The 422,511-nt window shown below is 39.0% G+C and overlaps 4 protein-coding genes and 1 pseudogene across 14 annotated transcripts; 3 read left to right on the top strand and 2 right to left on the bottom strand.

Annotated features, from left to right (window-relative positions):
* The first annotated feature begins 51,410 nt into the window (after positions 1 to 51,410).
* Positions 51,411 to 153,579, top strand: IRAG2 (inositol 1,4,5-triphosphate receptor associated 2). Of its 6 annotated transcripts, XM_088837268.1 has the most exons (42): positions 51,411 to 51,975; positions 53,689 to 53,802; positions 60,058 to 60,241; positions 62,066 to 62,145; positions 62,239 to 62,317; positions 62,445 to 62,447; positions 64,861 to 65,019; positions 67,762 to 67,879; positions 69,062 to 69,112; positions 72,551 to 72,649; positions 74,943 to 74,999; positions 76,422 to 76,481; positions 76,586 to 76,650; positions 77,452 to 77,551; positions 79,679 to 79,813; positions 82,995 to 83,096; positions 84,120 to 84,283; positions 95,760 to 95,874; positions 96,305 to 96,467; positions 104,529 to 104,590; positions 105,825 to 105,905; positions 106,825 to 106,921; positions 109,102 to 109,249; positions 110,014 to 110,095; positions 116,783 to 116,800; positions 119,353 to 119,361; positions 123,861 to 123,907; positions 124,015 to 124,079; positions 124,586 to 124,693; positions 127,777 to 127,847; positions 131,267 to 131,324; positions 134,823 to 134,877; positions 134,963 to 134,990; positions 135,251 to 135,391; positions 138,302 to 138,436; positions 145,739 to 145,886; positions 146,795 to 146,838; positions 148,637 to 148,699; positions 148,812 to 148,861; positions 149,159 to 149,260; positions 151,186 to 151,293; positions 153,064 to 153,579. In XM_088837268.1, the coding sequence occupies exons 1-42, from the start codon at positions 51,411 to 51,413 to the stop codon at positions 153,305 to 153,307; spliced, it is 4,377 nt and encodes a 1,458-aa protein (XP_088693394.1). In that variant the 3' UTR covers positions 153,308 to 153,579. The 6 variants fall into 6 exon arrangements, with proteins under 6 accessions (XP_088693394.1, XP_055252536.2, XP_088693395.1 ...); XM_055396561.2 differs by lacking the exons at positions 62,445 to 62,447; positions 116,783 to 116,800; positions 119,353 to 119,361 and adding an exon at positions 128,708 to 128,717 and having other exon boundaries at positions 72,551 to 72,628; positions 127,777 to 127,837; XM_088837269.1 differs by lacking the exons at positions 51,411 to 51,975; positions 53,689 to 53,802; positions 60,058 to 60,241; ... (2 more) ...; positions 116,783 to 116,800; positions 119,353 to 119,361 and having other exon boundaries at positions 62,244 to 62,317; positions 72,551 to 72,628; positions 106,828 to 106,921.
* Positions 153,580 to 153,608: 29 nt separating this feature from the next.
* DNAI7 (dynein axonemal intermediate chain 7) lies at positions 153,609 to 242,521 on the bottom strand. 3 transcript variants are annotated; one of them, XM_055396564.2, is made up of 16 exons: positions 242,370 to 242,521; positions 238,170 to 238,187; positions 220,917 to 221,001; positions 219,195 to 219,286; positions 215,995 to 216,096; positions 214,822 to 214,959; positions 205,597 to 205,743; positions 203,070 to 203,173; positions 200,338 to 200,647; positions 169,338 to 169,413; positions 168,148 to 168,308; positions 165,188 to 165,344; positions 160,948 to 161,162; positions 158,817 to 158,984; positions 155,171 to 155,284; positions 153,609 to 154,070 (listed from the first exon to the last, which is right to left on the bottom strand). In XM_055396564.2, the coding sequence occupies exons 1-16, from the start codon at positions 242,370 to 242,372 to the stop codon at positions 153,792 to 153,794; spliced, it is 2,169 nt and encodes a 722-aa protein (XP_055252539.2). In that variant the 5' UTR covers positions 242,373 to 242,521; the 3' UTR covers positions 153,609 to 153,791. The 3 variants fall into 3 exon arrangements, with proteins under 3 accessions (XP_055252539.2, XP_055252538.2, XP_088693399.1); XM_055396563.2 differs by lacking the exons at positions 238,170 to 238,187; positions 242,370 to 242,521 and having other exon boundaries at positions 220,917 to 221,281; XM_088837273.1 differs by lacking the exons at positions 165,188 to 165,344; positions 168,148 to 168,308; positions 238,170 to 238,187; positions 242,370 to 242,521 and having other exon boundaries at positions 220,917 to 221,281.
* Positions 242,522 to 242,530: 9 nt separating this feature from the next.
* On the top strand, positions 242,531 to 249,736 carry ETFRF1 (electron transfer flavoprotein regulatory factor 1). Of its 2 annotated transcripts, none has more exons than XM_088837274.1 (4): positions 242,531 to 242,667; positions 242,812 to 242,966; positions 249,330 to 249,417; positions 249,495 to 249,736. In XM_088837274.1, the coding sequence occupies exons 3-4, from the start codon at positions 249,373 to 249,375 to the stop codon at positions 249,714 to 249,716; spliced, it is 267 nt and encodes an 88-aa protein (XP_088693400.1). In that variant the 5' UTR covers positions 242,531 to 242,667; positions 242,812 to 242,966; positions 249,330 to 249,372; the 3' UTR covers positions 249,717 to 249,736. The 2 variants fall into 2 exon arrangements, with proteins under 2 accessions (XP_088693400.1, XP_088693401.1); XM_088837275.1 differs by having other exon boundaries at positions 242,583 to 242,724.
* Positions 249,737 to 252,885: 3,149 nt separating this feature from the next.
* KRAS (KRas proto-oncogene, GTPase) lies at positions 252,886 to 292,684 on the bottom strand. 3 transcript variants are annotated; one of them, XM_055396569.2, is made up of 6 exons: positions 292,507 to 292,684; positions 288,612 to 288,733; positions 268,842 to 269,020; positions 267,705 to 267,864; positions 260,158 to 260,281; positions 252,886 to 255,206 (listed from the first exon to the last, which is right to left on the bottom strand). In XM_055396569.2, exons 2-5 carry the CDS (start codon positions 288,720 to 288,722, stop codon positions 260,162 to 260,164), a joined length of 570 nt encoding a protein of 189 aa, XP_055252544.1. In that variant the 5' UTR covers positions 288,723 to 288,733; positions 292,507 to 292,684; the 3' UTR covers positions 252,886 to 255,206; positions 260,158 to 260,161. The 3 variants fall into 3 exon arrangements, with proteins under 3 accessions (XP_055252544.1, XP_055252542.1, XP_055252543.1); XM_055396567.2 differs by having other exon boundaries at positions 292,520 to 292,657; XM_055396568.2 differs by lacking the exon at positions 260,158 to 260,281 and having other exon boundaries at positions 292,520 to 292,657.
* A 7,111-nt stretch (positions 292,685 to 299,795) lies between these two features.
* On the top strand, positions 299,796 to 300,687 carry LOC148777679 (interleukin-2 receptor subunit beta pseudogene; annotated as a pseudogene).
* The last annotated feature ends 121,824 nt before the right edge of the window (positions 300,688 to 422,511 follow it).

Genomic DNA, 422,511 nt, shown 5'->3' with positions numbered 1-422,511 from the left:
CTTTCTCCTTTTGCCTTCGGTCTTTCCCAGCAACAGGGCCTTTTCCAATGAGTCAGCTTCAGCATGAGTCCTTCCATTGAATATTTAGGGTTGATTTCCTTTAAGATTGATGGGTTTGATCTCCTTGCAATCCAGGGGACTCTTAAGAGTCTTCTCCAGCACCACAATTTGAAGGCATCGGTTCTTTGATGCTTAGCCTTCTTTATGGTCCAACTCTCACATCCATACATGACTACTGGAAAAGCCATAGCTTTGACTATACAAAGCTTTTTCAGTAAAGTGATGTCTCTGCTTTTTAATATGCTGTCTAGTTTTGTCATAACTTCTCTTTCAAGAACAAGCATCTTTTAATTTCATGTTTGCAGTAACTATCTGCAGTGATTTTGGAGCCCACGAAAATAAATCTGTCACTGCTTCCACTTTTTCACTTTCTATTTGTCATGAAGTGATGGGATCAGATGCCAAGATATTAGTTTTTTGAATGTTGAGTTTTAAGCTAGCATTTTCACTCTCCTTTTAACTTCATCAAGAAGCTCTTTGATTCCTCTTCATTTTCTGCCATTTAAGGTGTTATCTATCATCTGCATATCTGAGGTTGTTGATATTTCTCCTTGCAATCTTGATACCAGCTTGGATTTATCCAACCTAGCATTTCATATTATATACTCTGCATATAAGTTAAATAAGCAGAGTGACAATATATACAGCCTTGTTGTACTCCTTCCCAATTTTGAACCAGTCAGTTGTTGCACGTCTGGTTCTAACTATTACTTCTTGAACCACATACAAGTTTCTCAGGAGACAAGTGAGGTGGTCTGGTATTCCCATCCCTTGAAGAATTTTCCAGTTTGTTGTGATTCACACACTCAAAGGCTTTAGCATAGTCAATGAAGCAGAAGTAGATGTTTTTCTGGAACTCCCTTGCTTTCTCTGTGATCCAGCTAACGTTGGCAATTTGATCTCTAGTTCCTCTACCTCTTCAAAACCCAACTTCTACATACAGAAACTCTCGGTTCACATTCTACTGAAGCCTAGCTTGAAGGATTTTGAGCATAATCTTGCTAGCATGTGAAATGAGTGCAATGGTACAGTAGTTTGAACATTCTTTGGCATTGCCCTTCTTTGGAACTGAAATAAAAACTGACCTTTTCCATTCCTGTGGCCACTGTGAGCTATCCAAATTTGCTGACATGTTGAGTATAGCACTTTAACAGCATCATCTTTTAGGATTTGAAATATCTCAGCTGAAATTCTATCACCTTCACTAGCTTTGTTCATATTAATACTTCCTAAGTCCCACTTGACTTCGCTCTCCAGGATGTCTGACTAGGTAAGTGACCACAGAAATATGATTATCTGGGTCATCAAGACCTTTTCTGCATAGTTTTTCTGTTTTCTTGCTATCTCTTCTTAATATCTTTTGCTTCTGTTGGGTCCTTCTGGTTTCTGTCATTTTTCATGACCACCTTTGCACGAAATATTCTCTTGATATCTCCAATTTTCCTGAAGAGATCTTTAGTCTTTCCCATTTTAGAACGTTTGCTGAACAGAGAGGAGGAATCCACTGCAGACCCACAGCATACCCTCTACCGTTCAATGCCTGAAAACCACTGTTCCATACAAATTTTCCCAGTGTTTTAGTTATTTAAGGCAGGAGAGTTAATCCAGTCCTCTTACTCCATCTTCTTCCTTTACAGAAAGAACTGGTAGTAGGGAAAAGGTAATTTAGAATTACTTGTCATAAAAAAGCATTTTAGTATTACAACAAAGCTCGTGAGCACATGTAATATGACCCCTTATCATCAGACATAGTTTTTTATACTTTTTTAAAACTTGAGCACATTCACATGAACGTAATGCAAAGTTGCTGTTCATGGGGTTCTCAAGGCAAGAATACTGAACTCATTTGCCATTCCCTCTCCCTTCTCCTAAATCCTAAAGGAAATCAGTCCTAAATATTCATCGGAAGGACTGATGCTGAAGCTGAAACTCCAATATTTCGGCCACCTGATGCAAAGAGCTGACTCATTGGAAAAGACCCTGATGCTGGGAAAGATTGAAGGCGGTAGGAAAAGGGGATGACAGAGAATGAGATGGTCGGATGGACGTGAGTTTGAGCAAGCTCTGGGAGTTGGTGATGTGTTGGGAAGCCTGGTGTCCTGCAGTCCGTGGGGTGGCACAGAGTTGGACATGATTGAGTGACTGGAGTGCACTGAATGCAAAACTGCAAACATTCTATCTTGTATAAAAATAAGATACAGAAGTATATGTTGCTTTCCAAACTTATATTTTGTGATCAATATTTCAACATTTTAGTTTACTTAGAAATTGTCCAGCTAACCAAAGGTTATACATTAGTTAACTCAATTTAATATTAGTTTAAATGTTATGTTAACTAAGAATTTTGGATTTTATGCTTAATCTAACACATTACAAAATATAACTGCTATTGATATGAATGTTTTCTTGGTATTATAACTCAGTATCATCTATCATATTATTTTGTATTTTCAGCGGTTGTAAACGTTATGTGAGAATAAAGTTAATCTATCTAATCTGTAAATGGTACAAGAATTTTAGGAAGCTTAGATTAACTATTAGAAAAGTTAATCTTGCATTTAAAAATTAGACACTTGTGTTATACCCCATGCTGGTAAAACTGGAAAAAAGACATTATTATTTTTTATCTTCCAGTTTTATTGAGATATAATTGATATAGCATTCTATACATTTAAGGTGTACAGCATGATGATTTGACTTACATGAAAAATGAAACGATTATCATAATAAATTTAGTGAACATCATCATGTCATATAGATACAAAAATAAAGATATAGGAAACAATTTTTTTCCTTGTGATGAGAACTCTTGGGATTTCCTTTCTTAACAACTTTCATACATAACATACAGCAGTGTTCATTACATGTATCATTATATATATTACATCCCTAATACTGATTTATCTTATATCTGGAAGTTTGTACATTTTGACTACCTTCATCCAATTCTCCCCCTCCCCCCAACCTCTGCCTCTGATCAAATCTGATCTCTTTTACGGGTTTGTTTGTTTAAATATTTATCTATTTGGCTGGGTCAGGTCTTAGTTGCAGCATGTGGGATCTTTCGTGTGGCACTCAGACTCTAGTTGTGGCTTGCGGGCTCCAAAGTGCACGGGCTTCAGTAGTTGTGGTGCAGGGGTTTAGTTGCTGGAACATGTGGAATCCTAGTTCCCCCACCAGGAATTGAACTTGTGTCCCTGCACTGCAAGATAGATTCTTAACCACTGGACCACCAGGCTTTTGTTTGTTTGGTTTTGAAGTATAACTGACCTTCAGCACTATGGTGGTTCCTGTTCACAACACAGTGATTTGATGTTTTATACATTTCAAAGGGCTTCCCTGGTTGCTCAGCTGGTAAAGAATCTGCCTGCAATGCAGGAGACCCCAGTGCCATTCCTGGGTCTGGAAGATGCCTGGAGAAGGGATAGGCTACCCACTCCAATCTTCTTGGGCTTCCCTGGTGGCTCAAACTGCAAAGAATCTGCCTGCAATGCAGGAGACCTGGGTTTGATCCCTGGGTTGGGAAGATCCGCTGGAGGAGGGCATGGCAACCCATTCCAGTATTCTTGCCTAGAGAATCCCATTAACAGAGGAACCTGGAGAGCTACAGTCCATGGGGTCGCAAAGAATCGGACACAACTCAGCAACTAAGCGTAGCACAGCACACACATTTCAAAATGGTAACATCATTAAGTCTAATTACTACGTGCCACCACGCAAAGATATTACATAGTGACTGACGATATTCCCCACACTGTGCATTTCATACCTGTGACTCATTTATTTTGCGGAAGTTTGTACCTATTAATCTCACCTACTGATTTCCTCCCCGCAAAGCAATCCCCTATGGCAACCACCTGTTTTTTCCTCTGCATCTATGACTTTGTTTCTGTATTTTTATGCTTGTTCATTTGTATTATTTTTTAGGTTCCATATAAGTGAAATCACGCAGTATTTGTTTTTCTCTGTCTTATTTATTTCACTTACTTATTTCGCAATAATGTCCTCTAGGTCCACCCATGTTGTTGCAAATGGCAAGATTTCATTCTTTTTTTAATGGTTAATATTCCACTGTTTTTATATAAACCATAACTTCTTTATCCATTCATCTTTAATGAGCATTTAGGTTATATCATATCTTAGCTATTGTAAATGATGTAGCAATGAACATGAGGCTGTGTTTTTGTTTTCTTCAAATAAATACCCAGGAGTGGGGTTGCTGGATCATATGGTACTTCTATTTTTAATAATTGAGGAATCTCTATACTGTGTTTCAAAGAGTGGCCATGTCAGTTTACTTTCCCACAAGCAGTACAAAAGGATTCCCTTTTTTCCACATCCTCATCAACACTTGTTATTGGTTACCTCTTTGATAAAAGTCATTCTGACAGGCGTGAGGTGATATCTCATTGTGGTTTTGCTTTGCATTTGATGATTAGTGATGTTGAACATCTCATTGCTGCAGTCAGCCCACTGGTGAGTGATGCTAGATCCTGGGGTGTGTAGTTGAAGGGTTCAAGGGTTCTGCCTGCTGATGGGTAGAGGCAAGCCCTGGGGTCTCTGGCTGCAGAGCCCAAGGTGTTCTGGAGCTGGGGCCTTCCCTCTGGTGGGTGAGGTTGGTCCCAGGCTTAGTGCTTACCCTCTGGTATGTGGGGGCTTCCCCAGTGGCTCAGCGGTAAAGAATCCACCTGCAATGCAGGAGACTCAGGTTTGATCCCTGGGTTGGCAAGATCCCCTGAAGGAGGGCATGGCAACGCACTCCAGTATTCTTGCCTTGAGAATCCCCATGGACAGAGGAGCCTGGTGGGCTGCAGTCCATAAGTTTGCAAAGAGTCCAACACGACTGAAGTGGCTTAGCACGTGCACACCGGTGTGTGCAGCCAGGTCCTGGGCCCTCTGGAGTAAAGGGCTGGATTCTGGGAAAGCTATGGGGACCGGGGTCTTAAGGGGGCCTGTTCATCTGTTGACCAATGTCCCTGCCTAGCTAGTTGCATGGCCTGACATGTTCCAGTAGTGATGTAGACAGGCTGGTGGGCGGGGCTGAGTCCCAGCGCTAATGAGCAGGGGAAGGATGCTCGCTAGTACCAGTATCCTCATGGTAGAATGAGCTCCCAAATAGCTGCTACTAGTGTCCTTGTTCCCCAGGTGAGCTCCAGTTGCTTCCTGCCTCTCCAGAAGGCTCCTCAAGATCAGCAGGCAGGTCTGATCAAGGCTCCTTTCAAATTACTGCTCTGCCCTGTGTTCCAGAGCATGTGGGATTTTGTGTTCACCTTTTAAGGGTGCAGTCTCTATTTTCCACAGCCCTCTGGCTCTCCAAAAAGTAAGCCTTGTTGGCATCAAAGCCAAATGTTTTGGGGGCTCTTCTCACTGCAGGACGCCCAGGCTGGGGAACCCAGTGTGGAGCTCCAACCCTTGTTCTTTGGGGAGAAACTCTGCAATTGTAATCATCCTCTTATTTGTGGATCACCCACTCAGGGGTGTGGGTCTTTACTATGTGGCATCTCTGTGCCTTCTACCCTCTCATTATGGTTCCTTCTTTATGCCTTTAGTGGTAGATCTGTCTCCTAGTCTTCCAGTCTTTCTCATCACTAGTTGCTCTGTAAATAGTTATAATTCTGGTATACCTGTGGGAGGGGGTAAACCTAGGGTCTTTCTACTCTGCTGCTTTGGTCACAATCTCAATATTGTTCTTTTTAAACCAAAATGATAAAACTAGACTTGTCCAAGGATTCACATGATGTTTTGAATTTGGCTTCTTATTTTAAAATGTTTCTGTATATTGTCACCCTGCTTATTTAACTTATATGCAGAGTACATCATGAGGAACACTGGGCTGGAAGAAGCACAAGCTGGAATCAAGATTGCCGGGAGAAATATCAATAACCTCAGATATGCAGATGACACCACCCTTATGGCAGAGAGTGAAGAGGAACTGAAAAACCTCTTGAGGAAAGTGAAAGAGGAGAGAGAAAAAGTTGGCTTGAAGCTCAACATTCAGAAAACAAAGATCATGGCATCTGGTCCCATCATTTCATGGGAAATAGATGGGGAAACAGTGGAAACAGTGTCAGACTTTATTTTTTTTGGGGGGGTGCTCCAAAATCACTGCAGATGCTGATTGCAGCCATGAAATTAAAAGACGCTTACTCCTTGGAAGAAAAGTTATGACCAACCTAGATAGTATATTAAAAAGCAGAGACATTACTTTGCCAACAAAGGTCCGTCTAGTCAAGGCTGTGGTTTTTCCAGTGGTCATGTATGGATGTGAGAGTTGGACTGTGAAGAAAGCTGATTGTCGAAGAATTGATGCTTTTGAACTGTGGTGCTGGAGAAGACTCTTGAGAGTCCCTTGGACTGCAAGGAGATCCAACCAGTCCATTCTAAAGGAGATCAATCCTGGGTGTTCATTGGAAGGACTGATGCTAAAGCTGAAACTCCAATACTTTGGCCACCTCATGCAACGAGTTGACTCACTGGAAAAGACTCTGATGCTGGGAAAGATTGGGGGCGGGAGGAGACGGGGATGACAGAGAATGAGATGGCTGGATGGCATCACCGACTCGATGGACACGAGTTTGAGTGAACTCCGGGAGTTGGTGATGGACAGGGAGGCCTGGTGTGCTGTGATTCATGGGGTTGCAAAGAGTTGGACACGACTGAGCGACTGAACTGAACTGAACTGAATCAAAATGTTTCAGAGAAGAACTTTCTATGAGAGTTTCTTTTTTTCCTAAAAAATTGGCACTCACAGAGCACTGCATTAAAAGTTCCATTTTTTTATTTTCAAGAAAGTTTGGGGATAATAGACATATATTAGCCCTTTATATTCTCTGTAAACCAATGAAAACAGGTCTCAGACTTTTGAAAGACTTTATTTCCTCAGAGAAGTTTTTGGTTTACAATAAAATTGAGAAGACGGTACAGAGCTCTCCTTATATTCTCTTCCCCTGTGTATGCATAACCTCCCCCTTATCGAAATCACTTACCGGAATTGTGCTTTTTTATTTTCACAAATGGTAAACCTACATACTTTGGCCACCTCATGCGACGAGTTGACTCACTGGAAAAGACTCTGATGCTGGGAAACGTTGGGGGCGGGAGGAGAAGGGGACGACCAAGAATGAGATGGCTGGATGGCATCACCGACTCTGTGGACATGAGTTTGAGTGAACTCCAGGAGTTGGTGATGGACAGGGAGGCCTGGCGTGCTGTGATTCATGGGGTCGCGGAGAGTCGGACACGACTGAGCGACTGAACTGAACTGAACTGAAACCTACATTTGGGCTTCCCTTGTGGCTCAGCTGGTGACGAATCCGCCTGCAGTGCGGGAGACCTGGGTTCAATCCCTGGGTTGGGAAAATTCCCTGGAGCAGGAAATGGCTACCCACTCCAGTATTCTGGCCTGGCGAATTCCCTGGACTGTGTAGTCCACGGGGTTGCAAAGAGTCAGATACAACTGAGCAACTTTCACTTTCAAACCTACACTGACACATAATAATCACCCAGTGTTCTTAAGTCCATAGTTTATCCAAGGGTTCAGTTATGGTTTTAGTCACGCTAGCCGTTTAGATAAATGAATAATGACATATATGCATCATTATCATATCACACAGAATATTGTCACTGCCCTAAAAATCATTTGTCCTCTGCTTATTCATCTCTCCCTGCCTCCTCCACTTGACTTTCCTTCTCTCCTCACCAAACCTCTGATCTCTTCATTTTCTCCATCTTTTTGCCTTTTCCCAAATGCCGCAGAGTTGCAATCATATATTATGAAGCCTTTTCAGACTGAGTTCTTTCACTTGGTAATATGTATTTAAGATTTCTCTATCTCTTTTCATGATTTGATAGCTCCTTTGTTTTTGGGTGTGCTCAGTCATTTCTGTTGTGTCCTACTCTTTGTGACCCCATGGACTGCAGCCTGCCAGGCTCCTCTGTCCACGGGATTCTCCAGGCAAGAATACTGAAGTGTTGCCATTTCCTTTAACCATGTGATCTTCCTGACCCAGGGATCAAACCCATGTCTTCTGTGTCTCTTGCACCTGGGAAGCACCCATTTGTTTTTAGCACTGAATAATATTCCATCATTTGAATGTTGTCGTTGCATGCATGCTCAATCATGTCTTACTTTTTGTGACCCTATGGACTGTAGCCCATCAGGCTCCTCTCTCCATGGGATTCTCCAGGCAAGAATGCAGGAGTGGGTTGTCATTTCCTCCTCCCGGAGAACTTCTAGACCCAGAGATTGAACCCTCATCTCCTGTATCTTCTGCATAGAGGCAGATTCTTTACCTGTTGAGCAATTTCGGGAAGCCATTCTGAATGTCCTACAGTTTATCCATTCACCCACTGAAGACATCATGATTGCATCCAACTTTCGGCAATTCTGAATAAAGATGCTAATAAAAATCCATGTGCAGATTTCTGTGCAGACATAAGTTTTCAACTCCTTTGTATAAATACCAAGGACAGCAATTACTGGATCACATGTTTAGAGCTGTATGATGACATATAATGTGAAGCATCTTTTTAGATGAAGAGTCTGTTAAGGTCTTTGAACATTTATTAATTGTTGTATGCTTAGTCGCTCAGTCATGTCCAACTCTTTGTGACCCATGGACTGCAGCCTGCTAGCCTCCTCTGTCCATGGGGATTCTCCAGGCAAGAATACTAGAGTGGGTTGCCATGCCCTCCTCTAGAGAAACTTCTCAACCCAAGGATTGAACCCAGGTCTCCCACACTGCAAAAGGATTCCTTTATCCACTGAGCCATCAGGGAAGCCCATTTATTAATTAGCTTGTTGGTTTCTATTGTTGAGTTTTATGGGTTCTCTGTGTATTTTGGATACGTCCCTTATCAAACTATGTCTTTTGCAAACATTTTCTCCCAGTCTGTGATTTGTCTCCTCATTTTCTTGACAGTGTCTTTCACAGAGCACACGTTTTTAATTTTAATGAAGTCCAGTTTATCAATGTTCAAGCTGGATTTAGAAAAGGCAGAGGAACCAGAGCTCAAATTGCCAGCATCCAATGGATCATTGAAAAAGCAAGAGAGTTCCAGAAAAACATCTATTTCTGCTTTATTGACTATGCCAAAGCCTTTGACTGTGTGGATCACAATAAACTGTAGAAAATTCTGAAGGAGATAGGAATACCAGACCACCTGACCTGCCTCTTGAGAAACCTGTATGCAGATCAGGAAGCAACAGTTAGAACTGGACATAGAATAACAGACTGGTTCCAAATAGGAAAAGGAGTACGTAAGGTTGTACATTGTCACCCTGCTTATTTAACTTGTATGCAGAGTACATCATGAGAAAGGCTGGGCTGGAAGAAGCACAAGCTGGAATCAAGATTGCCGGGAGAAATATCAATAACCTGAGATATGCAGATGACACCACCCTATGGTAGAAAGTGAAGAACTAAAGAGCCTCTTGATGAAAGTGAAAGAGGAGAGTGAAACTGTTGGCTTAAAGCTCATCATTCAGAAAACAAAGATCATGACATCCAGTCCCATCACTTCATGGCAAATAAATGGGGAAACAGTGGCTGACTTTATTTTTCTGGGCTCCAGGATCACTGCAGATGGTGATTGCAGCCATGAAATTAAAAGACGCTTCCTCCTTGGAAGAAAAGTTTTGACCAACCTAGATAGCATATTAAAAAGTAGAGACATTATTTTGCCAACCAAGGTCCGTCTAGCCAAGGCTATGGTTTTTCCGGTAGTCATGTATGGACGTGAGAGTTGAACTATAAAGAAAGCTGAGCACTAAAGAATTGATGCTTTTGAACTGTGGTGTTGGAGAAGATTCTTGAGAGTTCCTTGGACTGCAAGGAGATCCAACCTGTCCATCCTAAAGGAGATCAGTCCTGGGTATTCTTTGGAAGGACTGATGTTGGAGCTGAAACTCCAATATTTTGGCCACCTTATGGGAAGAGCTGACTCATTGGAAAAGACCCTGATGCTGGAGGGCATCAGGAAAAGGGGACGACATTGAGGGCAGGAGGAGAAGGGGACGACAGAGGATGAGATGGTTGGATGGCATCACCGACACGATGGACATGGGTTTGGGTGAACTCTGGGAGTTGGTGATGGACAGGGAGGCCTGGCGTGCTGTGATTCATGGGGTCACAAAGAGTCGGACATGACTGAGCCACTGAACTGAACTGAGTTTATCAATTTCTTCTCTCGAGGATTGTGCCTTTGATATTATGTTGAAAAAGTCATCACCATACCGAAATATGTCTAACTTTTCTCTTACCTTTTATTCTAGGGGTTTTTATAGTTTTGTGGTTTACATTCAGGTCTATGATCCATTTTGAGTTAATTTTTGTGAAAAATATGAGATCTGTGTCTAGATTCATATTGTTTGCATGTGTATGCCCTGTTATTCCAGCACCATTGTTGAAGAGACACTGTCTTTGCTCCATTGTATTGACTTTGTTCTTTTGTCGAAGATCAACTGATTGTGTTTGTGGGGGTCTATTTCTGGGCTCTCTATTCTGTTCCACTGGTCTATCCTTTTGCCAGTATCACACTATCTTGATTATTGCAGCTTTACAGTAAGTCTTAAAGTCAGATAGTGTTAATCCTCCATCTCCATTCATCTCCTTCAGTGTTGCCTTGGCTATTCTAAGTCTTATGCTTCTCCATATGATCTTTAGAATCATGTTGTCAATATAAATAAAATAACTTGCTGGTGTTTCAGTTAGTTTCATCTATAGATCAGTTTGGGAAGAACTGATCTGAAGTACTGAAACTTCAGATTCATGAACATAGAATATATCCCTATTTATTTAGTTCTTTGATTGTGTGTGTGTGTGTGTGTGTGTGGCTGCACCATGCAGCATGCAGGATCTTAGTCCCCAGACTGGGGATTGAAACCTCATCCCCTACATTGGAAGAGCAGAGTCTTAACCTCTGGACCACCAAGGAAATCCCTTAGTTCTTTGATTTTATTCATCAGAGTTTTATAGTCCTTCTTATATCGATCTTGTATATCTCCTGTTAGATACCAGGTACTTCATTTTGGTAGGGTGTTAATATAAACAGTATCATGGTTTAAATTCCAAATTTAATTTGTTTATTGTTGTATATAGGAAAGCTATTGACTTTTTTTATATTAACCTTATGTCCTGAAACCTTGCTAGAATATTTATTTGTTCCAGGAATTTTTTGGGTTTTTTTTTTTTAATTTTCTATGTAGACTATCACATCATCTGCAAACAAAGACCATTTTATGTCTTCCTTCCCTGTCTGTATGCCTTCTATTTCCTTTTCTTGATACATTGCATTATCAAGGGCTTCTAGTAATAGGTTGGAAAGGAGTGGTGAGAGGGGGTTCTCACTTTGTATCTGCGAAAGCTTTGTCAACAAAAATTCAATTAACCATCAAGCTAAGGAGAAAAAGAAAAAGGATTTTTATTCAAATCAAGCTAAGGATTACAATCCTGGAGGCAGATGCTCAAAGCTCTGAGAACTGTCCTCCTGTTAGAAGTCAAAGGCACAGTTATATCGGTTTTTGAAACAAACGATAGCATATCAAAATGATGTACAGATAGTTTACCAAGGATATACTGTTCAGATAAGCAGTACAAAGCAAGCAGCAAATCACCATGACCCCTTAAGATCTGGTCAAGAATACTATTCTTTTAAGAAGTTACATTGCTAGCATCAGAAGAAAGAAAAAACATTGATCTTTATGGTTGAGCAGTCCCTCCCAACGTTGAACTGCTACTGCTAAGTCACTTCAGTCGTGTCCGACTCTGTGTGACCCCATAGATGGAAGCCCACCAGGCTCCCCCGTCCCTGGGATTCTCCAAGCAAGAACACTGGAGTGGGTTGCCATTTCCTTCTCCAATGTGTGAAAGTGAAAAGTGAAAGTGAAGTCGCTCAGTCGTGTCCGACCTTTAGCGACCCCACGGACTGCAGCCTACCAGGCTGCTCCATCCATGGGATTTTCTAGGCAAGAGTACTGGAGTGGCTTGCCATTGCCTTCTCCGCCCAATGTTGAAGAGCTCTGGTTAATGTGTAATATATATACATATGTAGACTGTATATTACAGAGGGAGGAGGCCCAAGCAAATAGGAAATGTTATTCTTGTTCTCCCTTAAAATATAAATTTTATTTAATCAGATTCATGTTTCTCACCATTAAGTATAATGTTATCTTGAGATATTTTGTGGATAGTCTTTATCAAGTTGAGAAAGGTCACCTCTCTTCCTCTCTCCCTAGTTTACTGAGAGTTTTTAAAATCATAAATAGCTATTGAAGGTTTTCAAATATGTTTTCTATTGGTGTGATAATGTGATTTTTATTCCTTAGCTGATTGATATGATGGATCATATTAATTGATTTTCAAAAGTTGTACCAGTCTGTTTTTATCAGGATGAATACTACTTGGTTGTGGTATATAATTCTTTATATACTTTTATTGGATTTGATTTTGTTGAGGGCTTTTGCACCTATTTCATGAGAGATACTGGCCTAAAAATTCTTTTTCTTGTAATATCTTTGTCTGGTTTTGGTATTAAGATAATACTGGCCTCATAGAATGAGTTAGGAAGTATTCCCTCTGTTTTTACCCCAAAGGGAGCCTGTAGAGAATTGGTATATTTTTTTCCTTAAATGTATGGAAGAATTAACCAATGAACCCATCTGGGTATCGTTTTCTATTTTGGAAGGTTATTATTTATTCAGTTTCTTTAATAGATACAGACATTTTCATATTGGTTTCTTTATTTTTTCCCAGTGTGAGTTTTGGCAAATTTAGTCTTTCAAGGAATTGCTCCATATTGCTTTTTAAAGACACTATAATTTAATGTGTTAGTTATTTAAAATCTAGTTTACTGGTATTTCACCTTCTGTCAAAAGAAGTAAAAGCTGTTCTCAATGACAGCCACACAGGTATCAGAGAATTTGTAACTTCAGTTCTCATTCACAGATCAAAAGTCAATACAGAAACACAAAAGCTCTCTGGTCATATCTTTTTTTTTTTTTTTTTAGGTAATTAATTTATTTTTTATTGGAGGCAAATTATTTTATAATATTATATTGGTTGGTTTTGCCATACATTGATATGAATTTGCCCCGGGTTTATATAAGTTCCCCCTCCTGAACCCCCCTCCCACCTTCCTCCTCCCTTTATCCTCCCTCTGGGTCATCCCCGCATGCCAGCCCCGAGCATCCTATAACATGCATTGACCCTGAACTAGTGATTTGTTTCACATATGACAACATACGTGTTTCAATGCCATTTTCCCAAATCATCCCACCCTCACCCTCTCCCACAGAGTCCCAAAGACTGATCTATACATCTGTGTCTCTTTTGCTGTCTCGTATACAGGGTTATCATTTGCATCTTTCTAAATTCCATATATATGTGTTAGTATACTGTATTGGTGTTTTTCTTTCTGGCTTACTTCACTCTGTATAATAGGCTCCAGTTTCATCCACCTCATTAGAACTGATTCAAATGTATTCTTTTTAATGGCTGAATAATACTCCATTGTGTATATGTACCAAAGCTTTCTTATCCATTCGTCTGCAGATGGACATCTAGGTTGCTTCCATGTCCTGGCTATTATAAACAGTGCTGCAATGAACATTGGAGTACACATGTCTCTTTCAATTTTGGTTTCCTTGGTGTGTATGCCCAGGAGTGCGATTGCTGGATCATATGGCAGTTCTATTTCCAATTTTTTGAGGAATCTCCATACTGTTCTCCATAGTGGCTGTACTAGTTTGCATTCCCACCAACAGTGTAAGAGGGTTCCTTTCTCTCCACATCCTCTCCAGCATTTATTGCATGTAGACTTTTGGATAGCAGCCATTCTGATTGGTGTGAAATGGTATCTCATTGTGGTTTTGATTTGCATCTCTCTGATTATGAGGGATGTTGAGCATTTTTTCATGTGTTTGTTAGCCATCTTTATGTCTTCTTTGGAGAAATGTCTGTTTAGTTCTTTGGCCCATTTTTTGATTGGGTCATTTATTTTTCTGGAATTGAGCTGCAAGAGCTGCTTGTATAATTTGGAGATTAATCCTTTATCAGTTGCTTCATTTGCTATTATTTTCTCCCATTCTGAAGGCTGTCTTTTCACCTTACTTATAGTTTCCTTTGCTGTGCAGAAGCTTTTGATTTTAATTAGGTCCCATTTGTTTATTTTTGCTTTTATTTCCAATATTCTGGGAGGTGGGTCATGGAGGATCCTGCTGTGATTTATGTCGGAGAGTGTTTTGCCTACGTTCTCCTCTAGGAGTTTTATAGTTTCTGGTCTTACATTTAGCTCTCTAATCCATTTTGAGTTTATTTTGGTGTATGGTGTTAGGAAGTGTTCTAGTTTCATTCTTTTACAAGTGGCTGACCAGTTTTCCCAGCACCACTTGTTAAAGAGACTGTCTTTTCTCCATTTTATATTCTTGCCTCCTTTGTCAAAGATGAGGTGTCCATAGATGCGTGGATTTATCTCTGGGCTTTCTATTTTGTTCCATTGATCTATATTTCTGTCTTTATGCCAGTACCATACTGTCTTGATGACTGTGGCTTTGCAGTAGAGCCTGAAGTCCGGCAGGTTAATTCCCCCAGTTCCATTTTTCTTCCTCAAGATTGCTTTGGCTATTCGAGGTTTTTTGTATTTCCATACAAATTGTGAGATTATTTGTTCTAGTTCTGTGAAAAATATCTTTGGTAGCTTGATAGGGATTGCATTGAATGTATAAATTACTTTGGGTAGTATACTCATTTTTACAATATTTATTCTTCCAATCCATGAACATGGTATATTTCTCCATCTATTAGTGTCCTCTTTGATTGCTTTCAGTAGTGTTTTATAGTTTTCTATGTACAAGTCTTTTGTTTCTTTAGGTAGATATATTCCTAAGTATTTAATTCTTTTTGTTGCAACAGTGAATGGAATAGTTTCCTTAATTTCTCTTTCTATTGTCTCATTATTAGTGTATAGGAATTCTCTGGTCATATCTTAAAGAGCTGTTCTCCTTCCCAGTGATCACAAAATATTGTCTTAATTGACTTGTGCTCATAAATAGACAAATACAGAAACAACAAAGCCTAACAGGCCATATTCTTTGTCTGTCATGTTTCATCCAATGGAAAGTTTGTCCTCATCATTCTCAGAGATCACCAAGGGAGTGGAAGACGGAGTCAGCTTCTCAGTTGTTGCAATTATTGCTGCCACCAATGAGGACTAAATCATCCATTATGTGCATTCCAGGGAAGTGATGCCTGAAAGCCCATTACACATGATTTCCTGGACCACACTGTAGAAAAAATGTGGCCCAACAACTATTTCCAAAGGACCCAGAAATATACAGGGTGTTCTCTCACTTACAAAGCCAAGACCTGCCTCAGTCCAGGACCAGCTGTGTGTTGCGGCCACTCCACTGGCTCACCAGAGCCCTGTGCAGCAGGGACTCTACATTGGTAGCTCATCATTGGCCATATTCAAATATTTATACCGCAGAAGGTAGTGGTGTGCTGGTAAAAATGTTTAACAACTGTCTCACTGTCCTTTATCTGCTAGTTCCTAGACACAGGAATGTAAAGAGAAATGGCCCAAATCACAAGTTAGAATGTGGACAGATGAATTGATTTGGCCAAGAAAAGAGGTAAAAACAAACACACAGAAGTGAAATAAAAAAGAATCTGAGGAAGAGAGTCAGCAGAGGGAAAATTCTTTTGACACATGACTGGGCTTAAGTAGCCCGTGAGGTGCACCTCTAAGGCAGGTAAATTGGTCCTGGCAGGTGAGTCCACTTGGACATCTCAGACTTCCAAAGCATAAACTACAAAAGGTGGTATGGTAACATGACTCCATGCCAATATGCAATGAATATGTGTCAAAAATTTACTTCATACACTAACCAGGTGTCAACGTGAGAATAAAACTGATTCTGAAAAGTATAGGAGAGACAGAGTATTTGTAGTCAACGAAAGATGGGATTCAGTATAAGATGACAAACTTAGATACAAACTGGACTTAGGGAAAGGAAAGTAGGAAAATATTTATTGCTGTTGTTTAGTCATGAAGTCATGGCCCACTCTTTGGACTGTAGCCCATCAGGACCCTCTGTCCATGGGATTTCCCAGGTAAGAATGCTGGAGTGGGTTGCCACTGCCTTTTCCAGGGGATCTTCCTGATCCCTAGAGAAGGGAAGGGTTTGAACCTGAATATCCTGCATCTCCTGCTGTGGCAGGCAGATTCTTTACCACTGAGCCACAAGGAAAGCCCCAATATTTATTATAACATAGACCAAAAAAAAAAAAAAAAGGAGAGAAAAAGAAAATAATTTAAAATAATGTTAATATTAATTGGAGTGTTATGAGCAAAGATCAAGTCATAGCTATTATTCCTCATAGATTTATCTGGTCTCTGTCATATAGATCTCTCTTATTAAGAGTGACCAAGATTATAGTAAGATGCGGAATAAGCTAGTGTTTATCAAACTTTGACCTCATTGAAAGAGTGCATGAGTTTTAGGAAAATTCATTACAACTTAAAACACTGTCACCTCAGGTGAATCCTTGACTAATATTCTTTTTTAAAAAACATAGTTTATTTGGCTCTGCTGGGTCTTAATTGTGGCATGTGAGAATTAGTTCCCTGACCAGGGATTGAACCCTGACTCCCCGAATTGGGAGAGAGGAGTCTTAGCCACAGGACCACCAGGAAAGTCCCAAATACTTGAGTAATTTGGTTATAAACACATAATCAAATACACTGAAACTCATGACAGTTTCTGGCCACAGGATGGACTTGAGAAAATTTAGAGGGTAATAAAGAATATGCTGCTGCTAAGTCACTTCAGTCGTATCCACAGCCCACCAGGCTCCTCTGTCCCTGGGATCCTCCAGGCAAGAATACTGGAGTGGGTTGCCATTTCCTTCTCCAATGCATGCATGCAAGCAAAGTCACTTCAGCCATGTTTGACTCTGTGCGACCCCATAGACAGCAGCCCAACAGACTCCTCTGTCCACGGGATTCTCCAGGCAAGAATACTGGAGTGGGTTGCCATTTCCTTCTCCAATGAGGAATACATATATATATATATACATATATATATATGTATATATATGGAGAAGGAAAAGGCAACCCATTCCATTTTAGTATCCTCTTTTTTTAAATTAATTTATTTTTTACTGAAGAATAATTGCAAAAGGTCAGTTTTCATTCCAATCCCAAAGAAAGACAATGCCAAAGAATGCTCAAACAACCACACAATTGCACTTATCTCACACGCCAGTAAAGTAATGCTCAAAATTCTCCAAGCCAGGCTTCAACAATACGTGAACTGTAAACTTCCAGATGTTCAAGTTGGATTTAGAAAAGGCAGAGGAACAGAGATCAAATTGCCAACATCCGCTGGATCATCGAAAAAGCAAGAGAGTTCCAGAAAAACATCTATTTCTGCCTTATTGACTATGCCAAAGTCTTTGACTGTGTGGATCACAAAAAACTGTGGAAAATTCTGAAGGAGATGGGAATACAAGACCAGCTGACCTGCTTCTTGAGAAACCTGTATGCAGGTCAGGAAGCAACAGTTAGAACTGGACATGGAACAACAGACTGGTTCCAAATACAGAAAGGAGTACATCAAGGTTATATAATATCACCCTGCTTATTTAACTTACATGCAGAGTACATCATGCAAAATGTTGGACTGGAGGAAGCACAAGCTGGGATCAAGATTGCTGGGAGAAATATCAATAACCTCAGATATGCAGATGATACCTTATAGCAGAAAGTGAAGCAGAACTAAAGAGCCTCTTGATGAAAGTGAAAGAGGAGAGTGAAAATGTTGGCTTAAAGCTCAACATTCAGAAAACTAAGATCATGGCATCTGGTCACATCAATTCATGGCAAATAGATGTACAAACAGTGGAAACAGTGGCTGACTCAATTTTGGGGGCTCCAAAATCACTGCAGATGGTGATTGCAGCCATGAAATTAAAAGACACTTGCTCCTTGGAAGAAAAGCTGTGACCAACCTACACAGCATATGAAAAAGCAGAGACATTCCTTTGTTAACAAAGGTCCATCTAGTCAAGGCTATGGTTTTTCCAGTAGTCATGTATGGATGTGAGAGTTGGACTATAAAGAAAGCTGAGTGCCAAAGAACTGATGCTTTTGAACTGCGGTGTTGGAAAAGACTTGTGAGAGTCCCTTGGACTGCAAGGAAATCCAGCCAGTCCATCCTAAAGGAAATCAGTCCTGAGTATTCATTGGAAGGACTGATGTTGAAGCTGAAACTCCAATACTTTGGCCACCTGATGCGAAGAGCTGACTAATTTGAAAAGACCCTGTTGCTGGGAAAGATTGAGGGTAGGAGGAGAAGGGGACAACAGAGGATGAGATGTTTGGATAGTATCACCAACTCAAAGGACATGAGTTTGGGTAAATTCTGGGAGTTGGTGATGGACAGGGAGGCCTGGCTTGCTGCGGTCCACGGGGTTGCAAAGAGTTGGACTGAGCAACTGAACGGAACTGCTTTGCAGAATTTTGCTGTTTTCTGTCAAACTTCAGCATGAATCAGCCATACATATACATATCCCCACCCTTTTGAAACTCCCTCCCATCCCCCTCCCCATCCCACTCCTCTAGGTTGATACAGAGCCCCTGTTTGAGTTTCCTGAGCCGTACAGCAAACTCCCATTGGCTATCTCTTTTACACATGGTAATGTAAGTTTCCGTGTTACTCTTTCCACACATCTCACCCTCTCCTCCCCTCTCCCCATGTCCATAAGTCAATTCTCTATGTCTGTTTCTCCACTGGTGCACTGTAAATAAATTCTTCAGTACCATTTCCTTAGATTCTGAATATATGTGTTAGAATATGGTATTTATCCTTCTCTTTCTGACTTACTTCACTCGTAAAATAGGTTCTAGGTTCATCCACCTCATTAGAACTGACTGAAGTGCGTTCCTTTTTATGGCTGAGTAATATTCCATTGTGTATATACCACAGCTTCTTTATCCATTCATCTGTTGATGGGTATCTAGGTTGCTTCCATGTTCTAGCTATTGTAAATAGTGCTGCAGTGAACAATGGGATACATGTATCTCTTTCAATTTTGGTTTCCTCAGGGTATATGCCTCGGAGTGGGATTGCTGGGTCATATGGTGGTTTTATTCCTAGTTTTTTAAGGAATCTCCATACTGTTTTCCATAGTGGCTGTATCAATCATTCCAGTATTCTTGCCTGGAGAATCCCATGGACAGAGGAGCCTGGCAGGTACAGTCCAGGAGGTCACAATTAGTCAGACACGACTTAGTATCTGAGCAACAACAACAACACACATACACACACACATAGAGAGAGAGAGTGAAGTGAGTCTGTCATGTCCAACTCTTCTGAATAAAGAAGCAAAGTGTTCTGGAAGATTAGAAAAGAGAGATAGTTGTTCTTTCAGTGTAGGACATTTCACAGTAGACAATGTTTTATTTGTTGAAAGGAAACATTTTTTAATATTTATCTATTTATTTGGCTGCATCGGGTCTTAATTACAGCACACAGGATCTTTCTTGCAGCACGTGGGCTCTTAATTGTGGTGTACAGGCTTCCCTAGTTGCAGTGCATGCGTTTCTCTCTAGTGGTGGCAAGCGGGCTCTAGAGCACACAGGCTTAGTAGTCGCGGTGTGGCCGCCAGGGCACGTGGGATCTTAGTTGCCATTCAGGGGTTGAACCTGGGTCCCCTTCATTGGGAGGCAGATTCCTAACCACTGGACCACAAGGCCTTGAAAAAATATTTGAATAACTTAACTCTGGCTAACATTCACTGAGTACTGTCTCTGTGACTGGTACCACTTTAAGCACTTTATATGTTTTAAGTCACGGAATGTTGACGAAACCTCTTCATATTGGTAGGATTATCACTACTGTCTTCCTGCTGCTGTTGCTAAGGCACAGAGAGGTTAAGCAACTTGCCCAGGGTCACACAGCTATTAAGTAGCATAGGTGGGATTTGAAACCAGGTGATCTCCTGCAGTCAGGACTTTTAGCCACCGTGCTCTGCTGCCAAGGAAGGAAGGGTGTTACAGAAGGAAGTGGAATCAAGGAACTCTGCATGAAAGAGGTGGCCTTTCAACTAAGTCTTTCTACAAGAATGAAATCCTGTGTGAGAGAGTAATTTTTTCTTTTTTCAGAAAAGATAGAATTACGTCCTCATCATCGTTTCCCATATCATTAATGTTTTTCACATGAGAGGGTTTATGGGAAATTTGGAAAGTAAGTGAAGAGCAAGGAAAGAGATAATAGCAATTTATCATCACAGTTGTAGAGATGGTAATCTCCCGGAAGGCAAGCCTGAGGTTCTATTCACTTTTGCTCTCTCAGTTCCAGGAGAGAAGAAAAACTTCCGTATTAGGCACACATCTGTGTCACAAAGTAGGTAACTAGAATATTCTGATGATGGGTAATCTTTCTTTTTTGGCTAATTTTAAAAATTGAAGTATAGTTGATTTACAATGTTGTGTTAGTTTCAGATGTACAGCAAACTGATTCAGTTATATATTTATACACACACAAATATATTCAGACTCTTTTTCTTTAAAGGTTATTATAGAATATTGAGTATACTCCTCTGGGATAACAGTAGGCCCTTGTTGGTTATCTATTTTATATATAGTAGTGTGTATATGTTAATCCCAAACTCCTAATTTATCCCTCCCCTAATTCCCCTTTGGTAACCATAAATTTGTCTTCTATGTCTGTTTTGTGTATAAATTTCTGTTTTGTGTATAAATTCATTTGTATCAATTTTTTTAAAAAGATTCCTCATATAAATGACATTATATGATGTTTGTCTTTCTCTGCTTGGATTAATTCACTGAGTATGTTCATCTCTAGGTCCATCCACAAGCAACTTGAAAAGTAATCAAATGCAGCACTGTCAGATAGAACATTCTATGATGGTGAAAATGTTCTCTGTTCTACTCTGTTCAATACAGCCACTACCAGCGACATGTGGCCATGGATCACTTGAAATGTGGCTTGTATGCCTGAGGCATGAAATCTTAAAATTTTTTATTTTAATTAATATAAATTTACATAGCCACATATGGGCAACATAGAAAGTCGCAGGAATTCCGGTTTTTCCAAAATCTCCCAGGTGGTTCCAGATAATGGGTGGTATATAGATTGGTCATTCAGGGTCTTAATAATTGCAGATTTTTGGGCCAATGTATTAGTATAACAGAGAGGATCTGCTTTCAAGCAGGAAGTGGCTTGCCATAGCAATTTCCTCAAGTGTAGAAAATATAAAGCTGGAATGATATATTGGCAGTCATATTTAATTCACTTTTAATTAACTTTTACCACTGGGGAAGACACACTTAAAAATAGGCAGAATTTCAGACATTATAGGTCCCCAGAAGACTTAGAATCAATCCCAAACCTGGAAAGATATATATTCTCAGTGATCTCAGTTGGACTGTGGATTCTGAAAGAGATTAAATTGTTACGGTGTTCTGCAATAGAATAGACTGCATATAAAATGAGCTTCCCTCATAGCTCAGTCGGTAAATCATCTGTCTGCAACTCATGTTGTGAAGGAAATTTCTAGGTTTGGATGTAATCGTATATTCAAGGATAGCTGAATTTCAGCTTAGTTTTCTATAATGCATTTTGACCGCCCATTGGTATTGAAAGTCCAGTATGGAAAAACACTGTTTAAAAAACACACCATACACACAAATTAACTTTATTTTGGAAATATTGGAAGTTGAAGAAAAGCCAAACTTTACTACTCAGAATTTCCATTGTGAATAATTTGGGTTTACTTTTTAGGCTTTTTTCCCCTTTTCCCTTTATACAGTTGAGATCGTAGTATATATAATTTGCTTTTATTTACTTGAAAATTTTAAGATTATTTTTGTACTATTTCCATTTTACCAGTTTTGGGTGTCCCTTGCCTTTTTAGTTGTATTTGAGAGTTAACAGAAGATCAACTCCTCAGAACTCTGTGCAGCAGAAATGCTACCACAGCTTTTTGAGCTGCCAAAGAGCTTTACTAAGTCAACAAAACACTTTCTCAGCTTTGAGCCGTTGTGCAGTGAGATTCAACACAGACATTCCACTTGTCTGGATTTTCCATTTTGAGGCTCATGTATGTTAGAAAAATATGTAAGTTCTACCGTTTTCTTTCTATTATTTCTTTTATTTATTATTTGTAGCCATTTTTATAAAATAAGAGGTTTTCATAGATGTAGGACTTTGGTTCAACTTACAGAAAATCTGAGAGGAAGGTGTTTTAAAGTGTGGATGTTACTTTAAAAAACTTCAGTGTACTTGGCATAATATTATGTACATGCCAATTAGTTGAAGCTGTGTTTCCAGGGGTGACCAATTGTCCTGCTCTCCAATATGCTTCAGATTGATATCTAGCTCGGCACAGAGAAAGCCAGCTCTCTGCTATCCCAGCTCCTCCAATGTAGCATATTGGATGTTAGATACGGGTTTTTATTGCCAAAACTCATGCCTGTTTAGAAAAAGGATAGGTGTTAGAAGCTGGTTCTCACTGGGGAAAATACATCTCTCTTGATATACGTATGTGCTAAGTCACTTCAGTCGTGTCCGACTCTTTGAGATCTTATGGACTATAGCCCGCCAGGCTCTGTTGTCCATGGGATTCTCCAGGCAAGAATATGTCATGCCCTCCTCCAGGGGATCTTCCCAACCCATGCCACCTGGGAAGCCCCATAGACAAAATAATTTGGGGGAACTCTCTAATTCAACTTACAATTGAAAGTATGGTAGGTTCTCCCCAGTGACCCCTGCCTCTGTGTAATCTCTGAACTTAAGTGTGGGCCAGATTTACTGACTTGATTATAATGAATAGAATATGGCAGAAATTATGGGCTATCACTACCAAAATTAGGTGTTAAAAAACTTTGCTATTTCTTAGTATCTCTCTGTGTGTAAATTCTTTATTTTCTCTCCCTCTTTGTCTTGGATTGCTTACCCTGGGGGAAGCCAACCACAAGCTGTGAGGCAGTTGTGCTGAAAGGCCCATGTGGTGAGGGACTGACACCTGCCAAAAATTATAGGACTTGATTTTGGAAGTAGAAACACCAAGCTACTTAGGCCCAAATTCCTAACCCACAGAAACTGTGAGGTAATATATGTTTATTGATCTGGGCTTCTAAATCTCAGGATGCTTTACTTCGCAGCAATAAACAATTAATAAAGATGGATAAGAGCTGCTGCTGCTGCTGCTAAGTCGCTTCAGTCATGCCTGACTCTGTGCGACCCCATAGATGGCAGCCCACTAGGCTCACCCATCCCTGGGATTCTCCAGGCAAGAACACTGGAGTGGGTTGCCATTTCCTTCTCCAATGTGTGAAAGTGAAAAGTGAAGTCACTCAGTCGTGCCTGACTCTTAGTGACCCCATGGACTGCAGCTTACCAAGCTCCTCCGTCCATGGGATTTTCTAGGCAAGAGTACTGGAGTGGCTTGCCATTGCCTTCTCCGGGATAAGAGCTAGAGAAGCTGAAAGAAGCTACTCAGGAGGTCCAGTACATTTTTGGCAATTATATAGTTAACATTGGACTGCCTCCATTGTGCTAAGCAGTGTTCTGCATACCTTTACATATAGCAATTCATTTTATCCTCACTTTGATCCTGATACTATCACCATTTTACAGACAAAGAAACTGCCACAGAGAGAGGTTAAGTCCATGGAAATGTAGATCTTGAGTCCATGCTCTTAACTGCTTGGTTGTCTTGTCCTTCTGTGGTTAATTTTAGTGGGGAGAATGAAGCAGGTTCAGTCGGAAGGCCAGTACAGCCAGGGGTGGAGTGGGGGCGTAAGCAGAAACAAGAAGTTAGAAAGGCTTCCTGAAGTTTAACTTTGATTCCTAGTGGCTCTGATGGTAAAGAATCTGCCTGCGATGCAGGAGATGCAGAAGACATAGGTTTGATCCCTAGGTCAGGAAGATCCACTGGAAAAGGATATGGCAACCCACTCCAGTATTCTTGGCTGGAGAATCCCATGGACAGAGAAGCCTGGTGGGCTACAGTTCCTAGGGTTGCAAGGAGTCGGACACAACTGAGGCACCAACACATGCATACTGTGTTTCTTCATTGCTTTGTGCAGGCTTTTGTGAGCAGAGGCTACTTTTCCTTGTGGTGTGCAAGCTTCTCCCTGCTTCTTTTGTTATGGAGCACAGGCTCTAGTCATAAGGGCTTCAGTAGTTGTAACTCTCAGGTTCTAGAGGGCTCAGTAGTTGTGGCCCATGGACTTAGCAGCTCTGAGGTATGTGGTATATTCCCAGGCCAGGGATAAAACCTGTGTTCTCTGCATTGGCAGGCAGATTCTTAACCACCGCACCACGAGGGAAGTCCTAACTGACTTTATTAAGCATAGTCTATATGTAAAATCACCCACCCCTTTCTCTCACTAAGAACAACTAGCAGACTAGGAGGAAATCTGCCTGTTTTGGGAGGAAGAACATTTTCCAAGAGATGGAGAAAGTCCAAGTAATAGATAAGACAGATATGGTCATCAGTGCTGTTTTGCAATAATGTCTTTTTGGGGGGCCATGCCCCACTGCAGTGAAAGAGCTGACCATCAGAGAATAATTCCCTGTGATGATGTCTGTTTGCCCAAATAAGTTAACATACCCATCCCAACTGACACTCAGAAGGCATAAACCCATCAACAGACTGACCAGTCTAGCCTTTCTCCAAGATAATCTTTCACTTTTATCTAGTTTGTTTCACTTTTCCTATTTCATACTCAGTGCTCCCATTTCATTTAGTTTATGTTTTCTAATTTCATCTCTCTTTTTAAAATGTTCTTTATCAAGACTTTATCAAGCATAATAGAAAAGCTTTTGTATACATGTATATGAATAGTATGTATAATATGCATATTTAAGAAAATATGAATTTTTGGCGAAAAAATTTGTGACATTTTGATTCCATTTATTTGACTTAGTATAAATAAAATGCTAGATTTCTAGTTGAAAAAATAGATATGCAACCAGCAGCAAAGATTTACTGTATAGCACAGGGAACTGTGTGTATGTATAACTGAATCAGCTTGCTGTGAACCGGAAATATTGTAAGTAAACTATACATCAGTAAAATAAATATATTAAGAAAAAAAAATTGGAGAAAGACAGAAAAACTATATTATTGTGATTTTTCATAAATTGAAAGTCGTAGGCTATTTTGCCTGCTTTTTCTTCTTTTTTCACAGTGACCTCCATGCAGCTGTATTTAAAATAGGATGAAGGGGGCAGGTCCTGGGGGTCTCAGCAGAGCCTCAGATACACAACCCTACACTCTACGATATGGTCTTGTCCATGCAAAGGACTCCAAGAGATCCTCAGTACCTGTGCTATGAGCATTATCTGATTGATGAAAAAGCTAAAGCCCCAGCACACTTTGGTGGTTGTTGATAAAAATGCTTTGTTGAGTGTCAGGAAATGAAGCCCAGCTGAGTTGTCCCAGAAAGATAATGGTAGAAAATAGGTAAACGAATTATAAGAAAGAGCTTTATTATATTTTATCTTTTAATTAAAATTCTTTATTGGCGTATAACTGCTTTACAGTGTTGTGTTGGCTTCTGCTGTGCAGTGAACTGAATCCTCTGGATGTATACATATATCCCCTCATGTCGGATTTCCTTCCCATTCAGGTCACCACAGAGCACTGAGAGAGTTCCTTGTACTATACAGTAGGTTCTCATGGAAGGAATTTAAATGAAAGTGTAAGTATTGATGATTCCCTCTTATGACCTATATGGTGCTGACATCTATCTTACGGGTCAAGATCATTCTACCCTTGTCATGGTTTAAAACCTGGCTGCTGATTTGCAGGAATAGAAGTTCTTGTCTGAGAAACTTCCTCCCACAACACAACAAAGCTGAGCTTGTTTACTGGGTATGTGGAAAATGTCTAGGTTTTACATGGGGTAGTTGATTTATTATTCAACTCAGTGTGCTAGTTACTTCGTGAATAGTTTTATGGGGAAAAAGTCACGGTGAATAAGTGATTGCATTTTGCATGTCACAAAAATAAGAAAGTGGATGGAATATTTATGTAACACAAACTTAACACTAATTCTTACCTGCCAGGCAAGAAAAATAAAACATGTTTGTCTTGAAAACTAAACAGAGCTCTAGTTCAAGTATTTATGATTGTACATTTGGGAGGAATGAAATTCCTCTTCCATTTAAAAAATATGGGTATGTGTTCTATTTGGTATTCTAGTATATAATATAGAAACATGAACCATTTGAAGGTTTGTTTTTGAAAGTATGCTGCTACTGCTAAGTCACTTCAGTCGTGTCCAACTCTGTGCGACCCCATAGACGGCAGCCCACCAGGCTCCCCTGTCCCTGGGATTCTCCAGGCAAGAACAATGAAGTGGGTTGCCATTTCCTTCTCCAACTTTGAAAGTATACCACAAGTTTATATATAAAATATAAATAACTCGGTCACTAGAGCTCTATACAGCCTCTTCTTAGAGAAAGAACCTAACTTTGGGTGTACATAGTTACTAAAACACTCAAGCGCTCACTGCCACAGCCATACCGTTGACCTTGTTAGTATCAATAGACAGAGTTCTGTCATATCCCAGATTCTGGGGTCCATTCTGATTGCCATCTTCTACCCCATCTTCACCCATTTGTTTTTTTCGGTCCATCAGGAAGTCCCATCCACTGACTGTATTGCTGTTGTATCATCCCGAATCCCCCCACTGATGTCCCGTGTTCTGTCCCTGCCCAGACTAAATCCCAGGTGCATCGACAGAGTCACTGCTTCGCACAACTCTACCAATTCCTTCTCAATCTCACATCAAACTTGCTTGGATAAATCACAACCCTAGTTAACTCTGATTCTCCACCTACTCTGTGCCTGTACTCACACAGCTAAAAATCATGTAACTCTGCTAGCTGGTCTCACGTGAGATTTGGGACCATGAATCTTGAGAGTCATGAGAGTCAGCATGAAAGTGTGAAAGTGAAAAGTGTTAGTCACTCAGTCTTGTTTGACCTCTTTGTGACCCCATGGACTGTAGTCTGCCAGGATCCTCTGTCCAAGTGATTCTCCAGGCAAGAAATCTGGAGTGAGTTGCCATTCCCTTCTTCAGGGGATCTTCTCAATCCAGGGATCCAACCTGGGTCTTCTGCATGGCAGGCAGATTCTTTACCATCTGACTGCTGACTCTCATACTGTTCCACAATCCCACTCTGCTTCCCTATCCAGGCTTTCTCATGCTTTCTCTTAGATTCTGTTATATGTTTTCCTCTCTTCTCAAACTTCCAGCACTATTTCCCTCTGCAGAGATAATTGAAGCAATCAAAAGAAAATATTCACCACCCATCCCCTGTACCTACTTACCTAACTCTATGCCCAAACTCAGTATCTTCCCTGTGCTATGGACAGGCTGTCTCTGTGGCTACTAAGCCTGAGCCCTTACTGGGTATTAAGCCTCCGCCTTCAACACATGGTCACCCACAGTTCCTACCATTCCCAACTCTCTCTTTCCTGCAACCTCAGTTTTCCTCTCTGGATCCAATTATTCCCATAAACGTGCAAGCAAACTGTTATTTGTCCCAACTAAAAGAAACCCCAAAGCACTAAACTCCTTTGACTCATTTCTTTCTCTGCTATTGTCTATTTCTTTCCTTCTTTTCATAGAAAATTCTTTTTTTTTAGCAGCTCCACTGAAGTTGAATTAATATACAAAAATGCAACACATGTTTAATGCACATAATTTGATGAGTTTGGACATACACATACACCCAGGACACCATCACAACCATCAAGGTAATAAGTACATCCATTGGCTCCAAAAGTTTCCTTATAGCTCTTTGCTTTTAATGGTCAGAGTACTTAACACGAGATCTACCTCTTAATAAATTTTAAGTTCCCATTATGGACCATAGCCTTATTGAGGTGAATGGGCTTGCAAAACTCAGCGAAGCTATAAGCCACGCTGTGCAGGGCCACCAAGACAAATGAGTCAGAGTGGAGAGTTCTGACAAAACATGGTCCACTGGAGAAGGGAATGGCAAACCATTCCAGTATTCTTGCCGTGAGAACCCCATGAACAGTATGAAAAGGCAAAAAGATATGACACTGGAAGATGAGACCTCAGGTTTGGAAGGTTGTCCAGTATGCTACTGGGGAAGACCAGAAGGGAATTACTAATTGCTCCAGAAAGAATGAAGCGACTGAGTCAAAGTGGAAACGACACTCAATTGTGGATATGTCTGGTTGTGAAAATAAAGTCTGGAAGGAACAATATTTCATAGGAACCTGGAATATTAGGCCCATGAATCAAGATAAATTGGATGTGGTCAAGCAGGAGATGACAAGAGTGAACATCGACATGGTAGGAATCAGTGAACTGAAATGGACGGGAATGGGGGAATTTAATTCAGATGACCATTAAATCTACTACTGTGGGCAAGAATTCCTTCAAAGAAATGGACCAGCCCTCCTAGTCAACTAAAGAGTACAAAATGCAATACTTGGGTGCAATCTCAAAAACGATAGAATGATCTTGGTTCATTTCCAAGGCAAACAATTCAATGTCACAGCAATCCAAGTCTAGGCCCCAGCTACCAATGCTGAAGAAGCTCCAGTCGAATGGTTCTATGAAGACCAACAAGACCTTCTAGAACTAACACTAAAACAAGATGTCCTATTTATCACAGGGGACTGGAATGCAAAATTAGGAAGTCAAGAGATACCTGGAGTAACAGCAAGTTTGGCCTTGGAGTACAAAATGAAGCAGGACAAAGGCTAACAGAATTTTGTCAAGAAAATACACTGGTCGTAGCAAATACCCTCTTCCAACAACACAAGAGATGACTCTATACATGGACATCATCAAATGGTCAATACCTAAATCAGATTGATTATATTCTTTGCAGCCAAAGATGGAGAAGCTCTATACAGTCAGCAAAAACAAGATGTGGAACTGACTGTGGCTCAGATCATGAACCCCTTATTGCCAAATTCAGACTTAAATTAAAGAAAGTAGGGAAAACCACTAGGTAATTCAAGTATGAACTAAATCAAATCCCTTATGATTATACAGTGGAGGTGATGAATAGATTCAAGCATTAGATCTGGTAGACAGAGTGCCTGAGAAACTATGAACAGAGGTTCATAGCTATGAACAGAGTGCTTATACAAGAGGCAGTGACCAAAACTGTCCCAAATAAAAAGGAATGCAAGAAGGAAAAATAGTTATCTGAGGAGGCTTTACAAATATCTGAGGAAACAAGAGAAGCAAAGAGTAAACGAGAAAGGCAAAAAGAAAAGGAAAGATATACCCAACCAAATGCAGAGTTCCAGAGAACAGCAAGGAGAGATAAGAAGGCCTTCTTGAAAGAACAGTACAAAGAAGTAGAGGAAAACAATAGACTAGAAAAGACTAGCGATCTCTTCAAGAAAATTTGAGATATCAAGGGAACATTTCATGCAAGGATGGGCAAAATGAAGGACAGAAACGGTAAGGATCTAACAGAAGCAGAAGAGATTAAGATGAGTTGGCAAGAATACACAGAACTGCACAAAAAAGTTCGTGTGATCTGGAAAACCACAATGGTGTGGTCACTCACCTAGAGCCAGATATTCTGGAATGTGAAGTCAAGTGGGACTTAGGAAGGATTACTACAAGCAGAGCTAGTGGAGGTGATAGAATTCCAACTGAGCTATTTCCAGTCTTAAAAGATGATGCTGTTATAGTGCTGCACTCAATATGCCAGCAAATTTGGAAAACTCAGCAGTGACCTGGAAAATGACTAGAAAATGTCAGTTTTCATTCCAATTGCAAAGAAGGGCAATGTCAAAGAATGTTCAAACTATTGAGCAGTTGTGCTCATTTCACATGTTAGTGAGGTTATGCTCAAAATCCTTCAAGCTGGGCTTCAGCAGTACATGAACCAAAAGTTTCCATATTTACAAGCTGGGTTTAGCAGAGATAGAGGAGTACTAGTGTTAGCTGCTCAGTGGTGTCTGACTTTTTGTGACCCCATGGACTGAAGCCCACCAGGCTCCCCTGTCCATAAGATTCTCCAGGCAAGAATACTGGAGTAGGTTGCCATTCCCTTCTCCAGTGGACCTTCTAGACCCAGAGATTGAACCCGGGTCTCCTGCATTGCAAGTAGATTCTTTACCATATGAGCTACAGGGAAGCCCTTATAGGAAACCAAAGATCAAATTGTTAGCATTCACTGGGTCCTAGAGAAAGCCAGGGAATTCCAGGAAAAATGTTTGCTTCATTGATAACGCTAAAGTCTTTGACCCTGTAGATCACAAGACACTGTGGAAAATTCTTAGAGAGATGGGGATACCAGATAACCTTACCTGCCTCCTGAGAAACCTGTATGTGGGTCAAGAAGCAACAGTTTGAATCTTACGTGGAACAACTGACTGGTTCAAAATTGGGAAAGGAATACAAGGCTCTATACTATTACCCTGCTTATTTAACTTATATGCAGAGTACATCATGTGAAATGCTGGGCTGGATGAATCACAAGCTGGAAAAAGATTGCCAGGAGAAATATCAACAACCTCATATATGCAGATGACACTACCTTAATAGCAGAAAGTGATGAGGAACTAAAGAACCTCTTGATGAGGTTGAAAGAGGAGAGTGAAAACGCTGAAAACTCAAAACTCAAAAAAACAAAGATCATGGCATCTGGTCCCATCACTTCATGGCAAATTGAAGGGGAAAAAGTGGAAGCAGTGACAAGTTTTTTTTTTTCTTGGGCTCCAAAATCACTACAGATGGTGACTGCAGCCATGAAATGGAAAGACGCTTTCTCCTTGGAAGGAAAGCTATGATAAACCTAGTTGTTGTTCAATCCCTCAGTCATGTCTGACTCTTTGCGACCCCATGGACTGTAGCATGTCAGGCTTCCCTGTCCTTCACCATCTCCTGGAGTTTGTCTGTAGAGTCGGTGATGCCATCCAACCATCTCGTCCTCTGTCATCCCCTTCTCCTCCTGCTTTCAATCTTTCCCAGCCTCAGGGTCTTTTCTAATTAGACAGCTTTTCGCATCAGGTTGCCTAAGTATTGGAGCTTCAGCTTCAGCATCAGCCCTTCCAATTAATATTCAGGACTGATTTCCTTTAGGATTGATTGGTTTGACCCGTTTGCAGTCCAAGGGACTCTAAAGAGTCTTCTCCAACACCACAGTTCAAAACCATCAATTTTTTGGCACTCAGCCTTCTTTATGGTCCAACTCTTACATCTATACATGATTACTGGAAAAACCATATCTTTGACTAGATGGACCTTTGTTGGCAAAGTAATGTCTCTGCTTTTTAATATGCTGTCTAGGTTAGTCATAGCTTTTCTTTCAAGGAGCAAGTGCCTTTTAATTTCATGGCTGCAGTCACCATCTGCAGTGATTTTGGAGCCCAGGAAAATAAATTCTGTCACTACTTCTATTGTTTCCCATGTATTTGTCATGAAGTGATGGGACTGGATGCCATGATCTTTGATTTTGAATATTGAGTTATAAGCCAGCTTAAAACTCCTCTTTCACCTTCATCAAGAGGCTCTTTATTTCCTCTTTGGCCTTCACCATAAGGGTGGTGTCATTTGCATATCTGAAATTATTGATATTTCTCCCGGCAGTCTTGATTTCAGCTTGTGCTTCATCCAGCCTGGCAGTTCACATTATGTACCCTGCATATAAGTTAAATAAGCAGGGTGACAATATACAGCCTTGACGTACTCCTTTTCCAATTTGGAACCAGTCCATGTCCTTTTCTAACTGCTTCTTGACCTGCATACAGGTTTTTCAGGAGGCAGGTAAGATGGTCTGGTATTCCCATCTCTTGAAGAATTTTCCAGTTTGCTGTGATCCACACAGTCAAAAGTTTCTGTGTAGTCAAAGAAGCAGAAGTAGATGTTTTTCTGAAATCGCTTGCATTTTCTGTGATCCAATGGATGTTGTCAGTTTGATCTCTGGTTCCTCTGCCTTGGCATATTAAAAAGCAAAGACATCACATTGGCAACAAAAGAGTCAAAGCTATGGTTTTCCCAGTAGTCGTGTACACATGTGAGAGTTGGACCATAAAGAAGGCTGAGCACCAAAGAATTGATGCCTTTGAATTGTGGTGCTGGGAAAGATTCTTGAAAGTCCCTTGGACAGTAAGGAGATCAAATCAGTAAATCCTAAAGGAAATCCTCCCTGTATTCATTGGAAGGACTGACGTTGAGGCTGAAGCTCCAATACTTTGACTAACTGATGCAAAGAGCCGACTCATTGGAAAAGACTTTGGTGCTGAGAAAGATTGAGGCAAAGGGAGAAGAAGGGGACAGAGGATGCGATGGTTAGCATTACTGACTCAATGGAAATGAATCTGAGCAAACTCCGGGAGATAGTGGAGGACAGGGAAGCCTGGCGTGTTGCAGTCCGTGGGGTTGCAAATAATTGGACATGACTTAGCAACTGAAAAATAACAACAAAACTTTAAATGTACAATGTAATTTTGTTAACTATAGGCACAATATTGTATAGCAATCACAGTGAGCTCCCAAAAACTGGGTCCAGGGGCTTCCCTGTGGTCCAGTGGGACCCCATGCTTCCAAAGCGAGACACTGGGTTCGTAAAATATTTTCCTGAAAATGTCTAACTATCTGAAAGCCTATTCTGCCAGTTTTTCCCAGAATGCAGAGTGCCTCATTCCTGGTCTCTGCCCTGAATTACATTCAGAGTGTGTTAAGTGTCAGTGACTGCAGTGGCTACTGTCTTCATTCCTGTAGAACCAGATAGTTAGCAACATTCTTTAGTTTGGAAGACGAAATCACTCTTGCCCCTTACTGCTAATCCAAAGTCATTTCCTAGTCCTCATTTTACTTGACTGATCAGCACTTGATCACTGTGTCTTCCTTGGAACACTCCCTGCCTGGCTTTGAGGACATAGCGCTCACTGGACTTTCCTCCTTCTACATTTCTGCTGCTCCTTTTCAGTCTGCTTTGCTGGTTCCTCCTCATCTCATTTCCCAGACTGATAAACATTGACATGGCATAGCGCTCAGGCCTTGGACTTCTCTTCCCCACTTGCCTTCACTTGCTGGGTGAACGCCATATGTCCCATGGGCTTATATGCCACATTTATGCTGCGGACTTCTGGATTTATACTATCTCTAACACAAACCTCTCCCCTGATCCAGACCATACACTCAACTGCCTATCTGACAACCTCCACTTGAATGTTTAATAGGATCTTAAACTCAACATTCTGAAACTGAGCTCCTGATACTTACCTCTCCCTCTAAATCATCTCAATTAATGGCAGCTACATTCCTCTAGTTGCTCAAGTCAAAAAAAAATTTTTTTTAAAGAATGTATTTTTAAAATTTTTAACCTTTTATTTCATACTGGGGTATAGCTGATTAACAATATTGTGATAGTTTCAGGTGAACAGAGAAGGGACTCAGCCATACATATACATGTATCCATTCTCTCTCAAGTACCCCTGGCATCCAGGCTGCCACATAACATTAAGCAGAGTTCCCTGTGCGCCACAGCAGGTCCTTGGTGGGTATCTGTTTTATTTTTTTTTCTTTTTATTTATTTATTTTTATTGGAGGCTAATTATTTTACAGTATTATATTGGTTGGTTTTGCCATACATTGACACGAATCCACCTGGGGTGTACATGAGCTCCCCCTCCTTAACCCCCCTCCCACCTCCCTCCTCCCTTTATCCTCCCTCTGGGTCATCCCTGCACACCAGCCCTGAGCATCCTGTAACATGCAGTGACCCTGAACTGGTGATTCGTTTCAGATATGACAACATACATGTTTCAATGCCATTCTCCCAATAGCAGTGTCTACATGTCCTTTCCAAACTCCCTAACTATCCCTTAGCCACTGGCAACCATAAGTTCGTTCTCTGAGTCTGTAAGTCTCTTTCTGTTTCGTAAGTTCATTTGTATCATTTCTTTTTAGATTCCATATATAAGGGATGTCATAGGATCTTTCTCCTTCTCTGTCTGACTTACTCCACTCAGTATATCAGGTCAAAATCTTGAAGTCATTCTTGAGTTTTCTATTACCCTCATATCCCACATTCAGTCTGCCAGCATATCTTGTCTCATCTAAGAGCATCCATCTATCTATCTATTTGTATTCATCATCACCATCCATCCATCTCTCTGTGACTTCTTGTCATCATTTCTCTTCCTGGATTCTTGCTATAAACATCTAACTAATCTCACTATTTCTACCCTTGACTCCTTTCACTTGATTCATATATTCAGAGCACATATCCGCTCTCCTTAAAATCCCCCAATGGCTTCCCATCTTGCTTGGAGTAAAAGTCAATATTCTTCTATAACCCTAAAGTCTGACATAACTTACCCTCCCCAGTTAGTGCTCTGACCTCATTTCCTATATTTCTCCTCTATTCTTTTCACTCCAGCCACACCAGCTGCCTTGCTGTTACTCAAACATGTAGGGCAAGCTTGCACCTCAGGACTTTGCACTTGCTCTTCTGCCTGGTTGCATTTTCTCAGGTATCCCCTAGCTGGCTTCTTCACTTCCTCCAGGTCTTTATTAAAATTCACACTCAGGTGAGCCCTTCTTTGGCTATGTGTGTATATGCTCAGTTGGGTCTGACTCTTTGATACCCCATGGATTGCAGCCCACCAGGCTCCTCTGTCCATGAAATATTCCAGGCAAGAATACTGGAGTGGGTTGCCATTTTCTTCTCCAGGGGATCTTCTTGACCCAGGGATCGAACTCATGTCTCTTGTGTCTCTTGAATTGGCAGGAGAATTCTTTACCACTGAGCTACCTGGGAAGCCCCACCTTCTTTGGCTGCCCTATCTATAATTGCCACCTTCCTTCCAAACTCATTCTTCACATTCTCTTTATTTTTCTTTCTTCAGCATTTATCAGTCTATAACATACTATGTATTTTTGTCAGTTAAGTTAATTTTGTCTCCTTTGGTTGGAAGTAAGCTCTGTGAGAGTAGGAATTTTGTCTACTCACAGTGTATTCCAGCACCAGGATGGGCCTGATACATACTAAATACTCAGTATGTGTTGAATGAACATATTAATGAACAGTTGATGAACATGATGAAGGGTTTCCCAGGTGGCACTAGTGGTAAAGAATCTGCCTGTCAGTGCAGAATATGCAAGGACACTGGTTTGAACCCTGGGTTGGGAAGATCCCTTGGAAAAGGAAATGGCTACCCACTGCAGTATTCTTGCCTGGCAAATTCCATGTACATAGGAGCCTGGCATGCTACAGTCCATGGGACTGCAAAGAGTTGGCCACAACTGAGCAAGTAAGAAGCATCAGCAGAACAAGATGAAAATATACAGCCTTATCTGTATATTTGATACATAGCTTTATCTGTATAAAGAGAAACATACACAGTGTTGCTTTCTTTAATACATATTGGTGATACCTGTTGTTAAACTGGTGATAATTATTGTTAAAAGCAGTTATTATTTTATTCTCAATATTCCCATTTCATCAAAAGCAGAATTTGATTCTCAGACAACAGATACAAATCTAGAATTGTGAACTGCTACAAAAAATGTGTAATTTTTAACTTTAGGAAACTCCCACCATGATTTTCAAGAATTATGAATATTATTACTCATGATATTATTACTCACTTTCACACATTGGAGAAGGAAATGGCAACCCACTCCAGTGTTCTTGCCTAGAAAATCCCATGGACGGAGGAGCCTGATAGGCTGCAGTCCGTGGGGTCGCTAAGGGTCGGACATGACTGAGCGACTTCACTCACTCACTTCACTCACTCATGATATACTGAGTACATGAGAGAACTGTAATCACAAGATAAAACATAAAATAGGTTTATTAATGATTTCTAGGTCATTGAATTTCAACTGATTACCAGCAGAGGGTACTACTGATCCACCTTTTTTACATCTATGTATAGAAAGTATTTACTGAACTATGAGGCAGTTTTTAATGATATAAATAACCTTATCTTATAAAACAACACAACATGGTAATGATTCAGTCATCAAAAATAGAATAACTTGAGTTTTTTTAATCTATTATTTCCTTTTTATTCTTTTATTTAAACTGATGATCTTGTACATACAGTACAAAAAATATAAAGACATAATTAAATCTCTACCCCTGTTTCTAAGTACCCAGTTTCTCTCCCAAAGGTTACCATTATCTCTATTTTTTTCTGTATCTATGTGTACCTGTGTTTTGCTTTGGTTCCTACTTTACATATATTTTTAAATGAGAAATAATATAAATAATATTCTTCACATTAGGGTTGATTTATATTAATAATTTGACCACATAATTTTGGGATTCCACAAAAATATTTGGAGAACCTCTTTTAACAGTTGTGTTTTATCTCAAAGTGTGAGTAAACTGTAATTTATATAACTGGTCCTTATTGAAGGATGCAAAAGTTTTTTCACCATTTTGTCATTCCAAACAAAACTATAGTAAGTATATTTTGGGAATTCCCTGGTGGTCTAGTGAGACTCTGTGCTTCCAATGCAGGAGGCGTGGGCTCAATCTCTGGTGAGGTCCCACGTACCTTGTGGAGTGGCCAATATACATATCATTTACAAAGATAAATGTTTTATATTTATATAATGTTTAATATGGGCTTCCATCATAGCTCAGTCTGTAAAGAATCTGCCTGCAATGCAGGACACCTGGGTTTAATTCCTGGGTTGGAAAGATCCCCTGGAGAAGGAAATGCAACCCACTCCAGTGTTCTTGCCTGGAGAATCCCATGGACAGAGGAGCCTGGCAGGCTACAGTCCATCGGGTCCACTAGAGTTGGACACAACTTAGAGACTAAACCAAAACAAATGTTTAATATATACATATATATTAAGTGTATGTATTAATGCATAATATATACATATACAAAACATTTATCTTTGTAAACATGTGCAAGTGTATCTGTAGGATAACTTTCTAGAAAAACCCAGTAGACATCTGAAAAATAAGGAAGGCAGAGTCCTATTTCCATATATACCAAAATAAAGTCTAAATGTATTGAATTCTAAAAATAGTAGAAAAGAACATGAGAGAATGATTTATGAGTTTAGAGTCAGGAAGAACTTTCTAAGTCTAACAAAAACTCTGAAGCCATAAAGAGAAGATTGAAACCCGAGTTTAATTTTTTAAAAATATCTGCATGGCAAAAATGTCATAAAAGAAAAGTAGAAATGACCCATTGTACAAATGCATTTCTAATACATAAAATACAAAGAACTAAATTTCTTCCTGTGTAAAGAGCTTTTGTAAGTTGGTAAAATCAAGTCTCTGTTGTAAAACAAATAAGAATACAAACAAATAGAATATAGACATGGAAGCGCAAATATTAACAGCTTTAAACACATTAAACCATATGCATAAGGAAAGAAATGCAAATTAAAATGAGGAGATGCCATCTTTCACTTATCAGATTGGCAAAGATCAACACATTATGTTGATGAAGGTGTGGGGAACCAAGCAGGCTCACGGATTGTTGGTGACATGATAAACTGATACAACCGCTATGGAAACCAGTGAGGCAACAGCTTTCAAATTTTCCAAAAGAAAGTTTGTGGAGTGTTTTGGCTTTAGGTGTTTTTTATGTTTTTTTGTTTTAATCAAATCTCTTTCTTTGAATTAGTCACATGTACTAAACCAGAAGGAAAGGCCACCAGAGTTTAAAAATAAAAACAAAATAATTTAAGGTATTATGTCCTTTGTGTCAAGTTGGATAGCAACCATATTAGGCTATGGAAATTACAATGACAATGAAAAGAATCTCTAAGTGTATATCAGTCAGGATCCCTTAAGAAACAGATGGCACAGTTTTTAAAGGGGAGACAGAAAAGAATTTCAATCCCAAAGATGTGGGTAGGATTAAGGGAAATAATGAGGAGAGGGGAGCACCCCATGGTGCTGGCATCCTGGATCTAGGGAACCTCTCCTAGCAAGGGCTAAGGTAGGGACGTTCAGAACCAAGTGAGTACTGTCACTTTAAGAGAGGGTTGCCTGGAACTTCCTGGTGGTCCAGTGGTAAAGAATCTGAATTTCAATGTAGGGTACACCTGTTTGATCCCTGGTCATCCTTAGCTGGGAGTCAAAATCCAACATACTGAGGGACCACTAAGCCCACTCAGTCTAGAGCCTGTGTACCGTAACAAGAAAAGCCCTCAAGCTGCAACTAGAGAAGCCTGCACCTGCAACTAGAGAAAGTCCCAGTGCTGCAATGAAGACCCAGTGCAGCCAAAAGGAAAAAGGGAGGCTGCCTGACAGGTGCCATAGAAAAGCATGGACCACTGTCAGACAGGCCTGGCAGGGTGGGATCCAGGAGAAAAATATCCCAGGCTCTTTCTGCTCATGCCTGTTTTATGCTGGTGCCTGGTACTGACTCAGTTCAATGGGAAATCAGAGGGCAGCAAACACAGACTGATGCCATCCACAGAGGCCAATCTGCTGGAACACAGAACAAGAACAGGTAGGTCTTGCTTTAATTCAGGAGGGTTAACTTGGGAGGGCAATGGGTGATTGTCATTCAGCTAATACATATCTTGTAATATCTCCAGGGTCTTCATTTTAACCTGCCTCCAAAAACATATTACCAATTTTTCTTCCAAAGTATTCACTTCTGTGTTCCCTTTCTTTTGGAATGGAACCCATAAATCACTAAAATTTCCAATCCCTTTCTTTCTGGGACAGTATTTTTATGAAAATTGGCTTCCTGAAGATACTGCCTTTGCTTAATAAAGCTTAATTAACAGAAACCAATTAAAAGACAATGGCACCTAGAACCTAAGGGTGCTAGAAATAGTGCATTTAAAAAATAGTACATTTTACATACAGCAGGTTTTAAAAAGTAAAAATGTAGGTTATGGGGACTTCCCTGGTGGTCTAGTGTTTAAGAATCTCCCTGCCAATACAGGGGACACAGGTTCAATCCCTCCTCCGGGAAGATCCCACATGCCATGGTACAGCTAAGCCCGTGAGCGGCAACTACTGAAGCCCTAGGGCCCAGAGTCTGTTCAAGAAGAGAAGCCACCACAGTCAGAAACCTGTGCAGGGCACAATGAAGAGAAGCCCCTGCTTGCTGCAACTAGAGAGAGTCCATGTGCAGCAACAAAGGCTCAGCACAACCAACATTAAATAAATTAATTAATAATAAAATTTTTAAAATGTATGTTACATTTGGCCATGCCTCTCATGAAGGAAGACTCCACTATCTGGTTTTCTTTTTCCTTTCCTTCCTTTCTTCCAATAGTGCCCTTCTTCCCCTCCAATCTATTTTTGATCAGATAAAATGAGTCCCTTAGATCAACCAGAGATTAATTCCAGAGATCCAGCTACTGGCTAATGTCTAACAACATTAAAGACTGCTTTAGAGTGTCTTCCCTGGCAATGGTTAAGGCAGTTAAGACTCTGAGCTTCCACTATAGAGGGCATGGGTTTGATCCCTGGTCAGGGAACTAAGGGAGAATGCAATGGCAACCCACTCCAGTACTCTTGCCTGGAAAATCCCATGGGCAGAGGAGCCTGGTAGGCTGCAGCCTATGGGATCACGAAGAGTCGGACACGACTGAGTGACTTCACTTTCACTTTTCACTTTCATGCATTGGAGAAGGAAATGGCAACCCACTCCAGTGTTCTTGCCCGGAGAATCCCAGGGACGGGGGAGCCTGGTAAGCTGCCGTCTATGGGGTCGCACAGAGTCGGACACGACTGAAGCTACTTAGCAGCAGCAGCAACAGCAGGGAACTAAGAATCCACATGCTGTGCAGGGAGGCAAAAAAAAAGTATCATTAAAAAAATTTTTTTAAAGATTGCAGTAAAGAGAATATGTTATTTAAATAGATTTTATTTTTGTCTATTTACAGAATATTTAATTTTATTGAAATGTTATTTTGAAGAGTGGGGATGGCATTTCTTAGAGGTTCCCTAAATTATAGAGAGACAGTTACTTTCAGGTCTGGCAATATCAGGGGCCCTCTCTGGTCAACCCACCTTAAAGGGAAATGACTTAGCGAGAAAACAATATGTTTCAGTCCTAACAGTAGTTTATTCAAGAATCAAAGCCCCATCTTGACTTTCTGGGGTAAAGCCTGTATTTTATCCCTTTGTATTCCTTCATGTGTTAACAAAACATGTTTTCAGGGCTTGGGAAAATGTTTGTGTGCTGTCACTTTAGTCCTGTCCAACTCTGCAACACTGTGCATTGTAGACCGCTAGGCTACTCTGTCCATGGGATTCTTCAGGCAAGAACATTGGAGTGGGTTGCCATGCCCTCCTCCAGGGGATCTTCCCAACCCAGGGATCGAACCCATGTTTCTTACATCTCCTGCATTAGCAAGTGGGTTCCTTACCATTAGTGCCACCTGGGAAACCCAGAGATGTTTGGTTATATGTAAATACTGTGCCATTAAAAAAAATTACTTGTTTGCTTATCTTGGGCTGCCTTAGGTCTTCATTGCTGTGCACAGGCTTTCTCTAGTTGTAGCTAGCAGGGTCTACTCTGTTGTGGCGTGTGGGCTTCTCATTGCTGTGGCTTCTCTTGTAGAGCATAGGTTCTAGAGCACGAGGGCTCCAATTGTTGCAGCTCACAGGCTCTAGAGTACAGACTCAGTGGGCTCAGTAGCCATGGCGCACGGGCTTAGTTGCTCCAAGGCATGTGGGATCTTCCCCAACCAAGGATCAAACCCATGTCCCCTGCATTGGCAGGAGGATTCTTATGCACTGGATCACCAGGGAAGTTCCTATGTCATTTTATATAAGAGACTTAAGCATCCACAGACTTGATTATCCAAGGGGGTCTTGGAACCAGTCCCTCATGGATACCAACAGGCTATTGTATTCTGTTAGAATCAGCCTGAGGCAAACAATAATAAGTGATGGAATAAACAAGTGATAAATAATAAATACGTGATGATATAGCACATTCATTTGATTCATTGATGAGTCACTGGAATTTTATTCAGGTTATTCCCGAATAAGTTCAGGCTGCTCATTTCACTGCTCTGGGAAATATCACATATGATACATTCATTTGGAAAAGGAAAAAAAGAGTATAGTTTGCCAGACAGGCGATATAGTCTGGTGGATTCAGAATTTGAATATTATTTCTGGCTCTGCCACTGTCTTCCTTTATGACTAGGAGGAAAATCTCTCTGGGTGTTGCTAGTTTCGGTATCTGGGGATTGATAAGAAGATGACAAGCAGGGATGTTATAAGGGAGTTCATTTCATGGGAAATTGAACAGAGCAAGTCTAATGAGAGACATGGGTTTATTAGTTATTTCTTTCTAGTGCTATTTTGTGTTTTAAGGGGACACTTAACACCTGAATAAATACACTGAGGTTTCAGAAAATGTATCATGCATATGTTATCTCATTTAACCCTTGAAATTAACCCAGGAGGTCATTCAGAATACAGTTTCACAGAAGAAGAAACTGAAACACAGAAAGTTACTTTGTCACAAAATGAGTGAGCAGGGACATCCCTGGTGGTCCAGTGGTTAAGATTTCGCCTTCTATTGCAGGGGGTACAGGTTCAACCCCTGGTGGGGGAAATAAGATCCCATATGCCTTGCGGTCAAAAGCACAAAAAGCAGACAAAAAAACAGAAGTAATATTATAACAAGTGCAGTTCAGTTCAGTTGCTCAGTCGTGTCCGACTCTCCACGACCCCATGAATCACAGCACGCCAGGCCTCCCTGTCCATCACCAACTCCCAGAGTTCACTCAGACTCATGTCCATCGAGTCGGTGATGCCATCCAGCCATCTCATTCTCTGTCATCCCCGTCTCCTCCCACCCCCAATCCCTCCTAGCATCAGAGTCTTTTCCAGTGAGTCAACTCATCGCATGAGGTGGCCAAAGTATTGCAGTTTCAGCTTTAGCATCAGTCCTTCCAATGAACACCCAGGATTGATCTCCTTTAGAATGGACTGGTTGGATCTCCTTGCAGTCCAAGGGACTCTCAAGAGTCTTCTCCAGTACCACAGTTCAAAAGCATCAATTCTTCGGCGATCAGCTTTCTTCACAGTCCAACTCTCACATCCATACATGACCACTGGAAAAACAAATTCAATAAAGATTAAAAAAAAAAAAAAAAACAAAACCCTAATGAGCAGAAAAGCTGAGATATGGCCCAGGTTGTTTGAATCCAGAGCCCTAATTCTTAGCTACTACATTTCTCCCTCTCACCTGGGGACAGAGATAATGATGACCCACAGGAAAAGGAGTATATATATAAATCTTGATATACCAAAAACAGATTTTCAGAGCATCCTATGCAGGGGAGGGGGGAGGGAGAGGAGAGGGGAGGAGTATGAAATCACCGATGCTAAGGTCTGAGAAGCATGTGATTAGGGACTGCAGGGCTGGAGAAGCCCCGTGGGTAGGAAGCAAAACTGCCAGTTTGAGAGAAAAGTGTTCCAGGTATGATGCTTCCAGTTGTACATTTGGAACCCAGATTTTGGTTTGCTTTTCTGTTTGTTTGTTTTGTGGTGAGTTTGTTTTGTTCTGTTTTTAAGATGCTTGTCACAGCTGAGTATCATTTCCTTGGATGGGAAATCACACTATATGAAGTTTCATTTATTTCTGGATCTGCCTGTATCCTCCCTACCTAAATTTACATTTTTTTTTCACTACCCCACCCCTCCCACCTTTCTCATGGTTCCATCAGACTGTTTATGCAGTGCTGCTAAAATAACAGGCTTAGTCTCACCACCAGGCTTTACTCAGTCTCTCCCCACCTCACAGGTGTGTCCATGCCTCTATCTTTGCATAATACTTTATTATTTAAAGCCAGCAAATGTCCCAGCTACTTTATAAGGGCTTCTCAACCCACACAGAACACACCCTATGCTGACCTCCCATGGGGCTTAAGGTACCACTCACCTAATTCTTTGCTTAATTTTTGCACTCTGCACAATTTATATGCTGAGTCTCCCAAACCAGATCAGATCCCATAAAAGACATGATGATTAATAGCATTGATGTCTGATAAACCATACAGCATTTGGCCAAATAGAAGCATATGAAATTTAACTTAAAAAGTGACTTTTTCCTAGTATGAAGATATTAACAATTAAACAATAAGCTTGTTTTTAGCATACATTTTATTATTAAAAGCTTTGAAATAATATTGTCTCTTTTAGACTTTCATGGGCTTCAGAAACTGTAAATATTTTGCAATGTCTATTTGATATTTCTATTACTGTTTTAAAATTTTAAATATTTAATAGAAACCATGGTATGTACTCAATAACTTGTTTTGTACATTCTTTTCTAAGTGGAGAGATTCATTAAGCCAAGACAGCATAGAGCTGAATAGAAGTGGCAAAGAGAAGCGAAACGAATTGTCAATGGGGCTGCAGTTTGATATTTAGTGGTATCCCATTTTAAGTGTTAGTTGCTGGCTTGAAAATTCTTCAAGAAAGTCTTGGACCAACAGGACAATTCATTTTCAATAAGAAGTCTTCCTTCCTACTTCTTCAATGGAATTAAAGCTATACATCGTGATTGTTTGTCCTGTTTTCAGACCCAACCCCATAAACAGAAACAATGGTAACCAAAAAAGTGACTTTCCCTGATTAGAGAGTATGTTCCAGATGATCTTTATTTTGTAGGAACACTGGGATGACGTGTTAGTGAGCACACCAACATGGCACCCATCCTCTGCCAGTAGTTGACCACATCCTCCCATGTACCTTTCCTCACACCCCTGCGCCTGCGGGCCTGGCTGAACCCGGGAGGCAGGTGAGGCTGGTGAGGGGCTTCCCTGTTCTCCAGCCTTTGCCTCTCACCTTGCTCGGCACCACTCTCTTAGCTCCACCCACCTCATCTGGTCCTGAGGGCCTCTCTCTCCACTCCGAGTTTTCAGAAGATGGTTCTTGGATGCTGGTGAAGTGAAAGTAAGGTGGTGAGTTTTCCCCAAACAAATAATTAAACTTTGGCTGATGGTGGCTCTTCGTCATTGAAGGTCAAGAAGATCTTCCTCTGAATGGGGAAAAGGCAACTTCAGCTTTCGCTACTCTGTTGTTGCCTCGTTCTAACTTCCAATTCAATGTGTCTGTTGTGAATGAGACAAACCTCCAAAATTAATATAAGGGGGTTCAGTGGAGCTCTTTGAAAGTTTGAAACACCTCTAGGAAAAAAAAGACGCAAAACACTGAAAGAAATTGGGAGAAAAAGCTGAGTAGCTGAAAGTGATAAAGCTAGTTTCCCTTAAAATGTTTCTTTGGAGATCCCAGAAGTGTTTTTTTTTTTTTTTGAAGGCTTTTGGATAGGTTAAAGCACTGAATTGTTGTTTCCAGTCTTGGCTATTTGGAATGTGTGTTAGAAGAATGTAATTTTGTGGTTTTATTGACTGTAAGAATGTGGGAGCACCTGAGTTCTTGGAGTTAAGATTTATCATAGGTTTTTTCCTGGTCTCTGAGAAGAAAACCAGACTTCATATAATAAGAACTGAAACAGAAGAACACAGTTTTCAGAAGCATAATGTGTGACTGTGCTATTTCAGGAATTGTTCCAATATGAGATGTCTATAATAAGCTTGGTATGACCCAGCCAGGGAGCTTAATATAACAAGGTTAACTGAGTGGTGGGAGGAGATGGTTCCAGCTTGCAATTATTAGTAATGGAAAAGGTTTGCAGATGACAGACTCACTGAGGTTTACTAAATCTGGGGCTTGTGGTTTGCAAATCATTCTGATTAACAGCTGCTACCATGTATCTGGAGAGGGCAGGAAAACGTGTTGCTATTTTATCATATTAAATACTAGTCAAAGAGAGACTGAAACAGTATAATTTGGCAAAAACAAAATTTACTGATTGAGTAGAAATCCATGCTCTGCTCTCCCACTGGGCTGCTAAAGATGAGTTTCCTGGGAACATCTCTGAACAGATGTTTCTTCTTACGTGTTGATGAAGAGTTTACTGGCGTCTGATTGTTACTGAAGGACTCTTGACAAAAGGAACCCCTTGTTTATCTATCTACATATACATATATACTTATATTTTTTACATACATTAATTAAGGGCTTTGCATTAATTAAGCCACCAAGTGGGACTCACTTGGGTGAGTCATGAAGGATTTCATAATTAAGTAACAAATGATTCTTAGGATAAGCTCTAATATTATAAGTTCCTATGGAATAGGAGATATTATCTATGTTATACATACATGGTGAATTTATTCTAATCTACTGAAGACTTCTTTAGGAAGTCCAAACAGGTTAGTGTGGAACTCTGTAGTTACATCACTGATGAAAATAACCTTACTTTAGATAAGAAACCACGTTTGTTTTATAGATGTTGCTATGATCAGAGGCTTTTAATTATTGCTTTATAGTTTTAGATCAGAGAGATGACTGAAAAGTGTTAATTCAAGACCTTGAATAGGTACAACAAGGCAATGCAGGCAATAATAATAATGAGACTCATTCTAGAAAGGAGGACAATGGTCACAGGTCAAACAATAGGAGAAGTAAATAAAATTAGTGAAATAACTTGTTTGGATAATCTCTAATATTATTTTATATTGCGCATATCTAATGTGAACTCAGAAATCTGCTGTAGGAATATATATCTGGATATAGATGTAAACCTATAGATATAGGGAATGGAATATAGATATAGGGAATAGAATAGATGTAAATATGTAGATATAGGGAATGGCATCCAGTCCCATCTCTTCATGGCAAATAGATGGGAAACAGTGACAGAATTTATTGTTTTTGGGCTCCAAAATCACTGCAGATGGTGACTGCAGCCATGAAATTAAAAGACGCTTGCTCCTTGGAAGAAAAGCTATGACCAACCTACACAGCATATTAAAAAGCGGAGACAATACTTTGCCAACAAAGGTCCGTCTAGTCAAAGCTATGGTTTTTCCCGTGGTCATGTATGGATGTGAGAGTTGGACTATAAAGAAAGCTGAGCACTGAAGAACTGATGCTTTTCAACTGTGGTGTTGGAGAAGACTCTTGAGAGTCCCTTGGACTGCAAGGAGATCCAACCAATCAATCCTAAAGGAAATCAGTCCTGAATATTCATTAGAAGGACTGATGCTGAAGCTGAAGCTCCAATACTTTGGTCACCTGATACAAAGAACTAACTCATTTGAAAAGACCCTGATGCTGGGAAAGATTGAAGGTGGGAGGAGAAGGGGACGACAGAGGATGAGATGGTTGGATGGCGTCACCAACGCAATGGACATGAGTTTGAGTAGGCTCCGGGAGATGGTGATAGACAGGGAAGCCTGGCGTGGGCAGTCCATGGGGTCCCAAAGAGTCAGACATGACTGAGCAACTGAACTGAACTGAGGAAATGGAAAAGGGATTTTTTATTCCACTTTTTAATTTTCTGTTCACAACTTTAGATTTAGCAAACAATATATATAACATTATGCATAGCACATGCCACATAATAGATGCTCCAATTTTTCCCTCTCCTTACTCCCAAACTAGAATAACCCCTATTATATTCTATCACAGCTCTGGCACTTCTCTTTCCTAGTGTGTAATTATTTATTATTCTAGGCTTTGGGGTTGCTAGATTTAGCTAGTTAGAACTGCCAGATGCCCAGAGAAATTTGAGTTTTAGGTAAATAACAGGTAATTTTTCAGTGTAAGTTTTTCCTGTGCAACTTTTTGAGGCACATGATGTACTTACACTAAAAAAATTAGCCATTGTTTATTGGAAATTCACATTTTATTTGGCATTCTGGGCCTTTTTTTTTTTTTTTTCGGCTGCCTCGGATATTAGTTGTGGAGCATGAGCTCTAGTGGTGGCATGCAAGCTTACTTGTCCTGTGACATGTGGGATGTTAGTTCCCTGACCAGGGATCAAACCCTAGTCCCCTGCATTGAAAGGCAAATTCTTGCACACTGGACCACCAGGGAAGTCCTAGGCATCCTAGATTTAATCTGGCAGTCTTAGTAGCTTCCTTCTTTATATGTGTGTCTCTCACAGACCAAAACTTTTAGGAGAGCAGATATTCTGTTTTGCTCATGATTGTACCCCCTGTTTCTACTAGGTTTAGCACATTTTAGGTAGTTAATGATATCGATTGAATGCCTAAAAGGATGAGTGGTATACAGTACGATGAAGGTTCAGAGAATTTAAAAACAAAAGAAACGAGTGGAATTTCTACAGGTGTACCATCTTTACATCGTAAGTATTCAATCAACAAAACAGATAAATAAGGAAATTCTTTGTAAAAGACCGACTCCAAGCACTTGATTTTACAAGTACAATTAACCTCCAGTTTTTAATTTTCAGTTAGTACTCTTCCAAAGACAGTTATTGAAAGCAAGTCAGACTTGTATTTTTCAGTGTTATGGCAGATTGCAGTGGATCTGAAACTAAAAAAAAAAAAAAATTTGGACAGGATGGACAGGAGATATTTCCATGCCATATATGGAGAAAGTGGCACAAATTTTGAAATCTTGATCATCACGTCTTACTTATTGAACTCCCACAAATGTTCTGCTCTATATTAGAAAAAGCAAAACAAGTTAATCTTGTGAAGCTCTGTTAGCTCATGAAGAGCCAGTATCTTAAGTGTGCTTTTTCTAAGGTTTGGTTTAATAAACCATGCAGCAGGGCTTGCTTAGGTGAGTCATGGAAGTTTAGGAAACAGATGGTAGGAGGAGAAAAATGCCTCAGAAAAGCAAACAGAAATGTGATGTCTTATATCCTAGGAACATTCATCTGGCCCCATCACAGATGCCCACGAGTGAAGCCTTTCACTGGGGCTTGAACAGCAACCCACACTGAGGTTCACAGATGTTCCAATGGAGATTGATGGGTCTGGGAGTTGGAGGTTCCAGTCCGAGGGCTTCTATTAGCCCCAGGCTCAACCTGTCCCTTGATTCACTAGCTGGAGAAGAGAAAAATAATCACATTACATTGAGAACACTGACAGATACTTCAATGTTGTTCAGTCGCTTAGTTTTGTCTAACTCTATGCAACCCCATGGACTGCAGCACACCAGGCTCCTCTATCCTCCACTTTCTCCCAGAGTTTGCTCAAATCCATGTCCACTGAGTCGGTGATGCTATCCAATCATCTCATCCTCTGTCAGCCCCTTCTCTTTTTGCCTTCAATCTTTGCCATTATCAGGATCTTTTTCAGTGAGTCAGCTCTTCACATCAGGTGGCCTAAGTATTGGAGCTTCAGCATCAGTCCTTCCAATGAATATTCAGGGTTGATTTCCTTTAGGATTGACTGGTTTAATCTCCTTTCAGTTCAAGGGATTCTCAAGAGTCTTCTCCAGCACCACAGTTTGAAAGCATCAATCCTTCAGTACTCAGCTTTCTTTATGGTACAAATCTCCAGTATATGACTACTGGAAAAACCATAGCTTTGACTGTATGGACCTTTATTGGCCAAGTGATGTTTCTGCTTTTTAATACATTGTCTAGGTTTGTCATAGCTTTCCTTCCAAGGAGCAAGCATCTTTTAATTTCATGGCTGTAGTCACCATCCATAGTGATTTTGGAGCCCACGCAAAGAAAATCACTGCTTCTCACTTTTCCCCCTTCTATTTGCCATGAGTGATGGGACCAGATTCTATCTTAGTTTTTTGAAGTCTTTAAGAAGGTCATTAATCGACATGGGGAAGTCAGATGGCTCTGTGTCCTCACCACAGTCAGCTGTAGATTTGGAATGCATTGTATTCCCAGGCAGACTCTCTTCTGTCATTACCATTGCTTCATTTTCAGCCTCCTAGCTGAGCAATGAGAAGCTCCCATTTGGCCCGGGGAAATTTTGCAGAAAGAGTGGTAGCTACCACTCTTTGAGAGCCAACACTCACTACAGCTAGGGAACAAGTCAACAAGCCTTGTGGATTATCAATGCTGCCAATAGGAATGTATTGAGTATCTAAAAAGAATCACACCATGGCTTTTGTACACAAGAATTAAAAGCATTTTTCAGGAGGCAGTGAATATACACATTTGAAACAGTCCAAGAATAGAAGGCAAAAATCTAATTAAATGACAGAATATACAGTACAATTATACATCCTTGGAGAGAACAGAAAGCTTGAGTCAAGTGTGTATATGCTGATTCCAGAATTTCAATAGAAGAATGTGTTTTAGGCTTGACATTGAAAGATTAGCCTTGAATAGAAGAAAAGCAGTGGATTGTAGAGTGACAGCATAAAGATTCAAAGATGATTGTTACCTTAAATGGTGAAAGGTTCTGCTGATGGAAACTTCATTAGCTGGAACTGGTGGCTATTATCTTGAGGTACAATGAACCAGACTGAGAAGATTTGGAGCATCTGCTTCCCAGTCTTTCTAAATGCCCCTTTGTTTGTTTTCTATTAGGGTATTTTTTAAAAAGAGCCATAAATAGAAACTTTAAAAAAATATATTTATTTTAATTGGAGGCTAATTACAATATTGTAGTGGTTTTCGCCATACATTGGCATGAATCAGCCATGGGTGTACATGTGTCCCCCATCCTGAACCCCTCCCCACCTCCCTCCCCATCCCATCCCTCAGGGTCATCCCAGTGCATGGGCCCTGAGCGCCCTGTCTGGTGCATCGAACCTGGACTGGCAATCCATTTCACATGTGGTAATATACATGTTTCAATACTATTCTCTTAAATCATCCCATCCTCACCTTCTCCCACAGAGTCCAAAAGTCTGTTCTTTACATCTGTTTCTCTTTTGCTGTCTCACATATAGGGTCATCATTACCATCTTTCTAAATTCTATATATATGCATTAATATACTGTATTGGTATTTTTCTTTCTGACTTACTTCACTCTATATAATAGGCTCCAGTTTCATCCACCTCATTAGAAAATAGAAGTTTTTGTTAAGGTTCTAGAAATAATACCTTGAACTCTTTATAACTATTCAACTATTTATAGCTATTCAAGTTATTGTAACTCTTTGCATAGATTAAATATACCAGTTTAGGCACAATTTTGGATTTATTTCCAAGTTCTTTAGTTGCTGTCTTATAAGAAGTTGAGATCATGCTTTTTAAAGGTCATATATGCTACCATTAAACAAAATTCTGCTGAAGTCAGATATCTTTGGCACAGATCTTAGAGATGTGACCATCAGCAAGTTACTTGACCTTTTTGAGCCTTAATTTTATAATCTGTGTAAAGGGGATATTTCTATACATCTGACGGGGCTTGTGTGAAGTTTGGATATTATATATGCAAGATGCTTAATAAAAGAGATATTTATTAAGTTCTCAATAGATAAGAATAAGAGTAGGTACTCAAATGGAAGCTTTCATATCATCACCATCATCATATTTAATGTATAAATGAAGAGCAATGTTGTCTACCCTCTCAAGCAAGACTGCATGGGTTCAAATGTAGACTCCAGCACTTACCCAAGATGACTTGGGTGTATCCCTTAATCTCTTTGTGCCTGAAAAAGGAGATAATAAGCAATACTTGCCTCATAGAGTTGTTTTAAGATGCAATGAGTTGATACATACAAAGAACTTAGTAATATGCCTGGCTCATGGGAAATACTATTTATTAGCTATTATTTCTAGAAATTTGAGCCCCAAAGTTAAACATGTAGAAATCTGTTTAAAGCAATTGTTCAAATAACAAAGACCTACTGTATACCACAGGGAACTATATTCAACATAGTATAATAACCTATAATGGAAAATAATCTGATAAAGAACCTACGATATGTTTTAAGTTGGCCAAAAAGTTCATTTGAATTTTTCTATAAGATGTTATAGAGAAACCTGAATGAATTATTTATTTATTTGTTTGTTTTTGGTTGTGTGGGTCTTTGTTTCTGCATGTGGGCTTTTCTCTAGCTGTTGCGAGCAGGGGCTACTCTGGTTGCAGTGCTTGGGCTTCTCATTGGGGTGGCTGCTTCTGTTGTGGAGCACAGGCTCTAGGGTGTGTGGGCTTCTGTGGTGGGCTCAGTAATTGTGGGCTCCAGAGCACAGGCTCCGTAGTTGTGGTGCATGGGCTTAGTTGCTCTGTGACATGCGGAATCTTTCTGGGCCAGGGATTGAACCTGTGTCTCCTGCAGGTGGATTCTTTATCACTGAGTCACCAGGGAAGCTGCCAAACAAACCTTCTGGCCAACCGAATGTATGTATAACTGAACCACTTTGCTGTACACTTGAAACTGACAAAACATTGTAAAACAACTATACTCTGTTTTTTAAAACAATTGTTTTAAAGATAGTGGTTTAAAACATCTTGATCCCCCCAAAGTTGGTTTGGGAATAAATAGCCTGTTACTCCATTATTGTTAGGACAGGGCTAACTGAAAAACATGTCTACTTTTTGCCTGTACTTTAGACACTTCCTCTGTCTCACTGGAGGAAAGTCAGCAATGGCCTCTGCAAAGAAGGTAGCTGAGAAGCGGCATAACCCTGTGGAAAGCATCTGTAGAAAACTGCGAGCCATCCAAAAGAGAGAAGACATTACTGATCCCCTCCGACAGATTATCAAGTACCAGTCTAGCAGTTTGGACAGCCCACAGATTAACCCCAAGAAGGATTTTGAAGAGGTACTGAAGAAAGTGATGGCTGCTCACATCCCTCTGCCCGACACGCTCTTCTCGAGTCCTGAGAAAGATGGCGCCTTCACTTCACAGTCTCAGATAGAGTCTCCAAGAACCCCATCCATTTCTAATCTCAGCTGTCCTGAGAATGCAACATACTCGCTTATCCTCACAAGTTCTGAAAATATCTCAAGGCCGAGTTCACAGAGCTCCCAGAATTATACATCTTTGATACCGCAGATCACGAAAAGGGAGCTCTTTGCTAACAAGGATTTGACTAACTATTGTAGTGGAAATGATTTTAGTACCTTACCACTTGATTTTGATTCCACCTCTTATCAGAGCTCTACTCCTCAGGATTCCGTGGTGAAAAAATTATCTCCGAATGAAGAGGGTAAATATTCATCTTTTAATGTTTGTTCTTCCAATAAAGCAAGGAGCATGTGACTATGACAGTGCCTGATCTAAAATGAAGTATGAAACTTGATGGAAGCGTCCATCTTTCCCTTAAAATTTTCTTTCTCTCAACAAAAATCTTATATCTGAAACATCAGTATTTTCTATGCTTTCAAATATAAACGTTATAGAAATTTTAGATTATATTTTCAATCATAATCATTGGTATTTTTCTACTGACCTGAAAACAAACTTTTTCCTGGGCAAATTAGAATGTTATGATAGGAATACATAGATATATGGGAATTAAAATTCATACACTTCCAACGTGCCTTGCTGAAAATTAACATTTTAACATTTTTCCCTCTTTGTGTGTGAGAGAAACATGTAAGAAAGTGTAGTGCCAATACGGTAGACTAGGGAACAATGTAAATTCTGCAGGCCAAGTTCAATGAAACTTTGGAATTCTATTTAGGGAATTGCTTACAGAATCCCATGTATGGTAGGCCCTAACAAACAATGTAAAATGATACATTTTCTGTATGCTGCTGCTGCTAAGTCACTTTAGTCGTTTCCAACTCTGTGCAACCCCATAGATGGCAGCCCAACAGGCTCCCCCATCCCTGGGATTCTCCAGGCAAGAACACTGGAGTGGGTTGCCATTTCCTTCTCCAATGTGTGAAAGTGAAAAGTGAAAGTGAAGTCACTCAGTCATGTCTGACTCGTAGCGACCCCATGCACTGCAGCCTACCAGGCTACTCCATCCATGAGATTTTCTAGGCAAGAGTACTGGAGTCATTTTCTGCATAGCTAGTGTTTACTTTCCCTCTGTTTTCCTTAAAATACTCCTATTAGTGTTAACATTATTTGCTTTTTCACAGAGTGCTTTTTTTTTTTAACAGATAAAGATAGCTTTATTTCCCCCAATTGCATTATATTAACTAAAGACTATCCATTCTGGTACATGAATTTATTCAAATATATATTCTTCATAGGACTAAACTGTTTTAATCCATTGAGCACCTCATTATATTATACCACTTCCTTCACAGTGCCAGAAGTTGTAAGCAATATAACTAAAGTAATATCCAGAAGTAACAACTTTTTTACTACAAATATTTGCATACATTTCCTTGTATAAATGTTCGGTTCTCATCAAAAATGCTAAATCAATTTTATCTATTTCACTGTTCCAGTCATGTAATGTCAATCATTATCAACCTGTCATAAACTTGCACAGTAGCAATATCTTAGAGATGAAGGTACCAGTACTGGCAAGAATAGGGATAACACACTGTAGCCCATTCAGCTTTCTCTATCGACTCTGCCAATGAAAAGTACCTAAACGCATAACAGAAGTGAATCTCAATTTCACCTTCTTTCTCACCTCACAGAGTGCTTTTGCTATCACAGGACAATAAAGCTCTGTTCCCTCTTCATCTTCTCTCCTTTTATTCTACCTTTGTAAAACTTGAAAAATGAATAATCAAAGATGCTTCAAGACCACTTTTTTCTTGATCTATTCATGTTAAATAACCAGTATTGTGGGCTGCTCTTTATTTTAATATTTGAAACATACCATATATGTAAAAGTATATGATAGTCACTCAGTCAAATCTGACTCTTTGTTAAAATTAAAAAAAAAAAAATCAGCAACTAAGCATGTTAGCACATAAAAGCATTTGGATTTGCAAACTTTTTCTTCTGATAGGGTGGAAACAAGGAACTGATGATGGCAAAGAAGATATAACCTATAGCAACAACAGGACCTATGTAGAAGAGTTGCTTAGGAGTATTTTTCATATATGTGACTCCGAACGCAGAGGTTAGTTGAAAGTTTTCTGCTCAGATTTTCACTGATACTCATCCACTCACTGTACTTTCTGTTGTGAGAGAAAAGGAAATGGTTTATGTGTGGTGCTTTGTGTATCTGTGTCTGTACATGTGGCAGGTGCAATCTAATTTGGGAGGGGCTGTTTAGATGTTGGTTAATTTCTTTCTACCTGTTTTATATATTTTGCCAGAGTCTTGAATGATTTTACTGAGCTTATCATTGATTTTACCAGCTGCAGTCATTGACTGGAACTATTTACATCTCATAGGTGTTGCCTCACAAGAAATATGTACTTCATATACATAAAACCGCTGTACAAATTTAGCTCCAATTTTTAAGTCAATTTTAGATTTTCACTTCTGTTTTTCTTAGAGACATGCTTTTTAAAAAAATTTCTGCAAGTAATGTTTAGCATGTCAATGGTTCATGATCACTGTAACAAAATTAATACTATGGAGGAAAGAAAGGAAACAAGAACTCATCAGTTATCCTGTTCCCCTGAGTAACCGCTGTTAATGATTCATTGTATAACCTGCCCCCACAAATTCCTCGGTCAATATGGTTTCCTTTCATTTGGATTAAAACTTTTTTTATTATAGAAACTTTCAAACATACAAAAGTGGAGAGGGTATTATGACCCTGACTGAAGTGACTTAGCAGTAGCAGCAGTAGCATATATGTCATAAATAATGATGTCTCATTTTTCCTCCACTTTCCTCTGCTCCACTCTGGATTATTCCTGTTGTTGTCCAGTTGCTAAGTTGTGTTCAATTCTTTGTGACCCCATGGACTGTAGCCCGCCAGGCTCTTCTGTCCTCCACTATCTCCCACTAAGTCTGGATTAGTTTGAGGCAAGTCCAAGACATCATATTACTTCCTCTGTAAATATTTCAGTACTTTCAAAAGATAAAGACTGATTTTAGATACAGCTATACAATGTCTTTTAAAAATTTTTTATTTTTAAGTTATATTATTGGGGTATAATTGTTTACAAAGTTGTGTTCATTTCCGCTGTACAGGGAAGTGAATCAGCTATATGTATACATATATACCCTCCATGTGGGGTCTCCCTCCCACCCCCACAACCCACCTCTCTAGGTCACTGCTGAGCACCGAGCTGAGCTCTCACATGATGCGAAACTTCCCAGTAGCTGTCTATTTTACACACGTACAATGTCATTTTTATGACTAAAAATGTAACGTAATTTTTAAATATCAAATACTTTACCAACATTCAAGTTTTCTCATTTGTACAAGAAATTTATGTTTTCTTAAACAGTTTATTTGTTTAAATCAGTATCCAAGAAAGGGTTGTTCATTGTTATTGGTTATCTGGCTTATCCCTCTGTTCCTTTTTCATTCTTTTTGTATTTTAAGTTATTTGTTAATGAAACTGGCTCTTTTATCTCATCATTTTCTCCAATCTGAATTTTAGTGATTGTGGGGCCATAGAAACACAACCTGTTTTTTTGTCCCCTACATTTAGAGGCTTGATCAGGTAAATGTTTTATATCTTTTTTTTGGCAAGACTCTGTATAGATCGTGTTTTTTTTTTTTTTTGCTACATCAAGTGGCAGGCATGTGGGATCTTAGTTCCTTGACCAGGGATCAAACCCTCACCCCCTGCATTAGAACCATGGAGTTTTAACCACTGGACCACCAGAGGAGTCACAGTATATGTAATTTTATCAAAAGACAAAACTATTTGAGAGTGAAGGCCTAGATTTAGTCTTTCATTAGATGTTGTGAAGGTTAGTAGTTTATCATTCCTTCTTACTTTATCAACTGGAATATCTATAAAGAGAAACTCTATGCTGCTTATCAGTTTTATAAGGCTGTGGCTGAGTCTTGTTTCCCAAAGGAAAGGCCAGATAAAAGTTTGACAGTGTTTCTAATTGAAAATAAACTCCAGATACTGATGTACCCTGAAGTACATCAGTGTGTATTTCCTACAAAGAAGAACATTTGCTTGCATAGCTGCAGAACAATTATCCAAATTAGGATATATAACATTGATATGATACTGTTTTCTAATTTAAATGTCTGTATTCAAATTTTATCTATTTCCCCAATAATATTCTTTTAGCTTTTTTGTTTCCTGGTCCAGAATCAAATTCAGAATCACACACTGTGTTTAGTTTTCACATCTCTTCAGTCTCCTTTTATCTGGAGTAATTCCTCAGATTCCTTGCCTTTTATGACTTTGAAATTTTTGAAGACTATATGCCAGCTACTTTGTAGAATGTCTGATATTTCTTGTTTATTCAGGCCGTACATTTTCACAGGCACACTACAGAAGTGATGTTATGCTCTTCTCAGTACAATATACCAGGATTTTTAACTTTGATCCCTTGATTAGTGTGGTGTCTGCCAAATCTCTGTCTTGTAAAGTTACTATTTTCCTTTGTAATGTCTGTACAAAATGAATCAGTTGATCTAAGAAAGCAATGGAAAATTTTAAGCCAAAGTGACGACTATAATCCAGGAACAGCCTCTCAGAAAACTCGGACAACCATTCTGCCTGTTAAAAGTCAGAGCACATTTTTGAGACAGAAGGCTGTACATTAAATGGTGTACATATTATTAACAGTTTACACAATCCAGATCTAAGCATAAGGTGAGTGGTGAGTCATGGGTCATTCTAGCTCCTTATAAGAAGGAAGGTTATCTTTCTAGGGGTTGTCTTTTTGATGCTAGGATAATGTTGCTCTTTGTGGTTGAGCAGGTATTTCTGCCGATGGGGATGTTTGGTTGATGCAAAACGCAGATACACAATGCATAGTAGAGGGGAGAGTGGAGGACAGAGAGCAGAGAAAATGTTTAGTGTAAGTTTTCCTTGACTCGCCTTAACAGTTTCATCTGTGGCTCAAGTGGGGAATGATCTGCTTTAGGTGGCAGAATTCGTTTCTTGCTCTTAGAGGATTGAAGACTTCAGAGTCTGGCTGCTGTCAACTGGACAGTTTCTTGCTAGTTGTACCTCTGAATATAGGAAACCCCTAACATGGCAGATTTGCTTCTTCAAAGCTGGCAAGGGAGTGACTCCAGATAGATAAAAGTTTGAAAGTGTTAGTAACTAAGTCATGTCCAACTCTTTAGAGACCCCATGGACTATAACCCGCCATGCTCCTCTGTCCATGGGATTCTCCAGGCAGGAATACTGGAGTGGGTTGCCAGTTGCTTCTCCAGGGGATCTTCCCAACCCAGGGATTGAACCCAGGTCTCCTGCATTGGTAGGCAGATTCCTTACTGCTGAGTGACCAGGGAAGCCCTAGCAAGATAGGCACTGTGATCTCATGTAAATTAATCACACAACCATATACATGTATATCCTGTCCCCTTTGCCATAGTCTACTGGTTAGAAGCAAGTCCCAGGTCATGCCCACACTTGAGGGGAGGAGACTACACAAAGGTGTAAACATTAGGAAGCAAGGATCATAAAAGGGAAGCCTGGAGTCTGTCTACCTCACTGCCACAGTATGGTTGCAAAAAATGGTTTAATACTTTTTTTTGGTCATTATTTTCTCCTTAAGGTATATTTAATATATTCCCTAAGTATATATAGGAATGTTTCCATACTTGCTTTATAATCTTCTTTTTCTTACTTAATAATTTTGAGTACTGTCTATGTCAATAATATATATTTTCTCTATATATTGTACTTTAGGGGGTGTGATTCATGGGGTCACAAAGAGCCGGACACAACTGAGCGACTGAACTGAACTGAATGTAATATATTTAAACAATATGTCTTAATTGGGTACTTTTTCTCTATTATGAAAAGCACAAAAATAACCATAATAAACCATAATGAACATTCTTATAGGAAAACACTTACCTGCACTCTTAATTATATCACTAGGATGAATGGGACTTATTTATTCCTGATAAGCCTCTCTGCATGGACAGGATTTAAGGAATTGTTTCCCAGAAGAAAATAAGGAAACTCCATTAAAGGGGGATGGGAGATGTATTAGAAACAGAACCAACAGGATGTGTGTGTGTGTGTAAAATATATAAAGAGATGTATTATAAGGAATTGGGGCTTCCCTGATAGCTCAGTGGTAAAGATCCACCTGCAATGCAGGAGACACAGGAGATGCAGGTTCAATCATTGGGAAGATCCCCTAGAGAAGGAAATGGCAAACCCACTCCAGTATTCTTTCCTGGAAAGTTCCATGGACAGAGGAGCATGGTGAGCTACAGTTCATGGAGTCGCAGAGTCAGACACGACTGAGCATGCAGGCACACACGCACAGTTATAAGGAACTGGCTCATGTGATTATGGAGGCAGGCATGTTCGAAGATCTGCAGCATGAGTGAACAAGCTGAAGATGGAGACCCAGAGAGCTTATGATGGTTTCCTTCCAGCCAGTGCCCAAAGGCCTGAGAACCAGGAGACAACCTGTCCAAAGGTCAACAGGCTTTAAACTGAAGAACAGCTGATGTTTTTGTTGGAGTCCAAAGTTAGGAAAAAAGATAAGTCTTGGTTCCAAGGCAGTCATGTGGGAAGAATTCTCTCTCACTCGGGGAAGGGTCTGCCTTTTTGTTCTCTTCAGGCCCACTCGCGTTAGGGGGCAGCAGCCTGTGTTAGTGTACCAATTTAAATCTTCAGTCAGTTCAGTTCAGTCACTTAGTTGTGTCCGACTCTGCAAAACACCCTCACAGAAACAACCAGAATCATGTTTGACCAAATAACTGGGCACTCCATGGCCCAGTTAAGTTGACACGTTAAAGAAACACCTCAGGAGATCTTTCTGGTTTTGAGGTAAGGTCAGATTTTAGAGCTTTAGTGGAGGAAACTGAGATATAGGGTATTCTTTTTCACTTTCAAACTCTCCAATTATGCAAACAGGAATAAAAATTATCTTTCTAAATAACTATTAAAATTTTATTTCCATTTCTTCCTGTCACAGCCTAATGACATTTTCCATGAAATTAATGCATTCTTTAAAGTCATTCAATTTCCTTTACAGCTCTCTTTTCCAAATTATGTACTAAGCTTACTCTTTTATTTAAAAAATATTTTTAAAAAAAAATATTAGTGTCTCTACTTACCTCCTGGGGTAAGAATCTTCACCCTATCAAACTTCTACTTCCTTTTCCTTCCCTTTTTAAGCTGCTAGGCCAAGGCAGGCCTTAGTTAAGAGTAGAAAAGTTGTCTTATGCTTGAGGAAGGCTGGTGTGTTAATTACTAAGACAGTCAGTATGACTTTTATTTCTGAACATGACAGTAGGACTGATTATAAGTAAGAATGACTTTTCCACCCCTCCCTCTCCACCCCAAAGAGTCAAACTACTTACTTGAGGCTGAAAATTTCGTCTAGGGCCAAGGAAACCCTTCCTTCACTGAATGCTTTTTTAAAATATGTATTTATTTTAAAATATTTATTTACTTGGCTGTGTCAGGTCTTGGCTGCAACATGCAGGATCTTCCCTGTGGCTTGTGGGCTTCTCCAGTTGCAGTGTGAGGACTCAGTAGTTGCTGTAGCTTGAGGGCTTAGTTGCCCCACAGCATGTGGGATCTTAATCCTCTGACCAGGAACTGAACCCAATTCCCCTGCATTGGAAGGTGGATTCTTAACCATTGGATCACAACGGAAGTCCCCACTAAATGTTTTTTATGGAAAGAATGGGAGAGAAAAATAAAGTGGCATTTTGACTGCTTCCCACAAGTGATTATTGATTACATTTGTGTGTGTGTGTGTACGCTCAGTTGCTTAGTCATGCTGACTCTTTGCGACCCCATGGACGTAGCCCATCAGGCTCTCTGTCCATGGGATTTCCCAGGCAAGAATACTAGAGAGGGTTGCCATTTCCTCCTCCAGGGGATCTTCCCAACCAAGGGATCGAATCCTTGTCTCTTGTGTCTTGCATTGGCAGGCGGATTCTTTACTGCACCATCTGAGAAGCCTACTGATTACATAAATCTTTCCTAGTTGAATCTCACAACTCTGTGTAGTAGGCATCATCTCACAGATGAGGACACTGAGGCTCAAAGAGCCTAGTACTTTCCCCAGAGCCACACAGCTGACACAGTCCAGAGCCAAGATTCGACCCTAGTCGGTTAGCCTTCAACCTAAGGCCAGTGCTCTTTCTACCTTATGACATCAACTCAGCACGATTGCGAGGGTTATCAGGCACATTTTCAGGACCCAAGGGACTTGAACGAGTTAAGCACCTTACTAAAAAAAAAAATAATAATCTTTTGCCACCTTTAAAAACTAACTTGACTTTCTTCTTCCTAAGGTTTAGTCAGAGTCACCAAAATAATAGATTATCTGAGACAGACAACTAGTCAAGGTTCTGAGGATGATGGTCTTGAAGAGCTATGGATCATGCTTGATCCTGGAAAGAGAGATGAATATGTGAACCTGGAAACCTTCCAGGCCACTGTGAAGGAATGGATGATGGCTCACTGCAGAAACAAATGGTAATCATAGTCCCCGCAGGATGCGTTTTCAGGTTCTGATTTGACAACTGATTACAATGAATGTTAATCACTGTTTTTTGCACTGATAGGAAATACTATCTGATAGTATCTTATTATTAATTGAAGAAATGAAAATCAAGAGAACATATTTTGTGCATCAGTATAACAAAGGTTTAGAGGAATGACTATCCCATGTTGTCAGGGTGGGTGGAGAAATAGGCCTTCACCTTCTTTATAATAGTGCGAGTTGGCACAGCTTTTCAAGGGCAGTTTAGGAATGTGTGGCTTCCCAGGTGGCTCAGTGGTAAAGAATCTACTGACAGTGCAGGAGACACAATTTGATCCCTAGGTCGGGAAGATATCCTGGAGGAAGAAAATGGCAACCCACTCCAGTATTCTTACCTGAAAAATTTCATGGACAAGAGGAGGCTGGGGGGCTGCAGCCCATGGGGTTACAGAGAGATAGACATGACTGAGCGACTGAGCATAGCACGAGTGTCAGAGCCTTAGAAATATGCAATGTGTTCAAATTATGTAACTTCAGGAAAGACAACCAATTGTATACTCTAATGTTTATGCAGAATGTTGTTTATGATTATGATAAAGGTAAGCAAACCAAATATTTAATAGTAGGTGGTTGGACAAATAAATGATAATACTTCCGTACTCTAGAATCCTAGTCACTCAAAATTATAATTAAATATTTGACAGTAATATTCATGTGTATTTATTTTAAATAATTGGCCATAGATCTGTATATATAGTACACTCGCATATTTGTTGAGAAGTAAAAATATGCACAGGAAAAAGTGGGAAGAGATATATTCCAAAATGATTATCTTTGCATGAAGACCTTACCTTCTTTGTCTACTTTTCTTATGAATTTTCTACTTTTCCTAAAATATTTAGGCCTGATTGTATAATACAGATATCAATAATCCATGGGTAAAGTGGAGTGAGGGCAAAAGAGAAAATTTATTTTTATGACAAATATAAAGGAAAAGAAAAAAACATGGGAGATATAAATATAAAATATAAGAACAGAAACTCAGAAATGGTGATGGGTGTCGATCTATTAACAAGAATAGTGAGAGTAGCGACTGAGCTATACTGCTCAGTCATCTTCTGACAAACATCTCATGATGAAACACAATAGGATGTAAGTACTAGTCTAGAGGCTTTTGTAGCTGCTCCGAAGAGATTATCTAAGGGTTTGGCAATTGCTAAGATTAGGCAGCAAAACTGAAATCATAATACAAAGAAAAGAAATGGTTGAAGTGTTAGTATGTTTATTTGGCGGTGTCCTGGGCAGAGGTCTGTGAATAGGGTTTTCCAAATTTTAGGAGTGATATGCTCCAAACTACAATTAGTTCAAGTTCAACTTGGTTTTTTATGAGAAAGAGAAAAGAGCACCTTCAGTGTGCCCAAAATTATTAGCCGTTCATGCCTTTTCCTTCCTAATTCTCTAAGGCCCAACGTCTTGCTACCTCTACAAGTGTCTACTTAGTCCTCCAAATCATGTAAACTTCCTAATCCATTGAGACTCCCATTGCCTAATTATAGCTATGTACATCATCACCTACTTACTTATGCATTCATATTCTTTTCTTCATGTTAGATTAAAGTTTATAGGAGGTAGAGACAATATGTTTCTTTTCTATGACTGAACAGTGTTAGGCTCCAAATTGTGGCCAAATGGATAGATGGTTTTAAAATTCAGAAAGACCAACATCAATAAGAAAATATAGAACACATCTGAAAAACTGGCTAAGCTTTGGTTTTGACAAGGAATCCTAGCTTACTGGTTTTGTTTTTTGGTCACAGGGAAGGAGAGAATAGTGGATCAAGCAGCAGAATGGTTGATTCTGCTTTTGAACAGGACAGCATAAAATCACGCGAAGCAAGTATGTATGTGTTTCTTTGGGATTGTTCTGCCAATTTATTTTGGTTTGGAGAAATGGATTTTTTAAAATAAAACTGTCTTGTGTGTGTTTCAGTTAAGATGACTACAGATATAACAGATTCTTCATCATGGAACTTCAAGGGGTTGGGTGGAGACTTGCCTAAAGGAGTCTTGTAAGCATTCTTACTTGTAATGTTTTCTCAAGTGCCTCAACTTTTCTTATTTCATGATCTATGTATTTTATTTTATTTCTGGGCTTCCCTGCTGTCTCCAACAGTAAAGAAAGTGCCTGCGATGCAGGAGGTCAGTTCAGTTCATTTCAGTCACTCAGTCGTGACTTTTTGTGACCCCATGGACTGCAGCATGCCAGGTTTCCTGTCCATCACCAACTCCCAGAGCTTGCCCAAACTCATGTCTATTGAGTTGGTGATACCATCCAATCATCTCATCCTCTGTTGTCCCCTTCTCCTCCTGCCTTCAGTCTTTCCCAGAAGTAGGGTCTTTTCCAATGAGTCAGTTCTTTGCATCAGATGGCCAAAGTATTGGAGCTTCAGCATCAGTTCTTCTAATGAATATTCAGGGCTGATTTCCTTTAGGATGAACTGGTTTGATCTCCTTGCAGTCCAAGGGACTCTCAAGAGTCTTCTCCAACACCACAGTTCAAAAGCATGAATTCTTCGGCACTCAGCCTTCTTTATGGTTCAACTCTCACATGACTACTGGAAAAGCCATAGCTTTGACTAGACAGACCTTTGTTGGCAAAGTAACATTGGCAAAGCAATGCAGGAGACCCGGGTTCAATCCCTGGGTCTGGAGGATCTCCTGGAGAAGGGAATGGCAACCCACTCCAGTATTCTTGCCTGTAGAATTCGATGGACAGAGGAGCCTGGTGGGCTATAGTTATGAGATCACAAAGAGTCAGACATGACTGAGTGAGTAACACTTTCAACTTTTTCATGTATTTTATTTACAGCAAAGTCACTTAACTCTGCTTGTGTGCATGTGTGGTAGGGCTAACATAATTTATTTTTAATTCTTAGCTATTATATCCCAATTGCATTAGAAGTAGTTTCACTAGGAACACAAATTATGAAAGATTATGAAGTGTCACATAAATGAACATTTTCTCACTCATGAAAACTTTATCCTTCTTTGACTTTATGTGTTTTCCACACACAACAAGTTCCATCAGTAAGTAGAGTTGTGACATTGACCTTAAGCTCTTTGGGGGATTGCTTTTTTTTTTTTTAGTTGGAGTGTAATTGCTTTATAATGTTGTATTAGTTTCTATTGTACAATGAAATGAATCAGCTATATGTATACCTATATCCCTCTCTCTTGGATGTCCCTCACATCCCACCCATCTAGGTCATTTTAGAGCACCAAGCTGAGCTCCCTCTGCTTTATAGCAGGTTCCCACTAGCTAGCTATGTTACACATGGTAGTCTATATATGTCAATCCTTATTTCTTCTTCAATAGATACTTTTAGATATGAATGAGAAAAGCTGTTTTCTGCTACACATGAGTTTAGATATTAAGGAGAAGTGATTCTGTTCTTTATTTTTATTAAAATTTTTTTTTTTTTTGCTGAGCCAACATGTGGCTTATGGGATTTTAGTTCCCCGACCAGGGATTGAACCCAAGTTCAGTCTCCACTTTGGAAGCTCAGAATTGAAGCACTGGACCTGTCCTTCCTTATTTTTTCTTTGCCACTTCAGGTTTATCTGTGCAAAAAATGTGGACTAGGAACCATGTAGCCAACCTGTGCTAAACTCTAGGAAAAGATGGCAAAGAGGAGGCCTGGGACTCCTTGAAAAACACAGTTCAGACTCTCAAAGGGTTTAGGATCAAATGTCAGGGCAAGTGTGACAGTCACAAATATTAACAAACTGTCAAAAATACCAGGAAAAATGAGTACTAAATTGTGAGCTACAGGCTACAATGATAAAACTGTAGGAATTGTTTCCTAGTTAAAGGCCTGTTGAAACTGGCCAAGATTTCTGATTGAAAGAATCCAGTGTCAATTTATTTCAGGATTTTCCATAACCCAGGCACAAGTAGGAACTCTTCAGTGTAGATAGAGACAGAAGTTGGGAGCAAAGTGAAGAGGAAGAAATGAAAGCTGTAAAAGTCAATTTCACAAGTGGCAGATGCTAAATATCTGGCAATTTTGGAAAAATCTTTGGTGTTATTGTAATAAGTGCTTGAATAAATACTGTGTATGTGAACTATGTTTATGAGGATGAATGAAAATAAAGTAGAAGATCTTCTTTATTTATTTTTGGTTGTGCGGGATCTTCATCGCTGCATGAGGGTTTTTTCTAGTTGTGGCAGTTGGAGGCTATTCTTTGTTGTGGTCCACCGGCGTCTCACTGTGGTGGCTTCTTTTTTTCACACAACAAAGTCTCTAGGCAAGTGGGCTTCAATAGTTACAGCAGAAGAACTCAGTAAGTTGTGGCTCGCAGGGCCTAGACTGGGAGGGCTTTGGCAGTTGTGGCCTACAAGGCTTAGTTGCTCCGCAGCATGTAGAATCTTCCCAGACCAGGTATTGAACCTGTGTCCCCCTACAATGACAGACAGACTGTTAACTACTGGACCGACAGGGAAGTCCTCACAGGAATATTTAAGCCTGTTTAGGCTTAACCATAAGCCTTACTTTGACTGGAAGGGATTAGTGATGTTGAAGTTTATGCTCATTCATCCTTTTACCCGCAGAGAGGTGCCTGATTTGATTACCTATATAGCAGACCTGCATTTCAACAAGCAGAAATTGGAAGAGGAAAATAATAAATTGAAACTGGCATTTGAAAACTTGGAAGAAGCAAACAGAGAGTTATCAGAGGACTGTACTGAACTGCGCCTTCAGGTAAAAAGGTGAGCCATGGTGTGGGTACTGTGTGCTGGGAACTTTCAGTTCCTTTTCCTTTTTTTTTTTTTTTTAATAAATTTGTTTTTTATTGAGATACAAGTCACAAAGCAGAAGAGGCACCCTGTTGAGGTATACAATTAGTTTAGTGTTTTTTAGTATATTCACAAGGTTATTCACATGATCTAATTCCAGTTATTCACAGGTATATCCACATGATGTATTCACATAATAGCAAGTATATTCACGTGATCAGGACATTTTCATCACTCCAAAAAGAAATCCCATACTGATTAACAGCCACTCCCCATATCCTCCCCTCTCAGCCCCTGGCAACCACTAATCTACTTTGTATCTCTATGGATTTGTCTATTCTGAACATTTTCATATTCATGGAATCATACAGTATGTGACCTTTGTGTCTGGCTTCTTTCATTTAGCATCACATTTTCAAAGCTCACCCATGTTGAAACATATATTGCTACTTCATTCTTTTTTATGACTGAATAATATTCCATTGTATAATATACCTCAGTTTGGACATTTGGGTTAGCACCATTTTTTGGCACTTAAAAAAGCTGCTGTTACGAACATTTTTGTGCAAGTTTTTGTGGGGTCATATGTTTTCTGTTTTCTTGGTTATGTATCTAGGAGTGAAATTGCTATGCTTTTTAAGACCTATACTTTGGTCTTCCCTGATAGTTCAGTTGGTAAAGAATCCACCTGCAATGTAGGAGACCCCGTTTCAATTCCTGGGTCAGGAAGATCCGCTGGAGAAGTGATAGGCTATCCACTCCAGTATTCTTGGGCTTCCCTTGTGGCTCCGCTGGTAAAGAATCTGCCTGTAATGCAGGAGACCTGGGTTTGACCCCTGGGTTGGAAAGTTTCCCTGGAGAAGGGAAAAGGCTATCCACTCCAGTATTCTGGCCTGGAGAATGCCATGGACTGTATAGTCCATGGGGTCACAAAGAGTTGGACATGACTGAGTGACTTTCACTTACAACCTATACTTTAGGGCTACCCAGGTAGCACTGGTTGTAAAGAACTTACCTGCCAATGCAGGAGACATAAGAGACACAGGTTTAATCCCTGGGTCTGGAAGATCCCCTGGAGATGGAAATGGTCACCCACTCCAGTATTCTTGCCTGGAGAATCCCATGGACAGAGGAGCCTGGTGGGGTACAGCCCATAGGGTCACAAAGAGTCAGACATGACTGAAGCAACTTAGCATGCATGCATGCAACTTATACTTTGCATTTTGAGGAACTGCCAAACTTTTCCAAAGTTCCAAAGCAACTTTGGAAAACAGCTTTATTTTCCCACCAGTAAAGCAACTTTACTTTCCCATCAGCAACGTTTGTTATTTCTTTTCTAGCAATGATGTCCTCTATGTCCTTCAAGTCTCTGTGTAAGACCAATATGCATACAGGTTCAAGTGTAAATCTATCCCAACATTCAGTGATTCACTAGAACTCACTCTATGCAAAGTTCCGTGCTAAGTATTATGAGAGATTCATTGATGAGTCAGGTTTAAAATGTGCCCTCAGGATACCTGTTTGGCCACCTGATGGGAACAGGTGACTCACTGGAAAAGACCCTGATGCTGGGAAAGATTGAAGGCAGAAGGAGAAGAGGGCAACAGAGGATGAGATGGTTGGATGGCATCACCGATTCAATGGACATGAACTTGAGCAAATTCTGGGAGATGGTGAGGGACATGGAAGCCTGGCATGTTGCAGTCCCTGTGGTTGCGAAGAGTCAGGCGTGATTTGGAGACTGAACAACAACAGGGTACCTGGAGCCTAGAAGGATGATAAGAACATTCATTACATTAGCTTAAGCTAGAAAGGGATACTGGATCATGAGGACATAATAGATCAAGTGCAGACACTGGTAAAAGATAAAGTGGGACATGTTTGAGCATCAGAAAACAAGCAACCTGGTTCTCACAAAGTCTGTGCGTACAGGTGTCATAGGTGCTAAAATTCTGAACAGAAAAGTTCTCACTTAACTTGAAAAAACAGAAAAGCATTGTGACCATGAACTCCTACCCTCACAATTTTTGACCATACTCCAAATCAATCTATAAAATTAAATATATGTATATGTATTTATTTGGTTGCACCAAATCTTCATTGCAGAGTGTGGGATCTTTCGTTGAAGCATGTGGGATCTAGTTCCCTGATCAGGGATCAAACCTGGACCACCTGCATTGGGAGTGCAGAATTTTAGCCATTGGGACACCAGGGAAGTCCCCCAGTCTATAACATTAAAAAAAAACTGCTAACCTCAAGCTCTCTCCATTCCGTTGTTGGCTTATGTATTTGAAATATAATAACTCAAAGTTTCTTTAAAAAGAAAACAGGCTATGCTTTGAGTGAATGTGTGATGTTATTTAATAACTATTTGTGTAATTATATTAACTAATATTGTGTCTTAGTAGTAGAAGGAAAGAACTGTGTGATATAGCCAGTAATGGATTTCAAAGGGAGTATGCTGGTCTTTGGCTTCAAGAATATGTTTGTTTCCTTCTAACCTTTTATCTCCCAGTGTACTCTACCTGAATCCCTTCCCTTTCTAAGGACTGTGGAAGATCTTAAGTAAATTTTTTTTTTTACTATTGTTGGCATCTGGTTTGAATTTTCAGTGGTTTTCAACTTGGAACTTAAAAACAGTCCGTGGCTTTAGTTAGTATCTTTGACGGTTATATTTGAGGTTTTGCTTATTGCCTTCTCTCCCCACCCCCACAGTGCCCACCAGGCTATTATGAGAACAAACCTGTTAAAAGAAGAACTAGAGGAACTGAAAGTTAGTATGAATGCTTCAGAAGAGCAGAAGACCATGATTGTAGCCCAGAACAAACAATTAGTAAGTCATCCAAGTACTTTGAAATTGGTGGATAATTTATTTAGCTGAAATCCAAGATGGTTTATTTGGAGGCAAAGATCAGAAATCAGTAGGCTGATGAATGAATTGGTAACCCCTTAGAAAAGTAAAGGCAAGTAGGATAAAAAAAAATGTGTTTTCTTTTCAACCAGGGTTAAAATTCTTTACAAATGTTACATTTGCAATGGTTTGTGAAGATCTAGAATGCCTTCTGAAGTTAACAGGTGAATTTATAACTATCTGACACTGAAAATCAAATCTTCCAAAAAAAAATGTGTGTGTCAAACTTTCACCTTTTTCTCGGGTTTTTAAAAACATTCATTTTTTCAGCATGTTCAGATGACTAATTAGCTCTATTAATCAATCCTTAATACTAAATAAGCCCAGGCTTGTAATTATTGGAGCAAAACATTATTTAAACTAAGCTTCAACTACCAGAGAAGTAATTATTTTTATGAAGACTGTTAAACTATTATCTGGAGCTTCAGTAATAATCTTCAAAATCTCTCTAGCACTATTTGAGCATTGCTAACCATGGTCAGGCGTGGGGTGGGGTGGCGGTCAGCTGAAAGTCATTCAGACTGATTTATTTTTAGGTCTGTAAGGTATCAGGAAACTTGAATTTCAGGCCTGTGTCTTTCACTCATGACCTCCTACAACCAACACAGTTTAGCTTAGCTTTTGCCTCAACAATAAAATGTGGAGACTGGACTCATGAAGTATCAGGTGACTCTGCAAGTCTCTATGAATACATTACAGCAAGGACTCAGTCTGGGACCACTAAGGAGCTTCTATGTGAAAGTCATGTAGAGCAGTGACCAAGAGCCCACCTTTGGGAGTCAGGCTGAGAAGATGCAAGCCCTGTTTCTGAGGGCTGTGTAACTTTAGGCAAACCACATAACCCTTTTTTTTTGTTTGTTTCTCATCTTTCCTTCTCTGTCATGGTTAGACTGAGTCAAGAAGAAGACTTCTCATTGATCCCAAGAAACTGGAAGTCAAAGGCTTAACCCCATATTGAGAATATTTTCAGACTATGCTGATGTGCAATATGTCAATGCTATATTTAAGTTTGATGAAAAAATGTTGATAACTCTGAAAGTAAATATTTGGTATTTTCATAAGCTTCTCAAATACTTTTAAATTATGTTTCTCTTAATAAATCAGGAGACAGAAAACCGGGCCCTGATTCTTAAGATTCGGATTCTCCAAGAAGAGGTATGTTGAAATTGCTAAACAGACTATACAGATAAGTATGGAAATCATACAATCATGGGTCCTGACCCTGGGTTAAATATAAATCATGTGAATTTCAGGCTCCTGTGGGCAAAATACTAGGTTGCTTTGTCAAATGACAATTGAGGAAGAGTAGACAGGATTTTCCTGTTTGGACAGAAGTATATTACCTTTGTAATCCTCCATGAGGAAATAGGATTTAAGAAATTCAGACTTAAGATGAAATGAAATTAATCCATCTAAAAAGTATACAAATCAAGAAGGAAAGTGTAGACTTTAATAATTTCCCAATAACTAGATGGCAAAGGTCATTGACTCTAAGACCTAGATCTTAAATTCTTTGACAGTCTGATCTTGGAAAGGCCATTTATCTTTTGAGGGATTAATAATACCTATTCCCTACAGTTACTTTAAAGTTTAATATAATGCATTTGAAGCCATTTGGTTAACCATAATATACCTTATATATGTTAGGAAATATTAGTAAAATCTTTTAAAAAAGAAAACTTTTATGCAACTTATATTTTTAAGCAACAAAATTAAAACTTGAAAGAACAGGTAGAAAAGCTATTAGTAAGTTACTATTTTGAAGAAAAATTCTCTATAGGTACCTTTTGAATGTCAATCATTATGTACAGTTTTTTGGTTGTGCTCTATATGTTTATTAGAGTTATTTATTAAGCTGCAATGAATGATCTGAAGAGTTATCGAATTTATGGCCTACGTAGACATTCATAATATATTGGAATGTCCAATATTCTCATATTTAAGATGATTGACTACCATCAAAGAATTGTAGTATACCAATTTAGAATTGAGATGGAAGGAGACTTAGAACTCTTCTTCATGAGATGGCATTACAGTGATTGACTTGTGTTAGAAAAGGCATGTAGATGTCACTAAGTTTCCTTTAGGAGGTAAAAACATGATGCATTGTGAAGAGCACGATGACTTGGGTAATTACTCGATGGAGTGCTTAGTCACTCAGTCGTGTCCTACTCTTTGCAAACCTACGGACTATAACCTGCCTGGCTCCTCTGTCCATGGGATTTTTCAGGTGAGAATACTGGAGTAGGTTGTCATTTCCTCCTCCAGGGGATCTTCCTGACCCAGGGATCAAACCCACATCTGTGTCTTCTGCATTTGCTGGTGACTTCTTTACCCACTGAGCCATTGGGGAATCTAGTTATTCACTTACATTTATTTACTTGTTATACACACATTCACTGGGAGATAGACTCTATTCTAAGTGAATATGGCCTTAAGCAAAATAGCCTGTGTGAAACTAGCATGTTAGAATGGATTAGTGCCACTGAGAGAAGGACAGAAAACGGCGATTTTAACTAGGGTGGTTAGGGGACTTCCCTGGTGGTCCAGTGGTTAAGATTCCACCTTTCAATGCAGGGGATGTGGGTTTCATGCCTGGTCTTGGAACTAAAATTCCACCTGCCTTGTGGTCAAAATCACAAAAATAAAGGTTTACTTTATAAACCCTATTTTATTGGGTGGTTAGGAAAAGTAGAACTGTGAAGTTAATTTTTGATTAAAAACTATGAGGCTCATCTCAAAGAGCACCCATGGCAGAGGAAATAGGAAGTCCAAAGTCCTCAGACTGTAGCCTGCCCACCATTTTTAAGGGATAGCAAGATCAGTGTGCCTGGAGGACAGGGAACAAGTACCACAAGGTGCTACAGAGAGTTGTGGGGACCTGGATCCCCAGGATCTTATAAAGGCATTGTTTGGACTCTGGTTGTTTATGCTGAGTGAGATGGGAGCTGCTGAACAGTTTTGAGCAGAGGAGTAAGATCATATAATTTCAGTTTTACCAAGATTTCTCTGGCTCCTGGCTTTAGAATCAACTGTGAGGCAAGGGAAAAAGTGAGGAGACCGAATAGGAGGCTCTTGTATTAATAATAAAGCAGGCAAAAGTCAGTGAAGGCTTAGACTGAAGCAGGAACAAAAGAAGTGGATAAAGTATTCAGGTCAGCAAATGCTTTATAATATCCCCAAGTATTAATTATATATCCAAGTAATATGGAAAATTCGCTTCTAATAGTTTCTATTAGAGAGTTCCTTGGACTGCAAGGAGATCCAACCAGTCCATCCTAAAGGAGATCAGTCCTGAATATTGATTGGAAGGACTGATGCTGAAGCTGAAACTCTGATACTTTGGCCACCTGATGCGAAGAACTGACACGTTTGAAAAGACCCCCATGCTGGGAAAGATTGAAGACAGTAGGAGAAGGGGACAACAGAGGATGAGATGGTTGGATGGCATCACCAACTCAATGGACATGAGTTTGAGTAAGAGCTGGTGATGGACAGGGAGGCCTGGCGTGCTGCAGTCCATGGGGTCGCAAAGAGTTGGACATGATTGAGCGACTGAACTGAACTGAATAGTTTCTAATGTCTCAGTGAAATACAGAGCAAAGTCATTGGCTGAGAGTGAGGGTGTTGGAGGAGGTATTGGAAGTTCAAGGAAAGAGAAAGAATGAAATAGACCAGGAATTGGCAAACTTTTTGTAAAGGACATGATAGTAAATATTTTTAAGCTTGTCTGGCTAGGACTTTGTCACAACCACTCACTTCTGCCATTGCAAGGTGAAGGTGGCTAAGAACAATCTGAAAACAATGGGCTCAATTGTGTCTTAATAAAGCTTTATTTATAAAACCAAGTAGTCAGAGTTGATCTCTGAGAATGGAGAAGGGCAGTTGGTATAGTTTACAAATCCCTGCTTTCGGCAAATGGCCATTTGAATAATGATATAATCACCATAAAACCTTGAGATTAAAGCTTACAAATTTAATGTGTGACCTATTAGTTTATTTGTATTTCTCTTTAACAATCATTATCGGAAAACATGCTGGCAATGTGAAATTAAGAAAATACTAAGAAATAGGGGAGAGCCAAGGGGATTGAAGGGATGTGGAAGTAAAAGATTGTAATGATTGGCCATGGAAGAATTTAAGCTGAGTCAAGAGGTGACTGAGTTCACGGGGAGGTGGAAGGGTAATGAGAAAGTAGTGGGATCATTGGATTGCAGGCTCCAGTGGGGACTGAAGGTTTGTTGATGCACAAAGAAGTAATCTGGAAAGACAAGAAGTAATGGTTGAAGAGGGAGATGCTTTTGCAATTAAGGTAACAGAAGGGTCCCAGTTGCTGTAATGTCAAATCTGAAGGTATATCTAGGGAGTGAGTGGCCCAGGTGGAATGGAAAGTAAGAAGGGATTACTGAGAATATTCGTGGATGATCACATTAAAAAGATTGTGTTATTTTTGGACAAAGTGTAAAGTTCTGTCCCTTAGTTTAAAATGGATTACGATGTCGATGAAAATATCACTTTCTAAAAAAGACTTTGTGATGTCCTTTTATGTTTTTTTTGGTCTAAATCTAAGAATACTATCTTATTTTACATTAGAATGCTAAGAACATTATGGATATATATAAATTGGAAGAGAAGATTGAGGACTTGTCTAAAACTGAGAAAGAGCACCAAGTAAGCACTTCTCAAATACTGGTAAAATATTTTCTTGCATCAAATTAGTATTTCTTTATGAAGGTGTTTGTATCTCATTGACACAATGACCTTTCATTATAAATTTTGAAATTTGTACTCTAGATGTCTGAGTTATATAAAAGGCAGCTTCTGCTTTTTTAATGTAGCAGCTTTACTGATACATAACACATATGCCATTAAATTCACTCAGAGTATACAGGTCAGTGGTTTTAGTATTAAATATATTCAGAGTTGTGCAACCATCACCAAAATCAGTTTTAGAATACTTTTATCATCCAAAAAGAAATCCCTTTAGCAGTCATTTTCCATTCTTCCCCAACACTAGACAAACACTAATCAGCTTTCTATCTCCATAGATTTTGCTATTCTGGACATTTGATATAAATGGGGTCATATACATTATATTGTCTTTTGTGACTGACTTTCTTCACTGAGACTAGTGTATTAAGAGTTCATTCATGTCATAGCATATATCATTACTTCATTTCCTTGTATTGCTGAATAATAGTCCATTATAGGAATATAGCACATTTTGTTCATTCATCAATTGTTGGACATTTAAGCTGTTCCTACTTTTTTTTTCTTTTTACTATAATGAGTAATGGTGCTATGAATATTCATGTATAAATTTTTGTGTGGATGTATGTTTTAATTTCTCTTGAGTATGTATCTAAGAGTCGAATTACTGCATCATATGATAACTATGTTTAACCTTTTGAGGAACTGCCAGATTTTTTTCCAAAGTAGCTATACCATTTTACCTTTCCATTAGCTATGTATGAGGGTTCAAATTACTCCACATCCTTGCCACCATTTGCTATTATTTATATTTTTTATTATAGTGACAATTTCTAATTTAATAGTATCTAATTTTTCAAATTCTTACGTTAGGGAAAAGTTCCGCTATTGTACCTTCTTAATGCAAAAAATGAGAGATGGGGGAAAAAGTCCATCTTGATTTTTTAATTCAACTCTACTGAATAAAGAAATTATATCTCACAAAAATGATTTTTTAATCTATATTAATAAAAGTATCTATTTAGTGTATATTTTTGTTATATCTGCCATACTTTATTATCAGGGAACAGAAGGTAACTATTACTAAATTCAGGAATTTGTGTCATGCTTTTTGTTGTCTCTGATGGTATTTTTTGTTTTAGTATATGTTTGAAATGATGATGTACTTAAAATTCATATCTATATGTGGAATTCTCACTTTTGCTAGCAGACAGCCAATTCCATGTGTGTATGTACATATATTATAGCCATTATAATGTAGACATTAAACATTGATTTTATTCTGGGAATGACTGTTTTGGAAAATAAAACTGCCATAAACTAGAGGGAAAAGCCAGAGATGTGGATTCAAATCCTGTCTTCTCGACTTAAAAGCTTTATGGCAGTGGTGGTTTAATCACTAAGTCTTGTCCAACTCTTACAACCCCATGGACTGTAGCCTGCCAGGCACCTCTGTCCATGGGGATTCTCCAGGCAAGAATACTGAAGTAGGTTGCCATTTTCTTCTCCAGGGTAAAAGCTTTTAACCCCAAGCAATTAGATAACTACTTTAAATCTCAGTTTTTCCATCTATTAAATGGGTATCTCATCCATAAGCTTGTTGGAAACTCAAATGAAAGGATTATGTGAAAATATCTTGAGAACTACAAAGGAATATAAAACATGTATGATTATGATGACAATTCTACTTCTGACTATGCTCTTATTTTTCCAAGTTTTCCATTCAAACAATATACATTTTTCTCAATTACATCCTACTTAGAAGTCTATGCCAACAAGCTTGCTTTTGTTTTGAATAAACTGATAATATCCTTAATATTCACTTTGCTAAAAGATAGCTTGAACATTTTTAAACTTTTTTAAAAGAGGAAGAGCCTTTCGCATGCTCATATGGAGTCTGCGTTCATGTCCTACCTAGATTTTTATTTTCACCAAAAAATGAACACACTCTATGTCCTTCTATTATGTGAAGTGTGAAACAGTGGGAAGAGCCCTTGGCTGAAGTAGGAGACTCAGATTCTAGGCTCTGTTCTGTCACTTACTAGGTGTGACATTGGGCAAGTCTCTGGATAGTGCTGAGCTTTGATTTCCTTCCTGGTAGAGAGAGGGCAATGACCTTGGCCTTGAGGGTTGTTGTGAGGCTAATGGGAATACTCTTAATAAAAATGCATGCATATAAAAAGTGCTTCAGAAACATGTCTCCTGATGATTTTGTGGCATTGTCCTTTACCAAAGCAATGTCCCAGTGGCCTTCCCTAAATGTGTTTCTTTTCAGATGCAGTTACACATGTATGAAAACAGTTTGCTTAAAATAGATGCAAGTTTACAGAAGGTTGGTACTGTCTCTGTCCGTGGAATCCTGGAGACTCCCTCCAAGTAATAGAGGAAGGCAATGACATTTGCATAACTTCACCCCTGTTAGAATATCTGATTCTAATATTCTGTCATAAGACATTTCTTTATTTGTGAGAATAAAAATTGTTCTTCTGAGTGAAGAATATTGACTTTTTCACTTGGGGTATTTTAACATATCCTCTGTAAATTCTGGTGATATTCATTCCTTTATTCAACAATATTAGTATGCCAATTTGCCAGTCACTGGCTAGATAGCGGTGATTCAGTGTTTTGTTTTGTTTGTCTCTTGTTTTTTAATTTTTGGCCACACCTCGGGGCACTCAGTATCTTGATTCCTTGATCAGGGATTGAACCCGTGCCCCTGCAGTGGAAGCATGGAGTCTTAACCATTGGACCAACCAGAAAATCCCTGTGATGATGAAGTTTTAATTCATAGCAACATTAATGAATGTGCAGTCATTCATTTCAGGAAAAAACAATATATCCCGAGTTATGTTCTACTTAGTTTGACTGATGAATTTGATAGATAAGTATTACCCTATTTATATTTGTCTCTCATGATCACAGCCTATTTGGGAACAAACTCTCCTGGCTACAGGGATGATGGTTTGGTGGCTTTAAGAGACACAGAAAGGACACAGCCTAAGTTAATAAGCGTCCACATTCAAAGACAGGAAGGGAAGGAGGAGCAGTATTTCACTTCCTTTCCCTGCAGTTTATGATGTTTCAAAGGCATCCTTCACAGCTTGTGGACACTGACCAGAATGCTGACTGTGGTACCAGCTGTGTCACCGCCTCATGGGCGTTCTCTCTCCCCGAGTAGTGTCCAGTCCCCCATTGTAGTAGTGACGGCTGCTCACTGCCTCCATAACTTTAGTCCTTCCATCACTCTGCACTCCCGCCCAGCACTCGAAAGATACTTCTCATGCCCCAGGGACCATTCATGGGACACAACTACAGCTCAGACACTGACTGTACCCTCTGGTCTTGGAGTACAAAACTATGATTTTTAAAAGTGAACTGGGTAAAATTGGATGCTTTCATAATTTATCAGTCATTTTGTGGTAAAGATGCCTTTATTTTTCTTAAATAGGCCATAGTAATAAAATTTTTACTTGGACTTAAAAATTGCCTTTCAGGGTGTGATTTCACTGGACCAGGCAGAGATAGAACATAGTAACAACAGTCAGATATAGATGCCTTGCTGTCTCTTATGTTTTTCTGTAGTTTTAATCACAAACCCAGACTAGCTGAATTTTCAAATCAAGAGATTCGTGGAAGGTCTCATCACATCATTAGGCATTTATAATTCTTCTTTGACTCAGATTGCTAGTCTAGTAAATATGATTTGGTAAACTCATACATTTATTTGCTATTAATTCTCTCTCCTACTTTTCAGAAGGATGTAAGTATAGAAGAGCTTAAGTCAACGATCATAGAATATGGAAGCATTATTGAGGTATACCATAATAATCTCACAACTTGCAAGGTGGGGATTTTAAATGGAAATGTGAATGTCCCAGTAGAGTAACATGGGCAGCCTAATGTTGTATGTGATTCCAGAACTTACGAGGGGAGAAACACAAGCTGGCTCAAGAGTTACAGCACTTACAACAGGAATTTATGGTGTAAGTACCGAGTAACCTCTCTCCGACTTTCTGTCATGTGTCCCCTGCTCTACATCATTCACCTACTGAGCTGTGGGCAGTTCTTTGAACATGCCACGTTCTTTCCTTCTGTAACTTTGTGGTGTTTTCTCAGCTTCTCTCCTAAGAGTACAAGTTCCTTCACAAGTTTTCCATCAACCTCCCTCACTCACCCTTACTTTCCTCATGCCTTGAGATTAAGTAATCTTTCTGAGTGCATGCATGGCATGTTGTTTTTACCTCTTTCCTGACACGCTCTACCTTGTCTTATTGTTTGTTTCTGATTTTGTATAACTTGCTAGTCCAGAATCCCATAAGCAGCAAAATGAGTAAAGTCCATGGGGTAAGTGCCCATACTTACATTAGGGGGTGAAAACGAGGAAAGCACATTATCCAGGTAAAGATGGGGTGTTACTCTGCTTAGCTCCAGATAGTTGTTACATCAAGAATATATGGAACCGTGTGACCACATATTCTGATTTTTTAAAGAAAAGCAAGACATCTATATTTTTAGTGAAAAATTTAAAAATTCAGCCATTAGCTCCAATTCTTAAAAAGAAAGTATGGCTTACCTGTTTGCAACCGCCTAGAATCACTAGTGTGTGCAGTGCCTGGAGGCAAAGACTACCTCTGTTCCTCTCTGTAGTCTTAAGTGCCTTATACAGTCTTTATACAGCACACATAGTGCTTACTGTTTGGTGATAAATAAATCTTACTCTTGTGACTTAAAACATAAAGCATACCTAACCAGACCAGACTAGTGTGTTTTTTTTTTTTTAAAAGAAATGGAATGCAGCTAAACATCAGTGAAGACCATAAGAGTGTTGACTCTGAAGGAGTAAAATCTCTACACTGTGAACTCATTCTTGCTCAGTCTGAAGAGGTAGGTAATTATCATGAAATGGAAACCTTTACAAAAATAATCAACATGTGCAATAGCTCGCTATTAAGTAAAGGTCTGTATCTTGCTGAAGATCAACCATGACATTTTGAGGGAATCCACTGATAGTTTATGGAACCTAAGTCTAAAGTTTCTTAGCCTGGAAGAATGAATCTTTATCAAGTTATGGCTGAAAACTATAGTGAGACTCCAGCATGGGGTGTGGAAATGTGTGTTCAGTGAATCTGGACTTTAAAAATCTTTATATATGTGTATACACACACACACCACACACACACAGACACACACACACATTTGTATTTGGCCACACAGCATGCGTGATCTTAGTTCCCCAAGCAGGGTTCAAACCCAAGTCCTTGGCAGTGAGAGGATGGCATCCTACCCACTGGTCTGCCAGGGAATTCTCAAGAAATCTTTACTATCTTGATGTTTTTCAGGACTACCAGCAGTGATCCCCAACCGGGGGTCTGAAAGACTGTGGTAGAGATCATGAACTATTTTTAGTATTTGTTCAAGTCCCAAAGTAAATGTATCTACCAAAAATTTACTTGTTTCATTTACATTGTTTCATGCAGAAACATGAAATTTCTTTGCTTAAGAATATAATTGTACCAACTCAAATTAATGACACTGATTATTATATTCTGAACATAAATTAGCAATTTTATATGTTTGGGGTTAATTTTAAAATAGAAAAATGAATTAGTGCCTTAAAACCTCCAGCCTGATGGTAGTTCTTTACAACAAGGGAGGAAACAAACACCTTGTGAATGAAATGTTGGTACCTGACTCCCTAATATATTTTCATTCCTTGGTACTTTCCAATTGTGTGCTTGGAATGCTAGGAAATGTTTTTTGGCAGGTTACTTTCTTTCGCTACTTTGATGGTCTTCCATGTTGGGTAGATGATAGATTGTCCAGAATGTCCTCCTGTTCACAGCTGTGCTATGACCTTGAAAGGAGAGACTGTCCTTGGGGCAAGTGCCATTTGAATTTCTCCTGCCAAGGATGCAGGGCGACATATGTTGCTTCACCTAAGGCATTCTCAGGAAGTCTTGAACATTCTGCTGAGGACTGTGCTTTCCTGACATTCTGTTGCAAAGACACATCATTTTTTTTAGTGTGCTTTTGAAACCAAGCCAAACTGCCAGACTGAATGACATGGTGGCTAATCTACCACAGCGATGTGTTTTTATCCCCTGTCCTCTGAGGTAATAACGATGCCAAGATGCCAGCCTGTAAAGTTTTATAATTCAGAACAGGGGTTAAACAGCTGGTAACATTCTGGTGCTGAAGTTTATCCCACTAATGGATTAGGAAGTCTTTGCCTTCTAATTGGAATCTGGAATAAGAGCCCAATCACTTTTCTCCAACTGACAGCAAGAAGGAAGTTAAATATGTTGTTGTCATATATCTAAAGTATGAGAGGACACAGAGACTTTGAGAGAAGTATGAGAAACTTGCTTTGTGAAACATCATCTGAGAGCATCTTCTATGTGTGGAAGAGAGACAAAGTTTGAAACCAGTCTGTTTTCAATGGGATTTGTTGGGTGTACCCTCTCTTGACCAACAGTTTTCTTTTTCTGAGAATTTCTTTCCTGTTCCTTCTTTTCATAAAATTAGAACCGTAGAAGTTTATATCATGCAAATGTTATCTATTAGATATGTGAGTGTCCCTTAAGAATTAGTTAATGTTAAGCTGAAGGCATCCAAGAGAGGAAATGAGCAGTTTGGGGGGGGAGGTGTATGAGTAGTTCCAGGTGGCACTATTGGTAAAGAACCCACCTGCCAATGAAAGTGATGTAAGAGATATGGTCTCAATCTCTGGGTCAGGAAGATCCCCTGGAGGAGGGATGGCAACCCACTCCTGTGTTCTTGTCTGGAGAATCCCATGGATAGTGGAGCCTGACTGGCTACAGTTCATGGGGCCATAAAGAGTCAGACATGACTGAGTGACTTAGCATGCACGCAGGAGGATTTCATAAGATAATTTAGAATGTTTGATGGGGATCATTACATTGACCCATGGGCATCATTTTCATAAAATAAAAATAATGAATATTCTTTATTAGGATGACAGGGTTGTGGCCATTTTGGTAATTGTTTCAGAACAATGAAACTGAGTGGCAATGCAATTTAATCAGCTTGTCATCTCTGGACATGATAATGGATGAAGAAATGCTGCTGTTACTGACAGAACTTGAACAAAAGGGAGTGGAGTTCACAGCTATGCTTCAGAATCTGGTATTGTATAACATCTGCATATCGTATGCTGTTTCACTGGCCAGGAGGATCTACTGATAACTGACCTACAGCCTGTTTGCTGAGCATGGGCGTATCTATGTGTTGAGAACAAAATATATCCTACTATGAAATGAAAAGATTTTTCTCAAATCTTCCTAATGTGCATCTTCTAATTCTGGGTCAATCAGGACTAACAAGCTGACCATTAGGTATAGATTGCTTGAGCTTATATTCCCTACAAGTTAATCTTTAGAATCAGAGGGCTGAAGACTATTGAACTCCTTCTAGTCAATGACTAGTACTTCTTTTTCCATTTTAATTTTTTAATGATTTTTAAAAATTTATTATTATTTTTTATTTTTTTATGGGAGACTAATTACTTTACAATATTATATTGGTTGGTTTTGCCATACCTTGACATGAATCTGCCCCAGGTGTACATGTGTTCCCCTTCTTGAACCCCCCTCCCACCTCCCTCCTCCCCATATCCTCCCTCTGGGTCATCCCCGTGCACCAGCCCCGAGCATCCTGTATCATGCATCGAACCTGGACTGGTGATTTGTTTCACATATGATAATATACATGTTTCAATGCCATTCTCCCAAATCATCCCACCCTCACCCTCTCCCACAGAGTCCCAAAGACTTCTATACACCTGTGTCTCTTTTGCTGTCTCATATACAGGGTTAAGGTTACCATCTTTCTAAATTTCATATATATGCGTTAGTATACTGTATTGGTGTTTTTCTTTCTGGCTTACTTCACTCTGTATAATAGGCTCCAGTTTCATCCACCTCATCAGAACTGATTCAAATGTATTCTATTTAATGACTGAATAATACTCCATTGTGTATATGTACCAAAGCTTTCTTATCCATTCGTCTGCAGATGGACATCTAGGTTGCTTCCATGTCCTGGTTATTATAAACAGTGCTGCAATGAACATTGGAGTACATGTGTTTCTTTCAATTCTGGTTTCCTCGGTATGTACGCCCAGGAGTGCGATTGCTGGATCATATGGCAGTTCTATTTCGTTTTTGAGGAATCTCCACACTGTTCTCCGTAGTGGCTGTACTAGTTTGCATTCCCACCAACAGTGTAAGAGGGTTCCCTTTTCTCCACATCCTCTCCAGCATTTATTGCATGTAGACTTTTGGATAGCAGCCATTCTGACTGGTGTGAAATGGTATCTCATTGTGGCTTTGATTTGCATTTCTCTGATTATGAGGGATGTTGAGCATTTTTTCATGTGTTTGTTAGCCATCTGTATGTCTTCTTTGGAGAAATGTCTGTTTAGTTCTTTGGCCCATTTTTTGATTGGGTCGTTTATTTTTCTGGAATTGAGCTGCAGGAGCTGCTTGTATATTTTGGAGATTAATTCTTTGTCAGTTGTTTCATTTGCTCTTATTTTCTCCCATTCTGAAGGCTGTCTTTTCACCTTGCTTATAGTTTCCTTTGCTGTGAAGAAGCTTTTAATTTTAATTAGGTTCCATTTGTTTATTTTTGCTTTTATTTCCAATATTCTGGGAGGTGGGTCATGGAGGATCCTGCTGTGATTTATGTCAGAGAGTGTTTTGCCTATGTTCTCCTCTAGGAGTTTTATAGTTTCTGGTCTTACATTTAGCTCTCTAATGCATTTTGAGTTTATTTTGGTGTATGGTGTTAGGAAGTGTTCTAGTTTCATTCTTTTACAATTGGCTGACCAGTTTTCCCAGCACCACTTGTTAAAGAAACTGTCTTTTCTCCATTTTATATCCTTGCCTCCTTTGTCAAAGATAAGGTGTCCATAGGTGTGTGGATTTATCTCAGGGCCTTCTATTTTGTTCCACTGATCTATATTTCTGTCTTTATGCCAGTACCATACTGTCTAGATGACTGTGGCTTTGTAGTAGAGCCTGAATCCATTTTAATTTTTAAAAAACTTTTCTTCATTTATTTTCTGGTGTTGGGTCTTAGCTGTGGCATGCTGGATCTTTCGTTGTGGCACACGGGTTACTCTCTAATTGTGGCACGTGGGTTCCAGAGCATGTGGGCCATGTAGTTGTGGCAAGAGGGCTCAAGCATTGTGGTGCACGTGCTTTGTTGCCTTGTAGCATGTGGAATCTTAGTTCCTTGACTAGGGATTGGACCCGTGTCACCTGCATTGGAAGAAGACTTCTTAACTACTGGATTACCGGGAAAGTCTCTGTCTTGATTTTTGACTGGAAATCCTAGATGAACAGAGAAAACTGAGAATAGCATTTTCATGTTGGTATTTCCAGTTCCTTTCACAGTGTCTAGCACACTGTTGTTGTTGTTTAGTCACTAAATTGTGTCTGACCCATGGACTGCAGCATGCCAGGCTTCCCGGTCCTTCACTGTTTCCCAGAGCTTGCTCAAACACATATCCATTAAGTCGGTGATGCCATCCAACCATCTCATCCTCTGTTGCTCCCTTCTCCTCCTGCCTTCAATCTTTCCCAGCATCAGAGTCTTTTCCAATGAGTTGACTTTCTGCAGGTGGCCAAAGTATTGGAGCTTCAGCATCAGTCCTTCCAATGAATATTCAGGTTTGATTTTCTTTGGGATTTACTAGTTTGATCTCCTTGCAGTCCAAGGGACTCTCAAGAGTCTTCTCCAGTACCACGTTTTCACATCAGTTCTTTGGTGTTCAGCCTTCTTTATGCTCGGTTCTCACATCTGTCCATGACTAGGAAAAACCATAGCTTTAGCTATATGGACCTTTGTCCACAAAGTGGTATCTCTGCTTTTTAATACGCTGTCTAGGTTTGTCGTAGCTTTTCTTCCAAGTAGCAAGCATCTTTTAATTTCATGGCTGCAGTCACTGTCTGTAGTGATTTTGGAGCCCAAGAAAATAAAATCTGTCACTGCCTAGTCTATAGTAGATAATATTTAGTTTAATGAATGAAAAAAATATCCATGGAAATGCTTGCTTCCTTCTATTTGAGGGGAATAAAATGGGTAGGTTTTGTTTTGGAAAATAGTTTTAACTGATTTATTCAGCATATGTAGAGTAGAGAGTTAGCATCTTGGGATAAAGGAAAGTCACTGGGTGGCATTAGATAACAAGGAATTCTCTCTGATGGCTTTCTAAATTACCTATATTAAACCTTATCTAAATTACTTCTTTTTATATGCCTTTCACTGAATTCCTATTTGAAGGTATGGAATTCTTTTTCAGCATGAAGATGTTTCTGAAGTTGAAACCCTAATTGATCATTTTCTACAGTGGGTAACTAATCCAGAGATTACTGTGAAAGAAAAGTGGGAGAACAAGCTTACTGTAAGTGTTCTGAATTTTGTGATTTTCCTGGTTTATCTTCTACATTCTAAACCCAGGTAGCACTTATTATACACAGTTTCATTTCTAAGATTTCGCTGCAGTGTTATGCCTTCTCATTCTGACAATATGTGTCGAGTTTGTGTCTGGGGATGTGCATGAGGTTGTGCATATGGGGGAGAGTAAGAGTGTGATATGAAAACTGTGAGTGAGTGTGAGGATATGGAATATGCATTGGAGACACAACGAGTAAATAAGATGTAAATTAATAATGTATTTTATTTGAATCCTTGTGAGAACTGGCTGGTCTAAGCTTGAATTTTTCCTTGGCTTTTCAAAATTCTCTCTGATAGAATGATTATTGTGCAAAAGAATCTTATTCCAGAGACTTTGACAGTTTTATTATACCAGAAGTTACCAGAATATCAGAAAGTGGAAACATTTTAGGTAGCTATTCCCAGTTTTGTTAGAGTGGAGCATATAAAAAGAAATCTCTTAAATCTATCCCTAACTTATTATCTGTACTTCTTGACTGTCGGACAACTTCCTAACATCTATTAGCCCCCTAAGTTAAGCTAAAGCAAGAAGTAAATGTTTCAAAGCTTTGGAGTGTTACTATCAGCCCTTTTGTCAAACTTACCTTTTTTTTAAAGGTTTTTAATATGGTTTTGAATATGGTAATCAACAAATACTGATTTTATTGCATTTCCTAGTCCCATTCTATTCTATTAATAAAGCTACTGTGATTATTGATGAAATGGCCACTTACCTTAAGAAAAAGGAAACAAAGCTCAATTTTAGGCACATTGTGTGTCCCCAATATGTACTTGTTAAATTGCAATCATCAGTCTACAGTATCATCCGTATTTCAGCAACTAAGAATTGACATCTGTTCAATTAGAATTTTAGAGTTCAATAACAGTGAATGCTGCTGATGTTAGAAAGTCCAGAGCATGTTCTATTGCCTGTTATTTCTTTATATTTAACATTGGAACAGTGGAACTTGTTTTGTGATTTTTCTTTTAGGAATTCAGGTATATCATGGAGGAGAAGCTAAATCTTTGCATCTCAATGCTGAACAACTTGAGAAAACATAAAGAATCCCTTGATAAAGAGTTTGCCAAATTGTTAGACATTTTGAAGAGATTCAGGCTGGAATATTTTTATTTCAGAAAAGAATTTCTTTCCAGGTGATGATCCCTTTTGTATAAGAGACCCCTGCTTTATATACATAACATGTTTATAATTTGCCATGGCATTCAGTTTACTTTTTTTCAAAGTTGTATACATTGATTTCAAGTGACAGTTTTTCAGGGGGACCATTTTGTTTGACAATTCTGAATTGTGATATAGCGTGAGATTGACCTATACATTCAAAATTGAAAGTAGTAAGCTTGAAATCTATGGAAACCCAAACAATGAGTTAATTTTCCTAGAGAAGGAGTTTGGAATCAGAATATAAAATTCTTTTAACCAGAAGGGGCATTAGAGATCATTCCACAAAGCTGCATAATTTTACAGAGGACTGAAGCAAAAGAATATAAAGTGAAATGATCAAGATTTGAGTTATTAATGGAAAACATATGGATAGCTCTGTAACATCAGATATGCAGACGACACCACCTTTATGGCAGAAAGTGAGGAGAAACTAAGGAGCCTCTTGATAAAGGTGAAAGAGGAAAGGGAAAAGATGGCTAAAACTCAGCATTCAAAAAACTAAGATCATGGCATCTAGTCCCATCACTTCGTGGAAAATAGATGGGGAAACAATGGAAAGAGTGACAGACTTTATTTTCTTGGGCTTGAAATCACTGCAGATGGTGACTGTAGCCTTAAAGTTAAAAGATACTTGCTCCTTGGAAGAAAAGCTATGACAAACCTAGACAGCATATTAAAAAGCAGGAGACATTACTTTGCCAACAAAGGTCCGTATAATCAAAGCTATGGTTTTTCCAGTAGTCATGTACAGATGTGAGAATTGGACCATAAAGAAGGCTGAAGAACTGATGCTTTTGAACTGTGGTGTTGGAGAAGACTCTTGAGAGTCCCTTGGACTGCAAGGAGAACAAACCAATCAGTCCTAAAGGAAACCAATCTGAATATTCATTGGAAGAACTGATGCTGAAGCTGAAGCTGCAATCTTTTGGCCACCTTTGGTGAAGAGCTGACTCATTAGAAAAGACCCTGATGCTGGGAAAGATAGAATGCAGGAGTAGAAGGGGACAGCAGAGGACGAGATGATTGAATGGCATCATCAACTCAATGGACGTGAGTTTGAGCAAGCTCCAGGAGATGGTGAAGGACAGGGAAGCCTGGCGTGCTGCAGTCCATGGGGTCACAAAGAGTTAGACACGACTGAGTGACTGAACAACAGCAACAACAAATGAATAGCTCTATTATTGGAAGGACTTGCTGCTGGATCTGTTGACTCCTATCCCACTGGGCTTTATGTTCCAACTCAGTGTACAATGCTTTGCATTGGGTCCTAGTCAATTAAATTTCAAATAAAAGAAGTCATAGGGAATAGAAGACTCTAAATATAAAATGACTTACAATCTTATCCTTCCTCTTACCTTAATTCTTATGCTTTTTGAGGAAAACGCTTGAAATTTGTGCACTTTGTAAACTAAGCATACTAAATACTAAACAAGGATAGGGGTTAAATCTTTTGTTAATCACTATTTATATAGCTGCTGATACTTTACTGAGCGTTCACTTAAGAATGCTTTTTGACTGAATGAATGAATAAATGTGGGAGTAGTTGAAATTAGAATAAATTAAAAGAAAAAATTCATCGAGTCACTGACTTGATGGACTTGAGTTTGAGCAAGCTCTGGGAGTCGGTGATGGAGAGGGAAGCCTGGCATGCTGTAGTCTATGGGATCGCAAAGGGTCAGACATGACAGCAACTGAACTGAAGTGAAAAGAAAAAAATGTACTGAGAGAGCATAGTTGCTTAAAGAGACTAGTAAGAAGAAACTCTTTTATTCCCTGAAAATAAGGAAACTAGATATGAGAGAGAGTTTAATACCAGGAGGAACTATCAAGAAGATGATCTTTTCGTTTCCCTAAGAAGCCAGAAGCCCAGACTTCCCCATAGTGGTAAAGGCATGGGTTGAGTAGATATGCAGTTTCCTTACACAGATACCATCTCCACAAAAGGGAGCATTGAAATTCTTCTGTGTAGCAACAAAGAACTATTTTGAGAGAGGCCTGAACTAGAGTCATCTTGGAGTAAGTGAATATTCTCTATTATCCTATTAGACACACAAAAGAGCCCAGTTAAATCATAGTAGGTGTGATTTGTCAAAAGCTCACTGTGTTCCATGTAGTGCTAAAAATTTGACATATGTTTATCTCCAGAGACATCATCCTGGTGGAGTTAAGTGATAGCTGGGATCAGACCTAGATATGGTCTACTTCAAAACCTATGTTCTTTCAACTATTAATCCCCCACCATCTAAGTGTTAAAAGTTTCTCAGGTGGCACTAGTGGTACAGAATCTGCCTGCCAGTGCAGGAGACTTAAGAGACACAGGTTTGATTCCTGGGTTGGGAAGACCCCCTGGAGTAGGAAGTGGTAACCCACTCCAGTGTTCTTGCCTGGGAAATCCCATGGACGGAGAAGCCTGGCAGGCTACAGTCTATGGGGTCACGAAGAGTCAGACATGACTGAGTGACTTCACTTTCATTTTTCACTTTCATGCACTTGAGAAGGAAATGGCAACCCACTCCGGTATTCTTGCCTGGGTAATCCCAGGGACGGGAGCCTGGTGGGCTGCCATCTATGGGGTCGCACAGAGTCAGACATGACTGTCGTGACTTAGCAGCAGCAGCAGCGCTGGGCAAAATAATACTCATCAATGCTAAGATGGCTTAGCTCCTGCTTTCTAAACATAATTTAAAAGACACAAAACCACAAAGAGGCTACACACAAAATGATTTGGCTATAGGTCTTAACTGTGAATAAGGACATGAGTGAAGTATTTTGTGGGAGTGAGAGATAATTCTATGTTTAGATGAAGTATGAAATATTTATTAAAAGCTAGCTTTCAGACATTAATTGGAAAGAGTTGAGTGAGGCAACAAGAAACAGTGGAAGAAAAAAAAAAAAGGCTTGGTGAGAAAAGCATGTGATCATTTGCAAATGCTTTTGTACATCCAAGTGCCACTTCTTTGCCACTTTTTCCCCCTCTAAATGCTAGGGAATTATAGAAAATAAGACGGAAATCTCTACCTCCATAAAACTAACATCTATTAAGGGACACAGATAAACAAACATGTAATTATATAGTACAATTCCAGGGAGTAGTAGGTGATATGAAGAGAATTAAAGCAGGATAAGAAGGCCAAGCGGAGAAGGCAATGGCAAGCCACTCCAGTACTACTGCCTAGAAAATCCCATGGATGGAGGAGCCTGGTAGGCTGCAGTCCGTGGGGTCGCTAAGGGTCGGACACGACTGAGCAACTTCACTTTCACTTTTCACTTTCACACATTGGAGAAGGAAATGGCAACCCACTCCAGTGTTCTTGCCTGGAGAATCCCAGGGACAGGGGAGCCTGGTGGGCTTCCGTCTATGGGGTCACAGAGAGTCGGACACGACTGAAGTGACTTAGCAGCAGCAGCAGCAGCAGCAGCAGCAGCAAGAAGGCCAAGACTGACCAGGGGCATAAGGACCTCATGTTAGAAAGAATGGTCAGGAAAGGTCTGTCTGAGGAATAGTAAGTTAGGTAGATAAATGAAGTGAGAAAGTGAGATATGTGATGATTTGGGGAGTATTCTAGGCAGAGGAAATAGTCAGTGGAAAGGACCTGGGGTTGCAAGAGCTTGGTATGTTTGAATAGCAGCAAGGGGTCAGCATGGCAGGGGTGGGGTGAGTGCTGGGGAGTGGTAGGTAATGAGGTAGGAAAAATAAGCAGAGGTCAGGTCCTCAGCCTTGCAGATCACATTTAGGAATGGGGTTTTATTTTGAGTAGATGGGAAACCATTGGAAGATTATAAGCAGAGAAATAATATGACTTGTGTTTTGGAAATTCATTCTGGCTGCCAGGTAGAGAATCGTCTATAGAGGGCAAAAGTGAAAACAGACAAGTGAGAAGAGCTTTTTCAATAACAGATCACCAATTAGGTATCTTGAAATCAATTTACTGTATTATGACCCTTTAAAGAAATAAACACAAAACACCAGAATACTTTGCATACAGTAAGAGTAAGTACTATTTCATAAAATTTTTGTTTCAGTCAGGTGCATGTGTGTGTGCTTGAGTGAAATATAAAACATTTACTGTTTCATGGTCAAAAAAGCTATTGTGTTAGGTGCCATTGTAATAGTCCAGGCAAGGGGTATAATGTGAGCCAGGATGACAGTTGTGAAGGTGATAAGAAATGGTTGGATTCAAACTGTGTTCTAAGGATAGATCAGATCTGACATACTAGTAAATTAGATGTGGGAATGCAAGAAAGAGTCATCCTTGACTTAAGTGTTTTTGGTCTGAAAACTTTGTAAATGGGGCACTAGATGGTAAGATATGGGGGAGACTCAGATTTGGTTAGAGTGAAAAATCAAGATTTAGCATTCAGTTCAGTTCAGTTCAGTTGCTCAGTCATGTCCGACTCTTTGCAACCCCATGAATCACAGCACGCCAGGCCTCCCTGTCCATCACCAACTCTCGGAGTTCACTCAAACTCATGTCCATCGATTAGGTAATGCCATCCAGCCATCTCATTCTCTGTTGTCCCCTTCTCCTCCCGCCCCCAATCCCTCCCAGCATCAGAGTCTTTTCCAGTGAGTCAGTTCTTCACATGAGGTGGCCAAAGTATTGGAGTTTCAGCTTTAGCATCAGTCCTTCCAATGAACACCCAGGATTGATCTCCTTTAGAATGGGACATGATAACAAGGAGAGTTGTTGAATTTAAATATACACACATCCAATCTCTTAACATGATAATGAAAATCTCTATAGAAGAAAAATCTTCAAAGTTCTGTTGAATACTTTTAATTGATATTCATCTGGTAAATGATACTATCTAACTTGTTAAAGCTATTTCTAAGGCTGCTGTGCTTCATATTTATAACATCAAAGTAAATGTTATTGTAAATAAGATTTATAGGTGTAAGTACACAGAAGTCATGAAAAACTTTAGTATTAAGTGTGGATTTCTGTTGGTCTTCACATTCTTTTTACTTTCCCTGGAAAGACAATGGATACTCTTGAGAGCTTAGACTATTCCTGGAAAAAGATAAAAATAGATAAAATTGATGTCTTAAAAAGCAGAGGAGGTGATACCAGCAAGAAGGTGGAGTAGAAAGTAATGGACCCTCCTTCTTCCAATAGATACACTGACTCAACAGTAACACATGAACAAATTCATTTTGTGAGAAGTCCAGCAACTACTTAAGAGGTTCTTGCACCCTGGGTAACCATGAAACGAACCATATCAATGCTAGTAGGAAAATTCTAAATACCCTTTTGCCATAATTCCTGCTCCTGGCATAGTGTCATATGATCAGAGGGAGCCCTCCAGCTCTGAATTTCTTTCTAGATAGGGAAAGAGTTGGACTGTTGTGCCCAACATTCCAACTTTGCTGAAGACTGCCCAGAATACTAGCTTCTGTTTCATCTGTGTCAGAATGCACACACAACTGGGTATACTCTAGACACCTGCGGGACACTGAAAACAAAGCAAGTGGTTTGTTTTAGCACATAATCGTTCATCATAGTCCCTACCCCTGGCCAGCATAGAATAAGCAGATGAAAAATTCCTGATCACAACTTCTCCCTAGGGAAGGAAAGGGTTGGATCGTACATACAACATTGCAGGTTTTCTGGGGGTTGCCTAAGAGATTGGCTTCTATCATGCCTGTATCAGCAGTGATGGAAATCTCATACCCTAGATACTTAGGTTCCACTGGAACAAAAACGGTGGGTTGAGCTAACATAAAGATTTTGAGGGATTCCTAGAATCTCTGCTCAAAGTGACTGTAAGGAATTTTTCCTGTAAAAGGCCAGTCTGTGGATACTGGGAGAGGTGGTTCTTTTTTCTAAAGTGAAGATACCAACACAAAGAGTCAAGAAAAGTTAAGACATAGGAAAATATGTCTCAAATACAAGATCTAAATAAATTTCCCAAAACTGCACCTAATGAAACAGAGATAAAACATTTACCTCACAGAGAATTCAAAATAACTGTCATAAAGATATTCAATGAGGATGGGAGAGCAACGCATGAACAAAGTGAGACTATTAACACAAAGACAAAAGAAATAAAGCAGTGACAAACAGAAATACTGCAGGAGAAGAATACTGAAAATTTTATCAGAGGAGTTCAATAGCAGACTAGATCAAGTGGAATAAAAGATCGGTGAACTTGAAGAGAGGTCATTGGAAATTTAGTCAGAGGAGTAAAAAAAATAAGAGTGAAAAAACTTAATGTACATCATCAAGTAGACCAACGTATGTATTATGGAGTCTCAGAAGGAGAAGAGAGAAGAAAAGGGATAGAAAGGTTATTCAAGGAAATAATGGTTAAAAACTTCCAAAATCTGGGGAAGGACCCAGGAGGCTTAAAGGATTTCAAGTAAGATGAACCCAAAGAAATCCACACTGAGACACACTATAAACAAATTGTTAAAAGTCAAAGAGAGAATTTTGAAAGCAGCAAGAGGAAGGTTTTGACAGATAAAAGGGAGCACTCATAACTCTATCAATGGTTTTCTCAGCAGAAATCTTGAAGGTCAGAAAGGAGCCGGATGATATATTTGAAGTATTGAAAGTAAAGAACTACCAAACAAGGGCACTATACTCAGCAAAACTATCCCTCAAAAATGGTGATATATTTTCCCACACAAACAAAAACCAAGGGAGTTCATTACCACTAGGTTTGCATTATAAGAAATGCTAAAGGGAGTTATTGAAGTTGAAATGGACTGTAGCCCATAAGGTTCCTTTTTCCTTGGAATTTTCTAGGCAGGAATAATGGAGTGGGTTGCCATTTCCTTCATCAGGGGATCTTCCCAACCCAGGGATCAAACTCACGTCTCCTGCACTGTAGGCAGATTCTTTACCATTGTGCCACCTTGGAAGCCCTTAAACAGAAATTAAAAGTACACTAAAGTATAAAATTCACTAGTAACAGTAGATATATAGATACAGTCCTAGCCTGAGCAATTAGGCAAGGAAAAGAAATAAAAGGCCTTAGCACTGGAAAGAAAGAAGTAAATCATTTCTGCAGATGACATGATCTATATATAGAAAACCCTAAAGACTCCACAAAAAGCAGTTAGAGCTAATAAACAAAAAATATGCAACATACAAAATCAACATACATAAGTCAGTTGCATTACTATACATAATAATAATAATATCTGAAAAGGGAACTGAGGAAACAATCCTGTTTAAAGTAGTATCAAAAGAATAAGATAAGAATAAACTTTAAGAAGATACACTAAAACTATGAGGCATTGCTGAAATAAACAAGATGTGAATTAATAGAAAGACATCTTGTGTTTATGAATTGGAAGACAATATTGTGAAGATGTTCATACTACCCAAAGCAATCTACAGATTCAGTGCAATCTAGGTCAAAATTCAAACGGCATTTTTTTATAGTAATTTGTTTTTATTCAGTCACTAAGTTGTGCCTGACTCTTTGTGACTCCATGGACTACAGAATGCCAGACTTCCCTGTCCTTCACTATCTCCTGGAGTTTGCTCAAACTCATGTCAGTTCAATCAATGATGGTATCTAACTCAGTCATCCTCTACTGCCCCCTTCTTTTGCCTTTAATCCTTCCTTTACTAGTTAGTCGGCTCTTCACATCAGGTGGTCAAAGTATGGGAGCTTCAGCCTCAGCATCAGTCCTTCCAGTGAATACTCAGAGTTGATTTTCTTTAGGATTGACTGGTTTGATCTTGAAGTTCAAGGGACTCTCAAGAATCTCCTTCAGCACCACAATTCTAAAACATCTGTTCTTTGGCACTCAGCCTTCTTTATGGTCCAACTCTCACATTTGTACATGACTAAGATTGGGGGCAGAAGGAGAAGGGGACGACAGAGAATGAGATGGCTGGATGGCATCTCCGACTCTATGGACATGAAATTGAGTGAACTCCGGGAGTTGATGATGGACAGGGAGGCCTGGCATGCTGTGCTTCATGGGGTCGCAAAGAGTCAGACACAACTGAGCGACTGAACTGAACTGAACTGAAGGGAAAAACCATAGCTTTGGCTAGATGTACCCTTGTTGGCAAAGTGATGTTTCTGCTTTTTAATATGGTATCTATTTGTCATAGCTTTTCTTCCAAGGAGCAAGTGTTTTAATTTCATGACTGTAGTCACTGTCCGCAGTGACTCTGGAACCCAAGGAAGTAAAATCTGTCACTGTTTCCACTTTTCCCCCTTCTATTTTCCATGAAGTGATGGGGCTGGATGCCATGGTCTTAGTTTTTTGAAAGTTGAGTTTTAAGCCAGGATTTTCACTCTTCTCTATCACCCTCATCAAAGAAAATTCCTAATATTCATATGGAACTACAAAAGACCAAAACAGTCTTGAAAAAGAACAAAGCTGTAGGTATCACACATGATGATTTCAAAGCTACAGACCAGTGAAATACAGTAGATTGTCTAGAAATAAACCCTCACATATATGATCAACTAATCTTCAAGTAGGGTGCCAAGAATACACAATGGGGAATGGATAGTCAACAAATGAAACTGGATATCCACATGTAAAAGAATAAAGATGAACCTTATCACACACCATATAGAAAAATCAACTCAAGTTAAACATAAGCTTAAAACTATAAAACTCCTAGAAGAAAACCTGGGGGAAACCTTCATGACATTGGTCTTGGCAATACTTTCTTGGATATGAAACGAAAGGCATAAGCAACAAAAGAAGAAATATGCAAGTGAGTATACATCAGACTAAAATGTTTCCACACTCCTGAGGATATAACAGAGTGAAAAGGTAACCTACTGAATGAGATAAAGTATTTACAGAGCATGTATTTGAAAAGGGGTCCATATTCAAAATATGGAAGGAACTTCTCCAACTCAGTTATAAGAAAAACCCAGTTTAAAAATGGGCAAAAGAAGTGAATAGATCTTTTTACAAAAAAAGATATAAAACTGACCAACAAGTACATGAAAAGATGTTCAACATCATTAGTCATCAGGGAAATGCAAATAAAAACCACAATGAGTCATTCACAATGATGAATGAATCACACCTGTTAGGAGGGCTATTATATTAAAAAAAAATCCCCAAAGATACCAAGATATTGTAAGTGTATAGAGAAATTGAAACCCTGCATACTGTTGGTAGGTATTTAAAATGGTGCAACTGCTATGGAAAATAGTTTGGAGGTTCTCAGAAAACTTAAAAATAGAATTACCATATGATCTAGCAGTCCCACTTCTGGGTATATATCCAAAAGGATTCAAATCCAAAATCTTGAAAAGATACTTGCACACTCATAATCGTTGCAGCATTAGTCATAATAGCCACAATGTGGAAGCAATCTAAATGTTCATCTAGGATGAATAAATAAAGAAAATATGATATATACATACAATGAAATATTATTTGCCTTTTTAAAAAAAAGTTTTTGAAAGCTTTTGGAGAAAAGAAGGAAATTTGCCACAAATCTTAAAGATATTATGATAAGTGAAATAAACCAGTTACAGAAGGACAAATACTACATGATTCCATTTACATGAAGTGTATAAAATAGACCTGTAGAAGCAGAGTAGAACAGTGGTTTCTAGGGGCTTGGGAAGGGGAAATGGGTTGGTGTAATTCAATAGATATAGTGTCAATTGTGTAAGATGAATAAGTTCCAGAGATCTTTTGTACATCATTATGCCTACAGTTTACAACACTGTATTGTACACTTTAAGGTATATAGGGTAGATCTCAGTTTAAATGTTCTTAACACAATTTTTAAAAAAAAAAAAACTGCATGCTATTGAACAATGCTCAATAGAATGTGTGTTTTGGTAGTTTTTATTTTTGGTTAGGGTTTTGTTTGCTGGCTTACCACAGTGGTGAAGCATTCTCTGAGACCATTTTCGTCTCTCATATGGTCCTTCTTATAATCAAGGCTGGATTTATGCCAATGCACAAAGGGATTCTGAATATGTATGAACATTTGAGAGGCACGCAAAAGCCTAAACCTGACCATGTCTTCCTCACTGTTTTGAAACTCCTGAAGGATATCATTCCGTTGAGCTAAGGTCCTTATTTAGGTCAAGTTGTTTCCAGAGAGTCATTGATGTATTAGTATATCAGTTCAGTTCAGTTCAGTTCAGTTCAGTCGCTCAGTCGTGTCCGACTCTCCACGACCCCATGAATCACAGCACGCCAGGCCTCCCTGTCCATCACCAACTCCCGGAGTACACTCAAACTCATGTCCACAGAGTCAGTGACGCATTCCAGCCATCTCATTCTCCGTCGTCCCCTTCTCCTCCCGCCCCCAACCTTTCCCAGCATCAGAGTCTTTTCCAGTGAGTCAACTCGTCGCATGAGGTGGCCAAAGTATTACAGTTTCAGCTTTAGCATCAGTCCCTCCAATGAACATCCAGGATTGATCTCCCTTAGGATGGACTGGTTGGATCTCCTTGCAGTATAAGGGACTCTCAAGAGTCTTCTCCAACACCACAGTTCAAAAGCATCGATTCTTCGGCGATCAGCTTTCTTCACAGTCCAACTCTCACATCCATACATGACCACGGGAAAAACCATTGCCTTGACTAGACGGACCTTGGTTGGCAAAGTAATGTCTCTGCTTTTTAATACTATCAAGGTTGGTCATAACTTTCCTTCCAAGGAGCAAGCGTCTTTTAATTTCATGGCTGCAATCAGCATCTGCAGTGATTTTGGAGCCCAAAAAAATAAAGTCTGACACTGTTTCCACTGTTTTTCCATCTATTTCCCATGAAGTGATGGGACCAGATGCCATGTATTAGTACATAGCATGGTTTAAATAATCTCATTAGCTAACAGATACATTTGTATATATTTTGAGGTTTAGGACTGGATCCAAAAGAGAAGTAACATTACAACACTAAGAGATTTGGGGTGAGGAAGAAAAAGGAGGGAAAGACTTTAGAAAAGAGGAGACTGCAGTGGAAAGACTAACTGCTTACTTTAATCTATTCTTGGGAACAGCCCTTCCTGTGTTCGTGTCATGTATTTATACCATGATTGATAATTCTTAAGGAGAAAGGCTGATGTCATAAAGCAAAATGCTTATTCCTTTTGTTTCCTCTTTTTTCTTTTCCCTTCTTCCTTTTTCCTTTCTTTTTTTTTGAAAAAGCTAAATGTAATATGTAAATATTGCACCTGTCACAGTGACCTCATTGTGGTGCCAATGTAGCTAAGAGCTATGAATGTAGCTTGTGGGGAACCGAATATTCCAATGTAGAATAGGAAACTGTTTTTTATCTGTGAAGTGAGGTTATTAGACTAAGTGAGCAATATAATTGCTTTAATTAAATTTCTATATTTGTGAAGCATTTATCTGTATGTGAATACTTTCACTTTTCCCTCTCATCTCTGAAGAACTGTATTAAGTTTGAACTTGTCATAGCTTCCGAGGGTTAACTCTTGGTTGAAATGTCACTGACAGCCTGTGGTTGGGACTTTTTTTTTTTAAACTCCAGGCAGAAACAACTAGAAACCATCACACAACTTCAAGAGGTTGCTGTCAAGCAGGAAGCCATCTTCAGGAAGCAGGTCCAAGAAGCCAGCGAGTGGTTGGAGGAGGCAGAGAAGCAGGTAGGGTGGCCTTTGACTGGCTACATTACAGGCACAGGAAGTCTCCTCAGATGTCCTTAAAACCCTGAAGTAAAAATGGAGGAGGAAGCAAAAAAACAAAGAGGAACTGCGAAGTTCAGTCCCTGTCGACTAGCAGTGAGAGGAGGAAGTAAAGGGGGAGTTGTAAGAGGCGGTGTCAACAGCCTGCTGATGAAAGAGGCAACTTTGCAAAAAGAGGCAACTTGACATATCAAGACTTTTGCCACCATAGAAATAGCTCAGGCACACGAAGCCCATGCAAACACAGAATTGCAGAAGTTCAGAGGAGGCTTATCGCTTCCCTGAGAAGAAAAGCACATTTTCAGTTTCGTGTGCATAATCAGAGTGAGCATTCAGTTGCTTTCTTTCCCGGCCACCCTGCTAAAATCCAGCGTTCACTGTCGGTATCCAGGTGGAGGATGGAGATGGGGCAGCCCACACTGCCAGGGAAGAAGCGAAGCCTTCACTGCATAAATTAGAGGAAGCAATTTCAGATCAACGAAATCTCCAGACTATAAATACCGAGTTAGTGAACACTTGCCAGACACTTGGGCAGAAGACAAGAAAACCGAAAAGTGAGTAGCCAATATTTGTTCTGTTTGAATTTAGTCCACTCTGAGGTGAGGGGCAAAAGGACTACAGCCATTTGTCTAGATTCCAGCTACTGTATTATTACTGAACTCACGGTGATGAAATGGCTCTAGAAGGCAGAGTTATGGGCATTCACAGAGGTCTGCCTAGTGGCTAAGAGGAAGAATTTAACCATTAACTTTCCCTTTTTGTTGTTTATGACAAGCTAGATTTTTCCATGACTGTTATTTCTTTAAAAATTAAGTAGGAGGGAGGTTCGAGAGGGAGGGGACATATGTATACATATAGCCGATTCACATTGTTGTATGGCAGAAACTGACACAACATTATAAAGCAATTACCCTCCAATTAAAAATAAAAAATTAAAACTTCTCAATATCTGTAAACATAAACATGGAAAAAAATCTTGTATGCCTGAGATAGTTGAACTTGAAAATTGTTTACATATTCTGCTCTGATTTTATTAGCTGGTTTGTACTCATCACATGGTAGAAAAGGCCTGCCTCTCTGTTTTTTTCTTTTTCTTTTTTTTTCTATTTTTTTAAAAGCAATTATTTTAGGGTTGAGCAAAAATACTTATGAATTCATTGTGTATCAAAATATTATATGTGTGAAAAGTCTTCAAAAACATTAAGGTGTTCTTTACATATATATATATATTTATTGCTTTAAAAATTAGAATATTTTAATTTTTCTGTATTACCTAAAAGTGGAGAATTGTTTACTGAGGATTGTGTGAGAAGACAGTTGTTAAATGACAGATTTCAGATTATTTTTAAGCTTATTTTATTCTTGAAATATAGTTCAATAAAAGTAAAGCATATATGTATAAAACCATTTATCAGAAGGATGCTTTTGTTCAACCAGCTTCTTGTTCTAGCTGTATAAAGGTTCCCTTTATAGAAAGTTACTGGTTTGGGTCATAACTAACTATACGCTTAAGGTAAGCTAGAGATGGAAATTTTCAGACCTGTGTTTATTTTGGATTTATTGTACCCTTTCTGCTGTTATCTGAGAAAGCTGTTTAAGCATTTAAAGGAATTGGTTAGTTCTAAAATAGCAATGGTTGATCAACACTTCATTATTATTATTTCTAAGCCTTGTAGCACTTGCTCATTTTCAGTAACTCTAAGGATCATTTTACTCTGCTTCACTGTCAGACAATGTAAAGAGTGCTTTAGTTATGTAATCTATATATTATTTTTTGTATTGCTCAGAGGGCATTGGAAAAGGTCCCCTTGTGATTAGAGTTGTTCATTTTGAGACATGAATGTGCCTTCATTAAGGCATTCCAAAGTTGGTTTATAGTGTGTTTGCTTTAGATGCTGTGCTTTGAGGTCTAATCTTTTGATCCAGTTACATTTATCCTTTGGTTAAATCACTGTTATACCTCACAGTTTTGTAAAATGAAAAATTTATCCCCTCCTCTATTGGTCTGTAGTGCCTTCTTGGAAAGGCCAAGTTTTACAACTTATTCCAAAATATACACTCTTAATATTATGAACTTGCTCTTGTCTTCCCAGTGTATACTCAGGGGATAATTGGTCCAAATATCATTTAAAACAGAATATGAAAGCTACCCTGGGTGGGATGCATATATTTTTGTCTGGCTGGATAAAGTAGGATGAAGGCTTCCTTTCTGTCTTGAATTGCTCACTGCATATGATACAGCATTGCTGTATCAGCTCCTTCACTTGCTAGTATTTTTTGTTCCCCTAGGAAGGCATGCCTATCAAAATTTTGCTCTAATGACCTTTTGCTTATGAAGATCTTTCTAATAATACCCTGAAAAATAAACCTTTGCAAGAAGAGGGAAATTTGGGTAGCACATATTTTCAAGAAGTCTGTAGAGAAGATTTTCCAGATAGACTGTGAACAGATGTCAGTGAAATAGGACAGTTATCACACAAACACATCCTCACACATTCCACCATGACCACTACTACCACATACTGTCTGAATTCTGACTCAGACATTTGAATTCTGAGTCAGAAAACAAAACTATTTAAATACATTTTGTTCTTGTGAAACTGTCTGGTTAGCTTTATAAATTCATTAAATGTCATGGCAGTTGCTCTCTGCTGTACCTAAGAAAGGTTCTTTAGCAAATTGTGTGGGGATGCAGTTGGTTAGTCCAAAATTTTAGGTTAATGACAGTGTTCTCAAATTGGAAGTAGGCAGTTGTTTATGACATTTGATGAGATGCCTTGAATTTACTGTTGACTGAGAATATTATTCAAGTTTTCAATTGCCACCAGGACTGGACTGATTTATGAGGTAATTAGTATACACACTTGCGTTCCTGAAATATGCCATTAGAATTATTAAATGTCTTGAATGGTAACATGCATTCTTTCTTCTGCTTTTTCATATGTATATCTTAAGTATCTTATTAACAAGGGCAATACTGGATGTGTAAATGAATGTTTGCTTTGAAAATGAAGTGAATAAAGCTTCTTAGATCTAGGGTATGCATACAGCATATCTGATGTGCAGGAAACAGAGACTAAATGATCTAATCCAAGCTATCATCCCTTTATTATTCATCTATTTTTTTTTTTACCCCATCTACATAAAATCTTCAGAGAGTTGCTCATACAGTAGGCAATGAGTGAAACCATAAATAATTCCTTTAGAAGGCATAAATATTTCTTTGGGGAGAGAGCCTGAGACGCTCCTGTATATTATAATTCTGTATTTGAACATAGAATCTGACATGAACTTTAGAGTAGGCTTTCACCTAGATGAGCTCACTGGAAATTCTCTTCCAGCTTCTATACTTAGCATGGAGGACATGATCTATGTGGCAGATAACAGTCTTACAGGTTTGAGGATGAATGCGGTTGTATATTGAGCAATTAAAACACAAGAGGGAAATGAGACTGGAAGGGGAATTGAGGTGATGGAGATACTCAAAGATAGGTGTTGGGATGAGGACCAAGGAGATAATGAAATTAAAACATGGCTTGCTGGACAGTTCTGATGGGATGCGGGCCTCTATCGTCCCAGAGGAAACATGCATGAATGGATAAAACAATCTAGGAGAAAGTATTGCAGTGATAAAGAACATAGGATTTGAAGTTAAACAAACCTATGTTCTGATTCTAAGTCTACAAAAGACTCTGATAAATTTGGGCAACTCTCTACCTCTCCAAACCTCAGTATCTTCTTCCAGAAAATGCCAGAGTTCTTAATTTATAAATACTGTAAGAAAAGCACAGCAGTAGCTAGTGAGTGGTTGGCCATACTGGGTACGGTCTGTTCTGCAGCAGTATGTTTCCATATGTAAACTACCTCATTCACAATTGACAAATGGGTGAAGACATGTGAGAACAATATGGACATTTCATTCAGTTTACCTGGGCATAGAATCTGGATTGGTAAGATTAGAACTGTTTCCTTCAGCAGCAGAGGAAAAAACCCTCAGCTTGGCTGCTGACAGGCAGCAAGAGGCTGTCAGCTTTATTTTAAGCAAATTAAAAACAAGTGTCTGCACCTGGGCCTCCCTTGCAGCGGAGCACCGTCCCAGCCCCAGCCGAGCTCTGCCGTGTGGCAGACTGTATTCCCGCCTGCGTTTGTTTCAGCAGCCCCACAGTCTCCAAGTTCCACTTGCATGTGTGTTTTTCTCAGCACCCCACCAGCTCTGTGCCACTTAAAGTGTCCCCAGCATTTCCACTCCGTTGTTTTTGTGTATTCTAGGATTCTGGAAGTCAGCCTTTAGCCATTTTAAGTTGTATGTCTCAGTGATCTAAGTTATCTTCCCTGGTACTAATGACAATTGTGTTCGTTAGTGCTTGGGTTACAATGTTGCATATACATTTTTAGTGATCTCTTCCTAGCCCTATTTATCTCATAAGCTACATTATTTTTGTTCTTGTTGGAGTTTTTATTTATTTTTAAATTTTATTTATTTTTGCCTGCACTGGATCTTGCTTACAGCACAAGGGTTTTCTCTAGTTGTGGTGAGCAGGGGGGCTACTCTAGTTGTGGTGCACAGGCTTCTCATTGTGGTGACTTCTCTTTTTTGGAGAGCATGGGCTCTAAAGCCCAAGCTTAGTAGTTGTGGCCCATGGGCTTAGTGGCTCTGTGGCTTGTGGGTTGTTTCCAGACCACGGATCCAACTTGTGTCTCCTGCATTGGCAGGCAGATTCATAACCACCGGATCACTAGGGAAGCCTTGTTGTAGTTTTTAAATTTTTAGTTATTGCTGAGTAATTAGTATATCATGAAACGTTCAGATTTTAAGTGTACTGTGGAACCAGTTTGACAAGTTCTGTGGAAACACAGAACTTCAATAACCCCAGAAACTTCCTCTGTGTTACTTCCACTTCTACCTTCACCACCAGGAGGAACCACTGATCTGATTTCTATCATCAGTGGGTTCCAGATGGGTTCTAGAATTTAGGCTGTTCTAGAATTGAGTTGTGTAGTATAAACTTTTGTGTGCTTCTGTCTGTCTTCCCTTCAATGTGTTTATCAATGGGATGCCTTTAATGGTTGAGTTACATTGTTTTGTAAGAACATTGCACAATATTATTATCTTTTCTCCTTACTGTGTGGATCACAATAAACTGTGGAAAATTCTGAAAGAGATGAGAATCCCAGACCACCTGACCTGCCTCTTGAGAAACCTGTATGCAGGTCAGGAAGCAACAGTTAGAACTGGACATGGAACAACAGACTGGTTCCAAATAGGAAAAGGAGTATGTCAAGGCTGTATATTGTCACCTTGCTTATTTAACTTATATGCAGAGTACATCATGAGGAACGCTGGGCTGGAAGAAGCACAAGCTGGAATCAAGATTTCTGGGAGAAATATCAATAACCTCAGATATGCAGATGACACCACCCTTATGGCAGAAAGTGAAGAGGAACTCAAAAGCCTCTTGATGAAAGTGAAAGAGGAGAGTGAAAAGGTTGGCTTGAAGCTCAACATTCAGAAAACAAAGATCATGGCATCTGGTCCCATCACTTCATGGGAAATAGATGGGGAAACAGTGGAAACAGTGTCAGACTTTATTTTCTTGGGCTCCAAAATCACTGCAGATGCTGATTGTAGCCAGGAAATTAAAAGACGCTTACTCCTTGGAAGGAAAGTTATGACCAACCTAGATAGCATATTCAAAAGCAGAGACATTACTTTGCCAACCAAGGTCCGTCTAGTCAAGGCTATGATTTTTCCCATGGTCATGTATGGATGTGAGAGTTGGACTGTGAAGAAAGCTGATTGCCGAAGAATTGATGCTTTGAACTGTGGTGCTGGAGAAAACTCTTGAGAGTCCCTTGGACTGCAAGGAGATCCAACCAGTCCATTCTAAAGGAGATCAGTCCTGGGTGTTCATTGGAAGTACTTATGCTAAAGCTGAAACTCAATACTTTGGCCACCTCATGCAACGAGTTGACTCACTGGAAAAGAGTCTGATGCTGGGAGGGATTGAGAGGAGGAGATGGGGACGACAGAGAATGAGATGGCTGGATGGCATCACCGACTCGATGGACATGAGTTTGAGTGAACTCTGGGAGTTGGTGATGGACAGGGAGGCCTGGCGTGCTGTGATTCATGGGGTCACAAAGAGTTGGACACGACTGAGCGACTGAACTGAGCTGAACTGAACTGAAATTATTTCCAGTTTTGGGGCTGTGTGTGGACCTGTGGGTTTTTTTAACGTAGGATAACTATCTAGGAGCAGAGATATTAGATCATAGTATAGCTGTAACTCTAACATCTTAAGAAACTGCAAATAGTTTTCATAGTGCTTGGAGCATTTCATGCTCCTTCCAGCAGTATATGGGAGTTCCAGGTATCTGATTTTAATTTGTTGGGTTGACTGGCCACTGTTGTATTTCTTCTTTGTGAGCTACCTAAATCTTTTGCCCTTTTTCAAGTTAAGTCCCATGTCTTTTTGTTATTGAGTTGTAGAATTTCTTTTCTTTATATATTTTGAATACAAGAACTTTGACAGATATATGTGTTGTGAATTATTTTCTTCTAGTCTGTGGTTTTCAAAGAACTTTAATATTTTTAATGCACAATTTAATAGAACATTCAGAAATGCTATGAAGCCCATAGTCCATAAATGTCAACGCTTGTTGATAACTAACATTATTATGGCTCAGTATCATGGTCTTGATTTTCAACAGCCAATTAATTGCAATATCTTAGTGCTTAATCATTTAGAAAGTCGTTTTATTTCAGCTTCCTTCAAAGGCTGAATGTATCCAAGACAACTGGTCTCATCCTACATCACAGATGGCAACAGCAGGGGATACAGTGGCCATTGTTTTTCTTGCTTCCGTGTAAAACCTAAATGTCCTAGAGACATGGCAGGTTCAACTCCAAACACATAAAGAAGAATGCAAAGATTCATGCAAATTAAGGTCATAAGCCAGCTTGTTTTGCCTTATGAAACATATGAAAATCGTTGCTACCCATTGCACAAAACATCTGTTGAAATGAGGTTTACAGCTTGAATGTTTTGAGATTGACTGTTTCTAAAACCCAGGATTGCCTGATGGGAAAGCAGATGGGCAATTTAGACAGTCCTATACTAACTCGTTATTTCTTCTGAAACACAAACTTAATTTAGAAATTCAAAGACAGTGTATTGAGATATACAACTTCAGAAGTATAATGTTGGAAACTGGTTAAGAGAACAGAGCCTTACTTCGGAAAACTGATTAGGAGAACAGAGCCTTATCTCTTAATATAGTAAACACAGGGAATTAAAAAAAATTGAATCTATACTTGAGTTCTAAGTATTCAGAATTTAATTCTTTAAAATTACTTAAATATGTTAAAATAGTTTAAAAATATATTATCCTCCTTGTGGGCCTCATAAACACTGTCAAGCATAGTTGAAAAATGTTAGTTTTACAAAAAAAAAAAATCACGTAAATTAAATTTTACATCAGTAATTTCCCACAAATTGGAGGTTTTCAAGCTTTTTCCCCTGGAAAATATTTATAATTAGATTTGTACTTTTCCCATGTATTAGCATTATTTTCTATGGCTCAGAATTACTTCAGGCTACTGAGATATAAAACTGTTGGTCTTTAAAATAAGAAACACCAGATTTCTGTGTGTTTTGGACACCAGAGTATCTGCTGTTAATTTTCCTGGCTCTTAGTGACTTTTTTTTTTTTAAGTGGCAGCTATTAATATGCCTCCATCCAGCAGAGCTTCCTACCCTCATTTAATTTTTGTTTTTAATCATCTGTGGGCTGAGAAAACAGGCAAGCTTGTGAGAATTATGTATAAATGCCGAGCCCACTATCTGAGTGAAGCATAGAACTTGCCACATGGATAAAGGGCATGGATATCAACATCTATTTTGGTTGTTCCAGTGATTTCAGCCTATTTTCTGGTTCTTGGCTACTTTTCAAGGGGTATGAATTGTCAAATAAGAAATATGTTACTATTTAACTTAAAAGTTAAATAGGTATTTTTATCACTTTCATTATTTGGAAGTTGTGGGGAAGCAGATTTTCATTAAGTAGAGAGACAAGTATTTTTAATTTCACAAAAGAGGATCGTGAATGGAGCACTGTCCTGTGAGTCCGATCTCAGCTCCACGAATAGCCAGTTGTGTACTTCAGTCCTCTGGACGTCAGTGACCTCATGGTCTCACACCTACTTGTAGGATTCTGGGGTTCTGCGGCTCTGTTTCCAGGGCTTCCTTTCCTTGTAGCTTGAGCAGAGGCTGATTAAAGAGATAAATTCCCCATGGGTAGGAGATTGGATGCAGTGACCTCTGAGGTATATTCCCTTTTTAACATGAATAATTCGGTGACTCACTTCTAGAAGATAATTCACTTGCATTGATCAAGGTTAATTTTAAATACTCAAGGGCAATAATAGTTTAGTTGCTCCCACCTGTTTTGTTCTTCTGCTTTCCCAGTTTGATGAGTCTTGAGAACATCATTCTCAAAAGCCATTGTTTTCTCTCTCCTTTCCTCAGGCCCCAGATTTAAAAGTTTATGAAATGCGTAAAGTAGGGGGGGGTTACAAATTGTCATATTAAGCTGGTTATACATTCTCTTTATAGCAACAATTTGGCCACTAAGAAAGAAGTTAATTAAAGGACAACTTCATGGCTTGCTGTTTCAGGTAAAAAACAAACACAAAGACCCAAACCCCTGTGATATGTGTTTACTGTGGGGAAGTTGTCCAGTTGGTGTAAGATTTTGAAGCTAAGTTATAATATATAATAATTTTAGTCATAAAGTTAAATAACCGACTTAGAAAAACATGCTCTGGTGAACTTTGTCCTCTCATGCATTTTTGAAAGCATTTTGCAAAACAGGAGAGAACACTCATCAGTGAGTGGTTCCTAATAACATCTTTAGAGAGGAAGCACCTCAGGATTTACTGTATCTATTTGCGAAGGGCCAGCTTTCTAAGCTTAGTCACCTCCCTTCTGAGACTCTTGAGTAGGCTTTGGTGGTGGTTGTCTCTTTTCTTTCCTGTTTGAACAAAGCTCTCAACTCCTTTCTGTCTGGATATCTCAGGATATCCATGGTGGAGTTAAATGTGCTTCTTTCCCTTATGACACTTGGTGAATTTCTCCTTTCTGTTCATAAATGAAGAACATAAGGAACAGCAAGATTGGCACTGGAGGAGGAAAGAGAGAAGGGTGACATTTGCATGTATCTGTTCCCAGGGCATAATGCAGGAACATCTGTTTAAGCAGAAAAAAAATTCATGTCAGAGAATAAGTTAGGCAGAGTGCCTAAGAAGCCCCTTACAGTAAGTTGAACAGGAAAAATCTGCATATCTAAATGTGCTTTAATCATCTCAAGAACACCAGTTTTCTATTATAACTGATAGATATGTATCTACCTCTTCGAGGGAAGTCACAGTTTTATTGCTGTAAAATTTTCACAGACACCGTTTCACTACTCTGAGTTATGTCTCCAACAAGCTTCTTTGGCCTCTGCCTGCAGATTTCAATGACAAAGCCATTTAGTTTCCTGTTACTGATCCTTGAATTTCATTCCTAGAATAAGTAACAGGGAAAATGCAATGAGAAAGTGAAAAGTGAAGTGAAGTGAAGTCGCTCAGTCATGTCCGACCCTTAGTGACCCCACGGACTGCAGCCTACCAGGCTCCTCCATCCATGGGATTTTCTAGGCAAGAGTACTGGAGTGGCTTGCCATTGCCTTCTCCGATATATGCAATGAGAATCTTACCATTATAAACTTGTTCCCTTCATGTAAAATACAAGATAAATAGCTAGTCTATTTTCTCCCCCTCAGTTAACAGCATGTCTTTAACGTGTTTTGTATCTGTGACTCTTCCATCATCCTATTTTTGAATATACTCTACCATTTTCTCATGACAGAGCTGTTTAGATGAGGAATTTCCTCACTGTGATACCTTGTCCTGCACAGAAAGAATTCATCAGCTTCTCCAGGAACAGCTGGTAAGTTTCAACTTCTTGAAACTATTTAAGTACCAGTTGTGAACCTACTGTGCGTGTATTAGTAAGTTAGAACTCTATACTAATTTTCTTGAGAGATTATCAGGTGAAGCAAAATACCTATTTTCTTTTCTTTTTTAAGGCTTGAATGCCTGATTTCACTTTTTATATAAGATTCATTTGTTATTTATTTTTGGCTGTGCTGGGTCTTCTGTGCTGTGTGTAGGCTTTCTCTGGTTGTGACGAGCAGGGGAGCAGGCGCTACTCTTCATTGAGGTGTACAGGCTTTTCACTGTGGTGGCTTCCCCGTGGCTTCCTTCAGGCTCTAGGTGCGAGGTGCGAGGTCTTCAGTAGTGTGGCTGCCGAGCTGGAGTGCTGACTCAGTAGTTGTGGTGCACGGGCTGAGTTGCTCTGTTGCACCTGGGATCTTCCCAGATCAGGAATCGAACCTGTCTCTCCTGCTTTAGCAGTCAGAGACTTAACCACTAGACCACCAAGGAAGCCCTATTTTTTTTTTCTTTATTATGCACACACACACAATTCTGATAGGCCCTAGGAAATGGTACTATTTAAAACTTTTTGATTATAGTATCATAAAGAAGAACTATATAACCAAACTTGCCCCTCATATTTATCTCCCCAGAACCTTTGTTTATATGAAAGTGTTTATTATTGGGAATTGGTGTTATCATTCTATTAAATTACTAAAGAGTAATTTTTAATAAGTATTACACCTTACTTGTAAGGTATACCTCTCAATTCAGAGCATGAAAGCTTGGTTACTTTGCTGTCATTTATTTTCTTCTTGATCTCTCTTGCGGGAGGACAGTGATTTTCTTTCTAATTCTGGAGATGAAAAGAGTAGATTATGAAATATGTTACAGCCCTTTGGAAAGATAATAGTACTTGATTTTCTGTTCAGAAGCAGCATTGCTGTAAAAGATATAGAGGTCCAGAAGCAAGAATACATCAGCTACCCTTGGCCTTCAAACACACATGCTGGTACACACCTCTGCTGGGTAAGCGTGGATGGCCCCTCTCCTATACCCTGTTAGACGCGGATGGAGGTGGGGTTTTTTCTGAAAGGGAAAATAATCAGTTATTGGAAAGATCGCCTGGAAAAGGGAATCGCAGCCCACTCCAGTATTCTTGCCTGGGAAAGTTCATGGACAGAGGAGCCTGGTGGGCTATAGTCCATGGGGTCTCAGAGAGTTGGACATGACTTAGTGACTAAACAACAACAGCAATGTATAGCAAAGGTTGTTGAAAGCTTATATGTTTATCCCTGAATTCAGTCAGTCAACTTAAGCACCTATTCTGTAAGACACTGTATTATATATTAATATAATAAAGAGTAATCCCTAAAATAGCTCACAGATTATGAAGGGAAGTAAGACTTGGGATCAGAAAAGGCTCTGCAGAAGAAACGAGTGTTTAAGGGGTACTCCAAGACAAGTGCATTTGGAAGAGCAAAAAGCTTGGGAAAAAGTATTCCAATGGAGAAAATAACAAAGAGTTCGGGGAAAAGAAGAATGCAAAGCTGTAGGAAAAGAGTTCAAGATGGACAAGTCACTTTGGAAATAAGAGGACTTGGGTCAGGGTACAATAGAATGTAAGTTGGGAGCAGGTTCACATCAATGCCAGGCTAAGGAGAATGAACCTTATCTTAGGAGATGCTCAAAACTGGGGCATCTCTCATCACAACATAAATGTGCTTTGAAAGTAAAAGTTAATGGTTGGTTCTGGAAGGATAAAAGAAATGGGATGATAAAATAACTTCAAGAAGGAATAAAAAGTAACTAGAGTGATTTATGGATCATTTCAACTAGAAAAGGGAAAACTGCTGCCACAACTAAAGAGTGACCAGTTCATGTAGGACAGTAGATGAACCCTTGCTTTCTAGGGATATGTTACCCACAGGAAGTCAGTGATCATAACAAGGGCACTGAAGGACAGCCCCCTATGTGCCAGGCACAGGTCTCTGCTCTGAACGTACCTCTTAATTCCTTTAATCCTCACTATATCCCTGTGAGGTGGATGCTAATGTAATTGCCATTTTAGAAATAAGGAACCAGGAACATTGAGTTAGGAACTTGCCTCAGGTCACGTGGCACTTCATGTGTAAGTAAATTGGGGCTCAGAGTGGGTTAGCTATCTATCTGAGATCACAAAACTGTACATGGCAGAGTCAGGCTTTGAATAGAAAATTGTGATTGATTCCAAAGTCTATGGTTTTTCTATTAAATTCTGCTGCTGCTTGTACTCAGAAAAACATAACAAGACAGTTTCCACACCCAGAAAAAATTGTCATCCTATTTCCTGCACTCTTTAATGGACAGGGAAGTCTGCTGTGCTGCAGTCCATGCGGTCTCTAAGAGTTGGACACGACTTAGCGGCTGAACAACAAAAATGTCGAACTATTTTCTCTTCAGCAGTTGGTAACCTGTTTCTGTAAAGAGCCAGATAGTAAATATTTGAGGTTTTGCAGGCTATGCCGGAGAAGACAATGGCACCCCACTCCAGTACTCTTGCCTGGAAAATCCCATGGACGGAGGAGCCTAGTAGGCTGCAGTCCATGGGGTCACTAGGAGTCGGGAATGACTGAGCGACTTCACTTTCACTTTTCACTTTCATGCATTGGAGAAGGAAATGGCAACCCACTCCACCGTTCTTGCCTGGAGAATCCCAGGGACGGGAGAGCCTGGTGGGCTGCCGTCTATGGGGTCGCACACCATCGGACATGACTGAAGCGACTTAGCAGCAGCAGCAGAGGCAGGCTATATCATTTCTGCAACAACTACTCAGCTTTGCTGTTGTAGCACACAAGCAACCTTGGATGATGCTGGATGAATGGATGTGGCTATATCCCAATAAAACTTTATTTACAAAAAGAGGTGGCTGGCTGGATTTTGCTTGTGACACCAAGTTGTTGTTGAAACTTCTAGTTGCTTACTGGGCAAGGGTTTCTGTTTCCCCTCCTCCACACTCACTCCTTCTTGAAAAAAGAAAGGCATGAAAACTTAGGGGATGGGGGATTATGTTAAAATATTAATAAAACTGAATTGAATTTTGCTGTCTCAGAAATGGTCTCATCTTCAAAGAAGGAATTTTTGAAGAGTCCCTCCAAAGATTTTGAATTCTGTGGCATCTGCATTTGAACCATTAATTTCTATTTTTATTTTTTTCTCTTCTAATGCAGATGCCTTGCATCTGGATAGTTTTACAGCAATTCCAAGACTAGAATCGACAGCTTTCTCATGTGTGGCCAACCTAATCCATGCTTCACATGAAAGGCCCAGATATGAAGAAATAGAGGATGGTACTTTGGCTGTGACTGAAAGACACAAGTAAGCTAAAAGGGCAGACTGTACTTATTCTGCTTTTCGGGGGTGGCCTCTTTTAAAAGGTGCCTACCCTTTTAATCAGTTAGATTTCCATATCCTCAGATTGTAACACATTTATCATGGAATTTTTATTGTGTAACTTGCCTAACTTTCTGAAAATTGATAATTTAAAACAACGATACCTCTATAGTTTGCTGCATAGCTCTTTTGAATTTCATAATATCCATCCTAAAAGTGTAAAAATGAATTAGGCTATTTAAAATGTTTCCCAGTTTTTAGGAATATATTATGTACTGCTAAGTTAACTTATTCTGCTAGGTTTTGATCATAATTCTATTCCTTCACACTCCAGGTGAACAAGTCTTTGAGAATCTACCCCTATGCCCCTCTTCCTGCACCCAAAGCTCCTCTGAGTTTACTCAACTTTCTAAGTACACAGATTAATCTTCCTTAGGAAAAGTTCAGAAAAGTCTGGAATTTGTGAGCACTGTCCACTCCATTGAAATGTCCTATCTGTACCAAGGGGTCAGGAAGCAAGACTTTGAATTGCAAATACTTCATTTTCATTTGGGGCTGGATTCTCTATGGTTATAACCTCTCTCTGATGAAGCTTGGAGCTGTCTTTCATCATGTCTCGCTGAAGTCATGAACTTAATTAGAAATTTGGTAAAATTGGGGTGGGGAAGGAAAACTACATGATAGATTAGTATCTGCTGAAATTTGCAATTTTTCCACTTGTAGTAAGGAACTTTACTTTGTGTTGTCAGGTGCCCTGGCCCTTCAGCTGGTCCCCACCCAGGAACAGATCTTTCAGGTTGCATCAGGATGAATAATGACTTAAGTATGGAAGTGAGTACTGGATTATATTTCAGCTTCATTTTTTAGCTCTCCCATATCCTGATCCTCTTTCATGGGTATTCTTTTTTTTTTTTTTTAAGTATTGTAGACTCTTATAAGTATTATAGACTCTTTCAAGTACAAGTCTTATATCACAAAATTCAGATGCATGAGAAATGTCTGTCTACCTATGATGGCATACAGGGAGCTTTCTACCCTCTTCTATAGTATAAACTCAACAAAATATAAACAAAAGGATATTTTCATGAAGTGTGATGAGCTTTTTGTTTGAGAGGTGGAGTTCGGGACTTAAATTCTCTATTAACTGCAAGAAGTCTCAGGTCTCATTGACTCTCTTGAGAATTGAGGTCAAGGCTAGATAATCTTTGAGGTGTTGTACTTCGCTGTACAAAGTAAGGTAATGCCCAAGGAGCAATCACTGCCTCCATTAGGGGTTCATAATACTTCTTGAAATATGAAGTTCCAAGAAGAGAATACTAAGAAGTAGAAATAACTCAAGCTCTTATCAATGGCGAATATATAAACAACACATAGCACATTCATACAGTGAAATTCGTGGTCATAAAAAGGAAGTGTTGATAACACGCCACAACACGGATGAGCCTTAAACACATTATCCAAGAAGAGAGTACTAAGTAGCTGATGAAGTAAAAAAGTGAACATGATAATAACTCAGCGATGTCCGACTCTTTGTGACTCCATGGACTGTAACCTGCCAAGTTCCTCTGTCCATGGGATTTTCCAGGCAAGAATACTGGACTGGACAGCCATTGCCTTCTCCAGGGGATTTTCCCAGCCTCGAACTTGGGTCTCCTGCATTTGTAGGCAGATTCTTTACCATCTGTCATTAGGGAATCCCCAAGTCACTGAGGGCACTCAGGCAAATACCCCAGGTCATGGAGATGTGTCTGAAGCATCTTTCTCCATCAGCAGTCTGAGCCTGAGGGAACATGATCTCAACCAAATGGAATAGACTGTTCTGTTTCAGAATCTGAAAATCCATCACTCTACTTTTTTTAAAAAAAGATTTATTGTGATATATTTCTCATATCAAACAGTTCATCAATTAAAATTGTTCAACTAAATGTTTTTAAGAATATTCAGAGTTGTGTAACCATCACCACAATCAATTTTCGAACATTTTGATGCTCCTAGAATCACGACTATTAGGAGTCTATTCCTATCCCTGACCCCTACCCCTACTCCCACTCCACCCCACTCTCGGCAGCCACTAATCTACTTTCTGCCTCTATAGATTTGCCTGTCCTGGCTATCTCATATGAACGGAATAATACTATACATGACTTCTTGTGACTAGCTTCTTTCACTTAGTATAATGTTTTTAAGGCTCATCCATGTTGTAGCGTGTTATCAACACTTCCTTTTTATGACCACATATTTCACTGTATGAATATGCTATGTGTTGTTTATGTATTCACCATTGATAAGAGCTTGAGTATTTCTACTTTTTGTCATGAACAACATCACTATGAATGTCGATGTAAAACATCTTGTGTAAATACATGTTTTCAGTTCTTTTGAGTATACTTCTGCTGTGGCTTGTGTGCTCAGTCATGTCCGACTCTTTGTGACTGTAGTTCACCAGGCTCCTCTGTCCACGAAATTTTCCAGGCAAGAATACTGGAGTGAGTTGCCATTCCTACTCCAGGGGATCTTCCCAATCCAGGGATTCAACCTGGGTTTCTTGCATCTCCTGCATTGGCAGGCAGATTCTTTACCACTGTGCCACCTGGGGTACTCCATATATCTACAAGTGGAATTATTGCACCATATGGGCTTCCCTGGTGACTCAGATGATAAAGAATCTTCCTGCAACATGGGAGACCTGGCTTCAGTCCCTGGGTTAGGAAGATCCCCTGGAGGAGGGAATGGCAACACACTCCAATATTCTTGTCTGGAGAATCCCCATGGACAGAGGAGCCTGGCAGGCTACAGTCCCTGGGATCACAAAGAGTCGGACACTACTGAGCGACTAAGCACAGCACATGGTCACTCTATGTTTAACATTTTGAGGAACTGCAAAGCAGATTTCCAAAGCAGCTATACCATTTTACATTCTCACCAATAGTGTATGAAGATTTCAATTTCTCTATATTCTTATCAACCCTTGTCTATCCTTTTTTCTTAGTTTACTTAGAAAATGTTTTTATCTTATACTAGAACATAGTTGATTTAAAACATGTTAGTTTCAGGTGCGCAGCAAATTGATTCAGTTATACATATACATGTATCTTTGTTTTGTTTATCTTTTCAATTATAGGTATCAGTGGATGTAAAGTAGTATCTGATTGTGGTTTGCATATGCATTTCCTTAATAACAAATGATGTTGAACATCTTTTCATGTACTCAATGGCCATATGTATATCTTCTTTAGAGATATGTCAACAGATATTTTTTTGCCCATTGAAAAAAAATGAGTTTGTTTTTTAATTGAGTTATATGAGTTGTTCTTATTCTCCCTTTTAAGTGTGTGTATCTGACATTTTTCTGTCCCTTAGTACCCCATCCTATTGAGTAGTTAAGGAAAGAAAAAGGAAATGAATCTGTTTTGCTATTACTTAGCAGTTCTTGTAAAGTTTTAATAAAGGAAGTTGAAGTTGGAAGCTTACAGGATGTCTGGTTATTAGTAATTTCTCTTTTATCTGGTATTGATTTCACCAAGAAGGCGGAAGGAACCAACATTAGTTGTGTACCAGGTACACAACTGTAGGAAAGCATTTCTATATACTAATTTTGTCTACAACTTTGAATGGTATTCTCTGCTTCTGCCATCAAGGCAACTGAAATTCAGAGAGGTTAAATAACTTAACCAGGATCACTCAACTAATAAGTAGCAAACCTGGGCTGCAAGTTCAGGTTTGTCAAGCTTCAAAGATTAACGGCTTCTTACAGCTCCTCTTATACAACATTGAATTTAGACATTTTAATCATGATAATTACTCACAGTTACCTTGAAAATAGTTTTCTGGCTGAGAAACAAATGTGCTTCCTTATGTATCAAAAAGGAGCTCCTAATCCATTCTTATTGGAATATGTGAACAAGTTATCTTGTCTTTTTATTTATTTACTTACCATCAGGTATTAGTTGTGTTAGGTGGGATCTTTCGTTGTGGCAAGTGGGCTTCTCTCTGATTGTGGCATGCGGGCTCAGTAATTGCAGTAGGTGGGCTTAGTTGCCCCATGGCATCTGGGATCTTAGTTCCCTGACCAGGGATGGAACCTGCGTCCCCTGCACTGGGAAGCAGATTCTGAACCACAGGATTAGCAGGGAAGTCCCAGTTATTTTGTCTTGACACCCATGAAGAAGTAGGAGCTAACAGAGATCACTGGTCAAATGCTGCTGGGGAAATATAGATTCGCTGAAGGTTTTTCTGCTGCCTCTAAGCCGTTTCTCCCACGGGCCGCAGGAACTAGGCTGGCGGGTGCACACTGTGACTGTTCTCAACTATTTCCACTGTTTCCCTTTCCGTCTGCTTCACTGCAGAATCCCTGCAGCCTGTTCACTCCCTCCTGCCTGTCCCTGAGCAAATCCCCCCCCCCACCCTGTCATGCCCTCCCACACGCATCTCTTAAACAAATACAATGCTCTCCTTAGACAGTGCTTGTCAAAGCATTCTCATTAATAAGAACTAAAATTAAATATGAGATTAAAATTACAAAGCATATAATCCATGTTTATCCCAGTGACCCATAAATCATTGTGTTTCCTTAACTCTTCAGCTTCAAACTTTCAGAATTTCATCACTCTTGAGGGTGTTCATAATAAGCAACTTGCCCTGGTATTCAAGCTTTTCTCTAATCTGGCTGCAGTCTTAATTTTCCACCCTTTCCTCATCCCTACCTTATCAGTCAGTCAGTCAGTTCAGTCGCTCAGTCGTGTCTGACTCTTTGCAACCCCATGAATCACAGCACGCCAGGCCTCCCTGTCCATCACCAACTCCTGGAGTTCACTCAAACTCATGTCCATCGAGTCGGTGATGCCATCCAGCCATCTCATTCTCTGTCGTCCCCTTCTCCTCCCGCCCCCAATCCCTCCCAGCATCAGAGTCTTCTCCAGTGAGGCAACTCATCGCATGAGGTGGTCAAAGTATTGCAGTTTCAGCTTTAGCATCAGTCCTTCCAATGAACACCCAGGACTGATCTCCTTTAGAATAGACTGGTTGGATCTCCTTGCAGTCCAAGGGACTCTCAAGAGTCTTCTCCAACACCACAGTTCAAAAGCATCACTTCTTCGACAATCAGCTTTCTTCACAGTCCAACTCTCACATCCATACATGACCACTGAAAAAACCATAGCCTTGACTAGACGGACCTTGGTTGGCAAAGTAATGTCTCTGCTTTTTAATATGCTATCTAGGTTGGTCATAACTTTCCTTCCAAGGAGTAAGCGTCTTTTAATTTCATGGCTGCAATCAGCATCCACAGTGATTTTGGAGCCCAAAAAAATAAAGTCTGACACTGTTTCCACTGTTTCCCCATCTAATTGCCATGAAGTGATGGGACCAGATGCCATGATCTTAGTTTTCTGAATGTTGAGCTTCAACCCTGCCTTATAGATGTCCCTAAATGTCAGCTGAGCCATGTGATCTGCATTGTTGGAATATATCACACAAAGTTGTTTATGCTGTTTTCTCTGCCCCAAACACTTACAATTCTCCATTTATCAAATTCCATGTGACTGTCAAGGCCCATTCCAAAAACTGTGCTTGTGATAGTGAGAAACATTTGCAGTCAAGCATCTCTAGACCTTTATCTTCTTCTTTTTTTAAAAGATTTTTTTAATGTGGAAAACTTTTAAAGTCTTTATTGAATTTTGTTATTTTGTCACAGTATTGCTTCTGTTTTATGTTTTGGGTTTTTTTTTTTTTTTTTGGTCCCAAGGCATGTGGGATCTTAGCTCTCCAACACCCTGCACTGGACTGCCCAAGGAAGACCTCTTTAGTCCTTCTTGAGATCGAAATCAGTATGAATTAGAAGTTGAGAGATGAGGGTTTTCCCTGGTTCTCCCTTGCTGCAATTGTGGAAGTCTTGTCATTCAGGCCTCAGTTTCTTCGTTTCTCAACTATCCCACTTGGGAAAAAATAAGTTCACACTTTTCTTTTAGACCCCAGTAACTGTGTACCTCTTGTCTATGTTTTTGGTTACATTGTAGTTCTTTGTTTTCTTATGTGTTTTCCTATATCAGGTTATTAGCTTGTTGTAGGATGCCTTTGGCCATTAACCAATGTACACCTAGCATCCTGAATAGATTTGATATATGGTAGCTATCCTATTAATATTTGGTGAATGCCTGTTTACTTCTTTATTTTTGTATCCCCCATCAGTTCAGTTCAGTTGCTCAGTCGTGTCCAACTCTGTGACCCCATGAATTGCAGCACACCAGGCCTCCCTGTCCATCACCAACTCCCGGAGTTCACTCAAACTCATGTCCATCAAGTCGGTGATGCCATCCAGCCATCTCATTCTCTGTCGTCCCCTTCTCCTCCTGCCCCCAGTCCCTCCCAGCATCAGTGTCTTTTCCAATGAGTCAACTCTTCACATGAGGTGGCCAAAGTATTGGAGTTTCAGCTTTAGCATCAGTCCTTCCAATGAACACCCAGGACTGATCTCCTTCAGAATGGACTGGTTGGATCTCTTTGCAGTCCAAGGGGCTCTCGAGAGTCTTCTCCAACACCACAGTTCAAAAGCATCAATTCTTCGGCACTCAGCTTTCTTCACAGTCCAACTCTCACATCCATACATGACCACTGGAAAAACGATAGGGTATATTTAAAATATTGAGAGTTAGCACCCAGTGAACTTGTTGAACTGACAGTCTTGCCCTATTGCTTTCTGACTAGTGTTCCTGAGAACTGGAGACTTATTTTTTATTCCTCTCCTGTATTTATAGAGATAGCTATATTCTAGCCTCTTTTGCAGAAAGCACAGCATATGAGATAAGAATGAGCATCAGTATTCACAGGAGGATTTTTGGGTGAGCAGAGGACTCTAGCAAGATTAACATCTCAAGAAGAACATCTCTTAGTAAAATAATTTGGGGTTCAGTTTGGGACATTCTTGGGAAGAACAGAGCTGCTTTACCGACTCAGTGAAATCTATTTATTTGGAATATTTTAAAAAGGAAAAAAAATTATTTCCAGTCCTGTCTTTTAGAGACTCAGACTGAAATATTTATGAGAGAAATTTTTACGGTACCTGAGTCATACTTCAATGCCAGGGTAGTTTTATTGGGTGACAGTGTCAATGAAACAAGATGGGTCACAGGTTGGTAATTGTTGAATCTGCAAAATAGGTACACAAGGGTGGTTGTTCTATTCTGTCTACTTTTGTATTTATTTGATATATTCCCCAGTAGTGACTTAGAATTTTTAGCCACATAGCATAGGCTTTGGAATTAAGCAGGTGTGGTTTTAAACTGGCTCTGTTACTTATCATCTGTGTGACCTTGAACAAGTGGCTCAAGCTCTTTCAGTTTGCTTGTGTCCCTTGTGAAACAGATATTATTTTGCAGAGTTCTGCGAATTTGAATACATACACATACACATATTATGCATATACACTCACATATATATATATCTGCCCATGCATATACATATATTACGCATATACACATACATATGTATATATCTGCAACTGTTAAGTTCTGGTCTAACCAGTCCATGGAAACAAACCAGGTTTGTTTAGAGAAACAAACTGTTCGTATTTAGAGAAAAGACAAATCTCAGTGCTCTGTCTCCTCACTTGCTGATGAATAGGAAGCTCTTTTTCTTTCGTGGGGTCCACATGAAACAAAAGAACATTTGTTTTTCTAAGAACCTATGTTGATGCCTGGGCTTCCCTCGTGACTCAAACGGTAAAGAATCTGCCTGTAATACAGGAGACCCTGGTTTGATCCCTGGGTCAGGAAGATCTCCTGGAGAAGGAAATGACAACCCACTCCAGTATCCTTGCCTGGAGAACTCCATGGACAGAGGAGCCTGGCGGGCTACAGTCCAAGTGGTCGCAAAGAGTCGTACATGACTGAGCAACTAACCTTTTCATACTGATGCCTACCAGTATATCCCGATGTCCTCCTGACCTCAGCCGCCAGTGGGTCCCAGGGAAAGGCACTTCACCTCCTGAGAGATTGTTGGAGAAGGTAGGCAGCTTCTCCACTCCCATCTCTGCAGTCCTTTGTCTTTGCTGTCCTCACTGGCCACAGGCCCTGCCTACTCCACTGATGACCTCCTCAGAACACCGTGTCTGGACTTCTGATAACCTCCTCATCCTGGTCAGTGGGGAGAAGACCCTCCCTTCTTGTTCCAGCACTTTAAGGATCCTACTGTAGTGTCGGGTGGACTGCTGGTGACTTAGTCATTGAAATGATCCTCTGCTTTTCAAGACAGTTGGATAATCCAGCAGTGCTGCATGATAGTACAGTCTCCCACTGAGTTGATTCTTGCTGCTCTCTTCCACAACTAGATCTAGCAGTTTATTTGGTCCAACTTTCTCCATTCTTCCTCACTCCTGGCAATTCCTGTTTCTCTCAGGGGTAGGTTGTCTTTCCTTATAATCTATCTTTCTTTCCTTATTCACTGCTCCCACCACTGAGTCTGAATAGCAACCAAAGGATTTCTGGGCCTTTGCAAAACTGCATTCATGATTAGGTACCTGTGTGTCCCCAAACACTCCAAGGATTAAGATGCTTCATGAAAATCCTGGGACATCCCTGGTGGTCCAGTGGTTAAGACTCCACCTTACTACTTCAGGGGGTTGCAGGTTCAGTACCTGGTCAGGAAATTAAGATCCTGCATGCCGTGTAGTATGACCAGAAAACTTTGGGGGGAGCTTCCCAGGTGGTGCTAGTGGTAAAAAGCCAGTCCATCAATGCAGGAGATATAAGAGATGAGGGTTCGATCCCTGGGTTGGGAAGGTCCTCTGGAGAAGGCATGGCAACTCACTCCAATATTCTTGCCTGGAGAATCCCATGGACAGAGGAAACTGGTGGGCTATAGTCCGTGGGTCGGAAAGAGTCAAACATGACTGAAGAGACTTAGCACCATGAAATGAAACTGATTCTCCCCTCTACCTACCTGAGTCTTAGATTTTACCTCAACAAGATTCTTTATAACATATTAAAGTACCTGGTTCAGAGTAAACACTTGGGAAATAGCAACTGTAACTATCAACCAAAATCAGAATTATCAATAGCATGAAGCTCAGAGGATATAGATGAAAGGATATGAAGATGAATTTTTGTTTTCCATTTGACTGTTAAACCAAAATGTAATTACATGTTTTTGCCTCAGATGTACTATCACTAGAAAAGGGTGATTTATGAGGCAAAGTACAGAATCCATTTAAAAATATCTCAGATTTTCTGGCCATTGTCTGTCCTGTTCTCTCAAGCTGTGTGTGGGTGCAGCTTTAATAACCTTGGAGAATAAATAACATTGCCAGTTGCAAAATTGGAACATGTAGAAGTTGGCTGATAACTGTATTACAAATGAACCTCGAAGTGGTGGGTGTGTCCTGTAGGTCTGAAGGTATGGTGTCCTTTTAATTAGAAACTGGAAAAAAAAAAAAAACTTGTGAAGAAATTTAGTTTTATTTAGGTTACAGCAGTTATAATCTTTTGCCGTTCAATTTTACATTCTTTTCTTTCTAGAAGATTGAAACTTTGACTCCAAGTCAAGGGCATTTTTTTTAAGTTGGAATGAAATAAGTCTATATAGACTCCTTTTGTTCAGTTTTTTTCTCAGAAAATCACATTAATTTACTTGAGTAGTGTCAATTGTCTAAAATGGATCTAAAAGTAAAAGTTACATTGGTAACATGAATGTTTCTTAGTGGAAGGGTTTTTGATCATAAAAATCTATAGGGAAAATAGCATTTCATCTAAAAGAGTAACCCTGGAAGATTATCTAGGCCTATTAATTGCCCTTACTGATAATGATAGCACTTCCCTGGTGGCTCAGATGGTAAAGAACCTGCCTGCGATGAAGGAGACTGGAGTTTGATCCCTGGGTTGGGAAGATCCCTGGAGAAGGGAATGGCTAGCCTCTCCAGTATTCTTGCCTGGAGGATTCCACGGACAGAGGAGCCTGGTGGGCTACAGTCCATGGGGTGGCAAAGAGTCAGACACAATTGAGCAACTAATACTTTCACTTCACTTTCAATATCTTAGAAGCTATTTCTTCATATTTTCTAACTGAATATTAAAATAATGCTGCTGTATGTAGGTGAGAAAGCTGAAGTGAGGGGGGAGTGTGTGTGTGTGTGTCTTGCATTTGCTGACCCAGCCGTGGGAGAATATCTCGCTTTGTTCCGTAAGTACATTGGCTACTCCACCCTTACCCTACATTAGACTTTTACTGTCAAAAGCAAATGGGTTGCACCACAGATTTTCATGTAAATGTTATGCAGGTTCCTATTTGAATGGCTTGAACAGGAAGAACATGCTTCCTGCTCTAGGCTGTCAGCATGTGTTAGACTCATTGATGTGAGCCAATCTTGTGCTGTAAGTAAGTCTCTCTCTTCTGAACTTTCTCTTTCTTGCATTTAGTCAGTTTCTTGATTTTCCTTACTTTTAAGATATATCCAGTAAACTATCTTTTTTTATAATCTGTCTAGATTCTGGGGTTGTTGTGTGTGTTAAGTTCTCCTGTGGGCTCAGGAAACTGGTTTGAATAGGAAGAAAAGAGCATAATTGTAGAAAGTATTTGCTGAGTTATTTTTCACCCCCCATTTCACACACACAGACACGCTGAGGGGCTATATCTACAACTTTCATTAATTATAACTCTAAATTTGGAAAAATAAAAATCTTCTTTTGTCTGGCTCTTCTTCTAAGGAGGAAAAAATGTTAGCTGAATATATGAAAATCTAGGATTGAGGTATGTTGTGTATTAGGTTGTTGTTTTGATCATTGAGATTTATAATGATTCATGAATTGGGACTAATATCCAGTAATATCCAATATCTTTGCAACAGAACAGTGTAGTAATGTATGGCTACTAAATACATAATGTTTATCCAAAATCACAGAATTGTTACTTGATCAATAAATATTTTATGTTTACCAGTTTCACATATAAAAATTAGGATGAAAGAAGGGCTTTACACAGAGCATTATGACAGATGAGTCTCATTTTTTAGTATAATGTATTTTTGCTGTACTTATTATTTTGATTTTAATTACAATTTTTATAAAAATTTATAGAAATAATATTTTCTCTTTCCTTTAATATTGGAAATCAGTTTAATTCAATAGAAAATAGCTGCATTCTCTTTCACACCTCTTAAATTGAAATATAAGGTTTAATGTCTGATTGGTAAAAGAATTTTTTCTGACAAACTTAGGTTTTTAGTTAGTACAGTATAATTATTGCATATATTATTATTATTTATAACACAGTAATAAGTACTTTTTCAAGTCACATATAATAGATTTCTATGTTATGAAGTGTTAAATGGACCTGATTTTTTATTATTATTATTATTATTAAGGACTCAATGTTCATTGATTTTTATGGAGGATACTCAATGAAACTGAAGACTTTAATTTTTTCCTATTTTACAGCTTCATTTTTTTACATATGTATTTTACATATGTAAATAAGCATATAATAATTACTAGTACAATATATTTAAATATCTCAAGGACAGAACCAATATCATTTAACTACCAATGGTGTATAAGGTATAATTTCTCTTCAAAATTTAATGCACATATATTCCTACTCTATTCTGTGCATACTTTCCTCTATGCAACGCTGCTTATAATTTATGAAGTATTTGTTTTGCACACTTGTCTTTTTGACTGGCCTATGAGTTCCTCTGGGACAAGGACTGTGTTTCTGGTCTCTTTCAGGTTTTCAGTTTTGTGCCAGAAACAACGAAAGGCTGTTTCTGGCACAAACTAGGCCTTTGTTGAAAGTTGTTGAATTAAACTGGTGCTACAAGGGACTTCAGTCACATATAGTCTGACACAAAGACATTTAAAGCAGGGACAAAATGAAATAAAAGAGAAGATTGCCCAACATTTACATATACAAGTTGTTGTTATTATTGTTCAGTTGCTAAATTGTGTCCCACTCTTTGCGATGCCATGGACTGCAGCACGCCAGGCTTCCCTGTCCTTCACTATCTTCCGGAGTTTGCCCAAACTCATGTCCATTGAGTCAGTGATGTGATTCAACTATCTCATCTTCTGTCGCTCCCTTCTCCTCCTGCCTTCAGTCTTTCCCAGTGTCAGGGGGTTAGGTGTAAATTCTTGCTGTGCAGGTTTGATTGTGGAGTTTTCTTAACATTTGAGGTGAACATTTTGAAAGTTTATATTCAAATCATTTATCAGTCAAAGATAATCAATGGAAAGTCTTTGCCTCTCCAATAGCCTTAGGGTGTTTCAGAGACAGTTCTGTTTACAATGAAGAGGACACTATATTTAGTCTGATTGTTCAGACAGTTTAGAGGCTGGCACTACCATTCTGAATGCTCCTGGGAAATTACTTTATTCATTGGCTTTACTTTCCTCACCTGAAATAAATAAATCTTTTTTTTTCTTATTAAAATCTATTGCATAAGGTTGTGGAGTGAATTAAATGAGACAGTATATAAAAGGGCTTAATAAATTGTAGTGTGCTGTACAGATGTAAGCTATTGTTTTTTGTATTGGATAACTATATATTCAGCAAACTCTTGCTAAACCTTTACCATTCTGTGAAGTCAATCTTATCTTGGATAGATTCTCAATATGGTATATGATATACAGCAGCCCTCTATTGAAACCTATTATATGTTGTGACACCTAATGAGAAGTTCTATGTTTGATTATGGAAATTTAAATATCTTTATTTTTGCATTGTCTGTGCAGACTTTGGCTATGTCCAAGTGATTTCAGTTTTAATTTATTAAATTCTTATTTGTTTTCCTAAATAAATCAAATAATAAAATATATTTATTAGTAAAACTTTTTATTAAAGAGGAACCCGTGTTCCCACTGTATGTTTTGAAAGAGAATAAGTGAATCTAGGGCTTCCCAGGTAGCTCAGTGGTAAAGCATCTGCCTGCCAAGCAGAACATGTGGGCTCGATCCCTGGGTTGGGAACATCCCCTGGAGAAGGAAATGGTTACCCACTCCAGTATTCTTGTGTGGGAAATCCCAAGGACAGAGGAGCCTGGTAGGATACAGTCCACGGGGTTGCAAAGAGTTGGACATGACTTAACGACTAAATAACAACAGCAAAAAGTGAATCTATATTCCCACTGCTTTTTTTGTTTTTTTTAAAGAGAATGAGTAAACCTAATCTCCTAAAGTTCCCTCCAAACTAGGAACTCGATGGGGATTCGTTCAGTTCAGTTCAGTTCAGTCACTCCGTCATGTCCGACTCTCCGCAACCCCATGAATCACAGCACGCCAGGCCTCCCTGTCCATCACCAACTCCCGGAGCTCACTCATGTCCACAGAGTCGGTGATGCCATCCAGCCATCTCATTCTCTGTCGTCCTCTTCTCCTCCCACCCCCAACCTTTCCCAGCATCAGAGTCTTTTCCAGTGAGTCAACTCGTCACATGAGGTGGCCAAAGTATTGGAGTTTCAGCTTTAGCATCAGTCCTTCCAATGAACACCCAGGACTGATCTCCTTTAGAATGGACTGGTTGGATCTCCTTGCAGTCCAAGGGACTCTCAAGAGTCTTCTCCAACACCACAGTTCAAAAGCATCACTTCTTCGACAATCAGCTTTCTTCACAGTCCAACTCTCACATCCATACATGACCATGGGAAAAACCATAGCTTTGACTAGACGGACCTTTGTTGGCAAAGTAATGTCTCTGCTTTTTATTATGCTATCTAGGTTGGTCATAACTTTCCTTCCAAGGAGTAAGTGTCTTTTAATTTCCTGGCTACAATCAGCATCTGCAGTGATTTTGGATCTCAAAAAAATAAAGTCTGACACTGTTTCCACTGTTTTTCCATCTATTTCCCATGAAGTGATGGGACCAGATACCATGATCTTTGTTTTCTGAATGTTGAGCTTCAAGCCAACCTTTTCACTCTCCTCTTTCACTTTCATCAAGAGGCTTTTTAGTTCCTCTTCACTTTCTGCCATAAGGGTAGTGGATTACGAAGCTAAATTAGACTTTCAAATACTTGCCCTAGCAGACAGGGACCACAATTTTTTTTGGGGGGTGGGGGGGACCACAATTTTGTTAAAGCTCTTTTTGAGACCCAAGCAAGAAGAGCTGACATAGATATAATCCCTCAGAACTTTGAGACTTGGATAAACTTTAAATGTATTATGGATCTAGCTAGAAAATTCAGAACCATTTTTAAATCAACAGGCCAAAAGTTTTAGGTTGAGTAATAGTTCCATAAATAGAAATGTTGTTTCATGCCCACCTAGAATGCCCACCTAGTTCTGTTTAAAGAAAACTTAAGTTCATGATAGAAACTCTGTCTGCCCTTTAAGATTAGAATTTGTTTTGCCTAAGAATTTATATTTTCTTTGAATATTGGACTTGTAAGTATAGTTAAAATTGGCCTTTTTTTTTGAAAGTACAGCTTTGAGTAAGTATGTATATCCATCTGCCCTATAGCATCACATTCCCATATCCTCTCCAAAAGAGCAAAGCAAATATGCGTTCATTTAAAACTGTATGAAAATATTTGCTTAACACAACCTCTCTGGAATGGAAAATGTCAAATTGTTAAACTTATTTCTTTCTCTCTCTCTCTCTCATTTTTTCCCTTAAGGAGAATGGTGTTGAATACTTATGTTCTGAGAGCCAGCCCCAATCCAGGTTTGCCTGTTTGTTTCTGTGTGTGAATTTGGATGCATATTCCATAATTTCTAAGAGAATTCTTTGGACCCAGCACTCCAAAAATACTACTTCTACTCTTTTGACAGGGAATGTTCCACCCTACCATCTCCTGGTCACACTTCATCCACAGAGAGTACTGTAACTTCAAGTGGTAAGTAGATTAGAAAAGAAATAAGAATAAGACTGTTAGTCTGTTATGTTGAAAATGGATAACCAGCAAGGACCTACTGGACAGTGCATGGAACTCTGCCCAAAGTTTTGTGCCAGCCTGGATGGGAGCGAGGTTTTGGAGAGAATGGATACATGTATATGTATGGCGGAGTTCCTCTGCTGTTCACCAGAAAGTATCACAACATGGTTAAGCGGCTATACCCCAATGCAAAATGAAAAGTTTAAAGTTTGGGGAAAAAATAAATAAATATGAGGAAACAGAAAAAAACTGGAGGATATTCTACTAAAGATCCCATAAGCAGAAAGCTGTACTCTATTTCAATAAATGGTATATTATTTAAAACGTCCTTTAAAAAATTAGAATGTTAATATTATAACCATAAGCTTGGATATCTTGTGATCTCCTGGGGTGTATACAAGTGAAAAGGACATAAGCAAATAAGCTTTTGCATAGTATTCATGCTGTTAGTTTCTTCCTGTTGATAGATTCTGGATCAGAAATTTTGCATATGGCTTCTGGTGACCTTGACTGTAAACCACTCTGTGAGAAAGAGGAAGATAAAAGATCAACTTCTGCTGTGACAAAGATCCAAGGTAAGCTGTTGAAGGGTTCAAGCATAGTTTCCATTCTAAAACATGAAACAAACCTGGAAGCTAGTGGAGTAACTATCATCAGTGGCTGAGTAATATTGTTTTATAGAAGAATTTTGAAGACATAGTCTGAAGAAAAGAACTCTAAGAAGTGACCATGGCCTTCATATATGACAATGTTACCAACTTTTTTCCAACTCTATATTTAGAACAAAACTTACAATGTATTTTAATGGGATTTAAATATCTCCTTATGACCAAAATTTATTGGACACACCTGAGTCTCAGCTGTGATGCAGTTGTGAAATCACTTACTTAGGAAATTCTCAAAAGCCTCATTAGAATTTACTGGATTAAAAGGATGGACCAGGACTTCTCTGGTTGTCCAGTGATTAAGACTCCGTGCTTATACTGCAGGGGTCATGATTCATTCCCTGGTGGGGGAATTCAGATCCTTCGTGCTATGTAGCATGATCAAAAACTTTTTAAAAATAAAATAAAAACTGGATATTAAAAGAAAAAAGGATGAACCAGTTAGTGATGGTCCACTCAGGAGACAGAAATTAACTAGACAATGCATTAGATCCTTGTTTTCTGCCATTTGAGTTGAAAATAAAGTGGTTATTCTCAACCATTCCCTGTTAGGCATCACTACAGTTGATACTCTTGGGAACATAGGCTCCCATTTCTACCTAAAGTGTCGATTAAGGAAAATTCATCGAAAGTTAATTTGGCAATTAAATTTGAGATATAGGTGCTAAGTTAAAGGAGCTGTAAAATTGTAGAAATGGAATCCATTCCTTCATTTAACTGAAGGATATCTTTACATTCTATCTCACACCAAATAAGAAAAATTTTAATTAAAACTACACCAGGATACCATTTTTTACCTATCTTGTAGACAAAGATAGAACAGTTTGTTTGCACACTTCTGGTAAGATTGTTGGAAGAAAAACAATTCTCGTCCCTTGCTGCAAGGAATGTAAATTATTATAATTAGTATGGAGAGGAATTTGCCAATATCTACCCCAAATTTAAATGTATGTCAGTTCAGTCGCTCAACCATGTCCAACTCTTTGCAACCCCATGTTCTGCAACACGCCAGGCCTCCTTGTCAATTGCCAACTCCTGGAGTTTACTCAAACTCATATCCATTGAGTCGGTGATGCCACCCAACCATCTTATCCTCTGTTGCCCCCTTCTCCTGCTTTCAATCTTTCCCAGCATCAGGGTCTTTTCAAATGAGTCAGTTCTTTGTATCAGGTGGCCAAAGTATTGGAGTTTCAGCTTCAGCATCAGCCCTTCCAATGAATATTCAGGGTTGATTTCCTTTAGGATGGACTGGTTGATCTCCTTGCAGTCCAAGGAACTCTCAAGAGTCTTCTACAACACCACAGTTCAAAAGCATCAATTCTTCAGCACTCAGCTTTCTTTATAGTCCAACTCTCATCCATACATGACCACTGGAAAAACCATAGCTTTGACTAGATGGACCTTTGTTGGCAAAGTAATGTCTCTGCTTTTTGATATGCTGTCTAGGTTGGTCATAAATGTATGTATCCTATGATAAAATAATTGGTTTCTGGGAATTTATCCTGTAGATCTAAGTACACACATGCTATATGATATATATGGAAGTTTATTTACTGCAGCATTTTTTGTAATAAATAATGGAAACAAGTTAACTACCAGTAGAAGACTAACATATTTTGGCATGTCCAAGTAATGGAATACTAACATGTATTTGTAAAACATATACAGAAGGGAACATTTTTCTTGGAAGAATATCAAAAGAGTATTTCTTAGGGAAAAGCACTAGAGTACAAAGCACTATGTATTGCATGTAAATATTTGTGAAAAAAATAGAAAAAAGTTTTTGTACATATAATACATATAGAAAATATCTCTACAAAGCAAAATGGAAATTAGTAACATTGTCTGTGAGGCAAGAAACTGGCTTTCTGGTGGGCATAATGGGAGAGAAAATTTTCACTGAAAAACATCTTATACTTTTGATTTATGTACCATATTAATCTACTATCAGTTTTAAAAATTTTTTTAATATAAAATTTCCATAGGGAAAATTTTTATGTCTTTGAAGATAGTGGTTGCCATTTTGTTTTTATTTTCATATAAATTTTAAAAATTGAGTACATCCTTTAGTTATTCTGTTTTCTTGAAAAGAAAGGAACAAAATCTAACTGTAGCTGCTGACCTTTGTATCTGGACTGAACTAAATTCAGGACAATGGGTCATGTGAAGAGGAAAATCATGATCAAGTACATTCAGTACAAATAAATACAGGGAAATTACAAAAAGGAATGGCATAAATTAAAAGTGCATCTGTTTTTCTTAGTTTAATGACATTTTGCTTAGAAAGATACTGTGTTTTGGAAGGATATCATACTTTGTTATCAGCCCTGCGTATATAATTTTTAAAAACATGTTTGTCAAGCTATTAAAAAAAGCTAGCTACCCTGGTAAGGGAAGAGCCAGCTTAGCCGGAGCAGTGGTAAAGAATCGACCTGCCAGTGCAGGAGATGCAGGTTTAGTCCCCGGATCAGGAAGATCCCCTGGAGAAGGAAATGGCAGCCCGCTCCAGTGGACTGGTGAGCTACAGTCCATGAAGCAGAGAAATAGTTGGGCCTGATTCAGTGACTGGGCAACAGCAGCTAAGCGGTTGTTCATCCTTCTTTCATTAAGTTTCTACAATTTCACGAGTAATGTGTTTGATTAAAAATGCAGCATCAGCCTTAAGAAAGTTTAAAAATCCTACTATTTGAAGGCCATACAAGTATACGTATGGCACATTTGTATAGCGCAAGTATTTGTATTCACACTTTTAATATATGTCATTCCTTTTTGTAATTTCCCTGTATTTATTTGTACTGTAATGTACTTGATCATGATTTATACAAATATTAATTTCTGTTAAGAAATTTTACATGGCTAGCTTCTTTGGGAACACATATTAAACCCTTTGCCACTTAGGTGTCTGCCCACATTGCCACCCTCACTATTTCTTCCTCTTTTACTTGTAACCCTCCTCGCCCCACAATGTTTGGTGTGTTTCCTCCTTCTTACAGGTGGAAGTCCAGCTCCTGAAAACATTGAACTGCAAGGCTCTGTGAGTGAAGAAAAAAGCATGTTGATTCAGGTAATGTATACATGTTAACAATAAAAGTAACGATATATTACAATGGTAGAACTGTCCCTTTAAGTTTGCAAAGTACTCTTAAAAGCATTATTTCAATTTATCCTTTCAAAATATTATGAGGTTCATAGAATTTAGTTATAGCAATATTTTATAGATGAAGAAGCCGAGGCCAGAGCATCCAGGGTCACACAGTAGAGTCAAGTAGGATCTCCTGACTCCACACTGGTTTTTCTTTATTCATTCTTGCATTTGTTCACGCATTTATCCATTCGAGGTCTACTGGAAACAAGCTAAATATCTATCTCTAAAGCCCTCTTACATAAATGAATGCATTAATAAATAAGGTTAAATAAAAATGATACCTATCTTAAAGATATGCTGTAATTAAGAGAAGAAACATACAATTACTCAAATATTAGACTGCAGTTGAACTAACATTGTTTTAGTTCAGCCTATTTGATTATGAGAAACAGAGACTCATGTAACTATTAATAACCTAGGTCGAGAGAAGGTTGTGACGTGTATACATTTGAAGTAGTGCGATAAAAATTTTATGCTAAAGGGAGTAGAGTAATTGGATATGTGGTTTGGAATAATTCTTTGTAATGTAAATTATACCTAAAGTGTAGTGTTAGCTAGCAGACATGCCCAAAACGGTTGCCTCTTATTAAGAAATGGACAGAGGAAAATTCAAATCCTCTAGTCTTTCATAGTAGTCTTTCGAGAAAACACTTTTTTTTTTCTCATTTCAAAAAGAAAAAGAAAAAACTTAAAAAAATAATGGATTAGAAAATGTAGTAATGGAAGTAGGAGACTGGTTAGAATGCTATCGGAATAATTCAGGCAAGATATGAAGATAGTATGAATTTAGTGATAATAATAAGTTTACAGCTTAATCTACAGAATGAGTAGAACAACATGAGAGTAGCAAAGAGCAAGAAGAATTTGTGGGGTAAATTTAATTAATTTGAGATAAGTCAAGTTTCAGGTTGATATGTGATATCAACACCCTGTAAGGAGATTTTCTAGATAAGCTATCTACCCATATTCATAAACTCATCAATGGGACTTTGGGGACAGAGACATATTTGTGAGTTATCAGCAAAAAACCAAGCATGTGGATGAGATTTCCCAAGAAAGGAGGGCAGGCAGAGAGAGAGAACAGAGGATTATGGACTCTTGATTCCAGTGTCGAATAAGAGGAGGCCAGTGGCAAAGGAGATGGAGAGGAGCTATTGCAGTGATTGGGGGACATCAGGAAAGGGAAGCCAAGGGCTGAAAAACCTTCAAGGAGGGGATTCTAGATCATTTTAGATGCTCCAGTGAGCTTAAGTAAGATACTGACTGAAAATTATTCATTGGGTTTGGCAGTAGGGAGGACACTGATAACTGGGGAGGGCACATTCCTAGGAGTGCTGGGTGCAGGGGCAGAGTAGTTCACAGATCACAAATGGGAGATGAAGAAATGGAACAACTCTTTAACAGTGTCCAACAGTGACCAACTCTTCCAGAAGAAGCATAGCCCGGAAGCACAGAAGAAGAGGAAAATGATATCGCCGGAAGACATCATAGGATTAAGAGAGGGTTAAAAAAATTTAAGGTTGTGTAAATATTGATACAAATGATCCAGTGTTTTACCTGAATTATTGCATTTGTTATATTTTATCAAAATCTTAGTTTCAAAGATACGAAGGAAATCTTTGTCCAAAATACGAAGGAAAATTGTCTTGGCCAAAATAAGGAAATATGGAAAATTTTTGAGAATGTTGAATAATAATTATCCTAAAATAGTTGTAACCCATAGCTTCTCCTTTAGATTTCCCCAGGCAGTAGAGTATAGCTCCTGTAATGGTGATTCTTGTTGTAGAGATGCCTTTGTAGGACAGTTGGTCAGTGACCTTAGAGTATATTCAGATGGAGTAAAAGCCAAACATAGCACAATATTTTTTTTTGAAGTATAATTGCTTTACAATGTTCTGTTAGTTTCTGCTTTACAATGAAGTGAATCAGCTGTACACATACATAGATCCCTTCCCTCTTAGACCTCCCTCCCACTCCTTCCCCATCCCACCTCCTAGGTCATCACAGAGCACTGAGTTAAGCTCCCTATGTTATACAGCAGATTCCTTCCACTGGCTATCTATTTTACACGTGGTACTGTATCTTGAAGCTCAACATTCAGAAAACTAAGATCATGGCATCTTGTCCCATCACTTCATGGGAAATAGATGGAAAAACAGTGGAAACAGTGTCAGACTTTGTTTTTTTGGGCTCCAAAATCACTGCAGATGCTGATTGCAGCCAGGAAATTAAAAGACGCTTGCTCCTTGGAAGGAAAGTTATGACCAACCTTGATAGTATATTAAAAAGCAGAGACATTACTTTGCCAACCAAGGTCCGTCTAGTCAAGGCAATGGTTTTTCCCGTGGTCATGTATGGATGTGAGAGTTGGACTGTGAAGAAGGCTGACCGCCGAAGAATCGATGCTTTTGAACTGTGGTGTTGGAGAAGACTCTTGAGAGTCCCTTATACTGCAAGGAGATCCAACCAGTCCATTCTAGAGGAGATCAATCCTGGGTGTTCATTGGAAGGACTGATGCTAAAGCTGAAACTGCAATACTTTGGCCACCTCATGCGACGAGTTGACTCACTGGAAAAGACTCTGATGCTGGGAAAGGTTGGGGGCGGGAGGAGAAGGGGACGACGGAGAATGAGATGGCTGGATGGCATCACCGACTCGATGGACATGAGTTTGAGTGAACTCCGGGAGTTGGTGATGGACAGGGAGGCCTGGCGTGCTGTGATTCATGGGGTCGCGGAGAGTCGGACACGACTGAGCGACTGAACTGAACTGAACTGAACTGTATATATGTCAGTCCTAATCTCCCAAGTCGTCCCACTCTCCCCTTCTACCCCTGTATGCACATGTCCATTCCCTACATCTGAGCCTCATTTTAGCAGTTATTTTGTCATAATTTCCCTAACAACCCATTTGGAATGCTGCGTGTGAAAGTCCTAGATTACCACCCCCTTTTCATTCATTCAGTCCCGCCTCTCTCTCAAGCTCCAACTTGTTCTTAGCCTGCAGGGACATTCCATGCTTCTCAAACCATATGTCTCTCTCCTCCTTTTGCAAAGCATATATTTGTATCTCATTTGGCAGGCAGTTAATTCTAGTCTTCTTTGTGGTAATTGGTATCACATTTGCAGCTTTTCAGGTATTTCTGTGTTTTTTTTATGCCTCAACTAGACTGGAAACCCCCTTGGAGCCAGTCCTCTTTTCTTAATTCCCTAACACAGTTCATGGCATACTTTGTTTTTGAACAGGGTAGGGCAGGAGAGGACAGGAAGCCAAGAAGTGATTGCATATGAAGGATTTCTACTCTGTGTACAGCAATAAAATCTCCTTATGTTTTTAGGAAGCCAAAAAGGAACCAGAAACAATAGATAAGCCCAGAAAAGAATGTGCTGCAGGAGGTAAGGAATGTTCTCTTCCAACCCTCCCGCATTAACTTTTATTCCCTGCTGGTAGGTTTTATGGGAGAGAGCTTTCTCAGTAAAGATACGGCAAGCCAACTCTTTGTGACCCCATGGACTATAGCCTACCAGGCTCCTCTGCCCATGGGATTCATCAGACAAGAATACTGGAGTGGGTTGCCATTTTCTTCTCCAGGGGATCTTCCTGACCCAGGGACTGAACCTGAGTCTCCTGCATTGCAGGCAGATTCTTTACCATCTGAGCCACCAAGGAAACCCCTGTAACTCTGCATCTGTAGATAAAACCAACCAAATAGAACTAATTTTAATTCAATTTGTATCATTTTCAGAAGGCCATATTTGCATTGTATTGCCTATTAAGCCTGCTGCTGCTGCTGCTAAGTCACTTCAGTCGTGTCCGACTCTGTGTGACCCCATAGACGGAAGCCCACCAGGCTTCCCCGTCCCTGGGATTCTCCAGGCAAGAACACTGGAGTGGGTTGCCATTTCCTTCTCCAATGTGTGAAAGTGGAAAGTGAAAAGTGAAAGTGAAGTCGCTCAGTCGTGTCCGACCCTTAGCGACCCCACGGACTGCAGCCTACCAGGCTCCTCCATCCATGGGATTTTCTAGGCAAGAGTACTGGAGTGGCTTGCCATTGCCTTCTCCCTATTAAGCCTAACGGTCTGGTAATAACTAGTGCCCTATTTTGAACTAAAAATTGTGTCAGTGTGGGACTTCCCTGATGATCAGTGGCCAAAACTCCACACTCCCAGTGCAGGGGGCCTGGGTTCAATTCCTGGTCAAGAAACTAGATCCCATATGGCACAGCTAAGAGTTTACATGCCTCAACTAAACATACTGCATGCCTTAAGGAAGATCGAAGATCCTGTATGCCACAACTAATACCCCGTGTAGCCAAATAAATAAATATTTTAAAAAATGCCGATGTTAGTAGTGAATTCTCAGCAGCTCTAATCTCTTTTTTATTGTCCCATTTAAAAGCAAGTAAACCAGTATTTAAAGGATGAGTGTTAATTTGCTTCTCTCCCCATTTTTCTATTAGGATGGAATAGTGGATTGAGTTCCGCCTTTGGAAATCAAACACTATGCTCAGTCACTCTGTTACTTGCTGTGACTTTGGAAAGTTGTTTAACCCGAGTCTTAATTTCCTCATTTGCAAAGTGGAAATGATGAGTAAAAAACAATGTGGTGGTGGTTTAGTCGGTAAGTCGTGTCCAACTCTTGCAGTCCCATGGACTGTAGCCCACCAGGCTCCTCTGTCCATGGGGTTTTCCAGGCAAGAATGCTGGAGTGGTTTGCCATTTCCCTGATAGCTCAGTTGGTATAGAATCTGCCTGCAATGCAGGAGACCCCTGTTTGATTCCTGGGTCAGGAAGATCCTCTTTAGAAGAGATAGGCTACCCACTCCAGTATTCTTGGGCTTCCCTGGTGGCTCAGCTGGTAAAGAATCTGCCTGCAATGAGGCAGACCTGGGGTCAATCCCTGGGTTGAGAAGTTACCCTGGAAAAGGGAATAACTACCCACTCCAGTATTCTGGCCTGGAGAATTCCATGGACAGTATAGTCCATGGGGTCACAAAGAGTTGGAAATGACTGAGCGACTTTCACTTTCACTTAAAAAAAAATCATTGTACCCTTTAGGAATAGACTGTGTTAAGTACTAGGCAAAATTCTTTATGTGCATAGTTCCATTTAGTCCTCCCCAATGCCTGTTTGAAATAGGTAAGCTGTGATTCAGTTTCATAGCCTATAAACTGTAGGTAAGAAGCAAACCTACCACAGAAGACTGGCTGTGAGGATTGAGTAAATGATGTAAAAAGCACTTAGAAAAGTGCCTGATGAAAGTTCTCATAAAAACTACTATAGAAAAATAGAAAAATCATCCTTATTTTGTGGATGGTTTGATGAAGTTGTGACTACTTGTTCCAAGTAACTTAGTTATAAGGATCAAAGTGGTTGACTGAAAAAAAAAAAAAGCACAAACTAAACTTTGAGAATTACATTTTATCTGGTAGATTTATTAGGGACTTAAGCCTGGGATATAGCTTCTCAGCTCTGAGGAACTGCTCCAAAGAGGTAAAGGAAGAGACAGGATATATAGGAGTTTTGCCAAAAAACAAAACAACAAAAAACCACTAGGCTATCCAACATCGAAAGACTACTGCTAGTTATAAAAAACCCAGACATCTCAAGTTAATGAATGTAGCACTCTTCAAGAGTCTGGACTTATTACAATCATTCCTTTGATCTGCACCTTAACTGTCTAGGGCCAATATCCTCCTTTTCTCCTTCTTAAATCCCTGATGGCTTGATGGCAACAACATCTTTTGTTTACTGAAATGACAGGTGACATTCTTTGTCCACAAAAGCTAGGATTTAAACTAGGTTTTTTCAACTCTAAACCTGACGCTGTTAATAACGAATATTGTGTTCTTTGCAAAATAGTGAAGAGTATCATTAATATGTGTAAAGAGTCTTGTTCTGGGACTGGCCTATAGTTAAACCTGTGGGAAATGATTGGGATATCATATTTATACTGGCCACTTGATGCAAAGAGCTGACTCATTGGAAAAGTCCTGATGCTGGGAAAGATTGAAGGAAAGAGGAGAATGGGGTGACAGAGGATGAGATGGTTAGATAGCATCATTGACTCAGTGGACATGAGTTTGAGCAAACTCAAGGAGATAGTGAAGGATAGGGAAGCCTGGAGTGCTGCAGTCCATGGGGTTGCAACGAGTCAGATATGACTTAGCCACTGAACAACAACAACAGTCATGTTTATTCTTGCTGTTATTATTACTATTATTATTATTATACTATTAATATTATTACTACTACTAGAATCATTACTCTTCTTGTTGTTTCTGCTTTTAAACCCTTGATCTGTAGGAGGACCAGGGTACCAGAGGAAGTTATGCATTTAACCATGGAATCAAATTAAATAAACATTCAAATACAGGAAAAACAAACTGCTGTCCCTTGACTCTGAGACATCTTCAGGTTTCAAAGACTATTCACATGCTGAAATTTGAACCAACAATTTTAACATCATCATAATCCCCAAAGCATAACGTAGCACAACATTATCTTATATTAATATTTAAGCAGATGTATTATTAGCTGAGGGACATCCCAGGTGGCTCAGTGGTAAAGGATCTGCCTTCCAATGCAAGAGACAAAGGTTTAATCCCTGGTTGGCAAGATCCCCTGAAGGAGGAAATGTCTACCCACTCCAGTATTCTTGCCTGGAGAGTCCCATGGACAGAGAAGACGGGTGGGCTGCAGTCCATGGGATCACAGAGTCAGACATGACTGAGTGACTGAGCATGCACACATGCATTATTAGCTGGCAAGCTTCTCAGACATGTGTCAATGAAATGCCTTTGTTTATTGGAGCAAGGACATAACAACATTTGGTTGAATGTGCCCTTAGCTGTTAATCCTTTTTAACCAAAACTATTCTATTGTCTTTAATAGGTGCTGCTCTTTCTTCTCTTCCTGTGAAGTCGGTTAACTTTAGACAAAGCGACAAGTAAGTTCTTCCTCTTACAGCGTGCTCACATTTTTTGCATTTCTGTTGAACTATGTTTGAATAAGTTCTTTCTCTTATTCTGTAGCACTTCTGCTAATGAGAAGGAGGTAGAGGTAAGTTTCAAGCAAATATTCCTTTCTTCAATAAAAATGTTTCAGAATCACTTGCCTACAGTCCCTGTATGCTTTTTCATAAGCTGTCCTACCTGTGTTGTCTTTTGGCTTGGCCATGACAAAGTACAGGTAAAGCTCACACATGCCAGCATTATGTCACTGGGAGGAGAAAGCTATGCTTCAGTGTAATTTGGTATTAAGCTGACATATTTGACTACGTCCAACATTCTCCCCTCACCTTCACATTATTTTGACAATAGGCCGAATTTCTCAGATTATCTTTGGGATTTAAATGCGACTGGTTCACCTTGGAGAAAAGAGTGAAGCTTGAAGAAAGATCCCGTGACTTGGCCGAAGAAAATTTGAAGAAAGAAATCACTAACTGTTTAAAACTGTTAGAGGTAAGAGCCCTAACATTTGGGAACTATAGGTTTGTTATATTATTAATAAAGTTTTCAAAACTACATGAGTTTATTTGTATAACTAAAACTGTCACCAGGTACCAAACCCTGCCTGACTCAAATGTGAATTAATAGGAGGTAAGAAGTCAGGACGGAGAAGGCAATGGCAAGCCACTCCAGTACTCTTGCCTAGAAAATCCCATGAACGGAGGAGCCTGGTAGGCTGCAGTCCATGGGGTCGCTAAGGGTCGGACACGACTGAGCGACTTCACTTTCACTTTTCACTTTCACACATTGGAGAAGGAAATGGCAACCCGCTCCAGTGTTCTTGCCTGGAGAATCCCAGGGACGGGGGAGCCTGGTGGGCTTCCGTCTATGGGGTCACACAGAGTCGGACACGACTGAAGTGACTTAGCAGCAGCAGCAGCAGCAGCAAGAAGTCAGGATCAAGCTAAGATAAAAGGTTCACCAATAGAAGGATGTAAGCAGTAAAACAAACAAATATGCTTTAAAGCGGTTATGTGAATCTTCTGCCATCTCTCTAGATCTTCAAATAGATTTCAGGTAGAAGAATAAGCAGAAAACAATTTTAAGCTTCAAAGAAGATAATCCAAAGACCATTTCCATTTAATTAACTGAGAAAAGAGGATGGTGACTGATTTCAGTCTTGTTAGATAATGGGCCGACCCTTCTGGAAGGTATACAGAAATGTAATAGCTACTATTCTATTTTGTGAAGTCATCATAAATATACAGATGGGTTGGAAAATTAAAATGGCTAGTTTTTGAAAAAGAAAATAAAAGTAAAGAAACCATGTTTTTATTGTGGTTTGAAAAACACATAATGTAAAATTTACCATAATAACAATTTTAAGTGTACATTAGTAGTGTTGAGTATATTCACATTGTTATGAAACGGAGCTTCAGAACTTGCTCATCTTGCTTACTAAACTCTATGTCCATTAAACTAGTCCCCCTTTCCCCTTCTCTCAGCCCCTGGTGATTACCGTTCTATTTTCCGTTTCTGTGAATCTGACTACTTTAGATAGCTTATGTAAGTGGAATCATACAGTATTTGTCTTTTTGTAACTGGCTTATTTTTCTTAACATAATGTCTTCAGAGTTCATCCATGTTGTAGCATGTGGCAGGATTTCCTTCCTTTAAAGCTGAATAAAATATTCCATTGTATGCATAGACCACATTTGTTTATCCATTCGTTTATTGATGGACATTTGAGTTGCTTGCACCTCTTGACTGCTGTGAACATTGAACATTTTTGCTATGAATATTGGTGTGCAAATATCTCTTCAAGACTCTGCTTTCAATTCCTTTAGAAATATGCCCAGATGTTGGATTGCTGGATCATATAGAGTTCTATTTCTTAAGTTTTTGAGGAGCCACCATACTATTTTGCACAGCAGTCACGCCATTTTACAGTCCTTACTAACAATGTACCAAGGTTCCAATTTCTCTGTATCTTGGTCAACATGTTATTTTCTGATTTCTGATAGTAGCTATTCTAATAGGTGCAAGGTAATATCTCATTGTGGTTTTGACTTGCATTTCTGATGATTAGTATTTGAAGCATCTTTCATATGCTTACTGGCCATTTCTGTATCATCTTTGGAGCATGTCTAGTCAAGTCCTTTGCCAAAATTAAAGAAATAGATATGATTTGCAAATATTTTCTCCCATTTAATGGATTGCCTCTTCATTCTGTTGATTATGTCCTTTGATGCACAGAAGTTTGTAAGTCTGATGTAGTGCTCTTTGTCTACTTTTGCTTTTGTTGTCTATGCTTTTGGCATCATATTCAAGAAATCATTGCCAATTCCATCGTCAGGAAGCTTTTCCGCTATGGTTTACTTCTAGAGTTATCTTCTAGTGTTATATAGTTTGAGGTCTTCAATCCATTTTGGATTGATTTTTGTATATAGTGTAAAATAAGAGTCCAACTTTACTGTTTTGCACTTTTCCAGCATCATTTATTAAAGAGACTATTCTTTCTCCATTTTGTAGTCTTGGCACCCTTGTCAAAGATCATTTGACCATATGACCATTTGACCATATTTCTGGGCCTGCTATTCTGTTCTATTGGTCTGTCTTTATGCCAATACCATACTGTTTTGGTTACTGTAGCTTTGTAATGTGCTTTGAAACCAAGACATGGGGTGCCTTTAGCTTTGTACTTTTGTTTTCAAAATTGTTTTGCTCTTAAGAGTCCATTGAGATGCCATATGAATTTCAGGATGAATTTTTCTGTTTCTGCAAAAAAAAAAAATCCACTGGAATTTTGATAGAGATTATATTGATTTGTTAATTGATTTGACTAGTATGGACAGTGAGACAAATGGCTTTCCATCAGGAAAGCCTTAGGAAAGCCATCATCTTAGATCAATGTCATAGGTTTGAGATAAATATTCATAAGGCAATAAAGGCCTACTTACCTAACCAGCCTAGGCTTACCTTGTCATCAATGGAAGAGCAAATATAGTGGTCAGAGTCAAATATAATTTGAGTATATTTTTACTACTTTTCTTAAAAGTTCAAAATATGTTCTTCATATAGTGCATTCATTTATAGGAATAATTTCTTCACCACTGCCAATTAATTATATCCCATCCCATTAATTGTAGAAGAAAAATATAAGCACACATGAAGGAGTGGCAAATTTGGAAAGTTAAAGTGAAAGAGATCAAAATTGTATAACAGATTTTATGAACACCTCCATAGGTCTACTTGATAGCCAACAAAGATCATATTTCAGTAGCATTCATTATTTGTCTTTACTGCTGCTTTTCACCTTCTACAGAGATAATAGAGTCATCTGCATTTACAACACAGTCAGTATTAGAATCACATGCTGAATACTTGGGTTTGGTACTTTCTAATACTTTACTTTCTGTGCAGTCTTTAACATCTCTTTGTGAAGATGACAGCCAGGCCCAGGAAATCATTAAGAAGCTGGAGAAGAGTATAACGTTCCTCGGCCAGTGCACAACACGAGTGGCCAGTAGGGCTGAGATGTTGGGAGCCATTAATCAGGTAATTTGTCTCCATTTCTCTAGTTACAATGAAATTACTGAAAGGATTTATTATCTGTAACATTATGGATTGTATTTCTAGGAAAGTACTCTATTTGATCATTTCAGAATATTTTTGGTATTTTGTGCTTTTAAACAATGCAGCAATAAAGATCCTTGTTTATCGATCTTCTCATACTTATTCAGAGAGCAGTAGATTTTTTTTTTCAAAATTTCTTTGTGGGAAATTCTGGGGAAGATTTTAAGTTTTTGAATCTATACCTAAACAGATGTGTTATATTCATATCTCTAAATAATATGTCTATACTAACTCTTAGTGATTTATTTACAGTTTTAGATATTTGTTTCCTACTATGAAGATGAATATTTAGTTCTTTTATCAATCTCTCCTCCCTCACACCTAAAGTGTCTTTCACTTTATTGTTGATCTCTCTTCTTTCCTGACCAAGCTTAAATGCCATGGTCAAACACTGTATTCACTCTCTTGCATGAACTCTCGACACTTTTACCTCTCTCGTTTTATTCATTTAGAAAATCTACAATCTTGTTTAATACACTTCTTTACCTGCTCATGCCTGCATAGCTGGAAAACTTCACACCCTTATACTGACTGAGTTCTCTTGAAATTCATCACAAATCTTAAGTGGTCCTTGGGGCTTCCCATCATTCATACTCTTTCTCTTCTATACACTAATTTCATAGTTTCCCTTTCCCCTGAAACCCCTATCCTGTCCTCTCCTAACTTCTCTATCAAATGATGTCTTTGCTTCCTAATTCAATAGGAAATTTGAGGCAGTCAGAAGGAATCAAGTAAAAGTTTTGAACCTACAAGCATCTAAACACTCAACATTGCCTTCCTTCCTAGTACCAAAGATGAGTTTTATCCTATCCAAGGCTAACCATCCCACCTCTATGCAAGAGCCCATCCCTTTCAGTTTGCTCAGAACCTGGGCCTCAATTCTCCCTGCAGTCTTTCCTCTCCAGTTTTTCCCCCACTCTATTGAATCATTCTCATCAGCACACAAATACTTAAATACTTTTGTTTTTAAGACAGGAAAAATAGCACAAAGCAAACACAAAAACTCTTTTACTCTTTCTCCTTTGGTTACCACCCTGTTTGTCTGTTCCCATTTTTAGCAAATTTCCTCAGTAGAACTGAACTCACTGTTTCCAATTTCTCTCCTCCCATCATCTCTGAAATTTACTCTAGTCAGCCTTAACCTACTCTCTTTTCTTAAACTGTCTGCTGTATGCAACGTGGCTAAGCTCTTCCTCCTCCTGGAAACAGTCTTGACAGTTGGTTTCCAGGTACCACATCCCCTGTTTTTTTTTCTCTACATCATGAATCATCATGGATACTTCCAGGCTCCTTTATGGGTCCCACCCTTTCTCCCAGCCTTATTAATCTTGATGGACCCCATGGCTTTACCTTTGCACGTCTGATCTCCATCATCACTCAATCCTGGTACTATCCCATCTAGTCAACTGATGACTCCCCAGTTCACACATTTATCCTAAACATCTGCCATGAGTTTTAGACTAGAATCTGCTACTGTCGACAAAGCACTTCCACTTGGAAGTTTGACAGACAACATGTCCAAAAAGAAATTGCTGATGGAAGGGAAGAAAATATATGAAGATCATATATCTAATAAGGGTCTAGTTTCCAGAATATGGGCTTCCCTGATAGCTCAGTTGGTAAAGAATCTGCCTGCAAAGCAGAAGACCCTGGTTCAATTCCTGGGTCGGGAAGATCTGCTGGAGAAAGGATAAGCTACCCATTCCAGTATTCTTGGGCTTCCCTTGTGGCTCAGCTGGTAAAGAATCTGCCTGCAATGTGGGACACCTGGGTTCTATCCCTGGGTTGGGAAGATACCCTGGAGAAGGGAAAGGCTATCCACTCCAGTATTCTGGCCTGGAAAATTCCATGAACAGAAGAGCCTGGCAGGCTACAGTCCATGGGGATGCAAAAAGTTGTACATGACTGAGACTGAGCATACATGCACATACATCCAGAATATGTAAAGAATGCTTGCAACTTAACAACAGAAAGATAAGCAATCCAATTAAAAAGTGCAAATAAGACTTGAATAGACATTTCCTGAAAGAAGTTATACAAATGGCCAGTAAGCACATGGGGTACTGCTAAGTGACTTCAATTGTATCCAACTCTGTGCGACCCCATAGATGGCAGCCCACCAGGCTCCCCTGTCCCTGGGATTCTCCAGGCAAGAACACTGGAGTGGGTTGCCATTTCTTTCTCCAATGCATGAAAGTGAAAAGTGAAAGTGAAGTTGCTCAGTTGTATCTGACTCTTAGCGACCCCATGGACTGTAGCCTACCAGGCTCCTCCGTCTATGGGATTTTCCAGGCAAGAGTACTGGAGTGGGGTGCCATTGCCTTCTCCATAAGCACATGAGAAGATACTTGTCAGAGAATTGAAAATCAAAGCCATAATGATACACCACTTAACACCTACTAGTATAGCTATGAAAGGATAAAGAAAGGAAGGAAGAAGGAAAATAACTAGTGTTGACAAGGATGTGGAGAAATTACAATATTATTTTTTTATTGGAGGAAAGTTGCTTTACAATGTTGTGTTGTTTCTGCAGTATTATTGTTGTATTATTAATATAATATTTAGCCACTAAAAGGAATGTTTATACATACATGCTACAATGTAGCTGAATCTGGAAAATGTTATGCAAATTATAGATGCTAGACACAAAGGTCACATGTGTGTGACTGTGTTTATATATAGTATCTAGAGTGGATAAATCTTTAGGGAAAGGTAGAAGATTGGTGTTTGCTAGCTTCTAGGGGAAGAGGGTGAGTAGGAAGTAACTGCTTCATAAGTATGAGGTTTTATTTTGGGTTGATGAAAATGTTTAGGGACTAGATAGAAGTGGTGTTTGTATAACATTGTGAATGTACTAAATGTCACTAAATTGTTCACTTTAAAATAGTAAATTTTATATTGTGAATTATATACTAGTATAAAAAAAGAAAAAATACAATAAATATATATTTTGTCAGGTTCCAATTCAAATAAAACTGTAAATAGATTGTTTTTGAGACAGTTGGGGAAATTTGAATATGAATTAGATGATATTAAGGTGTTTATGTTGTTAAATGTGATCATGGTATTATTATTTAAGGAAATATACTCCCATCTTTTCGATATTTATTAAAATGTTTAAGAGTTAAATAATATGATGTCTGTCACCTGTACTTAAAAAAGTAGCATTAACACTTTAAGATGAAACTTATATGCCAAAATGTTGACAGTTCTTGAAACTTATTGATGGATATTTGTGGATTTATTGTGTACTTTTTGTGTCTGTGGAAATTATCATAATAAAACAATTTTAATTTTTAAAAAGTATACAAATATTATATCTATATTATCTGTAAATATTATGCCCATGTAAGTTCTATTCATAGCAGATACAAGTAATCTTTTACAATGACTTTTCCTTCTTTGCACAATGTTTATGTTCTTTGTGGAGTTAATAATTTTACTTTGCCATGATTGTTATGCTTAGTTTTCTATTTATTTATCTCCAATTTATTCTCAACCTCTCCATGGAGTCTAGATTTCACAATAGATACACATTCATCAGGTATTCTGTCAATTTTTTCTTTGAGTTGTTGCTTCCAGAGACTTTTGACCTGTCAGTTTTAACTGGCGGTGTGTGTGTGTGTGTGTGTGTGTGTGTGTGTGTGTGTGTGTGTGTGTGTGTGTGTGTGTGTGTGTGTGTGTGTGTGTGTGTGTGTGTGTGTGTGTGTGTGTGTGTGTGTGTGTGTGTGTGTGTGTGTGTGTGCGTGCTCAGTTGTGTCTGACTCTTTGTGACCCTGTGGACTGTAGCCCACCACAGTCCTCTGTCCATGGAATTTTCAGAATACTGGAGTGGGTTGCCATTTCCTACTCCAGGGAATCTTCCTGATCCAGGGATAAAACCTGCATCTCTTGCATCTCCTGCATTGGCAGGCAGATTCTTTACCACTGCCCCACATGGGAAACAAATTCTTAAATGAAGATTTCTTTCATTTCTCTCTTGAGTTAAACTCCATTTCCTGAATCCCATGCCTCCTTCTTTGCTGGTTTATTTTTCTTTATTTTGATGGAACATCTCACCCAGTAACTTTCCAAGAAAAAGAACGTCTGGGAGGTAAACTTTTTGAGATGTTATATAACTGAAAATTCAGTCTTTATTCTTATGCATCTTTACACTAGCTGCGTAAAGGATTTTAGGTTAGAAATCATTTCCTTTAAAATTTTTCTTGTACTGCCTCATTTTCTTCTTAGCTTCTGGTGTCGGTATCAAATTTTGATGCCATTCTGACTCTTGAGCTTTTGTTTATAACATATTTTTACTTTCTGAAGCTTTTAGAATATTCTCTTACCCGTACTGTCCTTCCCTGGCATGGGTTTATTTTCAACCACTGTTTTAGGTCCTGAGTGGACATAAATTGACAAGTTATTCCTTGAGTTCAGAAATTTTCTTGAACTATTTCCTTTTCTACACCTTGTGGACTTTTTCTACATTTTCTATACTTGCATTCTTATTTTTTTGGCTGTTGGATCTCCTCAACTAGTCCTTTCCCTTCTCTTTTCTACCTTTTAGTCTTTTTGCTCTAGTTTCAGAGAAGTTTCCTCAACTTTATCTCGAGACTCTTCTCTTGAGTTATGTATTTTTGTCATATTTCTAACCTCCAGACTTTTAAAATTCTAAGATCCTAACTTTTTCATATCTTGTTCCTATTTCACAAATGTAATGCTTATTCTTCTTTGAAGATATTAATAGCTTCCTTGAAGTTTTTTCTGTAGTTTATTTCTTTCAGCTTGTTTTTTCCCCCTGTATTTTTATTTTCTTTTCTCAGGTTAGAGGCTTGCCTCTAACTAGTGATGACCCATTAACTAGTCCCATTAACTGATTGGGAACTCGGAATGTGTTAGGTGGGGAAGCCTTTTCCTGGCTCTGAGTTTCACACCAGCTAGGAGGTTTCACTAGAATCCTCTTAATGCCAATAATTTTAAGACTTTCATCCTGTAGTGTTAAGATTCCTCAAAGAAAATTCCAGCTACCTATCTTGAGAGTATAATCCTGGCTACCAGTGTTTGGTAGTTAGAAGAAGAAGGCTTTGTATCTCAATATTCAACATGTATCAGCAACAACCACAGGAGTGGAAAAGGTCAGTTTTCCTTCCAATCCCAAAGAAGGTCGATGCCAAAAAATCTTCAAACTATTGTACAATTGTGCTCCTTTCACATGCTAATAAGATTATGCTCAAAATTCTTCAAGTTCGGTTTCAGCAGTATGTGAAGGAGAACTTCCAGTTGTACAAGCTGGGTTAGAAAAGGCAGAGGAACCAGAGATCAAATCGCTGACATTCATTGGATCATGCAGAAAGTACGGGAATTCCATAAAAACATCTACTTCTGCTTCATTGACTATGCTAAAGCCTTTGACTGTGTGGATCACAACAAATTGTGGAAAATTTTTAAAGACATGAGAGTACCAGATCACCTTATCTGTCTCCTGAGAAACCTGTATGTAGGTCAAGAAGTGGCAGTTAGAACTGGACATGGAGCAACTGACTTGTTCAAAATTAGGAAAGGTGTATGACAAGGCTGTTGTCACCCTACTTATTTAACTTATATGCAGAGTACATCAAGCGAAGTTGCTGGGCTGGATGAGTCACAAGCTGGAATCAAGATTTCCGGGAGAAATATCAACAACCCCAAATATGCAGATGATACCACTCTAATGGCAAAAAGTGAAGAGGAACAAAAGAGCTTCTTGATGAGGGTGAAAGAGGAGAATGAAAAGGCTTACTTGAAACTCAACCTGAAAAAAAGTAAAATCATGGCATCTGGTCCCATCACTTCATAGCAAATAGATGGGGAAAAAGTGGAAGCAGAGATAAAATTTATTTTCCTGGGCTTCCGAATCACTGCCAACAGTGACTGTAGCCATGAAATTAAGACACTTGCTCATTGGAAGGAAAGCTATGACAGACTTAGATAGTATATAAAAAAGCAGACATCCCTTTGGTGACCAAGGTCTGTATAGTCAAAGCTATGGTTTTTCCAGTAGTCATGTGTGGATGTGAGAGTTGGACCATAAATAAGGCTGAGTGCCGAAGAATTTATTCTTTCAAACTGTGGTGCTGAAGAAGACTCTTGAGAGTCCCTTGGACAGCAAGGAGATCAAACCAATCAATCCTAAAGAAAATCAGTCCTGAATATTCATTGGAAGGACTGAGCTGAAGCTCCAATACTTCGGTCACCTGATGCGAAGCTGACTCATTGGAAAAGATCCGGATGAAGGCAAAGATTGAGGGCAGGAGGAGAAGGAGGCGACAGAGGATGAGGTGGTTAGATAGCATCACCAACTCAGTGGACATGACTTTGAGCAAACTCTGGGAGATAGTAGAGGACAGAGGAACCTGGCATGCTGCAGTCCATGGAGTCACTAAGAGTCAGACACAACTTAGGGACTGACCACCAGGGACAGACTTTTGCTTAAATCTATTTTTTTCTGTAGGATCCACTCACCATCAACCGTTACAGCTCAATTCACAGACCCTCTGTTCAAATCTCTCCAGTTATCCACCATTTTCAGTCTTTCCCCAAAATGGTAGAGGGGCTCAGCTAATCTGAGTAACAGGGGGAATCTGTGGATCTAATTGCTTTTTCAACTCTTTGTGTGTTTTACCTCCAAGTTTAATTCCAGACATACCACTAATTCTTGGGCATTTGTGGATTTCTGTGATTCAACTTCCAGACTTTTCTTCTTCTTCTTTTTTTTTTTTTTAGGGTTTGGCTTTTCAGGTCTTTGTCATTTACCACTAGTCTGTCTACTTGGCAAGTGTTCAGAATTTGCTTGCTATTCTGTCCTCTTCCATTCTGATTACCATTGTATGCCTGCCTGCTAAGTTGCTCAGTCATGTTCAACTCTTTGCGACCCTATGGACTGTGGCCCACCAGGTTCCTCTGTCCAAGGGATTCTCCAGGCAAGAATACTAGAGTGGGTTGTTGTGCCCTCCTCCAGGGACCTTCCTGACCCAGCGTCTCTTTATGTCTCCTGCATTGGCAGGCAGGTTCTTTACCACTAGCAACACCTGGGAAGCCCTTACCCTTTTATATTCATGCCTTTAAAACACAACAACAAAAAAACTTTTATCATCACTTTAGTGGGATTTATGTCTGGGATGAAGACAAATGCATGTATCTTTTAGCTGGGTATTAAGGATAGTATTTTCAATGTAAATTTGTTCTATTTTTTTTTCCTGATAGGAAAGCCGGGTTAGTAAAGCAGTTGAAGTGATGATTCAGCATGTAGAAAATCTGAAGAGGATGTATGCCAAAGAGCATGCTGAATTAGAAGAACTGAAACAGGTTCTTTTGCAAAATGAAAGGTCTTTCAACCCACTTGAAGATGAAGGTAATAAAAATTTAAGATAATAGTATCAGTTACATTTTTCTAACATTCTCCTCTTTCATTCTCTCTTACTAATTCTTATTATATACTGTCTTTAGTACAACACCCTTTATGTTAAGGCTGTATTAGAAGGATATAAAAAGGATACAATATATAAATAATATAAGAAGTAACTCATTCCTGTTATTTATATAGCCCAAAGTAAGATGTCAGCATACAAATTAGGAGACAAGTATTTTATGGTAGACACCAAAAATTCATTAAATTGTTGATATGAGAGAGTATATTTCATCCAACTCCTTGAGTTGACCCCAGTGTTGTCCTACTTAGGAACTGGCTCTTTCGCCATACATAAAACAAGGCACCATAGTATCAATGAACCACTTGTGTCAACAGTGGTTTTGTATCCCTTGAAGAAGGAATGACCATGGCTGAGTAAGCTGATGATTGTTTTGGAAAATAGTGAGTCTACTGAGACCATGGAAAGTATCTCAACAGAAGGCCTATATATACCTTGTAATAGTTTTATTTTAAATAGATAATATAAATGTTCATAAGCAGAATATTCATTTTAATGATCTATTCTCTGTTTTGTAAAAGTAATAATGTTTGATGATCTTCTGATCTATAATTTTGGGTTCATTTATTCCGCATACATTCACTTTGTGCCCCATCTGTCCTGGGCAGATTGTGGCATTGTGGACAGTGGCAGTGACACAGAGGTCTGTATTTCATTGGTTCAGATATTGTTTTGAATCATCAAATAAATGACAACTAGATATTTGCATTTTTTGGTAGTTGCTAAGGTCTTAAATAGTTTCCGACTATTACTTCTCTTTATAAAGAATTGTCCATTATGTTAATTTGCATATGTTAATTTTTAAAATATGCAAATGTGTTTTCCCTTTCAGATGACTGCCAAACTAAAAAACGTTCATCTTCTGTAAACTCTAAGGTAATTACCAATTTACTTAACTAATGTCTATCAAATGTTACAGATGAGATGATTTTAAAATACTTTTTGAAGTAGCATGGCTTTAAATGTAAATCATAAAGCAACAATGATTTTAAGTCTTATATGTTATATGCATGTGGGTGTTTATGTTTATACATATATATATACTTTTATACTTGTAATATTTGTATGTAACAAGGCTTCCCAGGTGGTGCACTTGGTAAAGAATCCACCTGCCAGTGCAGGAGACTCAAGAGACACCGGTTCCATCCCTGAAAGATCCCCTGGAGTAGGAAAATGGCAACCCACTCCAGTATTCTTGCCTGGAAAATTCCATGGACAGAGGAGCCTGGTGGATTATAGCCCATAAGGTCGCAAAGAGCCAGACACGACTGAGCATGCACACGCACTGAGTTTGCCTGCAGCGAGAAGAAAGTCAGTGTAACAATAGTTTCTCTTTCATGTGAAACCAGCATTGGGAATAAGCAGTCTAAAAGCGGCGGAGCAGCGTCACGACATCTCTAGGGCCCAGTCTCCTCCTCTCTTTCTGAAGCATCACACTCAGAGCTTTGCTTCCACCTCATGGTCTAAGATAGCTTTGTCAGCTCTGAGTAACGAGTCCTGGTCGTTACTTAATATGTTGAGCCATATCCCAAGAAAAAAGAATAAGAGAAACAGGTGTTCTCTCTCTGAAGACACTCCCTAACATTTCCTTTTTCATTTTTGCCTGGAAACAAGATGAAAACAGAGCTTTTATTCTGGAGGCTGTATGTGTAACCGAAAATCAGGAGGTCTGTTACTAAAAAAAGGAGGGAGGGTTGGAAAATGGGATATTGAAAGTCAACCAGCAGTTTTTGTCAGTTTAAAAATCAGGATTTCACAGAATTTTTGAGCAAGTGAGTTTAAAAACCATTCCATCTAAATTGATCTTTTTCACAGATGAACAAAATCACTTTCACAGAAATTATATGTTTAGTTATGATCCTGTAGTGATAGAAACATGATTAGAACCCAGATTCCTGGACCACAATTTGATTTGCTTGATGTTCAGCTAACCTATAAAATTAAATTACAGATGATGGTTTAAGAAAAGAATTCACATAAAAATTCTCATTTATTTCTTACATTTACCATATTTTTATTTCCTGTAGTCCCACTTATTTCAACTTTAAGGGTCACAAAATATGACATAACATTTTCCTGTATAAATCTCAAGGCTAAGGTATAAACAACATCCATTCATTAAAATGTCATACTTATCCTTAAATGTGTTACATGGAAAAAAGTGAAACCATGAAAAAAGAAAGCTCTTAAATAGAAGCATATCTGTCTCCTCTTGATTTGGGGAAAATTTTCCAAGCATAAAAGAAATGGCAGCAAAAGTGAGGAAGAGATGAAAAGATTTTGCTGCATTAACAATAAAAATGTTTTTTGCCAAGAAGTATCTTTAGCAAAATAAATATGGGCAAAAATCATAAACAGGTGGTTCTCAGATCAGATACATAGTTATTCAACATAGAAAAACAGTCTTCAGTGTTACTATAAACCTAAACAGAAAACCTTGTATTCCTTACTTGACTGGCAAAAATTATCCAGTGTTGGAGAAGGTGGAATATAAATTGGCAGAATATTTCTGGAAGGAAATTTGGCCATAACAAAAACCTTGAAAATATGTCTCCTGTTTAACTCAGCAATGGTCAAATACAAGGATGTGTACATACAAGAATATCCATCAGTGTTTCATACAAGGATAAAATTTTGAGAATTTTCTAAATGTACATTTCCTCCCTTTGGATAGCCATCTTCTCTTCGAAGAGTGACCATTGCCTCTTTGCCCAGAAATATTGGAAATGCAGGAATGGTAAGCAAATTCCTAAGTGTTCTTAGTCAGAAGCAAATTAATTTTCATATCACAAGAAAAAACCTTCACTAAATTTGTATTTTACTATTTCCTTAATGTCTGAACTTTAAAGTTGGCTGGGATGGAAAATAATGACCGATTCAGTAGGAGGTCAAGCAGTTGGTAAGTATAATTTTATAATGCCTCTTTGGCAACCTTATTATTTTATAATTTGGCTAAAGTAAATGTTTGAAATAAGCAATATAGTAACATTTGTTTTGTATGGAGTATAAGCATAATAGTTATAAAAATTGGCCTATGATCATAAAATTGTTTTCTTATGAGATAAGCATTACATGAATATGCTAAAGAAAAAATAAGAACATATTGCTTCTGTATTGATTTAGGTAGTGGGAAATAAATTGGTAATGGCTACACAAGTATTTGATTTGATAAGTGGCTATAATCATCTTTATTTAGGCGTATTTTGGGGTCAAAGCAGAGTGAACACCGTCCCTCATTACATCGATTTATTAGCACCTATTCCTGGGCAGATGCTGAAGAAGAAAAGTGTGAACTAAAGTAGGTGAAGCTTGATGTGTTTATTAACCTGACATGAATGGGGAATAAATAGTGGGCATCACTTTTATTCTGTGGAGTTCACTGCTGCAGCATCAAAAAGATCATTCATTATATAAGACTTTTATGAAAATAAAGCATTATGTAAATGTTACTTATGAGTACATTCACTCAGTACTGCAAGGTGTGAGGTCTTAAGTTAGAAAAGAACCTGAAATTTGCCAGATTTATGAAGGTAATCTTTTTCCTGTATAGGTATATTGTCATCAGGGGAAAGGTTCATAGAGAGCCATAGAAATAAAATGCTCATCAACTTAGATGAATTATATACAACATGTGTGTATGTACATATAGACATATATGTATATGTTTATATTTATATATATCCTATAGGCACATATGTAATATATGTGCATTACGTCTTCTCTTTAGGTAAATGAAGAGTAGGAAAAACAAAACTGTATATTGCTATCTCTATATTTAGCAAATGAAACAAATAAAACATACTTCTATAGTGAAAGATAGAAGGTAAGAGGGAGGGACATGAAGAAATGCTGCCTCTAAAATCCTTGGTGACATTTGGTCCCAGTTTCCTCCTCTGTAGAGATCTTAATGAAATGATTTTATGTTGATTGTATACATGTTCCTTGCATGCCTATTATGTTAGGCACACTACGCTCAAGCTTAAGGGATATGAAGATGAAAAAGACATCGTTCCTACCCTCAAAGCCTTTTTTCTCCCTTAAACAATCGTGGAAGCCTAATTGCATGAATTGAATTCTCTTTTATTAAAGATTTAGAGTTAACATAATGGATATTTTCTGATCTGGGTTTTAAAAAAAACCAAGAGTTTCCTTGAAAAAAATAATGTATTTTAAAATTTTTGTTTATATGGCATGATTTCTACTGAGAAATTTTTGGAAACAAAAGACTGAAACCTTTAGATTCCTATAGGAATTCTGGGTTGGGGGTCTTGTGTTCTTCAAACTAAAATCTACCACAGGCATTCCCTATAAATGTCTGACTGAGAAACAAAAACTTTGACACGCAGTTCATTTTGGCCACTGGGGGATTATGAACTTGGGCTTTCAAAATTCAAATCTAACTAGGGACTCATGAGTGGTCATGAAACATGGAACACGAACAATGAGACAGTTAAGTCTTTTTCAGGCAAAGGATTCCTCTTTAAATAATATGATTTTAATACAGTCAATCCAATTGCAACTTCTCAGTTCATTGAATACTATTGATTTTAAGTAGTTTTATACCAAACCTATCTTCATAAACACTTTTTAAATTATGAAGGTTTTTTTAAAAAGTAAGAAGAAATGACACTTTAATGCTATTCCAATTTAGTGTTGCTCAAAAAACCAACAGAGAAAAGATTAATTTTAATTAATTGTTAATACAAATGTTAAAAAATGTGGTAAAAGAATACTTACTGAGAAAAATTTTACTGTATGTTGAATTAAAAATTCACAGAAGAAGAAATAATGGCATCCACATTTGTTTTTTAAGGTGTAGTTACTTATACATACACATACATACACACACATGCATGCACATGCAAAGATGGAAAATCACAGTAATAACTGTTTAATTACAAGTGGTGAGAAAGACTAACTTACACATGTTCTTTGTAAATCTCCCCTTTTTATTTGTTCTTTGGCTAGTACCCAAACTTTCTACAACAAACATTTGCTGTTTTTCTAAATACAAAGTTACTTTAAAAAATTAAATTCCTATAAATGATTGAAAATATAAAGTTGGTGATTTGACTTTTAGAATTAGGTATTTATCAAATCTTTCTAAAGCAAAATAAATATCTGCAAGCTTCCTTAAAAAACAGTAAAACTTAGCAATATTTTTTAAAATAATTATAGAACATTATCCATACTTTAATACTTAGAAACAATACTTATTTACAGAACTAAAGATGACTTAGAACCACCTGAAGAAGAAACAGTAGAAAAGACAAGAAAGCCAAGTCTTTCTGAAAAGAAAACTAATCCATCAAAATGGAATGTCTCTTCAATGTAAGTTATTTACTTGCTAAATGGTTATCATTTTGGTGGAATGGGGAAAGGTAAGGCAGGGTTAGAAGTAGTAATCTTTTTTTTATTTTTGCCTTTTAAAAATGTGTTTATTTTTGGTTGCACTGGGTCTTCATCGCTGTGTGCAGGCTTTCTCTAGGTGTGGCAATTGGGGCCACTTTTCATTGCACTGCACGGGCTTCTCACTGCAGTGCTTCTCTTGTTGTGGAACACGGCCTCTAGGTACACAGGCTTCAGTAGTTGAGGCTCGTGGGCTCTAGAGCACAGGTTCCGTAGTTGTGGTGCTTAGTTGCTCCACGGCATGTGGAATCTTCCAGGACCAGGGATCAAATCCGTGATCCCTGAATTGGCAGGTGGATTCTTTCCCACTTTCCCACCAGGGAAGTCTAGCAGCATTAATCTTAATCAAATTACTTTACTAAAAGATCTTTGAAAATGTTAAATTTAAGATGAATAATAACAAACTCCATATGGTCTATAAGAATTATTCCTGAACCTATGAGCTATAGGAGGCAGGGGAGTTCACAGTGTAAAGAACTTGGCCTTGGGACCAGATGATCGAATTAGCTCCCTAACTAGCTGTGTGACCTGGACAAGTTCATCCATTTTTGACCATCAACTTCTTCATCTATAAAGTAGGAATAATAATAGTACTTATGTCATTGTTTCGCTATCATGATTAAATGAATTAGCACATGTAAAATGTTTAGTACAGTACCTAACACATAGTTAACTATTTTCAAAGACTTATGTGATGCTGTAATAAGCTTTTTTGGTGGATGTTTCTAAAAGGAAGAGTTTACATTTCAATACACCAAAAGTCCAGGGTATGATAAGGAATAAGTGACATGCTCATAAGTACATACACATAAATCATGCTCAACCCGATAAATAACACTGTTGTTTCTACCATAGGAATATAAATTGCCTTACCTGACTTAAAGAATGAAATTAGTTCTCAAATGTACTTGTTAGGAGTTAGTTCAGTTCAGTTCAGTCGCTCAGTCATGTCCGACTCTTTGCGACCGCATGAACTGAAGCATGCCAGGCCTCCCTGGCATCACCAACTCCTGGAGCCCACCCAAACCCATGTCCATCGAGTCAGTGATGCCAGCCAACCATCTCATCCTCTGTCATCCTTTCTCCTCCTGCCCTCAATCTTTCCCAGCATCAGGGTCTTTTCAAATGAGTCAGCTCTTCTCTTCAGATGGCCAAAGTATTGGAGTTTCAGCTTCAACATCAGTCCTTCCAATGAACACCCAGGACTGATCTCCTTTAGGATGGACTGGCTGGATCTCCTTGCAGTCCAAGGGACTGTCAAGAGTTTTCTCCAATACCACTAAATCACATAATTTTCAGATTTTTATCTTAGCACCTCATTTCTTCAATTCTAAAAAAGTATAAGGGATAGCAGGGCCAAGCCCAAGACAACAGATGACATTGTGTAGCTTATTAAAAGGAGGCATCAGTGGGAAAGAATATGCTTGCCAATGCAGGAGATGTGGATTCGATCACTACGTCAGGAAGATCCCCTGGAGTAGGAAATGGCAACCGACTCCAGTATTCCTGCCTGGAGGAGCCTGGTGGGCTATTGTCTGTGGGTTGCAGGGAGTCAAAAATGACTGAGCACACGTGTACATTGGTGGAATTATGCAGGGCAGATACACGACTTGATTATTGTTGGCAAAAGGAATGTTTCTTGTATATAGAAGATTGTGATTACTGCATACTGATTTTGTGTTTTTGTTGTAGTTATGACACATTAGCTTCCTGGGCAACAAACCTCAAGACTTCCATCAGAGAGGCCAACAAGGCACTCTGGCTTTCTGTGGCATTCATTGTACTGTTTGCAGCGTTGATGAGCTTCTTCACAGGCCGATTTTTCCAGAAGCCTGTGGACGCTGCCCCTACACAGGATGGGGACCCATGGATGTCTCTAGAATACATCTTGTGGCCATTCACCAGACTCCGACACAATGGGCCACCGCCAGTGTGACTGCAGCACATCCTAATGTGTGTATCTTGATTTTTAAAGTTTCAGTATCTGAACTTTGTACATTAGTAACTTTTAGCTGGGAAATTATAGAATGGAACCAGAGGTTCTCAGAATGACTGTAAGCTATTTTATATTCCCTCTTTTTGTGATTACCTTCCTAACTAAAATGCAGTGGGGAGGAAGCCTGCTTATATGGTTTTTTAATGAGCTCTCTGAGGAGGAGATATTATTGTTTGTTAAAATTTATTGAAATAAAGAACCATTCAAATCTATGAACAGTGAACATTGGAAGTCTCAGTAGGCCAAGTACAAGAGAAAAAAAAACCTAATTCTTAAAAAATAAAATTTGAGGATAAAAATGCTGATTAGATCATTTGAACAGCCTGTTTGAAATATATTCACTCATTACACTTTATTGAAGAAATATCTGATGTTTCTCCAAGTTGCTTAATTCTTCATACCGGATAAAATTTATCCCTGGGATTTAAGAATAGCTGAGTAACCTGGTTGAGAGTAGCATGTGGCACACAGAGTCAACAAACTGGCAGTTGGAATGCCTGACTTCCCTCATTGCTTCCTGAGAAGCAAAATCCTTAACCATGTGATACAAAGTGGAATGAAATTCAGTTTCTTCTTTAAGGACTTCAGAAAATGCATCACTGGATTCATTGATCTTGAGACTTTGTGCCCTGTCACCACTAAACATTAAAAGGGTCCAGTTAGGATTCTGAATGGGTTCTTCTTTAAGAAGGTGTTCCCGCACCTTAAAAAAAAAAAAATTAGAGAAATTTGTTAACAGTTCCTCTTTTATTAGGTATTTTGACAGTTGAGTATGTTACTCTGTTTGTTGTTGTTGTTCAGTGGCTAAGTCATGTCCAGCTATTCATAACCCAGTAACTCCAGCACACCAGGCTTCCCTGTCCTTCACTATCCCCTGGAGCTTGCTCAAACTCATGTCCAGTGAGTCAGTAATGGCATCTGAAGCATCTCATCCTCTATCACTCCCTTCTCCTTCTGCTCTCAATCTTTCCCAGCATCATGGTCTTTTCCAATGAGTCAGCTCTTCGCATCAGATGACCAAAGTTTTTCCATACGATGGTCACAAAAATTATGAACAATTTTTTTGGCCAACCCAATATTTGAAGGGCTTGAGTTCCCCAAATTGGTAAGATAAAAAGAAACATTCTTAATGTCCCATTTTTTAAAAAAACATGAAACTGTTCATATTATTGTGTCTATGGAGCTTATCAAAATATATTACTTCTTTAAAAAATATTTATTGAATGCCTTCAAGTGACAAGTGTTGTTTCAGGTCCTGGGGATATAACAACAACAAAACAAAATAAAAAATAACCAAACATATTAATAAATAACAATGACAACAATAAAACCTTGTCTTTGAGGTTTTGTATTCTAATGGAAGAAACACACAGTGAACAAGATAGAAAAATGTGGTAGCTCATTTATGCTAAAATAGTCATCAGTCAGCTTGCAGAATTCGATAACTTCTTTAGCAGGCAGTAGGAACTGTGCCCTAAAGGTTACTCTCAGAGGAGAAAGTTCATGAATCAGAGACATATTCACGTGAAAGGCTTTTACATTTGTTCCTCAGTTGATGTAAAGAGGTCTCCAGCCTAAAATCAAGAGCATTTGATATCATAATGGACAACGAAGGCATGACCTTTACATGGTTTGGTTTTATATTTTTGGCAAAATGAAAGAAAATGAAGTTTGCCAACTCCATTTTGAATTGTAATTTTTTCACCTTTTAAAAAGGAAAAAACATGGTCTACATTCATTTAGTTTTTGAGTACTTTATCTTCTTTTGGAAGACAAAAGTTTAAGGGGTTTTGCATACTATACCTGAAATATAACTTTCTTAGAATCACATGCTGTATTCCACTTACTCCAACAAAATGCAAAAGCAGAACTTAACAAGGCCATTTGACGATAAGCTTTCACTTCTACCGAAGGATGCTGTCAGTATAAAAACAAATAGAGTTGATCACAGAGCCTCTCAAGTCTCCCTTCCATCCTTGACCTCCTACAGTCTAGTCTTTTCTCAACCCAGATCCATTTAAAATGTAAGTCACGTGAGGTAAGTCAGAGAAAGATAAATATCATATGTCACTTATCAACAGAATCTAAAAAAAATGGTACAAATGAACTAATTTATAAAACAGAAATAGAGTCACAGATATAGAAAACAAACTTATGGTTACCAAGGAGGAGAGGTGGAGGAGGGATGAATTGGGAGGTTGGGATTGACATAAACACACTGCTGCTGCTGCTGCTAAGTCACTTCAGTCGTGTCCGACTCTGTGTGACCCCATAGACGGAAGCCCAACAGGCTCCCCTGTGCCTGGGATTCTCCAGGCAAGAACACTGGAGTGGGTTGCCATTTCCTTCTCCAATGTGTGAAAGTGAAGTCGCTCAGTCGTGTCCAACCCTTAGCGACCCCACAGCCTGCAGCCTACCAGGCTCCTCCATCCATGGGATTTTCTAGGCAAGAGTACTGGAGTGGCTTGCCATTGCCTTCTCCGGACATAAACACACTACTACATATAAAATAGTCCATGGAATTCTCTGGGCCAGAATACTGGAGTGGATAGCCTTTCCCTTCTCCAGGGGATCTTTCCAACCCAGGGATCTAACCCAGGTCTCCCACATTGCAGGCAGATTCTATACCAGCTGAGCCACAGGAGAAGCCACATGGAATTCCCTGGTGGCTCAGATGGTAAAGCATCTGCCCGCAATGCGGGAGACCTGGGTTAGATCTCTGGGTTGGGAAGATCCCCTGCAGAAAGAAATGGCAACCCACTCCAGTACTCTTGCCTAGAAAATTCCATGGATGGAGGACCCTGGTGGGCTACAGTCCATGGCGTCGCAAAGAGCTGGACAGAACTGAGCGACTTCACTTTCACATATAAAATAGACAACTAATAAAGACCTGATATATAGCCCAGGGAACTCTACGCAATACTCTGTAATGACCTATATGGGAAAAGAATCTGAAAAGAGTGGGTTTATGTATATGTATGTATAACTGACTCACACTGCTATACAACAGAAACACAACATTGTAGATCAACTATAATCTAGTTAAAAAAAATTTTAAAGAAAAAAAAAATTCAAATATAAAAAGTAATTTAAGTCAGACTCATGACTTCTTTCTCCAAATGGGGCAATGGCTTCCCCTTCCAGAGCAGAACCCAGGGTCCTAACAGAGCCTAACTGTTAGGCTCCACGGAGCCTCTGTGCTCTTCTAGCCCCCATTGTTGTTGTTCAGTCCCTCAGCTGTGTCCAACTCTTTGCAACACCATCGACTGCAGCACGCCAGGCTCCCCTGTCTTTCACTGTCTCCTGGAGCTTGCTCAAACTCATGTCCACTAAGTCGGTGATGCCATCCAACCATCTCATCCTCTGTTGTCCCTTTCTCTTCCTGCCCTCAATCTTTCTCAGCATCAGGATCTTTTCCAATTAGTTGGCTATCACATCCCCCATACACACCACTATCTCTCTGACTTTATCCTCTTCTCCCTTTGCTCTGGGTGCTCCAGCCTCCTTACTGTTTCATTCTTCTTGCTGTTCCTCCCATCCTCAGATACATCAGGCCACACCCTCTGGACTCTTTCCCTCCACCCCCCTTCCACTGTCCTCTCCAGCTGGAAGCTGATATCCTTCCAGAGATGGCAACCTAGCTAAATTCCCCACCTTGAAGCTTTCCTCAAATATTTCCTTCTTATTGAGCCCCCCTCCCCCTACACCATATTTGATATTGTACCTTTTTTTTCTTTCATTTATTATGCTTGTTGTTGATGTTTGCCTCCCTCTATTCTAGAATGTAAGTTCCACAAAGGCAGAGACCTTTGTTTTATTCCCTAATGTTTCCTATGCATCTAAAACAATATCTGGAATATAAGTGTTCAGAAAAAAATTCTTGAATACAATATTCTGAAAAGATGACTAGTATATAACGTTCAGAATTTGTAGAGTAACTGGCAACTTGAGTTACTATAACTGAAGTGGGATTTTTTCCACTATGCATATATGTATACACTCTTATAATGTGATTATTTCCAGTATGTGTATACCCATATTGTCATTTTCTGGTATATTATAAACTTGTTCTTGAGTTTAGAATTCTTCTGCCCAAAACATCTTTCATGATTAGGAGTCACTCTGTCTTCATTTATGTATCATGAATGTTTGACAAACATCTACTGTATTCTGGGAATAGGGTTGGTGCTAGAAGAATCAAAGTTGTTTAAGGAATGGTCACCACTCTCAAGGAGCTCAGAGTTTAACATGGAAGGATCTCATTTAACTCAACTTATGAGTTACATGAAGCAATATGCAGACAGGAAGATTCTGTGAAGTAGGAGGAAGTGGGTTTTAAGGATCAGTGGTCCTTGTATGTATTTCACCTGATTTAGCACATTTGGGAAACTGCTGAGTCATTTACTCTTTTCAGAAATCTTCCATATATGCACTCTGGAAGAAGAAAGCAAGCATACAAAATGGGATGTTGCCCAGACTACCTCTGCACTAAACTGACCAGGTGTGGTTGTGCTCCAGGTGTCAATATGAAGATCGTTCTACAGAATATTAAATTTGAGAGAGCCCTAGATTTCTCAGTTTAGTTCAGTCACTCAGTCATACCTGACTCTTTGCAATCCCAGGGACTGCAGCACACCAGGATTCCTTGTCCATCACCAATTCCCGGAGCTTGCTCAAACTCATGTCCATCGAGTCGGTGATGCCATCCAACCATCTCATCCTCTGTTGTCCCCTTCTCCTTCTGCCTTCAATCTTCCCCAGCATCAGAGTCTTTTCAAATGAGTCAGTTTTTTGCATCACGTGGCCAAAGTATTGGAGTTTCAGCTTCAGCATCAGTCCTGCCAATGAATATTCAGGACTGATTTCCTTTAGGATTGACTGGTTGGATCTCTTTGCGGTCCAAGGGACTCTCAAGAGTCTTCTCCAACACCACAGTTCAAAAGCATCAATTCTTCGACACTCAGCTTTCTTTGTAGTCCAACTCTCACATCCATACATGACTACTGGAAAAACCATAACCTTGACCTGATGGGCCTTTGTCAGTCAAGGAATGTCTCTGCTTTTTAATATGCCATCTAGGTTGCTCATAGCTTTTCTTCCAAGGAGCAAGTGTCTTTTAATTTCATGGCTGCACTCACCATCTGCAGTGATTTTCAAGCCCAAGAAAAGAAAGTCTCTCACTGTTTCCATTGTTTCCCCATCTATTTGCCATGAAGTGATGGGATTGGTTGCCATGATCTTAATTTTTTGGAATGTTGAATTTTAAGTCAGCTTTTTCACCAGAAATCACTGGATTTCTAGTCTTGCTATTTATTCCTTCCTTTCTAACTATAATCTCATTAAGTGAATATAGAAAACTCACTGGTGTACCTTAAGATTTATATAAAATGTAATATTTGCTAACAATCTAAATGTCCATCACATTAAACTTGGAAGGATTCATTCTTACCTTATGGTTTATAACAACATAAAGATGAGAGTGTCCAGTAGGGAAGATATTCAATCCAGCCTTTTTCAAAGCAATAATGAAAGAAACAGGAGTCATCCACTTTTCTTCCAAAATAGAGGAATGCTTTTTGTTATTTACTTTGATTGAAGCTAACATGCAGAGGTTTTCCTAGTTTCAATAAGAAAAAAGAAATTTTTATATAAGTAAGTTAAAGGAATTATTACCTCATTATAATTCCAGGTCCAGCTGTTAGGTTCTTTATACAAAATTATGGTTTTTCTACTAGTCATGTACAGATGTGAGAGTTGGACCATAAAGAAGGCTGAGCATTGAAGAATTGATGCTTTTCAACTATGGTGTTGGAGAATATTCTTGAGAGTCCCTTGAACAGCACAGAGATCAAACCAGTCAATCCTAAAGGAAATCAACCCTGAATATTCATTGGAAGGACTGAAGCTGAAGCTCCAGTAATTTGGCCACTTGACGTGAAGGGCCAAGTCACTGGAAAAGATTGAGGGCAGGAGGAGAAGGGGGAGACAGAGGATGAGATAGTTGAATGGCATCACAGACTCGTATATGAGTCTGAGCAAACTCCGGGAGATAGTGAAGGACAGGGCATGTTGCAGTTCTTGGGGTTGCAAAGAGTTGGACACAACTTAGCGACTAAACAACAGCAACTATTTTTTTTTTTTTTTTTAGAAAATCCTGTATTATCCTAAAGAATGCAGACCAGACATATTTTAGGCTTGATCCAAAAGGTCCACCTCAAAGTTTCCACATTACTTTAACCAGTTTATCAACTCTTCTCAGGCTCATCTGAGCAATCCAAGGATCTCTCTGGTGGCCTACTTTATAAGTTATGATCTAAGAATACTGCATGTGCTCCTGCTGAAGTAGAAGACTATTTGACAGCAACCATGTTGCAACTTTTAAAGATCATAATTTTTTACATGTATAAAATTTTAACATAATAATGCAAAATTATTATCCAGTTTTAAAGTTTGCAAAGTGGTAATCTGAAGGTGTACAGAGTTCAGATCTCTCCTCTGACCTTAAAAACCAAGTCTGATGATCTTCTAGCTTTCCTGCCACATTCATAAAGAATTTCAGGTTATATCTTTAAAAAAAAAAATCTCTTTTAAAAAACAACTTTCATGAGGTATATTTTACATACCATAAAATTCACCCATTTCAAGTGCACAGTTCAGTGATTTTTTTTTTTTTTTTGGTAACTTTACTGACTGGTGCAACTATCACCATAAATTAGTTTTAGAACATTTTCATCCCCTCAGTGAAATCCCTTATGCCTATTTATATTCATTCCCCACTTCAGCCCCAGGCAACCAGTAAATCTACTTATTGTGTCTTTAAATTTCAGACTCTGTAATTTCTTATTTTTTAATTATGAAAGTATAATCACATATTTAGAGGAGATTTGGAAAATACAGAACAAAGTTACACATTGTTCTACTATACGTTCTTTTTTAAAGTAGATAATTAAGATTTTTAGTTGGAGTTTCAATATCAAACTCTTAAAAATTAATAGAATAGACAGAAAAGTAGAAGGATATAGTAGGCCTGAAAAGCACCATGAACCAATTCAACATAATTAACAGTTATACAATTTTCACACAATAGTAGGATACAAATTCTATTCAAGTTCCCATAGACTACAAACTAGGAGACACTGGAACATAAACAGGAACATAAAATAAGGTACAAAAATTCTGTGGTCTACAGGTATTGAAATCATAGAGTCAGACTCTGTAACAATGGAGTTACTCAATAGGGATTCCAAATAGCTGGGTGCTATCTTCCTGTGATAAGATCAGGAAGCCTCTCTAGAGTGGACCAAAAACTCTGAAAGTCATACTGCAACCATACTTAGAGTTTCACCAATTGCTCCATTCCTGGTAATTTTAGGGCACAAAATTTACTTTACCTTTACGTGTTATTTCCTATACACTCAATATTTTATTTAGAAACTACAGCTCAAGGTATATTTTCAATATATTTATAAAAGACATATTTCAATATGTAAATCATCAGTGATTGACTGTTTTGACACACACTTTTATAGTCATCAAAGAGATTTAACTCTTTGGTATGACTTGCTATGACAGCGGTTTACCTTAATTTGTATTTGAAGTTCAGTAAATACTGTAGTCACAGTCAGAAGTACTTTATTCACATCAAGTGGTATTAGCTCCCACGACTGGTATGGCATATTAATATGGGCATCTTGAATTAAGGTAACAGGACAAAAAGTTTCCAGGTTGAATGTTATAAGTCTCTCTTTCGATTTGTAAGACACGTTGCTGATGCCATCAGTTTTCCAGTGTTTACCTTTACAATTAGGATTAATAAGACATTAGTTCCATTTTTTCCTCTGCAAAAATAAGATAAATGAAACCACTCCACTAACTTCAATATGTATAAGTTGATTTTTCACACTGAGAATAGGATCACAACAACAAACCATCTTCACTGGAGTTTCTTCCTGTCTACAGGATCAAGTCCAGATTCCTCAGCATGGTCACAAGACTTTCAGAATGAAGCTCTGCCTCTCATTTCTGGCTTCCTTATTTGCTACTTCTCAGACTTCTTTCCAGTCACACTTTTCTTTTTTTCCCCAACAATATCATATACCTGTAAGCCTCTGCACATGTAGTTCTTTCTTTCTAGAGAACATTTCCTTCCTCTTTTAGAGAACCTCTCTTCATCTTTCTTTTTAAAGAATTTAAAAATTCTCCTATCTTGAGTATACAATTATTTTTAGTAAATTTACCCAGTTTTGCAATCATCACCACCATTCAGTTTTAGAATATTATTACACTCCCTTCCATCTGCAGATGAATGGATAAGAAAGCTTTGGTACATATACACAATGGAGTATTTCTCAGCCATCAAAAAGAATGCATTTGAATCAGTTTTAATGAGGTGGATGAAATTGGAGCCAATTATACAGAGTGAAGTAAGCCAGAAAGAAGAACATCAATACCGTATATTAACGCATATATATGGAATTTAGAAAAATGGTAACCTGAACCCTGTATAAGAGACTGCAAAAGAGACATAGTCATTTAGAACAGTCTTTGGGACTCTGTGGGAGAGGGTGAAGGTGGAATGATTGGAGAAAATGGAATTGTAGCATGTATATTATCATAAGTGACCAGTCCAGGTTCGACGCATAAATTTTCCTCTGTTCATTTCTTTGCATTTGTGCTTTTTTAATAAAATTCTTTTTTAGAAATAAAAAAAAAAACTGACAAAAAAAAAATAAAAATAAAATAACAGCAAAAAAAAAAAAAAAGAATATTATTACACTCCCAGTAAGATCTCTTATGTCTATTTATAGTTAATTCCCATTTGCATCACCAGCCCCAATAAACTATTAATATACTTAAAGATTTGTCTTTTCTTAACTTTCATTAAACACAATCATATAATAGGTGGTCTTTTGTGTCTCTTACAACTCAATAAAACACAACACAACTTAAAAATGGGCAAAAGATTTGAATAAACATTTCATCAAAGAAGCTACATGAAAGTATAGTAAATGCATAAAGAAAGATGTTCAACATTACCACTTATTAGGGAAATACAAATTAAAACTATGAAAAAACATTTCACACCCACTAGGGTGGCTCTATTAAAAAAATAGGTAATAACAAATGGTGGCAAGAATATGGAGAAGTGGGGAACCTTGTGTTGTGGTTATAGCTCCTTTGAAAAATAACTTGACAGTCTTTGAACAGTTTAACATCAGTTTACGTTTCAACCCAGCAATTCCACTCCTACCAATATACCAAAGAGGAATGAAGACTTACGCCCGCACAGAATATACTACATCAATGGTCTCTTAGTCTCTTAAGGACCTGCTCAATATTCTATCCTAGGAGAAGCTGCCCTTAATGCTCCAGATGGGACCCACTCACGGTTCTGCTCCTTAGCACTCTCATCTATTATACAGCCTCTCACTACTCTAGCCCCTTGTGTATGATATCTTTCCCTGTCTGCCTCTCCTACAACTTTGAAAATTCCTGGAAGAAGGAATTATGTCTCATTTATTTCTGTCTTTCTTATTGTTTAGCATTTATTTTTTTTTTATGTACACGTCACATTTTTTAAAATTTATTTTTTATTGGAGGCAAATTATTTTACAATATTATATTGGTTGGTTTTGCCATATATTGACATGAATTCGCCCCGGGTGTACATGAGTTCTCCCTCCTGAACCTCCCTCCCACCTCCCTCCTCCCTTTATGCTCCCTAGCATTTTATGAAATGAACGAATCATTCTTTTCCTAGAACACCCTCTTGATTTCCACTTGGCTTTCTTGTCTTCTCACATGAAAGGTTCCACTGGCTATTTTTGACTTAATTTTTTAAAAAATTTTGGCATGTATTTATTTGAAGATTTACTGGAAAAAAGAAATACAACACTTTTAGACATTAGTTTTAAAGCATTCAATAAACAATAGTAGACAGGAATATATAATATTGTCCCTATGCACTTAAACTCTCCTCCTATTGAGGCCATCCTCCTAATGAGAATTATCTTGGATAATGAATAAAGTAATAAATAATAAAGTAATTCCCAACCTCAGCTGTCATTCCCATCTCTCTCTGGTTTTCATCCCCATACACCTACTTTTTTTAAAAAAACTTTTTAAAAAATTGGTGAATAGCTGCTTTACAATGTTATATTAGTTCTATTTTTGACTCGAATTCAATATAATAATTATATTAGAAAACTAAGTTATATATAGTTCCTCTTTTTGTTTTTACATTTACAAAATTATTTTAGTCTGTAACCATAAAAATTGTTGTTTAGTTGTTGTTTAGTCGCCAAGTCATGTCTAACTCCTGGTGACCCCATGGACTGTAGCTTGCCAAGCTCCTCTGTCCATGGGGTTCTCCTGCAAGAATACTGGAGTGGGTTGCCATTTCCTTCTACAGGGCATCTTCCTGTACCAGGGATTGAAACCCAGTCTTCTGCATTGGCAGGTGGATTCTTTACCAGTGAGTCACCAGGGAAACCATAGAGTTGTAGATTACTGCCATATAATTACTGCAGTTATAGTCAAATTTTACTTGTTGTTTTTCTCTGAATCATGTGGGATAACTGATCTTGTCTAATTCTAATTTTACTTTGATAAGTAAATATTTAGGAATGTTACTGTTAAAGGAAAGGAAAAGTGAAACCTCTAAAGCAACATGAAAGGAAAAAATTACCCAATATTCATTTTGATATATTTTATGGCTTAATGTATTGATAGAAATATACTGTTTTTAAAACATAAATTATCTCTACATAAACATCTTGTGGTTATTTATGTCTGTATAAGCAAAAATGTGGTGTGTTGTAGCAACCATAAAAACATTTAAAGTACAAAATAGTCTCTAAATTCTCTGCTCATAACTAAAGTAATAGTTCTGTGCTTTAGTTATCTTATTATCTAGATCTGTTATCTAGTATGCAAACCTTTTCACAAATAAATAAATGGATGTTGAATAACTCACCTACATTAAAAATAAAGCTATTCAACTTTCATCTAAGAGTCCCCAGATTTGCATATATTAATTCACAAGACCAAGACCTTTCAAAGTTTAGCCTGGCAACCCCACATCAGGTATTTGTTAATAATTGGTGAATCATTCACTTGTATTTGTTAACACTTCTGATTTATTGATATTTAACAATTTGAATAAGCAATAATTTCCCATGGTTCAATATTTAAAAGTTATAGAGGCATATAGTGGTTGGTTTTCCTCTTTCTCAGGTTTCCCATTTGCCCACTCCCCAACCTCAGTTGTTGCTTAGTTGCTAAGTCGTGTCCAACTCTGCAAACCCATGGACTATAGCCTGCCAGGCTCCTTTGTCCATGGGATTTCCCAGGCAAGAACAGTGGGTTGTCATTTCCTTCTCCAGGGGATCTTCCCATCCTAGGGATTGAATCTATGTCTCCTGCTTGGCAGGCGGGTTCTTTACCACTGAAGCCACCTGGGAAGAACCCCATCCTCAGTGCCTGGTTATAATAAGCTTTGCAATTTATAAATCATTAACATTAAAATAATCAAATTTTAATCACCCCAATCTGAATTATTTGGACATTTTAAGAGAGAGTAGGCTTTTCATTTGTTTTTGATTTGCTATACTATTTGATATTTTTATTCATTTCTTTCTTTTTAAAAATATCCCTATTCATTTCCATCAAAAGGAAACAAAGACCCTAGAATTGGCACAGAAATATGTATGATTAGAAACTCAGTTTACATTCTCCATTTCCTATTTTTATTTTAGGATTTATATTATCATACTTCTTTTCAATACATAATTATCAAAGCTGGTTAAGGCATCACTGTACCTTCAGCATCCCACCTTGCAACCATAGGATTCTCAAAGAAGATTACATTCTCGTGAACTTCAAGCATGACCTCTATGGGTGGGAAAACATTTTCTGTTTCAAGGTCTTCTGCAGTTTCTGGAGGATATGTATATTTCTGTAATCCCTCTTTGAGTATCTTTTAAAAATGACCAAGATAATACTAAGTTAGAAGCTGGCTGGTAACAGTTTATGATGTAAATATTGCAGAGTAAGCTATATATGTTAAATAAACACTGCAGTTTGGTCACATTTCACTATAGAGTGACTAACAAAATGTCACAACAAAATTAAAGATAAATGATTGAGGGAAAAAAATCACTACATTTGAATGTAATTCAGAACCCTCCTATAGGCCAGATTCTAGGCTGGCTGGGACTCAACTACTCATTTTATTTCTCCAATAATTCTATGAGATATATATTGAACAGAGAAAATAACTGGGACTTAGAAAAATCAATTAATGTGCCAAAGATTACAAAATGACTTCAAGAAGGCACCAGAAGCCGAAAGTATTGAATTGGCCAAAAAGTTCATTTGGGTTTTCCCCTGACATCTTACAGAAAGATCTGAACAAAGTTTTTTGACCAACCCAGTAGATCTATAGGACCCCAAATCCCATGTTCCAGTAACTTGGTTATGGTGTGTGGGTGAAGACAGAAAGAAGAATAAGGAAACTTTTGAGAAGTGTGGAAATAAATGAATGAAATTAATTAAAAATCATCATATTGCATACCTTAAACTTATGCAGTGTTGTATATCAATTACATCTTAAAAAAGCAGGGGGATGGTGAGAGGGAGAAAGTAAATTAAGCCAAGAGCAGATGTCTGTGGGATAAAGAAGATTTGCCTATTATCAGAATTTAGCAGAGATGGATCTAGGAAAGGGAAGAAGATTACAAATGTTACAAAACAGAGGAAAAAACTGGATGGGGAAAATTTCTAGAGGAAGTGTGAGATTATTTAAAAGGGACTTAGAAAATGAGGACGGTCTCTTCATTGCAGGAGAGAAAAATAAGTGTGATGGAGAATACTCTGGCCTCAAATAGAGAGCTTAGAGTAGTATCAGGATACCAGGACAAAATTCAGGAACACCAGATCTTTGTATGCATCCTTGAAATTCCCAGTTCAGGCTTAGACCTTCCTATGGATAAAGAGTTTTGAAAGCCTACCTCCACCAAAGGGTGTCTTTCTGGACTCAACTCTGCCCTTCAGGTATTTCTGAGGTAGGGAAGGCTGATTCAAATAGATTCTTCAAAGTGGCTGCGTGCTAAGTCGCTTCAGTTATGTCTGACTCTTTGCGACCCTGTGGACTGTAGCCCGCCGGGCTCCTCTGCCCATGGAATATCCCAGGCAAGGATACTGGAGTGGGTTGACATGCCCTTTTCCAAGGAATCTTCCTGACCCAGGGATCGAACCCGTGTCTCCTGAGTCTCCTGCATTGATGGTGGATTCTTTATTGCTGAGCCCCTGGGGAAGCCCCTCAAAGGGGCTACAAACCAAATTATCTCTCCAGGGTCAACCTAATAATTGCATTCTCGTTTATGAGAAGGGGAAAGAACAGCAATATTATCCCTAAGAGGGTAAAAATTAGTTTAGAGGGGCCATAAAAAAATTGTACTCTTTTAAGGTATAAAACACAAATATACATATAGCACATATGTAGATATACAGTATACATGTGGTATTAATATTTTATGGGGGACAGTTAGGAAAAAAGTCTACAAAGGCTCCTTGGAGGGGTGATAATGAAAAAAAAGATAAACACTAATTCAAGAATTCCTGTGCATAAAGAAGTTGTGACTTCTTCTAGGCTCCTCTGTCCATGGAGTTCTCCAGGCAAGAATACTAGAGTGGGTAGCCATTCCTTTCTCCAGGGGATCTTCCTGACCCAGGGATTGAACCTAGGTCTCCTGCACTGCAAGCAGATTCTTTCCCATAATGGGGTATTATCTGGGTGTAGGCCACTAAAAGTTAAGTCAATACTAGTGCAAATGTTACTACTGAAACAAGAGTGAGAACTCCTTGAAAAATGATTGACAACTGCTACCATCAGTATCCTTGTTACTCAATGTGTGCCATCTGTGCATCAATACCATTGGCCTTGCTCACATCAGTGCTTTTCAAACTTTCATGCGCAGTTAATATGCAGATTCTGTGGACCTGAGAGAAAGTCCCAAATGATGCATTTCTAACAAGTTCTCAGGTGATACAGATGCTGCAGGTTCATGGACCACACTTGTATATCAAGGATACAGACCAGTGGTTCTCAAACTTTGGGGTGTGTCTTGCTAAAACACAGACTGCTGAGTCTTACCTCCAAACTTTCTGATTCAGTAGGACTGAGGTGGGGGCAATGAATTTCAATTTCTAGCAAATTCTCAGATGATGCCAAATGATGTTGATGTTTCTGGTCGAGGGACCACATGCTGGGAGAACCACTGATTTAGTCTAGAATCCACAAACTATGGTCCTTGGAAAATCCAGCCCCCAACAGTTTTTGTAAAATTAGTTTAACCAGAACAGAGCCATGTCCATTCATTTACCAATGGTTACTTTAATGTTACAATGGCAGAGTTGAGGAGTTGCAACAGAGCTGGTATGGCTCACAAAGCTGAAAATATTTACCACCTGGCCCTTTATAGAAAAAATGTGATGACCTCTGAAAATGACTGTCATTATTAAGGCCAAATTGGCATGATATAAACCGTGTTACAGGTTTACAATTAAGTTAACATGTATGAATTCTTGTTTTAAAATCCGTTATTATTTCTTATTTTGATTCATAAATTCAAGACAGCTTAAAATTACATTTTCCGCATTTGTGCTTGTTTAATAGGGTTAAATCATTTTAGGGTTAAATAGATGTTAAATCATTTCAGATAAAGTTAAAGCATGGGAAATAATTTTATCCATAAATTTTGATTCAAGAATCAACCTACTTCTACAATTATCCAGCCCTTCATTGGTTTACACTGTGGAGGAAGCTCCAAAATATCCAAATGGTACACTCCGCCCAGGGTTGTGAATTGGCATAAATCAACCTCATCTTCTTCAAGGAAATCGGGCTTTTCAAAAGCATTCTCTAACAGCAACTCCTGTGCTGAAATTAATCAGACTGATTGAGTTTATAAATAGATCACAACATTTCTGTATTTTCTTAGTAGGGAAATGAAAGCATTCTAATGCTGGTAAGGAAAATTTTTATTTAGCAACTACACATTTTCAGAATGTGGTTAATTCAAAATCATTCACTTGAAAGTGGGAATAGGCATGCATAATGTTAGGGTGCAGGGGAGGGCTCCATTTATATTTTTCATAGGTAAATTATCTCATAAGAATTGCAGAAAAGCTATAATGATATAAACCTAGTTGACTGTGCACTGGAAAAAGTGAAGTGGACAAGAAGTTTGTTATAAAAACTATGCTAAGAACTGTATAAAAAATACATTTCTAAGGAGTTTCTTGCAAAGAAGCAAAATGATAATGTTAATGAAAAAGATTACATAAATCTCAAACTAGAAGTTCTACAAATTAGATGTCACTATCATCTTGACATTTTAAAACTGTATCCAATTGTTATTTGCCAGGATAAGACTAAATACAAAAGTGTGAAGAAATTACTAACTTCGTGTGTGTGATTATGAATGTTCAAGGCAACACTGCTTGTAATAATAATAAAAAAATAGAAATAACCTTATTTAAGTCATTATTAATAGACGATAATGTCCCATGGCATTACATAGATACTCTAAAAAGTAAGGTTACCAATGTGTTCTGACTTAGAATAATGTTGAATATTATTCACTTAAGTAGAATATGTATTGTGTTTTCTGTGTGTATGTACAATAACAAATATTGTTAGGTGAAAAAAAGTAACTTTCAATAAGGATATGAATATAATATGACCCGATGGTTTTATTTAAAATCAAAAAGAGAGAGACAGAGACAGAGTACAACAAATTCAAAAGAATTGTTAACACTGGTTATCTCAGAAGAGAGATGAGGAAGAATTTTCACTTTAAATATACTTCTGCGACATCTGAGTTGATTTTCTAATGTCCTTGCATTTCTTTTGTAAGCAGAAAATCCCAGTCAAGTTAAATTCTAAAAATGTGACTTAGAAGAATACCTGCTGAAACTGTTTCACTTAGTAATTTCATCTCCATTTCATATTTTGTGGTTTCAGGTTCTTCCTGGACAGGACACTACAGAGAACACAAAGACAGATGGGGGTGATTGTCAATGTCTGCACAGCCCAGATTCACTCTCTTCCCATTCTAGTTCCCCCTAGGTTTCTGCTACCTTAATTCCAGGACCCCAAATGGACACTTGCTCTGGTCTAAAACTGGACTCAAAAATAATACTTTAAAAATTAATTTAAATTAGAGCATATCTCCACAAAACCTCACAAGGCCATGAGCTAGTTGCTCAGATTCTCTGTAGAAAACCCCCAAGCATAAAACAGAGGGACTAGGAAGCCATGCAAGCTATACAAATATTATTTATATTGGCATTTTGGTTTTAGTCAAGTTTTTTATTTTGCTTGATTTTGGCAATAAACTCTCTGAGTAATTCCAAAGCCTGTTTTTGGGTAAGCCTCTCAAGAAAATTAAAGATGCCATGCCCTAAGTAATGCAGAAGATATTATTACATCCTGGTATAGCAAAACAGAATACATAAAGAGGACAGAAGAATTTAAATATGCCGTGTGGCACAGTGGTAAAGAATTTGCCAGCCAATGCAGGAGATGTGGGTTTGATCCCTAGGTCAGGACGATCCCCTGGAGTAAGAAATGGCAATCCACTCCAATATTCCTGCTGGAAAATTCCATAGACAGAGGATCCTGGCAGGATACAGTCCATGGGGTCACAAAGAATCAGACATGACTGAGTTACTGAGCACACACGCACGCCATTAACTTACCTTTGTGAACTTAAGCAAGTCATTTAACCACTACAAGTCACAAAGCCCTGATCTAACAACTGATTCTATTATATGTCTAAGCACTAGACATATAATACCTCTTGTAAACAATCCTAAGCTATTATCTTCATTTTACAAAAAGGAAACTGAAGCTTATGGAGATAACTGGTCTAAGGGTCCAATAAAATAATAAAGTAAAGAATATTGTACACTGTAAATTACTAGATAAATGCAGTGCTACTATAAAACTTTAGCATGTGTGTGCTAATATTTGCAAATAGGAAGGATTATATCTAGAAAAATTCATTTGCCCTCAAATACCACCTGTCCTTTTGTACAGCAATAGAAGAACCTTATACCAGAATCCCAGTCAGAAGCTTAACATCAGTTAATCCCACCATGCTGGTCATCCTCATCTACCATACAAAGCCAAGTCCTTCTTCAGTTCAGTTCAGTCGCTCACTTGTGTCCGACTCTCTGCGACCCCATGAATCACAGCACGCCAGGCCTCCCTGTCCATCACTAACTCCCGGAGTTCACTCAAACTCATGTCCATCGAGTCGGTGATGCCATCCAGCCATCTCATCCTCTGTCATCCCCTTCCCCTCCTGCCCCCAATCCCTCCCAGCATCAGAGTCTCTTCCAGTGAGTCAACTCTTCTCATGAGGTGGCCAAAGTATTGGAGTTTCAGCTTGAGCATCAGTCCTTCCAATGAACACTCAGGACTGATCTCCTTTAGGATGGACCGGTTGGATCTCCTTGTAGTCCAAGAGACTCCCAAGAGTCTTCTCCAACACCACAGTTCAAAAGCATCAATTCTTTGGCGATCAGCTTTCTTCACAGTCATCACTATATTTCCCTGTATCTTCCTCTTGACCAGTTTCAACACTATGCATTCTCTGCCAACCTTTTCATCAAGCCTCTGACATTTCTCACTTACTAACTCATTCATTCAATGAAGCTTTACTGAGTGCCTGAATTGTACAGGCATCACTAGACACTAGGAGTAAAAAGAAAGAAAAAGCCAAGGTCCTTGCTTAAGGAGCTGTCAGTCCATTAGGGAAGCAAAGTGGGTGCCATAGTGCAGGAAGGGGTCCACAAGAGAAATGCAAAGGAAGAGTGGTTAATTCTGTGGGAAAACCGTCTGGGGGTGGTAAAAACAGAAAACACTACGGGAATGTGGTCAAGTTTGAACTAAATCTTGGAAGATAATTAGGTCTTCTCAAAAATGGTGGGAGAGAATTCCAAGTGTGAGTGAAGGAGGAAAGGTGTGAAGCAAAACAGAGAGTTCCATACACCCCCAAGTGGTCAGGTATGGTTGCAACGAGACAGGCTAGGAGGGTAAAGATTTGAAGCTGGAGTGAGGCAGGGTCCAACGTGTGGAGAGCACTGGATGCCGCTCTAAAGATTAGATTTTCTTCTATGGGTAGAAGAGAGACCCCAGAAGACTTACTAGGAAAGTAACACGAAGAAATGCATTTGGAAAGGGTTTTTTTGGTCGCCAGATGATGATGTATCTCTTAGTAAAGAGTAGGGAATCCAGGGACTTTCTTGTTGGTCCACTGGTTGAGAGTCTGTCTTGCATTGCAGGGAACACGGGTTTGATCCCTGGTCAGGCAACTAGGATCTCATATGATGCAGAGAAATTAAGCCCATGTGCTGTGGCTCCTGAGACCATGTGCTCTGGAGCGCGTGCCACAACTAGAGGGTCTGAGCACTGCAACAAAAGATCCCACATGACGCAACTAAGACTTGATACAGCGAAATAAGTAACTAAAATAAAACAAACAAATAAATAACTGTTCAGAATAGGAAGTCCAAGGTAAGAGGATCAGGCACAAGTCAAGATAGATACAATCAGGGTCATTAGAAGGAGCTTTGATGAGAAATGATGAGGAAGTAAATCAACATAGCTTGGATGGAGAATGGATATAGAAGACTGATTTTCAAATGCTGGGCTTAGGTAATAAGACAGATGGTGGCAAAAATTATCAAGAAAAGGAAGAATTGGTTTTGGGCGGGGGGAGTAGTAAATCTGATTGTGGATATGTTGAATTTGAGATGCCCATGGGACATCTAGGTGGCCTTTGATATTCTCCACCATTAAAAAGCCAGCTGCATTTCTTTCTTACAGGAAGGATTTTCTCTGACAACAGTATCAAAAGATATCAAACCAACAAGGGAGTCAGGCTTTCCAATTCACAGTTTCAAACATTTGAGAATTCTTCAGCATGTAGATCAGACTGATTTTCTACCTGGCAGGGAGACCAAAGAATTTAGACTTCTCAACAGAACCTTGATAACCACAGTACTTCAGTATGCAACAACAGGAATTTATCTGCATCTCTATCATCACATAATAGAATAATCTTGTATGCAGCTCAAAATATTGCCGTATAATTCACACTTTTTATAAGTTTATGTTATTCTTTAGCTTAATTGACTCTTTTTTGAAGCTAGACTTCTAGAGAATGGAAGTAATGGGTCAATTTACACTCTGGTGCAAACTCCTAAATCTTAACTATTCTAGAATGTTTTCTTGTAATCAGAGCTAGAACATACTCCTGCACAAAAAGTAAACTCCAAACCACATTTATTGATCCTATAATCCTTCAGCATTTTACACATTCTAAAGCTCCTTCTGTTTCTTTCATTGAAGCTGGAAAAAATGCTCTTTCTTCATATTATCATCATGTTTATATCTGCTAAAGAAAAATACTCTTCCAACCTGTTTCAGAAAATTTTACATACTTTTTTCTTATAGCTAAATTTTAATATGTAGTGTTTTGTCAAGTCTCAACAATTACCAAAGTGGAGTTTTTCTTTGAGTTACACTAAACTTATAATAAATCTATTTTTAAAATAACATTTAAAAAACTGTTTGCTTGGAAATGTGGACAGAATATGAAGCAGAGAAGGTAAAGTATAACTTTTCAATGACACCTTGGTTCAACTGGTTTATGAATTGGCTTCTAACATGGAAGCACTTCATAGAACACTAGCAAAGTATTTTTCATTGCAACTTGATTAATGTGCAGTTACTGTAATGTGGAAATTATTTTAATATGTATGTAACTGGAATTTGATATAAAAACATAACTTAGATCATGAATAAGATCATGAAAGCTGACTAGAAATTCCAGAAATATATCTCAGGAGCCACTTGGGAATGTACCATATGGCATTTCAGATCAATAGGAAAAACCTAGGTTTATATGTTAAGTGTTTTGAGAGAGCTCACTAAGATTTGAAATAAAATAAATTTAGATTCTCCCCTAATTCACACATTTAGAAAAGGCAGAGGAACCAGAGATCAAATTGTCAACATTTGCTGAATCATAGAAAAAGCAAGAGAATTCCAGAAAAACATCTACTGCTGCTTTATTGATTATGCCAAAGCCTTTGACTGTAGATCACAACAAACTGGAAAATTCTTAAAGAGATGGGAATACCAGACCACCTTACCTGCCTCCTGAAAATCTGTAGGCAGGTGAAGAAGCAACAGTTAGAACTGGACATGGAACAACAGACTGGTTCCAAACTGGGAAAGGAGTACAGCAAGGCTGTATATTGTCACCCTGCTTATTTAACTTATATGCAGACTACGTCATGCAAAATGTTGGACTGGAGGAAGCAAAAGTTGGAATCAAGATTGCTGGAAGAAATATCAATAACCTCAGATATGCAGATGACACCACCATTATGGCAGAAAGTGAAGAAGAACTAAAGAGCCTCTTGATGAAAGTGAAAGAGGAGAGTGAAGAAGCTGACTTAAAACTCAACATTAAAAAAAACTAAGATCATGACATCTGGTCCCATCACTCCATGGCAAATAGATGGGGAAACAATGGAAACAGTGAGAGACTTTATCTGGGGGGGCTCCAAAATCACTGCAGATGGTGACTGCAGTCATGAAATTAAAAGATGCTTCCTCCTTGGAAGAAAAGCTATGAGCAACCTAGACAGCATATTAAAAAGCAGAGACATTACTTTGCCAACAAAGGTCCATCTAGTCAAAACTATGGTTTTTTCCAGTTTTTTAGTCATGGATGTGAGAGTTTGACTATAAAGAAAGCTGAGCACCGAAGAATTGATGCTTTTGAACTGTGGTGTTGGAGAAGATTCTTCAGAGTCCCTTGGACTGCAAGAAGATCAAGCCAGCCCATCCTAAAGGAAATCAACCCTGAATATTCATAGGAAGGACTGATGCTGAAGCTGAAACTCCAAAGCTGAAACTTTGGCCACCTGATGCAAAGAACTGACTCACTGGAAAAGACCCTGATTCTGGGAAAGATTGAAATCAGAAGGAGAAGGGGACAACAGAGGATAAGATGGTTGAATGGCATCACCAGCTCTATGGACATGAGTTTGAGCAAGCTCTGGAGTTGGTGATGGACAGGGAAGCCTGGTGCGCTACAGCCTGTGGAGTCACAAAGAGTCAGACACAACTGAGTGACTGAAATGAACTACTTTACACTAAGTTCCAGATAGATAAAAGATCTAAATGTGAAAAAATAAATAAGCCAACCAAAAGCCACAAAAATATGAAAATATATGAAGAGAACAAAGGAGATTTGATATCAACAATTATCAGAGAAAGATATCTTGATATTGTTGCTGTTGTCCATTGAGTAGTAATGCCATCCAGTCATCTCATCCTCTGTTTTCCCCTTCTCCTCCTGCCTTCAGTCTTTGCCAGCATCAGGGTCTTTTCTCATGAGTTGGTTCTTCATATCATGTGGTCAAAGCATTGGAGCTTCAGCTTCAGCATCAGTCCTAGTCCTTTCAATGAATATTCAGGGTTGATTTCCTTTAGGATCAGCTGTTTTCATCTCCTTACTGTCCAAGGGACTCTCAAGAGTCTTCTCCAATACCACAATTCAAAAGCTTGTGATACTCGGTTCGGTTTGGTTCAGTCGCTCAGTCGTGTCCGATTCTTTGCGACCCCATGGACTGTAGCCTACAAGGCTTCTCTGTCCACGGGATTCTCCAGGCAAGAATACTGGAGTGGGTTACCGTTTCCTTCTCCAGGGGATCTTCCCGACCCAGGGATCGAACCCAGGTCTGTGATACTGGACATCTGCAAAATGTCAGTACTGGATACCATGTATGTTTGATAGAATGTCTTGAATTTTCTTTCTCATCAAAGGAAACTCTATACAAAAGAAATTCAATTTTTTCATCAAAACATAATGTACAGTTTCAAAATAAAGTGTTGGAATTGACTCTTGGTAAAGAACTGAAGATGAATTTTGAAAATATAATATCATATAGTTCATTCTGGATAAAAGATAAGAATGGTTATCCTGAGTGTGCTGAAGTCTCATTCACTCCTGTGGCTTTAATACCAACTATAAGCTGGTGGTTCCCAAACCCATGCTAGTGATGCTCTTCAGGCCACATACACTTGGTTGCTCAGCCCTGGAAGTCTACACAAACACATATGATGGGCAGATCCAACTTTTTCCTTAGAACCCCAGGTTCACATTTGCCTACTTGATATTTCCACTTGTGTGTCCTAAACTTACCATGCCCCTCCAAAAATCCTCTGGTTTCACTGTCACTCTCAACCAACTCAGCCCATTCCTGTCCATCTCAGTAAACTGTTTCCCCAAGTTAAAATTCAGCAGGATTGTTTATTTTACCTCTAACATATTTCCCAAACATATCCACCTTTCCACGTCTCTTACTACCACCTTTGTCCAAGCCACCACGACCTCTCATGCTTCTTGTACTACTGAACTAGATACCATGTTTCTAGGGCTTTCCAGGTGGTGCAGTTGGTAAGTGAGTGTCACTCAGTCGTGTCCAACTCTTTGCGACCCCATGGACTATAGCCCACCAAGACCACCAGGCTCCACTATCCATGGAATTTTCCAAGCAAGAATACTTGAGTGGGTTGCCATTTCCTTTTCCAGGGGATCTTTCCAACCCAGGGATTGAACATGTATCTCTTGAGTGTCCTGCACTGGCAGGTTCTTTACCAACTGCCAGCCTTCCTTGGTGACTCAGATGGTAAAGACTCTGCCTGCTAGGCAAGAGACCCTAAGTCCTTGGGGTTGCAAAGAGTCAGACAGGACTGGGACTATACACACACGCACCATGCTTCCACTTTAGTGAAAGAAAGTTAAGCCACTCAGTCATGGCCGACTCTTTGCGACCCCATGGACAGTAGCCTGCACCAGGATCCTCTGTCCATGCGATTTTCTAGGCAAGCGTACTAGAGTGGGTTGCCATTTCCTTCTCCAGGGAATCTTCCCGACCCAGGGATTGAACCCAGGTCTCTGTAGACAGACACTTTACCGGTCTGAGCCACCTTCCACTTTCAGTTCAGTTCAGTCGCTCAGTCGTGTCAGACTCTTCGCGATCCCATGAATCACAGCACGCCAGGCCTCCCTGTCCATCACCAACTCCCGGAGTTCACTCAAACTCACCTCCATCGAGTGAGTGATGCCATCCAGCCATCTCATTCTCTGTCGTCCCCTTCTCCTCCTGCCCCCAATCCCTCCCAGCATCAGTCTTTTCCAGTGAGTCAACTCTTCGCATGAGGTGGCCAAAGTATTGGAACTTCAGCTTTAGCATCAGTCCTTCCAATGAACACCCAGGACTGATCTTTAGAATGGACTGGTTGGATCTCCTTGCAGTCCAAGGGACTCTCAAGAGTCTTCTCCAGCACCACAGTTCAAAAGCATCAATTCTTCGGTGATCAACAGTCCAACTCTCACTTTAAGCCCTCACAATTTGTTCTCTGCACAGTGGTCAGATTAACCTTTCTATGTCATGAACCATGCCACTCTCCTACTTAAATAGCCCTCTACTGGCATCTCATTGAATCCACAGTAAAATCTTAACTTCTCCCTCTGGCCTGCAAAGCCCTGCTTCACCTGGCTTCTGCTTTCCTCTCTGACGCCATCACATACCACTTTCTTCCTTGTCCACTCTATGTCAGTCCACTGGCCTTCATCCTGGTCCTCACTTCTGTCTAATGACCTTTGTCATTATATAGCTGATTCCCTTTGGTCATTTGGGTCTCAGCTTAAATAAGAACTAATCACACAAGCCATCTGTAACTATCCAATCTAGCTACTACTAGTCACTCCTACATACCATCCTGTTTAGTTCTGCCTATGGCATTTATTAATATCAGCTATCTCTAGTTTTTTCTGACTTGTTAGTTTCTCCTGACTTGCAAGTATTATAAATCATGAGAGTAGGAATCTCATTTGTCCTTCACCACTGTCCCCAGAGGGCCAGATAGTGCCAACACATATAAGTAGGCATTCAAAAAAATATTTGCTGAGTAAAGAAATAAGAACAAGGTCCAAGTAATGACCAAGTAAATGGGTGGTCCAAGTAAATTTGTGGGAAGCTGAAGGTTGTTGAATGTTAAAGGTCGGTTTTTTCATGTGGGCTATTCTGGTAGACTCTAAATCTATCCATGATGATGCCAAGAAGTCCTCAAATCTCTAAGGCTATTTCTCCACATTTTTTCCTCTGAGCAGAATAATTTCCTGTCCATCTAAACTCCTCCATACCTATCAAGAGATTTAGCTCAAATGCTATTTCATCAGAGAAGACTTCCAATCTGTTTAATTCTGTTCTTTTCTTTTTTGGATTCATTTCTCTCTATTAATTCCTATGCCTAATTTCTCTCATTATATATATCAGAATGTATGGTAACTATTACACTTCTCCTCAATCAAATTTCATACAGAAGATAATTAGTAAATTTTATGTTTCATATATATATGTTTTACATATTATACATACTCATATTTATATTAAACATATGTGTGTGTGCTCAGTCACTTGGTCATGTCCAACTTTTTGCGGCCCCATGAACTGCCAGACTGCCAGGCTCCTCTGTCCATGGAATTTCCAGGCAAGAAAACTGGAGTGGGTTGCCATTCCCTTCTCCAGGGGATCTTCCCAACCCAGAGATCGAACCTGGGTCTCTTGCATCTCCTGCACCAGCAGGCAGATTCTTTACCAGTAGCGCCAACTGGGAAGCCCATATTAGATATATACAATAGACATATACTCACATTTATGTTAAATATGTTTAGAGTATCTTAAAGACAAAGGCTATTCTTTAAAAAATAATTTTATTTTATCCATTTATTGTTTGTTTGCACTCGGATTTCACTGTTGTACAAGAGGGGCTACTCTCTAGCGACAGTGCGGGGTCTTAGCTACCCTGAGGTATGTGGAATTTTCCCAGACCAGGGATCAAACCCATGTCCCCTGCATTGGTAAGTGGATTTTAACCACTGGACCACTAGGGAAGTCCAAAGGCTATTCTTAATTTGAACTTTAAAAATTTCAAAGGTTCATATATTATCATGCATGTCCCTTCAGTTTAGCTCAGTTCAGTCGCTCAGTCATGACCGACTCTTTGCGACCCCATGAATCACAGCATGCCAGGCCTCCCTGTCCATCACCAACTCCCAGAGTTCACTCAAACTCATGTCCATCGAGTCGGTGATGCCATCCAGCCATCTCATTCTCTGTTGTCCCCTTCTCCTCCTGCCCCCAATCCTTCGCAGCATCAGAGACTTTTCCAGTGAGTCAACTCTTCTCATGAGGTGGCCAAAGTATTGGAGTTTCAGCTTTAGCATCAGACCTTCCAATGCATGTCCCTTAGATCACCAAAATATTTCTGAAGATAATTATTATTTTTATTTAAAAATCAATATTTCTCATATTGTGCTACACTTAAATTGGACTATTCTAAAATTTTTCTAAGATATGTTCATTGGGAAGACAGCATTAGCCAATACTGACAATATTATTGTATTAGTATTACTACATACGTAAATGAACTGAAATGTGGTATTCAGAGCCCTCTAGTGGCATAATTCTTAATAGACCCATGAAAAAGGAAGACATAATTTGGACCATCTTCTAAATCTAAAGAGGTTTAATTTTTAAATTAACAAAGTACTAAATACTTGGTATTTATAATCATATCATGTATCAAGCATAATTCAGGTATTTGGGGCCATAAATTCCTACGTTACTATACTAAAATTTGCCTTGCAATCTGCCTCCAAATATGTTAAAAAGATATAGTATTTACTTATTAGCATTTCTTTATTAAAAAGAAATGTAGTAGTACATTAAAATATGCCAACCTAAAATTATAAAAATAAGCAACTTATCATAAAGAAAAAGTTTTTAAAAATAGAGAAATCTCTTTCTCTAAAGCCAAACACAGTGTCTGCCTACTGATCTTATATTGCTCATTTTGCTCAGTCACTCAGTCGTGTCCGACTCTTTGTGACCCTGTGGATTGTAGCCCACCAGGCTCCACCTTCCTTGGGATTCTCCAGGCAAGAGTACTGGAGTGGGTTGCCTTTTCCTTCTCCAGGGTATCTTCCCGACCCAGGGATCAAACCCAGGTCTCCCTCATTGCAGGCAGATGCAGGCAGACGCTTTAACCTCTGAGCCAACAGGGAAGCCCCAACTAGGTAGTCCCTAATTTACCCACATTCACACAAACACATGTAGACATACACAAACAAGTTAAAGTTTCATGAATTTATATGCCAGCTTTTAAATTTTATAATGCATTTTGCCACACCAAGAAAACAGTGTTATGAGTGAATTTAGGGTTAGGATAGCTTTTATGTTGCTGTGAGTATAAAGGAATACGACCCTCACCACCATCCATAAATATGGCTTCACATTCTGGACTGCAAGAAGCACGTTTCTTCTGAGGCTGATGTGAGGTTGGAAGTGAAACTTTCCTGTCACCACATGTACATATACCAGATCACTCCAGGGGTCACAACTGCGGAGGAGAGGGTCCCAAGAATTCCTGGTGACAAGCTTGTAGATTCCCTAAAGTAGCACAATGGTTCCAGCACAGCCAACTGTCATGGAGTCTTAATTAAGTGCCTCCAAAACATGGAACAATCTTAAGGTGGGTTCCAGCTGACTTCTTTCATATGGAAAGTGTTCTTATACAAGTTGTTCATAACAAATCAAGTTAGGGCCTACTTCTAATCACTTAATCACCCGTTCATTTGCTTATTCCTTCATCCATTCAACAAACACTTAGGAACTTCCCTGGTGGTCCTTCTCATATTGTCCATGGGCTTCTCAAAGCGAGAACACTGGTTTGCCATTCCCTTCTCCAATGGACCGCATTTTGTCAGAACTCTCTACCATGACCCATCTTGCGTGGCCCTACACACATACCTCATGAATTTGAGCAAACTCCGGGAAGCAGTGAAGGACAGGGAAATCTGGCATATTGCAGTCCACAGGGTTGCAAAGAGCCAGACACAACATAATGATTGAACAACAACAACAACTGGCAGTCCAGTGGCTGAGATTTCGCCTCCCAATGCAGGGATGCAAGTTTGACCCCTGGTCGGACAGCTAAGACCCCACATGATTTGAGGCCAAAAAGCAAAACATAAAAAATAGAAGCAATATTGTAACAAATTCAATAAAGACTTTAAAACTGGTCCACATTACAATCGCACTCATCTCACACGCTAGTAAAGTCATGCTTAAAATTCTCCAAGCCAAGCTTCAGCAATATGTGAACTGTGAAATCCAGATGTTCAAGCTGGTTTTAGAAAAGGCAGAGGAACCAGAAATCAAATTGCCAACATCTGCTGAATCATCGAAAAAGCAAGAGAGTTCCAGAAATACATCTATTTCTGCTTTATTGACTATGCCAAAACCTTTGACTGTGTGGATCACAATAAACTGTGGAACATTCTGAAAGAGATGGGAATACCAGACCACGTGACCTGCCTCTTGAGAAACCTGTATGCAGGTCAGGAAGCAACAGTTAGAACTGGACATGGAAGAACAGACTGGTTCCAAATAGGAAAAGGCGTACATCAAGGCTATATATTGTCACTCTGCTTATTTAACTTATATGCAGAGTACATCATGCAAAATGTTGGGCTGGAGGAAGCACAAGCTGGAATCAAGATTGACGAGAGAAATATCAATAACCTCAGATATGCAGATGTCACCACCCTTATGGTAGAAAGTGAAGAAGAACTAAAGAGCCTCTTGATGAAAGTGAAAGAGAAGAGTGAAAAAGTTGGCTTAAAGCTCAACATTCAGAAAACTAAGATCATGGCATCTGGTCCCATCACTTCCTGGCAAATAGATGGGGAAACAGTGTCAGACTTTATTTTTCTGGGCTCCAAAATCACTGCAGATGGTGATTGCACCCATGAAATTAAAAGATGCTTACTCCTTGGAAGGAAAGTTATGAGCAACCTAGACAGCATATTAAAAAGCAGAGACATTACTTTGTCAACAAAGGTCCGTCTAGTCAAGGCTATGGTTTTTCCAGTGGTCATGTATGGATGTATAGACTATAAAGAAAGCTGATCGCCGAAGAATTGATGCTTTTGAACTGTGGTGTTGGAGAAGACTCTTGAGAGTCCCGTTGACTGCAAGGAGATCCAACCAGTCCATCCTAAAGGAGATTAGCCCTGAGTGGTCATTGGAAGGACTGATGTTGAAGCTGAAACCCCAACCCTTTGGCCACCTGATGCAAAGAACTGACTCAATGGAAAAGATCATGATGCTGGGAATGATTGAAGGCGAGAGGAGAAGGGGACGACAGAGGATAAGATGGTTGGGTGGCATCACCAACTCAATGGACATGAGTTTGGGTAAACTCCCAAAGTTGGTGATGGACAGGGAGGCCTGGCGTGCTGCATTCCATGGGGTCGCAAAGAGTCAGACACGACTGAGCAACTGAACTGAACTGAAGAAAATCTTAAAAATATATATATTATTGACTCTTATCACATACTAGGACCTGTGCTTACTATAAATGTGAAGTCTATCAAGATATTCTTATCCTTAAGATTATAACTTAGTGTTTAAGTTAACAATTCTAATCATTAAACAGAAGGATAGGAGCATAGTAGAAAGACATCTAATTTAGCCTCACAATAAGGGGAGAACTTTGTGGAGGTAAGATTGAAGGTGATGGAATGAAAATTTATATTTTAAAGCTGGACAAGAAAATGTAAGCATAACATATTCCCTGCCTGCACTGGTCCTCCCTACTGTACAGTGGGCATATGCATTATGCATTAGCCAGACCTCCTGAAATATGGGAATGCTTACCACAAAAATCAGTGTTTTTACCCTTTCTTCTGAGGTCGGTAAGGTATATTCTTGAAGGTTAGCATTCTTTCCCAACTATGTAAGGGGTCATGGTGATTTACTTCTCACTTTATACATACTTACCCAGATTATGTATATTTGGGGAACTTTATGTAAAATGTAAGTGTATCACTTTGATGTACGATCCTTTGCCTCGAAAATGTAGGTGACTATGCCTTGACTTCTAACAAGTGGAACAGTTCTCAGAGCTTCTGAGAGTCTGTCTCCCAGGTTATAATGATCAAATTGGCTCAAATAAAATTCTTTTTTTTTCTTAACTTGATCATTAACTGAATTTTTATCAACAAATGTAAATCTTAAAAGACAAGTAGATGTTAGGTAAAGTGGATGAGGTTGATGGGAGGAAGGGAATTTCACAAGGACAGAATAGCAAGTGGAGTGTCATGAACAGAGACTTATCATGAACTTTCCATTTCTAAAACCAAAAACAGAAAAGGAAATATTGGGTTGGCCAAAAAAGTTTGTTTGGGTTTTTCCATATGATGTTACTGAAAAATCCATATGAACTTTTTGGCCAACCCAATATATTGTTTCATTTTTTATTAGGAAAGGAATGTGTGTTCAGTACTTATTTATTGAAAAGTCAAACAATACATAAGTATAAAGAGAATAAAAAATAACTGATAGTAATACCATCCTGGGGCTTCCCAGGTGATCTGGTGGTAAAGAATCTGCCTGCCAATGCAGGAGATGCAAGAGACATGGTTTCAAACCCTGGGTCAGGAAGACCCCCTGAAGGAGGAAATGGCAATCCATTTCAGTATTCTGGCCTGGAAAATTCCTCGGATAGAGGAGCATGGCAGTCTACAGTCCATGGAGCCGAAAAGAGTCAGATGTAACTGAGCGATTGAGTACATAGATACCATCCCAACTTTCTCATACTCCCTCTCCTCCTGACCCCAAGACAGCCACTGTTTAGTTAAGCAGGCTGTCAGATTTTGTTCTATGATTTCACAAATAAGTATTTTTTCCCTGGCTCAGACAGTAAAGAATCCACCTGCAGTTGCGGGAGACCTGGGCTCAATCCCTGGGTTAGGAAGATCCCCTGAAGGAGGGCATGGCAACTCACTCCAGTATTCTTATCTGGAGAATCCCTGTAGACAGAGGAACCTGGTGGGCTTATAGTCCATGGCGTTACAAAGTGCTGGACACAACTGAGCGACTAAGTGCAGCACAGGACCTTGCAAGTATAGTTTCATTCTTTAAAAAAATCTTAACAAATCATCTTAGGTATTTTTCCATATAAAAGTTATAGGTTCTAGTCCAAGATGGTGATGTAGGAGGATCCGGAAGCCATCTCTTCCCACAGACACACTGAATCCACAGCTGCACATGGAAAAATTTTCCCTTAAAAAAAAAAACAAAACACCCAAAAGCTAACTGAGTAACTCCTACACATTGTGCAAGTGGGAAAACATCCATACTGAAGTGGGTAGCTGAGGCTGGGACACAATCTCACCATAAACCCACCCCTGTGCGGTAATCCACAATCAGGAGGGAACTCACAAGCAAGAGGGGGAACAGAGAGTTTGCATACCATATCAGGCCTCAGCTTTTAACACCCGCACCTGAGAAACTAGCCCCTCAGATATCTAGCTTTGAAAGCCAATAGGACTTACTTCCACCAGGACCATAAGGCTACGCGAACAGAGAAGCAGTTATTAAAGAGCCCCCTGCACAGACTCACCTGCCCCAGGGCCCAAAGCAAAGGGGGCCAGCTGAAAAGCAACCTGATTTTCTGTGGAAGAGGCTTATTTGATTATTTTAAAGTGTAGGCCTGAGGGGCAGGCATGTACTACAACACACACCTAGGGAACTTATGAATTACACTTCCAAAACAGAGGCCAGTGGGCACCATATCTTTGTGCTTTCCTTTTATTTTGCTCAAAGATTGCCAGTATCTCCCCCAAAGAAGCTTGCATCACCCAGGGGCTAAACCTAGATCACCTGGCTCTGGTGGCTGGTGGGGCTCACATGCACAGGTCCCACTAGATTGAAACAAACAAAAAAAGAGTTCTTAACTGGTGGACTACCACTCCTAGGGCACAGCAGAGAGGACAGGCCCAGCAGCTCAGTGTGAAACAGTCCTAATGGTTTATCAGCTATGATGCATATGGCTTAAGGGACAGGCTTCTAACTGAACACACATCTGACAGCCCACTTTAATCCTCCCTAGAGACTTTGGAGGAGAAGGCAATGGCACCCCACTCCAGTACTCTTGCCTGGGAAGTCCCATGGACGGAGGAGCCTGGTAGGCTACAGTCCATGGCGTTGCTAAGAGTCAGATACGACTGAGCGACTTCACTTCCACTTTTCACTTTCATGCATTGGAGAAGGAAATGGCAACCCACTCCAGTGTTCTTGCCTGGAGAATCCCAGGGACAGGGGAGCCTGCTGGGCTGCCGTCTATGGGGTCACACAGAGTTGGACACGACTGAAGTGACTTAGCAGCAGCAGCAGAGACTTTGGAAGGCGGGCACAATCGGTTTTGAGCACCAGTATTTCTCAGGGGAAGCTTGTTCATGTATCTGGTGCCCTGGTTTTTATATCTGGTATGCAGGTGACTCAGTGTTAAAGAATCAACCTGCCAAACAAGAGATACACGATCGATTGCTGGGTCAGGAAGATCCCCTGGAGAAGAAAATGGTAACCTACTTCAGTATTCTTGCCTGAAAAACCCCATGGACAGTGGAGCCTAGTGGGCTACACATGGGGTCACAAAGAATTGGACATGACTTAGCTACTAAATAAGAACACCACCACCACCCTGGTTTTTATGGCTGCTACCCAGGGAGTGGCCTTTGAGTGTTTGGTTCTGGTGGTCAGTAGAGCTTGTATTCATTAGTTCAACAGGACGGTAGCAAGGAAAGAAGTAGCTTTTAACTATGACCTTAAGGCTCAGCTTAGAGGGAGTAGAAAATTCCAAAAGACCATCTCTCCTTCTACCCCCAAGGAAGGACAAATATATGCATATTTGTATATTTTTTAAGTTGTTGCTTGGGAATTCCCTGTTGGTCCAGTAGTTAGGACTCTGTACTTTCACTACTGAGGGCACGGATTCAATCCCCAGTCAGAGAACTGAGATGCTGCAAGCCATGAAGCTCAGCCAAAAACAAAGAAAAAAAGGTTGCTGATTGAAGGTCTGGCTTCAGCCAGGACCGAGGTGCTGACTGAGCTCCTTCCTTTTGGGACACTGACAGCTCTTGGCATACCCTCAACTACTGGGAGTCACTAAAATAAAGCAGGTGCTTGTACAATCACGAAGAATTGAGAGAAAACCAAAGCAGTGTTGAAGGATAAACTTCATCTCCTACACAAGGCTTCTCCTTCAAGACTGGGAGAGATGGCTGTTTCATCTAACCAATACAGAGAGTCAAGGAAAGTGAAGAAACAGAGGAATATATTCCAAACAAAAGAAAAATATAAAACCTCAGAGAAAGACTTTAATGATTTACCTGATTAAAGACTCAGATGAAAGGTCATCGAGATGCTCACTGAGCCTAGGAGAAGAATAAAAGAACTTGCTGAGAATTTTAACAAAGGTAAAATATAAGAAAGTACCAAATAGAAGCCATGGAGCTGAAGAATACAATAACTGAACTGAAAAAATATACAACAGAGATTCAACAGCATTCTAGATAAAGCGGAGAAAAGGATCAGAGAACCCAAGACAAAGCAGGAGAGCTCACCTGAACAAAAAGAAAAAAGAATGAGGAAAAGTAAAGACAGCTTGAGAGACTTATGGAACAACATCAAGCAGAGCAACATTTGCATTATAGGGGTCCCAGATGGAGAGGAGAGAGACAAGGGCCAGAAAACTTATTTGAAGAAGTAATGGATGAAAACTTCCCAACCTGGGGGACAAAACAGACATCCAGAACCAGGAAGCCCAGAGAGTTCCTAACAAAAGATAAATCCAAAGACGCTCATAATATAATAAGATATATTATAATTAAAGCACCAAACGTTAAAGACAGGGAAGAATCTTAAAAGCAGCAGGATAAAACAACTTCTGTTCTGTTCTGTTCAGTCGCTCAGTCGTGTCCGAAACAACTTATTACATACAAAAAGTGAAAAACGGAAAGTGAAGTCACTCAGTCATGTCCAACTCTTAAAAAGGAGCTTCCATAAGACTACAAGCATATTTTTCAGCAGAAAATCTGTAGGCCAGAAGAGAGTGGAATAACATATTCAATGAGCTATTAACAAAAGGAAAATAAAAGTAAGAATACTCTACCAGCAACATTTTCATTCAGAAGTTAAGAACAGATGAAGAGACTTCCAGACAAGCAAAATCTAAAAAAGTTCATTGCCACTAGATCAGCCTCACAAGAAATGTTAAAGGTATTTCTTTGAGCTGAAATGAAAGGGCGTGTGTTAGCAATAGGAAAACATGGAAATAAAAATCTCATTGGTAAAGAAAAATATATAGTAAAATTCAGAATAATATAAAAATGGTGGGTTAATCATTTATAAAGCTAGTGTGAATGTTAAAAGACAAAGTAGTAAAATAAACATAACTGTAATAATTTAGAGATACACAAAATAAAAATATGTAAATTATGACATCAAAAACATAAAATGTAGCAGTGGGGAGTAAAAATGCAGAACTTCAGAATGCATTCAAATTTAAGTTGTTACCAATTTAAAATACATTGCTATAAATAAAAGTTGCTTTATGTAAGTCTCACGGTAACCATAAAGCAAAAATCTACTGTAAATACACAAAAGATAAAGATAAAAGAATCTAAGCATACCAGTATAGAAAACCATCAAATTGCAAAGAAAGAGTAAAAGAAAAGAAGAAAGGAACAGAGGAATTACAAAATAACCAGAAAACAATTACCATGATGACAATAAGTATATACTTACTAATAATTATCTTAAATGTATATAGGATAAATTTTCCAGTCATCACAAGATGTAGAGTGGCTGAATGGATAAAAACACAAGACCCAGCAATGTGCTGCCTATAAGAAACTCACTTTACATATAAAGTCATACACTGATTGAAAGTGAAAGGATGAAAAGAGATATTCTATGTTAATAGAAAGCAAAAGAAAGCTGGGCAGCTATGCTTTTATCAGCAAAAATAGGTTTTAAGACAAAGAGGGTAATAAAAGACAAAGAAGGTCATTACATAATGATAAAGGAGTCAATCTAATAAAATATAGCATTTATAAATATTTACATACCCCAACATAAGAGAACCTAATACATATATATGTATATGTATATATATCAAATTAGACATAAAGGGAGAAATAGAAAGCAATACAATAATATTGATAGTAAGAGACTTTAATATCCTAATTTTATCAATGGATAGATCATCCATCCAGACAGAAACCAATAAGGAAACATTGGTCTTAAACAACACATTAGACAAGACAGACTTAACAGACATAAACAGAATATCCCACCCAAAAGCCTCAGAATACATGTTCTTAAGTATACAAGGAACATCTTCCAGGATAGATCATTGTTACATCACAGAATAAATCTTAACAAATTTAAGAAGACTGAACTCATATCAAGCATCTCTGATGACTAGGTAGGAAACTAGAAATCAATTACAAGAAAAAAACTAGAAAATTCACAAATATATGTAGATTAAACAGCATGCTACTGAACAACCAATGAGTCAAAGAAGAAATTTAAAAAATATCTTGAGACAATGAAAATGGAAATACAATACACCTAAACTTATGGGATAAGGTTAAAGCAGTTGTAAGACAGAATTTCATGGCACTAAATGCCTACGTCAAGAAACAAAAAGATCTCAGATAAACAACTAACGTTAAAACTCAAGAAATTAGAAAAAAAAATGAAGCTCAAAATTAATAGAAAGAAATAACAGAGATAGGAGAAGAAATAAATGAAAGAGACTAAAAGGACAATGAAAAGATCAATAAAACTAAGGTCCTTTTTTTTTTGCAAAGACAAACAAAATTTACACAGTTTTAGGTAGATTTACAAAGAAAAACCCTAAACCTCACTCCTAACCCTATGCCCTAAACCCTAGCTCATACCTGTACCCTTACCTGTACAATAAAACCTAACTTAACCTTAACCAAAAAGCCATAAAATCATATATCATATAATCATATATCTATAGTTATAAACCATAAACACAAACCTAATCATAACCAGAAATTGAAACAAAACCATAGTACATACATTGTAACAAGAAACTGAAATCAGAGCCATAAACCATAGTTTATAACCAGAAACAATATATTATAACCAGAAACCATACCCATAAACCATCAACCATAACAATTAACTATAACCACAACTAAAATATAAACCAAAAATGATAAACCATGTACCATAATCATAAACTTGAACCTTATACTAGCCGCAGGTCAGTTCCCATACCACTCCTCAGCCCTAATCTTAAACCTCTAAATCACCAACCCCAATCTAATCAAATCATATAAAGACATCACAGAAAGAAAACTATATATTAACATTCCTTCTAAACAAAGATGTAAGAATCCTTCACAAAATAATAGCAATATGAAAGCAACAGCATATTGAAAAGATTGTGCATCATAAGCAGGTATCTCAATACCAGAAATTCCAGGTTGTTATTATACTCAGTCAAGTAATGTAATAAATTATTAAATGAAATCCAAGCAACGTAATATAAGACAATTATTGCATGATCATATAACTTGATGCAGAAAAAGCTTTAAACAAATACTAGTGCTATTTCATCATACAAGCACTAACAAAAGTAGGAGGAAAAGGAGATTCATTCAATATGATACAAAACATCAGAAAAAACACATAGCAAACATCATGCTCAATGCTGAGGATTGAAAGGTTTACCGCTGAATTCAGTACAAGATTAAGATGCTGACTTTTACCATTGTTACAATAGTGTACTGAAAGTTCTACCCAGGGCAATGAAGACATAAAAGACATCCACATTTGAAAGGAGAAGGTAAAGCCATATCTATTCACAGACAGTGACAGTATCTTATATATACAAAACTTCCCAAAGAATCGACAAAAAATTACTTGAGCTAGTCAACTAATTCAGCAAAGTTATAGGACAAGATATCAATACACAAAAAACTATTTGTATATACTAGCAATAAATATTCTCAAAAGGAATTTAAGACAATTCCACTTTAAATAATGTCAACACCAGTAAAATACTTAGGAAAAGATTTAATCAATCAAGGTGCAAGACTTCTACACTGAAAATCACAAATCACGTCTGAAAGAAATGAAAGAAAACCTAAATGATGTGAAGACATCCCATAGTGATGGAACTTAATATTGTTAAGATGGTAATGTCACATAATGCGATCTACAAATTCAATGTCATTCCTATTAAAATTCCCAAAGGCTTTTGGGGAGAAAAGCACAAGTTTATCCTAACATTCACATGAAATTTCAAGGGACTCCAAAGAGCAAAAATAATCTTGGAAGTCAAAGTTGGAGACTCACTCTTCCCAATTTCACATCTTAGTACAAAGTGACAGTAAATAAAACATTGTGATATTGGCATAGAGATATAAATCAATGGAATTGAATGGAGAGCTAAAAATTTTTGTTGTTGTTGTCCAGTTGACATGTCCATATATAGACACTGATTTTTTATAAGGGTGGAAAATAATAAATTGGGAAAGAGTGATTTTATCAACAGATGGTGCTAGGCAACTATCTCTGCACAGAGGGATGAAACTGAACTCTCATACCACATACAAAAATTAACTCAAAATAGATAAAAAGCTTAGTCAGTTCTCCATTTCTGTGGGTTCTGCTTCCACAAATTCAACCCTCTGTGGATCAAAAACATTCCAAAAAATAATTCTAGAAGGCTCCAAAACGAAAAACATGAATTTGCCTTGCTGACAACTATTTACATAGCATTTATATTGTATTAGGTATTGCAAGTAATCAAGAGATGATTTAAAGTATAAGAGATTATGTGTATAAGATATATGCAAATATTAAGCTAATTTATATAAGGAACTTGACCATCTGAGAATTTTGGTATCCACAGAGCAGTCCTGGAACCATTCCTCCATGGAATGACTGTATAAATTCAAGAAGAAAAAATGGTGATAAATCTTCATGACCTTGGTTTATGATTTCACAACAGGGCACAAACAATGGAAGAAAAAATAGATGAATCAGATTTTCTCAAAATTAAAAACTTTCATGCCTCAAAAGACATTATCCAGAAAGTAGAAACACAGCCCACAGAACGGAAGAAAATACTTGCACATTATACATTTGATAAGAGTCTGTTATTCAGAATACATCAAGAACTTTTACAACTCATCTACGAAAAGACAAAGAAACTAATTTTTTAAATGGACAAAAGCACTGCATAGACCCTTCTCCAGATGAGATACACAAATGGCCCACAAGCACATGAAAAGATGTGAAATATTTTGCTAGGCAAAATAGTATAAATGACCGTGAGGCCATGGGCAGTTTTTAAAGTGGTGGTGATCGTGTGCTTTAGTCACTAACTTGTGTTTGACTCTTAGAATCACACAGACTGTAACCTGCCAGGCTCCTCTGTCCATGGGATTTCCCAGGCAAGAATACTGGAGTGGGTTGACATTTCCTTCCCCAGGGAATCTTTCTGACCTAGCAAGCAAACCCAGGTATCCTGCACTGCAAGCAGATTCTTCACCGTCTGAGCCATCAGGAAAGTCCCTACAAAACGTTAAGGTGTTTGAAAGAGGAGAGCTACAACGACAAGCACCATATAGCTAATGGAGGAGTATCTGATGAGTGATTTTTTTAAGTCTGTTTGGTGCAAACAGATTGAGCTGATTATATTTATTCCTCATAAGGATAATATAAGGAATGGATCCACTGTATATAGTTTAAGGTGTTTAGGATTGTTGTGCTTCGTAGTATACCCTAGCCAGCCAGTTTGAGCAGTACAGCTCTAAGAACTACAAATCCGTCAGTGAGAATTCTACAAGCCCCTTTGGCAGTCACAAGGTGTAACCTGTAGAGGGGGCATTTTTACTGTAAAAGCTATTATGCGTGCTGATTAGATGAAAATATTGGATCAAGAGTTAGATATTGTTTGGGGTCAGTATTGCATTATTAGAAAGTTTAGTGAAGCTATAATATTTTGGATATACACTAGAAGTGGAAGAGATCCTACTAAGGTGTTTAAAAAAGTAAATTCCTGCACTGAGTTATTTGGTTTCCTCAGTGTGCTTAGTAGCTTAGTCATGTCCGACTCTTTGTGACCCCATGGACTGCAGCCCACTAGGTTCCTCTGTTCATGGGGATTCTCCAGACAAGAATACTGCAGTGGGTTGCCATGCCCTCCTTTAGGGGATCTTCCCAACCCAGGGATTGAACCCAGATCTCCGCATTGCAAGAGGTTTCTTTGCCATCTGAACCACCAGGATAGAAATAGTAATTAATGTTGGAACTAGTGTTGTTTTGAATAAGAACAGAATAGACTCAGTAGAAAATAGAAAAGAATCAACTCCATACCAGTGAAAGTGATAATTAGAAATATCTGTAACATAAATAATGTAGTGATGTATAGGGGTAGTGCTTTGAGCTAGTGATTCTTTGGATAGGTGGAATTGCCTGGCTATGGGTATGACTGGTAAGAGTTACATTGTTAGAGTTAGTAAAGGTGCTGCTAGAGAGTCAGAGAAGATTAACGAAAAGTTAAGGCTGTTGTCATTAAATTGGTTAAGAAGGACTAAGGTAATAAAACTAGTAAACTGAAAGTGGTAGTACTAATTAAAATTATATTATTTTTTCATATTAGTGGTATTAATAGGTGTAATAATGCATTTTTAAATTGGAGGTTGAGATTTTTTAATGCAATCAATGTAATAGTTGTTTGATACCATTACTAGCAGGGATAATCCTAGTGCAGCTTCGTAGGCTGTAAAAACTGATAAGATGATGGGTATTTGCTAGCTAGTGTTAAATGGGTGTTCAGAATTATTAGGGTTGCCATAATAAATAATGACATTATTCCCTCCAGAAATAGTAGGGAGGATATTACACAGGATTGGTATATTAAGATCCCCTAGTGTTAGTTGCTTCAGTCGTGTCCTACTCTTTGTGACCCACCTGTAGCCCACCAGGCTCCTCTGTCCATAGGATTTCCCAGGGAAGAATACTGGAGTGGGTTGCCATTCCCTTCTCCAGGGTATCTTCCTGACCCAGGGATCAAATCCATGTCTCCTGCTTGGCAGGCAGATTTTTTACCATCTGAGCCATCAGGGAAGCCCCCAGGGGAAACTGTAAATACTAGAGTAATACTTATGTAGACTAGAGGAACTTGATAATTACGAATTTAATCATAATTTAATGAGTGAAAAATAAAAACTTGCTTTAATTTAAATTATCATATTTGGTCAACTCTAACCCCTTTTGAGTCCACCTGTAAGCTAAATTTACTGCTAGTGGTGAAATTAGGATTAATCCTATGAGTACTGCTATTAGATTAATTGTTTGGGATGCTCAGGGCAGGGGCAGAATTTCTAGGTCATACAGAGAAGAAACATAATGGTCACTATGAAAAAAAGCAAAAACTGTAGGCATGCTGATCCTATAATGTCAAATCTGCATTTGTCAGGACTTGATTTTTTCATGTTTAGGGGGGGAAGTTGCTGCTGCTGCTAAGTCACTTCAGTCGTGTCCGACTCTGTGTGACCCCATAGATGGAAGCCCACCAGGCTCCCCCGTCCCTGGGATTCTCCAGGCAAGAACACTGGAGTGGGTTGCCACCTCCTTCTCCAATGTGTGAAAGTGAAAAGTGAAAGTGAATTCGCTTAGTCGTATCCGACCCTTAGCGACCCCATGGACCGCAGCCTACCAGGCTCCTTCATCCATGGGATTTTCTAGGCAAGAGTACTGGAGTGGCTTGCCATTGCCTTCTCCGAGTGGGGGAAGTTAGAAAGCGATAAATACAAGAAAACTTTTCTGGATGATGTCTCTTTGTCACTAATACATTGCTAAAATGTTGGTTAATAAGCCCAAGTATAATAAGAATGTTGAGTCTAAACAGAAGCGTATGACTAGACCAGATAGTTCAAGAGGGGCTAAGAGAGCTCTCGTAAAAGGCTGGGGGCTGGGGTTTATTATTTGGAATGCATTGGTTTGATGGGTTACCATGGTCACTTGTAAGCAGAGGCTTATAAGCAGGGGGCTGACATAAGCTTGAATAATTGTGCTGTGCTGTGTGTGCTCAGTCATGTTTGACTCTTTGTGACCTTCCGGAAAGTGGCCCACTAGGATCTTCTGTCCATGGGGTTTTTTGGGCAAGAATACCAGAGTGAGCTGCTTTTTCCCCCTCCAGGGGATCTTCTTGACCCAGGAATCGAACCCTTGTCACCTGTGTCTCCTGCATTGCAGGTGGATTCTTTACCTGCTGAGCCATCGGGGAAGCCAAAACAGTTACTGCAAATTCAAGGATAGTGAGTAGAAAGAGAATAACAAATGCAATGAAGGCTGTGTTAGGAATAATGCTTATTAGGGCCAGGGTTGCCCCTCCAATTAAATAAATAGTTTCTGCTGGATCATATGGTAGCAATTAACTACCATAAGATCCAGCAATTCTATTTCAGGGCATTTATCTGAAGAAAACAAAAGTAGTAACTCAAAAAGAGGTATGCACCTCTATGTACATTGAAGCACTAGTCACAACAGCCAAGACATGGAAGCAATTTAACAGTTCATCAGTGGATGAATGGATAAAGAAAATGATATATAGCGACAACGGAACAATATTCAGCCATAAAAAATGAGGAAACCTTGCCACTGGAGACAATAAGGAGGACTTGAGGGCATTATGTTAAGTGAAATAAGTCAGACAGAGAAAGACAAATACCATATGATCTCACTTTTTCTGTGGAATATGAAGAAAGAAAGAATTTAAATACAGAGAACAGATTGGTGGTTGCCAGAGAATGGGGGTGGAGGTGGACAAATGGGTGAAGGTGGCCAAAGGTATGAACCTCCAGTTATAGAGAAATAAATTCTTGACTTGAAATGTATAACATGGTGACTATAGCTAATAATACTGTATTGTATATTTGAAAGTTTGTAAGAGAGATCTTAAAAGTTCTCAGCAGGAGGAAAGAATTGTAGCTATGACTCCAATACTTTGGCCACCTCATGCGACGAGTTGACTCACTGGAAAAGAGTCTGATGCTGGGAAGGATTGGGGGCGGGAGGAGAAGGGGACGACAGAGAATGAGATGGCTGGATGGCATCACTGACTCGATGGACATGAGTTTGAGTGAACTCCGGGGGTTGGTGATGGACAGGGAGGCCTGGCGTGCTGCAATTCATGGGGTCGCGGAGAGTCGGACACGACTGAGCGACTGAACTGAACTGAACTGAACTGATGGGGGTGAATGCTAACTAGACTTATGGAGATTATTTCACAGTACATAGAAATATCAAATCTTTTGTTGTATACCTGAAACTAATATAATGCCATACGTCAAGTACATCTCAAGAGTTTTTGAAATTAAAGTATATAAAATCTATATCATTTTGAATGGCTACTACTTGACTGAATGTTTTATAATTAATCTGTGGACTGTAATTTCTAATACAAAAAATCCAGTGAACATTGTAACATTTTTATTTAGTTATTTTATGATTTCATAATAATAAATCACTAAAATGAAAAATCACTAAAAGATATATTTACATAGTAACAAATTTCCCTGAAGATTGTACAAATTTTCACTTTTTATAACAGGACGTGAAAATGGCTGCAACCTCTCCCACTCAATTTGATATGAAATGATATAATGTCAGTTCTAATTTGTTTACTTATTTGGTTATCTTTTCATATCTTTATTGACCAGTTGCATTTCTCTTATTGATCTGCTCTTTTGCCTAATTTATATTAGGAACTTGTCTTACCAATTTGTACAAGTTTTTTATATTAGGATACTAACCATTTGTTTGATATGTTTAAATATATTTCCCAGTCCATTGTCTTTCAGCATCGTTTATAGTGAGGTTTATTTAACACAAATGTTCGAACCCATAATCATCTTTTCTTGCAAGGTTTTGGTTTTGATGCCCTAATAAGGAACAAAGATCTTAGACTTGCATGGTGGTCCAGTGGTGAAAAATCATCTACCAATGCAGAGGACACTGGTTCGATTCCTGGTCTGGGAAGATTTCACGTGTAGCTGACTAACAAAGTCCGTATGCCACAACTATTGAGCAAGCCCTAGAGCCTGTGTTCCACAACGAGAGAAGCCACTGCAATGAGAAGCCCACCCACTACAATGAAGACTAGTTCCCATTCATTGCAAGTAGAGAAATCCTATGCATAGCAATGAAGACCCAACACAACCAAAAAAAAATAATGACAATTTTTTTAAAAAAAGATCTTGTTTTTGTTCAGTTGCTCAGTCATGTCCAACTCTTTGTGACCCCATGGACTACAGTATGCCAGGCTTCCCTGTCCTTCACTGTTTCCTGGAGCTTGCTCAAACTCATGTCCATTGAGTCGATACCATCCAACCATCTCATCCTCTGTCGTCCCCTTTTCTTCCTGCCTTCAATCTTTCCCAGCATCAGGGTCTTTTCCAATGATCAGCTCTTCACATCAGGTGACCAAAGTATCAGAGCTTCATCTTCAGTATCAGTCCTTCCAATGAATATTCAGGACTGATTTCCTTTAGGATGGACTGATCTCCTTGCAGTCCAAGGACTCTCAAGAGTCTTCTCCAACACCAGTTTTAGTAAATATGATAAAATAACTTCCCTACATTCTCTTCAAATACTGTTTATTATTTTATGAGTTTTGATTAGTTTTTATATTTAAACCTTTGATCTGTTTTTTTTTAGTCTGTAGAGGGAAGTATGATTGGAAATATATTTTATTTCATATCCTAGCTAGCTGTCTCAGAGACAGTTATTATATTAAACTCAACCTTTCCCTTCTCAAGTTCTATAAATTATTTTACATAGATATTAGATCTATTTCTTTCCGTGATTTATTTTACTCACTCCCATTAATTCCATCAAATTATCTTTATCCCCTTCTTTTGAGCTGCTGATTTTCTTTATAAATCCAGTGATTTCTGCCCCTTGCAGGTGACTCACACTTACAAAAAGTGCTCAACAAATGTGTTCTGTTCAGAATTACTGGCAAGTGGAGGCCCAGCTGATGAGTGTTTCCACCTGCTCTCTTTCCTTTCCTAGCCAGCTGAGCAGGGCAAATGGCTCTGACCTGAGGGATTTTTCACTCTATGCAGGTTACTTCTGCCCCCCCTTAACTCCCCTCCTAAATCTTCCTTCGGCACAGGGGATGGTTTTCCTCCTGCCTTCGTACACTTAAGCACAACCACAGGATTTTTCTGCTTCTGTGGAAATCACACATACTTCAGCATTGTTCGTATTAACTTTTCAGAATGCTGTGGGGCATTTGGAAGAATGATATAGCACATGGACATAAGCATGAGTATCTACACACATGCCGGTGCGGTGTGATGAGAGGATTGGTTCCCCAAAACAGGGCTGCTCACTAAAGTAATGTTAGTGTCATCTTCTAGGCAATCTTCTCTTTTTTTCAACTGCCTGATTACAAAGTTCTGCCAACCAGGTTCCTCCACCTACCATTCACACAGTTCTCAGTCATGCCTCCCAGACTGTAGTGAATTTTCATAAGGTAAAACTAATTGTCAGATCATTACTCTTGGTTCCCTAGACTAATTATTTGAGAAGAACTTCATTCACTATGCCTTAAAATATGCATTACCATCGAGTAGAATGCTTTTCCTTAATGTACTTCTGTGGTATTATCAACAATAGCATTGGTACATCCCCTGGAGGAGGTCATGGCAACCCATTCCAGTATTCTTGCCTGGAGAATCTCCATGGCCAGAGGAGCCTGGCAGGCCACTGCCATGGGGTCGTAAAGAATTGGACATGATGGAGGGACTAAGAACAGCACAGCATTGGTATATCTTTAGTCATTTTTACACCTTTAGTCATCATTGTAGATTGAAGAGGTTCAGTTCAGTCATTCAATCGTGTCCTACTCTTTGCGACCCCATGAACCACAGCACACCAGACCTCCCTGTCCATCACCAACTCCTGGAGTCCACCCAAACCCATGTCCATTGATCAGTGATGCCATCCAGCCATCTCATCCTCTGTCATCCCCTTCTCCTCCTGCCCTCAATCTTTCCCAGCATCAGGGTCTTTTTATATCAGTCAGCTCTTCGCATCAGGTGGCCAAAATATTGGAGTTTCAGCTTCAACATCAGTCCTTCCAATGACCACTCAGGGCTAATCTCCTTTAGGATGGACTGGTTGGATCTCCTTGCAGTCCATGGGACTCTCAAGAGTCTTCTCCAACACCACACTTCAAAAGCATCAATTCTTCAGCACTCAGCTTTCTTTATAGTCCAACTCTCACACCCATACATGACTACAGGAAAAACCATAGCCTTGACTAGATGGACCTTTGTTGGCAAAGTAATGTCTCTGCTTTTTAACATGCTGTCTAGGTTGGTCATATCTTTCCTTCTAAGGAGTAAGTGTCTTTTAATTTCATGGCTGCAATCACCATCTGCAGTGATTTTGGAGCCCAGAAAAATAAAGCTAGCCACTGTTTCCATTGTTTCACCATCTTTTTGCCATGAAGAGTTTCAATAAAACATTAAAGAATAACAGAAAAAAACAGATGTAGTTAAACACATTGGAAAGGGCCTGTTAATGGAGGAAAACTTAGTTTGGTAACTTGGAGCTCAGTGACTGAGAGTAAAGGAAATGACTTCTTACTCTAATAGATGACAGATTTTCAGAAAAATAGAAAAACTGCACTATTTGGTATTACAGTGAATTCATGTGCTGATATCTTTAATGTGAAACTATTTAAGTAGTTTTAGGAGAAGGAAATGGCAACCCACTCCAGTGTTCTTGCCTGGAGAATCCCAGGGATGGCGGAGCCTCGTGGGCTGCCGTCTATGGGGTCGCACAGGGTTGGACACGACTGAAGTGACTTAGCAGCAGCAGCAGACATAGAACTATAATAAGTCATCACTTATATGAGGTGCTTCAACTGAGACTTACATGCATAGGAAGAACTGCTGCTGCTGCTGCTGCTAAGTCACTTCAGTCGTGTCCGACTCTGTGTGACCCCATAGACAGAAGCCCACCAGGCTCCCCCATCCCGGGGATTCTCCAGGCAAGAACACTGGAGTGGGCAAAGCCATCTAAATTCAAGTAATATTTCAAATTATATCTTTTCTAAATTATTTAACAACTTTAAATTAATAATATGAAATTTTGGCGTAAACTGTTGATGAGTTTTTTATAAAATGTGATCAAGGAATTTGAGGAGCAGAAGTTATTCAATATTTTTATCAGATCAAGACCAAACATTTTTATATAACATCTTTTCATATAGATAATTTTGATACCTTTTTATTTGTTGTTTTCATGAGTTTTCAATCACAAATCTTGTGATATCTTATTTTAAGTGTACAGGTCTCCATTTTGCTTCTTACTGCATACTTAAATGTGACATCCAGGGCCCATTGACTCATTCTTTATTTTTTCCCCCTTGGAAATCAGTGTGTTACATCCATTCATGTCTTCTTAACTAAAGCAAGTCACATGGTCACCCCTAATTTTAAGGGGGAGAGGAGTATAATCTTCCTACATGTCCAGGAAAGGGAAGAAAACTGGAAATATTGTTGAACTCTAGTAAAGCTACCATGCTATCTGAGAGGAAAATTATTTTTTTCTTTAATTTTAAAAGCTACCAGATTGCTCAAAAAACATTTCTTTAAGAGTGATAACTTTTAAAGAAGAACAAATCACTTATTTCCAATCTCTCTGAAGTATCAGTTATATATTGGTTTCTGGATTCTCCTCCTTTTATGCTTTTTTGATTTTTTCATCATTGTAATCACACTCTGAATACTATTCTTTGTACTGACCATTGTGTCTTACATCCATCTTTTACATTGCTGTAGAATCATTATAATTTTTTATTCTTGTGTAATCAAAGGGCATTTTTCAATTAAATGTGTTCTTAGAATACCTAATAATACTTATTCTGATTTCTAATTTGCATTCAACTTAATTCTTTACCCTACCTGTGTTTAAAGAAAACAAAACAATAAGCCAATACAATATTTTAAGCACTTACAGGAAAACCTGGTCCTTCCTAAAATCAAATTGTCCATGGTCAAACAAAAAGCTGTTCAGTTCTGAGAAAGTTCTATTAAATGCTAAAGAGACAATTTATTTCACCATAATAGGTAAGTGGCTTGAAAATTCTGGAAACAGAATGAAGAGAGCAGAAACCAATTACCAAAATATGATTATCATAACATATTATTGGGCTTTCCAGGTGGTACTAGTGGTAAGGAATCCACCAGCCAGTGCAGGAGACAGAGGAGGCTTGGGTTCTATCTGTGGGTCAGGAAGTTCCTCTGGAGTATGAAATGGCTACCCACTCCAGTATTCTTGCCTGGGAAATCCATGGCAGAGAAGACTGGCCAGCTACAGTCCATGGGGCCACAGAGAGTCAGACGTGAATGACTGACTGAGCACATAGCAAAAAACATATTATTATATCTAAAGATGTCAGTTTTTAAAAGAGAAGTACATCGGTTTTAAAAAAAATTAGCTTTTACTTCATTAAATTCTTTCTTACAAAACCAAAACCTGAAGAAGTAACTAATCCTTCAGTTTGTGAAAGTATTTAATCCAAGTTCCCTTAAGTGAATCTGAAATGTAATAAATACCCACAAATTAAATTGCTTCAAAGCTTTTGGGGAATGAACCTAAAATAAAAATGAGCAATTTCTGTGCTCAACTTTAGGGTGTGGAAGCAACAAGCTGAACTATAAATAGTGACTATGAATATAGAAGGCAAGGGGAAAAACACATTCAAAACGGAGTCATTGGTTAGAAAGTGGCTTTCAGTTCTAGCTGTTTAGTAAAAAATCTTGAGAATGCATCAAGAGAATCTAATAACACCCATTACTTGAAGAAAAAAATGTACATTTAAAGTGTCCTACCATTTGTTCTTCGACATCACCTTGTTCCTCAGTTTTTGTTTCTTCCTCATGAACTGAGTTAGACTCATTTTCTTGTTGTTTATTCTCTTCTTGGAGATCTTTGCTGACTGCTGCTTGCACACTCTTAGCTTCTTCTTTGACAAAGTCAGTTACTACGGAAATGTGTTCTTGTGATGGTGTTAGAACAGGGCTCAGGGGTGTGACATGATCGTAGTGAGTGTGCAGGAGGTGTAGAGCAATGTCAGATGTTGCTAATATCCTTGGGATTTCAAATCCAGTTTGTGTCTCAGAGAATCTGATGCTTCTGTGCCTGTTAATTAATTTAACAAAAACGATGAGGCTCTAGCAAGTTCTATGTCTGCTGTGAATGTATACCTAAGCATTATTTCCGCTTTAATTTCACCAGAGTTTTGAGTACTTGTGAATACCCTTAACTTGCTTTCTTTGCAGCATTTAGACCAGGTTGCTGATGTTACCGTCTCAAAACTGTCTCTTGGGATCCATGGCTCCATACTCTTCTCCTCCATCTCTGGGAGCTCCTTCTCTGGTTCCTTTGCACAGCCTCCTTCTTAACCACGATTGGGTGACTGAACTGAACTTCCGAACCATCCCTTAAATGCTGATGTTACTCAGCTCTCCAGCCTGAGTTCTCCTTTCATCTCCTTCTACATATTCTCCCTGGATATTATTATTTCTCTGACTTCAATGAGCTCTATGTTTCCTAGGGGAAGAAGCATCCCTGAATGAACTATAAAAGTTAAAAAACTCCCTTACATATGTGTGCACATATGTAATAAAGTTCATAAGAGTTGGTTTCTAAAAAGTTAAGAACTACTGATCTGTATGCTAATGACTTCCCCAAACATGTCTCCAAAACTTGGGCTTCCCTGGTGTCTCAGTGGTAAAGAATCTGTCTGCCAGTCCAGGAGATGCAGGTTTGATGCCTGAGTCAGGAAGATCCCCTGGAGAAGGAAATGGAAACTCGTTCCAGTAATCTTGCCTGGGAAATCCCATGGACAGAGGAGCCTGGTAGGCTACAGTTCATAGGGTCACAAAAGTGTTGGACACAACTTAGTGACTAAACGACAATAACAATGCTAATAATGCCTCCAAATATGTTTCCAACTCACATTTCTTTCAATGCCTTCAGACAGTTACACTTCAATGTCTCATAGTCTCATAGGTAACTTCAAATTTTACAAGTCCCACACTGAACTCACCACCCTCTGCCCCTCTTCATCACCATCAAAGTAAGACAAAAGTTGTTTCGCCACCACTGTTCCTTATCTTAGTAAAAGAATACCATCTAACTCTCTTTTTAAACCTGGGTCATTAATACAGAGCTGTTCATTTTACCTTTATTCTTTTAAAATTATACAGATTATTTTCTGCCAGAGGGCGGTCCACTGGTTAGGACGCCATGCTTTCACTGCCATGGGTGTGGGTTCAATTCCTGGTTGGGGAAATAAGATTCTGCAAACCGCACAGTGTGACCAAAAATAAATGAATAAAAAATTTAACTAAAATTTAAACCACAGATTATTTTGTAGCAAATAGAACTTGGAAAATATTTTGTTCCTTCCTTTTACTAAATATCAAAAATAAAGTCCAATTTTTCCCATTATTATGACTAGTCTTTTTAGAGCTGGGACTAGAAACCTAGACCTCCTAACTTTTACTCTAATAATTTTTCTCTAAAACTCACTGTGCCATATTAACTCAATTATTTTGAAACATTTGAGTAAAAACAGCAGCCAAGTGATTATGAATTTGTCATTATCTCTATTATTCCTCAGAATGGTATTACTTTGTTGAAAACATCATTTAAATATCTAAAAAGTAATAAATATGAAATTATTTTTGAAAGTACTATTTTTTAAATTTAAATATATATTTTTAAATTTTTACAATGTTGTGTTGGCTTCTGCCATATAACAACACAAATCAGCCATAATTATACATACATACCCGCTTCCTTTGTGGCTCAGCTGGTAAAGAATCTGCCTGCAATGCTGGAGACCTGGGTTTGATCCCTGGGTTAGGAAGATTCCCCTGGAGAAGGGAAAGGCTACCCACTCCAGTATTCTGGCCTGGAGAATTCCATGCACTGTTTACTCCATTGGGTCACAAAGAGTCAGACACAGCTGAGCGACTTTTACTTTCACTCTCCCTCCCTAGCCTCTCTCCCCTTCCCCTACCCCATCCCTCCAGGCCATCACAGAGCACCAGACTGGGCTCCCTGTTGCTACACAGCAACTTCTCACCAGCTATCCATCTTACACCTGATAGTGTATATATGTTGATGCTACTTTCACAGTTCACACAAAATAAATTTTTTAAAAGCTTCAGACTGTCCCGTGGGAAGCACCTATCACTTCTACTTTTGGTGGGGAGGGAGGCTTGAGTGAGTGAAAAAAAGAGGAAGACCCTGATATCTAGTCAGTGTATATTTATACTAGACATCCTGTTATGTATGACTTTTACATGTATTAACATTTAATCTTCAGCCCAATCCTATTAAGTAATAAAAATAATTTCACTGTTGATAATACTGAGACCTTACAAGGATAAGTAACTTGTCTCAGATAAACAACAGGTCTCAGAATTAAACTCTAACTGGCTGACTTCCTAAGATGGGTTTTTATAAGTATGCCATGCTGTAATGCAACAGGCATCTGCTTGGTCATGTGACTCTAATGTCTTCAGACCTATAGCATCACCCATGGCAATACCTTGGATTCTTCTTGAGGTTTGCCCATATATAGAGAGTAACATTTTCATCTCGAATGACTTTTTCCATATTTCCACTGTCCAGATCTGCTAAAGTACTAGCTTGCTGTAAGAAAAAAAGAAAACATTAAGATTAGAGGCCTCACAAATTACACAATTTAGGTAAGTTATTTCATCAGTTAGGTGTTGGATTCCCTTCAATACTTAAAAAAGTAATTTGGGTGAAAATAAAGTTCAATAAAAATAACAAATAATTGTTTTAAATAATTCTCTAAATGATACAAATGTATTTACTCACTTAAATATGTGTCCCCTTTTCTACTCAGTTTCTCTTAAGGTGTCTAAGGATGGTAGTTGCTCCTACAGTCCCAGGTAACTCTTGTAGATTGCTTTTAGATTACCCTTTTCAATTTTAACATTATCATGACATCTCATTTTAACTAAATATCCTAATCTTGACTTTATCCTTACCTTATGCTACCGCAAAAGTTAGCCTATTCCTGAACACACCAAGTTTACAAAACAAAATATCCCTATGAGTTCTGTGTTTTACTAGTCTAATACTCGATAATCAACATACCATTTGAGAATATTCTTTAGAATTGTTTAATAAAGACTAAAATAGATTCATGCCTCTTGCTTAAGACATTAATTCTTTAAAAGGACTTAAATAAGTCAATATGTATTCAGCTCCTATAACATAAAAACGTAAAAAGCACTGGGAATTGAATTTATTGCTATTTGTTTTAAAAGTAATTGTTCTGTGACTTCCCTGGCAGTGGTTAGGGCTGCACTGAAGAGGGGCACAGGTTCGATCCCTGGTAGGAGAACTAACATCCCACAAGTCACTCAGTGTGGCATAAATAACAAAACTGTTGTAGAACTGTTCCACATTGTGTGAATTTATCCAGCTGTTCCCTCACAGTTTAACTTACTCCTCTATCTCCTTTATTTTTTGTACACTGGAAGTTAGGTCAAGGTAGGTTTAATCAGATTAGATGAATGATTTTCTGCAGGAAGGCACCTTATGGGAAGTTGTGTTCTTTACATTGCATCCTATCAGGAGGCATATGATGACCTACTGTTAACAATGTGGACTTGATCACTGAGTTCAGGTGGTGACTATCCATTTATCCTAGTCAGTAAGTAATCTGTGGTCAAATGCTTTGGCACTATGAGAATGACATGCTCCTAAACTTTTCACCTAATTACAGAGACAGCGGTTAATTATCTCTATCAGTTACTACACTGGGGATTGAAAAGTGGTGATTAACTTACTGACCATTCCTTCCACATTCACCAGATGGTATTCAATAAAGAATTGTTCTCTCTACCCCCACCTCACTTTCCCTCTTCCGTTTTGGGGTATCACTGTAGACTCATGAATTTTTATTTTAATCAATGTGCTTTAATAAATTATAGTCATTGTGCTTTCTGATATTCAAATTATCTCCAACTTGACCACTGGGAGCATTTTTAAGCTAGTCTTGTCCCTTTACCTAATGACTCCATTAGTCTTTGAGCATTTACTTGCTTTCTAGCACAAGATAATGCAAAAACTCATCTTGCAATAACAATCTCATCTTTCAAATTCCCTGCCCCAAGCTTGAATCAGCTATTTACCCCAATTAGAACTTATTCCTTTTCATGGAATAAAGAGAAATCTGGTTCATACTGATATTTCCATTACAAATTTATCATTACAGTGTTTTGTCTAATCTTCTCTTCTATATAACATATCTTTTTTTCTCTTAAAATAAAAATCTTGATCACTAACAATTATAACACATTTCCTTACTGGCTTTTTCTTGCAATATAAATAAGATAGTCGCAAAATTTTAATATGAATATTACTGCTAAGAATAACAACAATAATAAGCCTTCTTTGCAGTTCTTTTTGTAATTAGAACACACTCTACCAAGTCTATAAAGGTTACTGTGTTCTAGACCAGAAGAAAAAAGAAACCAAGACACAAAATAGCCAAAAGCAAGGTATGATCTTATACTGTTTTCTGGTTTTAAAAAACAAAACCAAACAAAAACTATAGGAGATATTCATGGAATATTAGGGAAATTTTAAATATGGACTGGATATTAAAATACATTATGGAATTATTATTAACTTTCATAGATATAATAATAATGGCTCTATAATTAGTTGAACATTACCATTGGTGCTAAGATACTTGGGAAAAATAGAATGACTACCAATAATTGTAATCTTATGTAAACTGATTCATCATGAGTGAATATCTAACATACAAGGTTTTGTGAATTTATTTTCATAATGGTCCTAGTAAACTTTAGCAAGTATAAGAGGAAATATCTAGAATTTAGCTATATTGATAATGTTTTATTTCTTTAAAAATAAAATATTCACAGTTGATAAATACATTGTGCCTTAAATTATTCTGAGTTTAACCTTTTAAATCTTCAAAAAATGATATTGGATTTTAAAAATTATATAATATAAAATCTCAACACTTACAAAAGATATTAATAACATATAAAGCAAAACATCACACTTACTCTGAGAAGTATTTCTGTGGCTCTGTTAAACTTAAGATGAAGGAGCTCCTGCAGTTCTAGAATTGATCCTTGATACTGGATTATATTTTTCCCTTGCAAATCATATGGTGGAGTTTCCAATAAAATTAACTTCAATTTCTCAATTAACTATATAAAGTGAAAGTAAAAATATAAAGCAAAAATTTACCATAAAGGTAATCTTCTGATAAACAAAGGAAAAAGTGAAATATGGGATGCTTTACCATTTTTGAATTGAGAAACATATCACCAGTAAAACATATAAAAATAGTTTCCTGTGTTTATTCTATTAGAAAAGGTCATGGGAAAATAAAATTTTTCCTCCCAAAACTCCACTATAAGAATCCTCAACTATGTGTAACAAGCTGTCCTTAGCAAGCTGATAGAGGAGGCTCATTACCCAAGGCTGTGGAACAGTAGAAACAATAGCAATACGGTAACAACGAGGAGAAGAGTGAGCAGAAATGGAAGAGGAGAATCACTAACATCTACTGAATACTTACTATGTGCCAAGACCTGTGTTCCAAAGGCTTTATATGTTTTAATCCATTTAATTCTCATCATAAGTCTATGGGTAGATACTGTTTATTGTGCCTATTTTGTAGATGAGGAAACTGAAGCAACCTAGCTCCACCAGTGAGGAGCCTAGAAGACGCCACTCCATCCTATCAAGTGAAAGGCTGAACAGACTGAAAAACCAACAACTTCTTTATGAATCAGAAAGCAGGAGGAGGGGGAAAGGAAGCATTTTGAAATACACAAGAGCACTCTGTTCTTCTTAACAAGGTTTGATCTCAGGAAAAATTAAGAACAAGCCTGACCTGCTGGAATTTTTTTCAATTAATTTATTTGGAGGCTAATTACTTTACAATATTGTGGTGGTTTTTTGTCATACACTGACATGAATCAGCCATGGGTGTACATGTGTCCCACCATCCTGAAACCCCCTCTCACCTCCCTCCCCACCCCAACCCTCTGGGTTTTCCCAGAGCACCAGGTTTGGGTGCCCTGCTTCATGCACTGAATTTACACTGGTCATCTATTTTACATATAGTAATATACATGTTTCAATGTTATTCTCTCATATTGTCCCACTCTTGCCTTCTCCAACGTAGTTCAAGAGTCTGTTCTTTACTTCTGTGTCTCTTTTGCTGTCTTACATATAGGGTCATTGTTACTGTCTTTCTAAATTCCACATATATGCATTAATATACTGTATTGGTGTTTCTCTTTCTGGCTTACTTTACTCTGTATAATAGGCTTCAGTTTTATCCACCTCATTAGAACTGACTCAGATGTGTTCTTTTTAATAGCTGAGTAATATTCCATTGTGTATATATACCACAACTTCCTTATCCATTCATCTGCTAATGGATATCTAGGTTGTTTCCATGTCCTAGCTATTGTTAACAGTGCTGCAGTGAACACTGGGGTACATGTGTCTCTTTCAATTCTGGTTTCCTTGGTGTATATGCCAGCAGTGGGATTGCTGGGTCACATGGCAGTTCTATTTCCAGTTTTTTAAGGAATCTCCACACTGTTCTCCATAGTGGCTGTACTATTTTGCATTCCTACCAACTGTGTAAGAGGGTTCCCTTTTCTCCACACCCTCTCCAGCATTTATTGCTTGTAGACTTTTGGATAGCATCCATTCTGATCAGTGTAAGATGGCACCTCATTGTGGTTTTGATTTTCATTTCTCTGATAATGAGTGATGTTGAGCATCTTTTCAAGTGTTTGTTAGCCATCTATATGTCTTCTTTGGAGAAATGTCTGTTCAGTCCTTTGGTGCATTTTTTGATTGGGTAGTTTATTTTTCTGGTATTTAGCTGCATGAGTTGCTTATGTATTTTGGAGATTAAGTCTTTGTCAGTTGCTTCATTTGCTATTATTTTCTCCCATTCTGAAGGCTGTCTTTTCACCTTGTTTATAATTTCCTTCGTTGAGCAAGTGCTTTTAAGTTTAATTAGGTCTCATTTGTTTATTTTTGTTTTTATTTCCATTACTCTAGGAGGTAAATCATAGAGGATCTTGCTGTGACCTATGTCAAAGTGTTCTGCCTATGTTTTCCTCTAAGAGTTTTATGGTTTCTGGTCTTACATTTAGATCTTTAATCGATTTTGAGTTTACTTTTGTGTATGGTGTTAGAAAGTGTTCTAGTTTCATTCTTTTATAGGTGGTTGACCAGTTTTCCCAGCACCACTTGTTATTTGAAATTGTCTTTTCTCCATTGTATATTTTTGTCCCCTTTGTCAAAGATAAGGTGTCCAAAGGGGTGTGGATTTATCTCTTGGCTTTCTATTTTGTCCCACTGATCTATATTTCTGTCTTTGTGCCAGTATCATACTGTCTTGATGACTGTAGTTTTGTAGTATAGTCTGAAGTCAGGCAGGTTGATTCCTCCAGTTCCATTCTTTTTTCTCAAAATTGCTTTGCTTGTTCGAGGTTTTTTGTATTTATGAATTTTGAAACTACTTGTGAAAAATACCATTGGTAGCTTGATAGGGATTATGACGAATCTATAGATTGCTTTGGGTAGCACACTCATTTTCACTATATTGATTCTTCCAATTCACAAACATGGTATATTTTTCTATTTGTGTCATCTTTGATTTCTTTCATCAGTGTTTTATAGTTTTCTATATATAGATCTTTTGTTTCTTTAGGTAAATTCATTTCTAAGTATTTTATTCTTTTCGTTGCAATGGTGAATGGGACTGTTTCCTTAATTTCTCTGTTTTCTCATTGTTAGTGTATAGGAATGCAAGGGATTTCTGTGTACTAATTTCATATCCTGCAACTTTACTATATTCATTGATTAGCTCCAGTAATTTTCTGGTGGTATCTTTAGGGTTTTTTATATAGAGGATCATGTCATTTGCAAACAGAGTTTTACTTCTTCTTTTTCCAATCTGGATTCCTTTTATTTCTTTTTATTCTCTGATTGCTGTGACTAGGACTTCCAAAACTATGTTGAATAGTAGTTAGAGAGTGGGCACCCTTGTCTTGTCTGATTTTAGAGGAAAGGCTTTCAATTTTTTGCCACTGAAGATAATGTTTGTTGTGGGTTTGTCATATATGGCTTTTATTATATTGAGGTATGTTCCTTCCATGCCTGCTTTCTGGAGAGATTTGATCATAAATGAGTGTTGAATTTTGTCAAAGGTTTTCTCGTATCTATTAAGATAATCATATGGCTTTTATCTTTCAATTTGTTAATGTGGTGTATCACATTGATTGATTTGTGAATACTGAAGAATCCTTGCATCCCTGGGATAAAGTCCACCTGGTCATGATGTATGATCTTTTTAGTATGCTGTTGGATTCTGTTTCCTAGAATTTTGTTGAGGATTTTTGCATCTGTGTTCATCAATGATATTGGTCTGTAGTTTATCTTTTTTGTGGCATCTTTGTCTGGTTTTGGTATTAGGGTGATGGTGGACTCATAGAATGAGTCTGGGAGTTTGCCTTCTTCTGCAATTTTCTGGAAGAGTTTGAGTAGAATAGGAGTTAGCTCTTTTCTGAATTTTTGGTAGAATTCACCTGTGAAGCATCTGGTCCCAGGCTTTTGTTTGTTGGAAGATTTTTGATTATAGCTTCAATTTCCTTATTTGTGATGGGTCTGTTAAAATTTTCTATTTCTTCCTGGTTCAGTTTTGGAAGGTTATGCTTTTCTAAGAATTTGTCCATTTCTTCCAAGTTGTCCATTTTATTGGCATATAATTGCTCATAGTAGTCTCTTATGATCTTTTATATTTGTCATTTCTCCATTTTTATTTCTAATTTTATTGATGTGATTCTTCTCCCTTTTTTTGTTTATTTCTGCTCTGATTTTTCAGAGCCTAACTCACCTTGGAGAAAGGAAAAATCCAACTCCAATTGGCTTTAGTCATTCCCTCTTACCTAAGAGAGGACAGTTCAGTTCAGTTCAGTTCAGTCGCTCAGTCGTGTCCAACTCTTTGAGACCCCATGAATCACAGCACACCAGGCCTCCCTGTCCATCACCAACTCCTGGAGTTCACTCAAACTCATGTCCATCGAGTCGGTGATGCCATCCAACCATCTCATTCTCTGTCCCCGTCTCCTCCCGCCCCCAATCCCTCCCAGCATCAGAGTCTTTTCCAATGAGTCAATTCGTCGCATGAGGTGGCCAACATATTGGAGTTTCAGCTTCAGCATCAGTCCTTCCAATGAACACCCAGGATTGATCTCCTTTAGAATGGACTGGTTGGATCTCCTCGCAGTCCAAGGGACTCTCAAGAGTCTTCTCCAGCACCACAGTTCAAGAGAGGACAGGAAAAGTTAAAAACACTTGTGGATTCATTGTCCAGAGACATAGGATTACTTAAAGACTGAGACCTAATCACAAGACTACAGAACTCTTCCTTCCCACCTCACCACCACTTTACACAAGGCTTATTTACAGCAGTTCTTTTTACCCAGTACATCATATCTGGTTATCCAGAAAAAATTACAAGGTATGCCAAAAGGCAAAAACCACAATTTGAAAAGACAAAGCAAGCATCAGAACCAGACATGGTAGAACCAGACAGACATGGTAGGATATGATGATCAGAATAGGAATTTAAAGTACCTGTGATTAATGTGCTATGGGTTATAATGGATAAAGTAGACAGCATGCAAGAATTAGATGGGTGATGTAAAACTGAAATATGGAAATCCCAAGAAAGAACCAAAAAGAAATGCTAGAGGTCATTTCAACAGAAACAAAGAATACCTTTGATGGGCTTATTCCTCAACTGGACACAGCTGAGGAAGGTATCTCTGAGAGTATTTATCAGTAGAATGCTTGAAAAGCAAAAAGCAAAGAGAACAAAGACTGAAAAAGGCCAGAACAGAATAACCAAGGACTTTGGAACAACTTAAATGCAGCACACACATAATGGAAATACCAGAAGAAAAAGAAGGAAAAAAACAGAAGAAATATTTGAAATAAAAATGGCTGAGAATTTCCCTCAAACTAATGTCAGACACCAAACCACAGATTGAGGACTCTCAGAGAATACCAAGCAAGATAAATGCCCCAGAAACCTATTCATGCATATCATTTTTAAAGGACGGAAAATCAAAAATTAAGAAAAATTCCTGAAAGCAGCCCAAGGGAAAAAACACCTTACCTTTAGAAGAACAAAGTTAATAATTATATCCAACTTCTTAGAAATCATACAAGCAAGTGGAGAGATATTCAGTATTGGGAAAAATTAAGGCACAGTATGGTCAAGGAACAACAAGTAAGTAGCAGAATTTAATTTTTTTTCCTGCAGAAGACAGCACCAACTTTATTTTAGGAAATAATCACATGCAATGGAATAGGATTTTTTACTCTAATCAGAATGACCTTTTGCTGTGCTGTGAAGCATGAAAGCAATGACTGAGTAAACTCAGCTGAAAAGCAGTACAGCACATGAAGAATAAAAGAGTAGAATTTAATTTTGAACACTGACATAGATAATATATAGAAAATTTCTAAAGTAAGAGAGAGAGCATATTTGTGCTGGGTAGTGTGGGCTCAAGCCAGAAACCTGGGCTTCATCCTCACCCTCTTACCAGTAGCATGATCTGGGACAAGTTATTTAACATCTGAGTCTTGTTTTCTTCGTTTGAAAAATGGGGATGATGGTGCCTACCTCACAGGGTTATTGAAGTTACTTCACAGCAGCAACATGAGTAACCTGAATCAGGCTGAGAATGTCTGCCATAGTAAGGGTTACATAAGAATCCGTCATACAAATGAACTTGATAACTTGGAACTTGATGCTTACCATGGGATAGTGCTCAGTTGCATCCTACTCTTTGCAACCCCATGGACTGCAGCCCATCAGGCCCCTCTGTCCATGGAATTCTCCAGGCAAGAATACTGGAGTGGGTTGCCATTTCCTACTCCAGAGGATCTTCCTGACCCAGGGATCAAACCCACATCTCTGGAGTCTTCTGCATTGGCAGGTGGATTCTTTACCACTGAGCCACTTGGGAAGCCCTACCATGGGATTACTGCTATCTAGTTCTTTCCATTCATCTTGTGACTTCTTGCTTTAGTTTCCTGCTGTTATTGATTACTCTCCTTGTCTGTCTCCTGTTTTATTTTACTTATCCTTTTCTCATCTTCCCTGCTAAGCTGCTAAGTTGCTAAGTCACTTCAGTCGTGTCCGACTCTGTGCGACCCCATAGACGGAAGCCCACCAGGCTCCCCCGTCCCTGAGATTCTCCAGGCAAGAACACTGGAGTGGGTTGCCATTTCCTTCTCCAATGTGTGAAAGTGAAAAGTGAAAGTAAAGTCGCTCAGTCGTGTCCGACTCTTAGCGACCCCACGGACTGCAGCCTACCAGGCTCCTCCATCCACGGGATTTTCTAGGCAATAGTACTGGAGTGGCGTGCCATTGCCTTCTCATCTTCCCTACTATTCATTATTTCTGCTTCTATACCCCACGTGCATAACAGGAAGATGTCATATCCAGCTCATCACTGGTGAACTCTAGTACTACTTCTGCTGCCTCTGCTAGTTAAAGAGCAGCTGATTCCTGGACCAGCATCACGTCATGGCAGCCTCGTTGGGAGAGAGGATATGAAAGAACACTGTGTGAGGGCTCTCTTAGCATCCAAACCCCTCCTGGGAGGCTCTTTGGAATCTTTGGAAAGTCAGAGTAAGGCTCATCTAAGGTCTCATAGGAGACCATAAGCAAGGCACTGTTTCTTCATGTGTAAAATGAATCTCATAAACTTGTTTTCCACTTTAAATTAGGCAAACATAGACCTGAACAGTCTGGAGTTATTCCACTTTATAGGCACATGGAGAAGTAAACCACAGTGATAAGAACTGTAACATAATAAGGAAACGAAACAAAAAGCATTAGAGAATAAAAGGACCAAAAGGAGTGAATTCTTTCTGTTGGTGTTGTTCAGTTGCTAAGTCATGTTCAACTCTTTGCGACTCCATGGACTGCAGTGCGCCAGGCTCCTCAGTCCTTCACTATCTCCCAGAGTTTGCTCAAATTCATGTCCACTGAGTCAGTGAAACTACCTAACCATTTCATCCTCTGCCATCCTCTTCTCCTTTTGCTTTTAATCTTTCCTAGCATCAGGGTCAGAAGAAGGCAATGGCACCCCACTCCAGTACTCTTGCCTGGGAAACCCCATGGACAGAGAAGCCTGGTAGGCTGCAGTCCATGGAGTCGCTAAGAGTCGGACACAACTGAACAACTTCACTCTCACTTTTCACTTTCATGCACTGGAGAAGGAAATGGCAACCCACTCCAGTGTTCTTGCCTGGAGAATCCCAGGGACAGGGGAGCCTGGTGGGCTGCCGTCTATGGGGTCACACAGAGTCGGACACGACTGAAGTGACTAAGCAGCAGCAGCAGGGTCTTTTCCAATGAGCCAGCTCTTTGTATCAGGTAGCCAAAGTTTCCATTGTTACATTGGTGTATCTAAGTGTGGATTCCTTTCTGTTTATCCTAACTTGGGATTTGTTGGGTTTCTGAGGATTCTGGGATATTGTCAGCCTAATGAATATTGTCTCTTCCTTATTCTACATCTCCTTCTGGTACTACTTGTCAATATACCTTTAGTCCTTTTTGCTAAATCATAAATGTCTATTAACTACTCCTTGATAATTTTTCATCTCTTCACTGTGCTGTATTCTGATAAATTCTTCCAATCTAACTACTAACTTACTCATTATTAAGAATTCTTTCCCAGATATCCTGAAAAATGACATTATGGGTGTGATTTCAGATTAGACGCTGTGACCTAATGTAGAACTTAATGCTCCTGTAATGCATTTTTTCTTCTGTACTTTGCTTGCTGCTCGTAAAACCAAAGTTACTCCATTTTAAGATAAGGTTGTTTTTAAGTAAAGATTCCGAAAATTGTTTTTGAAAAAAAAAAATCTATATACCAGAGAGAAAAAAAAAAAGAATTCTTGGTAGAAACATTATTGCTTTGCCTTCATTAAGCTAAATATGAGCCAATCAAGTACATATCATCACCCTTTTCGGTGTAGGTTTTCATCTATTATCCACATTACCTTTCTGAGGCTCCGAGCCATAAAAGGGTCTCTGATATTACTTGCTACCTTGCCTATACCTTAGGCTTGCCTCCTGATGCTCCTTTAAACCAATGCTAAGCCACGAAAGATTAACAGATACTTTCTGGGAAGCCACTGACTTTGACACTTGTCCACTTTTCTGAATTGTCTTATAGACTCCAAGATTTTTATTTTACTTTCCTTTGAGCTAGGCAATGGATTTAAATGTCACAAGTTTTTTTCCTGGCATTTTTAAGTGCATGGTAAAGTGGTAGTGCCTCAGGTTAACCTATCCATCCTATTTGCAGAAATAGAAAGTGGTATATTCTTATTCATCTTTGTACTTTTAGTGCTTAAAAGAGGTGCTTGACTTATAGTTAACATTAAAAAAAATGTGTGTAATGAGTCACTGAAAAGTGGATAATTCTGGCTGAAGATAAATCATACTTTTACACTTGTTATCTATATGAATGGATGCAACTTGATTTTTTTCTGGAATTGGATACACTTACAGTTAATGTTGGGAATGGGGGCAGGAGGAGAAGGGGATGACAGAGAATGAGATGGCTGGATGGCATCACCGACTCGATGGACATGAGTTTGAGTGAACTCCGGGAGTCGGTGATGGACAGGTAGGCCTGGTGTGCTATGATTCATGGGGTCGCAAAGAGTTGGACACAAGTGAGCGACTGAACTGAACAGTTAATGTTACAGTTTTGTATTCCCTGGTAGCTCAGATGGTAAAGCGTCTGCCTACAATGCAGGAGACCTGAGTTCGATCCCTGGGTCGGGAAGATTCCCTGGAGAAGGAAACAGCAACGCACTCCAGTACTCTTGCCTGGAAATTCCCATGGATGAAGAAGCATGGTAGGCTACAGTTCGTGGGGTCACAAAGAGTCGGACGTGACTGAGCGACATCACTTTCACTTTTCACAGTTAATGTTTCAGATTTGTTAGGCTGATCTTACCTAAGGTGGTGAGAGGTTTTTCGGAGTGGTAAAAATAAAAAATAAAAAAATGAGCAAATATTTTTCTTCCTAACCAAGAAAGAAGTAGTGTTACTAACTGGCAAATATAATAATTTATTTCTATTTTTGGAATCAATATCAGACTATTTATAATTTACATAATTTAAAATCACAGAATAATGCTTAAATACTTACATTTAGCACTAGTTTACTCTTCTCAATCACTTCCTCTAAAGTTTCATTGGTTTCCTCTTTCCACAAGGTAATAAAAGTATTAATTTCTTGGGCTATTGAAGGATCAGGAGTCCCATCACATTGAATGTAGTGTTTCCACTGTGGAACAAAAATGCCTGCAAGTTCTCACTGATGAAAATTCAACCAAAGACTAAATTACTTCTTTTTCAATGTATGAATTCTTATAACCTAGTTTTCCAATTCAGGCAAAAAACATACTACAATTTTAGTTACTTGAAGATGTCTCTAAAATACCCAAATATCTCTTCATCAATATAACTTATAAGCTTCAATAATTCAAATAAATAGAAATTATATCTACTGTCACATTTTACTTTTAAAACAGCATTTATGAGATGATTTTGTTTTGCTTTCCTCACTAATCATATAGCTCCTGTCTTTATACAAGTTTAACATTGGGTTAATTTATATTTCTCAAATTATTACTAATTATTAATCGCCATGTCATTTTAGTATGTCATTCCATTCATTGTGTAGTCTTTGCAAACTGTACATTTGTAATTGTATTGTTTGTGTGTGTGTGTGTGTGTGACTTGTTCAGTCGTGTACGACTCTTTGCGACCCCATGTGCTGAAGCTCACCAGGCTCCTCTGTCTGTGGAATTCTCCAGGCAGAAATACTGGAGTGGGTTGCCATTTCCTTTTCCAAGGGATCTTCCCACGTTGCAGGCAGATTCTTTACCGTCTGAACCACCGGAGAAGCCCAATCACATTGTGATTACAATTTTTTTGCTTTAAGTTATACTATAATCTTTGCCATATTATTACAGCTTTTCCTTTTTCACCATTGATATTGTTTCCAAAACTGCACTGTTTTGAACAATACTCGATTGCCTCAGGGTCAAACTTTTTATATTTTAATTTAGGATAATTTCCTCAATATAAATTCCCCCAAATTAAATCATAGTCGAAGGATATAAAAATGTCAAGGATCTTATTGACAAATAGATTTCTTAAAAGCTATATGAATTTAATTTTCTACAAGCAAATGAGATTTGTCAGATTAAATTTTTTATAGACACATATAAAGTTTCCTGTTATTAAGATGGATATCGGATTATAACTCCTTCTCATGGTATAAAAGTGTTGGCTAAAAAAATAAAATCAGTCTTACCTGGGAAAGGAATCTATCATCTCGTTTCAATTTCTCTGCTTCAGGAAAACATGCTTCTAATAAATAAAGTTCTTCAAGCTCTTCATTTCTCCTTTCTAGATCCTGTTTCATGGGGATAGATATATTGATCTTTTTTTAATTTCAGCTTTGTATTTTGTAAGTAGCATCTAAAATTTACTGGACAAATATTTAATTTCAAGATGAATACTACAATTAGTTTAAATGCTTCCCTGGTGGCTTAGAGGTTAAAGTGTCTGCCTCCAATGCGGGAGACCCGGGTTCAATCCCTAGGTCGGGAAGATCCCCTGGAGAAGGAGATGGTAACCCACTCCAGTATTCTTGCCTGGAGAATCCCATGGACGGAGAAGCCTGGTAGGCTACAGTCCATGGGGTCGCAAAGAGTCGGACACGACTGAGCGACGGAACGGAACAGATATTTCTAAAAGGTGTCATCTGAAACAGTGGTGTACATAGTGTGATATGCAGCCTCCAGATAGATCCTCCAAATTCTTTTGGGATCAGTGAGGTCAAATCTATTTTAATGACAATACTACGACTTTATTTGCTCTTTTTGCAGGGTACACATTTGCAAGATGGTGTAAAATTGCTGGAGCCTTTGTACAAATCAAGGCACAAGCTTTATTAGTGGTCATATTCTTCAGGGGTGAGGGGTGCTAAGTAGCCAGGTTCACATAAGAATGACATGATGAAGAAGTAAAAATTATTAATTGTATTACATGTAAAAACTCAAGTATATGTCTTTTTATATTCTGTGTGTTAAGATGGGAAGAATGCATAGAGCACTTTTGCTACATATCAAAGAACAATGCTATCTTGAGAAATAAACATCTGTGCAACTGTTTGAGTACTTTGGCAGACCTTCTGTCAGAAATGAATGAACTGACCATGTCACTTTCAGGAAACACTGCTGCCCTTGATAAAATTCAAGCTTTCAAATAAAAATCTGAATTTTAGAAAACCTGTATCCACTATTAGGGAGCCTGACAGATTCCCGATCCTTAAAAGCTTTTCCTGTTTGGCTGGAGTTGACACTAATGCATGTGATCTTTTTGATAATAAATTATAAGAATACATCAACATTTGGAAGCAAATAATTCAGTGAACCATTTTTTTCCAAGCTATCAAGTCATGATGTTGCAAAATAATGTGTCAATACAAGATCTATTCAGAATATAAAAACAGATCAACATTTTAGTGTAACAGAGTACATAAAGTTCATTAATTTGGTTTCAGATTCCACATTAAGATGCTATCACCCATTGAGTTTCAGTATAGTTTAAAGGCAAGAATCCACAATTATCTGAAAGGCTGTTACAATATTTCTCCTTTTTCCAACTATCTGTATGAGGCCAAATTTTCTTTCTTTATATTTACTTCAATCAAAACAACACACAGTGTAACAGATGGAATAATGAAGTAGGGAGGAGATCCAGGAGGGCTTCCCAGGTGGCACTTGTGGTAAAGAACCTGCCTGTCAATGCAGGTTAGACATAAGAGATTCAGGTTAGATCCCTGGGTCGGGAAGATCTCTTGGAGGAAGGCACGGCAATCCACTCCAGTATTCTTGCCCAGAGAAATCTCATGGACAGAGGAGTCTGGCAGGCTGCAGTCCATAGTGTCGCAGAGTCGGACACGACTGAAGTGACTTAGCATACATATGAGATCCAGTTGTCTTTTGTTAAGTCAGACATTAAAGAGCTTTAAGAGATATAAACAACGCCACTCATTTCCCTAATTTAAATATACATTTATGTGGTAACGGATGTTAACTAGAATTATTGTGGGACCATTTCATAACATACAACTATTGAATCATTATGTCATACATTTGAAACTAATATAATACCTCAATAAATACTGCAATTGCTTTTTTCTTTAAGTATGTTTAATGTGGTGCTGGAGAAGACTCTTGAGAGTCCTTTGGACTGCAAGGAGATCCAACCAGTCCATTCTAAAGGAGATCAATCCTGGGTGTTCATTGGAAGGACTGATGCTAAAGCTGAAACTCCAATACTTTGGCCACCTCATGCGATGAGTTGACTCACTGGAAAAGACTCTGATGCTGGGAGGGTTTGGGGGTGGGAGGAGACAGGGACGACAGAGAATGAGATGGCTGGATGGCATCACCGACTCGATGGACATGAGTTTGAGTGAACTCCGGGAGCTGGTGACGGACAGGGAGGCCTGGCCTGCTGTGATTCATGGGGTCGCAAAGAGTCGGACATGACTGAGCGACTGAACAGAACTGAACTGAATGTGTTTACTTTTTAATTCATGTTTACATTTAACAATGTCCATGGGGTCTCAAAGAGTCTGACACTACTGAGTGACTGAACTGAACTGTACTGAATCTGTATTAATACAATAAATATTTTGAAATTTGTTTTAATTTCTAATATGATAAATATTGATGTATATAAACCATCTAAATAAAAACTTCTTGGGGATCTTCACTTTTTAATAGTAATGAGGCTGTGTCCTGAAATTAAAAGGTCTCAGAACTACCGATCCAATAATGAAGAAATCTGGTGAAAAAGAGAAGTGAAATTTTAAAAGGAGAGGTAGAATTTGAACATTGTTTGGTTCCTATTTAATTATCTATAAGATAGACTGAGAATAATAATGGTTATAAGCATGAGCTCTAAAGCAAGACTGCTGCTGCTGCTGAGTCACTTCAGTCGTGTCCGACTCTGTGTGACCCCATAGACGGAAGCCCATCAGGCTCCCCCGTCCCTGGGATTCTCCAGGCAAGAACACTGGAGTGGGTTGCCATTTCCTTCTCCACATTACTTCTGTCTAAGTCTTGGCTATGAACTTTATAAGCTGCTTAATCTCTCCATATTCCCCAATTTCCTCATCTGTGAAATGTGGGTAATAATTCACCCACCATAACTTTATGGTAGGATCAAATAAGTTAAACCAGTTCATACAGGCCTAAACAGTATGGGTATCTATGGAAGAGAATGATATTAAATGGCCAAATAGATCTGAATGCTGTTGTTTTAGTTTCCAAGTCATGTCTGACTTTTTGTGACCCAATGGACTGTAACCCACCAGGCTACTCTGTCCATGGGATCTCCCAGGCAGGAATACCGGAGTGGGTTTCATATCCTTCTCCAAAATAGATCTTATAGCCACATAGTTTGTCTTTAGTAATAATATCATTAATGTTTACTTACTTTTGCTTCAAGTTTTCTCAATTTTTCATTCTCAATCCGTTGTATTTCAAGTCTTTCCATTTCTTCTTTTTCATATTTCACACGTGCTTCCTCTAAAGAACAACAGCAAGAAAATTTTTTAGTCTGTTTTTAAGCGCTTAAAGCGACTTCAAATATTTAAGATACAGTGGTGGTAGAATACTAGATATGTCACAATCTTTATCATGTGGTAGAAATAAAACTGCCAGATTTCTTTCAAAAAAACATGACTCTCAAAATTTCTGGCCCACAATTATATTTCTCTTCTCCAAAAAGTTTATAGCAATCTAACAATGATTTTAATAAATGAAAAGTGACAGGTCTATCATGGGTAATTAAGACGAGGCAAAATCTTCAGATTTCCATAATCTCGTGACATACACACCATCAGAAGTAACTACCTATATTTTCTCTTGCTTTCACTGTTAAAAAATAAAACATGAAATATACGTTAAAGAATAAAAGTTCAACCCCAAATAATAAAGTATTCTCCAAGCAGTAGGTCCTGATACTCTATTCTTATCATAAGTCACCTAAAGGATTTATATGATTATTAATGAAAAATCAACTTGGAAACTAATGTGCTGGTGGTGCTCAGTTGCTAAGTCGTGTCTGACTGTGATCTCATGGGCTGTAACCCCGCCAGGCTCCTCTATCCATGGGATTTACCAGGCAAAAATACTGGAGTGGGTTGCCATTTCTTCCTCCAGGGGATCTCAAACCTGCGTCTCCTGCATTGGTAGGCAGATTCCTTACCATTGAGCCACCTGGGAAGCTAAGGACAGACATTTAAAACCCAAGTATGAATCAACAGATTTTCTTCATGTTAAAAGCTACAACTATCTGAACTATTCAGATTTTTAAAGCCACTTTTCGGTATTTTAAATAACCAAATTTTTATTAATTTCTACCTGACATTCTTTAACAAATGAAAACCCTCTTTAAATTTGACAAATAGATATTATTACACTGTAAGAACTTAGGCTGCTCTATGTGTTTCTTGCTAGTATATATTTCCCATATTTAATTTGAGTTTAAGAATTCTTACTGCACAATCAGCACCAAAGCTCTCAATTTAATCAGTAAGTAATGATATAAACACTTTAAGATAGGATTGCCATATTTAGCAAATAAAAATATAGGATGATCAGATTAATTTGAATTTCAGATAAATAATAGACTTTTTTTTTGGTTCAAGTATATCCTAAATATTGCATGGGTAAATTATCCCAAATTATCCATTGTTTATCTGAAATTTAAATTTAACTGGGCATCCTGTATTTTATCTGGCAACTCTCCTTCAAGATATATCTGAAAGTGATTGGTAGGTATGCTTTAAAAAATAAACAGCTACTATAAAACACTGTTGTTTAGTTGCTAAGTTGTGTCCGACTCTTTTGTGACTCCATGGACTGTAGTCCACCAGGCTCCTCTGGTCCATGGGATTTCCTGGCAAGAATACTGGAGTGGGTTGCCATTTCCTTCTCCAGGGGATCTTTCTGACCCAGGGATAGAACCTGCGTCTTCTGCATTGCAGGAGGATACATTACCACTGAGCTACCAGGGAAGCCCATTAGAAAACATTTAATTCAAAAAATTAAAAATTTTGAAAATTGTCTTTAAAAAGTATTGACTAGATGACAGAAATGCCAACCTATTAGCATTACCTGCATATGAAAATAGTTATCACTGTGTGTTTTATACCTTCCTCTTTTTGTCGTTTCTCTTCTTCCTCTTGCATCTGCTTCAACCGGTCCGCTTTGGTGATTTTCTTTTTCTTACTGCCAGACTTAATAAAGGTCACAACTTTTAAAAAGTTTATTAACATGTACACAAACTACTTAAAAGCACTTTTACTTCCATGAATCTAGTCCTCTATTTATTCAAATAAGACTACCTATTAAGTTCAAAGCCTTGACTCAGGGCCTTAAGGACAAAATACAGAAACAGTAGGAAAATTAGCATATAAATTATTCAAAGGCAAAATTGACATTGACAAGTACATATACCATTTAATTCTATCATTCCCAGGTTTCACATCTTTTAAGTAGTGTTAAATAAAATCTCACTTCATTTTTGTAAGGATTAAAATAAAATATATGTAAAAATATATTTAACACTGCCACATGTCTATAAAAATTAATTTTATTATGAATAACAGATATAAAGAGTTATTTTGCAAGTCTGGAGTAAGGAGAAATCATTTCCAAAAGCTGGGGTCAAGTAAAATTTTTATAGAACAGCTAGCTTTTAAGTCTGTGCCCCAAGGATTTTAATACTTAGATATGAAGGGAAGATACCCCCGGGGAAGCGAAATGCAGGCATAAGCTATAGAGTTGGGAAAGGACTGGAATGGCCCTGGGAAAAGACCCCAAGAAGAGGAAACAATGGACTCCAGAATGGAAAAGAAGGCAGAGCCTAAGCCATGGACATTTGACATTATTTAAAAGAATTGGAAACCCCTGAAAAGTTTTTGAGAAGATCTGTGACTATTATCTTGAAAACTAACCTGGTATGGGGGGGTGGATAATTATAAAAATACCATCATTTTGATGACTATTAACAATTTATAAAGTCATGATACTGGAAATGCAGATGGAGGATGGATTCAATAAACATTATATAAGCTAACTTATCTGATAATGATTAAAGCTGGAGGCAAAAAGAGGAAAGGCGTCAGACAAGAGTCAGAAAGGAAGAACAGTAGTCCAGGAGATGCAAATTATAAAGAGGAACTGCTTAGAGAAATTTATATTCAATTATTATAAAATGCTGGTGGAGCATCCAGGCAAGGCTTGCAGGTATTGAAACTGAAGAACTGAAATGCAGCAAAGAGATTAGGATTACAGAATACAGATTTGAGAACTACCTTGGTGATGACCCCCTCCCCTCCATTTTCCCTACAGGAGAGTATAGAAAGAGAAGAGCACCGTCTAAATTTAGAAATCAATTATGTGGCTAATCCCTGGGATACACAGACTCTTGGATGACCATCTTCTCTTTTTGGCTCACCTACTGCAGAATGCATCATCAGAATCTCCAATCCTCTAGCCCTGTCACTTTTCCACCATTCATCAATCCCCTCTTCCCATACTGTCATTTCTTACCCCAGTTAGATTTTACACTTCATCACCATTATCACTAACATATCTCTACCTCTCCTATGTTCCTCTCCCTCTGAGAAGTTCAGCTGGCAAATTCCTAGTTCTAGTTAAACTCAACTCTTCATTTATTCTGTGCTAGCCATAGGGGCAGCAAAACCTTACCAGAGAAAAATACATGAGTTCAAATTTGTGACCACAAATTTTTAACAGGCTCCAAGCACCATCCAATACACCTACTACTATTTCATTATCCTCACTCTTCAAACTTCCAAAATCCTCTTCACTTACCTACTCTCAAGTGTTGACCTTACCTCTTAACATCACTAGAAACTTTAAGAGTGTAAGAGTGTTAGTTGTTCAGTTGCGTCCAACTCTTTGCTACCCCATGGACAGTAGCCCACCAGGCTCCTTTGTTCATGGAATTCTCCAGGCAAGAATACTGAAGTGCCCTTCTCCGGGGGATATTCACAACCCAGAGACTGAATATGGGTTTACTACATTGCAGGTAGATTCTTTACCATCTGAGCCACCTGGGAAGCCCAACTTTAAGAATACACACCAAATCTTTGAACCTACATCTTTGCCTTCCTTCCTGTTATCCGTGGATGGACTGTATGTACCTTTTGCTACTGAAGGCTGAATCTCCCACTTTTACACTGGATCCTATCCCTTACTATCTATTTAAGATTTGGCTCCTGTAATTAACACCTCTCAATCTTGTCCGCCTCTTTGCAACCCCATGGACTATACAATCCACGGAATTCTCCAGGCCAGAATATTGGAGTGGGTAGCCTTCTCCAGGGCATCTTCCCAACACAGGGATCAAACCCAGGTCTCCCACATTGCAGGCGGATTCTTTACCAGCTGAGCCACCAGGGAAGCCCCAGTTAACACCTCTAGTTATTCAGATTTCTCCCTCCCTTTTACTTCCCACTCTCTCTTTTGCTCCAATGCTGTTACCTTTTATATCAGACTGCCTAAAGGGAGTTGCCCACTGCTTCTACGTCCCCATTTTCTCCATGCTCCATTCCAATCAGGCTTTCATTTCTCCGTTCCCTCCTTTCCGTCGCTCAGTCGTGTCCTACTCTATGCGACCCCGTGGACTGTAGCCTACTAGGCTTCTCCGTCCATGGGATTCTCCAGGCAAGAATACTGGAGTGGGTTACCGTTTCCTTCTCCAGGGGATCTTCCAGACCCAGGGATGGAATCCGGGTCTCCCGCATTGGAGGCAGACGCTTTAACCTCTAGTGTACCATTTAAGCCTCTCTTGTCACGGAAGCTTAAGATAGTCATGTTTCCGATGACAATGGCCAATTTTCAGCCCTCATTTTAATTGTCATCATCCTTTGACAAAGTTTTCTTTCTCCATCTTGAAATACTTTCTTCATTAGGCCATCAGGTTGATACTGATTTTGCTTCCTCCCCCTCTTCTTAGACTTCTTTTCTGGCTTCTCCTCCTCAGATGTAGTTGATCAGTAACTTTTAAAATTATTTGTTCATATCCCTTAAAGAATTCTGAAAAGCTATGTACCCCGTCACACATTTTTAAGCTGACACTGAAAACTTTTAACCACAAGTTTAAATATGTAAAAGAAAACTGTAACATCACTCTCTTAAATATTATATCCATAATTATTTAAAATATACCCAATGGATCTACATAATATAGTGATTTAATGGCCAATTTCAACTAAAAATATGAATAAGCTTTTTTTAAAATAAAAGCTTTCTAATCTTTTTTTCTTTGATTTCATATTTCCATTCCACTCACCCCACAGAATCTTACCCTAATGCAACACACTTGAAAAACTTTTGCTGATTTTCCTGTCATAAATAGGATATGGAAATATTATAAAACTATGTATCAAAATTTCAATTTCCTTGACTCTAAGTTTCTAAGCAATATAAATTTTGCTCTGGATTGAATTAATTTTTTGGTATACAATTGAATAAAGCAACATTTTATATTACAAATTTTGGTAAGTAAATATTAAAACAGTAAAATTTCACTAGATATGCATCTTTTGATGAGATGATTGGGTTTTTTCTTTTCCCTGATTAGTTCATGACCCAAGGATAAATGTGAGCTATTGACGAAGACTATAAGGGTTCAGACAGATCCTATTTTAATTTTTACAGATACAGAAAATGAGAAATCTAGTTTTATATTAAAAAGCAAATGAAATAGGTTACAGCTATATCATGCAATTTTTCAAATTCTTTCCACAACAGATGCCAAAAAGTATACTGACTTGCCAAAAAAATTACTTCTACACTAATCACTAATTTTTGTGATGATGTTCTTGTTTTTCTTAAAAGTATTACTACATATGTATATATTCCCAAATAATATAGTTTTCTTACTTTTGAATTTTACATAAATCAAATTCTATTTTATGAATACAAATATAATTTATTAACTTACTGTCATTAAATATACATAATAAAAAATTACCATTTTAACCATTTTTTAGTGTGCAGGTCAGTGGCATTAAGTACATTCACATTGTTGTACAAAGCTCACCACCATTCACCTCCAGAAATTTTTCATCATCCCAAACTAAATTCTGTAACCTTAAAACATTAACTCCCTGCTCTGCCTACAACCCAGCCCCTGTCGATCACCATCCTACTTTCTGTATTTATGAGCTTGATTATAGATATTTTCTATAAGTAGAATAATATAATATTTATCCTTTTGTGTGATTTACTTCTTTAGATACAAATTGTGGTTTGAAAGATTCATCCAAGGGGGGATATAACTGCAGCTGTGTATTTTCATTGCTGAATAGTAACTCATTATTTATCCATTCTTCTATTGATTGACATCGGATGGTTTCTAGTTTGTCACTATCATGAATAGTGCTGCTATAAACCTTTGAGTGTATGTATCGTGGTGTCCACACAGGAGTTTCTCTAGTGTATACACCTAGAGGTAAAACTAGTCGGTATGTGTATTTTCAATGTAGTTGAAATTGAATTTTCCAGAGTAATTATTCCAATTTACACTCCCATAATCATTATTCTGATCAATATTTGTTAATGTCAGTATTTTGCTTCTCTGGCAGTTGTTTATTTAAAGTACAGATAACGCTTATCACGCTAAGGAAGTTCCCTATAACCTATTCAGGTACAGTAATTGAATTTCTAACTCAATCTAATTTTATTAACTTAATTTCTTATATTAAACCAATTCTGTGTCCCTGAGATAAGCTGAATTGGGTCATGATTTTTTATCATTCTATATACTTCCAATTGAGCATACTAATATTTTGTCAGTAAGAAATTTTGCATTTATGTTCGTGAAATGAATTTCAATTTTCCTTTCTCAGGAAAAATTTTCCCAGGTTACTCAGGTAACTCAAAATGAATTAGGAATGTTTCCTCTTTTCCCATGCTCTAGAATAATTCGTAACAAAATGAAATAATTAATCTTTGAATGAAGAACAAGCTATCAAAGATTTACAGACCTAGGATTTTCTATCTGGGAAAAACTGAAGCCACTAATATAATTTCTTACATGATTATAGGACTTTCAGGTTTTCTACTTCTTCATGAAACAGCTTAAGAATATTTTTTTCTATTTGTCTAATTCATCTAAATTTTCTTATTGGCATATAAAGCACTTCAAATTATGTCATTTATTGTTAAACTCATGTCTCTCTTTTCATTCCTAAAACAGGCATATAAAGCACTTCAAATTATGTCATTTATTGTTAAACTCATGTCTCTCTTTTCATTCCTAAAACAGGCATAAACAGATACTGCAAGTTTGGTTCCAGACCACCACAGTAAAGTGACGACTGCAATATTGTAAGTCCCAGTGCATATAAAAGTTATGCTTACACCATACTGTAGTCTATTAAGTGCACAATTGCACTGTGTCTAAAAAAAGGTATGCACCTTAACTTAAAAATACTTCATTGCTAAAAAATAATGCTGACCATCATCTAAGCCTTTCAATTCAGTCAGTCAGTTAGTCGCTCAGTTGTGTCCGACTCTTTGAGACCCCATGAACCGCAGCATGCCAGGCCTCCTGTCCATCACCAACTCCTGGAGTTCACCTAAACCCATGTCCATAGAGTCGGTGATGCCATCCAATCATCTCATCCTCTGTTGTCCCCTTCTTCTCCTGCCCTCAATCTTTCCCAGCAACAGGGTCAAATGAGTCAGCTCTCCGCATCAGGTGGCCAAAGTATTGGAGTTTCAGCTTCAACATCATTCTTTCCAATGAACACCCAGGACCGATCTCCTTTAGGATGGACTGGCTGGATCTCCTTGCAGTCCAAGGGACTCTCAAGAGGCTTCTCCAACACCACACTTCAAAAGCATCAATTCTTCGGCGCTCAGCTTCCTTTATAGTCCAACTCTCACATCCATATATGACCACTAGAAAAACCATAGCCTTGATTAGACAGACCTTTGTTGACAAAGTGATGTCTCTGCTTTTTAATATGCTGTCTAGGTGCTTAGCAGCAGTAGCAGGTTGGTCATAACTTTCTTTCCAAGGAGTAAGCATCTTTTAATTTCATGGCTGCAATCACCATCTGCAGTGATTTTGGAGCCCAGAAAAATAGTCTGACACTGTTTCCACTGTTTCCCATGAAGTGATGGGACTGGATGCCATGGTCTTAGTTTTCTGAATGTTGAGCTTTAAACCAACTTTTTCACTCTCCTCTTTCACTTTCATCAAGAGGCCTTTTAGTTCTTCTTCACTTTCTGCCATAAAGGTGGTGTCATCTGTATATCTGAAGTTATTGATATTTCTCCTGGCAATCTTGATTCCATCTTGTGCTTCCTCCAATCCAGCGTTTCTCATGATGTACTCTGCATATAAGTTAAATAAGCAGGGTGACAATATACAGCCCTTGCTGCTGCTGCTGCTAAGTCACTTCAGTCGTGTCCGACTCTGTGTGACCCCATAGACGGAAGCCCACCAGGCTCCCCCATCCCTGGGATTCTCCAGGCAAGAACACTGGAGTGGGTTGCCATTTCCTTCTCCAATGTGTTATAATCTTTCTGCTGGTGGAGGATTTGAAATATTGCAAGAATTACCACAATGTGACACAGAGACATGAAGTGAGCAAATGCTGTTGGAAAAAATGGCACCAATAGACTTGCTTAACACAGGCTGCCATAAACCTTCAATTTGCAAAAAACGCAGAATCTGTTAAGTGCAATAAAGCATGATAAAATAAGAAATGCCAGTATTGATTATATATTCCATTTGTTCTTCTTGATAAAATTTACCAGAGAATTGTTAATTTTATCAATATTTTCAAAGAAATAAATTGTAGACTGTTTATTCATTCAATTATTGTAAGAAATACTGAGAATCTAGCATGTGGTAGGCATTTGAAATATATCTATAAACAGACAAAATTCCTTGTGATTATGTACTTATGGGCTTACATTCAAATGAAGAGAAAGACAAAAACAATAACCAAAATTTTTTAAATAATTTAAAAAATCTGAATTATAGTTGATTTACAATATTAATACATTTCAGGTGTACAACATAGTGATTCACAATTTTTAAAGCTTACACACCATTGACAGTTATTATTAAATACAGGCTATATTCCCTGTACTGTACAATGTATCACTGTGGTGAGTGAGTGAATGCGAGTGAAAGTCGCTCAGTCGTGTCCGACTCTTTCCGACCCCATGGACTTTATATTTATAGTCCGTGGAATTCTCCAAGCCAGAATACTGGAGTTGGTAGCCTTTCCCTTCTCCAGGGATCTTCCCAACCCAGGAATCGAACCCAGGTCTCCCACATTGCAGGCGGATTCTTTACCAGCTGAGCCACAAGGGAAGCCCATCACTGTGGTACAATAAAAATAATTATAAAATAATCTGTAAAATATCTTAGAGGGTGAAAAGTGGTATGGAGGAAAGCAAGGTGACTCCAGACTGTAGGGGTCCCTCAAAAAAAAACTACAATTTTAAATGGAGTGTTTAGGGTGGGCCTCATGCAGAAGATAAATCTGAGTGAAGACTTGAAGGATACAAGATTATAAATCCTCTCTATTGTATGTTTTCTGTTTTATTAATTTTTATATTTGTCTTATTTCCTTCCTTCTCCTTACTTTTTTAGTCTTTTTCTTGCTTCTTGAAAAGAATGCTTAGTTTCATTAATTTTTCATCTTCTAAAGTAAGTATATAGGGTGTCATATTTCCCTCTAAGTACCTCTTTAGACACATTCACAAATTTTGAAATAATTTGATTATTGAGTTAAAATTATTTTATACTTCCACTATATTTTGACCCATGTCAGAATTTTTTAAAATTCCTAGCATATTGTATCTTCCTGTTCGTAACTTATTTCTTTGATTTAAGCTTAATTTCATTGAGGTTATAATACATGCTCTGAATTGTTTCCATTCTTTGAATTTTGAGAACAGTTTTATGTCACAGGACACTGTCAATTTTGGTAACAAAAAAAAATGTGTGCCTAAAATTCTCCAGTTATTGGGTTCAGTTCAGTTCAGTTCAGTTGCTCAGTCATGTCCGACTCTCCGCGACCCCATTAATCACAGCACGCCAGGCCTCCCTGTCCATCACCAGCTCCCGGAGTTCACTCAAACTCATGTCCACAGGGTCGGTGATGCCATCCAGCCATCTCATTCTCTGTCGTCCCCTTCTCCTCCCGCCCCCAACCTTTCCCAGCATCAGAGTCTTTTCCAGTGAGTCAACTTGTCGCATGAGGTGGCCAAAGTATTGCAGTTTCAGCCTTAGCATCAGTCCTTCCAATGAACACCCAGGATTGATCTCCTTTAGAATGGACTGGTTGGATCTCCTTGCAGTATAAGGGACTCTCAAGAGTGCAATGTTATAAATGTCTCATTCACTAGATTTATTCATCATGTTGCTCTAATCTTCTAAATCCTTACTTTTTTTATGCTTGCTCTATCAGTTAATGAAAGAAGAAATCTTGCATTATGATTTTGAGCTTGTCTATTTCTCCTGATAGCTCTCTGAATTCGTGCATTGTGTATTTTAAAGCTTCACAATTAGGTATGTTCAAATTTAAAATTATATTTTCTTGGCTAACCAAATTTTTATCATTATAAAATGACCGTCTTTAATTCTAGAAGTGTTTTTAGTCTTAAAGTCTATCATGTCTAATATTAATATACTGGCTTTTGTTTTTCTAGTATTTGCATAGCATGTCTTTTCCCATCACCTTACTTCCAACCTTTCTGTATTTTTATTCTTAAGACAGTGTTTGTAAAAAGATTATTGTTGGGTTTTATTTTTTATCCTTTTGTACTATTTCTTGGTATCTTCAATTGATTATTTCTTTGTTAGTGTACTACTTTCCCTCTACTAGTTTGGAAGTTATATATGTACTCTATATCATTGTAGCGCCTATCTTAGAAAGTCAATCTATATATCTAATATATATATATATTTATCATACTACCAAACAGGACAAGGACTTTAGAACATCTTAAATAATCCTTCCCTAACCCCAATGCTACATTACTGTTGTCATATATCTTTTAATAACAGTTTTACTGAGATAAAACTTATATGCCATATATTTCACCCATTTAAAGTATACAGTTTAACGGTTTTTAGCGCATTCAGAGTTGTGCAACCACCACCATAATCAATTTTAGAACTTATTCGTCACTTCCCCCAAAGAAACCCCAAACACATTCACAGCTCCCCCCCTACATTTCCTCACAACCCCCCAGATCTATGATACCACCAGTTACTTTCTTTATATTTCATGTAACTGGAATCATACAATGTACGGTCTTCTGTAATCAGACTTATTCATTCAGAACAACATTTTCAAGCTTCTTCCATGCTACAACCCATATCAGCATGTATCATATAACTTCCGTTTTATGGTTGAAAAATATTCCATGGTATTACAAGATAGATATACACATTTTGTTCATTTATCAACTGATGACTACTATGGGTTGTTTGTTGTCATGTATTTCAGTTTATTTTTTAAATCCACATGTCATTATTAGGATTACTGTTTTATACCTTACATATATAATCTGGTTTGCAAGTGGAAAACACAATTTTTGCTTGAGAAAATGCTTTTTATTTTGGCCTCACTGCTGTGTGACTTTCAGCATCTTAGTTCTTCCCCAACCAGGGATTGAACCCAGGCCCATGATGGTGAAAGCAGAGCATCCTAACTACTGGACTATCAGGGAATTCCCTGAAAAAACATTTTTATTTCACTTTTGTTTTGAAAGGTGATATAGAATTCTAAATTGTCAGTTATTTACTTTCAGCACACTGAAGACATCACTCCACTTTTTTTTGCTTCCATTGTGGCTGTTAAGACCAGAAATTCAAGATTTAATCATTTCTACAAAAATAAATTGTCTTAAAACTCAACATTCAGAAAACTAAGATCATGGCTTCTGGTCCCATCACTTCATGGCAAATAGATGGGGAAACAGTGAAAGACTTTTTTTTTGGCCTCCAGAATCACTGTAGATGGTGCCTGCAGCCATGAAATTAAAAGACGCTTGCTGCTTGGAAGAAAAGTTGTGACCAACCTAGACAGCATATTAAAAAGCAATGACATCACTTTGCCAACAAAGGTCCATCTAATCAAGGTTATGGTTTTTTCAGTAGTCATGTATGTATGTGTGCTGCTGCTGCTGCTGCTAAGTCATTTCAATCGTGTCCGACTCTGTGTGACCCCATAGATGGAAGCCCACCAGGCTCCCCCGTCCCTGGGATTCTCCAGGCAAGAACACTGGAATGGGTTGCCATTTCCTTCCCCAATGTGTGAAAGTGAAAAGTGAAAGTCAAGTCGCTCAGTCGTATCCGACCCCTAGCGACCCCATGGACTGAGCCCACCAGGCTCCTCCATCCATGGGATTTTCCAGGCAAGAGTACTGGAGTGGCTTGCCATTGCCTTCTCCATGGATGTGTGAGTTGGACTATTAAGAAAGCTGAGTGCCAAAGAATTGATGCTTTTGAACTGTGGTGTTGGAGAAGACTCTTGAGAGTCCCTTGGACTGCAAGGAGATCCAACCAGTCCATCCTAAAGGAAATCAGTCCTGAATATTCATTGGAAGGACTGATGCTGAAGCTGAAACTCCAACACTTTAGCCACCTGACGCGAAGAACTGACTCATTTGAAAAGACCCTGATGCTGGGAAATATTGAAAGCAGAAGAAGGGGACGACAGAGGATGAGATGATTGGACGGGATCACCGACTCAATGGACTGAGTTTGAGTAAACTCCAGGAGTTGGTGATAGACAGGGAGACCTGGCGTGCTGCAGCCCATGGGGTTGCAAAGAGTTGGACACGACTCAGTGACTGAACTGCAAATGCGCTCATGAAAAAGAGTTTTAGTGCTTCTTTGGTTCCTACCTTAATTTAGCTTTTGCCTGATAATTTCTTACTGTCTTATCAGCTCTTAGGTGCTTTTAAGGTGATAGTTTTGATCTATATATATATATTTTAGTCAGCATTATTTATTGTTTGCAGCAGAAAGGTTGATCTAAAATGTCTTAAGGCCAGTATGACTAGAAATGGGAAAGTCAAAATAATATTTTTGAAAAAAATTTATCTTACCACTTATTTTGAAAAAAATTTATCTTACCACTTGTTTTGATTTTAAATTGATCAAAACTGTACATTTAACACTGTAGATTTTGCTCTTTCAGAGTATTAAAACAGGTCTATTTCTCTAATTAGCAAAACCCTTCATGGGAAATAGATGGAGAAACAGTGGAAACAGTGTCAGACTTTGTTTTTTTGGGCTCCAAAATCACTGCAGATGCTGATTGCAGCCATGAAATTAAAAGACGCTTGCTCCTTGGAAGGAAAGTTATGACCAACCTAGATAGTATATTAAAAAGCAGAGACATTACTTTGCCGACCAAGGTCCGTCTAGTCAAGGCAATGGTTTTTCCCGTGGTCATGTATGGATGTGAGAGTTGGACTGTGAAGAAAGCTGATCGCCGAAGAATCGATGCTTTTGAACTGTGGTGTTGGAGAAGACTCTTGAGAGTCCCTTATACTGCAAGGAGATCCAACCAGTCCATTCTAAAGGAGATCAATCCTGGATGTTCATTGGAGGGACTGATGCTAAAGCTGAAACTCCAATACTTTGGCCACCTCATGAGACGAGTTGACTCACTGGAAAAGACTCTGATGCTGGGAAAGGTTGGGGGCGGGAGGAGAAGGGGACGACGGAGAATGAGATGGCTGGATGGCATCACCGACTCTGTGGACATGAGTTTGAGTGTACTCCGGGAGTTGGTGATGGACAGGGAGGCCTGGCGTGCTGTGATTCATGGGGTCGCGGAGAGTCGGACACGACTGAGCGACTGAACTGAACTGAACTGAACTGAACCTTCAAAGTTAAACCAACTAGCCATATCATACTTACTTTGTATCAGATACAGTTTGACTTCATGTTTCTCTGCAAATAAATGTGCTAATATGCATCATCATGATAAGCTCTTTTTTTAAAAATTATAAGTCAGGTATGAGTCAATTCCATTTCCTCACGTTTTGTTTTAAAAGATGCAATTATTTAATGTCTTGAACTTAACATCATTTATATTTTAGGGTCAACATTGAATGTTCTATAGAAGCTAGGACTCAAATTTTAGGCAACCAAGGCCTCTTTGCGAATATGGTGCTCCTAAATTAAAATAGGATATACACAGAGAAATGAGTGATAGGGTCCCCTTTTATCTCATTCTTTATACTTCCATGCCTAGAGGTACGTGGGTATCAGTTTCAAAGTATTCAAGTAAAATCAATTCAAATTAAAGTATTTGAAGTTAATCTGTGCATTCATTAATCTATGAGGGAGTTTTTCCTTATAATCTAATCAATGTCTTCTGCTATTTCATGAAGTACAACGGTTTCTGAAGAAAACTTATTGATGTAAAAGCAGTGATGGGTCTTTTAACAGTGCACCAGGAGTTATAATCTTTATGATAGTCTTATACAATTTCCTAGTTTTTGCAACAAATAACACTAATTTAAATTATATGAAGTTTCAAAGGCAACTTTAAGGTCTATGTAAAAATATTAAGCTAATTTACATTGTTAGTGATACTTTTAAGCTTTCTTCATTAAAAAAATTAATGTTATCACCTTTCAAGCTTGAATATTTTATCAATAAATTACACTGTGAGAGGATTTTTTTGCATCATCATTTGACAATAAAATTACAAGCAATGCCACTAAAGAAAAATTAATACCAGTTCTGCCACTCCACACTACAATATATAGGACATTCAGAATATCTCAATATTTCAAAGGCCACATTTCACCACTTACTGGTAAGACAGATAAAAACAAGAAGTCTTTGGTGCCTTGATTAAACAAGGTTTGCCAACATCAGTATTTTGAACTGTCCTATAGTTTCATAGTCAAGGATCTAGGGCAATGAAACATGTAAGACTTAGAATGGATGAGACACATGCCTTTTATAAAGCAGAAGGAGAGATGCAACGGCAAAAGGACAGGACTTAAAGACAGTAGATTTTCTTTTTTTTCCCCAGGAAAGAGTGTTTTACTTGGGTTCACCTTGGTGTAAAGACTTCAGACCTACACTGATGCAGCAGCCTCCTAACTGGTCCTCCTACTTCTACTCTTGCTTCCCTACAGTGAATTTTCCAGTGACCATTTAAAGATGTAAATTAGATCATGTCACTCTTCTGTGAACAACTCTCCCACACTCAGGATAAAATCCAGGCATTTCACCATAGCCTACCTGACTATGAATTGGCTCCTACTTCTCTCCCCCAATCCTTCTGCCCACCCCCCCCCACCCTCACCATCCCCCACTTCATGCTTTATCTTTCATTTTCTATTTTGCTCACTTAGATTCTAACAACCAAGGTCAGTCCCAACTATGGGTCTTTGCAATAACCGTTTCTTCTGCCGAGAATGTCATTTCATCCAGGTCTCTTCTCAAACTTTACTTCTTTACTCACTCTATATGAAATAGCATCACCATTACAGCCTACTCTACATTTCTCACTGACTCCTTTCTTGGTCTTCTGTACATTCAAAGCAATCTAAAATTATGCTTTTTTCTTCCCCTCCCCTCCCCAGACAGAATGCAAGCTTCGTGAAATGAAATCGCTCTCTTCAGAGATATCTGCACCCTCATGTGCAGTGAGATGTCATTCACAAGTCAAGACTGAAAACAGCCTCAGTGGTGTCAATCTACAGGTGAAGGGATGAAGAAAATGTGATGTGTGATGTGTGTGTGTGTGTGTGTGTTCTCAACACATGTGTACTCATACAAAGTGGTAGTTATGTGAGGTGATGAATGTATTAAGCAATCTTATATTGGTAATCATTTCATAGTATTTACATACATATGTCAAATCATTACATTGTACACTTTGAAATTTACATGATCTTATATGTCCGGGAGTTGGTGATGGACAGGGAGGCCTGGCGTGCTGTGATTCATGGGGTCACGGAGAGTCGGACACGACTGAACGACTGAAATGAACTGATATGTCAATTATATCTTAATAAAGCTTGGGAAAAAAGAATGTACGTTTCAAGAGGACAGGGACCCTTGTCTTGCTGCTGTACTCTTAACTGCCTAGAACTTTGCAAAATCAGTGAAGCAACTATTTCTTCATATGTTTGCAAGGTCTTAAGTACAAGAGTCTTCATTTCTACCTTGTATGTGGTAGCAAAATATAGGAACAATATAAAAATCATAGACATACTTTCATGAAATGTGGTACAGCTGTGAAAAGAAGTGATGCAATCTCAACGTGCTGAAACAAAAAAAGGTCCCTAAGATATATTTATTCCATAGAATCTATGATGCCATCGAATGAAGATGTACCTTTAAATTATTATAATTTATAAATTATTAGAAACTGGTATAAATTATTATACCAAAAAAGGAAATAGATTACATTCCCAAGATAGAAATGTAAAAGAAGACGCCTGTATACAGCTGGATATTAGGTAAACACAAATGAACCCACGATACAGAAAGACATAGCAAGGAAACTTGGATCTGTCAACCCTGAAAATGAATAGAAAGAATGAAAAAAAAATTCCCTCAAAATTTAAACCACAAGCCAGTTCGTGAGTCTGACTCATACCATTAGTGTGGTCCAAAAACCCTCAGGAAGAAAATTTAAAGTAGTACTGGGCTGGTAGTAAGCCCATGTGACTGACAGAAGCAAACATCTCTGGAGGAAAAAGATATCAATTCAGGACTACTATGACTGGAAGCTATTAACAACCATAAGATATATCTCAATTTCAGTCATGTTAAAATGTAAAATATAAAAAGATGAGTATCCTAGAATTAATAAAATGCGATTATCATTAAGTGAAAACTTTTCAGATTTAACACAATGCCTCTAAGATTTCACTATCTAAAGCCAAAAATGAAATGTCCACACAAACTAATAAACAACTGTAGAGCCACATATAAATGATTGTAGTCCTCCAGAATACTCCCCATAAAAATGTGCTTTATAAATGTTGCTCAGTTACATCCACAGTCCCTAACCCAGTATCAGGTTGGTAGTGGGTTCAAGTGACTGAGAAAAGCAAACGCTGATGGCACTCAACAGTATTTTTTGAAAAAATGTTTAACTGTATAAATACCAAAGACATATTTATATAAGCATTTCTTCTTAAATAATCATGGGCTGAAGTGTTTTTAAGTAATGGTAGGGTAAATGGGGTATTATATATTTATTCAGCAAATATTCAGTGAATTTCTACTATGTGCCAGACTAAACACTATGGATCCAAAAATAAATAAAACATGTTCTTGACCTTGAGCAGCTCACAGTGAAAAATTATTACAATAAAATGAAAGGCATTATAATTGAGGTATGTACGAATTCATGTGCTATCAGAACATAGTACAATTGATTTCACAAGAGAAAATGATAGGAAATTAACAGACTGGTGACTCTTCAGATATGACTTAAATCTGGCATTCCAAATCAAAATCCCGTTGGGACTAGAGAGGTAAATAATGAAAGAGATTTGGTCATAGTCTGGACTACAACAAAAGGGGAAGCATTTCCAAAAAGGTGTAGCTGCCACTTTTCTAGCCAACTGTTCCCTTATGGGACTGTAAAGCCAGTGTTATCAGGTTGCCAATTTTTTAAGAATAGAAATCACACTTTTGCATGATAATACTTTGGCAACTGATTAAAAAAAGAACTTTAGGTTAAATGAACTATGTCTATGTCTGCCAGTGAGAGACTATAATCCCTGCTTTAAAGTATAAATCTACTCAGTGAAGAGAGAAAAAGTTACTTGAGACATCCTTTAAGGAACTGAAATTTTTACAAAGCACAGAAAAATTCAGTACATGTTACCATGCAACCCATTTAGAAACATATTATCTTAGGGTCCACTTTTAAGTCACAGAAGGTTTTGGAACTAAATTTTTATGGGTTTATCTGAAATGAAGAAAAAGCTTCGTAATCCAAAATTTTCTAGAGCACAAATAATAAAATACTTCAAATCTAGACACAAGTAAAAATTAAAGGCTATCTTTAAAAAGTGAAATTAGAACCATGTTTTTACATCAAATTTGAAATATGTCCTGTTATTGTAAAGGATTATTCAATGATTTAAATAGCAAGAAAGCTGATCGCCGAAGAATTGATGCTTTTGAACTGTGGTGCTGGAGAAGACTCTTGAGAGTCCCTTGGGCTGCAAGGAGATCCAACCAGTCCATTCTAAAGGAAATCAATCCTGGGTGTTCATTGGAAGGACTGATGCTAAAGCTGAAACTCAAATACTTTGGCCACCTCATGCAACGAGTTGACTCACTGGAAAAGAGTCTGATGCTGGGAGGGACTGGGGGCAGGAGGAGACGGGGACGACAGAGAATGAGATGGCTGGATGGCATCACCGACTTGATGGACATGAGTTTGAGTGAACTCCGGGAGTTGGTGATGGACAGGGAGGCCTGGCGTGCTGTGATTCATGGGGTCGCAAAGAGTCGGACACGACTGAGCGACTGAACTGAACTGAACTGAACTGAATGTCTAAAAACTAAGCTTAGTAAACTCTATAAACTATAATACAACTACCAGAAAATGTTTTAAAAATTCAATTTTTACAATGTCAGCTCTTTATTTTTTTTTAATTTTTAAAATTATTTAATCTTTTTATTACTTGACCTATTGTTGAGACAATCTATAACAAAAAGAAGAGAGTATATCAGCACACACAGTATAATCGGACTAGTAACCAGGAAACAGTACAGAATGGTCCTCTGGCGGGCCACACTGTCTAGAGCAGATCTCATAAACTCCCTCACCAAGCCCAGAAATAATGACTGCTAAAGCTCGATATCCACTGAGACAAATGATGCCGACTGTGATTTCTCATATACACCCAGACTGCACAAAGATAAAGCTTAAAATGTGATCATTTTTAAATTCAGACTTCAATTTTCTTAGATTAAAAACTACAAAAAGGGGTAAACAGCAAAGCCAAATGACTTAAGAGCAAAATTCATTTAGGAAGCATTGTGGGTATCTAAATATACATGAACATGATTATTTACGTACATATAGGAAACTGTGCAAATATATGACATTCTAAATAATTTAGTACAGTTTTGGCATTTAAACAAAAATCAAATTAAGCTTTAAGCTAATTAACATAATTTTTAATCTTTTAAATATAAAAAGGCAGCTGAACACAAAATACAGATCAAAAATCCTCATTGAGTATCATTTTGAAAAATAAAAAATTTGTAATAAGGTGGTTTTCTTTTCCACACTAAAATGTAAATAAAATGTTTCCCAGATTTATACTCCAAACTAGTAACAATGTCAGCTCTTTAAAACTATTTTGAGAAATAATTTCTACCTACCTTTTTTGCTTTGGGAGCCTAAAAGTTGGAAAAACAAAAGAATTGATAAATTTAAAAAATAATTCATACATTTTAAACAAAAATATCATGATTACCTAACATGTTAAAATTAAGAGAAGCTAGGTAAAAAAGACAAGGGAACTTTCTGTACCCTCTTTGCAGATTCTCTTTAAATCTAAAATTATCTTAAAGGTTTTTTTTGAAAAGAATTCAGACAGAACTACAAGTCTAGAAAACACTATGATAGTTCACCCACTGAAACATCTTTGGTAAGTAAATTTTACACTTTCTTATGACAATCAATGGTCCGTGTTTAATGAAATATCTGATTATGAAACAGAGTACCAGTCAAGAAGGCACTGATTTAAAGGGTTCTAAAGAACAAGAAATCATTGACTATGTATCAATATTAATGTCAAGCCTAAAAGTGTGGGAATGATTTCACATCACAGAGAAATAGTCTATCAAGTTAGATTGCTGATTTTATAGAAACAGAATCAATAATTTAAAGCAGGCAAAGCTATGGCAAAGTGATTCTATTCAGCAATGTGTCCTAAAGCAGAGGTATGTTCTTTTAGATCTTAGAAAGTACAGCATTTCAATAAATATTTGCAAGTATATTTTAGTAACACTACCTGTAATTTCCTGATTTGGCCCTTGTGTTCATTAGATTTCTGGTAAGGAATTTGTAGGGGATTGTGTGACTGTAAGATGATACACTTTCCACATTTGAAAGTGAAAGAGGAGACTGAAAAGGTTGGCTTGAAGCTCAACATTCAGAAAACAAAGATCATGGCATCTGGTCCCATCACTTCATGAGAAATAGATGGAAAAACAGTGGAAACAGTGTCAGACTTCATTTTTTTGGGCTCCAAAATCACTGCAGATGCTGATTGCAGCCAGGAAATTAAAAGACGCTTACTCCTTGGAAGGAAAGTTATGACCAACCTTGATAGTATATTAAAAAGCAGAGACATTACTTTGCCAACCAAGGTCCGTCTAGTCAAGGCAATGGTTTTTCCCATGGTCATGTATGGATGTGAGAGTTGGACTGTGAAGCTGATTGCCGATGCTTTTGAACTATGGTGTTGGAGAAGACTCTTGAGAGTCCCTTGTACTGCAAGGAGATCCAACCAGTCCATTCTAGAGGAGATCAATCCTGGGTGTTCATTGGAGGGACTGATGCTAAAGCTGAAACTGCAATACTTTGGCTACCTCACGCGATGAGCTGACTCACTGGAAAAGACTCTGATGCTGGGAAAGGTTGGGGGCGGGAGGAGAAGGGGACGACAGAGAATGAGATGGCTGGATGGCATCACTGACTCTATGGACATGAGTTTGGGTGAGCTCCGGGAGTTGGTGATGGACAGGGAGGCCTGGCGTGCTGTGATTCATGGGGTCGCAGAGAGTCGGACACGACTGAGAGACTGAACTGAACTGAACAAGAGAAGTTATTGGTTTAAGTCATAAGGTTATCACTATATAAAATATAAATGTTAAAACTGACACCAAGCAGTAGATTATATGTTCTTGTAAAGTGCATATATATCACTAATTCATTCAACAGGTATTTATTAATGATTTACACACAAAGTTCTCTGAGATACTAGAGATGACATAAATAAGAATGATGTTGACTCGACTCTCACAAGTTTTACAAAGGTGTTTTATTTTTACCATACTTGCTATCATTAATAGTTAACATACTTCCATCTTGAAATAAATTATATACAGCAGAATATGTAAACAGCAATGGCCCTGTTCCCAAGCAGCCACATTTTAAAGGTGGGCAAACTGTTATCTCTCAGTGCTTTTAATGTGAGGCAGGTTTGGGATACGTACATATAAACTCAAGTGAAATTGAAAGTCGCTCAGTCGTGTCCGACTCTTTGCAACCCCATGGATTATACAGTCCATAGAATTTTCCAGACCAGGATACTGGAGAGGGTAACAGGGTAACCTTTCCCTTCTCCAGGGGATCTTTCCAACCCAGGGATCGAACCCAGGTCTGGCAGACTCTTTACCAGCTGAGCCACAAGGAAAGCCCAAGAATACTTGAGTGGGTAGCCTATGCCTTCTCCAGCAGATTTTCCCAACCCAGGAATCAAACCAGGGTCTCCTGCATTACAGGCACATTTTTTACCAACTAAGCTATCAGGGAAGCCACATATGCTCATTCTTCCTGCAAATCATAAGAGCATCAGGTAGTAGAGTAGTAGTTCTCAGACAGCATAAGCATCACCTGGAATGCCTGTTACAAATGTATATCCCTGGGCTAAAAGTGCACACACTCCTCTCTCCCCACTGTAATTCAGTTCATGGTATGGGTTGAATTGTGTCCCCTCAAAATTCATACATTAAAGTCCTATCTCCCAGTGTCTCCAAGTGTTTCCTTGTTTGGAAAGACGGCCTTTGCTGATGTAATTAAATTAAGATGAGGTCATACTGGAATAGGGTGGACCTCTGATTCAATATGACTGGAAACCTTGTAAAAAGAGGGAAATGTGGACACAGACATAAACACACACACTCAGAGAACACCAAAGAATGGGATAGTGCTGCCACAAGACAAAAAGTAGCAGAAGCTAGCACCTGCAGGGTGAGAACAGCCTTGACAACACCTTAATCTGAGACTTCCAGACTCTGAAACTACGAAACAATAAATCCCTATTGGTGAAGCCAGTTAGTTTGTGGTATGTTGTTACCTGGCAGTCCTAGGAAACTAATCCCTAGATCTGGAGTCCAGTCTGTTCCTGGAATCTGCATTTGAACTGGTATTCAAGGCTTGCGTGCATGCTGCTTCAGTAGTGTCCAGCTCTTGCAACCCTGTGGGCTGTAACCCACCAGATCTCTCTGTCCATGGGATTCTCCAAGCAGGAATACTGGAGTGGGTTGTCATGCCCTCCTCCAGGGGATCTTCCCCACCCAGGAATGGAACCTGTGGTTCTTATGTCTCCTGCATTGGCAGGCAAGTTCTTTACCACTAGAGCCACCTGGCAAATCCATTCCAGGCTTATTCCAGTTTTTCAGAAACCACATTTTGAGAAAGACTGCCAAAGGGACCTAAAACAAGAAACTTGTGTACTGGTTGGAAAATAATAAATAGGTGCCTATTGTTCCCTTATGTTATCAGCAACTTTAAGTCAGTTTAAAATCCATTTACTTTCTGTTCTCCCTGAAATAAATGCTCTCCACACCCTATTTCTTCTCATTACTTCTGGTAAATTCATAATCATACTTTAAAACACAGCTTGAAAAGCATTGCTCTGCTCTTCCCGTCCCCCTTTCCTCTCCCGCCCTAATTTTAACATTCTCATCTTTGTGTTACTCCATCATAGTCACTTCAATGATTACAGTTATAAAACTGTATTGTAATTAATTTGCTGTCTTCCATACCAGGGAGAGATTGACATTATCACCTTTGTGTACTTCGTTTCAGTCTAGTGCCGAGCACAAAGAATATTCTCCATATTTTCTCTTAATTAATGAATTAAATAATTAACTAATTACGCTTTCCACTTCCATCTAGTTTTAATCACTGAAGAAGATGGAAATCATGTTTAAGAAAATGGGAAATGAGAACATGCTATAGCTACATGTCGGTCTGTGTTCCTGAAGAAGACATGACAGCTGAAGAGTGCAGAAAGACAAAACAAGAAGCTTTATCATACTTAAACACCAGGCAGGTTGCATACTCTGAATCACAAAACAATTCAAATTTCCACAAAAGACCACATAAAATAACTTTCCGAAGCAGAGTAAACTGCAGCAGCGTTCAATTAATTGCTGAGGCGGCAAAAAAAAAAAAAAAAATACCTATGCATTGCCACCAAGCTGCAATTTAAAAAAAAAAGCAATTTCACAGGAATATCTATCACTACTAGGAGTAACTAAATTGAGACGAATATTTGAATTTAGCAGCAGCTGGAAATTAAAACACCATCTGATCTGATTAAAACACCACAAACTGGCCATTCCCCGTTTGCAGAAACCGGTCTGGACTCTCTCTCCGGTCCGTCAGACCTCGAATGGAAGACCATACTTCAGGAGAGGTCCCTCCCCTCTAAAGATACGTGGTCCTTTCTAAACCGACTCGCTCTCCTCTAATAAAATATGACAGGCTCTTGCCACATCATTTAACACGGTGCAGGAGCATCAGTGATCACCTCTTGACCCTGCTCCCCTACGTTCCCTGCTCACCATGCTGAGGCATACACGACCTCGGTGGTCGGCCAAGTGTGATCTCTGGGTTGTATGGACAAACGCTCCCGCGTTGTCAGGACGACAAGCCCCGCCCACTGGCGCCCCAGGGCCGCTGCGGAGAGCCCCGCGTCTGCGTTCGCGCAGTCGCACTGGGGTTCTTCCGGACGGCGCCCTAGCCACTTCCCTGACAGGTTGTTCCGCCCCACCACAGCCTGCCGCGCGCCTTGGTCGACAGCCTCCGGCGTTGGAGCTGCGTTTGCGTTTGCGTTTACGGCTGCGGCGTGCCGGAAAGCGCGTGAGTGCCGCGCCGGGGCGTCTTATTTTGCTTTCCGGATGCTTAAGTCTGGAGGCGGTATGCTCTGGGCGAGGACCAGCACGTGTAGGAAAAGGGCTTGTGTGTGTCTTCAGACGTTGACAGCCCCTCTCCCTGTTTCCCTAGATTTGCCCGGGCGAATCTTTCTTTGCGGATTTCGAGAAGGAAGGGGGCCGCCGGCTATGCGACTGGGTCAAGTGTCTGACACCGGGTCGGCTTCCTGGGCTGCCACCGCTTAGACCAGCGCGGGGCCGGGCTCGATTGGCAGTTTAGAAAAAGAGGTAAATAAATTGGCTCCTAGAGGGCTGTTTATTTTAAAATGACTTTCAGAGTTTTCTCCCTGCACCTGGTTGTTTATTTCCTGAGCCATCAAGGTATATGCTGTTTTTTGGTTTTGTTTTTTCAAGAGGAGCTCTAAACAAGAAGTGGAAATAATTTGAAGCAGTTCCTGGGTAACGTATTTCTTACTGGTGGAGGTCTCAGAGACCCAGCAAGACTCGCTCAATTCTGTGCCCAGAGTCAAGGTCACAGTGTTCTAACCGGTAGCACAACCCTTCGAATGTCGGTCTACCAACATTAAGAAACTCTGGCAGCTTAGACCAACAGGAAAACCAGAAGAAATTAAGAGACTGAGAAATTAACTTTCCAAAGCGTATCTGAATTTCGTATGAATTTAGATCTAAACCCCGTTTAGGATTAAACCCCATTTTAGCCTGACAAGACATGAAATGCTTTAAAATTCTTGCCACCATTTCTCACCTCTGATTGTAATTTTAAAATGCGCTCTCTCTTGCAATTTCATTGACTAAAGGTATTAATAAGTATTTCTGACTGAGCTAGTCTTTGTAAGTTAAAGTGTTATTCCCCCCACAGAAATCCAGATTGTGTCATAGCTATGACATTTCACCTTCACATCACTGGTAGCAAGATTAAAAACGTCTTAATGTCGACTTGATATAGAGTTCCCAAGCTGGTATGGAACTTAGCTTTTAAGTTTTTCAATGAAACTACTAATGTTTATGGTTACAGAACTTCAGTCAGCTCTGATGGGAGTAAGGAAGTGTGAATGGTAATCACAGATAATTTTGGTATCATGGGATTTCAGGGGAGAGACTTGCTCAACTTCTCCTTCCACCAAATTCCGCCCAGGGAGGAGGATTTGCTATGGATGTGTTAGAACATGCTGGACTGTGTTCTAGGGGACTGCTCTGCTATGAGATTATACCAGTGGGCTTGTTTAGTTCTCCTCTATTAGTCTTAAAACCTGCAAGAATAAGAAGGCCCATTTCCTCTTTTCACTTTTACCTCCAGACAGGTGCCTCCTAGCCTCTCTGAACATACATAACCATATTCTTTCAACTCACTTTTATAATCTGGCTTCTAGGTAGGCCTCAAGCAAGCAGAATACCAGCTTTGGGGGCAAAATCTCTTGCTACCTGCCTCTTCGGATTACATATCCTTTGGTGCTGGCAAGTGTGTTGGTAAATTTTAGTGTGAAGCCTTTTAGGCTTAACTACTTTGGGGAAATGTGCTCCATCTGTTTGTCAAATCTGAACTTCATGGGGAAGAGTGATCAGTAATAGCTTTGGGCACCATGATGTTGTTGTTTAGTCACTAAGTCATGTCTTACTCTTTCGCAACCCCATGGACTGTAGCCCCCCCAGGCTCCTTTGTCCCTGGGATTTCCCAGACGAGAATACTGGAGTTGGTTACCATTGCCTTCTCACTTAACCCAGTACTGGAGTTGGTTAAGTCTTGGCCCACAAGTCATTGGGAAAGAGCTATCAATGTGGATTGAATGTCCACTCCCATCCAGGTAGGGAACTTTTCACGGTCCCTAACTCTCATTTGGCTCTTTATAAAAACAGTAACTTCCATGACTTTATGCAGGGTTAAGGAGCAGCCCCAGGTCCCTGCTACATTTAAATTGTTCACCAGTTCACCCAAGGAAACCTGTTTCTCCTAAAGGCTAAAGTAAACTTAAATGCCTGAAGGTCAGTATACAGTAATAAAACATTTCCTTAACTCATAAAAAACTCATATCAAGGAATGGGACAAATTTATCTTGGTCACAGCAGCTACTTTTCTACTGGGCAGGTCCTTTTTTATGCATAATTTGTTTTAAAAAACAGCTAAAGATGATTTAAGCCACATTTCTAAAAGCTTTTACAAATTGTGAATTAAATAGAGCTATGCTCTTTGCCAGGAATTAAACAGGCTGTAATTTCTGATTTGAAATTACATCTAATATAGATTTACAATTATTTTAAAAGCACAAGGTTCTTCCGTAAGTGTCATTTTCAGTAAGATTAAAACACACAAAAAATGGCTCTCAGAAAAAAAAGTTTTAAAAATGGAATTAGGTGTTGCTGTACCCGGTTAATCACAGTAAACTGTGGAACATTCTGAAAGAGATGGGAATCCCAGACCACCTGACCTGCCTCTTGAGAAACCTGTATGCAGGTCAGGAAGCAACAGTTAGAACTGGACATGGAACAACAGACTGGTTCCAAATAGGAAAAGGTGTACGTCAAGGTTGTATATTGTCACCTTGCTTATTTAACTTATATGCAGAGTACATCATGAGGAACGCTGGGCTGGAAGAAGCACAAGCTGGAATCAAGATTGCCGGGAGAAATATCAATAACCTCAGATATGCAGATGACACTACCCTTATGGCAGAAAGTGAAGAGGAACTCAAAAGCCTCTTGATGAAAGTGAAAGAGGAGAGTGAAAAGGTTGGCTTGAAGCTCAACATTCAGAAAACAAAGATCATGGCATCTGGTCCCATCAGTTCATGGGAAATAGATGGAAAAACAGTGGAAACAGTGTCAGACTTTATTTTTTTGGGCTCCAAAATCACTGCAGATGCTGATTGCAGCCATGAAATTAAAAGACGCTTGCTCCTTGGAAGGAAAGTTATGACCAACCTTGATAGTATATTAAAAAGCAGAGACATTACTTTGCCAACCAAGGTCCGTCTAGTCAAGGCAATGGTTTTTCCCGTGGTCATGTATGGATGTGAGAGTTGGACTGTGAAGAAAGCTGATCGCCGAAGAATCGATGCTTTTGAACTGTGGTGTTGGAAAAGACTCTTGAGAGTCCCTTATACTGCAAGGAGATCCAACCAGTCCATTCTAAAGGAGATCAATCCTGGATGTTCATTGGAGGGACTGATGCTAAAGCTGAAACTGCAATACTTTGGCCACCTCATGCGACGAGTTGACTCACTGGAAAAGACTCTGATGCTGGGAAAGGTTGGGGGCGGGAGGAGAAGGGGACGAAGGAGAATGAGATGGCTGGATGGCATCACCGACTGTGGACATGAGTTTGAGTGTACTCCGGGAGTTGGTGATGGACAGGGAGGCCTGGCGTGCTGTGATTCATGGGGTCGCAGAGAGTCGGACACGACTGAGCGACTGAGCTGAGCTGAGCTGAGCTGATACCCGGTTAAATAAACCCATCTAATTTCACTCCTGAAAGCAATGAATCTTCAGTAAACCATTTTAAAAATAAATTAGACTAATACAGGAGGAGATGACAACAGTAAAACTTTGGAAGCTGCAAGACAGATGACTGTCACCTAGCACACTTGAAAAGCCCAATTTATACTGTATAATTCTCAAAAAGGCCCTGGAACAGGGCCATTGGAGTTGGGAATGAAGAATGAAGTAAATCAGAGGATGAAGTGAAAGCTATTTGAGAAACACCTCTAAGTGCCCACCTCACTCTCAGAAGACTAGAGGTTTATTTCTGGACAGAATCAATAATCTATGGTTTGGGGGTGTCCTCAAGCATACAAAGTACATGAAAATCACACTGGGAGCAGGTTAGGTGCAGTTGAGTGTACATGATGCTGAATGCAAGGCCCTGAGTCATTTTCCACTTCTTAATTTAGTAAATCCTCAGAAGATTGGAAGACTCTTATCTGGGGAATCTGACCAGCCCAGGAGGAACAGACTAAGATAACAACAGAGGTTCCCCAATAAAGGGCCCAATTAGATCACCTTCAGTGAAGCCCCAAAATCTCTTAAGCTGCAACCTCTAAGCAGATCTTCTGAAACGTTTGTTTTTTTGGAAAAGGACTACCACTTATGCAGGAAAGCTCAAGTGATAACAGACAAAAGCAGAAAAATAGCACTTTGGAGGAAAACAAGAAAGTTAATATTAATGAACTCAGATGTGCTGATACATTGTATGCTTGTCACTGTGAACTCATAAATCACTAGTAAATAGGGGATCCTGACAATTATTAACATGTAAACAGTGTTGGCTCCTATATTTTTTTTTCCCTAAGAAAAGCCACAGAAGCAGATCTATAAACTTAGCAAGAAAAGGTCTTCAGTTAGTTGCTACACTGGCAGCAGAAGCCCTTCAAGTATATTTGTAAAAGAAAAAAAAAGTGTTTACCTCTAGGGCTTCCTCCCCAGGAAGGCTACAGGTTGAATCCCCTACTGACCAGCCTTATGGTTTAGATGTCTATTTCCACTTGCACTTCAGTATCTCCCAGCCCTACTCTTAGCATTCTGCCAGGATGTCTACATTACTTTTAAACAGTTTTACTAACTTATAATTGACATACAAATGCTACACATAAGTATAAATGCAATTTAATAAATTTGACTCATGCCTACACCTTCACCACAATGATGATGATAAAACCATCATCCCCAGGGATTTCCTCCTGTCTCCTGTGATCCCTTCCCGGTCTCCAACCCTCCACTCCTATTCAGAGATTTCATCCGTCTCTGTGGTATCCTCCAGCAATGCCGAGAGCAATCTGAGTGGCTCAGATCAGTTCTCCAGATACCAATTTTTTTAAATTGGTGCTCTGTTTAAAACTGCAGAGGATTTGAGTGGTATACCTCAAACCTCTTCCCCCGCCCCATAAGCTGTTACTTTTAATGTTTTTGTAAGAGGAAAGGTTTTTCTGGATGACATATACTTATGTCTCACAGTACCTCCCACAAAATGCTAACTTCAAAGGAAAAAAAGTAACTAGAGAGAGTCCTGACAAACACCACCTTAACCAAGTGATCAAAACCTCAGCCATAATGGAACAGACTGGAATTGTGTCCACATAATAGAATGCAATGAAATAAAGCATGTCTAATGTTTCTGCCCAAACTATGTAAGCTGAATCTAGCCATAAATTAACATCAAAACAAGACATATTTCTACAAAATTAATGGCCTGTGATCCTCACAGATGTCGTTTATGAAAATAAATTCAAAGGAATTTTTTTAGATTGAAGGCTAGAGACATGGAAATTAAATGCAATGTGTAATCAGTGTAGATTGGATTCTTTTGCTATAAAGGGCAAAACTCAGGGTTGTGGATTCAATGGTAGTAATATAGCAGTGCTTGTTAATTTCCTGATTCTGATGATTGTTTTATGCTGTAAGAAAACGTCCTTGTTCATAGAAAGTACCTCAAACTGTTGTCCAGTATGGTAGCAACTAAGCCACTGGTACTTATAAACATGTCTGGCATAACACTGCTTGAAATATTTTGGATAAAAATGATACATTATTAAAATAATTTCAGCTGTTTTTTTAATAAGAACTATCAAAAGTAAAATTACATGGGTGGCTTGCACTGTATTTCTTTTGGATGGCACTGCAAAGTATTCAGGCTGACTTGGTATCATGTTAGCAACTTATCCTCAAATAGTTCAGGGAAAAAAGAAGTTATTAGTACTGAGTTGCAGCTTTTCTGAAAGATTGAATGAAATTATTTTAAAATAAAAATTTGTTAGGGATATAAAAAAGTGTTATTTTAGATTAATGGGCAAATGGGCATTATGAAATTTTAAGGTTATGAATGGCATTGACATTCATTTGGGGACTATCACAAACTAAATGTTTATAATGTAGGAATTTTAGGAGTTAACCCCCACAACCATCACAAGTATTGGGAATTATTTTCTATGTTTAGGCTGTGATGGTGCCTTTAAGGAGCTGCCCCTCACTAGCAACACAAAGTACACATAAAGATTAAGCTTATCTATCCCACTGGATGTTGCCTGCTCCTCATGTACCCCCCTTTATGGGTTGTTTGCTTGGTCTCTTCATCACTGATCTTATTGCCCATTTGCCATTAGCTGTGAACCTGCTTGACTCTCACACCTGTTTGTCCTACTCTTTAGCCTTTCTTAGGAGGGCACTCTAAGAGGCCTCATTTAATCAGGCCTCTTCCCAGTGTCCTGCAAACAGTTCGAGCCTTGCCTTTAGAGCAGGGTAGATAGTTCTCCCTCTGATAAGAGGCTCAGAAAGATTAAGTAACCTGTACAACACTATGCAACTGGGATTCCAAATCTAGTTCTAATTCATTCCACTCTATAAAAGGAGGTCCACCTCCTTATCTATCTATGATGATCTGCTTTCTCTAATTGTTCTGTTTCCTTCATAGAACTTACCACAATTGATAATGATCTTTTATGTCCCTCAGAAGATGCTAATTCTGTGATAGCAGCTATCTTACCTGACACGTTCATAGCTGCATCTCAATGCCTGGAACATAAAAGTGCACAGTCAACTTTTATTGAATGGCAAAAAAAAAAAAAGGGTACCAGTTTACCAGTGGGTAAAATCATTTTCAAGACTACAATGCAGTTATTTGTAAAAATTTTTCTTTTTCTTTAGGTATATTACATATAAAAGTGGATATTTTCCATGATAAGTGAAAATGGCCAATTCTTTAAGAGGAGAAGTATTGAATCTTTATAAGAATGTAAGTAAGTACTTTGCAGTTTTGTAAATGTTATATGACATACATTGTTTAGAAATATATAATCTTTCTCTTTTAAGCTGCTGTATCTTGGACGAGACTATCCAAAAGGAGCAGACTATTTCAAAAGGCATCTGAAGAATGTTTTCCTTAAAAACAAAGATGTGAAGGACCCAGAGAAGATCAAAGAACTTATTGAACGGGGCAAATTTGTAATGAAAGAACTAGAAGCATTATACTTCCTTAGGAAATACAGAGCTATGAAACAACGCTATTATTCAGATACCAACAAAACTAAATGATCATTATTACTATAATTTGACTGAAGATCAGTGTCAGCTGTTTATGTACCAGCTATGACAAAAATAACTTTCAAGTGTCAAGATATACATTGTGTTAAAAATACCTGAGCTGCCTTACTGAACTAAAACAGGTTTCAACTTCTATTGCTTTATCAGCAACCTTTATGCTCACTTTTTCTATAACAATTAACTAATGTTAAATGTCAGTTTTATACTAATTTAGCTATATAATGTTGCCAGCTACTTATTAAAAATTAATGAGCACCCAATTTTGAATGAAAATATAATGTACTTAAAGTTTTAATGAAAAATTTTCCAATTATTCTTAGCCCATTTCTGCATTTTACTGAAAAGAGAATGCCATTTAATGTATACTTAAGCAGAATAATTTCTTGCAAGTTTATTTCCCTTAACTTTTAAAGGAGCTCATTTTTGACCCCATTTGAAACGTTAACAGCACATATCCAATGTTCACTGCAAAAGAGTAGCATCTGATAATGATTTAAATGCAGTTAGTAGAAATAATATGTATAGAGTTAAGAACTTGAAACAGCCTACCAGTGACTGGCATTATATGCCTATTTAATTATTTCCAGTATTAATTTTGCAATTGGATGCCTTTGGGCCTTAAAACAAATCACCTGTTGTATATCAATTATCTTCTTCAATAAAAAGTAATGATTTATGTTATTCTATTCATCATAAAGGCAGATTTGGTTTGCATCCACTTCTAAATGAGTTAATATGACATAGGACCTAAACCTAACATGGTTTTAAGCAAACACTTAAACTTTTACACAATGTTCACAGCATCTTTCACAAATAGAACACATTTAGTTTATAAGCTGAAGAAAAGATTTACTAATATACTATAGTGTCTGTTGCTTATAAACTATCCTGTATCATTTGTGGGGCTAATGCTTCCAATTTCCCTGGCAATCCAGTGGTTAGGAGTTGGCACTTTCACTGCTGTGGACCCAAGTCGGGGTCAGACAACTAAGATCCCACAAGTCGTGCAGCATAGCCAAAAAAAAAAAGTACACACTATGATAGTCACCGTAACTATTTTTATTACATTACAATAATTAGGAGCAGTACAGTTCATGACAAAAATATTACAAATTTCAGATCACTTCACAGCACATACTCCTATAAACATTTAAAAGTTAATTTTAATTAAAAGAGTGGTCATTTTTAAATTTAATGTTTGATATGACCAACATTCCTAGGTCAGCGCAACCGAACGATGGAAAACAACTGGATCACACTGCATATGTCCCACAAAAAGAAAGCACAATGTACAAAATGTGCATGTTTCAGTTTACACTATACAAAAATAGTTAAAATACATTCCAGGTAAACATGTTACATTAAGAAATAGTACTAGTAAGAAATTGGCACTCAAAGGAAAACTGCAAAAGTATTTTCAACATGAAAACACAAGACAGTGGAATTGGAAACTTTTGAATAAAACATTACATAACCCATTTAACTCTATAGGGAAGGGGACCGTCTATAATTGACATTTCTGTAGGTAATAACTTTTTTTTCATAAATTCATCTAAAATTGCCTATTATCATCCCAAACAGGCACTTAAAACTATTAAAACAAGTATTACTAGTTATGACTCATCTTTAGGAACTGATGTGAATATATCTCTAGAAAGAAATTTCATTTTCTGAAGGAATTTACAGCTACCAGTTATATGCTGTTCAATTTCTCAATACAGATTTCATGCTACCCAATATCAACAACAAAGTTATTAAATATAAATTCAGCTTTAAAGTTACTAATGGGTTGTTTAAAATCATTAATACAAAATAATAAATTATTACTTTTTGACAGATGGAAAGGGCAGGTAGTTTTTACTGCCTGCAAAGAAACCTAAATGTGTGTATGTTTAGGAAAAAATGGTTAGGAAAAAAAAAAATCACTGGAATACAAATGAGATGAACTTGTGCAAACTGCAACTTAACATGCCTCACAAAGTTTCCATATATTTTAGGACAAAATTGTGCAATGGTGGCCAAGATTTTGATAACCTATAAAAGTTAGGTTCTAATTCCTATGCAGTGTGACTCAGTTAAAATAGAGCCTACAATTCCTAAGTGGAGATACTCACTCAAATTTTACTACATACTTCTGCTACATTCTTCCACAAACGTTAATGTCTAAAACTATGTAATTTAGCAGTTTTTTTCCAACTTCAACAAGGATTTTTATCTTTAAGGCTGTAATTAGATAACATTTATGTTATTTCTAGGATTATCTCTCCCCTTTTAAAATCTCTACAAAAACAAACATTTTATTAAACCATTCAAAATTCACATAATAAAGGATAATTACCACTGCCATAAAAAAGTTGCCCAGCTACATCAAAAATTCAAGAGTCCTAAGAATCACCTCAGTTATACACTGCAATTCCTGAAGTATGGCCATTTCTTTCTCTTGTTTAGAAACAAGAGGAGGTACTAAAACAAGTCTTAACTCCCTACCTAATGTTCCAAAAGCCTGTAGTTTAATATAGCATCTCAGAAATCATACTGATTTTTACATAGAAGTTTCCTTTTCTGTGAGTTAGCTCAGGCATCTGTTTATTTTTACCCAGAAGAAACAACTGTTTTAGAATTCAATGTTTAATTTTTAACATCTATTATAATTACTTGTACAAAGAGACCATACTACACACAGGGGGATTTTAACATTATGACACAAAACTTAATTTGTACTATAATTGTCTCAATAGAATCATCATTATGCCAAATTAAATGATCAAATTTACTCCTTTAAAACACTGAAGTAAACTGATTTAATTAAAAAAGAGCTTGACTAAACAGCTACACTGGAATAAGAGCAAAACAATTATTTTAGAACTGGAAGAAACTAACCTTAGAGACTAAATCATTTTTTTTGCAGAATTACAATATGCATTATATTGTATCTGGGTCATGTGCCAGATGCCTCACTGATATATAGACCCTCTAGGATATAAACACTACTTAAGGACAGGCCTTATGTCCCGTGTTTGGGTACACTAATATCCCCAGTGCCTTGGGCAGTGCCTGGCATCTAGTAGGCACTCAAATATTTGCTGAATAAATGACTTCTGCTAGAGTAAGACATGAATTAAATTTGAAAGTATCTTTCATGGTAAGATTTTAGAATGGAATGTATCACTATTAGCAGGGCTAGTCCTAGTAAATTACATAAGGAATGCTCTCAGCACTACTTTTATTAAACTCTCCTTCCACGGGATAGGGTTCTAACTATTCATAGCAGGTATGAAAACTCCTACTTTGTCACTGACGGACCAGGCAGCAAAAAGATGATGTTCAGAGGATCAAAATTAAATTGTTACAGCCACAACCTGAAAATTAGCTATTAGGTCAAATCCCATTATAGTATCTGTCAGATTATGTTGAGCCTGAGGAATTTTATGATATAGGACATTTTGATATGATTTGATAGGAGGCCATCATGGAGATGTCCAAAGCAGCAATAAATCTTGAGATCAGAGAAATGATAAATATTAAAAGAAAAAACATCAAGTCACGGGACACAGAGAAGGGTAAGGTAGGCAGGCAAGACAACATTAATATGGGAGAAGTCCTGGAAGCAGAGAACGATATTTAAAAATAAACTTCACCTCTTGCACAATTTTGCCTAAGACTGGCACTGAAGATGATAAGGCAGGTAAAAAGTTACAGATGGCACTGAGACTGACAAACAGGTATATCCTTATGTAAATTGAATGTAAATCACATAGTTACAAAGCTAGATACAGCCTTTGAGATGACTTCTTTAAAAATGAAGAAATGGCTAGTAAGTGATTTCTCCAAAATCAAAGACACATAACTTAGAATCTAAGTCACCTTCCTCCTTGTCCAGTGATACTGTCACCTCAACACTATCTCAGTTCAAATATTTTAAAATAAGTTAACATTTTATATGCATTCAAAGAATCATTTTGTTAGCATTACTTTATCTATTGTATAAGCATTAGATATTAATAATGGACCAGACTGTACTGAAGTGTTTATGAAATGTTACTTTAGCCAGCGTTAAGAGAACTAGCCAATACTCAAGATTTTGAAATTTTCTCATTTCATTTAAAAAAAAATTAAAATCTTGCCACCCCACCTAAAATCTCACTTAAAATAATTTTTTTTTAAAGTTCTGTTTTTTTGGGTTTTTTGTTTTAAAAAAGTGATGTTCCTGAGTAGGACTACGACATAATGAGAATGTACCTTGCTGAGCTATTCACTCTCTCTGCAAGTCCCTGTTTTTGACCAACCAAGGCATGACAACAATGGAAGACCACAGGGATGCAGTCCACACTGTGAAACTCTCCATGTAGCTTAAAGGTTCACACAAGGCCCGGCTTTGCCACCCTGGTCTCTGTAACACCTACCAAGCTAACTGGCCCAAATAATCTTTTACATCACTACCAGTAGAATTAAAACTACTTTCGAAGATTGAAGTTCAAGAAAAAGATTTATGCTAAGAAAGAACAATCTGACACAGGGAGACTGTATTTAATTCCTATGAGAATTCTTTATACATGGTAAAATTTTTTCAGTTATTACAAAAATTTAAAGCATGTAAATATAGTCCCAAAATGCTTGTTCTAATCCTCATTACCTACTGGGTCTGCCTTAACATAAAAAGCTATTCAGAGCATTATAGGAATTCACCTAATGTGGAAAGTAAGTGGCCTTTTAATATTTTCCATTGCCTTGTATTTTTTTCCATTTTTTCCCTTTTTATAGAAAAAATATAGTATTTTGGGGAACGTGACCATTGACAAATAGCAGTGGAAAGAAGAAAACCTTTGTGAACAGTGTAACTTTACATTCATTACAGGTAACTGAAACTATAGGACAATGATACCTACAAGATGAAACTACAGGAAGCCCATAAACTCATGTTCCCTCGATGTTTCAGTAAAACCAATCATGAAATCTCAACTGAAGTTATAATTAGTAATTAATCCATGTATGTGACTAGATAATACAACAGGGATGATTTGAAAGCCTCATTAATTTGTTTCACACTAAAGTTCACAATTGATAAGAAAAATAGGAAGTAATCAACTGCATGCACCAAAAACCCCAAGACAGAAATCTCAGGTGTTCAGTTTCTTTTTCACAGGCATTGCTAGTTCAAAAACCAAAACGCAGGGAATACTGGCACTTAGAGGAAAAAAGTTTCCACTGTCATTTTAAAATAAGCATTCAAGATAAAAGCTAACAGTATGGATGGAGCAGAAAGAAAATTAGATAATGCTAAAACAAATGCTAATAATTTAGTGTAATATACAAAAATTACCACTTTTACTTAAGTATGCCTTAAGAAAAAAGTACAAATTGTATTTACATAATTATACACTTTGTCTTTGACTTCTTTTTCTTCTTTTTACCATCTTTGCTCATCTTTTCTTTATGTTTTCGAATTTCTCGAACTAATGTATAGAAGGCATCATCAACACCCTGAAACACATAACAAGTATTAAAACGTGAATATATATGATGGTTTGAGGTATACAGAAAACAGAAAGGATGTATTAACTAGTGGAAATATTGAGAATAATACTTAACCTTTCTCTTTAGACATATATATATCAGATTTTTTAGGATTAAGTGTCTTCAAGGATATTTTAGTAACATAATAAGAACAATGATTTTCACAAAAGGCAATGAAATCAATGGCAAAGAATCCTACATACACTTAGATATTAACACATGACTTTTCCTGAGAACTTAATTTGCTATCAGTTTTTCCATACTGGCATACCTCTGTCACCAAAATCCAAATGTATTTGTGTATATATGTAAATATATATTTATACTTAATTATCCCTGAGTTTCTAGACATTTGATAGAAGCCATGCCAGTATATACTACTTTTATAATTATTCACTATATTTGAGCTCTGGTTCAATACTTATTTAAATCCATTTAGATTTAAATAATTATCATGAAGTATACAGTCAGAATATATTACTTTCAGTGTTACTAAGGCATTAGTTTCAATTCACATACTTGTGAGAAGAAAATTTAAAATGACCATAAGACACACTACTCTGAAAAATGTAATGCTTCTATTGGAGAAATGAGCTAGATCATTTAAATGGTGGTGAAGTCTGCTTATTTGGAGATGTTTCTTAATTCATTATACTTTTAATATCTGTTTAGTATATGAAGTATTCAGAAGTTTGTCATATAAAGTCAAATGCTGTTATCTTCAAAGAAATTGCCATTTGGTCATTTTGGTCATCTTGTTTTGATCAAAGCAAGGTACCCAAATCACTAACGGCTGAAAGTGATTTTGAGTCAAAATAATTTTCACCCTAATCATTCACATAGAACATGAAAAATAACACTCAAACTGGTAGTAGGACAGTTGATTTTAACCCTGCAATCCTGAATGATACGAGATCTACACCTAAGTCAATTCTTATCCTACCCCTATTAAAAGCAAATTAAACATATAAGCAAAATAAAAATTAAAGAAAAAATTAAACCTGGTATTTAAAATATGTATTTTAAAATCTGTTCAACTGAAGAGTACTCTGCTGTGCTTAGTCACTCAGTCAGGTCTTGACTCTGCAACCCCATGAACTGTAGCCAGCCCGCCAGGCTCCTCCTCTGTCATGGGGATTCTCCAGGCAAGAATACTGAAGTGGGTTGCCATGCCCTCCTTCATTGAACCCAGGTCTGCCACATTGCGGGTGGATTCTTTACCGTCTGAGCAACCAGGGAAGCCCAAGAATACTGTAGTTGGGTAGCCTATCCCTTCTCCAGGGGATCTTCCTGACCCAAGAAGCAAACCAGGGTTTCCTGCATTGCAGACGGATTCTTTACCAGATGAGCTACCAGGGAAGCCCCAGTAACTCATCGAATGCCTGTTAACCTAATGATGTTTTCAAACCTAGACACTAGAGGGAGCCTCAGGAACAAATACACAACAAAGTTGTATAAATCAAGCCACCTGAAGAACGAAAACTGGCTTTTTACTCATTTTAAACACTTCTGTCGAATATGAACAGACACACATTCATTATTTTATCTTAAAAATGACTGAAAATTTAACAGATATTTCTCTTTTATGCATTACTAAGATCAACAATATTTCAATAGCTAAATTAATTCTGGACATTTTCATGCAAGTTAAATTTAACGGATTTTCACAACATATCTAAAATTTATTAAAGTATTACCAATGTTTTTAAAGAATTAAACAGAGTGAGAATGAGAGGCTTTCTCACATTTAAACAATAGTAGTGGTATAAAAGTCGCTCAGTCATGTCTGACTCTTTGCGACCCCATGGACTATAGAGTCCATGGAATTCTCCAGGCCAGAATACTGGAGTGGGTAGCCTTTCCCTTCTCCAGGGGATCTTCCCAACCCAGGGATCGAACCCAGGTCTCCCACATTGCAGGCGGATTCTTTACCAGCTGAGCCACAACGGAACCGGCATTATTAATTTGAACACTACTGAGTAGAAGTTCCCAGTGAAGCCCCCAAACTTCACTTGACGTTCCCCACTTACTGATACCATTACTGATACAACATACGCTTCTGCTTCACCCACAGGAGAGAGAAAAAATAAGTACACAGTTCATCAGCAATACAATCAAGGCTTCATATATATAAACCTTCATGTTAACCTTAACACATGAAGAGCAAAAAACTTCCAGTGACACAATAAATAATAATTATTTTCTTATAAACAATACCAACCCTGACTAATTTCTAAACATAAACTATTAGAACGGGATGGAATCTAACTCCCTTACCCTTCACAAATTCCCTTTGATCACACGTCCATCCTTATGTAGTCTACTTCAACAGTTTTTATAATTAAGAAAAACATCAATGATACAAAAATGTTCAAGTAGACAAAATGAAAAACGATGAGACAGATACAGAAAGACGCACCCTAAGGTGAAAACAGTATATAAGTATTTAGAAGACAATGAAGGGAGAATTTGATTACATTACTTTCTTCTAAGATTCTGACAAACACTTTAGTTTATATTGCACTGAACTCTTTGTATATAATCTTTAGTAATTTTAATGATTAGTAAAATATTAAAATTGATCAAAACAGGGCAGTGGATGCCTTTTTTTCATGTGGGAACTAATCGTTCTAATATACATGTAAAGAAGACAAAACAGGATACCACTAGGGTTATTTTGTTCAAACCCATCATTTTAGGACTAAGAAAAACTAATTTGCATATATTTATCACTGTCAAATTAATTTTGTAAAAATATTTTAAAAATTTAGGTATTACCAAGTACAATTTTTTCCTTATGTAAAATGCTATTCATGATCACTGAAAGATTCACCATGCCCAACAATTTGACATTTAGACTACAGTCACTGAAATAGTTTGCACAAATTTGAGATTTTAGAAAAGTATACACTTTCATCTGTTTCAAATAAAAAGTGAAGCATAAAACTTATTTTAGTCTAAATAGTTCTACTTTAAAAATCATCTAATATAACAGAGTAGGAAGAAAAAAGACTAACACTTAACTCTCGTCATAAATGCTGTTATTTCAGAAGTTGTACTTTTCATATTGCATCCCCATGTTGGGTTTTATCACTTCGAAATTAAGTATTATTTTGTACAATGATGCTCAAAAAATATTAAGATTTCAGAAGTCTCAATAAAAATTAATGCCAGTCATTAATTTTGCTTTGTTTCTTCATCTGAGTTTAGTTCATAACATACCACATAGTATCTTTGGAACTTAATCTACTATTCATAAGTATATTTTTGGAGATACATTATTTCAGACCTTCAACTCACATAAAGAACACCAACCTTTAGTTTAATCAGCACAATGAATGATATCCTCCAATTTTATTTCATGTTGTCACAGAACATTATATATTGCAAATAATATGCATCAAAACCTTAAGCTCTGGCATGAACTTTATGGCATCTATTGAGGAAAATATTTTCTAAGGAAAACCAAATTTAATATGGGTTGGTTTAGAAAGGAAGTTGAGAAATTCCACTCAATAAATCCAACTGGGCAGCTCCTGTGTGCCAGGAACCTCATTAGGCCACAGACATACAAAGATTAGAAATATGAGATTCTAGCTCTCTAAAATTCTTACTGTATAGGAATCAGGTTATTTCACTTTAACACTGTAAGTGTGTAACAGTTAAGAGCAATAAACTGGGAATACACAAGAAGGGCATTATGCCCAGTCTAGTGGTGGTTTAAAGAAAGATTCTTAGACAACAGGAGATTAGACAAGCATGAAAGTGTGTTAACCAGTAAAACTAGGGGTAAGAACACTAGCATTCCAAACAAGAGCAACAGCCAAGACTTAAGGGAAGGTAAGAAATAACATAGTGCTGATTTACATGAGGACAAAAAAAGTTCAGTCAAGGAGTTTTTTAGAGATAAAACCAAAACTGAGAGGGGAAGGAAGGTGTTAAGGAGTCATATATATTCTATGAAACCTTTTAAGTGTATCTCTCTGGTTGCACTGTGAATGAAGGCAGCAAAAGGTAAACCAAGTAAGAGGTTTCAACAATCCCAGCAAGAAATGATAGAAGTCTGAACTAATGATGTGATGAAAGTTAGCATGTGGGTTTCCCTAGTGGCTCAGTGGTAAAGAATCTGCCTGCCAGTGCAGGAGATGGAGGTTTGATCCCTGATCTGGAAGACTGAACATGTCATGGAGCAACTAAGCCTGTGGTGCCACAGCTATCAAGCCTGTGCTCTAGAGCCCAACAGTGGCGCCTACTGAGCCCATATGCATTAAGTACTGAAGCCCGTGTGCCCTAGAGCCCATGCTCTGCAACAAGAGAAGCGACAACAATGAGAAGCCCACACACTGCAACTGGACAGCAGCCCCTGCTCACTGCAAATAGAGAAAAGCCTGTGTGCAGCAATGAAGACCCAGCACAGCCAAAAACAAATAATTTTTTTAAAAGAGTGTAACATCATAATAGGAATTTGTGGTTGCCTCCAAATGGATGTGAAAAATAGGGAGTCATCCCAATCCTCCCAGGTTTCTCACTTGGGTAAAAAAGTGATACTGATGTCACTAAGTTAAGAGAGCAGAGACAGAATAAGTACCTGCCTGTGGAATGTCCAAAAGAAAACATACTTTGTACGAGTGATCCTTTCCCACCTTCTGGGCCATTGAACTCCTCTATATGGTCCAGCATATTTTGTGTCTCAAGACCCTGACAAATGTAGAGTACTCTATAGCCATCAAAAAACTGCCTCAATTATAATGAATACTCATTAGATTAAAAATAAATTTATTGACTGTGGAAGCAAACTACACGTTTCTTATTAATACTTCAAATTAGAATCCCACACCAAGGTAGATCTCAAGTGGTTGCTACTCTGTTAGCTATGAAAAACATATGCTTTCTGCCAAAATTAATATGCTGAACTTACCAGATTACATTACAATGCATTTTTTAATTTTCACACAGCCAGGAGTCTTTTCTTCTTTGCTGATTTTTTTCAATCTGTATTGTCGGATCTCTCTCACCAATGTATAAAAAGCATCCTCCACTCTCTGCATTGTAAAACACAACTTCTTTAAAGTCTGTTTCATTGGTAATAGTAATTTATTGGGACAGCCATGTGCAAGAAGTTTGAAATTTTGAGCTTTACCTGAGCATTTTCTTTTTGCAAACAGACATCAGACTGAATAGAACTGGGGATTCAGTATTAAAATAGGGCATAAATTCTGATTTGTTCTTTGAAGTCAAGTTTTGTTTTGTGGGATAAGAATTTTTTTTAAATTAGGAAGTACATGTTTTATTAGTACCTGTATATCAATTAATGCAATCATTTTAGTTAGTTAGTCACAGAATTAATCGAAGTCTAAACTGAAGTTAAATTTAAATTACTTCTTTGACTTAGGGAAAACAAGTTATTTTGGTACCACTGATCCCCACCCCTGCTCTGAGTTGGGAGTGAGGAGAAAAATGGTACAAAAGGGATAGTCAGACCTTTGTTTAAACACACACACACACATGCATGCACACAACACCTCAAAATACAGCTGGGTCAGAAACTGGAATCACGAGTTCTATCTTCAGTTGCAACTGTCCAGTCAATTTCTAGAGCCCACAAACGGAACTGAGACTGGGACTTTTGTGGACAGAGAACTACACCATTTAAATAAAATGCTAAAGGAGGGCTGTTTACCATAAAATGAAAACGTTTTTAATCGTTTAAAAAATACAAAATAGTAGCGATACAATTTTGCATCCGTATTACAAGTCTTAAAAATAATTTTTAGAACAATATCCAATGTACTGGGCTTCATATCTTCTAATTTAAACACTCTGAAGGAGCCAAGGGGACTTCTGCTTAAGGCTGTGGTGAGAAAGCGACAACAACAACTACAATCATATATGCCCGTATGGAGATGTTTTTTGTCTTTTCTAGTCTAGAAAATTAGACAGTAGCCAAGAGGACAAAATGTTTAGATTAACTGTACTGCTAGTTTGTCCAGAAGAATGTAACCACCAAAGTAGAAGCTTACATCTAAAAAAAGAAATATTAATTTCTTAAAAGCATTAAGAATAGTTAAAAGTATTAATACTTAAAAATATTAAGAATTCTTTAGTATTTCTAAAAAGAAATACTAACACAAATATTAATCTACATAGGGTTTCCCAGGTGGCACTAATGGTAATGGTAAAGTACCCGCCTGCCAATGCAGGAGATGTAAGAAACACGGGTTCAATACCTGGGCTGGGAAGATTCCCCTGGAGGAGGAAATGGCACCCCACTCCAGTATTCTGGCCTGGAGGATCCCGTGGACAGAGGACCCTGGCAGGCTATAGTCCATGGGGTCTCAAGAGTCAGATATGACTGATGTGACTTAAGCATGCATTAATCTACATGTGGTACAAATTAACTTAAAAGACATATGTTCCATTCTTCTAAAAGAAAGATATGTTTTAAAAATGTTAGTGGTTTATTTTACCGTACATTTAATTTTAAGCTTAATCTGTTCTTTCAACTTTAAGATAGAATTACTCACTATGGGAAGTGGCATATTTAAGTCTCTGCAATTGGTAACACCAGTCTTTCTATAAACCAAATGTGACAAAATGGACCCAGTACCTAAAAAGCTAATTTGAACCAAAAATATGACTTGCAGTTTTAAATTCAATCAAGCACAGAGAATCAGCCATTTAGGTATTAACTTAAGTAAACCAACAGCTAAAGCTTAATCTTAGCAGGCATACATCATCACACATCCATTGCTTACAACAGTTAAGGAAAAGAAAAGGGGCATCCCAATTTTTGTAGCAATATTAATTCTTACAGATCTTTAGAATATATTAAGAACTGCTTCAGTGGAACTCAGTAATTTATCTTTGAAGTAAAACTTTAAAATTCATAAAATTAAGTTTCAGTTAAGTAGGGATTTAAATAATGTTAATTATATATTAAAATGTACCTCTGAAGTTATTGTATCAACTTGTGATATAAAAATCTGTATACTTTTAATGAAATCAATTTAATCAACTAGGTAACTAAGCCAACTACAAAATAAAAATTCCAACTATTTTCTGAAATCATTCAATATGTTGGTACTTTAAATGAGACAGCCACATGTACCCATATATAAAATTTTTAATATTTTGTATTTATCACTACTGTCTAAGAGGAGAGGGTTTAAGAAATTACTACTCTCATTATTAGATAATTAAGGTATTAAAAGAGCTTTAGTAATGCATATAAAATATAAAGCATGTGCTGACATTTAAGATATCTTCACAAATGATTCTCTTTTCAATTTGAAAATTAATGCAAGAAATTTCAAATATATGTATATACAAATAAACCAGGTAAAGCTCATATTCTTAAGAATAAAAACTCTCATTCCTGTTTAAAAAAGAAGGTATAAGGTCAATGTAGAAGTACTGAAATATTCTATGATGGAGGAAAAAAACAGGGCTTTGTTGCTCTACTAATTTAGCAGAAGCAAATTTTGATTGTAATTTATTTCTAAAACTAGTTTGAATGTGTCTACTTTTTAAATATGCACATCCCATCACCAATATCAGAATATATGATTTTTGTTTCCAGCAATGCAGAGAGAGAGTTGGAAGCCAGTAATTAAAAAGAACTATACTACCCGCCACCAAGAATTCAGTATCAGGACCTCAGAGGCTAAGATAATTAACACCACCAAGAAATAGTTGTTCCAGAATGACTTTTTCATTTCTCATCTTTACTAATAGAAAATTTAAATTAGATTTTAAAGAATCAGTTATTTACCATATTTTCTCAGACTTAATTATTTCTTGCTAATATGCTTTAAAGTCATACTGACATGAAGAGAACATTACTGATCCTTGTATGTACCTTAAACCACTGGCACAAAACACTGGTTTCATATTCCAGAATTTGTAGGTAATTTTAAAAGATTAAGCACAGCCAAAACAGATGTTTAATACCTACTATGGCTAGTTGCTAAGGTCTTAACTGGCACACAATGCTTTATTCTTGAGACTATGGCTTGTTGCCACAATATACTCATCTTCAGATCTCACTGATTAAACAACTAATATCCAAGTGCATACTGTAGGAGCAAAAGTGCATGTGTCTATGTATGTAAATATTTAAATAAATTTTTAAAGATATATTTGTACATTTTCTTAAATCAAGAGATTTGACAGTACTTTCAGCTCAGTCATTATATGAAAACATACTGTGGAGACTATTGAAATACAGCACTTCAGTACAGGAGAAGAACTGTTAACCATATATCATTCTGTATCCTGGTGCCTGTAATGTTTTCACTAACCAATTCAATTTTAAACAAGTACTTGTTCCAGTTGAACAGTTTACTACCTGCCAAAACTCTTTCAATGAAATAACACTTCAAATACCTGAACTGCAGACAGATGCAATACTAGCCTTCCTGTGTTGCTGTTCAGTCATTAAGTTGTGTCCAATTCTTTGCAACCCCATGGACTGCAGCACACCAGGCTCCCCTGTCCTTCACTATCTCCTGGAGTTTACTCAAATTCATGTCCATTGAGTCCGTGATGCCATCCAACCATCTCATCCTCTGCCACCCCTCTTCTAACCTTCTTGGGGGAGAGCAATGGGAGGAACAGATGTATTCTAAAAAGCAACTCTGCATCGCTGAATTGGAAAGAAACCTTGCCAAACGATAACCTACCTCAGGAACTACTGAACTGCTTCAGAGGCTATGCTATGCATTGGTGCACAGCAGGTCCTCAGTTAATTGTTTTGTCTAGTTTTAACTCATAAAAAGCAAAGTTCAAAATATCAATCTTTTGTACACACCCAACTACAGAGAAATGTGGCACATAACAACGTTTTTTGTTTGGTTTGCTTTGTTAAAACAGTTTGATCATAAGCTTTCTTTAACGGAGGTCTCCCAACAACTAAACTAAACATTGAGAAATTAACAACAACAAAACAGAAAATTAATTTTTTTTTAATTTTTAAATTTTTTTAAACTTAAAACATTTTTAAGTTCATAAAACAAATTTTCACATTATGCTCAAATTGAGAGCTCCAGAAAGCAAAAAAGCTGAATCAGAAGTAACAGATACTCTGGAGAATTCTGCTTTTGTCATCCACTTTCCTGAACGCTCCCCACTTTTGATTTTAGGAGACTGGAAAGCACACTGCAGATTACCATGGTGTCAATAATTTGGTTTCAACAGCCTTTGCGAACACTGCCATGCACTGCCCTAAGAGGCCAGAAAAATGTCATCTAGACAGCAGACTTTATTATATACTTGGAACACAGGGACCTGATATAGCCTACCTGCAGAAACAAAAACTTTGGCCTTTCAGATGTGGACTAAAATGATAGTTGAAAACTATAATTTTACAAAAATATAAAATAATTGTATTTTAGCCATAAAAATGGGCTTTTTAAAATAAGAAACTAATTAAGTTGGTAAAATATATAGTCTGCAACCCTTACCTTAAAAATACTAGAGTAAAACTCCTACTTCTCTTTCACAGAATATGTAAATTTTACTTTAAAATTACTAATGTTAGCCTATAAAATTTAAGTTGAAAGTCTGATCTAACTTCTCGTGTCTGGTCAAAGAATACAGTTCCCTAGAGAATCAACAATCAGCACAGTACAACCCACAAGCCCAATGCAGCCACAGTCTATATTTTTGTACTGCCCACAAGCTGAGTGAGTTTTGCATTTTTAAAGAGCTATAAGAAAAAAAAAAAAAGCAGCAGATATCACTTGGGGCCCAAAAGCCTGAAGTATTTATCATCTGACCCTCTGCAGAAAAAGCTTACCAGCCCCTGACTTTTATCTGTGGAAGTTGTAAATGCATGTCCTGTTCCTACTAACTTGAATATAACTTTCTCTTATTTTGTGTTTTAAGTTCATGCTCAAGACCAAAACGGCATGAAACAAGTAGCTGCTGATAAACTACAGTAGGATATGCATATTCATTTTGCTCAAATAAAAAATAAATAATAGGAGATGAATATCAAAATGTTCTGCAGAAAATAGGCTTCAAATTTTCACAAAAACTGGAGATGTAAATTAAAATTTATAAAAATTTACATACTTCATTTTCTCAATTACTTGGAATAGTTATTTCAAGTCTTCTAAGAGCATGTAAATATCAAATTAATTTCAACAGAGAGAAATGAATAAACTTTTGAGAGACAAATCAACAAGTCCATATAATAGAGAAATCAAAGATCAGAAACTAAATATCGAAGTTGTAGTTTAGCACCATAAATTACACAACCAGATCAATAAAACAGGATATAAATACAAGAAAAGCTGAGGGCTAGAAGGTTAAGGAATAAAGTACAAGTATTTCTTTGTAATATAACACTGTATATTTTAATTCGATGATCCATAAAAATGTCTACAAAACAAATTCAGGTTAATTCACTAGGGATCACATACCTACATTACCTTCCTTACCCCTCCCTCCACAAAAACCAGTATAAAACCTAAAAATCTATTTTTAAAAGGAAATCAGGTAGTTTTCCGATTAGTTATGAATGCTGTGGTGTATTAAAGTATTAATGTCAAACACTAAGAATCAATATTACTTCTGAGGTAGTAACCATACAACAAGGAAAGAAGACACAACTATTTTAGGCTCTTATAGCAAATGAGAGTGGAGGGTAACACTGCAGAAGTAACAGTGTAATAAGTAACAAGACTTCTTTTTCTGTCCTTTATTACCACTCCAGATGTGGTCCATGTACCAAAGTCAGCATCACTTGAGAGCTTGTTAAAAATGTAGAATCACAGCTTCCAACCTAGACCCTAATTCTAATTCAGAATTAGAATCTGGATTTGAATAAGAAGCCCACTTGATTCTTATGCATATTAAAATATCAGAAGTACAGCTTTATTTGCAGCCCTTTACAACATCAGGCAAAGTCTCTTATTAGACTTTTTTCTTTCCTTTGTACAATGTAAACTAATATGTCTCCTAATCTAAAATATTTATTTTTAACGTTATAAATAATGTTGATAAAATGTTAATGGTATAATCTAGGTAGCAAGTTTGCAAATGCTTTCAGTAAAAATCCTTCAATTTTATATCTGAAAAATTTTCATATGAAAGTGGGAGAAAAATTACAATGTTATAATAATGTTTTCTGAGTACTTCCTAAGGGAAATCCAGGATTCCAGTCAGAGAAGACCAGTACGAAGATGATAAAAAATCAAACCTCTTCCTAGTCTTTGGGACTTGGGAATGCTATGAATAAAATCTTAATTCTTCAGAAGTAAAATGAAGGAATGTATATACCAAGTATTTCTGTAACTTACAAATCAGAATGAGATAATCTGTATTATGGTTAAAAACTATAGTAATTCAGCTTTTGATTCCAAATGAAGACTTAAAATAGAATTTTTTTTTTCACTGTGTACCAAATTTGGACAACTAGAAAGTGGTGCATATAATCTTCCACCAGGGAAACAGACATATATATATACTTGCTGAGTAATGATTTACTTAAAAAAAAAAAATTTTATCCCTTTACAAAATTCAGTGAAAGATCTAGATGTTTTTATAAGTATAACCATGTAATGAGTGTTCATCAATTTTCTTAACTTCTAGCATGATAAAGTTAAATTCCATGAGATTGGTTTTCCGGGCCATAACCAGACATGAGGCCCCAAACAAATGTTCACCTTGTATGAACATACTAGTATTCCATCAAAACATTATATATTCCTTTCTAGGAATTTATTTATTCTACATGTTAAACTCTTATTTCACACAAAGAGGTTAAATCATATCAATTAATTTTACCTAGGGAAAAAGTTACTTTTAAAATAAAGATAATTTCTGAAACAAAATTCAGGATCAATCTGGTGGTGGTTTTTTTTTTTTCTTCAGAACAACACAGTAAATGAATAACTGAGAATTCCTATTTGCTTTCTAAATACTCTCCTGCCTTAATGAAAACTTCCCTGAAAAACAAATATATTCTTTAAAAGAATATTCTAGCAAAGTAAAATTTTCCAAACACACAACATTTAATTTAGAAACATATGACATAATATTCTTAAAAGCACTTCAAAAATAGGAAACTCAAAATTTGCTCCCTGTTCTTTAATTTTAAAAATAAAATAGTAAAAAGAAAAAAAAAATTCCCACATTTCTTGAATCCTGACTATAAGATGTACTGAACTGTTCAATGTGTAAAGAAACCAAAGCCAAAAATAACACATGGACACTGGATTGAGGACTGTCCTCTCATATCCTTTAGAGAACATTTACCAAGTAAATATTGTTTTACTTCCTAGTATAATGGAAAAAAAATCAACAGTTATGCTATCAGGTATGTACATTTATTAAAGTTCACACCTTCCTGCTCCTAAAATGACATTATTGGAATATATATTAGTAAATTGTGATTAATGATTAAAATCACTTGATATTGTTGGAGAGGACAGATTTGTTATTTATTACAATTTTACTTACCTGTCTTGTCTTTGCTGATGTTTCGATAAAAGGAATTCCATAACTTCTTGCTAAGTCCTGAGCCTGTTTTGTGTCTACTGTTCTAGAAGGCAAATCACATTTATTTCCTACTAGAACCATAGGTACATCTTCAGAGTCTTTAACTCTTTTTATTTGTTCTCTGGGGAGGAAAAAAAAAGTTATAGCACGGGCATTAGTAACAAAAATCTTTCAGAAACTATTCACAACTTTGTCTCATAAAATAAAGGTTGTTAATGTAATTCCTAGTTCCCATCACACCAAATTTTCCTTTCTCCTCCTTCTACTTATTTTTCTCTATTCTAAAAGACCAAATATGTCTTTTAAAAGACCAAATATCCAGAAATATAGTAGTACTACAGTCTAATAGGTTCATATGCAGGTACGTCACAATGATAAAACAGAAATAATAAAAAATTCTAGGCCAAAAAAGTGCTATGCCTAATTTTTAAAATTATAATCTTAAAAGCATATTGTATATGTTGTTAAACAAACATATATAGAATTAATGTTTTTACAAAAACATGAATTACAACATGAACATATTTTTAACTTTCCATTCTTAAAAAAGAGCACCAAGTGGAAAGATTTTATTTCTATGTGAACAATTATTTTAATAAAAGTAATCCATTTTATGCAAATTCGCCAAGATTCTTTAAAAACTGTTTTAACACTTCAGTCTTTTAACTTCAAGAGTTGTGTTTTCTCAATTATCTAAAGCCAATATTTATTTGATTCCAAGAAATGCCACACTAAATGGACTTATTTTTAAAGGCTATTCAAGTGGCACCATCTCAGTTATCTTTTCACATTTTCGTTCATGGTTTTCATTTTTATGATGGATCTAGCATAAAAGTTTTGTTTCTCCAGTACAGAGTGGTTAAGAGCACAGGTTTTAGAGTCAAATAGGCCTGCTTTTCAATTCCAGCATTGCCACTGTGTGATCTGGAACAAGCTGCTCAACTGCTCAATCCCTAGGATTTCATTTGCAAAACAGGGATATGACCTACCTCACAAAAATTATTTTAGATAATTTGTGCCTGGCAGTTAGCAAAGACTCAATAAACGGAGATACAATTACTCCTCAATGTCAATTTATTTTATTCAACTTACACCCACCTATAATGGTGAATATCTTCAAATGATTTAGTATTATTTATGGCAAATACACAAAGAAAGCCCTCCCCAGTCCTCATGTACTGGTCCCTCATTGCACTGTACTCCTCTTGACCTGCTGTGTCGAGAATATCCAAGAGACAGGTTTCTCCATCAATTACTACTTGTTTCCTGTAGGAATCCTGAGAAGGGAGAAACACAGTCTGGGTTATCATGGTGCACCTTTTACTTCTAAAAAGGTGTTAGAAACAACTCACAAACAAAAACCAATCCAATTAAAACCTGGGCAAATTGAATAGACAGGTTTCTAAAGAAAATACACAAATGGTCAATTAAGTACATGAAAAGATGTTCAACCTCATTCAGGAAATGCAAATCAAAATGACAATGAGCTACCACTTCATTCCCATTAGGGTGGCTATTTAAAAAAACAAAAAAGGTAATATAATAAGTGCTAGTAAGGATGCAGAGAAACTCGATCCATCAGTTCCATTCCTAGGTATGTTAACAAAAGAACTGAAAGCAGAAACTCAAATACTTGTATGCCAATGGTCATAGAAGCATTACTTACAATAGCTAAAATGTAGAAACAACCCAAATGTTTGTTGGAGAAAATGAATGGATATACAAAATGTGGCATGGTGGCATGACTGTACACACACACTGAGCAGAATATTATTCAGACGCAAACACACACACTGAGCAGAATATTATACACACACACACACACACTGAGCAGAATATTATTCAGCGGAATATTCAGACACACACATACACACACACTGAGCGGAATATTACACACACACACTGAGCGGAATATTACACACACACACACTGAGCGGAATATTACACACACACACTGAGCGGAATATTACACACACACACACACTGAGCGGAATATTATTCAGTGGAATATTATATATACACACACACACTGAGCGGAATATTGTTCAGCCACAAAAAGGAATGAAATTCTGATATATGCTATTCAACATGGATGAACCTTGAAAACATTATGCTAAATGAAGTCTGACACAAAAAGACAAACATTCTATGATTCCCTTTATATTTAGATACCTAGAAAAGGTCAAGTCACAGAGACAAAAAGTAGGAAAGAGGTTACCTGGGGCTGAGGAGACGGGAATTGCAGAGTTATTATTTAACGGGCACAGAGTTTCAGTTTGGGATGAGGAAAAAGTTCTGGAAACAGCTAATGGTTGTCCAATGCTGTGAATTTACTTAATGTCACTCAACTGTACTTAAAATTATGGCAATTTAAGATTTTATGTGTATCTTAACACAGTTTTGAAAAGGTTTTTTTTTTTTTAAGAAAAGGTGTTACAAGAAGATTCAACAATGCAAGTGCACAGATAACAAAAAGACCCAAAATTCTCTGTAAAGAAAAATAATTATTACAAAATGGGATAGCTCTATCAGCTCTTACTATTCTGGATGATTTAGGTGGCAAGAAAAACCAAGCAACTTACAAATAATTGTCATGCTTTTACCTATAGTCAAGGGAATTCATAAGAGAATGGTCAATACTGAGAATTTTCATACTCTCCACAGTCCATTTCTACAGTCCTGGGAATAATATTTAACAGTCAGATAGATACTATGAAAATGCTAACAGAATGATTGTTCTGTCTGCAAATTCTGTGAGATCCCTAGTAAAAAAAAGAGGGAGTGGAGAAGAAAAGAGAGTTGGATATCTTAAGAGACACTGCAACTCAAAGAGGGAGTAAAGAAAAGGGTGAGTAACATAACAGAATCTTGAAATCTGACTTTCCTCTGACTTTTGATTAGTGTGTGTTTATCTACTCACTCACTCAGTCGTGTCCAACTCTGTGACCCCATGGACAGTAGCCCAACAGACTCCCCTATCCATGGGATTTCCCAGGCAAGAATACTGGAGTGGGTCACCAGTCTCTTCTCCAAGGGATCTTCCCAACCCAGGGATCAAACCTGCATGTCCTGCATTGGTAAGCAGATTCTTTACCACTGAGCCACCTGGGAACCTTTTGATTAATCCTCATGCCTAAAAGATTTCACACACTGTCTGCCGAAATAGACTTCAAAAAATAAGGGAAAGAGCTGGTGTAAGGTGAGGTCGTGGAAGCAGAGGCAGGGCTAATAATGGGTATAAAGTATAAAGTGTAAGCCTAAGGACACTGTTTCTTCTTGTTCCACCTGTAGTTCATGAATTACTTTACAAACCAATCTATTATTTCAAAAGTGGTCATTAAAAATTATGCTTTTGGTAAAATGTTTGAAAAAATGTTCACAGCATACAAAGTATTCTAAGATACACATGTGGCATGTTCCCAGTATCTCTACACATCTGTATAAAAGTATCTATATGTACATTAAAAAACTCATGGTGGTATGTATATTAATGTTAACAAAGGGTATGTCTCTGATGGAAAGAATTAATCTAAGAAATAATTGATTACTTATCTTTTTTTGGTAACATATTTTTAATGTATTTCTTTCTTTGCCCCTTAATTTTAAAAAGTGTGAAAGATTACCATATTACACTATGATCGTGTGATTATCTTTTAAAGTAAACTGTATTTTCCAAATGTCTATAATAAAAAGCTGTTTATCTCACTAGTCAGAAAAAAAGGATGAATATTTAATTTTCCAAACAAGAAGCTCTTGACCAAAGATTTGAACATTTGGTTGACATTTTAGCCTAAAAGAGTTGGACACAACTTAGTGACCAAACAACAAAAAAAACAAACTCCCTTAATTAACTACTTGAAAGAACTCCTGTAAATTATAAATTATTTAATAAAAACCAGTGTTTTCAAGGTATAATGAAAGAGCAGGAATTGAGAGCAAAGTACAGTGTATTCAAGTCAATCCATTACCCAAGTGTGGCTACTGAGCATGTAAAACAGACCAAAGACTTTTCCTCATAGTCTTCACTTGCCAATGGTAGCACAAGTTAACCTTATGGTTAAAAGTTTCTTTAGTCTTTGAAATTTCCTATCAACAGTGAATTAAAGACTATAGTTTCTGGAGTCATACAGATCTATACCTAAGGCGTGGCTGGAGGATCACTCACATGTGACCACAGATACTGCCTCTAAAACAAAAACCTCAATAAATTCCCATTTACAAAATTTTCAAACACTCTGTGTTTCAAAAGTATGTAATGTGGAATAGTAGCAGTTTCTGCGTTCATAGCATATTCCCAGGATGAACACTCCATCAAAGAGACTGGGAAAGCAGTCTCTATTCATTCCTATTATCTTTTCCCTTCTAAGCACTAAAGATACTGACAGCAAGGTTCTGACTCACATTCTGCTATTGAAAAAAAAGTCTACAACCTGCCTATAAACAATGAGGTGGAATCTGCTGATTACAAAGAATAGGTTTAGGTTAAAAACATAAACCGGTATTTCCCAAGTTAATTTCAAGTAGAGTTATCGTTAGAAGCATAACTAGTCACACTGAGCTATATAAAAAGGCAATACAACTTGGTAAAAACTTAAGAACAAAGTGTTACATGGTGAGATGTGATCTGAAAAGAACTGACAGGTTTTAAGACAAAGCAGACAGCAAGCACAACAAAAATGACACGTGAATACTAGAGGGTTTGTCCCAGCTTCAGGGCAGCCTTAAGAAAAAAAGTATATGAGGTAGGAAAAAATGTACGCATCAATGGAGACTCTTTCCCAAGATGAAAAGTCTAAATAAGCAAACTACTGCCCACGGGCCAAATCCTGCTCACTTGTTTTTGTGTGGCCTATGAGCCAAGAATAGTTTTTAGGTTTCTAAATGGTTGTTTTTTTTTTTTTAAAAAAAAAAAAAGATTATGTGACAAAGAACCAAATGATGCTTAGCAGAAGTCTGCCAACCCTGCTCTAAGCTAATAAAATGCCTTATCACAAATCTAAAGTACTCTTAACATATATTACTCCTTTTATTGAAAGAAAAAATATCATCACTGAGTTAATACAGGTTATAAAGCCTAACCAGTTTAAAACCACATAAATTCCACAATGAAACAAGTTAAAGACAAAGCAAGAAAAGGAATAAGACTTTACATTTTTAATTAGTGTTATTTCCAGAATAATACTAATAATATAGAATAAACTTTCAGATCAGGTACATATGTTACTAACATCCTCTGGAAACTAGGATAAAAGACAGTCACTTAAAAACTAACCCAACACAATAAAATGATAAGTGAGGGAAAGTAATTCCATAATTTCCCCTTATTCCCAGCTAAAGTACTATTTTTATAAATTAAAAAAGAAAAACTTTTCTAAATGAAATATACTACGCTGGCAAAAGCACAGACAGAAGTTAAACATTTCTGGTGATACAGTTAACAGGTACAGTCCTTTGGGAAAGCAAGTATAGTACTTATCAAGAGCCACACAAATGTTCATAGCCTTTGACACAGTAATGCTACTTATGGTAAAGGATGCTAAGAAAATATGGTTTACTTTCAAAAAACTATAGTTAAGATATAAATTTAACATGTATATCCCAAAACATTTTACCAAAAAGCACAAAATTATAGACTTTTAATACCCACAATCTTATGCCATTTATCTATTTTCAAAATATACTCCAAATCCAAGCACTCACCACCATCACCCTAGCCCAGTGTGCTTGTGTCTCACACAATCCTACAATTGCTTTCTAGTAGTTGTTGCCAGTTACAATATATTCTCTAACAGCAGCTGGTGATCATATTATAATTTGCAACTATGTACTTATGTGTAATTATTCAAGTCTATATCCCCTGCTGCTGCTAAGTCACTTCAGTTGTGTCCGACCCTGTGCGATCCCATAGACGGCAGCCTAGGAGGCTCCCCCGTCCCTGGGATTCTCCAGGCAAGAACATTGGAGTGGGTTGCAATTTCCTTCTCCAATGCAGGACAGTGAAAAGTGAGAGTGAAGTTGCTCAGTCATGTCAACTCTTAGCAACCCCATGGACTATAGCCTATCAGGCTCCTCTGTCCATGGGATTTTCCAGGCAAGAGTATTGGAGTGTGTTGCCATTGCCTTCTCCCTATATCCCCTACTTGGCTTTAAACTCCAGGATGGTTCAGCTTGCATCATTTTATTCACTACTATGTACCCTGTGTGTCAGTCTTGAACACAGTAGGTATTCAGTAGTTGAACAAATGAATAAACCGTTCCACTGTAAACATATGCAAGCGCTATAAAACAGTCTTATAAAAATAAAAACAGCTAGGAGAATCAACCTCCCTGACTTCAAACTATACTACAAAGCTACAGTCATCAAGACAGTATGGTCCTGGCACAAAAAAATAAATACGACCAATGGAACAAGATAGAAAGTCCAAAGATAAACCCACACATATATGGGCACCTTTTCTTTGACAACGGAGGCAAGAATTTACAACGCAGAAAAGACAGTGTCTTCAATAAGTGATGCAATAAGCTGTCCTGGAAAAACTAGACACCTACATGTAAAAGAATGAAGTTAAGAACACTCCCTAATACGACATACAAAAAAAAACCCTCAAAACAGATTAAATACTTAAATGTAAGGTCGAAAACTATAAGGCTCTTAGAGGAAAACATAGGCAGTACACTCTTTGACAGAAATTGCAGGAAGATTCTTTTTAAGACATCCTAGATTAACGGAAATAAAAACAAAAACAAATGGGACCCAGTAAAACTTAAAAGTTTCTGCACAGCAAAGGAAACCATAAACAAGATGAAGACAATCGTCAAAATGGGAGAAAATAATTGCCAACATAGTAACCAACAGAGGATTAATCTCCAAAATAGATAAGCAGCTCATACAGCTTAATGTCAAAAAAATGAACCCAATCAAAAAATGAGCAGAAGACCTAAACAGTCATTTTTCCAAAGACACACAGACAGCCAATAAACACAAAAAAAGATGCTTAACACTGCTCATTATTCAGTTCAGTGGCTCAATCCTGTCCAACTCTTTGCAACCCCATGGTCGGCAGCATGCCAGGCTTTCATGTCCACCATCAACTCCCGGAGTTTACTCAAACTCATGTCCATTGAGTCTCTGATGCCATCCAACCATCTCTTTCTCTGTCATCCCTTTCTCCTCTTGCCTTCGATCTTTCCCAGCATCATGGTCTTTTCCAATGAGTCAGTTCTTCACATCAGGTGGCCAAAGTATTGGAGCTTCAGCATCAGTCCTTCCAATGAATATTCAGGACTGATTTCCTTTAGAATTGACTGGTTTGATCTCCTTGCTGTCCAAGGGACTCTCAATAGTCTTCTTCAATACAGTTCAAAAGCTCATTATCAGAGAAATGCAAATCAAAACTACAAACCTCAGACCAGTCAGAATGGCCATCACCAAAAAATTTACAAACAATAAATGCTGGAGAGGATATGGAGATAAGGGAATCCTGCATAGTTGTTAGAAATGTAAACTGATATAGTCACTACGGAGAACCATATGGAAATTCCTTAAAAAACTCGGAATAAATCTACCATATGACCCAGCAATCCCACTACTGGGCATATACTGTGAGAAAACCATAATTCTAAAAGACATATGTATCCCAATGTTCACTACTGCAATATTTACAGTAGCCAGGACTTGGAAGCAACCTAGATATCCATCAACAGATGAATGCATGAAGATGTGGTACATATAGACAATGGAATATTACTCAGCCATAAAAAGGAATGAATTTCAGTCAGTTGTAGTGAGGTGAATGAACCTAGAACCTCTCATACAGAGTGACATAAATCAGAAAAACAAATATTACATATTAATGCATATATATATGGAATCTAGAAAAGCAGTACTGACGACTCTAAGAGAACAGACTTGTGGATACATGGACACAGTCAGGAAAGGTGAGAGTAGGACGAACTGAGACTGTAGCACTGACATACATACACGATCATGTATAAAATAAACAGCAGGAAGCTGCTATTTAACACAGGGACCTCAGCCTGGTGCTTTGTGGTGACCTACAGGAGAAGGGTGGGGGAAGGAGGCTCAAGAGGGAGGGGATATATATTAATATATAATTATGAAAGATTCACGAGGTTGTATGGCAGAAATCAACACAATAATGTAAAGCAATTTTCCATTAATTAAAAAATAATAATAATCAACAGGGTGTACCCATCTCATCACCACTCACTCAACAACAGGTCTTACATTTTTATTTTTCTCAGTTTGTTAGACCAAAAACCCTACTGTTTTATATCTCTTTCTTTGATGACTAGCAGGAAACAAAGATCATGGCATCTGGTCCCATCACTTCATGGGAAATAGATCGGGAAACAGTGGAAACAGTGTCAGACTTTATTTTTTTGGGCTCCAAAATCACTGCAGATGCTGATTGCAGCCATGAAATTAAAAGACGCTTACTCCTTGGAAGGAAAGTTATGACCAAAGCTAGATAGTATATTAAAAAGCAGAGACATTACTTTGCCAACAAAGGTCCGTCTAGTCAAGGCTATGGTTTTCCCAGTGGTCATGTATGGATGTGAGAGTTGGACTGTGAAGAAAGCTGATCGCCGAAGAATTGCTGCTTTTGAACTGTGGTGTTGGAGAAGACTCTTGAGAGTCCCCTGGACTGCAAGGAGATCCAACCAGTCCATTCTAAAGGAGATCAGTCCTGGGTGTTCACTGGAAGGACTAATGCTAAAGCTGAAACTCCAATACTTTGGCCACCTCATGCGAAGAGCTGACTCACTGGAAAAGACTCTGATGCTGGGAGGCATTGGGGGCGGGAGGAGACGGGGACGACAGAGAATGAGATGGCTGGATGGCATCACCGACTCGATGGACATGAGTTTGAGTGAACTTCGGGAGTTGGTGATGGACAGGGAGGCCTGGAGTGCTGTGATTCATGGGGTCGCAAAGAGTCAGACACGACTGAGCGACTGAACTGAATGTTACATAGTTTTTCTTCTTCATATTTATTTCCATAACTTGTGTCCTTTGCCCTTTTGGGATTTTTGTTTTTTTTGTACTGATCCAAAGAAAGGCAATGCCAAAGAATGCTCAAACTACCGCATAATCGCACTCATGTCACACGCTAGTAAAGTAATGCTCAAAATTCTCCAAGCTAGGCTTCAGCAATATGTGAACCGTGAACTTCCAGATGTTCAAGCTGGTTTTAGAAAAGGCAGAGGAACCAGAGATCAAACTGACAATATCCACTGGATCATCAAAAAAGCAAGAGAGTTCCAGAAAAACATCTATTTCTGCTTTATTGATTATGCCAAAGCCTTTGACTGTGTGGATCACAATAAACTGTGGAAAATTCTGAAAGAGATGGGGATACCAGACCAACTGACCTTCCTCTTGAGAAACCTGTATGCAGTCAGGAAGCAACAGTTAGAACTAGACATGGAACAACAGACTGGTTCCAAATAGGAAAAGGAGTACACCAAGGCTGTATATTGTCACCCTGCTTATTTAACTTATATGCAGAGTACATCATGAGGAATGCTGGGCTGGAAGAAGCACAAGCTGGAATCAAGATTACCAGGAGAAATATCAATAACCTCAGATATGCAGATGACACCACCCTTATGGCAGAAAGTGAAGAGGAACTAAAGGGCCTCTTGATGAAAGTGGAAGAGGAGAGTGAAAAAGTTGGCTTAAAGCTCAACATTCAGAAAACTAAGATCATGGCATCTGGTCCCATCACTTCATGGCAAATAGATGGGGAAACAGTGGCTGACTTTATTTTTTGGGGCTCCAAAATCACTGCAGAGGGTGACTGCACCCATGAAATTAAAAGACATTTACTCTTTGGAAGGAAAGTTACAACCAACCTAGACAGCATATTAAAAAGCCAGAGATATTACTTTACCAACAAAGGTCCATCTAGTCAAGGTTATGGTTTTTCTAGTAGTCATATATGGATGTGAGAGTTGGACTATAAAGAAATCTGAATGCAGAAGAATTGATGCTTTTGAACTGTAGTGTTGGAGAAGTCCCTTGGTCTGCAGGGAGATCCAACCAGTCCATCCTAAAGGAGTTCAGTCCTGAGTGTTCATTGGAAGGACTGATGCTGAAGCTGAAACTCCAATACTTTGGCCACCTGATGCAAAGAGCTGACTGATCTGAAAAGACCCTGACGCTGGGAAAGATTGAGGGCAGGAGGAGAAGGGAATGACATAGGATGAGATGGTTGGATGGCATCACCGACTCAATGGACGTTAAGTTTGGGTGAACTCCGGGAGTTGATGATGGACAGGGAGGCCTGGCATGCTGCGGTTCATGGGGTCGCAAAGAGTCTGACACGACTGAGAGACTGAACTGAACCACCTGATGTTTTTTACAATGTCTTCCAACTTATTAAAGTGCCTTCAAGTGTTGTTTTATGTGTAGAAACTCATCTGTAGACCGAACAGAGGAATTTGAAACTTAAGAATAAATATTTCAAGAATGAGATAAACTCACTTATCAGGACGTCATTTTGCCATTTTTCTATTATAATTAGCAGTAATCAAGTTATTCAGTATGTTTACCTTCTAACATACTCAGTTGAATTTTCCACTAAGGCAGTTAACCCTGTCATGAGAAGACATATTACAGTAAACAAAAAATCTAAAGAAATTATTAACTTTTACTAAGAGTAATCATATTACTATTAATAGTAATTATGACAGCCAAGGCTTACTGAACCCTTATTTATATGTAGGATACTGCGATAAGCATATTACAAGCCTTATCCCATTTAATCTCCATCTTCATGCTGCTGATTCCATCAGATGCTCCTGTAAATATAACAGGGCTGCTGGAAATGTCAGCTAAAGTATTCTTTGAGGATTTACTTTTGAAATGTTTGTTAAGATTTTCTTATTGTGCTATCGTAAGTATTTTTCATGTACAGCTATATAACACCAACAGAAAAAATTGAGAAACTTTTACTCTCTCAATGCTCAAGTATTCTGTTACCCTTCTGAAAGATTCTATCATAGAATAATGTATGTGGAAGAACATACATGAACCCAGAACCCAGGTCTCCCGGATTGCAGGTAAATTCTTTACCAGCTGAGCCACAAGGGAAGCCCAGGAATACTGGAGTGGGTAGCCTATCCCTTCTCCACTGGATCTTCCTGATCCAGGAATCGAAGTGGGGTCTCCTGCATTGCAGGAGGATTCTTTACCAACTGAGCTATCAGAGAAGGATATTCCATACACTGGTTATAAATCATCAAAAGTGGTTGTACACAGCTAGTTCTCAAAGATAGCTAGAAACATACAATAGCCTGGTATGTTAGAATTACAATACAGAAACAGAATTTGGGACATACAAACACAGGCTTATTTATTAGTTCATTCCCACCTACCTACTCCTTTCTCCCTTGCATCTTAGGAACACTTACTAAAAAATCTACTAGGTATTGTATACTGTGCCAGGCATTAATAAAGTTTCTAACCTCAAAGAACTAGGTCTGGTGAAAGACCTAGTAAACATATGATTACATATGATTACAACTCAACGAAATAAATGCAAAACGCCTTATATAGAACAAGATGGCAAATAAAAGAAGAGATCAACTTTACTTATATGAATTAAGAAAGACAGGAGAATGAATTAAGAAAGACAGGAGGACCAATCCAGGCAGAAAGGCGTAAAGCGATTGCACAGAAACATGAAACAGCATGTTGAGTACATGGAACCAAGAAGTCCCTCTAAGAGACTATAGGCAATTAGAAGTGAAACTGCACCATCAAGCAGAGGCCAGGTTATGGAGGGTCAAATAAGCCACATTAAGAAGTTTTGAACTTCATTGTATATCAAGTCATGGAAAGGTTTTTAAGTAGGGGGGGATCAAATTGACATGATTCACTATTATTCTGGTTCACAGCATTATTATGATAAATTATAGAAAGAGCCCAGACTAGAGGCTGGGAGATGAGTTTCAGAAGCTTTTACAAGAACCTGAAGTAAGGCAGCAACAGTAGTAAGATGGAGAGGATTAAACAGTTTCAATAAATACTTAACGGTGAAACAGACAGAAAAACCTTCATATATCCCTTACAGCAATGTTTACAGCACTGTCATTCAAAATAGCCCCAAAGAGGAAACTATCCAAATGCCCATCAACTGATGAATACATAAACAAATATTCATACAAGAGACTATTATGCAGCCATAAAGAGGAATGAAGTATCGAAACATGACAACAGAGATGAACCTTGAAAAATTATCCTGCATGAAGGAAGCCAGACACAAAAGGCCCCATATTGCATGACTTCAATTAAATATTCAGAATAGGCAAATCCACAGAGACAGAAAATGGATTAATAGTTGCCAGGGGCTGACTGGAGAAGGGTTTGGGTCCTAACTGCTAATTGGTATAGACTTAAATAGGGTGATGGTGATAGTTGCGTAATTTTCCTTTGTGAATATACTAAAAACCACTGAACTGTACATTTTAAGAGGGTGAATTCAAGGAAAATTTGAATGATAAATTTTGAAAATAAGGATATTATAAGCCTGTATCTGTAACCTGTTGAAGTCATGTGGCATTCTCCCACAGATTAACACTTGATGCCAAGGTCAGATTGGATCCCTCATGGATCCAATCTTAATAATTACAGATGCCATTATAATTTTCATATATTGAATTATGTACCTCTCAGCTATTCTTTAATTGGCCTAATACCAATTTCTTTGTGTATTTTTATCTCTAAAACATCTGTTTTATGCAATTCCTCAAGGTTTTTTCTTCCTCAAGAAAATTTTCCCCCATTTTAAAACCTTGAGGAATTGCATAATACAGATGTTTTAGAGATAAAAATACACAAGGAAATTGGTATTAGGCCAATTAAAGAATAGCTGAGAGGTACATAATCTAATAGTATCTAATACTCTAGTGACTCTTCTTCCTCAAAACTGAGGATGCATTTTTCCCTCTCAAACAGTATATACTCATTTTTAAAAAAAAACAAAAATACTACGGAGAGTGTGGCATATGTCCTACCATATTTTATGTACAAATTCCTATACAAAGGGCTATGATACAGCTTCTCTTACATAATGAACCATTTTTCAATGTCAGTACATACAGATCTACTTAATCCCTCCCAACAACTGTGTAATATCATTTATATAAATATACCATAACGTACTTCACCCGCTCCTTACCGGTAGATGTGTAGATTATTTTCACTGTTAAAAATTGTAAACAGTGCAATAAACACTCCTGGATATACATTTAAACATTTATCCAATTGAATCTTTCAGGTAAATTTCTGTAGGATGGATCAATTGACATGTGGTTTCCGTTTTGATATGTACTGCTAAACTGATGACCTCCAGAAAAGTTTATAATAATGTATGTTCCCACTACAGCATAAAGAGTACACATTTTTCCATACCTTTCCAGGTGTGCTACCATTCTAATCTTAGCCATCATGAAAATAAAAAATGTTATTTAGGGAATTCCCTGACAGTTTAGTGGTTAAGACTCCACATTGTCACAGCCGAGAACACGGGTTCAATCCCTGACTGGGGAACTAAGATACCCTAAGCTGCAGAGTGCGGCAAAAAAAAAAAAAAATGTTATTTATTGTTTGAATTTGCATTGCCATATTAATGAAGTATCTCTTAATATGATTCTACATCACTTTTTGTGTGAGTGTGGATAGGTTGGCGATTTGTGTGCTTAGCCTTCTCCCCCGCTTTTTATCTTTGTGGATGTTTGCTTTTTTCTAATTCAGATACAGAAGAAAGTCCTGACTTGATAGATGATGCAAATAGTTTTCCCAGGTTTTCATCTGTCTTGTATTTTTGTTAAGGATGTCTTAATTTCCATATAGCCAAACAACTCAATTTTTTCCTACATGGTTTAAGAACTCTTTGAAAAAGTGAAAAGAATCCCTACTTTTCTTAATGGAGAAAAATATTTAATCCCAAGTCCACAATTAGAAAAGCTAACCTAATGTTAAATGATTCAATCTGTGTTAACTGACATTATCATTTTTATTTCCACAGCTGTCTAATGTTTAACATTAATTAATGTTGATCAATTAATATTTAAAATTTATATATAGGAAAAAGACATGGAGGAAGAATGAACTCATGATTTTCAAATAAAATCTACCTCTTAGCTCTGTCCATTGAAACAGGTCTAGAAGCAGTGACACCCCAGCAACAAGCACACCCAATATCCAGGTCTTGATGTCTACACAGCATTACCTATTGAAATGAATTAGGGCTCTTTGGACAAATGACTGAGTCCAAGACAGGGACAGGTACAGTGAACCTGGAATATACTGTGCCAGAAAGTACGGAAAAGTTCAAAAACGGATGGAGACACGTCAGTAAGATACAGAGGCCAGCTTAAAAGCAACTTCACTGGTCATATCAAAAATAAATGTGAGCATCGAAATCAGTAATTACAGGAATAGACTTTAAAACATCAAAGGAAAAAGAACCTGTGAGTCACTACTGATACAGATTAATCAAACCAAATAAATAAAGAGGGGGAGAGAAAAGAGAGAACCCTTACTTACGGTAGCTGTCAACTAATAAATGTAGAAGTAATGACAAAGTCAGACTACCTACCAACCTGCCATCAAGATGGCGGTAGTTTAACATGGTGAGAATTATCAGTGGATGCTACAACCCACTGGGTTCAAGTATGTTGGAGAACAAGATATTCACAGTCTCAAAGCATCTCCCCACAGAGTACCTATTATAAAGAATTAAAGATATCTTCACAGAGATAAAACTGATACATACAAGACAGCTATGACATTAGCCACTAACCAGTGTTAACATTAACACCATTAATAATGCAACAGGCCAGCATCTTGTGCCTCTTGATGTGATACCCCAAGGAGGGCATGACATCACTTTCAGAGTATTTCCACCAAAAATGTTTAATCTGAACCTGACCACAGGGAAACCATCAGACAAAACTAAATGAGAAGATGTTCCACAGAACAACTGGCCTGAATTCTTCAAAATGTGCCACTGTCATGAAAGACTAAGAAAAGCTGAGAAACTTCTAGACTGTGAGATGTGACAACTAATTTGTGATCCTGAGATCGGGGGGAAAAAAACTGCTAAAAGCACATTCTGGAAACTGATAAAATTTGACCAGGGAGTATATTAGACTTTTTATCAGTGTTGAACTTCCTAAATTTTATCATTGTGTTGGAGTTACACAAGAAATTATCCTTGCTGTTAGAAGACAGTCAGCAAGCTTGTTCCAAAAAGGACTAGACAGTAATTGGTCTCTTGCAACCACTCAACTCTGTCACTGTAGTACAAAAGCTGCACTACAAGCAGCTGTGCCCCAATAAAACTTGACAGAAACAGAAACAAGCTGTACTGGGCCAACAGGAAGGTCATAGTTTGCAGACCCCTGTATCCAGAGGAAAAGGGTCCCAACATACGCAACTTACTTTCAAAGAATTCAACAAACATTAATAATACGTATTCAAGTATGTGTGTGTACATAGGGCTTCCCAGGTAGCGTCAGTGGTAAAGAACCTGCTTGCCAAAGCAGGAGACATAAGAGAGGAAGATCCTGGATCGGGAAGATCCCCTGGAGCGGGGCAAGGCAATACACTCCAGTATTCTTGCCTGGAGAACCCCATGGACAGAGGAGCCTTGTGGGCTATAGTCCATGGAGTCGCAAACAGTCAGACACGACTGAAGTAACTCAGCACGTATGGGTGCTCATAGAGAGGTACACACACATAAAGCAAGTATGTGTAGTTTAAAGGTAAGAGGTAATCACTGTACAACCTTTTTTTTTTTAATACTTTTCCATGGGTTTGAAATGTTCCAAATAGAAAATTCAAAAATTACCTAAGGTAAGCACTATATCCCTATTTAATCCTAGCAAATATTTTATTTTTACTACCCATTTCTAATTTTATTATATTAAGATCACAATAATATAACTGTTCCATAAACCTAGGTACTATGAGACAATATAATAAGATATAAGAAATCTATTGCCCTCCTAAAGCATAAAGCCTCTAAGTTACATATAATTAGGATTACTGTCTATAAACAATAGATCTTCTTCCAAATATATCTAAGACTAATAAGCTCCACAACAGCAATGATCTGGTGGTCCCCTTTGTTTCTCAATGTATTTGCAGACCCTAGGAAGGCTGCGTGGTACTGAGCAGGCACTGAATCACATTTATGGAATTAAGAAATTAATTACATGGTAAACCAGAATCTTCTGAAATGCCAAACCATAATACGTTTTCCTTTTATTTCCATTGCCAACTTTCATTTGAATGTTTTTAAAGCTTTGTATTTATAAAAACTCCAACTTAGAATAAAACATGGCCAATAATTTTTAACATTCAGGTCTCAATAAAGTTATTATTAAATAACTATTCTTAAATTGACCCAAATATAGTACCTAAATTTTGTGTTTATTCTAAAAACAAATTAACACAATGAGGTACTCTCAATTATTCTACAGGCCTATAAAACTGCACATAATGCTATCTTTCAGCTTGCCACTTTTGAACAGGCCGTTCCTAACACCCCACGAAATTCATCACTAAGCTTTGAAGGTACCTCCTGTGTGCACCATAAGAAACTCATAGACCTAAAGTGCCACTTCTTGTCCCCTCAGACAAAGCAGCCTCAATCAATGTTAACAAGGGCACCACCCTGTTTTCTTCACATTGCCGCATTCCCACTCTTAGTTAAAAATATTCACCCACATATTTAGTTACGCCTAACTAGTCCACACAGTAATCTTAATACTAGCAGAGAAAAACTGATACTTTAGATTGTTAAAACATTATACAAAATAAGACTTTTAAATAAAATTTATAGTTATGAATTGTTTATAACCACAGTTTAAACAGAAAAAATATCCAAACTTAGGATTTCAATTTGTATTATAAAAGCAAGTAGGTTGACCAGTAGAGGGCACTCAGTTGAAAGGGGGGGGTTGAAGAGAGGCCACAGCCTTGAAGAGAAAGAAAGGCATTTACAAAACTGATGTGTACCTTGTTTTAAAAACAACAGAATGTTTTTACAGAACTCCAGAGTAAGCTAATATACTGCTAGTTTAGAAAATGAAAGGTTTCCATCTATACTATGTTAAAAGAGAAAAAATCTAACATAAACCACTCTCACGGACTTGAATTTCACAACTTACAGAATGTTTAAAGCTGTAATACATATTAGGGTCTCAGCCTGGGCACTACTGACATCTGGGGCCATGTCATTTTGGGGGGGTTGTCCCATGCACTACAGGGAGGTTAACAGAACCCTCGACCTCCATCCACAACAGATGCCAGTAGCAGACCCCGTCCTCAAGTTGTGACCACCAAAATTGTCTCCAGATGATTGACAAATGTCCCCTGAGGGGCAAAGTCACCACCCATTCCTCCTTAGTAACTATTGATACATGTTTGTTTTTTTAACAAAAAAGAAAGGAATGAAAGAAAAAAGAAAATTAACAGCTTATATCATTAAACAGTGCTTTTCTTAAATTCCTCTTTAATACTGATTTAATTCTCTAAAGTTTAAATTATTATTTAATTTAAAGTTTAAATACTTTAATCAGCAAGTAAATTCCACAAATTAACACGGAAATTTTTTTTTCAAAGAGAAATTGATACATCTTGGCGAATAAGCAGCTCAGAGCGCTAAAGATGGAACTAATCAATCCAATTACAAATCCATTCTTCCTTATTGAGGAGAGAACTGTTTCATCAAAGAGACTGAACTATAAATGTCACATTAACAGAAGCATGTAGATGTCAATGAATTGGAGCCCAGGAGAAAATACTTCTTATATCTATTTTTATATTATATCCAGTAGACACTTGTTATATATTTGCTAACTGACCACCTGATCCTTCCAATCTCCACTTCCATTTTCCTGCGTCCACCAAATTTTACCTTAGAAAACACATTTCAGAAAATGTATTTTTATAATAACCATGACCTCCAAACTATAAAAGTACGTATTATTTCTAGCCTAGTACTGTATTTGGGGACTGCGTTTTTAACAATCCCGCACCGCTGAAAAGGTATTTCGTTCTCTCTCAGAACTCGTAGATGAGCTTCATAAAAGATAAAGATAAAATCTTCTCAGCATAGAAGGTGATTATCGTGCAAATACAAACATGTTCCATCCATGCATCATACCCAATTCTGTATCAATCTCTGCCATTAAGATGCCATCAGATAGTATGCTGAGTTCAAATTCTGATATATTGGGAAATCCAAATAAGCCTCCAATATTAAATCTTTTCTTACCTTGAAGGCCAGTTTTTTCATTTTTAAAAAGCTATACAAGGGTACAGTGGAAATTCCACTTAACTTGATCTCAGAAAACTTAAAATTCTATCACTTACTAGCTAAGTATCCTCAAGCAAGTTACAACCTCTGAGACCATTTTTATCAATAAAATGAAACTATGACCATCTTTCTTACCAGTCTTATAGTATAAATCTCTGCAAACTCTAAACAACTAGAAAATACGGTATTGCTTAATTAGAAATTTTTCTCTAAACTTCTTTCCCCTTGTTTTAATGCAGAAAAACTGAAGAGAATTCCAAATGTGCCAAGCCTATGTCCTCTCTTACTTTCTAACCTACACTGTTCACCAATCAAAAACTTCAGCAATAGTGATACTCACTATTCAACTGTTTATAAAAATGTCATGTATTTTTGTTTATTAAAATAAACTACTGAATTCTCCTGCTTTTCTTCTAGTTGAACTACACCAAGAATTTAATGTGTCAGTTCCCTCAGAGACTCACTGTCACTTGGGAGATAAGAGACAATCTCCGAAACCTTTTCCCAGGTGACTATTCTAGTGACGGGACGTCAGTTTCAAAGTTCACAGGTAATCAATGCTTCCCTGGGTCAAGTCTTCTGATTTGGCAGAAATCATATCAGAGTTAATGGGTTTGAATTTATAAGCTTTTCTTCCCCCCAAATAAAGAATATCCTTTTAGCTTTATCTCTTTAAAATTTATATTACACTTAAACAATTTTCACCAAAAGGTTTCCTAACCTTTTTTTTTAAAAATCACATTCTTGATACATCATTCTTGACCTCTGATAGGAAACAGAGCATAATGAAATTCCTCAGATTTTCAGAGAAGATGGGCACTTCTGCTACAATCATATTCCAGAATCCCAGGAAAACCACTGTGCTTTGCTTAACTTAAATTCTATTAAAACTCCCTTTTACTTCCGATTTAGATGGTGGAGTATGCTGGCTTTAGGAACAGGTGAACTATTTAATCCTCCTCAAAGTAAAAAATAAACAAACCCATCAGCACTGAACTGACTTGCCAAGAGGAAATAAAGAGTGACTCTTACATAGGTGGGCCACTTAAGTTACTCTCTCCTTTTTACTAATGAGAAATTATTAAACCTGGAAGCCATGTAAAAGTTGATTCTGTGTTTAAGTCAGATCTTCGCAAATAAATGTGTTTTTCTTCATCTTCTCTGCTGAAGTGCCAAAAATATTTGACATTTCCCTATGAACAGTTATCCACTCAATCCTCAAAATGCTACACTGTGCAGACATCTTCCCATGGCCAGCGATGTCCTTAGAAACTACCTGAGTGCAGTCAAGGGGGTTTGTTCTTTTTTTAAAGACATTACACATATAGTACCTTAACAGAGCATTCTGACCTGTTCTAGACTCTACAGCTTGGGACTCAGAGAAAGTTCTGGGAAATTTTTCAGAGCTGATTAAAAATCTGGTAATATCAGATCTAGAATAAAAGTTAAAGGATTAGGGTTGCTTAACTTGCAATAAAGAAGTCTAAGAAATAATCTAACAACATAAATCTATTTCAAAGATGAGCTGGTACTATGTTAAACTTAACAGGAAGATTCAGACTATGCAAGAAATATGCTAATAAGTACATTCTGGAAATTAGTTAAGGACAGTTATGTGCCAGTCCCTCCTGCAGGCCTTTGGGGTTAAATAAATCCTTATCTGCTTCCAAGCATCTGAGTACAGTGCTTCCAGAAGGCAGTGGGGAATACTACCTGACCTCTCAAGCTCTCTGCCAGGCCTTTATTCTATGATTTCGCTGTTAGCCATCCTTTGGTTCATTTTCATAAAACTGAAGCGAAGTCTGAAAATTATTAATTAATCAATTTGTAATTAAAAAAAACAATTCTAACACTGCCTTGAATAAACTGAAAAAGGGCTGAAGAGCAAAGGTAAGGATTGGTGGTGGTACCCTTATATATTAGCTGATATACATATCCACAGAAGCAAAGAATGAGCTTTCTAAACTGCATCAGGTAGTTGTAGGTTCTTCACTAAAAGAAAATATGAAAATACTACTAAATAAATGCTTTTAATTCAATCATCAAGTGATTATATATCACCAGTGTCAACTCTTCATGTGACATCAAAATACCAAAAAAAAAAAAAAAAGAAATACCAAAACCCCATAAAAACAAAAGCCACCTTTTAAAAAATGACTATTAGACATGTCTCATCTTACAGACAAGAGGTAAATTCACATTTTCATCCTCTGAGAAAACTCTGCAAATACACTTCCAATCAAAATACACATACACTAACACAGAGTGGACGCACAGATGGTATTACTCTTCCTGAGAGAAGATGGGCTGGGCTCTCATATCTATGGTTACTTATAACATCAGAGTAAAGCAGTGAAACCCAAATACATTTCAGTTAACTTAATAAAAGTATGATTAGTGTAACTGCCTTATAATGAGTAGTCAGAGAAAATGATCAGAGAAACCATTTTTTGTACCCAAAGGATGGGCCTGCACAAGTCAATATGCATAATATGAAAATAAGATTTACCTCTATCGTAGGATCATATTCATCCACAAAGTGATTCTGAATTAGCTGTATCGTCAAGGCACTCTTGCCTACGCCACCAGCTCCAACTACCACAAGTTTATATTCAGTCATTTTCAGCAGGCCTTATAATAAAAATAACGAAAATGTGACTAAATTAGAACACGTGCCACACGTGAGGTTAATGTAACCCAAATGCTCTATCAATACACAAATTCACCTTTATACGGAAAATTATTTTAAAAACACTTCACAAAATTCAAGGAAACACCAGTTGACTACAGATGTGTATTGCAATGAGTTGTAGTTTGTTTACAAACTCCTTCATCAGCATTTGAGAACAGTGCATTCAGAGTGCACAGTTCTTTTACCTTTGACTCAGGTTGCTCTATCTAAAGAGCCAGTAGTCTGCTGTTCCGCAGCAGTTAATGGCTCTCGAAGGAGCAAGCCATGACTTCGCTCAGGACAAGTGTCGAGTGTGGACACACCCGCACAGAACTTGTTGACAGCTGCTGCTGCCACAGTATTCCTCACTGATGTGGGCCCCTAAGAGTTACAAGTGGATATGCTGAGTGTCTCTGTTAGAGCCGACAGCTACAGAAAACTTTTTAAAAGCATCATCACAGTCGTTCTCCAGGACAGTTAGCAAGAATCAAACTCGGGTGGCAGGAGGATTGTCAAAGCTAGATGCTATGCTGGGAAAATAAAAACTGAGACGCCAAGCAGATGAGGACAATATCTGGTGACACTTTAATCTGTAAATTATCTGCTGGGGAAAATAATGGTGTAAAAAATAAGAGAACTTTGAGAATTGTGAACTATTCAGCATGATGATCAGATCATCAATCACAATATATGCTATTATTAGTGCTGAAAAATAGCATTTTGCACAGAAAATATAATTAAATAATATTTAAAGACAAGCATGCTTTTAATGAGAGAATTTTTAAAAGATGTTAATTATATCGGTAACCCACATGACTTTTACTCTCTGCTTGTCATAGATCAACTCCCAACAGTAGCAATAAATATCAAGAACATGTAAAGTTTAACAGCACCAACACAGACAATATTTTTTTAGTTAGTTTCAAACTCTTTGAAATGAATGTATCTACTTTAACCTCCTTTCCCTCAATAACTACATGATATTACTACAAATTTAAGTCGTGAACTGGCAGTCAATGTCCAGTAATGTACTACAGGGTAAGTAGTTCCAGATTAATGAAAGTGCAGATATACTATACAAACATTATACACACGCAGCATCCCATTTACTGAAGACCAAGAATTATCCCAGTAGGCACTCCACCACCCCACCACATCCTTGCTCTGGCTCTATTTCCTGAACCCATTCCCCAAGAGCAGACAGGCCCAGCAACTGCTGTATCACAGTTCCTCATGGGCCTGCTCTGTGCCACCTAGCCTTGTCTAGGGCCAATGCCAACATGTATGATGTCCTGTTTTGCTCCCTCTTTTCATTCCTAATATTGGTCATAGCAAATGTGATAGGTGAGGATAATCACACCAAAATGTATCCTCTAGTTCCCTGCCCAACCCAGCCCTCCAATAAAATTTGGATAGCCTATAATAGTAGTTCTCAAAATATGGTGCAGGAACCCACTAGGTTCCTAAGACTTTAGGAGAGGGTCCAAGAGGCAAAACCTGGTTTGATGATAATGGTATGAGGTGATTTACCCTTCCCACTCTTATTCTTTCACAAGCGTATACAGTAGAATTTTCCAGACCTGTGATCACAATACATTGACTACAGAAGCAGCTATGAGGATCCAGCTATCTACTAAGCCATACAATTAGAGAGATTTGTGAAAGTGTGAAACAATGCCACTCTTCTCGCTAACTGTTGCATTTGTTTTGGAAAACAGTTACTTTTCATTAAATATTCTATTTCTGTTACCAAGTAAAGGGCTAATTATTTCTTTTCTTAAATGAATTAATATTGTTTAATTTTCCATTTAATTTCTGTTGTGGCAATACTGACACACTCCACATTGGGATCTTCAGTAATTTTGAAGAATCCTTATGACCAGTAAGTGAGCTAGTCTAGGGGAGATTGTGGACAAATACTGGATTAGTGCTTAGCTTGTACATACACATGTGAATTCTCAATACCACACACTTTCTGGTCTACTTTTTTATGCAGTGGTTATTTCTGAAAAATATCTTTGACTTGGATTTCAAAAATCAAGTTTATTTAAATCCACTAGAGAGAAATGGGTTCCCATGGAAAATCACAGGCCAAAGGAGTCCCCCTTATCCAAAGCTACATAAGCTAGTAAGGGGTGGAACTGGGACCAGAACTGAGCATTTCATTCAAGCAAAAAATGTTCACTTTTTTGGTCATTAAAAAAAAAAAATTAATTATCACTTCATCTACTGTCTCTTAAAACCAAGAATGCCTGCGGACAGATACGGGTCTAAGGTAAACAGTACTGCTATCAACCATTTTTGATGTCTCTAGTCCACTACACGTTCGAGTCAGCATTTTGGACCTTAGTCACCTAAGAATGACATCACTCATAAGGTTGATTCTGAGATGATGACTATGAACAGAATTTTTTCCCTTCGTAATTTCTTTTGAACGATTTTTTTTTTCCATTACAAATGTAACATGTATAGTAAGTAAAAACTAGAAAATGCCTTTTTATTCTTAACCCCTCGTTTTGGTGGATATCAAGATTTAAGGAGGCCAGTTTAGGACTTCACCTACAACACTGCACGTGCCTCAGAGTATTTCAGGCACTTGGCTGGCAGACTGCTACAATGAACTTCTCTTGTAGGTCGCTTTGAAAAAAAAAAAGGCCTGAGAACCGTTTAGTACTGTAATAACTCTTGGGATGGGGGTCAAATTTGTACGCATAAGGGTAATACAGAAGGCTTGGGGGAAAGGAAAACAGACAAATTAAACTTCACGTGCAATTTTAACTACTGCTGTCTACACTCAACTAGCAAGGAAAGAGCCCTGCTTCTGCTGTACGGGTTAGCTGCGTGTGTTTTAACTTGACAAAGCAAACAGACCTTCTGGGATTAACTTTTTCCTTTACACCAAGTCCAGGCTTTACGTTGCAGGGTGTTGGCCACCTGTTCTTTCACCACCATCTCTACCTCCACCACCTCCTTTGTGGCCACAGCAATGTCACAGCCCATACGGGGGGGAGGGGAGCCGTCAGGAACTCGGCTGCAGATGCATTTTTTCCAAACACAATAACCTCCATCAGTGGTCTCTAAGCACTTTCCCCTGCGCTTCCAAAACGCGACCTCGCCTCTTACTCATCTATCCCCCCTACACACTGAAAAAGGACCACAAGCCGTCCAGTCTGCGCTTGAGGGAGAAGTTTATACCTTCGTCCCAGAGATGAGAGATGCAGCAGAGAAGGCAGCAACCGAGGCAGCCCAGTACCAGGAAGGGAGGAAGAGGTGCGGGAGCGGAGAGGAGGGTGAGGGAAGGACGGCGAGGGGGAGGGGAGGCCGGAGCGCCGCGGGAGTAGCCTCCACCGCACCCGACCGTCCAGAGGGGCGGCCCACCCGGCCCGCCAGCTTCTCCCCGGCCGCCTCCAGCCGCGGCTCTCGGGGAGGAGGAAGGAAGGGGTTCCCCGTCCAGGAAGCAGCCCCAGCGGCGGCCGCCTCCAGCCTCGCCCTCCTCAGCCCCGCACCGCCCATTCCTCGCTCCCCGCGTCGCCGCGTCCCCGCGCCTCCCCCTGCAGACCGCCCCCCCGCCGGCCCCGTCCGCCCGCGGCCCGCCCGCCCGGGCCCCGCACCCGCGCGCCCTTCCCGCCCCGCCAGGGACCCCTAATTCATTCACTCGCCGCCGGCCCCGCCCGGCGCCGGCGAGGACGGCCGGGACCCCGGCGGGAGCCGCGAGGGGCGGTCCGCTCGGTACCTCTCTCCCGCACCTGGGAGCCGCCGAGCCTCTGGCCCCCGCCGCTGCCTTCAGTGCCTGCGCCGCGCTCGCTCCCAGTCCGAAATGGCGGGGGCCGGGAGTACTGGCCGAGCCGCCACCGCCGCCGCTGCCGCCGCCGCCGCCACCGCCGCCGCCGCTGTGCCTCCGCCGCCGCGGCCGCCGCCTAGGGAAATCGAGCTCCGAGCGCACCGATGAGTTCGGGGCCGGGCGGCCGCAGAGGGCAGAGCGATCGATGCGCTCGGCGCTCGACTCCTCTCCAGACGGGAGCGCAGGGAGGGAGCGGCTGAGGGCGGTGTGGGAAGAGGGAAGAGCAGGCCTGCGAGCGCCGCCGGGGACAGGGAGGGGGCCGGCCCGGGCCGGGGAGGGGGCGGGCCAGGCCGGCGGAGGAGGAGAGGGGGCCGGCGCGGCGGAGGAAGCGGGCGGCCGGGGCGGCGGAGGGCGGGGATGCGCGGCCGGCGTAGTGGGAGGGGGTTGGCGCTGGGCGGTGCCTCGGCGCGTGCGGGCGGGGGCGCCGGCGGATCCACGCGGGGCCCGCCCCCAGGCTCCAGCCGCAGGGCCCGGCCGGGAGCCGCAGACGCGGAGCCCGGCCGGCGCGGGCTCGGTCCTCCGCCGATGCACACGGTGGAGCTGCGAAAATCCCGCCACCCCTGGGGTCGTCCAGTACTTGGGTACATTCATTTACAATCATTTATTGCAAGTAAATAAACATTCAGTCACCCAAAGTAGGAGGCGACTTGGGGGAGCTCGGAAGAGACCTGGCCGCCAGTTCCCTGCCCCGGAGCTTTCTGAGCACACCTTGATGATTACCAGTCTCCACAGTCGCGGGCTGAGAGCTAGCCCCAGGCCCAGACAAACGCTACAAAACCTTTCATCATTAATTAAGCGGGGGGCGGAGAGGGGGGAGCGGCGGGTCTGTTGTTTTCTGTTGTTATTTTTATGTATATTTCGAAGCCATCGCGAGTCACTCAAAACGGCGACCTCAGATATACCTATGGCACCTGACAGCACAAGCAGACGACAGACTATTTTTAAATAGAAGTGCCCTTAATAGTCTAGACCTGAGGAGAATCATCCAAACATTAATTAGAAGACAGATTAATCAGTTAACGTTCGGGGAGTTAGCACGTTAAACAATGGAACAATTAAACATAACTCTAGCATGCCCAGAGTCTGCGTTGATAAACTATCTATAAAGGTTTGGGGGAGTTTTTTTAAAAATTGAGGCCTGGCAGACCTGTGCCTATACCTAGTAGGACCACCCATCTGAGTCTCTACTCGTAGCTCTGTCCCTCTAATCCGCATCGTCAAACACGAATAGTTATTTTAAATCCCAACTAGTATGTCTGTTAACCTAGGCCTTACACCAGCTGCCCCTTTTTCTTCCTTCCCCTTATGTGGGCTGTACTCTGCCAGGCTGTTTCCTGCCTCTTGTCTCGTGGCACCTGGTACCAGGTGGAAGAGGCAGAAGAGAGGAGACTGGAAACCGGGCAGGGAAAAGAACATGCCTGCCCTAGTTCAGGTAGATACTAAATGCACATATCATCTTTCTTAATCATCACAACAACCTCATGAAGTCAGATGCTTTTCTCTAGTTTACAGAGGAGGAAACAAATTTAGATAGGCTACAAATTGGGTCCAAGTTCACACAGCTGAAAGGAAGTATCCTTCGTGTCAGATCATGTTCTGCTCAGAGTGGCTGCCGTCCTGCTTAACATAGAACAAACATCTCCACGTCCTCCATGGCCTTAAATTATTTGACACCCCTACTCCCTTTCCTTTCTGAGCTCTTATCCAATATATAATCTGTCTTCCTCACTTCCAAAGAGACATGCTGGTTCCTGGCTGTTATTTTGAAAATGCAGGCAGGCTTCTTCAGGGAATTTGCACTTTTGCTACCTCTTAATCTGGAACACACTACATGGTGGCTCAGATAGTAAAGAATTAGCCTGCAATGCGGGAAACCTGGGTTTGATCCCTGGGTTGGGAATATCCCCTGGAGGAGGGCATGGCAATCCACTCTAGTAGGACAGAGTCACAAAAATCCAGACGTGACTGAGCAACTAAGCACAATACAATATATCCAAAAAACCTTCTTTGAAGAACACTTATAAATCTTTGTTCAAAAGTCTTCTAATAAATTTCCCAAAAGATCACCTGGTATTGCATGTCTGTTAAGTGTTAGTCACTCAGTCATGTCCAACTCTTTGGGACCCCATGGATGGACTGTAGCCCACCACATTGCTCTGTCCATGGAATTCTCCAGGCAGGAACACTAGAGTGGGTAGCCATTCCCTTCTCCAGGTGATCTTTCCAACCCAGGGATCAAACACAGGTCTCCTGCATTGCAGGCAGATTCTTTACCATCTGAGCCACCAAGGAACCAGAGCATTTACCACTTGTTCTAACACAGCATATAATTTATTTTGTTTTCTAGTCTCTCTCCTATCAGAATATAAACTCCAAAAGGGTAGGGATTTTTGTTTGTTTTACTTACCACTACAAGCACAATAGGCACTCAATAAGTGCATGGAATGTTGAATGACTGATGTTACCCTACTTCTGAACTGTGTGAATCTAAATCCTTCTTTAGACAGAATACCTCCAAGTCTCTGTAGTCTTACAAAATCTGCTTTTAAACTTAGCTACATCACCTTCTGATATACCACACCCTGGGGATTCTAGGAAAGTCTGCACACGATGGACACAGCAAGTTTTTGTTACTGAATGATTTTGCACTTATTTCTATGTTGCTTTGTAGTCACCCTTCAATGTAAATCACAGATTTATTTTGTCCAACTTCAAGTACATGATAAGCTCTTGTTTTCTCTGACAGCTGCTAACACAGTGTTCTCCCTGTAGCTGGTGCTCCGTAAATCTTAAAAGGACTATAATATAGAAGAGGGAAAAGCTTTATATAGCACTTCTATGCTGACTATGAAAATTCTGGCATGAGCAGAAATGTAATCCGTCACATGTCTCAGTTATCATCTAGGCTGGGGATTGCCAAGACAGACCTGCATCCCATTCTCTGTTCTGTGCACCCTACACCCCTGCCTCACCTCACACATTTTCTCCCTCCTAACTTTTTTCATCTAATATAATGTAAGTATACGCATGACTAGCTTTTCTACCATTGGTCCTAAGCAGCCACCTCCTCCCCGACATGCTTTTCTTGACCCTGGGCTTAGAGTGTGTGTGTTAAGTCCCTTCAATCTTGTCCGACTCTTTTTGACCCTCTGGACTATAACTTGCCAGGCTCCTCTGTCCACAGGATTCTCCAGGCAAGAATACTGGAGTAGGCTGCCATGCCTTCCTCCAGGGGATCTTCCCGATGCAGGGATCAAACCTGCATCTTTTGTCTCCTACATTGGTAGGTGGGTTCTTTACCACTAGCGCCACCTGAGAAGCCCAGACTTAGAGCTGCTGCTGCTGCTGCTGCTAAGTCACTTCAGTTGTGTCCGACTCTGTGTGACCCCATAGATGGAAGACCACCAGGCTCCCCTGTCCCTGGGATTCTCCAGGAAAGAACACTGGAGTGGGTTGCCATTTCCTTCTCCAATGTGTGAAAGTGAAAAGTGAAAGTGAAGTCTCTCAGTCGTGTCCAACCCTTAGCGACCCCATGGACTGCAGCCTACCAGGCTCCTCCATCCATGGGATTTTCTAGGCAAGAGTACTGGAGTGGCTTGCCAGTGGGTCCTAAAGGAAAGCATTTCATGGATCACCAGGCACATTTATGAAAATGCAAGCTCCTAGGCCCCTGATCCAGATATCCCAATCAGCTGGTCTAAGATGAACCAGAAATCTTCATTTCTGAAAGTTGAGAAACTCTGATCTAGAAATACTCAGATTCCTCTCTCCTTGGCAGTTGCACTTTCTGCTAGCTTTCTTTGCCTGAGTTGCACAGTTTCCCTGACTTTGCCTTTCTCCCCGCCCCCCCCACCCACCAGGGACAAGCACACAGACTCACACTGATAATGATGTGGCAAGTAAAAGGGAATGACAAAAAGTATTAATATAAACTTTGTGCTGTCAGACTTGCTCTGAGAGGTAAGTGAAGTTTCTACCTTCTACTGTTATACACTTCTGGGCAGGCAGCCATCTACACATGTGCACACACAGCATTTTGCACTTAATGAAGATCATGGGCTTCCCTGGTGGCTCAGGGATAAAGAATCCACCTGCGAATGCAAAAGATATGGGTTCGATCCCTGGGTTGGGAAGATCCCCTGGAGAAGGAAATGGCAACCCACTCCAGTGTTCTTGCCTGGGAAATCCCATGAACAGAGGAGCCCAGTGGGCTATAGACCCTGAGGTCACAAGAGCCAGATACAACTTAGTGACTAAACACCACCCCCCAATGAAAATCACACTGACCCTTTCCTTCACAGGGTACTCCCTGATAGAATCAAAAGCTAAAGCAACAGGGGCACCCTTGTGTTAGTTGGGCTCTTATGAGATATAAAATGCCAGGACATGTCCACAATACTGCAAATGCTGAGGGTTTATTTAAAGAAAATTAGGAAACTTCAGAGAGAAGGCAATGGCAACCCACTCCAGTACCCTTGCCTGGAGAGTCCCATGGGCGGAGGAGCCTGGTAGGCTGCAGTCCATGGGGTCGCGAAGAGTTGGACACGACTGAGCAACTTCACTTTCACTTTTCACTTTCATGCATTGGAGAGGGAAATGGCAACCCACTCCAGTGTTCTTGCCTGGAGAATCCCAGGGCCAGGGGAGCCTGTGTGGGCTACCGTCTATGGGGTCGCACAGAGTCGGACACGACTGAAGTGACTTAGCAGCAGCAGCAGCAGCAGGAAACTTCAGAAAATCGTATCATATCATCAGCCAGAACTCCCATTTGTTCCAGGAATCAACTGCAGCTCTTGTGATCCAAAATAGGCTCTGGTTGCTTGCTCAGCCCCTCTTTAACAGACATTTATTGCCTATACTCTAGTAACTCTGCCATTCTCTCAAATCTGCATCCCCCTGCTTCTTTTCAATAGTCTCAGCCTGTACTGCCTTCTCTGCTTCTGGAGACCACTCCCTGTGACTTGTGTTTAAAACATCCCAAGAGAGAGGATCTGAATGTATCTGTCATTCATTATTCATTAGGATGGGCCTTTATGGGACATAGTTTTCCTGATGGTCTACCTGATTGGCGACTTGGTCTTCTCTATGCCTGCTTAGGGACCACTGCCTTTGTTTGAGTGCCAATCCTGGGTCCAGACAGTGGTGGCCAAGCAGCAGGACATGGAGCAGGGAAAGTTAACCAAGAGGAGCCACCTATGGATATTTACGTGGACCCCCCATCAGTTTTCTCAGATGGGAAATTTGTATTGCTGAATAGGTGCTATTTAGATAGGTTTTTAAAATTAATTTATTTTTGTCTGCTCTGGATCTGTGTTTGCTTTGCACGGGCTTTCTTCACTTGTGGCCAGTGGGGACTACTCTTTGTTGCCATGCGCAGACTTCTCATTGCAGTGGCTTCTCTTGTTGCGGCGCACAGGCTCTGGGTGCACGGGCTTCAGGAGTTGCAGCGCGCAGGCGCCGTAGTTCCTGCTCCATGGGCTCTAGAGTGTGAACCAAGCAGTTGTGCCACACGGGCTCAGTTGCTCTGGGCTATGTGGAGTCTTCCTGGACCAGGGATCAAACCCATGTCCCCTGCATTGGCAGGCAGATTCCTATCTACTAAATTACCAGGGCAGTCCTGAATGGGTGCTATTTATTTCCCTTACCCAGCACATAGTCTCCTCTGGACACTTATTTCATCAGACTTTGTGTTCCGTGTTGGCGTATCTGTTTTCTCCACTAGGTTGTTAATTTCTCAAAGTCCTTGCCCCATTTTATTCTGTATCCTCTATCGCATTGTAAGGCCTCTGCGTAGTGAATGAAGTTATAACAAAACTTCTGCCTTGCCTCTGCAGAGTCACTTCATCTCCTCTAGCTAACTTCTCAGACCGTTTCTGTTTTTATCTGTTTATTTATTTATTTGGCTGCACCGGGTCTTAGCCGCAGTACGCGGAATCTGAGTTGCTGCATGCAGGATCTTTGCTTGTGGCGTGCAGTCTCAGTAGTTGCAACTTGTGGATTTAGTTGCTTTGAGGCGTGTGGAAGCTTAATTCCCTGACCAAGGATTAAATCTGAGTCCCTTTCACTGCAACGCGGATTCTTAACCCCTGGACCACCAGGGAAGTCCCTCTCAGGTCATTTCTAAATGAATGTCCAGTCATCTTCTTGAATGCCTGTCAAAACCCAAATTCCCCATCTTATTTTCCCAAGCTACTTCCCTCTCCCTGTTTTTTCCCCTCACCCTTGATCACTGTCATGATCCTTCAAGACACTGAGGTTTGAAATTTTAATGTTTACCCCTCTCTGCATGCAAGCTCCTTTTAGTGATACTTCCTAGTCTTTTCTCGTCTCTGCTTCATCTACATTCCTTCCTTCACACCTGTGTTTCTAGAACAGCTTCCTTACCTCCTGGCTTTCTTCTCTTTTGTTCAGGTCACATGCTGTTGCCAAGTGAATCTTCCTCACACATGTCTTTCATCGTCATCAGACATATATTCTGTACCAAGTCCATAGAGGCTGCACTCATACAGATTATATATTTTAAAACTGTAAAGAGTTACAAGCTGAGTTCCTAATGAGTACATAAAGACTGATCATTACCTTAGAAAATTAGAGAGGGGAAATGATCACTGGCCCCAGTTAAGCCTTCACAAAGACTGACTCTTGCTTATAAATCCTTATTAACTTTATATCCAGTTGCAGCAAGTCCAAATCTTTGGCTCCCAGCTTATGATAGGACTCATGGTCCAGCACCATCCTGCCCTGAGATTTTGCCCCCTGCCTTTTCACAAAACAGATGCCTTCTTTTCCTCAAAAAAAAAAAATCTCCCTTCTGTGCTGCAAAGCTAGGATATTATGTCTTTGCTCCTTGCTTTTCACAAGGCATCTTTTTGCCTCTCTCTTTGCTAAAATTCTCTTTCTTTCGAGATCTAGCACAAGTCCTTCCTTCTATTTGAAAGCTTCCTTAATTATGCCATCTCTTTTTGATCTCTCTCTTTATTATGTCATATGAGTTCATCATGTCTTCCCAAGTAAATTCTAAAATCCCAGAGGCGAGAAGCTATCTTAGGTGTGTGACCCCACCCACCCAAACAATTGCAGTAGTTCACTGCAATTACTCAATACCCACATAATACATATAACACTCTTATCAGCAAGGTAAACATGATGAAAGCAGTGTTTGAGAAAGATTAGAATAGCAGCTAAAAGCAGAAAAGATTGGAAGGAAAAAAGACCTCACAGGAGTCTGGAAGAACTGGGGGGTCAGATATTTAGACTCCTGGAGTCGGAGTGGCAGTGGGATGTGCAATCCGGGCTGCAGTAGCAGGCCTGGGTATGAGCCAGACTAGGTAGTTTGGGGACACTGCTGCTCGCCTGATAGGCCGAGGATGGACTCAATGTTAGAGCTCTGAGGGGGTCCCTCTTTTCCCTCAAAGAGAGGTGGTTTTTCCTACAAAACAGTGGAACCACACCTGTGAGCTGCAACCAGTGAAGCCGGGATCCTGGGCATGCAACCTGGTCCTAGGGCATTCTCCAGAAGCTCAGAAACTGACTGTAGTGGATGTCATGAAGTTGACGGTGATGTGCTCTGAAGGCGGGAAGTGGAGAAGGATGATGACCCAGGATATCAAGCCCTTTGATTACATTCGTCTGGTTCCACCCCACTCCCTCCAAGTCGTCCACATAGAGACCCATAGGTGCAACATAACCTGGACCGTCTCCCAGGTATCCCACTACATCCAAAATGACGTGGAGTTCGAGGCCCGGACTAGGTCTGCGGGCCACAGCTGGGAGGATGCCCCGGTACTGACCCTCAGGCTGAACCAGCGATGGATCTCCCTGGAGAATCTTGCTCCAGGCACGGAATATGAGCTTCAGGTGCGGGCCAAGCCCCAGCTCGGCAGCTATGAGGTGTGGAGCCACTGGAGCCAGCCTCTGGCCTTCAGGACGGTCCCTGCAGTTGCTCTGAGACATACGGGATCTTATAGGACCAGAGATCGAACCTGTGTCTCCTGAATTTGCAGGTGGATTTTTACCTGTGAGCCACCAGGGAAGCCCCTCCTTATGGAACTTACTTGGCTATTGCATTTACTGTCTCTGCCCACCCACTGCTGTTGTATCCCCTGACCCCCACTCCCACCAGACTGTGAGCTCTATACAGTTACAGTCCAGGAGCCTAGAAGACAGCTGCTACACAGTCAGTACTCAATAAAAATTTGTTGATTGAATGAGAAAAAAAAAAAAAGACCTCAGGTAAGGTGTTTTGTGGATCATGTAACAGTATGGTGAGAATAATATGTGTTAAGTTCCCTCACTCATGTCTGACTCTTTGTGACCCCATGGACCGCAGCCTGCCCAGCTCTTCTGTCCGCGGGATTCTCCAGGCAAGAATACTGCAGTGGGTTGCCATTTCCTCCTTCAGGGGGTCTTCCCGACCCAGGGATGGAACCCAAGTCTCTTATGTCTCCTACATTGGCAGACGGGTTCTTTACCACTAGCACTGTCTGAATTTCTAGTCTTGTGAGCTAGAACAAATTGGTGAATCTCTGGGCGTTTCATGTTTAGGAATGGGATGGTGACATAAGGGTTACTGTGTGTTGAGCTCCGATGAGCTGGACAAGTTTTAAACACGCTTGTAAACAAACCACATCTGTCTTGTATCTGTCCGCTTCTCCTGTTTCTCGCTGTGACCACTGTTCTCCGAGCCACCGTCCATCATCCCTTTCCCAGGGGACAGTCAACTGCTAACAGGTCTCCTGGCTGCTATTGTTGCTCCTCTGCAATCAAGTCCCATAACAGAGCAGCCAGACTAATTCTTTTAAAAAGTGCAGACTGAATCGTGTGACCAGCTCAAGCTCTCATTGCACTCAGAGTAAAATTCAGGCTCCTTCAAGCTATTTCATGGGGTTGTTTTTGTTCAGTCGCTAAGTCGTGTCCAACTCTTTGCAACCCCATCGACTGCAGCATGCCAGCCTCCCCTGTCCTTCGCTAACTCCCGGAACTTGCTCAAATTCTTGTCCATTGAGTTGGTGAGGCCATTCAACCATTTCATCCTCTGCTGCCCTGAAGTAGTTTCTACCTTTTTCAGATCATACCACTCATGACCCTTCCCCTCACGAGGCTGCAACTACACTAGCCACTTCTTTCTTCCTCATTCTCTCCCTGAGGCCTCATACCTGCATTTTCCTGCCAGAGAGCCTCAGTCGGCCTTGCAGGTGTCAGCTTAACGTTAGCACTTCAGTGAGAGGTTTCCCCACACCTTGCCCAATCAGCACCCCTCCACCCTGTTCCCTTACTTCTGCCCTTCAACTAATCCCTAACACCGCGGTTTGTTCTATTCCTTTGCTTAACACTCATATCTGAAATTATCTCCGTCATCTGTTTGCTTGTCTCTTCCTCCCCTGAAATATAAATACCGTGAGCCAAAGACTCCTGAATCCTCAATGCCCAGAGAGAACTTAGCACATTGTAGTCACGTCATGAAGATTTGCTGTTAGGTTGCTCTAAAGAAAATCCAAGAACTAATAATAATCCACTCTAAGTAAAGTCTTTGCAGGTTAATTTAAGTCTCTTGCTTTTGACTCTGTCTACCTAAGGCAATAGGACTTCACTGAAAGCTTGTTTTGTTTCTAGGAAAATCAGAAATTAGGTGTATTTTTTAAAAAGGGGCTCATTGGATGACTTATTGACTACAAGCTTGATTTCCTAGTTTCTGTCCCTCTTCCTCAATCACAGTTATTAGATAAGTTGTAAGTTGTAAGCTCTGTGCATTCAACAGAGCTTTACTTTGCACATCAGTTGAACATGTTGGACTCCAGGGGCACTAACCCTTTGGGGATAGGTGTCTAATTTAGTATATCCTAAATATATATCCTCAGATGATAGAAGCAAGACACTTTTTGGGGGGGGGAGCTAAATTCTAGTCTCTGTGGAAGATTATATGTCTTTTTATATATCCAGTGAAAATAACCATGTTTTTAAAAATAGTGAGAAAAGTAACATTGTTTTAACATGTTTGCAAATCTCTTAAAGGCCTGGCTTTACAGAAGCTAGATTTTCATATCTACTTTAGACAGATTCTCTGTTTAGACATCACACATAGCATCTAAAAAACTCCACTATACACTCATAAGAGAAATGAAAGTGAAAAAAGAAAATAACATCTTGGTGTTATTATGAATATAGATTTGACCTTAAGGAACACCTAAAAATGTCTTCAAATCTCCAGGGGTACCTGAACCATACACTCTGAGAACTACTGTTTGAAAGAACTGCTAAATTTTTACTGGTAAACCAGAGTCAAATTTAATAGAGACCAAAGCCATGGTTAACTTTTCTAAAGTTATTCTTTTACTTCTCAGAACAGGCTCTCTGAATCCCTGTTAAAAGGCATCGGACTTCCCTGGCGGTCAGTGGTTAAGACTCCCTGCTTCCAATGCAAGGGGCAGATGTTTGATCCCTGGTCGAGAACTAAGATCCCACATGGCAGGCAACGGTCAAAAAAAAAAAAGAAAAAGAAAAGAAGGCTTCCATTGGTAATGGTGTGCAGGAGAAATTATCACTAAGGTAATATGCAAGGGTAAAACAGAAGCCCCAAATAATGCACTTCCTTGTGATAATTGCAAACTCTTGTTTTTAGGTCAGTTTTGTGTTCCACAGGATTTTGAAGCACTTTGTAGACAACAATTAATTAAACTTCCCAGGACACCAAAGGAATTATTTCCAAATATAATTTTTGTGTATTTGGCAGACAGTTTAACTGACAAAGAGAGTTTGAGGGCTTTTCCTGGCTTGAAGGAAAGTTTTGAGCAAAAACAAAGAATTTATCATCAATTTATTGTGACTATAAACACACTATGTATTATTCTCCAGATTGTTTTAATTTAGCAGATTTGTCAGGAGTATGGATAATGTTGTTAAAATGAAAATTTCTGCTCTCAGTGTCTCAACAATACTTAACTTTTTTCCCCTTCTTCTTTGTTTCTTTCTTTTTCTTCCTTTCTCTCTCTCTCCTTCTCTTCCTTCCTTATTTCCTTTTTTCTCCTCCCTCCTTCCCTTTTTCCCTCTTCCTTTCTTCCTTTCCTCTTTCCTTCCTTTCATAATTTTTGAAAAAATACCCAAACTATGAAACTCCTCAGATATTAAATCTTAGCCTAGCTGCATAAACTACTTTGACCTCCCAAAGTCATCAACTAAGTGACTTCAAATTCATATTGTATTCCACCCACGGATGTTCAAGTCAGTTGCAAGAAAATCTTGTCACTCCTCTATTCTAAACCTCCAGTAGCTTCTCAAGTCATTCAAAGGCAGACCCCTCAGCATGCCCCGCGAGAGACCCCCTTACCTTCCTAGAGACATGTCCTTCCCCTCTTTTGTTGCCACCCTGGCCTCATCTTATTCCTTCAACATATCGGCAAGTGCTCACCTCAGGGTTTTTGCACTTGCTGTTTCTACCACCTGGGAGGCTCCTCCCCTCTGATCACCCCATGACCCTATCCCTTGTTTCCTTTAGGTCTTTGCTGAAATGCCACTTCCTCAGGAAGGTTCCTGACCACCTACTTTCAAACTGCAACTTCTACTCCAAAACTCTCTTCTCTTTATCTACTCTTCTTTTCTCCATAGAACTTACCACCATCTGTCTGCCTTCCCTCAACTAGAAACCAAGCTATACATGAGCTAGGATTTGTGTTGTTCTATTCAGTGTTGAATTCCTACTGCTGGAACATGCAGGAGACACTGAAGAAATACCTGTTGAGTAAAAAAACAAAGAGAACTTAGACACATGTCATAATGGTAAGAAGGTGACAAACCACAAAAATATGCTAAACTATAATAAATATTTATTTGCAGAAAACCATCCTGACACCAACTATTACATCAAGAAACAAGGACTAATGGACACTCTACTGAATTATTTCTGGCTTAACAACGTTATACAGCTTATATTGTTTTCTAAAAGGTAAAAAACCCAAATGAGTTGTTTAATAGATAAAATCGTGAGAGGTACACAAATCCTCCTCATGATTTTAGAAGAGAGAAGGTACTCTGCCTTTGAACATAATTGAATATTTCTTGTTTTCTCTTTATGATTTAGAATACCTGTTAGCCTAAATTCAGTTTCATGAAAATAAAAATGAACCAATAACTAATCTGATTTTCTAAGTGAAAATTTGTTGTGGTATATATATAAATCATATATATATATATATCAATCAAAGGACAAATTCTACACAAGTGTATGTAATTGTTGATAGAGTTTGAAAAATGAAAGTTCAGAAAACAGAGCTAAAAATGAAGAAAATATGAGAGTCTATGTCTGGTTAAGCCTTCCTGGTGGTTTGGACAGTAAAGATCCTGCCTGCAATGCAGGAGACCTGGGTTTGATCCCCGGGTTGGGACAATCCCCTGGAGAAGGGAATGGCAACCCACTCCAGTATTCTTGCCTGGAATATCCCATGGAAAGAAGAACCTGGCAGACGACAGTCCATGGGGTCGCAGAGTTGGATATGACTGAACGACTAACGCTTTCACTTTCATATCTAGTTAAGACTGGGAAGGGACTTCCCTGGTGGTCCAGTGGTTGATAATCCGCCTTCCAATACGGGAGACTCAGGGTCGATCCCTGGTGGGGGTATTAAGACCTCAGGGCAGCCAAGTCCCATACACTACAACTATTGATCCCACATGCTGTAGAATCTGTGCTCTACATCATGAGAAGCCCATTCACCGCAACCAAGATTCAGCACAGCCAAACATTTTTTTAATGAAAAGACTCTGAAAATATGAGAGAGAGACTGGGAAGGTGCACGCAACTGGATGCTGGGGGAGTGTTGTGTGTGTTCTTTTACCACACTGAGTAATGCTTGCTGGTGAGGGCGTCATCAGGGCTAGCAGCTGTCAACCAAGCAAGGTGTTGAGATGATTTAGTTGTGAGAATATCTATAAGTCATTTGTAACTGATATTAAAAGATTTCATACTTGAGTTGGCTTTAAGAAATTTAAGTCATGTTCAGAGTCATCTTGAGCACATGCTTCTCAAGCTGACTTGAATTCCCATGTGCTTTCTTGAGTAGGAGTTGCAGCTAGTTCCCATGGGAGTCTATGATGAATGTGATTATCTTCAATTGTTTGCATCTCAGAGAGAAAAGACTGAGAATCATTAGTTTGGTTCTTTTTCTAAGAAAAAAAGGAGAAATCCTGCAAAATAAAGAAAAAGAAGGAAGAAAAGTTTTGATGCCATTATCAATATAGAGTCGGGCCGTCTTTTTCAAATATTTCTCGAGTAGAACACTTGAAAACCATTCATTGGGTGCTTGCTTCCAGATGATCAGAGGCAGGCTGCTGGGATGCATGTTATGTTTATGTTCGTAGGGTGAAACACGAGTATATAAAATCCAAAAATCCTAAAAAGTGTAATATTATGCATTGAGACATTAACATAAAACTCAACATCCAAAGGTAGATTGCTTTCAGTTTTCTTTCAAATCTAGAGATTCATAGAGCAGCTGAGAAAAAAGCATTACTTTGTAACAAGAATTTGGGGCTGGTTAGGTTTCAGTAACATCTCTACCCAAAATAGTAAACAATGTGTGGAGTGGTTTTTATTTTTCCTTATGTGCTGTTGAAGAAACAAGCTGTTGTGGAATTTTGCATCTAGTATGCAATCCTATTTCTATAAATTAAAGAAAGATGTGTAGTATTGCTGTGGTCCTGACTTACCATAAAGAGCTGTAATAAATAAATAATGAGGAATGCATATAAATGCAAGACACTTACACAGTAAATAATAACACTGTAAAGTACATAGTTTTACAATGAGGATAATCCGCATCACCTCTCACCTGGGCTTTTGCCCCTCTCTCCTCCCACTATTTTTCCCTCTTTAAATCCACTTTCATATGCTATTATCAGATTAATCCTCTTGAGGCACAATGCTGACATCTCTCCCTCGTTTAGAAATCACAGGGAATTCCCTGGTGGTCTAGCATTCAGGACGCCAAGCTTGCACTGCAGGGGGCCCTGGTTTGATCCCTGATTAAGGAATTAAACTGAGAGGCACAGCACCCCCCCCCCAAAAAAAAATCATGTAGCCTATAAACATAGATACCTGCAGAATAAATTTCAACTCTGAATCTACTTTTCCAATCTCATTTCCCACTAGTATCCTCCTTCAGGTACTTTACTTTAAGCTAAACTTCATTACTTCCCTATTTTTCCTGTCTCTAAGAATTTGCTGCCTGAAATTATTGTTTTCATGTTTGAATCCTCCCTAATCCTCAAACATTAGCAAAAGCAGGTTCTAATGGAGGAGGAATAGACAGGTGTGACATCTATGTTTTCATTTTATGAGAAAGTGAATATGGTGGGCTCTCCATATGCATGAGTTCTGCATCAACAGATTTAACTAACCTGGGATTGAAAATATTCGGAAAAAAAAAATTTCAGAAAGTTCCCCAAAGCAAAACTTCAATTTGTCACATATCCAGCAACTATTTGCATAGCATTAACATTGTATTAGATATTATCAGTAATCTAGAGATGATTTAAAGTATATGGGGGGATATGTGCAGGTTATAAGCAACTACTATGCCCTTTATACAAAGGACTCGAGCTTTCTCAGATTTCGTTATCTTCAGGGGTCTTGGAACCAATCCCCCAGGGTTGCTGAGGGACCACTGTACTTTCAAACAGTGCAACTCTTTAACTGCTATTTTCCTACTGTCTTCAAAGTGGGCTTCCCTGGCAGCTCAGTGGTAAAGAATCTACCTGCCAACACAGGAGATGAAGCTTTGATCCTGGTTTGGGAAGATCCCCTGGAAAAGGAAATGGCAACCCACTCCAGTAGTCTTGCGTGGGAAATCCCATGGACAGAGACTAATGGGCTCATAGAGTCAGACACGACAGTGACTAAACAACCTCTCCAGTGTATTTTCATCTTGCCCTTAACAACTTTCATGACAACATAATAACTTAAAAACAGTTTAAAAGTCCTACTTTTCAAGACTGTTTGGAGGAGCCATCCCTCTCTCATTCCCAACTAGGCACCTTCTGACTTCAAGTCTCTGCTCAAATGATACAATCTTCACAAAAGCTTGTCTCTGATTCACTTAGCAAAGAGTAATTTCTGCTCTTCTTAGCTCTCACTACTATATCCACTTTTTCTTTTTTTAACTTTTTGGCCATGCTACTGAGGATCTTGTTTCCCTGATCAAGAGTCAAACCTACACCCCTTGTAGTGGAAGAGTGGCATCTTAACCACTGGACCACCAGCGAAGTCCCATACTGCATCCACTTCTTTTATTCATTATCTGTAGGGCCTTCTAGGTGTCCTGTGCCAGAAACTACAAGGTGAGAATGATCCTGCTGCAATGTTTCACTGAACCCTCCTGTGTTTTTTTTGTGTTAGAGTTTTTTTAGTGTTCAAGGAATAAGCACATCCAGTGGAAAAGTGAAAGGTGAGTCTCTCAGTCGTGTTTGACTCTTGACAACCCCATCAACTGTAGCCCGCTAGGCTCCTCTGTCCATGGGATTTTCCAGGCAAGAATACTGAAATGGGTAGCCATTCTCATCTCCAGGGGATCTTCCCAACCCAGGGATTGAACCCAGGTCTTCCACATTGCAGGCAGACTTTTAACCAGCTGAGCCACCAGAGAAGCTGCAGGCAATCCCCTAATTGATAGAATTACATTATGAAGCTCTGTAGGGAAGTATGAGAAAGAACCACAGTCTCCACAGTCAAATCATTGGGGAGTCTAAATCCAGGACATAGCAGTGCTCTGCAGGCTCAAAAGAAACTCTAGCCATCCACTCAGCTAGCTGTCCCTATTCGAACTCAAGTAGCACAGTGCTGCTTGCTCCTTATTCTCTTTTCTGCCATCACAGTGACAGTAAGCATCTATCCCTACTTCTTCAACTTCAGTCGTGTTAACTTTTGGAAGGTGAACTTCATCAGACTGTCTGGTGAGGGACTGGTCAATTTCATACTCCTGTCTTGGGCAGAGCTTGTGCCCCAGAGAGCCTCTGGGATTTTGGTATTGGTTTCAGATCCAATCTTCAAAGCATATTGGGATGCAACATGTATATAATAAGTAACAATTTTTAGCTGTTTTTCTTTGAAGTTGGCTATAAATGTATCAGACAATCAAAGCTTCACACCAGACATACCTTTATTATAGCTGGTTATAATGATTCTTATCTCCTAGTTGGATTGCAACCCTCTTGAAGACATACTTGTGTTCCATTCATTTTTGCATCCTCCATAGAGACTAGTTTTAGTACCTGGCACAGAGTGGATGCACAATAAATATACGTTGATATGTGCCGAGATTACACCCCGAGTGTAAATCCTATACCTCCCGACAAAATGCTGTGAAGTCCACCCTGGCCCTGATTATTCTCTAAGGTGGCTGTGTATCACCCCTGTTCTCAGCAGCCATCACACTGAAATAGAATTTCATTGCTTTTATATATGGTTCTAGCCAGAAGGAGGGTGCAAAGTCAAAGGTGGGGGTGGAGGTGCAGGTCGATTGTCAGTTTGCCTTTTTCTCCACTCTGGTATGTTATAAACAGTTGCATAAGATTTCACCAGAGCCTGGGGCCTCCATATACATTATGAAATGCTGAACTAATTGTCAGTTGATGTTTTAAATGTAGTAGAAACAAATTTTAGGGCTGGAGAAAGAATGTGAAACAAACTTTAGATCCCCAAACCACATTTCTAGTCCAGTTCTGATCTGGCAGCCATCGAGAGGGGCCGCATTAAGATACAGATGACATTCTAAAAACAGAGATTTAAGGTATATTTCCTGTGATGTATATTTTCTCTCTGAGTAATTTGTTGTTTCCCCTTCTTGTTTATATCTTCTAGACTGTATTTCTAATAGTGGTCCCATATTTATATAAAACAAACATTTCTACTTTTTTGTCTTTAACACTCCTCTCCTAGAAACTTATCACTAGGCTCTGTTTCACATTCACTTCCCAAGATTTCTGTTTCTCTAACACAAGTTATCTGTAACTGTACTTTGTCATAAATGTTTTTGATGTGTATATTTCTTTTAGTAATGATCTTTCCTGGAAAGAATACCAAATAAAATAAGTCCATAAAAAATGCAAAATGTTTAGGTAACATCTCATTTGACTTTCAAATTGCTTATCAAATATGAATGCTTTCACCCCAAAAGAGAATAATTTATTTGCTCTTCCTGCATGATTACCTCAGCGTTTGAAAAGAGAAGCACAAAAATAATTTTGTAAGGCATTTAGTTGGAAGTTTTTTCCTAAGAAACATTGCTACTTGAACTGAAAGAATGAGAGAAGTGACTGTTACATGCATAGTAAGACAGATATTATGAATGTATGAAACAGCACCAAGCCTGTTTAGAGAATAATTCTAAAGCATTAACGAAATAAACAAATGAATATTTCACCTTTCTACTGGAAAAAAAGAACAGGATGAATTCTTTAGACGATTTTATCTCAATATATGATCCATCAGTTTTAACCTCTTGAGTTGACTTGGGAAATTATATATGTAGTTTCCATATTAAATGTTTTGTTACCCAGGAAATGCAGGCTTTTGTGGCACAGCTCTTAATATTATACATAATGTATGACCACCATCAGCCTCAATTTATATTCAGCAAGTCTTTTTTGCAAAGCATTCATACCATTAGTAGAGACAAACGTATTTACCCAAAACTTTACACACCACTCTGCACTTGCCATAATGAAAATGTTAATAGTCCAAATGGCATTCTATTTTATCACTAAATGTTCTTGTTGTCTATTATTTACAAATGAAGCTGTGTCACTCACGTACATAAACTGATAACATCAACACACAGAGCGCCCTTCAAGAATCTCAATATAATACACCATCTGTGCATTGTTCCTGCAGGAATCTGTGAGTGCTAACAATATGATTAGAGTCAGAGGTACTCTCGTGGTTGAAAATCTGTTAGAGAATCCTTTTCTATGTTTACTTGGGAACAAGGACCCATAATGTTATGTTCAACAACATAATTTGGTTTCATTCAGGAGATAATTTCTTTTCCTAAAAGAATTTTTTTTTTCTCTTTTAGGCCTAAACCAAGGGACCTTCAAGATAGAATGTAAATTATTTTATAACAGTAGAAAGTAGAAACACAGCAATTGGGCCTGAGCTTCCAGTTTCTTTCTTATGTACTTAGAGTAGAATGATGCAATGAAAGACACTGACTACTTTACTTTTAATTTCTAGTTTGTTCTCTTTTTTAAAAAATTATTTATTTATTTATTTTTGGCTGCACTGGGTCTTTGTTGCTGTGCCTGGGCTTTCTCTAGTTGCGGTGAGCTGGGGCTTCTCCTCCTTTCGGTGTACAGGCATCTCATTGCGGTAGCTTCTCTTGTTGCAGAGCATGGGCTCTGGGGTTCGAGGGTTAAGTAGTTGTGGCCTATGGGCTGAGTTGCTCCTGGGCATGTGGGATCTTTCCAGACCGAAGATTGAACCCATGTCTCCTACAATGGCAGGTGGACTTTTAACCACAGGACCACCAAAGAAGACTCTCTAATTTATTCTTTGATGAGAAAATTTCCCTGTAAGTATTAAAAGCACTTTTTAGAAATTAGGACCTCCTAGTAGCTCCACTCCAGTATTCTTGCCTGGAGAATCCCAGGGACGGGGGAGCCTGGTGAGCTGCCGTCTATGGGGTCACACAGAGTCAGACACGACTGAAGTGACTTAGCAGCAGCAGCAGCAGCAGTAGCTCAGTACAGATGTGAGAGCTGGACCATAAAGAAGGTTGAGCACCGAAGAACTGATGCTTTTGAATTGCAGTGCTGCAGAAGACTCTTGAAAGTTCCTTGGACTGCAAGGAGATCAAACCAGTCAATCTTAAAAGAAAATCAACCCTAAAAACTCTTTGGAAGGACTGATGCTGAAGCTCCAATACTTTGGCTGCCTGCTGTGAACAGCTAATTTATTGGAAAAAACCCTGATGCTGGGAAAGACTGAGGGCAGAAGAAGAGGGCAACAGAGGATGAGATGGTTAGATGACATCACCAGTTCAATGGACATGAACTTGGGCAAACTCTGGGAGATGGTGAAGGACAGGGAAGCCTGGTGTGCTACAGTCCATGGGGTGGGAAAGAATCAAACACGACTAAACAACAGTAACTCAGTCACTCACAGACCCCTCTCCCTCTGGTTTTATTGTTCTAAGGGCCTATACTGCTAATTTTCCTCTTCTCCTTTTCAACTTCACTTTAGTACTTGATCAGAAGGCACAGCGCCTATAGCAGAAGTAAAAAAGAATGTTGTATTAGAATTATTTACAAAAATTTATATTTGGACTCTAATGATAGACAGTAAAATGGAAATCGGTATGTTAAAGGTATACCCAACCATGCATGAGTGCTAAGTTGCTTCAGTACCTCTGTCCATGGCATTCTCCATGAAAGAATACTAGAGTGGATTGCCATGCCATCCTCCAGGGGATCTTCCTGACCCAGGGATCAAACCTACATCTCTATACCTCCTGCATTGACAGGTGGGTTCTTTATCACTAGAGCCACCTGGGAAGCCCAGCCAACCATGAAGAAGAATTAAAATTATAGCTACACCTATCAGGAAGCTGAGAATAAAAGATCTGATTCAGTGCAACACATTTTGTCTCTTGAACAGAACCGTTTGGCTAGGAGACAGAAATATTTGCTTTAGAACCCTTCCAGCCTTGTTACATACTGTGGAAAACTGGGGAGACCAAATTCTTTAGTTCTCAGCCATCTTAAATCACCTCCAGCCTGGGTTTGGTACCTTTGTTCCTATTGTGTTCATCTCTATAGGAGCACTTATTATTGTATCATTTTTGTTTCTTGTTCACTAGAGTGTAAGCTTCTTGAGGTCAAGAGTCATGTCTTGTTCATTCATACATCCAACAAATAGTCATCAAATATCTACTACAAACCAGTCATTATTTAAGGCACTGAGGATACAGCAATATAAAATAAACAAAGCAGAACAAAAAAACCTCCCTGCCTTGTGCAGTTCACAGTCTAAGAAGTTCAGGGGTGTGCTGGGTTGCCTTGCTCAGACTTACCTGCCTATGTGTTTACCACACTTACGTCCCTTGTCTTCTCAATGTCTTCATTTGATGCCCATGTTGCGACTTAATCTTGCTCAGTGTCTGGTATTCAATAAAGATTTGTTGAATTGAACAATTGTTTCTCTGTGTTCAAGGAAGCCATGGCTTGCGGCATTTCTAAGTTAGAAAAACATAAATCCATTGCTGTGGGGCCCATTCTGAGGTGATGTGGGACCTGAAAAGAGAGAAAGATGTGTGGTGATGACTCAGGTTTGCAGAGCCAATGGAGTGGCCCAGGTCACTGTGACAGGGTCTGGGCCAGTACAAGATGGGCTTGGGATCTTAGCTGAGCAGAGATGAACATGGCTAAAAACATAAAAAAGGAATTTGAGATGTATCAGGAAACCCCCTTTCACCACATTGGAGGTAAGACTTAAAGAACTGAGCAGAAACCAATGGCCTGTTTAAAGCTGAAGCGGTCACCCCAATAGATCCAAATTTTCTTTTGGAATCCTATCCTGCTAGGATGACATTTTCTGGCTGAGAATGGAAATAAAAGGAGATCAGAGGTAAAGATAGACCATGGACAATGAAGCCTTCTTTAACAAAAAGGGGCAGAGTCTATTCTAAAGATAAATCAAAAGATGGATGGCGGTGAGAAAACTCTACAGTGGGGCAACAGACTATGATTAAGGTTGAAAATAGCCTATAGGCCATTGGGGGGCCCCATGGACTCTAGAGTTACCAGCTCTACCATCCAGTTTAGGTCTTCTGCAGTATTCTTTCCTATTAACCTTAGCCTTCAGTAAAACTTTGTTCAATGTTGGAAATATGTTCTAAATATGTAATAAGGTTCATATTTAGCATAGTTACACTAGCAAAAAATGGATACTAGGAGATTGTTAATATAGAACATAGTATAGCTACTTACACATGGACATCACCAGATGGTCAACACCGAAATCAGATTGATTATATTCTTTGCAGCCAAAGATGGAAAAGATCTATACAGGCAGGAAAAACAAGATTGGGAGCTGACTGTGGCTCAGATCATGAACTCCTTATTGCCAAGTTCAGACTTAAATTGAAGAAAGTGGGGAAAACCACTAGACCATTCAGGTATGACCTAAATCGAATCCCTTATGACTATACAGTGGAAGTGAGAAATAGATTTCAGGGACTAGATCTGATAGACAGAGTGCCTGATGAACTATGGACGGAGGTTTGTGACATTGTACAGGAGACAGGGATCAAGACCATCTCCAAGAAAAAGAAATGCAAAAAAGCAAAATGGCTGTCTGAGGAGGCCTTACAAATAGCTGTGAAAAGAAGAGAAGCGAAAAGCAAAGGAGAAAAGGAAAGATACAAGCATCTGAATGCAGAGTTCCAAAGAAGAGCAAGGAGAGCTAAGAAAGCCTTCCTCAGTGATCAATGCAAGAAATAGAGGAAAACAATAGAATGGGAAAGACTAGATATCTCTTCAAGAAAATTAGAGATACCAAGGGAACATTTCATGCAAAGATGGGCTCAATAAAGGACAGAAATGGTATGGACCTAACAAGCAGAAGATATTAAGAAGTGGCAAGAATACACAGAAGAACTGTACAAAAAAGATCTTCATGACCCAGATGATCATGAAGCTGTGATCACTCCCACTCACCTAGAGCCAGACATCCTGGAATGTGAAGTCAGGTGGGCCTTAGAAAGCATCACTAGGAACAAAGCTACTTGAGGTGATGGAATTCCAGTTGAGCTGTTTCAAATTCTAAAAGATAGTGCTGTGAAAGTGCCACACTCAGTGTGCCAGTGAATTTGGAAAACTCAGCAGTGGCCACAGGACTGGAAAAGTTCAGTTTTCATTCCAATCCCAAAGAATGTTCAAACTACCGCACAATTACACTCATCTCACATGCTAGTAAAGTAATGCTCAAAATTCTCCAAGCCAGGCTTCAGCAATACATGAACCGTGAACTTTCAGATATTCAAGCTGGTTTTAGAAAAGGCAGAGGAACCAGAGATCAAATTTCCAACATTCACTGGATCATTGAAAAAGCAAGAGACTTCCAGAAAAACGTCAATTTCTGCTTTATTGACTATGCCGAAGCCTTTGACTGTGTGGATCACAATAAACTGTGGAAAATTCTGAAAGAGATGGGAATACCAGACCACCTGACCTTCCTCTCGAGAAACTTGTATACAGGTCAGGAAGCAACAGTTAGAACTGGACATGGAACAACAGACTGTTTCCAAATAGGAAAAGGAGTACGTCAAGGCTCTATATTGTCACCCTGCTTATTTAACTTATATGCATAGTACATCATGAGGAACGCTGGGCTGGAAGAAGCACAAGCTAGAATCAAGATTGCCGGGAGAAATATCAATAACCTCAGATATGCAGATGACACCATTCTTATGGCAGAAAGCGAAAAAGAACTAAAGAGCCTCTTGATGAAAGTGAAAGAGGAGAGTGAAAAAGTTGGCTTAAAGTTCAGCATTCAGCAAACTAAGATCATGACATCTGGTCCCATCACTTCATGGCAAATAGATGGGGAAACAATGGCTGACTTTATTTTTCTGGGCTCCAAAATCACTGTGGATGGTGATTGCAGCCATGAAATTAAAACACTTACTCCTTGGAAGGAAAGTTATGACCAACCTAGATAGCATATTAAAAAGCAGAGACATTACTTTGCCAACCAAGGTCCATCTAGTCAAGGCTATGGTTTTTCCAGTGGTCATGTATGGAAGTGAGAGTTGGACTATAAAGAAAGCCGAGTGTAGAAGAATTGATGCTTTTGAACTGTGGTGTTGAGGAAGACTCTCAAGAGTCCCTTGGACTGCAGGGAGATCCAGGCAGTCCATCCTAAAGGAGATCAGTCCTGGGTATTCATTGGTAGGACTGATGTTGAAGCTGAAACTCCAATACTTTGGCCACCTGATGCGGAAACCTGACTCATTTGAAAAGACCCTGATGCTGGGAAAGGTTGAGGGCGGGAGGAGAAGGGGATGACAGAGAATGAGATGGCTGTATGGCATCACCGACTCGATGGACATGAGTTTGAGTGAACTCCAGGAGTTGGTGATGGACAGGGAGGCCTGGCGTGCTGTGATTCATGGGGAAGAATTGGACATGACTGAGTGACTGAACTGAACTGAACTGATAGCCACTTAAGAATGTCATATTGCCACTAAGAATGGTGGTATAGAATTATTATGATTTATTACCAAAATATTACTAAGTGAAAATCAGTTCAATTCAGTTCAGTAGCTCAGTCATGTCTGACTCTTCACGACTCCATGAATTGCAGCATGCCAGGCCTCCCTGTCTATCACCAATACCTGGAGTTTACCCGAACTCATGTCCACTGAGTCGGTGATGCCATCCAGCCATCTCATTCTCTGTTGTCCCCTTTTCCTCCTGCCTTCAATCTTCCTCAGCATCAGGGTCTTTTCAAATGAGTCAGCTCTTCGCATCAGGTGGCCAAAATATTGGAGTTTCAGCTTCAACATCAGTCCTTCCAATGAACACTCAGGACTGATCTCTTTTAGGATGGACTGGTTGGATCTCCTTGCTGTCCAAGGGACTCTCAAGAGTTCTTCAACACCACACTTCAAAAGCATCAATTCATCTGTGCTCAGCTTTCTTTATAGTCCAACTCTCACATCCAAACACATGACTACTGGAAAAACCATAGCCTTGACTAGATGGACCTTTGTTGGCAAAGTAATGTCTCTGCTTTTTAACATGCTACCTAGGTTGGTCGTAACTTCCCTTCCAAGGAGTAAGCATCTTTTAATTTCATGGCTGCAAACACCCTCTGCATTGGTTTTGGAGCCCCCAAAAATAAAGTCAGCCACTGTTTCCTCTGTTTGCCCATCTATCTCCCATGAAGTGATGGGACCAGATGCCATGATCTTAATTTTCTGAATGTTGAGCTTTAAGCCAACTTTTTCACTCTCCTTTTTCATTTTAATCAAGAAGTTGATTATAAAATTACATGATCCTGTTTTTGTAATAAGAAATTAATATTTACATATGTGTTCTGAAGGTTATCCAGTAAACTATTCATGGTTTAAAAAATAGTGGGTTGTGAAATTTAAAGTTTTTATTTATTTAAACATTTTTGCATTGTTTTTTACTTGTAAAATAATAAAATAATACTTAACCTTTAAAAAGAGAAATAAGCAGAAAAACTAAGAGCTGCTCTTGCAAATGCTATGCAATCTTTACAACTGCCAATTGGAACGTTTTCTTACGTGTATCCATTTTTTCCCAGGGTGATTAGGAAATTAAATGCTTGAAACAAAACATGCCTAATATAGATATGTACGGAGCACCTACTCAGTACCAGTGCTGTACCATTGCTCAAGGCACTCCAGTGAGCAGATCAGATGTGGCTCACATTCTTATGGAATGGGGAACATAAAAGTAGAGCCATGCTAGCCATTTGCCACTGTCCAATCACAGTGGCGGAGAACAAGGCCTAACTCAGCTATCAGGCAGAAGTGAGTTTTGCTGTTTTACTTGTGAAGCCCCTGAGTGAAAAACTCAGTTACTCTTGCCATGGTCTCAGGGCATCTATGGTACACAATCTTCAACCTACTGCCTCGAAACAGGCTCCTTGGCTTTCCTTGCCTGGACTCCAAGAGGCTCTTTTTAGTTGTCACATCCCCTTTAATAGAGTTCTTCTTTCCTTCCTAAGGATAAAAGACTTTCCCCCTTATTACTTTCCTTAAATGAACTTTTATTCATTTAATGGAGCAATTATTTAAGTGGTGTGAATTAGAACAGATGGCTAGCAAGTGGAGAGAATTTTAAAGCAGGTAGGTGTGTGTGAGTGTATGTAAGAGACTGGGGGTGCATTCTCAGAGATCCTCAGATTCCCTCCCATCCTAAGGGACTTACTAAAGCAGTCAGTCCCTGCGCTGTTTGCTGATTGAAGACCTTAATGAAAGCAATGCCTGACAATATGTTTCATGAATTAGTGGTATCTACTCATTGCATTCCAAGAGGCCACCAAGGAAAAGGGGGCATGTATTCATTCATTCAATTCATATTTAATGTGTATTATTTTATGCCAGGCATTTGAGTGAATGGCAAAGAGAAGAGCGTGAATAAGACAGGCAGCTTCTATTCTTAAGAAGAGTATGACCCAACAGCGAAACAAAGACCCCACCCATCCACATAATGATTTCCGTCTAATTATAAATTCCATATGCAAGCACTAGGAAAGCAGCAAACCATAGGCTCTTCGCATTAAAGTCAAGACAGGTCTGGACTTATTCTCAGGTCTAGTGAAGTTTATGTTTTAGAAATTTACTTTTTAAATCAATGTTTTCTTCTGAAAGTTTCCATTTACAAAAGAAATGTTTTAATTTGCTTTTTAAAATAAGCTTCACATTTTAGAAGTTTTAGATTTATATAAAAAATATGAAGATGGTACAGTCCAGTGATTTTTAAACCTTTGAACTTTTCAGCAAATGACAATCTGTTTGAGTCTCAGTTTCCTTATCTGTAAAGTGGGAAATATAGATTGGCTTTCATAGGTTTTTTATAAGAATTGAAAATAATATTTATAAAACATCACACACTTGATAGATGTTTGATAAATTCTAGCTTTTATTATAGCCCTCCAACCTCATTTTTGGGTTCATATAAAGGCTACTATCCCAGAAGAAAAGGATATATGTATAACATATAGAGGATTCACATTGCTGTACAGCAGAAACTAGCACAACATTATAAAGGAATTATACTCTATTAAAAAGGTAATAAAAATCTTAACAATTAAAAAAATAAATGCTAATGTCATTTCTGGACTTACAGGCAAGTCATTTATGGCTTTTCAATCTCTGTGTCGTCTGTCCAAGGGATACTTCCAGAATGACCTGAGCACACTCTGTTCAAGGTCAGAGTCATGCTAGTGTTGAAAAAAGAAAAGTCTTACTCTAGGAATTCTTGACCATGTAACTGCTAAATCATGGCCACTCTTTTAGACAACTGACATACTTACTAGGCTGAAAGAATCTAGAGTTACAATCCTTCATACTTTTCGGCATGCCTTTTCCACAGCCAGCTGAATTTAGCCAGAAATGAGTAAGATCAAATGACTCACTACTGGTGAGAATGGCCAACCAGCCAATTGGAAAAAAAAGAGACATTTGCAAGGGAGCATCACCAGTGATGCTTCAGACAGTGCTGATAAAATGTACCTGATTACATCACAATGTGTTTTTTTAAATCTATCTTCACTTGGCTTTTGTAAAAACCTCTCTCTTTTTTAAAAGACAAATGCTGAGATTCATTGCTAATGGGGGAATAGTAAGGATTATTGTTATAGAGAACATTTTTGAACACTACCAATATGCCAAGCACCTTGCTCAGGGCTGTATGTGTATGTTCTCATCAAATCCTCACTACGAATCAGTGAGGCAGGCACTGTTCCATCTGTTCCGTCGCTCAGTCGTGTCCGACTCTTTGCGACCCCGTGGACTGTAGCCTACCAGGCTTCTCCGTCCATGGGCTTCTCCAGGCAAGAATACTGGAGTGGGTTACCATTTCCTTCTCCAGGGGATCTTCCCGACCCAGGGATCGAACCCGGGTCTCCTACGTTGGAGGCAGACGCTTTAACTTCTGAGCCACCTGGACCCTACCCTCACACAGTCCACAGTGCAGAGTCAGGGCTATCCATTATGAAGGGATTTCAATAAAGTTTGATGATGATTATAATGAGAGCAGCTTAGGGTACCAAGGGAATAGAGCCAAAGTATAATTTCATACCCGCTGAGTTTTCCAGAGTTCTGAGACTGCATGCATTCTATAGAGAAATTTAGATCATTGATTACATGCCATTCAGTTCACAAATCTGTAATTCTTTATCATCTCGCTGGTTCTTTTTTCTTTTCCTCTCTTTGTTCTTCTTCCCTCACCCTTTACCCTTTCTTTGTCCCTCCCTTTATTCTTTGTTTTCTTTCTTTCTTTTTTAACATCTAGGTTAAGAATATGTTTGGCTTCTCCCCTGTTGCCTTAATTTTCTGGAATTCAAATTACTGTAGTTTTGTTCGTCACTGGAAGAAAGGAGATTTTTCAGATATTACATTTCCCCTGTTATACAAATGAAGGAAAAATATTTGGTAAGGTTTGAAGGCCAAGTTCTAAGACCCTTTTAAAAAATCATCTAACTCAACTCTTCTCTGAAAAAGCACTATCACTATCCAAAAAGCACCTCTTAGTTAAAATACTCATTGAATTTTTAAACATCAATCAAGTCCTATTAGATAATACTGAGTTACGTAGAATAAGTTAGAAATATGTATATTACATTTCCCTTGAGGACATTTGAATGTTAAAAAGAGAAATTATTCTAGAAAATCATTTTGTTTTTGCCAAGCCAGTAATATTTGAAAAATAATTTGAAATATTTTGCGAAACCTCATATCTCAAGAGATTCATCCATCTCTCCCAAATTGTTAGAACATGTGTTTTATTTCCACACCTAAACTTATCCAAATTGGGTACTCTCCTAGAATTAAAAAAAATATTTAAAGGACAGGGGAGGAAAAAAAAAGCTGTTGCTGCTGCTGCTGCTAAGTCACTTCAGTTGTGTCTGACTCTCTGAGACCCCATAGATGGCAGCCCACCAGGCTCCTCCATCCCTGGGATTATCCAGACAAGAATACTGGAGTGGATTGCCATTTCCTTCTCCAATGCATGCACGCATGCTAAGTTGCTTCAGTTGTGTCTGACTCTGTGAGACCCCATGGATAGCTACCAAGCTACAAATCCAAACCAACTGTAACACTTGGATTTGAGCACTAGTCTGAAGTTTCTACTTTTGTTTGAAAAATCTCTTTTAAAATAATAATAGCCACGCTATATGATGCTCCTGTTACATTCCAGGCACTGTGCAAGTTTTCAGTACTGTGTTAATTAGATTCTTTATGGTGGCAAAAAAAGGAGAAATGGTCACTTGACTCAATTAAATAGGTTTATTTAGAAGGATGGCGTCTCTGGTGGCTTAGTTGGTAAAGAATCCTCCTGCCAATGAAGAAGAAGTGGATTTGATCCCTGGGTTGGAAAGATCCCCTGGAGAAGGAAATGACAACCCACTCCAGTATTCTTGCCTGGGAAATCCCATGTACAGAGGAGCCTGGTGGGACACAGTCCATGGGGTCACAAAGAGTCTGACACGACTTAGCCACTAAACCACCACCATCATTTAAAAGGATACTACATGGGAAAATAGAAAAGACGGATAAAGTTCTCATCGCAGGCTCCTGGAAAACTAGATTTTTGTTCTAGCCACTCTGCAACAACTGAGTAAAAGCTCTAGTCTAGCCCTTTGGTGACCTCACAGGAACTCTTGGCTTGTTGCCATGCACATGTCTCAGCTCCTCTGGCTGTGTCTCTCCACCTGCTTATTTTTCCAACTATTGCTATTGACTCCATGCTGCTCACTTTCTTTCTGCCTCGTGGCTTTGCTTACTCATGGCTTCTATTTCCTGTCACCCTTCTCCTCACTTCTGCATTTACCCAAGGCTGACCCTCCCTGGATGTTTCATACTAAAACTCTGCCAGAGAGAAGAAAGGGCATGCCTCTCATACCAGGCTTCATCACCGGCCACCAGTCTCCAAACTTTGTCAATTTCTGTCTCATGGGCAGGGTTACATGGCAAAAACACAAGGCTCACACAGCTGAGAAATCTGTATGCAGGTCAGGAAGCAACAGTTAAAACTGGACATGGAACAACAGACTGATTCTAAATAGGAAAAGGAGTACGTCAAGCCTGTATATTGTCACCCTGCTTATTTAACTTATGCGCAGAGTATGTCATGAGGAACCCTGTGCTGGAGGAAGCACAAGCTGGAATCAAGATTGCCAGGAGAAATATCAATAACCTCAGATATGCAGATGACACCACCCTTATGGCAGAAAGTGAAGAAGAACTAAAGAGCCTCTTGATGAAAGTGAAAGAGGAGAGTGAAAAAATTGGCTTAAAGCTCAACATTCAGAAGACTAAGGTCACAGCATCTGGTCCCATGACTTCATGGCAAATAGATGGGGAAACAGTGGAAACAGGGTCAGACTTTATTTTTCTGGGCTCCAAAATCACTGAGGATGGTGACTGCAGCCATGAAATTAAAAGACGCTTGCTCCTTGGAAGAAAAATTATGACCAACCTAGACAGCATATTAAAAAGCAGAGACATTCCTTTGCCAACAAAGGTCTGTCTAGTCAAAGCTATGGTTTTTCCAGTAGTCATGTATGGATGTGAGAGTTGGATTATAAAGAAAGCTGAGTGCAGATGAATTGATGCTTTTGAAGTGTGGTGTTGAAGAAGACTCTTGAGAGTCCCGTGTGCTGCAGGGGGATCCAACCAGTCCATCCTAAAGGAGTTCAGTCCTGAGTGTTCATTGGAAGGACTGATGCTGAAGCTGAAACTCCAGTACTTTGGCCACCTTATGTGAAGAGCTGACTGATTTGAAAAGACCCTAATGCTGGGAAAGTTTGAAGGCGGGAGGAGAAGGGGACAACAGAGGATGAGACAGTTGAATGGCATCACCGACTCAATGGACATGAGTTTGGGTAAATTCCGGGAGTTGGCGATGGACAGGGAGGCCTGGCATGCTGCAGTCCATGGGGCTGCAAAGAGTCAGACATGAGTTAGTGACTGAACTGAACTGAACACAGCTAAACAGAACTTCTCACAAAGAGCTTTCAGGAGAGAAGAGTAAAACTAGCTAGGTGCCTTAAAAGACCTGCACATGTGTTACTAACTTTGAAACTAAACAGATGCTATTTATATACCAAGTAGAATTTATCTTCATCATCATATCTATCTTGTATAATAACATATAGAATATGTGTGTGCTTAGTTGGTCAATTGCATCCAATTCTTTGCGACCTCATAGACTGTAGCCCACCAGGCTCCTCTGCCCATAGGATTCTCAGGCAAGAGTACCGGAGTGGGTTGCCATTTCCTTCTTCAGGGGATCTTGCTGACCCAGGGATCAAACCCAGGTCTCCTGTATTGCAGGTGGATTCTTAACCGACTGAGCCACCAGGGAAGCCCAGTATGATTTGCTCTGGCTTGTCAAACATTCTTATTAGTAGAAAAGGTTTTGGCACCCTAAATGAGGATTGTTGATATATTAAAAAAAAAAAGGTAGACAAGGAAGGCATAATGGTGGGCCAGTGGTTAAGAATATGCCTTCCAAATGCAGGGACATGGGTTTGATCCCTAGTCGGGGAACTAAGATCTCACGGCTGGGTAACTAAGTTTGAGTGCCACAGGTAGACAGCCCACACAGCACAACTAGAGAAGCCTTCTTGCTGCAACAAAGACCCAGCACAGCCAAAATTAAAAATAAAAACAAACAAACAAACAAAAAAAACAAAGGCAAAACACATAACCCAGTAGTTTTCAGCTAGGGATGTTCCAGGACAATGAAAGAGACAGGAAGAGAAGTGAAGCAGCAAACAAAACCAGCTGCAAACCGAAACACCCAGGAATTTATCTATTTTTCACATGCACAGAAGCTTTTGCCTTAAGAGTCTACAGTTTAAAGTCTGAAAGCTATCCTAAGAGATCTGTGTCAAATCCCAGTCCCTCCTCATTCTTGTTATGTCAAAATGCATAAGTTAATTACTTTCTTTTGCCTTTCTTTCTTTGTTTTGAAGATGGAGAGAATGGTACCTCTTTCATAGGTTTGATGTGCTGATCTAGTAAGATACAATGTATAATGCACCAGGGTCCTTGTAACTAAATAAATGTTAGTTCCATGTCAGATACTCAATAGTATAATTCTACTGGTCATGACTTAATTTTTTTATTACTGGTTTAGAGAAGGATTTTTCAGCAGCTTCACGAATAAAATGCTGACTGAGTTATAGTCAGTGTTTGCTATAGAAATATTATATTGTACTATAGATACCAAACTATACTGTGACTGTGAAAATCCAGTCTTTCAGAGATTTTTCATTGTACAGTCAAGGAAATAGGAAGAACATAAAGAAGGGGCATTACCTCACTGGGTTATTCACACATATTATTTAATATGTAATTCAATTTTAATTTAAATCACAATTCCTTGAAAATACTGTGCTTTTCAAAGATAAGGTAGTATCGTTTTTATAATTATGACTCATTTCTGGCTTCTAGGTACTTTTTCTTAACAGCATTCTAGAACATTAATTTTACCTTATTAATAATGCTTCTTTTTCAAAAATCTTTCCAATAGTGAGATCATTATACAAAACACAACCTTAGGTATCAAGAACATTAAAATCTATTGTCTTACATGTACCAGTTTGGGTTATTTTTCTGGCATGCCAGTTTACAAGACAGATAATTGAAAATTCAATATTCAGTGACTTTCCCAATTTTATAGAGTTTTAGGATTGTACATGTTCAGGGCACTTATTTGATATATGAGAGAAGTAAGTATAGAGAATGTATGTGAACTCACACCATAAATAATGCTGGGACCACAAAAAAACATGGCTTCTTTGGCATTCAAGCCTCTGCCTCATGTTGAGACCAACAGAACAAATACCTACATCCATTTGCTGCGTTATCATTTGAGGGTGAAGCTGAACTGAATTCCAGTAAAAAGGCACGTAATAATTACCAAAGCTAGAAACATGGAAAATGAAGGCAGGAAAAAAAGTAAATATTAATGCTATTTAACAAACTTAAAAACACCACATCAAAAAATAATTGTGTATTATACTACATCAAACTAAAATCTAATATTCTAGTAGAGAAAACAATTAGAAAATCCAATGTTAGAGTCCTCCTTAGATTATGTTAACAGTAGTTCTCAATTACTCATTTGTCTGAGAGAAAGTCTTACCTTTATTATATTGACCAGTGGGAAAAATGTGTTTAAATGTCTCCAAGAAGTTAATATTTACTCTTCTATGAGCAACAGCAAGTGAGATTTGATATGTTTAAGTTAGAGTCAATCTAGAATCTTATTTAAACTAACAGATTATTCTTTGTCATGAAATGGAATTCAAATGAGTTGATTTGCTATTTTTCTTCTATGTTGAGATAGTAGCTTCTATTATGATTGATGCTAATGCAAATTAAGTGTGCAAAGCAGACAGGATAGGAATACTGGATATCAGCCAATGTAGTCTCTGACCATCTCTCTGGGAAAGAGCTATATTATTGTAGGAAGCTTCTCACTTCTTTCCAATATTCCTTCAAAGCTGTATGAGTTATCTGTTTTGATATAGATAATATATTTGCCTGGAATAACAAATTATCCCCAACCAGAGACTTGAAATGATAAATATTCATTATCTCTTATCGTTTCTAAAGGCTAGGATTTAAGGGGGTTTGGCAGGTGGCTTTCAGTCAGGTTTCTCATGCAGTCATTGGGAGGCTTTTCTGGGGCTGGAGAATCTGGTTCCAAAGGTGTCTTACTTATATGGTGACAAATTGGTCCTGGCTGTTGGCAAGGGGCTTTAGTTCTTCTCAATGTGTGTCTCCTCTTGAGACTGCTTGAGCATCCTTACAACATGGCAGCTGACCCCCTCCTCTGCAATCAATGGGTGAGATGAAAATAGAAGCCTTAATACTTTCTGTGAAGCTACAAAGTCACAGACCATCACATTCATTGTACTTTATTGATCACTTGCCTATTCAGTCTGTGAGGATATTACACAAAGGTGTGACTGTCAGAGTTGGTGATCTTTGTCAGCGGTCTTCTAGGCTGACTACCAAAAGGATAATGTATTAGCCAGGGCACTTTCGGCTCTCAAGTGACAGAAACACAACTCAAATTCACTTAGGCAAAGGGAAATTTATTGCCTTGTCTAACTGGATTGTCATTAAGGATAGGATATACATCTGTGCCTTAGATATTAATGAAACCAGATACACAAAAACTCTGAGAACTCTCTGTCCATCCCATGAGTCTGTTCCTCTTTGCATATCAGTGGTATGTGCTCAGACCAGTCACATGGTCAGGCACACTCTTTGTCCTTCACTTTCTTCAGTGAAGAACAGCTCTCTTTTCTAAATCCTGGAGTGGTGGTGGTTGTTCTTTTGCTCAGAAATGTCCGACTCTTTGAAACACCATGGATTGCAGCACTCCAGGTTTCCCTGTCCTTCACCATCTCCTGGAGCTTGGGGAAAAGCTACTATTAGTTCAACTTGCATTCAGTTCAGTTCAGTTCAGTTCAGTCGCTCAGTCGTGTCCAACTCTTTGCGACCCCATGAATCATAGCACGCCAGGCCTCCCTGTCCATCACCAACTCCCGGAGTTCACTGAGACTCACGTCCCCAGAGTTAGTGATGCCATCCAGCCATCTTGTTCTCTGTCGTCATTACATCATCATTTTCGTGGTTATTGGTTTGGGTACTACAGTTGACCGTTACGACAAGAACCACCGTGCTGAAGCTCAAGGCAGACAAACTTCTTAAGTGGTTCTCGTCCCAGAAGAGAAGAACTGGGGACAACCAAACAATAGTGGTCTACAAAACTTAAATATCTTAAGTAATCTAAGATAACTTTTTAAAAACTAGTACACTTTGAATGGACAACTGCCTCTCCTCACTGCCAACATTTCCTCTCTCTTGCCTTCATCAATACATTTAAAAAAATTTTTCGCCATCAAGGGCAATATTTATTAAAGAAGAAAACTTTCTGAAGTTCTTTATCAAAGGTGTGCTTTGCTTTAAATGTTATAGATGATGCACTATTTTAATTTGGTACCGTGTATTTGCAAACTGTTCAAATGAACCATGAGGGTGCTGAGCAATGTGAAGCTAATGAAAGATCACTACAATGGCAGAATGGACAAATAGAATATTTGAAATCTGGAATGAGACAAAATTTGATGAAAATGCTAAGGGCATGAAAATTGATTCTCTATTTGTCTACTTACATATATGTAATATTGAGAAAATAAGATGTTGTATTTATATACATAGGAAGATCCCCTGGAGAAGGAAATGGTAACCCACTCCAGTATTCTTGCCTGGAGAATCCCATGGACGGAGAAGCCTGGTAGGCTACAGTCCACGGGGTCGCAAAGAGTCGGACACGACTGAGCGACTGAACAGAACAGAACATATATAATATATAATACAAGTTATCTAATATATATTATGTATTATTTATATAATTTTATATAATATTATATGATAATGTTATATATTATAATGTAATTATAATAGTATTAATTAATCATATAATTATGTTACTGTTGATTATGTATTTGCATGGCCGGAAAGTCCTTCTGGGTTTTCATATAAGATGTTATAGAAATTAATTTATTTATTTAATTGGAGGCTAATTACTTTACAGTTTTGTGGTGATTTTGCCATACATTGACGTGAATTAGCCATGGGTGTACACATGTTCCCCCCCATCCTGAACTTTTTGGCCAACCCAAGAACTATATTATTACTACTACTAATATAACATATGTATATATGCATATATACACAAAAGTGTATTCAGAATAGGAGAATAAGGGAGAGATATACTCACTGCTGACAATTTATGATAAAATACTAATGAACAGAAAAAATGCAGAACTCCTCAAATCTGTCTTCTTTTTCTGAGTAGAGAGAGCACTGAACTTTCATCTGGAAAGAATAGATCAATCACTGCTAAAGAGAACCTGAAGCTAGAGATAGATAAGAGGTTAACGAGAAAGCACCTCATTACTTTAATGAATTTAATACTTCTGAGCCAGCCAAAGACTTATTAAGTTACTATACTACTACTTGTGCTTGAGGACTCGATTTCAGCCAACTTGGACAAATCATGAGGTTCTTCAAGACTGTGCTGACCAGCTGTTATTACTAAGTCGAACCTAAAAGTATTCCCCTTGTGGATGCGAATAAACCAAACAGAGGTGCTTTCAAAAAGTAATCTTAATAAATCATCTTATCTGTCTCGTAATAACAAGGGCCATATGCTTCTGAAATGTGGCTTGGAGAGGCCCAGCACAACCCCAGGGTTGGAGTCAATCCATACAAGTTATCCAGAGATCAGCCAGCGTCATTGACATTCATAGAAGCTGAGCAAGAAATCCCAGAGAGAACCTGAGGTCGTTTATTTGAGCCAGTTTACCACATCCTTCCTTCTGGAACCCTCAGAGATGACTTTCTCACAGATCCTACGAACATTTTAAAAAACTGTTTCGACGATAGGACAGCTGTAGGACAAATTAAAATAGAAATATAACACATCCACAAATGTGAGTCCCATATGCAATTTTAAATATAGTAGCTACATTTAAAAAGTAAAAAGAAATATGTGAAAAAGTAATTTAACAATATATTTTATTTAATCCCGTATAGCAAAAATGTTATACTCTCAAAATATAGTCAGTAGAAAAAAATTACTCTGATACATTTAAATTTTTTTTTGTACTAACTCTGAAACGCAATGCACGTTTTAAACCTACAGAACATCTTAACTAGTCACCAAATGCTCAATAGCCCCCTATTGCTGGTGGCTGCTGTAATATTTGACAGCACAGGTCTAGTTTAGAACTGTGGACAGTGGTCCTCAAATCATTGTTGTTTCTTCTTTTTTTTACTCAAGTTTTATTTTTTATTTATGGTTGCACTGGGTGTCTGTTGCTGCACACGGGCTTTCTCTAGCTGTGGTGAGTCGCGGCTACTCTCTGGTCGCAGTGTGCAGGTTTCTCATTGCAGCGTTTTCTTCTCTTGTTGTGGCTCCTGGACTCTAGAGAATGGGCTCAGTAGTTGTGGCGCTTGGACTTAGTTGCCCCGCATTATGTGGAATCTTACTGGACCACGGGTTGAACCCGTGTCCCCTGCATTAGCAGACAGATTCTTAACCACTGAACCACCAGGGAGGTCCCAGTATTGTTCTTCCTTTCCAGGAGGATCTGAAGACTTATGAAGATACCTCTTTGACAATGTAAATGGATTTGCAAAGCCCCCTTCACACTTCTTTAGCTTCTTTGCATACCTTGTTTCACACGTGTTCCTTTCTTTCACTCAACTTGCTAATGCTAAAAGTGGGGCCAATTCAATGTCTCTTCTATACCTTTCTCCACAAACAAATTTGTTTTAGAAAGACTACGAGGGCAGGACGTATCTGAGTTCAAATCACGTCTGTGCCTTTATGAATATCACAGAGGCTTCCAGTTGTCCCTAATATCTGTCTTCCCCTCTGTAGATGTAGAAAACTTGACTGGGCACAAAGCCACATAGAAAAAGAACTACATTTCCAGCATAACTTGCAGCAAGATATGGCTACATGCCTAAGTTCTGACCAAGAGGGTATAAACAGAAAGGTCAAGGGGAAACTTCTGGGAATCTTTCTAAAGAGCAGCATGGGTGCACTCTTTGACCTCTTTTTCCTTCCTCCTGCTTAGAACACATATGCAGCCATCTTGGACTATAAGGTCAAGTCCATGCATAACTTGAAACATCTTATCAGCTCAAAGACTCTAACACAAGAGGGAAGTAAACTTCTGTATCTGCCACTGCAGTTTTGGATTTTCTGTAACTTGAAGCAAAACTAATACAATGATCTTGGGTAAAAATTTAACCTCTAACGTTATGAGAAAGGTGACAGTAGGAATTTGATATATGACTCCGGGAGCTCAAATCGGTGCTCTGTGACAACCTAGAGGGGTGGGATGGGGTGGAAGGTGGGAGGGAGGGCCACAGGGAGGGGACATATGCCTACCTATGGCTGATTCATGTTGACATATGGCAGAAACCAACACAATATTGCAAAGCAATTATCCTCCAATTAAAAACAAATAAATTTTTTAAAAAAGGAAGGTGACGAACACGTCTGTTCTAATGCTTAGTACAAAGTAAGTACATTGTTTTCTCTTTTTTTTTAAGTATATTAAATTACAAATCTACTAAACTCTGTAAGTTTCTAAATAAATGCTTTTGTTATTCTTCCAACTCAGCTTCCTGGCTTCTTTCTGAACTAACTTGTACATGATAGATACAAAGATCTTCATCACATTTGCATTTCTTTCCAGAAAATTGCCTGACTGCCAGTTTAGTCATGCTCATGAATGCCTGATGGCTCAGAAAAGCCTCTGCAAGAACCTCTCGAATAAATATTTAGAAAGGCATTATGAGAGCACTTAGCAGTGCTATTCTAATATTTCTAAAGCAACAAGATACCAAGATTATGAGGCCCTTCCTTCACTTTAAGTCGCACCTCTCAACCAAGCAGATATATTTACCTTGTTATTATTTTTAATAGGAAAACAGAATCATTAAAGCATTCTTTTAACAGGTTTCTCACTTTCCAGGAGAGTGAGAAGCACAGGGAACACTCAATGTTCTATCAGTTGTTTTTCGGGTTCTTTTTTTGGTCGTGGAACAATATGTGAACAATTTCAAGGAACCTCACTTTTTAAAAACAAAATCTTAAATGAAAACAGTTGATATCAGGAAGTATTTATTGCATAATGCCTAATTAAAGGTAACTGCCAACAAAGATTAAGTTTCTGAAGGATGACAATGTGTTTAAATTTTATATGGCACTTTTTTTGTGTACATTGTCATTTACTATGGTTTCATGGAATGGTTAAAAATAAAAAAAGAATGAGAGTATGTAAAAAAGACACAGAGTTAACCCAAAAGAACCCAAGGACCAAAACTGGAGCAACAAAATAGAGTATTGGCTTATAATTCAAGAAATAATTGGAGAAGGGAATGGCAACCCACTCTAGTATTCTTGTCTGGAGAATTCCATGGACATAGGAGCCTGGTGGGCTACGGTCCATGGGGTCGCAAAGAGTCAGACATGACTGAGCACTGATACTAACACACACTTTCAAGAAATAAAATATCCTAAGTTCACAGTGATTTAAATAAATGATTGGATGAATAAAGAAATTGGGGTTAAGGGACAAATTTTCTTACAAGCAACTGCAAAGAATATATTTAGACACTTCTGCTCCTGGAAGTGGAACTTAATTCCCTGCTTCTTGGGTATGGGCTAGACACAGTGACTTGCTGTAAAGTGTGGAAAGAAGCAAAACAAAACAATTTCGTAGTGAAGAAACCTGGCACCCAGCACCTTAACAAAGTGATCAAAGTTAATATTGTCAGTAATAAGTCACGTGAATGTCATGATGCAAGGACAGTGTCAATTCACCTCTGTGGAATTATTTCCCAAATCAATGCCTGTATGTATGCTAAATTGCTTCAGTCATGTCCAACTCTGGGTGACACTATGGACTGTAGCCTGCCCGGCTCCTCTGTCCACGAGGATCCTCCAGGCAAGAAAACTGGAGTGGGTTGTCATGTCCTACTCCAGGGGATCTTCCCAACTCAGAGACTGAACCATCTCTTACGTCTCCTGCATTGGCAGGTGGGTTCTTTAGCACTAGTGCTGCCTGGAAGCCCTCCTAAATCCATAATCCTAGTCTAGTCATGCGAATAGTCAGACCTATGAAATGCCTGACCATAACTCTTTAAAATTGTCAAGACTGTGAAAAATGAGGAAAGACCAGGGCACTGTTGAGATGGAAGGAGACTGAGAAGATAGGACATCTAATGCCATGTTTACCCTGGACCAGGTCCTGGAATAGAGCAAGGACTACTGGGAAAAAAAACAAAACTGGCAAAATCAGATGGTCCGTAGTTGAGTTAATAGTTCGGATGAATGTAGCATAGTTACAAAAGATGTTAACACTTGGAGAATGTTAAATGAACATTTGTAAAAAGCCTACTGGGTGACAGCACTATACTAAATTATAAATGTAGCACATATATATATAATATTCATATTATGCATAGTTCCCTCAAGAGCTATTAAAAGAAATATGATTGCCCTCAGGGAATTAAGCTATAAAAATGAATCAGAGCAAAAAAAATTGATAATCACTTTAAACGATGCCCATCATCTAAATAATGATTGTATACTCAGGCACTATTCTAAATTTGCATATATGTATATCAAATTATTTAATCTTCCGGAAACCCCATGAACTAGATATTATCACTATTCATATTTTCTAACTTTCTAAAAAATTTTGGCTGCACTGGGTCTTTGTTGCGGCTTGTGGGCTCTTCGTTGCCGTGTGTGGGCTTCTCTTGTGGCACACAGCCCCTGGAGTGCACTGGCTCAGTAATTGAGGCATAAGGGCTTAGGTGCCTTGCAGCATGTGGCATCTAAGTTCTCTGACCAGACATCAAACCTGTGTCCCCTGCATTAGCAGGTGATATCTTAACCACAGGACCATCAGGGAAGTCCCCTCTAACTTTTTAAAGTTTGAAATTATTGTAAATTTCTGGAAAGCTTCCAAGAAATATATATTCATCTTTTTAAGAAAATGTTTGCAATTTTTGGTTAGAACTTAATAAGGATCTTGTTCCTAAATTATTTTTCTTTCACTTTCTCCCTTGTGGTTGGGTTATTTCCATCTGCATGCAAACATGTCTTAATATCATCTGTGTTAGAAAATAAATGATTAAAACAAATCTTTTACTTCCTCCTTAGCTGTTATACATTTCTTTGATCACCTTCAAGACAAAACTTTTGAAGTTGTCCATATTACCTGTCTCCTTCTTTCTTCCCTTGAAATCACTCCTCAACCCACTATGATCAGGCTGTGTGAATATGACTCAACTGACATGGATTTTATGGTCAAATAATTTTATTTTGCAAAGTTCTTACATGCCAGGTTTATACTCATCATTTAGTTGGATCTCTTATTTATATTCATTGTTGGAACATTTCCTTCTCTGGGCTTCCTTGACATCACAAACTTCTGATTCTATCCTATCACAGCAGTTCCTCATTCCCAATCTCCACAGTTCCTTAGTCCTCTTTTTTTTTCCCCCTCTCTCTCTGGTGATCTCCAGGCCCATGGCCGTGGATGCCTGCCATATGCTTATGACTCCCTAGTACATCCAGTTCTGACCTTTCCTCTCAGTTCCAGACTCTTACATCCAATCATCTACATGACATCTCTTCCTGGATAGCATCTCAAACTGAACATTTCCATAACAAGAGAATGGGAATGCTCAGCCGTGTCCTTCTCTTTGTGGCTACATGGACTGTAGGCTCCTCTGCCCATGGGATTTCCCAGGTAAGAATACTGGAGTTGGTGCCATTTCCTCCTCCAGTGGGTCTTCCTAAGCCAGGGCTCAAACCTGCTTCTCTTGCATCTCCCGCATTGGCAGGAGGATTCTTTACCACTAGCACCACGCGGGAAGCCCTGTAACTACTGATTCCTGGCCTCTCCCCATTCCTACTCTGTCCAGATGTGCTCTTTCTCCTTATCTCAATGGCTGGCCCCATGACACACTCAGGCCAGAACAAGTGCACTCATCCTCAATCCATTCCTCCTGCTGTCTCAGAGTCAATCATATACAAGACCTGTTTGTGACATCTCCAGTGGAACTCAAAGATGGTGCCTCTCCTTTCATTCCACTGAGGAACTCCAGTCAAAATTTCCCTTATGTCTCACCGAGTCCCTGCAACAGTCTCCCTGTTGTCTCAGGGCTTCGCCATTCCTGTCACCCAACTGTGTCTACCTGCCACTCAAGATCTCCACAAAGTGTACTCCATGTAGACTTCTCATCTTCATAACTTTCTTTTCCAAATAAAATAAAATCATTCACCCTCCTGATGCTAAAGCTGAAACTCCAATACTTTGGCCACCTCATGCGACGAGTTGACTCACTGGAAAAGAGTCTGATGCTGGGAGGGATTGGGGGTGGGAGGAGAAGGGGACGACTGAGAATGAGATGGCTGGATGGCATCACCGACTTGATGGACATGAGTTTGAGTGAACTCCGGGAGTTGGTGATGGATAGGGAGGCCTGGCGTGCTGTGATTCATGGGGTCGCGGAGAGTCGGACACGACTGAGCAACTGAACTGAACTGAACTGAAGATCCATAGACCTACATTGCTTGACTTCTGCCGACCTCTGTAACCTTGTCTCCTACCACTCTCTCCTTTATATATGTTTCTTCCTGCCATATCCCTCTGCCTAGAATATTTTCCCTCTGACTTCTCTGACAGGATAACACCTACGCATTTTCTCAAGCCTCAGCCCTGTGAAACTTTCCCAGACACCCTTCTCTGCTAGATTTGCTTAATTGCCCAATAATTGTCCCTTCTTTGGTCTAAACTTGATTTTACTTCAGGGCTTTTGCATTTCCTGTTCCTTCTGCCTGAAAGGCTCTTCCCCCTAGAAGTTCTATGGATGTTCCATTTTATCACTTATTTCTCAGTTCAAATGTCACTTCCTCTGAGTCCTTCTCTGACCACCTGATGAAAAATATAGTTGCATCGTCTTCTTCTGTTCCCTGTCCCTTCCCTTGGTTTTATTATTTTTATGTCACTTAGCATTATCTGTAATTATTTTATTCATTTATCTGTGTACATGTTTCTTTTCTGTATTCCTCCACCAAGATGTCTCCTCTGGTGAAGAGTTGACACACAGTAACGAGTTTCATGGATAAAAAATTAAGGATAGTTTATTATGTGCCAGTTACTACATGAGGTGAGGGGGAATAACTGAATAAAATATTGCTCCCTGCTCATGACCTTTCAGTCTAGGAAAGGAAGAATGATATGTAACCAAAAGCAATCATAATACCATAAAATAAGTAATATTGATGTATGCAAAACTAGCTGTGGAGTGCAAAAGAAGAAATAAGCAATTAATGCTATCTCCACAGAGGGCTGACTAGGAAGACTTAACAGAAGTGCAATTCGAACTGAGTCCTAAAAAATGAATAGTAGTCACCTTTTAGTGAAGACATAAAAAGTATATTTCAGGCAGGGTGGTTAACTTACAAAAGGAATGGAGAAAAAGAAAAAAAATTTAAAGGACAAGACACAATATTGATCTATAGTTCAATGTCATCCAAATTATAATCCCAGAAGGATATTCTGTAGAACTCAACAAGCTGATTCCAAAACATATATGGAAACACAAAGGGCCTAGAATTCAAGACATACGGGAAAAAATTGAAGCATTTATATAATACTGCATGATTTCAAGACTTACTGTAAAGTTACAATAATAAATAAAATATGGTGCTAGCATAAATATCAGCAAAGATCAATAGAACAGAATTGAGAGCCTCCAAATAAATCCTCACTTAGATGTCCATTTGATTTTTGACAAAATACCAAAGCAATCTTATGGGAAAAAGAAATTCTTTTTGACAAATGGTTGTTAAACAACTATATATCAATATGGAAAAAATGAATCTCAATGTCCATCTCACACTGTATACAAAAAAATAAATCAAGTTAGATTATGGATCTAGACATGAAAGCTAAAACCATAAAAGCTTTCAAGGAAAAAACAGAATAGGGAAGAGGCAAATGTTTCTTAGGATATGGAAAGCAATAACCATGAAGGAGAAACTTGATAAACAAGATTTCATGAAATCAAAACCTTCTGATTATTTAAAAATAAATAGGTAAGCCACAGACTAGAGAAACATTTTTAAAACTTACATCTGACAAAAGACTGGTAAGCAGGCAATATGAAAAACTCCTACAACTTAGTAATAAAAAGACAAAGATTTGAACAGATGCATCAGGAAGTATGCAAGCGTACAATAAACACATGGAAAAGGGCTCAGTATCATCATTCACTGCTGCTGCTGCTAAGTCATTTCAGTCGTGTCCGACTCTGTGCGACCCCATAGACGGCAATCCACCAGGCTCCCCTGTCCCTGGGATTCTCCAGGCAAGAACACTGGAGTGGGTTGCCATTTCCTTCTCCAATGCGTGCAAGTGAAAAGTGAAAGTGAAGTCGCTCAGTCGTGTCCGACGCTAGGGAAATGCAAATTAAACCACAATGAGATGCCACTGCACACCCACCAGAATGGCTAAAATTAAAAAGACTAAAAACACCAAATGTTGATGGGTGTGTGGAGCAGTCACAGCTCTCATACATTGGCAGAGAAGTGCAACATAGTGCAACTACTTTGGAAAAGATTTGACTATTACTGATAAGGTTAAATGTATAATTGCCATATGACCCAGTAATTCCACTAATTTTTACACAAAAGAAATGAAAACATATGTTTAAAGAAAGACTTGTACAAGAACATTCATAGTAGCTTTATTTGTAATAGACAAAACCAGAAAACAGCCCAGATGTCTGTCAATAAAAGAATGGATAATCAAACTGTGATACAGCCATAGTAAGGAAAACTACTCAGCAATAAAAAAAGGAATCAACTGCTGATATATTTGGATACACTCAAAAACAGTACACTGGATGAGAGAAGAGTATATTCTGCATAATTCCATTTATAGGAAATTCTCTGACGGTAAAGACAATCTCGTCTCTGGTGGAAAAAATTTAAGCAGTAGAAGGCTGAAGCTGGAATTAACTGGGAACTAAGGCCTGAAGGAAGGTCTTGGAGTGATGATATAGTGTGATATCTCAATAGGGATTTATATTACACAACGTTAGTCAAAATTCAGTGAATGGCACACTTAATATTCATGCATTTTACTGCATGTAAGGGAATAGGAAAATAAGAGGTCATAAACAAGCACTGATCTCTGGCTAATGAAAATGCATGCAGTGTTTAGGGTGAAGACTACAGGTGATTATAATTTACTTTGATGGATAAAGGGGTAAAGAGATGAGTAGATATATAAAAATAAGTACAATAAAACATTAATAATAAAGTCTAGATAGCATATGGGTGCTCACTGTAAAATTCTTCAAACTTTTAAGCTTGAAAATATTGCAAATGAAATATTGGGGGAAAGGCAGGAAGATACTAAGGATGTGGGGAATCCAAGACTGTATTCAACAGCTGGAATGTGGGGTAGTTGGCAAAAGATGAAACAAGGAAACACAAGAGAAGCGTGATTGTGACGCCATTTCATGCCATGCTAAGGAGCTTGCATTTTATCCTGTGCCGTAATATTGCTCAATTGTTTTTGTATTCTCAAAGCTAGTATCTTTAGCTATGCCCTCATTAACCTTCATCTAGGATTTTGCAATGTATTTGTTTAGTTGAATTGTGTCTAATTGGATGTTATGAAGGATGTACTTATATTCCCTGTGAGTTTTGATAATTTTTCCTGTTTCAATATCATTCAACTTTGACATTTTTGTGTATATTCAGAAATTACTTTTTAAAAAATTTTTATTTAATAAATGGTACAAAGTACAAACAGAAATTACTGTTTGAGTACATTTTCAGTTGCCAGTAGTTTCAAAACTATATTTTTTGTTTCTAGCCCTGAGTGCCTTACTTTGAATTTTTCCCCAAATGATCAAGTTTTACAAATGAACAAGGAGAAACGAATTCTCGTTGTTTTTCTCAGTATAAAGTGTTCGTCAATGTCGAATATAAAGTATCATAGTAAACACCAGGGGGTTGCATAAATTGTCTAATTGTAAAAATAGCCTCTACCTCCAAGGTCTTGACAGTCGAAATTCCTACATTTTATGAAACACAAAATCTTTAAAATGCATGCTTTGTTAGTTGGACAGGCATATATTTGTCAGATTCTGTGAGTCTTCCCCTGTTTCATTACTCTGTTCACATTTGATAATGAGATAACTATTTGCAAAGGTGTAATGGTAGATGATATCATCAGTTTGAGCATGTTAAATGTTTTTACCATCTATGGAGATAAGCAGCAGAGACTGAGAGCCTTATATTTCCCAACAGCTTCCTCCCAAATGTAAACTCACCTCCACAAGATGCTTTTAAGAAAATGATTTTTTTTTTTTAACTCTACCACGGAATCCTAGCTCCTGGCCGGAGATTAAACCCCAGGATACAGCAGTGAAAGTGCCAAGACCTAACCACTGGACTGCCAGGGAAGTCCTGAAAATAATTCTCTTTTTTTAAAAACAGATTTAATTTATTTATTTGACTGCACCAAGCCTTAGTTGTGGCATACAGGATCTTTAGTTACAGCATGTGGGATCTAGTTCTCTCACCAAGCATGGAACCTGGGCCCCCTGCATTGGGAGCACAGAGTCTTAGCTATTAGACCCCCAGGGAGGTCCCCCTAAAATAATTCTTAAAACACCATATTATTTAAGTGACAGATTTGAAGAAAATTGGCTTAAAGTTTCTTTTCTTTCTTACTTCTTTCAGAGTCTGTTTACATTTGGATAATTTTAAAAAATATGAGTATCCCTCAAGAGAATAAATCTTTCTAAACCTACTGAGCAAAACATCTATTTGTTCTTGAGAATCCTTTCAGCTTTTGCCATACTTTGCATTCTTAGAATTTTGCTTAGTTCCTGGTACAAAATACATGGGCTTCCCAAGTGGCTCAGTGGTAAAGAACCTGCCTGCCAATGCAGATTCTATGCAGGTTCGATCCCTAGGTGGGAAAGATCCCCTGGAGGAGGAAATGGCAACCCACTCCAGTATTCTTGCTTGAGAAATCCCACAGATGGAGGAACCCAGTGGGCTACAGTTAAAAAGTCAGATACAACTTAACAACAGTAGTATAAAATATATAGACAGTAAATACTACTTGGAAAAATAAATGAATAAATAACAGCTGTGATACTAGAATATTAGAAAATGCAACTAATGACTATGAATCTAAATATTAAATTAAACAGTATATAATCTCCTCTCAGCACTATATCACAAAATATTAGGTACCCATGCATGTATCAAATTACCTTTTCATGAAATTACAAGACATATGTAGTGTTTTGTCTGTGAAACCATTATTGCAAAAATTAGTTTTATACTAGCTTCAGTTGGAAAAAGGAAGCATGAGGTCCTAGTTGCTATACTCAACACTTCTATCAATAGACTGTGTCTATTATCAGATAATTGGTAAATAGAGGATCTCTGCTGCTGCTGCTGCTGCTGCTGCTGCTAAGTCACTTCAGTCGTGTCCGACTGTGCCCACCAGGCTCCCCCGTCCCTGGGATTCTCCAGGCAAGAACACTGGAGTGGGTTGCCATTTCCTTCTCCAATGCGTGAACGTGAAAAGTGAAAATGAAGGCGCTCAGTCGTGTCTGACTCTTCGCGACCATGGACTACAGCCCACCAGGCTCCTCCGTCCATGGGATTTACCAGGCAAGAGTACTGGAGTGGGGTGCCATTGCCTTCTCTGACAAGTATTTCTATGACTGGTGTACAAAGATAATGGATGTTGACATCAAAGACAAACTTAAATCCAGAGTTGAATTCTAGGCAAAAGTTTAATGCCTATGAATTTTGTATTTGGAGGTCTCCCCCTTGTGTCTTTCTTTTCACTTCATAGACTCATGCATCCTTTACCTTTAGCAGATATGTGAGTGTGCTCAGTTGCTCAGGCATGTCCCACCAGGCTACTCTGTCCATGGGACTCTGCAGGCAAGAATGTTGGAATGGGTAGCCATTCCTTTCACCGGGGATCTTCCCAATCCAGGAATCAAACCCAGGTCTCCTGCACTACAGGTAGATTCTTTACCATCTGAAGCACCAGGGAAACCCTACCTAGCAGATACCAGTTGCATAATCAATAACCAATTTCCTTGAGTTTTCTGCCTATTAGAGTTCCACTTTTTTAGGTCTCTGTCCCCTTCCATCTCGCTAGGTGCTTCAAGAGGTAGTGGCTCTACCTCGAGCTTAAGAAGCTAAATTCTGATTGATCTAAGGCAGTCATGGCATTCTCTTTCTTCTGACCAGAGATTGATTTGTGACCAGAGATTTGATTTGTGCACCCATTTGTGACATAATTTCAACCAATACAGCATACTAGGGAAAGTTTGTCTGGGAAGCTTCAGGAAAATGTTTGGCCATCCTATGACACAGGGAGAGACTGTGCCATCTTCCTTTGGATATTGTTGTGACCTGGAATTGTCGCAGCTGGTGGCTCAGACTGTAAAGAATCTGTCTGCAATGCTGAAGACCCAGATTCAGTTTCTGGGTTAGGAAGAGCCCCTGAAGAAGGGAATGGCTACCCACTCCAGTATTCTTGCCTGGAGAATTCCATGGACAGAGGAGCCAGGTGGGCTACAGTCCATAGGGTCAAAAAGAGTCAGACAAACACACACTATGCCCACACACAGGTTGCAGGTGAAGCCAACACACAGAGAAAAGCAAAGGCAAGAGATTACAGAGAAGTGAAGCTGGACTCTGTGTTTGTAGACTACCTGACTTTAAGATCAATTTTTCTGTAAAAGTAGTTTTACCAGTAACCTTGCTTCTGAGTACTGGATGTTCCCATGTTTTCCTTTGGTGTCACAAAGCCCTTCAGTAGAAAGAATCCAGTCTACTTTCTACAGTGTTCCTCCTTCCCTGTTTCACCACTTCTTCTAGTTCATTATTCATTAAAACTTTCATTATCTGACTGCCTTTATTTTCAGCTGGATTCCAAGGGAAAATCTATCTGATCCTAATATTCACTAGAATGTTTCCAGGAGATAACCAATCAGGTACTGAACGGTACTAAGTTGAGAATGACTGGGCCCCTTGGAGTGTCCCATATTCTCAATGCAGAACTTGTTAGCTGAAATAAAACTTGGATTGATCCAAGATTAGAAATCTGACAAAATGAAGAATATTTCAGGCAATGTGGGGTGATATCTAAAGTTAGCTATTAACTCATTCTTCCTGAAGCTATCTACTTATTTATAATTCCATAAAACCATATCAACTCATTTATAATTTTATGTGGATTTTATTAACTCTAAATCTTGGAAAGCTGATCATCTATGAATGATATACAGATATTTGACTTACATTCTCAACCTGGTCTGGAAGATGAGAATTTAATATGTATATACTTAATAATTAACATAAAACCTTTCCTTAAAGTCTTTTTGTTAGGGCAAAAATATGCAAAATCAATTACATTAGAAGGGAAGAAAATTATTTTCTTAAAAACAAAAGGAATGCCTTAGCATATTATTTTATATAGTTCACCTTAAGGGTGGATTGTGAAGAGTAAAGCTTATTGATGGTCTGTGATTTTTTACTTTCTAGATGGCCTGTAAATCTGAACGATTTCATTCAAATGAGGCTAGATAGCCCCATGGTCACATGATGGACTCTCAAACATAATTGGCGCCACTTAATAGAATGGTGGTTAGTATTGCTGTCTGAGAAAGGAGAACATGTGACTAAGGATCAATTTCACCTCATCATAACTGACGATTTCTTTTTTCAAATCAGATTCTTCAGGGGATACTTTGAAAACCTCAGGTCAAGTGACAGAGAAGCTGAGAAATGCTTGTATGAGCATTTATGATGAAAGGATGAAAGGAACTATTTTAAAAGCTGATTAAAAAAAGGAAAGGCTGATCCTTTCGTCATGGGATATTCCAGGCATCTGCTATGAGTGAAGGCAAATAGGAAACATTTTTTTCAGACCCAACTGTGGTAGATCTCCTATTCCACCAAGGATAGAGAGCCATGAAAACGGGATTATTAGTCACTGTGTACCAGCATCTGGCATAGTAACTGGTACAGAGGAAATGTCCAGTTATCATTTACTGGAAAAGTGTTAAATGTTAGTCACTCAGTCATGTGCGACTCTTTGTGACCACATAGACTGTAGCCCACCAGACTCCACTGTTCATGGAATTCTCCAGGCAAGAATACTGAAGTAGGTAGCTATTCCCTTCTCCAGGTGATCTTTCTGACCCAGGGATCAAACCCAGGTTTCCCACATTGTGGGCAGATTCTTTGCCATTTGAGCCACCAGGGAAGCCCTGCTTTTTATTAGGCTCTGATAAATAAATATATATAGTACTATTCAGGGACTAGGTACTATTCAGATACAATGATCGATAAAATAGGGCTTCTGTTCTTGGAAGAAAGACTGAAGAGTTTCAAAACAATAATCAAGACAGGAACCAAGTCACTTTGGGAGCCCAAAGCAGAAAGTAATTAAATGTCTAGAGGAGTTTAAAGCACCTCCGTAAAGTCTAACAGTGTTATTGTCAATGTGCACTTACTGAATGCCTACTGTGTGCCAGTGGAAAGACATGGGATGCTTCCACGGGCATAAGAAGGCTGGGTTGGGACAATGCCCAAAGGTTCAGTGTAATTGTAGCATAGCCTATCTCTGGAATCCATGGGGATGTGGCGGAAAGGACCAGTGGCAGGAGAATAAAGGTAGAAGCTGGAATGAGCCATCGGGATTTCAAGGAGAGGGATGGACATGATTAAATCTTGTTTTGGAAAGTGTTTCACATGAAGAATGAATTAGTGGAGAGAGAGATTAAAAGCAGAAGAGCCAGTTAGGAGGTCTTTTTAATAACTCCTAGGAGGGAACTGAAATCATTGCCAGCGAGAAAGAAAAAAATACAGAATCCAGAGCTTTTTAAATAAAATGACAGAAGTACAATCAGGAGGCCCAGGTGAATGACTATTTGTGGAAGGAGAAAGGGATTTGTTGAGGATTATTCCTAGGAGATACATAAATGATTTTTCCCATAAAACCCCTGTCTTTATGGATGTCACTAAATCACTGAAGAGAGAACAGCATAATGAAAGTAGTATTTTATTAATAATTTATTAATAATAATAGGTAACAGATTGCAGACATGGTAGGGTACTGAGAACAGAAGAAAAGATCCTCATTAAGCTCACAAAGTGAATAATATTAAACACAACGTTCCCTGAAATTCAGCACTATTCATTATTATTAAATTTACCATAGATGTTATCAATAGTAATAGATAGTAACTGTTTAAAATAAACCTCAACTGTACACAAGAAACTGGAAGAAACATAATGATTTAAATTATGCTTCTAGATCTTCAATTAGAATTTTTTTCCTTGATTTTCAAGTCTTACCTTGAGTTTTCTGACTTAATCTTCACATATTTGGCCCCAAAGTCGTATCAATGAGCATTACTAGTCATGTTTAAAAAGAAAAGGAAATAGCTAAGTCATCTGTTTTCACTTTTGATGCTGCATAGGTCTAGACAGGATGAATTTGTTTTAACAGAGTTTTGGGCTAGTAGCCATTCTACCCTTGGAAATGTGATTTTTCAGTTGAGAATATAATATTCTAGTATTGTCAGTGTTAGGAATGACTCAAGTTCTTTATAACTATTTGCCTATTGATATTAATAGAAACAACAATAGTATAAACATATGGTAGGTTATAGTTTTAAAATGACTTTACATTTCTTATTTAACTTAGACATTTGATGTAGATAGGGAAGATAAAATTAGGTTCTTTAAAATGAAATTTAAAAGATGCTTGCTCCTTGGAAGGAAAGCTATGACAAAACTAGACCGAGTATTCAAAAGCAGAGACATTACTTTGCCAACAAAGTTCCATGCTGTTAAAGCTATGGTTTTTCCAGCATTCAGGTACAGATGTGAGAGTTGGACCATAAAGAAGGCTGAGTGCTGAAGAACTGATGCTTTTGAACTGTGATGCTGCAAAAGACTCTTGAGAGTCCCTTAAACAGCAAGGAGAGCCAACCAGTCAATCATAAAGGAAATCAACTCTGAATATTCATTGGAAAGATTGATGCTGAAGCTGAAGCTCCAATATTTTGGTCACCTGATCTGAAGGTGACCACTTTTCACTTTCACACATTGGAGAAGGAAATGGCAACCCACTCCAGTGTTCTTGCCTGGAGAATCCCAGGGACAGGGGAGCCTGGTGGGCTTCCGTCTATGGGGTCACACAGAGTCAGACACGACTGAAGTGACTCAGCAGCAGCAGATGTTAAGAGCTGACTCATTGGAAAAGATCCCGATGCTGGAAAAGACTGAGGGCAGGAGGAGAAGGGGGTGACTGAGGATGAGATGGTTGGATGGCATTACTGAGTCAATGGACATGAGTTTGAGCAAACTCTGGAAGATTGTGAAGGACAGGGAAGCCTGATGTGCTGCAGTCCACAGGGTCTCAAAGAGTCAGACACAACTTTGTGACTGAGCAACAGTAGTGTTTCCAGCTGCAGTTCACTCATTCTCATTGCAATGAAATATTTGCACTGAATAAGTAACCCACAATTTATTTATCCATTTACTGTTGATGAAAATTTGAATTATTTTCAGGTGTTGGCTAATGCAAATATGCTTCTATAAACTTTCTTGAATATGTGTCCAGAAGTGCATATGTACACAAGTTAGGGTAAATATATCTGGTAGTGAAATTGTTTAGTCACAAAATATGTGCTCAGTTGGTGTTAGCCACTAAGTCATGTCCAACCCTTTTGCAACCTCATGGACTGTAGCCTGCCAGGCTTCTCTGTCCATGGGATTTCCCAGGCAAAAACATTGGAGTGACTTGCCATTTCCTTCTCCAGGGGATCTTCCCAACTCAGGAATTGAACCTGTGTCTCCTGCACTGGCAGGTGGATTCTTTACCACTGAGCCACCAGGGAAGCCTGATGTACTTATTCAGTTCAGTTCAGTTCAGTCACTCAGTGGTGTCCGACTCTTTGCGACCCCACGAATCACAGCACGCCAGGCCTCCCTGTCCATCACCAACTCCCGGAGTTCACTCAAACTCATGTCCATCGAGCCAGTGATGCCATCCAGCCATCTCATTCTCCGTCGTCCCCGTCTCCTCCCAGCATCAGACTCTTTTCCAGTGAGTTAACTCGTCACATGAGGTGGCCAAAGTATTGGAGTTTCAGCTTTAGCATCAGTCCTTCCAATGAACACCCAGGGTTGATCTCCTTTAGAATGGACTGGTTGGATCTCCTTGCAGTCCAAGGGACTCTCAAATTAGACAATGCCAAATCATTTTTCATTTGGTTATACCAACTTATACCCCTGTAAACAGCATATAAATGTTCTTGTTTTTCTTACTATTCACTGTCACATTGCTATGGTTGGTCTTTAATTTTACCCTTCTTTATGGGTGTGTAGTTCACTGATTCCTAGAATGTCTATGTTCACTCTTGCCATCTCCTGTTTGACCACTTCCAATTTGCCTTGATTCATGGACCTAACATTCCAGGTTCCTATGCAATATTGCTCTTTACAGCACCGGACCTTGCTTCTATCACTGGTCACATCCACAACTGGGCTGGAAAAGGTCAGTCTTCATTCCAATCCCAAAGAAAGGCAATGCCAAAGAATGCTCAAACTACCACACAATTGCACTCATCTCACATGCTAGTAAAGTCATGCTCAAAATTCTCCAAGCCAGGCTTCAGCAATATGTGAACCATGAACTCCCAGATGTACAAGCAGGTTTTAGAAAAGGCAGAGGAACCAGAGATCAAATTGCCAACATCCGCTGGATCATGGAGAAAGCAAGAGAGTTCCAGAAAAACATCTATTTCTGCTTCATTGACTATGCCAAAGCCTTTGACTGTGTGGATCACAATAAACTGTGGAAAATTCTGAAAGACACCGGAATCCCAGACCACCTGACCTGCCTCTTGAGAAACCTGTATGCAGGTCAGGAAGAAACAGTCAGAACTGTACATGGAACAACAGACTGGTTCCAAATAGGAAAAGGAGTATGTCAAGGCTGTATATTGTCACCTTGCTTATTTAACTTATATGCAGAGTACATCATGAGGAACGCTGGGCTGGAAGAAGCACAAGCTGGAATCAAGATTGCTGGGAGAAATATCAATAACCTCAGATATGCAGATGACACCATCCTTATGGCAGAAAGTGAAGAGGAACTCAAAAGTCTCTTGATGAAAGTGAAAGAGGAGAGTGAAAAGGTTGGCTTGAAGCTCAACATTCAGAAAACAAAGATCATGGCATCTGGTCCCATCACTTCATGGGAAATAGATGGAAAAACAGTGGAAACATTGTCAGACTTTAATTTTTTGGGCTCCAAAATCACTGTGGATGCTGATTGCAGCCATGAAATTAAAAGACGCTTACTCCTTGGAAGGAAAGTTATGACCAACCTTCAGTTCAGTTCAGTTCAGTTCAGTCGCTCAGTCGTGTCCGACTCTCCGCAACCCCATGAATCACAGCACGCCAGGCCTCCCTGTCCATCACCAACTCCCGGAGTTCACTCAAACTCATGTCCACAGAATCGGTGATGCCATCCAGCCATCTCATTCTCCGTCGTCCCCTTCTCCTCCCGCCCCCAACCTTTCCCAGCATCAGAGTCTTTTCCAGTGAGTCAACTCGTCTCATGAGGTGGCCAAAGTACTGGAGTTTCAGCTTTAGCATCAGTCCCTCCAATGAACATCCAGGATTGATCTCCTTTAGAATGGACTGGTTGGAGTATATTAAAAAGCAGAGACATTACTTTGCCAACCAAGGTCCATCTAGTCAAGACAATGGTTTTTCCCATGGTCATGTATGGATGTGAGAGTTGGACTATGAAGAAGGCTGATCACCGAAGAATTGATGGTTTTGAAGTGTGGTGTTGGAGAAGACTCTTGAGAGTCCCTTGGACTGCAAGGAGATCCAACCTGTCCATTCTAAAGGAGATCAATCCTGGGTGTTCATTGGAAGGACTGATGCTAAAGCTGAAACTGCAATACTTTGGCCGCCTCATGAGACGAGTTGACTCACTGGAAAAGACTCTGATGATGGGAAAGGTTGGGGGCGGGAGGAGAAGGGGACGACAGAGAATGAGATGGCTGGATGGCATCACCGCCTCTGTGGACATGAGTTTGAGTGAACTCTGGGAGTTGGTGATGGACAGGGAGGCCTGGCGTGCTGTGATTCATGGGGTCGCGGAGAGTCGGACACGACTGAGCAACTGAACTGAACTGATGGGTGTGTAGGACTATCTCACTCTAATTTGCATTTCTTTGATTATTAGCAATGGAACACTGTTTCCATTTTGTTTATTGCTTTTGGATATCTTTGCTTGTGAAGTGTCTGTTGAAATTTCATGTCCATTTTTTTCTTGGATTATCTTTCTTATTGATTGGAAAGTATTCTTAATGTATTTTGGATATGTTATTTGCCATTTATTTACATTTCAGCTTGTTCTTTCCTAAGTTTTGGCTTTCTTTCTTACTTTCTTCTTGATGTTTTCTGATAAAAAGTCCTTACTTTTAATGTAGTCCAGTGTATCAGGCTTTCCCTTTATGGCTATTGATTTTGTTTTGTTTGTTTTATAAGAACTCTTTACCTACCTCCAAAAACATGAAGCATTTGTAGATAGAGAAATGGAGATGTAGAAAGATGGGGTGTTTTGCCAAACTTGAATTTAGATATTCTGATACCAAATTCTGCTTAATCTCCATTACAATGATGCTAATATCAATTTTTAAATTAATAATGTTTCATTTTAAAAAATATTTATTTATTTAGCTGCCTTGGGTCTTAGGTGTGGCTTGCAGGATCTTAGTTGCATCATGAGGGATGTTTCTTTCATTGCAGTGCACAGACTCTCTGGTTGTGGTGAACGGGCTCAGTACTTGTGACTTGTGGGCTCTCTAGTTGTGGCAAATACCCATTTTTAAATGCAAAATTATTTGTATTTTAGGCACAGATCTTGCCTCATTGCATAAGGTAGTATAACATTTCACAAGTATGGAAGAGCAGTGATGGTACTTACGGATAAAAATCCATAAAGCTCCCACTAGTCCCTCTATGCCCTCAGCCAGGAGTGGGAGGATATTTTTCATACATTTCCAACTTTGATGCTTATATAGCATTTTCTCAGCTGATTAAAATTCCCATACCTCCTCTGGACCCATACCTCCTCTGTCCCACTCATCCAAGACCAGGTAAAATAGTATAATCGGGGACTTAAGTTTGTAAAGAGAATACACGCTAAGCCAATAAATTGGCTCAAAATTTTTGGAGTAGCAAAGGTTATTGAACATTATAGAGAAGGATATATTATATATATTATATAAAGCAGTAACCCAGGGTGTTCCCAGTTGAATAAGACTCTCCCTAAGTTTCCATAGGGATATACTGATACATATGATACCATCTGTGCTAACAAAGATCAACCAGATTTGAGAAGCATCCAGAGTTCCTTGTAAATACTCTGGCAACTTCCCCCAAACTTCTAAAAACTCTAGTTCCATTCCTGCTTGCTCGCTGGGAGCAGGTGACTGATACAAATCAACTCCATTACATCCCGAACATACAACAGTGTTGATTGTATTTGTCATGCTGTACATTACATCTCTGGGCTTCTCAGGTGCTGCTAGTGGTAAAGAAACCATCTGCCAATGCAAGTAGACATAAGAGACACAGTTTTGAGCCCTGGGTCAGGAAGATCCTCTGGGAGGAGGACATGTCAACCCACTCCAGTATTCTTGCCTGGAGAATCCCATGGACAGAGGAGCCTGTTGGGTTACAGTCCATAGGGTCACACAGAGTTGGACAGGGCTGAAGTGACAGAACGCATGCACATTACATCTCTAGTACTTATTTATCTTATAACTGGAAGTTTGTACCTTCTGATTGCCTTCATCTAATTCCCCCTTTCCTCACCCCCCACCTCTGGTAACTACAAATTGGATCTCTTTTCCTATGACATTGCTTGCTTGTTTGTTTTTGAAATATAATTGACCTACAACACTATTTAGTTCCTGGTACATACACAGTGATTCAGTGTTTCTGTACATTTCGAAAGGATCACCATGGTAAGTCTAGTTGTCATCTGCCACCATACAAGCATATTACATGATTGACTATATTCCTCACACTATACATTTTATACCTGTGACTCCTTTAATTTGCTTTTTTAATTTTTATTTTTTTCTGATTCATTTATTTTATAACTGAAAATTTGTACCTCTTAACCACCTTCACCTATTTTTCTCCCCTCACCATCTTCCACTCTGAAAAGTGAAAGATCTAGTTGCTCAGTCATATCCTACTCTTTGCAACCCCATGTTCTGTAGTCCTCCAGGCTTCTCTGTCTATGGAATTATCCAGGCGAGAATACTGGGGTGGGTAGCCATTCCATTCTCCAGGGGTACTTCCCCACACAGGGATTGAACCTGTGTCTTCTGGATTCCAGGTAGATTCTTTACCATCTAAGCCACCAGTGTAGCCCATCTTCCCCTCTGGCAACGATCTATATCCTCTCTGTATCTGTGACTTTATTTTTGTTATATGTGTGCAATTGTTTTGTTTTTTAACTTTCACATATAAGTGAAAGCATACAGTAGTTATCTTTTTCTGTCTGACATTTCGTATAGCATAATACCCTCTGCTGATGCTGCTAAGTCGCTTCAGTTGTATCCGACTCTATGCAACCCCATAGACGGCAGCCCACCAGGCTCCTCTGTCCCTGGGATTCTCCAGGCAAGAACACTGGAGTGGGTTGCCATTTCCTTCTCCTAAAACCCTCTGAGTGAGTGAGTGAGTGAAGTTGCTCAGTTGAGTCTGATTCTTTGAGAGCCCATGGACTGTAACATACCAGGCTCCTCTGTCCATAGGATTTTCCAGGCAAGGGTACTGGAATGGATTGCCATTTCCCTCTCCAGAGGACCTTCCCAACCCAGGGACTGAACCTGGGTCTCCCACACTGCAGGCAGATGCTTTACTGTCTGAGCCATCAGGGATTGTTGCAAATGGCAAGATCACATTATTTTCAATGGCTGAGTAATATTTCATGATATGTTTGTGTGTATATGTATATATATATATATATATATATATATATATATATATTACATCTTCATCATCCATTTATCTGTTGATGGGTGCTTAGCTTATGTCACTTTCATATCTTGGCTATTGTAAACAATGCTGCAATAAACATATGGATGCATGTATTCTTCTCAAATAACTGTCTTTGTTTTCTTCAAATGAGCACTCAGAAATGGAATTGCTGGATCGTACCATAGTTCTTTTTTTTTTTGTAATTAATTAATTTTTTATTGGAGGCAAATTATTTTACAATATTATATTGGTTGGTTTTGCCATACATTGACATGAATTCGCCCCGGGTTTACATAAGTTCCCCCTCCTGAACCCCCCTCCCACCTCCCTCCTCCCTCCTCCCTTTATCCTCCCTCTATTAAATTTTTCAAGAAAATTGACACTATTCTTCAGTGTTTGCAGCAATTTACATTTCCACCAAGGGGGCAAAGGGTTCCATTTTCTTCATATGCTCACTAACATTTGTTATTTGTTGTCTTTTTCATAATAACCAATAACAAGTTCTATTCTGAGAGCACGTAGGTCCAATTTGTTCCTAAGTCCAGCAAAGTTAGCCTAGGCCCCCAACTAAACAGTTGGCTATATAGTACCATACTATAACAGATCTATAATAGCTTTCACACAGTTCAGTTCAGTCGCTCAGTCATGTCCAACTCTTTGCGACCCCATGAACCGCAGCACGCCAGGCCTCCCTGTCCATCACCAACTCTCAGAGTCCACCCAAACCCATGTCCATCGAGTTGGTGATGCCATCCAATCATCTCATCCTCTGTCGTCCCCTTCTCCTCCCACCCTCAATCTTTCCCAGCATCAGGGTCCTTTTAAATGAGTCAGCTCTCTGCATCAGTTGGCCAAAGTTTTGGAGTTTCAGCTTCAACTTCAGTCCCTCCAATGAACACCCAGGACCGATCTCCTTTAGGATGGACTGATTGGATCTCCTTGCAGTCCAAGGGACTCTCAAGAGTCTTCTCCAACACTACAGTTGAAAAGCATCAATTCTTTGGCGCTCAGCTTTCTTTATACTCCAACTCTCACATCCATACATGACCACTGGAAAAACCATAGCCTTGACTAGACGGACCTTTTTTGGCAAAGTAATGTCTCTGCTTTTTAATATGCTGTTTAGGTTGGTCATAACTTTTCATTCAAGGAGCAAGTGTCTTTCCATTTCATGGCTGCAATCACTATCTGCAGTGATTTCGGAGCCCAGAAAAATAAAGTCAGCCACTGTTTCCACTGTTTCCCCATCTATTTCCCATGAAGTCATGGGACCAGATGCCATGATCTTAGTTTTCTGAATGCTGAGCTTTACCAACTTTTTCACTCTCCTCTTTCACTTTCATCAAGAAGCTCTTTAGTTCTTCTTCCCTTTCTGCCATAAGGGTGGTGTCATCTGCATATCTGAGGTTATTGATATTTCTCCTGCCAATCTTGATTCCAGCTTGTGCTTCCTCCAGCCCAGTGTTTCTCATGATGTACTCTGCATATTAGTTAAATAAGCAGGGTGACAATATACAGCCTTGACGTACTCCTTTTCCTATTTGAAATCTGTCTGTTGTTCCATGTCCAGTTCTAACTGTTGCTTCCTGACCTGCATACAGGTTTCTCAAGAGGCAGGTCAGGTGGTCTGGTAGTCCCATCTCTTTCAGAATGTTCCACAGTTTATTGTGATCCACACAGTCAAAGGCTTTGGCATAGTCAATAAAGCAGGAATAGATTTTTTTTTTGGAACTTTCTTGCTTTTCCATGATCCAGCAGATGTTGGCAATTTGATCTCTGGTTCCTCTGCCTTTTCTAAAACCAGCTTGAATACCCGGAAGTTCACAGTTCCTGTATTGCTGAAGCCTGGCTTGGAGAATTTTGAGCATGACTTTACTAGCGTGTGAGATGAGTGCAATTGTGCGGTAGTTTAGTATATAAAAAACAAACACAAAAAATAAAGAAAACATTTTTAATCTTGCAGTGAAAAGTGAAAATCTGTCACTAAGTTGGGTCTGACTCTTTTGTGACCCCATGGCCTGCACCCTGCAAGGTCCATGGGATTTCCCAGGCAACAATACTGGAGTGAGTTGCCATTTCCTTCTCCAAGGGGTCTTCTCAACCTAGAGACTGAATCCATGTCTCCTACTTGGAAGGTGGGAAAAAATTCTTTACCACTAAGCCCCCAATCTTATAGTGGTACAGTACAGTAGTACCAGCTACATCTCTGCTGCTTTTATACTTGCTTTTGGACATCCTGGGCTTGAAATAAGGGTACTGATTACTCTACTCTACACAGTACTGTTCAGTAAAGTACACAAAAGCGCAACCACTTGTAAAGGACACATGCACGTGACAATGTATTTCAGACATGTGAACTAATTTATCTGATTAGACATGCAAAGGCGTACTCGCATCTTCGAAAGTTCGAGAATTTATGGTTTTGTATGTGGGGGACTTACTGTACACCTCTCACGCTTTTAAAAATAATTTTATTATTTATGTATCTATTTTTGGCTGTGCTGGGTGTTCATTGCTGCATGGACATTCTCTAGCTGCAACGAGCCAGGCTTATCCCAGCAGTGGCTTCTCTTGTGAAGCATGGGCTCTAGGGTGTGGGGTTTCGGTAGTTATGTCATGTGGGCTCAGTAGTTGCAGCTCCTGGGCTCTAGAGCACAGGCTCAATAGTGGTGGTGTTCAGGTTATTTGCTCTGCTGAATGTGGGATCTCTTGCTTTGGCAGGCAGATTCTTTACCACTGAGCCACAATAGGGAAGCTCCTACCTCTCACTCTTCTGTCACCATCCCTAAGAGAAAAGGGCTCAGAAAGATTCTGCTCATCTGGGAAAAATTCCTAAACAAGTGTCTTTTATTGAGATCTCAGTTGACCTTACTACCATGACCATCAGTTCTATTTCCTTGTATCCACTGGATCTCTCAGGACCCAACCACTAGCTATCCTGCCCGCTATTTATCAGGGCATTCTATGTGCTTCTGCTGGCGTAGACTTTGTCAGGCAATTTCTTTTACAAAGTATCCTATTTAGCTGGTTAGATTTCCCAGAGCAAGACATGTCACCCTATCTGCTGTTTGGTTTACCTCACTCACAAAGAAATCTGACCTTTAGAAATTTTGGTTAATCAAGTAAGAGACTGACTTCTTAGAATTAAGATTTTAAAGTCCCCTTTCCCTGGGTATGTTTCTTTCTGACTTGAAGCTGTTCATGTGATTCATGGGGTCGCAAAGAGTCGGACACGACTGAGCGACTGAACTGAACTGAACTGAATGGACTTTGGTGCTCTTCTATTCCCCAGCAATCAGAAAGATTGTTTGGAGAAGGTTACCATTAATGCTTAGCTTTCAGGTCTCCGTGCCCCATATGATCTTTTACTCTGCTGATGAAAAACAAGTTGAACTCCTTCTTGTCTTCAATGGTCATTTTCCTTCACCTTTTGAAGTGGAATGTTTGCAAGAAGCAAGTTTCACCACTAATCTACAACTCCTGCATATTGGCAGGTAATCCCTTCCACTCTTGAATAGATTCCCAAAAGCTTCTGTTAAATTGAGTTGCTATTATCCACACCAGGCATTTTCTTCCCTCCTCTGTTGGAAGATTTGAAGAGGACAAATTAATCTACCATCTTATCTCTCAACTGAGCTTCCCAGGTGCTATTAGTGGTGAAGGATCCACTTGCCAATGCAGGAGACATAAGAGACAGGTTTTTGATCCCTGGGTGGGGAAGATCCCCTGGAGGAGGGCATGGCAATTCACTCCAGTACTCTTGCCTGGAGAATCCCATGGACAGAGGAGCCTGGTAGGCTACAGTCCACAAGGTCGCAAAGAGTCAGACACCGCTGAAACGACTTAGCAAGCAGCATGCATGCATCTCTCAATTAGTGTCCAACCAAAAGTCCCTGATTTTAGCAGATGTGCTGAAAATGAGCTGGGATTTTGGAAAGCTATAAGTCTCTCTCTATTTGACATTCCTCTTGGATTTCTTGGCTCCATACTGCTGTGCCTTATTATCTATCAGAGTGTGACAATTCATCCTCAAATTTAGCACTTAAAAAGCAAACAGCATTATCTCACATAGTTCTGAGGGTCAGGAATCTGGATTGAGTTAGCTGGGTTGTTCTGGCTCAAGCTTTTGTATGAGGTTGCAGTCTGATAATGGTTAAGGCTTCAGTCTCTGAAGTCTTAACTGGGGCTAAGGAATTTGCTTTCAAGCCCATTCATGACTGTTGACAGGTAGCTTTATTTCCATACCACATTGGCCTTTCTGTTGGGCTGCTCATGATGTAACTGCTTCCAGAGGAAGTGATACATGAATAAAGATAGATAGAAAGGTAGATATATGAATAGATGGATAGATAATCTCCCAAGATGAAAGCAGACTTAAAAAAAATTTGTTTCTAATTTTATTTATTTGGCTGTGCCAAGTAGTTGCAGCATGCAAGATCTAGCTCCCTGCCAGGGGTCAAATACAGGACCACTGGATTGGGAGCATGAAGTCTTAGTCACTGGACAACCAGGGAAGTCCCTGAAATCTTTTTATAAGCTAATCTCAGAAGGGACATGCCATCACTTTTTACAGAATGCTATTGGTCACAAAGTCCTATTTTGGTGTAATGTAAGAGGGAACTATACAAAGGTGTGAATACCAGGAAGTGGGGTTTATAGGGGGCAATAGAGGTTCCTACCATTATTAAGATCATGGCATCTGGTCCCATGACTTCATTGCAAATAGATGGGGAAACAATGGAAACAGTGACAGATATTATTTTCTTGGGCTCCAAAATCACTGCAGATGGTGACTGCAGCCAGGAAATTAAAAGACGCTTGCTCCTTGGAAGAAAAGCTATGACCAACCTAGACAGTATGATAAAAAGCAGAGACATTACTTTGCCAACAAAGGTCGTCTAGTCAAAGTTATGGTTTTTCCAGTAGTCATGTGTGGATGTGAGAGCTGGACTATAAAGCAAGCTGAGTGTTGAAGAATTGATGCTTTTGAACTGTGGAGAAGACTCTTGAGAGTCCCTTGGATTGCAAGGAGATCCAACCTGTCAATCCTAAAGGAAATCAGTCCTGAATATTCATTGGAAGGACTGATGCTAAAGCTGAAACTCCAATCTTTTGGCCACCTGATTCGAACAGCCAACTCATTGGAAAAGCCCTTGATGCTGGGAAAGATTGAAGGCGGGAAGAGAAGGGGACGACAGAGGATGAGATGTTTGGATGGCATCACTGACTCAATGGACATGAGTTTGAGTAAGCTCTGGGAGTTGGTGATGGACAGGAAGGCTGGTGCACTGCAGTCCATGGGGTCACAAAGAGTTGGACATGACTGAGTGATTGCACTGACTGACCATATGCCAGCTACCCTTCTCTACTGACAGCATCCTTGGAAGACTTGCTGAAAGGGCCAGGCCCTCTGACCCCATGATCTCTGTATTGGTTACTTCCTCAGTGTTTTTTTCTAACAGCTCTCTCCTCTCCCCATTACAATGGCCTTTTCCTTAGCAGCAAATATCTGCCCTTTGTCAACATGCAGTCCAGTATTATGGTAGATTGTTCTAACTTTTATTCCTAAATTTCTACATTTAGCCTTAAGTTAAGGCTTCAGTTCAGTTCAGTCGCTCAGTCATGTCTGACTCTTAGCGACCCCGTGAATCACAGCACGCCAGGCCTCCCTGTCCAACACCAGCTCCCAGAGTTCACTCAAACTCATGTCCATTGAGTCGGTGATGCCATCCAGCTATCTCATTCTCTGTCGTCCCCTTCTCTTCCTGCCCCCAATCCCTCCCAGCATCAGGGTCTTTCCCAGTGAGTAAACTCTTCTCATGAGGTGGCCAAAGTATTGGAGTTTCAGCTTTAGCATCAGTCCTTCCAATGAACACCCAGGATTGATCTCCTTTAGAATGGACAGGTTGGATCTCCTTGCAGTCCAAGGGACTCTCAAGAGTCTTCTCCAACACCACACTTCAAAAGCATCAATTCTTCGGTGATCACCTTTCTTCACAGTCCAACTCTCACATCAATACATGACCACTGGGAAAACCATAGCCTTGACTAGATGGACCTTTGTTGGCAAAGTAATGTCTCTGCTTTTTAATATGCTGTCTAGGTTGGTCATAACTTTCCTTCCAAGGAGTAAGCGTCTTTTAATTTCCTGGCTGCAATCAGCATCTGCAGTGATTTTGGAGCCCAAAAAAACAAAGTCTGACCCTGTTTCCACTGTTTCTTCATCTATTTCCCATGAAGTGATGGGACAAGATGCCGTGCGTGATCTTAGTTTTCTGAATGTTGAGCTTCAAGCCAACCTTTTCACTCTCCTCTTTCACTTTCATCAAAAGGCTCTTTAGTTCTTCTTCACTTTCTTCCATCAGGGTGGTGTCATCTGCATATCTGAGGTTATTGATATTTCTCCTGACAATCTTGATTCCAGCTTGTGCTTCCTCCAGCCCAGCATTCCTCATGATGCACTCTGCATATAAGTTAAATAAGCATGGTGACAATATACAGTCTTGACGTACTCCTTGTCCTATTTGGAACCAGTCTGTTATTCCATGTCCAGTTCTAACTGTTGCTTTCTGACCTGCATACAGGTTTCTCACGAGGCAGGTCAGGTGGTCTGGTATTCCCGTGTCTTTCAGAATTTTCCACAGTTTATTGTGATTCACACAGTCAAAGGCTTTGGCAAAAGATGCATGGATGCCCCCAGCTCGTCCCCAGATTTTCAGTTATGTCTGCGAAACCTCATTAGTTTATCGAAACATCTCATTCATAACAAGGCTAAATGCTCCAATCATACCTGCTAGGTAAAATCACTTTCCTTAAACTGGTAAAATTCACTGAGGGTTGGTACAGAGAGTTATTGCAGTGGGTCATGAAGTTCCTCTTTTCCCTCTTGGAAGTCTCTTACTGATGTTTGTTTTTTGTTACCATCCTAGTGTTGAAGCCTTGGAACATCATCTTCAAAATTCTCACCCTTTCCTACTCTTTATCATCTTTAACAGGTCTAACAAATCTGTAACTGTCAAACAAAATTTTCCTGAAAGTCTGAGCCATTACAAAGAAAGTGAACACTTAAAGTAAAAAAAACTTAGAAAATCTAGCCAACAAAGTAGTTTAGAAAATTTCAGTTTTCCATCATATGAAGTGCCAGTCCATTCATCCTTAGCCTCCTTCATACATCCACATGGAAAAGGCTTTTGTTAATCCCAGCTAGTAGGACCTATTTTTGAGACACCTGGATTTTTTTTTTAACCATCTAGGCAGAATGGAGATAGAACTCTTCTCTCCTAGCTACCTAGAGTTTACCTCTAGTTTTTCTGCTTCAGGAATTTTCTCTTCATGAAAATTCTCCATTCCTTAAGGAGAAAGAATCCTTCAAAATCTAAAAAACTGTCACTCTGTCCTTGTCGGGCTTAACATAACCATTTCTCAACAAGTGAAATAACCTGAAATTCACATAAGTGTTGCAGAAATTGAAAGTTGTTTTTTACAACTACTACCATGATCAACTATTTTATTTATTGATGTGATTTCAGTTCAATTCAACTGGGCTGAGAGAATAATTCCCAGAGTAAATTAGAACATGGCTAAAACAAACACTTTGACAGAAGTCTTATTTCATATAGTTTCTCCTGCAAAGAAAGGCATTCAGCTTAACGTGTGTATGTGTGTGCTCAATCACTCAGCTATGTCCGACTCTTTGTGATCCCGTGGACTGTGGCCTGCCAGACTCCTCTGTCCATGGAATTTTCCAGACAGGAATACTGGAGTGAGTTGCTATTCCCTTCTCCAGGGAATATTTCTGACCCAGGGATCGAACCCTCATCTCCTGCATTGGCAGGTGGGATTCTTTACCACTGCACCACCTTGAAGGCCCTTATTTAACGTGACATCTTTTCAAAAGTGACGTATGGATTCCAAATTAATTTCCAATCGCTTGGCTTAACTCTGGCTTATTTCCCTGGTTTGCAATAGGTATTAAAATGGCATCTAGGTATTAAAAAGGGCTGAAGGTGCTGGAGGACAGGCTGTAATCACAGAGTCCCTCTTGCTATGAAGAGTCAACAGAATGTATCTTTCCTCTGCAAAATATCTGTCATTCAAAGTACACACGTGAACTGTGTCAGGGTTTTACATATTATTTTGGGTTGATCCTGTGTCAGGATTCTCTGTACCTGGGATGGTAAGAGGATTTCCTATAATGTGCCTGGAGGTACTTTGAGCAATGATAAGGTTACATTCATGATCAGTAGCAAAGAGTCTATGATTGGTCACAAATTTCTGCATTGGGGTATGAATGGTTTTATGCAGCCCAGGTGCCATGAATAGGTCATGCTCATCCTAAAAACACTGTTTGGTGGGTTCTGGGTTTCTCCCACACTCTTTAACCATCAGCCCATTTGGCCACAAGATACCCAGTCCCAAAGATCTTTAGGAAAATGTCTTTATGTATTCCCTCCCCCAGACCTTGGAAGGTGAACTCAAGGAGTTCTTTCGGTTGACAAGATCAACCCAAAAGAATATGTAAAACAAAATTTCTGTCTTACACTCTTTTTGGTGAAATAACCTTTCACCAAAAGATTTAAATCACATAGCTAAACTGAAAACCTTGAAAGAATTTATGAAATTGCTACAAATATCCAATAACATACACTAACATTAAGCAAAGTGTATCTGAAAAGAAGCTCAGGAAGACAATAGTTTCTCTTAAAGTAAAGGGGGAAAAAAAAACCTTTCTGACAAGATTTTATAAAACAAATATTTTAGGCATTCATGAGAACTAGTTCTGGAAGCTTGTGTAAAGAAAAGACATATTCTTTTCCAGCACCCACATAGCTGTAGCTACCCTGTCAACAGTCTCTAGAGTTCACATAATTGGCCCCAAGATTTTCAAATACTTTAGCCAAATCCCTGGAGTAAAATATTTGCCATTTAAATGTTCTTTGTTTCTTTCAGTCATGTCTCTTTCTTAATATCTTACTTGCTTCTTTGTCTAACAATCTTACTGATCTATGTAATGACCAGTTTTTTTTTTTTCCTCTTTTAAAATGAACACACAGTTCATATAATGAGCATACTCTAAAGGGTAAAGAAGAGTTTCTATGATTTAGGATATGCTTTATTGTTCAATGTTAAGGATCTTTATGATGGTATATGTAGGGTACAGGAAGAAAAACATCTTTCTATACATTTGAAGCTGAAAAGGAGTTAAGAATAATTAATAATTATACCCTTTTGGTAACTAGTTAACATTTAAAGTAGTATAAATAACAGGCAATTTTTCAATCCCATAAGTATTTGCTAAATATCTACTCTGCCTATTGCACCAAATAAGGAGGCTATAAAGATTAATAAGACAGAATCTCTGCCTTGAAAAATGTACAACCTCATGAAAAAGATACACAAGTGTAATTTCTTATTTTTCTGTAATAATTTAGTAATATTGGATTATGACTAAATGGGTATTCTCCCATTCCAAAAGCAGCATGGTTTTAGATATTTTAAAAATAGAAGATAAAAAATAATCTCTTCTATAAAGCTAAAGTAGAAATGGAAAAGGATTGAGGCATTTGTACTTTGGATACCAGCAGTCATATTTTATATATTTCACAGTGTATGAAACATCACTCTGTTGGGTTATTATGATCCCACATAAATAAATTGAATCTCTTAAATGTTATTATATTCCTAGAAAGCCACATAGCTAGTAAGAGTTAGAACCAGGACTCAACCTCAATATTTGTACTCCAAGTTCAGATATGCCATATATGCAAGTAATTTTTCTTTATATCCATAAAGGACTTCCCTGGTGGCACAGATGGTAAATCATCTGCCTACAATGTGGGAGACCCAGGTTCAATCCCTGAGTCGGGAAGATCCCCTGGAGAAGGAAATGGCAACCCACTCCAGTATTCTTGCCTGGAAATCCAAGCATCTTTGATGTCCAGGACAGCCCCACATACAATTTAGTAACTCCATTTCTTAAATTTTTTTGTGCTTTTTCTTGAGAAAGAGAAATGACTCTGTAAAGTAACTACACAAGCTTACCCAGTTTTTAAACACTACAAGTGGTTACTGGTGGGAGCTGTGTAATCTGCTCTGAAGGTATCTAAGAACACCACTAATTCTCAGATGCTCAGGAAAATTTCTCAATATAGTTCTGCTGAAGGTCAAAGAATAGGCCCAGTAACTTCAAAATCCTTATAGTAACATGGTTTAGGGGAAAGGGCAATAAAAACTTTTTATCCCAAGTAGAAGCAAAACATTGACTGTCTAGGTTGCTGGTCAATAATGAACAGGATGAACTTTACTTTGTGTAACCTTGTAAAATAGAGGCATTTATCTCAAACTTTTTTTCTGCTATTATTCAATTCTAGAGCTGGAGACCCGTGACAAATAACCCAGACTTTTCTATATTATAGCAGACAACTTTCCCCTAAAGAAAACAGCTTAAAGCTTTGAAGACAAAAAGAAAAAGTGATCAGGTATGAAATTTTCACTAACATTTCTTACCAACTGGAATATATAGCAAACCTACTATATTTAGAATCCGTGCAAGACACAAGGGGAATCCAGAGAAGTATAAGACACAACACTTGTAATTGAGCCGAGTGTAGCAATTTTATTGGGATCAACTTTGATTTGCCAGATGGCAAGGAATCTGCATGATGCATTTGCAGTTCTGATTAAAACTCCCCAGAGTCCTTTCTTTAAGTCTCAGCCCTAATTCATTTCCAGACAGCCCTGCAGTTTTGAGGTGATTTGTATAGCTTCTGTGAAGAACATGGAGAGAACTCTTAGCAATCAGATCTCTTGTATAAATGCTATTCATAGATTAAATTAGAGAAAAAAGTAACAAAAGAACTCTGAGGAAGGAACCATGAAATGGTCCTAAACCCTACAGTGTTCATAACACATATGGGTGTTTAGTTGCTCAGTTGTGTCCAACTCTGCGACCCTGTGAATTGTAGCCTGCGATATTCCTCTGCCCATGGGATTCTTCAGGCAGAATACTGGAGTGGGTTGCCATTCCCTTCTCCAGAGGATCTTCTTAACCCAGGGATCAAACCCAGGTCTCCTGCACTGCAGGCAGATTCTTTACAGTCTGAGCCACCAGGAAAGCCCCATAACACATATGAGCACTTGATAAATATTTGTAGATTAAATAAAGGTGTTCTGTCAGATACTATGGAGGCAACCAAGGTAAGGAAAGCATGTTTCTTTCTCTCTGGAGGTTCATCTCTCATGGGGGACAGGGACACACAATGACTGTTAACAAGATGGACTTGCTGTGTGAGAGTCCTGAACTGATCCCAGCTTGACCACAGCAGAGGTCACGGTCAACACTGCATTAATAGCGGTCCTGAGTCTCTGAACTTTGCTCAACATCATTCCTGATCTGCTCATCTAACAATGTCAACCTTGCACCTCCTTCACACATCAATGCATTTCATTCCTGACCTGTCTGGCATTACACGCTGGTACTGTCTGTTGGTGTCTAGCTTCACTTGGACTGATAACCTTAGCTGGAATTGCTGACCTTGGCACTGCCCCAGCAAATGTTTAGGAGACAGCATGGTGATTATTTAAGGGGGCAGACTCTTGGACTTCCCTGATGGTATAGTAGATAAGAATCTATCAGCTATTGCTGAGAATGTGGGTTCGATCCCTGGTCCAGACAGATTCCACATGCTATGGAGCAGCTGAGCCTGTGTGCCACAGCTACTGAGTCCCCATGCCCTAGAGCCCCGTGCTCTGAAACAACAGAAGCCACTGCAATGAGAACACTGCACACCAGAACTAGAGAGTAACCCCCCAGGTTAACGACAGTTAGAGAAAGCCCGGGTCCAACAACAAAGACCCAGCACAACCAAAAATAAAATTAATTAATTCATTATTTCAGAAAAAGAAAGAAGAGCGCACAGACTCAACTTTCTGGGGCCATCTGTATAGGAAGCTTGGCTCTGCTATTTATTAGTTCTTTGACTTTGGGCTCATAAATATTTTTTAAAGATTTTTTTGATGTGGACCATTTTTAGAGTCTTCATTGAATTTGGACACCATTGCTTCTGTTTTATGTTTTGTTTTTTGGCCAAGAGGCATTTGGGATCTTAATTTCCTGACCAGGGATCAAACTGACACCCTCTACATTGGAAGGCAAAATGTCAACCACTGGACAGCCCGGGAAGTCCCAACTGATTTTTTTTTTTTTTATGCCTTGGTTTCTTAATCTTTTGAATCAGGATTTTAATAGTACCTAACTCACAGTGTCCTGGAGAAGGCAATGGCACCCCACTCCAGTACTCTTGCCTGGAAAATCCCATGGATGGAAGAGCCTGGTAGGCTGCAGTCCATGGGGTCGCTAAGAGTCCGACACGACTGAGCAGCTTCACTTTCACGCATTGGAGAAGGAAATGGCAACCCACTCCAGTGTTCTTGCCTGGAGAATCCCAGGGATGGGGGATCCTGGTGGGCTGCCGTCTACGGGGTCACACAGAGTTGGACACAACTGAAGTGACTTAGCAGCAGTAGCAACAGCACAGTGTCCTTAGAACTAAATGAGTTAATACTTCCAAAATTATGTTCCTGGCACATAATTTCTGTGTTAAATAAAGGTTATTACCTCCTTGTGGTTTCCTCTCAGAACCATTTCACCAAAGCAGACAATAGGTTGCATGATTCTATGGCCTAATTGTGTTTTAGGACATGCTAGCTGACAAAGAACATGGAATGAGTGAAGGCAAGGAGATGGGGGAAGGAAGGATGTCTAATTAAGAGTCCAGTGTGGCTAAGGCAGTGGGCTCAGGGGCTGAAGATGTAGTATTTATTGATTTTAGAAGGCTGAAAAGGACCTGTTTTTGGAGTAACTCAAATACCAAAATTTGGAGTTTATATTCTATTCTGTTTGCTATGACCAGTGCATTCTCTTGGGGAAACTCTATTAGCCTTTGCCCTGCTTCATTCTGTACTCCGAGGCCAAATTTGCCTGTTACTCCAGGTGTTTCTTGACTTCCTACTTTTGCATTCCAGTCCCCTATAATGAAAAGGAAATCTTCATTGGGTGTTAGTTCTAAAAGGTCTTGTAGATCTTCACAGAACTGTTCAACTTCAGCTTCTTCAATGTTACTGGTCAGGGCATAGACTTGGATTACTGTGATATTGAATGGTTTGCCTTGGAAACGAACAGAAATCATTCTGTCCTTTTTGAGATTGCATCCAAGTACTGCATTTCGGACTCTTTTGTTGACCATGATGGCTACTCCATTTCTTCTAAGGGATTCCTGCCCACGGTAGTAGATATAATGGTCATCTGAGTTAAATTCACCCATTCCAGTCCATTTTAGTTTGCCAATTCCTAAAATGTCGATGTTCACTCTTGCCATCTCCTGTTTGAACACTTCCAATTTGCCCTGATTCATGGACCCGACATTCCAGGTTCTTATGCAATATTGCACTTTACAGCATCGGACCTTGCTTCTATCACCAGTCACATCCACAACTGGGTGTTGTTTTTGCTTTGGCTCCATCCTTTCATTCTTTCTGGAGTTATTTCTCCATTGATCTCCAATAGCATATTGGGCACCTACTGACCTGGGCAGTTCATCTTTCATTGCCCTATCTTTCTGCCTTTTCATACTGTTCATGGGGTTCTCAAGGCAAGAATACTGAAGTGGTTTGCCATTCCCTTCTCCAGTGGACCACATTCTGTCAGACCTCTCCACCATGACCTGTCCATCTTGGGTGGCCCCACATGGCATGGCTTAGTTTCACTGAGTTAGACAAGGCTGTGGTCCACATGATCAGATTGGCTAGCTGTCTGGATTATGGTTTCAGTCTGTCTGCCCTCTGATGCTCCCTCTCAGGGCCTACCGTCTTACTTGGGTTTCTCTTACCTTGGACATGGGGTATCTCTTCACTGCTGTTCCAGCAAAACGGAGCTGCTGCTCTTTACCTTGGATGTGGGGTAACTCCTCTCCACCGCTGCTCCTGACCTTGGACGTGGGGTAGCTCCTCTTGGCCACTCCTGCACCATGCAGCAGCTGAGACTCTACAAATGGACATCACCAGATGGCCAACACTGAAATCAGATTATATTCTTTGCAGCCAAAGATGGAGAAGCTCTATACAGTCAGCAAAAACAAGACTGGGAGCTGACTGTGGCTCAGATCATGAACTCCTTATTGCCAAATTCAGACTTAAATTGAAGAAAGTAGGGAAAACCACTAGACCATTCAGGCATGACCTAAATCAAATCCCTTATGATTATACAGTGGAAGTGAGAAATAGATTTAAAGGACTAGATCTGATAGACAGAGTGCCTGATGAACTATGCACGGAGGTTTGTGACATTGTACAGGAGACAGGGAACTATGCACAGAGGTTTGTGACATTGTACAGGAGACAGGGATCAAGACCATCCCCAAGAAAAAGAAATGCAAAAAAGCAAAATGGCTGTCTGAGGAGGCCTTACAAATAGCTGTGAAAAGAAGAGAAGTGAAAAGCAAAGGAGAAAAGGAAAGATATAAGCATCTGAATGCAGAGTTCCAAAGACTAGCAAGGAGAGATAAGAAAGCCTTCCTCAGTGATCAGTGCAAAGAAATAGAGGAAAACAATAGAATAGGAAAGACTAGAGATCTCTTCAAGAAAATTAGAGATACCAAGGGAACATTTCATGCAAAGATGGGCTCAATAAAGGACAGAAATGGTATGGACCTAACAAGCAGAAGATATTAAGAAGAGGTGGCAAGAATACACAGAACTATACAAAAAAGATCATGACCGAGATAACCATGATGGTGTGATCACTCACCTAGAGCCAGACATCCTGGAATGTGAAGTCAAGTGGGCTTTAGGAAGCATCACTATGAACAAAGCTAGTGGAGATGATGGAATTCCAGTTGAGCTATTTCAAATCCTAAAACATGATGCTGTTAAGTGCTGCACTCAGTTCAGTTCAGTTCAGTTGCTCAGTCGTGTCCGACTCTCTGCGACCCCATGAATCACAGCACGCCAGGCCTCCCTGTCCATCACCAACTCCTGGAGTTCACTCAAACTCTTGTCCATCGAGTCGGTGATGCCATCCAGCCATCTCATTCTCTGTCATCCCCTTCTCTTCCCGCCTCCAATCCTTCCCAGCATCAGAGTCTTTTCCAGTGAGTCAACTCGTCACATGAGGTGGCCAAAGTATTGAAGTTTCAGCTTTAGCATCAGTCCTTCCAATGAACACCCAGGATTGATCTCCCTTAGAATGGACTGGTTGGATCTCCTTGCAGTCCAAGGGACTCTCAAGAGTCTTCTCCAGCACCACAGTGAAAAAGCATCAATTCTTCATGATCAGCTTTCTTCACAGTCCAACTTTCACATCCATACATGACCACTGGAAAAATCATAGCCTTGTATATTGTCACCCTGCTTATTTAACTTATACTCAGAGTACATCCTGAGAAATGCTGGGCTGGAAGAACCACAAGCTGGAATCAAGATTGCCAGGAGAAATATCAGTAACCTCAGATATGCAGATGACACCACCCTTATGGCAGAAAGTGAAGAGGAACTAAAAAGTCTCTTGATGAAAGTGAAAAAGGAGAGTAAAACAATTGACTTAAAGCTCAACATTCAGAAAACTAAGACCATGGCATCCTGTCCCATCACTTCATGGGAAATAGATGGGGAAACAGTGGAAACAGTGGCTGACTTTATTTTTGGGGGCTCAAAATCACTGCAGATGGTGATTGCAGCAGTGAAATTAAAGGACGCTTGCTTCTTGGAAGAAAAGTTATGATCAACCTAGATAGCGTATTAAAAAGCAGAATCATTACTTTGCCAACAAAGGTCCATCTAGTCAAGGCTATAGTTTTTCCAGTGGTCATATATGGATGTGAGAGTTAGATGGTGAAGCAAGCTGAGTGCCGAAGAATTGATGTTTTTGACTGTGGTTTTGGAGAAGACTCTTGAGAGTCCCTTGGACTGCAAGGAGATCCAACCAGTCCATCCTAAAGGAGATCAGTCCTGAAAATTGATTGGAAGGACTGATGTAGTAGCTGAAACTCCAATACTTTGATGCGGAGAGCTGACTCATTTGAAAAGACCCTGATGCTGGGAAATATTGAGGGCAGGAAGAGAAGGAGACAACAGAGGATAAGATGGTTGGATGGCCTCGCCGACTCAACGGACATGGGTTTGTGTGGACTCTGGGAGTTGGTGATGGACAGGGAGGCCAGGCATGTTGCAGTTCATGGGGTCACAAAGAGTTAGACATAACTGAGGGATTGAACTGAACTGAATCTATTCTGTAAACCGTGTGTCATCACAAAATTACGTTGGTAACTAGAAAGAACCACAGTGGTAGTGAGGAGGATGGACAGGAGGCTGGGAGGTTGTTTGGGCAACAAAATATTTTTCAAAAAGTTGTTAGGATCTGGGCAAGTGATGAGACACGACACTAAGGTGATGACAAAGTCAATGACATTGAGAAAGAAAATGCTCAGACAAGAAACAATATTTGGAAGCAAAACTATAGAAGCAAAATGAAGAAAAGCTACTTGCATGTCTAGTATAATTTAGGCATGTTCAAGGTGGTTTGTAAAACATCTCATTGAATTGGTGCAATGTGTGCAGGCTAAGTCGCTTTAGGTGTGTCTGACTCTTTGTGACCCCATGGACTATATCCTGCCAGGCTCCTCTGTCCATGGGATTCTCCAGGTAAGAATATGGAACAGGTTGCTGTGCCCTCCTTCAGGGGATCCTCCTCCTCCAGGGGTGCAATGTGTAGTTTGGGTAAATACAGATTCTTGATTAATCCAGATGAAGAAACTCAGGGAGATTAAGCTGTTAGCTTGAGGTCACAGTTCACTTTGGAAGAAGAGAAATTCAACTCGATCCAGTCTGATTCCTAAGTCTTTCCCCGCACCCCCGACTGATTAAGTTCATGGAGGAAATGAGAGAAAAGGAGTTGAATATGCTTGCAAATGCTCCTGATGGCTGGAAATGCATTAACTGGGGTGAGCAAGTTTCAGAGATGGGATGATTCCTTACGCTTTGATTTTAAAATTTAAATTGTTTTGGAGTGTAGAGGTGTGTTGTAGACAATTTGGAATTCAGGTGCTGAAATAGGAGAGAAGTCAGCATTGAAAGCATAGCTTTTGAAATCATTTTCCAAAAGGTGAAAGAGTTGAGATAAGCTCTCCAAAAGAGAGCACAAAAGGGTAAGATAAATGAGGGTCATGAAAGACAGTTGGTGGCAATTCATTTAATAAGCAGAAGAGAAGGAAAAGCCTGGGAAGCGAGGTGAAAGGTCAGATGAAGGAGTCCAAGACCTCAAGGAACAGAATTTCAGCAGAAAGTAGACCTCAAGGAACAGAATTTCAGCAGAAAGTAGATGGTCAAGCGTCTCAGATGCTGCTGATATCAAGACAGGGTAAGAAAACAGGAAAGACCAGTGGATTTGGAAGCTACCGAGGCCATTGGGAGAACCATCTCAGGAGAGTGGAAGGAGCAAACCCAGATTTGAAAGTGAAGGGTTGGTAATGAAGAAAAGTAGGTGGGACACTAGGACAGGGACGGGGAAAATAGAAGTTTATCAGTTAAGGAGAAGTCAAGCAGCAAAAGTGATTGGAACTTCACTGATGGAGAGCAAAGTCCTAGAGAAGGTGGGAGAGGATGAGATCAGGTGTGGATGAGGAGTCTTCCCCGGGTGGAAAGTAAAGCCCTTTCTCTTGAGAGATCCAAAGTAATTCATGGTGAAGGGCAGTATGTGAAGGAAGCCCGTGTTGCCTGATCTCTGCTTCTTCAATAAAATAGATGCAAATAATAATCTGCTGAAGTTGAACAGCTTGTGGGCATACTGAAGGGACAGGAGAAGAAAGAGTAATCCAAGCCCTCCTGTTTCACCAGCCACAGTTCTGTTAAGCAATCCATTGTGTGTGTGTGTGTGTGAGTCGCTCATAGGTGTCTGACCCTTTTGCGACCCTATTGATGGTAGCCCATCAGGCTCCTCAGTCTATGGGATTCTCCAGGCAAGAATACCGGAGTGGGTGACCATTCCCTTCTCCAGGGAATCTTCCTGACCCAGGGATTGAACCTGGGTCTCCTGCATTGTGGGCAGATTCTTTACCATCTGAGCCACCAGGGAAGTGAAAATATCCCATTGTAAACATTGTGTTTCTCTTTTCTGCTTTTTATTGGCTTGTTTTTGGTTGTTCTTTGTTGGCATCATGCAAACAGATACAGCAGGTTTCCAGCTCTTTAGAGTTTTCTAATTTTCTCCTAGTACTTATGAAATGTATCTAACATTCTTTGAAAAAAGTGAAAATTCCAAAAGAAGATACAATTGTAGCAAAACAGTAAATAAATAAATAAATAAGATATAATGACAACTCTTGACATAAAACTACTGAAATTAACCCCAGTGAGATTTTTTTTTTTTTGGTGAATTCCTGAAAGTGACAGTTACATCATTTCCCTAAGCTTTGTGTTAGATGACCAGCATGAGAGGCACTCTTTACTTTAAATGATTGTTCCACACATTGTATTTGCCCCATTTCAAGACAAGAACATCTAGTATAGTGTAAGTAACAACCTGGTTTTTGATAACAGTAATAGAAACATTTCCAGTTCTCCCAAACTGTAGGTCAGAGATTGAACTTCAAAGACAAGAAAGTGAACTTTATGTGGAATGGGATGAATTCCAGCCCACTGCCTGCAAAGAGCTCCCCACTTCTCCATTTTTCTAGAGAGATGATTGGTGTGATGAGAGGTCTCGGGATTTTCCTGCATGTAGAGAAAGAGTCGGTACGTGGCTGCTCTGGTTCAATTCTCATGGCTCTCTGAGGAACACAGAAAAGAGAAGGATCCACGAGCTGTCTCAGCCAAAATCTCAGGAGAAAACCTCAGAGGAGGGTGGTGAAATTAAAGCCTTCCTGTGCAGCGCATTTGCTACCGTGGCTGAAAGAACTGTTCTGAATATCACTTTTCTTTGTTACAACACTTTTCATCTAAGGAGTTCTGACATCTCTGGCCTCCAGAGAATTCTCGCTATGTGGATGAGCACAGTAACAAGCACAGGGCAGAAAAATCACCCAGGGATTCTTTCAGTTTGCTTAGTAAAGGCAGTATGTTGAATCACATCTTACATTTGGCCTCTTCAAAATGTTTTCCCTTAAGAAATTATTTCCCCAAGTGTCATGGACTGTTTACTAGGTGAAAGGCTCTGTGTTATGCGTTTGCGTGTGTATGTTTAGTTGCTTCAGTCGTGTCCGACTCTGTGCTGCCCATGGGCCTGCCAGTCTCCTCTGTCCATGGGCTTCTCCAGGCATGAATACTAGAGGGGATCTTCCCCACCCAGGGATTGAATCCGTGTCTCTTAGGTCTACTTGCATTGGCAGGTGGGTTCTTTACCAAAAGCACCACCTGGAAAGCCCATGTTGTGTATTTATTAATACATAAGTTACCTTATTTAATATTATCAACAACACTGAAAGGTAGCTTTTCTTGCCTCAGTTTTATAAATGAAGACACCAACTGTCTGGAAAATAAGTAACTTCCCCAAGATCATTCAGCTAGAAAATGTGGAAGTGAATTTTGAATATAGATTGTATGGACACAAAGCCCATGGTCTTTACAGTGTGGTGGTGGTGGTGGTGGTTTAGTCGCTTTAAGTCGTGTCTGACTCTTGTGACCCCGTGAACTGTAGCCTGCCAGGCTCCTCTGTGCATGGGATTCTCCAGGCAAGAATGCTGTAGTGGGTTGCCATTTCCTTCTCCAGGGATCTTCCCCACCCAAGAATCATACCTGGGTCTCCTGCATTGCTTTACACTGAAGGAAGCTATTTCTGCATGGATCCCTACTCTCACTCACGCATATACTATCCCCTCCTCTCCCCCTCCACCAGAGGTAGTTTCATTTTTTGCCTTCGTTTAAAAAAAAATCTTGCTTTTCAGTAAATTTATGCTTAAAAAGTATACTGAAGAATAGAGTTCCATAATTTGATTTCTGAAAAGGAATCAACCAGTGTTACAGTGTTCTTTTTGTATTAAATTTTATGGGTCCAAACTACTTCAAAATATATATGTAATAATATACTTGGAGAAAAATTAGAAACTATATAAACATTTATAATTTAGGATCCACTAAGGTGATGGACAGGGAGGCCTGGCGTGCTGTGATTCATGGGGTCACAAAGAGTAGGACACAACTGAGCGACTGAACGGAACTGAAGACCTTGTTTCAAATCAGGTTTCAAAATATTCAGCCAAAATTTACTATGTGGCTTTAGTTTCTGACTTGGCCTTGGTTTTTGAAAGTCAAAATACCTGATTCCATAATGGTATATGCTCCATAATGGAGCATCAGTAATACAAAATATGTTATTCAGATTAATATTAGTGTCTGAATATTTAGTTTCAAATACGTGACTATAATGTTTATATATTATATATCTATAAAGAAGTAATCTAGAAATAAAATATTATGAAGAAATTATAATATATGTATTTATGGAACTATTGCAATGCTTTTAATATAAATGTTCTAGAAAGTCCTTAGAATAAAAGTTCACTCATGTGCCTTTTTCAGGTTTTGTCAACTGAACCATAAATGCATTCTGAGAATAAAATGATGCAGTAATTAATGTTTGTAAATTTATGAATTTTATATGCCAAAAATGCCCCTCAATTATTAAGAACTTTCAAATAGTTAAAGATTGAGAGTTATTATGAATATGGATCCATAATCCCTTGTCCCAAATTTCTTATGTAATTCAGAAATATTCAGATTTTAGGAAGGTAATTCATTACATGCACCATATTTATCAACTCTCCCAGAGGGTGAAAATGGGGGAAAGAAAATAATGAATCATGTTACTGCCTAGTAAGATGTGTATGAATATTTCTACAAAGCTTCACATCAGATCAGGCAAATTTTGCAGCCAAATGAGTTACGAAAATGTTTTCATTTCTCAGAGCTTTTGGATATTTAAATTCCAGATAAAGGATTGTGGACTATTTAAACAGAGACATTAGCAAGAGAGCTAACGAAAAAAAACATGAATGTTGTATCAACAAATGTTCAGACACGCCAAAGTGGTAACTTTAGATAGAAAAGTAGATATTGTTAACATCATGCTGCTGCTGCTGCTGCTGCTGCTAAGTCACTTCAGTCGTGTCCGACTCTGTGTGACCCCATAGTTGGAAGCCCACCAGGCTCCCCCGTCCCTGGGATTCTCCAGGCAAGAACACTGGAGTGGGTTGCCATTTCCTTCTCCAATGTGTGAAAGTGAAAAGTGAAAGTGAAGTCACTCAGTCGTGTCTGAGTCTTTGTGACCCCACGGACTGTAGCCTACCAGGCTCCTCCATCCATGGGATTTTCCAGGCAAGAGTACTGGAGTGGCTTGCCATTGCCTTCTCCAGTTAACATCATACCATAATGATAATCTTAATAGACTTGTTTTGTGAATTGGGATTCATGACATTAAATAAAATCCATCTTTTAAGATAGTATATAATTTTTAGTATTTAATTCCATTTTAGGTCTTTTTTTCCTCCAAAAAAGTCTCTATTTGGGATTTCTTTGTACCTTGTGAAGATGAATTAAAATAATTCAACATTCCGTTCTGTCGCTCAGTCGTGTCCGACTCTTTGCGACCCCGTGGACTGTGGCCTACAAGGTTTCTCCGTCCATGGGATTCTCCAGGCAAGAATACTGGAGTGGCTTACCGTTTCCTTCTCGAGGGGATCTTCCGACCCAGGGATCGAACCCAGGTCTCCCGCATTGAAGGCAGACGCTTTAACCTCTGAGCCACCAGGGAATTCCACGTGGATAATATCTCTAAAAGCATATACCCTACATTTATGATGAAGATAACATTCATGAACAAAATAATATTAGAGAAAGATTTGCTAATCAAAACATATTCTGTACTAGCTGCAAATTTCAAAACCATAGACTTTGTAAGAATGCTTTAATAAGATACTTTCTTATGGTTCTGAGTCCGTGGATTCAAAAAAATGTAAGCAAAAGTCTAGTTACAATGATTGGTATAGTTTGCCAACTATGTAAAGATTAAGGATTTTTCAGACTTAACCACACCATGAATCCTAGGTACAAATTTTCCTCCAGAAAACATGTTACTGAAAAGCATTTTCTGCTTTGTACAAAAAAAGTGAATGATGCTGTTTGAAATGAGGCATCTCTCCAATAACACAAATGTAGGCTGTAGAACAATCTAACAGCTGATGGTACTAAGCAATGATTGTTCCTGAGCTATAATATTAAACTTTAAAAATCTGTCTAATTTTTATATTTAAAATTATAATCATAAAAATGTTTTAAAAAAATCACTTCAGATATATTTTTGTATCCCAGAAGTTGATTCTATAATGGTGATAATAAGCTTCAGCCTCACCACAAACATTTTAATACATGGCCACTTGTGTGCATTTGGCAGTTTATATATGTTTGATACATATGCGTGTGTGTATGTTAGTTGCTCAGTCATGTCTGACTCTTGTGAACATGGGGATTCTCCAGGCAAGAATACTGGAATGGGTTGCCATTTCCTTCTCCAAGGGATCTTCACAACCCAGGGATCAAACCCAGGTCCATTTGGTTCTTATAATTATTATTATTTTATAAACAGAATCATAATGTGCATACTGACTAAATCATTCTTTTATTAATAGATTGATTACCTTTGCTCCCTAATTCAACTGTCAAAAGTAATTTTCAAATTTGGATTATAAACAACTGTATAGTGAGAAATTTTGATAGATTGTTATTGATGAAAAATCAACTACTATTTATCAAACTCCTACTACTTGTCACATATCAATCTAGGTAACTTAAACCGAAAACTTTGTGAGAAAGGTGGTTCAATTTTATTCCAGTTTCACAGATGAGAAAATTGAGGTTCAGAGAGATTTAAATGTTGAGTTTGAACCCAATTGTTTTTTACTTCAACTTTACAGTTCTTTTTGCCATGTCAGCATTGTTTCTCAAAATTGAGTAAAGAGGAAGAATCTTGAAGACTCGAAGTGTTGACTTATATTATTTTTATTATAATATAATTTTAGAACATACACATAAGAATAGGCAAAACTCCTAATTATTGTGACCCTCATATGACAATAAACCAAACCAAATTTATAAATCAAAGTCAGGTAAAATCAACACATTATAAATCCACAACATTAACATAATGGTGGATGTTGTTTTACTGAAACTAAATTGTCACTGTTTCATTAAATAGTGGAGAGATAGATGTTTGTGGATTTTATTCTACTTGTCTACATGATTCCTTTGCTTTCCCATGTGATGAATCCTTTGATGCACTGCCATTCAGTTCAGTTCAGTTGCTCAGTCGTGTCCGACTCTCCGCGATCCCATGAATCACAGCACGCCAGGCCTCCCTGTCCATCACCAACTCACGGAGTACACTCAAACTCATGTCCACAGAGTCGGTGATGCCATCCAGCCATCTCATTCTCCGTCGTCTCCTTCTCCTCCCGCCCCCAACCTTTCCCAGCATCAGAGTCTTTTCCAGTGAGTCAACTCGTCGCATGAGGTGGCCAAAGCATTGAAGTTATTTTTTCTTTTTGATACTTTACTATCACTTATTTTACTAGTAATTTTATTTATTTTTTTCCCAGTGCATTTTAAAGTTATGTTTATTCTATATTGTAGTGTAGTGGCTGATGACTTGATGGCAGGCAACGTTCGTTGTTTACAGAAATGACAGGCAACATTTTTTGTCTGCAAATCTCTTCATTTTGGGCCTCAGTTCTCACTCATAAAAGGAGAGTTAGACTAATTTATTATTAGTTCCTTCAGACAATGACAATCTATGATGTCACCGGTTGTCTTTTTTTTTCTTTTTTCCTTTTTTAAAAAATTATTTTAATTGGAAAATGATTACTTTACAATATTGTGATGGATTTTGCCATATATCAACATGAATCAGTCACAGGTTTCCCTCCCATCCTGAACCACATCCCTCTGGGTTGTCCCAGAGCACTGGTTTTGGGTGCCTTGCTTCATGCATCGAAGTTGCACTGGTCACCTATTTTACTTATGGTGATATACATTTTTCAATGTATATTGAAATGTTCTCTCAAATCATCCCACCCTCGCCTTCTCCCGGTAAGTCCAAAAGTCTCCTTTGCTGCCCTGCATGTAGGATCGTTGGTACTATCTTTCTAAATTCTATATATATGCATTAATATACAGTATTTTTCTTTTTTTTCTGACTTACTTTACTCTGTATAATAGGCTCCAGCTTCATCTACCTCATTAGAAATGATTCAAATGTGCTTCTATTTTACTAGTAATTTTAATAATGTCCTGTAAAATACAATTGTGAGAAAATATTTTTTGTTTTACAATTTTAAATATGCTAATGTTAATAAGCTATCATAAGTTGGAACGTATATATAGAGATATAATACATACACTAGAATCCTGCTTTAGGACAATAAGTTATCAACCAGAGCCATTTCTCTTGACTTCAAGTCTGTACACCATGCTCAATATAACGACTCAATTTTTCTACCATTTTCCTCTATTGAAACTAGTGGGAAATCATTGTTTGTGTAAAATAGCATGATTTTACCTCGCTTGCTCTTCACACAATCATAAAATCAGAAATGCAAATGAGAATACTGAAATCACATGACTCTACTCAGATATAATACAGTCATTCTGATTATTCAAAAGATACTTGTTCAAAATTGTAAAGCAATTTCCCACCAATTGAAAAAATAGTGGGCCAAAAAATTAAGTATATATTTAATAAATAAATTATCCAAATGGCTAAAAAAATAAAAAATAAGAGTCATTATAACATTGCTTATATATATATATATTTGTTTTAATTGTTTTGGATACCAGAAAGAAGCACAAAATTTTTTAAAAAATTATCTTTGAACTTCCAGAACTCCTAAGGTGATAAATATGGACATAAACATAGGAACATTAGATGCTAGTAAGTATACTGTAAAAAAAAAAACACAAAAAAATCCCCCCAAAACAAACATAAACAACCAAAAACTCCTTTCTACCGTTGAGCATGTTTAGGGAACTCATTACTATATTAAAGGTTCTGAAAAATTCTCATTAATTTTGTTTCACTCAATTCAAATTAGAATGCATTTTGGTAAATTCCACTCTAAACAACAATATACAGGGTAATGGAATCAATAAAGATGGAGAAAATCTCATAATTTCAAAGACTGATCATCTCAAAATATTGACTGATAAATAATTTTTAACTCAGACTTTTACATTTTTTTTTTTCAAGGCTGAGTCTTCAGAGGCCTATAGAAATCAGCTGTCTGTTTATACCATGTTAAAGTAAAAAAGTGAAATGAAAGTGTTAGTCACTCAGTTTGTGTCTGACTCTTTGCGACCCCATGGACTGGGGCCCACCAGGCTCCTCTGTGCATGGAATTTGCAAGGCGAGAATACTGGAGTGCGTTGCCGTTTCCTTCTCCAGTGGATCTTTCTGACTCGAGGACTGAACCCAGATCTCCTGCATTTCAGGCAGATTCTTTACCATCTGAGCCACCAGGGAAGCCCTACACCATATTAAGCACCTGGTACCATTTTAAGCACCTAGTAATAATATCTGGATTTCACATTTATTTTAGAGAGAAAAATTATATTTTTCATTGTGAATATGGCTATAATGCCTAGTTCAGAGTCTTCCCTGTGGTAAACATTCACTAAATGTTTGATAGTTGACTGTTGATGTAATTTCTCTAAGCCCCAGTTGTAATTCACAGGCGTAATTTTTGTATAGAATAATCAAGACCTTAGGGACTAAAGTATATGAGCGCAAATGACAAAGCCATGGTACTGGCAGGAAACTCTAGCCCTGTTCTTACTGAATATATATGTATAGAATTCATGGTATATGCATGAATAAAATATACAAGACATTTTTATTTATGAGTACAATAAACAGGATTGGAAAGAACATGGGATGTATTTTTAGTCTGTTTTCCCTTCTTAAGAGACTGGATGGTTTGATGCTTCATGTTTTTAAAGAGATGTTTTCATTTCCTTTGAGATTTTTATGAGTTCTTTTCATTTGGGAAAAACTGCTGCCTCCTGTGACACATAGGTCTGTAGAAGCTGCTTGTGGATTTTGGCTCTGGGGATGTAGGCGTTATTGTGTATTTCTATGATAATTTTTCAGGGATATGTAACTTGCTTATAAAAATATGCCTGTGGGCTGAATCTTGGCAGTTAGCATTTTAGTAAGAGAATATATTTAGTAATATCTGAATGTCTAAACAAGTAACACATAGGTAAGCTATTTAAAAAACTGGGTGATGAAAAAACAGTGGTTGTTATTGCCACCTTTTGAATGTGTTTGGTTATAGCTAAATATCAACTTTCAAATTTATTTTTTAAAAAACATTTGAAAAGCAAGGATTTGAGTTAGCGCTACACTGGCTCACTTCATCATGAAAAACAAATAACTCAAGCCCTTCATTTGGAAAATTGGTGACACTTAGCTAGACCCTAAGTCAATATTAATTCATATTGACTTAGGTTCTCAGGTTCAAACTTTGAAGGACAGCAATGACTTGGGGTTCTCATTATAACTTCCCTTATTCTTCTCTAGTTCAGTTAGTTTAATAAGTATATATAGAGAGTATTTAGCATCCCTAGCTTTGTCCTGAAAGTCTGCAGTGTCAGAACCTAAGAACTGGAGGGCATTAGCTTTGTTTAACAGGTGACTGTAACTTAAGATGAAACAAATACAAGTAAACTGTATTGTAATGTAAGCCCTTTGTTCAGAGGTATTGCCATTAATAGTTTATGGAAAGGGAGACAAATGAACTAATTAACCAACAAATTGAAAAAGCCAAATGAATAAATAATAAGCATATTTGGAAGATGGGTTAGTGTGGTGAAAGCTTTATGCTTTGAATCCGAACTCTACCACTGCTACCTAATCTCTTTTAGCCTTGATGCTTTCTTTTGTAAAATCAGGATAATTAGAGCTAATTTGCAGGGTTATATATATAAAATTATATAATTTTCATGACCAAGTCTCTATTGGAGTTTCATGGCTAGTAAGTACTATGAGTAGTACTCAATAAGGGAAGGGTTAGGTAGTACAGGGCAGCCAAGAAATACCTTATCCTTTAATGGTAAAATCCACATATGCAGTAGGTTGTAGACAGGGAAGGAAAGCTTGGCTTCAGGAAGAGAAGCCTTTCTTGGCTCTCACTTAAGACTTAGATGCTAAAGTCACATGGTGTCACCAAACCAAATTTGGGTCTCATGGCCTGCCGCACAGCAAAGCCAGTCTAATGATACTGAGTTGTGGTGAAGGAAAGTGCAATGTTTATTTGCAGGGCTCCGAGCAAGGGGAATGGGCAGCTTCTGCTCAAAAGACCTGAACTCCCTGATGGCTTTCAAGGAAGGGTTTTTAAAACATGTTTGGGGTGGGGGTTGCAGTTTTTGTACTTTCTTCTGATTGGTTGGTGGTGAGGTAACAGGGTGAAGTTTCTAGAATCTTAATCATTAACCTTCTGGTTCTGACCAGTCTGGGGTTTGTGTGCTTATGGTCAGCAGGCAGTCACCATCCTCTACCTGGGTGAGAGTCTTAGTTTCTTCTGCAGAACAACTCAGAGATACACATCAGATTACTATGCACATCCCTTGGAGAGGAAGTAGGACCCTGTTTTAATGCTGAACTATTGTTTAAACTATCTTACTTGAACTGCATTTCCTTTGTTTCTGCATTCCCTCACTTCTCTAATTAATAACTTGAGTCTACTCTTTGAAACTCAGGAAAAGCCTAGTAGACTAAAGCCTTTTTCTACAAACAAGAAGCAGGGAAACTGGAGGTGTTTTTTTACCCAGAAAGGCCCCATAAGGCTTGCCTTGTTTCAATCCCCCTTTCCTTTGATACTCCTCAGTCTTGAGGGGAACAGTGGCAGGACAAGAAATGGAATAAAATTCAGGGCAGAAGTTAAGCAAAAGTCCCCCTAAGTTTTAGGGGGACACAGAGTTGGACACCACTGAAGCGACTTAGCAGCAGCAGCAGCAGCAGCTTCAGTGGGAGGATTGTAAATTAAAAATCTCTGCATTTTCATGGTCAATAGTATTTATAGTCATTGTTTTTAACACTGCATTTCAGTTGTATGTGGTTACTATGACTATTTTCTTTTGTCCAGAACTTGAGAAAGAGCTGACAGGAGACCTGTTGCAAAACTAAAGAAGGAAAAGAATCAGACTGTGAAAAAACTCATCTGTTATTGGCCATATTTTCATGTTTTGGAAAATATACTGGTTTATCATTCAATCACACATTAAGTTGAGCACTAGGCTTGGTGCTTTTGCAGACATGATCTCATTTTATCCTGACAACAATGTTGGGAAGGGTGCATGATTATCCTCATTTTAACTGTAATAAAATAGGCTCAGAGAGACTAGTGGAGCCAGGATTAGAATGTGGGTGTTGTTTGCCTTTAACCACAGTATTGCATATCACGTACTTGTCCATATCCATATCATATACTGCAATGATTTTTTATTCTGTTCTTAAATATCCAATGGATAACTGAAGGAAGGACACAGAGGGTGGGGGAGTCAAAGTGTGGAGGGCCATCAAGAGCTATTGGGGTGGAGATGGGAGGAGAGCAGGTAAACTGGGGCTGAATGGGCCTGGATAGAGAGGAGACCATCAGACATATTCTAAGATGATGGTCCAAGGTGCTATGAATTCACCAATCTTGAGGTTCTCAGTGAGACCCCAGAAACATATTTCCTACTTCCTCATTTGTCTACAACATTTCACAGCTTGGTGGGGGAGTGCATAATTGGATATTGTACTGATTTCTATAGTATTCTTTGGTATTTGTTTTTGAAATAAGTGGAAACTCCATCTTCTCTAGCAAACATTTCAGGACTGCTGCCAAGGATGTGAGTACTCCCAGCAACTCCACTCAGTATGTGCAATCAGTTGCTCAGTCATGTTCGACTCTTTCTGACCCTATGAACTGTAGCCCTCCAGGCTCCTCTGTCCTTGGGATTCTTCAGGCAAGAATACAGGAGTGGGTAGCCATTTCCTACTCCAGGGGATCTCCCCAACCCAGGGATTAAATTGTAGACAGTAGTTAACTCCTGTGACTCCTTCCCACTTGTCACTCTTCTTCTTTAGGCCCTGCTGACAATTCTGTTAATTCACAGTACATCTTACCCCTTTATTCAGCATTAACAATGACATTGTCTACACCTCTTTCACAGTCCACATCATGTTTTCTGGTTACCTGTCTGCCTCATCTTGGAAAACAGAATTTCCTCACTATCTACTGGAAGGCTTGGGAAAGAGCTTGCATTTGCAAACCTGTGAGAATTTCCATTTCAAGGAGGGAGGCAGTGCTCCCAGGAGAGAAACTGGACTGTCACGGAAGCTTTGGGGTAGTTTCTGGAGTCCTTCTTTTGCTCTCTGAGTTTCCACGTTCACTCTTGTGTGGTAGAGGTGAAGTTTTCTATGACAATGAATTTCAGCCCAGCAGAGCCCCTGTTTCCAAAGGCTGTGGGGTGACACTGCTACTGAAAGTCTAACTCCCTGCCACTGGCCAACGAGAGCATTTAGACACCTGGTGAAAAAGGTTGAAAGCAGATTGTAGAACTATTTAAGCATAATTTTAAAACCTATTTTACTTTATTACAGAAGGAATATGGGGCTTCCCAGGTGGCTCAGTGGTAAAGAATCTGCTTGCCAATGCTGGAAATCCAGGTTCAGTCTCTGAGTCGGGAAGATTCCCTGGAGAAAGACATGGCAACCCACTCCAGTATTCTTGTCTGGAGAATCCCATGAGAGATGCCTGATGAGCTACAGTCCATGAAGTAGCAAAGAGTCAGGCACAACTTAGTGACTAAACACCAACAAACGGAATCCCCCGTGTTTAATGAACAAACTTCGGAAACTTTTGATATGATTAACTGATAACAAAGGCAGAGGCATCTCTTAGCTGGTTTGGAGACACCCTCCACATACTCTGCTCTAGTTAGAGGACAGATGTGACAAGTGGAAGCTGTTTTTCTCAGAACTCCATCTTACAGAGGAGTGGCTGATCTAGAATTTTACAGAAAGGCCTAAGGGCCGTGTACTGCTATTATTCCGTTCCGTCGCTCAGTCGTGTCCGACTCTATGCGACCCCGTGGACTGTAGCCTACCAGGCTTCTCCGTCCATGGGATTCTCCAGGCAAGAATACTGGAGTGGGTTACCGGTTCCTTCTCCAGGGGATCTTCCCGACCCAGGGATCGAACCCGGGTCTCCCGCATTGGAGGCAGACGCTTTTAACCTCTATAAGGAGAAGATTAAAGCTGTGAACTTGCATAGCACTTGACAGGACATGTAGAATACGTTAATTATTCATTTTAAAGAATGGCTTATGGAGATGTATTGGGATATCAAGTTCTACCAAGTCATATTCCTAGTATCAAATAGCTGCAGAGGAGTATTCAAGAGATTATTCAGTTATATATTCAGTTAACAAGCATTTATTGAACACCTTCTATATTCAGTGCCATTAGGTAGGTTCTAAATGGCTGGATGGCATCACCGACTCGATGGACATGAGTTTGAGTGAACTCCGGGAGTTGGTGATGGACAGGGAGGCCTGGCGTTCTGTGATTCATGGGGTCGCAAAGAGTCGGACACAACTGAGCGACTGAACTGAACTGAACTGAAATGAAAAGAGAGACGAGAAAAATGAACAAACTTTCGTTCCTGCCTTTATAGGATTTTTAAAAAACAAAAAAGATTTTGTTTGACATTTAGGTCATTTTCTACTAAAAATAATGCTGTGATGAAATCCCTGTGGTTAAATTCTTTTGCACATCTATAAATATTTCCTTGGAATGCATTTTTAGAAAGGGATTTGTAAGGTGTCATTTTGATGATTTTAGAACTTATGATAAAATAACCAGACAAACCCATGAGACTTAGATAGAATTTAATGGATTGTTATTTTAATATCTAAAAGAGCTGGGTGGCTCCAGAACTTTAAAAATATATAAAAAGAATACAAGTATTTGACTCAAAAGAACTTTAAATATATTGAAAGTCAAAGAAATACAAAATCAAATGAGGCAGTTTCAAGAGTGGGTGTCACAAAGCTAATGTGACTTGAAAATTAGGGATAAAATGATTCAAGTCTAAGGTCCTTGGCTAAGTGACCACCTTTTGTTTTAAATGATGAACTCGCTGTTAGAGCTATAAATAGGGCTCAGTATGCCAGATGCCCCTCTAGTGTTACAAACAAGGATCCAGTGTTGCCTCAGCCTGTACCATCTGGTCCTTATGAAGCTCTGGCAAGCTGAAAAGACAATGTAAAAATTTCATGGGGAGGTAACCATCCAAACTGTGAAAGATGATATAATTACTTTCTTGGTGGTTAAGCATCTTTCAATTCCAAGAAGATTTAGTTTTTCATGGTTTGAACATATTTTGTGTTAGGAAATCTGTGTGTACTTAGTATTTTTGGTACATTCAAAGTTTGGAATTTGTCTATCAGAGTTAGCAGATCAGTTTTTTGGTTACCATTTAAAACCCCCAGTACATAATGTACTTAGGCTTGTGATTTAAGTTGAAATATTGAGGTGATACACATGTTAGAATAGTTAAGAGGTCTCAAAGTTCATTGTACTTAAGAGTTTATTTTTCTTAGATTTATGATTTCTTTGGTACCAGGAAGACTTTGTTTGTTAAATCAGAAGATTATTTTTTTAAAAAAACCCTGTATTTTAAACTTGTAAATAGAATTTAAGATGCTCAAAGGAGTTCCTTTAACTGTAAATGAGATCAGACATTAAGTGATGGCCCTCAAATGTGACTGAAAATATTTACTAGACATAGAGTATTATTTGTAAACTGAATTTGACACCTTCATTTTAAAAACTACTCTTTATAAATGTGTAATTTTAGTTTAAAAATTCTGAATAATTCTTTTCTTTAAATACACAAAGCCCTCCCTGTAAGATAATTTTTTTTTTAATGTGAGTTTTAACACAAGATTAATACAATTGCATGAGTATAGAACTTTGATAACTACTGGGTTGTCTGTGTCTCAAATTTCAAACTTCTTATTCCTGATTGAATTATTCCTGTGATACACTTATAAGCTGATTGGCTTATTAGAGTTTTAAGTAAGAAGAAAATAAATTATTAAAATATTCAAGTGAGGATACAAATGCATGTTTTGAATTCAGAGATTTGGTTGGAAAGTTTTCATGCTATTAAAAAGAATAGAAAGAATTGAAATAATTTTATGAAAAATCCCTCAAAACTAATTAAAAATTTGTGAAATAGCCCCCCTAGAAAAAGGTTTAACCACCTGAAATATTTAAACTAGAGAAAAACAAGGTAAAGTGTCTCAGCAAAGTTATCTGACTATAAATTTGGCTTATAAATACTGATTGGAGTACTTAAACTCCCCTTTCTTACATTCCCCTGCCCCACATTAAAGCAAATAGAGCTATTTTTTTATTCTTCACCTAGCCTATTAAGTACAGAATTTGAGGATCTCTGAATATAAAAAGAGATATTCTATGAATTATATACTAAACAGATTTTTTTTTTCCATTAGAGATAGTGGAAAAAAGAATAAGCTTAAATTGCAGCAAGATTATAGGTGGACACTGTGAGAAAGTTTTAGGTCTCAAATGAAAGTGAAAGTGTTAGTCTGATTATTTGAGACCCCAAGGACTGTAGCCCATGAGGTTCCTCAATCCATGAAATTCTCCAGGCAAGAATACTGGGGTGGGTTGCTGTTTCCATCTCCAGGGGATGTGCCCAACCCAGGGATCAAACCAAGGTTTCCTGCATTGCAGGCAGATTCTTTACCATCTGAACCACAAAGGAAACCTTAGATTTCAAATTGTGTTAGGCAAATAATGTACTATCTTTTTTTTTGCAGGGAAAAAGAACTAAAATACATAGAGACCTTTCTTTCTTTGTTAGTAGAGACAATCATAAAAAGATGCTGAGAGAACTTACAGAGTAAAGGCAAAAGGAAAGGAAAGGAAACTCTGTAGCCCTTGGGCATAGTCAAGTCCTATGCAAAATCTGAGAGCACAAATTTGGCCATTTACTTCTTTCTACCTCCCCCCTCACATTCAGGTCCCAGGAAACTAGCTCCTAAGGACCCTTACTTTCATAATTCCTGTTCTGACCATGTTGTCTTAATCTAACCAACTTTGCCCCCATCCCTCAGGGCTTGTTTTTGATTAGATAAAAACCCTGCTTATTAAGGTGTTAATAGGTACCCCTTGGCTAAAGTTATCTTTGTCCAAATAGCACATTTACTTTGTAATCAGGTTCTCCTGAGTATTTATAACTTTCTCAAAGCAATGACTTTAACAGCAGAATTCTCCGTAATTTTGTTAGATCTGTGTGGGTAAAGCAGATTTGAGGAGATCTGAATACTCCATGTATATTCATATTCATTCATTCAACAAGTAATTATTAAGCACTTCCTATGCTGCTGCTGCTGCTAAGGTGCTTCAGTCATGTCAGACTCTGTGCGACCCCAGAGATGGCAGCCCACCAGGATCCCCGGGATTCTCCAGGCAAGAACACTGGAGTGGGTTGCCATTTCCTTCTCCAATGTATGAAAGTGAAAAGTGACAGTGAAGTCGCTCAGTCGTGTCCAACTCTAGCGACCCCATGGACTGCAGCCTACCAGGCTCCTCCGTCCATGGGATTTTCCAGGCAAGAGGACTGGAGTGGGGTGCCATTGCCTTCTCCACTATATAGGTTAGATAGTGATAAAGCAAGAAGGAAGGGTGGAAAGTGCTAGTAACACTGGGGTGTCAGGTAGGGGCAAATTTCAACTTTAAATCTTTATTTGTTTATTTGGTTGTGTTGGGTCTTAGCTGTGGCACACAGGATCTATGGTTGTGGCACACAGACTCTCTAGTTGTGGCATGCGCAGCTCCGGAGCTCACTAGTTGTGGTAAGCAGGCTTAGTTACTCTACAGCATATGAGATTTCAGTTTCTCACTCAGGGATCAAACCCATGTCCCCTGCATTGCAAGACAGATCCTTAACCACTGGGCTACTAGGGAAGTCCCTGAATTTCAGTTTTAGATGGGAAGTTCTTACCGGGGTGATACTCATGTATAGACATGAGGGTAATAAGGGAGCAAGCCATTGGGATATCTAGGGAAAAAATATCCCAAATAGAGAACTGCAAGTGGAAGGGTCCTGAGGCAGGAGCTGCCAGGTATGCTAAAGAACAGCAAGAAAGGACACGAGATTGTAACAAAGTGGGCAAAGGCGAGAGCAAGAGAAGGTGAGTTCAGGGACATAGAAGAGGCCAGCTATGAATGGCCCTATGAGCTGACTTGCCATTGACAGAGAAGGAGGCTGTGGGAGGAGCTGACACGTGGGAAGGTCGGGTAATTACTTTATCTATGAGTCCAGAACTCAAGAGAGGTCCCAGCTGGGGCTATAATTTGGGGATATATACTTAGCCAAGTTATTTATAAATGTGTAGTGTTGGAAAATCCCATGGATGGAGGAGCCTGGTAGGCTGCAGTCCGTGGGGTCACTAAGGGTCAGACACGACTGAGCAACTTCACTTTCACTTTCCACTTTCACACATTGGAGAAGGAAATGGCAACCCACTCCAGTGTTCTTGCCTGGAGAATCCCAGGGATGGGGGAGCCAGGTTGGCTGCCGTCTATGGGGTCGCACAGAGTCGGACACAACTGAAGTGACTTAGCAGCAGCAGCAGTATATATACAAGGGGCTTCCTTTGTAGGTCAGTTGGTCAAGAATCTGCCTCATCAAGAATGCAGGAGACCTGGGTTCAATTCCCAGGTCAGGAAGATCCCCTGGAGAAGGAAATGGTAACCCACTCCAGTATTCTTGCCTGAAGAATCCCATGGACAGAGGAGCCTGGCAGGCTACAGTCCACGGGGTCGCAAGAGTCAGACATGACTTAGTGACCAAACCACCACTACCAGTATATATACAAACAATATATACATACATAAAGAATATATATATATAATTGTAAGAATTGAGCCTTGGGGGGTACACCAGCATTTTTCTGTGACCCAAACAGGGCAGTTTGATCTCAAAGATGAGTGACTTATCTATTCTCCACTAGCAACCTCACCCACAAGGGTTAAACTATCCAGTTCCATCCCAATTAATGCAGAAGACCCTGTGGGAATACACTCAACAATACTGTATGCATTTATTACAGCAGGTGCTGTGACATGTGGTTACTCTTCGGGGAGCAGTGTTTTGATCTATTTTGTTTGCTCTAGACACCTTCCAGTACTGATATATTTCAGGATTGAACACAGTCATGCTCTAAACATCTTCCAATTCAGATATTTTCCACTCCTTGAAAGGTTACAAATAATGATATCAATTTCCTTACCCATGAAGTAGGAATTTAACAGTTACTTCACAAGATTATCCTGATCAAATAAAGAAATAGAGACTGCATCTAGCACAGCATCCAGGGGCATGGTATAAAACCCACAAATGTTTATTAGTTTCTTTCTTTTGCCAGATACAGTCCAGAAAACATTTTGTTTTTGCTTTTTTTAAAAAAGAAAATTAAACTATAGTTGATTTATAGTATTGCTTCAGTTTCAGGTGTACAGAAAAGTGATCCGTTAAACATGTATACATATATATATATATATATACTTTTTCAGATTCTGTTCTATTATAGGTTACTATATGATGGAGAATAGCGTTCTCTATGTTGTTATATAACTGCTAACTCATGGCCCACCAGGCTCCTCTGTCCATAGGATTTTGCAGGCAAGAATACTGGAGTGGGTTGCCATTTCCTTCTCCAGGGAATCTCCCCGACCCAGGGATTGAACCCACATCTCCTGCAATGCAGCTGAATACTTTACCACTGAGCCACCTGGGAAGCCCCATATAGTTCTCTATAGCTATATAGGAAATTCTTGTTTATTTTTTTTATGCATAGTGCTGTGTATCTGTTACTTTCATACTCCTAAATTATTCACCCACCTTTCCCTTTGGCTCAGAGGTTAAAGCATCTGCCTGCAATGCGGGAGACCTGGGTTTGATCCCTGGGTCAGGAAGATCCCTTGGAGAAGGAAATGGCAAGCCACTCCACTATTCTTGCCTGAAGAATCCCATGGACAGAGGACCCTGGTGGGCTACAGTTCATGGGGTCGCAAAGAGTCTGACACGACTGAGTGACTTCACTTTCACTTTCTTTCTTTCCCTTGAAGACATTTTTAAAAAATCCATTGGACCAGAGTGTAAAGATATGTTCCAGCATATCACCTAATGGTATATACAATTATTAAAAAAAAAAAAAGAATGTACAAGGAACTTCCAAGATTATCTTGGAATAGTATGAAAATATTAAATGCATAATCTTCTTCCCCTTTGTATTGTAATGATTTAATGCTTTGTATCATTAGAACAAGTCATTATACCACTTAAATTGTGTTAGCAATCCTGTTAGCTGTTTGTGTTAATATTGCAGTTAATAAAAATCTAGGCTTTTAGAAGAAAGAGAACTTTTCTAACATCGTGCTTCATTATATCTGTAATATAGCACTGCTGATCCAGTGGTCATTAGATTATATATTAATGGATGTCCATGTGTTCCTTTAACTACTGTTATTTTAAAGATTTAACATGTCCTGGCAGTGTCCTAGCCATTGGAAATTCACTGGTGAATAAAATGCCATCTGTGCCCTGAAAAAAATTAATGTATGGTGAGAGTGAAGAATAGAGTATGTCAAATTTTACAGTAGAAATAAGTTCAATGCACTATGAGAGGACAGGAACACCATGATTTCCCCCCACATCTGCCGTAACTCATTGAAGACTTAATTTATTGGAGGTCTAGCTTCAGATGTCACAATTCTACTTTACCAGTAACAGATAATTTCAAATATAGCTTTGAAATGGAATAGCTCATTAGTATCTTTAAAGCTTCCTTTTTCCTTTCTACAATGAGAAGTGTGAATCTGAATGCCTGATTTTAACCCAAGCTTGGCCAGCTGCAAAAATTATAGATATTACAGTCATTTTGTAAGTCGAGTCTGAATCACTGTTTTTAATGAGTAAATTATCTTTCTGCAGATCTTTTGGTAAAGGTGCCAGAGTATAAATGTCTTGGTTAAAGAACACCAGCCTAACTTTCCTCCAGGGAAATCAGATTTCATAAAAGTATTTTGATTTTCTTCCAGGAAAATAAAATTTAAATCAAATGGAAATCAGATTGACATTCAGTGGCTCTTGAAAACAACATCTCTAACTGGACATAGTTTCTGTGTATGATAAACCCTTAAGCCATTTCATAGTGATTATTTTTCATTTGAGTTTCAAGGCAGATTACCAGCCTTCCTCAACACTTATTGAGTGCTTACAGGTCTGGGTTCTCTGGGGTGAGAATCTGATAATATTCACCTCATAGCCCCACGTTTCCTTCTGGACATTGGGAATTCTCTTTGATCCATTTTCAACCACAGTGGTCTCTGTGATCTTTGTTCACAGAGGTTTAACATGTGATACTTACTAAGGCAAGAGAAAGGCAATAATCAAAATTCAGCAGTACTCTGAACCACCTAGAAATGATCCATACTTAGTGGGAAGCAACCTTACTTGAAATATTCAAAATTCCTTGCTTATTCACTAATTCATAACTTCAAAAAACATGACGGTTTCTACTTTTGCAAACATTAAGTAATTCAATAAGGTTGAGTTAGGGGCAAAATTCTGAGGGAAAATAGTCATGGCTTTAAAATTTTTTCCTTTTTTTTTAAAATTTAGGAGTATAGTTTCCATTTTAGTGGGAAAGAATTATTACAATATTTGCCTAAAATAAAAAATTCTTTTGAAGCTAGGCTTAGACTGTGAGTAATAATTTATCTTGCATATTTTCCAATGAAAAATACTACTCTAACAGTCAAATTCCTACCCTTCTTGCCTCTTCCGGCATCAGTGTGTGCATATATAGATTTGCATTTTGAAGTGGATTTGAGATTAGTAGAGAATTATGCTTATAATTTTGTTAATAAAGATAAAGCACATACTAATTAGGTCAATGAGTGAAGTCCTTAGATTCCTGGACTTAATAAATATGTATGTGTTTCTTTACATCTCTCTTTTATTGCCAGTTACTAGAGATCAGGGTCTGAGATCGTGAAATATACACAGACCTGACCCAAAATGGAAGCTGAATAAATAATTCTTGAACTGAACTCTCAAATAAGCCCTAAAGCAATAGACTAGAGATAAATAAGAATAGAATTAAATATTAAAAATAAACTTAGAACTCTGGTCATGTATTTCTTCAAGATATTGATAAGCCCCAGCACTCTCCATAGGATTATTGAAGTACTAGTAGGTAAGAGGTAACGCGGACCTCCAGGGCAGTAATATATTTTATGAGCAAATCAGTCTGCAAGTAGATTTCTTTTTCTTTGCTGGCTTTTCTTGGTAGTTGTTATTTCTAGTATCTGCAATGAAACGAACTGAACTGCTGCATCCAAAAATTTTCAGCGCTTGTTGTCTATTTAAAGCCATATATAGCAAGATTCCTAGAGCAGTGGAGTCTAATAATGGTTTTGTTCTTTCCTCTCCCAACAGCTGTGTGTGTGTGTGTGCGCTTTTCCACATCATTACTTATCTATTTAATGGGGGAAAATTCTGAGAAAAATTACCAAAAGACTTAATTTTGCCTGCTGTGGCAAACTACAAAATCTGAAAGCAAAAATATATCAGTTTCAGCAACTCATTTCTCGCCTCGCTTTCTGACACTGGATCTCTCTGCAAAATTTAAAGGTTTTAACTTAAAAGTTGTCTTTCCCTAAAAATATATAACGTGAAAAGAAAGTACAAAAAGGCCATATAATTAGTGCAAAGCCTTTTTGTTTGTATCAAGTTTCTGGGGTCCACATGAATGTATATGAGCTAACATCATTCAGAATATCTTCCTCTAAAATACTGGGCTCAGGCTATACAATCCTGGTATGAGGAGGAAAAGTCCTTATAAAACAGCTCCTTTCCAGGTTTTCCTGGTGGCTCAGTGGTTAAGAATCTGCCTGCCAATGCAAGAGACGTGAGTTCAATCTTTGATCCTTGACGATCCCACATGCTACAGAGCAACTAAGCCTGTGCATCACAGCAACTAAAGAGTAGTCCCTGCTCAGTGCAACTAGAGAAAAGCCTGTGCAGACAAAGACCCAGCACAGCCAGAAATAAATTTAAAAAATTATTTAAAAAAACGTTTAAAAGAGCTCCTTTCCAGATGTTTTCCTTTCATTGATCTATTAAGCCCATTAACTATTTACTGAGTGCTTTTAAGTATCCCTGCACTGTGCTGCTGTGCTTAGTCGCTCAGTAGTTTCCAACTCTTTGCGACCTCATGGACTGTAGCCCACCAGGCTCGTCTGTCCATGGGGATTCTCCAGGCAAGAATACTGGACTGGGTTGCTATGCCCTCCTCCAGGGGATCTTCCCAACCCAGGCGTCAAACCCAGGTATCCCACATGGCAGGTAGATTCTTTACCATCTGAGCAACCAAGGAAGCTCATCCCTACAATAGGAGGATACAAAGATGGAAAAAGCTAGATCCTTCTCCTTGGAGCAGTGGAAGGGTTACTGTGAGATGTATCCAGAGTGTCTTTTCAGCTGGGTCTGGGAGCTAGAGGTGGAGTTGGTATGTGGGGGAAGCTGGGGAGAGGAGAGTAAATAGCACTTGGATTCCTGAAGAAGGAATGTGGTCTTGTTCGCTCGGATTTTAGATGCCTACTCCTCAAACTGCTGTCTATGTACTCACCCAGGGCCATCTGAGGCTTTAGGATAAACATAGTGCAGCTCCCTCAAGTACCAATTTACCCTGATTTGGGGAGGGAACAGCACCATTTTTATATAAAAATAAGCGTGTATATATTGTGAAGTAGAAAGCAAAACTTTCTGTTTGGCACAATGGCTTAGGGCTTTGACTTAGAGTCTCAGATTTGCTCTCCCTCCATCTCTGCTGCCATGATGTGTCCTTTGTAATATCTGGGAAGTACTGGGCAGGCATTTTGCTGAGCTGACATAGAGTCTGGCCCTGGGTATGGTCAGCCCATCCTCATCAAGAGGCTTGTAGCTTCAGACTGGCTCCCCTCTCCCTACAAAGAGAAAAACTGCTTCTCTAGTGGCTCAGTGGTAAAGATTCCACTTGCCAATGCTGGAGATGCAGGTTCGATCCCTGCATTGGGAAGATCCCCTGGAGAGGGAAATGGCAACCCACTCCAGTATTCTTGCCTGGGAAATCTCATGAATAGAGGAGCCAGCAGGTTATAGTTTCCAGGTCCCAAGAGTCAGACACGATTTAGTGACTAAACAACAACAGTGTTAGGTTCATTCCATCTTCATCCCTTCTCAGGTTTGTGTTGAGCAGGTATTCAATATTTAAATGAAAGGATAATAATTCTAGCACCATTTATTAAGACTACTATGTGCCTTGCACTTTATATATGCTTAGCTGGCATAGGGATGGCTAAGCATATATACTATGACAATTTATTGTCATAGTATATGAAAATTTATGACAAATTGACATACTATATCAATTTATTTTTGATTTCTTTTTAATTTTATTTTTCCTGTGTTGGGTCTTTGTTGCCACATGGGCTTTTTTTCTAGTTCTGGCAAGCAGGAGCTACTCTAGCATCTCTTGTTGCAGAGCACTGGCTCCAAGTGCTTGGCTTCAGTAGTTGCGGTTCCTGGACTCCAGAGCACAGGCTCAACAGTTGTAGAACACACGCTTAGTTGCTCCACAGCACGTGGAATCTTCCCAGACCAGGGATCGAACCCATGTCATTGGCAGGTAGAGTCTTTACCACCGAGCCTTCAGGGAAGCCCCACACTATAACATCTAATCCCTATTCTGCTGCTAGAAATTGTGTTTGTTTTGCATATGAGAAAACTGAGACCTAGGTCACACAATTCAGAAGAGTGGCATCAGAATTTGAAATTAGGATGATCTGACCCTAAAGTCCGTTTTCTAAATCCTCCCCTTTATGCAACTGAGCTTGGGGAAAAGAAAAAAAATCAGACTTAGTCAACCATTTCTGGGGTCAATGAATCCTGATGCTCAAAACATCATACTGGTACACTGTGTCCTAAACCCACAGAGACAAAGCCATGCCTACAGGTATAAACCTGTCCACTGTGCACTCGTGGAATCTCCACCCGGGTTGCCACACCTCTTTCAAAGCCACAGGACTCAAAACAAACACTGGGCAGGGTGGTAAAACGCAGATGCCTCAGGCTGGGGTGGAGCCCAGCTTGGACCCAGCATTTCAACATAAGAAGTGCATTTTGTGTACTAGCCTTACACCTGGTATACGAGAATTAAAACTAAGACAAAAAAATTAACTCAAACAATCTCAGTGAGCACCCCTCTCGGTTTATACCACTACTGCCTCTCCCATAAGTGGTGGTTGGAGTTTGTTTGCAGACTTATGTAAATTGACACCTAATTTCCTAGTTGATCAATATTTTTCTTATCATGAGTGCAGAAAGTTTTTTTTCTGGCACAGCATGAGTTCACTAGAAACTTGTATATTGTTTTACAGAAACTTGCAAATCATTTTACAAAAGACATTTTCAGAATCTTGCTTTCATATATTGGGATGAAAAAACTTTAGCAGTCGAAGGGCAAGAAACATTAAATACATGATGAGATCCTAGTTATGGGACTTCAGTCCGTCTGAAGAGTCACATGTGAAGTTCATTAAATGTCCCCTCTGATTTAGTACTACTGGAAGGCCCATGAAGTGATATCATTAACCAGCATGCAGGAGATTCAGAGGCAGATCACATTTTTGAGGAATACTGTCCTGAAATACTATAGACACAATCACTTTGCTAGCTTTCTAATTTTTCCAGTTTTAAGAACGTGTTATTTTGTAATCAGAACCAAGCATCTAGTTTTAACAAAAAGAAAATGACTCCAGCTGCTGCTTTTGGCTATCATAAATACTTTCCCAAATTCCCAACATATCCCATGATTTCTCACTGGGTTTTAGTCCCTAAAAGACATGCAAATGGTAAGTGCATCAGTACAGTGAACTAAAGATTACAATGAAATATTAAGTTCTAATTCATTAGGATTTAAAAAACAATACTACAAATACTTCATCAAGAACTAGGAGCAAAAGAGGGGTATGGGATTGGGAGACTGGCATTGGTGCATATATAGTATTGATACTTGGTATAAAATCGATAACTATGAGACCCTACTGTATAGCACAGAATGCTCTACTCAATGCTCTGTGGTGACCTAAACGGGAAGGAAATAAAAAAAAAAAAGGGAGCTATATGTATATATATATTATATATATATGTATGTATCTGGAGGAGAGCATGGCAACCCACTCCAGTATTCTTTCTTGGAGAATCCCATGGACAAAGGAGCATGGCGGGCTACAGTCCACGGGGTCGAAAAGAGTCGGACACGACTGAGTGCCCATGTATCTATGATTGATTCACTTGCTGTACAGTAGAAACTGCCATAACATTGTAAAGCAACTACACTCCAATAATTTTTTTTTTAATGGGAAAGAAGCAGGGATGCTATGGAGCAGAACTAGAAAGGGCAAGAATGTCTTCTGTGACAGCACAGACAGCAGTCACAGCAGTGAGAACAGGCAAAGCTTGGTCTCCACGCCTTCACAACCCCAGCGTTCTTCAGTCTTCAAGGTTCCAGAGCTTTAGGATCTCTGCTTCCCAGGGTAAGAAAACCTGGACTAGCCTGTTGAGGTACTTTTGGAAAATACCTCATCATCCAGATACTTGCTATCTTCCCAGGATAAGAAATCCTGTCCTGAAGGGAATTGGACCAGTTTCAGGGACTCCACAGAGAGGGACTCATGAGGCCAATACAGGTTCTCAGACTGAGCTGAGCAAGAGGATGCCATATTTGACGAGTTCCGTGAACTGCAGACAAAATACTTTATTAAGCTTTTACATATAAAATTTTGCTTAATATCATCCAAACCTTGCAACTATCCTACATTTTATAGGTAAGGTTTAGAGTTGTTTTGTTGTTGTCACTCAGTCATGTCCGACTCTTTGTGACCCCCATGGACTGCAGCACTCCAGGCTTCCCTGTCCTGCACCATCTCCTGGAGATTGCTCAAAATCATGGCCACTGAGAGGGTGATGCCATCCAACCATCTCATCCTTTGTCTCCCTCTTCTAGGCTAAGCAATTCTCCCAAGTTCACTCAGCTGGTAAGTGGTAAATCCCAGTTTCAAATGAAAGTTTGTCTCTTAGAGAATGAACTTATGGTTGCCAAGGGGGAAGGGATAGTTAGGGAGTTTAAGATGGACATGTACACACTCCTATTTTTAAAATGGTAACTACCAAGGTCCTACTGTACAACACAGGGAACTCTGCTCAATGCTATGTGGCAGCCTGGAGGGGAGTTTGGGGAAGAATGGATACGTGTATATGTATGGTTGCGTCCCTTTTCTGCCCACCTGCAACTATCACAACACTGTTAATCGGCTATACTCCGATACAAAATAAAAAGTCAAAGAAAAAAATGAAAGTCTGTCTGACTTTTAAGCCCAGAATACCTTCCATTCAAGAGGTTCACAGGAGGCACCCTGATCTCAAAAGGCACAAAAGATAGTCTGGAGCAGTGAAGGAGGCAAATGGAAAACTGGAGAAATGAAGGAATGATGATGTGTGCTATGAGGTCAGCGTCAGCTTTGGTTTACTTTAGTACACATGAAGCATATTTTAAAGGAAGACTTGCATCCATAACAACTAAGAAAATATACCAAGGAAAGGAAGAAGTGTTTATGCATCTACTTTCTAAGTAGAACTGTGTAATCAACAACATCAGCAGCTTAAATAAGAAAAGATGATGATAAAAGGGAACATTTTCTTTTTTTGTTGTTTTTTCTTCTTTTCCTTTTTAACCTTTTTTTATTTTATATTGGAGAATAGCCAATGCAGTATTCTCACCTTCTAAATTTTATAGATGATAAATTTGAAGCACAGGATAACATTAAAGTTTTCTGGAGGAAAAGTGGTGAAATAGGTTTGAAATTTCAAGCCCAAGCCATGCAAGTCTAGAGGCTATAGTCTCAATCACAGAGGCTATAGTCTCAATCACTATATTCTACTGAAGTCAATTAGATATCAATGTTATATACGGACATGCTTTTTGTTTTTACAGAAACACAGCAAGAATCATTACATAATTAGAAAAAAGAAACATTAGAAATTCTGTAATGGTCCTGACATATGGTGCAAACATGGTCTAAAGAATAGACATGACCCCATAGATTGTGTAACAGTCACAAGCGGGAAAACCAGTAGCCACACAGGGAGAATTAAGACTGTACTTTGATTAATTAACCAAAGCCAATGAAGAGGAGATGGATATCATGTGTCCATCATGGAAGGAATACCTTGAGAAGGACATAACATCTCTTTTGTAAGAATACATAATCTTTGGACTCGCCTGGTGGTCCAGTGGTTAAGAATCCACCTGCCAATGCAGGGGATATGGATTCAGTCCCTGGTCCAGGAAGATGCTACATGATGCAGAGCAACTCAGCCCAGGCATGAGGTTGGGCTCTAGAGGTTGGGCTCTAGAGGTTGGCCTCAGTAGTTGTGGCACACGGGCATGATGTAGGCTACCCCCACTACAATGGTCCAAAAAATAATAGACTGATAAAATATGTAGCAAATTAAAACACTTGGTGAATCTGTATAAAGTGTATATCAAAGTTTTCTGTACTGTTCTTGAAAATTTTTGGTACATCTGAAATTATTTCAACATAAAAATTTTATTTTACTGCTGCACTCTGTCTTCTTGCTGTGCTCAGGCTTTCTCTAGTTAGGGCAAGTGGGGCCTACTCTCTAGTTGTGGAGTGCAGGCTTCTCATTGCAGTGGCTTCTCTTTTTACAGAGTATGGGCTCTATAGTGTGCAGTAGTTGCAGCACACAGGCTTAGGTGCCCCTTGGCATGTGGGATTGTCCTGGACCAGGGATCGAACTTGTGTCCCTTTACACTGGAAGGCAGATTCTCAACCACTGGACCACAGGGAAGTCCCCAGTATAAGAATTTACTTGAAAAAATGTTTCAAAGAGACACTGAGTTTATTACTTGATATACTGTAATTGATTTATATAGAATGTATTTCAAGGAAGACAATTTGGTTCAATATCTTATGCAAAGTAGGACACAGATTGCTTTACTTTACAGGTTTGAGCTGCTGTGATTATTATCATGATTCAGTCCCAGGAATCACAATATTGTCATTAATTGTGATCACTTGTTATTAACTAAAGAGCCTCTTGATGAGGATGAAGGAGAAGAGTGAAAGAGCCAACTTAAAACTCAATATTAAGAAAAAAACTAAGATCATGGCATCTGGCCCCATTACTTCATGGCAAATAGAAGGGGAAAGGGGGAAGCAGTGACAGATTTCCTCTTCTTGGGCTCTAAAATCACTGCAGATGGTGACTGCAGCCATGAAATCAGAAGACGATTGCTTCTTGGCAGGAAAGCTATGACAAACCTAGACAGTGTGTTATAGAGCAGAGATATTACTCTGCCAACAAAGGTCCATATAGTCAAGGGTATGGTTTTCCCAGTGGTCATGTACGATTGTGAAAACGACTGTAAAAAGGCAGACTGCCAAAGAATTGATGCCTTAGAACTGTGGTGTGGAGAAGACTCCTGAGAGTTTCTTGGGTGGCAAGGAGATCAAGCCAGTCAGTCTTAAGGGAAATAAACCCTGAATACTCATTGGAAGAAATGATGCTGAAGCTGAAGCTCCAGTATTTTGGCCACCTGATGTAAACAGCCAACTCATTGGAAAAGTCCCTGATGCTGGGAAAGATTGAGGGCAGAAGGAGAAGAGGGCAACAGAGGATGAGATGACTAAATGGCATCACTGATGCAATTGACATGAACTTGGGCAAACTTCAGGAGATGGTGAGGGACTGGGAGGCCTGGCGTGGTATAGTCCATGGGGTTGCGAAGAGTCGGATCTGACTGGGCGACTGAACAAAACCTTTATCACAATTTGTGGAAGCAAGCATTGGCAATTATTACACTTGTTACTCTAATACTTAAAAAATACTTAAATATTCCCAGTTTTGATGAAGTTCTTTTTTAAAAAAATAGCTATTTAGATCATGGGATAATTTACCAAGAGCTGCCCAGAATCCTTTTTTATCCTGAGGTCACATAAGACTCTTTACAGTTTGACACAGCCACCTAATTTTTTGTGATGGTAATCATTATGGATAATATAATTTAAAAATCTTCCCCCATATACAGTCAGAAATAGGGAGAAAAATCCAGTATCAAGTCATTAAGGTGCATTTTTTAAATTGTCCAAAAGTTTGTTTATAAGCAGCAGCAGCAGTCACCTAAAACCCATCTATTGAACGGTGAGTCTATCCAAGTACTGCACAATTAAACTCAGTACTCAAAATGCATAAGGCAAAACTTAATTCTACTGTAAATTCATAGACCCTGAATCAGTTAGTTACTTCTTCCAGGACTTTGAAATTTGAATACAGTATTACCATGGCTTGTGGCTAATGCTGACAGAGAAGAGAAAGAGTAGAAATTAGAAAAATAAGATTACTTTCTTACTATAAAGGATGGGTGATATTAGTGCTACATATTTGTAACTCTATTGTCAGAGTGCTGGCAACAGAATATTCTTTTATTTTTGGGTGAGGGGGGCCTGGAAACACAAAACAAACCCTAGTCAAGGTGTTTAGAGTGTTATTTGAGGAAGGCATGAATGGATGTGCTAATTATAACTAAGAAACACAAAAAATAAACCACTGTGTATATACAATGAATGAAGGAAGGCTTTATTTACAAAAACAGATGGAGCCTTGCAGAGAAGAGTCCAAGAGCAGTGAAGTGGCACCTTAGTTACGAAAGACTTTTGTTCTCTGTGAAGGACAGAGCAGCTCACCTGGGCCTGAATGAAGTGTGTCCTTGAGACTGCTTCCTCCCTGGCTGTCTTTCTTTACCTCACTGAGCTACCACCTGCATTTGACCACTCAAAGGGAGAGAACGCATTGAGAAATGAACCGGAGATTCAGTTGCATTTGTCAGTTACTTTTCTCATTTAAATGAAGACTTTGTCACTCTATTTAACACAGCCATCTCTCGTTGGTTTAGCTGGTGATTTTAGACTCCTTGGTCCCATGGTGCCATGCTGACCCTTCAAAGGGAGAGACGAGTTTCTGGAAAGCAGTGACCACTCAGTAACCAGTGTGGCTAGATTAAAGGATCTGTGTCTCATGTGTTGTTGTTCAGTCGCTCAATTGTGTCTGACTCTTTGTGAACCCATGGGCTGTAGCACACCAGGCTTTCCTGTCCTTCACTATCTCCCAGAGTTTCCTCAAACTCATGTCCATCGAGTCAGTGATGCCATCCAACCCTCTCATCCTCTGTCGTCCTCTTCTCCTCCTGCCTTCAATCTTTCCCAGCATCAGGGTCTTTTCCAATAAGTCAGCTCTTCACATCAGGTGGCCAAAGTATTGGCGCTTCAACTTTGGCATCAGTCCTTCCAATGAATATTCAGGGTGAATTTCCTTTCGGATTGACTGGTTTGACCTCCTTGCTGTCCAAGGGACTCTCAGGAGTCTTCTCCAGCATCACATACTCTCCCTACAAGACAAGTCTCTCTTGTAACCCTCAAGCTGACATCATTGGGAAATGTATCATTCTGCTAATTAACCACAATTAATTTTATGGCCCTAGTTCCACATCCTGTTGGTTTTAATATTATTCCCAAAGACAAACTTGCATCAACTAAAGCATTACATCAACAACATGTTGAGTGTTGTCTCCTAACACCTCTCTCCTCTGCCTGCTGACAGCTGCATAGGCAGGACTGAAGCCAGATAGCAAGCTACCTAAGGTGTCAGGGGTGAGGGGTGGAGAAGGAAGGACAGGTACCATTTAAGTTAAGCACTCATTTTCCAGGCTGCATGTGAAAGGAACTCAGACGTGTTCAGAAGACATCAGGCTGCATTGAATGAGAAAGGCAAATAGACTGAAGGGAGTCTGAATTACCCTTTCTCCACCCATTGAAGGAGGAAGGTCTATCACGACCCCCTTGAAACCTTTACCCCTGTAGTGCTCTGCCACCAATCACTTACCCAGTTTCACTGTCTTCACAGTTCTACAGTTTGCTCTTTAGACCATAATAACCTTCAGAGCAGTGGGGCTATCTCATGACCGAATGACATAAATATAATCCAGCTAATATCTGTTGAATGCCTACCATATTCCAAACTCCATGGTTCACATAATCATTTCATGTAACCCACAGAAATCTGCAAAGTTGTTGCTGCTATAGAATATGTATATGTATCTTATATATATATATATTTAAATTCATTTTTATACACTTAAATATATATGTGTGTACATATTTAAATTTAGATGTGGAAATTGAGGTTTATGAAGGTTAAGCTGAAACTCCAATACTTTGACCACCTCATGCGACGAGTTGACTCACTGGAAAAGACTGATGCTGGGAGGGATTGAGCGGGAGGAGATGGGGACGACGGAGAATGAGGTGGCTGGATGGCATCACCAACTCGATGGACATGAGTTTGAGTGAACTCCGGGAGTTGGTGATGGACAGGGAGGCCTGGCGTGCTGTGGTTCTTGGGGTCGCAAAGAGTCGGACACGACTGAGCGACTGAACTGAACTGAACTGAAGCCACACAGATCAAAGTTCACACTGCCAGTAGGTAGAACAGGATTGAAATCTTCATTTGTTCATGTTCTTCCCCACAGGTTACTGTTATCATTATTATTTTGCTGAATACTCAAGTAGGACAAACATAATGTTGCAAGAATTGCTGTCTTTAATTTTTGCTTTCATATTGATTTTTACCTTCTTAGTGCTTTGATACTTAATGTCATATTCGTCTAAACACTTAAGACAGACATAGTCATTCTGCATTCTTTCAAATATTCATGATTGTGAATGCCACTTACATCTTTAAGATTTCAGTCTACTTCAGGAGAAAGCACTTCACTGACAAAAGACAGTATCCCTGAAGAGCAAACAAAACTCTCACTGAAGAATTGTGGAGGAGAAAAGAGATTACATTTTGTACCATATAAGGAATCTCAAACAAGTTGGTATTCAATAAATACTAAAGGATATACCAATTGAACTTAAATTACCATTCAACATTTCAGGCTAATTTTACACCTTAATGAAATGGATACCCTTTACATAATGGTCGAAAGAAATGATTAAAACTGCTCCTCCTATTCTGTGTTTATAAGATATTGGAGCCGTTGCTCTCGCCGCCCCCGCCGCCTCACAGTATATTTAAATCTTTATGCTCATTTTTGAAAAGAAAAGAAAATCAGATAAACAGTGATTTCCCCAAGGCAATACAAAGATTGCAGGTGAATGCAAAATCAGCTCCTGGTTTTGTCAACTTATGCTTTAGGTCTATGTCACAATTTTTGTTTCAAAGAGAAATGTATTTTCGATTATTTGTCACATCACAGGTGAAGATATAAAGATATTCAAGCCCCTGGTTTAGTACAACATAAGGAGGTATTTTGCTTTAATAGTAGCCAAACTAGATGACTTCTGAGATATCTTACAAATCTGATATTACTTCAGGAGGAGAGCATTTAATACTAAAACCAAATAAATATATAATATAGATTAATATCTTTTCAATAATCTCAGATATGGAGATGACACCACCCTAATGGCAGAAAGTGAAGAAGAACTAAAGAGCCTCTTGATGAAAGTGAAAGAGGAGAGTGAAAAAGTTGGCTTAAAGCTCAACATTCAGAAAACTAAGATCATGGCATCTAGTCCCATCACTTCACGGCAAATAGATGGGGAAACAGTGGCAGACTTTATTCTGTTGGGCTCCAAAATCACTGCAGATGGTGACTAAGGCCATGAAATAAAAAGACGCTTACTCCTTGGGAGAAAAGTTATGATCAACCTAGACAGCATATTAAAAAGCAGAGACATTACTTTGTCAACAAAGGTCTGTCTAGTCAAGGCTATGGTTTTTCTATTTTTTTTCATATTTTAATTTTTTTTATTATTTATTTATTTTGTATTGGAGGCTAATTATTTTACAATATTATATTGGTTTGTTTTGCCATACATTGACATGAATCCGCCCCGAGTGTACATGAGTTCCCCCTCCTGAACCCCCCCTCCACCTGCCTCCTCCCTTTATCCTCCCTCTGGGTCATCCCCGCACACCAGCCCCGAGCATCCTGTAACATGCATCGACCCTGAACTGGTGATTCGTTTCACATATGACAACATACATGTTTCAATGCCATTCTCCCAAATCATCCCACCCTCACCCCCTCCCACAGAGTCCCAAAGACTGTTCTATACATCTGTGTCTCTTTTGCTGTCTCGTATACAGGGTTATCATTTGCATCTTTCTAAATTCCATATATATGCGTTAGTATACTGTATTGGTGTTTTTCTTTCTGGCTTACTTCACTCTGTATAATAGGCTCCAGTTTCATCCACCTCATTAGAACTGATTCAAATGCATTGTTTTTAATGGCTAAGTAATACTCCATTGTGTATATATACCACAGATTTCTTATCCATTCGTCTAGGTCATGTATGGATGTGAGAGTTGGACTATAAAGAAAGCTGAGCACTGAAGAATTGATGCTTTTGAACCGTGGTATTGGAGAAAACTCTTGAGAGTCCCTTGGACTGCAAGGAGACCCAACCAGTCCATCCTAAAGGAAATCAGTCCTGAATTTTCATTGGAAGGACTAATGCTAAAGCTGAAACTCCAATACTTTGCCCACATTATGTGAAGAACTGACTCATTTGAAAAGATCCTGATGCTGGGAAAGATTGAAGGCGGGAGCAGAAGGGGATGACAGAGGATGAGATGGTTGGATGGCATCACTGACTCAATGGACATGGATTTTGAGTAAACTCTGGGAGTTGGTGATAGACAGGGAGGCCTGGTGTGCTGTGGTCCATGGGGTCACAAAGAGTCAGACACGACTGAGCGACTGAACTGAACTGAACTGAATATCTTTTCAAAGTGTTACCTATCTGTTATAAAATATGTGAACACTGAACACTGTAGAGTTGTGGTAAACACAAAAATGTGGCATCTGCTGTCATACTTTCTTTTTTCAAGATTTTTTTTTTTGATGTGGACCATTTTAAAAGTCTTTGTTGAATTTGTTGCAATATTACTCCTGTTTTATTTATTTATTTTTTGGTGACAAGGTATATGGGATCTTGACTCCCCAAACAGGGATCAAACCCATACCCTCTGCATTGGAAGGTAAAGTTTTAACCACTGGACCACCAGGGAAGTCGCTATCTGCTGTCTTACTTTAAATGAGTTCCCCAGTGATTATGTCAGAGCCAATTTATCTCCCAATTTGAAAGGTAAAACTTCTTTTCCTTCACCCTAGATCTTGCTTCTAGATAGGAACTGCTAAGATCTTGAGTTCTCCACACTCTACAAGTTCTCCACACGCCTGGCCACAGGCTCAAGGAGGGGCATGGAAACCAATTTGAGTAATGATAGTACTTACATTGTCTTTCCTGGTGGCTCAGTTGGTAAAGAGACTGCCTGCAATGAGGGGCCTGATGGGCTACAGTCCGTTGGGTTGCAAAGAGTTGGACAGAACTGAGCAACTAACACACATGTGAGAATGGAGTTATCAGGCAGAGAAAAGTGAAGATAGGCTAGAGCTGTAGTCATGAGCCCTGGCTCTTAGAGTCCTCCAGGCCCCCTCACACACTTGGTCCTCCAAAAGCTTGGTTATAGAAGCAAATAAATTTCCCTATTTGTTTAAGATGGATCAAATTGGGTTTCTGTCACTAATATCCATTAGCTTTGTAGAGAAGGGGTTTGGGAGGATTCCATTTTCAATTTTATACATTAATTGTATTACTCAGAATTTTTTTTGGCTGCAGATGATAGACGGAGAAGGCAATGGCAAGCCACTCCAGTACTCTTGCCTAGAAAATCCCATGGATGGAGGAGCCTGGTAGGCTGCAGTCCGTGGGGTCGCTAAGGGTCGGACACGACTGAGCGACTTCACTTTCACTTTTCACTTTCACACATTGGAGAAGGAAATGGCAACCCACTCCGGTGTTCTTGCCTGGAGAATCCCAGGGACAGGGGAGCCTGATGGGCTTCCGTCTATGGGGTCGCACAGAGTCGGACACGACTGAAGTGACTTAGCAGCAGCAGCAGATGATAGAAACTCTACTTGAGCTAACATAAGTGAAGAGAGTTTACTGGATCATGTTTTCAACTGTATCAAGGGTATGAGTGAAGCTGGCCTAAGGAATATCTGGAGTCAAGAATCTAAATGCCATCAAGAATCTCTCCTAATTTTTCTTTCTGGATCTCAGCTGTCTTCCTTCTTAATTATAGGCTTGCCTTTTTCACCTGTGGGGACATGGCCATTGTTGTGAGATTCTAGGCCTACCTGCTTACAATATCAGAGAACAAAGTTCTTCTTTCCCCATCTTGGTTCAGCAAAAATCTCAAGAAAGGATTCTGATTGGCCTGGTTTGGGTCACATGACCACTCCTGCACCAATTACAAGAATATAGGTACTGAAAGTGAAAGTGTTAGTCATTCAGTAGTGTCGGACTCTTTGTGACCGTGTGGACTGTAGCCCACCAGGCTCCTCTGTCCAAGAAATTTTCCAGGCTCGAATACTAGAGTGGATTGCCATTTCCTTCTCCAGGTGATCTTCCAGACCCAGAGATGGAAACTGCGTCTCCCACATTGCAAGCAGATTTTTTACCATCTGAGCCACCAGGGAAGCCTCTGTTCCCATAGACAGATTCTTTTCCATTGGGAATGAAATTGGGCCCTGGCAGTTCAAGAATCATCTGTGAATGGAAAGAGATGAAGTCTTTCTCCTCTTAACAGAAGCCAGTTACAAAAAACCCTCAGCAAGCACGTTGATTTGTTTGATTTGAGTCACAGTCTAATCTCTGAACTAATCACTTTGGCCAGGGACTCTAGGGCAGCACAGTTAAGCAATTCCTGCAGCCCAAGAGATAGAATTGAAAAGAAAACGGCAGCTTCCATTTGGAACAACTGACAAGAGCAAGAAGACAGTGGTTTATCAGGGAGTGTGGCTTGTTTCCAGAAGAGAAGAAAGGTGGGGAGTAGATAACTGTTCATATTCCCTCTGTTAACAGTTTGATGCATACCTTCCTTTTCTCTCATGAGCAAATGTAGAAAAATAGGAAAATTCCAATGTATCTACTCATGCTGGATGCACACCAGCACTCAAAACAAAGCATGTCCAGAATCTACATTTCTCTGTGAGAAGGTGACATATCATTCTATATCTGCTATTAGCGTGTGTGTGCTTAGTCTTGTCCAACTTTTTGCAACCCCACTGACTATAGCTCACCAGGTTCCTCTGTCCAAGGGATTCTCCATGCAAGAATACTGGAGTGGGTTGCCATTTCCACCTGCAGGGGATCTTTCTGACCCAGGGATTGAACTTGTGTCTCCCTCATTGGCAGGCAGATTCTTTACCACTGAGCCACCTAGGAAGCCCTGTGTTTGGACAAACTGTTCCTGTTTCTAATAATAGGCATGCTGTTTTCTTTTAGGATCAGGAGAAAACCGGAATTCTCTCTAAAGAATTTGGAGCTACAGGCATAACCCTGAGGACTGGGGTTGAATTCCTTGCCTAACTTTTGGCAGAGGACATCGTTCTTAAACAATGTTACAAAGATATCCTTGAGATAAAATTCTGAGATGACTCTGTCACTTCTGCCACATCCCTTAATGTATGTTCCTAGCATAGTTTTAGGCGAATGGCATATTCTCGATGAATAGATCATTAATTGTCTTGGAATCTAAAATAGGTATGTATTTTCACCAGGCCTTTGCTGTTTGCTGGAGAGATTACATATTTGTGTGTATATATGTGTAATATTCGGAGAAGGCAATGGCAAGCCACTCTAGTACTCTTGCCTAGAAAATCGCATGGACAGGGGAGCCTGGTGGGCTGCAGTCCATGGGGTCGCTACTAGTCGGACACGACTGAGCAACTTCACTTTCACTTTTCACTTTCACACATTGGAGAAGGAAATGGCAACCCACTCCGGTGTTCTTGCCTGGAGAATCCCAGGGATGGCAGAGCCTGGTCGGCTGCCGTCTATGGGGTCGCACAGAGTCGGACACGACTGAAGCGACTTAGCAGCATGTGTAATATTACATATATATTTTACATATATGTAATATGATACACATTATATATAATATACAAGGGAGTCCCAGGTGGCTTGGTGGTAAAGCATCCACATGCCAATGCAGGAGCTGTGAGTTCAACCCCTGATCTGGGAAGATCCCCTGGAAGAGGAAATGGCAACTCACTCCAGTATGCTTGCCAAGTTCCCTGGACAGAAGAGCCTAGCAGGCTACAGCACATGGGGTTACAAAGAGTCAGACATGACTGAGCATACACATGCACATATATAATATACTATATAATGTATAATGTATGTCATATTACATACTATATGACTACATATATATATAATATAAAAATATTTAATGTATAATACAAATGCATTATGTTTAAAAGAAAGTAATGCCTTTGCATTCTGATAACATTCAAAAATTATCTGGAAGGCTTTACAGTACAAGCTGTGTAGCCAGGTTCCAACAGTGCCCCCAGGAACTCTCACTTTCTTGGTGTTATGCTCTCCTATAGCCTCTTCTGACAATGAACAAGACTGCTCTGTGTGACCAATAAAAGTAAGACACAGATAATTTTTTTTCTTTTTTTAAAATTTGGCCATGCCACATAGCATGTGGGATCTTATTTCACCGACCAGGGATCAAACCCACAGCCACTACATCAGAAGCACAGAGTCTTAACCACTGGACCACCAGGGAAGTCCTGGAGGAATGACTTCTGAGACTAGGAGACTCTGAAGCTATGCCCTGTCTTTTAATAATAAAAGATATCATTCACTCTGGGAGAAGGCAAATGTCATGTTATAGCTGTTGACCAGCTCTATGGCGAGGCCTACATGGGGGAGAAACTAAGGTTTCCTGCCAACAGCTGCCACCAACTTGACAATCATGGGACGGGGTCACCATCATCCCCAGTCGAACCTTTTCACAAGATCAATCTCAGAGGACACCTGAGAAGCTCCTGAGAAGACTGAGCCACAAGTGCCCGGAGAGGCCTTTTCCTAATTCCTGGTCTCTGGATAGACACTGAGAGACATAATACATGTCTATTGTTCTTTTAAGCCCCAAATTAGGGGTGGCTATTTGTTATAGAACAATAATAACTAATATATAAATAAAATAAATCTAACAAATATGTCTCAGTAAGTTTAACAACAACCTCTCCTTCTGAAGTTCATTTTAGGATGTCAAATTAGGCCACATTGGAGAAGACTCTTGAGAGTCCCTTGTCCTGCAAGGAGATCCAACCAGTGTTCATTGGAAGGACTGATGCTGAAGCTGAAACTCCAATACTTTGGCCACCTCATGAGAAGAGTTGACTCACTGGAAAAGACTCTGATGCTGGGAAAGGTTGGGGGCAGGAGGAGAAGGGGATGACAGAAGATGAGATGGCAGGATGGCATCACCGACTCAATGGACATGAGTTTGAGTGAACTCTGGGAGTTGGTGATGGACAGGGAGGCCTGGCGTGCTGTGATTCATGGGATCACAAAGAGTCGGACACGACTGAGCGACTGAACTGGACTGAACTGAACCATAAATGGACTATGTTTTCTGATTGCTTGCTCCTTCTGAGTCTATGTGTAACGTTAAGATGTGCATGCTCAGCTGGGTCTCACTCTGCGACTCCGTGGACTGTGTAGCCCACCAGGCTCTGCTGTCCATGGAATTTTCCAGGCAAGAATACTAGAGTGAGTTGCCACTTCCTCCTCCAGGGGATCTTCCCGGATCAGGGGTCGAACCCAAGTCTCCTCCATTGGCAGGCAGATTCTTTACCACTGAACCAGGAGGGAAGCCATCTTTAAGACACTCTATTTCTAATAATTAAGCATTTGTCTTCAGCCAATGAAATCTCTGTTACAGAGAGAACTACAAATACTGCTTTCCTTACCAAAAGTAAAAATTCAGGCCAGGGCTGAGGTCACCAGTAAAAGAATACAAAGTAACAGTTAGGCAATATCTCTCCACCCCACTGGACAGGTTTTCCTTTAAGCCCTAAACAGAACTAAACCTTAAAAAACACATTTAACAAAAGTGCTGCTGTTCATATATTTTGGAATTTTTGTTGTTTACTTTCACTAAGTAACCTGTTGAGAAAATGTGTGTTACTGAAATATTTTTAGTTATGTAAACTTTGTGTTAATTGCTAAAGGAAGGGGTTTCTGGAAACATTCAGGCTAATATTTGCTTTCCTGAGCACCAACTGTCCCTTAGTTACATGTTCATAGGATTCAAAGAAAGAGCATTGAAAATTTCAAAGAAGGAAGCAATCATTTTTAAAAAAGAAATATTTTTAGAAAAATTCAGATTGATCTAGGTAGTCTAACAAATGTAATAAATTATGCCAAGTTGATATTTAAAATTACAGAGTTTAACATGAGTAGATATAAAAATGTGGCCTCTTTTTAGCTACAGAGCTTTTAGAAAAAGTCTTATCACATTAAAAATAATTGTTATTCAGAAAGTAGATTAGCCTAGGGCTGGGGGGTGAGAGAAATGGAGAATGTATGCTAATAAGTTCAAGGTTTCTTTTCTGGGTGCTGAAAATGCACTAAAATTAGATTATGGTGACGTTTGCACAGCTATGTAAATATACTAAAAATCACTGAATCACATACTAAAAATGGGTGAGTTTTGTGAAATATATCTCAATAAAGCTGCTTTTCAAAATCGTCATGGATGACCCTGAAAACATTCGGTTAAAGGATTAGCAGTGTGCAAAAAACCACCCAAAGAATGGTTCTAGTTCAAACCTTGTTTCTATCCTGCTTCTAAGCAGTTAAATGTTCATGACCAAAGCTGAAATCAAATTTTAAGATGCCCTAGTGGTGCATTTTAAAAATTTTCTAACAAGAAATACAACCAGGAGTCTTTTAAGCTGAAAGTTATGCTTCACTCTGTGCTCAGACAATAAATCTGGATAGACTTTGAACTTGCCGTTAGAACTGAAGAGAGAATAGCTACAGCTGTTTGCAGTAACTATCAAGGCAAATGTAAAACACAAAACTGAAACCCTGACAAGTGAAAAAGGCATGCCTTTCATAGACATTACTGTCACCACTACAAAGTACATTAGAGATTTTGCATTTCAATGATTTCAAAGGATTACGAGGAAACTGTTTTTCTATAGGTTACCTTATATATGTAACGGCGACTCCAAACAAGTCCAATTTTTTGTTCAGTTCAGTTTTTTACTTGTGACACAGTAGCAGCAACAAAAAATTAGAATTTGTTAATTAGAATTTGTTGGCTGCCTGTAATATAAAAGGTTTTTGAGGGTTAGTTCTTCAGTAAAAATCCAAAGATAACTAAAGTCACCTAACTATATAACTTTACACATTTGCAAGTTAGTTAAAAGCTTCTTAAATACTCTAGGTCCATTTGTACATTTTATTTTAAAATATAAAATTTATCATGAAAACATCATATTGAAAATAAAATATAATGTATATAATGAAAGAATTGGAAGGACCAGTGCTGAAGCTGGAGCTCCAATACTTTGGCCACCTGATGCGAACAGCTGACTCACTGCACAATACCCTGATGCTGGGAAAGACTAAAGGCAAAAGGAGAACGGGGAGGCAGAGGAGGAGATGGTTAGACAGCATCATCAACTCAGTGGACATGAGTTTAAGCAAACTCGGGGAGACAGTGGAGGACAGAGGAGCCTGGCGTGCTGCAGTCCATGGGGTCGCAGAGAGTCAGGCACGACTTAGCGCCTGAAGAACAGCAACAACGAAAGAAGCCAGAAACAAAAGACTGCTCCTGGAAAATTCTATTTACATCAGGTTCTGGAAAAGCCAAAGTAGAGGAACAGAAAATAGATCAGTGCTTCCCAGGAGCTGCAGGAGAAAGACAGTGATTACAGAGGCACATTAGGACCTTTTTGGGGGGCGGCACCCCACAGCACGTGGGATCTTAGTTCCCCGACCAGTGACGGAAGCCACATTGGAAGTACAGAGTCTTAACCACTGGACGGCCTGGTAAGTCCTTCTGGACTGAAGAAAATGTTCTGTATCGTGACTACGGCTGTCATTTCTTTTAAAAAATATAGTATTTATTTATTGGCTGCACTGGGTCTTCGTTGCTCCATGCAGGCTTTCTTTAGTTCCAGCGAGCGGAGGCTACTTTCTAGTTGTGATTCACAAGTTTCTTACTGTGGTGGCCTCTCCTGATGTGGAACACAGGCTCTAAGGCTTCTGTGCTTCAATAGTTATAGCACCTGGGCTCAGTAGTCGTGAGGCTTCGTTGCCGTTGGGCATGTGGAATCTTCCCAGACCAGGGATCAAACCTGTGTCCCCTGAATTGGCAGGTGGCTTCCTAACCACTGGACCACCAGGGAAGTCCAGCTGTCATTCCTTGACGTTGTGCATTGTCAAAACTCGTGAAACTGAACATTAAAAGGGATAAATTGTAGCTTGAAATCTAAGTAAATATACTATGAAATTAGACTTAACTACTTTGAACAAAGAGTATGATGTTAGAGATAACTAAATGATGCTGAAAATACATTACATCAGAAGGAAAACTGAGTCTATGGGTAATGGAGGTTTTATGTTGTCCCAAAACTTGTTATCTTCATTGTAGAAAACTTGATGAGAATAAGTTTTTAAAAAGCAGTCTGGATGGAAATCTTAACTCTATAGGCTAAATTAGTTCCTACAATCCCCATTAACAAACATTTTACAAGGTACTTAACGTTCATCACTCACTTGATTATTTATCATTTGCTGCATCCTCCTATAATTTGTATATTGCTTTTATTATTACAACTATTTAATAGCTATAATTTATTAAAGACCTACTAATGTAAGGCCTACTGAGCCATTCTCTCACTATTTTCCCTTTCTCTGTCTCTCTCTCTCTATATATGGCAATTTTTAAATTTAATTTTACTTTTTTAAGCTTTTTACTTTATATTGGAGTATAGCCAATTAACAATGTTGCAGTAGTTTAAGGTGGATAGCAAAGGGACTCAGCCACACATATACAGGTATCCATTCTTTCCCAAACTCCCCTCCCATCCAGGCTGCCACCAAACATTGAGCAGAGTTCCCTGTGCAATACAGTAGGATCTTGTTGATTATCCATTTTAAATACAGCAGAGTGTACATGTCCATCCTAAACTCCCTATCTGTTCTCCCGATCCTATTTGGCAATTTTTAAAAAGACTTTATTTCACCTAGTTCCCATGATACAAACACCTTTTTTTTTTTTTTTTTTTTTACTATTTATTGAGGTAGTAGATGACCTGCATTATAATTATTCTTGGTATATGTATACACCTATGTCTTGCTGATTGCAGCCATGAAATTAAAAGACGCTTACTCCTTGGAAGGAAAGTTATGACCAACCTTGATAGTATATTAAAAAGCAGAGACATTACTTTGCCAACAAAGGCCGGTCTAGTCAAGGCTATGGTTTTTTCCGTGGTCATGTATGGATGTGAGAGTTGGACTGTGAAGAAAGCTGATTGCCGAAGAATTGAGGCTTTTGAACTGTGGTGTTGGAGAAGACTCTTGAGAGTCCCTTGGACTGCAAGAAGATCCAACCAGTCCACATTCTAAAGGAGATCAATCCTGGGTGTTCACTGGAAGGACTAATGCTAAAGCTGAGACTGCAATACTTTGGCCACCTCATGCGATGAGTTGACTCACTGGAAAAGACTCTGATGCTGGGAAAGGTTGGGGGCGGGAGGAGAAGGGGACGACAGAGAATGAGATGGCTGGATGGCATCACTGACTCTGTGGACATGCGTTTGAGTGAACTCCGGGAGTTGGTGATGGACAGGGAGGCCTGGCGTGCTGTGATTCATGGGGTTGCGGAGAGTCGGACAGGACTGAGCGACTGAACTGAACTGAACTGATGTTAAACATCTGTTATTATTACATAATATAGGAGAGATTTGAACCTAGGTTTTTTTCAGTTGGAAAATCTATCCTTTCATGTTATTTCTATTTCCCAGTATAATGTGAGTTGTTTGAAGGAAGAGGCAATGTGATATGAGTTTATTCATTTGCAGTCTCTACTGTACCTACCTCAGTACAATGCACAGAGCAGATGCATGTATACTGTTCCACAAGAACAGAACTGACCCACTGACCATCAACACAGAGAGTGGTAGGCTAATTAATTATTAATCTTAAATAAAAATCTTTTGGGAGGTGTATTTTAGAGTTACAAGGAAAGACTTCTCCCATTCTCAATAACAAACTTGATTTATAATTCATCCTTGAAAGTGATCGTCATTTTATTTTTTAAAAAAAGATATTTCCACTTCTCACGCAAGGCTTGGAGGTATAACTCTTTTCCATTCCAATTAATTTAAGACGCCTTTTGATTGTGGTGGTGATGGCTTTTGTAGATGGGTGCTCAGCATTTTCCCATCATCTTGCTATGCACCTGCCTAGTCTGCAGAGGCAGGGAAGTCTCCCAGACTCCTTGCACCTGGCTCCTAGAATTTTAGGATCAGCCAGAGAGGTGCACTTGTGTAAGAGCAAACCATCCTTCTGCTGCCTCTGCTTGCAAGCACAGTTCTGGAGTTGCTGGGTTTTATGTGACTGCGTTAGTACAGCACCTCCACTAAACAGTCACTAGCTTCAAAGGCAGGAGGTGGAGTGTCTATTTTCCTGATTTGGACTGCAATGAGTATGAAAGGGTTCTGAAGCCAGTAGATCCCAATAGCTCCCTGATCATGGTAGTGGTCGTGTAGTTCGGGAGCCTGTATCTTCCTGACTGGAGAAGGGCAATAGCTTCGTAAATTGTTTTTTCTTAAAAAAAAAATTATTTATTTGGCTGCACTGGGTTTAGTTGCATCGTGCAGGATCTAGTTCCCTGACCAAGGATCAAACCCAGGCCCCATGCATTGGGAGCTCAGAGTCTTAGCCACTGGATCTCCAGGAAATTCATGCAAATTATCCTTAAAGCTCAATCTTGAGTCTGTTTCTTCAGCCATTTCAAAGATTCTTAATGGTTCCTCCTTAAACTAGCTTGAGTAGATTTTATTCTCTGCAAATGAACCCTGACCAATACAGAAATGAAATGGTTATAGTCATCTCTAGACTATAAAAATTAAATGGATGATGGCACAATACTGTCAATCAATATAATGACCAAAACAACTCCTGAGTCTAGCTAAAAGGAATGGTTTCACATTGTTTAGATGGATATTGTCTATTTGTAATCTAATGAACTCCAAAGAGAAGGCTAGATATTGCATGCAAATTGAACATTGTCTGAAATAAGAAAGCATTAGTCAGAACCCTTAAATGTACTATATTTTCCTTTTGATAAGTGGGAAAGGTTGGGGGCAAGAGGAGAAGGGGACGACCAAGAATGAGATGGCTGGATGGCATCACCAACTCTGTGGACATGAGTTTGAGTGAACTCCGGGAGTTGGTGATGGACAGGGAGGCCTGGTGTGCTGTGATTCATGGGGTCACGGAGAATCGGACATGACTGAGCGACTGACCTGAACTGAACTGAACTGATTCAAAAGTGATATTAGGCATGATTATTAGAAGTAGGAGGGAGGAAAATAAATAATTGGATCATGTGAAAAATATTTCTGAATAGAAATTTTTTGAGATATGCTAATTTTATAAACAGCTACTGATTTTATTTTGTCATGAGAAGTCTTAAGCAAAGGCTGTGAGAAATCAAAGCACCCCCAAAAGGAGGGCCCTCAAGAACTAATGAAGAAAGAAAGTATTTGAGAGTATTGGAGAAGGGGAGCCCTTCTTGGAAAAGTTTGCTTGGGGGTCTAAAATAATACACAGAATATAACATTTTATTTTGAAACCATATAGTTAATTGATGCTAGGCAACTTATTGCAAAGGATTTTTAATTTTTAGAAGTAAAAATGACCTTAAAATATAGACTATGATGAAGCTCCTGCTCTATTTTGGAGCATATTTTTCTTGAAGGGTGGTTACAGCCACTATAACAACTTTCATGATGCTTTAACCTAAAATAGTTTAAAGGAAGTCTTACAGTACCACCTAGGTGTGCAGGTTATGTCATGGTGAATGTGTCAGCAGTGTGGAACTATTATTTTAAAAAAGCTGACATGATCCTACAGTATACTAACCAAAATAGGACATGCAAAACCATGAAGTAATTTTTCCCAATATATGTAGGGATGGTTAAACCCATGTTAGAAACTCACATCCAGTCTGAGGCTTCATATTTTTTAAAAGAAAGTGGAGAAACCAGAAAGGGAACAGAACATAGCACAGAGACTGATTAAAGAGTTAGAAAATAGGGCATAAAAAATGGCAAGGAAAGAAAACTGGTTTTATTTATCCATAAGAAGGTTAAATGGCCTTAATATGTAACTTAGTGGGCCATAAAAATAAAATAGACAAATTACATCTAGACCTCCTAACCACCCAGACAGTAACAACATAGAATTAAATAAATAGGAACACAGTTTGCAACAACAGTCACTTAAGCGAGAACTGGTTCTACCATTTGATTCCAAAATAGCTGGCCAGATCAGCTGAGAAAATCTCCATGATGCGAAAACACCAGGAAAGTGGAACTCTAGCTGAGTGATGGAACTCCTGTGGTATCTCTGGATCACTAGATAAATATTCAAATATTTCACTATAGGAATAAATACTCCCAACTATTATTAATTATGGAGAAAACCATGAATGAGGAGGCCAGAATACTGTACCGGTTGTGGATACTTCTAGAAGTAGAATAGCTAAATTGCATAGACATCTAGCTAGCTATATTAGCAAGTTACGGCAAGCTTTATGAATAATTGCCTAGGGCCTGCTTAACATGCACTGACAGATGTGAGTATCCAGTAGTAGAATTTAGACTTTAAAGCTAGGCTCCATGCCAACAGGAGAGAAGACAAATGGTTGACTCTTGGGTCCCTGTCTACTTTCGGTGAGGTATCAGCATTGCTACAATCTCAGTGTTTTAAAGAATAAAGTTGGTCATTTTAGGCTAGCTTCTAAAATAAACCAGGCTAGGGGACTTCCCTGGTGGTCCAGTGGTAAATGGAATCTGCCTTGGAATGCAGGGTTGTGGTTTCGATCCTTGGTTGGGGAACTAAGATCCCACATGCCACATGGTGCAACTAAGACTCAATACAACCAAATAAACAATTAAATAAATAAAATAAATAAATATTTTTTAAAAAAGCTAGTCTAAGTTTAAAGATGGCAAAATAGCATGGGGCTGTATCAAATGCTACTTATTACTTCTTTTGAAATCTAAAATATTTTTGATAATAAAATGAGAGTCTTTAGTTTTTTCCCCTGGACACTCCACCCTCAAAAAAAGCATCACTGAGTGCCAAAAATAATGTCTTAGACCCTAGACCACACTAACGACCATACATATCGAGAAACCCAGTGGTTTCCTATAGAATCATGATTCACATTCCTTGAAGGAAGGGGTAGGGGTATTTAGAGGGCAAGAGAAGGGGAAGTAGAACAGTGGTGTTGCTAGAGATGTTCTGGATGTTTCCAGAATTAGATAGAACCCTGATGCTTTATCCCTAGTGGCTCAGAGAGTAAAGAATCTGCCTGCAAAGAGGAGGCCTAGGTTCAATCCCTGGGTCAGGAAGATCTTCTGGAGAAGGGAATGGGAACCCACTCTAGTATTTTTGCCTTGAGCATTCTACGGACAGAGGAGCCTGGTGAGCTACACTCTGTGGGGTCACAAAGAGTCAGACATGACTGTTGGACTAATACTTCCACTGATGCTTTAACGCTGCCCTTACAGATTACAATTCCAAGTAAAAGTGTTACTAAAAATAAAAAAGAAGCATGAGGAAATGTCTTCTTAATCCAAATGAAGGAAAAGAATGCACAATTATCCAATGGTCTTGAAATATTTCCAGGACTTGGATAAGCCGGCAAACTGAGAGTTCTATATGTTCCCTGTTGTGAAAATCTGTGACTTTTGTGGTGCCCTATAGGCCCTGCTTTGAGCAATTGGTTATCTCTCCAACTGGAAAAGACCCTGATGCTGGGAAAGACTGAGAGCAGGAAGAGAAGGGGGCGGTAGAGGATGAGATGGTTAGATAGCATCAGCAACTCAATGGACACGAATGTGAGCAAACTCTGGGAGAGAGTGAAGGACAGAGAAGCCTGGCGTGCTGCAGTCCACGGGGTCGCAAAGAGCCGGACATGACTGAGTTACTAAACAACAACAACCAGCTGCATAGGATTCTGACAGTCAAATAGACAACTCTGCCCCACCACAGAGATACAGATACAGCGGTTAATCTAGGACGCTATAGGTCCTAGCCGGGCCTTGGAGATTAGCATGGTTTCAGGGGAACCTTGTCTCCTTCTGAGACCACCAGCTAGCCAGGGTATGTAAACCTGAGATGGTGGAAGACCATCTTTCTTGCCACCAGGAGAGAGTCTTCAAGAAAATGAATCCAGAGAGAGATGAAGCCAAGAAATGGAGAACGGAAAAGAAGCCTCATAGCAATGTCTGAGTCATGTCCAGCCATGGAAGAGACAAACAAAACCTTAGTGTTTTTATTTCAATGGAGCCCCAGTGAGCTTCGTTTTGTTTAACATCTGTAGACTTAAATTCCTGTCGTTCACCACCAAGAGTCCTGACTAATACACTTGCATTGTACAGATTGGTGAGCAAAAGCATCAGTTCAGTTCAGTTCAGTTCAGTCACTCAGTCGTGTCCGACTCTCCGCGACCCCATGAATCACAGCACGCCAGGCCTCCCTGTCCATCACCAACTCCCGGAGTTCACTCAAACTCATGTCCACAGAGTTGGTGATGCCATCCAGCCATCTCATTCTCCGTCGTCCCCTTCTCCTCCCGCCCCCAACCTTTCCCAGCATCAGAGTCTTTTCCAGTGAGTTAACTCTTCGCATGAGGTGGCCAAAGTATTGCAGTTTCAGCTTCAGCATCAGTCCTTCCAATGAACACCCAGGATTGATCTCCTTTAGAATGGACTGGTTGGATCTCCTTGCAGTCCAAGGGACTCTCAAGAGTCTTCTCCAGCACCACAGTTCAAAAGCATCAATTCGTCTTCGCCTTTTCTTAATAGACAGCAAATACTAACATTACAAATGAGATCCAGGGAAAGATTAAAGTACTAGGGAAAAAAACTTTGTGCATTTCAAAGCATTGAAAGCTTTCCCCCTATGTTAAAAGACACTTGTTCCAAATACAAAGCTGTTCTGAACATTTATTAGAACTATTCTTTTAAAATAAATTATCCTTACTAATCCCATATATATAGCAATATTACTATGAATGAGTATTTAAAATTCAGCTTGTTTTTGCCCTTAACTGTGTCTCTCCTCTCTCACCCTTTTCATCCCCACCAGCTTCCTAATCTCAAATTTCAACACCACCATCCAACCTCAGTTCAAGCCAGATAGTAGGAAGGAATTAATCTACTTCTGCTTTATCCTTTTGCCTTATTAATTTGACTGTTTATGCCCATATCAGTTTCCTCACCACCTTCTCCTTTGCTCTTCCTGCAAAATGTCAAACACAGCAAGTCACATTTCTCAGGCTCCCTTGCCAACTAGCTCCCGGTTAGGCTCGGCCAACAGAGTGAAAGGGCCAAGGGAAGGCCCTTCTTCCCTCTCTTTGCTTCAGGTGACTGCATCTCTTTCTTGGCCCAGCTTTCCCCCTCACCTCTCACCCACCTCCGGCAGCCACAGCTCCTCGACTCTGGTGACAGCATCCGTCCCTTTGGTCCCTCCAGTCTTAGGGGCAGGATCCCTGTTCTTCCAAATCTCGGGGTTTCCAACTGCTTCCTGTTTGTCCTTCATGTTTCTAACACTCTTTACAATAGCGTGAAAGTGAAAGTATCAGTCACTCAGTCATATCTGATTCTCTGTGACCCTATGGACTGTAACCCACCAGGCTCCTCTGTCCCTGGGATTCTCCAGGCAAGAATACTAGAGTGGGTTCCCATTTTCTTTTCCAGGGGATCTTCCTGACCTAGGGATCAAACCCCAGTCTCCTGCATTGCAGGCAGATTCTCTACTGTCTGAGCCACCAGGAAAGCCCCCTCTGTACAATAATTCCCCATCAAATTTCTTCTGTGAAACTTGCTGGCCAGGGTTTTGTTTTCCAGATCAGACACTCATGGACAGAATTTCCTCTCTCCAACTAGTGGCCGTGCCTTGCCAAATTTTGACTCTATCTTTCTTCATCCCTTTCCCACCGTCTTAATGCAGATAACATCTCTCATCTGGACTGATCTAGTATCTTCCATCCAGCTCCCCTTAAAGCCCTTTCCCACACTGCAGCCAGAGCGAGCTTCCTAAAACAAGTCATCTTATTGTGACCTTCTTAACTATGCTTCTTAAATCCCCCTTCGGGGCATCTTCCTCTCATAAGAGTTGAGCTTCTTAGCTTAGGTAAGAAAAACTGTGATAGACACAATTTATCACAACCTGTCTCCTTTCCCCTGCCCACTCCGTCTCTAGCTTTTCAGTGTTCTGGTGACACTAACTTGCTCACCCCGCTGGCTTACACACCCACTCACACAAACATCCTGTTGTTTCTTCTCTCCGGTCTTTGCTAACGGTGTTTCCTTCCTACCTACCTACTTCCGACTGACTAGTTCTCTTTTCAAAATTCAGCTCAAAGATGTCTCTTCTAGAAAGCTTCTCTGAGGACCCGGGCCACGCTTCCTGTGCCTACCTTTAACATATCTGATTAACATATTAACACCTCCTGTTATGAGTCCCTTTTGCCTCAGTAGAGTGCCTTGAGAGCCCCACCCTGCCTTCTTCATTCGTCTCCAGTTCTGTACTTTCTATCAAGAGATACTGGTTAAAGTGAACTGAACTATACCTCCTGAACCCTGGCAGCCAAATCAGGAAGCCGTTGCTGCTGCTGCTGCTAAGTCGCTTCATCCGTGTCCGACTCTGTGTGACCCCACAGATGGCAGCCCACCAGGCTCCCCTGTCCCTGGGATTCTCCAGGCAAGAACACCGGAATGGGTTGCCATTTCCTTCTCCAATGTGTGAAAGTGAAAAGTGAAAGTAAAGTCGCTCAGTCGTGTCCGACCCTTAGCGACCCCACGGACTGCAGCCCACCAGGCTCCTCCATCCATGGGATTTTCTAGGCAAGAGTACTGGAGTGGCTTGCCATTGCCTTCTCTGAGGAAGCCATTAGTTATCCCCATTTCCTTCTTTACCTCCACATCCAATTAGCTCATTAGTCTGAATTTTACCTCAGAAATCGCTGATACCATGATCCTTCTTTCTCACTCCACAGCCTCTGCCTCAATCTTCCAAGTCATTGTTTTTAAGTTTCTTTGACCATGACCCTTACTGATAAATACATTTTGCATCATGACACAAGATATGCGTTCTGCAGTTCAAGTTTTTAATGAAGTCACTTTTTTAAAACAAAATTTATTTATTTATTTGGCTGCACTGAGCCTTAGTTGCAGCGCACCCAAGGTCTTCCAACTTCCTCGAAACATGTAGATCTTTAGCTGTGACATGCAAACTCTTAAGGGCTTCCCTGATAGCTCAGTTGGTAAAGAGTCTGCCTGCAATGCAGGAGACCCTGGTTTGATTCCTGGGTTGGGAAGACCCACTGGAGAAGGGATAGGCTACCCACTCCAATATTTGGGCTTCCCTTATGGCTCAGCTGGTAAATAATCCACCTGTAATACGGGAGACCTGGGTTTGATCCCTGGGTTGATTTGATCCCTGGGTTGGGAAGATCACCTGGAGAAGGGAAAGGCTACCCACTCCAGTCTTCATGCCTAGAGAATTCGATGAACTGTATAGTCCATGGAGTCGCAGAGCATCTGACACGACTGAGTGACTTTCACTGCCATGCAAACTCTTAGTTGCAACATGTGGGATCTAGTTTCCTTACCAGAGATAGAACCTGGGCCCCCTGCATTGGGAGTGCAAAGTCTTGGCCACTGGACCACCAGGGAAGTCCCTGAAGTCACTTCTAAGATACAAACAATTTGCAAAATGCAACCAAGAGGAAACTTACTCAAGATTGAAATCAAATAATTAATCACTCCTTTTTTTCCTCATTTTCTTCTTTTATTTTCTAGTTAATAAACCCTACATTATACTCAATGGCTTCAATTCTGTCATGCTTTGTATCTAAAACAATAGTGGCTCTGTTAAAACAAAGATGCTTAAACACATTAAATTTTAAGTAAATCCACTTTGTTCATTTTGAAGACTTAAATCTATTGTGGAGGTGAATTTATTAAAAATTCAAATTGCCCACAAAGTTTATGCATAACAAACAAGTAAATCAAAAAGAGGCTTCATGAAACGTTGATCCTTTTTACAAAAGACTCTTTAATATTTTCTTTCCCATTTAAATCTATTTTTTCTAAATGCAGGTGTGAGTCATGAAAATCATTTTAAGATACACTCGTGGGTTGTGACCCACAATTTGAAAACCACTGTTTTAGGCTTTCATGATCATTTGCTGAACTACTGCAATTTCTTCCCAACTTGCCTCTTTGTCTCCTGTCTGGCTTCCAGGCAGTTACCTTTCTATTAATAAAAGGGACAAACCTAACTATGTCACTTCCCTTCTTAAAAAAAATTATCCTGAAAGTTTGACACCATTACCTATAGACTAAAATCCTTGTTTCTTGGCTTGACATATAAAGAAGACCAGTTCCACTTTTCACCCTGATTTCCATGCACTGCCAACACCTTCTCCACTGTACCCTGTAGGTTTCACCTCTCCCCTTAACGATGGTCATCTTCCTAGCTCCATCCTTTTATCACTGCAGTCTCCTCCACCCGACAAGCACTTTACGTCCTTATGGTCTGTTCATTCTTCAAGTATCAGTATTATTTCTTTATGTCTCCTTCACTTTTCCTGGGCTCCATCATCTGTGTTCCCATTTGGCAATTTGCATCATCATAGTTGCTTTTGTTGTTGCTTAGTCACTAAGTTGTGTCCAACTCTTTTTGACCCCATGGACTGTAGCCCACCAGGCTCCTCTGTCTACAGATTTTCTCGGAAAGGATGCTGGAGTGGGTTGCCATTTCCTTTTCCAGGGAATTTCCCTGACCCAGGGATCAAACCCTCTTGTCTCCTGCATTGGCAGGGGGTTCTTTACCACTGAACTACCAAGAAAGCCCTCAGAGTTGCTTTATATGAATTTTAGTATGTATCTGTGTCACCTTTCATAATGTGAGCCTCTTGAAGACAGAATCTTGGTGCTATTAGAAGAGATAATGATTATGAAACACTTGGAACTGAAGTTGGCAGGATCAGTAAATATAAATTCCATTACTTTTTCCTTCATCTTTGTGCTCTATCACTTAACCACGTGATATACAATAAATGTGTATTAACTTCCAATCTATAACTCAATACCTTATATTTATACCTTAACAACAGCCTATATTCCCTTCTCCAAGGGTATCTTGCAGACCCAGGGATTGAACCTGGGTCTCCCAAGCCTCCATACTTATAAAGTACTTTACATTTACATCTTACATGGTATTTCTGCAAATAAACCCCATTGGTCAACCACAGGACAAATGGAATCCTACTTTACCAAGAAGGAAGCCAAGAACAAATCCAGAGCAGCTGTACTATTATTGACCAAGGCCACATAGCCAAGCTCAAATGCAGACCTGACTCTAAAGCCAGCTGCATCTTGTTTTATTTTGGGCAGGACTATCGCAGACCATTAATGCCTCAAAGCCATCCACCTGCTAGCAGAGCTCTGCCCAGACTCAGGGAAGACCCATGGCTCTTATTCGCCTCCAACTTGACTTCTCCCATTTCTTCAAAGATAATCTGAACAAAGTTCCTTTTCTGAAGATGTGTTAGTCATTCAGTTGTGTTCAACTCTTTGCAGACCCATGAACTATTACCCTGCCAGTTTCCTCTGTCCATGGAATTCTTCAGGCAAGAATACTGGAGTGGGTTACCATTCCCATTTCCAATCACCCCAACCCAGGGATTAAACCAGGGTCTCTTGTATTGCAGGTAGATTTTTTTACTGTGTGAGCCACCAGGGAAACCCTGCTAAAGATGGATTCCCCCCAAAGGATTTTGGGAGACATGTTTCTCCATTAAAAAACAGAAAGGAAAAAAAAAAAAACAACCTTCAGACCACTAAGTGAAAGTGAAAGTTGCTGAGTAGTGTCAGACTCTTTGTGACCTCATGGACTATACAGTCCATGGAATTCTCCAGGGCAGAATACTGGAGTGGGTAGTCTTTCCCTTCTCCAGGTGATGTTTCCAACCCAGGGATTGAATCCAGGTCTCCCCCATTGCAGGCAGAGTCTTTATCAGCTGAGCCACAAGGGAGGCCCAAGAATACTGGAGTGGGTAGCCTATTCCTTCTCCAACCCAGGAATTGAACCAGGGTCTCCTGCATTGCAGTGGATTCTTTACCAACTAAGCTATCAGGGAAGCCCACTTATTTCTCTAGTGGTTTCTAAGACCACTAGAGAAACAATAAATGTGAGACAGTTTTCTTACCAATAAAAGAGTCAGCCAAAAACATGCCCAGGTTTCATACAGTGTTTTTTAGTTTTGTTTTTTTTTAATAGCTGTAGTGAAGTTGCAGGGCTCTAGGAACCTACTGTAAGTATCTTTCACTTTCATTCTCACAGGGGATAAAGGTTGACAAGGATGGCAGACACGAAGCATTAAGTGATGACTCCTAAGCTCTATATTAGCAAGTGGAGGGCAAGACAATCCAGATTTACCCAATGCCTGTTATGTCCTGGGAACTCCATATACATAATTTGTTCTAATCCTCACAACCCTCGTCAATCACAAAAGTATTTTCTGAGTGTCTTCTGCTCTGTGCCTTACACTGGGCCAGGTACAAGGGAAATAATGATTCTTTCCTTGTTGAATTGCCAGTCTAGGACAGCAGTTTTCAACCTGTCTTCTACCCTTACACTCATGAGAGATACAGCATATCATTAGTCCCATGGGTTCATTGTGTTCCAAAGTTTAGCATACACTTATGGCAGACTGGAAGTGGTGAGGGGTGAATGTGGTTTTGAGATGCAGGCTGATGAAGCACCTTGAATGATTCTGGTGTAGTCCCCTTCTATATGAATAAAGACACAGATTCGGGGAAATGAAAAGACACTCAGTCTACAGTGTTTGGGTGCTGTGATGGGAAAGCACAGCTCTTTGAACAAGCTGGTGGAGCGCAAAGAACTTTCCGGAGGAAGTGACATACACTGAGCAATGAAAAAGTAGTAGAAGCTTTCAGTCAGAAACATGGGCATGGGGATAAGTTGCCTTGGTATGGTGGCATATCTGCTAAAGCTCAGAGAAATGACAAAAGAGTTTGGCATCATTAGACAAACTGCACAGATTTCAGAATGGCTGAAGGGTGGTGTGCAAACAAGGGGAGCAGCCAGAGTCCTAGGTCTGGGCTCAATCTTGAGTGCCTTTGTGTCAGGCATCATTCTTAGGGCAGTGGGACCCACCGAAGGGGACTGATGGAGGGGATGTGGCCGCCTGGTAGAGGCGATTTTAGGGGTTGGTAGACAGAAGGCAGCTAATCCAAGGTAGGAGTTGGCCATTAATTGGGTTTATTAGTTAAGGGAAAGGGGAATTAGCCAGGCTTTGGCTTGAATAACTGGGTGGGGATGTGCAAGGGTAGCACCAACATTTCATGGTAGGTGGCTGGGAGATAGATAAGGAGCAGCTCAGTTTGGAACATTTAAGTTGGTGATGTCCAAGTGGAGATGTCCTGAGTACAGATCTGGAGGTCAGAAAGAGACCTGGGAAAGAGAGAAAGACTTCAAATGGCAACAGGGGTCATGCTTTGGGTAAAATCATCCAGGAGAGTGTGTTGAGTGAGAAGAGACTTAGCCTCGGAGGAAACTTTGAGAACCACCAGAATGCAGAAGAGTAGAGATGGAAGAAGGGGCAGCAAAGGACAATGTCAGCAGACGGGTAGCAGGTTACTTCCATTTTACAGATGAGGACACTGGGTCTCACATTCACAGCGGGTCTAAGGCTTTCCAGCCAAGATGAGACAGAAACAGTTTCAAACTCTATCAGATTCCTGGCTTTCAAATCACTTGTTTCTATTAAAAAAATTGTAATTATATACAGAGGTATATCCTTCTTCATCTTAACTTTTTCCTCCTTTGAATTTCCCTTCCCAGACACTAACCACAATCTTCCAGTCTTCTTTCCCTTCCCTGGCTCTCTCCCCCACCTAGCCGACCGTCATGGGGGATAAGGCAACCAATGGGAAAAGCAAGGACAGGACTCATCTAACCTTGAATGAGACTACCGACTAATTCTGAACATGGCCCCACTCTTAATTTACAAGGTAACTCACTCAGTTCTTTAGATTTGACATTATCCAATGACCTGAGCTAGGAATGAAGTGCTATATAAAGTTTAATCATTAAACGACTTTATAAGACAATGTTGCGAACAGGGAGCAATGAGAAAATTGGCTTAAACAATTTGGGTGTTCAGGAGCAGTCTTTCTTACTCCAGAAGATTAAACACGCCACCTGTGAGCCACCATGTTTAACCAGAACTAGGTTTATTGTAGTTGACTGACAACAGGGGTGAAGGAAGGCTCTTGCTTGCCTTCTTGCTGTAAACTGAGGTGAGCCTGGAAGGTGTCGCTATCAAAGCCTGCTCCCTGCCCCCACAGTCTGTGCAGGCTTTGGCGTCAGGCTGCCTGGTTCCCATCCGCAGAAGAGGACACACTGATTCTCAGAATCTATTTCCTTATCTGCAAAATGCGGCTCACATTTCTCACCCCATCCAGTTATTGTGAGAATTAAATGAGAGAGCCTGCCAAAGCACTCAGGACCCAGCAGGTACAATCATCATTGGCTGCTGTCACCAATCTTTTGTGCGCTAAGCTCGGCTCGCCGCTGGAGTGGGCCGGGAGCCCAGGAGAACTGGTTACTGCGGTTACCTTGTGATGACCCTGAGCCAGGAATGAGGGAGCAGGTGAGGTTAGCGCCAAACTCCTCAATGTCTTCCAAGAGACAGAATGTACTAATGGACGCTATTCTCCTGCTGCCTGTCTGTCCTCAAGAGATTTCTAAGAAGCAGTGGCAAGGCCTCAGGAGCTAGGTACCTGGCAGAGAGAAAGTTTCTGGTGACCCCGGCACTCAATATCGAGCAAACAAAATCC

Source organism: Moschus berezovskii, chromosome 6 (genome assembly GCF_049115385.1).
Source record: "Moschus berezovskii isolate FMDL1 chromosome 6, NW_MosBer_1.0, whole genome shotgun sequence".
NCBI classification, from domain to species: Eukaryota; Metazoa; Chordata; class Mammalia; order Artiodactyla; family Moschidae; genus Moschus; species Moschus berezovskii.
This window is presented reverse-complemented; position numbering and strand designations above follow the sequence as displayed.

Coding starts and splice junctions, on each gene's coding strand:
- IRAG2 (XM_088837268.1), top strand. CDS start 51,411: ATGGCCTCTGCAAAGAAGGTAGCTGAGAAGCGGCATAACCCTGTGGAA. Junction 67,880..69,061: donor TAGCCCAGAACAAACAATTA/GTAAGTCATCCA, acceptor TTAATAAATCAG/GAGACAGAAAACCGGGCCCT. Junction 148,700..148,811: donor ATATTGGAAATGCAGGAATG/GTAAGCAAATTC, acceptor TGAACTTTAAAG/TTGGCTGGGATGGAAAATAA.
- DNAI7 (XM_055396563.2), bottom strand. CDS start 221,040: ATGTTAATAAACTTTTTAAAAGTTGTGACCTTTATTAAGTCTGGCAGT. Junction 168,309..169,337: donor AAGTGAAACAGTTTCAGCAG/GTATTCTTCTAA, acceptor GATTAATTTCAG/CACAGGAGTTGCTGTTAGAG. Junction 155,285..158,816: donor ATGTTGTTATAAACCATAAG/GTAAGAATGAAT, acceptor TTATACTGACAG/CATCCTTCGGTAGAAGTGAA.
- ETFRF1 (XM_088837274.1), top strand. CDS start 249,373: ATGGCCAATTCTTTAAGAGGAGAAGTATTGAATCTTTATAAGAAT. Junction 249,418..249,494: donor TATTGAATCTTTATAAGAAT/GTAAGTAAGTAC, acceptor TTCTCTTTTAAG/CTGCTGTATCTTGGACGAGA.
- KRAS (XM_055396569.2), bottom strand. CDS start 288,722: ATGACTGAATATAAACTTGTGGTAGTTGGAGCTGGTGGCGTAGGCAAG. Junction 269,021..288,611: donor AATATGATCCTACGATAGAG/GTAAATCTTATT, acceptor CTCCCTTCTCAG/GATTCCTACAGGAAACAAGT. Junction 267,865..268,841: donor GAAGATATTCACCATTATAG/GTGGGTGTAAGT, acceptor TTTCCTCCCCAG/AGAACAAATAAAAAGAGTTA.